The following is a 487846-nucleotide window of genomic DNA, read 5'->3' as shown; positions in this document are numbered from 1 at the left end:
CTGTGGCTGGTTCCTCCCTACTCTAACTCTCCCAGCTCTCTGTGTCGTTAGGAGGGAGGTGTCAGCCACTTGAGAATGAGTGCCCCAATGAAGAGAGAGCCGCGCCTGGGCCTCCTTCAACAAAGCCTGCACTTCCTGTTCTCTTCTCAAGCATGCTGTCAGCAAATCTTTACTGAAACCTCCTCCGTGCCCTACCCTGTCCTTGGCACTGGAGACAGGGGAAGGGATTAGGCCCAGTCCCTCCTCTGACACTGCTAAGCCAGCTACCTGTTCTGAGCAAGCCCTTTGAAGACCAGGAACACGGATTTACCCAACAGTTGCCTGGCTTCAGAGTTAGGCCATTGAAATAAAAATACATGTCTAACGTCATCCACTACAACTCTCCGCACTCTATTACGCTCCTATCACACTGGCCTTCTTTAAGTTCCTCAGACATATCAAACTCTTAGCCACCTGTTTTCTGCTGTTGCTTCTGCCTGAAACACTTCCCCATCCACATCCTCTCATATAGCTGGCCACTCATTATGCCAGATACAATTCAATGTTTCCTCCTCAGAAACTCTTACTCTGGGTTAGAGTGTGGTGCTGATAACGCCAAGGTCCAGGGTTCCATCCCTGTACCAGCCAGCCACCAAAAAAAAAAAAGAAAAGAAAAGAAATTCTGACTCTGACTACCCCCTCAAAATCAGTCTGGTCAGAAGTGGACCATACACATGCCTATCCCTCCCCCCATAGTTTGTGATTGTGATTTTTCAGAGCTCAGTGGCTGTGTCGTATTTGTCTCTGTGACACTAGTACACAGACATAGACCCTGCACATAGTAGATGCTCAATAAAAGCTGGTTGACATGAGTTAATTCAAATATTTGTTGAGTAACAGCTATGTACTGGAAAATTGGCCAGAACAGAAGTTGATCCCCAGTGGTTCAATCCAGGGGGGGGTCTTAAACTCAAATGGCAAAGTGGGCAGGTAGATTATACAATTGAGAGAAGTAGGTGGAGTAATAGGGAGTGGTAGGGCCTGTGGACTGGAGAGCAGGCAGGAAAGTGGGCTGGTATTGCTGGGTTATCATTAAAAGATGGAAATGTAGATTTTATATGACATATCCCCATTTTAAATATTAGCAACTAATTTTAAAGTATAAAACCCTGTATAGTCCACATAAAACACATCTACAGCCCAGATTAATCACTCAGAATGCCAGTTTATCATTTCTGCCTAAGCCACGCCACCTGTCTGTGCATTAATTTGAGCTAAGAGAACACACAAGGGGCTGGTGGGTTAGCTCAGTTGGTTAGAGCACAGTGTTATAACACTGGGGTCTAAGGGTTCAGATCCCTGTACTGGTCAGCTGCCAAAAAAAAAAAAAAAGAGAGAGGGAGAGAGAGCGAACACATAAGAAAAGAGCAAAATAAAGCATGCTTAACACAACTTCCTTCAAACTTGACTGCATCATTTCTCTTAGCCACCACATGATTTTTGGGGGGTGTATGGGTACATCACCTATTTGGTACGAAGAGCCTGAGCCTTGGAGATAGGAAGCCAGGGTCTGTTACCAATTCACTACAGACCTTGAACCTCTCGGAAACTGTTGCATTTCCTGTGAGGCTAAAATGGTGTCTGCGAACTAAAAATAGGCATATCACATGATCCAGCAATTCCACTTCAGGATATATACCCAAAAGAAATGAAAGAAAGGTCTTGAAGAAATACATTCAAACTCATGTTTATAGCAGCGTTATTCACAATAGCCAAAAGGTAGAAGCCATCCAAGTGTCCATGAAGGGATAAATGGATAAACAAAATATGGTATATACATGCAATGAAATATTATGCAGCCTTAAAAAGGAAGGAAATTCTGACACATCCACAACATGGATGAACCTTGAGGACAATATGCTTAGTGAAATAAGCCAATCACAAAAAGATAAATACTGTGATTCCATTTATTTATTTATTTGTCTTTTTTGTGACCGCCCACACCGCACTCAGCCAGTGAGCGCACCACAACGGCCATCCCTAGATAGGATCTGAACCCGCGGCGGGAGCGCCACTGCGCTCCCGGGCGCCGCACTCTCCCGAGTGCACCATGGGGTCGGCCCTGTGATTCCATTTATATGCTATACCTAGAGTAGTCAAATTCATAGAGACAGAAAGCAGAATGGTGGTTACCAGAGGCTGGGGAGAGGGGAGGACAGGGAGTTGTTTATTGGGGATAATTTCAGTTTTGCAAGGTGAAAAGAGTTCTAGACATTGGTTACACAGCAATGCAAATTACTTAACACGACTGAACTGTACACTTAAAAATGATTAAGATGGTAATTTTTATGTTGTATATATTTTACCATACTTAAAAATAAAAATAAATGGTGTCTGGGAGCCAAAGCTGCGGCCTGGGCAACAGGAGGAAAATTCCGTCTTTCTCTCTACCTCCAAGTTCATGACATGACATTAGAAAAACCAGTTCCCCTCTGGATCTCAGTCTCCCCAACTATAGAGGATTATGCTGTGATTTGAACTGTTGTCCCCTTTGAAACTTTGAAACTCATGTTGAAACTTAATCCCCAGTGTGACAGTATTAAGAAGTGAGGCCTTTAAGAGGTTATTTGGGTCATGAAGGCATGAATGGATTAATCCATTCATAGATTAATGGGTTAATGGGTTAATGGTTTGTCATAGGCATGGGTTAGTTATCACAAGAGTGGGTCTGTTATAAAAGCCAATTTGGGGCCGGCCTGTGGCTCACTTGGGAGAGTGTGGTGCTGATAACACCAAGGCCCCGGGTTCGGATCCCATACAGGGATGGCCGGTTCGTTCACTGGCTGAGCGTGGTGCTGAAAACACCAAGTCAAGGGTTAAGATCCCCTTACCAGTCATCTTTTAAAAAAATAAAAATAAAAAATAAAAAATAAAAAAATAAAAGCCAATTTGCCCCTCAGTGAACCCCTCTGGCCCTGTGATCCCTTCTGCCATGTTATGATGCAGCTCGAGGCCCTCACCAGAAGTGGACCAGATGTGGCCACCCTGTCTTGCACTTCCCAGCCTCCAGAACTGTGAGAAATAAATTTCTTTTTTGAGGAGGCAGGGGGACAGCTGGCCAGTAAAGGGATCAGAAATAAGTTTCTTTTAATTATAAATTACCCAGTCTCAGGTATTCGGTTATAGCAATGTAACATAGACTAAGACAGATGGGCAGCTACCTGATTATTGATCCAGTTCAGCTTCTATATTCTACAAAATAGGAAAATCCTGAAATCCCATAGATCTTCCTGGATCAGAAGCTGTGACTCTTGCCTCTATTGCCCCATGATGTGTTCTCACATGAGTGTGGCCTCTGCAAGAATGCTTCACCACATTGTAAGCCTCTGCAGGAAACAGAGCTTTTTTTCATCTTCTTTAAACCTATACAACAAGCCTTTACCATGTGCCAGATATATCTCCCTTGCATCACTCTTAGGGCCTTGCTCCTAGTAGATATTCTATAGATGTTGGCTAAATCAAATTGATTAACTAATTCTTATGCCTCTATTCCACTATTTCCAAGAGGTTTCACATTCATTATCTCATCTCTTCCTCACAGAAGCTCTGTTAGATAAGACAGAGACTATACTCATTTTATAGATAAAGGAACAGGCTGAGAGATGAAGTGACAGGGTGAGAACCAAGTTTGCTTTCTCTTTGGGGATTTTTTTCCCCATCCTTCAAGTCTCGGCTCAAGTGAAATAAAAGCATCTGTGCCTTGACCAATGATGACAGCATATCATGAACCAAGGGTTATGATTTAAAACAAAAAAAAAGACCCAGCTCAAAAGTCACCCCTTCATGTTGGAGTGAGCAGTACTGATGCCATGTTACGACCTAAAACTGCATGGGCTCTAAAAGATTTCAAAAGGTCACAGTTTTTTTCTTGGCATGCATTTTTCTGAGTTCCCTCTTTTCCCATGGTTATTTGATTTTTTTTTTTTTTTTTTTTAAAAGATGACCGGTAAGGGGATCTCAACCCTTGGCTTGGTGTTGTCAGCACCACGCTCAGCCAGTGAGCAAACTGACCATCCCTATATAGGATCCGAACCCGTGGCCTTGGTGTTATCAGCACCGCACTCTACCAAGTGAGCCACGGGCCGGCCTATTATATTTTGAACCTTGGTTATGGGGCAAGATGACAATATTTACATAAATGTAAAGTTGTTTTCCAGCCAGCCTGAAGCTGCAGACTTACATGTAGTACTCAGACACTGAGATAACAGCAAGGACAAGAGCAGAAACTAGATGCAGCCTTGGTAAGAATTTGCACCTGGCCCTTTGCACGTCCCCCTCCCTCCTGCCTTTCATTCCCACATCCTCTTTAAAAAAACCCTCAGTAAATGTGAGTTTTTAAAATGGCTTTAGTCTGGCCATTCTCCCTTCAGGTTTACCAGAGAGATGGGTTAGCCTAACATCTCTCCTCTGGTCACTGGTATTCCTGAATAAAGGCTGATGGCCATTTTCACCAACATTTGACTTTTGACTTGTTCATTCTTGAAAGGGGGCAGGCAGCCTGAACTGTGCCCGGTAACATTCATTTGGCACCTTCCCTAATTTGCCTTGTCTCTCCAGTCTTCTGCTGTACCTCAGAGTACTTATATAACTGGATTATGATTATCTACTAAATATCTTCTCCATGAGCCTCTGAATTCATCTAAGACTGCACTTTATTTTTTATTTTTTTATTTTTTTAAAAAGATGACCGGTAAGGGGATCTCAACCCTTGGCTTGCTGTTGTCAGCACCACGCTCAGCCATTGAGCCAACCGGCCATCCCTATATAGGATCCAAACTCGTGGCCTTGGTGTTATTAGCACCGCACTCTCCCAAGTGAGCCACAGGCAGGCCCAAGACTGCACTTTATTCATCTTTTTTTTTTTTTTTTTTGGCCAGTATGTAGATCCAAACCCTTGACCTTGGTGTTATCAGCAACATGCTCTACTGTGTGATTCGTTCATCTCTATATTCTCATATGCTAGGTTACCCATACCTAGCTGGGTACTCAATAAAGATCTTACTAAGTGAATAAATGAATAATGCGTGTTCTGTACCACCTAACCCTCTACACCACAGGGTTTCTGGTTACCAATAGTTTTCATTTGTAAAGGGAGAGAAACTTTGGTAGACGTGTAATCTAGTCTTAAATCCCCTGCTCAGAGAAGTTTAGGGATCCCAGTGTTTGGGTTGCATTATTAGTGGCACTCCCTGGTGTTCAAAAATGGAAAGTACAGCTATCACTGAGAAATTGCTCAAGGCCTGGCTGGTTAGGGAATGAGCAGAGATCTTGGCTTTTAGCAACAACTCTTCCCAGGCTAGTTTCCCTTTGAGAATCATCTCTTCCAGAATCAGTTCTAGAATCTTGCTGACAATATTCATGCATTCATTAAACATCTATCGTGGGGGGGAGGGGGAGAAGACATAACAACTACAATTCCTTGAAGTTGATACAACAAGCAAACAGAAAGGACATTGTGGGGTGGGAGGGGGGAGTGGGAGGAGGGAGGGAGGTTTCGGTAATGGGCCACAATAATCAACCACATTGCATATCGACAAAATAAAATTTAAAAAAAAAATCTATCGAGCATCTATTCCTAACAACATAGTTCCTAGCCTTAAAGAGTTCAGTTTTCAGGGAAAAAATATATATGAAGAGATAATTAGTACTTGTTGATAATGTCTTGAAAGGGATTGTTTACAGGTGTAGATGAGGGAGCACAGAGGAGGGTCAAGTAAAAGCCTAAAGCAGTCAGGGAGGCTGTGCAGAGGCACACAGACTGGGCAGTTGGGGGGATTCATTCTAGAATCAGACTGCCTATATTCACATCCAAAATCTGCTGTGTGACTCTAGCAAGTTACTCAACCTCTCTGGCCTCTGTTTTTCCATCTGAAAAAAAGGACGATTCTGTAAGGCTTCTTTTTTTTTTTTTTCTATAAGGCTTAGATGAGTTAATACATGTAAAGCAATCAGAACAGTGCCTAGCATAGAGTAATATACTCAATAAATATTGGCTTATTATTCTACATGGAATTTCAAAGCTTTTAAAGAAGTATACCAAAATCAGGTGTCTGTAATTTGGTGATAGTGTTAAGACTGGATTGGAGGAGGTAGAAGCTGGAGACAAATGAGATGGTCAGACAGACCTGTGCTGAAGACTCACCTGACCTTTTTATCAACTATGTGACCTTGGGCAAGACCTGAGGAGTAATTATGAAGTCTGATTTGGGCAATAGTGGTAGGAATAGAAAAGGGCTCAGATTTGAGAAACACTTGGTGATTAATTAGATGACCAGGTAAGGAAGCAAGACAGATCAAGGATAAATAATACTGTGATTCTGGAACACTGGGCTTGTCTTTGGGAGTAGCAATAAAGAGAAGTAATGAAAAGGAGACTGTGTTCTTTCTACTCCTCGGGCAGGCTGAGAGGGAAGACCAGGAGATCAAGAGGAGCTTCAAGAATGCTGGGTCCCCGGAGCCACATAAGAGACAAAGGAGAAGTCAGATCTAAGGTTAGCCCAAAGGGACTGGGACTGTGGCTGAGCAGAAGACCCTTGTGGGCTGCTGATGAGCTACCTGAGCTGGTATTCAGTGAGGGCTAGGCTGGGAAGACCGATTTGAAAGCCACCAGGCCACAGGTGAGATTAGTTTAGGGCCTTTCACCTCTCCTCGTCTGTCTCCATCCTGCTCTTTCAGGGGAACTGAGTCAGCTTCAGCATTTTGACCTTGAGAAAATGAGAAAAACTGATCAAGGGGAAAAACCTGAAAACATCACGGGAGTGTGGAAAAATAATTAATGCTTATTTCTTGTACCCTTGGGCAATTTGTTAGCCATTCCACATGTATTATCTCATTTAATCCTCACAATCCCACAAAGCACTCAGTATCTGTCATTCCCATTTCAAAATGAAACTAAGACTGAGAAGTTGGCTCTGTTATATGCTCTTATAGCACTTTGTACTTTTGCATGATTACCTGTTTGGGGTCTTATTTTTTTTTTTGGTGGCTGGCCAGTTCAGGGATTCAAACCCTTGACCTTGGTGCCATGACACCACACCTGTTTAAGGTCTATCTCCCTTGCTAGTTACCTCAGGGTAGGGATTTGTCTGTGTTTCCTCCACTTCATCATGGGCATTTACCACTATGCCTCGCATCAAGATTTCCAGATATTTTTGTAATAAACTTTGGGAAAAACAAAAGATTTTCAATAAATATGCATTCAAGGAATGAATATAAGAGGTCATGTGACTTGGCAAAGGCCGAACTGTAAGTGTTACTACCTTTGAATCCTCATCTGTCTGGCTCCAGAACCTGTCTGTGATTTCTATACTACCCCACCAAGTGTTTTCATACGTTGTCTCACTTCTAAAGGTCCAGATGTGGTGTCCTTGCCTCCCACCTGCTTTTGAGCATATATGCATACCACCTACCAATAACTCAGCTATTCGGGGAAAGCTAGCAAGGGAGCAGGAAAAAGAAAGAGCCCATGTAGAATTATGCCCCTTCCTACCCTCTTCAGCTCAGCATCCTCCTCCTCCAAGAAGCCTTTGGAGACAGGTCCACCTGCCCTCCTGCCTCCCTCTCCTCTGACCTTATTTGCATTCCTATAGCTGTGCCACAAAAATGGCTCCAAGTCACCTGGCTTCTGATGGTTCTACACATATTAGCAGCACTTCATTAAAGCAATTTAATTCCACAAATGTTTACTAAGACAAATGTGTGCTGAGACCTGCCTGTGCCAGACCCAGTAGATGGACACTGATGAATCAGGCACAACCTCAAAGGACTTAGAGTCAGTGGGGGAGACAGACATTAGGCACAGATACAATTTACTAGAGCACAAATATGATGACCTAAATGGTATTAAAGAACTATGAACAGTATACTATGTGCACAAACCTTAATGACTTAATTATTAGTCTGTAGAGTGTATCATAGAAAAACAGAGCTCAAAGGTATCATCTAGTTCAACCCCTTGTTTTCCAGTGGATGAGTCTGAGACCCAGAAAAGGGTGGGGCCTGGCCTAAAATTTCACTAGTCTGTCTGGTTAAACCTAGACTGGACTTCAAGGTCTTCTAAAGCCCATCACTGGGCTCCCTCCTCCTCTAGTAGCCTCATATGCAACAGTCCCATATCCCACCAGATCATGAGATTCTCCAGGCTGAATCAGGTTGTCCCTCTTGAACCAGGGCTAGGCAAGCCCAAAACACTCAGAGACTTAGGAAATGCAGTCTGACCCCAAATTGCCAGTCCAGTTTTTTGATCTACTGCATTTAATGTGCACCCTACTCTCACCACTCTGTCCCTAAATTCATTTTCAAATATTTTTTTGCAGGAAACTTTTTTGTGTGTATGTGTGGGTGGCTGGAATGGGAATCCGAACCCATGACTTTGGTGTTATAAGGCTGCACTCTAACCAACTGAGCTAACCGGCTTTTTTTTTTTTTTTTTTTAATGAGATTTCTCCAGAACACCAGTGGATAAACTGGATAAAAGCAAACCTTCTCTGGTTGAAGGGGAAGGATTCAGAGCCCCACTACTTTACTGCTCTCAAGACAGGGGAAGGGTATTCTAGGAACACAGCTCAAAAACTTTGTTCTGGGAAATAATTTTTAATGGCTTCATAGAAGCCATTTTAGTGTGTGGCCCTCCTCTGAACCATATCATTTATGGGACTCACAATCCCTCCTTCCTCCATCAAACGCCAAGCACCATTCATGAGTCCCAGTAGGGTAATGAGATTTTCCCCTTTTCCCTCCTGCTCTCTCCTCCTCCACAGAGAGGATTTTTGTATCAAAGACTATGGGGATCCAAGAGAAGGAGAGAGACCCAAAGTCTGCTTGGGAGTCCACTGGAAGATTCCAGAGAATAAACTAGGAGAATGACTGTTGAGTGCATGCAGAGACGTGTGTGTGTCTGTGTGTGTGTGTGCGCCTGCTGCTGCTGCTGCTGCAGCGGCGGCTGCGGCGGCGGCGGCTGCTGCTGTTGTTGGAGGAGGGATATGGCAGCCAGGCAGAGGGATATGGCAGCCAGGCAGAGGGATATGGCAGCCAGGCAGAGTAGTACTTTAGGGCCAGATTGTGAAAGACTGAGTTGATTTCCCCTGGCAGTCAATACAGGAAAGAAGTCAGGCAGAGGGAATAGAATGCGCGAAGACCCAAAGATGTGGGCAGACATGCTATGTCTAGGAAACATTTTCTTTTCTTTTTTTTGCCAGCTGGCCAGTACAGAGATCCGAACCCTGTTACCTTAGTATTAGCACCACCATGCTCTACCCAAGTCATCTAACCGGCCAGACCCTGATTTTATTTTTAAAAAAGGCATTTGTTGGGGGCCGGTCCGTGGCTCACTCGGGAGAGTGCGGTGCTGATAACACCAAGGCCCCGGGTTCGGATCCCATATACGGATGGCCGGTTCGCTCACTGGCTGAGCGTGGTGCTGACAACACCAAGTCAAGGGTTAAGATCCCCTTACCGGTCATCTTTAAAAAATAAATAAATAAATAAATAAAAATAAAAATAAAAAAGGCATTTGTTGAATGTTTGCTTTGAGCCATGCATTGACATCAGGACTTTTACACCCATTCTAATGTTATCTACACAACTACCAAGTGAAAGATAAATTATTCTATTTTACTAAAGATAGAATTGAGGCTCAAAAAGGTTAAGCTATTTATTCCCGGAATCGATCACTGTATTTGTAAAATCTCTAGAAGACAAGACCCCTGTCTTAAACACCGTTTTTCTCCACAGCACCTAGCACAGAGATCTGCACGTGGTAGGCGCTCAGAAAGTTTGTGCTGGACGAAGGACGCTGATTCTCAAGTCAAAGCTCCGCGCGCAAGGCCTGGGAGGAAAGCACCAGAGGGCGTCCACGAGTCTGTCCAACCGCCGGTCCCTAGGGCCCAAGCCGCACCTCAGGCCCCGGTGCGGCCCTGTAGCCCCAAACAGCTGCGCGCCCCGGCGAGGAGAAAGGGCAAGGGGAGCCCCGAGTCCTCGCCCCGCCCCCTTTCCAGAGCCCGGCAGCGCAGAGCCTCCGGGTGCGGAACAACTACACGACATCCTGTTTTGAGGGCCCGTGGCTCCGCCTGCGCCTCTGCTGATCTTGTCTTTCCCCGGGGTGCTGACGCCAGCTCCCCTTTCCCCAGTCTCCCCACCCTCCCCAAGGGTCTGGGGCCTTCCCACTGCTGAATCACCACCACCCCGCACTCCCCCGGGGCTTGGGGCAGGGGTGGGGACTGCCCCAGCCTGACCAATTCTGGCCATCCCCCAGCGTCGGCCACAGCTCGATCCCTGGGCTTGGCTGAAGGCACCAAGCCTAGGGGCGCCTTTTCTCAGCATCTTCCCGCGGAGGTTGATGGGGGCAAGATACTGGGGAAAAGGACAAATGCCTAGCACCTAGGATAGGGCCTCCGCTGGGGTGGGGTGGCAAGAACGAGTCGGGGACAACTGGCCCTCGGAGGCCTGACCTTAAGAGCCTTGGGAGCAGAGGGCTGGGGTTGGAGGAAGTGGGGAACCCGGGACTGAGCGGGGGGTGAGGCTTGCGAGGGAGACCAGGGCGGTAGGGTGAGGAACAGACCGGCTCGCGGACTTCCTGGTTGGGCCCCGCCCCGGCCCGCCCCCGCGACCCGCCCCAGCCGGCCGGCCCGCCCCCCCCACTTCCTCCGGCCTCCCGCTCTCACTTCCTTCTCGAGCCCCGAGCCGCTGCCACCGCCCCCAGCTCCCCCGCCGCGGGGAGGGCATCAGGTGAGGCCCGGCCGGGGCCGGCGGGCAGGGGTCCGGGGGAGGGGAGCCGGGTTGGCCCGGGACTGGGCGCGGGCCCCGGCTCAGGAAGTTCGGAGGCCGCGGGCGGGAGGTTCTCCGCTCACTCTAAGTTGGGCGGGCGCGGCCGGCCGGGCGGGGCGGGGATGGGCCACTGCGATCCGGCGGCGGCTGTACCGGCTCCCGGGAGCCCAGAGGGACCCCTGAGATCGAAGGGTCTCCGCCTCAGAGAGAAAAGTTCTTGAAGTGGAAAAGCTCAGAGCTAGGAGATGGGACTCGGAGGTGCGCTGCCCTCAGAAGTTGTGGGGGGTGTTCAGAACTGTGTGAGGAGAAAGGGCCTCTGGGCTGGAGAAGGCGCTGCCACTGCTCGGACAGTTGTGACATTTGTGAGGCCGAGAAGAGGGCGGTATCTGGGGCCTCTGAAGCCCGAGATTGCAGAGAAGGAGCTCTCTCCCTGAAAGATCCATGCCAGTCCAGACCCACAGGCTGCAGCCCAAGGGCCCTCTGCACTCAGGAGGACCCGCCGGGGAGTCCCGCCAACCCCAATCCTTCTCTGTGAATCTGTTATTCTGATGCCCAACCTCTCCATCCCTGGAGCCAAGCAAGAGGTATTTAGAGAGCAAACATCTGCTGTACCTAGCTGACCAGAGCCTGGACTTGCCCTTTTGGGGGGTAAACTGAGGAAGGAAAAGGCCTGGTCTTGCCCTGTGACTGGAGGTGAAGGACTCTTATTCAGAAGTTCCGGTAGTCCCTGACAAGTTATAAGGCTTTTAGGAGGCAGCAGGAACTCTGGCCTTTGGAGAACGATTGGGAACCATCTCCTTAGTCTTCCCCCTCCCTTGTTCTTAGTTCCTGAATTCTACACATTTTCATATTGTCTTCCTCCACCCCTTTTTTAGCCTGTATCCACAAACCCTCCATCACTGTCTTCCCTTTTCCCCTTAAGTCTCTTTTCCCACACACACAGTCATACCTAGGCCCTGACCTCGCCTCACCTACCCCTGACCCTCTATTCATGTAGGTCCCCTGCAGCTTCCCCTCTTCCTTCCCATCCCAGCTTCTGGCTTGGGTACACATATCCACCCCCTTGCTACTTCCATGTCCCCTAATTCCTCTTAATTCCTCAGCCTGTCACCCTCTGTCTCCTTCCCTTTCAGCCACTTATCTCCAGCTTTGGGGTCAGGATCTGCTGTAGAAGACTTGGTGAGTCTGAGAGCCTTTTCACACCTCCGTAGCCTGGAGAGGCAGGCTGAAACCTCCCAATGATAGAGATGATTAAAGGGCTGGAACACCTCTGTGTGTATATGCTCATGCAAGTGTCTGTGTGTCTACATCTTTATCTCTTGGAGACAAAATAACTGCCCTCAGCCTTGAGAGGGCCCAGAGCAAGGGATGCCAGCAGAATGAAGGGAACCTGCAATGGGTGAGGTTGTGGTTAGGCAGGAGGAAGCAGTCTGTAGCAGTCAGGGTAGAATGAAGGACAGGAATAAAACTAGTGAGAGACACCAAGGGAAATCAAAATCACCCGACCCTTGGGTGCTTGACTAAGAGGACACCTGGAGGCTGAGGGGCAGCCCAAAGATCCCTGACTCCAACACCTACTGGTCCCACTGCGTGTGATGGAAGGGAGAGGGCAAAGGCAGGATTCTGGAGGGAAGACTGCAGCTGGCCTAACTTCAGTCTTAACTGTTTTAGTTTCAAATCAGGAAAAGAACAGTGTGAGGCAAAGATGTCTGCCCCCTCTTCACTGCTGCCTTCCAGGGCCTGCCCAGGCTGGGTACCCATGTGCCCTGGCCTGCATCAGGGCCTTGGTGACCAGGAAGACTTCTCGAGTTCTGCTGACCCCTCTGCCTTCAAGCAACCTCAATATTGTCTCCCTCACCTAGAACCCTAGTCCCTCTTTCTCAGGAATTTCTCTCAAGTCTAACTTCAGTCCATCCTGGCTCTGTAAGCTCTTGTCTCCGTTCTAGAGCTCCTTCCTCAAGTTTTTGGGATGCATGCTGAGGGAGCTTGCTTCTCTCTACCTCCTCCAGTCTTTGGTATTCATTTCTCTCCACTAGAAAAAAAGAAGTGGAGATCTCCCAAGCACAACTAAATTTAAGGGCTATCTCTTTTCCCCATCCTGTCCTCTTCCCATCTCACAGTTGTTTCTCTCCCATGAATTGTCCCTTCTTCCAGTCCTGTCCTTTCACCCACCTGTTTCTCCTGCTGTCATTTCTGGGAGGTACAGAGATTTGGTCCCAGGAGGAAGTCTCAGGGACCTGCATAAAATCTCAGCTTGGGGAAGGATGTGCATACAAGTCACTTTCCAGCATCACAGCTCAATAAAAAAACCCAGGAGTCCTGATTCCTAGCCTGGCAAACCAGTACTTTAGTATTCTGCATAACTGACCAACCCACAGGGCTCTGAGGGGAAGGATAGGATGGATGAGACAAGAATTCTTCCAGGCAAGATCTAGTCCCACTGAATGTTTGAGCTAATTGCAAGGTTATTGCTGGGGGGGTTAAAAAAAAGAAAAAAAAAAAAAAAACAGAGTAGGAGGAATCTAAATAGGAAAATAGGAAGGGGGGCTACAACCTAGGAGGCTGTTGTTGAGGTCTTGGCTAAAGAAGTATGGTCAAGGTTGTGACATAAAAAGAAGTGGCTGATGTGAGATTGTTACAGATCTTGTTTGGGAATCTGGGATATGGAGAGTTGTTTCTGGCAGGATGTTAGGGCAGATGAGGTGGCTGGTGTGAGCTTTTAAGGGGTCACAAGCAGGAAGATAAGAGAGGTTGTGGCTATAATGAGACAGCTGGAAAGATACTAGCATGGTGGTAGCTGGGGAGCTGGGAGTGGGGAGGCCTAGGCCCAGACTAAAGACCCCTCCCTCCATGTACATTGTAGACCTATTAGTGGTGAGGTGTGTAGGGGTCCATGAGAAGAGCTGAGGGGCGAAACCAAAGTCAAAGCCTGGGCCACCTCCCCAGATCAGATTGGTTTTCCTGTCCAGGGTCCAGCTTCCTCTTTTGTCCTCATCTCTTATGGGGGGAGGGCATCTCTCCAGGAGCTAGAGGCCAAAGGAGGAGCTTCTCAGCTGGGGCAGGGCAGGATGGCTGGCTGTCCAGTATTGTCACTGCTAAATCATGAATGCCCCAAGATGGACTAGGAATGAGGGCCTGGAAACTTAGAAGCAAAAAGGGCTCAGACGTATATCAGCCTGACCCCTTTGGCCCATTTCCTGAAGGAATAAACCATAGCAGGGTCATCCTAAATAAGATCAGAGAGATGGTAGACCATTTCCAGGCCAGAGTAACAATCCTCACCTTCTCACCATTGTGGAACTAACATCAGGCTGGAGGTTAGGAGACCGAGGTCCTTGTCCTGGATTCACTACCAATATTTATAACCCCAGTCAACTTAGGTTTCTCTTGGCTGTTTCAACATTAAGGAGTTGCATATCAGTACTTCCAAAGAGCACAGTGAACCCAGCTAGCTCTGACTCTCCCTCTCCCAAGAGACTCCTCATAGCAGGTGCCCCCCCACTCTCGGCCCTCATATTTCACCAGTCTTGATCTGACAAGCCTGAGTAGTCTCTAAGTATCTGTCCAGGGGTAGAACTGTGGTCTTTTCCCCAAAGCACAAGGACTGTTACTCATATAGGTTGAGAGATAAGGAGGGCAAAGTGTTAAGGATTTTGCCAGGGGGCAGTAAGATGGGGAGCACCCTGTCCCCTGCTCTAGCTCTGCCTCATCAACAGTGGAAAGTAGATGTAGATGCTGGAGTTTCCTCCCTGGTGTTATTTTCCCTTGTGGAAATCCCCTCAGGCCTTGGGCGGGGTGGAAGAGACTGACTGGGCAGCCCTGGGTCTCTCTGTGGGTATTTTCAGGTGGGGAGAGGCAGGACTGGGAGGATGGCACTTCCGTACAGCCTCGTGTGAAATGAGGAAAGGCAAAGGAAGTGCCACTTCACAGGCCTTTCATGGGGCCCAGGGACTGCTGAGCTGCTGCTGGGCGGGGAGGAGGAACCCAGAGTATGAGCCTTCTTCTGTGATGCTTGGGGGGAGGGGGCAGCCTCCTTGGCTCCCCCAGACAGAGCTGTTCTGGTCCTGGGGCTAAATCTCTGCAACTCCCTGGGTGTCACAAGGAGGGAGGGAACTGAGACTTAGTGAAAGGGTCCCAACCTCCCACAGTCTTCCTGGCTACAATTGTCTTGTTTCCTGCACCTCTGTGGCAGGATCCTTTGCAGGGGCTGAAGGACAGAGAATGGCAAGAGGTGACGAATCCTCCAGCATGGATTTTTTAAAGGCTGGGAACTAGGCTTTCTTGGGTTCTTCCCCTGCTGATGGGGAGAAGGGGAAGAAGAAAGCAAGAGACTCAGCCCTTGGCCTGGTCCCAGCCCCACACTGACCTCATGTCTTCCCCAGCTTCCTCCTCCCAGCCCAGCTGTAGCCAGCTGCAGCCCCTTTGAGCCGCTTCACATTACCTCTCCTCTACTCCTCCCTTCAAAACAAACAAGTAAACAAACTTGCAGAGCTTCTGAAGTCTTTCCACTATTTCCCTTGCCTCATTAAAGGGACTTTAGATAGTGCCAATCCTTAGCCTACCAGGACCACTTTTCCTATGCATCTTCCTCATCACCTCTGAGCTAGCTCTGCCTGCTTTGCCCCACAGCCTTCCAGTTAAGAAAGGCAGCGTAGCATGTGTTTGTTACCCTAACTTTGTGCTCCTCAGGGTAAGGAAGAAGTTGGTTACCTTTGTCTTGCATCTCCTAGGCATTGAGGCTCTTCCTTGTTCCCAGCATCAAAGTCTGTGGATTGATGGGGGAAGACGTATGTGTCAGCCTGTAGCTTTTGCTCAGCCCTCTGCTGGGCTTCTGGAAATAAACAGAGGGAGAGACTTCCCTCTCCATGAGGCATCCATTTAGTTCAGCTTAATGAACAGTACAGTTAGTGCTGGAAAAGGTAAGGCGGAAGAGGGGGTTGCTGTGATGTCCTGGAGAAGGCTGGGGAACAGAATGGGGCCTTGAAGAACAGGAATGATCTGAATGGGGCAAGCAGCATTCCAGGAAGAGGAACCCCCTGTGCAAAAGCATGAAGGACAGACTGAGTTCATTCTGTTATTTACTGACAGCTACCATGTGCTATGGAGACAGAAATCATCCAGGACCTTGCCCTTTAGGTCCTCGCAGTCTAAGATGAGATAAGATTCAGATCAGCTTCCATGTGATGCAAGAACGTGCCTATAAGAAAGACAGGGACAGACTTTGGAAAGGATAAGTCACTTGTGACTTGGGTGATTTATGAAAGCTTTCCTAGAGAAGGTGACAATGGTACTTCGTTCTGTGAATATTGCCACTTTGTATGTTTTGGAGAAGAGAATGTGGAGACTGCTTTGTAGAGGATCAGGGAGGTGTGGCCAGAGCTAAGGGTTGGAATGCTTAGAGATGGATTATAGTTAGAATGAGGTTCAGGGATGCCCCATATTAGGGAGGCAGGTTAGAAGACTATAAGTTCCCATTGCCTCCACACTTGCCCATCTCAAGAGGCCAGACCTCCCTTCCCCCACTCCCAATTGAGACACTTCCCCTGTTGTAACGGCCACAGAGATCTGGCAGTCAGGCAATCATCACTGCTTCCTTTCCCTCCCCCCTTCTGGGCCTGCCACAACCCAATGCCAGGTCTGAATTAGTGCAGGCTGGGCTCCAGGGACCACACTCAAACAGGTTTAGCCCCCATAAGCTGTGCTCCCCTGGGCTGTACTCCCTGCTGGAGCCAAGTCAAGCCAGTACTGGGAAGAGAGATTTTTGTCTGTTCCAGTCAGCTTTTGGCTATCATTGCTGTCCAGTAAGATTCAGCATTGCTGTTGACTGGCAGCGTGGGAGTAGTGTCCAATCCTCAGCTTCAGAGGGGTCTATTAGATCTCAGTAATGAGGGGCTGGTACAAACAACAGAAAGCAGTGGCTGTACATTCCTGTCTGCCCAGCTGTATGCCTCACAGGTTTTATATGGTTGAGTCAAAAGAAGCCCAGGCTCCAGTATTGGAAGGACATCTTCAGCTGGAAAACTTATGACTATTGGAGAAGGAGAATCACATGTAACCAAAGTAGGGTTAAAAATGGTGGCCATGCTATGGAAATTCAAAGAAGAATTCAGTAGCCTCTTGAGACTGAGACTTAAGTTAGGCCTTGAGGAGTCAGAAAGATTTGAGAGGAGAGAGGGAATGGCAGCAGAGGGAAAAACAAGAGTAAAAGTTCAGAGGCAAGAATGATCCTGGCTGGTTTGCAGAGGACATTGAAGACCTCTCTGGAGCAGGGAGCTGGGAACTCTCACACTTGCTATCTACATACATTATGTACATGTATTGTATCTTAACACACTTCATCCTTATAACAACCCTACGAAGTAGTTAGCAGTGCTGCTACATTGAAAGATAAGGAAATTGAAGCTTAGAGGGGCAAATCATAAGTTGTCATACAGTTGATAAGTAGCAGAACTAGGATTTAAACCCAGGACTATGTGACTCCAAAACCCATATCAGATTATGAACTTTGAATGCCAAAATTAAGGACCAGGCATGATCTGAATTAAATTGGAAATAAAAGGCTAGAACAAGTCATTATAATTTGGTTAATACCATATGGATCTATAAACAATCTAGTTAGTAAACAAAGATTGTGCTTTAAAAGCCACCTAGAGAATGTCATAGTTGAACCCCAAGCCACTCTCCTGGTTTAGCTTCCTGCAGCACTGGCATCTCTTCTTCCTATTTGGCACAGGTAGCATATGCCCTTTCAGCATATGCTCTCCTTAAATGGACTATGGAAACTTATTTGACCCAGTTCAGGCCAGTGGATTTCAGAGAAAAGAGTTGTCTTGGGAGAAAGGATAAGGATCTGAACTAAATTGGGCTGCTGCCACCACTCAGACATGTGCATATCAGTGCTTCCTGCCTCTTAGGATGAAGGGGTTGCTCCTGTCACCTCCTGTGTGCACAGCACTTCACAATATATAAAGTATATTAATTCCCATGCTCAGGATCCTCCATGATGACCTTTGATGCTGGCAGGGCAAGTATTATCACTCCTGTTGTACAGATGAAGAAACTGAGACTGCAGGAAGGGAGGTGACTTACTTGCTCAAGGTCACACAGCTGGTAAGGGGTAACTTGGAGGCTGTGTGATGCATTGAGGAAAATACAGGACTTTGAATCACAAAACTGGGTTTGTGTCCTTACTCCTGTACTAAACTACGTGATGTTGGGTTACTTTAACTGCTCTGAGTTTGTTTCCTCCTTCTAAAAAGTAGGAATAGTACCAATAGGTTTTTGTAAGGATCAAATGACATTATTATGCCATGTGTAAAAGCCTTATACAATTTGAGGGCTTTTCATTCAAAGGTCAAGGTCAGCAGATGAATTCAGGAGGTCAAATTCAGGTATTCTGTGCTCTTATCCCTATACCACACTGCCTCACTCATAATCCTTTTCCGGTGTCAGTCCCTGTTTTCTTGCCAGCCCGGAAGCTACCCTCTTCCTCTCCCTTCCCTTGAGGGCTGATTTACTGATTACTGGTTGATAACCACCTCCCCAGAGAGCCACCCGGAGCCGGCTGTACTTCCAGTCTCTTGGGCCTTGTGACTGCTGGCCAGAGTTCCCTCCTTACCTTCCTGCCTGGGCCAGCCCAGGGCTGGGCTTGTAGGGGAGAGTTCTCAGTCATACTGCCACACCCACTCCCCTGCTCTGTGTGCAATTGAAGATTACAGGCCCAGGAGTTCTGCTCTGAAATGCCAGGGTTTCCCAGATAATCCTGTGAACACAAGTAATGGCACCTACCCCCAGGCCTCTTTAAGTCTTATTTCACCCACCTAGTGCCCTTGTCAGAGGCATTTTTATCTCCATTTCCTGGATAGGGAAACTGAGGCCCAAAGACAGTAAGTGCCTCATGCTTGGTTATAGTGAGTCAACAGAGCTGAGGCTAGAACTTAGGTCTCTCGACTTCCAGTCTGAGGTTCTCTCCACTGCCCTAGATGGCCCTTATTTCCTTCCCTGACCCACTCCCTGAGGGTCTCTATCTGAATGTCCTGAGGTTAAACACACGTACTATGCTTATTCATGCAAATAAGATGGAAATATTTTTATTGTGAACCAGAAAGGCAACCTCATAGAGTGAAACCATTTTCCTGCCAGCTTGTCCAAGGGGAAGCTGTGGCCTAGGAGGGAGCTGGGACTAAGCCCTGGGTCTTTTGTAGCCCTCATACCACCAGAGTTCCTTTTCTACTTCCCAATAGGGGAATTCCTCTCTCCAATCCCCCTTCTTTGATTTTTGAGGTTTTTGAACCAATGTTGAGAGATCAGGCTGGGGGTAAGGTGTTCCCAGACCAGGGTGCAGCCTTGCAGTATGGAAAGTGAAATGGAGAAAATGGGCCAGTGGTGATGGTGCTTGGGTAGAGCGAGGGAAACTCAGGGATTTGGTTGTTTCTAAAACAGGTCTGCCCCTCCCAGGAGGCAGGAACTGGTTGTGGAAGAGAGTTAGGGAAAGGAAGTCCTGTACTGGCCAGTGAGAGTCCCCCATGGCCAAGAGGAAGAAGCCGATGAGAGGAAGCCCCTTGCCACAGCAGTATAAATAATCACAGGGTTTCTGGAAGCTCTGTCCTGTTCCAGAAATCAAAAGAGCAGTTCTTTATCCCAAGGCCCAATGACCTACAGAGGGGACCAGGGTGGTGGCTGGAGCTAGGAATCCTTCTCATACTCACCCCACTAATAAATACAGCACCCTTTTTATTGGGTACTTCCTACGTGCCATGCCTCATGCCAAACACTTTCTACACATTAACTCATTTCATACTCTGATAGATTCTAATGTAATAAGTAAGATTATGCCCATTTTACAGATGAGAAAATTGAGGCTCAGGGAACTTAGGTTTATTGTCAAGATAACCCATAACAAGTTGGTGGAGCTGTGATTAGAATACCTGCCAGTCCAACCCCTGCTTCTGTGTTCTCAGTGATAGTGTTTTATTGGCACTATGTTCTCTACCTAAGAGTCTGGAAGCCCCTGAAATTTTTCAGAGGCACATGGCATGGTCTCAGGAAAGGAACAGAAAATTGAGGGGTAAATAAAGTTTTTGTCTTGCTTTTCTGTTGATCCCTCTGGCTGGGCTTAGAGAATCTACCCCACCAAGGTCCTTGGGAGAAGATGCTAATGTCTGGGAACCTCAGCCTCTGCCTCATTCACAGTAACATATCCAGACGCTAGTCCAAATCCCAGCCCAGCCCAATCTCCAGCATTTCCCTGCATTGAGTTGCCAACCTTAGTGTAGGTGTCCAGCAGGGTTTCCCATGCTTACAAGAATGATGGGAGGCTGACTAGTTAGCTCAGTTGTTTAGAGCATGGTGTTGATAACACCAAGGTCAAGGGTTCAGATCCCTGGACTGACCAACCACCAAAACAAAACAAAGAATGATGGAGTAAGCTCTCCCCCTTTTCCCCATCCCCAGAGCATCCTGGATTGGGATAGGGCAACTGTGTAAAGAATTGTGTTCCTTACCCAGCAGGCTTCTCACTGTGCCTTTTGGTTTGCACTAAGTAGCCAACTTGTGAGGTTTGGAGAAGTTGAAACATTAGTGTACTGGGCAGAGTGGGCCCTGAGTTGGGAGAGATTCTACCCATAGCTGTATCCCAGAGTGATCTGGGACAGCTGCCCTGTGCCAGAACCCCTCTCCCGTCTCCTAGTGGGAGGGGTTCATATTTAGTAGAGGATCTGGTAGATCCCTACACTTGCGCACCCTCCTATCTTTATACTGCCTAGAGAAAAGTAAAAATGACTAATCCTTCCTGACCAGGCACTATTCTAAATACTTTACATTTATTAACTTATGTAATTGTCACAACAACTCAATGAGGTAGGTATTATTTTATCCCCATTTTACAGATGAGAAAACTGAGGCAGAGAGAGGTTAAGTAATTTGTCCAGGGTCACACAGATAGGAAATACCAGAAGCAGGATTTTACCTTAGTTGGTCTGGCACCAGAGCTTATGTGCTTCCCACCACAATAAACTGCATCTTTACAGAATCTTTGCTTGGTCTCTGGACCTCTCATTGTGTAACTGTCTCTCTGATGTTTGTCTTAACGGGATTTTGGAATGGTGTCAGGTTAAGAGAACAGGAGCTGGTTTCCCTCTGTGTGCCCCTGTTCTTTCTTCCCATTAGGTAGAGGCCCCCCTAACCAAGACTGTCCCTCTTATTTGTCCATAGGTCACTGCCTCCAGAGGGTCCCAGAAGAGGGAGGAGGCACTGCCTCCACTACAGCAGCTGCACCCACAATGCAGAGCATCAAGTGTGTGGTGGTGGGTGATGGGGCTGTGGGCAAGACATGCTTACTCATCTGCTACACAACCAATGCCTTCCCCAAGGAGTACATCCCCACAGTGTTCGACAATTACAGCGCCCAGAGCGCAGTTGATGGGCGCACAGTGAACCTGAACCTGTGGGACACTGCGGGCCAGGAGGAGTACGATCGCCTCCGCACACTCTCCTACCCTCAGACCAATGTCTTTGTCATCTGTTTCTCCATTGCCAGTCCGCCCTCCTATGAGAACGTGCGGCACAAGTGGCATCCAGAGGTGTGCCATCACTGCCCTGATGTGCCTATTCTCCTAGTGGGCACCAAGAAGGACCTGAGATCCCAGCCTGATACCCTACGGCGTCTCAAGGAGCAGGGCCAGGCACCCATCACACCGCAGCAGGGCCAGGCACTGGCCAAGCAGATCCATGCTGTGCGCTACCTCGAGTGCTCAGCCCTGCAGCAAGATGGCGTTAAGGAAGTGTTCGCTGAAGCTGTCCGGGCTGTGCTCAACCCCACGCCGATTAAGCGTGGGCGGTCTTGTGTCCTCTTGTGACCCTGGCACTCAGTTTGGAGGCTGCCCCTGCCCCCCCCTACCAGTTGTGCCTTGGCGCCTTGTCTGCCTGCAGCTGTGCCTTAAGGACTAATTCTAGCACCCCTTGCCAGGGGGCTCCCTGAATGCCTTTTTCTCCTTAAGGAGTCCTGCAGGGAAAGGGGCTTTGGGCCTGCCTCACTCTGCTTGGGAACATCAGGTATTCTCATCAGCTCACCCAGGCCAAGATTGGACTCCTCCCCAAGAGGCCAAACCAGTGCCCCCTCCCCACTTTCCGCTACTGACCAGTTCATCCAGCTTTCCACACAGTTGTTGCTGCCTATTGTGGTGCTTTCTCTCAGGTTAGGGCCTCTCAGCCATCTCTAACCTGTGCCCTAACTGCTCTTGGGATTGCCCCCCATGATCTATCCACAAATCCTGAGAAGATGAGTGTGCCTAACCTGCCCCCATGTGCCCAGGCCTTATGCATCCGCTGACTGACTCAGCCCGTGCTCCTGGGGGCCTTTCTTACCCCCATCAGCATCAATAAAACCTCCTGTCTCCAGTGGCCCCGGCTCCTCCCTCTGTGCTGGACATTAGGGGGTGGGCATGGAGTAGGGCTCCCCAGAGACTGGGAGCCTTTTGTTTTCTCTAAGAGGGGACAGGAGACAATAGACTTCATTGTGGTGCCCCCAACCCCCAATTTCCCTAACAAAGCTTTGGGCTCCCTTGGCGGGGCCAACCTTGCTCTGGGGCCCAGCCACAGATGCAGTAATGGACTAGGATCCAAAGCTTGAGGAAAGTTCCTGATCTAGGGCTCAGAAAGGGAGGGGTTGAGAGCCATCAGCCTGAAGGCAGGTCCTCACAGTCATGCATCTGAAAGCTGTCTCTTTATACCTCGAAGGGGACAGATCTTTACCAACAAGAGTTGGGGCTGAAACCCATGCCTCTGCCTCGTCTGAAGACTCCCAGGTATCCCAGTCCAGGCCTGGAGTCATTACAGTGATAGCTCAGTCACTCCCATTCACCACAATGGAAGCTTAGAACAGCCTTAGGGGACTCCAGGCCTAATAGAGGTGTTGGGGTAGGGGGGCACTTGGAATCATACCCTGCCATGCACTTATTCCCTCCATCCTGGAGCCCATCCCTCACCTTAGTTCCTATCAAAGAAGGAGATGGACCCCAAGACTAGCAAGCCTAGCCCAGACTGTTGACCAAAAAAAAAAAAAAAAAAAAAATTTATTTTCCTTTGAAATAAAATGTACAACCAAAAGAGCTCCGGGCCTGGGGCAGTAGCAAAGATGGAGGGAAACCAGGGAGCCCATTTTGGGGTAAGGATCTGTGCTACTGACCCATCTATCTCATACCTTTGGAAAGGAGGAAGGGTCTGTAAGTCAGAGATTTCAGAAGGGAAGGGAAATACATACTATGCTGGTGCTTTTTCTGGACTAGGTCATCCTTCAGGTACAGAACACCACCTCCACTGGATGACATCAGAACCCTTGGCAGTCACACAGCACACCCACCGCTCACCATACACTTGGACACACTGAGGCTTAGATAGGGAAGGGTACACATGCTAGGGCACACACCATATCAAATAGGTGAGTCAGGACTAGAACACCTAGGCAACCTTAGCAGGGGACTGTGACCACAGGCCTGGATGTGCACAGTAGATCATTAGACACATAAGTCAAGTGAATGATCCTGTGGAGAGAAGTGGCTGTGCTTTTCAGGTAGCAGCCACTGCTCTGGTTTCTGACCTCAGCAAAAGGTGGCTGTGTAAAAGGCCAAGAACCAAATGGTAGTCATGAACCTTAGGCCTTTTTCTTAGCACCAAATGGTGTAGCTCTCCTGCTAGCTTAGCTTCTTGGGGCCTCTCAGGTAGGAGTGATGTTGCTTGAAGGCCCTTGTGCCTGTGTGAATGATGGAGAAAAGAAGCCAGCAGCGCTGGGGTCAGCCTTGTCCTACGCCCTTCCTCCCTTTGTTCCCCTCCCCCAGCTTCAGTAGGACCCAGAAAGGACATGGGGGGTGGGGAAGGCCAGTGTGGTATCTTGTTTCTTGTTCTGGGCAGTGGACTGTATTCTCCCCAACAGGAAAGAAGGGTTTAGAATCGCTTTTCCTCAGGCTGAGAGGTTATGAGCAGCTCCTTGTTCCCGAAGTCCCACCAGGCCGTCATGTGGAACGCCATGTTGGTTAGGACAACAGTGTACTCCAGGATGGCAAAGATGGTGTACACTGTTGTGAGGACACAAGCAACAGGGCATGGTGATCCTCCTGCTATCCACTCTCAGGGGCCCCTTGATAAGTCATCACACTAGTCAACCACAGGGAACATAATGGCAGCCAGCCCCAAGACCACTTGCCCATTCTCGAAAACATTATGACTGCCCCATAGCCACTTATGACCACCTACAGATGCTAGCCTGGCCTCACCTCCAGCCTCACAATACATGTTGTGCCGAAAGTAGACAGCCAGCGCAGAGAAGAAGGAGACGAAGTTGATGATGAAGAGCCGCTGTTTCCAGCTGTAGGACTTGCGATCCTAGGGTATGAGCTGTCTGATTATTCTGCAGCTTGTTGGGTATGTGTGGGTGGCTTCCTCTTAGTTCCAGCTCCTAAAGGATGGGCCTTACCTCCCTTGGTTCCCACTAGTGGTCATGGAAGGGGGCACAGGCAGGGGCAGCAGGGATGATGAGCAGGTTCATATCCCTGCATTTGGGGGAGTGATGACGTCAAGGAGCAGCACATCCCTGCCCCTCCCACTTCAGGGGGATGGAGTATGAAAGTTACATGGAGTAACCTACCAACCTATTACCTCCAGATACTGTGGGGAGAAGAAAGGCACATATGTGAGTGGGGCATTGGAATTACTACACCACTGTTCCCTGAGACAGGGTTCCTAACCTTCTGCAGCCTGGGTGCTGCCCTTCATTCTATCCCCATTTGGAGCCTCCATCTCTTCTTGTCTCCCATACTATCCAAACAACGTCCTAGATTCTGACCAATCAGTCACGCTCCACTTGTCCCGAAGCCCCAGCCCCTACCCCAGCACCTCTCTGCTTAGGGTTCCCATTAGAACTCCAATTCCCACCTCACCACTATCCACATCCTGAGAACAGATGTCCTCAATTTTCTGGGCAACCTGGAACCCCACTAGGGATAGACCGTACCTCCTGACTTACTGTGTGCTTCTTGGTCAGCCGCCAGAGAATGCAGGTGAGGAGCATGTGGCTGAGGGATGAGGCGATGAACACAATGAAAGCATTTTCATGGATGGCTAGAGGAAAAGAGGAGGATTGGGAGCCCGCATTGCAGGGAGTGCTCACACCGCTAAGTAGGAAGCAGTGGAAAGGTGTAGGGCATCTCCCCTCCCAAACCCTTCCCCACTCCTCCCTCATCCAGGAACCCACTGAAGTCCTCGGAGGAGGAGACGTAGGTGAGCACTAGCAGCGCTAGGTTCTCGACGACGTTGAGGCCAAAGTTGAGACAGCAAAGCAGGCGGTAGCCGGGACACGGGAAGGCGCAGCTGAGGTAGTGGTTCCAGTAGGCGAAGGCTACCAAGAAGCGTGGCGCAGAGTGCAGGCCGATGCAGAAGCGCCACACGTAGCGCTGGGGCACCTCCCCACCGATGGCCGAGCTCACCGATGGCAGGTAATTGGGTACCTAGGGAGTTGTGACCTGTCTGGGCTCTGGCCTCCACTGGCCCCGCCCACCTGGACAGCCTTCTCTCCATCTATCAAAATCACTCAGAAGGCTCTCCACCAGTCCCTTCCCTTCCGGGGAATCCTCCTTCAGGCACCCCCAGAGCTCTCTCAGGAGACCTCCCCTTCCAGGTTCTGAACCCAGTGTGCTGAGTTCTCACTCCCTGGACAGCCTGGGATTTGTGCAGGGTTATGGTGGGACCTTCTCCATCTCCCCGCAAATTGAAATCTGCACGTTTGGGCAGGTGTATAAACAGGTTCAGATGCTTCCTATACCCGTAGCTCAGAGCTGTGCCTCTGATAAGACCCTGTGGTAGTTCCAGGAGTACAGGACCCCAGATTCAGTCCCAAGGACAGGGATGAGTCACAGACTCTGGGCTTCCTTGGAACGGTGCTTGATTCACTTGCCCAGCTGAGCTGTTCTCACTGCTCCCCACTCCACTCATTCCTGTAGGTAGGTGTGCCAAGGTCCTGGAGGGTTCTGTGAGATCCTGGGGGAGATGATCTAGAAGGCCACCTCTACCATGTTCATGTTTAAGGAAGTGGGTGCTCCTAACCTGGTGCAGTCTAAGAAAGTGACCCTGTTCTTCTGCATCTCCCCTATCTGTCTTTCTCAATGCCTGGAATTTCTTATTCCTTAAGGAATTAGAGCCTCACTCCTTTAGGTTGAAGAAGGAGATAATACTCACACAGCTGTGAGGATTGGTGTGTTGCTTGTATGAGAGGTGAAAGGACGGGGGAAGAGTGAACAGTAGTTTAGATGGACACAGGAAAGCCAGGGATGGAAGGAGGATCTCTTGGACTCCACGGCCTAGAGCAGTGCTTCACAAACTTTAGTAATGCATACAATTTGCTGGGGTGTTGTGTGGAAATGCTTAGATCTGGAACCTGAGAAAATCTGTATCTTTTAAAGATTTCAAGACTGTGGAAGCTGACAGTCCATTGTCCACACTTTCCATGGACATTTTTAGACATTCAACAAGGGCCAAGTGCCAGAGCCAAGTGACACACCAAGGGAATAACCCTGCTCTAACTACAGAGGGACCAATCTTCAGAGATGGAATTCTGAAAAATCCCTTCCTTTCTTCCAATAGAGATGCTGAATGGGTCTCCAGATTGCTGAGAAGGTGGGCAATCCTCGAGGCAGCTCACAAGGTGGGCCTTCGGGAGGGCTAGCCAGGGGCTTCACAGCCTCCACAAAAAAAGGAGATATATTCACCTCAGCACTGTCAGAGGAAGCTAAGCGCAGAACTCTCTGAGAGATGATGCCGCTCTCATGGCCATGGCTTGAGATACCATAGCTTAAGACCAGGCTCAGATATTCACTCTGAGTAATCAGTGAAGAGGCAGCATGGAGGCTTTGAAGCTGCACGAAGCTGGGTCTGCATCCCAGCTCTGCCTTTATTAGCTGGGTGACCTTGAGCAAGTCACTTCACCTCTCTGAACTCCGATTTCCTCACTGGTAAAATGGATATAACACCTCCTACCTTGTAGGCTGATTCTGAATTCTAAATATCATGTATACAAAGCATCTGCAGTGTCTGGTACACAGTGGGTGCAATAAGTAATGACTTTTTAAAATTTTTTGGCAGCTGGCCGATACAGGGATTGAACCCTGGACCTTGGTGTTATCAGCACTATGATCTAACCAACTGAGCTAACTGGCCAGCCCCAAGTGACTGCTTTTTTAAAATTTTTTATTTAATTTATTTTTTTTTAACCTATGTAGCATTTTCTTTTCTTTCCTTTTGTAATGTTTATTTTATTTTTCCAAGTGATGGGTTTTAGAATACAAACTTCCCTGAAAAGCCTGTAGAGAAGCTATGAGCTACATGACCACTGAGCATGGGAAAGACTGCTTTTTTTTTTTTTTTTTGTCTTTTTCGTGACCGGCACTCAGCCAGTGAGTGCACCGGCCATTCCTATATAGGATCCGAACCCGCAGCGGGAGTGTCGCCGCGCTCCCAGCGCCGCACTCACCCGAGTGTGCCACAGGCTCGGCCCGGGAAAGACTGCTTTTGCATGAGAGGCAGGAACAATATCTTCACCACACACTTCTGAGACCTCCAAGTCTCCATACTTGATTTTCCTGCCTCTATGTTCCCCTGATTAGGGTTAGTGAGTTTTGCCTTCACTTCCTGGAATATTCATTCTGAAAACTCTTTTCCAATCTTAGCTACTTTAAGGGGAACACGACCACCATCTAAAGCCTGACTGGGAGAGCCCAATGCATTCAAGGGCCCTGAACCCTAACCAGTATTGGGAATAGGTATCAGGTAGAGATGATACAGAGTTTGGGGGAGGCCCCGGGAGGAAGAGAGTTAGGGCCCTATGGCTGCCTGTCTTGTCTTTACAAGCTCCTCTCAGATTAGGGGTGGGGGCAGGATTCTAAGAGCAGAGATTGTCTTTTCCATCATATGTACACACACGCATGCGCACACACACACAAACACACATGCACACAAAATCAGGTACATACATATACCGCTACCCCGACTCCCATCCCCAGCACACAAGTTCCCCACTCACCAACTGTGCCAGCAACAAGCAACATCACAAACTATCAGAGACCAGGTCTACAGCTTACCCCAAACCTCCCCATGAGCTAAGAGTTCTGAGAATGGGTAGATAACCCCTAGATAACCTCTTTGCAGGGCAGTAAATCAGAAACTCACACGGTATAAAGGAAGGGTTTCAAAAAATCCCCCATATAGCACCTTAGATTTCACCATTAGAGATTCATTCCTTTGGCCTCTCGTAAAACTTCCCCCAAATTACAGATGACTTCTCTATTTACCTTACTGCTCCCTGCCCCTTGTCAACTGGACAAAAACTCCAATTCCTGTCAATCTTACTTGCTACTCCTCTCTAGATTCCATTCCCTCCTCTCTATTCCCATAGTTCCCATCATAGTTCTGTTCTCCCCAGTAATATGAACTGCACTCGCCTCCTCACTAGTCTCCCTACTCTTGCCCCTGCCCTTAAGTCTATCCTCCACTCAGGAACCAGGATGATCTTCTAAAGCACAAATGTGATCATGTCCCTTTCCTGCTTTAAGCCTTTTCAATGCTCTCCATTGCCCTCTGTACAAAATCCAAAGATTTTCAGCCCAGCATTCACAAAGATCCTTCTTCACCCCCACAGCAACAATGACCCATCCTCCAGGAAGGAAGTCTTCCCCAATGTCCAAGCTGGGTTAAGTGCCTCCTCTGAGTCCCACAGTCCCCATACTCCCTTTTATCACAATAGGTATCTCAATTCACTGTGCTGTGTCTGTCTAAGGGCTGTCTCTTGCAGGAATGAGATGCTGAGGGCAAGTCCATATTCAATTCCATGCCCGTGACACAGAACTTCTTTCTACCCTTGGGCCCTCAGGAAAGGCCCAGTGGACAGATCTGGGAGGCAGGAAGTCCATCCAGGTTTCTGGCTGGCAGAGCCCTGAGTGGACACAAGTTGTGGGGTGTGGGGCTGCCTGTGCAAGAAACAAAGCTTGAGGACCCAGAGCAAGGCTGAGGACCTTCCAAGGTCAGTCTGGGCTGAAGCCACCTGTTACCTCTCCTCGCTCCTGGCTTCATTGTATTTCCTCAGTCCTGGCTTCCTTTCCAGTCTGTTCTTTCCTCAGCCTCCTCCTTCTCATGATCTATCCTGCCCATTCCCATTCCCTTCCCCATCACCCCCTCCACCCCACACCCTGTGCCCTTCCACTTTTTATAATCCTCTTCCAATTCTTGGAGTACTGTGACTGTACTCTCTCTGAGTCTCTCCCCCCAGATTTCCCTTAATTCTGACTTGCCCCTCCCTTTGTCCTTTTATCCCCCTTTCTCCTCTCTCTGACCCTCCACCTTATCTCCTACCCTCTAATTCCACCCTTACCATCATCTCCTGACCTGGCCCTGACCCAGATGCTAGGAAGCCTGGCACTCACCCCACAGTCAGTGGCCACAGTGTACTCAAAGTGGAACACCAGGGACCAGATGATGCAGAAGAAGAAGCCGAACATGGGGAAAGTGATGACCCACCAGACCATAGCTGTGAAGCGGAGCCGGAACACAGTCCCATCGGGGTCCAAGGGCTGGGAGGCCGCAGAGAACATCCTGTAGGGAGTGACCCAAGCAGGGCGAGGGACGCAACTTTGGGTCGGATGGGATGCCTGGGCCTGGGAAAGTGGGGCCTTTTCCAAAGCTGGCTCCACAGAGTGTAAGGAAGAGCCAAAGCAGAAAGGGTAGAAAGGGCATTAAGGGAAAAAGGAAGACAATGCAGAGTAGCGGGAGCAGAGGGAGATTGGATAACAGCAGCAGAGACAAGCAGGGTCACCTCTTAGGAATCCCCTTGGCACATCAATACTCTAGGTCCACTTCTTGAAGAGCCTGGAGAATAGAGGTTCCCAGTGGCTTGGACATGGGACCTCTGACAGCCCACCTCACTCTCAGGACCTGCACAGCCACTCGGGAGAAGGGTCAGAGGTGGAAAAGTTATTATTCCCATTCCACAGAAGGGGAAACTAAGGCCCAGAACTATGCCAGGATCAAACACTAGGACTAAGGCCTTTTGACACCTAATAGCTTAAGGCTTTAAGTCAAGACTTCCTTCAGGCCAAGTAACCTAGACAAAGGACCCTTGGTTCAGTCTTGCCAAGGCCCTCCTACAGACCCTGTCTGACCACATTCCTGCTCCTCACCCAAGTTCAACGAGGAACAATGGGAGTGCTCTAGAACCTATTTCAATGGGGCCACAGGCTGCAAGCCATCCCGCCCCCAGGCTCTGAATGATCCAAGCCTCAGGCCAGCATACTCTGATCCCAAAATACCAGGGTCCCCATGCAGGCCCAGACCCCTATCTCCTTCCCCTCCAAGGAGACCACATTACCCAATACAAGGCTGGGGGAATCCAAGAATCATGGGTACTTTCTCCACTCAGCTTGAGCCTGCTGTGCTGGACCAGACCCAGGAAGTCTCTATCCAGGTCAGACCTAGACCCAGGAAGCTGGGTTTCTTCCACTCCCTTCTTCCTCCTGGCAGAGCTCTCCCTTCCCCCACCACCATGACCCCTCAAGCTGGGCTCCCTTCTGGGGCAAGCTGGGGCAGACAGATATGACTTTGTATTAAAAGGCCTGGGACCAAATCTCCCCTTGGGACTCACTTCCCTCCATTAAGGAGACCCCAGTTCACTAATCCAGCTCTGCATCAGGGATGGGGTGGGGGGCTCACTAAGCAACACTCACACTGGGTGCTGAAGAATCCAGGACTTGAGTTGAGGGCTCTAGCCAGACTGAGACTGTTCTAAAACTGGAGGGTTCCACCCCCAGCTCCTCAGGGCCGGCTCTCCCGCCCACAGAGCCCAGTTCTCCACGCCTGGCCAGGCACACAGCCTTCCCAGGATCAACAAGGCCATGTCAAACCCCAGAACACTCCGTAAAGGTAAGAAGTGATAGTGGCTAAGGTCAGCCTGCAGCAGCTTCCTTGCCAGGGATGGGGGATAGGGACCTTTCTGAGGATTGAGTCCAGGGATACAGGCAGATTTCTAGGAAGGGAAAGAGAGAAAGCAGAATGAGATCTTGCCTTTTTTTTGTTGGAGCAGGACTGAGTACATTTGTTGGGCCCCATTGGAAAACTAATTCTGTGACAATAGAATCAGGATCTAAAAGAGATCCAAACAGGCCTGAACATGAGATATTAGTGTCCACAAAATAAAAAAAAAAGAAAAAAAAATTTTTTTTAAGGCAAAAAAAGATATCCGTGTCCAGCCTATACCCTTGCAGAAACAGCTAATGGCAGCTCAGGCTGCATCAAGAGGTTGAAAAAAAAAAAAAAAAAAAAACAAACAAACTACCCCCAGGGTCACTAGGCCTAGTACTGCTCCAGAGGGGTGAGGTACCCCTCCAGCAACTTACTTATGTCTTAGTTCCCTAACTCATATGCCAAGAATACATAGTAGGTGTACAAGGTATGCTGCAGGTACTGATCCCATTAGTCTCCGGGGCCAGACACAAAGGGACAGAGCAAACAGCATACTCTGTTTAACTCTACATGCCATACAAATATCATTTTGTTTGGACTACAACTGCCTTATATCATGCCTTCCTTTTCCCGGGCACTCGTCTAGGGGGTCCTATCCATTTATTCAACATATACTTTCTGACTCAAATGTAGTGCCTACCCTCAAGGATATTCCAGTCTGTTGGAGAAGACAGGTACAAATATGATATAATAAAACTGTATGAGCGATGACACAGGGAATTGTGGGCACCCAGAGGAGGAAGTGATTAAGTTTGCCCCAAAGGCTGGGGAAAGCTTTTCAGAGGAGGAGACACCTGGGCAGAGTTTTACAGGATGAACAGGAGTTGGCCATGTAATAGGAACATTTGATGCATTAGCTGAAGTCAGCACTGGGTCAGGAAAGAATGATCCCTCCTTCTGATCACGTAGCCACCCCCTTTTTTTCCAGTCCTGTTCCTTCTGATACCTCCAAACCCCAGGTCTCATCAGACAGGGTGCTGCCCACAGCTCAAGGCTCATATCTACCCACTGACAAATCAGGAGGAGGGGAAACTTCAAGTCATATGAACAAAAGAAGTGGACCTCCACTCTATACTCCCAGCCAGACCCCACTCCTAGTCCTAGCTCTTTCTCTGGAGCAGATGCTCTTTATAAGAAGGCGGAGACTGAGCTAGCTGGGTGCCTTCTGGACTTTCTCTAAGGAAAGCCCAAGGGTCTATGTTCAGGCCCTGCCTCTTCTCCATCTAGAGCCCCTAGGCTAACATTATCCCGTGCCTTGCCTTCCAACCTGACCATCTCCTCTTCCTCCTCCTCCTTCTGCTCTTCACCCTTCACCCTCCTCAAACCACCTTCCCATCCTTCTTTTACAAAGAGGTCCACGCTAGCCCCAGGAAGGAACAGAACAGGAATTATCAAACTCATTTTAGACACAGGAAAACTGAGGCTCAGTCTCTGTTGACTCAGGTAATACAGTCAGTGGGTAAACTGGGAATATAACAGAAGCCAACACAGTTCTCACCCCATTCAGTCCAATATCCTACAAAGAAAGAATTCTCACATCTTTCTTCCTGGCCTAGCACCCCATATCCCTGTCTACACGGTGCATGGCCATCTATAGGGCCCACCTCAGAACACGTATATATACACATAGTCAGGTCCCCATACATACAGGCACAGATATATAACTCTTACAAACATACCCCACTCAAAGCCATTATATAGTCACGTCCCTCACAATCATACACACACACATACACACATACACACACAATCACATTCCCAGAGACAGGCACAGGCCACAGTGCCATACTAAGAGGCCCAAAATGCCCTCTAGTCCAGTCCTGTTCTCTCTCCACCCCCCAGAAAACCCTGGGGCTCCTGAATTTGCCCCTCTATGAAGTAAGGATTGGGTTCTGGGTTCTGGGGCTGCCCAACTTCAATGACTCCAGCCCCTAGAACCTTCATGAAAGATGGAGGAAGAATAATCCTTGAGACTTCAATTTGCAGGCATCCCCCAGTAGCCCAACTTTTTTGATGAATCCCACTGGAGAGCTAGCTAATCCTATTAAAACAGAATCAAAATCCAAAAAAGATCCAGATGGGCCTGAAGATGAGGCATCAGTATCCCCCCAAGCCCTACCCCACAGTGTGTGGCCGTTGTCTCCTTGAAGTGGAAGAGCAGGGACCAGAGGATGCAGAACAGGAAGGCGACAAGTGGACAGCAGACTGTGACCAGGGCCACCAGGGTGAAGCGGAGCCGGACCAGGGTCCCATCCCTGTCCAGTGGCAGTGGAACCTGGTACATCTTGTCAGACCTGGGGATGGAGTGGCATGCTGTCAGGGCCTCAGGCAGAAGGGCTGGGACTCAATGGTGAAATCAGCCCTTGTGCTCAGTCTTTTTGCTGTGCTATGGGGTGGGGAGTCTGAGAAGGAAGTCACCTAAACTTGGACAGTTCCTGCCCTGGATGAGGAAGACTGACTCAAAATCCCAACACAACATTCAACCTCAATTTCAGAGGAAAAACAATTAACCAAATCTGTGCTGGGATGAAGCTTAAATAGATTGGGAGAACTTCTCACCTCTCTTCCTGGACTGACTGGCCTAGGACTAAGGGGCTAATTTAACTAGTCTCTCCTTGTTTCCATAATCAACCCTAAAACCTACCAGTAGACAGAATGGCCCATCTCCTCCCCTGGGACTTTAACCCTCAGGCCCATCTTCCAGGCTTCAGGGCCTCTCTCATTGCTTCACCCACCAGCCCAGGGCCCTTGTGCACCTTCAGTCCCTTCCCAGGCTCTGTGTGTTCTGTGTGTCTGCACTGCAGTCCACAGCAGCAGGGACTCCATAGAAACCGACAGAACCTTGATCCCCTGCTTGTCCCTGCCTGCTGTCTCACGTGCTCTGAGGGTGAAAGGCTTTGCAGAATCAGGCCTGGCGCTAGCCTGGGCTTGCTGTTTGCTGGAAAGAGCTGCTTGGTCAGCTTCTGGAAGCTTCCCAGTGCTCAGGGGACTGTCTGCCTCCCTCCTGAGATTATGTGAAGCCTCCTGAAGACTGTGATTTCCCCCTCAGACAAGGGTATGTAAAGTCAGGAACTATAATAGCTAAGTATACACCAACAATCCCAGCCCAGCCCTCTCAGTGTACAGAGGGGGAAGTTGAGACAGGAATCTGCTCAAGGTCACATAGCAAATAGGTGGAAGGGCCAGCAATAGGGAGATGTGTGACCCACAGAGTTACACACTTCAACTCTGGCCTTCCTGGACTCCTTCCTCTTTGGGTCAGAGCTCTGGGCAGGAAACTCAGGTTAGAACTGGAATGAGAGAGGGGAGGCGTACCTGTCCATAGGAGGAAGAAAAGGAAAAACCAAACCCTACATAGATAAGCCAGTCAGCCCTGTTCCCATTGTAAAAATAAGAAACCGAGATGCAGAAAGAAAGGCCTTTCCTCAAAGCAATATGCTGAACCTAAGAGAAAGCCATCCCTGGAATTTAGGCTTCTTGTTGCCAAGTTAGGGCTGGCTCCAGATACATAAAGAACCAGCCCCTCTGGGCTCAAAGGTCTTGCCAAATCAAATCCCAACTCTTCCTGGTTCCACCCTCAGGAGTCTCCCCTCTAATCCCACCCTCAGGAAGAACCCTGGCCTCCTGGCATTCCAGAACAAGCCAGGTGAATACACCTCTTCATTCTCATCCATGTTCCCCCACCTACCTCTCTGCCAGGCCATGTCAGGCAGCCTGCCCCAATTGCTCAAGTTCTTCTCTCCCTTTTATGGGGTCAGGGATCTCCTGGGGATTGGAAGTGGCTCTGGTGACCCTCCCAAATCAAACACATTCCCTGGATCATCCCTAAGTGGACTGTAAATTCCTCAGGGCCCTAAATGGGGAGTACCACCCAGCACAAACGCAGACTGCAATTGCAGTAGCACTAGTTCCCCCTCCCAATTTCCCTCCTTGAAGGAACCACTGAGATCTCCAAATTGAAGATCAGATCTTCGGGAAATGAATAGGCACTGCCCAAAGCAGGGAGGGAGATAAGGAGATTTAAGGGACAATTCTGTCCCACTTCTTGGAGATATGCCTGCCCTCCCTTTTAGATGTGTGACCTTGGGAAAGCCACCTATCCACTCTGGGCCTGTTTCCACAGTTGTACAACATAGGGATCATGTGTTTTCTTTTTTCTTTTTATTTTTTTGATGGCTGGCCAGTGTGGGGGATCCAAACCTGTGACCTTTGGTGTTATAAGGCTGTGCTCTGACCAACTGAGCCTAAATGATGTCATAAATGCATTCTTTTTGTTTTTTTGGGTGGCCTACTGGTACCCATACCTGAACCCCTGACTTTGGTGTTGTAACACCACACCATAACCAACTGAGCTAACCCACCAAGGGATCACGTGGTTTAGATTACTTCTAAGGCCTCTCCAACTCGGTCATTCTACTCCTCCAAACCTCAAGTCAGGCAGCTTATTACCTGAAGGGCCGCTGTTCAGCCCCCAGACTGCTCTAGCTTCCTCACAGGTACTACTTAGTAGAAAACTGCTTTCTTAAGAGTATCCCTACCTCATCTCCAAAGTCCCTAGAGATCTCAGCTTCCACTCCAAATCCACATTTACTGGGTGCCTGCTGAGTACGAGGCACCCTGCTCAACACTTGATATACATTGTCTCTTTTAGTCCTCGCTATTAATTCTATGAGGTAGGCACTATAGCCTGTATGTTTCTATTTTGCAGAAGAGGTAACGGGAGGTTCAGAGAGGTTAAAAACACTTACTCAAGGTCACAGGCTAATAACAGGCAGAGCTGGGATTCCAAACTAGTCTATCAGGTTCCAAGCCCCGCCCTCCACGCCTCCATCTGCCACACATAGGAGGGATCCTGAGCAGGAGGCCCTGAGGAGGGAAGAAGGGAGAGATCAGCCCTGCACGCCCAGCCTCATGTTGGGGAGGGGACAACACGAGGCGGGGGTAAGCTCAGCAAGTCCAGACAGCAGCAGTTCCTCAGATACTGAGCGTGTGAAGGAGGAGGCCAAGCCCCCGGACCCCGGGAGCTTAGGGCCCTGCCCTGCGGAAGCCGCACCGCATGGCCGTGCTCCTCCCAGTGACGCTACCGGCGGCCCAGCACACCCGTCCCCATACTCACTCAGGCGGTAGTAGCAAGGAGGCCGTGCCAGCGCAGGCCAGCAGCCAGGGGAACCCGGTCGGGGGGAGCCCCGGCCGGGCTGGGGGTTAGCGGCAGCGGGGCCGGCCGGAGCGGGAACGATGGGGGCGGGACTGGCGCGCTTGGGGCGGAACTTAGGGAGGAAAAGGCACACAGCCCTCTGCTGGCTCCTCGCCGCTTCAGGGTCCGCAAGCCCTTGCTCTCCCCCTAACTGTCGTTTCCTCAGGCCATGCATGTCCAGCCCCGCTCTGTCCCACTAATTCCGGCTGCGTGAGGGCAGCCGAAAGAGCCCTGGACACCTGGCTTCGACATGTTGGACAAGCCACCTTGTCACCTTACTCTCGGCTGTGTTCCATCACCTGTTGAAAGAACATAAAATTAATTTAATAAGGTTCCGATTTATCTATTCCCTGACCCCAGTCTCTCCTGCCCTCCACCCCCACTGTAACCGAATTATCCAGCCTCGGCCTTCTGAAACATTAAGCCAGTTTTGTCCCAGCCTCGGCACCCCTCCCCCAAACTTTGCTCCCCAGAGCCGGTTGGGCACATTTCAACAAAGGGAAGGGCAGATTGCAGGTAGTGAAATCAGGTAAGGCGTACCCCAAAAACTCTGGGCCAGTGCTGTTCCCGCCTTTGATCAGGAGAGGGCACCCTGTTCTGTATGACATAGCACAGGGAGAGGATCTTGGCCCCAGCCTTGGGTCTCTCCCCACAATGACAGAGTTGATCCCCACAAATCAGCTCTCAGGGGTCCCTTCCCACTCTGACCCTTACTAACCCATAAGGGAACTTGAGGGCGGACCCCTAGCTCCCTTTGCAAATACCATCCTACCCCAACAATAGAGAAGAGTGAAGAGACCAATAATCTCTCCTGCAGGTACACTGAGGGGTTATCAGAGCACCTGCAGGGGGCGGAAGACCTCTGAGATAGATGTGGTTATCTTCACATCTAAATCCTCCCATTTATTTAGCCAGCCATCATAAATAAATAAGTAAGTAAATAAATAAATAAAAATATCCTCCCATATAAATCCTCATAGTAATAATTAACACATTCTGAGCACCCACTATGTCTTTTCTTTTTATGAGTTATCTCATTTAATCCTCAAAAAACCCTATGAGGTAAATAGTATTAATATCTTCATTTTACCAATGGAAAACAGAGAAGGTAAGTTACCTACTCATACAGCTAGTAAATTTCAGAACCAAGATTTGAGTCTGGCACCTGAGGTCATTCCCTTAATCACGAATACTATTAATCCCACGAGGTAGCTATAACTGCATTTTGCAGAATGGGAAACAGAGGCTTAAATTTCTTGAATAATTTGCCAGAGTCATTTTTCATGCACTCACTCTTGTTCACTCACTTAACCAAGGCTCTCTGTGTGACAGGCCCTAGGCTGAGCAATGGGGTAGGGTGCCCAGAGATATCTTGGATACTGGGAATGGGGGAAGTTCCAAGTCTGGAAAAAACGTCTTATTCTAAAAACTACTTTTCTAGTCTTTGAATTCTCCCCCATCCTATTCTTTAAAGTCTCAGAGCAAATGGATTAGTAAAACTTTACTCAAAGAACCACCTCCTTCCAATTTTGCCAACTAGACTCAGGTTTTCTGCTTTGGGGCTTCCCATCATCCTCTCTGTTTAGTTCCAACTCAGGCAGGGGTGACTGCTCCTGGCCCTTGTTCTCTATCTTGACTTCTTGTCTGTTCCCTTAGCCCTAAGTACCATTCCCCAAGGCTGGGTACCTTCTCCATGCCTCTAGACTACCCCCAATGCCTGTACCTTGAGGTGCTCTAATCTTGCCTTTAATTCTCTGGTGATTTGGGCAATGTGGGCAATTGACCATACAGCCCTGAACCTGTTTCCTCATCTGTAAAGCAGTTTTAGCAATACCCACATTATGGGGTTGTTGTGAGATTTAGAGGTAACATAGCAGCATGCTAGGCACATGGGAAGTACTCAATATATGATGGTCATTACAGTCAGACGTGTAAGCTACAGTCTGAACTTGTCCTGTCTTAGTCTTTTCTGAACCGTCTGACCTTGGCTGTCACTTACCCTCCCCATATCTGTTTATTCCACTCTCAATTTGAAAGTCTCACCTACCTTGATTTATATGAGGAAAAATAGAAGAAAAGAATGGGCTCTCACTATGTGCCAGGAACTTTATGTACGCTCTCTTATTTGATTTTCTTAATAATCTGGTGAGGTAAATTTGATGAAATCCAGTGTTCAGATAAAGAAGTTAAACAAGCATCTAAGCACCTAGGTTCGCCCTCATTGAGTAGGCACTCAGTGTTTGCTGAATTGGTGTTGACCACTGTCCAAGTAGCTGCTGATGATGTTGAGGATTTCTGGTGTCTTCAGCCCTTCTGGTGGGTTTGCCTGGTGTCTAGACATACCCCAGAGAGGCCTTTGCCTGAAACAGCACCACCGTTTTCCAGCTTTAGCCACAATCACTGCTCCATCCTCCCTGTCCACACATACATACCGGACACCCACAAGCAGACTGAGCGTTTGTTCACAGGGATGTTCCAGCTCCCAGAAGCACAGGGACAGTATAGAAGTGGGGGTCAGAAGAGAGGAAGAGAATGTGAGATGTAGTTGTCAAGGAAAGCTTCCTATAGGAGATCTCCTTCACTGGTCTCCTTGCCCTCCTGTCTCTCCATCATCCTCCCCATTACAACCACCCTGGCTCTTCTGAAACACATTGGCTTTTCTTAAACTCTTGACCATGTCCCTCCTTTGCTGCAAATAAATTATTTAGCAACTCCCCATAGCTCTTAGGATAAAAAGCAAATTCCTTAGTGTGGTTATTCAACATCCCTCATAATCTGGCCATCCTCTACTCCAGTAATCACAAATTTTACACTCTTGCTACACTCCTCTCTTCCATGAAGCTTTGTTCAACTTCCTCATCTTCCCCCAGACCTCATGATCTGCCCACTGCCCCCGCACCCCATCACTCCATAGCCAGTATTAGATGGCTTTCTCTCATACCTTTATTGGGGGTCTGATTACAAGGACGCAAAATCATTTGTTGCATGTCTGTCTCCCCAACTTTCTGGGTGCTCATCTAAGGATGGAACCCCCACCTGTTTCATTCACTTCTTAATCTTTCATCTTAGCCCAGGGACAGGAAAACAGTATGGACTCAGAAAATATTTGTTGGGTTGATTTAATTGAACTGGGTTTTGAAAGATGAGCAGTATTTACATAGGTCAAGCAGAGATGTACTGCAAGAAAGGCCTTTGAAGAACAACTGCTAGGGGTAGGGGATGGAGTGTGCATGGCTGGGGTAGGTAAACAGACAGGGAAGCACACAGTGCTGAAGGCATCCAGCTTCAGGCCAAACTCTGCCCCTGCCTCCCAGAAGGCATCAGGAAAATCAGTGCTCTTTCTGGGTAGAGGAGGAGTTATTCTTTGTTCTATGCTCAGAGACCTTATTCATAACCAAGATATTCTTTTTTTTTTTTTTTTTTTTTTTTTGTCATTTTTTCGTGACCGGCACTCAGCCAGTGAGTGCACCGGTCATTCCTATATAGGATCCGAACCCGCGGCGGGAGCGTCGCCGCGCTCCCAGCGCAGCACTCTACCGAGTGCGCCACGGGCTCGGCCCCCAAGATATTCTTTTTAAATGGCTTTAAGCTACCCACCCCAGGCTCATCTTGCTCTAGTCCCACTCTGACTCAAACAGTAATTAAACCTTCATTGTTCTGTAGAACTTTCTTTGGCTCCCCTTTCACTTCTAGGAGGAAGTCCCAGTTTGCACTCCTGGATCCAATGAGCTCTTTCCTGACCGGACACTTTTGTTTTCCCTGTTCATCTGGCCTGGAATGTCCTCAGTTTCCCCCTCCATCTCAGCAAACTCCACAATTCCTATCAAGGTATTGATTGGCGTGACACTTTGGTAAGTTAAAAATGTATGTGGCAATTTCTAGGGAGATCATTAAAATAACAGTGATAGAAAAAGAGATTTAACTTCCAAACTGATACAGAAGAAAAAATGGGATAATCCAAAGGAATGCAAGAAAGGAGAGATATAAATGGCCAATAAGCATTGAAAATATATTCAACATCATTAGTCACTAGGGAAATGCATATCAAAACCACAAGGAGCTATCACTTCACAACATGTAGAATGAGTATAATTAAAAAAAAAAAAAAAAGGAAATAAGTGTTGACAAGGATGCAGAGAAATTGGAACCCTCACATATTGCTGGTGGGAATGTATGGCCACTTTGGAATACAGTTTGGCAGTTCCTAAAAGGTTTAAAAATAGACTTATCGTACGACCCCATAATTCCACTCCTAGTTATATACCCCAAAAAACTGAAAACAGGTACTCAGGTACATGTACAGGCATTATGAACATAAGCACTATTCATAATACCCAAAAGATGGAAACACCCCAAATGTTTACCAACCAATGAACAAACAAAATGTAGAATATCCATACAATGGAATATTATTTGTCCATAAAAATGAATGAAGTACTGACATATGCTGTAACCCAGAGAAACCTTGAAAACATGCTAAGTGAAAGAAGCCAGACACAAAAGGCCACGTACTGTATGATTCATTCATATAAAACATCCAGAGTAGATAAATACATTGAGACAAAAACGCAGATTGGTGATTAACAGGGCTGGAGAAAGATGGAAACAGGGAGATACTGCTTAATGGCTAAAGGGATTTACTTTGTAGTGATGGAAATGTTTGGTACTAGATAGAGATCGTAGTTGTGCAACATTGTGAATGTACTACATGCCACTGAATTGTTCACTTTTTATTCTTATTGTGGTAAAACATATATAACATAAGAATTTCCATTTTAAGCATTTTTAAACATACAATTGTGTGGAATTAATTACATTCACAATGCCATGTAACCACTATCTCTATTTGTTTCCAAAACTTTTTAATCATCCTAAACATAAACTCTGTACCTATTAAGCAATAATTTCTCATCATTTCTCCCCCTACCCCTTTTCTGGTAATCTATAAACTACTCTGTCTCTGAAATTTTTTTTCTTTTTATTATTTCTTTGATTGCAATTTTATTTCATTTATTTATTTTTTGGCAGCTGGCCAGTACAGGGATCTGAACCCTGGACCTTGGTGTTTCAAGGCAGTGCTCTAACCAACTGACCTAACTGGTCAGACCTATCCTTTTATTATTTCTAAATTGACCCATGATAACTGTACATATTTATGGAGTACAATATGATATTTGGTTACACTTATGCTGTGTGCAATGATCATATGAGGGTGTTTAGCATATCCATCACTTCAAACATTTGTCACTTCTTTGTGCTGGGAACATTCATCATCCTCTCCACTAGCTACTTGAAAGTTATACAGTAATTTGTTGTGGGTTGTAGTGTCCCTATATTGCTATAGAACACTAGATTTTATTCTATCTCTCTACGATTTTGTATCCACTGACCACATTCTCCCAATCCCCTTTCCCCCCTCCCCTTACATCTCTAGTAATCACGATTCTACTCTCTACTTTTTTTTTCTTCTACTCTCTACTTCTATGAGATCAACCTTTTTAGCTTTCATATATGAGTAAGAATATGTGGCATTTCTCTTTCTGTGTCTGGCTAATTTTACTTAACATAATTTTCTCTAGCATCACTCATGCTGCTGCAATTGGCAGAATTTCATTCTTTTTTATGGCTGAGTAGCATTCCATTGTGTAAATATACCACATTTTCTTTATCCAGCCATCTGCTGATGTATATTTAGGTTGGTTCCAACCCTTGGCTATCGTGAACACAGCTACGATAAACACAGAACTGCAGGTATCCCTTTGACATGTTGATTTCCATTCCTTTGGATACATATCCAATAGTGGGATTGAAGGATCATATAGCAGTTTTATCTGTAGTTTTTTGAGAAATCTCCATACTGTTTTCCATAATGGCTGTATTAATTTACATTCCCATCAACAATGTGTAAGAGTTCCCCTTTCTCTGCATCCTCGCCAGCATCTTTTATTTTCCCTTTTTGATAATAGCCATTCCAACTGGGGTGAGATGATACCTCATTGTGGTTTTCATTTTCATTTCTCTCATGATTAGTGATGTTTAGCATTTTTTCATATGCCTGTTGGCCATTTGTATGTATTTTGAGAAATGTCTATTTAGTTCATTTGCCCATTTTTAAATGGGATTATTTGTGGGTTTTTTTCTTTTATTATTATTGAGTTTTTGAGTTCTTTGTATATTCTGGACATCAATCCCTTGTCAGATGCATAGTTTGCAAATATTTTCTGCCATTCTACAGGTTGTCATTTTGTTCTGTTGACTGTTTCCTTTCCTGCACATAAGATTTTTAGTTTGATATAACCCCATTTATTTTTGCTTTTGTTGCCTGTACATTAGAAGTCTTCATAAAATCTTTGCCAAGTCCTATGTCCTGAAGTGTTTCTCTTGTGTTTTCTTCTAGAAGATTTGTAGTTTTGGGTCTTACAGTTAAGTCTTTAATCCATTTTGAGTTGATTTTGGTATGTGTTGAAAGATAGGTGTCTAGTTTTATTCTTCTGCATATGGATCTCCAATTTTCCCAGCACCGTTTATTGAAGAGACTGTCATTTCCTCAACATATATTCTTGACTTCTTTGTTGAAAATCAGTTGGCTGCAGTTACATGGATTTATTTCTTTTTTAACTTTTTAAAATTTATTTATTAATATTATTTTTTTACATTCTAAGATGTTGTGGAGCAGTTCGAGGGGAGGCGGAGAGAGGAAAGGGGAAGGAAATAGGTTGGAAGAAGGCCCGTGGCACCCCTGTCATTTCTGCACAGGAGACCAGGGGACTTCCAGAGGCAGCTCGGTGGTTGTCACTGGGCTGGTTGTGGATGTCAGGGATGGGGGGGAGGGGCATGGCCGAGGCCCTTGGCCCCCCACTGCCCCGGCTCAGGAGCAATTATTTCTGAATTCTCTGTTCTGTTGCATTAGTCTATGTGTCTGTTTTTGTGCTAGTATCATGCTGTTTTGATTACTACAGCTTTGTAGTACATTTTGAAGTCAGGGGGTGTGATGCCCCGCTTTGTTCTTTTGCTCAGGATTGCTTTGGCTATTCAAGGTCTCTTGTTCCATATAAATTTTGAATTGTTTTTTTCTATTTCTGTAAAGTATGTTATTGGTAGTTTGATGGGAATTGCATTGAATCTGTAGATCACTCTGGGTAGAATAGTCATTTTGATGATATTGATTCTTCCAACCCATGAGTGTGGGATGTCTTTCCATTTTTGTGGGTCTTCTTTAATTTCTCTCTCTCCTTTTTTTTTTTTTTTTTGTGGGGTGTAGTGTTTCTTTATTTAATTGGTGCTTCATAGTTTTCCCTGTAGAAATCTTTAACCTTCTTGGTTAAAATCATTCCTAGTTATTTTATTTTTTGTTGTCATTGTAAATAGGATTGCTTTCTTTTTTTGCAAGTTCATTATTGGTGGACAGAAATACTACTGATTTCTGTATATCAGTTTTGTATCCTGCCACTTCACTAAGTTTATTTACCACGTCTAGGAATTTTTTGGTAGTCTTCAGGTTTCTCTCTATATAAAATCATGTCATCTGCAGACAGTGACAATTCAACTTCTTCCTTTCCAATTTGGATGCCCTTTATTTCTTTCCCTTGCCTAATTGCTCTGACTAGGACTTCTAGTATTATGTTGCATAAGTGATGAGAGTGGGCATCCTTGTCTTCTTCCTGTGCTCAGGAGAAAAAATTTCAGATTTTCCCTATTCAGTAGGATGTTAGCTGTGCTTTTGTCATATACAGCCTTTATTGTACTAAGATAAGATACTTTCCTCTGTACCTAATTTGTTGAGAGTTTTTAGCATGAAGGGATGTTGGATTTTACCAAATGCTTCTTCTGTGTATCAAGATGATCATGTTTTTTTTCTTTCATTCTGTTGATGTGATATATTACATTTATTGATTTACATATGTTGAGCCATCCTTGCATCCTTGTAATAAATCCCTCTTGACCATGTTGTTTAATCTTTTTGATGTGCTGTTGGATTCAGTTTGCTAATATTTTATTGTGAATTTTTACATCTAGTTTCATCAGGGATATTGGCCTGCTGTAGTTTTCCTTTTTTGTTGTGTCCTTGCCTGGTTTTGGTATCAGGGTAATGGTGGCCTCATAGTATGAGTTTGGAAAAATGCCATCCACTTTAATTTCCTGAAATAGTTTTAGAAGTATTGTATTAGTTTTCCCTAAATGTTTGGTAGAATTTTGCAGGAGAACCATCTGGTTCTGGGCTTTTCTTTGTTGGGAGACTTCTTATTACTGATTCAGTCTTATTTCTTGTTATTGATCTATTTAGGTTTCATATTTCTTCTTGGTTCAGTGTTGGTAGGTCATACATGTCCAGGAATTGATCCATTTCCTCTAGGTTTTCATATTCATTAGCATATGGTTGTTCATAATAGTCTGTGATGGTCCTTTGTATTTTGATGGTATCAGTTGTAATGTCTCCTTTTGCATTTCTGATTTATTTGGGTCTCTTCTCTTTTTTCATGGTTAGTCTGGCTAATAGTTTGTCAGTTTTATTTTTAATAAAACCAACTGTTTGATTGATCTTTTGTATTGTATTTTTAGTCTCAATTTATTTCTGCTCTGATTTTTATTATATCTTTTCTTCCATTTATTTTGGGTTCAGTTTGTTCTTGCTTTTCTAGTTCCTTGAGGTGCACTGTTAGGTTATCCATTTGAAGTCTTTCTATTTTTTGATTTAGGCATTTATTACTATAAACTTTCCTCTTATACTGACTTGGCTAGATCCCACAGGTTTTGGTATGTTGTGTTTCTGTCCTCATTTGTTTCAAGAATTTTTTTTGTTTCCTTCTTAATCTGTTCTTTGACCCATTGGTCATTCAGGAGCATGTTGTTTAATTTCCACGTATGTGTGTATTTTTGAAACCTCTTATTATTGATCTATTCCATTATGGTCAGAAAAGATATTTGATATGATCTGGATTTGTTTGAACTTGTTGAGACTAGTGTTGTGGCCTAGCACATGGTCCATCCTGGAGATGATGTGCTGATAAGAAGAATGTTCCTTCAGCTGTTGGATGAAATGCTCTATAAATGTCTATTAGGTCTATGGAGCCATTTAAATCTGATATTTCTTCATTGATTTTCTGTCTCAGTGATCTGTCTAATGCTGAGAGTGGGGTGTTAAAGTCCCCAATACTGTGTTGGTGTCTATCTCTCCCTTTATATCTGATAATATTTGCTTTATATATCTAATTGGTCCAGTGTAGAGTACATAAATATTTATAACTGTTATACCCCCTTGCTCTACTGTAATGATCCCTTTGTCATTATATAATGCCCTTCGTTGTCTCTTAGTACAGATTTTGATTTAAAGTTTGCTTTATTTTATATAAGTAAAACTACTCTTGCTTGCTTTTGTTTTCCACTTGCATGGAAAATCTTTTTCCATCCCTTCACTTTTAGTCTATGTGTACCTTTGTAGGTAAGGTATGTTTATTGTAGGAAGTATGTGGATGGGTCTTTTTTTTTTAAATCCATTCAGCCAGTTTATGTCTTTTAATTAGGGCATTTAATCCATTTACATTCAAGGTTATTACTAATATGTGAGGTCTTACTCTTGTCATTTTGTTGGTTGTTTTCTGATTGTTTTGTGTGTCCTTTTTCTTTTTGTTTGTTTGGGTTTGGGGGATGCTGGCTGGTACAGGGATCTGAACACTTGACCTTGGTATTACAAGGCAGCACTCTAACCAAGTTAACCAACCAGCCCTCCTTTGTTCCTTCTTTCTCTCTTATTGTTTATCCTTTAGGTTTGGGGGTTTTCTGTACTGATGAGGTTTGATTCCTTTCTCTTTCTCATTTGTGTATCTATTCCACCAGTAAGTTATATATTTTTGGATATTTTCATGATGGTTGTTATTGTTCCTTCTCTTCTAGATTTAAGACACCCCTAAGCATTTCTTGTAAGACCAACCTGGTGGTGATGAATTCCCTTAATTTTTGTTTGTCTAAGAAAGACTTTATTTCTCCTTCATTCCTGAAGGATAGCTTCACTGGGTATAATATTCTTGGCTGGCAGTTTCATTCTTTCAACGTTTTGAATACATCATCCATTGTCTCCTGGCCCATAGGGTTTCTGCTGAGTAGTCTGCTGTTAGTCTAATGGGGGAATCCCCTATAAGTGATTTGCCACTTTTGCTGTCTTCAGAATTCTCTTTGTCTTTAATTTTTGACATTTTGACTGTAATGTTTTGGAGAGGGCCTTTTTGGGTTGAATCTATTTGGGGACCCTTGTGTGTCATGGATTTGGATGTTTATATCGTTCCCAAGACTAGGGAAGTTTTCAGCTATTATTTCACTAAATATGTTTTCAATACATTTTTGTTCTCTTCTTCTGGAATGCCTATAATTTGAATATTTGTACACTTGATGGTATCCCATAAATCTTGTAGGCTTAGCTAATTTTTTTACATTCTTTTATCTTTTTATCTTTTTTTCATCTTCCTGGGTTATTGCAAAATAGTTGTCAATAACAAAATAAGGAAAACACACACACACAAAACAATTGTCTTCAAGATCAGAAATTCTTTCTCCTGGGGCTGGCCCATGGCTCACTTGGGAGAGTATGGTGCTGATAACACCAAGGCCACGGGTTTGGAACCCATATAGGGATGGCTGGTTAGCTCACTGAGTGAGCATGGTGCTGACAACACCAAGTCAAGGGTTAAGATCCCCTTGCCAGTCACCTTTTAAAAAAAAGAAAAAAAATTCTTTCTCCTGCATGATCTAGCCTGTTGTTGAGACTCTCACATGTGTTTATTTCATTCAATGTATTCATCGATTCCAAGATTTCTGTTTGATTTTTTTAATGATATCTATCTCTTTGTTAAATTTTTCATTGAGATTATGGATTGTTTTCCTTCTTCTTCTTCTTCTTTTTTTTTTTTTTTTTTTTTTTTTTTGGCAGTTGGCCAGTATGCAGATCTGAATCCATGACCTTGGCATTAACAGCACCATGCTCTGAACTGCTTTTCTGATTTCATTGAATTATTTGTCTGTACTTTCTTGTATCTCAGTGACTTTCCCTAAGATGATTAATTTGAATTCCTTTTCCAGCAAGTTGATAATTTCCTATTCTTTGGGATCAGTTATCAGAGGATTATTGTGTTTTCCTTACTGGCATCATGTTTCCTTGTTTTTTCATATTTCTTGTTTGCCTGCATTGATTTCTGTGCATCTGGTAAAACAGTAAAACAGTCACCTCTTTTAATATTGTAGAGGGCTTGCCTGGGGAAGGACTTTCGCCTGCAAATGTGTCTTTGGGTTTCAATTGGGTAGAGTATGAGGCCACTAGGCAGAGCTGCAGAGAGGGAGCCCTGCCAGCCACCTCTAGGGCAGTGGGTGAGGCTGCTAGATGGGACTGCAGCAGGGCAGGTGGGAGGCAGATACTGTCAGTCAGCCACTTCTCAGGTAGTGGGTAAGGCTGCAGAACATGCCTGCTGATAGTGGGTGCAACCCCTAGACAGGGCTGCAGAGGTGGCCCAGCCACCCAATTTCAGGGAGTGGGTGAAGTCTTGAAGCAGCCCTGCTCTTAGGAGGCCCCACCACCCACTTCTTGGGTAGTAAGCGAGGCCACTAGGCAGGACTGTTGAGGGTGAGACCTCCTGGCTGCTTCTCTGGGAGGGCATGGATGTGCTTTACTGGGCCCAGGGGTATGTTTGTTAGTGTAGACACCCATGAGCTGTTTTTCTGAGTCTGAAGCTTGGGTGCACAGAACTCAGCCCACTGGCAGGGGGGTGGGTGGTTTGCCTGTCTGATCTCTGGCTGGGGACTTGGGGGTGAGTCTGTTCAGCAGGCCTGGGGTTGGCTTCCCAGACATTCAGGGCTGGAGTCACAGCCTCTCCAGGATTCAGGCCTCAAGCTGCAGAGATCAGGGCTTTGTAGCTTCTTCTACGAGTGTGGTGGGAAGATGACTGCAGAGCCTTAACACTGGGGAAGCACCTCGACTACTGGCCCCCAGAGCAGGGCATTTTTCTGCAACAGCTCTAGCTTCAAGATGGCACCTTTCTGCAATGGCTTGTGTCACAGGGTGGGGCCTAGGAGTGCACTACATGTGCTCTTGTTCTAGAGTGACTTAGTACAGGTATTCTAGGCAGTTCCCCACACTTGGTTCTGGGCTTACAGGGGCTGTGGAGTCCTCCCGCAGTAGGAAGCACAGGCCTCTGTGGTGAGGATAGGGGTTGGCGTGGGCTTTCTTCCCACCTTTTCTTCCTGCCAGGGAAAGTCTCTCCTGTGCTCATCCCGATAGTGGAGATGTGGTGGATTAGTCTGTCATCTTGCCCCCGTTCACTTTTATTTATTTATTTATATTTTTATATTTAAAAAAAAATTTTTTTTTTGTGACCGGTAAGGGGATCGCAACCCTTGGTGTGGTGTCGCCCGCACTGCGCTCAGCCAGTGAGCGCACCGGCCATCCCTATATAGGATCCGAACCCGCGGCCTTGGCGCTCCCAGTGCCACACTGTCCTGAGTGAGCCACAGGGTTGGCCCCCAAAAAAAATTTTTTTAAAAGATGACCAGTAAGGGAATCTTAACCCTTGACTTGGTGTTGTCAGCACCCCACTCTCCCACGTAAGCTAACTGGCCATCCCTATATAGGGATCCAAATCCTTGGCCTTGGTGTTATCAGCACCACACTCTCCCAAGTGAGCCAAGGGGCGTCCCTCACTTTTAAAATGTTTAATTTTATGTGAATTTCACCTCAATAAACTACTTTTTTAAAATAATAATTTTATTTATTGAATCAAAATTGATTATACATATTTTTGGGGTTGAACATTGAGTTATGTTGATTAAATCAGTATTACTAGTACATATATTGTTACAAATCATAATTATTCCTTATGCCCCTTGTCCAACCTCTCCCCTTCCCCCATTCCCTCCCCCTCCACCATCTTATTGCCTAGATTTCTTCTCTCCTTCTGAAAGAATAATGGTTACTCTGTTAACTTGTTACCTAGATGATCTGTCCAATGCTGAGAGATGTGATCGGGTCCCCCAATATTATCATAGAGCAGATGCTTCTTCTGTCACTCTGAAATGGGTTTTGTGGAAAGAGACATCCTCTTCTTTTCCTTGTCTCTGCTGGTGACTCTTCTTATGTGAATGCACTGCAGTGGTTGGCGGACCATCTGCGTGGTGGCTGTGCCGTCTAGCCGCTTTTGCAGCAGCCATGGTTATTGTGGTGACTGTGGTGGGCCACCCACGTGGGGGTGCTGTTTTTGCCATGCTCCTTGGCACTAGCGGCATGCCTGGTTGTGGGGTGTGTTTGGTCCCCCTTGTCCTTGCCTTGGGTCCCCTGGCAGGCCCCAAGTTGCTGGCATGTTGTGCCTGGTTGTGGGAGAGAGGTCCATTCCCCTGATCCATGCCCCAGGACCCCGGGTGGGCTCCGAGGTTCTGGCATGTTGTGCCTGGCTGTGGGAGGGTGGTCCGGTCCCCGACTCTATACCCTGGGTCCCTGGGTGGGCCCTGAAGCACTGGTGCAGCGTGCCTGGTTGTGGGAGAGAGGACCATTTCCCTTCTCCTTGCCCCAGTTCCCTGGGTGGGCTCCGAGTTGCTGGCATGTTGTGCCTGGTTGTGGGAGAGAGGTCCAGTCCCCAACTCCATACCCCGAGTCCCTGAGTGATCCCCAAGGCACTGGCTCAGTGTGCCTGGTTGTGGGAGAGAGGTCCAGTCCCCTTCTCCATGCCATAGCTTCCTGGGTGGGCTCCGAGGTGCTGGCATGTTGTGCTTGGTTGTGGGGGGGTGGTCTGGTTCCTGACTCCATACCCTGGGCCCCTGGGTGGGCCCCAAGGCGCACGTTCAGTGTGCCTGGTTGTGAGAGAGTGGTCCGGTCCCCTTCTCCATTCCCTGGGTCCCTGGGCGGGGCTCAAGGTGCTGGCATTGTGTGCCTGGTTGTGGAGGCTGGTCTGGTCCCCTTCTCCATGTCCCAGGACCGTGGGTAGGCCCCGAGGTGCTGGCTTGGTGTGCCTGGTTGTGGGAGAGAGGTCTAGTCCCCTTATCCATGCCTCAGGTCCCTGGGTGGGCCCTGAAGCACTGGTGTGTTGTGCCTGGTTGTGGGAGAGAGGACCATTCCCCTTCTCCTTGCCCCGGTTCCCTGGGTGGGCTCCGAGTAGCTGGCATGTTGTGCCTGGTTGTGGGAGAGAGGTCCGGTCCACAACTCCATATCCCGGGTCCCTGGGTGGGCCCCAACGTGCTGGCTCAGTGTGCCTGGTTGTGGGAGATAGGACTGTTCCCCTTCTCCTTGCCTCGGGTCCCCAGGCAGGCCCCAAGGTGCTGGTGTGGTGTGCCTGGTTGTCGGAGGGGCGTCCAGTCCTCTTCATGCTTCACATCCCTAGGTGGGCCCTGACTCACTGGTGCAGTTTGCCTGGAAGTGGGATTGGGGTCCAGTCCTCAGGTCCAAGCCTCCAGTTCCCAGGCAGGCCCCAAGGTGCTGGTGGTGTGCCTGGCCTGGAACTAATTTTTTGTCCTTTGCTTCTAACATGGGGAACTTCCTCTGGGAACTAGTACTTGAGCTGTGTGGTTGTTTAAATTGTTACTTTCCTGCTGTTTCCCTAGGGAAGGCTTTTTAAGCAGCTCAGGGTTTAATGGTTGACCTTATAGGTACTTCCGGCTCTCCAGATACTCGGTGGATCTGTGTTCTGTAGAATCTCTGATCTGAGCTTGAGTTTTTTTTGTCAAACTGCACCCCATGCAATTCTGCATTCACGACCAGTTTCCTCTGAGTGGTCCTGTGCTGATTGGGGGGCAGGTCAGCTGTCCTTGCCATGCCCCAGTGTTCCCCTGGTTGGCCTGTCTCCCCCACCGCCCGTGCTCCAAACACTTCCCTTGTGACAGGCCCTGCGCTGGTCCCTTACAATGACTCACCAGCCTCTGAATGGCTCCCTTTTTTCAGTTGTTCTGGCTCCTCGCTCCTGTGTCGGTCCATGGGAACCCTATTAGTGGTCTTGCTGTCTTGGGGGCTGCCAAGGCCCTCTTCTCTCCTGCCTCCTCCAAGGAACTTCATCTGAAGGGCACAGCCGCGGCTTCTGCCGGCTCCTGCTCCATGTGCTCATCAGCTGGAGCCTTAAAGCAGCCACGGCCCGAAATGCTCAAAGCAGCTTTTTCTTTCTCTCATCGTAGTTTCTCCAGCCTTCATGAATTCCATAGGTCTCTCCTCTCCTTCCCCTGAGCTCCAGTGGCCCTGGCTTGGCTGATGTTACATTTTTATAGTTGCAAATTGGTTGATTTGTGGGAGAGAGTTTTGCTGTGGACCGTCTATTCTGCCATCTTGATTGGATCTCTCAATAAACTACTTTTTTTAACTTAAAAAAATTTTTTTGAGTTGGACTTTGGTTTGCTAAACTAAAAAATTTTTTTTTCAAATCAACACACAAAATCAGAAATAAAGCACTTGACAGGAAAAAAAAGTTAAACATAGAGTTACCATATAACTCAGCAATTCCACTCCTAGGTATAAACCCAAGAGAACTAAAAGCATACGTCCACAAAAAACTTGTACACAAATCTTCACAGCAGCATTATTCATAACAGCTAAAAGTGAAAACAACCCAAATGTCTATCAACTGATTAATGGATAAACAAAATGTGATATACCCATACAATGCAGTACCATGTATTCTACCATTAAAAGGAATGAAGTAATGGGCCGAGCCCGTGGCGCACTCGGTAGCGTGCTGCGCTGGCAGCACAGCGACGCTCCCGCCGCGGGTTCGGATCCTATATAGGAATGGCCGGTGCACTCACTGGCTGAGTGCCGGTCACGAAAAAGACAAAAAAAAAAAAAAAAAAAAAAAAAAAGGAATGAAGTACTAATATATGCTACACACAGCGTATATACATATATATATGAACCTTGAAAACATTATGATAAGTGAAAGAAGCCAGATACAGAGGCCACATATTGTATGATTCCATTTACATAAAATGTCCAGAACAAGCAAATTCATACACAAAGGAAATTAGTGGTTCCTAGTGGTTGGGGACAAGTGAGGGTAGGGAGTGACTACTAATGGGTCTGAAGTTTCTTTTCAGGGTTATGAAAATGCTCTGGAATTAGTGGTGATGGTTGTACAACCTGTGAATATACTAAAAACCACTTAATTATACACTTTAAAAGGGTGAATTTTATGTTACATGAATTATATCTCATTTTTTCAAAAATCTAGCAAAGATCTGGGCCTCAAAAAATGGCAGCTACTATAACAAAAACAAAAAATAAAGGAAAGAAAGAGAAACAGAAACAGAACACGTTGGACAAAAAGAGAGCATAAAATGTTAGATAATATCCTAAATATACCAGTAAATTCATTAAATGCAATGGACTAAATGCTGTAGTTAAAAGTCAAAGGTATTCACATAGGATTTCTAAAAATCCAATTACATGCTATTTACAAACCTCACCCTTCTTTATCAAAGTTACAGGAAAAGAGGAAGGGAATCAAGATGTATTGAGTGCTTACTATGGGCCAAACATGTCCAGTTTTTTGCAAATTCCATTACTTATTTGACCTTCACAACTACCTTACAAAATATGAAGTATTATGCCCATTTCACAGATAACGAAACTGGAGCACAGAACAGTTAAATAATTTGTACAGGTTTTAAAAAGTAGCACATTTAGGACTTGAACTTAGCTCTGTTTGACTTCAACTCTGCTGCTCTTTCCAATGTACCACATAAGAAATCTAGAACCATCACTCTGGAAAGAAGCCTCTCACCTTTCCATGATTCTGCAGTCCTCACAGGTCTGTCTCCTCCCTGCACACCAATCCTTCACAGCTGCACAGAGTGACTTCTCAAGTCACATGTGTGAGAGACTTAGGTTTCTGGGACAGAGGTGGATATTCCTTAGCTTTGTCTTTCTTGGCCAGAGCAGAGTGTTGAGCTGTGGACATCTCTGGGCTTCTGATGCCCAGGACAAGGCTTGGCTCAGCAAGGTTTTGAGAGCTTGTTTGGAGGTTCTAGCAGGGGAGCGCAGCTACTCGTATACCCTTGACCGAAGAACGGTCCTCTCCTCTAGCGGGGAAGGTCGGCCTCTTCGACCGAGCGCGCAGCTTCGGGAGGGACGCACATGGAGCGGTGAGGGAGGAAGGGGACACCCGCCTAGCCAGCCAGATCAGCCAAATCAACCCTGGCGATCAATGGGGTGACAGATGTCGCAGCCAGATCGCCCTCACATCCATCAGCAAGGTTTTGTAAGCATGCACAAAGCTCCTTGTCTTTAGAGTAAAGGGAGGAAGACAATGATAACCGAAAGGGGTGTTATGAGAATTAGAGTAGGAGTGTGTGAGCTAGGGCACTCTGGTTCCACAAAGATGTCCTTCCCCACTCAGGAGTCCCTGGGAATGATGAGCTATGGGCCATATGCCTTCCAGAGTACCTACCAAGTCCTTAGAAATCACCATAGCCATAGGAAATTCCTCTCTGGAGCATTCCTCATCCAATGTGTCCTCCTCCAATCTTCCCACAAGTATGCACTATTTAAGGATCCTAGCTCCTGCACACCTACTGGTACTTTGGACTGAATATACTCACTTGCTCACTCAAGGCATATTTCTGAGACCCCTTTCTGTGTCAGACCCATGTCTTCGACTATTTAGAATGAGAACTCCTTGGCATTTTTAAAGAATACAAATAACATCTATCACTCATCAAGGGCTTACTGGGTCTCAGGTATCATGCTAAGTACTTAACAAGTACTATCTTGTTTAATTCTCATAACAACGCTGTGAGGCAAATACAGCTTACAGACAAGGAAACTGAAGTTCAGAGGGGTTAGGAAATTTGCCCAAGTTCATAAAACTAAGACAAAGTGTCTTCAAAAAGTTCTGTTTTTCCACAAACTTTTTGAAGTACATGGTACATGGTTGGGCCCAGATTTAAACTCTGGTTCTGTGACTCCAAAGTCCAACACTTCTCTTACTATTCCCCTACTGAAGAAAAGTGCACCTAGGGTGTGCCTGGTCTTAGGGACACCAAAATAAATAAGTAGAGGAGAGGCTTAAACATAGTTGGGTTTGAGGATTGAAAGGCGAGATATCAAAGGTTCAGGAGGGTAGTGAAGAAGTTACTGTAACTATCCAGGGAGAGGTAATGACTTTCTGATGTAGAGCAAAGGCAAGAAAGGGTGGCGGGAACAGAAGGATGTTTGAACCCAGGAGTTTGAGGAAAGGTGGTTGCAGTCAGATGTTTAAACTAGGCTTAATGGAGGCTGGTCAGTTAGCTTATTTAGTTAACAGCAAGGTCCACGGTTTGATCCCTGTACCTGCCAGCTGCCAAGAAACCCCACCAAAATTAACAAACAAAATCAATAGCCTTACTATTTGGATATCCATAAATTATTTTTTTTTCTTACTTCAAGAATCTACTGAGCACCTACAAAGTACCGTGTTTCTTCCATCCACTACATTATTTCATCTTTACAACCACTCCACTTTGTAACGAATAAATTATCTCTAATCCTTTGCTGCCACTGTAAACCAAGAGATATTTAAATTCATCTACCTTTTGGGCAAAGCCCATTTCAGTTTTGTATTGACGTCCCAGGAGGAGGTGGTGGTAGAGGGGTTGTCTGCACGTTTTGCTTTCTGAGCACAGCTCCTGCTATTCTGCGTGAGACTATTAACTACTAGAGAGGTCTAGTTTCTAGCACATGAACACTCTTCCCTCTTGTAATAACAGGCTTTTGCACTGGGCTAGGCCCCAGGGGGAAAGGAACACCAGGAAGACGAAAATGCCGCTCTGTCTTCCAAGCCCAGGCCGAGAAAACAGGAAAGTAAATAATAGGATACAAAGTGACAAGAGTCTAACAGAGGCCTGCCAAAGCATTAGCCCAACTTACTAGGAGAGGTCGGCAAAAGTGTCCCAGAGAGGCGAAAACGTTTGAATCTGGCCTTTAAGAATAAGTTGGGGTTCTCAACCTACAGCTGGGAGAGAAGTTCCAAGAAAACACATTCGTACCAGGCCCTGTGGTGGGTCATTCCCTTAGGGTATCTCTAAAGCTCATGATATCTAGCCTAGGGATTCACGGAGGGAAAGCGTGTGCTGCGGTTGGCATAGGTAAGGAGAAAAGGAGGTCTGCATTTAGGGTCTCGGGGCAGCCGCAGGCAAACTACGCGGACAAAAGTACCTCCCTGGAGGGTCCTCCAGCTCCGCACGTGCTCTGGCCAGGAAGTGCGGATAGGGCGACGCTGAGGCCTTCCCATCACCGCCCGCGGAATGAGGCAAGTAAAGGGTAGAATAATTACCATGCCATCCTAGGGCCTTCCCTCTGATTGGCCCGAGCTTCCGCAGCTCGAGTCTCCTTGGAGCGGAGTCTCGATATAGCGTCACCACTCTTCCCCGTCGCCTCGCCGGGTACACCCCAAGCTAGCCATTCACCAGCCCACTTCCAGGGGCCCAGTGTGACGTCACGACCCTCCCAGCCAACCGCGGCGGTGAGGGGCGGGACTCCAAAGTCCCTCCTACCGCCCCTCCCCTTTCCCCCCCTAACTCCTTCCGTCCCTCCTCTTTCCCCGCGCCCCTTCTCCCGAAGACCGCCCTCACGCTCGGTTTCAAAAGACTCGTTGCCCAATGAATAACATAGTGGACCTAGAGTGGCGGCCTCGTCTGCCAATGCACAGACGGCGAGGGCGGATGGTCAGGAGTGAGACTCTGACGGCAGGCGGCGTGTGACGCAGTCGGGCCCTCTGCGCGCTGCGCCCGCGGCGGCTGTCGGTGGAGGTGGTGGTGGCGGCGGCGGCGGCGGCGGCTACGACCACGACCGTTTCGAGGCGGCCGCGCGCTGCTCTGTGAGAGCGGCGGGTGGTGGACGGCCTGGGCCCTCACTCCTGACACTTCCCCTTCTCCACCGCACCGCGGTAAGTCGGGAGCCTGAGCGGCGGCGGCCCGGGACCGGCGGGCTCCTCTTCCCTCCGGGGCGGGCAGGGTGCGCGGTGCGTCCCAGGCCCTCTAAGCTCCCAAGTCTCGCAATCCGGCGCGCACCTTTTGTCCGGGGGGAGGGGCGGGGCCCGCGACCCTGTGGTCCCGGGGCCCGCTCCTTCAGGCCCAGGGAGGGAATCGACATCGGTGGGGTCTAGGCCTGGGGGCCTTTAGTTGCAGCCCACGCTGAGGGATCGTCCGTCTATCTGGTTGTACTCATTCATTCGCTCAGCGGCGATTGGGCGACCCTGGTGGGCAGACCTTTGCGGAGGCAGCACCCTAAGACCCTGAATACGGTCTCGCCCTCACTTCCTTGACCGTGCTGCGGGATGGTATTTATTTGCCGTGGCTTCTGCATGGGGGAAATGGGTAGCCCGAGGGTTAGGGCGGGTGAGTCGGAAGTTTGTTAGCTTTTTAGGACAGTATCTGAGAATTAGAGTCGGTTCAGTAGAAGGTTCTGTTCTGTTTTCCTACGTGTTCCGTGTAAGGCCAGATGTGGAGAAAGATTGGGTTTCTGGATTACTGTAGCCATGAAGACCTTAGAAGTTATTTAAATGAATTTCCTGTCCTACATCACATATAAGTTTTATAGGTGGAGAAACCGAGGCCCAGAATAGGAGACAGGATCAGATCTCCTGACCCAGTCTAGAAATTTTTCTGTTGCCCCACCACCCTGGGATGTTCCAGTCTCCCATTATTCAGGATTCCCTTTGGGGAGTTGGTGGGGCTGGAGCATTCGTTAACTAGAAATAGACGTAGTCTTTAAAAGCTATTCAGTTTAGTTTTTGCCAGTTCTTTTCAAGGTACTGTAGAAACTTCATTAGTGGTACTCAAACCTAGACCGATAACAACTAAAAAGTTGGTTAAATAATGTCAGTATTGTTATGTATTGGAAACGAATCGATAAAACTGCAAGTCGTCGGCTACTTTCCTGTTCTAAATCTGAATTTTTGACTTGTGTCAGCTGCTGGGGACTCAGATAAAAGAGTCCAGATAGTGATCTGCAGTTGTACTGGAATAGAAAGCAGGAAATATCTACAAGACTTAGAAAGCTAGGTAGCAGTCTCTTTTTGGTTATTGTACCTTCGAATTCATGTTTCCTCTTAGGTACAGAATTAAAAGTGAAGTATTGTAGTAGAATAAGGCGAGGAAATGAAACTCCACTTAGGAGGAAGAAACTAACTGGAAGAAAGAAAGAAAAGAGCAATGATCATTCCCTGTGACAGTCTTAGAAATTCATAAGGAAATGCTAGTTAACTGGGTGACAGACGATATGTTTGCTGGGTGGAAGAAGTTACCATATTTAAAAAGCAAAACCAGAGCTTGGACAGTATGGAGGTATTAGGAAATACTTTGATACAGTTATTTTTGACTGTTCATTAGGATTTGATGAAGTTGGATTAGTTGCCACTTTGGTCAGTTCACACCACTCAGATTGTCACTTTGCTCTTTAGATGACAAAGCAGAAACTAAACTATTAGTGCATAAGAGCAGAAGTGAACTATAGTATAAATACTAAAACATGAACAGGGTATGTTTTCTGTGACATTTTTTCAGTTCAAGCATCACCCTCATCTGGAAAACCTTTCCTGGCATTCTCTCCAGTGCCAGCTGTCACAACATTTATTTGATGGTTCTATTTATAGTACATATCATTTTGTATTTTAGTTGTTTGTCTGTTTATTAGACGGTAAAATATTTTCGTCTTTGTATTCAGGTTGTTTGGCACATAGTAGGCCTTCAGTAAGTGTGTTCACTGCATGAATAAACAAATATGCAGGAGTAGTGAGTAAAGGGGCTGGGTATTTGTGTGTTCCTGACATATGAGGCATAGATAAGGGGACTCATCCCATTTGTATGTTACATGGTACTTTGGTACCTGACTGTGTTCATGTCCACTAGCTCCTAGATAATTAAGAGCAAGCAGACTTTTTGGGAACCAAAACACGGTTTGGAAAAAATCGGTTATGTTATTGTAATATCATTTATGTGGTGGCAGTTAATCTAGGAAGTAAGGGGAAGTAGTACTGATGTTTAATTTCCAATAAAAAGACTATATCTGTAATTATGCAATTTGTGGAAAGGTTAGGGGACTTAAAAAGGGAGATGTTTAACAGTAGGTGTTAAAGGCAAATGATGTAAACAATATTTCTGAGAATTTGCTGCATTCTTTGCTTTTGGAATTGACTCTAAGTATTTGGCACAGTATGTGTCTAGAACAGGTTTCTCACCTTTGGCACTATTGACACTTTGGGCCAGATATTTATTGTGGAGTGCTTTTTTGTGTATTGTAGGATATTCAGCAACATTCCTAGCTTCTGTCCTTACACATAACACATCCTCCCCAAGTTGTAACAATCAAGAATGTCTCAAGAAATTGTCAAAATTGCCCCTGACTGATACTATTGCTCTAGTGAAAACATTCCCAATGTTTTATTAAAATCATACCTTTATCTTGCTTAGTGTTTGCTTGTAAAGTCAGTTAGTAAATTACATCTTGTTAAAATAAATTACCTGTGAAAAAACCCTTAAATTGTGATCAGGTATTTGGAAGCTGAAAAGCTAAGCGTCCTAGAGTCACTCCGTTCTCAGTTAATTTCTGTAGTAGCCTCCTTTACTCTGGCATAGGAAAAATGAAGGTCTTGTTTGAAAGCGTAGGCCATTGGGTAAATCAAGTAATATTTATCACTATTTTTGTGGAACAGATTAAAGAGCTTGTAGTTGAATTGGTGTAATTAAATGTGATTCTGTGTGATTCTACTATGTTTTCATTTCGCTGATGTACTTGATGCCACATAGTACACATTGATGGGGGTGATCTTGCCCCTTGTGCATAATAATTTTATATATACTAAGAAGAGTTTGTGATATTAAAGAGTTTATACTTAATTCAATGTAAAGAAACACTTGCAGTCTTTAGGGAAATAAAAATTATTTTTAAAAATATGGTTATAATTAAACTAAGTGAGTTTAATCTGGTGGGTAGGGTAGAGTGGAAGATGTGAATGAAACTGGAGGCAGGAAGATGAATTAGGAAGAGATTATAGCAGTAATCTAGGATAGCAGTTCTCAAACATTGCAGTCTCTGGACTCCTTTAAGCTTTTAAAAATTACTGAGGACTCCAAACAACTTTATTTATGTGAGTTATATCTGTACTTACTAATACCTTACTAATACTTACTTACTGCATAAGAATTTTTTTTTTTTTTTTTTTTTTTTTTTTTTTTTGGCACCTGGGTGGTGTGGGAATTTGAACCATGCTGTATTAGAAATTAAAACTGAGAAATTTTAAAAAGATGTATTGATTTTTTAAAAATAAACTCATGTCAACATGAATAACAATTTTATGAAGAATAACTAAAGTTGAGCTGGCCAGTTAGCTGACTTGGGAGAGCATGGTGCTGATAATACCGAGGTCAAAGGTTCAAATCCCTGTGCCAGCCAGCCACCAAAAAAAGAAAAGAAAAGAAAAATAAATAAAATTTTACTAGACTTAATAGAAGACCACTGGAGTACCAATCTTCTTTTGCATTCAGATGGTTGGTACATAGTTTGGGTTGAAGTATGTAAAGAAAATTCAGCCTCATACAGATATGTATTAGAAAAGGGGGGAGTATTTTAATAGCCTTTTCAGATAATTATAGATATTCATCTTTGATACTATTCCCAGGCCTTTTGGTACAATATGGAATCTGAAACTATTCCATTAATCTTTTGTAGTATTAAAATTCATTGGTCTGTCTTGCACTTTGAATGGATCTTTACTTGTGCATGATTGTATAAGATCATGCATTGGCCGTTTGGAAATTATTGGTTCATTGAATTATGAAGATCTTCCAAATGTTGACAGATTTTATTATATACATGCTGCTATATCCACCCATCTCATCAGATAAGTCCTTTTAAGAATTGGGAAGCTGAGGAGCTCATAGTGGTGAACACAAGTTTCCAAAATTCTAATTTTTTGTATAAAATCTTATTAATCATAATTTGTCATTCATTCTTTGATATAAAAATGGTGTTCCATGGGGGGAAAACTCATCTTCAAAAGTAATCACAAAAGTGTTCTCCCTCAAGACAAACCCTTGCGTTGCAGCATGCAGAAGCGCTTTCGAGTACTTTGCATTTAATCCCAAAGAATAATCACACAGAATATTAAAGTGATGTGTACTCAAATGTCGAGAATTAATACAATTAATTTTTACTGCTTTATCAAGGACATTTTGAAGTGAAAATGGAATTTTTTATACTGTAAGTGGGTGGCAGTGAAGAATTCATTGATTGTTAGTAAAGTACTGTTTGGTGCCATTGCCTTGATTCATTCTCACCTTCCAGCATTTTTTTTTTTTTTTTTTTTTTAAAAGATGACCGGTAAGGGGATCTTAACCCTTGACTTGGTGTGGTCAGCACCACGCTCACCCAGTGAGCGAACCGGCCATCCGTATATGGGATCCGAACCCGGGGCCTTGGTGTTATCAGCACCGCACTCTCCCGAGTGAGCCACGGGCCGGCCCTCCAGCATTTTTATACATCATTGCTTTTGCACCTCAGTGCCGAGGTCGGCACAGTAAAAGAAGGGCAAATATGCCTTCATTTTATTATGAAAATAGTTTTGACTTCATGGATCCCCTGAAAGAGGTCTTGGGGACTTCTAGAGGGTCTTCAGATCACATTTTGAGAACCACTAATCTAAGACAATAATATTTCACACTGGTTCATAGGAGCCCTTAGCTTCTTTAGAGGACTGAGTAGATGGGGTTCTACTGTACCCACCCCCTCCTTTCTTCAGCCAGAGCAGTTTCTGCTTACAGTTCTTGTATGTATTGGGTTCCATAGCTAAAAATATTTGGAAATCATGGTTAAGGGGGGAATTGAACACCTGAATTAGGGCGTTCTGTTCATGAAGGGACCAGTTCATCCTCCATGAATGTGTTGTAGTCACTCATCTTTTCCCACTTGTGTTTAGTCTCAATTCCTGTGACACAAAGGTTCTTAGTATCTGCATACCTAATCCTCTTGCCAGAATAAGCTCTTAAGGAATAGGCAAATGGATTTATAAATTAAAAAGGTGGATAGTTGGGAATAAGTATAGAGATGTGAGATGAGTAGAAGAGAATGAGTGATCAGCAGGACCTCAGTATATTGTGTGTGCACAGGGATGGGGATTTGTTTTTGTTGTTTGCAGTGGTGCTTTATGGTTGTGTTTAGTGGTCAGCTTTGAATGGAGTCCTAGCTAGACATCGATCAAAGTTTAGAGGAATGGGAAATTATTACACTTTTCTAATTAAAAATATTTGTTGAAGGAACTCTAGTTTGAGGCAACTTTGTCCTCCTAATAGTCTTTTGGTGTAGGTCACATAATCCCTAATCAGATGTAGAAATTGATGTCTAAGAGATTAAAATTTAGTACAGTTACACAATAGCAAGTGGCAGAGGGTTTTTTTCCCTTAATTTTTTTATTTAAAATTAATTTTAGATTTATGGAAGGTTGCAAAGATAGTAGAGTTTTAAACAAATTTGTCTTACTCCAAAGCAAATACGAGTATACTCTTCACTTTTTGTAAATGATGAGTGTTATATTAAGGGGATGAAAAAATGCTGCTCAGTAATGTGAGGAAGGAACTGTATTAGATACTGTGGATTATTTAAAGTTAATTTATACCCTGCAATAAGCAAAGTCAAGATGCTTTTTACTAGAGCAGCCAACAGCTCATACACTCAGGTGGCAGGTATAACAACAAATATATTGTATAAGTAAAAACAGCTGGGAGACATTAGTTTATGTAATTGGGGTTGGAAAGGGGGAGGGGAAGGGAAGTGTTTTTATACTGATAAGAGTCTGAAGGGTCTAATCTGGGATAGTCTTATGAAGTAGGTGAGGCTCGAGCAACAATTTTTAGAAAGAAAAGACATAATTTTTAGTTAGATGAATAAATGTTCTAATCAAGGGAATGGCTTGATCAGGGGATCCATCATGGGAAGGATATTGTAAAACAGAAAATAGCAGATAGTTTTGTTGGGGTGTGATGTTAGTTGATTAAGACTAGGCTAATATCGTCTTCCTGGAATTCTACCCAGTCCTCTCCTTTTCTATCCCTCCTCTCTCATCCAAGGCAAAAATTGCTAGCCATATTTTTTCATTTAGTTTAATTGTGGATGATAATCCCTGCCTTTCCTAGCACTTACCTGAAGATTAGTTGAAAGAATGTAGGAAAATGTGCTTTGTAAAGCGGAATGTAGTACTGGTCTATTCATCTAGCAAGTATTTATTGTTTTTGCTTTTAGCTGGCTTTGATACAAAGGAACTCAATGAGTGGAAAGGAAAAATTACTTCCCATTTGTGTAACTTTATTGAGTTAGGGAGCAGCATGCTTGGGAAGCTTGCTTGCTTAGTCATTCAGATAGCACTTAAAGTTGGTAGTTAGTTACTTGGTTTTTTACCATGTTTCAAGGTCTATCCACCACTTTTCTGTGTAGAAAACTAAAATTTTAAATTTTACCCAGAGTTCAAAAAGCTCACAAAAGTTAGATCTATAAACCAGGACATCAATTTATTGAGCTTCTGTTGGGACAGTGGGAGAACTTATGCCTGTCTGTTGACTGGACTACTGGTGTGTTTTTATTTTTATTTTTTTTCCCTTTGGCAGCTGGCCAGTACAGCGTGGTGTGTATTACTCAGGCTACCTCTTTCTTGTATCTGAGAGTCTGTTATTAGTTAAAAGATTGTTTGAGCATAATGGGCAGAATAAAATAAAGGGTAAAATTAGAGGTTTCTTTTTATATAGAACTATTTTAATTTTTTTCTAAACATTTCTTATACAAAAAAAAAAAAAAAAAATTGCAGTGAGTATGTCAGTCCATCCATGAAGGAAAAAGGGATAAAGGTTAATCTTTGCAGGAAATTTCATCTAGACCACAGGTATGCCTTATAGATTGTCCTTAATCCGTAACAGAGATTACCTTTTTGGTGACTAGAACTCTCGTGTTTACCAGAGAAGTGACTTTCTCTGATAGTTCCCGATTGTTATTGCCAAATTTTGGGGGTTTTTTGGTTCCTCATTTTATAGTGAATGCGAAGTTGGAACTTTAGTTGGCAGTGTTCTTTCTCTAGGAAATCTAGGCTCTAGATTTTAGGTGCATGGATTCTGGAGACACAGTAGGTTTGTGCCTAGGGCAAGTTACTTCTTGTGCCTAAATTGGCCATTTGTAAAATTGGGATAAAAATACTTACTTCATTGGATTCTTAGGAGGTTTACATGAGATAATTCATAAAAAAATCTCTAGGACTATTTATTTTTTGAATGGATTTTACTACATTTTTTAAATGAAAAACTACAGTTATTGCAAGTACTATATCATCTAGATCTTTTGTGGTTGTTTGTTAACATAGGAAATAAAAGATAGAAAAATTTGGGTCCTCTGAATTCTCTACCCTGTGCCTTATTCCCATTCCATTCTCCAGAGGCAACCACTTTCATGAATTTGGTGTGTATTTTTCTAGTTTTACTCTTTACTTCTATTATGTATATATGTATCCATAAAAAAGTGTATTCTTATCTTTTATATTTTACCTAGAGTGTCTACCAAATGTATTATTTTGCAACTTGCTTTTTTTCATTGAACATTTATTTGAAATAACTCTAAGAGGGTGACTTTATCCAAATGTTCTGGTGATGCCTTACTCTTGATATCAAATCCTGGCTACATACTTAGCAGAGTTCTCCGATTCACTCTTTTAGTCAATTAACTTAAGGTTAGTGATATCACTACATAATAAACTGGTAAGTACATTTATTATAGACCTACCATGTGAGTGAAACTGGGCTTGATGTTGAGATATAGGGACAGATAACATAGGTACACAAATACCCATTCTTAGCTGTGTATGTTCCTTATACAGACCAAACATCTCTAATCTGAAATCCATAGTGGTCCAAAATCTGAAACTTTTTGAGTGCCAACATTATGCTCAAAGGAAATGCTCATTGGAGCATTTCAGATTTTCTGTTTTCAGATTAGGGATGCTTAACTGGTATGTATTCTGCAAATATTTCAAAACCTGAAATAATCTGAAACCTGAAACTCTTCTGGTCTGAAATATTTCAGAAAAGCAATACTCAACCTGTACTCTTTCCCTTTCTTCTCTTCCTAGACCATTAAGGCCCAGTTCATAGTCTGCATCCCCAGGATGCTTTCCTCACATTTTCTGTTCATATTCTGACCTGATTTTGACTTCCTATTGTGCTTCTTGGCACTTGAATGCTCTCTGAGTATTTAATGTGTGGGTCCTTTCTCTGATTATATCAGAAGCCGCAAACTCACAACTTACTGGGACCAGGCAGCTGATGGAAATGAGTGATGTTGGGTGGGTTTTGTGGCGCTTTAGAGAGTGCATGCTCTCACCAAGGGGGGCAGTTGATACTAAGCTCCAGCCTATTATTGCCATTAAGTGATTACAGTCCTAGTTTGCTTAATTATTAGGTTTTTCATGCCAAAAATCTGTTTTTTTTGCTATATCCTTACTTTAAATATTATCAGTGAGTTTAAAATGCATATACATATACATAAACATTTCTCCATAGTACATACATATGTGCATATGTGTATAAGGTACTTCAAAAATTTTGTGGAAAAATGGAATTGAAAAATAATATGAATCTTTCCATGAACTTTTTTTTCCCCTTGGCAGCTGGCCAGTATGGGGATCTGAACCCTTGATCTTTGTTTTATAACACCGTGATCTTAACAACTTAGCTAACTGGCCAGCACCCTTTCCATGAACTTTTTGAAGTACCCTCACATAATATATGATATATACATATATGTCATATATACACATATATGAGCCAAACAAAAAAGTGTCTGCTGGTTGCTTCCAGCCATACTGTGATTTCCTTTTTGCAGTCTCTGAATTAGATGATAAATTCCACCAGGAATCTTCTCTTTCCTGGCTTCCTTTCCTTGTTAGAATCTGGCATAATTTTATTGTTAAGTTAGAATTTACTTCTAAAGTAATTTGATCATTCAGACTTTATTTAAAAAAACACATTGGTGGTGACTGTCCTTAATTTAGAAAGCATGTATGTTTCAGATCCTGCCTCAGGTTCTAGGAGAGTAAACAAATGATAATTGACCCTACCCTAGAGAATTTCATTGTGTCCTAGGTGAGAGGTAGGATTGGAAGAGTTCAGAGGTTGAGTTCCTTGGGAAGCAGACTCTGAATTGGAGATAGTCCTGAATAAGTTTTATTAGGAAATGCTCTTGGGATCACCACCTGTGGGAGAGAAGAGAAGGAAGCAGAAATGGGCTGATGGAGAAACTGAGTTGTGATGATGTTTTAATGAAGGTGTTATCCAGTACTGTGAAGAGCGTGAAGCTGGGATCACCCTTTAGAGTTATCCTGAATTGAGGCAAAGGGGCCATGGATATGGGCTGTCCAGTGAAGGTAAGGAAACTCTTCAGCTGAGGCAGTTCTGAAGAGGACAGTTGAGGGCTGTCTTCTGGTAACACTTTTTTCTGATAGCAGCTGTTATAATCCTTCAGTCCTAAAGGAAGATCTGTGTAGTTGGTGTTTCCCAACGTCCAGTATAAGGAGTCAGGGTTAAGATGGATATGTGCGAAGAAGTCATAATGTGCTGTTGAAGCCCAGAGGAGTGTATGATTGTTAGGAGTTAGGGGAGGCTTATAGAAGAGATGACATTTCAGCTAGGTTTTGAAGAATGAGTTAGGTTGCTTGGTAGGGGCAAGAATAGAGAGAGGAGCATTTTGATTGAGTCAATGACATTTACACAGCAGAGTAAGGAAAATGAATGATTTGTTTGAAGAGCAAAGGACTAAATGTATTAGTTATTCTTTAATGTCTAGCAATTATGACAAAAATTATGAGGCTGTTTCCAAAATCTTGATTTTCTTCACGGTGATAATTTTTAAGAAAACACTTTTCCCAGTATGATAGGGCTTAGGGACTAAGCCAAACTATCCTTGCCAGAAATAAGAAAATAGGCTGGGTTCAAGTGAGAAGCTTTTTTTCCGTGAGTCTAAATTGGATTTGCTCCCTGTGTTGTCCCTTTTTCTTGGGTCAGAAACTGATGAATTTCCTTTATACTTCACATGTTCTTGTTTGTTGCTTATTATCTTTCTAAGATTGAGGGTATCCATGGGAAGTTAGAAATTAGGTTAAACTGGGGTTCAATTACTTATCACTTCTTTGGCCTTGGGAAACTTGGTAAATACCTGATTCTACTTTCTCACCTGTAAAATACAGGTGGTGATGCATAATACCAACCTTTTATGACTGTTGAGATAATAAATAAAAGAGCTTGTAAACACTGAGGTGTTTCCCAGGATATTTTATTACTGCTTGAAATTCCCTTGTGAAATATATGTGTGATGTTTCTGTGTTAGACCAAGATTATTAGAAATCAAAATTAGATTGTTAGGTGCAATGGAACCTAGTGTCTATGGACCTAGTGCCACTGAAACCCAAGTTAACACTGCAGTCTTCTATAAGGATGAGTTTCACAGGGAAAAATTATTACTTGGCTTTTGAATTCGGACGTGTCTGTTGTATAGAAGATGTCAGATTCACATGAACAGATTGCTTTTCATGGGGGTGAATAAGAAAATGGATTGCAAATTTAGTATGATAGCTGGATTGCAACTGAAAGTTTTGCCTTACTGATGATAATCTTAGTCAACAGATAGAGAAAAGTGGATCTAGTAGGCACTATTACCCCAAGACAGTACTATGAGAGAGACTGCAATCAAAATGAGTTGCTGGATACATCTAACCCCTGGCACAATTGTCAGTTCTGAATGAACTTTCAAAAAGCCAGTATAGACAGATCCATAGAAGTCTAGACTATTGCTAAGCACTTCCAAGAATATTTCCCCTGGAAAGAGAGTTACCAGTTAATAGGGTAAAGGCTGTATCTGTCACTTTATGACACAGTAAATTGAGAAGGCAGGAAACTTAAAGCAGATCTCATTACTGAAATATAAATGGTGATTACATGAAATATAGCCTGTTGTTCTAAAGGCATGTTTGAGAATCATGTAAGTGTTTTCAAAATGCAAATGTCTATTTCCCAACCCAAGACATTTTGTTTCAGTATTTCTAGAATGGGGCCTGGGAGTTTGTATTTTGAAAAGCTTGCCGTCTAATTCTTAGGTGGCCCTCTAGAACCACTGGTTTTAATGAGCTTTGTTTATTTAAAGGAGTTACTCAATTCCTGAATGTTGGGATAAAGAACTAAATGTTGAATTTTTTTTTCTAGGAAATTTTAGGAGAAAGAATGTCAGTTTCTAAAAAGCATTGTGTATTTAAGGGACAACCTCATCTTTTCCAATGTTGCACAAAATATTCAGGTGTTACAACAGCTGGAAGTGCTAATGGGACACTAGATCATTGTGAGAACACCTCAAAGTATAATACTTAATTTTATTATCTGAACGAGGCATGATTTTACTAGAAGAAAAGACTACTCCATTATGTGCATTATGTATATATAATAGAAAAATCATCATACACATCACAAAATCCATATACACATGATTGGCTATTTTCACAGTTTTTATGTTAAAAGTAGTTTACTCATTATTTCCTTGTCTGCTAGCAGGTAAATGGTAATAGGCACCCTAAGTTTAAGAAAACTTATGGAGGGGTAAAACTCTTACTTTTGAGTAAACTATAGTGTTAACTTATTTTTTATTCAAAGGTGGGAGTGGGGGGACCAAACTTCCCTTTGTAGTTGTTGTTGAAATAGTTTGGTTCAGTTCATTAAATGACCACCAGGTACATAGTTTGGATACTGGAGGTAAATCATTTATGTGAAGGGTTTTCATTAAAGGTTCTCTGTAATGTTCTCAGAAGTAGAAAACAGATAAGTAGGGAACCACAGAGAGTAATCTTAGGAAGTAATCCTAGAGAGAATGTCAGGGCGCCAGAATCTGGCATTTGGAGATGGGAGGAAGGGCATGCGTAATTTGAAAAACAGTTACTGTTATAATATTTTATATCAAGAAAAATAGGGGGAAAAACTTTTTATAATGCAAACTATGGAAAATAAAGCCTGATAAAAATTTTAGCTTTCCAGGTGGTTGGGATAGAAGAATATGGTTGTAATTTTTAATGGATATGATGCATAACCTAGGTGGGTCATATCAAAATCTGGCCTAGTGGATCTGAAATCTTTATTAAAAAGGGCTTAGGTTAAAAAAAGATTGAAAAGCATTGTTTTAAAGGGATAGTTGCTGGTGAGATCTGAAGTCTACCACACATCATGGTATTGTTGAGTTAAGAATCAGTATAGATTTAAGATGATTTTACAGGTTTATTTTATTATACAGAGTTTTAGGATATTGAATGGGAGAACATGTTATAGTTTAAGTTAAGCCTAACTAAGTCTGTAGAATGATAGATTTTCTGAAACAATTACATTGCATTTTGTGATCTTTTAAAAGTGATAATTTTTCTTTTCAGAAGCTTTCTGAAGCAACGATTCATTTTGAAGATGTTTAATAAATCATTTGGAACACCCTTTGGAGGTGGCACAGGTGGCTTTGGTACAACTTCAACGTTTGGGCAGAGTAAGTTTTTAGAAAGAGCAAAAGGGGGGGAACATCTTAATCTGTTGCTATAAAGAACAAATATACTCTGATAGCTTTAAGTAGGAATTTTATTCATACTTTGGTCTTTATAACAAAGTCTCTTTGAAAAATCACCAGGATAAGATCTTGTTAAAATTTTCTAAATAATTCTTTTAATGTTGAAGTCTAAAATGCAGTTATTGAATACTGCTTTAGGATTTGCTCTGTGGATAAGATGTGACATTTAGAAACAAATGTTAAAAATGTCAAAGTTCCCAATCCCTACCAGCCCTCCTGAGATTCACCTCCTCTCCCACCCATTATTATACATATTTGTTGCCTATAGAAACCCTTATTCACTTTTAAACTTTTTGTTAAAAATTGTATACTTACACAAAGGTAGAAAGAACGGTATAATGAACTCTCATGTACTTATCTCCCAGTATTAGTAATCAGTTTTGTTTTTAGCCTTCTTAGGGGAGGGAAGTATCAGAACAGATTATTTTAATGCAAATTCCAGAAACTTTCTATAACTGATGAGGATATTTTTTTCCCCTTTGGGTGGCTAGCTGGTACAAAGATCAAACCCTGGATGTTGATGTTATCAGCACCACACTCTAACCAACTGAGCCAACCAGCCAGCCTGATGAGGACTTCTTAAAAAAGCATAACTACCAAACCTCAATCATACCTAGTAAAGATAACAATAAAGGAAATTTTTTCAAATGTCTCCTGACCTCCTTTTAGAGTACTCTGCGTGTAGATCTGTGGTTTTTACCAGGAATGTCATCAGAGTCACCTTTGGAGGTTTTTATTCAAATTCATGTTTCTCATAATAAAATTATAGGATTAGAATCCCTGGTACTGGAACCTGAACATAGGTATTTTGAAAAAGCTTCCAAGGTCGTTCTGATGTGCTGTGCTAATGAAAGCTCATTCATCTCAGTGACTATGGAGTGTAACAATGTCTGGAGATAATATTAACACTTTAATTTTAGTGATTTACTTTTTTTTTTTTTAATGTAGTTGACTTTTGTGGCCCTTTACCAATTCCTCCCTTTTCCCCTTTCCTCCCACCCCCGCATCTTGGTGATTTACTTTTATCTGTAGCTCATAGTCATTAGTTATCTAGGGACAATGAATAAAATGTCTGTGGCTTAATTTTTATTCTATCATTAATACTCTGATAGATTTTTTTTTTTTTTTTTTTTTTTGGTCTTTTTTGTGACCGGCACTCAGCCAGTGAGTGCACCAGCCAGTCCTATATAGGATCTGAACCCGTGGCGGGAGCGTCGCCGCGCTTCCAGCGCCGCACTCTCCCGAGTGCGCCACGGGCTTGGCCCCTCTGATAGAATTTTGAAAAAAAGTTTAAAAATTAGACTAATAGTCCTATTCAAGTGCAGAATGTTAAGAAATATTAAAACCCTTTTTGATTCAGTCACTTGATTTAAATTTTATTCTAAACTCTAATTTACCCTGGATTTTGCCTTTTCAGATACTGGTTTTGGAACTACTAGTGGAGGGGCATTTGGAACATCTGCATTTGGCTCTAGCAACAATACTGGAGGTCTATTTGGAAATTCACAGACTAAACCAGGTGGGAGCTTTATTTGGAACACAGCTGGCTTATTTGTAGCTGGTATAAGACTTCACTTAATGACTCTGTTCTATTTAACTTTTTTTTTCCCCTCTCCATCTCCTCAGGAGGATTATTTGGTACCAATTCATTTAGCCAGCCAGCTACCTCCACAAGCACTGGCTTTGGGTTTGGTACATCAACAGGAACATCAAATAGCTTATTTGGAACTGCAAGCACAGGGACCAGTCTTTTCTCATCCCAAAACAATGCCTTTGCACAAAATAAACCAACTGGCTTTGGGAGTAAGTAGGACGTTATTAGTTATGTGTGGGTTTATGTAATAACATATGTATATAACATACTATGACTGCTGTTGAAGCCTGTTGTAACAAGATGTTTTCAGAAAGACAAGTTCATTCAGTATCTAGTCTTACATAGAAAAGGAGAGATGAGATAAAATTTATGAGGAAACAAAGCAGTATTTTTTTTAACTTGTCTTCCAAGTACACCCAACAAAGCCTTCATGGACGCTTTGCTGACTCAAGGATTCAGACTTTGTTTCTCTTGAAAGTTGTGAGCCTGGAAGTATGTGTGTGTCTTTATGAAATATCTGTTTGAATGTATTTGCTCACGAGATTTGAAAGAGAAAATTTGAGGATGTGGGAGTACTGCTGCTGTAGTGTGTCACAGCCCAATTCCAAGGTATCTTATAGCTTCTTAAATTCTTTACTCTTACCATTTCATTTTTCTTTTTAATTTACAGATTTTGGAACAAGTACTAGCAGTGGGGGACTCTTTGGAACTACAAATACCACCTCTAATCCTTTTGGTAGCACATCTGGCTCCCTTTTTGGGCCAAGTAGTTTTACAGCTGCTCCTACTGGGACTACTATTAAATTTAACGTATGTATTTTCTTCCAATCCATGTGGAGTATGTTTCTTTTCTGTTTTATATTTCTTATCTGGATGGATCATAAAATTACTCCTCTTTCTAGTCATGCGCAGCTTAGTCCTGAAATGATGTGTTAAGAACAAAATCTGTAAATGGTTGCATAGAAGACAGAAAACGTGAAACATAAATCTAGAGTATGATGTATATTTGAGTTATGCTTACCTTAATCAAATTTGTATTCATAAGGATGATTATTAGAGCTAATGTCAGGTAGAATTTGAATTTACTTTGTTCATAATTGGTCTCTGAATTGTCATCCATTCTTTATATAAATTAAGTATAAGGGGCAAACTGTAGAAAAATCATTGAAAATAAGGCCTCTTTAAGGAAATATATGGAATAACTCATCAATATTCTGTACCAGTTGAAAAATAAAACTTTATTGATGAAATAGCAAAATGGGGCAATGAAGTTTTGTTCTTTTTTTAAGAGGGGTTTGGATGGAGGGTTAGAGTAGAAGATTCTCTTTACAAAAATATATGGAATGCCACTTGATATAATTGGTTGGGGGATGCTTAGGATAGGCTGGAGGTACAGTTATCCTAATGGAAGTCTCTTGCACCAAATAGGGCTTGTACAAAACTTCTTGTTAAAATTTACTCCAAAAATCAATTTCTCAAGTAATGTGTTTAATTCATAATACTAAATTTAGAATCCTGAATTTAAAGTTAAATGTAAATGATAGTGAAAAATATTGTGCGATGCCCCTGTGTTTTACTGTATTTTACAGTAGTGGAGAAAACTGACAATTCAAGTAGGAATCTTTAGTTTCTTATTGTACCTTTTTCCTCATAAGGCTATTGGGGGAAAAATAGGCTTTTAAATTTCTTGAATGCAACAGCAGTTATAAAGCAGATACTTCAGGGCAGAATAAGGAGGTAGCACTTAAATATAGAGATTTAAATGTATATATTGGGTAAATTGGGTAAAGCTTTTCTTATGCTTATAATATTACATGTATTTTAGCATATGATTAGATAGTTTGGGTTATGGGATTAATCTCTGGGTGATAACTTTGTTAGTAAGATTGATTTATTCGGGTAGAGATCAGATATGCAATATATTTAATCAAGCACCCTTGAAACCATCTCACTATAAAAGACCTATGGGTCTAGTTTCAGAGTTCAGTGGTTGAGAAATTGTGTCTGTGAGAGTAGGAATATAAAGCTTGGACTTACAAACTTACCCTTATTGTCCTTTGTAGCCTCCAACTGGTACAGATACTATGGTCAAAGCTGGAGTTAGCACTAACATCAGTACCAAGCACCAGTGTATTACTGCTATGAAAGAATATGAAAGCAAGTCACTAGAGGTCAGTAAAATGCAAGACAGAATATCAGTCTAAGCTTTCAGTTCTATTGGAAAACAGCTTTTAAAAATATTTTTGACTATTTTTAGGATCATGTGGTTCACATAGAGTTTTGTTTTTTGTTTGTTTGTTTCTTTCTTGGTTTGTTTTCTTTATTGGGCAGCTGGCCTGTACTGGAACACATTGGATTTATGTAAATAACTAACATTAGCCAAATTGTTTTTTAAAAATTATGTATTTATACATGTCTATTTTATCAGGCAGGGATAATATCCAGTTCATATGTACAGTTGTAGCTCTTCAAATGGTCTGTTTTGATTGGATGTTGCTCCTACACTGAGCAATGTGTTTGTGCACTCATGCATGTGTTTTTAGTATACTTATACAAAGCCATAAATGTACAGCTTAAGTTTTCACTAAGTGAAAGAGTACAAATCAAGAAACTGAGCATTACGAACATCCCAGATGCCTTCCCTTGTGCTCTGTCCCCTGCCGCCCAAGTCACAATCCTTCACTTCCAAAGGTAGCCACTATCTTGACTGCCTGTTTTTGTTTCTGTTTTTGGCACTGGTGGGTACGGGGATCTGAACTCTTGACCTTGGTGTTAAAACACCATGCTCTAACCAACTAAGCTAACCAGGCAGCCCTTGATTGCCCAATTTTTGCACAATTTTGAACTTTATATAGATGAAATCTTAGATCATGCACTCGTTTGTGTCTGTCATTCAGCACGGTGTGATACTTAACCATGTTGTTACATAAAGTTACAGTTTGTTCATTCTCACTGCTCTGTAGTAGATTGTTGTAGCTTTTGACTGTCATTTCTTTTTTTTTTTTTTTTTTTTTTTTTTTTTTGTCGTTTTTTCGTGACCGGCACTCAGCCAGTGAGTGCACCAGTCATTCCTATATAGGATCCGAACCCTCGTCTACCGAGTGCACCACGGGCTCGGCCCTTGACTGTCATTTCTGATTGTAGCAGCTGCTTCTTCCTACATCTGAAACTCTGCTTGCTATATTGGAGTATGCAGAAATACCCTGACTTTTGAGAAAAAACTGTTAAACTTTATTTCTCCTTTCCCTTAATTTTATGAACCCCCCCCCATCCTCCATCCTTTATCAACTAATTTTTATATTTAGGGGTAGGGTAGACAAGATTATTATATAGCATTTACTAAAAGAAGGGATTGTTTATAAAAGAAAGTTAAAATTAAGATATGGTGGGCTCTTTAGCCTGTAGTATCATGGTAATTACAGTATGGCTTTTAATGTCTATTGGAAGTGTTTTTCTGTAATATTAAATTAATGTTATTCTGTAGTTTTCTGGGGTTTTAGTCACGATTCCTATGTGAACATAGAACTTCAGTACTAAATTTAGTCACCTACATAATTTTTTTGGCTGCATATTAATACCGGAAATATATTTTCCTTCCCTTTAGGAACTTCGTTTAGAGGATTATCAGGCTAACCGGAAAGGCCCACAGAACCAGGTGGGAGCAGGTACCACTACTGGCTTGTTTGGGTCTTCTCCAGCCACCTCCAGTGCGACAGGACTCTTCAGCTCCTCCACCACTAATTCAGGCTTTGCATATGGTCAGAACAAAACTGCCTTTGGAACTAGTAAGCACTTGACTTCATATTGGACCATACTGAGGAGAGATAGACAACTAAAAAGTAAAACATAATTGTTGTTTTGTGATAAGTGCTGTAGAAAAAAATAATTCAGGGATACTGGAGGTATACGGATATCTGGTATATTTGTGGAGGTCAGGGGAAACACAGTTTTAAATGAAGATGGTTAAGGAGAGCTTCACTTGAAAAGGTGACGTTTAAGCAGTGACCTATCCAAAGAATCTGAAGGAGCAAGTTGTACAGATTTCCAGGAGAAGAACATTCTTGGTAGTGGAAACTATGAGTCTAAAAATTCTGAGTTTTTGCCACAAAGGAGAGGGCAAGGGGAAGTACTGGGAGATATGGAGACCATATAATATATTACTTGTGGGCCAGTATCAAGACTTGAATTTTTATTTGATTTGGGAAGTCATTAGAGTTGTTTTGAAAGAGAAGTCATATGAGTGAAGAATCATTTTGAAGGCTGCTATATTGAGAGTAGATGGTAAGGGGGCAAGAGTGGAAACAAATTAGTTTGAAAGCTTTTGTTCCATTCACATGAGAGATGTTGATGGCTGGGACAAGGATAGTGCTGTGAAGATGGTTTAAAAATAAATAAATAAAAGGTCGGAGTCTGCACCCAGTTTGATTATAGAACTGATGGATTGATTTAAAGTGGGATGTGAGAGAGCAATTGAGAATGAAGACTAAATTGATTTTTTAAAATATTACTTTTGCAAAAGTAATGCACACAGATGATGCAAAGTTAACAAAATACAAAAAAGTTTACAACTGTAGGTTTCCTCTTTCCCTATACCCCTCTCCCAGCCACCAGTTTGCCCCCGTAGAGACAAGCAAAAGTTAAAATTTTTTCATGGTCTTTTGAAGAAACATACACACACGCACATGCACAGATATACAAATAAATACATATTTATCTAAGTGACATTTAACATTCTTTTCAGTGTTGGTATTGTGTGATTGTTTAGCATATATTCATTATTGACTACTATATAGCAGACTCTATGCTAGATATATCGATATAAAGAAACAGCTTCTGTTTTCAGGAATAACTTAGTCTAACAAGGTCAGGGTGTTATTGTAAAAAAGTTTTGACCAAATCCATAGGTTGGTGAAGAATGGAAAATGAAATGGTTATTGAATGAGTAGCGAATGAGTGCAGGGTAATTCAGATGTGTAATAGATAATATAACAATGTTGGAGTAACTGGACAATGTGAGGTTTTGGTTTTTTGTGTTTAGGGTTTTTTTCCCATTTATTTTTTCTTTCGTTTTTTTCTTTTTCCTGAAAGGTTCAACTGGATTTGGGACGAATCCAGGTGGCCTTTTTGGCCAACAAAATCAGCAGACTACTAGTCTCTTCAGCAAACCATTTGGCCAGGCCACAACCACCCAGAACACTGGCTTTTCCTTTGGTAACACCAGCACTCTAGGACAGCCGAGCACCAACACCATGGTAAGGAAACAGGCCCTTAATTAACTCCAGGTCTCATTTGTAGAGCTAAGTAATGAGACTTCTAATATTGTTAAATTAACAAGGTCTGGGCTGGCCGGTTAGCTCAGTTGGTTAGAGTACAGTATTATAAAACCAAGGTTAAGGGTTCGGATCTTCAACCGGCCAGCTGCCCAAAAAAAAAAAAGAAAGAAAGAAATTAGCAAGGTTTACTTTTATTATAGTTAAGAGCTGGGGTGTTTAGTAAAGAGAAGAGAGCAAAATCATTGAAAAATTAGGACCTAGATTCCGGCCCAGGCTCTAATCTGTACTCATTGAGAGGATGTTGAACAGCTCACTTATTCTTTTTGAGTGTATTTTTCTTTTTTGGTGGCTGGTACAGAGATCCAAACCCTTGACCTTGGTGTTATAACACTTGCTCCAACCAGTTGAGCTAACTCACCAGCCCCCTGAGCGTATTTTTCTCATCACTAGGTGAGAGCTGTTTAGTGGCTAGAATTGGCTATCTTGGGACATTGACTCTAGCCATTCTATAGAGTACAGGAGAAAATACTTGTCAGTTACTGGCTATATTTTGGAATGTTCTTTCAGTTTGTTCCTTTAAGTGGAGTCAGACAAAGAAGTCTAGTTCTTAAAAACTCAGAGCCATGTTGAATAATTGGTACTTCTGTGCAGAAAGTGAAAGTCCTAGCAGTCATTACTAGTTTATTTTTGGGGACCCTGTTTTAGGGAAGTATAAAGTTAAAGGTTTATTTGAGGTATGATTGATTAATTGATTAAAATTCTTAGAATTTACCTGGTCTTCAAATTAGAGATACTTCACCGGATTAAAAAAACAAGTACAAGGGCTGGCCGGTTAATTCAGTTGATTAGAGCGCAGCGTCATAACACCAAGGTCACAAGTTTGGATCCCTGTATTCACCAGGCACCAAAAAAAAAAAAACGTACAGCTAGACTAAAAAACCTTCAAAATAATATTAGCAGACTGAATTCAGCAATATTTGAAAAGGATTATATGCCATGTCCAAGTGGGATTTATCCCAGGAAGGTTGGTCCAACATATGAAAACTAATCACTGTAATTCACTATAGTTATAAAATAATGAACAAAAGCCACATAATTACCTCAGTAGGTACAGAAAAAGCATTTGACACCCTTTCATGATAAAACGCTCAAAAAAGAATAGAAGGAATTCTAGCATAGCCAAAACAGTCTTGAAAAATATTGGAGATGGATAACTCACACTTCTCGATTTTAAAACTTGTTATATAGAATGGCTGGTTAGCTCAGTTGGTTAGAACACAGCCTTGTAACAACAGGGTCAAGAGTTTGGTTCCCTATGATGGCCAGCCACCAAAAAAAAAAAAAAAAAAAAAATCAGATGATCTATTCAAAATAAATAAAACTTATTATAAAGCAATAGTAATCAAGATAGTGTGGTATGGGCATAAGGATAGATATATAGACTAACAGAATAGAATTGAGTGTACATTTACATTAACAGATTACATTAACAGACAATTGACTTACATTAACAGATAATTGACTTTCAACAAGGGTACCAAAACAATTCAGTGGGGAAAGAATAATCTTACATTAACAGACAATTGACTTTCAACAAGGGTACCAAAACAATTCAGTGGGGAAAGAATAATCTTTTCTACACATGGTGCTGGGACATCTAATTGTCCACATACAAGAGGATGAGGTTGGACGCTTTCTTTTTTCCTTTTTTAGGCGGCTGGCCAGTATGGGGATTCAAATACATGACCTTAGTGTTACTAACACCACACTCGAACCAAGTGACCTAATCAGCCAGCCTGGACCCTTTGTTTACATCATTGAGTTAACTACAAAAGTTAACTCAAAATGTATCAAATATGTAAATAGAAGGGCTAAAATTATAAAATGAATTAGACAGTGGTTTCTTAGATATGACACCAAAATCAAAAGCAGCAAAGTAAAAAAAATAGATAAATTGGGCTTCCTCAAAATTAAAAGCTATTGGGTGTCAAAAGGATGCCATCAAGAAAGTGAAAAGAAAATGCACAAATGGAAGAAAATATCTGCAAATTATGTATCTGTTATCAGACTTGTATCCAGACTATGTAAAGAAATCTTACAGTTCAATAACAAGACAGTAACCCATTAAAAAGGGACCAAGGACTTCAATAGACACTTTTTTCTTTTTTCTTTTTTTTTAAAAAGATGACCGGTGACCGGTAAGGGGTTCTTAACCCTTGACTTGGTGTTGTCAGTACCAGGCTCTCCTAAGTGAGCTAACTGGCCATCCCTATATAGGGATCCAAACCCATGGTCTTGGTGTTATCAGCACCACACTCTCCCGAGTGAGCCACGGGCCTAAATAGACACTTTTTTCACAGAAGATGTACAAATGGCTAGTAAGCATATGAAAAAATGCTCTCAACATCATTAGGCACCAGGGAAATAGAAATTAAAATCACAGGATACCACTTCATACCCACTTGTAAGGCTGTAATCAAAAAGACAGACAATAATAAGTGTTGATGAGGACCTGGAGAAGTTGGAATCCTCATACATTGCTGGTGGGAATGTAAAATGGTGTAAACACTTTGGAAAACAGTTGGATGGTTCCTTAAAATGTTAAACATGGAGTTACCATGTGACCCAGCGATTTCATACCTTGGTATTTTCCCAAGAGAAATGAAAACACAAACTTGTACACAAATGGTCATATAGCATTATTCATAATGTCTTATAAGTGGAAACAATAAGTGGAAAAACAACGATAAATGGAAAAACAGTTGTGGTATATCCCTACATTGGAATTCAGCCATAAAATGGAATGAAGTACTGATACATGCAATGACATGGGTTAACCTTGAAAACATGCTAAGTGAAAGAAGCCAGTCACAAAAGATCACATTTTTTATGATTCAGTTTGTATGAAATGTTCAGAATAGACAAATCTCTAGGAACAAAAAGATTAGTGGTTGGCCAGGGATGGGTAGTGATTGCTAATGGGTCCAGAATTTCTTTTGGGGGTTTGAAAATATTCTAAATTGAGAGAGTGGGGATGGTTGCACAACTCTGAACATGCAAAAAATCACCAAATAGCCCACTGTAAATGAGTTAATTTTGTAGTATATTAATTATGTCTCAGTAAAGCTGTTTAAAAAACAGTACAATGAATTCTTGATTCAGCAACAGTCCATTAGCACAATATTTTTCTTTCATTAACTAAGCGTAAACAAAATACATTGTTAAACATTAGATGAAACAGACTTTTCTCATTTGAAATTAGTCAGTTTTCTCTTTTAGAATTAAGGTTTTTTGACATTATGCTGGTGCCACTCTCCATACTGATTTGGTTATTTTCAGCCAATTACTTTCAGTTATTTGATTCAGAATCCGCTCCTTAGGTCAGTATTGATTAGTTCTTTGGGCCTAACTCTTTGAAAATGAAGTACCCTGTTACATACCATTTTGTTTTCAGTGTTACAACCCTGACATCGCTAAGAGCACAAGAGTTAGTATAAAGTCTTATTAAATGCTCAGGACCTTGGAGCTCATCGTCCTGTGAACAACAAGGGCTTAAGTGTAGGTATGAATTTCTGGTACTGCCATCAGGAGCTTTGACATCTTGGGCAAGTTTTTAATTGCTCTCAACTTTATATTCTTTTGGAAAATGGGGCTACTCTCTGCTTTTCAGGGTTGTAGTGAAGAAAAGAAACTATGTATAAGTATTTAACAGAGCATGTCACATAAACTTTACAAAAAGGCTAATTTTTTATTAATCTAAGACCATTTAAGAAAATTGACTATTTTAGGATATCCTTTAATCTAAGTTATACTTTTTTGCAGGGTTTATTTGGAGTAACCCAAGCCTCACAGCCTGGAGGTCTTTTTGGGACTGCTACAAACACCAGCACTGGGACAGCATTTGGAACAGGAACAGGTCTCTTTGGGCAGCCCAATACTGGATTTGGTGCTGTTGGTTCGGTAGGTTTTTACAGTTGACTGTAATTTGAAGACGTGTATAAATTTGTTAAAGGAGTTTCAAAGAAAGATTTAACTGTCTTCCAAATACTTTTATTGGTTATATGATTTGATATTGAGATCAGCTAAAAGCTATTTGATACAAAATGAAGTACTGTAACTAGTTAACTTTAATAGGTTTATTTTCAATGAGTAAATTCTTTTTTTTTTTTATTACCTACTTTACCTCAGTGCTTGTGTGTAGTTTACTTCTCATAGCAAGTGTTACTCCAGTTGGTTAGTTCAGATTGAGTCTAAATTGAGATGCTTTCACTTTGTTTAAATCAGAAAAATTTTAACTACTAGTTCTACCCTGTTTGGGGTGATAAATTGGTATGACAATCAAATGTTTTTCGTGTTGATCCAGTTGCTTAAATTGTTGGGGTTCTCACGGTTCTCATGCTGCTGGAGGCTTAACTGAATTATTTTCCTTGTTAAGTCATTTAAGTAAAAAATTACTATTTGGAAATGTACTTTACCTAAAAACAATAGTAAATTCTATATTACCATTAAAAAAAATTAGTTATATGAGAATCAATATGAAATAGTCAGTCTGTATTATATACCTATTATAAGAACATTTGAACTTGCTGTTGGGGATAGTTTTTTTAAAAAAAACACATCCCCAAAACATTTGGTCCTGTTTTTGTGGAGATTGAAATCTATTTTTTCTTAACTTTAGTTGGGAAGATAATTGAGGTGAGAAATTGAGAAAATTTTATAATGCTTTAGAAAATTCTTATACTTCTTAATAACAGCTTTATTGATATATAATCCACGTACCATAAATTCATCTTTTTAACGTGTACAATTAATTCAATGGTTTTTAGTATAGATAAGCATATTCAATTTTAGAATATATTCATCACTCCAAAAGAAGCCCCATTACTCATTAGCAGTCACTCCCATTTTCCCGCCATCACCTCAGGCCTACTTTCTGTCTCTATGGATTTGACTATTCTGGACATTTCATATAAATGGAATCATAATAAATGGTCTTTTGTGATTGGTTTCATCTTTCTTCTACCTTTTTTTTTTTTTTTTTTAAGTTATGACATCTTTCCCCCATTCCACACCCAATCTAGTATACCTGAGGTAAGTTTGGTGTATGTCTTTATGTTATTTAAAATGTCCTTTATTCTGTTCTTTCTAGACGCTGTTTGGCAATAACAAGCTTACTACATTTGGAACCAGCACAACCAGTGCTCCTTCATTTGGTACAACCAGTGGCGGGCTCTTTGGTAACAAACCAACCCTGACTTTAGGAACCAATACAAACACTTCTAATTTTGGTACATATAAAAAGCAGGTTTGGCTCTCTTAAAGTTACATTGACTATACCACACATCATTCTCCTGATTCATATGACTGGGAATATTTAAAAATTCTCAGGTAAGCCGTGGCTTGATTTGACGTACCAGAGGGAAAGGTTTAAAGTCATGGACATGGCTTGAGATATTTAGTAGAAATGTAAATTGCCTTTCATTTTCTTTGGATGACCTCTCCAATAGCTGAGAAACCATAAATGAAACACATTTGGAGGAGGTAACACATTCTATTAGGCCAGGTTTCAAACATGGAAGTGTAGTGTACAGGAAAGATTTGAGGATTCTTATTGAAAGTTGAAACCTTCTGATTTAAGGGAACATGCAGTAATTTCCTAGCTAGCAGTTTCAAAAGTTTTATTTCTGAATACATGTTCATTTTTTAAAATTTGGAAAATATGTGTCATATGGAACAACAATTAAAAAACAAACCCTAAACTACTTTTCAGAGATATGCTAGGAAATTTAAACCAGTTTAATAGAAACGTCATATTATTTTGAATGTCTTCTGTAACTACCTAATTAAATTTTCAAACAAATTCAACATTATTTGTATTAAATGAAATATAGAAAGTTAATTTTATTGCCAAGGGAAATGGTAATTCAAATATTTGTTGAGGATTTTATGTGACAGGTGCATCACTAGGCACTGATTGATTCTTTTTGGGAGATGAGTGCAAAGACATGGTTATTTGGCATAGATCAGTAGTTTACACAGGTCTTCAATTAGTTTTTGAAAAATTTTTTAATGTACCAGAAAAAGAGACTATGTTAAGCATCCATTGGTAGGGTAATATGTTTTCACAGAGATATGAACTAAGTGAAGAAGGTAGGTAAGTACTTGTCAGGTACCAATTCCTAAATTTATGTTTTTATTTGATTTTGTTTGTTTGTTTGGTGACTGGCCTGTATGGGGATCTGAACCGTTTACCTTGGTGTTACAAGGGAGCACTCTAACCAACTGAGTTAACCATTGATTTAATTTTTATAACCCCTTTTATTCATGTTGCTCAGTCACTGCTCGTAATCATATAGTTCTATATATAATTCTTTTTAGTCATATTCTATTTGAAAGAACAGCTTTGAGGCAGTGGACTTGGTTAGCATAGATAAGATATCTGATTTGTGTTTTTATTCCTTATCTATAAAATTAAGTTGGGAAAGATACTAGAAGGTTAAATCAGTGTTTCTCAACCTTTTTTTTAAAAAATCATTATCACTTCCCCTTCCTCAAGTAGCCTTTGTAGACCATTTTTTCTTAATCATCTTCCCCTTTGAGATTTTAGCTTCACACATACACTATGTATCTGTTTGTTCTGTGGCCCATTGTAATCTATGGTTTTTTAACCCTTCAAGAACCAATTTTTACTTTCTTTGAAAATGAATATGTTTAATAAAAAGCTTTTTTCTTTTTTTTTTTTTTTAAAGATGACTGGTAAGGGGATCTTAACCCTTGACTTGGTGTTGTCAGCACCACACTTCCCAAGTGAGCTAACTGGCCATCCCTATATAGGGATCTGAACCCATGGCCTTGGTGTTATCAGCACCACACTCTCCCAAGTGAGCCATGGGCCGGCCCTAATAAAAAGCTCTTTTTGTAGCACACTTCATGTTCAGAATTAAATGTTATTTCTGTTGGTCAGGGTGTTTGTATAGGCTGTACTTTTTAAATGCATTTGGTATTATTCCATGGTTCTAGATTTCTAATTTGCTTGGAGGGTTTTTTTGTTGTATGAATATATTTATACTCATGTTCATTGCTTTGAAAATGAAAGGACCCACCTTTACCTGACTTGCCTTACTAGCGTACGTGCTGAATTTGAGTTGTCTTTAGTTTTAATTTGTATAATCGTTATGAAATAACAGTTGATAAACTTGTCAGTGAGAATCAGAGGAAATGTGTGGTATAAACAGTGTAAGTTGGGACTTACTTCCCTCCTGTGGGTTTGAGGTAGTTCATGAGTATCTTGCTTTCTGCTATTTTGGGGGCTGTAAGGTCCTTTCTGGTTATATTCTAATTCAGAAAGTAAAAATATGTCCAAGTAAAATTCTGTTTTTTTCCTTAAAGAAAGTTGATTGTGCTTGAGTAGGCAGCATTCCATTTTTGTGGCATAGCTATTAATAAGCACAATTCAAGAAAAGATTTAATGAATGCATGAATGAAATGTGTTGAGATCATCAGATTACTTGTTTGGATCTTTTTTTTTTTTCGGTGGCTGGCCAGTATGGGGAACCAAACCCTTGACCTTGGTGTTACAAGGCTGCTCTCTAACCAACTGAGCTAACCAGCCAGTCCCTGGATTTTACAATAACATGAAATATACTTGTTTTCATACTATTACTGTTTGAAACTTTTTTTCTTGACCTTTTTCATTAAGGTAATAATCCAAATACTGGCATGACAAAGTGTAATATTCTTGCTTATAAAAGTATAATCTTATTTGGAATAGTGATACTATCATCTGTTCCCAACTATTTACTCTATTATCTTTTGGATTTGTTTTCCTCTGTGACACTTTTTTAAATGATCAAAAGTGTTTTACAAACAGGGTTTTCTGTTTTCTGGCCAATGATTGATTTCCTCCTCCCTGCCCTTTTTTCATTAGAAGTTAATGATATGTTCATTAGGTGTTTTGTTGATACTTAGCTCCAAAAGGAATACTGAAACTTGTGGACATATCTGAACAAAAGAAAAATAATAGCAGTAATGGTATCTTTGTTTGATACCTGTGGATTTTAAAGGGGAATTAGAGGATTTCTCTATCTGATGGGTCATAGTGAAAGAGGATAGTTTGTTCAACTCTCCATCATCTCTGATAGTGGAAGAAATCATTCAACTCAAGATAAGTTATTCATAGATTATCTTCTCTCTCTCTCTTTTTTGCGGGGGTTGGGGGATGGGTAACTGGCGGATCCAAACCCTTGACCTTGGTGTTAATAACACTGCACTCTAACCAACTAAGCTAACTGGCCAGCCCATATCTTCCCTTTTTAATATCAGCTAAGTGAGCCCTTGAATGCTCTTATGAGCTGATTGAGTATTACATCACTAAAGCTCTTCATGTGTGATCAGCCACATGTTACTTATCCATTCCAGGTCCATCTGTTCAAAACAAAAGCTGTTGTAGAAATTTTTATAGATAACATTTTCTTAGCAAGAAACTTTAGGTTCAGTTAAATGTCTTTACTTGTTACCACTCTTATTTTTTAGTGAAAGTTTGAGTGAATGCATTTTTCTTCCCATAAGTAAACTTGAAACATTCATTGGATGCTTTGGGTCTTACAAAGGGAATGTTTTCGAAGCTCAGGCATATTCACTTTGCTTTAACATTGGATTTCATCCTATATTGAATTGATATCTCAACCCTGAAATGTATGTAGTTAATTAAAATGAAGACTTGTTTACAAGCATCAAAATTAAATTTAAAAAAAAGTTAAGTTAGCCTACAATTTAGGATTCCCAAATGAAAGGATGCAAAGCTTAGGGTCAGACTGCTTTGTGTTAAACTCCCTTGTACAGGAAATTGAAAGTCAGGCTAAAAGTACAATCCACTCACTCTTTTGTCTTCCTAGGTTTTGGCACAAATACCAGCGGGAATAGTATTTTTGGAAGTAAACCAGCACCTGGGACTCTGGGAACTGGGCTTGGTGCAGGATTTGGAACAGGTAAGAAACTACTACCATGAGATTCAGGAGGTGATACCACTTGACTTTCTAATTGCTAGAACTTAAAAGCTCTGTTTGATCATATGCCTGGAAATAAGACCTAGATTTTCATTTTTACAAATGGAATTATAAAACACTTCCAGCAGTTATGTTTTACTGGGTCTTAAAACATTAGCACATTTATCTTAGAAGCTATACCTTTTTATCAGATGTCCTCAGTAGTCCTTTTCTATCTGGGATTTTCAGCATTCGGTATGAGATTTGTCAGTGTGATGTCCTTATTAACATTCAGTTTCCCTGTGATAACCTTTGCAACAGGGATTTGAGACCCTGTACTGTTTACCAAGTAAACCCTGGTAGTAAAGCAGAGTATTAAGAGCACATGCTGAAATAATTAACAAATTCTCTGACGTTTTGCAAGGTCTGTGCCTACCTTTTGATTCTTTTCACTATGATATAGACCTGGGATATCATCCCTTTTCCCCTATTCCTACTATCAATAATTATTTTTCAGTGCCTTTGAAGATATTGACCCTTCTATGTGCCCAGCTGTTTTAAATAATTGAAGGGTGGTGGTGTTCATAAAATGGATAAATGTTTCAGCATGTAGAGTTAAACAAGGTTGTTTAAGCACATAGTTTTGCCTACTTTCCCAATTCATCTGTGGTCATTTAGTGACAAACCATTTGTTTCCATGGTCTCTGCTTCTATTGTTGAGCTCTCTGTTTTCTTTGCTTCTGTGATCTGATCATTCATATTCCATCTCCTTCTTAATAGAACTTCATTTTATACTATGAACTGTTTCATTTTCCTTTTAAAATAAAAGTTGTGGGCAGCCCATGGCTCATTTGGGAGAGTGTGGTGCTGATAACACCAAAGCCACGGGTTCGGATCCCTATATAGGGTTGGCTGGTTAGCTCACTTGGGAGAGCGTGGTGCTGACAACACCAAAGTTAAGGATTAAGATCCCCATACCGGTCATCTCTTAAAAAAAAAAAAAGGTGTAAGTACTGGTAAAAAGTTTCAGCAATTCAGAAGTATCATGAAAAGTCCAAGTCTTTCAGCTGTGAAGAAACAGCTATTTAAAGTTTGGCATGTATCTCATCAGACCCCTTTCTTTTCATTTTTCAAGCTTGCTTACACACACATATTTGTACATATATGTGTGTACTACATATGTGTGTTCATATATATAAGGTTTTTCGTTATACAGTTTTCCCTCTGTATCTGTGGGGGATTGGTTCTAGGACTTCCTATAGATACCAAAATCTGCAGATGCTCAAGACTATCCTATAAAATGCTGTATAGTATTTGCCTACAACCTGTGCATATCCTCCCATATACTTTAAATTATCTCCAGATTACTTATAATACGTAATGTAAACACTATGTAAATAGTTTTAGTCTGTATTGTTACGGGAAGTGTGACAAGAAAAAATGTCTATATGTGTTCAGTACAGAGAAAGTTTGGGGGGTTTTTTGCTGGTTTTTTTTTTGGCAAATATTTTCTTTCTTTTTTTTTTTTTTTTTTTTTTTTTAAAAAAGATGACCGGTAGGGGAATCTCAGTCAACCCTTGGCTTGGTGTTGTCAGCACCATGCTCAGCCAGTGAGCAAACCGGCCATCCCTATATAGGATCCGAACCCGTGGCCTTGGTGTTATCAGCACCGCACTCTACCGAGTGAGCCACAGGCCGGCCTTGGCAAATATTTTCAATCTGCAATTGGTTGAATCCACGAATGCAAAACCCACAGATACAGAGAGCAAACTGTATTCTTTTTTTTTTTTTTTTTTTTTTTTTAAATGAAAAGATGACCAGTAATGGGATCTTAACCCTTGACTTGGTGTTGTCAGCACCACACTTTCCCAAGTGAGCTAACCGGCCATCCCTATATATAGGGATCCGAACCCGTGACCTTGGTGTTATCAGCACCACACTCTCCCAACTGAGCCACGGGCCAGCTCTCAAACTGTATTCTTAAATGGTAACCATACCCTACATGAGTGATTTTTAAACCAAAGTCTGAGATGCGTTAATTGGTTGCAATATTAACGTAGTAGACTGCAACCAGCATTTCAAGAAAATGAACTAGAATTAAAAATCATTGTATGTAGTAAGGTTAGTGTCCTTTTATGAAACTTTTGTTTTAGTTCGGTGTGTGTGTTATGTGTTTTGGGTCTCAGTGTATCTCATATCACGTGCTATAGTCAGAAATGTTTGAAAGCAACTGCCTTATGTAGTATTCTTTGACTTGTTTTTTCATTTGACATATTACCAGCATATTTTTTTCTTTTTGGTCAGTACAAATAGATCTATCTTATTTTAAAAATAACTTTTGTATTCCATTGTGTGTATATATGTATATACACATGCATAATTTACACGCACCATACACACATCATAATTTAATATAACTTTTCTCCTATTGATGGATATTTGAATTATTTGATATTATTAGCAAAGCCCTCAGTGAAGATCTTTGTTACATAATTTTGCATGTGTTAGTGTTACTATAGGATTGATACTTGAAATCGCTATGTAAGAAGATATGTATATTTTGCATTTTGTTGATCTTGCTAATTTATTTGCCTTCCAAAAATAATACCAGCTTGCATTGTTGCTCACATTGTGTAAAAATGTCTATTTTCCCATACCCTTTCTATATTGTTAGGTTTTTATATCTTTGCATACGTGATCATGGAAATTGGTATATTCTGATTTGCACTTAATTGATTACTGCCGAAGGTGGATATCTTTATATATGTTTATTGGCCATTTGAATCTTTCAGTTCTGTATTCATAATATTTGGTCATTGTTTCTTAATTATTTTTAAGTGTGCTTTACATATGGTGGATATTAATTCTTTTTGTTTGTATGGTAGAGTTTCCATTTGAGCTTTGTAACTTACCCAAAGTCTACCACATAAATTTTGCAAGAAATAAAAACTAAAAAGCTCTGGTTTTTGTACAATGTGATTCCTAAACATAAGTGGAATGCATTATCTGACACCAAGCAATGTTCTCTTTCAACACTTGGAAAAAATAGCTTTGGTATGTGCAAATTAAGGAGGGCTTTTTCAAGGATAGTTTTGACTCTACACAAGTTTGCAAGCATAAACCTAAGGCCTGGGTAAGATGCTACTCTAATGTTTGTTACAGATATTTCCACCAAGCCTTTTTGTTCATTATTTAATTTTGTTAATCGAAGGTGTTTTTCTTCATGTACAAGTTTTATTTTTATGTGATCAGTTATTCTTTTATCTTTGGCTTCTGGGTGTTCCAGGTTATGATTAGCAATGTCTTCTCATATACTTTAAGATTATAAAATGTTTTATAACTTTTTTTTCCTGATGCTGTCATTTCCTATTCCACAGCAATGTAATATCCCAACCTTTTAATTTCTTTTAATATATTCAGTTTTCTTTAAATAGTTCTCTCTCAGACAACAAATCACATTTTTGTTGCTGTTATATATTCTTCATTCATGCCTTGTCCTTATAAACTAAGAGACAAATATAATCAATAAAGAATTTTACACCCGCAACCTTGGCAGCAGTAGATCATGTAGGGAAATGAGAATTGTGAGACTCACCAAGCACACATAGTTGCAATTTCTTGATTATCACATCTGCTAATGCAGACTTTTGGCTTTCAGAGGAACATGCCCTGAGACTTGCATATAAACACCCACATTCATGAAGCCTGCATTTCATGGTATCACAAGTGAACTAACACTGAAGTTTTGGGCCATATTTTGGGGGGGATTAGCTAAGTGGGTATTCCTCTCTGCAGCTTCTTGTTTTGCGTGATGGAGATTCAAACTCGTTCATCAGCAGAAATAAATCTTCCTGTAACATGGGCTTTTGAGTACCTTATGAGTAGTAGACTACACACATATTAAATGTACAAATACATAAAGTTTTTTTGTATGCTTAGATTTACGTAACCAATCTTAGTATAAAAGGTTTTATATTGTCCCTTGGCATGTGTTTTTCCCCCCAGATGTTCAGACTAAGGAACAGACTCATTAAATCATGGGCATATCAATTTCTTGTTTTATACTTGATGTTATTAACTATCATTAGCATTATCAGTTGTGTGCCATTTTCCTGGTAGTTAACTTAGTAATAATATTAAGAAGTTTTAGTTCTTTTCCATGGTTTTCCATGAAGTATTAAGTTTAAGGGTACAAAGGTTGATTGTTATACTAAAAGATACACAGAAAAATCTTCTATCAAGAGCTAATAGATACCGTAGATAAAAATTAAGTTCTAACACTTGTTAGAAGATCTCAAAGAAGTATAATTATTTTTTACTTTTTCCTTCAGCATCTGAGGTTTTTTTTTTGTTTTTTACCAGTAAAGGGATCGCACCACGCTCAGCCAGTGAGCGCACCGGCCATCCCTATATAGGATCCGAACCCGCTGCCTCGGCGCTACGAGCGCTGCACTCTCCCTAGTGAGCCACGGGGCCGGCCCTCAGCATCTGAGTTTCTAAGGCCACTGTTATAAGTTTTCCCCCGTATAGCTTCCTTAGACTCCTGCAACTAATTATAAATATAACACATCTTTCTATCTTGACAAATTACCATACCAGTATCATATCACAAATAGCATCACACTCGGAATGTCTCTCAAATTGTGGACGATTGGTAAGTCCTTTCATTAAGCATAAAAAGCCATTTGTACATAAAATAAGGCAGATCTGGATAAAATATGTATTTTTCCATTGATAAACTGCAGTACTCTGTAGTCATTTCATTTCATGACAGTCCCTTTCCAGATCACCTGAACCTCACAATGCCTTTTTTATTCTTTTGTGGGTTATTGAAATACAGTGGTTTTTAGATGGTCTCATGGGTCTTCATCCAGGGCTGCTGCAAAGGTGAGGGAAATACATACCCATCCAGAGCATAAATTTTTATCAATTTTATATATTCGTGCTTAATCTAAGCTTTTGTTTTAAGGTGAGGAGGTGTTAGGCTACCAGAAAAAAAAATCCTAAAATTTGTTCTGTAAACGGTTCCTTTGAAGAAGTAATTTAATTTTAGTATTCTTGGAGTTTGCACTAAGTACTAATGGTTTGGGATTTTAAAAAGAAGTCTTATTTCCTGTCTTAAAACTGAGTTTTTTAAGGTGAAATGATCTCATGGCTACATTTTTGTCTTCTGATTTTTAATGAGGTTGGACAGTTTAGAGAATAATTTGTCCATTTAGTAGTTACAATTACTGATTTATTTGTATGGATTCTCTAGGTATAAACTTCTTCTCCTTTTATTGGTTATGATCTCAAAGCAATTCCCATAAAATATTTGTTTGCTTGCTTTTTGGTGGCTGGCTGGTAAGGGGATCTGAGCCCGTGACCTTGGTGTTATCAGCACCATACTCTAACCAAGTGAGCTAACCAGCCAGCCCTCATATATACCTTTGAAGTGATTTTCCTGGTAAACTATATTTCTGTCAAAATGCAGTTGAGATATGTTAAAAGGTTACATCCTCTAAATTGACAATAACTTTTTTGGGGTGAGGTGGGAGAAGGAAGTGGTTTTGTTTTTATTTTTTAATGTCAGTAACTTTTTTTCACTATATTCTCATTTTGCACTTTTAAAATCACTGCTGACAGTAATGTCCACGAACAAGATTCATTAGGTTTTAAAACATTACAGGTTTCTGCTGTGGGTTTCCCCCTGATGAAAATGACTTATTCCTCCCAGTCTGGTTCATGCTGAAATTTCAATCTGTTTAGTGACCTCATCACAAGACATTGAGCTTTTTGTAAAACACATTTGTCTAGCTAAAGCAGTTTTCATCAAATGATATAATTCAAAGTATTACTTTTTGCTATTCAAAGAAGATATATTAGATTTGGTTTTCTATACTTTAGCCTATATATTAGTCAAGAAGATGACATTGTGATTTGATCAGTTGAGTATTTTGATTTGCAAATATTGAAATTTAAATAGAATTATTTTTTTCGTGCTTTGAAAATCTGTTTTACTATAGAATAGCAGTTAAAAATCCTGGTTTTTGTTAGCAGATGCAGCTAGTTTTGAACTTTATTTCCACCATCACAACATTTGTGACATTGAGCTAATCACTAAACCCTCAGTTTTCTTATCTATAAAATGGGAATAATAGTTCCTACTTCAGGCATATTAGCTAATATTTAATGAGTGTTGGATATGTACCAGGCCTCTTCTAAATGCTTTACATACATTCATTTTAATCTTTGGATAAATAAGCTATGTATTATCTCATGTTATAGTTGAGGAAACTGAAGCACAGAGAGATTAAGTATATTGCCTATGATGTGTGTAATGTACTGAGCCCAGTGCCTGCCATGTAGTTAGCATTTACCATATTAGCTCTTTTGTTGAAATGAGTGGTCATTATGAAGTTTCCAAATGTGTTATATTTTTAAGTAACTGACCTCTGGCACAACATTCAAAGGATCTCCTGTGGCACTTTTTCTTTCCTCTTGTCTCCATAGCTCTTGGTGCTGGACAGGCATCTTTGTTTGGGAACAACCAACCTAAGATCGGAGGGCCTCTTGGTACAGGAGCCTTTGGGGCCCCTGGATTTAATACTACGACAGCCACTTTGGGCTTTGGAGCCCCCCAGGCCCCAGTAGGTAAGTGTCAGACACTTTAGAAGGCTTTACTCAGTTTATTTCTTGCTGATACTTGCTGACCTGATTTTTCCACCCCACCCTTGTCCCGTCCCTACCAAAGCAGTACATACATGCACGTCATTAATCATGTAGTACAGAAGGCTTAGATCCTACCCTTCCCTGTTTCCCTGCTCCTAAGTGCACTCCCTCAGATAAACCCCTTTTATTACTGTTTTTAATTCATTCGGTATAAATTAAGTTCATATTGCTAAATGATGTGCTTATATTGCTATGTTTTGCTTTATAAAATCTAAGTAAATTTAGCTTGTTAACAGTAGATGAAAATTTAACTCACTTACCACCTCTATTTTCTATATTCACTTCTTCCAGTATAACATTTACTAAATTTACTAAATTCCCTAAGTTTAATTTTATCTATTAAAGTGTTTTTTATACTTCATTCAATACTCAGTTTTTGCAGTATCTGCTTATCACCTTTATTATTATTTCTAACTTAAGAAAATTAACTTATTTTTTAATTTAAATATCTTTTTAAAGAAAACTATGTTCTACCAGAAATGAAAAACTGGTATCGCTTGGCATAAATAGAATAACTGTGAGACAGAAAGAATTCATTTCCATACCACTAAATTAATTTCCTGTGCTGTCATGATACATGTGCCACATTTTGAGAAACTTGCAAATTTAAGCTGTGTACTTACATACTTTTTCTTATTCTATCAACTAGATAAGTGTTTCTTGAGTCTCCTTTGTCAAATGAGGATATCAGTGCCCTTCTCTACCCTTTTCTTTCCCTCATTTCTTTTCTCACATTTATATTTTTATATTGTTAAAGTTGATAGCATGTTCTGTTTTAGAACTATTATTGTCGGGCCGGCCCCGTGGCGCACTCAGGAGAGTGCAGCGCTTGGGAGCGCAGCGGCGCTCCCGCCGCGGGTTCGGATCCTATATAGGAATGGCCGGTGAGCTCACTGGCTGAGCGCGGTGCGGGCGACACCACACCAAGGGTTGCGATGCCCTTACCGGTCACAAAAAAAAAAAAAAAAAAACTATTATTGTCTTCCATTCTTCAGTTAAAGAATAATTTAAAAGTTGCAAATGAAAACAGCATTTTATTATAACTTATGAAAACATCGCCACCCAGCCAAATAGCTTTATTTTCCTCTTGCATTACCAGCGCTTATTACCTTCCTTAACTATTCCAAATTAAGGATGGTATCAAAACTTTGTTTACCACAGACACCTCATTCTCTGGTCCCTCTGTCCTCCTACAGCAATATAAAAACTGATTATTCTCAAGGCCTTCAGCACTGCCCCAGGATATTCCCTTCAATTCTACTCAGTGAAAACTGCTGTGTCCTGGGTATAGGGTTTTCCTCTTTATTTATTTTCTGAATTTTCTAGAATGTGTCTTCAAGTGTATATGAGAGGTAAACCTTGAATGCTTAGAGGTCTGAAAATTTCTTTCATTCCTCACAATTTCATGTTAAGGAATTCTGGTATGAAAATAATTTACCCTCAGAACTTTGACTGTATACTTTCTTGCATTAATCAGTACTGATGGTCTAAGGCCTTTCTGTTCTCCCAGCCCTCGCAAACATTTAGGATTGTCCTTTTGTCCTGAAATTTCAGTGTTTTACTTAGAACTTTTTTTCTATCTTAATGTTTATATCTTTTCATCAGTGTTTCTACTTTCTAGGTGAATTCTGATTGTCTTCTAAATCTTTTTGGATTTTTAATTTATATTATTTTTTGGCAGCTGGCTGGTACAGGGATCAAACCCTGGACCTTGACGTTATCTGCACCATGCTCTAACTAAGCTAACTGGCCAGCCTGGATTTTTAATTTTAATTTATAAGAATTCTTTCTCCTCTGAATGTTTTTTTTTTTTCCCCAAGTGTGTTAGATAACAGTTTTTACAGTTTGTTTTTGAAGCTCTGAATTTGTTAAATTAAATTTTTTAAAGGGCTCTTCTGTTCCTTGAATCTTCAGGATTATTTTTGTTTTGATCCTAATCTTTAATTCTTGATGGTACTTTCCATTCATATTTAACAATAAAATAATGAAAAACTCATTGGCAACTTTGTGTATGTGGGTAGGGCTTATTTACCAGTAGGTTTCACTTTAGGGTAAGTAGTCTAGAAATCAGCTATATTATCTAAGGGTCTCCCAAATGTTAGAATGCCAAATTCTTGACTCTGGGGATAATGCCAATACTCATACTAGTTGCCCTTGTTCTTTCCTTGTGTTTACCTGATTTCATCAGAGGCACTCTCCCTGATATTTTAGCCTATCCATTGAGCATCAGGGATAAAGAGGATAGCATTGTATATTGTGTATATAGAGTTTGTGTTAATTCTTTCCTCCTCCTGTTTTAAGTCCCACTTATCAAACCTGGTGTTCTATCTGGGATTCTTCAGGGCAGATACATTCTATTCGACATTAATTCCTTTTGAGTGTATTCTAAGCTATAGTTTTCTCTATCCTGCTTTATCACTCCTCTGTCCACTTTTTTCCCCTAGAAATTTGTTTTATCTTCTCATCTGTTCATTTGCTACGTTCCCATTTTTTGTCATTCAAGTTTATAGAGATACATTTTAATTTATTTTAACCATAGATTTTAATGAGGTCTTTGGAGGGAGAGGACGTGAATTAGAATTCTAATTGATCTCTATAAGAACTTTTTTTTTTCTATATGAACTTTAGAATCAGCTTTATCATTAGAGATGATATTCTACTTTTATTTCTTTTTCTTATTTTTAGTGGTTTTCAGTGGAATGTGGTAGCATAAATATCATAACCTGCCATTTTTATTTGGATAGCTTTTTGATTTGTTTTTAATAACTTATTTTTCCAAAGCTAATTAAAGATTTCTCACACAAGAATTTAATATTACAGTTATGTACATTAGGGTTATTGCCCATTTAAAAGTAATTATTGACTTTTAGAACATACATCTTTGCATCATAGAATCTCAGATGAAACGTGCTTTAGAGCTTATATGAGTTTTCCCTTGTTGTGGGAGGCCCTTATTTGTCTTAAAAACCTCAGTTATGGTGGCTTTCTTATAGGACAGTTCAGTCCATCTTTCTGTTCAGGTTGTTTAGAAACTAAAACCTGCCTCCATAGAATTTCCTCCCGGTGGTTCTAACTTTTATCTCCTAAAGAACCAGTCTGCAATAATTTCTTTGTGTAACCCGTTGTCTTTCTTCTAGATAAAATATCATCAGTTTCTTCTGTTTCATCAGGAGATTTGGTTTTTATTGTTTCCTGTTCCTTTAATCATTTGGTCATGATTTAGTTCTTTGGTCCGTATTCAAATTATTATGACCAGAATTGAATATAATACTAGTAGTAGTAGCTTAACTAGTGCTTGTTCATTTTCTTATTTTAGCTAACACATCAGCTCTCTTATCTTTTTCTTTTTTTATTATTATTATTACTATTTTTTGACAGCTGGCCAGTATGGGGATCTAAACCCGTGACCTTGCTGTTATAACACCATGCTCTAACCAACTGAGCTAATTAGCCAGCCCATATCTATATCTTTAAATAATACAGTTAACATAGAGAAGATTTCATATTTATACATGCAAAAATAAAAACATGTTCACATACTTTCCTAATTATGTTTGGATTTGTTAAAGGAGTTTGTTATTCTTTTGAGCAAGCCCAGGTAGGGTGATAAATGATGGGATCAACTGATGCAGGTCAGATAGAGGGTTTTTAGTGGATAAATTGGCTGCTGAATAATAAAATGACCAATGAAGATTAGAGTTCTCTAAAATTTTTCTTGTCTTCTTGCATAGTACCCACAATAACACTATGCTGTTAATATGTACTATTGTGTATCAAAAGATACTTTTCTATATTTTTTGTTTGCCTATATAGTCTTAAATTGGGTTTAGGAAATTTCTGAATTCAAATGATTTACTATATGCTCTTTAAATTGACGTCTCTGTGTTTCAAAATCCTGAGCCTATTTGCACTATGTCCTTAAATATCAACATGCAGTGTTTTAGTATTTTAATGAAGACATCCAATTTTAAGAAAGCTTTGTTTGACCAAGGTGGATCCATCCCCTTTTCATTAATTTAGCTATAGCTACCTATTCTGGGTTATTTTGGTGGTGGTGTTATTGCTGCTGCTTTTGTTTTTACCCCACATTGTGAGAATTTTCAAAATGTTTTGTTTATGGTACTCCTTTAATGTGGATTATCTTAGTATATTTTGGCTTTAGCCTTATTTCTAAATGTTTATGCAGGGAAAAAAGTAATGTTTTTATCTCTATAATGACTTACATGTGATTTGGTTTTTGATCAGTATTTTGAAAAGATCTGATTTATCTAGCAAAGACATTTCTTTATCAATCAAAGTACAGTCATGTGTCACTTAACAGGGTTATATTGAGAAATGCGTCATCACACATTTTCGTCATTCGCGTGAACATCATAGAGTATATTTATACAAACCTAGATATTATAGCCTACTACATACCTAGGCTATAAACCTGTATAGCATGTTAGTGTACTGAATACTGTAGGCAGTTGTAACAATAGTATTTGTGTATCTAAACATAGAAAAAGTACAGTAAAAATACAGTATAGAAGATAAAATATGGTATACCTGTATAGGACACTTACCATGAATGGAACTTGCAGGACTGGAATTTGCTCTGGGTAACTCAGTGAGTGAGTGGTGAGTGAACGTTTAGGACATTATGTAGATTTGATAAACACTGTACACTTAGGCTGCACTCAATTTTTTTCAAAATGAAGTAATTGTGCTCTGATGTCACTAAGCAATATGAATTTTACAACTTTTTTATAATCTTACGGGACCACTATCATAAACTTGGTCCATTGTTAACCAAAATGCTTTTTTTTTTTTTTTTTGGCTGCTGGCCAGTATGGGGATGTAAACCCTTTACCTTGGTGTCACGAGACCTTACTCTAACCAACTGAGCTAACTGGCCAGTCCTGAAATGTTGTTATGCGATACATGACTGACTGTATGCTGCAGATGTTGGGTTTTTTTCCTACTTTGTTCAATTGTATATCATGAATGTAATCTTCATTATTTCTTATGTCTTTTCTCTAAATTCTCTGTGACTGATAGCAAATGTTCTTACTCTTTAAGAGAAAATTAGACTAACTGGGTAATCTTTTTTCTTTCAAGTTATATTTACTATAATTATGATATGAATACTAAATGTAAATAATAAACGTATGAGGATGCCTTAACAACCATTTTCATTGTTGTATGCTGCCTTCCTTCTCTGTATCCTTAGTGTATGTATTTTTTATTCTGGAATTTTCATTTATTTTCATTTTAAATCAAAGATACTTTCATATTTCCATGGTGAAACAAATTGTCATAATTTTTAATAACTAAACAATCTACCATGTTGATGTATTATGATTTTTACAACAAAGTTGGCCACATAGGTTTTTCTTGACTATTACAATGTAAAGTGAACACTTAGGAATATTTATTTTGTGTCTAGTTTAATTAAGTCCTTAGGTAAAATTTCCATGATTGACATTATTAGGTTAAAAAATATAAAAACAGTACTTGTTGTTCGTACTGTCATTGTTTCCTTTAGACAGATTAAACCAACCTATAATGTTTCTATGGGTCAGAGATAATAACTTTTTTATACAGTTGTGCCAGTTATAGTGAGGTAGGTAAAGTTTGTTTTAATTTGTTTCTTGGATTATTAGTGACAGTGAACACCTAAGTGACTTTTTATGTGTATAGTCTCTTATGAAATGCCTCTTTGTATCATTGACCCATTAGTTTATTTGATTCATGATTTTTTTCAGTTTGCTTCCCCCACCCCATCCCCAAAACGCCATTTTTTTGTGTTTGAACATTTTGAAGACCACATCTCCAAAAAGAGTGCTGAGTTCTCTGCTATAATTCATTGTATCCTTGGACTGATATATTTTTCTTTTCTTTTCTTTTTTATAAAAGCTTTGACAGATCCAAATGCTTCTGCTGCCCAGCAGGCTGTTCTCCAACAGCATATCAATAGTCTAACATACTCACCTTTTGGAGATTCTCCTCTCTTCCGGAATCCCATGTCAGACCCTAAGAAGAAAGAAGAGGTAAATTTAAGCATGCTTCTATAAAGTATCTCCTCAGACAAAGAGAAACTATATGTCTAGAATGTAATTCCTAGCTATGTAAATTAAGGGATTAAGCAAAACTAGGTGTAATTAATTTTTTAAAGAGATGTCATTTATGCTTTTCGTTAATGGGGGGAGTAGACTATTTTTGCTGTAATTGGAAGGCAGCATGACAGTGAAGTGAGCACTGAACTGGAGGTCAGGGCTGAGGGTTTTCTATAGCCCTGAAGTAAGACAGATACTATTCTCATAGTTAAGCAAATAAGGCTCAGAGAGGCTGACTTTCCTAAAATTTTTTTTTTTTTTAAAGATGACCAGTAAGGGGATCTTAACCCTTGACTTGGTGTTGTCAGCACCACACTCTCCCAAGTGAGCCACAGGCCAGCCCCTAAAATCTTAATGGTCTTGAGTGGCAAAATCAAAATCTTTGCTCTTGATTTTTACATATCTTTGTCTTAATCTCTCATACCTCTAGTGGCAAAGAGATGCTCTTTTGCTCACTGTGACATGGTGTTAAAAGTATAGTCTTGGGTATGTTTGATCCTTGTTTTATCACTTACAATCTTGAAGACTTTGGGAAAGACGTTTTGCCCCTCTGAAATCTAGTTTTTCATATGTAAAATGAGAATAGTAATCCCATTTAATGTTGAGGATTAAACTAGATAATGTATACCTTGATCCTAGTAAGTTACTCAATATACAGAAATTGTTATTATTGTCATTTATATTATCACATTTATCCCTCAGCTGTTCTTAAATTAACCCTCTAAGATGGATATGATGAGAAGCAAAATATGAATATTAAAAGTACTTTTTAAAGTGCTGTGTAAATACAAGTTATGATTAGATAAAAACTGTATGTTATTCATGCAGCCTAATTTTAGGTGCCTAAATATGTGCTAGGCACTGTTGAGTGCTGAGGATACAAAATGAAAATAAACAAGAACTTGTTCTCTGAGAGTTTGCTGTCCAGTGAGGAAAATCAAACCTGTAAGCATTTAAATTTACTCTAGCTCAATATAGTAAATGCAGTAATATAGAGAAGAGCCCGTCAACTAATGAATGGATAAACAAAATATTGTATATGGAAGGGTACTTTAAAATTTTGATGGGAAATAGAATTAAAAGAGAATATGAATCTTTCCATGAACTGTTTAAAGTACTGCCTTTCTATATATATTTACATACACACACAGTGGAATGTTATTCAGCCATAAAAAGGAATGAAGTACTGATACATGCTACAACATAGATAAGCCTTGAAAACATACTAAGTGAAAGATGCCAGACATAAAAGACTGCATGATTCCATTTATATAATATGTCTATAATAGATCCATGGAGAAACAAAGCATATTCATGGTTGCCAAGAGATGAAGGGAGGAATTGGGAGGTGTACAGTGTTTCCTTTTGAAATGATGGAAATGTTCTGGAATTAGATAGTGGTGATGTTTGCATAACCTTTTAAATATATTCAAACCACTGAATTTTATGCATTTAAATGGTGAATTTTATGTTATTTGAGTTTTATCTTAAAAATTAAAAATATAATAGAGGAAAAAGCATAGAAAGTTGGGTGAATTTGATAAGGCTTTTCAGAAGAGGTAAAATTTAACTTTTTTGAAAGATATGTAGAAATCGGTGGTAAGTCTAGGTCAAGACATTTGAAACAAAGGCATAGAATTGTGAGAGATCACAAAAAAGATATGGGAATGTTCATAGTTACTGAAGTGTGAACAGTCAGTGCTGGGAAGAAGAGACTAAATTGTGATAGGCTTTATATGCTAGAAATTATTATTTAGAGTGGTTATATAATTTCATTTATACTGTTCAGGAAAACAAATGTAGAACATCCTGAAACGTATAGTAGTACTATGTAGAAACAGTAGAGGTGCTATCTCAGTCAAGCTGAAATCTTAATTTAGTTCTGTCTCTTCCAGTAATTTATAATTCTCCAAATCAGGGAAAGTAACTTTATAATTTTTATTCCCAGTACTTAGTGTTTGACTCATGGTAGTTATTAATGTTTACTAAAAGATGGATAAATGTAAGCTAATATCTGTCTTTTTTTTTCAAAGTGATTTTGATTACATAGAAGTTGAATGAATATTCATAGCTGAATCTGTTCTTTTCTTTTCTTTTTTTGTCAGCTGGCTAGTATAGGGATAGATCCCTTGAACCTTCTTGTTATCAGCACCACACTCTAATCAACTGAGTTAACTCCAGCCCCTCAGTTTTTCTTGAAGCATAAGATGTTTGGTTTAATTGAAAAAATAATTTCTGTGGCTTAGAATTTTTTGGTGTATCATGTTTTCTTAAAATGAACATAAACATTGTCATTCTTGTTTTACAAAGCAAAAACTATTACAGGCTAAATTCTTTAATAGGATGGAGCGATTGGACCTGGTATATCAATATGTTGTATTAATGAGCTGGCTGGTTAGCTCTGCTGGTTAGAGCGTGATACTGGTAATACCAGCATCCAGGGTTTGATCCTTGTACCAGACAGCCACCCAAAAAACAAAAATGAAAAAACTGTCTTTGTGAATAATATGTTGTATTAGTGTGTTTAAATTTACAAAGCACTTTTCAAATCCAGTATCTTGATTGTATTTTAAAACATGTCAGACAAATCAGTTGAAATGGGATCTGGAAAGGAGTAAAAAGCAGTTATAAAGAATAAAGACAGTTTCATTAGCATTCACGCATACATACAAAGTTGGGTGTTAACATCCTTGTTTTATGGGAGCCAGGACATCAAGAGGTATTTAGCTGCTGAATGGCAAAGATGAGAGTTGTCTTCTGGTACTCTTTATTTTTAAGGCTAGTGCTGTATATTTGAATTAAACTAGAACTTTCTTTGCTTTTCTTTTGTTTTTCAGAGATTGAAACCAACAAATCCAGCAGCCCAGAAGGCTCTTACTACACCTACTCATTATAAACTGACTCCCCGTCCTGCCACCAGAGTCCGGCCAAAGGCTTTACAAACAACCGGCACAGCCAAGTCACATCTCTTTGATGGGCTAGATGATGATGAACCATCCCTAGCCAATGGAGCATTCATGCCCAAGCGAGTTTACTTTTTTCTTTCTTTCTTTTTTAATTAATTAATTTGTTTTTTAGCTCCCACTTATGAGTGAGGACATACAGGATACCCCTATGTCACTGTCCTTCCCAGGATGCTGCTTCAGTCTTTTTTTTACTTCCTTGTTGGCTCTCAGTACTTATAAGAAAGGGCTGGCCGGTTAGCTCAGTTGGTTAGTGTGGTGTTGTAACACCAAGGTCAAGGGTTCAGATCCCTATACCAGCCAGCCACCAAAATAAAAAAAAGAAAAGAAAACATACCTACAATCAGCTCCAGCTTTTCTAGTTATCCTCCATAGGGGTACTTAATAGTCTCTTTCAGAATAGAGTGTTGTTCTCGTGCTGGCTGTTGTGATAAAACATGCATCTTTTATCATCTGTGAGGTAATATGGTAACAATTTGCAGAGCCATAAAGTGGTGGTGGTTCAGCACTTAGTTCAGGAAGTGAATAATGGCATATGCCATTTCCTTTAGATAGTTATATATAGTTAATATTAAATTCTAAATGTTAACTCAATAATGGAATAATAGAATGACAGCAGAAACTAGATGTCTTTACAATAGATGTCTTTATAGTCCCCCTACTCTCTTATTCCTTGGGCAAGATAAATACTACTTAAGCCCGCCCCTCCCATAAGTGGTTACAAGAGTAAAGCTGGGGAATTCCCTATTATTGTTTAACTCCTTTTATGCCTCATAAGATCCATTCATATGTTCAACATTTACTGATCACTTACTATGTCACAGGACTACTTAATAGTCTCTTGATATCTTCAAAAATTACCCAGAATCTGACAAGTTCTCAGCATGTTTACTGCTACTTGCCACTATCATCTCTTGCCTGAATTACTGCAATATCTTCCTAACTGGTCTTTCTGTTTTTACACTTTTGCATTGGATTGCATAGCTACCACAGTGATCCTTTTGAAGCATAAGTCAAATCATGTCACTCTTGTCCAAAACACTAAGATGGTTCGTATTTTACTCAGAGTAAAAGCCAAAGTCCTTACAGTGGCATGTAAGCCGTAGAACATCTGACCTTTCATTACCTCTCTCATCATATCTACTAGTATGTTCATTGCCTACTTCACTGTAATCTCACAGCCTCTTTGCTGGTGTTAGGACAGAGTAGGCACGCTACTGCCTTTTGATCATTGCCCCAATTGTTGCTTTTGCCTGAAACATGTCTCACATATCACCTCAGTGAAGACTACTCTCACCACGCTGTTTAAAATTGCACCTATTCTTTTTTTTTTTCCTAGTGTTCTCCACCTTCTTATCATCCTTCTTTTCCTTTTTATCCTAGCACTTTTCACCTTCTAATATATAATTTGCATATTTTTTATATTTGTTTTTTGTTTATTTACTCCACAACTTAAGCTCTGTATGTGTAGGTAGGGATCTTTGTGACTTTTCTTGTTATTTAAGTACCTTAATAGTCTCTTGATTAGTCTACATTACCTCATGTACCATTAATGGGAGGGCAAGTCTAAGTTTAGTTTTCTTCAAAATAACAATTTTTCATAGTCATGTGCCTGTTTCATTGGCTTAGGTAGTAATTATGTCATTACAATAAGTAGGATAACTAGTGTATATAGCTTTGGATCAAACAATACTGATGCTTGTTGGCATATAACTCAGTCATTGTGACTAAAAACATACAAATATATGAGAGTGGCTGCTGTAGTCAGTTTTCTTAATCAGAATACCTGAAATGAGATAATTTATAAAGAAAAGAAATTTATTTCTTACGGTTTTGGAGGCTGGGAAGTATGAGGTCAAGAGGGCACATCCGGTGAGGGTCTTCTTCCTGGTGGGGACACTCTGCAGATTCCTGAGGCAGCACAGGGCATCATATGGCAAGAGGGCAAGAGCATGTAACATGCTTCTTTCTCTCCTTATAATGTTACCAGTTTGCTCCCATGATAACCCATTAATCCATGAATTTATCCATTCATGAAGGCATGTACCTCATGATCCAGTCATCCGTTAAGGGTCCCACCTTTGAAATATCATAGATTTTCTTCTTACTGTCGTTATAATGGGAATTAAGTTTTAACATGAGCTTTGGAGGGGGCAAACATTCAAACCATAAAAGTGGCTTTCTCTACCTATAGTTGTTTAACATACATGGACCCCTCTGATATGTCTAACAGGAAATAGAGCACACAGTTCATCCAGTGAGTTTTTAAATGTAGGTTGAGTAATATCTCTTCTACATGGTTCTTCTACTTGAAGCTTGTATACCATAGGAAGTTCTTGCCTTAAGTAAACCTGCTATACACAAATCTGAACTTTTTAGGTATTTGCGATCACTTGTACCATTAGATATCAGGGGCTTGTTACTCCATTACTTTCTTGTGGTCTTTTTAAAAAAAATCTCATTTAGTCAGCAAATATCTATTCACCTTGAGTGGCATCAGTGGTATAAGTGGTGAGCATAGCTGCCTTCTACATATCTATTCACCTGTTTTCTTCAAGACAGCATGCTGATTCAAAGAGAACATTTAAAGAGGGAGAAGACTTGTAGAAATAATTGAAATACAAACATGGTGTGATGAGTGAACTAAGTATCCAGATAAAGAAGTCAAGGGGTTCAGAGGAAGAGGAGGATTTTTAAGGGTATTCCCCACTTTGGTTCAAATGTGCTTAGCCTTCCGAACATCAGAGTGCAATTTATTTGAGACCTTATGTTTTATGTTTTGGTTATATGTTCTAGGAAGAGTTTTTATAAGTAAACTTATTCATTTTTAGATATATGAGTTGAAGAAAAGTGCCTTTTTGGATTCCTTTTTTTTTTTGTTGTTGTTGTTTTTTTTTTATTTAATTTATTTAATTGTGGCAACTGACCAGTACAGGGATCCAAACCCTTAACCTTGGTGTTTTCAGCACCATGCTCTAAGTGAGTTAACTGGTCACCACCCCTTGACTCCAGTTTTTAAGATAATGTCAGTGACATAACTGTATGCCTGAGTTCTTTTTTTTCTTTTTCTTTTGGTCTCTGTTTATAGGAAGAGCATTAAGAAATTGGTTTTGAAGAACCTCAACAATAGCAATCTCTTTTCTCCTGTTAATCGTGATTCAGAAGATCTTGCTTCACCATCTGAATATCCAGAAAACGGAGAGAGGTAAGCTGAGTTTTGTTTTGAGTTGTTCCTGGTAGAGAGCCCTATTCTCATTTTGAAGAGATTCTGACATTAGAATTTTATGAAAATGTATGAGATTTGTTGAATGTTGAAAAGAAGTATTATAATTTATGAGCACCTAGAAATTAAATCATATTTTTGCTTCTTGAGTACTTTAAATCCCAAAATTATTGGAATTTTGATTCAGTTCTGCAGAACTATTTTGTTATCCATGTATGTTTTGGACAGGGTTAGCATGCATTTGACACCCCTAATCCCCTTAAAATAAGGGATTTTTTTTTTTTTTTCTTAAAGATGACTGGTAAGGGGATCTTAACCCTTGACTTGGTGTTGTCAGCACCATGCTCACCCAATGAGCTAACTGGCCATCTCTATATGGGATCCGAACCTGTGGCCTTGGTGGTACCAGCACCACACTCTCCTGAGTGAGCCACGGGCTGGCCCAATAAGGGATATTTTTTGATGATTATTAAAATGATACCTACTCATTGTAACCAACCAAAAAAATCACTATAGAATGTATAAAGGAGGAAGTAAATGTACATACACTAATTCTTAATAGTTTGGTATATATTCTTCCCCTTTGGAAATTTATTATAAATATGTTCTTATACACATATATTGTAAAGATTATGTATGAATAGTATGGTATTCTATAACCTGCTTAGGTCCATTTATTGTAGTATAAATGCCTTTCCATGTCTGTATGAAAATATCTGCCTGTTTTTTTTTTAATGACTTGCATAGTCATTATTGTGAATGTAAGATACTTTGACCAGTTCTCCGTTATAGTAGACATTTAGATTATTCGGTATTCCACTATTCAAAATAATGCCTCAGTAAAAAATCTTTGTATAAACATCTTTGCACTCCTGTTTTTTTCCTTTCAGATAAAATGCTAGTTTGATTTTTTTATTAACAAAATATTTTTCAACACCTTGCTGGTTATACTGTTAAAAATATTTTTAAAAAAATTTTTTTTAAACACAAAATGGAGATTCTCAGATACATTCAGTTAAAGGCCTGGAATCTAGAGCCAGATTTCCTGTGTTAATGTCCCAATTCTAGTACTTATAATTTTGTGACATTGAGCAAGTTATTTTCCTGTGCCAGTTTCCTTTTCTATAAAATATAGTCATTAATTATAACCTACTTCACAGGACTACTATAAGTAGTAAATGAATTTTTATTTTTATTTTTATTTATTTATTTATTTATTATTTTTTTTTTTTTCTTTTTCTTTTTTAAAGATGACCGGTAAGGGGATCTCAACCCTTGGCTTGGTGTTGTCAGCACCACGCTCAGCCAGTGAGCAAACTGGCCATCCCTATATGGGATCCGAACCCATGGCCTTGGTGTTATCAGCACCCCACTCTCCTGAGTGAGCCATGGGCCGGCCCAGTAAATGAATTTTTAATACATGGAATTACCCAGAACAGTGCCAAGCACTCAGTGAAGGCTCAGTAAAGGTTAGCTGTTTTCATTGTTATTACTGCCACAAGGGGCTAAATTGACATAATATCTCACTTGGGTTTTGGAGAATGACATTACATTAATTAATTTTTTTTTTAATTAAGGTAAAATTTACATTGTTTCCTTTTTCCCTTTTCAGATTTAGTTTCCCGAGCAAACCTGTTGATGAGAATCATCAGCAGGATGGAGATGATGATTCTCTTGTGTCACGTTTTTATACTAACCCTATTGCTAAACCCATTCCTCAAACCCCAGAAAGTGCTGGAAATAAACACGACAACAGCAACAGTGTGGATGATACCATTGTTGCATTAAACATGCGTGCTGCATTGCGAAACGGGCTGGAAGGAAGCAGTGAAGAAACCTCTTTTCATGATGAGTCACTGCAGGATGACCGAGAAGAAATAGAAAATAATGCTTACCACATGCATCCAGCAGGTCAGATTCAGATTGGTTCATGATTAATCTCTTACCAGTCATTTAAGATGACCTGTCTCTTTTGTCACAGATATCCAACATAGTGGAAGTCAGCTATCTGAACTGTTAAATGTTTTTTATTGCATTTTATAGAGGCTCATATTTAAACACTTTTTACTTATGCTGTAGTTGATTCCTAATTCACATGCTTTTTAGACCTTCTGGAATAGTTAAAATTGATGTTTTTTATTATCCTGGTATAATTAAAAGAGACCAAATTTTATAGCCAAAGAGATTGTCCTACACTTGTCCTGGCTCTGTTAATTCTGGTAGATTGCTTATTTGTTTTTTAATTAAAATGAGAGTGATAATTATTTTCTGCTGTATAAAGTTATCAAGATTTGAATTAGATTAGGTTTAGGTACCATAATGCCTGACATGCACAGACATTCAAATGATAGTGGCTGCTATGGTTATTATCACCTCAGTTCTGAGCTTTCTCCCCACAACCCCTACCCCAGAAGACTAATCCATTAAACAAGTAATGTAAACTACAAGATTGGGGTGTCTTGGTCTTTTGCTTTTTTGTGTGTGTTGACGTAACATCTCAGTTGGGTTTTGGAGAATGACATTACATTAATTTTTTTTTTTTTTTTACTGGGGTAAAATTTGCATATAGTGAAGTGCACAGACCTTAAGTGTTCATTTGCATTACATTTGGTGCATATATATACTAAGGTATCCTACTCTCCAATCAAGAAAGAGAACATTTCTTTCACCTTGGAAAGTTCCTTTGTGTTCCCATTCCCAGGAGTCAACTTCAGTTCTGGTTTCTTTCACATAGATTACTTTTGCCTATTCTTGAACTTTATATAAATGGAATCATACTATGTATGCTCTTCTTGACTTGATATAATTTTTCTGAGTTTTCATCCATGATGCATGTATCCGTAGTTCATTTTTTTTATTGCTACGTACTACTCCATTATATAAATGTATCACATTTTGTTTATCCATTCTCTGTTAATGAACATTTGGGTTGTTTTACAGTCATTCTTGGACTGTCTAAAATTTTTCTAAATCTAGTTATCTTATTGTCCTCATATATGTCTTCCAGTCACTTGGTACCCTGAGGAAACAACTTTATACTTTCACATTAAGAATCCCAAGTGTCTATATTTGTGTGTGTGTCTATCTACATGAATTTATTATGATACTACCTCTTTTTTTTTCAAATACCCAGTCCATACATTTTTTATTATTTCTGGTTTTCTCATTGACCTTTTTCATTGCCACCCAATTTAGAGCTTCCTTCCCAGTCTAACAACCCTCTAAACCTTGCTAGTAAAGAAGCAAGTATATAAGTGGCCATTGGTAGAAGCTAGAGTTTGATTTGATATTGACCTTAAATAGTTTTTTCTGAGAGGGCAAGTTGCCTGATATCTAGTTACAGATGGGAGTGATTGGAACAGACATACTAATGTTCCACTACTTTGAGTTCTTCAGTTGCTTTTTGTTTTTTTGGTCTTGTTGTCCATATCTGGTCCTTACTTTTGGATGTGTTCTGAAACCCTTCTGTACTTTAGTAATTTTTTTCCTTTAGCCATCAAATACTACCTGGGCATCCCTGAAATCTAACTAGTTGATTCTTTTTCTAGTACAAAGGTACTTCGAAAAGTTTGTGGAAAAATAGAATTGAAAGATAATACAAAATCTTTCCATGAACTTTTTGAAGTACCCTCATAATAGTAATTGCAAGCCAACTTAACATTTGTATATGGGATTTTCTTATGTAGGATTTTTCATCTTAATTTTAGCTATTTGGTAATGTAAATTAGAAAGATAACAAGAGATTATAGGAGACGGTAGGCTATAAAACAAACAGTATTGGGTTTGGAATTTTATCTCTACGTACGGTGTACCGCTAAATTACAGTGTAAGCTAAGGCAGGTTATTGCCACTTTGGGTTTTGCTATCCTTGTGTGTAAAATAAAAGAAAAAGTGGATTAAGTAAGCCTTTCCCAGAACATGTTCTACGAAACACCTTTAATAGTGCAGGGTGTTAATGGGTGTCCTTTGGAAAGAGGATTCTGTTGTTAACTAAGTCTGGGAAATGTTAGGGAAAGCAGAGTTAGACTTTTTTTTTTTTTTTTTTTTTTTTTTGACAGCTGGTTGGTACAGGGATTGAATGAATGCTGGACCCGAGTGTTATCAGCATCACACTCTAACTAACTTGAGCTAACTGGCCAGCCCTTAGGCTTTTTTTATTGTATGTTTTCAGTCTGTAGTATAGTATCATAGTATGGTATCATGTATACATTCCTCAAACTTAATTAACTATGAAACTTTTTCAAAAAACACATGGTTTCTCCTAGGAATGGTGATTGGTGGAAAACCAGTTTGGAAAAATCCTTTATTCCTACATACATATTTTCTCTTTATATGATAATTTAGTTACTGATTATTTCAGGTAATTTTTTAAAATACTAATTTTTTAGAAAAATTTTTAAAGGAAAAAGAGTGAAATAAATGTTATCAAGAATTTCTCTCCCCAAAGATAATTACAATTAATATTTTCTATTTTTTTTGTCATAGGCATTGTTCTCACTAAGGTTGGGTACTATACTATTCCCTCTATGGATGACCTTGCTAAAATTACAAATGAAAAAGGAGAGTGCATTGTTTCTGACTTCACTATTGGTCGTAAAGGTGAGTGTGAGTTTAGGAGTTAGTGTATAAGCTAGAGATTTGCACCTTGATTTCATAATTAAGGGAAGCTCTTGGTAGCTGAATCTGTTTTTTCCTACATATGGGCCCACCTTGGCCTGAATAGTAAATACTTTGAGTGACAAGTAACAAAACAAGAAAGACCAGAACCATGTAGCATTCTTTTGGCTTAGGTTTACCTGTTTGGGTCCCATAACTATTTGGCTCATTACAATTTTCCACAATTATCAAGAAATACTAAGTGAGAAAATTGAAAAATTGACAAGAATTATGTAATACTTAGGTTCACCTTCATATTATTATTACAGATAACTTAATTTTCTTGGGGAAAAAATCTTGCTATATCATATTTAAAAAGGTCTTAGGCGTTTTAACACATGGTAGGCTAGATGCTATGGTTTGTTTATATAGCAGTGTGGCAGATATTTGGGAAGAGATTTAAGTAGGCTATTTTGAGAAAAACAGAAGTGTTATAAAAATGAATATGTTAAATCAGATAACAATGTAATTGATGTCACTTTCTATGTTCCCATTCTTACCATATTATGGAGGAAGTAATTCACTCTAGGAATTGCTTGATGATTTAAAATATTAATGTTTAAAGTTGCTTGTTCCTCTGATTGTTTTATCACTATAGGTGTAAAGTAGGTATTTGCTTTCATACAGGATGAATTTTTAACTATACACTCTGACTTGTAGGTTATGGTTCAATCTATTTTGAAGGAGAAGTGAATTTGACAAATCTAAATTTGGATGATATAGTGCATATCCGAAGGAAAGAAGTGATTGTCTACTTAGATGATAACCAAAAACCACCTGTGGGTGAAGGACTAAATAGGTATGAATTTGTTTACATATGGAAAATAATCAGCTAAATTACAATTTTCTTCCTGTAAACATAAATGGGTTCATATTATATACATGTTTCTGCAACTTGCTTTTCTGACTTACTGTAGGGTATAATTATGGTTTCTCTACTTTCATTTAAAAGTATAAGTGTTAAAGAATTGAGGATGATTTTTGGACTCACTCCTTTTCCCTAATACTGTTGAGGCCAACTGCTAGTTTCAAAAACTGTTTTTACTAGTGTTTTTGTTTTTTCCTGTTTGTTGTGGCCATACTTAACACTCTCGTTCTTTTAGTGTGAGATCCTAGCTTTTAATATCTCTTCAGGCAGGTGAAAGGGCCATAGTTAAAATCATTTATCTTTATAACCTACCATGCCTGAATCATTAAGAAATATAAAATCTTAACAGACTTATGACTAGTAAAGAGATTGAATCAGTAATCAAAAACCTCCTAACAAAGAAAAGCCCAGGACCAAATGGCTTCACTAGTGAATTCTACTAAACATTTAAAGAAGAATTAACACCAATCCTTCTCAAATTCTTTCAAAAAATTGAAGAGAAGGTTAACACTTCCAAATGTATGAAGGTGAGCATTACCTGATTCTAAAGCCAGTCCAAGACATTATAAGGAAAGACTACAGACCAGTATACTTAATATAATGATGCAAAAATCATCAGAACACTAGCAAACAGAATGTAAAGGCACTCTGAAAGGATTACATACCATTACCAAGTGGGATTTATTCTAGAATGCAATGATGGACCAACATATGAAAATCAATCTATGTAGTACACCACTTTAACAGGATAAAGAAAAAACACCGCATGGTTATCTTAATTGATGCAGAAAAATTTGACAAAATTCAACACCCTTTTGTAATAAAAACACTCAGCAAAGTAGGAATAGAAGGAAACTGCTTCAGCATAATAAAGGCCTTTTATGAAAAACTGACAGTCAACATCATAATGTTGAAATGCTGAAAGCTTTTCCTCTAAGACAATAATGCTTGCTCGCTTTTGCCGCTTGTCTACTACTACATACTACTGCAAGTCCTGGTCAGAGCAGTTAGTCAAGAAAAAGAAATAAAAAAGCATACAGTTTTGAAAGGAAGAAGTAAAATTATCTGTCTTCAGATGACATGATCTTATATGTAGAAAATCCCAAAGATTCCACACACAAAAACATTGTTAGTAGTTATTCAAATTCAGCAAACTTACAGGACACAAAATCAACATACAAAAATTAGTTGCATTTCTATACACTAACAGTGAACAATCTGAAAAGAAAACTAAGAAAACAATTATTTACAATAGCATCAAAAAGAATAAAATACATAGGAATAAACTTAACCAAGGAGGTGAATAACTTGTATACTGAAAACTACAGAACATTGCTGAAAGAAATTAAAGAGGACACAGATACAGTAAATGGAATGACATCCTGTGTTCATGTGTTGGAAGACTTAATGTCAGTACTACCCAAAGTGATCTACAAATTTAATGCAGTCTATCAAAATCCCAGTAGCATTTTTGTAGAAATAGAAAAATCCATTCTAAAATTCATGTCGAATCTCAGTGAACCCCAAGTAGCTAAAATGATCTTTAATAAAAAATTTGGAGGTCTTACACATCCTGATCTCCATCCTGATTTCCAGACTTATAAAGCTACAGAAATTAGAATATTGTGATACTGGCAGAAAAACAGACAAATACCAGTGGAATAGAATAGAGAGCCTAGAAATAAATCTTCACATATATGGTCAATTAATTTTCAACAAGGGTATAAAGATCATTCAATGGGAAGAGATGGTGTTGGGAAAATTGGATATCCACATCCAAAAGAAGGAAATTGACCCTTACCTTACACCATATACAAAAATTAACTAAAAATGTATTAGATACCTAAATGTAAGACCTAAAACTATAAAACTCTTAGACAAAAAATAGGAGGAAAGCTTCATGACGCTGGTTTTGACAATGATTTTTTGGAAATGACACCAAAAGAATAACAAAGCAAAAATAGGTAAGTAGGACTACATCAAACTGAAAAGCTTTCACATAGCAAAGGGGGTACAATCAGGAGTGAAAAAGCAGCCTACAGAATGGGAGAAAATATTTGCAAATGATGTATCTGGTAGGGTTACTATCCAGAATATAAAGAATTCATATAATTCAACAATAACAACAAAAATAGTAACCCAATTAAAAAATGGGCAAAGGACTTTCTCCAGAGATGATATACAAATGGCCAACAAGCATATGGAAAGATGCTCAACATCATTAATCATTAGGGAAATGCAAATAAAAACTACAATGAGATATCATACTCATCAGGATGGTTACTATCAAAAAAACCCAACAAATCTTGACTAGGATATAGACAAATTGGAACCTTTGTACACTACTGGTGGGAATGTAAAATGATGCAATTTACTATGTGATCCAGCAATTCCACTTCTGAGTATGTATCCAAAAGAACTGAAAGCAAGATCTCAAAGAAATGTTTGTACACCCATGTTCATAGCAACACTATTCATGATAGCCAAGAGGTGAAAGCAACCCAAGTGTTCGTTGACAGGTGAATGGATAAACAAAATGTGGTATATACATACAATAGAATATTATTCAACCTTAGAAAGAAAGGAAATTCTGATGCTGTGCATGCTACAGCGTAGAAGAACCTTGAGGATGTTACACTAAGTGAAATAAGTCAGTCCACAAGAAGGCAAATACTGTATGATTACATTTATGAGGTATCTGAATAAGTCAGATTCATAGAAACAAAGCAGAGTGGTGGTTTGCCAGGGGACAGGCATAGAGAGAATTGGGGAGTTGTTTAATGGGGTATAGAGTTTCAGTTTTGCAAGATGAAAACCTTCTGGCAATGGGTTGCGCAGCAATATGAATACTACTGGAATGTACAGTTAGAAATCGTTAAGATGATAAATTTCATGTTATGCCCTTTTCTCCACAATGAAAATTATTAAAAAACCATCTACATATTATGTGGTAGTCACTGTACTAGGTGCAAGGCATACAAAATGAATGAGACATAGCACTTGAACTCCAATATTGATATTAAAAGTGGTACACTACAATTATTGCAGTTATCTTCACACTCATCATTTAATGGTCAGTACTGTGATGTTCTTGATACTTTATTCTAAAAGCATTTGTTGTTAATAAATGGTAGTGGGCTGGCCAGTTAGCTCAGCTTGTTAGAGCACAGCCTTGTAACACCAAAGTCATATGTTTGCATCCCCATACCGGCCAGCCACCCCCCCAAAAAAAACAAAAAAAACCACACAAGTAAATGGTAGTAGCTGTTACTGTTACTGTTGTTGTTAAGTACAGTAGCATTTTAGACATACACTAAGACTTGGGTCTTAACCACTAGACTGTGACCTGAATAACTTAGTCAAGGATTTTTATTAAAATTATTGGATTTTAATTAAAAGATTGTTATTAAAATTAGATTGGAAATAATTGATGTACCATGGTAGTTTGAAATAAATGCACTCTGTCTCTGGAACCGTATACTGAGTTAGTTGATATAAGGGTCACTTCTTGCTCTTAAGTTTACCATGGGAAGCATGACTCAAGTTGATGAAACCCCTGCAGAATAATTTCAAGATAACATAGCTACCTTTATTTGCTATTTATGTAGGTGTTAGTTGGCTTTCTGGCCTAATATGAAGCAGTTACACTTTACTTTGTTATACTTTACAGGAAGGCTGAAGTTACTTTGGATGGAGTTTGGCCAACAGATAAAACATCTCGATGTTTAATAAAGAGCCCAGATCGACTTGCTGATATCAACTATGAGGGGAGATTGGAAGCAGTTTCAAGGAAACAGGGAGCTCAGTTCAAAGAGTACCGGCCTGAAACTGGTTCTTGGGTGTTTAAGGTATATAATCCCTTAACCCATTTTTTACTTTTATGAATTGAATTTGGAGTCACAAAATGTTTGTGTTGGAAGAGATCCTCTCTTAAATTCTCTCTTTTTTTTAAAAATTTGTTTTGCAGCTGGCCTGTGTGGGGATCCTAACCCTTGATCTCAGTGTTATCAACACCATGCTCTAAACAACTGAGCTAACCGGCCAGTCTAATTTTTCTCTTTATTTTTATAAATTAGGAAACAGATGTAGAGAGATATGTCATGATTTGTTCCAAATCACACACCTAGTTAAAATTCAGCAATAATGAGCTGTTATAATTCAAGTCCTCTCCCACTTCCAGTGAGCATTTAGATATGCTTCTAAGGTGTGGTTTTTCTAATGTGTGTCATCACTGAAACTTAAGTAAGTAATTCATCAGTCAGTACTCTTTGTCTCTTGGTAGATCAACTCTTCGTAAATAATAGCCATTCTTACTTTTAAAGATTTTGGGGGATGGAGAGGTTGACTTCTTCCTATCCATGATAGTTTAACCCAATAGTTTCTTCCTCTTCTAGAGCAGTTGGATTATTTAATTTGTTGAAGGCCTTTGTGTAGGTAGAGAACAACTGGGAAATATAAGTATGTGAAAATAATAATGGCTCTTTTGGATTTGGTTTCTTATATCAATTATTGCTTTTTTTTTTTTTTTTTTTTTAAAAGCAGCTGGCTGGTTTGGGGATCTGAACCCATGACCCCGGTATTAGAAGGCTGTGTTCTAACCAACTGAGCTAACCAGCCAGCCAATGATTGCATTTGAAATGACATTTTAGACTGGTTGATTAGCGCAGTTGGTCAGAGCTCAGTGCTGTAACACCAAGACAAGGGTTTGAATTCCTATACCGGCCAGCGGCCAAAAAAAACCAACAAAATAAAATGATATTTTCGTCTATATTATATAATCTGTATTCATTTAGTTATATGAGCAACTAGGAAGTGCAGCAAACATCATCTGAATCTTAGAAAAACAGTGAAGTGTGATAGGTGACATTTCATTTTGTTTTAAATATTTTGATATTTCTCCTTTGTTTTGTTTTGTTATGATAATGCTGCAAGATTGCAAGGGCAAGTATTGTAGAAGTCTCTGAATAGAAGAAAGTGTTAAATTGGTTTTGTTGGGTCTTCCTTAGGTCTCTCATTTTTCTAAGTATGGCCTTCAGGATTCTGATGAAGAGGAGGAGGAGCATCCATCCAAAACTAGTACGAAGAAGTTGAAGACTGCCCCTTTGCCTCCCGCAGGCCAGGCTACCCCTTTCCAGATGGCTCTTAACGGCAAACCTGCACCTCCACCCCAGGTAGAGAAAGGACAGTGAATTTGAATGGAATCATGATACAGAAGTTGAAAGCAAGTCATTCTTCTAGTACAAAGATGTTTTATGACCCCTGGAACTTTGAAAAGTGCAAACATATTTGCAATCATGTTGAGACAAGTACAAGGAAGGGTATGAGGTGGTGCAGGCATCTGTATTTTAATTGAGAGATTTAAAGAATTCCCTTGCTGTTTGGATCATTCCTGTACAGATTGTAATTCTTAAACATCTCCCTCTCTCTCATTTGGACTTGCTGAATTCTCCACTTAGTGATCAAGTTGCTCATGTGGGTTGATGCAAAGTAAATCCTACTTTTATTGACTACCTGATGTGCAGTTTAATCTTGTTCTTTACCTCCATGGTTTTTTAAAAGTTAAATTAGTTTTCTGCAAGGGTTTTTAACTCTATTTTCTCAACTTGTTTGCTTAAACTTCAGATAACCTCGATATTTGTATTTTAATAATACATAATATTTATGAAAATAGATAGTTTTAGAATTAAAATGAGTTATTTGCCTTGGGGAGAGTAGGGGCAGCATTGTTTGTTGCAATTACTTGTATAATTTTCTTTTTCAGTATTGTTAATGCCAGTATAAACCTTCTGTCCTTGCAGAGAAAGGCTTGTGATTTAAATATCAGGTAGTTTCTTTGAAAGCCAACTGATGAAGAGTTATACTTTAATTTGGATGTTATTTATATTCAGTCAAGTTTAAAAAATTTTTTCTTGCTGCCACACTTTCTTAAAGAACAGTTCTTGATAATGGATTTCTCTGTAAAGCATCCTCTTCCTCTTAGCTGCTAAAAGAAAGACCTTTGGAATTTTCCATGCTACAATTTTTATGGCTGCTGAAATGTGTGATTTTCATGATTTATTAAATAATTTCTTGGGAGGCATTTTCTGGAGGATGTTGTTTGTATGTATGTTCTTGTTTGCGCATATGGGGGGGACGGTTTGATAAAGTGGGAAACTAGAACTATGTTGACTTTTATGTTTATAATCTTTGTAGCAGTTAGAATACCCCTGAGAAATAGCTACTTAAGAGGTGCTGTAAATGGACTTGTTTTTCCAGTTATCCATGTTCCATGTTCATTTTGTCTGAATCATATGCCTGATATAATCCCTTTTTTTCCAAAGTGTTTTTTGTTCTTACAGTATACAGTCAGCCCTCCATATCCATGGGTTCCATATCCATGGGTTCCACATCCATGGATTCAACCAACAGTGAATAGAAAGTATTTGGGGGAAAAGTAATACAACAATAGAAAATAATACAAATTCTTAAAAACAATACAGTATAACAACTATTTACATAGCATTTACAGTGTATTAGGTATTATAACAAATCTAGAGATGATTTAAAGTATATGGGAGGATGTGCATAAGTTATGCAATTACTGTGCCATTTTATATATAAGAGACCTGAGTATTCATGGATTTCGGTGTCCATAGATGTCCTGGAACCAGTCCTCGTGGATACTGAGGGAAGACTGTATGTTTCTTAAGGAAACAGCCTTATTTTCTGCCAATAAAAGTAACATGTAGGATCCTGAAGATACCACTGAAAAAGAAAAGCTTCATCTATGGATGGACAGGACAAATTTAAGTAATATTGATAATCGGTAGTTATCAGTCTCTTTAATTGCCAGAATACAAAAACTAGAAAATAAGTATAAATTCCTATTGTGACATTTTTTTAAGCAAGGACTGTTTGGAAAACCGAGCATCAAAAATTTTTAGAATAAGATTCTAGCAAAAAAGAAAGGTATAAGGATTCAAAATGAACCAATGGAATATAGTGAGTAGGTATTTTTTTCAGATACCTACTTTGATTGAAGAACTGGATAATCTTTGACCTTTGGATGGGGAGAGCAGAAATGAGAGAAATGGATAGAAGTGTTCAGATATCCAGGCTTTAGGTTTTGTTTACCTGGATCATACATGAAGGCCTTGAGCTTATTGTGTTAGAGCAGTAGCATGGGACTCTAGAGAACTCTTCCTTCATATTGCCCAATGACCAAGGGTTGAAGGGAAATGTCAGTGGATAGTCATTGTACTAAAAACCCTACATTTTACTTGGCATGGGGAAAATGCCTGAGCCATCTGAATTAACTGGGAACAGGCAGCACAATCTTTTCCCTTCGTAAAGATGACTGTCTTCACACTGTCAGCTGGCCCCTTGGAGGGGTTGATTTCCATGATACTACTATGTTCCTGAAGTCTCCTGTAGCATTTTCTTTCCTGTATGCAACCTCAAAGGGAGGATGTTTCTTTAGCTATTCAGGAAGATTTGTATTTTTGTTTAATGGTCATATTTATTCCACTACCTTTTATATAATATCTTCAGTCCCCTTTTTCCAGTTGGTTCTTAAACCTTGCTTTTGCCCCCAAATCTAAGCAACCAGAAAACATAAAGTTAACTAGATTTTCATGTAATTTTTTTTCTCCAGTACCTATTAGGTTAGAGAAAATGTTGGCAGAGAAACCTCAGTCACACAGATGAATTAAGGCAATTGTAGAAATGCTTTGTTCTGAAGTTAGAACTTAAGTTTCAAATTTCTGGTCTGAAATCTAGTTTCCAGCCCTGGTGAGCTTGACTTTGAGTTCATAGATCTGGCATGGGGCTCAGACATATTTATATTTTAATGCTTTTCTCCAGGGGATTGAGATGTGCAACCAGGTTTCAAAACTGTTTGTTGAAAGACATCAGACCTTTGGCACTCAGGTAGAGATACATGTAGCTTTTACCTCAACCTTGAAACAAGTCGAACTTATGTTCAATACCATCAAGGAAGGCTAGTTGACTTGCTCAGAAACTTAACATTGTTCAGTCAGTGAATTCATGCAAATAAGTTAAAAACATTTTTAGAAGAAAAAAGTGATTAGGATTTAGAAGAAAATTCCATTTCATTTTGTGTATACTTTGATTTAAAATAAAATGACAGTTATCTAAATCGATCCAATGAATCAATATACATTTTTAATATATTCTATATTTTTGTGTACTTTATATATATTGCATATATAAAGTAATTTTATAGCCACAGCTTGTTTGTTTCAGATATTATTGAAGGGCAGATTGATTTTCTTAATGTATTAGCCTGATAATTCTTTTGCATATTAATTTTTAAATCAAATGTAAAGTTAGTAATGTTATCAAGACCTATGCCTCCTGCAGTAATATCCCTGAGTATATGTGTGGAAACATACACGCTTACCTTTGTGGGCCTTTGACAAGATCAGGCGCGTTCAGGGTGGTATGGCCATAGACTTTGGTGGGCCTTTGAAATTCTAACATGGAATTTCTCTTGAGGAGAGCACAAAATTGTTGACAGGGCTGATTTCTAAACAGAATGAATATAAAACATTCTTTACAGTTAAAAAACAAATTGTTTTGGAGGCAGGCAGCAGTAGTTCTACTAGATCAAACTATGGCTGAGAGGGTAGAATCAATTATTTAAACATCTGTTTGACCTTGGACTGGTTGTTCGCTCTGTTGAGAAAGAGTGTCTTAATATGGTCTCACTTAACCTACTGAATTAAGAGATGGTGTATCTTTAAGGTACTGGCAGCCTTGTTTGAATAACGAAGATGCTTTTGAGTGGGAGAGTGGAGATTTCTCAAATCGTTGAAGGTTTCAGTTGTGAAAATTCACCCTCCATATATTTTGAATTTCATCTTATAGATATTATCTGTGTGATTAGTATTTGTAATGCACTGTTCTGGTTTTTAGAAATAAGTAAGATATGATCTATCTTCAAGAGATTACATTGTAGGAAAGAGAGTTAAAATGATATCCTAGTTGGCTTCTTCTCCCAATATGAGCCATTCTTTTCTATAGACCTCCCAGGGAGCTTTTCTCCTTGCTCTTCAATTCCTTCTGAGTCATCATTTTTTTTTTATTAGTTCACCATTTTCTGCAGGACTGTCTTTGAAGGAGCACCTGATCTGCCAAGATTTCTCTGTAAATAAGTACACAGACATCTTTTGGAGGAATTTATTGCAATTACTTAGATATACTTTAACAAAATTTATATAGATGGTCCTAGGAGTTTACCAGGTCGTCATACTTTCACCCCTCGTTCTCTCGTTACAAGATATCTTGTAGTTTTGAAGTCTGTGTAAGGGTGTAGCAAATAAAACCTTGATCTTTAGCATTCTTTATAAAGATACACTGGGTCCCTTAGGTCTTTAATCTAGTTATTTGATGGAATCTCATTTTGCTAAAAGTGTTTTAGGTGAGTATCTCTTGCTGTATCATTCCTTTGTTGAGTAATGTAATTAAGTTAAAATTATCCTCTGTCTCCCTTCTTCCTTTCCTCCTACCCATCCTCACTCCTTCTTGTCCTTTCATAATTATTAATTGCTTTCTCTGTTGTATGCCAGGCACTGCATTACAAAGTAGAAATAAATTAAGTTTTCAGTGAATGTTGAACTTAACTCAATGATATGCTTGGCGTAAGATACAGAAAACAATAAGCCACAGTTGCTGTTTATAAGCCTTGTTGGCAATCTGGTGGGCCAAACATATATGCAAGAAATTATAATATAACATGATGCATGGTATAAAATAGGTATAAACAGGGTATCATGGTGTCCAAGCAGTAGGTTTCCAACTGACAGATTGACAGAAGATGGGGAGTATCAGAACTTTTTTAAAAAGCAAATTGTTTGGTTAAAATTTAACATGTTAGGGAACTGTGGAGAAAGAGTCTTCCCACAATTCTTAGAATTAAACTGGGAGCATCATCACCAAGTACTTTTCCCCCCACCCCCCCAATGATTTTGGAGCATCAAAGTAGTCAGACCTGCCTGTAGCATCTCTAGTAGGGAAAAAATAGTATCATCTTTGCCTTTCAACCATTGTTTAGCTTCCAGTGTTGTTGTTAGAGCAGTCCTTAGGGATTGTTCACATCTTAAGTGGCAATTCACCATGTATCCAATGCCTCGGTTTTTCTGCAGTTGTGCATAGGAGCATTCATTCTTTTAGTAATGATATTTGTAAAAGGAATGCAGGGTAGTAATAGCTAATGTCCAATTCAAGATGAAATTGAAAAAGTTATACTAATGGTGGTTTCTTTGTCCAAGATAATGAAACTTTTTTTTTTAACTACCTTTTTATAATAGCATCCATTTGAGGTTTAGCATGAAATAGGTCACTAGTGAAAGATCAGCCAGAAATTGTGGAAGGGTAATAATCTGCAAACAGAATCAGAAAGAAAATAAATGTTTCATAAGTTGGCTCAGTCACTTGTTAACATTTTACCAAGTAATATGTGCGTTTTGGACATATGTACTATATGTTTCAGTTTTATGAGTGTTTACCTTTTCAAACCATGAACTGTTAGTCATATCTTTAAAACTATTTAATCAATGTAAATATAACTCATGAAGAGATTATTCCCAGATTAAAATTGTTTCTAATATTTGTTTTTCCCTTTGGGAAATTAGAGTAGACATTTCTCATATCTCACATAGTACTGAGTAGATAGAGTTAGCTAACCTTAGGAATCAGTCACCAAAAAGATAAATTCCATACCCAAAATTGTGTTAACTAGAAATTTGTTTTTAAACTCTTCTTAAAGAAAATGCAAAGTTATTGAAGACTTTCTTATCTGTATCTTTTGTTCCCTTTTCCCAATGGCTTCTGGCTGCAAGGCATGATGACCCTGTGTAAATCAGAAAATTGTATTTGCTGGCTAAAGTAGTTAAGGTATAATCCTTGTCTCTGAAGAGCACCATTTTTTTCAGTTTGGGTGCTGGCTTAAGTCCTATACATAATATTACAAAAGAATGTTTCCATGAATCCTCATTTGGATTCCAAGTACTTATAGGGGGTTGTGGTGATAATTGATGTTAAATCCTCTTTAGGAAATCTGCTACCTCACCTCATGATAGAATGGGCAGTCTAATAATGCCATACTGTATCCTGAATAAACTAAATCTGATCTAGAAGTTCTGTGTCTATTTGGTATGATTTAATGCTGCTTCCCTGATCTTTCTGCTGTCTACAGAGCCAGAGCCCAGAGGTGGAGCAGTTAGGGAGGGTTGTGGAACTGGACAGTGACATGGTAGATATCACGCAGGAGCCAGTTTTGGATTCCATGTTAGAAGAGAGCGTGCCTGAGGATCAGGAACCCGTGTCTGCCTCAACACACATTGCATCTTCACTGGGAATTAATCCACATGTGTTACAGGTGAAGTCCTAACCCACCCCTTTTACAACAGAAAGCCAAACTAATATTTTATCTCCCTTGCATAACATCAGGCCTCTTCCTTGATTATTCACTTAAGACCACAGTGCTCACTGTAGTGAAAAAACAAAACAAACAAAAAACAGGAATATGGCTAATGTTTTGGCCTCATTTTCCCATCCAGGGAGGGAAGGCTATATTGAGAATCAGAAGATAAGGCTTCCAGTTTTAACTGAATCAGAACAGAAGACCTAGTTTCTAATCCACTTTTGTAATAATTACTATGTGACTTTAGGCAAGTCATTTAACATCGTGAGCACTACTTCACAGGGTTGTTTTGAGGCTTTGTAAAGTGTTGTGCAAAACTTAAAAATTAAAACCTGGTAGATACAGATTTCTTTAAGCTCTGTCTCTACTTTCCTCTGTCCATGCCTTTTACTATGTTATAAGTTTAGCCTTTGGCTATGTTTGACTATAAAATTATTCATTCAACAAATGTGAGGAACCACTGTATGCCAGGCTCTGGCAAGACTATAGATACAAAGAAGAGGAGTATTATATATGATTTATGCCCTTCAGGCACATACAGTGTAATAAAGTCAGTCACACAAAGGTTATACTAGCTCTGGACACAGCCTTGAAGAGGAGCGATTTTTGGTTGTTGTAAACTACATTTTTCTATAATGGTCTTTCAGTTCTAGGGAGCACATTCATTCTATAGATATTGCCTTTTTAGATCATGAAAGCATCATTGCTTGCTGATGAAGAAGATGTAGATACAGTGCTGGATCAACGCTTCAGTCGCCTTCCTTCCAAAGCAGATACTTCTCAAGAAATCTGTTCTCCCAGACTCCCTATTTCAGCATCCCACTCATCGAAGTCACGTTCACTAGGTACTGTATACAATATGCTGTTTTATAAGAAAGCTGTAGTGTCATCAAGTTTTGATTTTCACATATCTTCTTCTAAGCTGAGTGGACTTCTGTAGCAAATATACCCCTAACAGCCATACCTATGACATAAGGATGCTAAAAGAAACTGTACTCTTATAAATATCTGTTAGGAGTGTTCAGTTTTTAGTAACCATAATTACCTGTATAGGTGCAGATGCAGAAGTTGAATGGACAGGGCTGCCCAGTTAGCTCATTTGGCTTTGTAACACTAAGGTCAAGGGTTCAGATCCCCACATGGGTCAGCTGCCAAAAAATAAAAAAGCAAAGAAGTTGTATGGAGAAAAAAGCATTTGTGCTTTGTTTAAGGCCATGTTTTTGTTTGCTTATGAATGTGGATTAGATACTAAGCTCTAATTTCTTAATTTTTGTTACACATTACTTAGAATTGTGCCACAACAAGTTGTCCCGCACTCTTTTTTGTGCAGGTGGTGTTCTTTGTTTTGTTTTTGGCAGCTGGCTGGTACAGAGATTGAACCCTGGACCTTGGTGTTATCAGCACATGCACTAACCAACTGAGCTAACCGGACTCTGTGCAGTTTTAATATTATCTTGCCTTCTGGGGGCAAATTTTGCTTTTCATAATGCACAAAACTTGTCAGATTTCTACTCTTCCCTAAACCTTCCCAAAATCCTAAGAAGCTTTCCCCTTTGTTTTCTAGTGGGTTTGTAACTATGTGGGATTGGAGATAGAGTATTAATGTTAACAAAGGACTTAAGCAGATGTAATCTCAAAGCATCTTGAAAGCCAGAGGATCTACCGGATAGACATTTGTTTATGTTGCTTTAAAAACTAAATGTTTATTTTTCAGTTCTTCTGAGTGCCCTTTTTATAAACTTGCTTTTTAAAAATATATTAACTAGGACTGACCAGAGAGCTCAATTGGTTAGAGCACAGCCTCGTAACACCAAGGTTACAGGTTCAGATCCCCATTTCAGCCACCCACCAAATAAATAAAAATATTTTAACTGACAAAGCATTAGTTAAACATTCTTAATAACCTTTTCCATAGTGGGCACTACAGGAAAATCTCATCCTTCAATAACCAGCTCCATGTTTTAGATAGGAACCATATAAAATTGAAGAACAGGAACTAGTAATAAGAACTGTCCTTCAGGAAGACACATATAAAAATCATAAGATGCTTCAGTGGGGTTTTGTTTCCTTAAGTCTAGCATAGTAGGAATTTGAGTTTTGATCTTATTAAGCTTTTTATATGGACTAAGAAAGGGTTACATTCGGGATTTTGATAAGAGCATAAGTGTTGATGCCAGACTTACCTGGGCTTATCTCCCAGTGTGCCACTGAATAGCTTTGTGGATTTGGACAAGTCACTTATCTGAGCCCAGTTTTCTCAGTTAGAAAACGAGGATGATAATAATGCTTAATCATTTAAAGTTATTGAAGAGTGAAATGAAATAATGTACATAAGTGCCTTGCTTATACAGCGTCTGCTGCAGGTAAGTGCTAGATAATTTTTCAAAAATAGTAATAGTTGTGGTGTTTGTTGTTAATATTATAATTGTTGTTGACATCCTCGTCATCATCATTAGAATTCTGGCCTTGAGGCCAGCTTGTGGTTCACATGGGAGAGTGTGGTGCTGATAACACCAAGGCCACGAGTTCGGATCCCTATATAGGGATGGCCGGTTCGCTCACTTGGGAGAGCGTGGTGCTGACAACACCAAATCAAGGGTTAAGATCCCTTTACCGGTCATCTTTATTTAAAAAAAAAAAAAAAAAAAATTCTGGCCTTGATTTCCTGGTTGAATGAGTAATTTCTGCAGAATCTGGCTAAACCTGCTTCTTCATATCTGTTTTAATTAGTTTGGCAAAATGTTGAATAATTTCAGCTTTAATGACTTTTTGGTTTTTGTTGAAGAAATAATGGGCTGAATTTCTAATAATCTTTTTTCCCCTCATTTCAGTTAGTGGGTTACTACAATCAAAATTTACAAGTGGAGCTTTTCTTTCACCAAGTGCCTCTGTGCAAGAATGTCACACTCCCAGAGCATCATCTTTAATGAATATTCCATCCACATCCCCATGGTCTGTCCCTCCAACCCTGACCACTGTGTTTACAGTGCCCAGCCCAGCTCCTGAGGTTCAATTGAAAACAGTGGGTACACGCAGGCAACCAGGCCTAGTCCCTCTTGAAAAGTCTGTCACCTATGGCAAAGGGAAACTCTTGATGGACATGGCCTTATTTATGGGACGCTCATTTCGGGTTGGTTGGGGCCCCAACTGGACTCTTGCTAATAGTGGAGAACAGCTGAGTGGTTCTCATGAAGTGGAAAATCATCAGATTGCTGATTCTATGGAATACGGATTCCTGCCCAATCCAGTTGCTGTTAAATCGTGAGTCACATTTCTTGATGCCTTTTGAGAAAGGCAACCTATGTGTAAGGTACTTAAGTAGTTAAATTTTGGGGGAGCCAGAAGTTCTATGTGGATTTTCAATCGGGGAGGGGGTGTGGAGCCCCAGCCCCCACATTGTTCAAAGGTGAACTCTGTGTGTGTATGTGTATGCGCCTTAAAGATTATATATAAAAGTTTTTCTGGCAATGGTCAGGCAGTATGTATACAGTGTTCTGTGGACATGTAACGTTTTCTTATTTACATTTTATAATTGTGTTATCTTCTACAGATTAAATGAAGATGATCACCTCTTAATCCTTAGTTTTTAAAGTTGACTTTGAAAAAAATAAAACAACTGCATCTCTTGTACCTCACAATTAGGAGTATTGATTCTAAACTTAGTGATTAATTCTAGATTAAGCATGATCTTATGACATTTTGGAAGTTGTTAATATAAATCTTAAAATTGGATCAAGGCCAGATTGGTTATATGCTCATCTTAATTTAGAACCAGTTCTTTAATATCTAAAAGCTTAGCCTCATGACTTTTGATACCTGAGTATAATTTGAGAAACAGGTATTCCGCAATAATGTGTGGCCCTTGGATTTTATAGTGTCCAGATACATGCTGAAGCCAGTTCCCAATCTAACTGTACTGATACCCATGCTTGTTATAACCTGACTTAAAAAGCCTTTGGGTTCTGAATGCATGAGTCAGATCATCTGTTCAGTCAGTATGTAGGTATAGCGGATAAGTTCAGCATTTTGACATTAGGAAACAAAATTTCTTTAAAATTACAGTGAAATATTTTCCATTTTTGCTTGTAATCATAAAAAGAAACAAAGGCTTGGTTGTAGGGAAATTCTAGATTCTCTCTTCATTTTCTATCTTGTTCTTCATTTGCCATTATAGCCTAACTGAGTCCCCATTCAAAGTTCATTTGGAAAAACTCAGTTTAAGACAGAGGAAGCTAGATGAAGACCTGCACTTATACCAGGTACCTCTGGAGCTCAAATTAAAACATAGTACTGTCCATGTTGATGAGCTGTGTCCTCTCATTGTCCCCAATCTGGGAGTTGCAGTCATTCATGACTATGCAGATTGGGTTAAGGAAGCATCAGGAGACTTACCGGAAGTACAAGGTGAGTACACACTACGATTCTAACTTTTGATGTCCCAAGAATAGGGGTATTATAGCATGGGTTCATAGGAGGACAAAGTTCCTTAAACCAGTCTAGTAGGTGGATGCCTGAGCTTGTACTTTTCCGTAGTTGTGTTGAGATAAACAGCATTTCAGGCAAGAGTAAATTGTCACTTCTTACAGTTATCCTTATGCCCTCTGATATACAAATGCTTTCTCAAAGAACGGTAGCCAGTCAAATCCCTTGGATTTATGAAATTGCATTCTTTTCCCAAACTAGAGAACATAGGGATAGAAAGATTCATTCTTTCTTGCTTTTCTGAATTTTACCCATTTTTCCATGTTCAGCTCAAGTCCCACTTGGTCTTCCCAACAACCTTGTTATAATTTCCTTTTCTTCTCCCACTATTACCTCTCTATATCCATTGTGACCAATACTTTGATAATGGGTTTTTCTGATATGGGAACTTAATATATTTCAAACAGTAGAAAATTGTACTTAACTATATGTTTAGCAAATCACTTTTATTGAAAAATAGGGACTATTTTAGAATGTCCCATACCACACATTTTGGGACTTGTTTATTCAAGTGTGTTTACTTTGTGTTTACTTCATTGTCTGATCTTCTTATTAAACATGTAAGTTATCTTTCTAATGCATACTTGTTAGTGGCTTAAAGTGATAAACTTTTTGTTTTGTTTCTTGAGGGGCAATATGGCATAGCAGTTAAGAGAATGGAGTTGGACTCTGGTTGCTTGTCTTCAAATCTTGGTTCTGCCACATATTGCCTGTAACTTTGGGCAAATCATTTAACTCTTATACCTCAGTTTCTTCAATTATAAAATGAAGTTACCAACTGTATAGTTTTGTTGTGTAGATTAGAGTTGGTTTAATCTTAAGTGCTTGAAAAAACATCATTTAGACTCAGTAAATGGTAGGCTGTGCCTGTAGCAGGAAGGAATAAACCCTTACAAGTTTTTAGATCAGTTTACATTTCATAAAGAGTTATATAGACAGAATTTGATCAAATTAGAAGACTTTTTTTTTTTCTTTCTACCATCTGAGGTGATATTAGCCATAATTAGGCTAGGGAGACCTGTTTAAAGGAGCATATAGTTACATTTGCTATGTAAGTACCACAGAAACATGGAATGTGCAGTTGTACCATATACTTCCGGAACTTGTAAGACAAAGCTGAATAAGGTGGAGACAGATTTGGAGTAATCAACTTTGTTGGTTGTGGTGTTTATTAATTTGTGCATTTTTACACCACAGTTAGAGTAATACCCTCCGGAGTTAATTGTAAGAATTTGTGTCATAGCATTGTTTTCTTGTCTCTTCCTCAGTTGTAAAGCACTGGAGGCTGACATGGACATTATGTGAAGCCCTATGGGGTCACCTGAAGGAGCTTGACAGCCAACTGGATGAACCCAGTGAATATATTCAGATTCTAGAGCGACGAAGAGCTTTCTCCCACTGGTTATCCCATACTGCTGAATCTCAGATTGAAGAGGAAGTCTCTTTAACCCAAAAAGACAACCCCGTAGAGGCTGTCTTCAGCTACCTCACGGGCAAGAAGATCAGTGAGGCCTGCTCTCTGGCCCAGCAGTCAGGTAGAGAATATGGTTCTTATCTGCACCCCTGCCTCTTTCCTATTCACTATCTCCTACCCCTTAATTGTGGATTTGCCTCTTTTTTTTTTTTTTTTTTTTTTTCCTTCTAACCTGTGAGTATTAAGTGTGGATTTCCCAGGAAGATTGCTGCTTTCTCCAGAGTAGGGAGCATGTCCTCTAGTTCTCTTTCTAGAACCTTAAACATTAAATTACCTTAATTAAAATTATTTTAACTTGGGCCGAGCCCGTGGCACACTCGGGAGAGTGCGGCGCTGGGAGTGCTGCGACGCTTCCGCCGCGGGTTCGGATCCTATATAGGAATGGCCGGTGCACTCACTGGCTGAGTGCCGGTCACGAAAAAGACAAAACAAAACAAAACAAAACAAACAAACAAAAAAAAATTATTTTAACTTTATGTTACATATGTATTTGTAGTACAACTAGAAAATACAGATAAGAAAAAAACAACAGATCAAAATCACCCAATGCCTATGACTACCACTCACTGCAAATGTTTCAGTGTATTTAAACTGTTTTCTTTGTGATTTTTAGAGTATAAACAAATATGTGCCCAGAGCAACATATGCATGTAAACTTTTCAAAGATGGGTGTCCTGCTGTGTATTCTGTTCTTTCTATGTAACACATTACAAATGTCCTATAATCTAGATATAATAATATTCTTCTATGTATAAATGTACCACATTAGCAAATTTCTTCTTTGGCATTTAGACTCTTTTTTTTAAACTATAAGCAGAACTCTGAACATTTTAAACTGAACATTTTAAACGTATATCTTTTGCATCAGATCACTTTTTTCATTCAAATTAAATATATGGAAGTTTAATTTCTAGGTTGAGGTTATTTAATTAACTTTTTTTTTTTTTTTTTTTTTTTTTTTTGGCAGCTGCCAGTATGAGAATCTGAACTATTTGTGCTTTTTTAAATTACCTTTCCAATAATGAGGCATTCAGTAAGTGCTTAATGACTGTCTAGACACGAATCTTAATGAGAATACAAGATGATATAGCTCAGCTTAATCTATGTATAATTAGATCCTTTATCAAACCTTGTTAATTAGAACCTAATTTATACAAAGGTAACTAATTTGAGCCCTGAGCTGCATTTATTTTGGAGGGCTTGGCCAATTTTAGGATTATAAGGAACAGGTCATGGGAAAAGTTAGAATCAGTAAACATATAAACGGCCAGTTGTATTCCACTATCACTACACATTCAGTGCCTTTTATGGTCTTCATACATTTGTACAGTGAAAATTTGTCTTCAGGGTTGATCTTCTATACACTTTCACAAATGTGAATCATTAAAAAAAAAATGTTATACTTACACGTAGCAGGAGCGGATCTTAAAGAATACCAGAAGTCAGGTCCTTGGATCTGTTCATTCATAAACTCTACTTTTTCCCTTGTTTTCTTCTGCCCCTAAGGTTAAACGTTTGGCAAGGGCACTGTCTTTTGGGTTACTGAAAACTTTTGCTTCACTTTCCCCACTTTAAGTAATTAGTAGAACAACTAGACAGAAAAATCAAGAATATAGAAAACATGAACAGCACTATCAACTAAGTTTACATGACATCTATCCAACAAGAAGAAAGACTTCAAGCTGATAACCTAAACTGCCACCTTAAGAAACTAGAAAAAGAAGAGCAAACTAAACCCAAAGGTAGCAGAAAGGAGGAAATAATGATTGGAGCAGAAATGAATGAAAACAAAAGCATAAAAACAATAGAGTAAATGAATAAAACCATAGTTAGTTTTTCGTAAAGATTTTTACTCAGAAAACCCCAAGCGCAGATGTCTTCACTGGTGAATACTATATATTTAAAGAAGAGCTAATACCAATCCTCCACAAACTCTCCCAGAAAATAGAGATGGGAGCACTTTCCAACTCATGATGATGCCATTGTTACCTTGATATCAAAGCATACATATTGTACTTAATACATACAGCTAACATCAAACTTATTTATGAAAGACTGAATGATTTTCCCCTAACATTAGGAAAACCATTTCTGCACAACATTGTAATGGATGTTGTAGCCAGTTCAGGCAAGAAAAAGAAACAAAAGTCATACAGATTAAAAAGGAAAGGGTAGAACTGTCTTTATTTGAGTTGGTATAATTCTATATATAGACAGGCCTAAGAAATCCATAAAAAAGGTATTGGGACTAATAAACATGTTCAGGAAGATCTGAGGATTCAAGATCAATATACAAAATTCAGTTGTGTTTCTATGTATTAGCAACAAACTATCCAAAAATAAAATTAAGAAAAACAATTCTATTTACAAAGTATCAGAAAGAATAAAAACTTAAGGAATAAATGTAACAAAGGAAGTACAAAACTTTATACACTGAAAACTACAAAACTTTGCTGTTGAAATAAAGACTGAAATAAATGAAGAGACATTCCAGATTCATGGAATATGTCTCAACCTCAGCACTGTCACTTTGGGCTGGTAATTCTTTGTTAGGGGTAGGGGGGTGAGTTGTCCTGGACATGGTAGGATTTTTAGCAGCATCCCTGCTTTCTACCGTCTTGTTTTGACAACCAAAAATGTTTCCAGACATTTTCTAATTTCCCTAGAAGGACAAACCACCCTGGTTGAGAAACACCGATTGATTGAAAACCTCAGTATCGTTAAGATGTTTGTTTTCCCCAGATTAACCTATACATTCAACACAATCCTTACAAAAATCTCCAGCAGTGTTTTTGCAGAAATTGAAAACTGGTCCTTATTTGGATATGTAAAGAACCTTATTTGGAAATATAAAGAACCTTACTTGGAAATGTTGAGTCGGAGTACTCAACATTTTCTGATTTTAAAACATAAAGCTACTCCAGTCAAGACAATAAAGATGGACATTATAGATATAGATCAATGGAACAGAAATGAGAATCCAAATATAAAAATCCTTTAACTTACAGTCAACTGATTTTTTTTTTACAAAGGTGCCAGGACAATTTAAATGTGGAAAGGATAGTCTTTTCAACAAATGCTGGGATAGTTGGATATTTACATGCAAAAAAGATGAATTTAGATTCATATCATACCCCCAAATTTACTTGCAGTACGCTACAATTCTGCCATTTACTCACCCTATTTTCTTTTCAATGGGAGAGTCTATGTGGAAAGTCAAGGATTGACAGAAGCTGATTATTTGAATATCTGATCAGCACAATGAGAGATGATCCTAATGAATGTTTGCATCAAGCTATGATATACCAATTTCCTCTCTGAACTTGACTATCTCTAGTGACCAGGATATTTATATTTTTTAGCCAATAAACATGCTCTTTTGGGTCCTATAGACACACAGAACTAATCTTTCCTTTCTTCCTTTATTATTGGTCACTTAGCAGCTTACGGTCAAGTGGGTGGCAGCACTTACTGCATGAATCATAGTCCAGTTGTGTTTTGGTTACCTAAATGCAATTAGGGAGACAAGTTGGCCTAGTTACACATTTCCAGATGTGTTCCTGATGCTTGGCCGCTCTGGTTTGTGAAGGAAACCCTTTGAGATGAGAGCTTCAGCTTCTGGAGGGACAGAACCTTATATAGTCATGTAAGCACTGACCCATGCTGAAACGAAAGGAAAACGACTATTGACTTTTAGGAGATTTTATAATACAGGCTGAAGCAAAGAATTTTTACTCAAGTTTAGCTGGAAATTATAATAAACTGGAAGTCCTATCCCCTAACATTCTGGTTAATTAGAAACTTTTTATTGCCTCAGCCCTTTGTACTTAAAAAATTTTGAGAGAGATTATTGGACCTGTGGGAGTGAAAGACTCACCTGTTCTGTTTATATTAGTGTACACATACATTTTTCTTTAGGTTTATTTTTTTTTTTATTTTTTTTTTTTTAATTTTTTTTTTTTTTATTTTATTTATTTATTTTTTTTTTGTCCTTTTAGTGACTGGCACTCAGCCAGAGAGCGCACCGGCCAGTCGTATATAGGATCCGAACCCGCGGTGGGAGTGTCGCCGCGCTCCCAGGGCCGTACTCTACCAAGTGCGCCACGGGCTCGGCCCTTCTTTAGGTTTAAATTTCCTATTTCTCAGAGTCATCATTATTCTAGTTGGGAACATTTTACATTATATCTTCCCAGTTTTCACTACAACCTTTTTTTTTTTTGTTGGCTGGCTGGTAGTTACTACAAACCTTTGAATCAGATGATGTTTTCTTTCACTTTATAGATGAAGCACCTTACTTAAGGTCACAGAAATAGTAGTAGATATGTCGTTGATGTCTATAATACTATGCAGTCTATATGTAATTTAGGTTAAACTACTTTGCAGATTTTCTACCCAAGCAGAAAATGGTAAGTTTTTGATTAATGCTTTGGCACTGTTATAGAAAGCAGTCAGAGGTGTTAAGCCCTCTCTCTTGACAGCTAGAAGAAATAAGAAGAAGATGCCCCCAAGTGGTTCACCAAGTTAGTAAATCGTTAGTAATCACAGAGAACTGTTTCTCTTATAGGCGATCATCGTCTTGCCCTTCTTTTATCTCAGTTGGTGGGTAGCCAGTCAGTCCGAGAACTGCTCACCATGCAGCTGATGGATTGGCATCAGCTCCAGGCCGACAGCTTCATCCAGGATGAGAGACTGCGCATCTTTGCTCTGTTAGCTGGAAAACCGGTATCTTTCTCTTTTACCATAATCTCACATCAATTTTCTCATAAATTTAAAGTTGCTTGAGGTTGAAGCAAATAGCTATCTTTGTAAACTGCACATTACTACATATAACTTGGTAATTTGTTTTTCATTTTCAGTGGAAATACTTTCAAATTACAAAGGTAGACATGTACATTGTAAAAACAAATCTAGGTATATGAAAATTAAAACGTTAAAATTCACCATATCCTGGGCCGGCCCATGGCTCACTCGGGAGAGTGCAGTGCTTATAACACTAAGGCCACGGGTTCGGATCCCATATAGGGATGGCTGGTTAGCTCACTGGGTGAGCATGGTGCTGACAACACCAAGTCAAGGGTTAAGATCCCCTTACCGGTCATCATTTAAAAAAAAAAAATTCACCATATCCCATATCATAGTGGTAAGCAATATAAATAATTTAACTGTCTTTTCAGACATTTTAAGTCTATGTCAACATATATGTATTCATATTTACATGTGTGTGTGAGGGTACTTCAAAAAGTTCATGGAAAGATTTGTATTATCTTTTAATTCTATTCTTCTGCAAACTTTTTGAAATACCCTCACATATACAAGTAAAATCAATCATACATTAGCAATTCTGCAACTTTTTTTTCTTTAACTTACTGTATATGGACATTTTTCCATGTCATGCAGCATCATTCATTTTAATATCTACTTCTGTTCCATTTTATGGATGATGGACCATAATTATTTTAAGCCAGTTCTCTATTGCTGCCTACCTCTTTGATTACCTTCTTAAAGTCAGTTTCCAGAAATAAAATAGGGCTCATCAGAATTTATGCTTATCTTAAAGTTTTATAGGTTGGCAACTGTGGGGAGTCAGAAGACCTTCTCTCTGATCTCAGTGGCTCTCATCTCCACTCAGAGCACTGATTATATGTCCAAATCTACCCTCTCATCTGCCTCCAAGGGACTATGTATTTTATATCTGGATCATTAATACTGACATCTAGATCATTTCAAATATTACTTAAATAAGTGAATAGTATGAAGACACAGAGTAACAAAGTAAAATACAGCTATAGTGGTGATTTCTCCTGCAGGTGTGGCAGCTGTCAGAACAGAAACAAATCAATGTGTGCTCCCAGCTGGACTGGAAACGCTCCCTGGCTGTCCATCTTTGGTATTTGCTTCCACCAACAGCCTCCATTTCCAGGGCACTTAGCATGTATGAAGAAGCATTTCAGGTATATGTGTCTAGTAGAGCCAAGCAAGAATCCTGATGTGTGTTCTATCCTTGTCAGAAAATTCCTACAGAGAAAAAAACCCATTAAATCATATTTCATAATACTTTTTACTAACTGCCTTTTTTGAAAGTACTATAAAATTGAAATGGACAAAGAAAATCTGATGGGAATTTTATCCTTTACTCCTACTTCTGGGCAGGGCTACTTTTAAACTTCTCCAAGTGTCTGCTTTCATTTAATTTAATATGATGAGTTTCCAGTTTTCTTGCTTCTGTATCAGAGAGTTCTTCGTTCCTAATGCTGTGTTATTCCTTTGGGAATTGCTTGATATACAGCCTGACCTCAGGTTTGGTTTAGCCCTAAATTAGCAGGTCTGAAATTTGCCTCTAGATACCATATTTCATATTCCTTGCCAGTGTTGAAGTTAAAGTATTAATGTCTTTAATGCCATCATTTCTTGAATTCTCATTGTTTTTCAGAGAAAGAGAACACTAAAGAAACCGAATGTATTAACTGTGGCAGGAAAAGTAGGGGTGTTTAGTGAGAGCTATTTGAAATCTCTGCCAGTCCATTGTGGACAGGTGGAATATGCCACTGACCAAAACAATTTTTTAATCCTTCATAGATTCCTATGAGGTATCGCATCATTCTTAATATAGGTGTCTAAGTAATTGAGGCATGAGAGCATCTAGTGAAACAGACTAGCACCCGATGTATTTTATCAAATTCTTTCCTTCAGAATCCCTCTGAGGGTGACAGATATGCCTGCTCCCCACTTCCTTCATACCTGGAGGGCTCTGGCTATGCGGTAGAGGAGGAGCAAGACTCGCAGAGACCACTGCAAGACGTCTGCTTTCACCTTCTAAAACTCTACAGTGACAGGTAAATGAGAGCCAGGCATTCTAGTCAGTTAAGTATTTCATGAGCCCCTAAGGAGTCCTTTTCTGATTCCTTTCTTTTGCGTGCCACCAAATTGCTGTACATCTCTATGAATTACCAAATATAACTTACATAAGTTGATTATAAAGAGCATTGCAACTTGAGTTAGAGTCTAAAAATCATTTTAATTAACTTTAAGGAGATACAATTAAGTATGCAATTGGTTAGTTTTACTGTAATTATCAAGATGTAACTACCATCACAAACAAGATAATATTTCCATTACCCCCCAAAAATTTCCTCGTGCCAGTTGGCAATCAGTATTCATCCCAGACAACTCCTAACTGGCTTTTTGTTATCATTAATTTTTTTTTGTTTTCTAGAATTTCATATAAAACTATTTCAGAGATGTCTATTTTACATTAGAAATACTTAGGCTTTTTTTTCCTATTCACAATTAGTAGCTCGCATTTCATTACAATTCTTCAAGATGCCTTCTTTTAGATATAGGGTATTTATATGAATTATAGAATAATATAGTTTTTCCTTTTTGTGTGTATGTGTCCTACAATTCACAAAATAATGTAGTTTTTTATTGTGGTAAAATACTTAACTAAAATTTACCATCTTAATCGTTTTAAGCATAGGGTTCAGTGGCATTAAGTACATTCACATTGCTATGCAACTGTCACCAACATTTATCTGCAGAACTTTTTCATCTTCCCATACTGAAACTTTTCATTGTGTTTTAATTTGCCTTTCTTTAATGCCTGATGATGTTGAACATTTTTTCATATGCACGTCTTCTTTGCTTAAGTGTCTATTCAAATCTTTTGCCTATTTTTTATAGGATTGTCTTATTGCATTGTAATAGTTCTTTATATATTTTGTATATATTTGTTGTTATATTTTTTAATCTAAATTTCTCCCAGAGTGAAGGCTTATTTTTCTCATTTTCTTTTTTGTTTTTCTCATTTTCTAAACAAAGCAATGAGAAGCTTTACATTTTTGTGAGGTCCAATTTATTAAAGTTTTTACACTACACAATTTGTATAACAGACCATAGGGCTGTTGAGGCTTTCTATTTATTCGCAAGTCAGTTTTGATAATTTGTTTCTTTTAAGGAATTTGTCTGTTTCACCAAAGTCACCAACTGATGGGCATAAAGTTATTCATAACATTTCCTTATTCTTTTTAAATATTTGTAGAATCTGTGACAGTGTCTCTTTCCTTCCTGATATTGGTCATTTGCGTCTTATCTTTTTTTTTTTCTTGGTTAGTCTATGTAGAGTTCAGCAATTGAGGACTGGCTGGTTAGCTCAGTCTGTTAGAGCATGGTACTGATAACACCAAGGTCCAGTGTTCAATCCCTGTACCAGCCAGCCACTTCCCCAAAAAATAGAGTTTAGCAATTGTATTGATCTTTTCAAAGAACCAGCTTTTGGTTTTTTGTTGGTTATGTCTATTGTTTTTCCAGCTCAAAATGAATCATAAACCTAAATATAAAACTTAACTATAAACCTTCTAGAAGGAAACAAAGCAGAAAATCTTTGCAACTGTGAGTTAGGCAAAGATTTCTTAGACACCAAACACTCAATTTATAAAAGAAACAAATTGGTAACTTGGACTTCAACAAAATCAAAAACTGCTTTTTATTGAAAGACTATTAAGAGAATGATATCTGATAAAGGACTTGTATCCAGAGTATATAAAGAACTCTTAAAACTCAATAATAGAAAAACAAACAGTCCCATTTAAAAATTGGAAAAAATATTTAAACAGATGCTTTATCAAAGAAGATCCAGATGTCAAATAAGCACATGAAAAGATGTTCAGCATCAGTAGACAAGGAAATACAAATTAAAACCATCCTGAGATACCACTACCCACCTATTAGAATGGCTAAAAATTAAAAAGACCTATTGTACCAAGTATTGTCATGGCTGTGGAGCAACTAGAATTCTCATACATTGCTGGTGAAAAAATGTAAAATGATATGCCCCCTTTTGTTGCTTTGTGTTGCTTAGCCCCCCACGGATTTGTCACCCCACTTCCCCCGGGTGACGGAGATGCAAAGGATTACTCAAAGCCCATCTCTTCTGAGCAGTGAGAGGCCCCAAAGTGGGTAACTTCCCTGGGAACGCTCCAGCGAGAGCCAACCCTTCCTCGGGAAATTAACGCCAAATTAGGGTTCTCTTCCTGCATTTATTTTCCAGACCAAGAAGTTACAGGAAGAGAACATAGGTGGGGTTATAGTTTAAAAATAAAGGCTGGTAACTTTCAGTGAAACAAGCCAGATGACATTCCAGTAGACAATTAAGTGATCTTATCAACACAAGCTTGATCTTAGCAAACATTCCTTCTTACGTCAGTCTCAGTATCTTTACATAACAATCAGTAACTAGTCAGTCCTTGAGCCAGCAACCTTGCTGTGCCACAAATTTTTTTTTTTTTTTGTCATTTTCGTGACCGGCACTCAGCCAGTGAGTGCACCAGCCATTCCTATATAGGATCTGAACCCGCTGCGGGAGCGTCGCCGCGCTCCCAGTGCCGCACTCTCCTGAGTGCACCACGGGCTCGGCCCATGTGCCACAAATCTTTATCTTAAACCAGAGACTTATATCCTGAGGAAAATTTCCAGTCCTCTGCAAAGTCAGTATTTGAAACTGCAAGACTTTGGAAAACCAGGCCCTGTGAAGTACATATGCTTTTTAGTATAATCCCCACCCTTTGGAAAAAAGTTTGGCAGCTTTTTAAAAAAAGTTAAACATAGGGCTGGCCTGTTAGCTCAGTTGATTAGAGTGCAGCCTTATAATAACAAAGTCATGGGTTCAGGTCCTCATACTGGCCATCCGCCAAAAACAAGACAAAACAAAACATAGACCTACCATATGATCCAGCCATTACACTCCTGGGTATTTACACAAGAGGAATGAAAACATACATCCACATATGAATGTTTATAGCAGCTTTATTTGTAATGGCTCAAAACTGGAAACAACCCATATTTCTGTCAATAGGTGAATAGACCATAGAACCATGATGTATCTCATACAGTGGACTCAGCAGTAGAAAGGAATGAGCCGTTGATGCATGGAAAAGCATGGTGAATCACAAAATAATTTTACTTAGTTTTAAATGAAGCCAGACCCCAAAAAAAGTACCTATGGGAACTGGCCAGTTAGCTCAGTTGGTTAGAGTGTGGTACTGATAACGCCAAGGTCCAGGATTCAATCCCTGTACTGGCCAGCTGCTTTAAAAATATATATATATCTATACACAGTACCTACTGTATGATTCCAATTCATATTAAATTCTGCAAAATGGAAACTGATTTATAATGACAGAAAGCAGATCCGTTGCCTGGGAAGGGTGAGTATGGGGAGACGCAGGAGGGCAGAAGTGCAGAGGGGCATAAGGAAATTTTTGGAGATGATGAATATGTTTTCTTGATTGTGGTGGTGATTTCACAGGTGTGTACATATGTTAAAACTTACCAAAATTAGGGCCGGCCCCGTGGCTCACTCAGGAGAGTGTGGCACTGGTAGCGCCAAGGCTGTGGGTTCAGATCCTATAATAGGGATGGCTGGTGTGCTCACTGGCTGAGCGTGTTGCGGACCACACCGTGACAAGGGTTGCAATCTTAGGTGAAAAGGAAAATATAGGGCCGGCCCGTGGCTCACTCGGGAGAGTGTGGTGCTGAGAACACCAAGGCCCCGGGTTCGGATCCCATATACGGATGGCCGGTTCGCTCACTGGCTGAGCGTGGTGCTCACAACACCAAGTCAAGGGTTAAGATCCCCTTACCGGTCATCTTTTAAAAAAAAAAAAAAAAAAAAAGGGAAAATATATTGGTCGGTAACCTAAGCCCCAGGTTTTTAAAACTTACAGCTGTGGTGTCTTAGGTTATATTGCTCTCACATCTGGGAATTGCAAGCTAAGAACTTATCATATAAACTGGTCCAGGACAATTGAATTTTTTGGGTTCCTAGCAAAAGAAAAAAGTGAAAATCTCTGCAGGGACACTTTCAAAAACTAGGGTACCTGGATTTCTTTATAAAGAATAATTCCCACTGAAGACAAAATCAAAGGTAAAAATTACAAGCCATAGAAGGAAATAATCATCATGAAGACTAGGTAGCTGTTCAGACAAACAGGAGATTAGAACAATCTGAAAGGTACTAAGGTAACTTTTTTCACATGATTAAGAAAAGTAGTAGACACTATAATGGAAGGGTGAGAATTGTGAAGACTCCCTGTATCAGGATAGTAAAATATATAGTCCAAACCAATACCAGCAAACCTGTTAGGTCATACAGACTCAAAAGAGAAGGTGCCTTGTTTCTTTGTAGGATCTGTAGTCTGGCTGAATCTAGAGGTAAATTGATATAACACAGTCTCACAGGGAAAGAAAACCTATAATGCTTTTGCCCTCGGGTTCCTTTATTGTCTTCTGAGACATAATCAGAACAGTTGATCTATTCAGTCAGGTAGTCTGCTGTCTGTATATGGTAACTGTCAGCACATTCTTCGCTGCAGGCATTATGAACTCAACCAACTGCTGGAGCCTCGAAGCATAACAGCAGATCCTTTGGACTACCGCCTAAGCTGGCACTTGTGGGAGGTGCTGCGGGCTCTTAACTACACCCATCTGTCAGAGCAGCATGAGGGTGTACTGCAGGCCAGTTATGCTGGCCAGCTGGAAAGCGAGGGGCTCTGGGAGTGGTCCATTTTTGTCCTCCTGCACATTGACAACTCAAGGTAAGTGACAAGTCATTGAACCCACTGAGTACATGTAGCATTACAGGGCAATACCAAAGGAATCAGTCTCAGGGTTCAATTCAGCAAGTAATTGTTTAGAAGTGTGTTAGAACCAGCCTTGTGGTAATCCTCAAGACAGTTAAACCTTCAGAGACTGCCTTTGATTAAGCACCAAATTATAATATTTATCACAGGCCTCTCAGTAGTCTGAGAAGGGAAAAAACATCTCTATGAACTGCAATGATCAGGGAAAGATAAGATTCAAAGAACCTATAAAATTGGAATAGAAAGTAATGAAGTGGAAATGGAAAGATATGCCCAAAAGGGGCAACAGCATTAACTAAGGGAGAGATTCAGTTGAATGTGGCATATTTAGGAATTATGCAGAAGTAGTGCTGATTGGGCTGCCTTAGTTTAGTGCTTCCATGACACTGATATAATGGGTTACCAGGAGAGCCCCTGCTTTTTCCCTTTCTACCGGCTTTCTCCTCCTCTGACCATCCCTTGCTACCACCCACTCACCCCTCAGATTCCTTGTTATAAGTGCTTTTACATGTTTATACTTTCTTGTACATACTTTACTTCGTATTAACTATTATGCTCATAATGAATCTTACGGGATAGTCACTCTTATAATCTCTGTTTTACAGATGAGCAACCCAAGACAGATTAAGTAATTATTTCAAGGTCACACAGCTAGTAAATGGCTGGGTGCAGTTTCCAACTCACACACCCAGAGTCTATGCTCTTAATTACAGTGCTGCACTGTCATGTTGTATGGTGTGGAAAGAAGTTGGGGTCAAACCTGCCTAAACTCTGGATTCACTATATACGAGGGTACTTCAGGAAGTTCATGGAAGAATAGAATTAAAAGATAATATGAGTCTTTCCATGAATTTTTTTGAAGTACCCTCACACTACTTTGATTTAAGGTAAAGCTTCCTCGCTTTGGACTTTGCATAAGAATACTCTGTAAGCCTCAGTTTTTTATCTGTATAATCATAATATTGGTTCCTAATCAAAGGTGATTGTGGGATTAGAGTAAAAGTATAAAGCGTCTAACATAACCTTCCCTTTAAGCAGTTTCTTTTCTCTTTTCCCCCTTAACAGGAAGCAAAATGTCCTCAGGCTATATTCCTTTGAGTTATTTAAGCACACTCAGTGGGGGATTTTACGTGGTAAAAAGCTGGCTGAAGGGATGACTAATGTTTCAGAGTTGGCTGTGGGGAAGCAGATCCTGTTTCCTCAAAAAGAATATAAAAAAGGAGGCAGTCGTGATAAGATTAAGAGTCCTTGAGGGCCCGCCTGCCTGTGGCTCACTCGGGAGAGTGTGGTGCTGATAACACCAAGGCCACGGGTTATAGGGATGGCCGGTTGGCTCACTGGCTGAGTGTGGTGCTGAAAACACCAAGCCAAGGGTTGAAATCCCCTTACCAGTCATCTTTAAAAAAAAAAAAGAGTCCTTGAAAAGCCTAGGAGTTCAGAAAGAGTTCAAATGAGGATAATATTCTTAATCTGAAATTAAAATGACTTTTTCTGGCCCAGACAGAAAAGGACTCTCCTTAAGGGGCCTTGATCTGTAGGTAGAGAGAGAATGAATTAGGAAGGCTGATGGCTTGAGAAAAGAAACAAAGACATGGAAGAGATATTACCTTTAAAAACTAAGTTTGTTGTACTGACCATATGGGAGAAAGGGGAGGGAGAAAGTTGGGAATGAACTTCAGAGGACTGCTCTATTGAGCAGAATTCCCTTATCCCAGTCCTTGATCTTCTAACTCATGGTAGGGAAATGTTACTAGACAGGAAGTAGCTGTGGGAAGCTTTTTCTGGGGAATGGACAGCGTTACCTAGAGTATTAATTTTCTGACTTTTTGACCGTGATGTGCTTAGATACTCTATTCCATTCTATTTCAGTTAAAAAATAAGTGCTGGTAGGATGGCTTTTGATTTCTTAGCGAAATTTGAAGTGATCCACTAAAGATCAAGACCTGTAGTTTGAAACACTGCCCCAGGGGCCACTCTAAGCTGGGGCAGCCTTCTCCATGAATGAGGATGAAATTTATTCTAGCTTATCTCTCTTGCTATAGCATGCGTGAGAAGGCTGTTCGAGAGCTGCTTACCCGGCACTGCCAGCTATTGGAGACCCCTGAATCATGGGCTAAGGAGACTTTCCTTACCCAGAAGCTTTGTGTGCCTGCTGAATGGATTCATGAGGCCAAAGCAGTGAGAGCTCGCATGGAATCCAACAAGCACTTGGAGGCCCTCTATTTATTTAAAGCTGGGCACTGGAACCGCTGCCACAAACTCGTCATCCGGCACTTAGCTTCTGGTCAGTGCTGGGGCCCGTATCTCCTGGAATCACCCCAAATTCTTCCAATCTCTAAACCCCCATGATGTGTTAGGCCACAGATGATGCTCACTACAGGACATGGAAGACTTCAATCAAATTACACTTTGGAAAAGTTCTTTGCAGAAGAAGCTTGGCCAGGATGAGGGATTAGAGGGGCAGGGGTAGACAGCAATATTAAATTACTGTTTGCCAGAAATATCCTTGATGTGCACTAATTATATTAACCTCTTTATTTATGAAAATTTTATCCAACACCACCAGAAATATCTGCTTGGGGACCTGAAGCCAAAACTACTTCATATTTTCTTTTGAGGAATTACAGACTATCTACTTGTAATTTTCAAGTCTAACCCGACATTATTTCTCCTTCCTTCCTGTCTTAGCTTTCTGACATATTCTCTGCACTTTAGGAACCATGCGCTTGTGCAGACATTGTGCTCAATATTTTGTTTCTTCAGATGCCATCATTAATGAGAACTATGACTACCTGAAGGGATTCTTGGAAGACCTGGCACCACCACAGCACAGCAGCTTAATTCAGGACTGGGAAACATCTGGGCTTGTTTACCTGGACTACATTCGAGTGATTGAAATGCTCCACCATATACAACAGGTACCTGAGTTCCTTAAACCACTGCCTGGTTTTCTTCTTCCCAAGTTCTTAAAGCTTCAGAGACCTCTTTTGACACCTCTTCGTGTATATAAAAGGCCTAATATACATTTGAAAACTCATTAGCAGAGATAGCACTGTCATTGCAGGCAGGACATTTTTTTTTTTTTTTTTTTTTTTTTAAAGATGACCGGTAAGGGGATCTTAACCCTTGATTTGGTGTTGTCAGCACCACGCTCACCCAGTGAGCAAACTGGCCATCCCTATATGTGATCCGAACCCGCGGCCTCGGCGCTCCCAGCGCCACACTCTCCCGAGTGAGCCACGGGCTCAGCCCAAGGCAGGACATTTTGATTAAGCTAATATAGCAATTTTGACAGTTGTATCAAAACTTAAAAACCCTTTTTTGTGTTTATTACCAATTAGTATGTGCAATAGACATTGCTGAGGCTTGTCTGTAATCAGTCTTTTCCCCTTGTCCAGCCCTAGCTTCAGTGAGAAGCTCAGGGATGAAAAATACAGTAAGATCAGAGATCTGGTGAGGATAATTGTTTTGCACATCATTTGGCATGTTAAGTCTTCATTAAAATGTCTTGGGTCAGTCTTGTAGTGATTAGATCTTCATTGTTACTTGCAGCCCGAAAGTCAAACTCATAAAAGATTCAAGTCCCTCTAGAGGCTTTTACCTTTCACTCTTGCCTTAACTGCTACCACTGTTATCCCACATACCAGCCATGCCAGCCTCTTCTACTCACACTAGATTACTCATGGTGTTTCCAACAAATCTTATTCCACTCTTTACCTAGCGCGCTTATACTCATCCTTTATGACCTAGATTGCTGTGATCTCTATTTCTCCCTCCTTTTCTCCTAGAAAGAGTTAACTGCACTTTCTCTCTTACTACCAAAGTACTTGGTACGTTTTTCTACTTCGTGTACCTGTCAGACCATATTGTAGTTACTTATTCACATCTCTCTGTTGTCATAAGCTCCTTTTGGGAAGAGATTTGTTTTTTGGTTTTTGTTTTTTAAGATTAAAGGCAATAGAGTATACAGGTTAGTAGCTCAAGTTCTAGAGTCAAACTTTTCAGTTCAATTCATGGCTCCCACATTCACTAGCTATGGAACCTTGAGCAAATTAATTAACCTCTCATTGTCTATCATCTGAAAAAAATGCAGGGGTGGGGCGGACAGTGGCACAGATTATAGTACATATCTGACAGGATTTTCACAAAGATTAAAAATATACCTAAAGTGTTTAGCACAGTACCTTTTATATACTAAATGTTTAATAATTGTTATCTAATATCAAGGTTCCAACTCCTAGCACAGCAACTGGTACATAACAGGCATAATTCATTGTTTGCTGCACTTTTAGGATAGGTCAAGAGCATCATCCCTAAATAATCCCTAAAGAAACCCTTTTCTCATTGAACATTGATTAATTCATTTACACATCCTAGTTACTGAGAACCCAGCATGTACCAAGCACTGTGGTGGGTTTGGGGGATATAAAGGTAAATACTATGTTTTCTGCCCTTATGAAAGTACTAAGGGCCGAGCCCGTGGCGCACTCGGTAGAGTGCTGCCCTGGGAGCGCGGCGACGCTCCCGCCGCGGGTTCGGATCCCATATAGGAATGACTGGTGCACTCACTGGCTGAGTGCCGGTCACGAAAAAAAAAAAAGAAAGTACTAATTTGTTGAGGGAAGATGTATACAAGTAAACCAGCAATTACTATTGAGTAATAAGTGTAGGGATTAAGCAGAGTGTTATCAATATGTCTGTACATAAAAGGAGTACCTATCTCACTCTGAGGTAGGCAACAAGGCTTTCTAGAAGTGATATCTCTAAACTCTTAAGGATGAAGGGTTGGAAGAGTGCTCCAACAGAGGGAACAGCATGTCTAGAGGTCAGAGAGATCATAGTGCTTCCAGGGTACTTTTAATAGATTCAGTGGTTTGAGGGTGTAGAATGGAAAGGGGAGCCATGTAGGTGTGGAAAAACCACAAATATCTCTCACCTGGACTACGATAGTAGCTAAATAATTGGTTTCCCTGATTCTACTATCGCTCCTCTACATTCATTTTCACACATAACCATAGTGATCTTATTTAAAGCATACAAATCCTATCATCTCAACTTAGATATGACCTCCTCAAAGAAGCCCCTCCTGATTCCCCAGTCTGAAGTAGACAACCAGCTTCTCTGCCACATCAGTCAGTTTGAGTTATCTACATGGCTTCTGATTCTTCAATGTTTTTTGTTATCTGACATTTTCTTATTTATTTTCAATAAGTTTCATGAAAGCAAAGACCTCATCTTATCTTGTTCACCACCTTTTAAAGTCAATTTAAAAGACTGGATTCTTGTGGATGAGAAGGATAGTACGTGTATAGACATCAAATGGTAGACTCTGCAAAGCCCCCAAAAGGTGGATTCAATAAAAGATACTTCTTGGAAAGGTTGAGTGAGCCATTTAGTGAAGTAGGAGGTGATGGGAGAATTAGTAAGGTGGCTCATTCTGAGAGTTTGAGAGCAGGCCTACCTAAGAGTCATATTTGATACATAAGGGACAAGATGCTGCTGGAAAATATTCAAAATGTAAGTAATGGATAAAAATACAGATTTGGTGGGGGCAGCCCGTGGCTCACTCGGGAGAGTGCAGTGCTGATAACACCAAGGCCATGGGTTCAGATCCTATATAAGGATGGCTGGTTAGCTCACTAGCTGAGCGTGGTGCTGACAACACCAAGTCAAGGGTTAAGATCCCCTTACCGGTCATCTTTTAAAAAAAATATATATAGATAGATAGATAGATAGATAGATTTTTTTTTTTTTTTTTTAACACCCAGGCTACAGAATAGTAGGAAATTGGATATAGGGAGGACGGTGCTGAGGATAGTGTGATTAAGCTTGTAGTCAACTGATTATTCCCCCAAACACATTGAAGCTTAATCCCCACTGTAACTGTTGAGGGTGGGAAATCCTATTATGATAATTAAAAGGTGGGACCTTGAAGAGGTGATTAGATTGTGAGGACCATGCCCAAGAAAATGGATTAGTCCAATTGATGGTTTAATGGTGTAATGGGTATGGCTCTGAGGGCTTTAAAAGGAGAAGTAAAGAGTTAGCTCTCCCTCTGCTTGGCCTGTTTTTGCCAAGTGACACCCTGCGTTTCTGTAGAGTCACCTCACCAGATATGTTCCCTGGACTTTGGATTTCCCAGCCTCCAAAACTGTAAGCAATAAATAGTTTCCTCACAAATTACCCAGTTTCTGATATTTTTGTTGTAAGCAACAGAAATGGACTAATAAAAAGTTCCTAAGATATTTCAAGTGAGAAGTAATAGTGATCTGAGTTAGGGCAATGGCCCTGGGAAGGGGAGTGGAAGATTGCTATATTAGGTTATAGATAAAAATTTAGGAATCATCAGCACTTTGATCATAATAGGAGCCATAGGAATGTATCACAACAAAGGGAGAGTTTGTAGGATGAGAAGAGGGCCCTGCTGTGGTTCAGTAGATCTGTGAACTTGGAGTCAGGAGACCTAAATTAAATGCTAGTTGGGCCCCACCTCTTATTACCTATGTGCTTCTTAAGAAGTCATACCATCTCTCTGAACCCAGATTTATCCAGATTTTTGGTACCATGTTAAAGCTTGCTAGTTGCATGGTTCATGAATCATAATCTCAAGACTTGCCCAATCCAAGGCTCTATATACTATGTTACCTTCCTCTTGAGTCTTGACTGCTAAATGAGTGCCTTGCCCTCAGCGACTAGGCTAGATGGTGGTAGCATTGCACTGCCAGCCAGCTTCTTGTGTTTTCTACTCCCTCACCTTACTGTTGTTTCAGAGTTTTGTATAGAGAGTATATAGTTGGAGTAATGGGAAATCCTCTGGCCTAATTGGTTTCTCTGCTTCCTTGTAGGTGGAGTGTACAGGTTATGAGCTGGAACAGTTGCATACCAAAGTGACTTCACTATGCAGCCGGATAGAGCAGATACAGTGTTACAGTGCCAAGGATCGTCTGGCTCAGTCAGGTAACCCCTACCCTCTCTGCCCTTCCTGCCTGCTTGCTTCCTGTCTTTATGATTATTACACCATACCCGACTCATCCCCAGTGCCCTCCCTTCCTCATGCTCTGTCCTCAGTGCTTACTCCACTTTTTCTCTTTAGACATGGCCAAACGTGTAGCCAACTTGCTACGGGTGGTACTGAGCCTGCAGCATGCACCTGATGCAACCTCCAACTCAACGCCAGACCCTCAGCAAGTCCCTTTGCGCCTGTTAGCTCCCCACATTGGCCAGCTCCCCATGCCTGAAGACTATGCCTTGGAGGAACTGCGCAGTCTCACACAATCCTATCTGCGAGAACTGACTGTTGGGAGCCAGTGAGACCCAGGCTCTGCCCACCACACTCACATGCTCATTCACACTCACCACACAGAGGGCCCCCACATTGTTTTGAGTGCCACAGTTTGCCATTCTCCGGATGACTCTGGAACCCACCCTCACTCCCTGCTGCCCCAAGCAGCATTCTCCAGTTGTTTAGGGCCTTAATACTGAACATAGCATAAGGGCTTCTGGAACCCAAGAAAGGAGACATACTTCCTTTTACCATCCTCAAGACCATTCGATCTTTTTTCTTTTTAAAAATGGTCAATAAAAGTCCTTTGGCATCATCTCCCAAAGAACCAGAGAATCCTTTCTCACCCCCAGCCATTCTGGATCTTGTGACCCTCCATGCCAACCTGGTACCCTACTCCTACCCTAGCCCTTTTACACTAGGACTCTTTAGAAGGAACGAGACAGGTGATGGGACAAATGTGTTGATCTAAGACTGTTCTTTAACAGACGAACTATCCACAGGAGGAAGGAGACTCTGTTTTTTAAGTAGATTGGTTAGTTAACACAGTTTTGGAGTCAAAATAGGGTTAGATTCACTTAGGACACAGACAGGGTCCTTCTGACACATTTAAAGTAGAAGTGAATGCCTACCATGGAGGGATCGATCTCCAAAGTTTGTTTTGTTCCTGCCTTGAATGTTCCATGAACATCATACCTTCCCCACTACCATGTGCAGAGTTTGGTTAAAACTAAAGAGTTTGGATAAAAAATGGCAATTGGGTAGACCTCCCTGCTGCTTCCATGTTACCCACAAATAATTTCCTGCCTTCCATCTACCCTCCCAAAAGGTGTAAAACCATCACTGAGGCAGACAGGGAGCTGGGCTTTAGGGGCAGGCAGAAGGACTTCACTACACTGCTGCCAGCTATGGGGATCCCCAAGTAATGGCCTGAGACAGCTGGTGTTAGGGCTGTCACAGACAACATGGTGACCCCTGGGTCTTTATGCATGAAGATTATGTAAAGGTTTTTATTAAAAATATATATATATATAAATAAATGATCTAGATTATTTTCCTCTTTTTCTGAAGCTACTTTCTTAAAAAAATAAAATGAAATGTTTATAGCATTCCTGGTATTGGCTTTCCCTTTGTATTTTTGAGTCTTCTTGCCCTGAGGATCTTTATAGTGACCTTGTTTGATTTAGCCTATTTTTTTGAATTTCCAATGTAAATGGAGACAGGCCACGGATGAAAGAGAACAATTTGGTACAATACTGAGATACAGACTAGCCCAAAGGCAAAGGCTATAAGGGTGAATTTAAGAGTAGGGAAGTTAATACTGACTTCTGCACATATATTTATGCACATAGAGTCCCAGTTGGGGTCTGAAATTGCCTGATAGAATATACTTACTATTCAAAGCCACCTTGTTCTTCTACTCCGGTGTGGGTTTTTTTTATTTCAATTTATTTTTGTGAAGTACAGTGCATTGTTTCAATGTTGTGAGGCTGCTGCACGGAAAAGGAACCAGAACACCCAATTGAGAATTTAAAAGGGGGAAGGGAACAGCCCTGAATTGAAGTTTAGAGGGATTTTTAAAGGCACATAGTCAGAGGCAAAAAATCACATAGTTACATACTTAAAGTTATCATTTAATCACACATTCCCTCCTAGTGTGACGGGGGAGGGGGAGGCTGAGCGCAAGCTGATGACAGAAGCTGAAACAAGCCTGTTCATCGCTCAGGGGCAGCTTGGGTGGGGAACGTTAAACAGAATTCAAACTTCTCTAAGTGCAGGCTAACATGTAGCTTTTCACTTCTATCAAGGCGGGGCTAAAGAGCCGAGGGGGATTTTTAAACAATAGCATTTTTTTTTAAGCAATTCAAACACTATTTAAACTTAATCTATCTTGTGGGTTGCAGGGCAAGCTGTTTTGCCACTTGCTACAGTGTTAGAGGAACCCATGGACATGGGGATGCTGTGGGGGAGTCTCTGGCAAGCCCCAATAGGAGATGCAGAGCACAGACTTCTAGCTAGGCTGTATCTTCTGCATCAGATAACTATGCATTCAAAAGGCAGCTTTTGATGTACTACTGGGCCCTAATAGAGGCTGACCATGGGATGGACACCAAGTAATAATGAGACAGGAGCTGCCTATCATAAGGTGGGTCTTGTTAGATCCATGAAGTCATAATAAGGTCAGGCAGGCACAGTAGCAATCAATCACGTAATGGAAATGGTACCTCTGGGCCTGCGGAGGTCTAGAAGACACAAGTGAGTCACACAAGCAGGTGGCTCAGAGCCCCCGTCACGTAACTTGTTGCACTGGTGCCTCTCCTGCAGCTCACACTTACAGCCTCATGGGCTTCCCTATGGCCAGATGATAGAGGAAGAAGACATCCAGGCCTCCTTCATGTATGGGTGGGCTCCCCTGTAGGTTGGTGTGAGCTGAAAATGGACTGCTGCCTCACTACAGCCCCAGGCCAGGGGATAAAGACAGACAGGAAAAGCCTCCTAGTGGGCAAAGAGCAGTGCATTTGGTTGTAAGCATTTTGTGGAGTGTGAAGAGCCTGAGGTGGAGACAGACACTTACTTCTGAGTGTTACCGAAACCCCAAACATCTCTTTGCTCATTGCTCAATAGCCAATAATTGAGAGACAAAGCATTGGTATAAGGAAAGGTATCCTTTAATCAGCAAGCCAGCAGCCTGGGGAAATGGTGGACTCATGTTTCAAAGATCATCTCCACTTTTCCCAGACTTGCCAAAGGGTTTTATGGGGACAGGCCATAAGTGGGGCTGATTCATGGTGATCTAAGCAAGGATGTGCAGGCATAATCATAAAACTGCAGATAAACAAAGAATTTCTCGGGTGGGAGCTGATCCATGGTGACCGTTCTCCATGAAGTCAAGTCACGGATTCAATTCCTGTTAACCTCAAAAAGATCTAGTTAGTAAGCTAATAAAGAATGGCCACCTGGGTTAATAATTTCTTCTGTAACTATTCTGTGTACAGTGTGAGCAAAAGTCATTATGTTCTAGCAATCATGTGAACAAGAATCATTGTATTCTAATGTCCAGTTGTAAGCTATGCAGTTCAGGTTACAAGAGTAAAAAAAAAAACTTTTTAAATTTATAAGTTTAGGGCCGGCCCGTGGCTCACTCGGGAGAGTGCGGTGCTGATGACACCAAGGCCCCGGGTTCGGATCCCATATACGGATGGCCGGTTCGCTCACTGGCTGAGCGTGGTGCTGACAACACCAAGTCAAGGGTTAAGATCCCCTTACCGGTCATCTTTTTAAATAAATAAATAAATAAATAAATAAATTTATAAGTTTAACAAAATGGAGTCACTGCTGTTCTGCCTGTTACATGAGCAGTGGTAAATCTCTGGCTGGCTGGTAAGACTGGGGGAGAGGCATGTGGATGGACCTACAGAGGTCTGTGTCTCACATCAGTGTTCACTAGGAAGCATCTGCCTCCCAGGAAGTACTCAACAGCCCATGCACAGGGTGACTTCTCTGGTAGATGTCAGTGGGCCTCTGTCCTTTGCCACTCCAGTGCTTGAACAATGGACCTGTGAATGGAGTAGTCACAGTGGTGGGATGGAGGTTATGCACTGGCCCAACAGCATGGCTCCCACTCCCCAAGGCTGATCTAGCTACTGCCTCTGTGGATTACCTAACGTGCCAGCAACAGTCCCCAGTGTGGCTCCATCTCTGCAGAGGATCAAGCAAGTTGACTGCATCAGACCCCTCCTAACCTGGAAGGGGGAGAGACTCTTCCTTACAGGAACTTACACTAGCTCTGGATATAGGTTTGCTTTCCCTGCCTACAGCGCCTCTGCCAGCACCAATGCAGAACTGATAGTGTTTCTGATTTCCTGAAATAGAATTCTGCCTCACATGGCCTCAGCCTAAGGGCCCCATTATATGATAAAGAAGGTGTAATAATGAGCACATTCCCACAGGGTCCACTGGTCCTACTGTAGAATGTCACCTGGAATTACCTGAAAGGCTTAGCGAAGGCGCTAGCCTGGGGATGACACCTTGAGGGATCAAGGTGCTGCCCTGGAGGATGAGGAATATATTGAACCAAGGGCTGTTATGCAGTGCTCTGTCTCCATCAGTTGGAATACAGAGGTCCAGGAACCAAAGCAGAGAAAGAGGAGTGACTCCTCTTACCCCGTTTCTAGCAACCCACTTGCAGAGGTTTTGCTTTGTGTTCCTACAACTTCACGCTCTGCTGGATAGCAGTCCTAGTTCCCAGGGAGAGGTGAGCTCTCTCACAAGGGACATAGGAGGGTTCCATTTAACCTGAAGACACAGTTGTTACCTGGCCACTTTTGGATCTCCATACCAGTGGTTCAGGAGGCAAAATGGATTTACTATCCTGGGAGAGTTTTCTCAGCTCTGATTTTCATGAAGCGGTATGGTTGCTGACACTTAATGAGAATAGAAAGAATGTCTGGAGCTCAGGGGATTCCCTAAGATGCATCTTGGTGCTTCTATGCTCTGTAATAACACTGAATGGGCAACTGAGGCACCCAGGACCTGACAAGGGCAAGGCAAGCAAGGGCTCAGACCCTTCTAGGATTAAGGTTTGAGTCACCTCCTTGGCAAGCAGCTGGACCAGCTTAAGTGCTGGCCAAGAGAATTTGGAGTGGGCAGTGGCAGAGGGAAATGATAAGTATCGGAGAGATGGAAATACATACTACAGGAAGAGACTATTTTTCACCCACGAGATGAGTATAAATTCCATAGGTGCGCAAAAATTCCTCTTGGTAAGGCTGTGAGAAAAAAGCATGCTCACACGTTGCTGGGGGAAGTAGAAAATGGTGCAGTCCCTATGGAGAGGAATATGGCAATATCTAGCAAAATTACATACGCATGGATAAAGTTTTGATGTGTTGTCCCCTCCAAAACTCATGTGGAAATTTGATCTCCAATGTGGCAGTGTTGGAAACTGACTGAGTCATGGGGCGGATCCCTCATGAATGGATTAATGCTCTCCCTGGGGGAGGGGGGATTAATGAGTGAGTTCTCACTCTATTAGTTCCCGTGAGAGCTTGTTGCTTAAAAAGACCCTGTCACCTTCTCTCTCTCTCTTGCTTCCTCTCTCGCCATGTGATCTGCTTGTACCTACTGGCAGCCTGCCACTTTTCTGCCATGAGTAAAAGCAGCCTGAGGCCCATGCCAGATGCAGCTGTCCCAGAATCGTAAGCCAAATAAACCTCTTTCCTTTATAAATTACCCAGTCTCAGGTATTTCTGTCATAGCAACACAAAATGGACTAAAACATGCATTTACCCATTTCTGGGAATCTATCCCAAACATACACTGCCAAAAACCTGACTTGACATTGGCACAAGGCTGTTCACTGCAGCACTATTTGTATTAGCATGACCCAGCATGGCATCAAGAGAGCTGCGCTTCTCTGCAGCAGCTATTGGGAAGGAGCTGGAGTCTGGACAAAACACTGGGTGGTTTGTTTCTAACTAATGTGTACTGAGCACCTGCTATGTGCTTGGAAGTTTACATTCGTCATTCCATTTAAACTCATCAACAGCCCTGCACACTTTCTGGAGACAAATTTGTATCAGCAATCTTTAATAGAAATTCTAAGACTATATATCATGAACACATAACCAAAAATGGCAACAATTCTATATGCACAAAGATGTTTACTGCAATATTATTTTTCAGAATTATTTTCTAAAAAAAAAAAAAAGCACCAAGAAGAGCTTATAATGTACAATAGTATCAACCATCCCCAGTTCTACACCCCCTGCCTCCAGTCTGGTCTCCAGAGGCAACCAACCCCTTTGAACCATTCCTGGTTTTAAATCATTGAGTAGTTACTTCTATATCTTTAAGATACAGATATATCTTCTATATTTAGATATTATCTATTGGCTTCCTGCTATGGGTTAGACCAGGACCTCTTCAAGAGTGAAAACTACTTATTTCTCTTTAGAGCCCCAAGACCTGGCCTTGAGCCTGGCAGGGAATGAACACTACATAAATATCTGATAAATAAAGGAATAACTTGAGTGGTCAAGGGAGGGGAGGGCATTTGAAGCAGAGAGAAAAGCAGGGGCAAAAGGGCAGAGGCCTGTTCTTTCTGACTAAAAGGACCCTGATTTTATTCAGGGCAGCTATGTCCCCTGCTAAAGTTACCTCCCGTGCTGCCTTTCAGCAAGCAGCAGAGACCACATGACCCTTCCTAGCCAAACAGATGTAAGTAAAAGTGGCTTGGTGGAGCTTCAGGAAAAGGTTTTCAAAGAAAACCTGAGATAGTTGGCATATCATTTGGTCGTTTTTGTCCTTCCACATTCTTCTTTCCTCAAACAAGGATGTGATTTCTGAAGGCTTAGCAGCCACTTTGCAACCACATTCTAAGGCAGAGGAACAAAACAATAGAAGGATCTAAATTTCTGAAGATATTATTCAATTCTACACCTGCCCTGGACATTTCTTTAGACATTATGATATCTGAGGCTGCTGTAGACTGGATACCCCTCCAACTGATGGCTTTGGCTGTGATGGAGCCATTGTGCACACAATGAGCACAGGATGGCTGCTGGCCTCGTCTTCCACTCCAGTGCCGGGCCTCTCACCACTTACCTTTACAAGAAGCCACCTGACTTAAACAGAAACCCCTTTTGCTTCCACAAGGATGCAGTTCTCCACCCCAATCCATATTAGCATAATGACCCTCCTTGATGGTATCAGCCAGCCCTTGGCGCACTATATCAGCTCTACCACCCCCACACCTGGTGCTGTCCTCATTTTCAGGGCAGCCCCAGGCTGCCTGCCACTTTGAGCACAGCCCAGCAGATTTTCTTCCTTTAATAAAGCTTCAAAGGTACCTGGCACCTCAGCTCACTTTCATTATGGTGCCGAAACCCAGGAATGGTCTTGGCCCAACTGTCAGCCAATCCACTCTCTCGGGTTGATTGGCTCCTGGCCACCCTTCCCAGACTTGCCAAAACTAGGTGCCTCTGGGACTCTCTACTTTTGCCATTTCAGACCAACGCATCCAACACTGGCCTCAATTCAGGGTGAGTCAGTGGGTCTGTCCTGCCTACTTCTACGGGTTCCCCCGACTACTCTCGACAACTCCGGTCTCTACAAAGCCCGGGCAACTGGCCAAGGGAACTCTTCTCTTCCCCCCAGCTATTGAAGGATGCTTCATTAGTGGGTCATGGCTTTTCTCTCAAAAAGAAAATGGGCACCAAAGGGGACACCCTTTGCTGGCACGCTTCTTCTACCAGGACTGACTGCCCTTTCTCACCCTCTAAATGGGATCTTCCCAATCGAAACCTCCACACTCTATGCCCTTGGGCTGTCTCCTGGCCAATTTCTTGGCCTCCAGGGAGATATTAAACCTAAACATCTCATTTTCTACTGTACTCCATGCTCTACACCTCTGGGCCGTCCCCTGGCCAATTTCTCAGCCTCCAGGGAGACACTAAAACTCAAACACCTTGTTACAATGGATCCCAATGGCCACAAGATGGCACTCGATTTAGACACTCACCGAAATGGCAAAATCTGTACAGATTACTTATTTGAGCCTTCTCCTATCTCTGAACGCATTCTTCTCTCTGTCAAAACTGTACTATGTCTCAAATTCCCCTAGCTCATGCTTGACTTCTCCTTCCAGACTCAGATCAATCTTCTGATCTGTCAGCCCTCCACATTTCTCTCTCTTACCCACCCTGGCCTCCAGACGCTCGTCCTCAGCTCAACCCCTCTCCTTCTCCCTCATTGGGTAACAGCCTCACCTCAGCTCCAGCTTTTTATAACCCTTCCATGAAGTGGCTGGGATGGAAGGAATTGTCCAAGTCCATGTACAGGGAGCAGATCTGGATGGCGGCTCAGGTACATGCTCAAAATAATAGGTGGCCTGTGGGAGCTGTTGCTGTTCCTTGTACAGACCCAAATTGAGACTACCAGGGTGGCCATGAGGATTGGGATCTCCAGGATAACATGATCACACACCTACTTCATGGCCTCCAAAAGAATACTCACAAGTCAGGCAATTATGACAAGCTTAGAGAAATCACACAGAGATCCACTGAAAATCCCAACAAGTTCCTAACCCACCTCTCTCTCTCTCTTTTTTTTTTGTCTTTTTTGTGACCGGCCGCACCGCGCTCAGCCAGTGAGCGCACTGGTCATCCCTATATAGGATCCAAACCCGCGGCAGGAGCGCTGCTGCGTTCCCAGCGCCGCACTCTCCCGAGTGTGCCACGGGATCGGCCTCTAACCCACCTCTCTGAGGCTTTACATGAATACACACATATAGACCCAAACTCCCCTGCAGGCATGGCCCTCTTACACTCTCATTACCCAATCAGCCTCTGATATTCAAAAAAACTACAAAAGAGATCAGGCCAAATACCAGCTCCTGGCTAATGCCATCCATGGCTCACATACTCCAAAGCTGGCTGCCTCTAGAGGCAAGCCACCCGAGAACTGCTTCAATGCGGTAAACCAGGACACTTAGCACAGGCCAATCATAACCTGTCCTCATGGCAAAAGGCCAGGTCACTAGGGGATTGACTGTGCCACTTGCCAGAGGGGAGTGGCCCAGTCCCCAACCTACAGCCTTTGGCTTCATGGCCATCCCTACCAGAGCTTCTAGGCTTTGCCCAGGAGGAGGACTGATGATGCCCAGGGCCTGAGGTCCCCACGGAGATCACCATGCGTGAGCCCAGGGTAACTCACCTCATGGCAGGTAAGTCGATCTCTTTTGTCATCAATACAGGGGCCATTTACTCTACCCTTCCTGAATATGCAGGACCAACAACCCCATCCTCTATCACAATAGTAGGGGTCATGGGATCAGAATACCACCCATGGATCCCTCAACCCCTTTCCAGCACCCTACATCACACCTAATTCACACACAAATTCTTAATAATGCCTAAATGCCCAGCCCCCTTACTGGGATGGAACATCCTTTTCAAATTCAAAGCTACTCTTACCCTAAACACTTTAACTCCAGCTACAATACTCCTGTTACAGGCTGCACCCAGACCTGGCCCCTGGGGCTTCCACCTTCCCCTCCCCTTCAAACAAGGTTAATCCCTAGTATGGGATGCTTCTTCTCCGTTCATTGCTATGCACCATTCCCCAATCCTTGTTAAACAGCTGAATCCCTCTTTGTTCCCTAATGTCCCACAGTACCCCATCGCTAACAAACACCTAATAGGCTTAAAACCCGTCATACACAAACTCCTTTCTTCTTATCTCTCATGGCCTACCTACTCACCTTTTAATACACCCATCCTTTCAGTTATAAAGCCTAATGGCTCATACCGTTTAGTACAGGACTGATCCTGACATGTGCCATTCCAACAACTTACTGGGACAGTACAGCCTCAGGGGTTTCATGATAACCCCCACTTTCTGACCAGGCCTTAGCTCAAGACTTATCTGACCTTCCCCTAACCTCTAACACTTTAATACAATATGTGGATGACCTCCTCCTTTCTATCACCTCCTATGAGGATTCACAGGCCCACCCTGTTGCTCTCCTTAATTTCCTGGCCTCCAGGGGATGTCCAGTGTCCCCAGTAAGGCCCAAATTTCTTCTTCAGTTCAAGAGTCTAATTTCTGAACTCCCTACTCCTACCACAAAGGGTGAAATCCTTTCTTTCTTGGGGCTTGCAGGGTTTCTTTGCCTATGGATTCCTAACTTTGGCGTGCTAGCAAAACCACTTTCTGGGGCAGCCAAAGGGGATCCTGCCATTCCTTTAGATCCTACAAAGCCCATTCATTCTCCCTTCCAGCAATTAAAGGCTGCTCTCCTTGAAGTCCCAGCTGTATCTCTATCAAGCCTATCTCATCCTTTTATCCTATATGTCACCAAAACTCAAAGGTTGGCAGTTGGGGTTTTGGGACAAAAGACAGGAGATATTTTCTCCCCAGTTACAAACCTCTCTAAACAACTAGATACCACATCTCGAGAATGGGCCCCTGTTTATGGGCCTTGGTGGCAGCTGCCCTTTTAGCATAAGAAAGCCCTAAACTAACTTTTAAACAACAAACAGTCAAGACCTTCTCAGCCATAATGCCAAGTCAATTCTCTCCCTTTCCTGCCTACAACTTATTCACCTTACTTTCATTGAGAACTCCCAGTTCTCCTTTAAACCTTGCCCTCCCTTAAAATCCAGCCACTCTTATCCCAAAACACTCAGGACCCTTAGAACACAATTGCATGGAGGCTTTAGACCTCTTTCTCAATCCCTTTCCACACATCTCCCCACATCCCATTACGTGGTTCATAGATGGGAGCACCACCTCCATACCCTCCCCCACGGCAGGTTATGCCATAGTAAATCTAACACAAGATATTGAGGCTGCACAACTCCCAAAGGAGGTTGGGGTTATACACTGCAGAGGACACCAAACCACCAATGACCCCATAGCCCAGGGAAACAAACTGGCAGATCTAACCACAAAACAGGCTGCTCAGTCACCAGGCCCCCACTCTTCCTCTCCTGCTCAGGTCCTTCTCATGGCCCCTATGCCCTTATCCCAATACACACTCCAAGAAATACAACACCTCCAACAGTTGGGGGGCACAGGGAAGGACAACTGGTATACTGTCTCCAGTCGCTTGTGCTACCACACAAGCTGAGCAAATCCTTTTAGATTTCCATAATTCAGTTCGTATAGGCTAGGAACTACCACTATGCCTTCCTCAGCCCTTATATTACCCTCCCCACAAAAGGACCCGCTATCTTCTAACCTTAGTAGATATCTTTTCACGTTGGGTTGAGGCTTTTCCCTGCACTTCAGAGGATGCTACAGCAGTAACACATGCTCTCACCTCAGAAATCATCCCTCGTTTTGGCCTCCCCACCAGTCACTCACTCGCCTACGGGCTGCCCCCCGCAAGCCCACAGGCCTCAGCCCCCTCAAACTTATGTACGGGAGGCCCTTCACTCTCACACCTCTCCCTTCCAGCTCATTGCCTTTAGGCCAGTATCTCCCTACTCTTTCGAGCATTAGGGATCTTCTTCAGGAACAGGCCAACCTTCTATTACCCCATACTTCCCCACCACCCCCTCAGACTTTAAACTGAGCTCGGGACAGCAAGTGCATATTAAAACCCGAATCCCAAAGCCCCTCTCGCCATGCTGGGAAGGGCCTTATACAGCACTTCTCACCACCCCACGGCAGTAAAAGTATTAGAAAGGCCCCTTGGCATCACTTATTGTTGATAAAACTAGCTTCTGAGACTTTACCCAAAAATCTGTTAACACCAAGCCAGAGGGGTCCCCCTGCTCAACCCCCAAACCTACATCTCCTCACACTTCATCCATTTAGGGACCCACAAAACGGAAAATCTCCAGGACCTTCGCTCTTCTCCAATTGCAGAAAAAGGATGATCTTTCCCCGGCGATTTTCCTCCCACTCTTGCAGGCCGCTTCACGTCCCTCACACAAGAGCTACTATTATACTGTCTGTTCTAGTACTTGCTACAGGACTGGCAGCAGCTGCCCCAAAAGATTGTAACATTATAGGAAGATTTCTCCTGCGCTCCTTTACCTCCTATCAGTAGGATGCTTCTTAGCAATGTCACTGTGACAATGCCCCCTTTAAATTCTTTGGGCTCCCTAACCCTTCGCATCCTTCCCGTGTTTTTCCTCCTATCTCAATGCTCCCCTTTACCTGGAACATGGAGGTTCCAGGTCCACAGGGACGATGCAGTCCTCAGCAAATCAGACTGGTCCCTGAGTGACTCATCTGTCTCCCACTTTGTGAGAAACTTTTTGTGGTCACCCCGCTCCCTGTCAATGCAGCCCGCAAGGTTTCCACAAACGTCTCTTCACTTTCCTCTAATGTCACCTCAGTGGGGACTGTCAGCCTTGTGTGGGCCCTGCCCACACTCTGCCTCACTAGCACCAGATGCCGCCACTCACTTACCCCTCCTCATCCATGCCCTAAAACCGGAATATATTTCCTTTGTAAAACTACATTATCCTGTTGCCTGCCCCCGTAACATGACTTCTTGCACATTCTTTTAACTTGTCCCTGACATCACCCTCCAGACAGATGGAGAAATGGAGACGGGACTGGGACTAACTTCGCCCCCCCCCCCTCAGGAAGTGCCCCTGCTCCTGTAGGGCACTAATTGTACCTTTTTAACTGGGGCAGGGATCCTTCCTGCAACTGGGACTGACATAGCGGGCCCTGCTACTGCCTCTCAATTGTATCAAATACTCTCAGAAGTAAGCATAGACAGCATCTCCTCCCTCCAGCGACAGGTCACCTCACTCACGACAGCTTTACAGAACCATCAGGCCCTTCACTTCCTTCCAGCTCAGAAGGAAGTCACCTGCCTCTTCTTGGGGAGGAATGCTGTTGTTATGTAAATGAGTTTGGGATCACCCAAAACAACTTCAACCATTTCACTGAACCCTTGGATACCCTGGCTTATGCCCCCTACTAGGACCCCTAACTGTGCCTCATCCTACTTTTTGGTCCCTGTCTCTTTTGATGTTTCTCTAATTTCTTGCAGGAATGTATGCAGGCTTTTACCAACCAAAAGGTCGCCAAATTGTTCCTGCGAGGAGGACATCAGCCCCTCAGAATCAGCGACCCTTCCCCGGAGGAATACAGCCTCCCCACACGAAACCAGTACCCCGCCACCTAATTGTTTTACTCGCCAACATTAATCTTTTACTTTTTTCATATCTTCACCCATCTCCAGCAGGAAGTAGCTTCAGAAGAATGAGACCTTCGCCCCTTTTCCCTTTTTCTTATACTTAAAAGGCAGGAATGATGGATTTTGGATGTGGCCAATGCCATTTTGCACACAATAAGCACCAGCACAAAACAGCCACCGGCCTCGTCTTCCACTCCAGCACCCAGCCCCTCCCCGCTTCCCTTTAAGAGAAGCCTCCTGACTTAAAAACAACTTTCTGGCTTCTGCATTGGCACAGTTCTCCACCCAGTTACATCAACCTAATGGTACCCCCCCATACATTTCGTGCCCAACAGCTAATATAAACTCTCACAAACCCATTGTTGGGGCTGTCCCCCACTTTCAGGGCAGCCCAGGGCTGTCCTTCATTTTGAGCACAGCCCGGCAGATTTCTTTCTTTAATAAAGCTTGAACGGTACCCGGCATCTCAGCTCACTTTCTTTCAGAGAGTTTCAACATCTTGCTCAGGACAAACAGCTCGTAAGACAGAGCCAAAAGTGATCCTAAAGACTATGCTTTCCCTACTACCCCATACTGCCAGTGTCTGGGCATAGTGAAAAACTGAGACTCAGATCAGGATGCCTGCAGGGACTCTGAGGAAAGGATGTGCACTGCATCTCCTGCTCTGTGGGCCCTCCCAGAGCAGCCTGAGGTTCAGCACCACTCCCACCAGGACGGGAGAACTTGCTTAGCACACAATGCCTAGCCTGATGTGTTCGGTCTCTCACTAAGGCCCCTCACTAATGAGCAGGTCTAAAGGGAGCCTCCAGGGCTGGCTGGTTAGCTCAGTTGGTTAGGGCACAGTGTTGATAACACCAAGGTCAAGGGTTTGGATCCCCATACCGGCCAGCTGCCAAAAATAAATAAATAGATAAATATAAATAAATAAAGGGAGGCTCCAGAATTCAGACAATGGTGGCAAAGCTGGAAGGACAGTTATCCATCCACAGGCCCTGGCCCCTCTCACTCTTAAGCCCTAGTCTTCCACAAATCGACCCAGACATCCCTGTACTCTCCAAACCCACAGAATGGTCTAGAGCTGAGCTTGAGTGCTGCTTTCCAGAATTTGAATAATTCAGGTCCAGCACCTGAGGTGTCAGTTTCAGTTGCTCTGTTCCCATGGGCACAGGTGTCTCAACCCTGTAATTAAGCTAATGAAAAGGGCAAAGGGGCGGGACCGCTGTCCTGTGCCTCAGGCCCCTTAGGGCTGATAAATGTCCCTGCCCCTTGTTCTACTGAGAGAGCAGCAGGCACACCTAGAGCCAGGTGAGAGGAATGGAGGAAGGAAGTCAGGGGGGCTGAACTAGAAACAGGAGAAAGGAGAGAGTGGAAAGAGGTGGACAGAGGAAGATCACAGTCAGGGAGACAGAGAGACCAAGAAAGAGTTACAGAGGGAAAGACAGAAGAGACAGAGAGTGAGAGGTAAAGAGGGCAGAGGGCATAGAAAAGGGCAGAGGCAAAGGTCAGAAGAGGCAAGGCCTAGCAGAGAAGGAGAAACAGCAGATGTCAAGGACCAAGTACTAAAACCCCAGGACAGGTCCAAATAGGAGGGTCAGTTAACTGCAAGGGCTACAGCGGTCCCTGGAGAGCAGCTGGACACACCAGAGATCTGTCTCACTTCTGACTTCCAGGTACTGTCCACACCATCCTTGCCAGCTGGGCCTAATGTTGCCCTAGGTCTGGCCAGGAGGCTTCATGGCCAGAGACCTGCCCCACCCCTTGTTGTAGCAGGACCATGGTACCCAGGGGCCACCACCGCAGCCTGCGCCTTCTGCTCCTGCTCCTGCTCCCTCCAGGTATGAAGCTCAGTAAACCAGCCCTGGCCTCTCCTGGCACTGCTGCTGTTCCTTCCCATCCTCCCCAGATCTGTCTCCACATGGTCTCTCTTACCCTTCTCTTCAGCACCTGTTCTGGGAACAAGCTGTCTATCAGGGGAGGGTTTGGGAAAGGGGTGCAGAAGAGAGTGAGAGGAGATTTGCCAGGCTGGGGTGAAAGCAGTGAGGCGGGAGCTTCCAGAGATAGGGCTGGAAAAGTCAAAAGGGCCAGATCATGAAAGGCCTGAAGGCAAGACCAATGCTTTCTCCGCAGACAGTGGGGAGCCACTGGAAAGTTTTAAGCAGCATACAAGCCTGGTCAGATTTGCATGTTTAAAAGCTTGATCTATCGGAAGTGGGGAGGGTAGTAGGAGAAGGTGAGCCTGAGGCAGGGGAGCTCTGACAAGTCCGCTGCTGCTACTGTTGCTGCCACTATGGTCCAAGTGAAAGAGAGTGGGGCCTGAGCTGGGGAGGCGAGGACGGAGTCAGCCAAGTCAGGAGATGTTTACCAGGGTTTGACACACCTGACAAGATCTGGAGACTGGTTGGATTGCAGGAGGAGGAGGAGGGAAGGATGATTACAACATTTCTGGCTGAGATCACTGGGGGTGCTGTTTGCTTATAGGGAACACCGGACAAGAAGCAGGTTTCAGAGCATGGGGGGAGGAAGTGAGTTCATATTGGACCTACAGAGTTTAAGGTACCTGTAAGAAACTCAGGAGTGGATTGTGGTATACATGGGTCTGGAGCTCAGGAGAAACATATGGGCTGAAAAAAAAGAAGAGAGCCAAGGACAGGATTTGGGGGAACAATATTTAAAGCAGGGACTGAGGAAAATGTGTGTCATGAAATCTTACTGAAGAATGTGTTTTCAGGAGGGAATGTCCTTTAGTATCAGAAGCTTTGAAGAAACTATCAAGTGCAAATGGAGAAGTAGAAACAGGTTTGAGAGACTGGAGGGGGTGGGGCAATGGGGTTCAGAATGCCCAGGTGACAGTTTGGACTTCTCTGGCCTATCTGGGTCCCTCTAGCACTCTGGCAGGGCAGGTAGAATCCAGGTCCTTGGGAAGGAATAGGAGGGAAGAAATCTGTCAGCCTTGCTCCAGAAGATAGATATCAATTCACTCTATGGACTTTACCTCATCACCCCTGGAGGCAGGCCAGGGAGGAATTAAAGCCACAGCTAGAGGGACAGATGGCAGACATCAGGACCACTGGGAAGGCTGTGCGATAGTGGAGCAGGTGACAGTCCCCATCCCTGGGAGTGGAGGGTGTGAGCAGAGGCCCCTGTAATAATGTCATGGACAACCCTTCTTACTGATCCTACAGAGTGCTTGGGAGCTGAGGGAATGCTGGCTCACAAGCTGTTCCGTGACCTCTTCACAAACTACACAAGTGCCCTGAGACCTGTGGCAGACACAGACCAGACTCTAAATGTGACCCTGGACGTGACATTGTCCCAGATCATTGACATGGTGCGTTGTGTGGTACAGCTATGCAGTGTTACCTGTAACAGTGTCAAGGAACGAAGGGGTGAGAGACAAGGATCATTCTCTATAGTCTTTTTCTGTAAATGTTAATATTAACAACAATGATAACAGTTACTAACTGCTGGGTACCCCCTGCCCAATACTTTGCATACTTTAACTCACTGAATCCCTGCAAAGCAGAGATTATCACCCCATATAACTGCTGAGGAAACTGAGGTCCAGAGAAGAAAGAACCCACCAAGGTCACACAGCAAGGTCAGGACCGGGTGAGAACTGGACTTATGGGCAAGTTGGCTTTGTGGGTGCTGATCAGAGCCCTATAGGTGAGTGTACACAAACTGGGGGGTTTGTATATACATGTATCCACAGCTGTGCCCACTCTCTTCCCCCCATTAGGATGAACGGAACCAGGTGCTGACCTTGTACTTATGGATCCGGCAGGAATGGACAGATGCCTACCTGCGATGGGACCCTGATGCCTATGGTGGGCTGGATGCCATCCGCATCCCCAGCAGTCTTGTATGGCGGCCAGACATCGTACTCTATAACAAGTACTGCCTGCCTGGGCCCCTCTCCTCTCCTACCCTCTTTAGAGTTGCGCTTAGCCCTGGGTATGCACTGATCCCCTCTCCCTACCACCTTACCCGTTGCTATGCCGCCCTGGAAGCTTTCCCCCAGGACCCTTGTAAGCTGCCAAGAGTTCACGGTCCCTCCTGGCACCCTCCCACTTTAGGCTGTCCCAGGCTAATCCAGGCTGAATATTTCCTGGGACCCTACTGTGTGGTCCAGGGCCAGTTCTGTGTCTTTTGAAGACAGGTGTCCGGGGCACAAGTGTCTCTCTGTGCCCTTCCAGGCCAACTCTGAATCTCTCAGGGGTCCCCAAGAGCCTGCTTAAGGATCTCTTTCCACCAGGGCCTAGCCCTGAGTCTCCCAGCCAACACGTGGCTCTGCGTATTTTCCCTGGAGCCCCCAAGGGATGTCACTGTGCAGCCCAGAGCCACTTCCATGTTTTGCCGAGGCCTTTTTACCCTGTCCTAGGCTAGAGCTGCGTCCCTTTTGGGCTCCCTAGGCGCCGCCCCTTGGAGTCCTCCAAAGGCAGAGGGCACTCCCCTCCGTGCTGCCCGCAGCTGCTTTGCTGCCGGAGGACCCCTCTACCCACAGAGCCCCTTCAGGCGTCGGCCCCGCCCCCACGCTCCTCGGGCCGCCTGGGTGAGCCCCGCCCCGCCTACCCGCAGGGCGGACGCGCAGCCTCCCTCCTCGGCCAGCACGAACGTGGTGGTGCGGCACGACGGCGGCGTGCGCTGGGACGCGCCGGCCATCACGCGCAGCTCGTGCCGCGTGGACGTGTCGGCCTTCCCGTTCGACGCGCAGCGCTGCGGCCTGACGTTCGGCTCGTGGACGCACGGCGGCCACCAGCTGGACGTGCGGCCGCGTGGCGCAGCCGCCAGCCTGGCCGACTTCGTGGAGAACATGGAGTGGCGCGTGCTGGGCATGCCGGCGCAGCGGCGCGTGCTCACCTACGGCTGCTGCTCCGAGCCCTACCCCGACGTGACCTTCACGCTGCTCCTGCGCCGCCGCGCCGCCGCGCCGCCGCCTACGTGTGCAACCTGCTGCTGCCCTGCGTGCTCATCTCGCTGCTCGCGCCGCTCGCCTTCCACCTGCCCGCAGACTCGGGCGAGAAGGTGTCGCTCGGCGTCACCGTGCTGCTGGCGCTCACCGTCTTCCAGCTGCTCCTGGCCGAGAGCATGCCACCGGCCGAGAGCGTGCCGCTCATCGGTGAGCGGGCCGGGGCTGGGGAGAGTGTGCAGGTCTCCACCAGTGCTGGGGCGGGAGCTCAGTGCTCGGCCAAGCGTGGGGCCGGGTCAGGGCCTGGGTAACAGAGTGGCTCCGCCACAGTGTGTGACAGGGTGTGCATCCTGGGTGCGTGTCTTCATTTTGACGTTGAAGGGAAAGAGTAGGCCCCTGCCAGGGAAAACATCCCTCGCCGTTCTATGAGCGGGAAGGAGTCGGTCTTTTTTTCTTTTTTTTTTAAAGATGACCGGTAAGGGGATCTCAACCCTTGGCTTGGTGTTATCAAGCCAGTGAGCCAACCCGCGGCCATCCCTACACAGGATCCGAACCCGCGGCCTTGGTGTTATCAGCACCGCACTCTCCCGAGTGAGCCACAGGCCGGCCCAAGAGTCGGTCTTTTTTCAAAGCTTTGATGGAAAAAGATCCCTACCCCCAGTCTCATAATAATAGGCAAAACGTATCAAGTGCTTGCTATGTGCCAGGCACTCCCCTAAGCACTTGACATTTATTAACTCAGGTAAGCATCACCACAAACCTATGAGGTAGGTTCTCTTGTTATCAGCCCAGTTGTACAGAAAGGGTAGATGTTTTGCCCCAGGTTGTGCGCATAACTATTTGGGAGTGTGACTTTGATGGATTGTGTGAGTGTAGTCTCTAGCAGCAAGGAATGCAGTAGGAAGCAGGGAGACTCTGAGGACGCACTTGTGGGAATGAGAGATGGAGAGAACTTGGCCCTTACTTTCTTCCAGCTTCCATCCTTTGGGCTTGGAAGGTCCTGAGAACATCATGATGGGTTTCCTACTATTTGTGTGGAAGTGGTTGGGAAGCCCAGGATCCCCAAGTTCTTGTTTTGGGCCCCAACTGGCTCTCTCTCTCGTAGGGAAGTACTACATGGCCACGATGACCATGGTCACGTTCTCCACAGCACTCACCATCCTTATCATGAACCTGCATTATTGTGGTCCCAGTGCCCGCCCAGTGCCAGCCTGGGCCCGGGCCCTCCTGCTGGGACACCTGGCATGGGGCTTGTGTGTGCGGGAACGAGGGGAGCCCTGTGGGCTGTCCAGGCCACCCAAGTCATCCTCTAGCCCCCAGCCTCCTGAGGGAAGGGCTAGTCCCCCAGCAGGCCCTTGCCACGAGCCACGGTGTCTGTGCCATCAGGAAGCCCTATTGCACCATGTAGCCACCATTGCCAACATCTTCCACAGCCACCGGGCTGCCCAGCGCCGCCATGAGGACTGGAAGCGCCTGGCCCGTGTGATGGACCGCTTCTTCCTGGGCATCTTTTTCTCCATGGCCCTGGTCATGAGCCTCCTGGTGCTGGTGCAGGCCCTGTGAGGGACTGGGACTGGGTCCCAGGGTCAGCCACAGCCACAGCCCATCAAGACAGGGATGGCAAAGACCTGGTCATTGTTGGCCCTCAGATAGCCAGCCAGTCTCCCCCCACTGCTCCCCAACTTCACAGTCCATGAGGGAACATTCAAGAACAGAATCTGCCATTCTCCTAATTCCTAAAGAGGAGGAACTCTAGGAAGGTCAAGATCAAAGTACAGCCTTGGAGGGCCAGAACTGAACATCCATGATGGGCATCAGAGCTTTTAGTGGTAAGAGTGCAGGTTATTATATAAGAAACAGAACTGCCGTATTTCTTCTCTTCCTTCCTGTGTGGCTGTTGTTATAGGGACTTGGTCTTGCTTGTCCATGTCTAGGAGTTAAGGGAAGGGGAGTGGGGATTCATGGTCTGGTTTCCAGAGCAGGAAGCCACACAGACATTTAGCCCCAAAGCCCCAACTCCTAATAAAGTGTGTGCCTAGCACCTCTTCCATGTCTTGTCTTACCTTTGGGGCCCATGGTGGTGGAAGTTGCAGATTCAGGTTTGTCTGTCTGGAGACAGAAACCTCAGGACTCATGGATCAGAGCAGAAATTACATATTTGCTGACAAGAAAATGACTGGGATTTGACTGAGCCCCTGAGAGAGGCCTGAAGCTCTCTCTGCCATCTCTCCTGCTCTCTGTTCTCTGGAGTTAGATACTGTCAGTCCACCCCATTTCCACACACTGATGTTTAGAAAGCTTGACAGTGTCCAAGGCAGGGACAGTGCAGGGATGAACCGTTCACAGGTATTTGTTCCTTTCTGACTTTCATGCATTTCCTGGCACCACCTCTACCTCAGACCCAGTCCCTACCCTCAGGAAGCTCACAGTCTGACATGGGACACAGACATGGACGTGGTGTAGGGAAGGACACGGGCCCATGGGAGCACAGAGGCAGGGCCCCTAACCCAGCCAAGTGGGAGAGATCAGAGAAGGCTTCTTGGAGGAATGAATAGGCGCTTTCCAGGTGGACATGTGAGGCATTCAAGTAACACCATAAAGTGCCATGGCCAAGTGCTTTTCCCCCCAGTAACTCCCCAAATGAGTTGAAGTCTCTTCCATCTTCAAGTGAGTTGCTGTTGGTCTTGGAATCCACCTACCTCGATTCTGTTTCTATCCCAGAGCCCTGGGTAGAGTAAGTCCCAAAATTCTCTATTTTTCCACCAGAAGAAGGCCTAGAGTTCCCTGCAAATGGGTTTGCCAGGGATCTTGGCTACACTTAAAGTACACACATAGTCAACATCCTCAGGTTGGGCAGAGGTGGCAGGCAGGGCTGTTCAGTGTCTGATGGATCAGCGGTGGCCTGGACTCTCTGGAAAGGCCCCCACCACAAGGAACCAGAGCAGCAGCAGGAGGAACCAAACTGCGGAGAGGGGGCCCTGACCCATGGCTGCAGAGAAAACAGCAGAGAGAGAGATTTAGAAGCAAAGTGAGGACATGAAGATACAAGATGGAGAGACTAGCAGAGTGAGCTAAAAGACTGATACACAAAATGCAACGGGAGACAGATGAAGAGCAAGAATTTAGGGAGAAAGATGGACCGAGATGAAGAGACTACTGAGAGTCCCTGTTCCCCTTCCAGAAGTCATTAGGTCCAACCCCCTGCCGTCTGTTGACACATATGAGGCATTGCAGGGTAGGATGGAACATGGGGTGGAGATCTGAGTAGGATCGAGTGATGCCGAACTTGGCTCCTCTGCCCAGACCCTAGAAGGAGAGGTGCTGGGTGGTCTGAGTGGGAGGGGGGCAGATTTTAAACATTTCCTGTGCCTGAAATTACATCATCAGAATTTAAAGAGGAGGCCTGGGTTGGAGGCTAGAGATCTGGCTTCTGGTCCTGGCTCTGCCATTAACTCGCTCTGTCACCTTGGGCAAGTCTCTTCTGTCTTTGGGTCTCACTTTACTATATAATGAGAGTAATACTCCCTGTTCTGCCTCCCTTCGATAGATTATTGTGCAATAAGGATAAAATGAGATGATGTCTAGGAGGGGTGGGGCATCTTGGTGCAGGGGTTCAGAGTCTGGCTTTAGAGCCAGGCTATCTGGACTCTGCCCCTTTCCACCAGTGTGGCATAGGGCGGGTTGCCGCTCCTCTGTGCCTTCGTTCTGTCTTCTGTAGAACAGGGCTGGTAATGCTACCTACACCACTGGAGTGTGGGGAAGAGTAATGGCATGGTTTGCCTGGAACTATGAGTGTTACTGCATCAGAGATCATGGTGGGAACAAACTGGAGGCTGGAGATGCTTCAAGGCCACTGCTCACAGCCCAAGAGAGGGAAGAGAGACCCAGAGCTGCAGGAGGAGCTGCCGTTCCTTCCCCAGCAATGGCCCATTCCTATCTAGAGAAGTGGTGGCCCAGGTAGGCACAGCAGGTAGTCAAGGGAAGAGAAGAGTCACAGCTGAAAGGGACCTGGGGATCATCTGGTCAAATTTGATTATTAGATAGGGAAACTGAGGCCCAAACAAAGAACGGGTTGGTCATACAGAAAGTTAGGGTAGAGCTTGGACTAGATAGAGCCCAGGCCTCTAGCACCCCAAAGCCTGGCCTTGACCTTCAAAGGTGGGTCCGAGGGAGCCCTGAGGGCAGTCACAGAGCCAGTGGACTCTGCAGCTGAGGGAGGAGAAGGCCCAAGGCAGGGCTTTGTGGGGAGCAGCCCTTCCCATCTCCCCTCAGTGCAGCCTGAACCTCTCTGGGGTCTGACCAGTGGCTTTCTCCTGTGAGGGAGGAGCAGGCCCAGCCTGGAGAATGGGAGTGTCTTCCCCCCTGACCAACACCCATACACACAGATTCATCCTCTGGGGAGATCAGCAACCTAAATAGGGGCCTGATCAGGAGACTTCACTTCTTTTGATAAAGGAGGTTGTTTTCCTTATAAGAGGGAAATCCAGGTAGGGTTCCCAACCCCAGGGCAGCCTTCTCATCCCCAAAGTGAGTCTCACAGATGCCTGCAGCCCTTACCTGAATTCTCCAGATGGCAGGGCCCAGACTTGCACTTGTCTGTAGGAGAGAAACAGTAAAGAATCAAAGCCTCAAGCATTCTCAGGATGGGAAGTGACCTCAGGGTCCTGGGGGTCCAATCCTGACTTGCTCTAGGAAAAGCTGGTACATTTTCTCCTAATTCTATTCCCCTGTGGTGGGACATCCCTGAACTAGGTTTAACTTGACCCATGAGCAGCTGGGCCAGGATGGAGCCAGCCATCAAAGCCAGGGACTGTTCTGGGGCACCCCTGCACCCTTGGCCTGTGACTTTGCCTCCTTGCCACACTCACCTCTCCCTCTCCCATGCCTCATCCTGGCCAAGGAGGGGCTGGTATGTGTTCTTTGCATGTCTTCCTCCCCTTCTGTCAACTCACACATGCTCGTGATGCTGTCCAGGGTGGAAACTGAAGCCACACTGGACCTTCTCCCATTTTAGGTGAGGTCTCAGTTCCAGCCAACTACCTACCCCTAACTATGGAAACTGGGCCTCACTCAGTTGGGAACAGCAGCCCACCACCCCTTCAGAGATGAAGAACCTGGGTGCATCCTCATGATTCCTCCACTGGCCAGTTCTGGGGGGTGGACAGGAGGAGCACTTGACATCTGCCTGACCTCAGCCTGAACTGGAACTTAGGGTCACAACACCCAAGTGCTGTCTCACCCCCTACCCCATCCAGCACACGCTACCACCCATAATTCCTATTCAACCTCATAATGTGCTCCTCTTGGAACTGAAGCTAGGGTCTTACTCATTCTGGCAACAGCAGTCTGGGTGTCAAACTGTGGCTAGAAATTGATTCCCTTTCAGTTTCCAGCTGGGAGAAAAGCCTGGTCTGGTCTGTTTGTTCCCTCAAATGGCCAAAGACTTCTGCCTTGGTCAGGAAAACTTCTTTGGCCTCCCAGCCGGCAAGTGGCCAGCTTTGCTCAGATACCTCCGGGGACAAGAGTGGACTACCTGAGAAGGTTATGTCTCCCTTAGATGGACGGGGTGGAGGGGCTGGTAGACACAACTGGATCCTCCTCACTGGTTGTTTGTTTTAAATACTTAGGTATGTGTCCCTTGAACACAGGGGCTGGGGGCTGGATTTGCCAAAGGCCCTGGTGGATGGGGGAGGCCTGCTTCCTGCGGAGGTGCCAACCCTGCGCGCAGCCTCACCTTTGATGTACTCGCAGTTGTATGTGCTGTGCTTGCCCCGGGCCCGGAGGTAGATGCGGGCGGGGCCCTGGGCTGGTCTGCTGGCATTGACCACCTGGAAGGTCTCGAAGGGGGGGATCAGCACCTCCTCCTCCCCAGGGAAGAAGGAGTAGCTCCTGATAGGGGCCCCAAGGCAAGTCCAGATGCCAAAGAAGGTGTCCTCACCAAATCTCTGGGCTGCAACATTCTGCAGGGACGCAGAGGCAAAGCCCCCCAGCCTTACCGTGGCCCTGGGCCCTGCTGGCTGGAAGCGCAGACCATGCACCCCTCGGAACACCTGGTGGCACCGGGGCGGATGCTGGCCTCTACCTAGCAGCTGTAGGGCCTCAGTCAGCAGGAAATGGAGTGTCTTGAAGGAGAAGTGTTGGAGGTAGTAGGCCCGGGAGCGGCCTGCCTCACGCACAGCTGTGTTGAACTCCTTGTGCAGGGGAGTGTTGGCTGTGTAGGCCAAGAGGGCCACCCCGTGCTCATCACGGAAGCCTGGGGGCGGTGGGGGGAACCGTGTAGGGCTGGGGCCCCACTCTGGCCCCCAAGCCTGGCGCTCCTGCCATCGGCTGCTTGCCAGAGTCCAGCTGTCTGCATACACTTTGTTGGCCTGGAATTCCGTGTGGTTGAGGTCGGGGAGAGCTGCTGCCATGGCTACTGCACAGCCAGCATACTGGTCATCAAAGGAGGCCAGGGCCATGTCCAGGGGCATTTCTTGAGAGAAGAGGTCTCGTTGTGTGATGGGGTGGCTTTGGGCCTGAGGGGGCGGGAGTGGCAAGGACGGAGAGGATGGGGACCTGGGAGAGTGAGACCCCTCTCATCCTGCTCCTCCCCCCCCATTAAGGTAGGGCTTGTACTGCTGAGAAAGGCACTAAGGGCCACAAGCACACCTGGAAGGGAAGGGAATTGGGGACTACTGGCTGCAAGCTCCCCAAGACCAGCTTCTGGACCTGTCTCCTTGGCCTGAGCAATTCCCAGGGAAAGATCAGGCATTCTTTCCTCCCTCTGTTCCTCCTTCCAGAGTTCAGAAGAAGCTGACAGCTCACCTCTGTGCTAGGATGGGGACAGTAGAGAATGACCATACCTGAAGTGCTTGCATGATGCCCATGAACAGAAGTAGCAAAGACGTCATGGCAGGAATCTGCATGTTGGAGGTGACCCTGTGCAAGTTGCTGTCTCTTTTGGGGTCTCAGTTTCCTCATCTGGAAAATTGCAGTGTTAATCTGTATAGTTTAATAAACATTAGCTGACACCTAATCTGTGCCACTCCCAGTGCTTGGCACTCAGAGTCACAGGTAGAAATGGAGGATCAGAAGAGAAAGAGAACCCTTCTCTCTGGAAGGAACGTGGGAGACTTCCTGGAGGAGGTGACATGTGAACAGGGTCTTGCAGGATGAATAGAACAAGACATCAGCAAGTGGAAACTGGGAGAGAAGATTGGAGTTTGGGGTGGGAAAGGAATTTTAGGCAACAGGAATGGAAAGAGCAAAGGTATTGGAGGTAGGAACTCTGAGGATGTAAAGAGTGAAAAACTCACCTAGTTTTGCAGAACTTGCAGTGTGGGAATGCTAGGAAGACTGGGGCCAGTCATAAAGGACTCAGCTGCCACAGTGAGATGTCTGGGCTTCACCTCACTGGGGACATGAGGCTGGAACAGGGACAGGTCCAGGAGTGGTCAGCTGGTGGGGCCATAATAAGACTATAGGGATAGACTTAGAGCAGGGCCTGGGGATCCAGAAGCCCTCCTCTCCCTGAAGACCTGTTGTGGACTGAGCCCTCTTCCCCCGAATCCTGAAGTGCTTCCAGGGAGGGACAGATACAGACCCCCAGCTGCTGGGGGAGGAAGGCCTAGAGGAAGAGAAGAATACATAGGGTACCTGCCTCCCCCAAGGGAAGCAGAGGAAGCCATAAGCTTCTGGCATCCTGTGGGTGGATACACTGAGGGCCTGATGTGGCTCCAAGAAGAGGGTGTCCCACCGTTAGGTCAGGATTGGCATGGACGGCTTCTGAGTCAGCGCTGTTGCTGTTGCTGCTGTTGCTGGTCCTTTTTCTTTTCTGTTTATTTTATTACAAAGTAATGCTTGCTTGTTGTCAGGGGGGAAAGCATATGAACCACAAAGTCCAAATCCTCTTCTTTCTCCATATCCCCATTCCCACTGTTACCCACACCTGCCAACGTGGAAGGGGTGGCCAGTGATAACAGTGTCTTCAGGACATTTTTCTAGATATATAGAAATAATGCAGTGTTTACTTACTTTTTTATTTTTTGTTTGTTTTTTGGTGGCTGGCTGGTCAAATAATATAATATTTAAAAGTTCATATACACACGTAGTTGTCTGCATGAAGCCTGTTTTGTTCTTTATTGTCATTTTTTCAGAAATCAAAAGGGAACATGCTTACACATACATATATTATAACCTTTTTTCTTTAGGAAACACTATATCATGGACATCCTTCCATGTCAGTACACACATATCTACCTAGTTCGTTATAACGGCAGTGTGGTATAGTTAAACCATAACTTATTTAACCATTTTATAACTAATGGACACTTAGGTTTTTTCCTTTTTTTTGCGGCTGGCCAGTACAGGGATCAAACCCTGGACTTTGGTGTTATCAGCACCACACTCTAACCAGCCATGTTTTCAGGGATCACCCTGTGCTGCCTCGGGTCCAGCTGCTCTTGGCAAACAGCCCTGCAGTAGGGATACTGGAGCTTTCCTAAGCAGCCTACACGGTTCCTTTAATCCTGAGGATCCTCCTGGTGTCTCCATTGCAGTGCTGGCTGCCAGTTTCACTTTGTTGATGAGGAGGAAGCTTTTAGAACAGGGCTGATGAGTCCTTCAGTCAGGTAAGTTATTGCCAGTGCACACGCCAATGCCCTCTATCCATACATACCATCTGTTAGAACTGGTACCATAAGTGTGGAATATGTAGGTTAGAACTTTGAATGGGGCTGGCCGGTTAGTTCAGTTGGTTAGAGCATGGTGTTATAACACCAAGGTCAAGGGTTCAGATCCCCATACTGGCCAACTGCCTCCCCCACCAAAAAAAGCGCTTTGACCAGCCAGTTTGTTTGTTTGTGGAGATGCCTCATTGGGATGTGTGTGTGTATGTGTGTGGGTGTCTTTGTCTGTATATGTGGCAACTGTGCACACTATCCATGCTATTACCTGGGGGCCTTTGGATCCTTTTCCATGCTTGTTGACCTTAAGATCATGGGGAAAGGTTGTGCCAACTTATAAGCCGTGCATGGCTTGGTGGAAGGAAGAAATGAATCAGGTTGAGTGCCCGCCTCAATGACATCAAACTGTCTGGGAGGATTTGGCCTATTTGGTTTTGCTGAGGAGGGCACTGTGTCAGGTTGTGATTATTACAGGTGGATATAAATTTCCCCAGTGGCTTGAGGTGCTAGCAGCATATATACATCAGGAGCCTGGCCACTTGGTGACTGGGCCAGTGGAACTCATGCCTTGTTCTTCATTGGGGAGCTTTTTGTGCAAGGGAGGGACTGATTTTCCTAGCTGAAACCTTTTTGATGGTCCTGTGACTGAATTACTACTAGCTGCTTGCTTTTTTTTGTTTCGTGGTAATTTTTACTATACCCCATCTTCTCTGACTAGTGTTTGGTGTTGGTTTTAGGCTTTTCATGTACAAAATCTTAACTGAGTGAAATCTAGTGGTATTTGCATCCTGGCTAATCATAAGAACTTGCCAGTTGGAAGTTAGCGCTAGGTTTATAACAAGAGATCTAGGGTGTGGGGGAATAAAACCTGGCAAAGATATAGGAGATTCTGTGTTGATCCCTGCACAAAGTCCTCTCAGATGCATAATCGCTAAATGGGGCAAATACAGTTGTATCTCTATGAATTAAAAAAAAAAAAAGGATGTTTTTTTATTGCAACAACACATGGCTGATGTTAAATTCAGCGGAATGTTGGCCTTTAAATGGATCTGTGAACTACTATACAGTTTTGCAATTAGAACTATTTTGTCAGAGGTCTGGAAGGTGGGACGAGGTTCCCTATGTCCAAGCTTTTATGCTTCTCCATAATCAGGAGAAGTAAATAAATTCATGGTTCAAAGGAAAGTTGGTAAGGACTCTCAGAAATACCAGAAACTGTTTCAGAGCTAGGAGATTCTGAAGCCAGGGAGGTTGAAGATCAGTTTTTATTAGAAACCCTAAATCCTAGATCTGGTTCCCCTCCTGCCCCAGTTGATCCTGAGCCCGTGGGGCCAGGGGGCCCTGATGCTCCTCTGTATCCACTGCTGCCAGGAGATTAAGATGCAGAGGTTCCCACCCCCAAGGCCCCTTCCTCCAAGTTATCAGGAGGCTGGAATGATTTCTCCTCCAAAGACCCACTAGGGCACCCAATTCAGTCAGGGCGCAGGCTCATACAGAGCAGGGCAATTCCTCTCAAAACAATTCCCCACAGGGGGCTAAAGCTCAGGGCCAACCTGCTGGTAATTTCTGGATCTATATACTTTATTTTATTTTATTTTTTATACACCATCTCCAATATCAGATTTGATGAATTGGAACCCCCCCCCATTGGGAGGACCCCAGAAAAATGACAGAATTGTTCACAAGTATATTCAATACCCATTGCCCCACATGAACCAACATCCAGTTCTTAATGAATTATGTTGCTGACAGCTGATGAAAGGAGGCTGGTCATTGATAAGGCAACTGAGGAGGTCCTACAAATACACTAAGAGGACCCTAAAGGGACCCTTGATCCAGCATTTGTCCATTTGAGGACTAGCAAATAGACTTTACTCAGATGCCCAGAGCCACCAGGAATTTTAGGTATTTGTTGTAATGGTAGATACTTTCTCAGGATGGATAGAAGCCCTTCCTACCTGAAATGACCGGTAAGGGGATTGCAACCCTCGGCACAGTGCTGTCTGCACCACGCTCAGCCAGTGAGCGCACCAGCCTTCCCTATATAGGATCCAAACCCGCAGCCTCAGCGCTACCAGTGCCGCACTCTCCTGAGTGAGCCACAGGGCCGGCCCTAAGGACATTATTAAAGGAAATAATTCTAGGGCCGGCCTGTGGCTCACTCGGGAGAGTGTGGTGCTGATAACATCAAGGCCACGGGTTTGAATCCCTATATAGGGATGGACGGTTAGCTCACTTGGGAGAGCGTGGTGCTGACAACACCAAGTCAAGGGTTAAGATCCCCTTACCGGTCATCTTTAAAAAAAAAAAAAGGAAATAATTCTAAGATTCGGATTGCCAACATCAATACAAAGTGATAATGGACTTGCCTTTATAGTTGAAGTAATACAAACAATACGTAAGATTTTAAAGATCACTTGGAAGCTACATACCTCTTGGAGGCCACAATCCACTGTGGAGACAGAATAGATGAATCATACTTTGAAAAAGACTTTAGCCAAACTTTGTCAAGAGACTCATTTAACTTGGGACAAGGCACTTCCTCTTACCATGCTCCATACCTGAGTAGCACCCAGAAGCGGACTTATATTGAGTCCTTTTGAAATCATATATGGAGACCCTGCCAAGCCAGGTTAAGTTTAAGTAATTCTGAACTAGAAAATGAAGTTTGAGTAAAACAGTATGTAAAACAATTAAATGAAATGTTATCTTTAATCCATCAGTTTGTCCTTTCCAGGTCCACTTTATCTCACTGATGACTCACTAAACCCCTTTTTATGAGGGAATAAGGTATTACTGAAGTCTTGGAAGGAGTAAGGTCCTGATCATCAATGGGGAGGGCCTCATGGTGCTTTAACAACCCAGTCTGCCTTAAAGCTTGCAGGTATAAAGCCCTGGATTCATCATATGCACGTCAAAAGGGCTCCTCCCCACTGGAATTCAGAGACAATTCCAATCCTCAGTGGAGTTGTAAACCAGTGGAAGACCTGAAATACTTATTCAGCAAAGTAAAATAAGTTGAGGGCTGAGCCCGTGGCGCACTCGGTAGAGTGCTGCGCTGGGAGCGCAGTGACGCTCCCGCCGCGGGTTCGGATCCTATATAAGAATGACCGGTGGGGCCGAGCCCGTGGCGCACTTGGTAGAGTGCTGCGCTGGGAGCGCAGTGACGCTCCCGCCGCGGGTTCGGATCCTATATAAGAATGACTGGTGCACTCACTGGCTGAGTGCCGGTCACGAAAAAAAAAAAAAAAAAAAAGAATGACCGGTGCACTCCCTGGCTGAGCGCCGGTCACGAGAAAAAAAAAAAAAAAAAAAGTAAAATAAGTTGGTTTTTCTTTCATCCTATACAAGAAATAGAGAATGTTCCCACTTCTTGTCTTAATTCCAATAGTCCTCTCTGTTTGATGCCACCCCCTCCACGTTTTAAACCTGAAGAACATTTTTGGGAAATTGCTGATCTTACAAATCTTCCTCTTGGACATGCATATGTTATATGGCATGATCTCAATAACAATGTAATGAAAACTACTAGATGGAATATTTCAATTTTAAATTTAGCCAAAGGAAATTCTACTTTTGGACACTTCTAAAAGCTGAGCAAGCTGTGACATGCTATAAGAGTATTTGCCCAACAATAGTACTGGCAGACTATTGGGGAATTTTAATCAGAAGGAAGACTGTGTCACTATAGAAACCGATGATGAGAGGCTTAGAGCTTTGCCTGGATATAATGGAAAGAAGATAGTGGCTTTATGCAGAAACTGCCACAGCAAAACATGTTCTGAGACCCCCCCCCCCAACCCTGTGGTTGTGGATGCATGCCCAAGGCTCAAAATAATAGAGTCTTCAAAATTCAGTTTACAGGGGTAAAATGGTGAGCAGAGATATTTGACAGTGCAAACTCAACCATTAGGCCAGGTTGATTATGGGAAGCTTCTGGAGTTTGGATATGTTGTCCCCTCCAAAACTCATGTGGAAATTTGATCTCCAATGTGGCAGTGTTGAAAACTGATTGAGTCATGGGGGCGGATCCCTTGTGAATGGATTAATGTGAATGAATGAATTAATCCCCTGGGGGAGGGGGGATTAATGAGTGAGTTCTTGCTCTATAAGTTCCTGCGAGAGCTCGAGAGCTCGTTGCTTATATGATGAGACTGATTATGAGTGAGAGAGCTCGTTGCTTAAAACGACCCTGGCACCTCCTCTCTCTCTCTCTTGCTTCCTCTTACCATGTGATCTGCTGTTCCTGCCAGCTGCCTGCCACTTTTCCATCATGCATAGAAGCAGCCTGAGGCCCATGCCAGATGCAGCTGTCCCAGAATCGTAAGCCAAATAAACTTCTCTTCTTTATAAATCACCCAGTCTCAGGTATTGCTGTTATAGCAACACAAAACGGACTAAAACAGAAGTGTTACGGAATACTTAGACAAAAGCCTACTTAGGAGTGACATCTACGCACCTGACAATGGTTTGGGACACCCAGAGATTCTGGGTCACTTCTGTATTATCCCAATTGGGCTAAAGCTATTAATATAATTTGGCAACAACATTTGTGGTGGGTGCACCAGAATTGGCTCCCACAGAGGCTAAAAAGAGATCTCCCAGGGAAATGGGAACCAGCCTCAGCATTATGGAACAGGCTGAATTTGCAGCCATTGAAGACAGGCATTCCCTGGAAAAAGCCTCTTTATCCAAGATAAGACATATGGAAGGGATTTTATTCCAGAAAGAAGGAAAAAAATGGGAAACAGCACAAAAGGATAACGAGGCCATGTTAAGTGGGTAGAAAAAACCCAACAAACTGTGCAGTCTTATTTTGAAACTCAGAGGGGGCAGTGCACTTGCATGCTAACTCAATAGGGACTAATGACCATACTGATACAAATGGAACTGAGATAGCTATGAGAGAATGGCCACCATGCACACAACTGACACCAAATCTAAACATCTCTGGGAGGTTTATAGGCCCCCTACATTATGGAAATTCCTGGATGGTAAATGTGACCTTAGATACTGTGTCCTTAAAGCCCATGTACCCAGATGAAGTAAAACCCAGAGTTACTCAGTGGTGCAGTTAGAAGGCATTGGAACTATTGTTAATCACTCCAGAGTCCCTCCCATGGGAAGTTGTTGGACCATTTTAACCTATTCAAACACATGGCAGGCAGCCCATTTCCCTTTCTGACTGTGAGAACAGGAGAGGACAATGGCTTTGCCCTCAAAATACTTGGAACCCTGATTTCTCTCAAGTATGACCTATAGTATCGACTCCAAGAAACTGATAATCATCAAGTCCTTAAGGTTAGCAGAGGAACTGTAAAACTGGACCTAAGTCTGAAACTATACGGATATGAAATTGTGTCCCAGGAAAAATCTTTCTTAAAAGCTTGTCTTTTAGGGCCGGCCCATGGCTCACTTGGGAGAGTGTGGTGCTGATAAGACCAAGACCATGGGTTCGGATCCCTATATAGGGATGGCCGGTTAGCTCACTTGGGAGAGCATGGTGCTGACAACACCAAGTCAAGGGTTAAGATCCCCTTACCGGTCATCTTAAAAAAAAAAAAAAGCTTGTCTTTTGGGGGTGGGGGGTTAGCAAGAAATTGTAAAGAGCCACAAAAAACGATTACATCATGCAATGTTGAATATACTAATTATCTTGATTTGAGCATCACATATTGCACACAGGTATGGATATTCAATGCTGTACCCCACAGATATGTACAATTATGTTTCAATTTTTAAAAAAACCCACAAAAACAAAAGAGTGAGGTACCATGTTGGCCTGTTAAAACAGAAAAGTGTTTGAAAAATATTAAGGGTTCAATAAATATTTATTAAATTTAAAAAGTTTATCTGTTTTTGTTTCCCACATTATGCTCTTGTGCTCACTTAGATGTTATATACATAAGAATTAATAACTAAGTTCTGGTTTTCCCACTTTCCCAATCAACCTGTAAACAAAGGAATTTCTGGGGAAGGACAAAGAACTCTAGCTGACTATTAACTAACTTTCTTGCTTGAGGAACATTGCCTTCACACTAGTTAAGGATCTGAGTCAGATATTTTTATGTTCCATTGTGTTTGCCTGAGATTATCATCTTTGAGTTCTCACTAGGAAATAAGAACCTCAGCCTTGAGACAACATCAAGGGCTTCAAACTGACCAATCCACCAACCTCAGACTCCATGATGCCAAGCATCCAGTCCATTCTGAGACCTTGACATGTGATTCAGACCACTTGCTGATCCCATGACAGACCTCCCCTTTGCTTATAAGACAAACCCTTACCTCACCTTCCCACCTTTTCCCCTTTATAACCCCCAGACCAGGTATCAGAAGATGGGATGATTTTAGCCTATTCATCCCCCAGTTGCCAGTTGTTTGAATAAAGGTTCCAATCCGTGCACTAACTTTTGGGCTTTCGGGTCACTTGTTAAGTGCAAGAGGGCAGCCGAGCCTGTTGCCAGTAACGTGATCTCTTCAGCCCCACCACCACTGCTTGGCTTCTGCAGTACAGAACAAAGTTCTAGACAAGGTTCTAGACAAGGCTCTGCCATCCCCCCCCCTCCCCGCCCCGTGGCTCTGCATACATTGACCTTGATGAACATTCCCTTATGGCAGTGCGACCTCAAATCTCTCTCTAGGAATCCCAAACTTCCCAGTGGCCCCAAACCTTCCTATGTATCCCAAATCTCTCCATGAAAGATTCCCTGAAACTTTTCATTACTCCTAAAATTCCACCACTAACCTCTCAAATTTCACCTCAAAAAAATCATTCCCTGCCCGGTGCCCAGGAGGAGGGTGGTGTGCCCCTTACCTAGGCCTTCTCCAAGGTTGGGGGGGCTGGTGTTGGTCTCCTGCAATGGTCACCAGGGGAGGGGGAAGACAGCTTTCTCCTTTATACTGTCAATCCCAAACACTCCTCATACCTCCCCCACACAGCTGCTCAGAAATGTGACACTCCCCCATCTATTTCTGGATGTCTCCTCAAGGTTCAGGAACACTAGCCCTGCCCAGTGTGACCTGGGCCAGTGCTTTTCCCATAGTACACTTGATCATAGCTAAAAGGCTGAGAAGCAATTGCTCTTCCCGTAAAAAGAGGAATCCCTGAAGCCAGAGAGAAGGGGGGCTGAGGCCCTGAGGATACAGGCTGGGACAACTGCCTCCTCGCTGGATTTGGCCCTGTGGTCTGATCATCCAACAGGGAGAAAGAGAGGAGACTTCAGGTCCCCTGGCCTTAGACAGCATCTCCTTATAGTTTGTTCCTTTCATGTGAATATCGAGACTTAACATGAGGTGCAAGGAAAGATTCAGATTAAGGAGGCTGGGCTCTGGGTCCCAGCTCAGCCCTGTCTTGCTGTGTGATTGTGGAGGACTTTCTGTCCCACTTGTCCAATGACTAAATTTAACTCCATCTCTTGGAGCCTTTTTGGAACCGGAGGGCAATTCCCCAAAGCCAGAGGGTGGAGAGGACAAAGCAGTGATCCCAGGTGCTGTCCCAGCTGACCAAGCTGTCCCCAGACAGTATCATTTGTTCAAGCAACTGCAAACACTCAGGTTCCTCCACAGAGACAGCCTGGCAGAATATGTAAGCAAATGCTGTTTTTAACAATAAAAGTAAACAGTAGAGTGACTCTTGATTTTCTAATCTAGGAGGGCTTTGGAGTGGCTCTTCTCATTGGAAGGGGGCAAAAGAACTTGTTTTGAAGCTATTTTCCTAACAAGCACTGTTTTGTGGGGATGCCACTCTTTCCACCTCTCTCCCCACATTCCCCCAAGCCTGGACACACAGTTCATCTTCCTGTTTGGTCTACAGGAAGAATTTTTGGAGTAAACAGGATTCTAGGTGAAGAAAACTCTTTATTTGACTGACAATCAGAGAGCATGGGAGGACAGGGATGGGGTAAATTAATGAGCCAAGCTAGGAGGGAGTCCTTTGGGTAGGTCTAACCTTTCCCATGCCTACCTCAGCCCCATCTTTTAAAGGCAGCACCTTTTAAATCCTGACATTCCGGCCCCCAAGTCCTCTAGCCACTCTGAGGGAGTGACTTCCCCCCTCCTCCAGGCTCTGGCAGTCAGAAAGCTCTTCCCTGAGTGGCACACTAATTCATCAGCTGGCCCCTTCTCTCATTACCTCATGGGGCATCCAAAATTCAGAGCCAGGTTATTTATAGACAAACCCAGAAGAGAGGGGGGGAAGGCTAGTGTTTGTAAACATGGGACATGGGGTCACCTAAATCTGAGAGGTCCAGAGAGAGTATCTGAGGGCTGGCACAGGGCTGGGCCCCGAGGATCCGGATCCCAGACACAGAGCTCTGCTGGTCCAACCCTGCTGATGGGGGAGGGGGAGGGGATAAAGCGAAGGGAGGGGAGCGGGTGCTGCACAGATGCCGTAGCACGTGAACCACCGTGTGGCCCGTATGCAAATTCAGTATCAGCGAATACACACATGGTGACCTCTTTACTGGGGGACAGAGGGGAGGCCGACCCCCGCGCGAGGTCTTGGGGGTGGGGGCGCCTGAGACCGAAGTCTCACAAGTCCCCTCCTCGAGCCTGGCCTTACTCAGAGCCGAGGAGGGTCCTGGAGAAAGAACGCACGGTCGTTGAGAAGGGGGGTTCCGCCCCTCAGCCCCTTCGCCCACCACTGCCGCTCCCCACCCGCGTGTCTGGAGCTGGGGAAGAGGCGTCGGGTTACCTCCGCGGGGGCTATAGTTAGCTGCAGGGACTTTATCAGCAGGACTCCGGGGACTGCGCAGCGCCCGCCGGACTGTTGTGAGGCTGCCCCACGGAAAAGGAACCAGAACACCCAATTGAGAATTTAAAAGGGGGTTTTATTGGCCTGCCGGCGACTGTTCCTCCAAAAAAAGTCTTGGAAGGAAGCAGCCCTGAATTGAAGTTTAGAGGGACTTTTAAAAGGTACATTTTTACATTAGTCACACAGTTAAAGTTATCATATAGTTACATACTTATCATCTAATCGGGGAGGCCGAGCGCAAGCTGATGACAGAAGCTGAAACAAGCCTGTTCGTGGCTCAGGGACAGCCTGGGTGGGGAACGTTAAACACAATTCAAGCTTCTCTACGTGCAGGCTAATATGTAGCTTTTCACGTCTATCAAGGGGGGCTAAAGAGCCGAGGGGGATTTTTAAACAATAGCATTTTTTAAGCAATTCAAACACCACTTAAACTTAATTAATCTATCTTGTCACACAGCAAACAATAACAATTTTTATAACAAAATTTAAGCAATTCAAACACTTAATCTACCTTGTTACACAGCAAGCAGTTTCGCAGCAGCGAATTGCGTATGTTATGAGTGGGGGTCTCCCTGTCTCGTGACATCAGCACCCCGCCTGCGCCATCCTGTCAGCGTTCCTTCCCGCTCTCGGCCTCCGCAACCTCCAGGTGGGTCCTCGGTCCCCTGCCCTCTCCCCACTCCAGGCGGAGCCAAATTACGGCCCCACCTTTAGCGTCTCAAAAAAGTCCCCGGACAAGAGAAGCTGAGTGTGGGGGCGGCGGGAGTCTGAGGAGCGTAGACTCGGGGTTGTGCTGGGGACGGTAAAATTCAAGGCCCCGCCCACCCCTTAGGTCAGCCCTTGGCCCCGCCCACGCCCCGCCGGGGCCCCAGTCCTGTACCAGGGACCCCTCACGCCGCAGGAGAAAGGGTCCAGGGCCTCGCCGGGTCCCAAGCCCATCAAAGCCAGTTCTCCACCGCCGCTGGTCCCGCCCTCATCCGGACCTCGCCCTCCTAAGTCTCCCCCAGGGATGATGCTGATGGCTCTGCTGATCGCCTTCAGCTGCCTCGGCTTCCACACCCTCTGTCAGGTAATTTCGGGGAACTTCCCTACCACAAAGCGGGCAGTTGGTTGGGGGCAGGGACAGATCTTAAGAAGGTGGACTGGGGGCTGACTCCTCAAAACTCTCTCCCAGGGACTCGTCCCTGGGATTACACTCCTCTTAATTCTCTTCCTCTCAGGAACCTCATCCTTGCAGGGAGCCCAAGTTCCCATTTCCTCTCCCTGGACCCCCCACCTCACCCCCAGCTCTCCCATGATCCTCCTTCCTTCATATTACCCCTCCTTAGGGACTGCATCCACCTTCTCCCCACTTCTCACCCCCCATCACAGCCTCAGCCTAGGCCCACCTGGTTGGGCTACCTGTGTGCTGCTGCCCTGCAGCCCTGCCCAGGCCAGGGCTTCACCTCACGTGCAACTCCCACCCCAAGTTTGGGGATAAAGGCTTCCAGAGCAGACGACTTGCCAGTCTCAGAGCTGACAATGATCTGGCGTGGTGGCTGAGCACCCACAGGGGCTTCCCAAAGGATGAGAGGGAAAGAGTGGGAGGAGGATGGGGATGGGGGTCAGGTAATTGGACATTGGCTGTGTATTTGTATATCACCTACATACCGACTCTTAGAACTGAAAAAGCACTTGGAGGTTGTCTAGCCCCACCTCCCACTGCGTGCAGGAACCTTAAAAGACTCCCTTAAAACTTAAAAGACCTCTTTTGGGCTGTATAGAAGTGAAGACTTTTATGCTATTCACATAATAACTCTGTGAAGTTGGAAGTAACCTCAATTTATAGGTGGAGAACCTGAAGCCCAGAAAAGTTGAGACTTGCCTAAGATCCCACAGTTAGTTGGTGGTGAAATAAGGATTTGAACCCATGTCTGTCTGACTCCAGTGCCTGTGTTATTTAAGCCTCTTCTTGGGCTCTTGCCAAATTGCATACACCAGATATTTGGGCATAGATATGAGATTCTGTGTTTCTGAACTGATCTGCCACCAGGACCCCTGCCCAGTGCTCTGAACTTACACCCTTTCCTGTGTGGCCCCTCTCTTCCTTCCTCCATAGGCCCAGGCTGTTTCCATCTTGACCTTAGGCATGGCTCCAGACACCTTCGATGATGCCTATGTGGGCTGTTCGGAGGAGATGGAGGAGAAGGCAGCCGTCCTGCTAAAGGAGGAGATGGTCCACCACGACCTGCTCCGGGAATCCTGGAAGGCAGCCCAGGAGGCCTGGGAGCACAGACGTCGCCAAAACCTCACTCTGCCCCCCGGCTTCAAAGCTCAGCATGGAATGGCCGTTATGGTCTATACCAACTCATCCAATACCTTGTACAGGGAGCTGAACCAGGCTGTGCAGAGGAGTGGTGTCTCCCGGGAGCACTACATGAGGCATTTCCCCTTCAAGGCCCTGCATTTCTACCTGACCCGGGCCCTGCAACTGTTGCGGGGCACTGGGGTCTGCAGCAGAGGACCTGGGGCAGTGGTGTTCCGAGGTGTGAACAGCCTTCGCTTTGAACCTAGGAGGCTGGGAGACTCTGTCCGCCTGGGCCAGTTTGCCTCCAGCTCCCTGGATAAGGGCGTGGCCCGCACATTTGGTAATGCCACCCTCTTCTCTCTAAGGACTTGCTTTGGGGCCCCTATCCAGGCCCTGTCTGTCTTTCGCAAAGAGCGTGAGGTGCTGATTCCTCCCTATGAAGTCTTCTCGGTCACCACCTTCTCCCAGGATGGAATCCAGAGCCTAGTGACTCTCTGGAGCAATAACCAGACCTGCAGCCACTTTAACTGCGCCTATTTGGGTGGTGAGCTGTGCATGGGGGAAGCAGGACTGTCAGGGTGGGTAAAATAAGACAGGATGACCCTACACAATCCCCAGGGCCTTCAGGAGGTCCACTTGGTTAATGGGGAAAGTTGAAGGGTAGAAGTCAGCTGGAGTTATTGTCCTCCATGACTCAGGTTCTGTGAGGTCCTATAAGTGTTCTCCAGATTTGTGAATATTCTCAGATGATTCTCTGTGTTCTCGGTATGTTCCAGCTGCTATATAATCTAACAGACCAACAGAACCTGGTTAAGGAGGTTAGCAAGCAGATGAAAGAGACAGGAGGACTGCTTCAGATCTCAGGAGGACCTGGACTTAATGGGGCTGACAGGGCAGGGACAGGATGGAGGAGTGATGGAGCTGGGGTAAGAGCAAGGATGGATAGGCAAGCTGGAAAGATTTCCCAGTGGAAGGAGGAGATAGGGAAGTCAGAAGTTTGCCTATAGGTGAAGGGAAAGATGGGCTGAGAGGGAGAATGGCCCTCCTGAGGTCTGGTGGGAAGGAAGTTGGGGGTGTGAGAGTTAGCTTCTATGGATCCTCACGGTGCTGTCTTCTGCAGGGGAGAAGATACGGGACTGTTTATCTATACCACGTGAGTCGCCCTCCTGCCTCTTCCCTCAGCTGCTTCGATCCCCCCTAGCCCTGCTGACCCCTTCATCTTCTTTTCTTCTCTCTCCAGTAGAGGGGCAGCCAGAGTCACCCTCCAAGGGGGCCTTCTCTCTGCTCTCCTGGAAGACCCTGCTCTTGGTCCTTGGGGGGTTCCAGCTCTCAGGAGCTGGGCTCTGAAAGTCCAACACCTGCCACTTAGGAGTCCTGGGAACTGGTAATCTTCATATGAAGAAGGGGGGCTTTGAACAGCCTCAAGAAGCAAGAACATGGTTCCAGACGCAGCCCCAGCAGCCATCTCCCCAACCAGGATGTGGGGAGACCTGCAGCCATGGCAGGGTTGAGGGAGCCTCGTGATGTGGTGAGGACTTCCTGGGACAAGCAAGGGAAGTACTGTGAAGGCTACTTGATTAAACAGTGTTGCAGTGTGGAGACATGGAACTTTATGATTGGTTTATTCATACCAGACTGCCCCACTCTAGTCTTGCCAGACTCAGGGACTGAGGGACTAAAAGTAACTTCTGATCCCTCCTAGACACGGTCCCCTGTGCAGACCCCTATCACACACTATAACTTACAAACCCAGAAGCTTTAACAGCTAGAGAGGTCCTCACAACAACCATGAAGGCAGGAAGACGGATCCTCAGCCCTATTTATCAGATGAGAGATGCAAAGCCAAGGAAAGAAGCAACTGGGTCCAGGCCAGAGTTGGTAATGAACCCAGGCCTCCAGCCTCCTGCTCTACAACTCTTCCCACAAAAGATCTGAGGAAGTCCAAGTAGGAGCCTAGGCCCAAGCTACCTGGGACCTTAGAGCAAGCCATTTTTCTCAGCCCTGCTCCCAAAAAGGTCCATTTCAGGGAGAAGTTGGGGGAGGATCTCAAAACATCAAAAGACAGGGATTCTCACACTCTGGAGGCATCTGCCATCCATAACAGAAACTTTATTGAGGCAAGGAAAGCAACATGGGCTCCTACTAAGTAGCCCCCACCCTCACCCATCTAGACTGCCGTTCTGCAACAGAGCAGGGGAACTCCCACTGCATCAGGTCTCCCCTTTGGCCCCCAAATCCTCCTCCTGGGGTGGGTCCCCAGCCCCCTCTGCTTCCTGTTCCCTATGCACTAGCACATGAACTTGGGAGGAGCAGCCAGACTCTCCAGAAGCTGGAGTCCCAGCCCCTCCAGTGTCCTGAAGCCCACTTTCTGAAGATATCTGGGTCCCCACAGTCCCTGGCACTGTCAGCTCTAGGGTCTCAGGGATGGGAGGGCCCAGGTTCTGGAAGCTGTTGCGCACTCGGGTGATGTAGCGACTGAGGATGCTGGCACCGTCAGGAGGCCGGAGTGTCCCTCCCTCTGCCAAGGTCCGTCGTACACCAGCTACCTCACTTTGAAGTCGAGATACTGTCTTGGTCAGCTCTGTCAGTCTGTTGCCCAGGTCTGAAGGAGATGGAGTATTGAGTATCATCTTTCAGAAGACGAACCTGTCCGGTACCTGTTCTATCCTCAACAGAACCCCAGGGGACACCCTATCTGGGGTTTCTGAGGGAAGAGAACCGGAAGAAATGAGTAGGCAGAACCTGGGGCAGATGAATCTGAGTGGGAATGGGAGATAGTGAGTTTAGGACATATAAAGAAGGAAAGTCTTGTGAGCCAGAAAAGGGATGAGACATCCCAGGGATAGTATTTTAAGGATAGGATTTGTACATCTGGCCCTGTCAGCTCTCTCCCCAATGCACACTTGGCCAGCTTATACCCCTTTCAGGGTTCAGTTCGAATTTCACCTCCTCTTTCTCCACTTTCTGGTATGCTATCCTTCTTCCTTCCCATGATTCCCACGATCCTCACAAAATGATAGGCTCTTTCTGTCCTTTGGGCTCCCACTGCAATTTGTGTCTCTCTTAGCTAAGCACTTTCTGCCTAATACAATGGTTTCCTTTCCTTGCTAGACTGAAAGCTTTCCAGGTGTCCCTGCCCTACACAGTGCCTCCTCCCTCCAAGACAGGACCTGGAACACAGGGGTATATAGCAATGAATGCTGGTCAAATGAGTGAATAAATAAGTGAATGAGTGAATGAATGAATAAATAATGAATTGAGTGAATGGATAAAGAAGTGAATGAGAGAATAAATGAACACATGAATGAAGGCAGGAATAAGTGATGGAATGAAATGAGTGGAAAAAAATGCCCGAATGGGTCAGAGGGGAATTGAGTGCAAGGGGCCACACTCTGCAGGTAGGATGGGGCCACATATAAATGAGGCTGGATGATGAGCGTGAGTCTGTGTGTGGGGCATTTATCCCATAGGAATGGGATTGGCTTGCAGGTGGGCAACCTTTCCGACGGGTCTCCTCAAACTCGCGCCGGGCAGTCTCTATGTAGCGCTGCACCAGAGCCTTGATGACGCGAAGGCGATAGGATCCATGCTCTCCCTCCCCAGGCCCTGCCCCTGCCCCAGGATTAGCCTGCAATGGGAGGGTGAGAGAGGTTATCCACCCCCAGCCTTCCTCAAATCATTGCTCCAGCCCCACCCCTGTGCCCTCCCCATCCCACCCAGGCAATAAAGGACCAAAGCAAAGTCTGCAGACTTTTCTGTCCCTGAAGGCCACACACCTAGATCCTGGTCTGCCTCCATCTCACAGGGCAGTCCTGGAAGTTAGGAGGATAGGGGGCCAAAAGTTGGGGAAGGGCCAACTCTGAGGGGACCAAGGTAGGGGTGGGGGCAAGGGTTGGGAAATGGAGTGAGGACGGGAGAACCCCCTACAGACCTGGCAGTAATGCTATTCTTTTTTTTTTTTTTTTTTTTGTCTTTTTGTGACCGGTAAGGGGATCGCAACCCTTGGCTTGCTGTCGCCCAAACCGGGCTCAGCCAGTGAGCACACTGGCCATCCCTATATAGGATCCGAACCCGGGGCGGGAGCACCGCTGCGCTCCCAAGCGCTGCACTCACCCGAGTGCGCCACGGGGCCGGCCCAGTAATGCTATTCTGAATTAGGAATGGGTTTGTGTCAAGCCAGACTGGATTAGGGAGCAGGTGACGAGGGTAAGTGAGCTCCTTGGACGCCCAGACTCTTATCTCAAGCCTCTGCCGGCTTTCCAATTTCCCAGTTTGTGGGGCATTTACCCCTAGCTTCTTAAGTTTTTTTTTGAAAACATTCAACCATATCTTGGCCCACTCTTGGATAAAGAGGTTTGTTAGGCGCTTAGGGCATATTTGTAGCTTGGGAAGAGGGTGGCATGCACTTCTGTTGAAGTCAGATGACACAGGGGTGGAAATTTAGGAAATGGGCAGAGGCAGGAAGAGGAAAGTGAGAGCCACACAAGAGGGTGGGAATTGTGAACAGGCTTTCTGGGGAACACACCCAGAAAGACAGACAAACCAGGGGCATGCAGACAAACGGATAGAACAGACAATACTGCTGAAGGCCTGACATGAGGGAGACCAACAACGAGCAGACGGGGCACTCACAAAGGTTGGGATTGGGGGATAGTCTGGCTTCTTGGTTTTGCAGCAGGAGCAGCAACAACAAATGAACTGGAAAATTCTCCTGAGAAATTTTGATGGTGGGAAAAGGTTAGTCAGGGGACAGGGCCAAGGGGAATGGGGGCAGGAGCTGGGTGGTGTGTGGGGGCTGGGTGCTTGCAGGGTGGGGACTGAGAACTCTGAAGTCATCACCTGAGAAGGTAGAAGATGGCCTTTGGGGACGGCAGGATGTTGAGGGGAACAGGCAGTGTCAGGCCCTCTCGGAAGTAGGACAGGTAGAGCTTGGAGCGAGCAAACTTCCACTCCACGTCAGCATCATCCTGGGGGCCAGGAGGCAGGGGGCTGTGCAAGGATCACTTTGGCACCTGGCCCTCCTGCCTGCTCAATCTGCCTGTCTCTTCCCCAATCCTCACATCTCTTATTCTCCAGTGTGCCAACCACTTTCCTCTCCCTGTCGTCACCCATCACCCACATATCCCCTGCCTGTCTCCCCTTTTCCTCTCCTCCCCCCATTATCTTTCATCCTCCTGACATCCAATTCCTGCCCAGCCTGTTCTCCAGCCTGCAAACACTGAGCCATTTCTTCCCTCTCCCTTATGTTCCCTGCTACTATTTCACAGTGCACCCCTCCCCCCAAACATAAAGTGGAAAGAGCACGAGATTTGGTGTCTGGAGATACTAACAGTACTACTAAGATCCTCATTTTACAGAGAAATACTGCTCCAAAGCCACAAAACAAGACAACAGTGAAGGCAGAGCAGGATCCCAAGTGTCCTGAGCCCTTACACTCTCTTCCTCTCCATTCCCTTCTCCCTTCTTCTCCCCTGGCCTACGCTGGCCTCAGTTCACGCACTTCGATCTTCTGGAAGGAGTTGGTGATCATGGCAATGAGCATGTTGAGCAGCACAATGACCATGACAATGGTGAAGATGCCATAGAGGGCCCGGCCCACGAATTCTGGCACCAGAAATTGAGGCATGTCCACCACGCTGTGCTCCTCCATGCCGAACATGGTCCAGAACAGGAACTGGAATGTCTCGTTGAAACTGGAAATGAGGGGTGGGAGAAGAGCCAGAGCTCCACGCAGACACACTCCTCACCCTCCAGGACCTAGCCACGGATCCACTTGTCTACCATACAACCTACCTGAGATTTTTAGCACTAGTACTTTTGACTTAATTAGCTGTCACCCATGAATGAACAGCCCAGAAGGGCTCAGCCTTCCCTTGATACTGTGGAGTGATACCACCAAGACCCATGAAGCAGGCAGGAATGAGTAGTTAGTTACTGTCCCTGGCACAAGATTCATGGTTTAAACTGTGTAAAATTAGTTCCTTTAAGCTAACAGCCTGAAGCCAGCCCATGAATAAGGATTCTTTGTGAAAGAACTGGTTTGAATAAAGCTTCCATATACACTGGAGCCATGAGAAAGCCTTGACCAATAACCACAGGCCCAAGTGTGGGTCCTTTAACATCATCAATAAAACCATCACGCAGTTGCATGCATGAAGAATTTATAATAGGACACATACTTGGGAGGCCACTTGGAGCTCCCTGGCCTGCTGGAGAAACCCAAGCTTCTTAGCAAGGCCTTCGTGACTCCATGACCTGTCCTAGCCACCCTCTCCAGCCTCCTCTCACAAAATTGTCTCCATGTGCCAACTGTGGGAGACACCTTGCTATTCTCCACATGTACGTCCCTACATGCCCCCTTTTTGCCCAGAATTCCTGGAGTCTTCTCTGAAGTCCGTAATCCTTCTATGTGGAGTCTAGGTTCTCCCTTCTCTGTGAAGACTTTGCTGATCATCCAAGACAGAGGAGGAAGTCTCCTCCTTTGGGCATCCTTGACATAAGCCCTCCTTTCTCATAGCACTTATTATCCCAAATTGAGCTTGTTTATGCACATGGCTATCTTTTCCATGAGAATATGTCTGGTTCATTTCTCCTTTCTGTGCTTCCAGTGCTCGGGACAGGACCTACTATAAAGAAGGTGTCAGTAAATGGGTGTGAGCTAAACAATAACAAAAAAATACAGCGACTGAATGACTAAGAAAGTGAATTATTTTTAAAAGTGAGGCAATAAATGAATGAATGACGAAATGAGTGAATAAACAAATACAAGAATTAATTTTTGGCCATATTTAGGAAGAATTGAGCATCAAAAAGGATAATGACTGCAATTAATTGTTATATTAAAAAAAAAATCTTTGAGAGCTGGCCAGTTAGCTCAGAGGGATAGAGCACTGCCTTATAACACCACAGTCAAGGGTTCGTTTCCACCAAAAAACGACAACAACAAAAACAACTTTGAGTCCATAGTGATATCTGAAAGAGAAAAAGGTAGGAGAAAGCACTTCTGTATTGAAGAATGCCAGCTAATAAGCATAGAAGAAGTGAAAGAAGTAGAAAATCACCGTCTTGAAACCACCACTGTAATAACTGATTCAGGTAAAAATCATCTATGGATGCTAAAGCCATGTGGTGAAAGGTTGCAAGGGAGCAGTTTAGTCTCACAGTCTCAGCATATCTCCTTTTACTAAAAGGGTTTTCCTCATACCTTTTACACTCGAGAGGTTTTCTAGGGCCTCACCAATGGGCCAAAATGACACCGTGTGCCTCCTATCATGAGGCGATGGGAAGTACACATCATCAGGTAGGTTGTGTTCCTGCCAAGACTGCTTAACTTGAATCTAACGAGGGCGAAATAAATAAATCCCAAATGTGGAATATAACTTGGTCTACACTCTTCAAAAAAAGCTCATTTGTCATGCAAGATAAAGAAAAGGTAGAGAAGTATTCTAGATTAAAGGAGACCAAAGATATATGACAACAAAATGTAATGCATGCTCCTAGATTGGATATCAGATTTTAAAAACTAGAAAGGCTTTTTTTTGGCAACTGGGGAAATTTGAGTAGGGACTATATACTAAATAATATTATGGTATTAATGTTAAATCTTTTGAGTGTGAAAATGGTTTTGTGGTTATGCTCTTAGGAGACATCCTGAACTACTTAGGGGTGAAGTGTCATGATATCTGCAATTTATTATAAGAGTTTCAGGAAAAGAAAAAAAAAAAAAAGAATAAAGAGAGCAATAGATCAAGCAAGTGTGGCAAAACGTTAACAATTGGTGAGGCTAGATGAAGGGCATACGGGTGTCCACCGTACTTTTAACTTTTTCATATGTTGACATTTTTCAAAATAAAAAGCTTAGTGAGAAAATGAGTGAACAAATGAATGTATAAATGAACAAATAAATGAGTGACAGAGTAAATCAACGAGGAACTGAGTAAAGAAGAGAATTAATTGAGTGAGTAAAAGGGGATGGGGGAGAAAGGAAGAAGTGATCACCAGGGTTCCAAGCTGCAGGGTCCCTGACTCCCCACCTGCCCAGGCTGCCTCTGCCCCAGCATACTTGCCCAGCCGCTCTGTCTCCTGGTAGGGCACGTAGATGTTGTTGAGGCCACAGAGGAAGGCAGTCAGGATGATCATGAGGATGAACATGAACCTGGCAGGGGGTGGGATGCGGAAGGATAGGAGCAGGCCTCTGTCCTGGGAGAAGTCAAACTATGGGAAGGGGACTGAGAATTATGGCCTCCCTGGCTCTCTACTGGACAAGTATTCAATTTGGTTACTAGTAAGAATAGAGAAATGAGTGGGTGGGAAATGAGAAGAGTTTTAAAGTGATTGCCAAAGCAGAGGCTCTCCCTTAAGAGTAATGGGTACTGAGTTCAAGCAGGCAAAGCTGGGGAGGGACCAGTCTCCTAGGGAGGGACTGCAAAGCTGAGATTGTACAGGGATGACTGGGAGTCAGAGGGTTCCACTGGACAGGAGTTATCACCAGAAGAGCTAAAGCCACATGTAAAAGTTAGCCTGCAAAATGGAGAGCTAGAAGGTTGGGGTGGGAAGTTCTCCCTGAAGCTTAGCTGAGCTGAATGTTCACAGACATAACTAGGGCTTTTCCCACTAAGGGTACCCACTCTAGTTCCATCTCAGGCAAGGGATTCCCAGAGGAATAGGCATTAATTATGGGCTCTGGTTGGAGTGAAAGGCCAGGTTTGGCTTTACGTGATTAGGTGATAAGCATCAAGAAGACCAGATAATGTCATGAGTTCAAAGAGCAGTTGTAGAATGGGAAGGATGTAAAGGGATCCCTGATTCCAGTACTTAGCTTTCCTTAAAGATGGGAAAACTGAGGCCCAAAGAGGGGTCATAGAGATGGTGACAGAACTGGGACAGGAACTTCCAACCAATGGCTCTTTCTGCTATCACTGGATTGTAATCTTTTCTGGGGCTATGGGCCTCGTTGAGAATTAGATGAATGTTATAGACCCTCTCTGCAGTGAAAGTTACATTTACATTTATGCTTCAAATTTTGCTGTCGTTCCAGGGGTTAAGAGGTCTCTGGAGGAATGCAGGTCAAGAACCCCTGTGCCATACTGGAGCTGGGGAATTTCAGAAGGTGGTTGAGTGGAGTCTACCAGAGAGAAGGGTGCTCTGAGCAGGGACAGTACGCACCGGATCATGTCGTCGATCATCCTGCCAATGGAAATCTGCAGAGTGCCCAGCGACTCGTGGGCTGGCAGAATGTAGGCCAGGCGGGTGAAACTGAGCATGCTAGTGACAGCAAAGAGCACCTCAGCCAAGAACTGGGGATCCTCGGTGCGCCACTCACTTCGCTCTGCGCAGGGTGAAATGGGAGCTGTGTCCAGGAGGCAAGAAAGAGGAGGGACTGGGGGATTCAGGGCTGAGTTGGGGGTCACTCACCAGCTGTGGTGAAATAGTGGCAGGCAGCCCCATTGGAGCCATCCTGGCAGTGCATGTTGGCAAGCCCAGCCAGTAGGAGGCGCAGTGCGAAGGCTGCCAGGTACAGGGACAGGATGACCACGTCCAGTAAGTTCCACCAGTCCAGGAGGTAACTGCGCAGGCCCTCGATCCACACTTCCTTGCACTCAAACCACAGGAAGCCTGAAGGGGGATGGAAGGGGCCAGGACAGGATGGGACAGAGAGTAGATTGTGGTAGAGGGGGAAGCTAGGCACGGAGATGGGGAGCTGAAACATTGGGGGCAGGGGTGAAGTTGATAAAATGTAAACATTTAACCTACTCATGTACAAAGCGATCTTATGTGAAAATAAAGACTCCTCTTGATGCAGATTCATCGCTGCTGTGACCTTCCCCAATTATCATAGTCAGTTGCTACTCAGAAAGTAACACCTGGGAGAGGCTGTTTATTGGGAGGGAATGATTAAAATCTGTTTCTCTCTGCCCTCCACCAAATAAATACTGGGAAAATATTTAAAGAATATTGATTTGAAGGGGCTCCAAATTATCAGTCTGTTCAGGGTGCCCATGTCTCAGTGGGGCCCAGCACCAGACCTGGGGATGGGGGGTCTTGGGAGCTGGACCCCATTAGCCAGATGATCCTGCCACATTATACCCTTCTCCATTCCCTGAATACAATTGTGTGCTTTTCCACTTACTCTTTCCTCTGCCTAGAATGCCCTTCCACACCCTTTAGAAGCCAACCCAGCTCTCCTTTGCAGCCCAGGTCAAATATCAACTCCTTGGTGAAGCCTTCCCTAACCAGGTGGACTGAGTTGCTCCCTGTTCTGTGTTCTCACAGCTTTCCATTAATATTTCTGTGGCACCATCACTATGGGGCACTGTAGAACATCTCTCCATGCACCCCCCACCTCCCCCTGAACTTGGAGCCACTCAAGGGCAGTGACCATGTGCAATTCATATCTTTGTCCCCAGTGCCCAGAATAAATTAAACAAATATTTATTAAGCTCCAACCATGTGCCAGTGGGATCCTATAGTGAATAAGACAGACACAGTCCCTGCCCTCCCAGCATGTATAATCTAGTGACGAAGACAGGCAAGAATACAAGTAGATACAATACAATGTGGTAAATGCTAGGATCAAGGAGCAGGGCAACCAAGTGTTTAGGAATGAGTCTTCACCCTGATTTGGAGGCCAGGGAAAGCTTCTCAAAGAAAGTGACATTGAAGCTGCAACTTGAAGGAGGAGTAGGAGCCAGCCAGGGGAAGGGGCGGTGGGGGAATGAACAAGTGCCCTAGGGAAAGTGAATGAGCAAAGTCCTGGAGACAAGTGAGAATGTGATGTGGTCAGGAATTGATATCACTGCTGTATGGCGGGAGAGTACCTTGTGAAGGAGGGGTGGACGCTTAGTAAATGTATGTTGAATGGATGGCTGGGACCATATTTAACTTATTCATGTATTCTCAGGCCTTTGCTCACAATAAGGCATCAGCAAACATTTATTATATAAATAAATAAGCTTTGTTTCATGTGTTTATAAGACTTTTCTTCCCCCACAGGCAGGGACTGTATTAGTTTCATCTCTACTCTGCACAGTCAATAAATGTTTAGTAAATAACAGGCTGAGACACTTTCCCTCTTGGGCTGCTCTTGTTCTCTTTCCCTAAAGTTTCTTGGTCAAATTTCCTCTCAGACTTCATTGACTGGCGAGATACAGGGAGGAGTAGTGGACTTGGTATACTGGTGGTGTGGGAGTTTGCTAACTAAGCTAGAGCTAAATGAGGTGAGGACACCTGAGGAAAGGGCCACCAGTCCAGCCTGCTGAGCTAACCAGCAAGAAGCTGGGTGGAGCTCTGGAGATTCTTGAAAACTGCATTTTCTGAATTGCTTTAGAATATTTGATTCTGCTATAGAAAAAAAAAAGAAAACCAATAGAATGGATGAAACTTATGCATTAAGCATGGGTAAATTAGTTACCTGGGTGACATGTTGAACAAATAAAGTACGTAGAGCATATGTGTGTGAACATACATAGAAAGGGATGAATAGACACTGAATATTCATGATACACTGAATAAACATGGGGCACAAGAGGTCCTCAGTATTCATCAGATCTTAAATCAGCCGTCCACCAGTGACACCCATTCTGGCTCCACATGTCCTCTGCCCAAAGAATGCACATCAAATTCATAGCTGCTTATCAGGATAATTGGCAAGCTATAGCTGTGGCCAGACATATTTGCCACTGTTTCTCCCCCAAATCAAGTGCTGGGCCCAGGCACCTTCTGTTTATTGCCCTCCCCCTACTGCCTCCCCCAGCTCAAACCTCGACTCTAGTCTTCATAACAACACCATCATAACTACACCATTTATGGATTAGTAAACTATAGGATTCGAGCATTTTAATTTGGGCTGTGAGCCATTCTTTTCCATGACCTCTGGGATGGCTTGTCTGGCAGTGTACTTGCAGGCTACCATTACATCAAGCTAATGTCCCACCTGTGGACCAGTGTCTTATTTGTGAGTGGAACCTCCGGAGTATGTAGGGACTGGTGTCAGATAGGGAGAAGAATGGGGTCTTTGCTCAGGAAGTCTACCACAGGGCTATGTCCCCTGATTAGGGGTAAAGGAAAAGGGTCCCTTGGTGTGCTAGAGCCCAGAGGGGTCCGGTCATAGTTTCAGTGAGCATCTACAGAAGCAGGGTCTCTCCACATTGGGGTGCTTATCATGAAGAACAGTGAAGAGAACCCTCAGGGAAGACTGCCACAAATATAGGGCCCCACACATGTACCTGTGACCCAAACCATGTGTAGTGAAGTCTCCCAGACACTCTGGCTGCGGCCATGGAAGGTGCTCAGTTGTGTCTCCATGGCCAGGGACTCTCCCAGCAGGAAGATGAGGAACCACAGATAGGAGGCAGAATGCAGCAGAAACTTCAGCACTGGGATCTTCAGCAGGCGGCCCAGCTTTGGGGGAAGGAGAGGAAGCATGACTCTCAAGGTCCTGTGCAGTCTTTCCTCTTGGGAGCCGTTCTGGACTGCTCAGTCCACTTGTGACTCACTTTTCTCATATTCATTCACTCACTTTTTTTTTTTTTCAAGATGACCGGTAAGGGGATCTTAACCCTTGACTTGGTGTTGTCAGCACCACGCTCACCCACTAAGCAAACCGGCCATCCCTATATGGGATCTGAACCCGTGGCCTTGGTGTTATCAGCACCTCACTCTCACGATTGAGCCACAGGCTGGCCCCTTCACTCACTCACTTTTCCAGACATTTATTGAGAAAGTACCATATATTAGGCCATATACTTTCTTTTTTTTTTTTTTTTTTTTTTTTTTGTCCTTTTCGTGACCGGCACTCAGCCAGTGAGTGCACCGGCCAGTTCTATATAGGATCCGAACCCGCGGCGGGAGCGTCGCCGCACTCCCAGCGCCGCACTCTACCAAGTGCGCCACAGGCTCGGCCCAGGCCATATACTTTCATATCTATTGTCTCCTTCATAACCATGAGGCAGGTATTACTATTCCCATTTTTTCAGGAACTGAGGATCACAGACGTAAGTTACTTTCCCTTGGAGTTCCCACAGTCTCTTCAAACTCAACATGTTAAAAAATAAATTCACTATCTATCCCATCTTGCTCTTCCTCCTTGTGTGTCCCCACCTCATAAAATGGCTCTGTCATCTAGTCCAGAAACCAGAGAGGCATCTTTATGTACTTTCTCTTTCACATACTCTGACAGTCTGCCTAACTCTTGCTCCTCTCCACAACCCATCTTTCATACCACTGGAAGAGGGAGCTTTCTAGAATACAAAGCTGATGGGGGCACTCGCCTCATTTATCTTACAGTGTTTTCAGTCTTCACGTGGCTTATAAGGCGCCGTGAGATCTGACCCCTGATCCCTTCTCCACCACACATTATTTCCTTTCAGTTCCCCCAATGCTTTACTTTCTCTCTCCCCTGGGCCTTCACACATGGTGTTTCATACTGTTCCTGCTTCCTGGAACACTCCTCTCTCTCATCCTCACCTGGTTAACAGGAACAGGCTTGTTCTCCATTATATCCCCAGTGCCAGGCACATTGCCTGGCTCACAGTGGAGTCTCAAGGAAATATTTGTTAAATGAGGTAAGATTCTCTTTAGGAGAGTATAGAGTTATCAGCAGGATTCAGGTTTTGGAGGCTGAGAGCCCACAGTTTAAATCCTGCCTCTGCTCTTTACTGTACACCCGTGACAGAAAGAGCACTTCCACTCCCTGTGCCTCAGATTCCTCCTCTATAAAACAGAGTAATGCCCACCTCCTGGGGCCACCTCAAGTTACTTAATGGGAACATTCACAAAGTTACATTCACAAATGACCAGCCCAGGGCCTGGCACAAAACAAGTGCTTGAAAAGTGACAGTTATTCATCTTATTCTTAGTACCCGGGACTTGGGTGCCAGCCAGTAGCCAATGCAGAGGAAGGGCATGGTGAGGAAGATGAGGAAGGCGACAAAGAGCTTCCAGATGGTGGTGCTTCCACGCCAGCCAGCCAGGTTCCCGCACCAGATGGAGGACAGGACTTGCTGGCAGATGGGGTGTGCTACAAACTAAGCAGAGATGAAGTGTGACCACAGGAGGCACCCACCAAGCAGGGAGGAGGAAGGGGGAGCCAGTTGGTGCACAACTCTTACATCCCTGCCACAGAGATTGAACCATCCTTCTTTTCTCCCCACGCCCAGAAGAGGGACAACTCACTTGTGACCATGGGCAGACCCCACCCCTCTTTAGTCCTTGGTCTGTGAAGGAGGAAGCTGAAGTCAAAGATTTTTCTGGACTCTCCGGATCCTGCATTCTTGAATCTAATTCAGGCACTGATGGGTAGAACTGGGTATCCATGTTCCAGAACCCCAGGCTTCCCTGCATTCTTAGAGATGTGGGGCACTAGCTTGAATGGTCTTGAGAAGGGAAAAAGCATGGAAAGTGAGGTTTGCTTTCTTGGGAGGCAGGGTCAGGGGAGCCATTATGAGGGAAAGTTCTTGGTTAAGCTCCTGGTGGACTAGGATACCTGAGGGTAGAGGACAGTGAGGAATAAGGGGCAGGGGGAGGCTAGAAAGGGAGCATATCTTTAGCCTCGGTGGAGTGTTTAATGAGGCAGGAAATAATAGTCACTCGATATTTAGGCCCCGAGAGAGCTAGTCTAATCTTGCTGTATAGAGAAGTACTGAAGTCTAACACAAAAAGACTGGACCAAAGCTATTCAGCAGGAAGAGGCAAAGCTGAGTCTAAGATCCAGATGTCCTGTTCTGAAGGTGGGGTCCTAGTAGGTAATGGATCTTCTTCTGAGGGCTGGGAAGAGGTTAGTGGCTTAGACTGAAGGTAAAAAGGGAAGGTTGGGGACCCACAGGCTCAAGGGCCTAGACAGAAGGGTGCTCAGAATCAAGGGCTAAGAGGATCCTGGGGCAGGAAGAGGAGTTGCTTAGGGTTGGAGAGGGGAATATCAAGAGGTGGCAGGGCAACGGATCAGGCAGGGAGGGGGAAATAGGTAGGGTGCAGCTGACCCGCTTCTGGTTGTAGTTGACGGCCAGTCGCAGCCTTGCCAGGTTGGGGATGCCCTCCTCAAAGGCCTGGCCCAAGCCTTCAGCCTCAGACTCAGCTTCACTGTCCTCACCCAGGTCGTTGAGCACCGCGGTGACCTCGCTCTGGTTCCGGCACATGCCCAGTAGCTCAAAGCCATAGTCCTGGCTCAGCGACTCCAGGGCAATGTACTCAGGCTGTAGGGAAGCAGGTCGGTGTGTGTGGGCCACGCTGTGGACCCAGCCCCATTAAACCAGCCTCTCTCCCATCTGCCCTCCCCTCCAGTGGGCTTGGGCCACCTCTGTCCTGTCTTAGGGCCATCACTTCCTACATCTGGTGTCACTGAGTTCTTTCTTCTCTGCCACCTCACCTATACTTCTTGCTATAATGAATTACCTCCTGTGTCACCTTTTCTTATCTGGTGCTATCTCTCCCTCATCACTAAGTCACTTCAACCCAAACCCCTCTGTCACCTTTGCCCATTTCTTGTACTTGATTTTTATAATCCTTATTTTCTTTTTTTTCAAAAGATGACCGGTAAGGGGATCTTAACCCTTGACTTGGTGTTGTCAGCACCACGCTCTCCCAAGTGAGCTAACCGGCCATCCCTATACAGGGATCCGAACCCGTGGCCTTGGTGTTATCAGCACCACACTCTCCCAAGTGAGTCATGGGCCGGCCCTTCTAATCCCTATTTTCTGTCCCACTTTTACTCCTACTCCCTATGCCTTTCACGTGTTCATTTAAATTACTTTTTTTGAGCATCTACTTTATATGAGAACATGTGCTGGCAGTTTTAGGAGGTGCAGAAATGAATAAGGCAGTTCTTGGCTCCACTTTACCCATCCTATCCTCAGTTTTGCTTGGGGCCCTTAACCCAGAAAGAATCCAGGCTAGGCTTTGAGGATGTAGGTCTGAGTCCCAGCACTGTCCCTCAGATGGTGTCATATTGGGTAAGGTTCTTCCTCTTTCCAGGCCTCAGCTTCCCTGCCTGGAAAGTGGGGATAATTCCTGCTGTGCCTCTCTCCATGGGCTGCTGTGAGAAGGGAGGGAAAGTGCTTTGGAAAGGACTGCCCCTTCCTGCTAGCTGTGCAGTAGGGGCTTTTCATTCTCCTATCCTCCCACAACTCTCGGTGGGAGCAGCGTGTTCTTTCATGCTCACCTGACACAGGCCATATTCTCCCTTAGACCTCCATTTTAATAAGCTTGTCAATTTTCCCATCTAATGGTAACCTTTTTTTTTTTTTTTTTAAATTGAAACCACAGTTGATTGTATATATATGTGGGGTACAGGGTTAAATATCTAGTGGTGTACAATCTGTGATGCTCAAATCAGGATAATTAGCATATCTGACATTATACAATGTAAAAATTTTTATCATTATTAATTTTTTGGCAGCTGGTTGGTGATCCAAACCTTTGACCTTGGTGTTACAACACCGCTCTCTAACCAACTGAGCTAACTGGCCAGCCCACCCAATGGTAATCTTGAGGATGGGGACCAAGTCTGGCTTGGCCCACAGGGGATGCCAGTGGATGAGTGATGGATGAACTGGACTGGTGGTATTCAAGGCCCCCTGACTGGTCCCTGCCTCCAGATTCTGCTTCATTCATTCTTGGTCCTTCAAAGGGTCTCCCCTGCATTCGTCACCATGTATACTTTTGCTACCAGAGAGCCTTTGCTTAGACTGCAGCCCTACTGAAATACTTTCCCTGCTCTTCTTTCTTGTTTAAACCACCCACTTGCGGGCCGGCCCGTGGCTCACTCGGGACAGTGTGGTGCTGATAACACCAAGGCCATGGGTTCGGATCCTATATAGGGATGGCCGGTTTGCTCACTGGCTGAGCGTGGTGCTGACAACACCCAGTCAAGGGTTAAGATCCCCTTACCGGTCATCTTTAAAAAAACAAAACAAAACAAAAAAAAAACACCCACTTGCATAGATAAGCCACATGCTGCTTCTTCCAAGAAGTCATCCCTGAACACAACAGCAGTTTTTCTGACCTTCCTGTCTTCTGGGCCTTGGAAGCCCTGTGAGCACCATCCACAGAGGTACTGAATTAACTTGAGTGTCCTGTGTCTTGTCCCCCCGCCCTCTCCTGCTTTTTTTTTTTTTTTTGTCCTTTTTTGTGACCGCACTCAGCCAGTGAGTGAACCGGCCATCCCTATATAGGATCCGAACTCGCGGCGGGAGCGCTGCTGCACTCCCAGTGCCGCACTCTCCCAAGTGAGCCATGGGGTCGACCCCCTCTCCTGCTTTTGATCACAAGCTTGAATCATGCTAGGTACCCAAGAAGAAACATATTCCACTGAATGCCATCTCTAAGTCTGTCCATCTGCTTTTCTGTGTCTATGAAACAAATAGGGCAGCCCTAGGGTCGGGGTTGTGCCACCCCCATAAGACTAGGTACCCCTAGAGTGACTGCTCTCTGCCTTTAGAATGAGATCCCCCTCAGGATGGGATTCTGTGACTCCCTATCAAAATGGAGGTTTCCTGAGAACAGAGACTAGGCCTCATCCTCCTTTTGTTGCTTTCCATTTCCCAGGACACCCACCACAGGCCCAGCCACAGTCTGGTGGAAGAACAGAGACAGGGCACCAAGGGTAGGAGAAACCAACCTTAAACTCAGGCTCCTTGCGTGCAAGGCGCCTGAGCTCACGGCTAAGCTGGAAGGCAGCTAGCATGGCATCCTCACTGGCCAGTGAGAGGTGGGCCCTGCTGGCAATGCCACGGTAGGTATTGATGCGGGACAGGGAGAACTTCAGCAGGTCATAGCGGCGGGCATTGCTGCACTCGAGGCAGGCACAGGAGACTGGGTGGGGCCGGGCAATGGTGTGGCCCTGGTCCATGAGCAGCTGCGCGATCTCATACAGGTCCTTTTGACAAGCCAGGGTGAGTGGAGTGACTCCAGGGGCAAAGCGGGAGCCATCGATTGATGAATCAAAGAAAGCCAGTGAGAAAGACCTAGTGTCTACTTTGCGGCCCTTCTCCCGTTCCAGCCGGGCCAGCAGGCGACGCACCACGGCAGGCTGGTTTGTGTCCACTGCCACTAGCAGGGCTTCGTGGATCTGCCGGAAGTCAAACTTGACATTGGCCAACAGCACTTCAGTGATGGCCTCATGGCCCAGGCGGATGGCCAGGTTGAGGGCTTCCCTCCAAGAGCGGTCCTCAGCTTCCTCCACATTCCGCAGGGGCCCACCTGGCCCACTGCCTGTGGTCTCGACCCCTGCCTCCAGCAGCTGCTGCACAAGACCTAGTCGTCCCTCCTGGATGGCAGCGAAGAGTGGAGGTGGGAACTTGAGCTTTTTGTTCATGATCTCGGTCCAGTTAGGCTGTGGCTGGTGGAGGGAGTACAGAGTAGGGACCCTGAGTTTCTAAGCCCCCTTATTTTGGGGCCTTCCTTACCCTTCCACCTTCATGCTCTTAATCCTCCATACTCAGCCACCATCATATTTTTCCTTTTCTCAAACACATGCTGGCAAAAATTGTCTTATTTACCATTTTATTGTGTAGATTCACAGGTTAGGAAAGTGCCAGGACTGGGTCTGACTGGGGGCCCCTCCTTGGTGCAACTTGCACCCTCACAGGAACCCACACACATGGTGGGGCCAAATGTGGTTACCCTGAGAAAGGGTGGGCTAACGTAGGTCGACGGGGATGCACTGGAGCCTAACCCCACAGGTAGGGACACAGGATCTGTGCGGGACCCAGCTCTCATCTTGTTGACTTCACCTCCCAGCTGCTCATTCCTCTGAAAGTCCCAGAGCCTATCTGAAGGGCAGGTCTAGACATGTCCACACAGGAGGGACTTTGTACTGGGCTTTTCCCAAACCCTTCTGCTCCGACCAGGACTCCCAGCAAATCTCAACATGCTTCTCCTCCACCAAACCCCCATCTTTGCCCTCTCCTGCTTTGGAGGACATGTCTCCTCCACCAGGCCCAGTCCTGTCCTCACTGCTCTTCCCTTCTGTGCCCAGGCTCAGAGCTCCAGGTGCTCTTCTCCCACCCACACGGTGATGTCCACCACCTGCCTAGCAGCTAGGATGCCCCTGCTGCCTCTCTGGGCCAATCTATTGTCTTATTCACAGCTAGAAATGGGACCAAGATGGGGGAAGATAGGGGAGCAGGCCTCTTACCGTGAGGGGGTCCATGGCTGCACCCACTTATGCTGGCATGGACCGAAGGACTGAACTCCTGCTCTGCCTGCTCCCCTGACTGTGCCCAGCAGCCTCTTCCCTACCCATTCAAAACCCCGCCCTGGGGCCTCCCTTTGCAGGACCAGCTGCTCACCCTCTGCCCTGTACCATGGGGACCAGGGGAACTGGTGTTAGTGCTACACCATGAAATCTTCTGGGAAAGGGGAGAGGGCAGAGTTGCTCAAAGGTGGGAACAGAATTTAGAATGTCATAGCTCAAGGGGATCTTAGAGACCCTCTGGTCCAACTATCTCATTGTGCAGATGGGGAATGGGATTTGCCCAAGGTTCCACAGCCAATCCTAGAACCATTCCTCAGTTATTAAACCTATAATAGCCCTGTGAACAGGAGGATGGGGATTTTCTCTTTCAGTTATGGACGGTTAATTCTGGGCCCAAGATAAGTACGATGCTTAAAGTCACACAGCAGTACTGTTACCTGATTGCACCTAGGACAGGAACCCACAAAGGATACTGAGAGTTCATGGGATGCTGGATATCAGCCAAATGCTCAAAGGCCACTCTCGCCTTTCCAGTACACCATAGGATCTTATGTGTTAGGCATGTTTTTCTCTTCACTGGACTTCAGTTTTTCTTTCAGGAAAATGGGTGTGAGGATGTGCAACACTCACTCTGCGGAAGGTGTTCTGATAGCATCCCAAGACCCACCAGAGCTGTCCTTAGGAGAATCGGGTGCCATGGTGACAGAAGCCTTGACAACTGGGAATGGGGATCAGGCAGGCTAGGCCCAGAGGTACCCTCAGGCAGAGTCCTGAGGGAATGAGTGGAGGGAAGGAGGGAGGGAGGCTTGGCCCCATCAGTTCTTCTCAGCTGTCAAGAGGTCCACTCCCCAGTCTTAGTCACACAGGGTGGGGGGCAAAAACCAAACAACCTCATGGCTCATGCCTGAGGGACCTCCCCACACATACTGGCATGTTCTTCTACTTCTCTTGCTGAGAACTGCAACTGGCAGATAGGGCACTGAACCCAGGAAATGAGTGGTGAACTCTCTGGGGAGGACACGCACAGTATAGACTGGGATGAAGATGGTGATGAGGAGGGAGAAGCTGCCTGAGGTGGGGAGGTCTCTCCACAAGTGGCAGCATGCAGGGGAAGAATCTCGATGCTGAAGGAGCCTAAAGGGGAGAGAAGGAGGTAAACAAAATTGGGCCTGCTCCTAGGCAGGATGCCACCCTAAGAAATCTGAAGGGGATATCTGCTGCCAAAATGTAGCTGTTTTTGCAGGAATCTTATCATAGTTAATATTTCATACTCAAGACACTGTCAGGTATCCATTTAACATTTACTGAGGGTTTACTGTGTGCCTGACAGTATGCTAGAAGCTGAGGAATGTAAACCCAGGCTTGTCCTTATGGAATGTAGAGTCTAGTGGTAAAGATAAGCCATGAACACAAATAACACTGATACAAAGCAGAAGGTGAGAAGTGCTAAGTCCAAAGGAATCAGAGAATACTGCAGGATCTCAGCTGGGAGAGATTATCTGGGAAGATCAGAGAAGATCTGGCAAAGAAGCACCATTTGAACAGAGACTTCAAGAGTAAGTAAAATTTGGACATGGAGGAAAAAGTTATGAAGGAAATTCTAGGCCCTCTCCAATGGTGTTTCATATCATTTAGCTTTATAATTCTCCTGAAGGCAGGGCCCGTGTCCCTTCCTCAGCTTAGCTGACACAATGTGAGCAGGTGCCCAAAACAGACTTTTCTTTCAGTTGACTTAAGTACAGTAGTTACCTGGGGGCTGCAGAGATGACAGAAGCTAGGGGTCTAAGTCCAAATGTCTCTTGGCAGTACTCCCAGGTCTCCTACTCCTCCTTCAAGGAAAACCTAGTAGTCTCAACAACCCCCTGTGCCCAAGCAGCTTACCTGCACATATGGGGCACTGTCTGCTCTCTTGGACACCAGTGCTTTCGGCCTGGGGTCCATGTTTTTCTCTTTGCCTTGCCCTTGCTGTCCCCCTCCTGTTTGGCTGAGAGTTAGAGTTGGATAGAGGCCTGTGAGAAAGAACAATTAAGCTATTAGTAAGGGGCCATAAGGGCTGACGGAGCCTAGAATCAGGACAAAAAGAATGCAGAATAGTTGATGTAGACCTAGAAACCCTGGGTTGTAGTCCTGGTTTTCCCACTTGATATACCAGACTTGAAGGAAGTCATTTAACCTTTGGACATCTGAGAACACAGCTTCTATTACTGCCCTCAGGTTTAAATTATTTTTTTATTGAGATATATAATCACAAAACATAAAACTCACACTTTTGAAGTGTAAATTCAATGATTTTAGTATATTCACAAGGTTGAGTAACCACAGCTATGTAATCTCAGAACATTTTTTTATCACCCCCAAAAGAAACTCTGAACCCATTGGCAGTTATTCCCCATTCCTCTGGCCCCATAGACCCTGGCAACCACTGATCTATGATCTTTTTTTTTCTGGTGGCTGGCCAGGAAGGGGATCCACACCCTTAACCTTGGTGTTCTAATACCACATTCTAACCAACTGAGCTAAACAGTCAGACCTGATCTACTTTCTGTCTATGGATTTCTCTGTTCTGGAATACTATATAAATGAAATCATATGATAGGCGGTCTTTTGTCACTGAATTCTTTTTTCACTTAGCATGTTTTAAATTTCATCAATGTGTGGCAGGTGTCAAAACTATACTCTTTTTTTAATGGCTTAATAATATTCCATCATATAGATATACCACATTTTGTTTATCCGATGGACATTTGGGTTGTTTCCACTTTTTGGCTATTATAAATGATGCAGGGCTGGCCAGTTAGCTCAGTTGGTTAGAGTACGGTGTTATAACATCAAGGTCAAGGGTTCAGATCCCCATATGGGCCAGCTGCCATAAAAAAAAAAATGCCGCTATGAACATTTGCCTATACGTTTTTATGTGAGCAACTGTTATCAATTCTCTGGAGAATTGCTGAGTCATAGGGTAACTCTATGTACAGGCTTTTGATGAAGTACTAAACTGTTTTCCAAAGCAGCCCCTTTACATTCCCACTAGCAATATATGAGTTCCAATTTCTCTGTATCTTTGCTAAGATTTCCTATTGTCCGTCTTTTTGATTATAGCCATCCTAGTGGGTGTGAAGTGATCGTTGTGGTTTTGATTTGCATTTCTCTGATGGCTAATGATGTTAAGCATCTTTTCATGTTCTTATTGGCCATCTGTATATCTTCTTTGCAGAAAAGTCTATTCAGATCCTTTGTCCTTTTTTTATTGGGTTACCTATCTTTTTATTGATGCGTTGTAAGGGTTCCTTGTATATTCTAGATAGAAGAACCTTATAGAATATATAATATGCAAATATTTTCTTTCACATCTGATGGGCTGTCTTTTTACTTTCTTGACAGTGTCCTTTGAAGCAGAAAAGACTTGTGATAAAGTGCATAAGATGCAGCATACTCATTTTCAGAATGTGGTTCACTACAGGCTGCTTCCTTGTCCAGCTCCAAGCCTGACAACATGTGGAAAAGGACATCTTTTCTCCACTACCCTTAGGTCCAGACTAAGAGATCCGGACCCAAACACAAGGGTACTCTCTGACTTACCTGAAGCAAAAGCAATGGAAGAAGACAGCTGTAGAAGGGCATGAGAGGTGATGTGGGTCTTTCATGCTGACCTACTTACCTTTGGTCGTGCACTCTCCGTCTCTTCGTCCTGCCCACATACTTCCCTGAGTTTTGCTCCTCTGCTCTGGGCTCTGTGTAAGAAATGCTCATTAAATCTAGTTCGTTAACAAAAGGGCCTTCCCATGTGATGTTTTATCTTTTAAGAATATTGTTTCTACCCTCTTTGGCTGGTTGATTCTTTCTCACTCTTCAAGTCTTAGATGAAATGCTAATTACTATAAGGCACTTACTTTGGATTCTCTAATCTAAATCTGGTCATTCTATTATGCTTTTCCTTCAAAGTACTTATTGCAGTTTTAGGGTTTAGATTTCTTTGTGTGACACTAACATCAGGGTAGGAGCATTGCTATTTTATTTACTGTGGTATCCCTGGCACTGAGCCTGGCACAAAAGAGATGTTCAATAAATATGTCAAATGAATGATGATAAAAACAACAACCACCATTTGTCTAGTTATTCAGAATTTATGAAATACTTTGTACAGCTTTTAATACATTTCAAAGTGCTTTCATAGCTCTCTTGTCCTCTTTATTAGATGCCCTCCAGTTAGTTCCCTTCCATTCTCCTGCTCTTGAAATAATAAACTACATCTTCCTTATGTGGTAGACAGCTTCTGAAATGACTCCCATTCATTGCTGCCTCCTGGTACACATGCCTCCCCTTGAGTGTAGACTGGACCTAGTAGCTTGCTTCTAATGAATGGAATATGGCAAAGGTGATGGGATGGCACTTCTGTGATTAGGTTACAAAAGGCTAACTTCTGTCTTGCTAGCATTCTCTCTCTCTCACTGGCACTAGCTCCTGCCCTTGTGTGCTCACTCTGATGAAACAAGCTGCCATACTATGAGATGCTCTATGATGAGGCTCTCGTGCTAAAGGAACTGAGGGAAGCCAAAGTTCAGCAGCCCATGAGGACCTAAATCTCACCAACAACCATGTGAGTGAGCTAGGAAGCAGATCCTTTCCAGTTGAGCCTAGAGATGACAGCAGCCTTGTGACACACCCAGAGCCAGGGGACCTAGCTAAGCCATGCCTGTATTCCTAATCATCCCAAACTGTGAGATAATAAACGTTGTTTTAAGCCACTGCGTTTTGGGGTAATTTGCTATAGAACAATAGATAACCAATATCCCCTATTTTTGTGATTAAATTAAATGCTTGTTATTTCACTAATTTGATTAGTCCTTTAAAATGATGGATAAACCTTTTCCTTTTAAAAACATTTTCCAAACAATGAACCATATTGTTTTCTTAACTTTTCAGTGAGAACACTACTGTTTTTATCACTCTTACTGTATAGAATAGTAAAAAGAACAAAAGCTTTGGGGTTCAAATCCCAGCTCTGTGTGGCTAAGAAAGTTTAACTTCTCTGAACCTCAGATTCTCTTGTAAAATGAGGACAATAGCATCTACTTCATGACTTTGTTGTGAACATTAAGTAGGTAAAGTTAGTAAAAATGCCTGGCAATATCTGGTACAAAGCAGAACTCCAAAAAACTCCAAGTTTTTTAATCCTTTCTTCCTCTGTGATAAAACTATATTTATCCCCCTGTTTTATTTCTCCAATAAACTCCATACATCACCACCCTCACTCAACTGAAATGATCACAGAACATTAATACTGCAAGAGGCCTAGATGCTACTTGGTTTAATTCTTATATTTTGAAGATGAGGGAATTGAGGCCCGAAGAGATAAGAATTACTAATTCCTAGACTAGTACTTTTTCTATTACTAAACAATATTTGATTTTTCTTCTGGTAATGAGACACCGACAATTGTCTTTTCTACCACATGAAGTCTTACTTGTGAGCAGTGGTGGATTCAAAGAGGAAGGACAATGCTAGGGACAGTAAGGAGCAGGCCATGGGGCTTCACCTGCACTATCCAGAAGACTAGGACCTGGTTCTGCGTGGTTGTTCCTTTGGCTTGCCACACTGGCTGGAGGCACCCTGCGGGCAGCTGAAAGCACCATACAGGCTGAACGTCCCAGAGGCCCTGGCTGCAGCTGCTTTAGGATATTCCTGAGCTCTAAAATTTCTTTGGTGCTCCTGCAGGGAAACAGAGTACTAGATTTCACTCAGAACATAGATCGCATTCTGCTCACCCAAGTCAATGGCATCTAACCACGAAAGCCAGTTTGACATAAAGATAGGGTTAGGCCTAGAGTATGTCATTAATTGGGGAAAGCAAGGGTGAGCTTGTGTGCCTGTAAGCGACTTGGTAGCTTATCTCTTCCAGGAGGAAGATCTGGGAAGTGGCTGGGAGACTTCCACTCTGGCAGCTACGTACGTCTGGGGATCTGGGAAGAATGTCCTCCGGATGGAAGGATTAGCCAGCCAGGGGCTGGGACCAGACTCCTGAGCATCAGAAGAACCCTGAGAAGAAAATTGAGAAATATGAAATACCAAGATTCACCACCAGGGGACACTGCCACCTAGTACTAGGACCTACTCCCAAACCTGAGGAACTCAGCTTAGTTAATAAGTGAATGTACCTGTTATAATTTGTACATGGCATACTTGCTAGTGTGTGCACACTCTCAAGTTCTCTTCTAGCTCTAATATCTGAGATTCTGTGATTTTGTATATCTAGTTCCCCAGTGCTAAGGGTTTTGCCATGATCCCGGAAAGCTCCTAGGGATAAAAGAATATGCACTGTTGGGAAAACCAGGGCTATGAGGTCATGTGCAAACTTTTGAAAATATGTATAGTTAAAAAGTTGTACATATATAAAATTGATTCATGTAGGCACCAAGCAGAAATTACTCATCTCTCTTTACAAAACTTTGTGAGAAACAAATGATATATATGCTTTTTTTTTTTTTTTTTTTAAAGATGACCGGTAAGGGGATCTTAACCCTTAACTTGGTTAGCTCTCCCAGGTGAGCAACCGGCCATCCCTATAGGGATCCGAACCCGTGGCCTTGGTGTTATCAGCACCACACTCTCCCAAGTGAGACATGGGCTGGCCCCTGCATTTCTTTATATTTACAAATAGTTCTACTCTTGAACTATTTTGGGACATTATCATTATCCCCTTCTATATATTATTTAGTAATATTGTTTAATTTCCAATATGATTTATTTTGTGAACAATTTTGTTCACCTAAAACTAAAAGCCTACCAATTTTAGCCATCTACAGAGATGTGTATGTTTGTAGGCATGCATGCAGATACTCATGTCTCTAACATTAGCTACTATATAACAAGCATTTTATAACCTCTTTGCTTCTAGTTCTAGCAATAATCTACCAGTAGGTTATTTCTATATACATTTTATTTATGTAGTACACTACAGTTTCTTAATTCTTTTCCAAAATTCAGTTTATCTGTGACTATTTCCTTTTATATTTTTCCAAATTTCCTTTTTTAACTTAAATTAAAAAAAATTTTTTTAATTATTTAATTTTCAGCTCTGATTCCTCTATCACAGATTCTTTTAAAGGTAAATGTCTTTCTTGTTAAGCATGACTTTGGCTTCATTACGCAAGCTTGAGAAGTATTATTTTCATTCTCATTCTCTGTTTAATATTTTATAACTGCCAAAGGGCTGGCCGGTTAGAGTGCAGTGTTATAACACCAAGTCAAGCATTCGGATACCTGGAGTGGCCAGCTGACAAAAAACAAACAAACAAAAAAAACCGAAAAAAAAAAAAAATTGCCATTACAATCTCTTTTTGGACCTAGCATTAATTTGAAATATTTTGTTTAATATTCCACGGTCTTCATTTTGTCTTTACCTTGTCTCATGAATTTTAGAATGAATACTATTAGAAAGGGTAACTAGATGGTTGTATAATGATAGTTTATTTCACCTTTACTCTAAATGGTATTACTCATTAGAAATTGAGCTTCCAAGCACAGGCTAGGTGGAGTCAGGTGGCCTGGATTCAAATTTATTCCGAGACTTATTTAGCAGTTTGATCTGGGACATCACACTAAATTCTCTGCACTTCTGTTTCCTTACTGGAAAATTGGTGATCATAATAATCCTATTTCACAGTGTTGAAAGTCCTTATGTTTTGCTTTCACAATAATATACTAATTAGAATGACACATTAGAAAAATAGCTTATGATGATATTTTAGACATCTTAAATTATAAAACTGAGTGCCATAAATTTGTTTCAATGTACTATCACATCTTATAGAAATGTTTCAGGGGGCCCAGCTGGTTAGCTCAGTTGGTTAGAGCACAGCTTTGCAACATCAAGGACGAAGGTTCAGATTCCCATACAGGCCAGCCACCAAATAAAAAAAAAAAAAAAAAGAAAAGAAAATATTTTAGGGCCTCCCTCCCTTTGGTTTCATGAGGCACCTGCATGTATGTTTCACTCTGCTGTTGATGCTCAATGCCTTTCTGACACTATGGCTCTGGAGTTGCTGACTCACCTTCCTCCTTGATCCCACCATGGTCCAAGAGACGCAGAGTAATTTAGATGATCAAAATGGAAAAATTTGGGAAATCTTATTTATCCTAAAACTAGGGTGATTTTATGTCCTGGATAATAATACAGAAATAAACAAACCAAAGTGTTTTTCCTATATTCTTACTCAGCAACAATCAACACAGGAGATTTCTGTGACTAAATGTGTGGGGATTTCTCCCCATTGAGCTATCAAGCAGTGGACAACAGCTGGGTATTCTCTAAATCAATTCAATTCTGACATTATCTACCTGGAGATAGCATCAGATTCCAAACATTGAGAACTCAGTCCCCAAGACTGCCCCCCGCCCACTTCCAGTGCCAATTGTAAGCCCCAGGTTGTTTTACCTGTGCTTCTGCCCCACCTATAAATTGGGGTTCCCATAACCCCTTCCTTGGGTTCAATTAATTTGCTACAGTGGCTCACAGAACTCAAGGGAACACTTACATCTACCAGTTTATTGTAAAGGATATTACAAAGGATGTAGGTGAAGAGATAGATAGTGTGAAGTATGGGGGGAAGGGCACAGAGCTTCCATGCCCTCCCAGGGCACACAACCCTCCAGGAATCTCCACATGTTCAGTTATCCTGGAAACAATCTGAACTCTGTCTTTTTGGATTTTTATAGAAGCCTCATTACATAGGCACAGTTAAAGCATGGACAACTTGTAAAATGTGAGTGGACAAAAAGGGTATGATCTAATGCTAATAGGCTGAGTGGGGAAACCCAGCAAGACCTGTTTGTTCAGATTCTTATTTACCTCTCTGTGCAACATTCCTTCCTCCTGGGTATGGAGTAGGACCTGTCCTACAGTCAGACAAGGTAGGTCAGAGAATTTCTTTAGGGCCAGCTTCAAGACAAAAAGACAGAGGAAATACTAGAGTCCTGCCTTGGGGAGCCAGGAACTATGGATGAAACCAACATAAATATAAATACATTAAAAAAAAAAAAAAAAAAATATATATATATATATATATATATATAATCACTCCTGGTTTGCCTGGGACAGTCCTGCTTTATGTCTGTTGTCTTGGTATAATTACTAATAGCACTTTCTTTTGCCCTCAAAGTGTCTTGGTTTGGATGGCAAATTTTATGCCGATTCTATCTACAACTCCCCTCTGAAAGGTCATTTATATAATGAACATTTACACTAAAAGTCTCTTTTGTTCTAGGCACTGTTCTAGGTGCCAGAAATGTATTATGGAACAAGACAGACAGGTTCCTAATCTCACAGAGCTTCCACTTTTTAAATAACCAGGGTCAGAGATCTAGCTCCATTCACATCAGCTCTTAGCACCATAATATTGGAACCCGGTAGAGCACACTGAACTACCTCCATTGGTCCTTTTACATTTTTTAGTCCTTTCCACAATGGAAGAGCAAATCTAGGTAAAGCTTTTCTTTCTCTCATCTCTTGGAGTCTCCCAAGGCTGCACTACAAAAGCATCTACTCCTGCTCTCTTTGCTCTAACTACATTTTCTCTTCCTGATGCAGTCTCTTCTTTTTCTCAGTAACCTCAATAGGAGTGACTCCTGTGAGGTTCACTCAGGTGAACTGGAATTCTTTTGATGTCAAATGTTTGACGCTTCTAAGAAATGTATGTGTGCATCAGAAACAAAGTATGGTGTAATGACAGGAGACCTGACTTCCAGTCTCTACTGTGCTCTGACTCACTGTATGACTTTGAATATATAAATGTTTCCTTATGAGGTGGTTGGGGCTAAATGATCTCTAAGTATCTTTTCACCTCTAAAATATCATGCCTCTAGCTTTGTGTGATTACACGTTCATATCTGTTTGTGAGTGAATTATATTGGAGGGTACTGGCTTGGAAAGATAAATGGAGATATCAGTGACAAGAAAGTAGGAGGAGTCAGAATAGGTTCAAAAAGAAAAAATAACTAGAAAAGTAGCTATGAAAAGGGTAGTGAACTTTACATAAGGCAAGAAACCCATACATCTTCTCTCAGGAATATATGTATTGTACAGGGAGAAAATCGGGAAAAATGAAATTGTAGAGCACATATCTAAGGACATAACTGGCTTTGCAAGGCAGGTGGGGCAGGAAACAACAACGACAGAGGGACTGTAAGGGAGCCTTGGGACTTTCAGGTGCTGAAAGAAAAAGTGTGATGAAATCCAAAAACCTAGAACTAAAGTATGAGGTTAGATCCTAAAAGAATTTCATTACTGCTAAAGAACAAGTGGTCCAACAACTTTGTGCATACTATATTCAAGGCTCTCTCACTTGCATCTTCCACATGAGGGAGAGTTTACTTACCTGTAAAAAAGGGTAGCAAGCTCATTGAGGCTTGTATTTGTGTGTGTGTGCATGTGTGTGTGTGTGTCTATTTCTCAATCAATCCCTCAATATGGTTTCCTAACCAGAAACCTAAAAAGGGAGGGAAAATATCAAATCCTTGCTCCACTATTGCACATACCTGGCTCAGCCCAGAACTCACAGGGGCTGAGGGACCCACCACAGGGTCATCTAAGGAGTCCAGAGAGGAACGCACCCGGAGGAACGCCAGGCCAAAGGACTCATGCCGTGTAAAGGGTTGGGAGCAGGTCAAGCGAAGTCGATCCCATGACTCTCCTGAGGCTGGAGCCAAGAAATCATCTCAAGGGAAAAAGAGAAAGAAAATGAGGGGGGAAAGAAATGCATAAATGGAAGGGAGAAAGGAAGAGAATATTAATACTGAGGAGAACAAAAAGACACGGCTATATACAGTAAATTCCAACAAGAAGAATGAAGACCATCAGTAAATGTCCCTCTCAGGCTTTGGTGCTCAGGATTATGGTAATGCCAAGTAGGACAGTGAGGTCCCTCTTAGACCCAGTCCTTTGCCTTCCTACCATCACTCCTCTGTCATGGTTCCACACTGTTTCAAGCAAGAGTATATCTTCAGCATGAGTATAACCTCTCCAGGAACCTAATCAATATCTCATTCTAACAGGAGTTATCTGTAGTGGTGGAGTCTGAGGAGACCACCTACCCAGTGGATTAGGAAATATATTGGACCTCCCCAGCCCATGAGACCTCACCCTCCCTCACACTACCACATGCCCTATACATTCACTCACGGAATCAAACATCAATATCAAAATGCCTCCATGCCTTCAGTTCCTAACACTGTCCAGTCAGTACCTCATCTCCACCTCATGTGCCCCTCCAATATTACTCTTCCTTTACAAAATTACAAACAGGTCCGTTTTAAAAACAGACAAATCCTTACTAGACTATAAGTCCCTAGAGGCCGAGAATCAGATCTTGTTTCTTCTGTAGTGCCAAGTGAACCCAGAGATTCACCTAAACAGAATTCAGGAAACACTATATGCTACATAACTATAACCGTCATATAGTCTTCCATCACTTATGTAATATTTATCCTACACCCATACTTACACACATTTATACAAACAAAAACATGGTAATCAACAAGTATGTGTTCTATATCAGCCTTCACCAAATCACAAGTTATGTGTAAACACAAATCATAGTTCATCAACATACCCAGCTATCATGCACCTCATTATGCGGAACTCACACACAAGTATCCTACATTAAGTACCCTATGCCCCTGACAGGCATAACTAAGCCCCTGCACAGGCCCCTCCCACAATCTACACCCAACAGCACCTAACAGCCCTCTGTAGTACTGCCTCTCTCTTTCTCATAACTTCCCTCCTACATGTTCTGCTTTTGGCCTCTTTATCATCTTTTTTTTTTTTTGGCAGCTGGTGGGTATGTGGATCAGAACCCTTGACCTTGGAGTTATAACACCATGCTCTAACCACCTGAGCTAACCAGCCAGCTCCCTCTTTACCATCTTTAAACATGCGGACCCCTGAGCGGTTCTTCCCCTGCTTTGAATCAGTTAGGGACATTAGCATGCTTGCAGGGAGCAGGGTGACGAAAGGTTTGTCCAGGGACCAGGAAGAACGGCCCACATCGATCTGCAGGAAAGCACAGCCATAGTTACCTGGGGAACAAAAAATCGAGAGAAGGATAAGCGTGATAGGATGACTGCAGACAAGGGAATTGGGTGGGAAGAGGACACTCTTCCACTCTAGAGCTGGTTGAAAGCCAGGAAGGTCCAGCAAAATGTGGAGTCCCACAGGGAGTCAGTAACTGAAGTGGGATGAGAACCCAGCCCACTCAATGGCAATGTGAAGGTCTACCATGTTCCTTCCAGCCAGAAACCTTCCCCTGATTTAAGAGATTTGCTGCTTTACTGTCCTCTGGCCCTGGTGAGCAGTGCTAAATTCTTTCTCTCTTAAATCCTTGCTAGGGAGCCTGACATCTCTGTCCTGACAGTGTTGAGACAATGTTGCTGACAGTGGTCTTTGACAGTTCTCTATTCCAGAGAATTTTATGGTCAACCTTCTCAATCTATAAACTCCAATGCAGCCCTCCCAGATTAACCTTGCATGGTTCATCCCTGCAGCAACCTCTTGACACTGATATTTAGAGGTATATACAGATTCTGTTTGTTGGCATTTATAATTATGTCAATGCCCTAAGGCTTTACCCAGACCACTCAGATCAAAGCAGGGCAGGTATGTTGCATAATTCAAGAAGCACCATTCACATTGCCTTTTTTTTGGTGGCTGGCTGGTTTGGGATCCAAACCCTTAGACCCTGGTGTTCTAAGGTCTTACTCTAACCAACTGAGCTAACCAGCCAGCCCCACATTGTATGCTATGTGAATGGAGCCCTTGTAGTTCTCCAGTACCACAGAATGCCATAAGGACAAGGGCCACATTTCCCCTTCACACATAGGTAGGGCTTATTCTATGAAGACTGATCAACCAGAATGAATTGAGACATTTTAGTGGAGTGGTTAAAGGGGAAATACCACTCCTGTGTCCTCCCTCAGAGGTTCCTAGGCCCCAGAGAGCTCACTCACCCACATCGATATAGCCAATGGGCACTGCTCTCTCCAGCTGTAGTTCCACTTTCAGTTGTCCACTCTTGTCCTGAGGACAGCTGAGCCAAGGTCCCCTCTGACTGTCTGGGTTCAGCAAGTTCTCCACAGGATATTTGGGATCCTAAGTCAGAGAGAGAAGAAAATCAGGAACCTCACCAAGCCCAAGGGAAAAAAAGGATGCCCATGAATAAGGGATCCCTACAATCCCAAACCTTTCCAGGCATCCTAACATGATAGAAAAGATACTATATGGCAGTCCATAGGAACATAGCTATCATGTGCTAAATGGTTTACAGATACCATTTACCTCTACCTCATTTAATCCTCATAATAACTCTTATGTGGTTACTATTATTAGTTCTTAGTTAACAGATCAATTAACTGGAGCTTAGAGAGGTTCAGAAACCCACCAAAGGCCACAGGCCAAATAACCAACCAAAGCAGAATTCTCACATTTCTGAAACCACAACTCGTAACCACAACACCATACTATTTCTTTTCATTTATATGATGTTTACATAAACATTTGTTTATCTTCATTATAATCCTATGAGGTAAGAAAGGGAAAGATTTTTATTCTAAGTTGACAACAGATAAAGTGATTATTCAAAGTCAACAATAGTGATATTGAGATACAAATTCTTAGTTCTAACCTTAAGCCAGATATTTTTTGGTTGAGAGGCCTTGAGCAAACTACTTTCTCTCTCTGGATCTAAATTTCTTTATCCATAAGTAAAGGGGGGTCTAAGACTAGACTAATGGTTTTCAACCATGTTTTTGGTTGCAGCAATAAAATCCTTCCTTTTAACTAAAATCTTACACTGAAGTGGGTGTGTGTGAATATTTTTTCAACAAATAAAAGCAGAGCTGTGGTTAAAGCATGGGTTGGGGGGCCCAGAGACATACGTCTTCCTTCTTCCAACTTTTTTTTTTTTTGTCTTTTTCGTGACCGGTACTCAGCCAGTGAGTGCACCGGCCATTCCTATATAGGATCCGAACCCGCGGTGGGAGCGTCGCCGCGCTCCCAGCGCCGCACTCTCCCGAGTGCGCCCCGGGCTTGGTCCCCTTCTTCCAACTTCTAGAAGTGGGTCCCCAGAATATAGTTTGAAGACCACGATGTTAGAAGGTAGTTAATGTTCTCTAGTATTTTATAAGGCTAAAAGTCTATGAAGAAAACTAGGCTGACCATGCAGGTACAGACGATAATTGTAGCTTTTATTTTATTTCACTCCGAATAGTAGTTAATATAGTAGTTCCTAAAAACCCTCTAAATGTCTTTCTGAAATGTGTGGATGTTTCTGTCATAATGACTAGGAAGCAATATTGTCATTAGGACCTGGGGACCAGGGATGTTAAATATCCCACCATGTAAATCATATTGTTACAAAATGCAGATATTCCCCCAAAGGCCAATGGTACCACACGAGAAAGATGAGGTTAACAGAAATGGAAGAGAGAGGAGAAGGTATAAAAGGATACAGTAATGACAGCAAAGGAAAGATGGAAAGTCCCTATGAATCACTGCATTGGATCAGACCTACACCCAGGGCTTGGAGTCTAGCTCTAATTGGGATACTACATAACTTCTAGGCAGGAGGCTGAGATCACATGGTCACGGTGATATCCTCATAGGTCATGGATGTCCTGCTCTTAATAACAGATTGACCAAACTGCTCTTCTGGGGACTGCAGTGCAGATTCTGGGCCTACATCTTTGCCAGTTCCCTTCAACTATGAGTGAAATCCTGAGGGTGCTTCCTTCTTTACCTTCAACTTCTAGGAACACATCTTTTATGCCTCCTGCATTGCTCTGGGAACAATCTGAGGACAAAAGCTGTTTCTATTCTTAAGACTCTGGAGTCCCAGAGAAGGCACAATGTCTCTTCTATTAGATTAGGAGTTTCCTGAAAGTAGAGCCAAGTCTCCTATGTTTTTCACTCCATTTAGTCTACAAGAAAAAAATCATGCCTGCTAATTGATATACCTGAGAGGAAAATGATACCACGTGGCTGATCTTCACAGGAGCCATGCTGGACCCAACAGTTGTCCCAAGTATAAGGCAAAAATGTTCCTCCCAAGATTTCTTCTGTCACCACTTTGGCACTGCCTGTGTTTTGGTCTCGTCAGCTTCCAGAAGAGAAGGAATCCTCACATTACTCCTGAAGAAGAGAACAAAAGAAAAATAAGCCAGCCATGTTGTTCCTCTGATAATAAGAGTTATTTGCAGCAGTCAGCCGGCCCATTTCTGATGACGGCCATGGGCCTGGTGGGGGTGGTAGACAGGGAGCAGATCTGGCCCAGCTGATAAGATTCCAACAAATGTATAACAACTGGGATGCAACCACAAGGCAATAGAGCAGCAAGTACAAAATAATAGGTTAATATGATAATGTTGGATTTATATGTATCCCAAAGGCATGAATTGTGCCTTAAATCATTCATCTTTATATCCCTAGAGCTTAGTACATAGTAAGAATGTGATACAAATGTTCATTAAATATGATACAACTCTTTTTTGCTTTCTTTCTCCCCATAAAATGAATCTTCCTAAATTATCTTTTCATTGTTAGTCCTGTACTTGAAACTAGTAGCAAAAATCATAAAACTCAGTTCATCAATTAATGAATGAATAAATGAAAGGTTATATATCATACAACCGAGTACCATATAACATTTAAAAGGAATAAATTAGATATAAATATACAAAAACATGGACAGGCCTCAAAAATATTGAGTGAAAGAATGAAGTTACAAAATGACACAGAAAAGAGCACTTACGTTAATTTAAAAAGCAAAATGAAATCACATAATACTACATACTGTTTATGGACACACATATAATTTCTTTTAGAGAACTAGGAGAACACATAGTCAATTCATAATAGTTGCTTCAGCAGAGGATGAGAGGGCAATGGGCCTGAGAGTAAAAGAAACAGATAAGTTCAACTTTTATCTGTATTATTTTATCTTTTTTAAAAAGAGGAATCAAATAGATTAGTGTCAATAGCAAATTTTGGGTGATGGGTATACGGTGTTTACAATATTCTCTGTATTAAGTTTCACATAATAAAAATACTTATTCTTATTTTAAATAAATGAGAAGCTTGTAGATGATGTAAATATTACCCTGTAACTTCCTGCTAGCTCCAAAGTAAAGTTGACTGGCACTCTAGGTGCTGTGATAGATCCAGACTGGACGCCCAGGAGGCATACCGAGCTCAGATATACAAAGAACAGGGTGCTGGAAATCACTTACAAAGGCATAAGTTGGGGTATGGCATGGTGAATAAGGTGTATAGAAAGGGAGGTAAGAAGTAGGCTGGGACGCATGATGTGGGATAGGAAAGAGTACCGAGATATGTGAAGTGGATCCTGAGGCGTGATAGCCTAAGAAGCAGAGTTTGGAAGTCGTGGAGGTGCCGCAAGGCTCTTCAGCTCTCAGCTTTGGGAGCCAACGCCGCGTGGCTACATCCACGGCTCCTCAGAATTGCTCTGTCCAATTCCTGATGGCCACTCCTTCTTCCTTTCGGTTACTCCCTTCCCCATCGACAAACCCCAACACCACTCACCCGGGACCATGAACCTCGAAGAGTCGCCGGTGCCTCAGATCAAGGACCACAAACCCATTCTCCCGCCAATTTGGCCCTCTGACCTCCGCCTTCTGACCCCGAGCGCCGCTCTTCCGCCTCCGGAAGCTCTGGAATTCGTTTTGGGGCCTCAAGAAGCCGCTGTTTCTTTCTTTTCTTTCTTTCTTTTTTTTTTTTTTTGTCATTTTCGTGACCGGTACTCAGCCAGTGAGTGCACCGGCCATTCCTATATAGGATCCGAACCCGCGGCGGGAGCGTCGCTGCGCTCCCAGCGCCGCACTCTCCCGAGTGCGCCACGGGCTCGGCCCGAAGCCGCTGTTTCTGAAAATTACTCCTACTGAAACAAGACGGCAGATGCTACAGCCAGAAAAATACATTTGCATGTGCTTTTTGTATATTTTCACTCACTACAACGCTCCCATTAGAGAACGGACTCTAAACTTCCGGTTCAGAGTCGGTGCAGCCTGGGAAATGTAGTCCTTAATCTCCACGCCTCACTCCTTGGAGCCCAGAGTGAGGGAGCGTCGCGAAAGTTGCCTGTTTAGAGAATTAGCGAAATATTTGCACTGAAAACAAGAAGCCCAATTTCTCATTTTCCAAGAACGCTGTCCAGCCGAAGCTTGGACGTGCACGGGAATCTTTCCTCCTTGATCCCGAAACGAGTAGCAGGTAGGTGGTTTCTCGGTCCCTGACATGTCTCCGCCTATCTCGATGCCCCACCCTCTCTGCTGGAGCCCCCGGCGCCGATTGGCTAGGAGTACTTGAACGGCGGAAGCAGCTGGCTCGCGCGGTGACGGGGGGGGAGGGGGCGAACCGTGAAGATGGCGGCAGTGGTGGAGGTGGAGGTTGGAGGAGGCGCTGCTGGAGAACGGGAGCTGGATGAGGTATGAGGAGTTGAGAGACGAGGAGAGGAGAGGTGCAGCCTGAAAGTGAAGGGAGGGAAACTCAGGTGTCGGAGAAAAGGGTCCTAAGGGAGGCGGGAAGGATCTTGAGAGAGAAGCTGACTGGGGGGGCGGGTGCGTGAAGGGAAATCTGAGGGACTCTTGACTCAGGGACTCCAGGGCGGTCATGAAGACTTGCAGCAGCCTCAAGGGTGGAGAAGGAGGACAGGGAGAGATTACGGAGGGGTGGGGGCGTTCAGCCTTTGAGATTATTGGCTGGGGGCCCTAGGGTAGGACCGAGGGGTGGCTTAAAGTTGGAGGAGCGTGGATTTCTGCAAGGGAAGGCCAGGCTTTCATTGTGGGAGAGGACTCTGAGCTTGGGGTGGGGGTCGGGGATGCGTACGGGAAGAGTGCTAATCTACTAGTATTATATCCTTGAGTTATTTTTAGGTAGCAACTATTTTATCATTTAAACTTATGTTCTAGGACTTTGTACATAATGTGTGCTCAGTAAAGTATTGGTCAATGAATGAAAGAACGAATGGATGAATGAATGATTGTATACCGGAATTCATCCATTCACTCATTTAACAAACATTATCATCTTTGCGCCGGGTCCTGAGCTAGTTCCTAGGGCAACAAGGGGCTCTCCCGTTTAAGAGCCCACAGTCTAGTGGTGGGAGACAGACAAGAAAACTAGTCATTGCTTCAGAGTTATAATGGTGGCACTGAGAAGGGGGTACCAGTTCAGTTTGGGCTAGGCAAGCCTTCCTAGAGTTGCTGAGTCTTAAAGGATGAATGATTATCTTTTCCCTCTAGACTTATGAGCTCAGTGGTGAGCTCTTTGAGTGTATATGTCCCTTTTACCTATCTTTCAGGCTTTAATGACTGGTGTATTGAATTACCAGTGGTCTTTGAAGGAATCACTAGGAGGAAGGAGACACTGAATTTGAAAGGAATGAAGGGACAGGGCTGAGAAGCAGAGAGAGAAGATGAGAAAGGAAAGGGAAAAGATTCCAATAACAAAGGGACATTGGTAGATAGAGGTGCATGTGGTCTTGCACTTGACAACATATGGACAGAGACAGCGCAAAGAAATAGGAGGGAGGGGATTGATTGTCAGGGATGGAACCAGTGGGATCTCTGAGGGGTCAGAATCTTAAAGGCCCCTGGCTGTGTGTTGGGAGTGAGGAGAGTGGGGAGGATTGGGAATGAGGCTCAGAGAAAGGGAGAAATGGACTTGAGAAGCAAAGACTCTTGCTTGCTGGTGGGATGAGTTGGAGGAGTTGCTTTACCTGATTGGGATTATTAAGGTGGGTGGAGGAGACTGAGAAACTGACAGGTGGTCAGAGCTCCAGCGAATTTTTAAGGATTTATTGTAGTTCCTTACCTACCAATCACTAGAGACTAGAGGTGTTTGGATACCAGTTGGTTGGTAAGATGGGGTGAGGTGATTGTGGACATGACCTCCAGGGCTCCTTGTAGCTTTAAGTTTTTGTGATTACAATTAGCTGTGGTTCAGTGATATATATTTGGAATCACCTTGAAAAAGGTAAATACTGTATTGAAGTTATTATTTGTGATTTGTTAGTCATGAGCTCTCCTTTGAGAGTTATATATATGTCTCTCAAAGAAAAAGATTTATTACATATATCTCAGGGTTCATTGAGATAAAGAGGAAAAGTTTTGGCAGAGAAGAAAAGAACTTAAATTTTTGATGAAAGACATTTTTGATTTTTGCTTCTTAGCTTTTCTTTATTGTTTTAAGGACTTCAGAGCTTCTAGTAGTAGAGTATACTTCCCAGATTATCATGCCTAGGGGTCAACTTTACATGAAATCACCAGCATTTCTCCTAGAAACCTTGTTACTTGTCTTATTCCTTGAGAAAGAATATAATCTATTCTCTGGAAATTCTGTGTGGACTGGTTCTATCCTTTTTTTTGTATGTTAAAGAAAGTAACTGAGAAACAGGAACAGTCATCCCTTCAAGCTCTGAAAAGAACAGAGGTATGGTCTGGCAGACCTTAGTTTATACGGGATTTTCTACTAACATCTCTCCAGCTGTTTCTTTGCAGTCCTAACAAGTGAAAGAGAAGGTGAAATCCATCATTTATTATGTAATTATGGGGGTCGACTGTGTGTCATGCATTAGGAATTTAAAGAGGAGTAATACAGGATCTTTGCCAACTTGCAGTCTAGTGAAGAGACATTGCAAGTAGCCCATTACAATATAGATAATTGCTATGATGGAAGCATGTAACAAGTGCAGTGGAGCACAAGAAACAAACACTTGAGTTTGTGAGGGGAATTAGTGAAGTCTTTATTGATACAGGTGGGTTTGAGCTGAAAAATTAAAGGTTGGTTTAACAAGTAAGCATTGATTTACATGTGGCATCAGAGTTGCCTTCCTGTAGGACTTTCTGCTTGGTTGGTAGACTGTCCTGGGGAGCCTACATTATAACAGGGTAACAGGTAGCCTGGCTAAGATGGGTTTGGTGCACTTTTCTACTTGTTTGGAAAGAATGCACACATTGTGGTTTACTCTTCAGGATATTTTACTTATGTTTTCCAATATCAGATGCTATTAGTGTGATACATAGTCTGGAATAGCAGCTTAGTCATGTTCCTTTCCTTTTTTTGGTCTGGTTTCATTATTATTTTCTTTAGAAGTTTAGAGGTAATTTAGGCTTTGCTAATGACTTCGGCTTTGAAGAGGTAAATAGAAAAGAGGATCTAAGAAAAGAGCTACTAGTAGAAAAGGCTACTTTTTTTTTTGTCTTTTTGTGACCGGCCGTGAGTGCACTGGCCGTCTTTATATAGGATCCGAACCTGCGGCGGGAGCACTGCTGTGCTCCCAGCGCTGCACTCTCCCGAGTGCACCATGGGGTCGGCCCGAAAAGGCTATTTTTATTGAGCCCTTATTGTAAACCAGCCTCTGTTAAAAGCCCTTTACCTACATTATCTTATTTATTACTAGCAGCCCCTCTGTGAGTTAGATAGTGTTAACCCATTTTATAAATGAGGCTGAAGCTAGAGAGGCTAAGAAACTTTCTTAGGATTCCACAGTTTGTGAGTGGGGAAGTGCAGATGCTGACCCAGAACTACCTATGCTATACTGAGCTTAGCCCATGCTATACAGAGCACCTTCATTCCATTTCACATTCCACTATTTGTGCTCTAGGGGGTAGATAATTTAAAACTGTATAGTCTTAGTTATCTCATATGTAAAAATTGATACAGTAAAAATTAACATTTGAGAAGTGGCTGTGATTCAAAAGAATATTTTGAGTCTCACATTTGTGAGGTAAGTTTTATTAGTATTCCCTATTTATGATTGAGGAAGCTGAGGTTCAGAGGATTTGAAATATGCTAAAGGTCTTGCAACTACTAAGTGGTGTCACTAAGATTTAAACTCGTATTTCCAGATTCCTTAGTGTTTGTTTCCCCTCAGTCTAAAGACCCAAATTGCAGGCTCATCTTACCAAAGTAAACTGCCCCTTTATTTATATACAAAAGTCTCATTTTCAAAACGTGAAGCAACATTCATTCCTGAGAGGACCAAACTGAGGGTTAACAAAAAGCATATTGGTTTTTCCATACAAGTCCTTTGATTTACTGTTAACTGGATTCTGCTGAGTCCCTGGTCATGAGGAGTGATTAGCCCAGCGATAATAAGGGAGATGAGAGAAGGGTCTAGCTAGATTAGGCCAGGTATTAAACAGACCGTGATAACTGCTAAGCTCAGTTATCTCTTGCCAAACACAGTGTGCTTGAGGATGTTAGTAGGATAAAGTGTGGTACCAGCTAGGAGGCCCAGAAGCCAACCTAGTCCTGGAGCACGTGATTTCTTCCTCGAAGTGTTGGCTGTTCAACCATTGAGAGGAATTAAAGGCATCCTTTTGGCATGGAGAGCTAGCTTGGGAACTAAGGAGGAAAAGCACTTCACTACCCAGTAAGGGCCAGCCAGCCCCGTGGCCAGTGCCTGTGAATTCTGGATGTGTCTAGTTACAAGGCCTGTTCATCAGTCCAAATGATGTGCTATCATGCAGATCAGTGAGTAGTTTCCAGCCCAAGCCAGAGTTGAAAGTAGATATCCCAGCCTGCTACTAACTTGAGGTATTATCACCTCAGGTGAGTAATTTACCTTTTATAGACCCTGTTTTGCTCTTGTTAAAAGAGGAGATTGGACTGCACTGGTGGTTTTTAAGCCTATATTTACTTATGAAACCCTTTATTCAAACAGTTTCATTCTGAAGCCTTGTGGGCCTTGAATGGACTCAGCAGAACTCCTGGAGTGATTGAAGCCACACTTTGAAAACTAAGGAGTTTTCTTTTATGGCCCTCTGTTTGGGTGATCCTAATTTGTGTTCCTCCAGCTCCCCTATACTTCCCTAGCCCAGCACTATCAAGAATTATTATGATTGTCTGTCTTCCCCACTAGACTGTAATTTTCATGAGAGAACAGAGTCCAAGTGTGTCTTGCTCATCGTTGTATTCCTTTCACTCAACATAGTTCCTGGCATACAGTAGGCACCCAATAAGTATTTGATAATTATTTTTGAGTGGTAGTAATAATAGCTACCATCTGTTGACGGTTTGTGATATGCCATCTCCTCTGCTTAGTGGCATATGCTTTTTTTTTTTTCTTTTTTTTTTTTTGTCTTTTTCGTGACTGGCACTCAGCCAGTGAGTGCACCGGCCCTGGCCATTCCTATATGGGATCCGAACCCGCGGCGGGAGCGTCGTGGCGCTCCCAGCGCTGCACTCTCCCGAGTGCGCCACAGGCTCGGCCCAGCATATGCTTTTTTATTGAATGTTTACAACATCCCTATGAGAATTGAACTACAGTATTGGACTAAATCATGTCTCAAATTCTTTCTGGCCCTAACATACTGTGTACTGTGTTTCTGGTTCCTGCCAGGTCTTTGTTGGTGCTATCCTGTCTGCCTAGAATACCTTTCCTTTCCCTCTGTGCCTTTCCAAATCCCACCCGTCCTTTAAGGTTCTAGCCTAAGGCTTGCTCAGCTTCTAGGACTCTTCTATTCTACACTGGTATTTTCTTTCACTGCCTTTATGATTTTCTCTGTGTAGGTTTGTTTCCTCATTTATTTATCCATCAAACTTTTCTGAAGTACCTTCTGTGTGCCAGAATCCTGTGTTATGTCTGATAATACCAATATGGATAAACTGTGATGATTGCCCTCAAGGAGTTCACAGACTAGTATGGGTAGAGAAAGACTGATAAAGAAGTGCAAAAATGTGTCATGGGTGTTGTGATAATGGAGTAAGTACGGTGGGTACATGAAGAAGGAAATGGCAATCAGTGTCACATTTTTGCTTCCCAGTTAGATTGGCAAACCCCCAGCAGGCAAGCTGTGGAAGTTCCCATCCCTTGCTTCTTCAAAGCAGTATAATCACTATTTTGTTTTGTTTTTTTGTTTTCCCTCCTGTGGGTCTCTCCCTGTAGACATATGATAAGTGCTCCTTGTTTCCAGGGATTTTCTTCTCTGGGGATTCTTGGTCAAAGCCAAATCTTTTGAGGGATTGAGGCATATGTGACTGAAATGTAACCTTGTGTATCTGACTATCTTTGGATTTGTTTTAGGCATGTAAAATGAGTGATAGCATAGTGTAGTGGTGGAAAAAAACACAGGAGTAGTAAACAGTAGACTTAGATTCTAGACAAGGAATAGCAGATTGGTTTTATCTCAGAGACAACCAACTGATAATAGATGCTTTGAAGGCTGTGTTGAGAAGGATTCTGATGCCAGGGCTCAGCAGGAAAGAGTGCTGAGGGAGAGTGTGGAAGGTGAAATAATATAGAGTACTTCCTCTGTGCCAGGTCGTCTGCCAAGTGTTTTATATGCATTATCTGATTTAATGCCACAGCCTTACAAGATAGGTGCTATTATTATTATCTCCAGTCTACAGATGTGGAAACTGAGGCATAGAGAATTTAAGTAACTTGCCCAACATTATACAGCCAGGTAAGTAACAGAGCTGGGGTTCAAATCCAACATCACTCCAGCACCTATGCTCGTAATCACTCTGGGCAGTACCAGTACTATATACTTCCCGTCCTGTTATACACTAGATATTTCCACTATGTAAGTGTGGAACTTCATTTCCAGAGGTTATTTGACTGGGGTCGTGCTATTTGTTTCCCTCTCCCACCAGACCATGTTCTTGAAAGCTCCATTCGTTCTTATATTCCTGGTGCTTGGCTTGGGATAGAGTATGTCTCAATAAATGTATGAGTATGTGAATTCAAGAAAGATTCCAATCTCTCTATACCTCATTTCTACATCTATGAAATGATAGATTTGGACTAGGTTACCTTTGAGGTCTCCTGCAGCTTTCAGAGTTCTGAATCCCAGTGTTTTACTTTGTCTTGTGTTTCCTACAACTCCTGTTGGGTACTCAGGAAATACTAGTGAATAACTGACTGAATGAAGGTATAATTATTCCTGATAATCTGTTCTAATATATTGGAATGAGAGAAGGAAAACATGGTGATGGGGAAGGAGTAGACAAAAAGGTCTACATACCTCTCTAATGATAGGGAGGGAATGTATCATTCCATCATCATTCTGTTCCCTCTTTGAATATCTCTGTTGCAATATTCTTCAAATTGGGCTAGAGTTCTCATTTCTGTAAAGCTTCAACTTTTTTTTTTTTTTATGTGACCGGTAAGGGGACCGTAACCCTTGGCTTGGTGTCGCCCGCACCACGCTCAGCCAGTGAGCGCACTGGCCATCCCTATATAGGACCCAAACCCACAGCCTCGGCGCTCCCAGCGCCGCACTCTCCCGAGTGAGCCACGGGGCCAGCCCAGAGCTTCAACTTTTTAGTATTCATGCTACCTTTTGCCAGATTTCTGCTTCTTTGCATCTTTCTCTGTGGAGGCTCGTGCACTACCAGAAAATGCTTCTGGAGAATGTAGGCTCAGTATTCCTGGGGTTATTTGGCCTAAAATCTTACTTCATGAAAGCCAACCCAAGATAATCCATATAGTGTCATTTTTCATCTCCACTTTATTTTTCTTTGTGTTTTCCTTTCTTGAAGTCATTTGTTATCTCTTTGCTCCTCAGAGGAACATCTGCAGGTAAACATAAACTCATTAGTTCCCTCTAAAGTGCAGCTTTCCCAAGAGGATGCTGGCTATGGCCATGGGGCTTTTGGTCCTGGGCTGCTAGGGAGAAATTGTGGAGAAAAGAGAAGCAGGGAGCATAAGCCCTACCAAGATTTGAGTTTTTTCTGTCTCCCTTTTCCCTTCCCAGTAGGGTGCTATCAATAACTGAATGCATTCTGTTACTTAGAGGCCTCATGTGACATTTTACTCCCCATTGCCCATAGGATTGAGCCTAACCTCTTCTGAGCTTGTCATTTCTCCTGCAAAAAGTCTTTTCTCCTCCTATTCTGATAATAACAATAATAGCTAACATTTTTAGTACCTACTATGTGCCAGGTACGATCCTAAGCATTTTACATGCATTAGATTAGCTCTTTTAATTCTATTTTAATATTATTATTATCTTCATTTTCCAGATGAGAAAAACTGAGGCACAATGAGGTAATTTATTCAAGGTTGCACAACTTGTAAGTGGGCCTGGCAGTGTGACTTCATGATCAATATTGCTGGTGTATGCTATAATATGGATTAACTATTTTAAAAATTCACCATATATTTATTGTACATTTAATTATGCCAGGTACTTTATTTGGTCTTGGGAATTCATAAATGGATAAAGAGACTACCTCTGCTCTAAAAGAGTTTATGGTCTAGTGGAGAGAGGAATCCATCAAATGATCATGACAATATAGTGTAATGAATGGAGTTAAGAGTTTTGCACAAAGTACAACAGGTAGGCAGAAGAAGGCATGCTTAAGCATATTTGGGAGAGTTAGAGAAGACTTCAGAGAGGATATGACATTTGGACTAATTCTTAAAAGTTTGCTGTATAGGGCCGAGCCCGTGGCGCACTCGGGAGAGTGCGGCGCTGGGAGTGCGGCGACGCTCCCGCCGCGGGTTCGGATCCTATATAGGAATGGCCCGTGCACTCAGGCTGAGTGCCGGTCACGAAAAAGGCAAAAAAAAAAAAAAGAAAAAAAAAAAGTTTGCTGTATAGATAAGAGGCCAGTTTAGGTCAAGGTAAAAGCACATACATAGATATATGAAGGAATGGAGGCATGAAATCTCTAATCTTTCAGCATACCATTGCACACTAATAAACATTCATTGATAACTGCTTCCTTTGTGCAAGTTACTCTGTTAGGTGTTTGGATCGAGAGAAAAGATGCTAAATCATGGTCTTGCCTTCAAGGAACTTATAGCCCAGTTAGAAAAACAGGACATGTAGTTCAGCTGGAAAGATAGTGGGTATAATTATAAAATAAGAAGTACTAAATACCTTATCAGTAGAAAAAACAAAATGCTATTGGGGAAGTAAGTCCCTTCTGTTTGGTATGGTTAGGAAAGACTTCATGCAGAGGGACCCATTTGAGCTGGGCCTTACTGGATGATTTGGATTTCATTAGAAAGAGAGCATCAGGAATGAATGAACCAAGTAAATGTTGACAAAGGATCTATTTGGGGATGAGCAAGTGAGAGAGCAGTAAGAGCTAAATCTAAAAAGGTGAGTTGGGACAAACATGAGGTTGACTTTCAATGCCAGGTTGAGGAATTTAGATGTGTTTATTCATTCCTTCAATCATCAATTATTGAGTGCTTATATATGCCAGATACTGTGCTGGAGATATAAAGATGAGGACATGGCTCCTGTTCTCGGAGGCTAATGGTCTTGTAGGGTAAAACAAACCTGGGAACAAATAGTAATAGTATAGTGAAAGTGTGTGTTAAGTACAGTGGGGAAACAGGAGGGAGTGATTAGCTCTCTTAAGGAATCATTAAAGACTTAACTGAGAAGATTCCTGAGTTGGTTCTTGAAGGTTAAGTTTCAGTTCAATAGATAGTCAAAGTCTGTGAGGTAGGGAGGAGTGGTCCATCAAAAAGAAAAAGATACGCAAAGGTTTGGAGGCATCAAATAACATGGAATATTTTGGGAAATGTAAGAAGTTTTGTACGACTGGAGTTTAGGTTAAATGTAGGGGTATAGCTGTGAGTGATGAGACTGGAGAGGCCTTTTAAAACTCCGTGCTAAGAAGCTTGGGCTTTTAGAAGAGTTTTGAGCAGAGGAGTAACATGTTCACATCTATGTCTTAAAATGATCAAATCTGGTAGAAGTGTGGAAGTTATTTTTGGAAGGATCAGGTTGGGGAAAGGATACGAAATCAGTTAGAAGATATTGCAGTAGTCTAGGAGAAAGATGATAACCTGAGCTTGAACAAAGGCTATGAAGATAGAGAAAAGTGAGAGCAGCCGTAGTCATAAAAATATTAAACAGCAGTGCTTCCACTTATTTGTGTTTTGCCCTTTCTGTTTCTCTCCCTAATTAATTTACTTACACATTCAGCAAGCATTTTTTACATATTCTTTTCTTTTTCAAACACTGTGACTTCAATATGTCATTTTTCTAGATCCCAGTAATTCAGATATGAACAAGACAACCAAGGTCCTTGCTTTTGTGGATTTTATTTTCTAACTGGGGGGAGCAAATAATACAAAAGTAACAAACAAATAGGATCAATCCAGATGGTAAGTGCTGTGAGAAAACAGGGTAACGTGATAGAGATGACTAGAGGAAAAGGTCTACTTTAAATAGGGTGATTATGGAAAGCCTCTGAGGAGGTGATATTTGAACCAAGTCCTGAATGATGAAGACATAGCAGTTTTAAGATTTGGAAGCAGATGTGTTTCAAGTGCAGAGAGAAGCAAGTACAAATCAGTGGGAATGAGCTAGGCATGTCCTGAGACCAAAAAGAAGACCAATGTGACTGGATCATAGTTAGCAAGGAAAAATTGTGCTGTATGAGGTCAGGGAGTCCGGCAGGGTCAGATTTGTAAGACCTTGTAGATGCTGCTAAACATGTTGAATTTTATTAAGAGTATAGTGAAAAGATTTTGGATGGTTTAAAAATGGGAGTGGGGTGAGCCGATTTGCATTTTTAAAAAGATTTTCTGGCTGCTTTGAGGAGAATGGATTATGCGAGAGCAGTTAGGAGGCCATTGCAGTAGACCAGATGAGAGACAATAGTGTTTTGGAGTTGGGGGGTATCTTAGTCCATTTGGGCTACTATAACAAAATACCTTACATGGGGTAATTTTTTTTTTCTTTCTTTTTTTTTTAAAGATGACCGGTAAGGGGATCTTAACCCTTGACTTGGTGTTGTCAGCACCACGCTCACCCAATGAGCTAACCGGCCATCCCTATGTGGGATCCAAACCCATGGCCTTGGTGTTAACAGCACCACACTCTCCTGAGTGAGCCATAGGCTGGCCCAACATGGGGTAATTTATAAGCAACAGAAATTTATTTCTCATAGTTCTGGAGGCTGGGAGTCTTAAGATCAAGGTGCCAGCTGATTTGGTGTCTGGTGAAGGCTCTCTGCTTCAAGGATAGCCTTGTTGCTGTGTCCTCACATGGCAGAAGGAGAAACAGTCTCCCTCAAGTCTCTTTTATAAGGGCACTAATCCCATTCACGACAGTGTCACCTTCATGACCTCATCACCTCTTAAAAGCCCCATCTCTTAATATTATTGCATTGGAGATTAGATTTTAACATATGTATTTTGAGTGGGACACAAACATTCAGACCATAGCAGGGGGTAGCAGAGATGATAGAGAAAAGTGGATGAATTTAGAATATATTTTGAAGTAAAGCCTGCAGGACTTGCTGTGGGTTGTACATGTGATGTAAGAAAAATAAAAAATAAAATAACCAAACTTGACTTTCAGGTTTTCTGGATTTTTTTTTTTTGGCTTTGACGTGAGTAAATGGCATCATTATGGTGCCATTAGGTACCATGTTAATTACTTAGTTGGAAATACAAGCTTAGAGCTCAAGCGGGGACATTGGTCTGGGACTCTGAAGATCTGGTTTTTTATCCTAGTTCTACCACACAATTGTTACCTGAGGCAAGTCAGTAAGGCAATGGCTGTCAGCTTTAAAATAATAATAAGGTTATTTCTTATGCTAGTTGCATGTGGATGTTGAGAGAATCCTGTTCATTCATTTATCCATTCATCAAACGAATACTGTGCATTTACCAAGATGCTATAATACAAAGAAGCACAGAGATGTATGCCAGCCACATGTGTATGTTGAGAGAATCCTTTTCGTTTATTTTTCCATTCATCAGACAAATACTGTGCATTCACCAAGGTTTTGTATTAGATGTGAAGGAGAAGAAGACATAGACCCTGCTCTCAGGCTTCTCACAGTCTAGTGGAGAAGTCAGTCAAATAAACAGATGTAATAACTGCTATAATATGAAGAAGCACAGAGATGGCAGGCAAGGGATCAGGAAAGGCTCCCTAGAAGAAGTGGCGCCTTAGCTGAACGTGGAAGATGAGTAGAAATTAAGCAGCTAACAAAAGAAGGAAAGGCCCTCTAGGTAGGAGGAGCAACATGTGCAAGGTGGGAGGTGAGAAAGAGAATGGCACCTTCAGAGAAATACTTGCGGTTTAGTATTACCGAAGCATCATAGTAGAAGTGGGGAATAATGAGAAAATATGGAGACTAGAAAGGAAGGCAGATGTGATATCATGTAAGGCTTTATTTGCTGTGCTAAAGAGTTTTGATTTTTATGTGTAGTTGGTAATTGGCTATAAAAGAGCTTTAAGAACTTAGTTGAATGACATGGGTCAGATGTGCATTTTAGAAAGATCACTTTGGAGGCGGAAATGGAGAAGAGATTAAAGGAGCAGAGAAAATTTACCTTAATCCAGGCAATTAGGGTTTCCAGATTTATCTAATTCTAAAGTGAATGTAATTTCTGGTGTAATACATTTACTACATTTGCAAAGCATATGTTAAATGCCAGAATAGTGGGGAACAGAGGAAGGTAAAACTGGAAAGGCGGACAGGTCAGATCATGGCCTTGTGTAGTCACAAGAGCTCACTCTCAATGCTCACATGGAGGGCATTATGTAGCCTACTAAGGAGTTCTTACTTTCTCTTATAGGCAGCATGGGGAGCATTTGGGTGACACAATGACTGGCGAGAAGGGCATGAGGTTAAAGGGCCTGGATTAAGTTTGTAGCTCAAGTAATAGAAAGGAAGAGATGGTAGAGAAATTTTCTGCCCCACTGACCTAGGCCTTCTGATACCACCAGCCGTGAACTTTAGTTTTTCCTTCTCCCCAAAGCTCCCTTCAGTCTTATTTGTATGCTTTGTAAAGTTTGGAAACTATTTACTGTTGGCTATTATTGACTAAGTAGGGTTTCATGTTACTGTTTCTCTTATGAGGAAGAGTTGCTCTTTAACCTACTAGCCACAAGGATGGAGCATCTTTGTCTGCTCCACATTTCTGACGTGGTCCAAACACCAACCTGTCTCCTGTCTTCTAGATCAAGTTCTGAGCTCCTTAAGAAGAAAGGGTGCTTCCAACAGAAGTATCATTCACTGCTATGGTGAGTGTAGCTTGTGATTCTGGCATGTGCTTGATATCTCCCATAGGCAAAGAGAATAGAGGAAGGGGCAAGTTTTCTAAGCAGTGGAGCATTTTTTTTTTTTTTTTTTTAAAGATGACCGGTAAGGGGATCTCAACCCTTGGCTTGGTGTTGTCAGTACCACGCTCAGCCAGTGAGCAAACCGGCCATCCCTATATAGGATCCGAACCCGTGGCCTTGGTGTTATCAGCACCGCACTCTACCGAGTGAGCCACGGGCCGGCCCTAAGCAGTGGAGCATTTTGATAGCTACTCATGAGTGCAGGAGTGCAGGCCACTGCAGGGATGATTTATACAGAAGTTGGTTTTTTGGTTTTTTTTTAATTGAATCATAATTGATTATACATATTTTGGGGATTCGATGTTGACATATGTCGATCAAATCAATATTACTAGTATGTATATTGTTACAAGTTGTACTTATTCTTTATGCCCCTTGTCCGATCTCTACCTATCCCTCCATTCTCCCCCTTCCCACCACTGATAACCCTAGATTTCTTCTCTCCCTCTGAAAGAGTAATGATTATTCTGTTGATTTCTTGCCTAGATGATCTGCCTAATGCTAAGAGGTGTGTTCAGGTCCCCCCAGTATTATCACAGAGCAGATGTTTCTTATGTCACTCTGGAATGAGCTTTGTGGAGAGAGAAATCCTCTTCTTTTCTTTGGTCTCTGCTGGTGACTCTCCTTGTGTCAATGCTCTCCAGTGGCTGGCAGACCATCTACATGGTGGTTGTGACGTCTAGCCACTTTTGCGGCAGCTGTGGTTACTATGGTAGCTGTGGTGGGCCACCCACAGGGAGGTGATGTTTTTGGCATGCTCCTTGGTGCTGGTGGTGTGCCTGGATGCAGGCAGGGGGCTCTGGTCCCCAGATCCATGCCCTAGGCCCCCGGGCAGGGTCCCATGGAGCTGGCAGTATGTGTGGTTGTGGGCAGGTAGTCTGGTCCCTGGCTCCATGCCGCAGGTCCCCTGGCAGGCCCTGAGTCACTGGTGGTGTGCCTGGGCTGGAACTAATTTTTTGTCCTTTGCTTACTTCGAAAATGGGGGAACTTCCTGTGGGAACCAATGCTTGAGCTCTGTGGTTGAGCTTAATTGCTGCTTTGCTGCTATTTCCCTAGGGAAGAATTTTTGTGCAGCTCAGAGTTTAATGGTTGACCTTATAGGTACTTCCAGCTCTCCAGAGACTAGGTGCTCCTAGGTGGTGTAGAAACTCTGATCTGGGCCTGAATCTTTTCATTAAACTGCACTCCATGCAATTCTGCATTCCTGATAAGTCTCCTGAGTGGTCCTGTGCTGATTGGGGGGAAGGTTGGCTGTCCTTGCTGTGTCCCAGTGTTCTCCCAGTGGCCCTGTCTCTCCCACCACCTGTGCTCCAAACACTTCCCATGGGATGGGCCCTGCGCTGGTCCCTTGCAATGACTCACCAGCCTCTGAATGGCTCCCCTTTTTCAGCTGTTCTGGCTCCTTGCTCCTGCAAGGGTCCATGGGAACCCTATTAGTGGTCTTGCTGTCCTGGGGGCCACCGAGGCCCTCTTCTCCCCTGCTGCCTCCAAACAGCTCCATCCAAAAGGCACAGCTGTGGCTTCTGCTGGCTCCTGCTGCATGTGCTCAGCAGCTCCAGCCTTAAAGCAGCTGTGGTCCAAGATGCTCTGAGCAGTTTTTTCTTTCTTTCATCATGGCTTCTCTCCCTTCATGAACTCCGTAGGTCTCTCCTCTCTTCCCCTGAGCTCCAGAGGCTCCAGCTTGGCTGTTGTTACATTTTTATAGTTGTAAATTGGTTGATTTGTGTGAGAGAGTGATGCTGGGGACCGTCTATTCGACCATCTTGACCAGAACTCTCCAGAAGTTGCTTTTTATCCTTAGCGAGCAGCAGCTATCTCAGAGGTGAATGGTAGTAGCAGTAGAAAAGCAGATAAGTTCTATTGGTTTCAGATGGCTTTCCTAGTTTCTCTGAATTCTGGGACAGCATTGCCCCACTGTTCAAGAAAGAATTAATAGAGAATTACTCAGTATGTGGGTATTTCCCAAGCATTTGCATGTAGTACTAGGCATGAAGTGTGAGGGGGATGCTGAACAAGTAAGCCACTATCCTTGTCTTCAAAGAAGTTAACATTATTTAACATCCATCTAACATTTATTAAACACATACAATGTGCCAGATTGTGTGCTAGCTCTCTGAAATACAAAGATGAATAAGATTCAGATGATTCTTAGACTATTTCACATCCACTCCTATGGCTAAATGGGAAAAAATACTGACAACTGATGTCTATACTCAAGAGAAACAAAAAAAGAATATGTCCACATAGAAACTTATCCAGCAGTGTTCATAGCAACAGTGTTTATAATAGCCCAAAAGTAGGAACAACCCATATGTCCATCAACGGATGAGTGGATAAATAAAATGTGTATGAGGGTACTTCAAAAAGTTCATGGAAAGTTTTGTATTATCTTTTAATTCTCTTTTTCCATTTCCATACAATGGAATATTATTTAGTAAGAAAAAGAGTGAACTACTGATACATGCTATAACGTGGATGATCCTTGAAAACATTATGCTAAGTGAAACAAGACTGTCACAAAAGACCACATATTGTATGAGTTCATTTAGATGAAAGGTCCAGAAAGGCACATTTATAGAGATATAAAGTAGATCAGTGGTTGCCAGGGTCTGGGGTTGGGGATATGAGGAGTCAACAAATGAACACAGGGTTTTCTCTTTAGAGTGATGGAAATGATTTAAAATAAGATGGTTGCACAACTCTATATATACTAACGATAGTTGAATTTTCAACTTAAAAGATGATATATTTCAACAAAGCTTAAAAAAAAAAAGATCCTTGGCCTTATTACCCTGCCCGAGGAGATATAATAGACTTTAAGCTCCTTGAGGGTGAGAGGTGTTATTGATTTATTATTGTATTTCCAGTCTAGAACTTAATTGGTTGGCAGTTGTTGAGTGGATGTATGAGTGAATGAAGTTGGAGAATATCTCATGAAGGAGGTGATATTTGAGCTGCATCTTAAAGGGTGAATAGAAGTAAGCTAGACAGTTAAGTTGAGGAGAGAATTTGGGGGTGAGAAGACAGCAGCAGCCAAAGCACTGAGGGATGAAAGAGAGGGACATGTTAAAATGGGAGATGGATCAGTATGGCTGGAGTATAAGCCATTTGGTAGAGTGGTGAGATAATGTTAACTGGTTGGGCTGGATTATAAAGTATAGTAGGCCCTCGGTATCCATGGATTCAACCAGCTGTACAATATTTTACATATATATATATAATATATGTATATATATTATATATATATAATATTTTGCATTGGTATAAAGGTATATAATCCAAGTTGGATTATATCCAGTTTGGTATAACTAGGAGCCTTGTAAGATCCTAGGAGGGGAGTGATTAGCTAGCCATAAAACATTCTGTGTATAGGTCTTAGAGTTGGCAATAGCCCCATCAATCAGTGCCCTTGCCCTGAGAGCTTACATAATTAACTACCTGAGGTTTGGACAAGGTGCCTTCACGCTGGGCTGGTGCTTGGCCCCAAATGAACAAACACCTTAATGAGGGAGCAAATAAAGATGTCTTTTCAGCTGGTACAGGTTAATTATAGCTATAGTTTACAGCTTTCTTTGTTTTCCACTTGAGCCTGAAGACTGGTTTGGATGTAATTTAAATAACCTTTTGGTTCAGGAGGTAAATGTTAAAGCTAGGTCATCTCTTACTCTTAACATTTGTACTACTTCTTGAAGTGCTAATGATCCCCTAAGCCTCAAGTCTAGTCACAGCCTTTGTGCTTTCCCTTCTCGGCTGCTTTCCTTAAGGCTCTGAAAGCATTACTGTCCTGTGCTTATCAATGTTCAGTTCCCCAGCCTGTTCTTGCAATTTATAAAGTACACTATCTCAAGAGGAAAGGCAGTGAAATCGTTTGGTCACCTTGAATGTACTTTCCTTGCAGCCCCATGATGAAGTCAGAAGTCTTACTCTATTTTCCAGATGGAAAAAGTAAGGTATACACAGTAACGTGCTTGGTCACTATCGCAAAGAGAGGCACCTCCGTGCCTAGCCCAGTTCCCTGGATCTTCTTAGTTTCCACTTCAATGGACTTGTCTTGATTCCTTGAACATGTGGTTGTTTTGTTTCGTTATGTAGTTTTTAACCTGGTTTCTCTGGATACCCCCTGGTGTCAAATGAATACTCTTTTCCCAGATGTTTATTAGTTATTTTTTAAATGGTTTGTCAATATATTTGCTTACCTTATCGGAGAGAAGTCTGTTCAATTCCAAAAGTACTCATTGAGTGCTTTTTATATGCTCAGTTCTGTGCTGTTCTCCTTGTGTGGAAGCAGGGGGTTAGAGTATAATGCCCTCCAAACTGAGAAGGTACTTTGAGAGCAAAGAATGTAAGAGGTAAGTCCATATGGGATACAAAGGTACTTGTTACAGGATTAATTTACGTGCAGGGAAGTCACATGCAGCAAAGAATCAGAAGTCTACAGAGGATGACAGCTGTAGTTCTCTGGGTTTAGGCAAAGTTTACATAGCAAAAACTCTGTTCTAAAAATAACTTCAGGGGAACAACTAAAGAAAAATAAGTTGATAACATCATTTACCAGGTTTCTTGTGATTTATGAGACTGGGGGTCTTGTGATGTTAGTGTACAGACCACTGATGCCACTTGCAGTAATAAGTCATTTATGTCCTGAAACCTGTGTTCCCTTTATGTTTGTCCTAAGGCTAATCTGTAACTGGTCAGTGAAACAGAGGAATGAGGTTAAACAGGAGTCAGCATGGTGGGCAGGGCATAAGATGGCGTTAGTTTTGTTCATCCTCTAATACCTTGAAAGACACAAGGCAGTGTAAAGTGTGTCTTGGCTCTGAGGGAACTTCTGGGTTTTTGGGATGGGAGCATGATAAGCGTAAGCAGGGCCAGGACCAGGGTGAGGCAAACAGGGCAGTAGGGCTCAAATTTTAAGAAGGCCCTCACTCTCAAGGTCATGAAGTATAGAGTGAGTACCTGCAAGTGAGTGCCTCCTTAAATTTTGAGCTCAAGATTCCTTATTTGCCCCATCCTGGTCCTGGCCCTGGACTTAGGAAGCAGTTGGATCACTTGGAAAGCATATCTAAGATAACATAAGACTGTGAATAAGTGGTATAGGACGGTGCTACTCAAACTTAATGCACATAACAATCACCTGGAGATCTTATTAAAAGGCACATTCTGATTCAGTAGGTATGGAGTGATACTTGAGATTTTGTATTTCTAACAAGCACCCAGGTGATGCCACACTTTGGGTAAAAAGGAGAAAAATCCATGCTGAAGAAAAGCAGAAGGCCAAATTCATCAGGCTAGGGGATCAGGGAAGAGATAGGAGCTGGGTTCTCAAGGGATAACCTGGACTTGGATAAGAAATATAAGAGGGAAGAGGGCATTGCAGGGAGAAGAAAGAGTATGGAAAGGCCTGAAGATAGTTATGAGTCCCATGTGTTTTGGTACAATGAACAGACAGGCTTAGTAAGATGCAGGTCTAAGTTGGAACAGAAGAAGAAAAGAGTTCTGGTAAGTAGCATGAAACCTGTGCATTAATTGTTCCTTTAGAAATGTCATTCTTTTACTTTATTTTTATTTTTAAAATTTTTTATTTTTTTGGCAGCTGGCCAGTATGGGGATCTACACCTGTAATCTTGGTGTTATAAACTGCATTCTAACCAACTGAGCTAACCGGCTAGTTCAGAAATGTGATTCTTGATTGTCTCCTCAGGTATCTTCTAGCTGGGCATTTCCATTGTTTGCATCTTCTTGTCCCCTTTTAGACTATCTGACCTCTGTCCTTCTGGGGTGATGAAGGTGTAAGTCAGGATACCTAAATAAATTCTGGGAGGCAATGTGTAGAGTAAGGAAAGGAAGGAGGATGGTTGACTTTGTTACCCAGATTGGTTGGGCAAAGCTTTGGAAATTTTTTTTTTTTTTAAAAGATGACCGGTAGGGGCCGGCCCGTGGCTCACTCGGGAGAGTGTGGAGCTGATAACACCAAGGCCACAGGTTCGGATCCCATATACGGATGGGATCACCACGCTCAGCCAGTGAGCGAACCGGCCATCCGTATATGGGATCCAAACCCGGGGCCTTGGTGTTATCAGCACCACACTCTCCCGAGTGAGCCACTGGCCGGCCCTGGAAATTTTTTGTTTTACTTAGCTGGGACATGTAGAATCCAGAAAGCCCCCCTTAATAGTGATGGGCATGCTCAGTACGTACACATAAAGGATGTCTGGTAAATATGTGACGATTTGACCTGGTAATAGAATGGAGTTCTCCCTGTTTCATTTAAAACACTCTACTTAAAATACTTTTCCGAAGTTATTGGAACAGTGGGAAACTGGGCCTTAAACATCTTTAAGGGATATTTGTTGATTGATTAGTTCGAATATTTCTAAGGCCTTGTCGCTCTTCTCTAGATCAAGGAACATTTTTAGCTCAATTCAGTATAAGAATGTATTGAGTGATTTATGTACCGAGGCTTGGGTACACTTGTATATGGCTACAAGGAAGTAGAAGACTTTAGTCCTGAGCCTTGGAGAATTTAGTAGTATTCTAGAGCAGTGGTTTTCAACTGGGGGCAATTTTTTTCCCCTCAGGGACATTTGACATTGTCTGTAGACATTCTTGGTTGTTGCAAGTGGGGGCATGCTACTGGCAATGTGTAAGACACCCCCCCCCCAGCAAAGAATTAACCACCTAAAATGTCAGTAGTGCCAAGGTCTAAAAAGTGCCTGCTCTAAAAAGACAAGACTACTAAATAGAATGAGAACTTTTGGGTTGGAAAGCTATACTGCTAGTTAATATCAGGGCAGGAACTAAAGCTCAGTTTGCCCTGGTTGCCTCAGGCTGCTTCTGTCTGCAACCATGGGCCTGTTTAGAGTCATATGGCATTATATGACAATATTTTATGTAGCTCATCTCCCACTAATACTGATTCATAGTTTTTTCTGTACCCATACTTAATTATTGCTATGTTATGCAACTTTATTCCTTTAGGTCCATGTTATTTCCTTTGCCTGGAACATATTTCTCTCATTTCTTCATCTGGGGAATATTTCACATCTCCTCCAGGAAGCTTCCCCTAATCTATAACACCCCAGATTGGGTTAAAAGCCACTTCTTTATTCTTCCATAGCTAGTCTTTATCATGTAATAAAGAAATTTTCTGTTTATATGTCTGTCTTCCTCACTAGGCTATGAGTGTTTTGGGAGTTAGGATTCTTTCAGAAAATTTTCTGTGCTCATTGCCTAGCACAGACATGCAGCACACATTCAGTCATGGACATGAGCCAAACTAAGTGGTTAGAGAAGGGAAAGACCAGTGTGAAATAGAGTGTTGGGGAAGGCTTCACAGAGATTGTAAGACTTGAAGCTTCCCTTAATTCCTTGAAAATATTGAAGATGAGGTGTGAGCACCTTATATTGGGCAGGGACAGTTCTAAGACAGTAACTGATTTTTCTGGTGGTGTCTTTCTACAGGTTGATATGTCAGACCTCTCCCCAGAGGAGCAATGGAGGTAAGTGTGGCAATGCTGGCCTGCAGGCCGGGAACTGCAGGTTAACCCAGCTAATAGAGTTGTATATCTGCCCTTTTTGCTTCCCTGTCCGTGGGAGGCAGTGGCTCATGACTAGCAGGATAAGTCTTTTGAGATCTTTCCAAGTACCTGGGTCATTCCTGGATAGCTCTGTTGTCCTGGAGAGTAAATAGGTAATCACACCAAACCATCCATCTGGGTTTGAGTACCAGTTCTGCCATTTACTAGCTATGTGATCTTGGGCAAGTTACTCCTCACTGCCTAAGTTTGCCCCATCTGTGAAATAAGGATCATAACAGAACCTATACCTCATTGAGCTGTGAGGATTAATATATGTGAAATTCTTAGAACAGTGCCTGGCATGTGGTAAGCTTCCAGTGTTACCTGCTTTGAAGATGATAATCAAAGTTAACGTCATTATTCATGATACATGATGGAAAACCTGGTTGAGAAAATGGGACATGTGTCTTCTGATTTCACCTGTGTTACTAACTTGCTTTGAAACCAGACTGCATCAACAAATATCTTATTGTCATGATTTCTCATCAGTAAAGGCTTTTCAGAGTGCCTACTCCACATACTTCATAAGGTGGCTGACCAATGAGCTGAAATCAACCAAGTAAAATATAATAGTAAGAAAAAACCCCTTCATTTAAATCAAAACTATTGATTATAAAAATATAGAATGGCAAGGATACCAACTTATATGACAAACCCAGTGTGATTTTAGGTGACTGTAAGCTCAATATGCAGCAGTTGTATACCTCCGATATCAAAATATTATGAATAATTTAAAAGATATTCATAGAAATATCTGCCTTAAGGGAGGTGCCAGTGTCACTGTGCTCTGCCTTGTTGAGAGCACAAATATTTTGTTCTAAGCACTGCATAGTAAGAGGATCTTTTCTTTTTTAGTGGCTGGCAAATATGTGTACCTACAATGTGCCAGACACTGCTGGTTCTAGAATAGATTACCTTAAGAGACATATGTTTTTAGCCAATGGAAGTATTTAATCAAAGGTTGCAAAAATAATTTTTGCATTGGGTGGAAACTTGAACTGGAGGACTTCTCTGTTCTTTTCTACATTGTTCCTTTGATTTCATGTTGTGCACATCCATTTATATAATGTCCAAGAACAAGAAACTTATCTCTTGCTATCTCTATAATTCTCCTCATCCCTTGGTTTTTTTTTTAAAAGTGTTCTGTACCTTCTTAGTCTAGCCTTCTGAGGCAGGCAGAAAAGATATGGACTTCTTTTGAAAGACGATGAATTTGTGACATAGAAATATGAGGTTTCTTGACCAAGGCCACTTAGCGGGGTCTGAACCTAAGTTTCTAACTCCCAATTCTATTCTCTTTCTGTCATATTCTCCCACCCAGAGTAGAGTTTTATGTAAGATGAACTCTTAGTGCTGAGGCTGGCTGATTGACTGCCCACCAAGCTTTTCCCCCCTAATGTTTTATTACGAAAAATTTTAAATATATAAAAAAATTGAAAGAATTATAAAGTGAACACCCTTATACCAATCACACAGACTTTATGATGAACATTTTGCTATATTTGTTTTATCATTTCTCTATCTGTAATTCATCCCACTGGTTTTTTTTTTTTTTTTTTTTGCTGTTAGTCTTTCGTTGCCCTTGGGAATTCCATGAAGATATCATTTATGTTGTCCTTTCCCTCCCTCCCTCCCTAATACCCCAGTGTCTGGGGAATTTATATAAAAGCACCTGACCACAAGCTACATTTGTATTCAGTTTTCTCTCTAAATCCTTCCTCATTCTTCTCCCTTGGCTGACTCCGACCCAGAGTGATAGAAGTGAATTTTCTTAGAGGAAGCTTTTTGCCAGTACTGGCCAAGGGAATCACTTGTTGCCAATCCTCAAGACCAGAGAATGTTAGCCTCAGATTAATAAAAACTTTCTAGCTGGGCTGGCTGTTTAGCTCAGTTGGTTAGAGCACTGTGTTCTAACACCAAGGTCAAGGGTTCAGGTCCCTGTATTGGCCAGCTGCTAAAAAAAAAAAAAACATTTCCAGCTGTATTTTCTAGTTACTGAGCTTCCTCGAGCCCTTGAAGAGGCTGTTTACCTGTGGATGCTGATGGTGAAATCACTGTTGGATTAGTATAAAGTTGAAGTTGTCTAGATTTTTCATGCTTTAACTAGTCTTCAAAGTCTCTGGCCCTGACAGAAAGGGTAGGAAGGATGACTAAAACAAGACTTTAACACCAGAATCAGTATACATTTGCAATGTTACTCCTTTATTGGTGTCATAAATATCATTGACCAAGAGTATGAGGCTTTATGGCTATAATCTCTCTAGGTTACTTTTCCTTTCAGTGACAGGTTGAAATAGGCCTGAAATGGGCAGGCTTCTCCTAAGACCCCCATCCTGCTACAGAAAAGGTGTCAGCTGTTTCTGCTATGGGGGGCAGGCAGCATACCACCCACCTCTATTCCCAATAGCTGAGCATTATTGCTGTAGCTCTTAGAGCCTCTATTCTATCCCCAAATGACTGTCCTAGAGAGTATGTGTTCTTCCAGCCCCTAATTTGCATGGTAAACTGTAGCTGTGGAGTACAGAAGTATGTTCTGAGTTACGGACTGATAGGATATCCCTGGAAGGCACTGCCTCTTTACCACCAAACCATCCATGACTTGGCTCACCCTATCTGTTTGGCTTTCAGGGTCGAGCATGCACGCATGCATGCCAAACACCGTGGCCATGAAGCCATGCATGCTGAAATGGTCCTCATCCTCATCGCAACCTTGGTGGTGGCCCAGCTGCTCTTGGTGCAGTGGAAGCAGAGGCACCCTCGCTCCTACAATGTAAGCCACTTTGTCTCTTCTTTGTCAGTCATCAGGAGACCCTTCCTAAGTATTCCATGGCCCAGCCTAACTCAGGCCACATGCAGGAGGAAAGACAATAACAATGAACTTTATTTATGAATGGTAAATAGTGTATGGTGTGTGGGTATGTTTGGGTGGGTGTGTGTCTAAGGGACAGGTGATTCAGAGGGTGAAAACAAGGGTAGAACAGGAGACTATTTTCATAGCCTGAAAAGGTAGGTCCTTCCTTCTAAACATAGGACAGTTTTGTGAAGGAAATATTCATCCAGAACTATTCACTTGGAGAGAAAACTATTCATTTGTCCTGGAAAACCAAGCTCCAATGAATCTTACAGGTAGGATTTAGATTTCACTAATCTGTATACCAAAAAAAAGTAGTAATGGAGGAAATGAGGAAATATATATATGACGTACAGAAAACAAATAACTAAATGGTAGAAATAAATTCTTCCTTATCAGTAATTAACTATAAATGGATTTAATTCTATTAAAAGGCAGAGATTGGCAGGTTGAATTTTTAAAATCCTTGATCTTCAGGAGACTCACTTTCAATATAAAGACCCAAAGCAATTGAAAATAAAAAGATAGAAAAAGATATTCCATGCAAATGATAACCGAAGGAGAAGTGAAGTGGTTCTACTAAGATCAGACAAAATAGACTTAAATCAAAAAAGATTACAAGAGACAAAGAACATTATATATTGATAAAAGTTCAGTATAACAAGGAGATATAATAATTATAAACATGTGCACCTAACAAAGGAACCCCAAAATATGTGAAGCGAAAATTGGCAGAATTGAAGGGAGAAATAGACAGTTCTACAATAATATTTGGAGACTTCAGTACCCCACTTTCAATAATGTGAAATGGGACAACCAGAAGGAAGGTCATTAAAATAGTAGAGGACTTGAACAACACTCTAAACCAATTATACTTAACAGAGAGAGAACACTCCACCCAACAACAGCAGAATACATGTTCTTCTCAAGTGCACATGGGTGATTCTCCAGGATAGACCATATGTTTAGGCCATAGAACAAGCCTCAATAAACTTAAAAAGATTGAAATCATTGAAGTTTTTAACCTTTTCACGTATAAAAACACTTTTTTTAACATAAAAAACATAGCAGACACCTACATAGTAATAGTTGTATTTGAAGGAGCACACAAGCACATATAATAGTAACAGTAACTAATATTAACTGAGTTCTTGCTGTTCTAAGCACTTTATGTGTATAGACTCAACTAAACTTCACTACAGCCCAGTAAGGTAGGTACTGTTTTCTCCAATCACAAATGAGAAACTGAGACATAGTAATTTGCTAAGGTGATGAAACCATTATTTGAACCAAGATTTTACTTCAGCGCTTTCAGTTTTAATCCCTAAATTATTATTTTTCTCTAGTATGTGCTTTTTCATACCTCTTAGAATTATGGTCAAAGATGTCCAGAGGTCTGTAGCTTACAGGAAAGAAACTGCTACACTATCTTATTTAATCCACCTAATAGTCCATAGGTAAGTACAATGTTAAATGCAGAAACTGAGGCCCAGAGAGTTGAGGCATGAAGGGGATACTAATAAGTAGAGTTAGGATTTGAACCCAGGTCTTCTGTTTTATATTTTATATTTTATTTTCTTTTTCTTTTTCTTTTATTTTTTGTTATCAAATTATAGCATTGACTTATTTGGGGTGCAACGGGATAAATCTCTTATTTATTTATTTATTGAATCATAATTGATTATGCATATTTTTTATGATTCAGTGTTGACATTTGTTGATCAAATCACTATTACAAGTATGCATATTGTTACAAATTGTACTTATTCTTTATGCCCCTTGTCCAATTGCTCTCCACCCCCTCGGTTCCCCCTCCCACCTTTGATAACCCTAGATTTCTTCTCTCCCTCTGAAAGAATAATGGTTACTCTGTTGATTTCTTGCCTAGATGACCTGTCCAATGCTGAGAGGTGTGTTCAGGTCTCCCAATATTATCATAGAGCAGATGCTTCTTCTGTCCCTCTGGAATGGGCTTTGTGGAGAGAGACATCCTCTTCCTTTCTTTGGTCTCTGTTGGTGACTCTCCTTGTGTCAATGCACTCCAGTGGCTGGTGGACAATCTGCGTGGTGGTTGTGACATCTAGCCACTTTTGCAGCAGCTGAGGTTACTGTGGTGCCTGTGGTGGGCCACCCACATGGAGGTGATGTTTTTGGCATGCTCCTTGGTGCTGGTGGTATGCCTGGTTGGGGGGGGGGGTCTGGTCCCTGGCTCCATGTCCCGGGTCCCCGGGCAGGGCCACGAGGCACTGGCAGTGTGCCTGGGCCAGAACTAATTTCTTGTCCTTTGCTTACTTCTAAAATGGGGGAACTTCCTGTGGGAACCAGTACTTGAGCTGTGTTGTTGAACTAAATTGCTGCTTTGCTGCTGCTTCTCTAGGGAAGACTTTTTGTGCAGCTCAGGGTTTAATGTTGACCTTATAGGAACTTCTGGCTCTGGAAGACTGGGTGTACCTGGGTTGTGTAGAAACTCTGATATGGGCCTGAATGTTTTCATCAAACTGCATCTCATGCAATTCTGTATTCCCGACCTATATTTTATATTTTAAACTGTCCCATATATTGCCTCTGGGCATGGTTTTCCATGAAGAGTACCAAGGGATGATCTGGAGCATAGAAGGAAGAGAAGCTAATCGTTGTCCTTGAGCTGACACAAGTTCCAAACACTACTGGCCTATAACTACCTCAAACGTTGGCATGTGCCACAAGTAGGGACGTCTATACCTTCAGGTTGCAGTATATGAAATGCTAACATGGTATGAAGGCTTTTTGAACTAGGCACCATCCACCAAGTTAAGCCATCTGGGCCGGGGCTTTGTGTCTGGACCTTGTTCATGCTTTATCCTGTCATCTGAGATAAGCTATTTTTTTCTAAGGGTGTGGATATTGTGCCTACTCTGTAAAATGGGGATTACCAAGATGGCTTAGTTGAACCAGGAAAAATAAGAAAACTCATAAACCAAGTTTAGAGTGAGAGCTCTTGGCATTTCTATGTTTGTATTTAGAAATATACGTAATTATATAATGATGGCTAATCTGCAAAGATTTTTAAAAACCTACTGAGAATAAAATGAGGATGCTTATATGTACTGCAGTGTTTTTTAATAAGTGCTTTTTTTTTTAAAGCTGTAGAATCCTTTCTATAAACAGTATCTTAAGGCAAAACCCAATGTGAAGAACAGTTAATAGGCTACTCTGCCTGATACAGGGGTTGGTAACCCTAACCCCTCTGCTTCCCCCTCTGGAATCTCTATAGGACTCATCAGAGCACTGTTAGAAAACCACTGATGCGTTATTCACTAGTTAATCCTTAATAGGAAATATGACTGTAACTTAATGAGGCCAGTTGTACCAGGAACATGCACAATCATCTCATTGCTTTACTGCCACACCCGGCAAGCATTATGCTGAACTTAACTGGTGAGAGGACATGCTAACACTGTAGCATATCTTGCACTGAGAAACTTAAACCTGTATCTTTTTTTTTTTTTGTGCCTTAAAGGTTTATTTTTATTTTTATTTTAATTTTTTTCTTAATTTAATTTTATCTATATACAATGTGGTTGATTATTGTGGCCCATTACCGATACCTCCCTCCCTCCTCCATCTCCCACCTCCCTCCCGACAATGTCCTTTCTGTTTGCTTGTCGTATCAACTTCCAGGAATTGTAGTTGTTATGTCTTCTCCCCTCCCCCCGGTTTGTGTGTGTGTGTGTGTGTGTGTGTGTGTGTGTGTGTGTGTGTGTGTGTGTGTGTGTGTGTGTGTGTTTATTTATTTATTTTTAGCTCCCACCAATAAGTGAGAACATGTGGTATTTCTCTTTCTGTGCCTGACTCGTTTCACTTAATATAATTCTTTCAAGGTCCATTCATGTTGTTGCAAATGGCAGTCTTTCATTCGTTTTTATAGCTGAGTAGTATTCCATTGTGTAGATATACCACATTTTCCGTATCCACTCATCCGATGATGGACATTTGGGCTGGTTCCAACTCTTGGCTATTGTAAAGAGTGCTGCGATGAACATTGGGTAACAGGTATAACTTTGACTTGATGATTTCCATTCCTCTGGGTATATTCCCAGTAGTGGGATAGCTGGGTCATATGGCAGATCTATCTGCAATTGTTTGAGGAACCTCCATACCATTTTCCATAGAGGCTGCACCATTTTGCAGTCCCACCAACAATGTATGAGAGTTCCTTTTTCTCCGCAACCTCGCCAGCATTTATCGTTCAGAGTCTTTTGGGTTTTAGCCATCCTAACTGGGGTGAGATGGTATCTCAGTGTAGTTTTGATTTGCATTTCCCGGATGCTGAGTGATGTTGAGCATTTTTTCATATGTCTGTTGGCCATTTGTATATCTTCCTTAGAGAAATGCCTACTTAGCTCTTTTGCCCGTTTTTTAATTGGGTTGCTTGTTTATTTCTTGTAAAGTTGTTGGAGTTCCTGTATATTCTGAATATTAATCCTTTGTCAGATGTATATTTTGCAAATATTTTCTCCCACTCTGTTGGTTGTCTTTTAACTCTGTTAATTATTTCTTTTGCTGTGCAGAACCTCTTTAGTTTGATATAATCCCATTTGTTTATTTTTTCTTTGTTTGCCCGTGCTTTGGGGGTCGTATTCATGAAGTCTGTGTCCAGTCCTATTTCCTGAAGTGTTTCTCCTATGTTTTCTTTAAGAAGTTTTATTGTTTCAGGGTGTATATTTAATCCATTTTGAGTTGACTTTAGTGTATGGTGAAAGGTGTGGGTCTAGTTTCATTCTCCTGCATATGGATATCCAGTTCTCCCAGCACCATTTGCTAAAGAGGCAGTCTCTTCCCCAGTGTATAGGCTTGGTGCCTTTGTCAAAGATCAGATAGCTGTAGGTGTGTGGGTTGATTTCTGGGTTCTCTATTCTATTCCATTGATCAGTGTGTCTGTTTTATGCCAGTACCATACTGTTTTGGTTATTATAGCTTTGTAGTATAGTTTAAAGTCAGGTAGTGTTATGCCTCCAGCTTTATTTTTTTTGTTCAGCGTTGCTTTGGCTATGCATGGTCTTTTGTTATTCCATATAAATGTCTGGATAGTTCTTTCCATTTCTGAGAAAAATGACATTGGAATTTTGATGGGGATTGCATTAAATTTGTATATCACTTTGGGTAGTATGGACATTTTCACTATGTTGATTCTTCCAGTCCAAGCATGGAATATCTTTCCATCTTCTTTTATCCTCTCTGATTTCTCTCAGCAGTGGTTTGTAGTTCTCATTATAGAGATTTTTCACCTCCTTGGTTAACTCAATTCCTAAGTATTTTATTTTTTTGGTGGCTATTGTAAATGGGCAGGCTTTCTTGATTTCTCGTTCTGCATGTTCACTATCGGAGAATAGAAATGCTACTGATTTTTGTGTGTTGATTTTGTATCCTGCTACTGTGCTGAAATCATTTATCACCTCCAAGAGTTTTTTTGTAGAGGCTTTAGGCTGTTTGATATAAAGGATCATGTCATCTGCAAACAGGGACAGTTGGACTTCATCTGTTCCAATGTGGATGCCCTTTATTTCCTTCTCTTCTCTGATTGCTCTGGCTAGTACTTCCAACACTATGTTGAATAGGAGTGGTGAGAGTGGGCATCCTTGTCTAGTTCCTGTTCTTAAAGGAAAAGCTTTCAGCTTTTCCCCATTCAAGATGATATTGGCAGTGGGTTTGTCATATATGGCTTTAATTATGTTGAGATACTTTCCATCTATACCTAACTTATAGAGGGTCTTTGTCATGAATGAGTGCTGAATTTTATTAAATGCTTTTTCAGCATCTATAGAAATGATCATATGGTCCTTGTGTTTGACTTTATTAATATGGTGTATCACATTTATTGATTTGCGTATGTTGAACCAACCTTGCATCCCTGGGATGAATCCCACTTGATCGTGGTGAATAATTTTACGTATGTGTTGCTGTATTCTGTTTGCTAGTATTTTAGTGAGGATTTTTGCATCTATATTCATCAAGGATATCAGCCTGTAGTTTTCTTTTTTGGTTATATCTTTACCTGGTTTTGGTATCAGGATGATGTTTGCTTCATAGAAAGAGTTTGGGAGATTTGCGTCCGTTTCAATCTTTTGGAATAGTTTGTAAAGAATCGGTGTCAATTCCTCTTTGAATGTTTGGTAAAATTCTGCTGTGAATCCATCTGGTCCTGGGCTTTTCTTTGTTGGGAGCTTTCTGATAACAGCTTCAATCTCCTTTATTGTTATTGGTCTGTTCAGATTTTCTACATCTTCATGGCTCAGTTTTGGGAGCTTGTGTGTGTCCAGAAATTTATCCATTTCCTCCAGATTTTCAAACTTGTTGGCGTATAGTTGTTTATAGTAGTTTCAAATGATTCCTTGTATTTCAGATGAATCAGTTGTATTATCACCTTTTTCATTTCTAATTTTTGTTATTTGAATCTTCTCTCTTCTTTTTTTTTTGTTAGCCATGCTAATGGTTTGTCAATTTTATTTATCTTTTCAAAAAACCAACTTTTTGATTCGTTGATCTTTTGAATTGTTTTTTGGGTTTCAATTTCATTAAGTTCTGCTCAGATCTTAATGATTTCTTTCCATCTGCTAACTTTAGGTTTGGATTGTTCTTGTTTTTCTAGTTCTTTAAGGTGAAGTGTTAGGTTGTTCACTTGCCATCTTTCCATTCTTCTGAGGTGAGCATTTAATGCAATAAATTTCCCCCTTAATACTGCTTTTGCAGTATCCCACAGGTTTTGGTATGATGTATCATTATTTTCATTAGTTTCAATAAATTTTTTGATTTCCTGCTTGATTTCTTCTTGGACCCATATGTCATTAAGTAGAATGCTGTTTAATTTCCATGTGTTTGTATAGTTTCCAGAATTTTGTTTGTTATTGATTTCTAATTTTAATCCATTGTGATCTGAGAAGATACATGGGATAATTCCAATTTTTTTGAATTTGTTGAGACTTGATTTGTGACCTAATATGTGATCTATCCTGGAGAATGATTCATGTGCTGATGAGAAGAATGAATATTCTGAGGTTGTTGGATGGAATGTTCTGTAGATATCTGCCAATTCCAATTGGTCTAGAGTATTGTTTAGATCTTGTGTTTCTCTACTGATTCTTTGCCTAGATGATCTGTCTAATATTGACAGTGGGGTGTTCAGGTCCCCTGCTATTATGGTATTAGTGTCTATTTCCTTCTTTAGGTCTAATAGAGTTTGTTTTATAAATCTGGTTGCTCCAACATTGGGTGCATACATATTTATGATTGTTATGTCTTCTTGATGGATCAGTCCTTTTATCATTACGTAGTGTCCCTCATTGTCTCTTTTTATAGTTTTTAGTTTAAAGTCTACTTTGTCAGATATAAGAATAGCTACTCTAGCTCGTTTTTCTTTTCTGTTTGCATGGTTAATCTTTTTCCATCCTTTCACTCTTAGTCTATGTAAGTCTTTATGGGTGAGGTGGGTCTCTTGAAGGCAGCATATACTTGGGTCCTCTTTTTTAATCCAGTCAGGCAGTCTGTGTCTTTTGATTGAGAAATTTAAGCCTTTTACATTAAGGGTTGTTATTGAATAGTGTGGATTTATTCCTAGCATTTTGTCGATTGTTGTTTGGTTGTCTTAGGTGTCTTTTGTTCCTTGCTTTCTGATTTACTGTTTGTTTTCTGTGTTTGTTGGTTCCTTATGTTGTAGATAGCCTTTTTGTTTTTTGTTTTCTCTTCATGAATGCCATTTTTATTATACTAGTGGGTTTTGATTTTTCTTGGGTTTTTATGGCAGTGGTAGTTATTTTTTCAGGAACCAAACCCAGTACTCCCTTGAGAATTTCTTGTAAGGGTGGTTGTGTGGTGGTGAACTCCCACAGTTTTTGTTTGTCTGAGAAATATACTATTTGCCCTTCATTTCGGAAGGATAGCCTTGCAGGGTAGAGTATTCTTGGCTGACAATCTCTGTCTTTTAGTATTTTGAATATATCATCCCATTCCTTTCTGGCTTTTAGGGTTTGTGATGAAAAGTCTGATGTTAGCCTGATTGGGGCTCCCTTATAGGTGATTTGACGCTTCTCTCTTGCAGCTTTTAAGATTCTCTCTTTGTCTTTCAGTTTTGCCAATTTGACTATAACATGTCTTGGAGAAGACCTTTTTGGGTTGAGTACGTTTGGAGATCGTTGAGCTTCCTGGATCTGAAGATCTGTGATTTTTCCTATACCTGGGACGTTTTCTGCCACTATTTTGTTGAATATGTTTTCAATGCAATCTCCTTTTTCCTCCCCTTCTGGAATACCCATGACTCAGATATTTGAGCGCTTAAGGTTGTCTGATATCTCTCTCAGATTTACTTCAATGCCCTTGATTCTTTTTTCTTTTTTTTTTGTCTGCTTGTGTTATTTCAAACAGCCCATCTTCAAGTTCAGAGGTTCGCTCTTCAACTTCGACAAGCCTGCTGGTTAAAATCTCCATTGTGTTTTTTATTTCACTGAATAACTTCTTCAGTTCGGCAAGTTCTGCTACATTTTTTTTCAGGGCATTGATTTCCTTGTACATTTCCTCTTTCAGGTCCTGTATACTTTTCCTCATTTCATCATGATGTCTAGCTGAGTTTTCTTGTATCTCATTCAGTTTCCTTAGAATTATCACTCGAAATTCCTTGTCAGTCATTTCAAGGGCTTCTTGTTCTATAGGATCTAGAGCTTGACATTTATTATCTTTTGGAGGTGTACTTTCTTGATTTTTTGTATTTCTGGTATCTTTTCTTTGATGTTTATTCATTGTGGCAGGGGGTTTCATAGTCCCCAGGTTTGATAGTATTGACTGACTAAGATGTTGCTGTGGTTGCCAATTTGGTATGGCTACCTCAGTGACTCCCTGTTCCCTGCGCTCTGGCCCGGGCTGCTGGGATGCGCCAAGGCACTGCAGAGTGTGTGGTCTCTGCAGAGCTTCCCCTTCCCCTGCAGGATGTCTCCCTGCTCTGTGCGCACTAGGCTGGGTTTCGGATGGAGCCGGGTGGCAGGGGTGAAGCCTACCTGCTGCTGGATTGCGCGGCAGCAGCGTGGACCCTGTGGAGTTCCCACCTCCCCTGCCGGATGACTCCCCGCTCTGTGTGCACTGGGCTGGGCTGGGAATGAAGCCGGGTGGCGGCAGTGAAGCGTACCTGTTGGATCAGGCAGTGGCGGCCAGCAGGGCGTGTGGTCTCTGCGGAGCCGCTGGACGTCTCCCTGTCTTGGCTGCCGGTTGATTCGCTTCCAGCTCCAGGGATGGCGGGTGGGGGTGGGGTTAAACCCGTATCTTTATAAAATAGGAAAAGAGATCTGCAATGTCCTCTTCTGTGCAGCTCTTTTACAATAATGATCTATACTGGTTTTGTTACAACTTTTATCATGTGCAATGAATATTTTCACTGCTTTAAATAAAATACTAATTTTAGGAGAAGAAAAGTTGCCCAAGAGGCATGTACACAATGGTATTTCCTAACCGTTTTCAAGCTTATTGGAAGTTGGAGCTGTTTTTCCTGGAGGCAGTATAAAATAGTGGAGTGAGACCGATCTGGCTTGATTAGCCAGTTATCCCACTTCCTAGCTATATAACTTTATGAATCTGTGCTTCAGTTTTTCTTATCGCTAAAGTGAGATTATAATATCTACTTCATGTGTAGTGAAGATTATATAAGATTGTATGGCAAAGTGTTTTGTAAACTCTAAGGCTAATGTTAGTGACTGCTGTTGCTCCCACTCTTGAGATAAAAAGCTCAAGGACCTAAAAATAGTAACTGTCTTCAGGTACTATTTTGTATGGAAGAATAATAGAATATTATTTTTATTGGGATAAATTTCACATAACAAAATTCACTATTATAACCATTTTAAAGTATATAAATCTGTGGCTTTTAGTATATTCCCAGTGCTGTGCAACCATTGTCACTAAGTCCAGAACATTTTCATTACCCCAAAAGAAAACCTTGTACCAATTAAGCAACCACTCCCTATTTCCCCCTCTCACCAGATCCTGGCGACTACTGGTCTGCTTTCTACGTATTTGTGTATTCTGGATATTCATATAAATCGATTCATACAATATGTGGACTTTTGTGTCTGGCTTTTTTCACATAGCGTATTTTCAAGATTCATCCATTTTGTAGTATCTATCAGTACTTCGTTCCTTTTCATGGCTGGATAATAATATTCCATTGTGTAGCTATACCACATTTTCTTTATCCATTGTTGATGAACATTTGGGTTATTTCCATCTTTTGGCTGTTGTGGATGGTGCCACTATGAACATTCATCTGCAAGTTTTTATTTGAATACTTATTTTCAGTTCTTTGGAATATACCTAGGAGTGGAATTGCTGGGTCATGTGGTAACTCTATGTTTAACTTTTTGAGGAACTGCCAAACTGTTTTCCACAGCAGCCGCACTATTTTACATTCCCACCCACAATGGATTGGGTTCCAATTTCTCCACATTCTCACCAACATTTCTTATTTTTCTCTCTCTTTGTAAAATCATGGCCACTCTAGTGGGTGAGAAGGGGTATCTCATGGTTTTAATTTGCATTTCCCTAATGACTAATGATATTGAACATCTTTTCATGCGCTTATTGGTCATTTCTACATCTTCCTTGGAGAAATGCCTATTGAAGTCGTTCGCCCATTCTTTTATTAGATTTTTTGTCTTTCTATTGTTGTGAGAGTTCTTTATATAATCTGGATACTAGACCATTATCAGATGTATGATTTGCAAATATTCCCTCCCATTTTGTGAGTTGTCTTTTCACTGCCTTGATAGTGTCCTTTGATGCATAAGCATTTTTCATTTTGATGAAGTCCAATTTATCTATTTTTTCTTTTGCTGCTTATCCTTTTAGTGTCATATCTAAGAAGCTATTGCCAAATCCAAGGTCATAAAGATTTACGCCTATGTTTTCTTTGAAGAGTTTTACAGTCTTTGGTCCATTTTGAGTTTTTGTAAATGATGTTGAGATAAGGATCTAATGTCATTCTTTTGCATGTGGATATCCTGTTGTCCGAGCACCATTTGTTGAAGAGATTTCTTTCTCCATTGAATGGTCTTGACATTCTTGTCAAAAATCAATTGACCATAGAAGCATGGGTTTATTTTTGTACTCTCAATTTTATTCCATTGATCTATATGTCTATTCTTACGCCAGTACCACATTGTTAATGATTACTGTAGCATTGTAGTAATTTCTGAAATTGGGAATTATGTCCTCCAACTATGTTGTTTTTTTCCAAGACTGGCTATTCTGGGTCCCTTGCAATTTCATATTAATTTTAAGATCAGCTTTTCCGTTTTTGCAGAAAATGGCAGTTGGGATTTTGATAAGGATTGCAATGAATCTATAGATCACTTTGGGGGAGTGTTGCCATCTTAGCAATATTAATCTTCCAATTCATGAATACAGGGTGTCTTTTTATTTATTTAGGTCTTTAAATTCTTTTATCAGTGTTTTGTAGTTTTCAATGTACACCATCTTGGTTAAATTTATTCATAAGCATTTTATTCTTTTTGATGCTGTTGTGAATGGAATTTTTTAAAAATTTCCTTTTGAATTGTTCATCACCGATATGTAGAACTACAACTGATTATTTTGTGTTGATTGGATCTTTGCTGAATTTGTTAATTAGCTCTAATAGTTTTTTTGTGGATTCTTTAGGATTTCTTATATATAAGATTATGTCATCTGAATAGAGATCATTGTATTTCTTTCTTTCATTCAGATATCTTTTCTTTTCTTTTCTTACCTAATTGCCCTGGCTAGAACTTCCAGTTCAATTTTGCATAGAAGTGGTGAACTGGGCATCCTTTTCTTTTTCTGGTCTTAGGAGGAAAGCTTTCAGTCTTTTACCATTAAGTATGATGTTAACTGTGGATATTTCATAAAAGCTCTTTATTATGTTGAGGAAGTTCCCTTTTGTTCTTAGTTTGTTGAATGTTTATATCATGAATGGGTACTGGATTTTTCAAATGCTTTTCACATCAATTGAGATGATCCTGTGGTTTTTCCTTCATTCTCTTAATGTGGTATATTATGTTTGTTGATTTTTTTTTATGTTGAACCACCCTTGCATTCCTGGGGTAAGTCCCACCTGGTCATGATGTATAATCCTTTTAATATGCTACTGAATTCTGTTTGCTAGTACTTTGTTGAGGATTTTTGCATTTATATTCATAAAGAAGAGTATTGGTCTGTAGTTCCCTTGTGATGTCTTTGTTTGGCTTTGGTACCAGGAAAATGCTGGCCTCACAGAATGAGTTAGGAAGTATTCCCTCCTCTTCTATTTTTTGAGAAGTAGAATTTTGGTATGGTATAAAAAGCTCTGGAGTAGGAATCAGGTGATCTAAGATCCATTTCTAGCACTGCTGCTAATTAGCAGTGGACCTTGGATAAATTACTTACTCCTTCTGAGTCTGTCTTTCCTCATCCTCATGTTTCATCTTTCAGTAGAGGGTTTAAGACTAGGTGATTGCTAAAGTTCCTTGAAGCTTTGAAATATTTTTCATTATTGTTCTTTGTAACTCCAGAGGCCCAAGTTAGAATGGAGGAATGAATTTTAAGAATGCAGATTTCAGCTTCATATTATAAAGAATTTTTCAACAGTGAGAGCTGTTCCACAGTAGAATGAAGTCTTAGAAGGGAATATTCTTCCTATCACAAGCTGTGTTTTTAGTAGCTGCTAGCATCCTGTCAGGGCTATTGTAGAGGGGATGTTTGTGATTTTTATGGGATGATTGACTGGACTTAGCAAGACAGGGACTGGATTTACCAGATACTCAGACATACCATAAAATAGACAAATAGACCAGTGGGACCAAATGAAGATCTTAGAGACAGATTCATATAGAATGGGAACTTAATACACAATAAAGGTGTAACCACCAATCAGTGAGGAAGCTAATCATTGTTTAGTAGATTGTGTTGAGAAAACTAGCTCACCATATGGAAAAAAATTTAAATACATAATACTGTATAGAAAGGGGACTCAAGATAGATTAAAGACCTAATTTTGAAAGGTAAAGTTATGAAGTTAAATAGAAAAAAATACAGGCAAGCAAGAAAGATTTGATAAATTTGATTACATTAAAATCGAGGTTTTTTGTTCTATAAAGCATACCAAAGTTACCAGTTCAGCAGGCAGTTAACTGATAGCCGAATGGAGATTAGTAATGATTAAAACTGACAATAGATTAATATTTAGACTATACAAAGGAACTCCTACAGATTAACAAAGGACAGCAACTTCAATAGAAAAATGGGCAAAGGTTGTGAGCAGTTACAGGAAAGGAAACCCAAAAGGACATCAAGCATGAGAAGAGATGCTCAAAGCCATTAGTAGTTAAAGAAATGCACATTAAAACAGTAATAAAATGTCACTTTATCTCTCTTAGATTAGCAAAAAATAGAAAGCTGAGAAATGCCAAGTGTTGGCAGGGATCAGAGGCTGTAGGAGCCTTTGTGCACCCTTTTGTGGGTGTGAAGACTTGCGTTGTGGATAGCAGCATGGTACTGCTCAGTCAGACGGAATATTCTCATACCCTCTGACACATCCTAATGGAACATGTGTGAGGGTGTTTGTTTAATTATTATTATTATTAATTTTTTTTTAAAAGATGACCAGTAAGGGGATCTTAACCCTTGACTTGAGGTTGTCAGCACCCACGCTCTCCCAAGTGAGCTAACCAGCCATCCCGATATAGGGATCTGAACCCGTGGCCTTGGTGTTATTGGCACCACACTCTACCAAGTGAGCCATGGGCCGGCCCTTGTTTAATTATTAATTGTGGCAGTTAATCGAGGATTGGAGGCAATCTAGATATGTCTGTGTGAGAGTAAATAGTTAAGATGTGGTTGGGTGCATATCATGAAACTGTTGCAGTTAAAAGCAACACGTTAACTGTTGCAACTTGGGTGGACCTTAAAAACAGTAATGAGTGGAAAAAGTAAGAAACAGAAAGATATATAACATGCCAATTAATAAAAATACATGTACAGAAAGCAATAAACAGTTTGCATATACAGGTACAAACAAAATATACGTATTAAACACATTAGAATGTCTGTGGGGTAAAGAATGGGAATAAAAAAGAATCAAAACAACTCCCCAGGGAATGTTGCACTAGAATTGTTGTTGATTAACAGAAACCCAAACTGTTTGAGATTAGCCATCAGAACTTTAAAAAAAAATGCTTCTATGGCATGCCAAGAAATGATGGAATTAATTGATAAGCCTCTGTTTCTCTCAACCTGAATGAAATTTTTTGTTCTTCACTAGTGCAAGTTGGCAGCCCAACTTCTCAGTGGGCACCCATCACTGCCAAGTGGGAAAACCTAGCTTTGTTCTCTCAGACCAGGAGTTTTCAACAGAGAATACTGACATTTTGGACCAGAGTAATTCTTTGTTTTGGGGGAGCCTGTCCCATGCGTTGTAGGATATTTAACAGCATCCCTGGCCTCTCCCATTAGATGCTGGTATCACCCTTCCCCCAACTGTGACAGCCAAATATGTCTCCAGACATTGCCAAACGTACCCTGGGGAGCAAAATTACCCCAATGAGAAACATCTGTTCTAGACTCTAGGACCTAGAGCAATATGGATATTGCCAGCTATAAGAATCAGAGCAGGTATGCCAGCCCACTGAAAAGTATCAAACTTTTGTCTGTAACTAAGGAGCTCAAGTCTAACCTTCACTTTAGAAGAAAATAAACAGTCTAAATTAACTGTTATTTGAAGCAAAAGATTCTTCTGTTTTCTGTGTGTGAATTTCAGATACTATTCTTTTTAATTCCAGCAACAACAGCAACATTACCTTAAATTGCTCATGATTTAAATACCTTGATGGTTTTAAAAAAATACTTTTCTCATCTGCTGTCTCACTGGAACCTCACAACAGTTCTATAAAATAGTTGGGTGGGGATTTATTTCTGTTTTTCAAATTAGTAAACCAAAGTGCAAAATTCTTTTTTTTTTTTAAAGATGACCGGTAAGGGGATCTTAACCCTTGACTTGGTGGTGTCAGCCCATGCTCACCCAGTGAGCTAACCGGCCATCCCTATATGGGATCCGAACCCGTGGCCTTGGTGTTCTCAGCACCACACTCTCCCGAGTGAGCCACGGTCCAGCCCCAAAGTGCAAAATTCTGAACTGATTTACTGGGAGTACATCCCCAGTAAATTGGAGAGCTGGACCTAAAACCAAAATCTGACTCGTAGTTAAGTGCTCTTTCATTAGTTTCCCTCAAAAGCTTCAGGAGATTATTTTCAGTTTCTGCCATAATCGTTTCTGTTTTTAACTCTCATGAGTTTCCTTCTCTAATGACTTTTGCCCAAGTCCTCTCCTTGGATGTCAGCTACTTTCATAAACATCCCTTTACTCTCTACATAATCTTGCCTCCCCATCTTTTCCAGGATTTCCCCAAAAACTCAGTGAATGATGGTAGGGAGGGAGCTTGGGAGACAGAAGATCTGGATTGGAAACCCAGCCTAGGACAAACTTGCCTCTTTAGCTTCTCTGTAGCCCAGTTTTCATCATCTGTTCAGAGTCTAATAATACTTACTCCTTAGATCCCTCAGGGATGTTAGGGGAAGGAATAAGCCTATGCCTGGAAAAATATCCATTCTATTTTTAAAGATCTCCAAGGAGAAGCTTTCATCATCTCTATTTGCTACCAAATATAGAATCTTTTCCACCCCCTGAACTGCTGTTCTCTCCGGGATTGGATGAATGGCAAAATCTCCTAGCTGGACATCTTTGAAATACTATAGATTTTCCTCAGACCAAGATATTAAGAGGATTACTAGAATGTGGGTACAGAATGCTGAATAAGTTGGAAAGGGGTCCACTTTCTATGAAAAAGAAAACCTTTTATCCTCAAAATATAATAAAAACTTATAGCTGTGATATATATATATATATAGAGAGAGAGAGAGAGAGAGAGACAGAGACAGAGACAGACAGAGAGAGAGAAAATATAATTATCTATCTATTTATCTACCTACCTACCTACCTTTCAATCAATCTGTCAGCCTCCTCTGAGCCTTGCTTACCTCGTTAAGCAAAGCACATTCCTCACCCCTCCCTCAAATACTAGTTGGACTTTCTCAAGTATGCCATGCTCCCTCATCCTGGAATACTCATCATGATACCTTTTTCCATCTGGACCTACTAGGCCATCAAGACAGAGGTCAAAGGATGCTTCCTTCAGGAAGACTTTCATAGTTAACCCACTTTGGATGAAGCGCTTCTCCTCTACTTTCTTGGCCACCAGGGCTACTCATTATAGCAGTTATCTTATTGAATTGTAGTTATTTGTTTACTTCTCTTCAGTAGACTTAAGTTCTTGAGGAGATTTTGTTTTTTATTTCTGAATTCCCTTATTCTTAACATGGTATCCAGTAAGTGTTCAGTAATGTTTGTTAAATGACTGGTTGACTGACTCTTTTGCTTGGAGAGGAGAAAACTTGGGAAAGAAAACATAGTTCTAGGTATTAGAAGAGTAGTCATAAAAATTAGGGAGTAAATTTACTCTATGCTTCTCTGAAAGACAAGATTTAGAACCACAGGCGGAAAGGACACAAAGGCAGATTTTTCAGGTCAGCATCAGGGTAGAGCTGTCTAGCACATGTGTTAGCAGTGGAATGGCTACCTCATGTAGTAAGGATGACCATTTTCCAGGGGTGTGGTAAGAGGGAAACTCCTCCAACCAATCTGTAGAGTATTCCAGCAATGTTTATGATCTTATCAAGTTATAGAAACTACACTGAATATGCCTGCTCTCTGTGCCTGAGGACAACTCTTTATAACTGAAGGCAACACCCATGCCTTTCTGTAGTCTTCTCTAGGCCTAGTATCCCAGTGCCTTCAGCTGTCCCTTATGTGACTTGGTTTCCAGACCCTTTGTATTCCTGGCTGCTCTCTTATGGTTGTGCTTATTTGTCAGTGTCCTTTGTACAGTATGGTCCCAAGACCTGAACCAAGAGCCCCAAGGATGCTTTGACTGAGCAGATAACAGTAGAGCTGCTTCCTCCTTTATTTGGGGTATATTCTTAGTTAAGCAGCCTCAGGATACCTTGGCTCTTTTGGCAGCAGCCCTGTTGGCATATACTCGTATTCCCTTGCAATTTGTGAAATTCCCTAGATCTGTTTCATGTGAGCTCCTGTTAAGCTACTCCTTCTCTATCCTGTGCTTGGGTAGTTAAGTTTCATTGTGTGGTTTTGGTTCTTCATTTCAGCTTATGAGTTCATATGATGTTAGAGCTAGAAGAACCCTAGAAACAAGCTTTATTCATTTTGGTCTTATTTCTTCAACTTTCCATGTTCATTGCCTCATCCACCTCCTCCCCATCCCCAACCCCCAAGCTTTGTGCTGTCCACAGTTGGGTAAGCAGGTCCTTTGTACTTTCATCTGAATTATTCATGAAAATATTGAGCAGAGCCATGGAGCACATCCCAGACACCTCCCTACAATTGACCTCAGTCCATTTGTCAGCATTTTTTTCAAGCTGATTGTTAACTATGAGTTTCTTACTTTATTCTACTACCTGGACTTGTGTTTTTTGTTTCATCCACAATATTCCTTTTCAGTCAGTCATGGCGGGTGATCCCTACCCCGCAACATGGGAAATGCAGAGGTGTTAAGATGAGAATCCTGAAAGTCAAAAGTAGCAAGCATATGCAGACTGTCAGGGCAGCTGAGTCCCAGGGAAGGATGTGATCTGGGAGCTCTTATTTGACTGACTTCATGAATTCTAGTTCCTCTGAGATGAATGGGATCTAGAAATTGTTTTTGTCTATCTTCACATGGATTAGAAATAATAGTCAGGTGTTGATTCCATCTCTACCAACACTTTCCAGTGATGGCACATTCTCAACTAAAAAAAAAAAAAAAGTGGCAGTCCATTTAAATATGGACTAGTTCTTACTGTTAGCATCTAACATCATCTCTCAACTGTTTAGTCTTGTGGAGAGATAAGTGGGGTATTGCTGTTCTTATCTTCCAGATCAGAGAAGCTGGGATTATCTCTTAGTAAATGTGTGCTGAATGAATCAGTGAGTCAGTCTCAGGCTAGTCTTTAACTTCATATTTGCAGATTCAGGGAAAGGGTGAATATCTTTTGTTTTCCCCCTCCATACGGCCAAATCCAAGCCTCTTTCAGAACCATCCAGAGCCCTGCTTCCTCCCGGAAATCTTCCCTGACAGCTCCTGTTCACACTGCTATGTCTCTCATCTGAACTCCCATGTCAGTGCTTGATGTCTGTATGGCAGTCTAATTCATGTTTTTACTTCTTATCACCCATGTCTTGGAAGAGACATCAGGGCCAAGGCTATCCATTGTTTTAGGCTTTCCATTATTTTGTGCTTTCTACAGCATCAGGCACAAGTGCTTGAACAAAGTGTTGAACCAAATGTGTCTTACTTAAGTGTTGCCACCGGATGGCACCAGAGTCCCTGCCTTTTTTTCTGAGAATCTGAGCCATTTATTGCCAAGTTAGCTATTAAAAATGCCTGCCTTAAGAGAAAGAAATAAAGGGCATTCTAATAGGAAAGGAAGAAATCAAACTATCAAACTGTTGCAGATGACATGATCATATATATAGAAAATCCTAAAGAATTTACCAAAAAAAAATCACTAGAACTAATAAATGGATTCAGTAAAGTGGCAGGATACAAAATGAACACACAAAAATCAATAGTGTTCCTATACGCCAATAACAAAACATCTGAAGATGAAATTATGATAGTAATCCCATTCACAATAGCTATCAAAAAAATGAAATACCTAGGTGTAAATTTAACCCAGGAGGTGAAAGTCATCTTCAACAAAAACTATAAAACATTGGTGAAAGAAATTGAAGAAAACACAAATAAATGGAAAGATATCTCCTGTTCGTGGATTAGAAGAATTAATGTCAAAATATCCATATTACCCAAAGCAACCTACAGATTCAGTGCAATCCCTATCAAGATACAAATGACACTCTTCACAGAAATAGAAAAAATGACCTTAAAATTTGTATAGAACCTCAAAAGACCCCATATAGCCAAGGCAATCTTAAACAAAAAGAACAGAGTAGGAAGCATCATACTACGTGACTTCAAAATATACTATAAAGCTATAGTAACCAAAACAGCATGGTACTGGCATAAAAACAGATAAATTGACCAGTGGAACTGAATAGAGAGCCCAGAAATAAACCCATGCATTTCCAGCCAACTGACAAAGGTGCCAAAAATACACACTGGGGAAAGGACAGCTTCTTCAATAAATGGTGCTGGGAAAACTGGATATCCATACGCAGAAGGTTGAAAATAGACCCTTTTCTCTCACAAAAATCAAATCCAAATGGATTAAAGATCTAAATTTAAGACCCAAAACTATGAAACTACCAGAAGAAAACATAAGAGAAATGCTACATGAAATGGGAATGGGCAGCACTTTTTTGAATAAGACCACAAAGGCACAGGCAACTAAGCAAAAATACACAAATGGGACTACATCAAACTAAAAAGCTGCTGCATGGCAAAGGACACAATCGACAAAGTGAAGAGACAACCTACAGAGTGAGAGAAAGTGTTTGCAAACTACACATCAGACAAGGGACTAATGACCACAATATATAAGGAACTCAACTCAACAACAAAAAAAACAATAATGCAATTGGAAAATGGGCAAAGGACCTGAACAGACATTTCTCAAAAGAAGATTTACAAATGGCTAACAGGCGCATGAAAAAATGCTCGACATCACTAATCATTAGGGAAATGCAAAGTAAAACCACAATGTGCTATTATCTCACTCCAGTTAGAATAACTATTATCAGGGGCCGGCCCGTGGCTCACTCGGGAGAGTGCGGTGTTGAGAACACCAAGGCCCCGGGTTCGGGTCCCATATAGGGATGGCCAGTTAGCTCGCTGGCTGAGCGTGGTGCTGACAACACCAAGTCAAGGATTAAGATCCCCTTACCGGTCATCTTTAAAAAAAAAAAAAAAAAAAAATGGATAACTATTATCAAAAAGACAGAAAATAACAAATTCTGGCAAGGATGCAGAGAAAAGGGAACTCTCCTACATTGTTGATGAGAATGTAAATTGGTACAGCCATTGTGGAAAACAGTGGGGAGGTTCCTCAGCAAACTGGAATTTGAACTACCTTATGACCCAGCTATCCCACTACTGGATATATACCCAAAGGAGATGAAATCAATATACTGAAAAGATGCCTGCACTCACATAATCATTGCAACTCTATTCACAATAGCCAAGAGATGGAATCAATCTAAATGCCCATCGACAGATGAATGGATAAAAAAAAATGTGGTATATATACACAATGGAATACTATTTAGAAAAAAAAAAGAAAAGAAAAGAAATTCCTGTCATTTGCAGCAACATGGATGGAACTAGAGACCATTATGTTAAGTGAAGTAAACCAGGCACAGAAAGACAAATACTGCATGATCTCACTCATATGTGGAATCTAAAACAAACAAACAAACACAAAAAAACAGTCCTCGTGGAAGTAGAGTACAGTAATGGTTACCAGAGGCCAGGAGGGGAGATGGCTGGGTAGAGGGGAAGTAGTGAATTAATGGGTAGAAACCTATGCTATCTACCCTAGGTGAATCAATGTACAGTATATGGGTGTATTGAAACAATATATGGTACCCAACAAATATGTATAAATAAATGTTAAAATAATTTCTGAAAAAGCATACCTGCCTTAATGAAGCTTAAACTTATTTACTAAGCAGAATGCCAATAAATACTACAGTAGAAACTTTAAGAACAAACAAAATAATGAAATTAACCAGGCAGAGTTGAAACTTACCTTTTTTTCACACTATAGACTATTCTGTTCAGTCAGCCCTTTTGCCTTGCTCCTTATCAGGCACTAGGCTGTCACCCCAGCATGTGCTTTCAAGGATCTGAGCAGAGTCTGGCTTTCAAGAATCCCTAATTGAGAAAGCCTAGATCCCTGAAAGTGACCTCAGATCCTTGGTTTGTGTTTTTAGATAATTTATTTTCTCTGGAAAGCACAAAGTAAACATAAAGAAATTGCTGTAACCCCACCACTTTTAATATGTTGATTATTCTGGTTGCCTCATTCTGGTCTTTGCACCTTTGTATATGTGACTCTATGCATTTTTATTTTTATTTATTTAATTTTAAAAATTTTTATTGAATCTGATTATACATATTTTTTGGGTTCAATGTTGACATATTTGATCAACACATATTGACCAAATCAACATTACTAGTATATATATTGTTACAAATTGTACTTATTCTTTATGCCCCTTGTCCAATCTCTCCCTGTCCGTCTCCCTACCCCTCCCACCTCTGATAACCCTAGATTTCTTCTCTCCCTCTGAAAGAGTAATGGTTACTCTGTTGATTTGTTGCCTAGATGATCTGCCCAGTGCTGAGAGGTGTGTTCAGGTCCCCCAATATTATCATAGAGCAGATGCTTCTGCTGTCACTCTGGAATGGGCATTGTGGAGAGAGACATCCTCTTCTTTTCTTTGGACTCTGCTGGTGACTCTCCTTGTGTCAATACACTCCAGTGGCTGGTGGACCATCTGCATGGTGGTTGTGATGTCTAGCCACTTTTGTGGTAGCCCTTGGTTACTGCGGTGGCTGTGGTGGGCCACCCATATGGAGGTGATGTTTTTGGCATGCTGCTTGGTACTGGCAGTATGCCTGGTTGTGGGGGGGTCCAGTCCCTGGCTCTATGCCTCAGGACCCTGGATGGGCCCCAAGGTGCTGGTGGTGTGCCTGGTTGTGGGGGGGGTGTCCGGTCCCCAGCTCGATGCCTCAGGTCCCTGGTTGGGCCCCAAGGCACTGACAATGTGCCTGGTTGTGTGTGGGGGGGGTCTGGTGTCTGGCTCCATGCCTCCAGTCCCTGGGCAGGCTCCAAGGTGTTGGTGGTGTGCCTGGTTGTGGGGGGGGGGGGGGTCTGGTCCCTAGATCCATGCCTCAGGTCCCCATTTGTGATCATGTGAAGCCATAATAAGAGTTCTCATTTGCTGAGCACTTACTGTGAATTATATACACTGTACTTGTTTTATATACATTACTTCCATTTAAATATAGAATGCTTATATTTATTACATTACTTATAGTGCATGCATACATTGTTAGGCACTGTTCTAAGTGCTTTCCATGCATTAACTCACTTAACCCATACAACCTTATGAGAGTAGCTACTGTTAACCTCATTTTACAGTTTAGAGAACTGAAGCTTATGAAGGTTAAGTGACTTGCCTAAGGTAATACAGTTAGTAAATAGCTGTATTGGGATTCATATTTAGATCTCTTTAATTCTAAAATCTGTGGTCATTTCACTGTATCATTCCACTTTGTTCATTCTTTAATGATTTCTATTTGGACTTCTAGAAAGGGTCTGAAGGTTAATAGAATCATTAAAATAAGGATTTGATTTAAGTCTTTTTCCTGCTGCTAGACTGGTAGATCCTTGAAGGCAGGGACTAGAGGTCATATTTATTTCTACTCTGCTCTTCCCATTCGTTAAATGCAAAGTAAGGCCGGCCTGTGGCTCACTCTGTAGAGTGCGGTGCTGATAACACCAAGGCCACGGGTTCGGATCCTATATAGGGATGGCCGGTTTGCTCACTGGCTGAGCGTGGTGCTGACAACACCAAGCCAAGGGTTGAGATCCCCTTACCGGTCATCTTTTAAAAAAAAAAAAAAAAATGCAAAGTAAATACTTGATGGATGAATGCGAGTGAGAGACTGTCCCAGGAAATCTGAGATATAGGGCTGGTTAAATAGCATGTTAGAATTTGAAGGGGTTTGAGAAATCAAGCCAAACTCTCCTTCAGGGAGAGAGGATCTCCTTAGAGTAACCTAATGAGGAGGAGGTAGAAAAGAACTAGAACCCAGTTCTTCTGGGCTTCCACTGGGCCATCTCATTTCAAAGAGCCTAATCCTGTCTCTATATTCTTCTTTCATTCTCTCCCTTTCTCTCTTCCTTTTGTTTTCGTTCTCCCGCCCCCATGGTGTGGCTTGAGTAGCTTTTTTATCCTCAAGTTTCAAGCCTGAAAGTTATTAAAAAAAAAAAAAAAAAGGCAAGATTTTTCTTTTTTGTACTCATGCTCAGACTTACTCCTGATTGTGTCTTTGTTCAACTCAGGATAGAATCTAGGTTCTCTGCCTTTCACCTCACCCAGAATGTGCAGAACTGCAGTTCATGTAGAGAAAATTAACCTCAGATTGACCTCAGATTCGTCCTCAGCGTATGCTATTGATGATTGATGGGGAGTGGGAAAGAGGCTACTAGAGCAGACTGATTGTTTTTATGCAACAGTTCATGTTTTTAGAGAAGCTGGAAGGAGACCAGGAATTCTTCTCTTTCAGAGAGGACAATGTAACCAGATTATGTGATTTCATTCTTCTCTGGTCTCTGGGCCTACTGTTTTGTAAACAATACCATTAGCCTCTTAAAGCAAACAATGTGAAGGCCAAAGATTTTCCAACCCTTTTTTCTACACCCCACCTCCTTCTACCCCTTTTTAGTATTATAATTCTGGTTGCCTTATTTCCTAATTTAAATAATCTGCGGTTGTTTGTTGTGATGTCTTTTCCTGGTCTCCTCCCATTGTCTCCTAGAATTGTTACTTCAGTAGCCATTTGTTAATAATCCTAGTGCTTCCACACTTTTTATGTAAGGCCAGAATATTTTAGAATGCTTCATTAGAGGGTCATTTGTGAGTTTCTATGCAGTAGAATTGTTATTGAGGCTTCATGGCTCACTGACCAGTAGCCAGCAGCCTTGGGCACACAGAATGGGAAGCTCTAAAGCAAAGTGGCTCTGCTCACTATTCTCTTCTCATTGTTTCTTTTCTTTTTTTTTTTTTAATCTGTAAAATAACACTAAAAAACTATTGCTTTTTCTTGCCACAGAGCAGTCTATAAGAGAGTGGTAGCTGCAGACAAGTAAATGCTAAAATGAAGCTCTAAGCTACACTATCCAGTATGGTAGCCACCAGTCACATGTGGCTATTGAACACTTGAAATGTAGCTAGTCTGCTGTAAATGTAAATACGCATTGGATTTTAAAGCCTTAGTACAAAAAGATGAGTAAGGGCCGACCCCGTGGCGCACTTGGGAGAGTGCGGCGCTGGGAGCGCAGCAGTGCTCCCACCGCGGGTTCGGATCCCATATAAGGATGGGCCGGTGCAGTGACGTGTGGCCGGTCACAAAAAAATAAAATTAAATAAATAAAATAAAATAAACCCCAGCAAAAAAAAAAAAAAAAAAAAAGATGAGTAAAATATTTTGTAAATAATTTTAATATTGAGTACACGTTGAAATGATAATATTTTGTATATATTGGGTTAAATAAAATATATTATTAAAATTAATATCATGTTTCTTTTTACTTCTTAAAAAATGTAGTTACTAAAAAATTTAAAGAAATATATGTGATTTGCATTATATTTCGATTGGACAGCACTGGTCTAGAAATCCCCAATAGTAAATTACATTTTTTAGGTTTCTCTACTATAGAATGTCAGAAAACTAGCTACTCTTTTCCTCTCTATATCTCTCCTTTAAAAAAAAAAAGTTCTTTCATTTCATTTGATGACATCAGGAAGAAAACCTCTATCAAGTGTTAATTATCTTTTTTTACATCTGGTACTTGCCTGAGAAGAGTGACATCTGGTGAAAGCAGGGTGGTTAGGAGAGGGAGTTAGGTGGTATTGGGGAGCAGAAAACTGGTGATTACTCCAAACTTCTGTCTTAGAGTTGTTTTATGCATTTGAAACTCTTCAGGAGTTTGAGGTAAAGCTCTGAAGGAGCGGAAGGTAAAATAGGCACTCATTAAAACAGAAATGTGCCTCCCTCTTAGGGAGTCTTACTCTAGTCTAGTCTTACTTTTATTTACTTATCCAAATTTATTTGGGACCAGCCATGTGCCAGACAATTTCCTAGCACAGAGGAAACATGAATATGGCCTAGTCACTGCCCTCAAGGAGCTTTAATTCAGGTAGAGAATGAATTCGAATCCAGCTTCGTACTCTAGATAAGTACTGTAATGATTGTAGAAAAGAAGATGCTTTTGGAGTACTAGAGTTTTATGGCTAATTCTTCCAGGAAAGGAGGCTGAAGGCTTCATGTGTCTTGGATGTGATATATCAGGCAGAAGGATAGGTGGGAAGGATTTTTCAGCTAAGGAGGACAACCTAATATTAAAGGCATGGGGAGTGGTAGGAAGTGGCCCTTGAAATGGTAGTTTGTTGACTGCCTGGCTAAGGATGTTGGATCCTATCCTATATGCAGTGACCATAAGAGTTTTAAGCAGACAGATGTCATATTCAAGTTTGTGTGTCAGAGATACCATTCTGGGTTGGCTGATTAGCTCAGTTGATTAGAGCACAGCATCGTAACTCCAAGGTCAAGGGTTCAGATCTCTGTGCTGGCCAGCTGCCAGAAAAAAAAAAAAAGAGTCCCACTCTGGCACTCTTGGGAAGGACACTGAGTGCATGGAGACTAACAAAGATGTTGTTGCAATTAGCTAGGCAAAAGATAGCAAGAGCTCAAATGGAAAGGAAAGAATATATCCAAGAGACAGCTGAGTGAGGGATGAAAAGGAGGAATCATCATCCCAGGTTTCTAATCTCGATCACTAGTGAAGTTATCTTTATCCAAAATTGGAAACATAGGAGAGGATCAGGCTAAAATAGAAAACAAGATGTGTCTGGACTTATGGATAGAGCTGCAGAGGGAGCTGGCTAGAGCTGAAGTGCTTATGTTTGTGTTTCAGATGGTGACCCTCTTTCAGATGTGGGTTGTTCCCCTCTATTTCACAGTGAAGCTGCACTGGTGGAGGTTCCTAGTGATCTGGATCTTGTTCTCTGCTGTCACAGCCTTCATCACCTTCCGAGCCACTCGAAAACCTCTAGTACAGACAACCCCAAGGTGAGAGTTTAGGTATTGGGGAAGGGCCCACGTGTCTTGAAGTTAATGGGCTGGAATGCATTGGAGGAGGATGGGTTTAGACTGAAAAAATTGCAGTTTTTGTCTGCCAGAATTATCTGTCATGGTCCCCTCTAAAACAAGCTGATTGGGAGACCTATACTGTTATTCACAGATAACCCCCCCCAAATATTTCACTATAGCTTACTTTATGGTTTATATCAAGGTCTGTTTATATTAAAAGCAAACAAGATAGAAAAGCAAATTCTGGTGATCATTGTGGACTCATTTTAAATGTTATTTTCTTCTGTGAACCCTTCTCTGATCTCTAAATTAGATTTTCTGTTATATTCTCTCATACTGCCCTGTAGTTTTACTTCATAGAACTTATCACAATTTATAAATAAATATTATTTTGAGTATCTATCTCCCCCACTAAACTATAACTATAAGATCAGGAACCATATCCATTTTGTCACTGTATATCTAGGCCCTACCACAGGGCTTAGCACATAGTAGCCTACTCTATGAATTTTTATTGAATGAATGAATTTCAGCAAATTTGCAATTTTCTAGCAAGTAATAATTCCTTCTTGGGTCACAAAGCAGCCATTGTCTGTGTAATTCTTTGTATTTTATCCATCATTTGATCCTCCCTACCAGCTTATGAGGTCATTTAATATCTGTACTTGACAGAAAAAAGGAGAGATTTTCTCATTTCATTCATTCAATAAGCACCTACTATGTGCCAGGCCTTGTGCTGGGCATTGGGGATACAGAGCTGGATAAGACATGGTTTCTGCCCTCAAGGAGTGCTGGGTTTAATGGAGGAGATGGACAAGAAAGCACCTGTCGCAGTGCAGTTGGTAAGTGCTATGACAGAGGTGTGCACAGGTTCAGGAGAGCCTAACGGAGGAACTGTCCAGCCTCAAAGTTGTGACCAAATGATCCAGTCTTCCAGATTGTGAATTTTTCTTCTTCCTATGCCTCTTATGTTCCACTTTACTGCAAGACTTTCTCTGGCCTTCTGATTTTCATTGTACAAGGTGAAGTTTGTGATCCAGAATCCCCTCTCTGGTTTTGGTAGTTTACTTTCAGGTCCATTATAGAAGAGACAGGCTCTGGAACCAGATGGATGTGGATTGGAATCCCCAGCCCTGCCATTTGATAGTTGTATGACCTCACCTTTCTGAGCCTTGAATTCTTTATGATTGAAAATGGGGCTACCTCTATAGGATGATATGAAGAAAAAATGCAAATAAACATGTTAAGAGTCACCAAGTAACAATACCAACTTCTAGCTAAAATGACCAAAAATGTGTTTATAATATGGGAGGTTTTTAAATAATAATAACTAACATTTGATAACATTTTTAATAATAACTAAGATTTGATAGCTTTATAATTTCAAAGCACTTTCATAAACATCTTAATTTATTCATGTAGCATTTAATGAGCATGTATTAGAAACCAGAAAATGGGCTCTGTACAATCCAATGAGAAATGTAGCACAGTTTCCCCTTGTTTTAACAAAGAATTAAACTTATCTCAGAGAAGTAATTTAACTTAACCTGAGATTACCGAGCCAAAAACCTTACTTAATCCAGATTAAGGGTCGTTTGACCTAAAATTCCATGTCTTTTCCACTGTCTCTCTCTCCTTTGTAATCAGTGCAAACCCTGGATAATGGAGCTGTGTGGTCTTTGAGGGCAACACTACAAGATGTTTGGGGCCTTTCCCTATCCTGAGAAGCCATCACTGCTTGCTTAGCCACAGCAGGGAGACACAGGTGGGGAGGAACCTTGAGCTTCCTCCCTGGGGCCCAGCAGAGTTGGCAGTAATCTAGTGGGCTGTTAGGAACCAGGCAGGCTTCTGTTATTCAAGTAAATTGCTAAATTGCTTATTAGCTCTCATCACAGAATAGTGACTTCTGATATGAGTGACCTACCCCTGTAGTATTTAAAACGCTCTGGTTCATTCAGGAAACTGTCTTTCCTCTCTGAATCTAGCTGGGTCAACCAACCAGATTCTACACTGCTCTTCATTGATCCTGGGGCGCACTGCCCCTCCTTCAGGGGCATGAACAACCCCACTCCCACACCACCACCACCACCACCACCACCACCACCACCACCACCACCTCCTCACATAGATCCAATTCAGAAGTACTTTTTAAGTGCCTCCCTCCTTATTCTTTCTCTTCCAGAAAAAAAAATTTCAGAAGCAAATTTATTAAACATCATCCCTTTTATTATTAGCCTGTGGGTAGGAGCAAAACTACGCACAAAAGTGAATTCTACGTCTGATTCATCTTCCCTTGAATTCTCTTTCCTGACAAGAACAACCAGCCATCCCCGCCTGTTCTCTTCTGAGTATAGCTGTAGTTATTAGTTTTCACTTCATCATCCAACTAACCTGAATTTGAGATGACATAGCTGTCTGAGATCAGCTGTGCTCGTTCTTTGTTTGAGGCTGAAACTGGTTTTTAGGGATCTCTTTTCTTCTCTTGGTTCAAGACCGGGAAAATACAAAGCACTAGTTCCCTGGTATATGAAGGTGTTTCTGCAATTTAGGGAGTAAACAGCTTTGGGTAATAACTGAAGTTGTTCGGTAAGTCCTGAGCAAAGAGCCTGATGTCCCCATTGATGTGAGAATAGGGATTCTGGTGGTCCACTGGCCCCTGAGGCCAGAGTCTCTGTGTCAGCTGTACTAACTTTCTCTCCTTTCTCCAGGTTGGTTTATAAATGGTTCCTGCTGATCTATAAAATTAGCTATGCCACTGGCATCGTTGGCTACATGGCTGTCATGTTTACCCTCTTTGGTCTTAACTTATTGTTCAAGTGAGTACCCTTCGGTTTTGGTTTTGCTGGTGTTTGGGGAGGAGTGGCTTGTGAGATGTATCTTTCTTCCTGCTGCTAGTCCTGGATATTAACAAGGGCTACATGACACCCAGGATAGGAGACTTTGGTGCTGTTGGGGGATGGGAGAGGGCAGGCCCTCATTGATTTGTGCAGAAAGCAGGGAATGTCTGAATATATATAGAGTCCCAAATCACTGGTTATATTTTCTAAGAATTTATATTTTAGTGGAAAAGTATAATAACAAAAGTAAGCATAGTAATGATTATAACCAGTTATCCATAACTTCATCACTCTAACAAAACCATTTTCTTTGTCCATGTGTACTAATTATTTTCAACATCCACTCTGCCTGAGCAGGCTTATGTTCAAGTAGACCAGGGGTTGGCAAACTACGCTCTGTGGGCCCCATCAGCTCATCATCTGTTTTTATAAAATGAAGTTTTACTAGAATACAGTCATTCCTTTCCATATTGTCTATGACTGTTTTTGCACTAAAACAGCAGAGTTGAATAGTTGTGACATAAACCACATGGACTGCAAAACTTAAAATATTTACTATTTGGCCCTTTACAGAAAAAGTTTGCCGACCTGTGGGCTAGACTGTGGAACTCATGTGACCACAGTTGGTCACACCTGGCAACAGATATACTTAGAAGGATACAAGATAGGAAAGAGAGCAGGACAGTGTTTGCAGGAGTCTTCTTAATAGTCCCAGAGTTGATGTGTGAGGGAATGAGACCATACAGATGGATGTGGGAGCCACCCTGGCCTAGGAGCCCCATCCCACCAGGAACATGTCCAGTTTTAAGAATGTCCAAGTTCAGATGCAATATACTAATCACAGGTCATGTTTAACATATAAGCAGTGTTGCACGTAACACAGCTGACATTCCACCTTTATTAAATTTCTAAGGAAACAGTTCTAGGAAGTTAACCCATGGACATTTAAGTCCTGATCCACTGTTGGGCACTTAGGTTATTTATAATTTAGTACTGTTACAGATAACACTGTTGCCCGCCTCCCTAAGGGTACGTTCCTAGGAGTAGGATTCAGGCTTTTGCTTCATATTGTCATAAGCTTTCCAAAAAATCCGTATCAGCTTTCAGGTCCTTCCACCCCCAATTGAGAAGCCAAGAAATCCTGAGCTCAGAGACTAGAGGGTACACTGAGTCAGTAGGGCAGAAGAGGGTAGAACGAACTGTTTCCTTAGTAATCTGTGGTTTCCTTGGTGAGGTAATTGTGGCTGTGGGCTATGAATCATGAGGAGTTCTAAGCCTGGAACAGTACACCGAAGCTGGAGATTTAGGATTCAAATTTAAGGGCTGGCTGGTTAGCTCAGTTGGTTAGAGCATGGTGCTGATAACACCAAGGTCCAGGGTTCTATTCCTGTACCAAACAGCTGCCAAAAATAAATAAATAAATGTATGTATGTATGTATGTATGTATGTATGTATGTATGTGAGAGAAGGGCTCCTTCCTTTCTGTCTGGCAGCAGCTGTCATGTAGGCTAAGATAGGTGCATACAAGTACATACATGAGCTATGGAGAAAGAAGCAGTCTGACGTAATACGATTTCTTCTGAGGGTCCGCAGCTGGTAGTACCACCAGCTCTCTGTACTCCACAGAGCTCCCCACCTGGCCAGATAAAGTGCCCAGACTGGGATACAAGGCCAAGCAAGGTTATGTCATATACAGGATTTGTGTGCTCAAAAGCCCAGTTCCTAAGGGTGCAACCTATTGCAAGCCTGTCCATCATGGTGTTAACCAGCTGAAGTTTGCTTGCAGCCTTCAGTCTTGTTGCTGACAAGCAAGCTGGATGCCAATGTGGGGCTCTGAGACTCCTGAATTCTTACTGGGCTGGTGAAGATTCCACATACAAATTCTTAGAGGTAATCCACATCGATCCAATCCATAAAGCTGTCAGAAGAAATCTTGACACTCCGTAGATCACCAAACCTGGCCTTGGAAAAGGCTACAAGTTCTACCACACCATTGGTGGTTCTTGCTGTGGAGAAGGCACAGTAGTCTCCATCTGCGCCGTTACCATTGATATAAGTAATGTTTGTAAAATTCATACTTAATAATTTAGGACAGTTAAAAATTAATAAATAAGTAGATGGGATTCAAATTTAAGTTCACGAATGGGATGACGACTGGCCTGTTCCCCAAACCTAGTGTACTATAGGTAGAATTCTCTTTGAAACTAAAAGGAGTTTATTTTAGGACAAGTAAAAATAAATCATATTTTATATAGTGAGAAGACACCCATGGAATTCTTTCTTCCAGCAATAGTACAGGCTGAAAAAATAAACAGGCTCCTGAAAGGTTTAGAGGAATTTATTGCTATAGAGTCTAACACACCTCGTCAAGAAAAACAGATATTTCCAGATATCTTTCTAACGTGTGTGATTAAGAAAAATAAAAATCAGGATTCTTCATTATGTTTTAAAGATGTTTGTAGAATGTTCTCAGAGTGGAGCGGGCTGGCACCCGGGACGTGGGGTGCGGGGCGAGCCAGGCTGAGCTGGAGCAGAGCTGGTGTCCAGACATGGGGAGCTGGGGTGGTGCAGGGAGTAGCCATGATACTGTGAAGGGCCAGAGCCTGCGCTGCTGTGGGCATCTTGGCTTCGAATAGCTGGGCTGGGGTGCAGGCAGCAGCGGCGAAGGGGGCTGCACCCGTGCCCCCTACCCTCTCAGGACCCGCACCCCGAGCCCAGCTCCGGAAATGGTGACACACAGGGAGGTGGTGCACTGGCAGCAGGACCATGGTTGAACGCACTGGCAAGTTCGTGATGGTGCTGGCCATATTTCATGCTCAAACTGTAATGCGTGATGACCTGGATCTCTTACCCACGTCAAACCCACACTACTTCCCAGTGTACGAGCCGGAGAGCTCACTGTGCTTTGACATGAAGGGCGACGACGGGATCATCTTCCTGCACATCCAGAAGACGGGTGGCACCACCTGCGGCCGCCACCTCATGGAAAACATGCCTCAAGGAGCCCTGCTACTGCCTGCCCGGCCAGAGTGCATCTGCTGCCAGTCCAACTGCCACGAGACCTGGCTCTTCTCCCACTTCTCCACAGGTTGGAGTTGCAGGCTGCACGCCAACTGGACCCACCTCACCAACTGTGTTCCTGGATCACCATGACCATGCTATGCTGTACACGTGCAGGAAGTTCTACTACATCACCCTACTGCGAGACCCGTGTCGCGTTACCTGAGCAAGTGGCAGCATAAGCATGGAGAGGCGGGACATGGAAGATGTTGCTGCCAGCTCAGGCCTACACCTGAGGAGCTGCTGCCCTACTTCAAGGGCACAGACTGGTTGGGCTGCACAGTCCACAAAGGAGTTTGTGGACTGCCCCTATAACCTGGCCAACAACCGGCAGGTGCGCATCTTGGCTGACCGGAGCCTGGTGGACTGCTACAACCTGTCCTTCCTCCCCAAGGCCAAGCTGGCCTAGCTGCTGCTGGAGAGTCCCAAGAAGAACCTGCAGGGCATGGCCTTCCTCAGCCTGACAAAGTTTCAGTGCAAGACGAGGTACCTCTTCAAGCAGATGTTTAACCTTAAGTTCCTCTGGCCCTTCATGCAGTACAACGGCATGCAGGTGGGCAGTGTGGAGGTGGAGGAGGACAACATCCAGCACATGGAGGAGCTCAATGACCTTGACATGCAGCTCTACAACTATCATGCCAAGGACCTCTTCCAGCAGCACTGCCAGTACAAGTGGCATCTAGAGCGCAGTGAGCAGCTCCTCAAGAGCTGTGAGGAACGCCTGTTGCACCACGTCAAGGAGGTGCTGCTGCAGGAGGTTGCTGAGGAGCCAGGCAGTGTGCCCACTAAAGACTACATGAGCCACATCATTGAGAAGTGGTGGAGGTGGCAACTGCGTGGGGGCCTCTCGAGGCAGGGGTGAAATGGGACAGACCCACACACAAACAAGGCCCGCTCAAGACTGTTATGGGAGGAGAGTCCCAAACCTGCTCCACGGAAGTAGATGCCTCCCGAGAACAAATGGAGTGGGGAAGTTGTGGGGTCGGACAATTGGTTCTTGCTGTTCCTCCCAGGCCTGAGCTCAGAGGAAAGCCTGCTTGAAGGATGCCCTGGGCATGGCAGGGTCTCTGGGTAGGTGATCTCCCTATTCCTCTAGCCTCATGTCACTGTCACAACAGCCTATTGTTTGAAGAAGAGACAGACAGTGGAGAGTGGTCCTGCTGGGGCCATGAGCACCTCACACTAACTATACACACACCCACTCTCTCACAGCCCCTCTATCCAGGCCAGAGGGTTAGAGACAGTTCCAACCACCTTCCCCAGCTCCAGCACCCCAGCCTTAGTGACCCTAATGCCCCTGGACCTGGGAAGCCCCCTCCCCTGGGAACACAAGCAACTCTTGGAGGTATCCTTAGCACTAGAGCTCCTGGCTCACCCATCTGTAGCTGCTTCAAGGTCAGGGCCCACTGCATCTGAGGCAGAGAAGACTCAAGACCAGTTGGGACTCCCTCTCCCCTCTTTGGCCCACAGCCAAAACCCAGTCTGACTTCATGCTTTGGTTCAGGAGTCCAAAGCAGACCTCTTGGAGCCCCTACCCCATATCTGTCCCACATTCCTCAGACTAAGGAAGGTTGGGGAGAGATGTCCCCATACTACACTGGCCCCCTTCCAAGAGCAGAGTGTATCCCCAGGAGTAGGAAAGCTGTGGCCAGAGATGCTACCACTGTGCCCAAGCCCTAACCCTAGCTGGCCTTTGGGGGTGACCACCTAGGAAGACCAGGTTAGACAAGAAGGGATGGTGACCCAGAACATCCCCTGCCCCCAGAGACAGCAGTAGCTGGGAGTGGCCTCCACCATTTGAGTGTCCAGCCCGGCATTTGCCACTCAGGCCACCTGCTTTGGGGTGAAGGTCCCTTATGCCTGTAGCATCTACTAAGAGACCATGGACCATGGTTCCATGACTGGGTCACCCCACCCGACTCTAGGACTCTGCCCACCCAGGGACTGAGGGGACAGAAGCCAACACACGGCAAGCTTACAGGGCAGTCCAGGCACCTCCCACCGACCTGCAAACATCTCCTCCTAGAGGGGGAAGCCAAGGATGGCAGAATTGTCCAAGCAACAAGTCTGTGAACTTTTCGGCAACTAGAACTGTTTAACTTGAATCCAGGAGCAGTTAAAGCTTTATTTATTTATAGCTTCTCATTTAAAAAGTGTTGAGAAGAAGTCTTTTGGTCTTTCATACAAAAAAATGAGTTGATGATGGAAAAGCAAGTCATAATCATCTAGTTGTTTTTGTCTAGGTCAAGAATGAATGTTAGCAGATGAAATAAACCCTGAAAAGGAAAAATGAAGATGTTTCTTCTATAATTACAGTTTCTGTTTACTTGCCTAAACTACACAAGGAAGAAAACAGAATTGAGAGTCTTGAACATTTTTATGCTACTGAACAGGTTGATTGGTATAAGATCAATGATGTACAGTTAGTAGGTTAAATATTATAAGGTGGATGAGCAACAAGGTGAAATTCAGTTTTCTGTGATAAGTATAATTTACATTAAGTGAACACATACAGTTCATTGTACAAATATTTTAACAAAAGTAGTTTTCTATAACAAACATTTGTAGACTCAAGGTTGCAAATTATTAAAACCTAATATGGGCAGGATCTTCTATAATTCTTCGTAAATAGACTTGGATCAAAATTTAACTTTGATGACACGATACAGAATATATATAGATGCAACTTAACATTTTATGGTAACTGGCATGTAAATATTTACTAACTAATTTTATCTATTTTTTCTCAACCTCTGTTTGGCATTTTTTTTTCTGTAAAGCATAAATATTTTAGGCTCTGTGGAACAATAGGCAAAATCTAGGATATTCTGTAGGTACTTATATAACAAGAGAGAAAATTCCTACCCTACCACATCCTGATAGCCTTGGGAGGGAGGGAGGGTGTTGGGTGTTAGGCTTATTTTGTGCCTAGCTGCCATTGGCTGAGACATTCTTAGAAGGAGGAGCCCAGCAGGGGGTGTGTGGCCACTGGGATGATGTTTACTCTGTGCTCCCATGACACCCCAGATCCTGGAGTGCCCTTCCCTCCTCTTGGAGTGTTCAGCCAATTGAACTTGGGTAGCTGGCTAAAGGTAAGACAATTGAGTGAGGCAGCTTACTTGGTATCCAGCAATTGCTAACAGTGGAGCACCCAATACATACGTCCCAGTGAGCATAGGCCCTGGGATTGCTGCCAGTCAGAGAAGACAAGAATTGGGAGCAGAGAGGAAAAAGGGCAAGAGGGGATACTCTAGCTCAGTCTTTGCAGCTCACAGTGCTAGCCACCACAAACGGTGCCCACGGGCCATATAAAAACAGGTATCAGACTGCATTTGGTCAGAGTTTGCCAATGCTTGCTCTAGCCTTAGAGCCTTCGAGCTTTTAGGCCCCACCTTGTGTATTCCAGAGTAGTGATCCAAAGCTCTTGTGTCTAAGGGCAGGCCTCACTGGCCATGCTGCTTCCCTTACAGGATCAAACCTGAAGATACCATGGACTTTGGCATTTCTCTTCTCTTCTATGGCCTCTACTATGGAGTTCTGGAGCGGGACTTTGCAGAAATGTGTGCAGACTACATGGCGTCTACCATAGGGGTGAGTTCACCCAGGCTCTTAATACTGCCTCCTGCCACCTCCAAATTGTTCAGGCTAGCATCACTTGTTTGGTGGAAGAGAAAGGGATGAGATAAGCCATATAAAATCCTCATAAAATCCATGTAAAATCCTATTAAAAGTTGTGGGTGATATGCATGGCAATTTCTTCCTTAAAATTTGAAGAGCTAGATCTCAGATATACCCTGGAATTTTTAACTTATAGGGCTGTTACAGGAAAGAACCACTTTACTCATTAGGAAGTTAACATTCATTCAACTTTTTTTTTTTTTTTTTTTTTTTGTCTTTTTGTGGCTGGCTGCACCGCGCTCAGCCAGTGAGCGCACTGGCCATCCTTATATAGGATCCTAACCCGCTGCCACCGCACTCTCCCGAGTGCGCCACAGGGTCGGCCCCAACTTTTTTTTTTTTAAAGATGACAGGTAAGGGGATCTTAACCCTTGGCTTGGTGTTGTCAGCACCACGCTCTTCCAAGTGAGCCATGGGCCAGCCCATAGCCAGCTTTTGAAAGTAATTGTTGCCGGTATTCTTGGGCCGGCCCTTCATTCAACTTTTTAATGCCTCCTTTGTGCCCAGACACCTAGGTATGTGCTGGACTTACAAAGGTGTACAAAAACAAACATGGTTCTTGCTCAAAAAGAGTTTATTCTCCAGTGGGAGAGATGGGTTTTAAAGTAATAAACACACGAACGTAAAATTACAACTTTAATAAGGATTATGAAGGAAAGGCTCAGGATGCTGGGGACGAATATTGCAGTGGCATTTGACCTAGTCTTAGGGCTCAAAGATGGCTTCCCTAAAGAAGTGAATGTTGAACTGACTTGTACAATGAGTGGGAGTTACGTAGATGAAGTGGGAAGTGGTGTGTGATAAGGTAGAAAAACTAGCATGTGTAGGAGTCCTGTCATGGGAGAAAGTGTGGGCTTTTTTGAGGAACTAAGGCTAGTGTGGTGGTATGGCTGAGAATGTGATAGAAATGTCTGAAGAAACGGGCTAGACTAGAAAAAAGCCTTATAGGCCAAATTAAAGATTTTGATTTTTATCTCCAAAACACTGGGAAGCTAAGATAGTGAATGGCTTTATCAGATTTGCATTTTGCCAAAAAAAAAAAAAAAGATTTGCCTTTTGCTAAGATCGTTCTGGCTACTTAGTGGAAAACAGATCAGAGGGGTCCACAGATTAGAGTGGACCATTTAAGACTATTTAAGAAAAAAGTGCAGTCTTCTGGGCAAGATAAAGGTAACTTGGATTAGTATAGAGATGGTGAAAGGGAGAGAAGTAGACTATTTGAGTAGTATTTTGGAGGTAAGTTTGACAGGATTTGGATATAGTTTGATTCTGGAGATGGAAGGAAAAAATACAAGGGACACGTAGGTATCAAAGCTGACATTTCTGTCTTGGCAACTGCTTGAATGGTAGTACTTTTCACTGAGACAGGAAATGCTGAAAGAGATGTAGGTGGAGACCATGGAGAGATGCTTCAAGCTTAAAATATGGGTAAAGTAACCACCAATCTGAGAAACCCAAGTAAATATCAAGTAAATATCCCTAATTTTTTTTCCAAAAAAATATATCTTTGTTGTTTCGCTGTTTATAAAAATAATATATTCTCTTTCTAATTATTTATTTATTCTTATTATTATTAATTTATTTATTAATTTATTTTTTATTATTTTTTATTTTTTTAAAAATTTTTTTGTCTATTTCGTGACTGGCACTCAGCCAGTGAGTGCACCGGCCATTCCTATATAGGATCCGAACCCGCGGCGGGAGCGTCCCCGCGCTCCCAGCGCCGCACTCTCCCGAGTGCACCACGGGCTCGGCCTTCTTTCTAATTATTTAAACAACACAGAACTGCTCCCCATCTCAGTGTCATCCCCTCAGACCCCACCCCAATAAGGAATATTTCCTCACCTTGGGTAGCTTTAATCAAGTACAGTTTTAGGCCAAGGACTGTTTCTCAGTATCATGGGACTATTTTTATTTTTCCTATACTGGATCAAATTGAAAAGTGTTTTGGATCACTTTGTGGACAGCTGTTAGATTCTTTTTTGAACAACTGTCTTAGCTTTAGCTTCATTTCTCTGTCTCTTAATCTATTTGTGTAGGCTTCAGATCTTCTTTTAACCAGTTCACTCCCCAGAAAAGACTTCTAGCCCCTAGAATGTAATTATTAACATCACTCTCAGCGACAACCGTTCACTAAGATTGCTTCTGTGGCATATCCAGCTTTTATCTTTTTTTTTTTTGAAAAGATGACTGGTAAGGGCATCTTAACCCTTGACTTGGTATTGTCAGCCCCACGCTCTCCCAAGCGAGCTAACCAGCCATCCTTATATAGGAATCTGAACCCGTGGCCTTGGTGTTGTCAGCACCACACTCTCCCGAGTGAGCCACGGGCCAGCCCATAGCCAGCTTTTGAAAATAATCCTTGCCAATATTCTTTCCTTTACCCTCTAGTGATTTCTTTTTCTTCTCATTCTGTTTTTATAGGACCAATTCTCTGATTATCCCAGATTGTTGCCAACTTTATCTCAGGGTTATTTTCAGCCACCAATTTAAGCATAGCTTTAATTCCCTTAAGTGAATCACTAATCTGCAGAATCCCTCCGCTTTCCAGATGGAACTAAGCTCAGAGTTGATCCACAAGTTAGCTTCTCCTCTAGGAGATGGAATCATTACATTGGACTCCCCCAAAATGGGATTAGAGCTAAGTTCTCTTTCCATGCTCTTTTGTGAAGAGGTATTAGATGCTTCAGTTGTTTAAAGTTATAATCCCTAATAATGATAATAAGCGATAATTCCCTAATACTGATATATTCCACCTTCGACAAGCGACTGGGTAGGAGAATTTCTTGTTGGGGTGGGGACTACCTCAAACCCCATGTCTTGATCCATCATATTCTCCTTCTCTTTATGGGATCTCATTGGTTACTCTACCACTCCATGCTCTTCATATTAATTCTTTAGCACTCTGGCCTGAAGATAAACCCAGGTACCCCCTTCTACCTCTTAGCACAGGAAAATAAGGATCAAACAGTTACGTAGGACTTTATTGAAACATTGGAGATGATAGCGGGAAAATAGACTATGAGTACATGACTGAGGTTAATCTGACTTGCCAGACTGCCTACTTTCCAGTGCTTCTAGACTCCGCCTCATTCAACTTTCAGCCTACCTCTGTGTAGTAGGTGCCATCTTAGTACCCACTATCTAGAATCCACATGTAGACAACTACTAGCCTCTGAATGTCTAGGCCTAGAGCCTGTGTTACCAACAAAAATATGTCCCCCTCCCCCATACCTCAGTTCAGCCTTCTGAATCCTCATATCTTATATGAGGAGCTACCTCTTCCCTAGGTAATTGACATCGAGAATGGCTATCCCTTTTAGAGGAGCCACTCACATATCCAAAGGAATGTGACCTTGCTGACCCTAAATGTAGGCAAGCTGTATGCTGTTTCCTCAGACCTATATCTGGGGAGTGAGGCCTATATCATCCTAGGAAGATCGCGATGGCTTGTGGTAGTACTGGGTGAATCACCAGGAGTTCATTCATTCATTGTTTAGCACAGCAGATGTGGCTGAGACTTTCTGAGTAACATGCCTTCTGCTAGGTCTCGGATGCCAACAGATCAGACCAGGTAGGGAAATGGGTGAGGGTCCTCAAGCATGGGATAAAGGGATGGATTGTACTGCCTTTACAGTTCTTTCCAACCCTGAGAATTCCAATATTCTCTTATTTATGCCTGAGTCAGGTGGTCCTTGCTCTACTCAGGAACACCTGGGTCCCTGGACCACAACAAACTGAACTTCAGGAACATTCCATGTCCTTGAAGCCAGAATCAGATTAATGGTTTGAAGAAGCCAGGAAACCCCAGCCTTCCATGCATTCACGGGCCAACTCATTCATCTATGTATTCAAGCAACAGTTATTTATCGACCATCTACAATGTACACAGTATGGTCAGGTGCGGTCTTTACTAGCACCACCATTGCCTCCTTCCAGTAGCAGTCCTGGTCATTTTCTCAAAAATTGTGGTTGAATACATGTAATATAAAATTTACCATTTTAACCATTTTTAAGTGTACAGCTCAGGGACATTCCGTACATTTATATTGTTCTGCAACCATAACTGCTATCCATCTCCAGAACTCTCTTCCTCTTGCAAAACTGAAACTCTGTACCCATTAACAATACCTCCTTATTTCCCCCACCCTTCATCCCCTGGCAACCACCATTCTACTTTCTGTCTATGAATTTGACTTCTCTAGGAACCTCATATGAATGGAATCATACAGGCTGACTTGTTTTCTCAGTTGGTTAAAGTGTGGTGTAACACCAAGGTCAGAGGTTTAGATCCCCTGTACAAGCCAGCCACACACACACACAAAAAGAGGAATCATACAGTATTTGTCTTTTTGTGACTGGCTTATTTTACTTAGCATAATATCGTCAAGGTTCATCCATGTTTTAGCATGTGTCCAAATTCCACTGTATGTATATACACATTTTCAATCCTAGTCATTTTTTTCATAGTCTTTTATACATTCTAAGATCACAGCTCCAGGGCTGGCCCGTGGCTCACTCGGGAGAGTGCAGAGCTGATAACACCAAGGCCACGGGTTCGGATCCTATATAGGGATGGCCAGTTGGCTCACTGGCTGAGCGTGGTGCCGCAACACCAAACCAAGGGTTGAGATCCCCTTACTGGTCATCTTTAAAATAAATAAATAAATAAAGATCACAGCTCCTATCCCAGAGAGTCATACTTGATTTTGAACTTATCCTGCAACCGGACCTCAAGATCAGGAACTAAATCTGATTCATCTCTTGCTCCCTACCACACACCTACCTCTGAGAATGGTTTGACCTGATGAGATCCCTGTGATTAATTCATTTCAGGGTCCCCAGACATGAAACCATGAGGTTTTATAATTGTATTAACAATCATTCTTAATTCCTATTTAGTGTTCTACATTACTTCCTTTAGTGTAGAACAGCTCTTTGTTTTGCCTCACGTGTAGAAATCTGTAATCTGGACTAAAATAACTCTCCTTATGTTGAGTCAGGGAGACCTTGGATGGAGTTTGTTTTTTCTAGCTGGTCACTGTGAAGTCATAAGCTTATGACAACCAGTCAGTACAGTTTCCATTCACACCCAAAAGTCATGTTGTGGTGTGGGGTAGAGCATCGTGAAATAAGCTTATTTTCTGGGGCTTCTTCCTCTGAGAGAGTTATTGTGCAAGCAGGGTAGTAACACATCATTTATGCTACATTGGGCCATGTGTCTTCCCTCATATTATCTTCTGAGCAGGGTCCTATGCCCCAGATTTACCTCCTGGATCCTCCGAGGCCCCAGATAACATCAGGACAGGATTAGCTGCCTTCTCATCTGCACTACTTGAAGCAGTGGAAACAGCTAGGGGTTTGGAGCCAGACAAACCTGGTTTCAAATTCTAATGCACTTTTAATTAGCTGTGTACTCTTGAACAAGTTACTTTACCTCTCTGATCTTGTTTTGTTAGCTGTAATAATATTACCTGACTTATAGAATTGTAAGGAACAAATGGATCAGTGTAAAGCATTTTTCAGAGTAGCCTGGCCATAGCAAACACACAATAGGTGATGATGGTGATAGCTACTAGTTATCCGGTACCTACTATACAGTACTACTGTATTGTAAAATCACATGTTTTATATCTGTAATCACCTGAAGCACAGGAGCCCTGTGAGATTTGCCTTTATATCTTCATCATACCCAACACACGGGGCAAGACAGAACAGACAATAAATCACGGGTAAATGCTAATTCTCCCTTGCCATTTATTATCTAAGGTCATCTCAGACCATTTTGTGACATGGAATCTTCTCCTCTATAACTCTGAGAAGTGGGTATTTTATTCAATTTCTTAGCAAATGTTTAGAAAATCACCTGCTTGAACAGCAGGGCACCTGGCTTTAGCTCTGCCACCAGCTCTCTCTGGTCTTGGGTAAGGCTCTCCTCCTTTGGGCATCATTCTCCTAACCCCCTCAAGAGAGGGGGTGGACCAAAGAGCTCACAAGGCTTTTATGGCACACATTTTCTATGATGTTCAGTGATGTAGAATGGACTCATATTTCCTGTGCACCTACTATGTGCAAGCTCCTGTACTGAGGTTTTACATATGTTTTCGCAGAGAGTCTTCCCAATCCCTTGTGAGATAAAAGGTAGTATTCCTGTCTTACAAAGGAGAAATCTTACTGCTATCTTTCTTTCTCCAAAGGAGAAATCTAACAGCTTACTCTTCCACTTTGAGTAATGTCTATTTCAAAGCTTCTCCACTCTCAAACCTCTTACACCCCCTCCCTCTGTCCCTTCGTTCTTAGCAGATGACCTTACTTCCTATTTACCTGAGAAACTAGAAGCCAAACAGGAATTCCCACAATTTCCTGACAGCAGATCTACAGATCTACCTGTGTTTGCATCTATCTTCTCCTCCTTCCCTCCAGTTACAGTGGAGTAAGTATCCTTCCTCCTTTCGAACGACAGTCATACCTACACTCTGAATTCCATACCTTCCTGCCTTCTCAGGAATCTTGTATGCTGTTGACTATTCCTATTCTCACCTGTGACTTCAACTTCTCCCTTTTGACTGGGCTCTTCCCATTAATCTTTTTTTTTGTCTTTTTTTTTGTGACCGGCCGCACCGCGCTCAGCGAGTGAGCGCACTGGACATCCCTATATAGGATCCGAACCCCCATTAATCTTTTAAACATTGTTTTCTAAAAGAACATCCTTTTCTTGACCCACCTTCTCTAGCCACTGACCTATTTCCTATCATTCACAGACAAACTTATAGAAAGTTTCTGTCTCCTTTTAATCACCTTTTATTCACTCCTTAGCCCATTCTAATCTGGCCTCTGCTCATATCCTTCTTCTGAAATAGCTTTTGCTCAGGTCTCTAGTGACTCTATCTCTAATTATGGTACATTTCTCAGCAGCCATCAGCACAGTTATTCAACCACTCCTTCCTTCTTAAAAAGCTTTTTCCCCTTTGGCTCTTGTAACATTGTCCTGGTTTTCTTTCTGTCTCTCTGGTATTTCTGTTTCCTTTGCTAACTTTCCCTCCCCTTGAATGTTATTGTTTCCCTGAGTTCAAATCTAAGCCATCTTCTCTATTCTTTGCAAAAGTAATTTTTCCTTTTTTTTGCCATGGCACTCAGATCTTTAATTCAAAACTCTTTTCTGAGCTCCAGACCTTTCATCTGTCTATTTGGTATCACTAGTGTGTCCACTCCTCTCAATTTTTACTGCCACTGAGTCAGCCAAAGCCATCACCTTAAGCATAGGCCTCCATCATCTATTTCTTTTAAAGAATTGTGGTATTCTCCTAGCTGGTCTCTCAGAATCCATGTTGGCCTCATCTCCAATCCATTCTTCACACAGTAGACAGAGCAGTCTTTTAAAATTTGAGTTTGACGTTATCATGTTACGTAATAAATAAAGCCTTTAGATAACTTCCCGTTTCAAGTTCAAAATCCTTCATGTGGCTGAACAAGATTTTACTGCTTTTCTCTTTCTCACAACTGTCTAGCTGCACTGGGCTCCTTTCAGTTTCTCAAATATGCCAAGCTCCCTCCTATCTCAGGGCCTTTTCTTTCCACTTCCGCATTTTTCCGTCTAGCTAGCTCTTACCCATCCTTTCAGTCTCAACCTAAACTGTCACTTCCTCAAAGAAGCTTTCTCAGGTGACCTAGGCTTAGTCAGGAGCCCCTTTTAATGGTTATAATTAGTTCTTATTTTATGTAAATATTTATTTATTTAATGTCATCTCCCCTAGCTGAAGGTTCCACGAGGACAGAGGCCAGGTCTGTGTTTTTCCAGTATTATATCCTAAGAACCTAGTCCAGTGGCTGTTACTTAGTAGGTGCTTGCTATCTGTCAAATGTGTTCCCAAAAGTTCATGTATTGGAAACTTGATCTCCATTTTAACAGTGTTAAGAGTATGGGAAATCCAATTATGGTATTTGAAAAGTGGGGCCTTTGGGAGGTGATTGGATCATGAGGACTGTGCCTTCATGAATGGAGGATCATGAGGACTGTGCCTTCATGAATGGATTGATCTGTTCAGGTCCCCATACTGGCCAGTGCCAAAAAACAAAAACAAAGGGTTGGCTAGTTAACTCAATTGCTTAGAGCATTGTGTTCAGATCCCCATACTGGCCAGATGCCAAAAAAAAAAAAAAGAATGGCTTGGTCCATTCATGCAGTAATGGGTGCGGTTCTGAGGCTCTGATGGCTGTTTAAGGAGAGTGAGTGAGAAGGTTAGCACTCTTGCTCAGCCCATTATGCCATGTATCACCCTGGTTGCCACGGGACCTTGTAGAGAGTTTCTACCCAAAAGAGGGCCTTCACCAGATGCACCCCCTGGACTGCGGACTTCCCAGCCTCCAAAACTGTAAGAAAAAATTTCATTTCTTTATAAATTACCCAGTTTCAGTTACTCTGTTATAAGCTATAGGAATCAGACTAATACAGTGCCCAGTATATTTTGATGAAAGGAAGGAAGAATTTATATGGCTTGTTTAAGATTAACAAGATAGTGGGCCGACCCCGTGGCTCACTCGGGAGAGTGCGGCACTGGGAGCGCAGCAGTGCTCCCGCCGCGGGTTCGGACCCTATATAGGGATGGCCGGTTCGCTCACTGGCTGAGCACGGTCACAAAAAAGGACAAAAAAAAAAAAAAAAAAGAGAAAAAAAAATTACCAAGATAGTAAGTGACACAAGATTGAAATTAGGTCTAATCCTGACACACCACATGGACCCCTGAGCTCTTTCCACGGGAGGATCAGGCTCTTGAGGTTAACATGAAATCTGTCTCCCTGTCTTTTACCCAACTCAGCCTCAGTGCCTTTTGATACAGGTTCCTCCTGTGTGGTTTTCTGTGACCACGGGGGTTGCTGGGGCTTTTCTTACTTGTTAGGCTTGAGTGATGACTCTGTTGAAACAGTCTGAGGGCTTTGACCCTGCCTTCCTGTTGCCACATTGGCTTCTTGGGAAGAACTCCAGAAACCAGGTGGCTAACAGACATTTTCCTGGACTTTCCTCCTATTGTCCTTGCCTCACCCAAGTTCCCTTTGATCCTCCATCCTTTATCCCAGTGTCCTGAGGGCAGAAATCTGTCTGATATGAATTGAGGTAAGCTCTTCTCCAGAGCTCCAACCCATTTCCTGAGTTGAGTGCTCCTACTTCTTTTACTGCCAGTGCTGTGGGCCAGAGTGAGTGGCAATGTTCTTGGGCTACACAATTGCACAGGGACTCAATGCCAGAGCTGCACCCAGGCCTCGTGGTCTCTCTTCTCTCTGTTTAGTTGATATGCCTGGAAATTCTAAGCCAAAACACATTTCAGAAAAGTCTTCAACCTTCTTCTGAATCCATTTGTTCATTTATTCACTCAGAAACAAGCAAGTGAATATGTAAGCAGGCATTTGCTGAATGCCTATTTTATTTCCAGGCCAGGCCACCTCTTTTCCTGGGAGAGTCCCAGCTTCCATTCTTAATTGGTGCTAGTGTGCCTTTCTTGAGGAGTAAATCAACTCTGTTACCAACTGCCCAGAAGACCCTGGAGAGGGACCTAAGCCTGCTGAGCTCTGGAGAGCTGGATCTCAGAGGTGCCGTCCAATGCTAACATTTAAGATTTCAGCCTTTGAGAGTTGCACAGTTTGTAGACTCCACAGGTTTTGGCTCTGCCCTCTGACTCTAGCTATCCTTTTCAATTGCCTTTTGCACTCTTGATACACAAATCAGAACCTTTTGGATAACTGGCTGTCAGTGAGCTAAGTAGCTGATCTTTCTGCAGCATTCAGCAAATGTTGATGGAGTGCCTTGACAGGTGGGGTGGTGGGTAGAACTTGGATAGGAGTCAGAGAGTCTGTGTTCTGGTGCCATCTTGTTTCTTTCCTATCCTGGGCTTTGGTTTTCCTAGTCATAGCTCTGGTGTTCTGTGATAATAAGTGAACTTACCTTGAGCCACTTAAGAAGGTTTTCCAAGAGGGTCAGATGCAGGTAAAGGCAGGAAGCTTGTATTCATGGACTCTGGGGGCAAGGTGGTATCTCTGCCCTCTGCCCTTGAGGACTCTTGGGATTGGGTAGCAGTTCTGATTGGCTGAAAGAGGCCATTCCTCAGAAGGGCAGCTTAGAGTGAGGGAAGCCCCTAGGTTGAGTGGAGGCACAGCTGTGTCTGCTCTGGAAATCCCAGTGTCATTCTCCCTTACTCCCTATCCCAGTGCCTGTGTGCCCTCCTCCTCCATTGCTGTCCCTCACCCAGCTGTAGGACATTCTGAACTAAGATAGGCTTTGGCTTTTTCAGAGACAATTGCTTGAAAACAAAGAAAAAAACAGCAAACCCAAATTAAGAAAATACAGAAAGGGCCGGCCCGTGGCTCACTTGGGAGAGCGTGGTGCTGACAACACCAAGTCAAGGGTTAAGATCCCCTTACTGGTCATCTTTAAAAAAAAAAAAAAAAAAAAAAGACTAAGTACAATTAATTTAACTTACAGGTACAGATAAAATTATAATAATAAATGCAAAATTGTACAATTTTGCAGGATGGAAAAGTTCTGAAGATTGAGTATACAACAATGTAAATATACTTTAACACTACTGAACTGTAAATTTTATTTATTTATTTATTTATTTGTCGTTTTCGTGACGGGCACTCAGCTAGTGAGTGCATCGGTCATTCCTATATAGGATCCGAACCCGCGGCGGGAGCATCGCTGCGCTCCCAGCGCCGCACTCTACCAAGTGCGCCACGGGCTCGGCCCCTGAACTGTACATTTTAAAATGGTTAAGAAGGTCAATTTAATGTTATGTGTGTTTTTCCACACACACACACACACACACACACAAAAAAAACTATGAAAAGAAAAAAAATAATAGGTCTTAGAAAATTTAAACAAATAAATTACATACCTTTTTTCCTTAGGGGGAAAATGCTATTAGGTGTGTAACAATAAACTACAAGGAAAGTATGCAAAATTTGGAATTTCTTTTTGGAGCATGGAATCGCTTATCCATTGTAATTAACTGTGGTAGTAAATAGTCTTTAATCTAAAAGTAAGGGCTGGTTGGTTAGCTCAGTTGGTAGAACATGGTGCTGATAATACTGAGGTCAATAGTTCAGATGCCCGTACCAGCCATCTGCCCCCCAACAAAGGGAGGGCTTAATCTAAAAGTAGTATATAATCATTAAGGAAAATTTGAGTACAAAAAAGTAGGCAAAAGAAAATAATCATTTATAATCCCACTACCAGAACATTACCAGTGTGAACATTCTGATATAGTTCCTTCTGATCTTTTTTCTTTGTGTAGATTTAGGCTCGTCTTTACATATGGTGCTAATGATACTGCATCCAGTCTTGTACTCTGCTTTTGATACTTAATGTTATATCCTAAGCATCAGTTGACTGACTGTCTAGTAATACCTTGAGTGTGTACCATAATTTATTTAGGCATTCTCTTATTGGTGGTCTTTTATGGTTATTTCCATTTCTTTGAATGTTTTTTTTTAACTATTTTTTTTAATAGTGGATATATATTGTAATATTTATATATAAAACAAAGTTTCCCATTTTAACCATTTGAAGTGTTCGATTCAGTGCATTAATTACATTCACAGTGTTGTACAACCATCATCACTATCTAGTTCCTAAATTTTTCATCATCCCAAACAAAAACTCTGTCCATTAAGCAGTAATGCCCCATTACCTCCTCCTCCCAGGCCCTGGTTACCTCCACTCTACTTTTCATCTCTGTGAATCTGCCTATTGTAGATATTTCATATAAGTGAAATCATATAACATTTGTTCTTTGGTATCTGGCTTTTTCACTTAGCATAGTGTTTTCAAGGTTCACCCGTGTGTAGCATATATCAAAACTTCATTCCTTTTTATGGATGAATAATATTCTATTTGTATGTGTATACTACATTTTGTTTATCCATTCATCTGTTGATGGGCAGTGAGGTTGTTTCCATTTTTTGGCTATTAGGAATAATGCTCCTGTGAATGTTGGCATCCCTGTTTTCATTTCTTTTGGGTACGTGCTGAGGAGTGAAATTGCTGGGTCATATGGTAATTCTATGTTTATCTTTTTGAGGAAATGCCAAACTCTTTAATTATAAATACTTTAATTATGAGTAATGCTTAAACGAATTATCTGTATGCATGAAGCTTTTTTGACATTTCCACTTATTTCTTTAAATTCCTTTAGTGAAAATAATGGGTCAAAGCGTATGACAGTTTGAGGCATTATGCCAAGTGCTATCCAAAAGAATTGAACCTCTTTTGCTGCTGCCACAAATGTCTGAGAATGCCCTTGTCACCCAACCAAGATTGCACTCAATATTTCACTGTTCTAAATGTTGGAGAATAACGTTGTTCATCTCTTATGGAACCATAGTCTGGTCACAGAATGGCTTACTTGACATAGCTTCTGATCACCAGCCCTGAGTCCTTCTCCCTTCCATTCTCCCTGTCCTGATGGTAACCCCGCCCAGTCTTCAGGTCCTGTTACATCTAACTTCCCAACTTATCTCTGGTCTATCCCTTTTCTTCCATCTGCCCAGCAATGTGAGATTGATTTGGCTTATAAAAGATGTCCACTTTGCCTCCTCTCCAGAAGACTTAAGGCTTCTGTGGTGACTTCCCACTTTGGCTGATTCTCACAGCTTTTCCTGTCTTTTCCTCCTGTTCTTCTCCAGTTCTACAGCGAGTCGGGCATGCCTACCAAGCACCTTTCGGACAGCGTGTGTGCTGTGTGTGGGCAGCAGATCTTTGTGGACGTCAGTGAAGAGGGCATCATCGAGAACACATATAGGCTGTCCTGCAATCATGTGTATCCTGCCTTGAGCTCCTGGGCCACATCTCTCCTGGGACCTGCATGCTCCAGTTAGGGAGGGAAGGAGGTGGTTGTGACCTGGGGCATGCTGTCTAGACCTTTGAGTGTAGGAGAGCCATAAGAGGGCAAAAACTGCAGCCTTCCTTGCCCTTTCACACAGATTGGACCCACCCTTATGTCAACAGTGGTTATCACCTGGCTAGATCTGAGAGCAGCCTGAGGCTGCACTAGCTGACCCAGGGTTGGACCCTCTGACAGGGTCCCTCTGTGTAGAATCAAAACCCCTGTTCTGAATAACACTTCCAGGATTCAGTGTGTATTTACTTAGCTCCCATTCTGTGCCTGTGGTGGGAGATCCATGTATTAGCTCCATTTTGCCCTATAACAGTCCTGTAAGATAGGGATCATTATCCTCACTTCACATGGGAGGAACAGTCTCAGAAAGAAAGGACTTGCCCAAGATCACACAGCTGATAAGAAGTGAGGCTAGGATTGCAGCCTTTCTCCAGAGCTGGTACACAGGCACCTGGAAGACTGGCACAGGGCTGGTGTACCATCCTGGCTTTCCACCATTTCCCTTGACCATGGTGCTCAGATTCCATGAGTTCTGCATCCGTGGCTGGTGCATTGTGGGAAAAAAGCAGACGTGTCCCTACTGTAAAGAGAAGGTAGACCTCAAGAGGATGTTCAGCAATCCGTATCCTTTGTTTGAGTCCTTGTTGGGAGTGGGTATTGGGAAGAAAGCACTGACTAGTGTTATCCTGCGTTTGGGGCCCCTCCAGGGCCCTCCCTCCTGCCCCCAACCTGGAACATGTCCACCATTCTATTTGGCTTCCGTGCTAGGGAAGTTGGGGGTGGAACATGGGACAGCTTCCCACCTTAATTCTGTATCCCTCAAGGGTAAATTGATAGTAATAGCATCTACTAGTTACTGCTTGCTTGCCTGCTGTGTGCCTGGCACTGTGTTAAATGCTTTACTTGTATTAGCTCATTTGATTCTCCCGCAGCTTTATGAGCCGAATAATATTATCCATATTTTACAAGTGAAATGGTAGAGAGGTTGAATAACTTGTTCAAGACTATGTAACTAATAAGTGATACCTTACCTATGACATGCAGTGCTAGAGACCAGCTCTGTGCCAGTGAAGGGCCTGCAAGAAACAGGGATAGCTGAGGGAACCTCATGTCTCCATCTACTTTCAATGCAGGACCTGTGCTCCTCCGAGCTGCCACTTTCTACCCAACCAACTCTCCCCATTTTGCCTTCACCCTCCTTTTCCTCCTCACAGCCTGTCTATTGGAAAGTGCCCAGCCACTTCTCTGGCCCCACCTTCACTTCCCCTGGGGTCCAGGGACCCAGCTTTCTCCCTTCTGTTCTCCCAGCTGCCTTTTCTGTCTGCTCCATCATTCTCTGTTCTCTCTTCCCTGTACACTAGCTGAGCTACGTGGGAAACACTGTTCCTAGCACACTCCCACAGCCACTGAACAGGAGACTCTGGACTATCCCCTTTCAGGTTCCCTGCTCGGTTCTTCTAGGGCCCAGTTCAGGCACAATTAAGTAACTCCATGACCAAACTGAGGTGTGGGGCTTCCCTTAGCTCAGGACCTGGGCTGAGATGATCTTTCTGATGCCTTTGAAGTGGTTCCCCCACAGTTTCATGAACTTCTCCGTGTGCTTTCCCCAGAGCTGGGCTTTCTAGGCCCCGTCTGCACATCTCTCATCCAACATTTAGATGTAAAGCAAAAGGAAGGGAATTCATCTCCAGGGCCGCTTGGCCTCAGTAGGGTGTTTAGTGCACCTGGATGGGGCCTTCTTGTGAGCCTCTGCCAGGGGTTATCCCCTTACGATTAGCCTCCTGGTCCGTGCTCCCTTCTGGCTCTGTCCTTAGACTCAACCCCTTTTTTGACCTAGAAAACCTTGAATTTTGGACATTAGAAGAACCTTTGAGATTACCTCATCCCACTCTCAGCCTTGTTGCAGCCGTTGTCACATATACATTTACAGCAGCCTTAGGCTATGTTTACTCACACTGGCAGTCCCATCTTAGAGAAAGTGTCACACTGGAGGCCCTCCCTGCATGTTGGCATGGAGAGCAATGCCTCACCTCTCCACCTCTCTCTCATGTCTGTCCTATCTTCCACACCAATCCCGTCTGACCTCCTTCCCCCATTCTCTGTGTTCAGCCCTTCACTCCAACATGGGGAGTTGAGGAGAGGCTAGGTGGGCCCTTCTGGAAAGCAGCTTCCTTTCCTCTAGGCTGTGGAGTAGTTGGAAAGTGTGGGCAGACCCAGGGAGGACCTGGGAAACCCCTCCCACTCATGCTAGCTCAACCATGCAGCTCTTACACATAGCCTCTTTTCTTTAATATACTGACAGCTGGGAGAGGCCTCATGTCATGTATGGGCAACTGCTGGATTGGCTTCGATACTTGGTAGCCTGGCAGCCTGTCATCATTGGCCTGGTGCAAGGCATCAATTACATCCTGGGTCTCGAATAGCAGGAGGAACGTCAGTGAAGAACCCACCCAACCCGCCATGGACCTCAGGGCACTCTTCTTCCTGCCCACAAAGACCTCCTGGGTGGGAAAGACTCAAAGGGGTGCTTGGGCCACTCAGGACCCTTCCGGCTGTGTCCGGGCTGGGGAGGGAGATGATGGAGAGCCAGCCAGTGGGGCTGTCAGCAGTGGGGGGCTTTTTAAAAGAAAACTATTTTGATGAATATATTTAAAAACCTTTTTTATTGTGCAGCATAGGAATTGCCCCCCTCCAGGCCTCACCCTCCCTGCTTGAGCAGGGTGGCAGCAGAGCTGTGACAGTTTGGGTTTAAAGGAAACATCTCACCTCAGGCTGAGAGCACTGGTGGGTTCTAAGGTAGCTGAGACCTCAGCCCACATACTCCCCTTCCCTGCCCTCTGTGGGGCTCAAGCCTGGTACACTCAGTGTAGAAGAGCTAAAGAGCTCAGACTGGTGCCATAGGTGAACGCTGAAGGGTGGGGTGTCTCCCCTCCCCTGCCGTCTGGGACACAGGATGGGTATTGTGTCTGTCTCCCCCTGCCCGGGAGCTATAGGCTGGATAAGGCAAGTGAAACCTCATCTGTGCCACTTCCAACAAGGGAAGTTCTGGGGCCTTGGAATTCATTGAAGACTTGGGACAACTGGAACAACCAGCAACCTGGGTAACCTGCCCCTGAGCAGGGCTGTAGTCAGCCGAGAATAGATGCCATCTATATATAGTTGGGCCATGGGGGCTACTGTTGGCAGCAGTGATTGTGGGCCCCTTTTGCAAGCTGACCCTTCAGCCCAGGAGTGGTGACATGTGCCAAACACCACTGCCACATCACTTCCTTCCTGAAAGCCTGAGTGAGTGTGTGTATGCGCATGCATGTACGTGTATGTGTGCACGCGGGTGGCAGAAGGACTATGACAAATGTCAACTTCTCCATGTTGTCAGATAATGTGCCTTTGAAGCTGGCAGGGGATTCCCAGCCCAGGGAATATCCCTACATGAGCTTCGTCATTCAAGCGTCCCGCCTGGGCCTGACAAAAGGAGTGGTGGGCAGGTGGGAAGAGGGATAAGGCCTAGGTGAGTATGATTGTGAAAAGGGGCTTCCAGGCAGGACCCGGCTCTGGTCCTAGGAGTTTTGGAGAAAGTAGGAGGGCATACAAGGGCCTTCGGCTCTGGATGTCTAGGGAATATGGCCCAATAGGGCCTGCCCCTTCAAGGTCAGCAAGAATCAAGCAGGATCTTGTCACTCCCATCTGAATAAAGCTCCATGAGCTGGGTTGGAAAACTGTACATCCATCTTGCTTTTCGTCTTTCCACCACTGCCCTGCCATCCTCAGGGAGTCTTGCCTTTACTGCCCCTATCTGAGAGCTCAGGTCTGGGGGTGGTTGGCCCTGCCTTTTCTCTATTCCTCTCCCAACATCCCTGGGAGTGGTGGGAAGCTGGGCTCCTGTCCTGTGGCGTAAGGGGCCCTGGGGGATCACTGGGTCTCCTTTCAGACTGAGGTGGCTCTCCACCCTCACTGCCTGTGGCCAGTGCCCTGCCACCACCTGCCTTCCTCAGGGCCATTCTCAACCTTGGTTTCTTTCGCCCAGCTGTAGCTTCCTGTGGTACCCACTGCTCATGCTGCCGTAGGACCATCCTCAGGGGTATGGGGACTGGTCAGAGTGCCCAGGGATCACACTTCTTTTTACTTTTGTCCCCCCTACTGCCACATCAGGCTCATGTGAGAAACTGAGGCCAGCTGAGGGGGCCCAAGGCTCTCTTTTCATACTTAACAGTCCTGAGTCCCATAACCTCCCAGTGGCCCAACTCTGTTCTTGGTTACACTCTGAGATAGAGTCCTATCTCCTCTCCCTGCCATCCCCCACCCGTGTGCCAGTGGACTGTGTCTCTCACAAATCCTAGGCAGCCTTGACTACTAGCTCCTGGACATACTGGTGCTCCTGGAAAGAAATTTCCCCTGAGTCTTGCAGCCTAAGAGCCTCTTGGGCAGGAGGTAAGAGAGAAACTGAGAAGAGGAGAAATGTGAGCTAAATACCTAGAGAAGAGGATGTGACTTTGTCTCCTTTGTCTAAATTAGGAATGTGAATCTGGTTTTTCCACACAAAAAAATTAGGGATTACAGCTGGCTGTGTTCCTGATGCATCCTCTAAACCCAATTCCATCTCCTGGCCTCCCTGGCTCTATTATCAGCTCTCCCATCCTCCTGGTCACAGAAATCACAAACCTCAGACATGCAACTCTGGTCAACACACGGTATATGCATGCGTTGGATCCCCCAGCCCTGGGCTTTCTGCTTCCACAGATACTTGCACAGCCCTGAAAATGAGGGCCTCCTTAGAGTTTGCATCCTAGGTGCCTCACTTGCCTCACCCTAGACCTGGCCCTGCCCCAGCCCCAGCGCATTTGTCCCATCAGTGACCAGATTAACATATATATATATATATTTTTTTTTAAAAAGATGACCGGTAAGGGGATCTTAACCCTTGACTTAGTGTTGTCAGCACCACGCTCAGCCAGCGAGCTAACTGGCCATCCCTATATGGGATCCGAACCCGGGGCCTTGGTGTTCTCAACACCGCACTCTCCCGAGTGAGCCACGGGCTGGCCCCAGATTAACATATTGATAGCCTCTCCTGCTGCTGGAGTCGGGGCTGGACCATGCTGCCTCTTCCCCGGGAAGTGCCCTCCCCTCCTCTTGGGGCCAGCTCTCTGGAGCTTGTGTCCCAAGTTCTCAGTGTGGCTGTGAGAGTTCCTGTGGACAGGGCAGTAGGTGCTCTTGACATGTGTCCCGTGGCGTGGCTCATGTGAGCTAGACACAGCTGGACTGGGCCTTGGAGCTCCCAGAAGGGAGCTTCTGAAAAGTGAGGCCTTTTAGGGACTTCTCTGGAACCTAGGCCTGTAGCTCTGGCCAGAGGGGCTAGGACGAGAAAAGTGAGGAGGAGGTGTGGGTGTGGCGTGACACAGCTGACCCTGGGGATGGTGTTTGGGGCAGTGGGGAGCCTGAGAAAGGCCAGGATGTGGATTGTGGATGAGCTGGTATGGCACTGAGCCTGAAATGGTCAAAATTATCCAACCTGAGGTCCCCAGTGCCTGGGAAGGTTATCCTCTTGAGTATCTGTGTGAATGTGAAGAGAAAGCAGAGGCCTGCTTATACAGACCTGGAGGCCTGGTCTGAAGAATGGATGTGGATACTAAAGTCCCGACCCTTGGCCAGGACGGGAAAATTGATCTGTGAGAGACTCTCCTCTAGTTCATACCCTTGGTGACCCTGGGAGGGGTGGAGGGTTTAAAGATCCCAGTCTGATAGAATCTGGAGAGTAGGGGGCTTGGGAGTTAACAGGAAGGTTTCTGGCCACTGTGAGCTTTGGCTCAAGAAGAGGTGCAGCAGCTGCCTTCTGTTAGTGCCTACTGTGGATTCCCCAGTTAGAATTAAAGTGAAAGTGAAATAGAGAGTGGTGGGCGGTCCTTTCCCAGAAGGATTTCACTGCATCCTGCCTTTCCCAGAACCAGCTTGGACAGTGGAGTGAGCATTGCCTCTCTATGACTAGGTAAGTTCCTGGTCCCTCTTTGGGTCTCAGTTTCTCTATACCTAATGAAGAGGTGTGTTTGGATTAGATAACCGTCATACTATTAATGGTAATAAGAGCTAGGGTGGGGGAAGATTGTCACTAGATGATCTCCCAGCTTTGTTTCTAAGTGCTGAAAGGGCCTATGCTAGATGCCTGTTCTCTAGGAGTTATCAGTTGGGACGGAAGGACAGTATCAAACTATAGAGGGGCTGTGGAGTTGAAAGGAAAAAGCACCACACACATGTCTGGGATCTAGGTGAGCTTCTGAGAAAATGTGGGAGAAGTAGGTCGTCATTCTCTCCTCCTCCAACTTTCCCCAGAGAGGAGGAAGTGGTCACAGATATATAGAGCCAGGCTCACCAGTTCCTGACACATGCATCATGACCATGAGACAGAACTGGACACCAGGTGGGGCATGGGGCTATGCATGGGCAGGTGGGGTGGGGTCTGTGAACAGAACGGAGCAGTGTGGCTAACCCTGAGCCTTCACCCCCAGGTGGACTCCACCAACCCAACTGTATTATTGCTTTAAACACCTATCCAGATGCTGTGGCTCTGGCTCTGTTCCAAAGTTGCTCTGTGCTCCATTTAAAAGGGCTAAGGGGTGGGGGCTGAGGGGCCCTTCTACTCCCTCTGATTTCCTGGCCAGAGCCCAGGAAAATCTGGGCTGGAGTTACATCCTTAATCAGGCAGCAACTCCAACTCCAGTCAAGGTAGGAGCCAGGATGCTGAGCATTACCAGGCAGCTGCTGAGTTCTGTGACTCTCCTTTCCTCAGATCCCAGTCCACTGTGGGTCCTGTTCCTGTGTGCCCACATCGTCACTCTCCTGACCAGAGCCACACCTCTACCTCAGCCCATTGCAGCTGCCACTGCCTCAGCTGGGAACGCCAAGGACCCCTGCCCCTTCCAGCCCCCAGTGCTCCCAGCAGCTAAGTGGTGCCCAGCATTGGAGGTGACCTGGCCAGAAGCGGAAGTGCCACTGAGTAAGGAGTAATTATGATGGGGGTCCAGGAGGGCACAGGGGTCAGAGGGCAGGGTATGGGCACAGAGGGTTGAAGGGTTGGGTTGACTCCTGAGTGCCCCTCTCTCGGTGCCACCTTATGCCAGGTACTGCCAGCCAGGCCAACTTGGCCAAGTGCTCACCATTCTTCTTCCACAACCCAGCAGCATGCATGGGTGTGGGCTCAGGGCCCAGCTCCCAAGATACCCCTTATCAAAAGCAACAGAGAGAGCTCAGAAGGAATGGTCAGAGGATCTCCAGGAGCCTTGATCACAATTTACTACATAGCCCAGCCCCTCCTCCCGGATTCTGCTTGTCCTCTGGTCCTCAGAGGGGCAGCAGCCTGCTAGAGCTGCCTCCTTGGCCTGGGCTCCTGCAGTAACAGAGTTGGGCACCAAAAAAGGTCCTCCTGAGGAAACAGGCTCAGAAGAGGAGTCAGCACATGAGCCAAGGACCCTTCCTCACAGTTCCCATGCTCAGGCCCAGGGCCTCTCTTGTAGACAATTGCACTTCCCCTTTAATGGACTTTCCTGCCTAGTGATGTACACAGCAGTACTCCAGGTTCCTGATTCTGGGGACTGCGGGGAGGTGGCAGGGTGGGCAGGGCAGAGCCTGGCAGAGGGGAGGGCCTGTGTATAGAAGGGCTAACAGCTGTATGTGTCCCTAGATGGAACGCTGACCTTGTCCTGTACCGCCTGCAGCCGCTTCCCCTACTTCAGTATTCTCTACTGGCTAGGCAATGGTTCCTTCATCGAGCACCTCCCAGGCCGGCTGCAGGAAGGCAACACCAGGTGAGGGTCGCAGCAGTTACACTGGCCGGCGGGAGGGAGGTCCCCTTCTGTGGCTCTCTCATGACCTTTCCCTCCCCTCTGCGCCAGCCGGGAGCATGGGAGCACAAGCACCCAATTGTGGAGGGCCTTGGTGCTGGAGGAGCTGAGCCCCACCTTGCGCAGCACCAACTTCTCCTGTGTGTTCGTGGACCCTGAACAAGTTGTCCAGCATCACATCATCCTGGCCCAGCTCTGGGTAAGGAACCTGAGGGAAGGCCTCCAGGGACAGGAGCTCTGCTTCTGTGTGTGGAGGAAAGGGTGGGCTCTGCCAGAGCAGCCTCCAAGCTAATGCTCCCTTGAGGTGGAGACAAAAAGGAACTTAAGAGCCGGGCATGGGAGGCATAGCATGGAGGAAGGTGACAAGAGATGTCCCTCCATTCCTTGGCTCTGATCCTTATCTGCCTTTATATCCCCAGGCTGGGCTGAAGACAGGCTTGCCCCCCACTCAAGCCCCACCCTCCAGCCAAAGCCCAGGGCCAGCAACAGCACCACCTTGACCAGAGCCTGAGAACTCCCTACCTGGAATGTGAACGGTCTCTGCCCACAGGCTGTGCAGGCGAGCAGCTCATCCTCCCTGACCACTCCCTGCTGTCCCCTCCTTTGCTTTAGTTCTCCCCTCACACCAATTCAGACGAGACTAGAAAATCACTACTGTTTCCTTAATGCTTCCTCCTCCTGCCTGCTATTCTCTGTCCACTCACCTGATTAGCTTTTGTAATGTCCTGGTCGTCACACTGGTCTTATGCTCAGAAACTTCCAAGACCTGTCAGTGCCTTAGCCTCACTATCAAGGGCCCTGCCTACACCTCCAACATGACTTTCCAGAAGCCTACAAGTATCTTCCTTGCTTAGACAACTCCCTCCTGCGCCTTTGCTCATTTGGTCCCCTCTTCCTCACCATCCCAGCAGGTGAATTCTGCAGCCTGGCTGAAACGCCCCCTCTTCAGAGAAGTCCACACTCTGCACTGACTGACTTCATGTTGTTTTCTTTTCTTTTTACTCTAATGGACTGTACCAGGGAAAGGAAGAGGGCAGTGACTACTTCTGATCCATAACTGTATCTGTCATACCTAGCAGGGCCCACAGTGGGTCCTCATAAAGTACTGTTCAGTGGAAGCGTTTTGACATCTGCTCAGTCATTTAGGCCTCAGTTCACTCACAGGAACTATGCCTGTCCCAGGAGGGAGTTATGGGAAGAGAGGGACTGCCACTGGCAAGCTAAAGACAAAACCAGACTCAGGGGAACACAGGCCAGAAATTGAGTATGGGAAGATCCTGGAGAAAATGTGTTCCCAAGAGGAAGGAATGGATGAAAGAAGGGAAGTGTCTGGAAGACTCCGCAGGGACAAAGGTAGGTAATGAAGAGCCCAGAGATCCCTCTTTTTGTCACACAGATCAAGGCAGCTCACCACTCAAGGGAGAAAAATAGACTTTATTTACAAGTAATAACATTTAGAAAAGATCCATCCCTGGCCCTTAAAAACCTTCCCATCACTCCAAATTCCATCCCAGTGCAAGTCTGGGGAAGGTGGGGTGTGGTCTGTTGCTGAAGGTCCCCCCCCCCCCAAAAAAAAGACACAGAGCCCATCTATCCTAGAAAAGAGCATCCTCTGGGCACCTATGCCCTTGGATGGACGGGAGCACCTGGGTGTGGGTGCTCCCACCTGGCCATGCCCAGTCCTGGACTTCAAGAGCAAGGGTCCCTGCTAGGCCCAGCCACCAGGAGCAGCAGGAAGCAGGGCCTGCTCCTCCAATGGTCCCTTCTAGATCCAGAGGCTGAGAGGAAGACTGCCTGGGCCCGAGGACCCAGTCACTCAAAGCCAGCCTCAAATCTGGCTGTGATGAAGTGACTTTGCTCTAAGAAAAAATCAGGAGGCAAGGTAGAGAGAGCACCCACACTGTCCAAGTTCCAGGCCTCCTGGGCCAGCTCTGAGAAGGTGTCTAGAGAAGATGCTGAAGGTCCAGGTGCCAAGGTGCAGGCAGGCATCACTGTCTCTAGGGGTTTGGTCACCATTGGCCTGGGAGCTGAGAGAAGGCACTGAGAGGGACAGTAGAGAAGGACCAGGCGAGGTCAGCCACAGGGACACAGGTGGGGCCACTCACTGGTACCGGCCCTTTAGTGCTTTGCCTGAAAGAGACACACAGTCACGGTGCCAGATATTACTCATGATGCCAGCCTGCTTCCTGCTCCCACACACACCTGGGATCCCCTGCTTTGTGAGCCCTGGACACATCTAGCTCCGGGTTGCCAGTTGCTGGCTATGCCTAAGAAGCTCTGGGTGTTCTCAGTGGGAATAGGGACATCTGTCTCCTCTCTTCAAGAATGAACAGCTAACGAGGACAGGGGACACCTTCTCTTAACCCCCTCCCAACCTCCAGTGGCCTAGCTTAGCCCTACCTTGGATGCCACCCTATGGGCTGGTCTGGGGGAGGTGCCCATACTCTCAGCAGATTTCCCTCCCCACTCCCAGCCAGTGCCTCCACCTTGCCCTTGGCCCGAGGGGTGGCAGTGAAGGCAGCACCAGTGGCAGTGCCGGCTGTGGTGGTAGCAATGCGTGGAGAGCGGCGGGTTCCACTGCGGGTGTTGGGGGAGGCCTTGGACGGGGCCTTCTTTGAGGCCCCCCGCCGCAGAAGGCTATTCCCCAGCTTCTTGGGCGTGTTGAGGATGCTGAAGGCCATTGACTGGCGCCGGTCAGCCTGTGGGGGAGGGTCTGTCAGACTGGAAAATCCACCGCTGCATTCCCAGGCTAGCCTGCTGCCCCAGTGTTCTGCAAGCAAGCTCCAGTAGGGCCTCCCCTCAGCCCCCTTTACCCACAGGCTAACCTGCTTAACAACAGCTGGAGCCGCTTTCTTCTGGGCCTCACTAATGCTCTGTTTGCGTCCTTCATGTCGGTCCCGGGGAGTCATGGGGCGTGGGAAACAGCTGGTGGCCTTCTTCGACTACGAGGAAGAACACAAGCAGACAGTGGCAAGACAACACATCCCAAGCCAGATCATCTTGGCCTCTAAGAGCCAAGTGAACCTTGCAAGTCATCTTGTACAACCTGCTCCCCTCCCCACCTCTGAGCCAGAGGCCTCCTTTCCCACCAGTCCCCATCCATGCATTAGGCCCTTGGATAGAAGGCTCCTCTTTAATCCACTTTTCAAACTTGGTGAGCTGGGCCTGACCTGGGCACAGTGCTAGGTAGAACAAAGCACAGGAGCCAAAGTCGCCTACCTCGGGGGTGTCAGGGCCCTGGTGGGGCTCTGAGGAGACCCGTTTGCGCTGCTGCCGGGTGGTGATGCCAGTGCCCTCAGCTATCTGGGTTGGCTGAATGCTGGCTCGGCGCAGGGTCTCCTGGGGGTCTCCGGTTTTCATCTCCTCATCCGTGATGGTGCCCAGGCTCAGGGAAGGCTGCCCGGGGTGGAAGAAGCAGTCAGCAGACCCCAGTTATACGGAGGAGGAACAAGAACTGGGGCTTCCCCAGAACTCTCTGCACTTGCCTGGAGCAGCTGGATCCTTCCTACCTCACAAGGCCCCCGCCTTCCAGTTCTCTTCTCAACCTACAACCTGGACAAATGGCCCCACAAAGAGCAGTCCCAAGCAGACTCCTCTCAGCTCTTGCCCACCCACAGTGACATCACCCTCAGCTCCCCACTGCTGGCTCTTCCATCTGGAAGCATGAGAAGGTCACCCTCCTCAGCAGGTGGCACTAGGGTGGGAGGCCCAGCACAGTGACCCCAGGGCTCACCCTGGACTCCAGGGGATAGCAGGTCTTCAAGTGTGGGGGGCATACTCGGTTGCGCTGCTGCAACTCTGCAATGCGGTTCCAATCATCCAGCTGCTCAGGCTCATCCTGGCAAGTGCCCATGTAGAAGCTGTTCCTTCCTGTGGAGGGCAGGGAAGTTGCAGCAAATGGGGCTAGAGTCAGCAGGTTGCCCACTGGCCCTGACGTCTTGCCAGCCTCCCACCAACCCCATGGGCTTCAAGCCCAGTACAGCAGAGTCCGGCTGTGATGTAGGTACAGGAGTGGAGCACATGGTCCACCTCTACCATGGGGGCTTGCCCACTGCTGTCTCCCTGGGGAGGTGAGAAGAGGTCACTTGCAAAGACTGACTACATCTTATTTATCTGCTAAGGCGTGGTGACCAAGAGAAACTAATTAAGGGCCTGGAATTGATACCCAGTGGGTCCCTGGAGCCCAAAGGGCAAGAGCCTCCAAGAAGAGTCTGGCCAGCCTGGCCCCTTCAGCAGCCCATCACTGCCCGAGAAGGGGCCTGGATGACTCCCAGTGCCGAAGTGTCATTGTCATGCTGGGAATCCTAGGCCCCTTATGTGAGCATCCTTGGTTCATTCTGGCTGAGATTACTCCAGCACAGCCCCTCGATGGACAGGCAAGGCCATGAGACTGCAGGGAGGAGGAGCACATAGTGCTGGTGCTGGCGCTGTAAGGTAGCAAGAAGTCCAGCCTTGGATTTGTAAAAGCTTGCTTCTTCCCTATGCCAGGATCCACTTCCAGTCTAATTTTTGGGTGTGGTAATTCCCTGCAGTCTTCTCACCTGGAGGGGCCCCACTGGATACCCCAGCCTGGGAGCGACGAGCAGAGCTGCGAGTGGTAGGCCGGTAGCCAGGAAGGCTGAGCAGAGCTGAGTTGCCATCATCGGGAGAGCCCAGGCGGGCCAGGGACTGGGTAGAGGAGGTGGCTCGCAGGCTGGCCTGGGAAGCAGGTGCAGACTGCGTGCTGTAGAAAGATGAATTGGCGCTGTCTGGCTCCTCCACATCTAGCTTCTGGAAGAGAGAATGAATGTGCTGCAGTGGGATGGGACTGGACACTATGAGAAAGTCTCCCATTGCCCTCCTGAAGCCCCTACATCCCAGGACATGTCTGCACATGTCCCACACTGTTTTGCAAGGGTCCTTAGCTTGCACACCTTCGAGAAATGGGCCTTGTTGCCAGAAGCCCTCACAAAGTGCTGAGGTTGTTGAGACACTTTTGGATCCACTTTTTCATTGTCTATTAACATACTTTGAAGGAGGGAAGGCAGAGTGTTCTCAGCCCATTTTAGAGAAGAGATACAAAGAAATGAAATGACTAGCCCCCATTTATACAGCTAAGAAAGTGGCAGAGCTGGGGCTGGAACCTGTCTCCTGAGCTATACAGTCACGCTCATTCCACAGCCTCTGCTGTCCCTCAGAATAAGCTTCCCAAGGCCCCAACCATGTTCTATAACTTCTCCAGCTTCTTGGTAGCAGAGGGCAGCCCACACATAGAGGTCCTCCCTTCTGCACCAGAGGTACCTCTCTTCTCCCCAACCTCTTCCTTGAGATGTGGAAGCAAGAGCCCACAGCCTGGTAAGCAGGCCACTGGGCAGCCACAGTGCAACTCAGCTGCACAGGGGGGTGCTGGGAGGCCCAGGATGCGTTGCAACTTCCTGTATTCTCTCCCTTCAGCCTGCACAGGTTCAGTGCTACACGTGGAGGGGACGCTAGCCTTAGAGTCAGGAGACAGGGGTGGAATTTCAGCCCTGCCCTTTTCTACAGAGGAGGTCCTGAGCAAGTCACTGCCCTTCTCAAGATCTCAGCTTTCTTATATGGACTGCTCCTGACTGAGGATCCCTTGAGAGGAAGTGGGCATTACTGGCCTGCAGCCTCACTCCCAGTAGCCTGACCTTGGTCATGGTGATGTTGATGATTTGCGTGGTGCGCCGACGAGCAGAGCGGGTCTTACGGCCCGAGTCCAGGAAGACGTCCCCCAGGGAGTCCAGGCTGCTCTCCAGGGGAGCCTGACCCCGAGCAGGGATGGGGGTGAAGTAGAGACTCTCCAGGGATTCTACCTTGGGGGGCAAGCGCTGGGAGATGGGTGAGGCTGGCTCTCCAGGGACGCTGGTGCCATCTGGTTGGGTACGAGGCAGCTTGCTGTGGAAAGGAAACCTGCTGAAGTGCGGTTCCTGGGGCTAGAAGACATTTTGTCCATCCCTTTATTCCAAAGTGACCATTTCCTACACTTATTATGAGCAGATGAGCTTAAGCTCCCTATCTTTCTGATTTTTCAGAGGTATCCAGGACAGCCCTTGACCTGGGCCCTCCTTTCAATCTACTTCCATGCCTTCTACTACCTCCATACTGGCAATTCCCAGATCTCTGCCGTGGCCCAGACCCTGCTCTCCAGACAGACCAAGATATCCAATCTCCCCAGGCATCCCTGCATGCCCTCAGCTACTCCACAATGAACATCTCCCAAATGAAGCCCATTTGTCTGTTCTTCCCCTGAATCTCCACCCAGGCCCCCAAGCCATGAGCCCGGGTACAATCCTACCTCCATCCCTGTCCTACTAAGCCCAAGCACCATGCCTCCTGAATAACTGTCCTAACCCCACCCTCTCCATGCTCATGTCCTTCCTTGGTCCACCTCACCTCCTCTCACCTAGACTTATGGTGTCTGAGAGAGGCAACAGAGTGGTGGCAAGCAAGGACTTGAGCCAGGCTGCCCAGGTTCAAACCCCAGCTCCACCACCGTGGGACTTTGGGCAAGTGATTGCCCCTCTGTGCCTCAGTTTCATCTGTTGAAGGAGATATAATAGAACCCACCTCAGAGAGTTGTTGGGGATAAATGAATTAGTTGCAACTGTTACAGCAATGTCTGGCACATAGTAAGTGCAACATACATGTTTATTTAATAAAAGCAATAAATGTGTTTCTAGTCCTAATTTCTGCACTGGCTGTCAGAATAATCTTTCCAAGATGCAAATCTAACCGTGTACTCCTCAGTTTCAAAACATTCTGAGGTTCCTTGATGCCTTTAGGATCATGTCTGAACACCAGCCTCCAAGGGGGCCTTGAGCCTTCCCAAACCTCACATTCCTGCCCAGCCAGGCTTTTTCCTGTCTTTGCTTGCGCAGTCTCCTCTGTCTACCTGATGCACACACCTAAAGATTCTTTCAAGATCCTGCAGGAGCGACAGCCACCACAAAGCCTTTCCTGACCTCTTGCTTTTTTTTCTCCCACTATGCCCTAAACAAACATCTAGCATAACACCTGTAATACTTTTTCTGTATTCCTCTCCTCTAAGAATAAACTTCCAGAGGGCAAAGGAACCACATCTTAGTTATTTCACTAGCCTCACTGCCCAGGATATAGCCTAATAAAGAGCAGGCCCTCAGTGAACAACAGACTCAGGGAGGAAGGGTGCCTCCTGACCTGGTGATACTGAGTGGAGTCCCCTCCTCACAGCTCAGATCCAAGCTGTCAATACTCAAGTCCAGCTGGGGCTTAGCCTGGGGCTCACGGCTTTTTAAGGCATCTGTTGCCACCTGGAATTTGCCCAGATCTCGAAGCTGCTGGTCTGCATGGGCAACCTGAGAAGGAGAGGGCCATGAGGATTATAAAAAAATGCCTAAGGCGGGAGTGGCCAAGGACAGGAGGGCACAGGGGTCCAACAGGACAGGGATGAGGCAAATCTCTCCAGCCAGTCTTACCTGTGCCTCCAGGCTGCGCACCTGGGCAGTAAGGTGGCGGCAGGTCTGTTCAGCCTCTTTGGTCTTCAGCCCGGCCTGCTGCAGCTCATGGCCCAGCTGTTCGGCTTCAGCCCGCAGCTCCTTGTTTTCCTTTTGCAGCTGCTCCAAGCCCCGCAGCTGCTCCTGTAGCTCTTGGTTCTGCTGCTTCTTGGCATCGTAATGGGTCTTGGCTTTTTCCATCTGTGTAGGCAGACGGAGGTGGGGTGGGGTGGGGTAGGGTGGGGGGTGGGAGTGAGGCAGAGGCTGGAGGGCAGGAAGAAGTGCAGAGTAGGCCAGGGCTGGGCTTCTCACCTGCAGTTTGTAGTGCTCAGCTGCCTGCTCCCTCTGGCTCAACTGGGCCTGCAGCTCATTCAATTGGGCCTGAAGGCGTTGGGCCTCCTGCTGGCTCTCGCCTCCCTGGGCCTGGAAAGCCTGAGAAGAAAGGCTAATCAGGGAGGCCAGTCTGGCTGCTTCACCCAAATCCACTGACCTGCCCTAGCTGCTTGAGCTCCATAAGTGTTTCAGACTCCTGCATATTCTCTCAGGATGCTGAAAAAAATCCTTTTACCCCACCCCCACCCCAAATACATACAGTCCCCCCAACCACAACCTACTGAAATACTGCACATCTTTCAAGTTCACATTCTGTCGGAGCTTTCCCTGACCAGCTCATGCCATCTGCTTGCTCTCTGACAGAGTTCTGACTGCCCTATCTTTGCCTTCACAAAATGGCTCATCCTCTTTCCATGTGCACACAGTCAGGAGTTAAGGCAAACAGATGATCAGGGAACACCTGGGTACAGAGCATAGAGCTAGGCACTTGCATGTAAACTGAGAACACGTGAACTCATTTCTCCTCAAAACCACCAAGAAGTACCATTAACCTCATTTCAGAGATGAGGAAACTGAGTTCAGAGATTTAAGCAAATTGACCAGGTCACAGTGACTAAAATGGAAGAGTAAGATTTGAACTTGGTCCACCTAACTCCAAAGCCTGTTGGGGCTCATTTGTGATGCCAGCAATGCCTCCTATCCAGATCATAACTCCTTAAGAGCAGGGCTTGGGTCTAATTCTCCAACTACCTGCAATACCAGCAAGTGCTTGGTTTGCTGTAATACTGAATAGGAGCATCCTGTCCTTGCCTCTCCTATATCTCCTAGCACAGGGCAGGCCCCCAAAAGGAGCACAATGAACATCTGTTTATCACATAATCATGACATGGTGTGGAGCAGGTGGAAGGTGAGCAGGAGAAATGAAGCTCTGAGCTCCCAACTCTTGAAACCCACCAGGGCTTTAGCCAGTCCCAGTGCCACTTTTGCCCAATTCCTTTGCCTCTGACTAAAGGCTATGAAGCCTAGAATAGCAAAAAGCAAATATTAAGCCAAAGAAGGTAACATAGTTGAAAGCATTAATATTATTAAGTTATACTGTGATATTCAGTGTCATTGACACTCTTACCCCTTGAGCCCAGACTAGACCAGTGCTGTCCAGGAGAACCTTCTGTGAAGATGGGATGTTCTGTATCTGCGCTGTCCAATATAGTAGCCATTAGCCACACATAGCTATTGAGCAGGTGAAATGTGGCTAGTGTGAATGAAGAACTGAATTTTTAATTTTATTTAATTTTAATTAAATTTAAATAACCACATGTGACTAGTGGCTGCTGTAGGGGACAGTGAAGAGCTAGAGGGATGGGAACCACGCGGGTCTTCCCTTGAGAGCTCCCAGAAGGCACATGTGGGGGCTCCTGAGCCACAGGCACACCTCCCAAGGCTGCTAGGCACCGAGGTCCTCTGTCACCACACCCACCACAGCCCAAAGGCTTAGAGAACTGCCCCATATCACCCCCTCCGCCCCGTCCTCTCTCAGGTGCCAAAGGCCATGCCAATTCCCCAAGTGTCCCACCTTCAGCTTCTGCTGCTGCACCTTGCTGGCTTGGTCACAGTCAGCCAGCTTCTTACTCAGTTCTTCCACCTGGGGAGGGAAGAGGAACACAGAAGACTCAGGAGGCCTTCCCTTGGATATCCAGATAAATAATAGGGTTTCCCCAGACTAGTATTCTCAGTGTTCCTAGAAGAAGAAACTCAGGCCCTTTCTCTGGCCTCCAGTTAGAGAACTACCTGCTGCTCAGGCTGGTTAGCAGGGCCTGAGTGAGGCAACCCAACATGTAGATGTTGCCAGGGCCACCTGCCCATAGTCACCTCCATCACAGCCTGCAGAGACAGAGCCCTGCCCAACCCCTGCAGCCACCAGGATTGGCAGAATTGACACCAGGGAGCTGACACCTCACCTTGCTGTTGCCACCACTCCCCAGCCCCAATCCTCCAGGTTGGGGGTAGGAATAGGGGACCTGGTCTATAAGTCTAGCAGAGATATTCAACGAGTACTCATCCTTCCCTCCTCCCAGAAACTGCCAAAGCAAAAGCCCACAGATGCTCAGACCTCTTCCCCATATCCACAGGCCATTAGGGCTGATGCTAGCAGTGTGGCCACTGTGTTTAGTACTGGGGGAACAGACAACTGGAAGACAAGAGCAGGGGCAGCACACATACTCCAAGCTCATCCCACTCCCACAGAGAGTGAGAGCACAGGGAGGCAGGGGACGGGAGGAAATGTAACAGCCACAAGCACCCCTGTCTTCTCCAGGCATTGTGGGAGTTCAAGCATGACTGGGCAGCAGAGGGAAGAGGCAAGGGCTCCATTGCTAACTGTTTGCTATTCAGTTTGATTGTCCATCATCTCAGGCTCCTTGGAGGAGAGTCCAACTCCTCAGCAGGCCTGAATTGACTAGACAGGAGGGTGGAGGAGAAAGGGAGCTCCCACTAAACACCAGCGCTATGGCCTTGATGTCTCGGGCAGCACAGAAACATCCTTGTGAGGGAGAGACAGTCAGACCATGTGACCCCTATCTGGTACAGACCCTTCTGCTCCTCTCAACCTTGGCCTTCCTGCTCTAGACATCTCTGTGCCATGCTCAGGGTGATGGGTGGGCATCCTGAGCCCACAACCCTCCCTAGCCTTTGAGGGCTGCCATGCATATCACCTTTACGGCTTTGATAAATCTATACTCTGTGGGAAAGAAGGGCACTGTGTTAAAAACAAGGCCCACAGATTAATTCTGCTCTTCCTCTTAGTTGGGTATCCCTAGCTAGAAAGAGGACTTGGGAGGTTTGGGAATCTTCAGGATTGAGTCTGCCAGTGGTTCAGGGATGGGAAGGATGATGCCTATGCTGCCCCTTGTCCCTGACAGATGAGAGGAGGTTCAGAAGGGTGGAGAGGCCGACCTGGGATGAGTGGGATGAGGCCTGAGGGCCCAGCACCCCGTACTCCTGAGTAGCCTGGGCCTGGATTCCATGGCTTGACCCTGCCCCCTTCACAAACAGTTCACAACGGGAGCTGGAGGAGGCAAGCTGCAGCTGGGGTCATGCACCGAGACTGGTCACCGCTTAAGCAGCCAGCATTTAGCAAGGACCCCAGGCATTACCTGCTTAGTCTGGTCTCTCTGAAATACCTCTAGCTGCTCCACCTGTGTTTGGGGGAGGAGCAATGGAGACAGAGTGAGAAGGGGGCCAGAAAGGCGCCAGCCCCACAGCCAGGCTGATCTCATTGAGGCTCTGACACTTCCCCAAGAAACTAGACTTCTAGTAAGTTAAAAAATGCCAGTTAGGGGCCAAGCCCGTGGCAAGCCCGTGGCGCACTCGAGAAAGTGCAGCACTGGGAGCGCAGCGACGCTCCTGCCGCGGGTTCGGATCCTATATAGGAATGGCCAGTGCACTCACTGGCTGAGTGCCGGTCACGAAAAAGACAAAAAAAAAAAAAAAAAAAAGCCAGTTAGGTTTAGTCTAAACCCCAGCAGCTCTTGGAGCCTCAGTGCAGTTATGCCTCTGGAAGGGGCTGGTGGGCTGCAAGTCCACAACTGGACTCTCCAGGGACAGAGCCTTCAGGCAAGAGAAGGCCATTGATATTTCTCGAGGACAACAGGGCAATAGACTTGAACTGTCCCAGCTACCCAGTGAAAGAGAAGGCAAGATACTGCAGTGTGGGAGCCCAAAGCCCTGGAATGCAGAAGGACAATGTCCCTGCTCTCTCAGGTGTACATCTCTAGGGACATGGTTGAGCTGGGCAAACCTTACCTGGGCAGTGAGCTTCTGCCTCTCCTCCTGGAACCGCTGCCTTTCCTCCAGGACCTTGACCTTGGCACCCTCATACTTGGCAGTCATCACCTCCAGCTCCCGGGCAGTGCTCTGTGCTTCCCGTTGCATCTCAGCCAGACGGGTCTCAGCGTCAGCACGTACAGCTGCCAACTCTTGGACGTATTTCTCCCGGGCCTGGTCCAGCTCCACTTCCAGATACTGCCGGCCAAGGTTGGCCCGCTCACCCAGCCCCCGGTTCTCCTCTGCCAGCAGGCCGTGAGCCTTCTTCAGCATGCTCAGCTGCTCCGCATAGCTGGCCTTCTCTGCCCGCAGCTGTTGGGTGGCTCGCTCCTGCTCTGCCACCTTCTGCCGCAGGGGCGCCAGCTCCCCAAGCTCCCGTTGGGCCCTCATCAGCTCTGCCCGCAGCCCACCAGCTGCCTGCTTACTCTGCTCCAGTTCCTCACGGTGACGCTTCTCAGCAGCTGCCTGCTCAGCCTGCAGCTGCTGGCAGAGGTGCTTAGCGGGAAGCAGCTCACTCACCAGAGCCTGCGTGCTGGTGTGCTCGAGCTGCAGGGCAGAGAGGGCCTGTTCCTTCTGGAAGAACTTCTCCTGCCAAGCCTTCAATTCTTGGCCCAGCTCCTCTGCTCGCTCTGCCTGCGAGGCCAGCTCCTGCCGCAGGTTCTCTGAAGCCACCCGCTGTTTCTCTGCCTCCTCCCGGAGGCTCTGCACCTCTTCCCGCAGAGCGGAGCTGCGCTCGGCAGCCCTGGCACTATTGCTGGCTGTCTCTGCCTGGAGCAGGCGCAGCCTCTCTTCCAGCTTCTGGCTCTTCTCCGACTCAGCTATAACCAGCCGCTTCAACTCCTTGCTCTCCCCCTCCTTCTCCAGGACCTGGCGGTTCAGGATGGACACCTCCTCCTCCAAGCTGCTGATGAGGCTGCTTTTTCTCTCAGCCTCCTGCTGGCCCCGGGCCACCTGGGCCTTCCACTCATCTTCAGCCTTGCTATGGTCTTGAGTCTTGGTGCGGAGGGTGGCCAACTCCCTTTGGGCTGAGGCTAAGGTGCCCTGACTGTGCCCCAGCTCCTGGGCTTTCTCTTCCAACTGGCCCCGCAGAGTCTCCAGAGCACCGTCCTGCTTAGCCCTGCAGGCCTGCTCGGCTTTGAGGCTGTGCTCCAGGCTCTCCACTTGTGCCTGCTGCTGCTGGCACTGCTGCTCCAGCTTGCTCACCTCTGCCCGCAGTGCCTCCAGCTCAAGGCCTGTCGACTCTTTCTTTCCAGAACCATCTTCCCCACTGGCCTTCCTTAAAGACTGTTGGTGTTCCTTGTCTTTCTTAGCCAGCTGTTCCTTCAGTTGCTCCAGGATTTGCTGAAGTTCCTCCAGCTCTGTCCTCAGTGCTGCTTCCTGACCACGAAGCTTGGCCAGCTCCTGCTCTTTGCCTTCCTTTTCCGTCAGGGCACGGGCCAGTGCCTCTTGCAGGGTAGCAAACTCCACACGCTGCTCGTTGAGGGCGTTCTGCAGTCGCATCTCAAGCTCGGCCTTGGCTGCCTTCTCCAGGGCCAGATCAGCTTGGGCCCGGCCCCGCTCCTGGGTCAGCCGTGCCACCTCCCTCTCCTGCTGCCCGCGTTCTTCCTGCTGCTGTCCCTGGCTCTCCATCAGTGCAGCCCGCAGCCTCTCCAGCTCACTGCCCATTTGCTCTGCCTCACGCTCCATGGCCTGCAGTGCTGCCTGTGTGCTGCAGATCTGGCGACCCTGCTGCTCCTCCAGCCACTCTGATTCTCTGTCTCCTGCCCCTGGGGGCTCCCTGAGTAGCTCTCGGGAGGCTGTTTCCTGCTGCTCACCTGCCTTGCGCACCAAGGCCTCTAGGCGGGCCACCTCCTTGCTGGTGGCTGCCATCTTCTCCTGCAGAGTGGAGAGGTCATCTGCAAGCTTCTGGGCCCTGACCTCCTTCTCCTGGACCTGCTGGAGAGCTCTAGCCAGGCTGGCATGGAGCTGAGCTAGCTCATTCTGCTGCCGGCTTATCTGGAGCTCGCTGTGGGCCTCGATCCCTGCCACCTTCTCCTTTGCCTCCTGCAGCTCCTGGCGGGCCTTCTCACATTCCTCCTTCAGTGTCATCAGCTGTTCCTGGAACATGGCACCATACTGAGCCTCCTCTTGCTGGCTATCCTCATACCGCTCACGCCAGGTAGCTACCTCCTTGACGAGCTGATCACGCTCACTCTCAGCCCTGTGCTGGGAGACTGTGGCCTCTGCCAGCTTCTGCCGCAGGGCTTCAGTCTCAGCCTGATGGGCCTCTCCAAGCTGCTGTAATCGGGTCTCAAGCCTCTTGCGCCCAGCCTTCTCTTCTTCTAGCTCCTTCCGTTCCTGCTTATGCTGTTCCACCAGGCTTCGGGTCTCTGCCTCCAGCTCAGAGATACAACGCTGCTGCTCTTCCAGGGCATCTGAGGCCTTGCGCTTCTCCTCTTCAATGCTGCCCTTTGTGATCTTCAAGGACTCCTCAAGGGCCTGGAGCTGCTCCTGGAGCTGGCCCTTCTCCTGGACCACCCTTTCTCTTTCAGTTGCTTTTTGCTGCTCAGACCTCAGCTGGGCCTCTAGCTCTGCCACCTGGGCCTGGGCCTCACACTGCTCCCGATGGGCTGACTCAATGCGGGCATGGAGTTCCTCCACCTGTCGGCTCAGCTCTGCCTTCTCCCGTTGGGCCTGTGCTGCTAAGGTTTGGGCGCTGTCTTGGGATTCACTAGCAGCCTGAAGTTGCTGTTGCAGTATCTCTAGCTCGGCAGCCTTCTCCTTCTTCAATGCCTCCAACTGCTGGAGAGCCGCATCCCGCTCCCTTAAGGAGGCCTCTCGCTCCTCAGCAGCAGTGGCCAGTTGTTGGGCGTGGTCCCCCCTAGTTGCCTCCTGCTCCTTGGCTGCCTCCTGCAACTGCTGCTCCTTCTGCTTCAGGCTGCTGCTCAGCTGCTCCACCTGGTGGCAGAGGCCCCGGGAGGCCTGTTCTTGCTGTTGAAGGGTCTGTGCTAACTGGGCCTGCTCCTTTTTGGCCTGTTGCTTCAGGCTGGCCAGTTCTTCATCCTGCTGCTGAAGGGTGGCATTGAGTGTGGTGAGCTCAGAGGTGAGGGAGACCACCTGAGCAGTCAATTGGGCCTCCTGAGCCTGGGAGGCCTGCTCCAGCTCTTCCTTGGCCTGACTCAGGTTGGAGATGGAGCTCTGCAGGTCGGCAATCAGGCTAGCCAGCTGCTGCTTTTCTTCTTCAAAGTGGCCCCGCTCGACAAGCAGCTTGGCTTCCTGCTGGCCTCGCTCAGTCTCCAGAGTCTCCACCCTGGCGTGGAGCTGGGTGTTGTCTGCAGCAAGAGAGGCTGCCTCTTGCTTCAGGGTTTCCAGCTGGGGGGTACAAAGACAAATGGGGATGAGCATGACTCCTCAGTCACCATGCCCCAACTAGGAACCGACGAGCAACAGGAAACCGAACATGCCCAACATGGGTCCACACCAACCCCAGCACACGGCTCTTCCTGGCTGCTCCTGTGTATTCCTACCTGCAAGACGTCACCCAGCACCTCGCCCTTCTGGAGTGGGTTCTCCTGCAGCTGGGCCAAATGTTCTTCCAGCTGTGAAAGTTTTCCCTGAAGGATTTCATTCTTCTCTTCAAGGCATTTCTGGGAGTAAACAAGAGAGCCATGTGAACAGAGGGGTGGAACAGGCCCTCACGAACATCAACAAAACACATGACCCTACCATCTTGTTACCAAGAAAGATCTCCCTTTGCCCTGGCCTAGAAAAAATCTCTGAGAAACCATAGACATGGGACTGTGAGGGCCCTCACTTTCTAGCCTTAGTTCTAGTGCTGAATTAAGTCATAATATGAATTGCTTGCTTCTCCAAGGCTGCTGAGTTTGCTTTAAATTTCCTTACCATACACCCTTCCTCAGATAAGTCTTGACTCCCAGATTATCCAAACAAGCACCAGCTTAAAAATAGTCCCCGGGCATCAATACCAGCAGTGGCAGCAGCAGCCCTGGCCCCAAGCCTGCTTCCCTGCTGATGTTCACTAAGCATCAAGAGGCCAGGCAACGTGCTGGGCACATCTCTGAATTTCCAAACCACCTACAAATAAATCTGGGAAGTGGCTATTACTATCCCTCTTTTACAGAACAAAAACCTAAAGCCCAGATGCTGAGTGCCTTGCCCAAGGACTACACAGTTAATAGGTGGCAGAGTTGAGTTCTTACTAATAGCAATAATAATAATAGTAACTAATTCATTGAGAGTTTACTTTATACCACACAACGTGTTAAGTGCTTTATATACAGGCAGGTACTCATTATTTTTCCCGCTATAGGAAAAGGATGCTTAGAAAGAGAGAGATTAACTTCTCCAAGATCCCACACCTTGCAAATAGCAGAGAGAGGATTCAAAGGTGAACTGGACTAGAGCCCACACTCCTTCCATTACAGCTCTATTAAATCTTGTAGCGGAGACAGCCTAATTCCCGAAGGCCCAGCAGAGTAGATGGGTGAACTGAGCTTAGCCTGCATGTGTGGTCAGGCTGGGCCCTGACTCCCAGCAGAGCACTACCTTATCCTGCAGGGCTGTGCTGAGCTCCTTGTCCAGACAGGCCTGCTTCTCCACCCACTCCCGGGTGGCCTTGCTGTGCTCCTCTGTCAGTTCGTTGAGGGCGCTCTGTAGCTGCTGCAGGTGACTGGCAAATTCCCGCAGCTGAGACAGACAAGCGGGAATCCCCATCACCCAGGGTCAAAACTGGCACCACCACCGCTATCTGCTCCCTGAACCCCAGGACCAGATGCCGCCTTCCAACCCTTCCAACCCTCCCCAAACTAATCACAACTAATCATGCCTTTAAATTCAGTACTACACATCAAAATTTAGGGCCACAACCTAGTACCCTGGCAGCAGCCAATTACGGGACAAGGACAGGGACAAAGTATGCAGGTCCTGGAGAGACAGGTGCTGGGACATTGTTCTCAACCCTCTCTTGATGAGCTTTCCAGACCACCTCAGCCCTGAGGGGCCTCCATGCATAGAGCAGCCCCCCCCCCCCCACTACCTTAAAGGAAAGGTCTCCATTCTCCTCAGAAAGTTGGTTAATCTTGCGATCCATCTGGCTCTTCTCTGTCTTCAGGTCCTGGCACTGCTTCAGAGTTTCATGCAGGCGCACAGTGAGGCTGTGAGGAAGGGGCGCAGTAAGCAGGGGATGGCCCCTCACTGGGCGCAGGGAGGGGCTGGGCGGGAAGGCAGGGGGAGCTCTACCTCTCATTCTTGTCACGCAGCTCCTCGAGCTCCTGGGGCTCCACTGGGCTGGCTGCCTGCTTCTCATTCAGCAGAGCTAGGCGGTCAATGCGCTGCTGCATCATGGCTATCTGCGCGTCTGCAGGGGTAGGGGAGGAGGGGAGGAGAGTCAGCACAGAACTATGGGGAGGAGAGAGGGGTGGAGGAGGCATGTGGTATCTGATTAAGAAAAGGGAGGATAGGCCGGCCTGTGGCTCACTCGGTAGAGTGCGTTGCTGATAACACCAAGGCCATGGGTTCAGATCCTATATAGGGATGGCCGGTTTGCTCACTGGCTGAGCATGGTGCTGACAACACCAAGCCAAGGGTTGAGATCCCCTTATCGGTCATCTTTTTAAAAAAAAAAGAAAAAAAGAAAAAAAGAAAAGGGAGGATGGGACAAGGACGGGACAAGGACGGAACCTAGCTTCCAGGAGGCCGGCCTGACCATAGGCCCAGGGCTGAGCCCTAAGCTCCAGGGCCAGCAGAAGGAACAACATGGGAGACTAAGGGATATCCCTCAGGCAAGCCCAGTGCTTTCCTGGATGGAAATCCCCAGTGCTGCCCTTCACACACATCTCCAGTACACCAGGCACCCACCCTTCTCAGTGAGGAGCTTGCGGTTCTCAGCCAGCTCCAGCTCCAGCTCATCCCTATTATTTCTCTCATCTGCAAGCTGCTTCTTCAGTCTTCTCATCTGGAATTGTGGGGTCTGCAGGATGTCACCCATGGGAGAGGCTGGAGAACCTGAGAGGAAGCTGAGGAAGAAGATGACCCGGATGCCAAGATAAGAGCCTAAGATCTGAAGCAACCAAACAAAAGCAGAATGGGAGAGCAGGGGTCTATGGATGTGAGCACTAGCTGGGAGGCACGTGCACTTGGGTTCTATTTGCAGTGCTACCTCACACCTCATGACGTGACCTTGAGAAGACTTTTCATCTCCCTTCTCCATGCCTTGACTGCTTGTCAGGAGGAAAAAAAAAGTGATGTATTCTCCCTGCCTCTGCCGATACACACTGAGAGAAGGAACTGCACTGTAGTATCCAAAGAAGAAGGGTATTCCATAAACAGCCTCTGAGAGAGGCCTTCTGCCCAGGACAGATCCCAACCAATTCCCCCAATTAGTACTGGGTCAGGTGAGGAAATCCCAGATCTGCAGGACACTCCAAGTACTCTCTGATGATGTAAGAGGCTGGTCAACAGCTTAGCCTCTAGAATGCAGGAGTGTGAGGACTGGATGGATGCTGAGGCCTCAGTTCAGGAGCACAAGCCTAGGACATACTTGTTCCCACTGGAAGAGGAGGCAACCTTCTGTAGCTCTAAGAAGCGAATCTCCCTCTTGGCCTGGGGGCTAGATGGGGACAGCTCTTCAGAGAAGCTGCTGGAACAGGTGGAAGGGACAGGAGCTGAGGGTGAGAAGTGGACAAATAAACCAAGAAAGGTTAGAAAGAAGATGTGCACCTTTATGCAGTCTGAGCATTCACCTTAGTGGGAGTGAATCCGCAGACACATATAATTTCTTAGTGGGAGGGAGGCACTGGGCAGAACCTGAAACCTGGTGTCTGGGTTATCCAGAGGTCAGTCCTTCACCAAAATCAAGGGCAGGGCACACTGGAGTACGGGTGTCCTTTGTGCTCAGAAACTACCAAGTGCTCAGGCTGTTCCCTCAGCCAACACCGCAGAGGCAGCTTGGAGCCCTGAGCAGGAGCTCCTTGCAAACCCCATCAACAACCTCCTGTGTCAGAGCCACTGACCTCCTTTTGGATTTCTTCCGTCCTGAAATCTTACACTGCCCACATGCCTTTTCTCAAAAGTTTCTCTTCCCTTGGTTCCCATAACCATTTTCACAGGATGCTCCCACCTCTAACCACTCTCGTTCTTGGTCTCCTTAATCTGCTTCTCCCTCCTCCACCCACACTGCCAGCTCCCCAGAGGTCTGATGGGGCCTCCGTGTTCCACCCACCAAGCCCACGGCTTCCATGGCCATCCGTACACTGACTTGCAGACCCATATTCTGGCCCAGAGCCCTGTCCTGTATTCTAGACTCACATTTCCAACATCTCCATCTGAAGGTCTCATGAGGAACGTGAGTATGAGGAACATCAAATTCAGTGGTAGAAGAGAACTAGCCTAGACCTGCTTCCTGCTTTCCCATCATCGCTAGTGACCTCTTCATCAGAAGACCAGCAGAACTCCCACCTCCTCTATCGTGCTGCCAGACGAGAGAGTCGATACCTCCTGTACTTAGATTCCCTATCATACTTACTGGTTTATGTATCTGCCGTCCCACTTAGAACATAAGCTTCATGGAGGGAAAAACTTTTTTTTAAAAAAATGGACTGTGTATTCTCAGCTTCTAAACCTAGAGTAGTGATTATTTAAAAAAAATTTTTTCTACATGTGTGTATGGGGGCTGGGGGTGATCAAGGACAACCTAACAGCAGACTTGATCACTTACAAATATCCTGCTTAACTGCTGCCAGGCTGTAAGGAGGAGCCCTGTAGAATCTGAGATGATGGCAAATTAACTCACTCCATGACACACACTCTTCCTGGACACCAACTCTGTGCCTTGTGTTGGGGACAGAAACAAACCTCTACTGCATTTCTCAACAATTCAGGATACTAGCAGTCCCCAGTTCAGAGATGAGGGGATCCTCAGGAATGCGTCCCTACTCACCTTTCTGCAAAAAATTCTCCAGGTCCTCATTAAGGTTTAGCCCATCCTCATGGTCCAGCACAAATTTAAGAATGACAGCCAACTCAGCCTGGGCCACGGAGAGAGGAAAAGACACTTAGGTATTCGAGAGGCCTCTGAAAGGATGGCTGCTGGGAGCTGTCGCAGCAGGGCCAGTCCCAGGTGCTCCTGAGCCCCAGGGGCCTGTTTGATTGTGCTTCCTCTCAGAGCCTGAGCCCATGGCCCAGCCACCAACATGTGACTAGAGATATGTTCCCCTCACTCGCCCCCTGCCCTTCTGCCTTCCCTAAAGATGCACCCAGAGTCAGAGTTCCTAACGGACTTCACTCCTGACCACAAGAGAAGTGAACAGCCAAGGAAGGTAATAAAGTCAGAAAGCTTTCAGTACAATATGTTGGCCTCTTTTGGATGACCCTGCTAGGGGATAGGATGAAAGAGATAGGAGTGATGGTTTAGTGTTAAAAAAAAAAAAAAAAAAAAAAAAAAATACACACACACACACACATACATGAAGAGAGAATAACTTTGATGTATTATCCAAATACACAGTACAGTTAAATATACATAAAAAAGGATTTGGAAGTATATCCTTTAAAAAGTTAGTAGTTATCTGTGGGAATAAGATTATTGGCAATTGTTATTTCTTTGTGCTTTTCAATATTTTCCAGATTTTACTGGGCTGGCTGATTAGCTCACTTGGGATAGCACGGTGCTGGTAACACCAAGGTCATGGGTTTGGACCCCCATACCAGCCAGCTACAAAACAAAACAAAATTTCCAGATTTTCTATAATGAATGACTGTAATTACTACAACCATATTTTTAAGAAGCATGATACTCAGATATGCTGTTTAAAGGAAAGCAGATGGGTGAGGTGAGGCACAGGCTAGGCCCACTAGGTGGGGTGAAGGCACAAGGGCTTACCTGAATCTTATACTCAAATTGTTCCCAGTCCCTGGGACTTTTGGAGCTCATGGTAGAGTGGTATAACAGTAGCATGGTCATCTAGAAGCCAAACAGAAGGCAGTCACTCAGCAGGGCTATCTCTCTTCTCCGTGCTCTCATTCTGGGGACTCTGAACTATTCTGGAGACTCTTCTGAAACTCCTAGAATTCAGCAGTCCCAGGCCACCATCCTTAACAGCCCCAGGAAAAACTTTGCTGTTTTTTATTGAGGACGCAATACACACTGCAAAAAAACCGGGTGCCAGTATTCCTGCATGGCTAAGTCCCTGGACTCATGGAACCCTGGGTGTGAATTTAAAGGGACCCTTCAACAGACCAGCACCCAGAAACAGTGGAGGGAATGAAGCAGACTGAGCTAAAAAGAAAAATATGTTGATAGCTGTGTGAGACCTGATTCCTGCCAGGTCTCCATCGAGACCCACCATAATAGTTTAGTAAACTTATTTATCATAAGATCGTGGGCTTTTAGAATCCTTGGGCTGAATTAGCCTCTGCTTCAGACAGGTAGCTGCCTGGTCCTACCTCCAACCTCCAAAAGCCCCAGAAATAAAGCACTCACCACCTCCTCTTGGGTTAAGAGGAGCCCTGCAGGCCCCTCAGGTACCACCCTCCCACCCAGGCCCCAGTCTGGTATTCCATGGGTACCTTGGCCAGTTCCAGCTCTGACCCCTCCATCACCTTCTGCACAGACACCAGGCATTCTGGAGAAGAGGGATGTTTTCGGTTTTCTGCAATGACAACAATGTAGAAAACAAGGTGAATGTCCTGGGAACCATTCCTGGGATCCTCAGAATGCCCGAGCCTGAGAAGCAGAATCGCCGTCTCTGGGGCTATGAGCTGTAGGGCTGCTTATTCCTGTGACTTATTCTCTCCTCTGACTTACACTTTTCCATCTGAAGTCAGTTCTATCCTGGGTTGGTCCCAACACTACAGGGTCAAGACAGCAGGCTAGGAATTCACACAACTCATGACATTGCACTCACCCACCCACTCACCAACTCCCACTTAGCACCACAGAGAAGAGCCTAGGTGTTCCACACCACTCTACAGTCCTGTTCCAACTAAGGTGACAGAGGAAACCTACAGCTTAGTCAGAGTAGGATGACTGGGGACACCTGGCTTATGCTGCCAGAGGGTCTGGGCTCAATTCCTAACACCTTGCTTTATCTAAATATGAGGGGTCTTCAAAAAGTTCATGGAAAGATTTACATTATCTTTTTTTATTTTTATTTATTTATTTTTTTATTGCTGGCTGTCCAGTATAGGGATCAAAGCCTGGACCTTTGCGTTATCAATACTACACTCTAACCAAGTGAGCTAGCCAGCCAGCCCCTTCTAGTATCTTTTAATCCCATTTTTCCACAAACTTTTTGAAGTACCCTCATATGTTCTCACCTTTCCTATAATTCTTTTGAGGTGGAGATGGCAGGTAGCACCCCCTGTCAAAGACAAGGACTTTGTGGTCCAAGGCTGGACAGGGCAGGGGAGCTGACAAGCACTGTGCTAGAAGCTCTGCATGTGTTCTCATTAATCCACCCATTGACCTGAAGAGCAGTGATTATTATCTCCATATACAGACAGGGGACCCGTCCAGAAAGGTCATACAAGCAGTGGGAAGGGTCAAGATTTCAACTTAAATCTGCCTCTGCTCCATACCTACTGCCTGAATAATTAATTCAAAATTTTCCAGGAAAAATTGTTTTTCTTGCAAGGGAAAAGGGGGTAACATGGATCCTTCCCTCTCTTCTGCCTCCTTGAAGTGGGGGAACAGAAGCCCAAAGTGATGAGTCTGAAAAGTGACCTTTTGGCTCTGAATGGATCCCTGAGACGGGCTCTGAGACTGAAGGGATACACTTCTTACCAAGTTGTATTCATCTCTGTGCTAAAGAGTAATGAGCCTGGAATCTTTTCTCCTCCAGACACCCATGAACTGGTTCTTCTGGACTCCCAAGTCCCAGGAGCTGAAGTAGCCAGCTCCTTCCAGCTAGATAAGAAAGGAGCTTACTCTGCAGAAAACTGCATACAAAGTCCAGTCTCTGTGGCACCGGCCGCTGCAGGATCTGCTGCCCCTCGTCAGTGCCGTGGCTAGAACAAAGAGCAAGTATTAGGACCAAAATACTTACGACCTTGGCCTCCTTGCTACTGCATTACATACTACCTCCCCCTTCCTTCAGGGCTCAGTCTCTGCTGGATCTGGGACAGAACCAGACCAGATCCTGGAGGCAGGTGAGAAGATATCAGGACACCATTTACTCAGATGGAACAGTGTGCTGGGTGAGCAGTGGGGACTTGAGGCATGGACAATCTGGAAAAGATGGCACTCTGCCATCTTATTTGAAAATATGTAAAAGCTCTGTCAGAAGGGGGCTGAGAGGAGCTGGTGGCTTCACAGATGAATGGGAAGCTAGATGAAATCGTCCGGAACGGCTTAACTCTAAAATGTCAGGAAGTCTGGAAAATGTGGCTAGAGTAAGAGTGAGAGAGAATCATGGGAAGAGAAAAACTGGTCCAAGAACTGAAAGAACAGGAAGAAAACAAGGCTCTAAGGTGACAGGGAAAAGTTTCCACACAAGGCTGAAGGCTGAGATGTCTAAAGCCTCCTAGAGGCATGTCCAAGGGACAAGCATTCTTGATTAGAGGCTCTTGCCCATGCTTGCTTGTTTAACTAGAAGGGCAAGCAAAGTGTGAGAACAACGAGAACAGGCAGGCAGCAGGGGGAGCTCTTACACAGCCCAGGGACCTGGCCCCTGTGCGCTCTAAATGGGATTTCATTTTCAGAGGTGAGTATCTCATCACATCCAGAACAGGTGAAGTAACACTTCAGGTTAAAAAGCTACTTCTCTATCTAGGCCAAAGCTGGAGATACTGATTAAAGGGCCCCCTGTTCTTCAGAATCTAAATGGTCTCAGCCAACTTTCTGGAGGGCAAGACAGGCCCTAGAACCTTCCAGTGCAAGAGACATCCTGCAAAGCACAAGAACCATCTTCCAAGTGAAGTCCCCACAAGAGGCACTCTGGATAGCTAGTCTGAGATGAGGGACTCCTACAAAGTCTTGAGGCGATGCTGACCTCATCACTGACTCCTAAATGAGCCATCTTCCATACCCACCCACAATCTGGAATGTCATGATTCCTTGCCTCAGTGTACAGCAGTATTTACCTAAGTATATTCCATTAAGTAAAAATAAAAAGGGAGTCCTCAATTTAAACGTTTAAGAGATGCTAGGTTAAACCAAATGAACATTTTCTAAAGAAAAGAATATAACATGCATTATTTTCTAAACCTATTTGACCACAAAACCTCTTTTTTCCCCACAAAGCCCCTGGTATAAGTAAAGCTGAATGAAACATGCTTTGGAAAATGCTAGTCCTAAAGAAATCCAGCCCATCACTTAAGATTGCATTCAGGTCTCATCTTTGTCAGGAAGCCATCCCAAACTACTGGTTATGCCTCCCTCATCCTTCCCAGGTATTCCTACTGCATTCACGAACATAACTGCTCACTATGAGCGTGCTAGCTGAAAGCTAGGAATGCAGCAGGTGCATGGTACATATGGGCTGTTGACAGCTGACGGATGGGATGCTTTTTACTGGGAAAAGCAAAGGTCAATGTCAGTAAGACCAGTGTCATTCAGGACTTTAGGTTTTCTGGAAAAATGCCTCCACTAAACTTTGCTATTCAAACCTTGCAGCTACCAAAGAGATAGAACAGACTTTTTGCTTTAGGCTATTCACCCACAGAAGAACAGAAAGGGAACTTTGTCAGAGGGGTTGACACCAATGAATTTTCCCATAGGAAGGCCAAGGGGCCAAGGAACCAAGCCCTGTTTAATTCCCACAGCTTCTAACCATCCACCAACCTTGCCATCCTCCACTGCCTTCCCCTGAGAACTAGGCTTCTCATTTCGGTTAGCAGAAGTAGCAGTATCAGAAATGCAACAGCCAGAACATATTAACCAAGTCTGTTTTCCCAAAGAAGTTGGTCTGCATTGTCCTGGATCTGAGATGGAGATGGAGGTTAGGGTTAACCTGGGATTTCAATAGCTCCTACCTCCAACTCACTCAACTCACCCCACCATGTCTAAGTCTCAGGCAGCAGCCTAGAAGATAACTTGGAAAACAGGCATCTCGGATTTTTGACACTCCCAATGAAAATTCCTTACCAAGTCATAAACCTACAGTGACTAAACCAAGGAAAACACACATCCTTACTCCTGGACACACCTACTGTTCTTGTCATCAAGCCCAGGAAATTGATCTCCTCAAAAGCAAAAACTCCTCGATCTATTCTGTAGTCAAAAAAGCATGCTGCCCTCTACCATATGTTACAACATAAGGCACGTTATACCTGGTTGCCACTCTTTTAGTGATGTTAAAATTAAACAATGTAGACTTCCAGTCAAGATGGCGGAATAGACAGTCCCCAGCGTTAATCTCTCCCACAAATCAACCAGTTTACAACTATAAAAATGTAACATCAGCCAAGCTGAGGCCACTAGAGCTCAGGTAAAGAGGAGGAGAGACCTACGGAGTGCATGAGGGTGGGAGAAGCCACAATGAGAGAAAGAAAAAAACTGCTCTGACTGTTTCAAGCTCCAGGCATGTCCAGGCTGGAGCCGGTGAGCACCCGGAGCAGGAGCTGGCAAAAGCCATTGCTGTGCCTTTCAGATGGAGTTGCTTGGAGGCAGCAGGGGAGAAGAGGGCCTTGGTGGCCCCCAATCCAGCAAGACCACGAATAGGGTTCCCATGGACCCACATAGGAGCGAGGAGCCACAACAACTGAGAAAAAGGAGCCACTCAGAGGCTGGTGAGTCATTGCAAGAGATGGGCACATGGCCTGTCCCATGGGAAGTGTTTGCAGCACAGGTGGTGGGGGAGAGGGGCCCACTGGGGGAACACTGGGGCACAGCAAGGACAGCTGATCTGCTCCCCAATCAGTGCAGGACCACTCAGAGGAGAGACTGGTCAGGAATATAGAATTGCATGCAGTGCAGTTTGATGAAAAGATTCAGGCCCAGACCAGAGTTTCTACACAACCCAGGTGGCACTGGATCTCTCCAGAGGCAGATCTATAAAGTCAACCATTAAAACCTGAGCTGCACAAAAAGCCTTCCCTAGGGAATCAGCAGCAAAGCAGCAATTTAACTAAACCACACAGCTCAAGTACTGGTCCCCACAGGAAATTCCCCCATTTCAAAAGTAAGCAAAGGACAACAAATTAGTTCCAGAGCAGTTTGAGTGGTGAGAACAGCAAATAATCCAACACAGAACTGAAAGAAAAAACAAAGTACCCACAACCAGAAACAAAGTTTCATATTAACTAGTAAAGGTCTCATTTCACCAAAGAACACCTATAACACCTAGAAGGACCAGAAGTCCCCTGGGCTACCAAGCCAGAAAGCAGGGAGGGCCAGGGGCCTCAGCAATGCCCCCCAACACCCACAACCAATCCTGAGAGTGGGGGATGAGGGCCTCGACTGCGCCCCCCCCAACACACGCAGCCAGCCCAGAGGCAACCACCAAGCCAACACAGGAAGCACCCTGGGCTTGCCCAACCTGGGGTGGTGGTGGGCCTTGGGCCTCGGCCCTGCCCCCTCAACACGTGCAACCATCTCAGCCAGGACCACCAAGCTGCAGCAAGAAGGGCCCTGGGTTCCCGAGCTGGGATGGTGGGAAGCGAGGGCTTTTGCCACATACCCGACATCTGCACCCAGCCTGGCAATGACCAAGCCACCGCTGGAAGCCCCCCGGTCTCTCCTGTGGGAATGAGTGGGGTGCCACAGGCTTCAATCCTGCCCCTCCTCCTTCCTCCTCCTTCCATCCCATTTCCTTCCCCTGTTCCCTCTCCCTCTCCAACTGCTCTGCAACAACATCCTAGAATGTAAAAAATAATATTAATAAAATTACATTTAAAAAAAATTCAATTCAATTCAATTCAACAGTGGGTTAGGTATTGGTAGCCTAATGGTTTCACCAGCCACTGATGTCAGTTGCTTGGATCTATCCCTTCATTAGGGTTTGTAAAATAATGATTTTCATCAGGAGCTGCAAAATGCTGATTTTTGGGTGGTACACAACCCACCTAAGAAGTATCTTTGCCCCCCAAATTAAACTAATCAAGCCTAGCTCTAATTATCAGTTTACAGATAACAAGGGGAACAAAGGAACAAGTTAAGCAGCACCATGATGATGCAATTAACAAAATCCAGGATTTAAGAATTTCTACAGGATCAAAACAATGGTGTGGGTTGGGAAAGAGAAATAGAAGAAAACAAGATTGGTGAGAAGAGATGAGCCCCTGATGAAAGATACTGAACACCAGGCTGAAGATTTAAGATTTCAACCTACTAGCAATGAAGAGTCACCAAGGTTCAATGAAGATCAACTGAAGCATCACAATGAAAGCAGAATTTGAGATTCTTGAGATCACTTGTATAGGAATGGACTAGAATAAGGACAGATTAGAGAAGAACAAGGTTATGAGAGCCTGGTATCCAGAATAAGGCAGAGGAAGAAATGTGGGATGTGAGAAGTCTTCCAAAGGACAAACAGAGAGGATGGTGACTGATTAGAAATCAGTGCCAATTAGAGACAGGAATACAAAATGATGCTGAAATGTCCTGCCAGGGTAACTGGGAGAAAAAAATGGTAGTATCTGGACCAAAATAAGAATAGTGATTTCTTTCAGAGGCTCTAAGGCAAGTGCTGGTTACAGCCATACAGAGTTTTCAGAAATCCTATAAGATACTCCACTACCAACAGGCATTTCAAAAGATACCACGAAAACCACTCTAAAAGACCCATATGTCCTGAGCTACTCAGCTCCACTAGACAGTGCTGATGGGAAACATCAGCCACATCTTCATTCACTCATTTACTCCCTCAATAAACATTAATTAACAACTGATCAGGGGGCCGAGCCCGTGGCGCACTCGGGAGAGTGCAGCGCTGGGAGCGCAGCGTCGCTCCTGCCGCGGGTTCGGATCCTATATAGGAATGGCCGGTGCACTCACTGGCTGAGTACCGGTCATGAAAAAGACAAAAAAAAAATGATTAGGGCTGGCTGGTTAGCTTACTTGGGAGAGCGTGGTGCCAATAACAGCAAGGTCAAGGGTTCGGATCCCCATACTAGCCAGCCACCAAAAAAAACAAAACAAAACAAACCCTAATCAATGTACAGTCCGAAGCCGGGGAGGGGAAGGACCCCAAGATGAATCATCAAGATGAATCAGACACAGTTCCTGCCTTTGATAAGCTCAGTTCTACCTTCTTTCTCTGTCTACAAGCTGCTGCCTATGAATAGATAGCCAGGCTGCTTCACAGAGATGTGAATCCCTGACACCAGTTCCTAACTGCCATGTATGGCACACAAACACCTTGGACACTTCAGTCTACCTTTGGCCTGGGGCTGGACTCACAGCCTACTGTGCTTTCCTTTAAAAAAAAAAAGGGGGATGGGGTGGGGGGAGGTTCCTCTTCGTCACTATCCCCCTAGTTCCTTATTTTATGGCAGGCCTTGAATTCTGCCTATAGAACAAAGAAGTGAGGAAAGTCAGCTTTGCCCTCCATGATTCCTAAAAGTTGATGATGAACTACATAAGCTTACCAAAATAACTTTAGTTTATAGCTTGACTGGTCTTCGCTCAGTTCCAGAGAGGTATGATATTACCAGGAGGCCCTACTCCATTAATTTCCCAGATAACTGTATGTTCAAAGGAAACAAGTGCTAAAGGTACAGATATAAAACAAAAAGGCCAAACTAGAATCCTGGCTACATAACAACAAGCTTATCAAACGCTCATGGACCTCAGAAATCAAGTTAACGTGGCAGTAAAAACCCCAGAAATGCATGTTATAATGGCTTAGAAAGGGGCATATCTGTACTGTGCTAACAAACCAGAGACAAGATTTCTAGCTGCCTTTTATTTCCCTCAAATGTAAGAGCTTCCCCTTTCTTCCTCCTGGCCCCAAGGTTGCAAAGAGGGCTTGTGAGATAGGGTAGAAATAAGTCAAGAAAAGAGGGCTGTAGAAGACTCCTCTTGAGATAAAAGGATGGGGAGCCATCGAGCAAGTAGGCTCTTGGAATAGTGTGAAAGCAGGGAGACTTGGAGCCTCTGTGCAAGAGTGAGGAATCCTTAGGATGGGACAAGGTGAGTCCTCCACCACAGAGAGGCACAGTGACTGGGGCATGTGGTCAATGTGTTCTTACCTCTGGGCCCCACCCTGGCTTATGATATCCCAATCCTGTCCCTGCTTTCTGGTCACAGCCCTTACCAAGGCAAGAGAGCAAACACAGTCCTCACCCCAGCAATCAGCTTTGCCTGAAAGGCTGGAGAGGGGTGTGGTGCCTACTCACATGCTGTCAATGATCTTGATGAAGACGCTGCAGTCCTGGAGTTGTGGCACAGCCTCCACAGGGTCAGCCACGTGCAGACTGTTCACCTGCAAGCCAAGGAAAGAGCCTGGTGAGACTGCTACAAATGCCCGAAGCAAGGTGGTTTGCTCCTTTTCCCAGATGCTGACAGTTCTCTGCTTATTGTGAGCACCTTCAGTTGTAGGCTATTGGAATAAGGGAACAAATGATTCTGGGATTTTTAATTTCAGCAAAGGAAGGCTGCTGCACTCACTCATCCAGTGCATGCTATCTGGTTATGGCCCCTTGAAGTGCTGCATCAGAGAGTCCTTCCTTTGGCTTCAACTAAATATGAGCTTAACTTCTCCTAAGATATTCCAGCACTGAGGGTATACTTTAAATATAATTAGTCATAAGATGGTTCTGGAAGGATACACAAGAAACTGGTGACAGTGTTGCCTCTAGAGAGAGGAACTTGATGGCAGGGAGTCTGAAGCGGGAAAAAGAAAGGCTTTATACATTACAACCTCCTGTGGCTCTTCAATGTTTACCTTATAACTTTTTGCAGCTCTTGAACTTTGAAATATCTATTCAAAACTTAAATATTAAATATATGTTATAAACTCCCACACAGATAAAAAATCTTATTAATGCATTCTTTTATTATTTGCAGACATAAAACTTTGGTTGAGGGGAAGAGAGGGAAACAATGCAGGAATAAAATAACTAAAAAAAAAAAAGGATGCGGGGGCTGGCCCAAAGGTAGTAAGTTACCTCAATTGTTCACAGTCAGTTACAGATTGAACTCATTTTACTCTTTCCCCCTTTAACACTACTGCACTTCAGAAGTCTTTTAAAAATAATGTTTTTTAGGGCCGGCCCATGGCTCACTTGGGAGAGTGTGGTGGTAACAACACTGAGGCAAGGGTTAAGATCCCCTTACTGGTCATCTTTAAAAAAAATTAAAATAAATAAATAAACAAACAAACAAATAAATTTTTTTTTTTTTGAAGGAGGAAGGCAGGCAAAGAAGAGCTAGGAACCCCAAAGAAAAACTTCTCAATTCTGATTCAATTTCCTGTTTCCTTTCTTTGGCTTCAGACAGGTATCCCTCTAAATCAGTTTATACCACTAAAAAATTCACCAGGGGTCACATGCAAATGAATCAGGTAAACAGTTTATTCATACAATCATATAAGGTCAACTTCTACAGGGAAACCTCGTGAATTCAAGGCACTAAAGTTCAGAAGTAGCCTGGGCTGGTTTACTTTTTAATTACCATAGGAAGAAAGGGTTTGCTAAGTTAAGTAATCACATATGCCACACTAAGAGGGGAGACAGACTTGGCCAGCTTAAGAAACAAGGTATTTTAAGAATGTCAGCATAGTAATTAAGTACAAGCAAGTAGATTCTATTGTTAATAAACGTCTTCCATATGTCTGGGCTGGAAGCATGCAGATATTGATTTTAGGCCCAGCTCCTCCACTCACTTGCCAGAAAACTTTATCAACCCCATTTCCGTGCCTAGTTTCTCACTAACCAAATGGATGGAATCCCTACCAGATCTACCTCAAAGGACCAGTGTGGGCTCAAATGGGATTATGGATGCAATAACACATTCAAAAATAAAAAGTACTAAATGCAAGGCAATATTATGGTTAATAAAATTAAAATAATGAAGTAGACACAAGACTTCTACTTCTTAACAGTAAAATTAGCTGCATCAATTGTAGAATTAAGAGGACTGAAAAAATCAATGTCAGCTACAGAAATATTTCAGTTAAATATTTTTATATTAAAACAATTTTTAGATGAGTCCACATTAAAATAGGTTAGAGGTTTTGTTTTGTTCTTTTTAAAATGTAGAATATAAAATATGACCTCTCACTGAAGTCTTAAAAACAATATAGTCTTAAAAAAAAAAAAAAAAAAGCTCAAATTGGTCAGGACAGATCAGTGTAAGTTTTCTAGGAAGATTCCGAAAATTTTAAGTCAAGATCACTTTTTACCTGATGAAAATAAAGAGAATTCCAAGACTTAAGCATCCAAAAGCCATCTCTTTTTAATACTGGCAATCTAGGTAAAACTTTCAAGGACTGTAAATGCTTGTTCACTAACAAGACTGAAAAAAATCATACGAATTAGCTGGTTTAAAGTCACTTAAGGAATCTGGGTTCATCGCTTGTACCAATTAAATAACAATCCAGCAATAGTTTCCTTTCATGGGTATAAAAATATTTTTTCTTCTTGTGAATTTTGCTCTCAAATAACAAATCATTTAAAAGTTAAGGAAGTGGAGAAGCGCCTTCATCTCTAGTCAGGGTATTAAAAAAACATGAGTGAACAGTCCCGGGGCATGGAGAAGGGGACCAGACTACCCTCCCACAACCAGGAACACCACGCCAGCACCTTGGGGTCTGCCCGGGGACCCAAGGCAAGGAGAAGGGGAATGGACCTCTCTCCCACAACCAGGCACACTGAGCCAGTGCCTTGGGCTCTGCCCAGGGACCAGAAGTATGGAGAAGGGGACCAAACACACCCCACAACCAGGCATACCGCCGGTGCCAAGGAGCACGCCAAAAACAGCACCCCCATGTGGGTGGCTCACCACAGCCACCACAATAACCATGGTTGCTGCAAAAGCTGCTAGACGCCACAGCCACCAGGCAGATGGTCTGCCAACCACTGGAGTGCATTCACACAAAAAGAGTCACCAGCAGAGACAAAGAAAAGAAGAGGATGTCTCTTTCCACAAAACCCATTTCAGAGTGACAGAAGAAGCATCTGCTCTATGATAATATTGGGGGACCTGATCACACCTCTCAGCATTGGACAGATCATCTAGGCAACAAGTTAAAAGAGTAACCATTATTCTTTCAGAAGGAGAGAAGAAATCTAGGGCAATTAGAGGGGGGAGGGGTTGGACAAGGGGCATAAAGAATAATTAGGATTTGTAACAATATATATGCTAGTAATACTAATTTAATCAACAGATCTCAATGTTCAACCCCAAAAATATGTATTATCAATTTTGACTCAATAAATAAAATAAATTAATAATTTAAAAAAAAACATGAGTGAGACCGAACTCATTGTATATCCCAAGAGCTGCTTGTAAGGTCTGTATGGCTGTTTAAGGCTGTCAAATCTTAAAATTTTTTGTAACAGTTCATTCATTATTAACTGCTATTTGCAGAAAAATTTCAAGCTACACTTTAAGCAAAATAAAAACTTTACATTCTAAAATAAATTACTGAAAATTGGGAAGACAAAAAACCAAAAAAACCTCCCATTCAGTCTAGTATTCTATTTTTTTTTTTTTTTTTTTTGTCTTTTTCGTGACCGGCACTCAGCGAGTGCACCGGCCATTCCTATATAGGATCCGAACCCGAACCCGCGGCGGGAGCGTCGCCGCGCTGCTAGCGCAGCTCGCTACCGAGTGCGCCACGGGCTCGGCCCCAGTCTAGTATTCTAATACATGTACTTTCAGCATTTTGATGTAGTTCTAGTCTTTTTTTTCCCTAGGTAATTCTTTAAAAAACACAACTGTGATTATCAAATGTGTATATGTGTTCTCACTAACAAACCAAAAGCATTATTTCATGCTGCTAAAGTGTCATAAAATTCACCTTAGTTGCATAACTTTTGTTTAAAATGGGCTGGCCAGGGGACCGGCCCGTGGCTCACTCGGGAGAGTGTGGTGCTGTCAAGTCAAGGGTTAAGATCCCCTTATGCTTGTACGGGTCATCTTTAAAAAAAAAAGAAAAAAAAAAAAAGATGACCGGTAAGGGGATCTTAACCCTTGACTTGGTGTTGTTAGCACCACACTCACCCAGTGAGCTAACCGGCTATCCCTATATGGGATCCGAACCTGTGGCCTTGGTGCTATCAGCACCACACTCTCCCGAGTGAGCCACGGGCCGGCCCTACCGGTCATCTTTTAAAAAAAATAAAAATAAAATATAATGGGCTGGCTAGTTAGCTCGCTTGCTTAGAGCACGGTGTTACAATACCAAGGTCAAGGTTTCAGATTTCCATACCAGCCAGCCTCAAAAAAAAAAAAAAAAAAAAAAAGTAAGCTCTTTAAATTGAAAATATTCTATATAACTACACTTTAATATTTTAATGCATGTATATTTTTCTCAAAAATCAAAATGAACAAGTCCCTACTGTTAAATAAAACTAGTCTTGTATCTGTTCTCTGTAATTGTAGTAGTCACTGTAAAAACAAGATTAGAACCTAAATAAATAGACAAATGTACTGACATAAAACAATGTGGCTAAAGAAGTCCCCAATATTCATAGTTACCCCTGCTGAACTAGAGACATAGGTTATCATCCCCCATAACCCAACTAGACTTTTTTGTGGGGCTAAGAGGAGGATAGGAGGAAGAAGAGACAATGTTTCTAATACAGATATAAAACACTGAAATGTAATATATGTAAATATAAAATACATACAATATAAATATAAAAATACCCCTTTTAAGCTATACAACAAAAATTGCATTCATTTTGGAAACTGAAGCCTAAGAACGCACATTTTGTACATTATATATTTCTTGACTACAGATTTGGTCATTAAAGACAATCTGTTGTTAAATCCACCTTACTTGGAAGTTAAAAATTCATTTCCTTTAAAATATTCCCCAAATTTAAAAAAAAGTTGGCTCCTCAATTGGTCCTGATTAATCAGTACTCAGGATGAATACTAGAATACAGTGTGCCAACTAGCATGCCCTGGCAATATTTTAAGTATCAAGAATTATTATTTATTGAGATACTGTGCTAAATGGTTCTGTATGTGTGTGTGTACATACTAAATGCTTTTTACACACATTATCTCATTATCCTCGTAATAACCCTGGTGAGATATTAGTATTATCCCCATTCTAAAAATGAGATAGTGGGAGGCTAACTTGCGCTGGCTCACACAGAGACCAGAGCTGAGATTCTCAGCCAGCCTATCTGACTCCAAGGCCCATGCCCATCATCACCACACTTCACGGCCTCTTCTGTTTCTCTGTAGCTTTAAATACCCAATGCTCAGCATCATTTTGTCATCTGCCATAGTCTCTGGCAGCAAATGTATGAAACACCTAGCAGAAGGATTTTGGTGAAGTAATTCAGGAAGGCAACAGAGTACAATGGCAACAGACAGAAACATGGTAAAGAGTGAGAACCTTGCCCTAAGATTAAAGGCTCTGAAAACCAAAGTCCGTACATATGTCAGTCATTAAAGCTCAGTGTCAACCTTTTAAGTGAAAAAAAAAAAAAAAGGAATATATACCTCAGAAAAGTCTCTTCTAAGCTAAAGAAGTAGAGTCATGGAGCACTGTCAGCAGCAACATCTTCAAAAATGATTTTAAAAAAACAGCAAAACAAAACTGTATTTACTGAGTCTGGAGATGAGAAAACTTTTTACATAGTCCTGGCTCCTAGAAAACTCCTCTCCTAACCCTCTAAGGTTCCTGGAGAAGTACAGCAGACAAAAGAGAGGAAGACTCCTTACCCAAGAGAGGAGTGCAGCCGCCCGGGTCGCATGGAGTGTCATCTTGGTGATACCAGACAGTCACCCCAACGCACCTGGAACCCAAGAGAGGAGGAAGAGTAGTTAATCATATCAGACAACCATGATGAAGGAGTAGAGGAAAAACAGTTTCATTTACCAGCTCTGAACACTTAAATCACTCTTCATGTGGCACTTAACCCACCAAGGGAACATGGGAATTATTTATTTATTTATTTTTTAAAAAAAGATGACCGGTAAGGGGATCTTAACCCTTGACTTGGTGTTGTCAGCACCACGCTCAGCCAGTGAGTGAACCGGCCATCCCTATATACGGATCCGAACCCATGGCCTTGGTGTTATCAACACCACACTCTCCCGAGTGAGCCACTGGGCCAGCCCCAACATGGGAATTTTTTAGAGAGCTTATAAAGCTTATCATGTCAGAGCTGACAGTAAAGAATCCTGCACTTAATCAGTGTCCACAAACTCCCCATGCAAACTTTTAGTTCCACAGAAAACACGACACTCAAAGCTGGTCTTCAACCCTGCTGTTTAGGACATGGTACCCTTAAACATGGAACAAATGTGGATTTTCAGACAGACCTGGGTCTGAATGCTGATTCCATGTGACCATGGTCATATGACCTTGGACAAGTAACATAACCTCTTTTAGTCTCAGTTTCTTCATCCACAAAATGGGATCTGCATACAACTTTCTGGGTTGTTGTGATACATAAAGATACAGCAAATAGTACAGTGCCCGGCACATGGTAGGTATGTATTCAGTTATCACTGTTCTTAAGCAGAAAGGTTGATTTCTGGCTCTTTCTGCAGGTACCCAAATTCTACCTACCTAACAAATGAATGGAAGAAATCTCTCCAAATTCTGGATTTCTATACCCTCCACAGAAATGTCAAAGACAGACATGGTTCAAATGGGGAATTGGGCATATCCAAACCAAAGTCTGTGGATGAGGCCAAGCGCAATTCTGGTAGAGATCCCACGGGACATTTAATGAAAGATTAGGCACTTGTCCTGGTATTCTTACCCCCAATTTCCTGTCACATTGAAAATCTGCCATCTGCCTGCCAACCTACCCAAGAGACCGCAGACCTGATCACTAAATATTCCCCAACACTACCTAACAGCCCCTGCAATTCCCACAAATCTCCACCAATGCAACAGCCCCACCCTCCACCTCCTGCCCTAGGTGTTCAGTTTGTCACTACTTTAGAAAGAGGAACTAGAATGGTAAGAGGGCTGGCCAGTTAGCTCACTTGGTTAGAGCATGGTGTTGGTAACACCCAAGTCAAAGGTTCAGATCCCCACATGGACCAGCTGCCAAAAAAAAAAAAGCAGAGAGTGGTAACAGTCACCAGCTATAAATCTCCCCACTTCTTTAAGGTGTGGGTTCTGTGGAACCAACATTTGCTGAGCACCTTCTGTATGCAAGGTTTTTGGATTAAAGAAAGACACCGTTCTTCCCCACAATGTACTCACTGTCTAGTAGGGGAAAGAGATACATAAATCTGATAATTCACTCCCCATCACCTCCTGGTCCTTCCTATCCAAGTGTACTCTGCTTAGTAACCAAAAGGTGTTTTGTTAGTCTCTACTGTGTTCATCCTGTGCTGGAAGCTACATGGGAAAATGGAGATACTGACATGATCACTGCCTTTGAGGGGCTTTCAGTAGAAGAGTAAGAAGTAAAATTAAATATACATGAAGCACTAATAGAAGAAAGTAATCAAATGCTAAATATAGCTAAATGCTAATTATAATTACGTGCTTCCTGACCCTGCAAAATCCAACATGATTCCACCTGTCATATCAATGTCACAGTCTTGGAAATGAGCCAATTTACCTGGGCTTTGGCAAGAGCAAGTGAAATGGTTACGGGAGCTCTTAGGAGGGCAGAAAAGCTAAGGGGTGTATGTTCACCTCAGTCTTGGATGATTTTCACCAAGTATGGCCTATCCATGGGCACTGACTGCCTAGCCCTTGGGGCCAGGCAAGGATGAAGGCAGATGGCCTCAACTATTGTACTGCTATAAGGCTTTTCTGGTGGCTGGCCAGCCTAAAGTTAGAGGGACCATACTTGGCCCTTGTGGTGAAGGCGGTAATAGACAAATGCTCGACTGGGGCTTCTTTAAAAAAGTCTCTGAGCTATTCAGTAACAAGGCCCAGATTACCTCCCCTTCATGCCCACTGCTGCCTATAGACTTGCAGTCCTTCTAATGAGGCCCAACAATTTTATTTGCAACCGGAGGTAGATCTTGCCCCCTCTGAGAGATTCGCAGCTGTGCTGCCAAAAATGATCTGAGGTTTAACCAACCTCTTCTCTTCATCTCAGAGGCAAAACATACAACCCTCATGTCCTCCCAGGAGAGCCTGTCTACGACAAATTCCACTGCTCAAGAAAAATAACATCAAGGCTAAATGCCCTTTTCTGTGCTCCCCAGGCACAGAAATAGGAGGAATCCAACACTCAACACTAGGAACTCCTGAAGGGCCTTTTCAGCTCAAAGCCCTTAAAGGGACACTCTGCACAGACAGGACACAGGCAAAGAGGCTTTAGGACAGCCTGGCCATTCACTCTTCTCTGGGTAATGAATGATTGAAGCCAGGGTGCACATCTAGTTGGCAGCATCGGGACTATAGCTTTAAGAAGCTCTTGGCTTGGAACCCAAGGGCTCCCAGCCAGAGCACCATCATCCCCACCCTCCCCCTGAAATCTGAGGCAGGCCCCACCCAGAAGACTGGGTGAGGGTGATGGAAAAACAGATTCCTGCTATTGTAGCCTAGAACCATTTCACAAAAAGATCTGCTGAGATCCACCCCAACTCAATCAGGCACCCCTGCAACCTCCAATCAACAAAGAAACAAAACCCCAGAATGCAAGCCAGGCTCTCTGAGGGCACCTTTAGAGTTACCACCTACCTGGTTCTTTGAACAAGAAATGCCCCCAGAATCCAAAACAGAGGCTTCACAGAGCTGGTAAGATGCTCTCTCTTTTCCCTGGTCTCAGGAAGGAATCAAGACACAGATGCAGCTGCCTTATAAACTTAAGGCCCTGCATCCTCTTTACATTTCCCAAACTGATATAACATAGCTCCCTCATATCAGGACCAACTCCCACATTTACAGTAACTCCTTCATATTTCCAGAAAATACATATCAGGGCAAGGAAAGTGACGCTCAAGAGACACACGGCCGGGCCGGCCCGTGGCTCACTCGGTAGAGTGCGGTGCTGATAACACCAAGGCCCCGGGTTCGGATCCCATATACGGATGGCCGGTTCGCTCACTGGCTGAGCGTGGTGCTGACAACACCGAGTCGAGGGTTGAGATCCCCTTACCGGTCATCTTTTTTTTTTTTTTTTTTTTTTTTAAAAAAAGATGACCGGTAAGGGGATCTCAACCCTCGGCTCGGTGTTGTCAGCACCACGCTCAGCCAGTGAGCAAACCGGCCATCCCTATATAGGATCCGAACCCGGGGCCTTGGTGTTATCAGCACCGCACTCTACCGAGTGAGCCACGGGCCGGCCCTACCAGTCATCTTTTAAAAAAAAAAAAAAAAGAGACACACGGCCACATGTCCTGTACCCTCTCTGGATCTTAAAGAGTTAAAGCCTAGTTGTGGTTTCCTACTAGAGCTGAAGCTAATGCAAACCACCTGCTCAGATGTGAGGCACAGGACCAGAGGGTCAGGTTGCTGAGCTATGGGGTCTGTTCTGAAAATGCTTCAGTTTTAGTAGATCAAGTGATAGGCCAAAGGCCAGAGGGTCTGCATTGCAGCAGCCCTGCTCTCCTTACCCCTCCCCCTTTCCCCACCTCCCTATGCCAGCTCTGAGACTGCCTCTTAGCCACTTATTGCCCACCTCAATACCAGCCCTACCTCAAGATAACACCAAAGTGACCTTTGGTCCCAGAGAGCGGCTAAACTGTAATGATCTCTCAGAGTCTCCGCTGAACCTCATTCTCTTCGTACTAACTCCCACTCCCAGAATTTCAGGGCCCAAAGCCCACAAAAGCTCCCACCTCAAAGGGTCCTTCCCCCCACCCCCACCCCCACCCAATGGTTCCAAAGGCCACAGACTCACAACTCACAAAGGAAATGGCTGCCCGATCTGTGTGCCCACACTCAAGAGCAAAATTTACCACCACTTACTCTGAGAGCCTGCCTGCCTGGAGCCCTAAGAATTCCATGCTCTGCACCCCTTTCTAAAAGAGACACTCCCCCCATCTGAGAGACATCCACATCCAAAGAGTGAACACCCTGATCTTGGGGCTCCTCCTCCAGCTCTGGGAGGGATGGGTCAGGAGGTACAGTCAAGCAAGCACCCAGACCTCACCTGGCAGGTTACTCCAGAGAGGCCCAGCAGAGGCGAAGCTATCTTGCTATAGGCTAATTCACCATAAAACACAGAATTGGAAATACCTTGCTGGGGCATCTCCTGGCTCAGATGAAGGTAAGAGGTCAAAGGACCAGAAGCTCCAAGAATAGCCATGGAGGGAAAAACACTGTCTTTCAACTCCTGGGGAGTCCTGAATAGATGGCCTGGTCCAAGTCTAAAGAGCTTCTCTGCACTCTAGAGGTCAAGGGCAAACTAGATTGCTGGATGTATTCCCTGGTCCCTCTTAAGGAACTAGCTTTGGGCTCAGGCCTCCCCCTCTTCACATAGACCACCTCCTCTTTGTAGTCGAGAATTTGGCCTAGAGCTCCAGGGCCCTGGAGAGGAACAAGGGAGAGAATGCAGGGGAAATCGAGATTCCCTGGTTTCCCCAAAAGTGGCTTACTGATATCTGCCTCTTCTCCCTACTGCTCTGTAGGGTCCAGATCAGAAGGATGCGGGCAAACGGGCTGCAATCATGAACTAGACCTGGGGCCTGCAGCCATACGCGCGCATGCACACACACGGGCCCACTCCAGCAGTTCATCCGCACAGCACCGGCCCCCACCACTATATTCACATACCCAGGTCCCTACCAGCTGACAAAATGAACCTGTTTTCACTACCCACCACTTCGGACACACCCAGGGTCTCAGGCGGGAGTGGAGAAGCCCTCTCCTGAGCTGTCTCCACAGCTCAACGTGCAGGCGCACACGCTTCCACTCTGAACAAAAACACGCTGACATCTACGCAAGAGGAAAAGAAAGCAACCCTTTGCTCTGAAAGGCGCCAACTCCCGGATGTTGGCAGGCTCCGCTCCCAGCGCCTGTTTCTGAGTATGTTTACTTGCTCGCCCTCTTCTCTCCCTCCCCTTTAAGGATGTCGCAGGAAAGGGAGGTGAGGGTGGAGAATCCACCCCACCCCCTCGTCCATGTTTGAACAAAAACCCAGAGAAAGAGTGAGGGAGAAAAAGTCTCAGTGCAGCGGGGCCTTACCAGACTCCTAAAGCCAAACGTATCTACAGGTTTTAATCCGCCATTAGCATTTAAATCTTGAAAGGAGAGGAGGAGGGGGGGCCAGTGGAAAGTAACCCCACACACAAAAGAAAAGTTGTTGGTTTTCTTCTCAGTCAGCCTGGCAGGAGCGATCTTCCTGGCTGACAGCCAGAAGTGCGTCACAGCCAGGAGTCTGCTTTCTTTAAAGGCACAGCGAGCTTCCGCGATCTGGGAGCGCCGCGAAGCCGGGAACTCTCGGCGGGGGAGGGGTGCGGGGAGGGGGCGCACCGGAGAGGAGGGGCTGCGAAGGCGCAGGCTGGAGGCTTGGTCCACAAACAAGAGAACAGAACGCGGGGGAGGGGTGACACAAGCAGGCAGGCAAGATTATTGAACAACAGCGGCAAAAGCCGAGCCAAGCTGTGGCATAAACGCACAAAACACATCTCACAGTGGCCTGCCTGACAAACCTGAGATCACCCGGACACTCCCCCTGCGCTCTCTTTTCCTCCCAGGGCTTAAGGCGGCAGTGACAGCCTGTCCATCTCTCTGGCCAGCAACGGAAGGGTAGGCCAAGGGCTGCCCCGATGATTAGATCAGCCCCTGCCTGGCGGCGGGCAGGGCAGGGCAGGGAGGAAGACCCGGGAACAGAGGCTTTGAAGAGCAAGCGAATCGCAAGCCCTTTTAACAGGGGCAGCTTCCTGCCTGCTCCAGGGCTGGCCGCGTCTTTAAGCACACGCATGCTATGCCGCTCGCACACAAAGCGCCTCGCTGCCTGTCGTGGGCGCCGCCTGCCCAGGGACATGGCCACCCCCCAAGCCCATTCCCCGAGGAAATCTCTCCAGCCCGTACCTTCTGCGTGGCAAGGCCAGAATGCCGCGCCGGCCCGCTCCTCCCCCTCGGCCACCCAAACAAGAAGCCCAGGCAGATTCTGGCCCTGGAGCGCAGGCCTGCGCTGTCCTGTCCGGGTGGCTGCGTGCTATTGTCGACTGTGGAATGGCCGCCAAAATCCCAGCTGTGTGGCCAGAACCTAATCCCCTGTTCCGCTGAGCATTTGTGGGGAGGGGCCGTGGGGCCGAGGGCCAAGGCACAGGACCGAGTAAGGCAGGCACTGGCTGGAGCCCCTGCAGACACAGGCACTGGGACCCATCAGTAGACACTATGGTCTCTGCCTCTCCTACATGGCCGAAAAGAAAAGATGTCTGACTCTTAGAAGACAAAACAGCGTTTCCACCCACTGAACAGCGACCTTCACCAAAGCTCCCAGAAAAGCCCACCAGAGTTAACAGGAAACCCCTCATCTTACACCACATTTATTGAGCACCCACTATGTGCAAGGGACTGCTGTAGGACACTGTAGAAAGTATACTAAGATGAATTAAACCCAGCATCTGCACTGAGATAGGTTATTTATAATTCCACAGGTCATAACAAATGTGCCTCAAAATTTTTATTTCAAGATGGTATGTGCTAACTCCCACAAAAGATGTGAAGAAAAATACTAACCTGTTGAGAGTGGGGGAGGATGGAGAAAATGAAGTGATATTTTAATTTGGATCTTGAAACACATGAGTAGAATTTCCCCAGATGGAAGAGAGAGGAGTGGGAAAGGAGAGAAAGCAGAGAGGCAGTGTGGAAGCAATGGGAGGACAGGCTCCAAGGCTGAGGTGGGGTCAGACGGGGAGAATCTCGAACTTCAAACCAAAGAATCAAATAAAGATTTGAAAGTTTTAGTTTGTTTTTAACACAGAGCTGTGGTACGACGAGAACTGCGCTCTAAGTTTATTCTGGTATATGAATAAATGAGTCTAGCGGCAGGGAGGTGAATCAGGAGACAGCCACAATAGATAGCGGACAGGTAATGAGGACACAAAGGAGGGTAGGATAAGAAAATGGAAAGACAGGGAGTGACAGACATTGTGGAGACAGGATAAAGGACTGACAGAAAGCAAGAGGCAGGAAAGTGTGAGGATGACACACAGAATTAAATTGAGATGATGAGGATGTTAGAAGAGAGAAAATGGGTGTAATAAATAGTAGCTAATGCTTACTGAGTGCATGCTATGTGCCAAACACCATTTTTCTGACCTAATGTGTAGTAACTCCTTAATCTTAAAATCTCCTTTAATGAAATAGGTACTATTATCACTCAATGTTAGAGATGAAGAGACTGAACCACAGAAATTAAATAATTTGACCAAGATCACATAGCTAGTAAATGGCAGAACCTCTACCACTTGCTGCTAACTATGTACCTCTGGCAAGTAACCACTGAGCCTCAAGAGCCTTATTTGTTAAATAAGGATAAAGACATCTCCAACGGAAGATGATGAGGACAGGGGCTGGCCGGTTAGCTCAGTTGATTAGAGCACAGCCTTATAACACCAAAGTCACGGGTTTGGATCCCCGCACCGGGAAGCCACCAAAACCAAGAAGGTGGTGAGGATTAATTCAATGTCATCTATAAGGTACCAACACATTGGCTAGCACATAAGGCACAAGGTGGGCTTCACAAAGGTTAATTCCTCTTTGGCATTTTCATCCCTTGTCACCAAGGTATCCAAGTAGAAGTTGGTTCGACATCTGTTGGAGAGGCTAGAGACAGTGCTCCTCCTGGAGCAGGAGACTGGATCCTCAGGATGCCTGCCTTCTTCCCATTGGTCTGCCTCTCCAGATTTTACTTTAAGGACCAGCTCAAATCCCACCTCCTCAAATATTTAACAGTTAACAATAGTTATCTTGGGGAAGGAGTTAGATTGTGGGGGACATTCACTTGGGGATTTTCTATACTACGTGTTTCTTTTATGTTTGAATTTATCTTTAATAACCATGTATTACATTGGTGATCAGAAAAATGTATCTACATCCTGCATTGGCACTTGTACCACCTTATGCATATATGCTTGAAAGTCTTGTCTTCACATCTAGAATGTAAATTCCTCAAAGGCATAACCAATTCCATCTCTCCCTCTGTAATCTTCCATAGTACCTAGCACACTAGAACTCCTTAAATCTGTTCCAAATTCAACCTCTGGCCACCAGATAATGACTGTGCTGAGTGGTGGGGATGAGGTGGGGGTCAGACCAAGGTGCTACCCAGACTGCCCATCACCTGGCTTCTTCTCTTAGGCCCTGGAGTCTATTCCCACAGTATCATTTGTAGTCTGTGGTTAACAATCACTATTAGTACAAAGAGAAGTTCTTATTCAAAGGAGCACCATGAAAGCAAAAGCAACACCAAAATTTTTATAGAAAAGCAAAGTGGCAAACATAAAGACTGGCACAATCGATACTCCAGAAAATACATGAGGTGAAAATAGGAGGCAGGCCTCTAAACCCACCTAAGCCCTGAAGCTTCCTAGCCCTGATACAGTGTCTCAAAAGAATGCAGGAGATCTCACCCTGCTCCCTTGCTCTAAACTCAAGGTAACAGCTTCCAGCTGTGCAGAGGGGTTAAATTCTCCTCTGGAACCTCTCTGCGAAGTTGCCAAGCTTCTGGGCCAGCTCTGGGACAGCCCAGGGAATGTGGCCAGATTCCCCAGCATCTCTCTCCTCCCACCCCCCTCCTGTGGCAGCAGCAGAACTTCCCCAGCCCTTCTCACAGCCTCCACAGGCAGCAGGCAGGCCACATGGCTCCTGCCTGATTCTGCAAGCCTCAGCTCATTTTCCCCAAAAGTCTGGGACAGGAGTGGTAAAATCATTTTTGAAAAAGAAAAAAAAAAAAAGAAAGTAAGAAAATAACGAAATTCAGGAGAGAATTCAAATAGAGGTTGGAAAAGGGTGGTGATTTGTTAGGAGCGCACAGGGTGTTTCAGAAGGTCTGATAATCTGTCTCCTGAACTGGGTGGTAAGTGTATGGTGTTCATTTAATTATTTTTGTTTAAAAACATTATAGTTTTTCATATATATTACCATTTTTTAAAGTTTAAACCAAAAAGACTGGGAAAGAGCAATTCCCCTGAGACTTTCCAGAAATGGGATGATTCTAATACAAATAATTAGCCTGGCACTCAAGGCCCTCCATGACCCTGCCCCAGTTCTACCTTCTAGAGTCATTTGTGCCATTACCTAAGCCCTCCATCCTGCCAGGCAGGTCCATAAGGTTATAGACTGTACCGATTACTAGACAAGATGACCATGTAGAGAACAAGCTCTGGGGACAGATCCAACTGGAACTCAAATTTTGGCTCTAACACTTATTAGCTATGTGACCTTAGGCAAGTTATTTAATCTTTCTAATTCTCAGTTTCCTTTTCTGTAAAATAGGGATAATCATAGTATTTATCTCATTGGGTTATTGTGAGGATTTAACAAAATAAAGCATGAGAAATGTTTAGCATAGTGCCTGGCACATAGTAAGTGCTCATTAAATGTTAGCTATTAATTACAACCATAACAGCAACAACAATAATGATAGTCTTTAGGAATTTATTATGCCAGGACATCAAGTGACAGAGAAAAGACTAGAAGGTATTGTCCAGGGTAGTTTTCTTTCTTTCTTTCTTTTTTGGTGGCTGGCTGGTACAGGGATCCAAACCCATGACCTTGGTGTTATAAGTCTGCACTCTAACCAACTGAGCTAAAACACAGGGCAGTTTTAAAGATGAGGAAATCTGCAGCTCAGGAATTAAGTGACTGACTTACTTGAGTCACAAAGTAGTGAGTTGTCTACCTTGTCCCTAACATTATTCTCTACTACTCTTATATAGATGAGTAAAAGCTAGCACATTCTCGGTGGCTCAAAGTAACACTGTACTTCTACCTCCTCATAAAAATCAACTTTTTAATCAAAACAAACAGCTCTAATTTCAAGAGTAATCACTAAAGAATTTTTTCTGAGGATGCAAGAAATTAACAAACATTAAAGGATCGAAACTCCTCTGAAGCAGCAAGCACCAAAGAAAAGTCTCCTACTAGGAGGGATGCTGGAGACATCTTAAGGATGAGAAGGGAGAGGCTGGAAGGAAACACCACCATTGGCTAGAGGGAAGGACTGCTGTTTCAGAAGCCTGACCTCGGGCTTATTCACCATGGCCTCATTCTCCCTCTCCAGAGGGTAGTGGCTGATTAATAAGGCCGTGTTGGTAAGCCTGAGGCTTCCTGGGGAGAAAACCAGAGGGCAAATCAAAACCCAGAGAGGATTCATTATAACATCCAAGGGGCCCACTCAGTTCTCCCTCAAGAAGGCCTTTCTACAAAACACCTAAGAACCTGTTCACCCTGTTTCAATGTCACAAAGGAGTAAATGGCTCTGTCCCTATAGGCAACATATCTAGCACAATGTCACAAACACAGAATGCTCACAAACACAGAAGTCATGATAAGAAAGGCAAAAGAAAGTGAAAGGAGGGGGAACAGTTTTTCTGTAAAGACTTTTAACTCCTGAAGACAGCCTCCATAGTGGTAGAAAACAGGATGGATCTGGTGTTGAAAGCTCCTGTAGGTAAGTTCTGATCACTTACTAGGTATGTGGCTTAGGGCAAGTCACTTGACCTAGCTTGGGTCTCAGTAAAAGAAGGGGATCAGGTTAGATCATTTCTTTCTTTCTTTTTTTTTTTTTAAGGATCCGAACCTGTGGACTTGGTGTTATCAGCACCACATTCTCCTGAGTGAGCCATGGGCCGGCCCGGGTTAGATCATTTCTAATGTGCCTTTCCAACTTCCAAAATTCCCATGATTCTTTCTGCAGGAAAACATTCTCAACAACAACAAATCTTGCACTAGAACGCCTCTCCTCAGAATTCGGCCAAAACATCACCAGTTAGGGTTTCCTTTCCAAATATATTGCAAATCTCCTAGAAACAGGCACTTTGTTACCTCCCGGGTCCCATCCCTAAAGGGAGGCACATGTGGGTGCTTCATTAATACTCTACGAAAGGATCAATCAGGTCCTTGGAAACCAACTTAGTGTGGACCAACTTAGTGTGGCATTCAATGAAAGGTGATTGGCACTATACTCAAGGCATTACAAGGAAGCTTTTCATAAATAAAAGCTACAAAGTGCAATTTATAACTACATCTAAAGAAAAGTAGCTTTTGGTACCTGGTCCTCTTCCCTCCTCCCCACCCCACTTTATTTTCCCTTTCCTCTGTCCTATGCAGCATTGAGTGCCCAGTCTTTCTGATTTCAAGTTCACTTCTCCCTCTACCACACCAGAATGGTTTTAACCGCTGATAGGAATGAACAAAACCCAACATTTATAGATGCTGGGTGTCTAAATAGAAAACTTAATTGACTCAAGAACCAAACCTGTTAATATGTTACCAATAAGAGAAATAGTGGGAACGGTGCCTAACATATGCATGATAAAACAAAACCCTAACATTTGAGCATACATCAAGAACTTAAGGCTGTGTCTCAAATCTCACTTAATCCCTCCAAAAGAACCTCAAGAGGCAAGGATGTTTATTCCAATTTTATAAATTAGGAATCTAAAGCTCAGTAAAAAGAAAATACCTGCCTCAAGGCCAACCACCAAGGCTGTAGAGCCAGAACTCAAACTCAAGTCTTCTAAATCCAGTGCTCTCTCCAGCACACCTCAGCTATATCCTCTATCTTTCTTAACAGAATAGGCCTTTATGTGTACAAAGCACTTCTACGTTCATCATTCATATTGTTTCTACCACAGCTCATGAAAAGGGCAGTGTGGGTATCATTATCGCCATTTTAAAAGATGCTAAGTAACTTGATCACCATCAGATAAAATAAATTTCATGCATCTGGCTGAGAAGTGCAAAATTCCACACAAGCAATTTTCAAAATAAATCAAATTTCCTCCTTTTAGGGCCTAGCTCTCTTTTTTGAGATGCATAGTTACTTTTCACTTAGAATTAATGAAATTTAATTAGGGATATTCAACTACAAACATGAAATAAACACCTCTACGTACTGTGCTGGGGATTCAATGATGAGTGACACAGTCTTTAAAACTGAGTTTCCAACCCTGTGGAGGAAGAAACATAGCTATAACCACAATATGAGGCCAAAGAACACAGGCTTAGGGAGTGCTGAAATGAAGAGGAGATAACACTGGCAAGGCTAGTGGAGACCAACGTGTAGTGACTTACTAAAGAGCAGCAGGAGGCACTCGAGTGTCCTGAGCAGGAGAATGGTACACTATGTGTGCTTTTTGAAAAGATGACTCTGGCACATCAGTGAGTCCAGAGGCAGAAAACAGAGTTAGGTGGCATTTATAGAGGCAGAGATAAAACTGTGCTGACTGGGCAGGGGCAGTAGGAACTAAAAAGAAAGGTACAGTCATGCATCACATAATGACATTTTGGTCAATGACAAAATTATAATAGAGCTGAAAAATGTCTATCACCTAGTGACATAGTGACACAGCACAGTGACATAGCTGTCATAACATTATAATGCAATTACTTTATTTTTTATAAATTTATAAATTTAATGTAGCCTAAGTGTGCAATGCTTATAAAGTCTGCAATATAGTCATGCCCCAGGCCTTCACATTCGCTCACCACTCACTCACTCACCTGGAGCAACTTCCAGTCCTGTAAGCACCACTCATGGTAAGTATACCATATTTATTTATTTATTTACTTATTTTATATATATATATTTTTTTTTTTTTTTTTTTTTTTTGGTAGCTGGCCGGTATGGGGATCCAAACCCTTGACCTTGGTGTTACAAGGCAACACTCTAAGCAGCTGAGCTAACTGGCCAGCCTCCATTTAAAAAAATTTTTATACCAGTATTTTTATTTTACCTTTTCTGTCCCCAGACATGTTTAGATATACAAATACCATTGTGTTACAAATGTCTACAGTATTCAGTATGGTAACATGCTATACAGGTTTGTAGCCTAGGAGCCATAGGCTATACCTTATAGGTTTGTGTAACTACACAATGTTTGCACAATGATAAAATCACCTTGTGATGCATTTTTTAGAACATATCCTGTTGTTAAGTGACACATGACTATATATTTGAAAGGCATTGCAGAGGTAGATCCAACACTCTTAGCATATAGGGGTGTGGGAAAGGTGGGGAGCTGAAGAGACCTGTAAGATTCTTGCTTTGGTGAAAAGACTCCAGAATGGGAAAACAGGAGAAGGTACTGGTTTAGATGAGCTGTGAGGGACTAACTCAGGTTGGGATGATGGAAAAAGCTTTCCCAAAGAAGTAACATTTAAGCAGGATACTTAAAGTGTGAGTAGGGTGACTAAGAAAGAGAAGTAAAAAAAAGAGCATTCTAGGCAGAGAAAACAGCATGTGCAAGGACAAAGCACATTATATTTGGGCAATGGCATGTAGTTGAGGGAGGTACAGCAGAGGGTAAGGACAAGTAGTGCTAAATTGTGAGGCACTTGCATCATGCTAAGGAATTAGGATTTTATCTTGTAGGCGATGGGAGACAATCACGGTTTCTAGAGGGGGAAGGGTAAAGGAGAACAACATGATCAGAGCTGTGTTTCAGAAAGGTAACTATGAAGTATAGACTGGAACAGTGAGAAACAAGAGGAAGGCAATATAGCAAAATGGCTAAAAGCATAAGGTCTGAGGTTAAGACTTCTGATTCAAATCGTGGCTCTATAGCTTACTAGTTGTGCAACCTTGGGCAAGTTATTTAACCTCTCTGTGCCCTCAGTTTCCCCATCTGTAAAATGGGAATAATAGTACTTTTGCAGAGGGCTGTTATATGGAACTAACAAGATAGTACATGTAGTGTTTAATACAATATTTGGTAGAAAGATAAATGCTAGCTGCTACTAGAGGCTGGAAGTTCATTAGCAGACAGTTACACCTCCTTATGGTCTACTGTTGACCATGCTCTTCTTTCTGCCTTAAGTTCTCTTTTCCTACCTCTTTACCCAGTTAAATCCAACTAATTCTTCACATCTCAGCTCCAATGTTTCTTCCTCATGTAAACCTTCCCTAGCCCCTAAATTAGGTCAAGTTCCCATATGCATTCTCATAGCACCATATTCCTTTCCTTCATAGCACTCATAGTTTTTAATTACACCTTTCTGTATTTGATTAATTTCTCTTTCTGCCACTGCCACAAGTTCCATGAAATCACAGACTATGTGCTCACCGCTGAATTCTTAGAACTCAGCACAATGCCTGGCACAGCACAGGTGCTTGATAAGTGTTTCTTGAATGAACGAAAGGTTTCAAACTATATTTTAAAAGTGACTCCTCTTTAAATAAAATCTTTATATACAACCCCAGGATACAGATAGAAGTAGGTGGTTTGAAGTTAAGAATATTTGGAGTCCTGTCCCCTTCTGCTTCCACCTGGTTCTTGAGTTAGTTCTATTGTTCTACAAAGCTCTGCAGAATGCAGTACAAAAGCATTGTTTGTTCCAAGCAATAAGTCATGTATGTCTGAAATAAGACAGTAATAATAAAGAGGATGTTTGAGAATTAACTTGTGACAGGCCCTGATAATCAATTCTAAGTGAAGCATGAGAAAAGGAAAATTCTAGAAGCACCTCTAAATTTCCTACCTTGAGTGAGTGGGTAGATGAGCACGTGTGCCCAAAACCAAGAAAAGAATGCAAAAGCAATCTTAATAACAACTTCCATTCACTGAGCACAGTATCATCTGTATCCACTAAACACTATTAATACCCTCACATTTATAGAAGAGGTTTCAAGATGTTGAGCAACCTATCCAAGATTGTGAGGTTAATTAGTTGCAGAATTAAGACTCCAACCCAGCTCTGTCTCACTCCAAAGTTCATAATCTAAACCATCATGCTACACTGGCAAACAGTTTTGAGAGCTAGGTCTTAGACATGAGTTCTACTGGATATACATTTAGAAATAATCAGTAAATAGTGAAAATATGATGACAGGGGCTAGAGATACACATCTGGGTCCCATTTGGAACAGTGTGAATATAATCAGAAGAGGGTCTATGGTAGGATCATGCTTGCTTATTAGGCATGTAAAGGGGTGACGTATTCGTCTGCAACTGAAGTTTGTTACTCTCCTACCAAGGCCTCTGCCTTGCACAGCTCCAGCAGGCACCAGCATTAAGAGAGAGAGTGAGAGACTTTGGAAGAAATTTGAAGTCTCTGCGGATTCCTTTTAGGTTTTTTATATTGTTTCTATCTCGGGAGAATTTAACAGAAAACGAGTAACCACATCAATGTCAACAAAAATGAAACAGTACAGGTGGTTGAGAATGGATTTGGGGATCATTCTTCACTTTGTCTCTTCAGTTCAGTTTCACATCATCTCCTGTTTGGGATTCTACCTCCTCACCGGAAACGACTAGCACTGGTGTATTGTTCTTTGCCTCTGACAAAGTGTTTCCCATTTACAAAGTATTTCACATGATCCTCATAACAGCTCTGAGGTAGGCGTTATTATTTTCACTTTACCAAAGAGGAGTGAAGTCCAGAAAAGTTAAGGATCTTGCCTAAGGTCACACACCTAAAAAGTAACAGGACCATGATGCAACTCTGGTCTTCTGGCTCCTTATCTAGAGCTCCTTCCAGCAGCCTCACCCAAGATAACCATGAGCCACCCAACTTATAAACCAACAGAGACACCATCCCTATGTACACTTTCACTCTATGGAAAAAAAACCAGTGCGGGATAGTGAGTAGAAAGAAGCTAACGTGCTGGTAAGTTCTGTTCTTGATGAAGGCACTAGATGCACAGGTGTGTTCATTTAGTGGAAAGTCATTGAGCTGTACACTTTGTGTACTTTTCTGTATGTATATTATTCATTAGTTAAAAAAACAGGCAAAATTAAGATAGACACTAATCAAAACTCAGGAGCACTAAGTTGGATGCCTCAGGGCTTCGTATCTACTGTATTAACATGATTTCTCAAACAGCAGCTACATATGGAACATCCACCAGTTAAGCAAGAACGCGCAAAATCCTTGTACACTCAAATTATGTATCTACCCACTTCTCCCATCCAGAATGTCTTGGTGATAAGAATGAATCTGATGGGACTGGATGCAAGGGAAGCTCAAAAAAGGTCTAATGTTTTAGTTAACGAAAAAAAAATTGGCATTGAAAAGTGGAACTATCCTGTATCATCAATGATAAGATATCTCAATTTCAGAGATAGAAAAAATGGCCAATGACTACTGAAAGATGTCACCAATTATAAAATGCATCCAATTTCAGTGTTAAAATGTAAAAAAAAAAAAAAAAAAAAGCTTCTTAAAATATGATATTCTAAATCTCAAGGTGATTCAATTATGGGATCACAGACTTGTGAAGTGTGTCTCCTTATACAAGCTCTTCATTTTAGAGATGAGGAGACTAAGACCCTCACTTAACAGTTGTAAAATGACCTTACTAAGTTAAAGTCCACACATCAGAAAGTTGAGAACTACAACTACAGTTAATTCCTTGACTCCTAGGTTTCTTTCCACTACCCAGATGCCTCCCTTGAAGCCAAGAGAAGAATTACATATTAACTTTATTTTTGCTTTCATAATTCTTTACTTCATTAACCTAGTAAAAAATAAAAGTCACCTGTTAAAAATCAATTTAGATGAAAAGATGTTTAGGAAGCTTCATTTCTTCCTTATACAAGTTTGTTTTCCTTGTTCTCCAAAACCAATGAAGCAGTATGAAGTCAGATAAAAGACAAAATTAGCAATCTCCCAGCCCTTTCCATTCCTCTCTAAACCTTCCCACAAGATGAGACTTGGCAATTTATTTTTCCATGCTCAAAAAAAAAAAAGTATAAATACATTAGAAAAGGTTTTTTGTTTTCTTTTTTTAGAGAACTAAGTTTATACTTTACCATCATTTTACAACTTGTTTATCTAACAATAATTTATCAACATCTCCCAAGCATCAATAAATAAAATTCTAACCCATACTTTTAAAAAGCTGTATAACAGCTGTCTGTATAAAGGATATACCATTATGTGTTCACATATTTTCCAATTGATGGACATGGTTATTTTCAATCTGTTACCATTTCAAACAATGCTACAATGAATATCCTTGTATGTATTTCTCTTCAAAGAAAAGAAAAAATCTATTTCTATACACACACTTTCCTTGTTGTCCCATGTTTTGATTGCTTCCTTTCCTATCATACTCCCTGCCTCTGTTGCTCATGGACTTATCCTCAGGATCCAGTGTGATAATGGAGGGCAAAGTGATTTGAGGAATGTCAAGACATGACGTGATAGTTACTGTTGGAAAACTGGAACTGGCCTGTCTTGGCTGCTTCTCCCAGCCACCTGCACATGCTACCCACACTTCCCCTACATACATGTGCTCCCTGTTCTGGTCTCGGCAGCTGCTCCCAACTCAACTGCTGTGGGCAGAGATGGCTTGGGGAGTTAATCCTACTTTGTCACACTCCTGACCCTGGCAAGTACAGACAGGCCCACCAGCTACCGAAACAATTGGGAAGGAAAAAGAATACATTATCTCTGTAAAATAGTACAGAAGTATCTAGAGTAAAAGGCAAAACTTCCCCACTCACCAAGCCTTAACCCACTTTTGTCAATGACACTCCCATCCTGAGGTGCCCACAGTTAGGTGTTTATTGTATAACCTATTAGACTTTTTGTAGGCATGCACATACACACATATTAATAAACGTACAGACGTGTGTGTGTGTTTGGTCTATATACCTGTAACCATACTATATAATTTGTTCAGCAGCTTGCCCTTTTCACTTAAAATTTTCTTTAATATGTTTTCATATTACTACATAATGTACTCCCCATACTTTTAAGAGCTTTAGAAAAATCCCAAAGTATGGATATGCCCCAACTTTATTTTCCCATTTTGCTATGACTGGACATTTAGGTTGTTCACAGTGTTTTGTCATGACAAAGAATGCTGCACTGATTACTGGTACACACCTCTTTTTACACACAAACTAATATTTCTCTAGGACATATAATAATTGGAATTGATGGCACAAAAAGTTTGTGCATGCATTGTGGATAGGTACTCACAAATTACCATACAAAAAGCTGTACCAGTTCATATAAATGCCTGTTTCTATACCTTCTATCAACAGATATTTTATTTTACCAATATAAAGGATAAGAAACAATATATGTATGAGTCCATTTTTGTTGCTTATAACAAAATACATGGAACTGGGTAAAATGAAATTTATTGCTTTCAGTTTCTGAGACTGGGAAGTCCAAAGTCCACCTGGTGGTGGCGATAGCAACCCAGGGGTCTCACACTGCAAGACGGAAGCAGAGAGAGCAAAAGGCACTCTCTTCTTCTTTTAAAGCCCTCTGAACTACACTCTGACAGCAACTTTTAATCCATTCACTACTGCATGGTCCTACAATCCAATCACCTCTTCAAGGCTCCACCTTTCAATTACCATAATAGGATCTCTCACCTTCTTAACAGTCACAGTGGGGGCTAAGTTTCTAATACATAAAACTTGGGAGACACAATTCAAGCTTCAGGGAGTTTTGGGGGACATAATTCAATCCACTACATTCCGCCCCTGGTCCCCCCAAATTCATGTCCTTTTCACATGCAAATGCATTCATTTCAACTCCAAAGTCTTAACTTGTTTCAACTCAAGAGTCCAAAGTTCAAAGTCCCATCTGTGAAATCAATACAAGTTACCTACTTCCAAGACACAATGGGACAAACATAGGGTACATGTTCCCATTCCAAAAGGGAGAAATAGGCCAAAAGAAAGGGGTAACGGGGGCCGGCCCCGTGGCTCACTCGGGAGAGTGCGGTGCTGGGAGCGCCAAGGCCGCAGGTTCGGATCCTATATAGGGATGGCCAGTGTGCTCACTGGCTGAGCGTGGTGCGGGCGACACCAAGCCAAGGGTTACGATCCCCTTACCGGTCACACACACACACACAAAAAAAGGGGTAATGGGTCCCAAACAAATCTGAAACCCAGCAGGACATGCACTGAATCTTAAAGCTGGTGAATCTTGTAACTTGACTCCATGTTCAACGTCCTCTGCACACTGATGTGGCAGTTGGGTCCCCAAATCCTCAGGCAGCTCCACTTCTATGGCTTTCCTGGTCTCAGGTGATGCGTTAGCTCTCGCAGGCTGGCGCTGCACCCTGGTAACTCCACAGGTCTGGGGTCTCCATGGCAGTCCCACTCTCACGGCTCCACTAGATGTGGGGCTGATGGGGTTTCTCTGATGCAACCCCCACCCCACATATCTGCTCGGCACTGCTCTAGTGAAGGTTGTCTGTGGGGACTCCACCCCTGTGACAGATCTCTTCCTGGGCCTCCAGACTTTTCCATACATCCTTTGAAATTGGGGTGGAGGCTCCCAAGCTTCCACAGCTCTGGCATTCTGTGAACCTAAAGACTTAACACGACGTGGACAGTGCCAAGGCTTCCAGCGTGTATCTTCCAAAGCTGCAGGTCCAGCCACACCTGGGACCAATTTAGCCATAGCTGGAGCAGCCAAAGCAGCTGGGGTGCTGGTGCTAGAATCAGCTTCCCAAGGTGGTCCTGAGCAGTGAGCCTATGAAGGGTGCCTCAGGCCTGTTCCCCAAGACCATGTTGTCACCCTAGGTCTTTGGGCCTGAAATGGAAGGATTAGCCCCAGAGGCTTCTGCAATGCTTTCAGGGCCCTTTTCCCCTTCTCTTCATAATCCCCTTTCTTTGTACTAATCTTAGCTAATGGTCGCTGGGCTGCACCATTGCATGCTCTCTGCTTCTCTACCACATGACCAGGCTGCACATTTTCTAAATTTTTACACTCTGCTTCCCTTTTAAATTCTGGCTTTACAAGAGTTGGAACCAGCCCAAATGTCCATCATCAGATGAGTGGATACAGAAAATGTGGTATATCTGCACAATGGAATTCTAGTCTGCTATAAAAAGAATGAAATACTATACCATTCACAGCTACATGGATGGGCTTAGAAAAAATCATATTAAGTGAAATAAGTCAGGCACAGAAAGAGAAATACCACATGTTCTCACTTATTTGTGGGAGGTAAAAATAAATAAATACACAAACAAACGGGGGGGTGGGGAAGAAGACACAACTATTACAATTCCTTGAACTTGTTAAGACAAGTGAACAGATATGATGTTGATGGGTGGGAGGGGGAAGAGTGATGGGGGAGGGAGGAATCAGTAAAGGGACACAAAAATCAACTACATTGTATATTGAAAAAATAAAATAAATAAATAAATTCTGGCTTTATGTCATGCCTTTGCCACCATAACTCAGCGTAGGCTGTTACAAGTAGCCATGCAGCTTCCTTAATGCTTTGCTGCTTAGAAATTTCTTTGGCCAAATGCTCTGGTTCACAACTCCTAAGTTCCAACTTCCACAAAGTCATAGGGCATGGACACAATGCAGCCAGGTTCCTTGCCAGTTCACAGCAAGGGTGATCTTTGTCCTGGTTTCCAATAAACTTCTGATTTCTATCTGAGATCTCCTTAGTATGGTCTTCACAATCCATATTTCTATCAGCATTCTGCTTGCCACCACGTAACCAGTCTCTAGGACATTTCAAACTTTCCCTCATCTTTTTGTCTTCTGAGTCCTCCAAACTCCTCCAATCTTTGCCTAACACCCAGTTCCAAAGCTGCTGCCACATTTTCAAGTGTTTGTTTTTAAGCAACACCCCACTTCTCTGGTAGCAATTTTCTGTATTAGTCTGTTTAGTTACTTATAACAAAGTACACTGAACCGGGTGATTTATAAAGAAAATGAAATTTATGGGCCAGCCCGTGGCTCACTCGGGAGAGTGCGGTGCTGATAACACCAAGGCCCCGGGTTCGGATCCCATATACGGATGGCCGGTTCGCTCACTGGCTGAGTGTGGTGCTGACAACACCAAGTCAAGGGTTAAGATCCCCTTACCGGTCATCTTAAAAAAAAAAAAAAAAAAAAAGAAAATGAAATTTATTGCTTACAGTTTCTGAGACTGGTAAGTCCAAAGTCCATCTGGTGGTGGCGACAGCGACCCAGGGGTCTCACATTGCAAGATGGTGGAAGCAGAGAGAGCAAAAGGTACTCTCTTCTTTTAAAGCCCTCAAAACCACGCCCCTGACCCTGACCACCATTTTTAATCCATTCACTACTGCACAGTCCTACAATCCAATCACATCTTCAAGGTTCCACCTTTCAATTACCATAATAGGATCTCCCACCCTCTTAACAGTCACAGTGGGGACTGAGTTTTTAATATATAAAACTTGGGAGACACAATTCAAGCTTCAGGGAGCTTTGGGGGGACATAATTCAATGCACTACAATATATTGTTGTTTTAATTTATATTTTCCTGATTTCCAGAAAAGTTAAATATCTGCTCATCTGTGCAATTGGTCATTCTTATTTCTTAAGAAAGGTATTACCGGGCCGAGCCCGTGGCGCACTTGGTAGAGTGCGGCGCTGGGAGCGCTGCGACGCTCCCGCCGTGGGTTCGGATCCTATATAGGACTGGCCGGTGCACTCACTGGCTGAGTGCCGGTCACGAAAAGGACAAAAAAAAAAAAAAAAGGTATTACCATTTTGATTATAAACATAAGAGTTTGGACAAGCCAAGGTGACACAGCCAGTAAGTAGCAGACATCAAAGCTAAGTTTTTGACCAACTTTCCAACAAAGCCAGGCCTCTGACTCTCAGTCAAGTGTATTTCCCAGTGCCCAGGGATCAGCAAATCATGGCTTGCAGGCCAGCAGCCTATATTTTGTAAATCAAGTTTTACTAGATGAAAGCCATGGCTATTCATTTATGTACTGTCCATGGCTGCTTTCATTCTTCAACAGCAGAGGTGGGGCCGGCCCGTGGCTCACTCGGTAGAGTGCGGTGCTGATAACACCAAGGCCCCGGGTTCGGATCCCATATACGGATGGCCGGTTCACTCACTGGCTGAGTGTGGTGCTGACAACACCAAGTCAAGGGTTAAGATCCCCTTACTGGTCATCTTTTAAAAAAAAAAAAAAAAAAAAAAACCAGCAGAGGTGACTAGTTGTGACCATATGGCCTGCAAAGCCTAAAATATTTACTACCTAGATATAAATAGAAACACATTAACACCTAAAGAAAAGCTTCTCAATGGGGATTAACTGTACAATTGACAATGTGGCCATGTTACAGAATGTGGCTTGTTTCCAAATAAATGTATACACAGTGTAAGTCTTGTATATAATATTGAAGGAAAGACATACCTCTACTTCTGGGTTGTGACATTACTGTAAAGGGTTTCCTATTTGCTATTCTTCATCTTCCTTGTTTCTTTAATTTCAACTAATGGTAAACAAACAGATCTGGTTCCTACTATCTTTCAGTGACTTTTGGCAAGTGTAGCTCACACTCACACACCACAATGATATGAAACTAAAGCAAGCCCCACTATGTCTGCTGCTTAACATCCCCCAACACACAACACAACACAGGTGTCTTCCTCCCTTCTGCTATTAGAAGAAAATTCACTAGGAAGCAGCTGAACATTTCCAGCATGTCAAGCCAACTGCTAAGAGATAGGGCCCCAACCTTTTGGGGAAAAAGGCTGATTCTCCCCTCTAGATCTTACTCTTCTGAAATCCTGTGCCATGAAAGTAAAAAAATATTTCTTCTGGGAATTTTAGGCCATTCAGTTCCTATAGGGCAGAGAGGGAAGGTGCCACTCCCCCCATTTTAAAAATGGGGAAATTTAGGGGTAACTTTCCATTTCATTTCCAAAGGTCATTTCACGTAAATAGGGCTTCACGCCAGTCACCACCCCCGCCCCCCGATTTTTCCTCCCATCCTCTCCCAAATTTTGTTTTTTATATAATAATGGCAAAGAAGCTATCATTTCTACAGGGAAGTTAATTTAGATTTGGAATGAGAAATTTATGAGCAAAGAACAGCACATTTTCTCATGCAAGTAAGCAGGCATTAAATGGTTCTCTGGAAAGAAATTTGGCAATACTTATCAAGAACCTTAAAAATGTTCATATTCAAACATTATGCTAAGTGAAATAAGCCAGACACTGAAGGACAAATACTGCATGATCCCACTTATGAGGTACCTAGAGTGGGCAAATTCATAGATAGAAAGTGTAATAGAGGATAACAGGGGCTGAGGGGAGGGGAAATGGGAATTATTGTGTTTAATGGGTGCAGAGTTTCTGTTTGGGATAATGAAAATGTTCTGGAAATGAGTAGTGATGGTAGTTGTACAACACTGTAAATGTACTTAAAGCCACCGAATTGTACACTTAAAAATGGTTAAAATGGAAAATTTTATGTATATTTTACCAAAACTTTTTAAAAGTGGGATTACTAAAAAACGTTCATGTTCTTTGATTAAGTAATTCCATTCATAGCAATAAGAGGTTAGGAAATAATCTGAAGTACAAATATACATATATATTAATAGTATAATTATTATCATTATGAAAAACTAAATATCTAACAAGAACTCAAATAAATGATAATATCTCCATATGGTGAAATCACATACAGTCATTAAAATGTTTTAAATAATTTTAATGACATAGGAACTACTCAAGAAATATTGAATTTAAAAAGCAGGATATAAAACTATTATGGTATGACCCTGTATTAGTCCATTTATGTTGCTTATAGTTTCAGAGGCTGGGAAGTCCAAAGTCCATCTGCTGGTGGTAACAGTGACCCAGGGGTCTCACATTGCAAGAAGGTGGAAGCAGAGAGAGTAGAGAGAGAGACAGACTCTCCTCTTCTTTTAAAGCCCCCAGATCCAAGCCCCTGACCACCATTTTTAATCCATTCACTACTGCACAGTCCTACAACCCAATCACCTCTTCAAGGCCCCACTTTATAACTACCATAATAAGATTTTCCACCCTCTTAACAGTCACAGTGGGGGCTAAGTTCCTAATACATAAAACTTGGGGGACACAACTCAAGCTTCAGGGAGTTTGGGAGGACATAATTCAATCCACTACAGATCCCAATTTATTTTTTAAGCTACATATACAAATGTTTATAAATATAGATAGATCATACACACATACATCTGCACACTTGTGAGTGTGTGTATGTGTATATATTTATAAGGAAATGTATCAAATACAGTCATGTTTATTTCTGAGTTGCAGAATTATGGGTGGTTTTTACTTTCTTCCTTAAAGCCTATTTTCCACCTTTTCTAAACTGTACTATGATATACAACCAGAAAAAAAAATAATTTCATGTTGTTTAATCTAGTAATCTACTTGCAGACATGTATCATGAGAAAATAGCCAAAAATGTAACAAAAACTAATGCATAATAATGTTCATGCAAAGATATGCCAGAAACTATTAATAAATAATGGTTACTTCTGCAGAGCAAGGTCAGGGTAAAGAGTAAACTGCAGGGGACTTTATTGTTATCTATATAACATTTATGATTTGAATAAAAATTCCATTACAATATTGTTTAAAATAGAAAAAAACTGAAAGCACTGTAAAGATTCTATATAATAAACTGTTTTGTAGCTATCAGAAATATTTACGAAGAGTTTTAGCAACATTACAACCATATATGAATTTATGTAATAAAAAATGGTAAATGGGAAGAAAATATAAAATTATAGGTAACATATGATTTGGAAAATGTGAAAACAAATATGCATAGGCATGAAATGCTGAAAGGAAATAACTAAAATGAGAATAGTAGTATTCTCCAGATGGTGGAATTATGTGTAATTTTCAATTTTCTTCTTTACAGTTCTCTGTATTTTTTATATTTCCTACAATAAGTATATACTATTTTCAATCAAGTTCAAAAAAATGTTTTTAGTTTCGACCGTACAATCAAAAGCCCACCCCTTGTGAGAAATTTTATCCTCAAAGGATTATCAGTAGTAAGCAACCTACTAGCAAGAAGACTATGCATAATGTATATGCCTAAGAAAATCATCTTTGTGGGGTGAGGAGCTCAGTTTAAAGAGACACAACTCTGACCACTTCCTGCCTTCTTGCTTTCAGAGTTGCTTTAGTAAATATAACTGAGGAATCAAGTACCCAAATGTGAGATGCCTGACAAACTATACTATAAGAACAAGAACCATGACATTCTCAACCCTAAAATCTATGACCTTACACTTAAAAATAGACCAAGACTTATGTAACATGGAGTGGGTCATGTTATTCCACACATTAAAAACATTCAATGGCTAATTCCACGCAGAATAAAATCCAAATCTCTTAGCATGACACTTAAGGTTCTCCAAGATCCAGCCCTCAAACTTCCTTTCCAGCCTCATGTCCAGCTCTCTCCTCTAAAATATCCCCTATCTCAGGCACATTTTTCTCAAACATGCCAGGCATTTTCCAGGCTCTATGCCTTTGCCCATGGTGTAACCTCCCTGAAATGCTCTGTCTTCTAAACCTACTGAACTCCTATTCATCCCTTATAACCTGGTTCAAATGCCTTTTCCCCTCAGAAGCTCTTCTTGTCCCTGTGCCCCACCCTCCCCAAATCAGAAAGAACTTTCTTTCCTCTCTATGCTCCCATATTGCTTCTTTCTTTCTTTTTTTTTTTTAAAAGATGACCGGTAAGGGGATCTTAACCCTTGACTTGGTGTTGCCAGCACCACGCTCAGCCAGTGAACAAACAGGCCATCCCTACATGGGATCCGAACCCGTGGCCTTGGTGTTATCAGTACCGCACTCTCCCGAGGGATCCACAGGCCGGCCCCGATATTGCTTGTTTCTCTGCATACTTTATTTCATTCCTCTTTGGGTTGATGCTAGCAGTATACATGTTTCTCTTGACTAAGCTCCTGGGGGGCAGAAACCATCTTATTCACTTATCAGCTCCACTGCAGCACAATGCTTGCACACAGTAGGTACGAAATAATGCTGACTGACTGAATGACAGCCAGCTGGCCCTAATCTAGTAAATTCTTTCAGTGAGGCAACCAGTGAAGCCAAATTGTCAAAAAAGACAGTTCCTCTAGTTTAAAGTCATACACCTAGCATGAGGGACCAGCAAAAAATGTCATGGGCCTGGCACTTTAAGGGGACTGGCAAGCTGATTGTGTTTACACAATCCTAATTAAAACTAAAGGGCACTAAGGGAAGAAGAGAAACAAGAAGATTAAGAGGTGTGGATTCTACACGTCCCCTCCTCCTCTGTTTGGAGTCCCAATCTTCCAGCCTAGTGCCCAGCAAGCTCACTAAGCAGCATATTCTCTCCTCAGGGTCATGTGTAGGATCTAAGTATTAAAAAGCAACTGATTAGGCCACTCTGTCTCTCTAGCAACTGGCCCTGTTCTTGTGCATTTAACTTAATTGTAGTTCCTTGAGGCTTTTTCTCTAAATGAATCCCACTGCACCAATCATTAAGAGAATCCCTTTAAAGAAAGGCTTGAAATTAACAACCTCAGGGAAGAAAGTCTCTCAATTCTTGAAGTCACAATATCCACACTATCCATTTTGATGAAATTCACCCCTACCTACTTCAAACAATCTTACCAAGAAATGACTTCTCTGAGGACCAGCATGTCCTGTGATTGTTTTTCAGGAGAAAGCTCTCAAATGCCTGCTTCTCATTAAATAGCTACTTCATGTTTGATAACTCAGTTGTGACAGCAAGTAGAGTAAAATCACTATAATATAGGGGGTAAAAATGAAATTCCACTCCTACCCCAGACCAGTATCTCACAGCTCAGAACAAATAGATACTTCCCTACTTTGAACCTTCTTAGGCCTACCTGATTTTCAAATCTAGAACTCTCAGCATCTTTTAACTCTTTCAGTATAGAAATGGGGGAAACAAGGCCTAGAGTAAGAAAAAGAATTGCAAATGATCATACAGCGAGTTTGTGACAGAATCTTTGGACGAGGTTATCTAACACGCCTCATCTTACTGATGAGTTATCAATAAGACCACCATTTCCAGGAACAGACTCCAGGGTACTATAAGATAACAGCCGCTCTGCTTTGACTCTCCCCCCAATCCTCCTGCCCCACCCTCCTTTCTGAACTTTCTGAAACCCACACTGCTGACCAAAAAAAAATCAATGAAGTGATTTAATACATCATTTCTCCTACAAAAGACTGGAGCTACTAAACCATCTGCTTTAGCCATGCCATATGGGAATCATCCTGATTGATTTTGGCATGCTCTTAAGCAGTGGCTGCCACAGCCTGAAGAACTCTTAATTCTTGTCTGTGGGTCTTCAAGAGACGGGATTGCAAAGGTGGCTCAGCTGCAATTTCCTACAGAAACATGCTCCAACCCTTTTTGGCCCTCAACACATTTGTGATTTGGGAGAACTACCAAGAAAAAGGCTAATTTTCTCCACTATCTAGTCACCTTGACCTGGAAGCAAGCATACACACGGTGAGTATAAAGAAAAGTGACTAATTTTTTAGCAAACATTTCCACTCTTATTAAATCAAATGAAAACTGTAATCAAAACACTCTCCTTAGGAAGCCATTTACCTATTCTAACAATTTTACCATTGCTCAAAATACTTATGAAACACTTCTTTGGGAACTGCCTTTAAAATCTACTCCATGTGAGAAAAATTAGGTCTTACTATTTTATAGTCACACCTGATTCTTCACCAAAAAAGGTACTACCTTGCTTGATTCTTTGGCTCATGGTATCTTCTGGCTGTTTCCAAATATTGAATCCACCAAGCAAGAGTGAGGATTTGCTACCTCTGAGTATGCTCAAAAGATTGGCTCAGAAGCCAAAAATGTTCTGAGAACTAGCAGCTTCAACAGAATAAATATAAAGGCTGAGAATGCAATAACTCTGAGGGATAGAAACTTACATTGTAATTGTCCCACAATTACAATCAAGAAGACAAGATATGTACAATATCTGTCACATGTGTTAAAAATAAACTGTTACATTACTTTATAATCCACTCATTATGTAATCATAAATTTTGGCTCTGGAAGAAATCTTAAAGATCATATAATCCAAACTGTCCAGTTTTACAAATGAGAAAACTCCAGTCCACTGAGGTCAGGAAGTTTGTCCCCCAGTCACACAGCTGGTTAGCAACAGTCAGGACTAGAAACCCAGACACCCTGACTCCTAGCATAATAAACAAACACATACTTATCCATAGGACTCCCGCCTCCCTCCTCCTCACTTCTGTCTTTAATTCCCCTTGTCAAAGAGGAGGGAGATGACTCGGGACACTAAAGCACACCAAGAATAATTCTGAAACCCAGTAGCTGAGAAATGATGGCATAAGACCAGGACCTCTCTGCAGTGGCTCCGATGGGTATGAGCCAAGCCAGTATTTAATATCTGGCTCACAACAGTCTGGGCAATCTACCTCCCAGCAGGGGCTAGAGAAAACCTCCGGACACTCCCCCCACAGTTAGAAAAATACATTTATTAAACCTCTCTGGCCACCTCCTGCAGTAACCTGTTTGCTTCATGTGATTGAAAGAAGGCTGCTATAAAGAAACTAGATCAGGGAAAAAGAAAGCAGTAGGGATCCTGCTCAGGAAAAAGCTGACCTATGAGAAAGCAGAGAGAGGGTAGGAACCATCTTGACTTACCTCCTGGAGGACAGCCTCCACAGGCTAGAACAAAGTGATACCCAGCAGTCTGGCTTAGAATTAGCCTCTACCCAGGGAAGGGGCAAAGGGACAGGAATGCTTGCTTATTCCCCATCCCACCCATTCTTGGTCAGCTCAGCCTCACATCGTCCTGGGCAGCTGCAGCATTCTGTGTATCAGACAGCAAACCAGGAGGGAAGCCATGCAGGCCAGGTCAATGGGGTGAGTCAGTGGCAGAACAGGAAGAGTCACTGGGGCAGAAATTCTGGCCTCCTGTGCAAGACTGCCAAACCACACCCCACTTGGCTGGCACTGGGAAGGCCCTGCCCTATTAGGATTCCAGTCTCTAAACCACGAAAGATCCTTCCTCAGCAGGCTCCACACCAATCTCACTTTCAAGTGTCTTACTTCTGCTCAAAAGCTTTCCATGGTTTTCTTCTCCCTAAAGCATCATATCTAAATTCCTTGGTTTAACTTTTCAAGTCCTCCATGTATAGCCTCAAGTCATTTATTCAACCTAATTTTCCACTATTCCACAGAGTGTACGCTGAATTCATCAAGTCCATCTTCCCATTTCTCTCTTCATGAGCCAAGCTACATTTCCTTGCCTTCAGTTATCCAGGAAGAATAAATTCAAACACCTTCAAGCATCAGGCAGGTAACAGAAATGAATGCTCCAGTGGAGCATGTGGCAGAACTAGGGGGTGTTGCCCCCACTTAAAGGCATTTGAATATTTTAATTCAAATATTTATGCAATATTTCACTGTGAGCATCACAATAACCTTTTAAATAGTTATTAAAATACTCTTTCTATCTTGCAAGTGAGGAAATCTCTCCAAGGTTAGTTGGAAAAACGATGAACAGAGTCTCTAGACCTGCCTGAAGCCAAAGCAAGAGCTCTGTACTATTAGTTTTCCCAACAGTACAAACACCATGGCAGATAGAGCTAACAAATTCACTTTTCATATATACAACCTTAATAGTGGGATGGTAAGCCCAAATCACAGCTGATCTAACCACACCCCAACTGTTTCAAATTCTGTTCATCTTCCAAACCCCATCTTCCTGCCAAAGTCCTTAGTTATTCCAAGTCATACTAAATTCCCTCTTCTCTCAATTTCTGTAGGGTTTACATATCAGACGACACAACCAAATGCTAAATTATATACTGTCTGTTATAACACCAAGGTCAAGGGTTCAGATCCCCATACCAGCTAGCCACCAAAAAAAAAAAAAAAAATACATGCTGTCTTACACAATTGGATGCTGCTTCTACGTGTTTCAGTGTTAGCTTCATTAATCAAACTACTGAATTAACCCATGTAGTTCTCCTACCAAAAATGTTTAACCTGAATCTAATCAAGAGGAAACAATCATACAAATCCAAATTAAGAGACATTTTTGCAAAACAACTAATCTGAACTATTAAAAACTGGAAATGCTATGAAAGACAAAAAGGCATTCAATATTAAAAGAGATTAAAGAATTGTTCAAGGTTAAAACAGACTAAAGACAAAATCGTGGCAACTAAATGTAGGCATGATCCTTCAATGGATCCTGAATAGAAAAAAAGTCTATAAAAGACATCATTGGGAAAATTTGATAAATCTGAACAAGTATTACGTATTGGATATATTGAATCAATGTTAAATTTCCTGAGTGTTAATAGTATTGTGGTCATCTAGGAAGAAACCCTTGTTTTTAGGAAATACTTCCTGAAATGTTTAGGGATGAAGTAATATGATGTGCTCATCTAACAGTCAAAAAGTTTCAGAAAATGAAGGCTAGATAGAGAGCAAATGTGGAAAAATGTTAGCAATCGATGAATCTAGGTGAAGAATATTTAAGTATTTGTCATATTATTCTTACAAAGTATCTGAAGGTTTGAAAATTTTCAAATAAGAGATTGGTGAGGAGGAAAGTCCTGTATGATACACTTAATATACTCAGCTCTGTGAGAGATGTAATAGGCATTAGTTAGGTATTTGCTCACTGCCTAAGGAAACTGGGCTTTAGCAACCAGACATAGTCCATTTTACTGCAGTTCACGAGGGGTACAGCAGGAAACTCTTAGGGAACGAGGTTTCCCTGACTCTTACAATGTCACACCACAGGAAATTTAGAAAAGTAGTGAATCAAAGCTATTATTACCTCACTCCTCACCGAGGCCATCACGTAAGTATAAACCCTCAACAAATGCCCACTCACGGGGCAGAATGCAGCTGCTGCCCGTACGGAGGATCAATGCTGAGGACACATTGCATCCACCTTGCCACAGGGGACCAAAAACTTGACAGCCTGCAAAACAAGTGTCTCTGGCCTGTCACAGGAAGGCACTCAAGTAATCAAATAAATATGCGTCAAATATATACAGGCTTTACTCCTTACCAGATAAACCAGTCCTCAGCTGCAATAAGGCAGAAGAAATCAGCAAGGCTGAATCATTGACATTTCCTGCACTGGCTTCAAAGAAACTGGCCCTTAAATAGGACAGAAAGGGCAGGCAACATAGCTACCAAGAGAGGCCTCAACCCAGGAGCATGCTGTTCAAAAATGCCCTCTCCTTTCTCTTCTCTAGCCACCAGACCATTTTACTTTTGCCAAGTAGCCCCTTATTAGGGCGACTGACTACCTAATGGGTAACCCTTAACCTTGGTTCTCTCCTCCCCTCGATGACAGCCAAGATACTGTCCTTTCCAGATAGCTCCTCCCCTACCTTGCCAGAAGGAACAATCAAAACTATTCCCCTAAAACCTCCATTACTGGAATAAGATCTACAGTGCTGTGATATGGAGCTTGGTTCTGAAACCTACGATGTTTAGTATTTTTACCAAAGACTTATAATAAAAACACATAAGGCCCGCTTATCAATCTCTGGACTTAAATTGTGAAGGATAGAAAACACAATGTTTTAAAATTTGATCTGGCAAAAAGATCTTAGGTTTGATGTTACCAAAAATAACAAGAAATAATTTAACAGGATTAAGTATAAAGTTCTGTATTTAGAATAAAAGAACCACCCAGATAAATACAGAATGGTAGAGATCTGGTACAGCAATTCAAAATTAAAAGGCTGCCTAAAAAAAAAAAAAAAAAAAAATCTACCTATGGTGGGAGGTGGAGGAGAGGCTGTTACTAAGCACACTCTCAATGAACCATGGATTTGACGGAGCTAACCAAAACATCACTACAGTCTCAGCTGCATTAGTAGAAAATGACTCTGTACTCCACCTTGAAGATCAAAGTCAGACTACATGAAGAGCAAAGAATGCCAATGACCACGGTGAAAGTTCTGGAAGTACAAGCGTACTTCAAAAAGTTCATAGAAAAATGAAATGAAAAGATAATTTGGATCTTTCCATGAACTTTTGAAGATCCCCTCGTATACGTCAAATATGGGGAAAGATCTACAGATGTTTAGTCAGAGGAAAACATGAAAACTTTTTTCAAATATACATATCCGTAATACCAAGGTCGTCCAGGGCTCAATCCCTATACCAGCTAGCCACCAAAAACAAACAAAAAAACAAATATATGCGTGCCTGTTATGCAAATGAGGAGAAAGACATTTTGTCTCCCCTGCAAGAAGACAAAACCATAACTAATGAAAGGGAGACAGATTTTGGTTTGACACAGGCAAGAATTTTCAGCACACAGGAGAAGTTAAGAACATGGGATATGGAAACCAGAATGTTTGGATTAGGACACCAACTTCACCACTTACAAACTGTGGTTCTGGGTAGATCACTTGATTTATCTGTGCCTCAGTTTCCTTCCCTGTAAAAGGGAATAGTAATAATAATAGAGCTTACCTCATAGAGCTTTGAGAAGTAGTTCATGTAAAGTATTTAGAACAGTGCCTTGGGGCTAGCTGGTTAGCCCAGTTGGTTAGAGCACAGTAGCACAATGTTGGTAATATCAAGTTCAAGGGTTCGAGGGTTCAAATCCCCATACTGGCCAGCCACACAAAAAAAGAACAGTGGCTGATTTACATATATGCTGAAAAACAAATGCTAGCTATTGCTTTTAATAACTGCCGATATAATGGACCAGATAACCTTGAAAACCTTCATACTAAATATACCTTTAGAAAAATATAATAAGCATCCTTTTAAGACTGTGCCAGTTATTAAGTTATTGTCTCTCAGCTCCACACCTACCCTGTTATGCTCTGCTTTATGATGCTGGGGCTTGGACTCCACCAACTCCTATTCACTTTCGCCAGCTGGCTCCTGTTAGGTTCTGTCAGTAGGGGGTGCTACAGGCAGGAGGAGGCTGAAAGGAACTTCCTCCTTCCTGTAGCTTGCTGTTTCTTGATAACAGCAGTTGGTTTCTCCCAGTTCCTTTCTAAACTCCTAGAACCAGCCTCCTTGGGCCCCTCAGAGGCACCAGCATCAGCTGGGCAGGGTTCAACTGAACCCAGCTCCTCCGGGCCCCTCCTGTGAGCTCCTGAGAAACCAACAGCACCAGGCAACACCCTCTCCTCAGAGAACCTGGGTGCAGCTCCCGTAGATCTCTCCAGGCTTCTAGGTTCTGATAACCCCAACCTTCCTCCCTTTGTTTTTCAGTCCTGGATGAGGAAGCTGCTTAATGCAGTTATTGTGTCAAAGTTACTTTAAGATTCCTTTTTTGCTTTTTCAGCCCTCCTAACAAGGGTTAAAACCAATTTCCTTTATTGAGTTCACTCTACTAAATACCTAGTGTGTGGTTTCTGTTTTACTGGTTGGATGCAAACTGACATAAGTAAACTGAGCCCACAAGAAAGTAAGGAAAATCCCAGGAACCTGAAAACAATACAGTGAGCTGATGGCACAGCTGTCCTAGTAGTGTGAGGTTGAGGAGACAGATCTTGAGCCCGCACATGGCAACTGAGATCCTTGTGTAGAGGCTGAGATCTTCAAGATTACACCCAATATAAAGAAAGACTAGGAAAAAAATCTATCCATGGGGAAATAAGGAAGGTTGTCATATATAGTGAAGTAGGACAAAAAACCTTCTAGAAATTCAAAACCATAGATGTGTATAATGGCAGATTTGAACTTCTAATTTATGTAATGCTTATGGCCTGGACATCTACCAGTAGAGCAAAATTACAAATGTTTTTGTTCCTGGCTGGAAATAGCCTTGAGTGTCCAGTGGAAGCAAACACAGAGCTGCTCTAGGAGACATACAAACAGCCAATGAACACATAAAATGATGTTCAGCATCGTCAGTTATCAGGAAAACATGAAATAAAAAGAAAGAGAATGGCTAAAATTAAAAAGACTGGCAAGTGCTGGCAAGAATGTGAAGCAAGTGGAGCTTTCATACACTGCAACGGGAATGTAAACTGGTACAACCACTTTGGAAAACTGACAATTTCTTAAAAACTTAAACATACACTTGCTATATAACACAGCCATTCAACTCCAAAAAGAAAGGAAAATATATGCCTACTCAAAGATCTGTACATGAGTGCTCAAAGCAACTTTAGTCACAATAGCCAAAAACTGGAAGCAACCCAAATGTCCATCAACAGTGAGAAATAAACAAAATGTGATATAGTTATGCAATGAAATACTATTTAACAAAAGAAAGTAACAAATTACTGGTATATGTAACAGATATATGCAATGGATAAATCTCAAGTGCATTATACTATATGCAAGATGCAGACATAAAAGAGTATACACTGTATGATTTCATTTATATAAAATTTTAGAAAACACAAATTAATCTGTAATAACAAAGAACAGATCAGTGAAGGGGCCGGCCCGTGGCTCACTTGGGAGGGTGTGGTGCTGACAACACCAAGGCCAAGGGTTTGGATCCCTTTATAGGGATGGCTGGTTAGCTCACTTCAAAGAGCATGGTGTTGACAACACCAAGTCAAGGGTTAAGATCCCGATACCGGTCATCTTTAAAAAAAAAAAAAAAAAGAACAGATCAGTGGTTCCCCAGATGAGGGTGAAGGGAAAGACAGACTGTAAAGAAGCATAAGGAAACTTTTGGGGACAATGGAAATGCTCTGTATCTTGATTGTTGCAGTTTTTACAGGTGTCTACATCTGCCAAAACTCTTTTTAATTTAAATAAAGTTTATTGTACATAAGTTATACCTAAACAAAGTTGATTTAAAAATAAAAATAAAAAAGCTCTTGGAAGAACTGACCTAAACCAAGGCCAAATAAGATTAGTATAGAAAATGCTCCTCTGAATATGAGCTTACAATCCAAGGAAACAACAACATGAGCAACAGTCAGTTACTCTAAATGGCAAGATTATACCCTAAAAACTTCAGATAACTGAACAATATGATAAAGACTATGAACTTACTCTCTTTAAAGTTATTATAGACATAAAATAAATTTAAAACATTAGACAAAAATAAGATACCATGGGAAACAAATGGCAGATTATGAAATGAACTAAAGAATGTTCTTAAGAAATGAAAAAGCTCATGAAAAAAAGAACTCAAAAAGCAAATTCGACCCAGCTGATGAGTAAATTAGTATGCTAGGGGATAGACATAAGGATATTACCCAAAAGGTAACACAGAAAGATAGAGATACAAATTACAAAAAAAAAAAAAAAAAAAAAAAGAATAAGAGATGTGGAGGACAGAATGAGAAGTGTGAAACCTAAGTTAAATATGAGATATGGGAGAGGCATTCTTTCACCATGTAAAGAAACTGCAGAACTCAAATGACAACAAAGAAGACCTTAAGACCAGAGAGAAAGATAAGTTCCCTACAATAAAATAATAGTTAAATTGTGAGCATAGTTCTCAAGAGTAACAACAAAAAGACAGAATTTCAATGAAATAACATTTTCAAAGTGCTGAGAGAAAATAATTGGAAGCCTAGTGCCCAGCTAACCTATCAATCAAGACTGAAGATGAAATAAAGACATTTTTCAATGAAGACAATGTTTACCACTAACAGAACCTCACTGAAAGAAACATCTAAAGGATATATACATCTATTCAACAAAAAAGGAAGAAATAAAGTACAAGAAAGAATGGTGAAAAAACAAACAGTAAACATATATGAGTAAAACAAAATAATCATTAGCAGCAAAACCAATAATTATTATTAATTAGAATTGTTCAACATTGAGATGAATTGCCATTGGGAATGATCTTATTCTTGGAAGTGCTTGTGTTGAATTTGAACACATTTTTTTTTTTTAAAGATGACCGGTAAGGGGATCTTAACCCTTGACTTGGTGTTGTCAGTACCACGCTCTCCCAAGTGAGCTAACTGGCCATCCAATATAGGGATCTGAACCTGTGGCCCTGGTGTTATCAGCACCACACTCTCCCAAGTGAGCCAGAGGCTGGCTCTGAACAACAGTTTTTGATATGTTTAGTGTATACTGGGTAAGAGGCTGAATTAAATGACTTCCAATATATCTTCTGACCATAGAGTTTACCAATTAGACACAGCTACCAAAACAGTCTCTGATCAGCTCTGTTCAGCCATCCAAGGCAGGGCTTTGCCCCCATCCTAACAGTTCTAGAACTCAAGTCTTAGTTCAAGGCATTCTTCCCACTTCTATTTTCTACAAGTAAATAACATTCTAAATAGAAATCTTTTTTTTTTTTTTTTAAAGATGACCAGTAAGGGGATCTTAAACCTTGACTTGGTGTTGTCAGCACCACACTCTCCCAAGTGAGCCATGGGCCGCCCTAGAAATGTTTCTTAGGGCCGAGCCCGTGGCGCACTTGGTAGAGTGCTGCGCTGGGAGCGCGGCGACGCTCCCGCTGCGGGTTTGGATCCTATATAGGACTGACCGGTGCACTCACTGGCTGAGTGCCGGTCATGAAAAAACGACAAAAAAAAAAAAAAAAAAAAAAGAAATGTTTCTTAATGAGCTTTCAGGTAAGACCTAGCTTTTGGGGGAATACAGCTTTTGGCTTTAGACTAAGATTCAAGCAATACAGTTAGTCATCATTTGTTTGAACTTGGGCCAAGAAAAGAGTAGTCTGAAAGCTTTTACAGAGATGTATGTACTTCTCCCTCTGCAGGAGAAAATACCACACAGTAACAAAGAGGGAGAGAACACATACACTCATCCCTGCTGACTGAAAGCTACCTTACTTGATGTGTATGCTCGCCCCAGGTTCCATATACTCACAACAGTAAAGACGTCCACAACGTAGAAAGCCCCAACTCCCTTACCATCAACAGTTTCTGCCCATCACAGAGAAACACAGTTGACAACCCAGAACTTTGAAAACACAGGATCAGGCAACAGACCAGAGAGGGAAGTATGAATTAAAGCAAGTAAATATTATCACATTTTCAGGAGGCAGTGCCATTCCAGGAAAGATAATAGCTTAATACTGAGGTTCAAAAGCCACTAAATGAATATGGGGAAGCTAGGCTCCTATCCCTTTCAGCCCAAGAAAACACATCATTACAAAACAAAGCACACATCAATGGCCATGACATGTCTCAAATCCTGTATACCCATCAGAATACAGTGACCAAAAAAAAAAAAAAAAGCCTCTTATTATCTAGAAGGTCAGACAATCATACAAAGAGACTCTTAGAATACCTGATGACAAGTGCTACCTCAAGGTAAGCAAAAGAGGGTAGCCAGAGGCAGCAGCATCAACCGAGTTGGGCTCTCTCCCACCCACAACCTTTACATAGACACATCACTTATAGTCATAAATTTGTACTCTCTAAGGTGCTTGCATGAAACACCTTACCTGATTTTACCCTCATGACAATTCCAGGAAGTAGGTAAAGCAGATAAGATCATTGTTTATATATATGAAAAGTGAGGTTCAAAATATATTTAGTGACTAATCCAAGACAACGTGCACCCCCACACAGCCCCTTCCCCGTCCTCATTTATGCCCAACCCTCAAAACCCAAGTACAGCCAACCTCACATGAACTATGTAACCCTGGCCAGGTTAAACATTATAAACCTCAGGGTCCCAATCTGTAATAAGGTATAACAAAGCTGTTAGATTAAAAAGATGATTCTTATAAAGGGCGTAGCACAATGCCAGAAACATACAGGCATACCTCATTTTATTGCGCCTAGCTTTACTGTGCTTTGTAGATGCTGTGTTTTATATAATTTGAAGGTTTGTGGCAACCCCATGTCAAGCAAGTTTATCAGTGCCACTTTTCCAACAGCTGGCTGTTCCCTTCTCTCTCCCTCTCCTTGAGGCCTCCCTATTCCCAGAGACACAACAATATTGAAATTAGGCCAACTAATAACCCTAAAATAACCTCTAAGCATTCCAGTAAAAGGAAGAGTTGCACGTCTCCCACTTTAAATCAAAAGCTAGAAATGATTAAGCTTAGTGACGAAGGCGTGTGGAAAGATGAGATAGGCTGAAAGCTAGGTCTTTTGCACCAGTTAGCCAAGTTGTGAATGCACAGGATAAGTTCTGGAAGGAAATTGAAAGTGCTACTCTAGTGAACACATGAATGATAAGAAAGTGAAACAGCCTTATTGCTGATATGGAGAAAGTTGTCTGGATAGAAGATCAAACCAGTCACAACATTCCCTTCAGTCAAAGCCTAACCCAGAGCAAGGCCCTAACTCTCTTCAATTCTATGAAGCCTGAGAGAGGTGAGGAAGTTGCAGAAGAAAAGTTTAAAGCTAGCAGAGGTTGGTTCATGAGGTTTAAGGAAAGAAGCCGTCTCCATAACAAAAGTACAAGGTGAAACAGCTGATATAGAAGCTGCAACAAGTTATCCAGTATATCTACCTAAAAAAATTGATGAAGCAGAAGAAAAGTTTAAAGCTAGCAGAGGTTGGTTCATGAGGTTTAAGGAAAGAAGCCGTCTCCATAACAAAAGTACAAGGTGAAACAGCTGATATAGAAGCTGCAACAAGTTATCCAGTATATCTACCTAAAAAAATTGATGAAGGTGACTGCACTAAACAACAGATTTTCAACACAGATGTAGTAGCCTTATATTGGAAAAAGATGCCATCTAGGACTTCCACAGCTAGAGAAAAGTCAATGTCTGGCTTCAAAGCTTCAAATAAAAGGCTGATGCTCTTGTTGGGGTCTAACGCAGCTGGTAACTTTAAGTTGAAGCCAATGTTCATTTCCATTATAAAAATCCTAGGGGTTTAAGAATTATGCTAAATTTACTCTGCCTGTAACAAACAACAAAGCCTGGATGACAGCACATCTGTTTACAGCATGGTTTACTGAACATTTTAAGCCCACTTGTTGGGAAAATATACAAAAAATGGTCAGGACCCCTCAGATGTTCAGAATCTTGCCAAGCATTTGATGTAAACAGGCATATACACTCAGGTGTTCCTTGGTTATTGTCTAGTGTAATTGCGCATGTGCACCCAGGTGTCCTCGGTTATGGACTTAAATATAAGGATGAGTGGCTCTGATCCATGGTGCCTCCCAAACCCGGGATGCCACTACTGCTGCCGGAGGCTGTTGCTGCTAGTGCCCCCGGGACCCTCTGCAAGGCCACTGCCACTGCCGGACCTGTAAGCTGCTGCTGCTGAGGAAGCTGAGGGCTGAGCTCATGTCATCTGCCAACAGCTCCTGGAATCTTTCCCAATTACTTAGTATGGACCTGCATGTGAGGGGTCTGGTGACCCGGTCTGTACAATGGGTTTGGAGTGTCTGAGCCATAGCTCTGACAATATAAATGGGAACTTAGTATAACTAAAATAATCAAACATTTTGGCTTTAGTTATGATTTGCCTTACTTTACACCACTGTTGAAAACTACTGCTCAGAGAAAAGTCCTTTCAAAACATTACTGCTTATTAACAATGTTCCTAGTCACCCAAGAACTCTGATGAAGATGTTCAAGGAGATTAATGCTTTCATGCGTGCTAATACAAAATCCATTCTGCAACCCATGGACCAAAGCATAATTTCAACTTTCAAGTCTTATTATTTAAGAATTACATTTGTTTCATACCTATTGTAGATTTTTTTTAAAAAAATTACATTTGTAAGGCTATAGCTGCCATAGGTAGTGATTCTTCTGATGGCAATGTAAGGCTATAGCTGCCATAGGTAGTGATTCTTCTGATGGCAAAATAGACTGAAAATCTTCTGGAAAGGATCCACCATTCTAGATGCAATTAAGAACATTTGTGATTCATGGGAGGAGGTCAAAATATCAACATAACAGGAGTTTGGAAGAAGTTGATTCCAACCCCCATGCATGACTTTGAGGGATTCGACTTCAGTGAAGTAAATACAGGTGTGGTGCAAATAGCCAAACAACTAGAACTAAAAGCGGAGCCTGGAGATCTGACTGAATTGCTGCAATCTCATGATAAAACCGTAACGGAAGAGCAACTGCTTCTTATGGATGAGCAAGGAAAGAGGTTTCTTTTTTTTTTCTTTTTTTTTTTTGTCTTTTTCGTGACCAGCACTCAGCCAGTGAGCGCACTGGCCATTCCCTAGATGGGATCCGAACCCGGGTCGGGAGCGTCGCTGCGCTCCCAGCGCAGCACTCTACCAAGTGCGCCACAGGCTCGGCCCGGAAGAGGTTTCTTGAGATGGCATCTACTTCAGGGGAAGATGCTGTGAACACTGTTGAAACGATAACCAAGGATTTAGAATATGACATAAACTTAGTTGACAAAGCAGCGGCAATGGTTGAGAGGACTGACTTCAATTTTGAAAGAAGTTCTACTGTGGGTAAAATGCTATCAAACAGCATCATATGCTGCAGAGAAATCTTTTGTGAAAAGAAGGGTCAATTGATGCAGCAAACTTCACTATTGTCTTAGTTTAAGAAATTGCCACAGACATGCCAACCTTCACCAACTACCACCCTGATCAGTCAGCAGCCACCAACATGGAGACAAGACTCTACACCAGCAAAAACATTACAACGTGCTAAAGACTCAGATGATCCTTAGCATTTTTTAGCAATAAAGTATTTTTAAATTAAGGTATATACGTTGTTTTTTAAGTCACAATGTTATTGCGCACTTAATAGACTACAGTATCGTGTAAACATAACTTTTATATGCACCGAGTCACCAAAAAATTCGTGTGACTCGCTTTATTTCGATATTCGCTTTATTGGGGTGGTCTGAAACCGAACTGCAATATCCCCAGGTATGCCTGTAGTTGGTGCTCAGAAAATGTTTACTACTATTTCTACTACAATCGTTAATAACAAGCGAGGACTTTCCATTACAGGACCCCTCCGTTACAAGAAACGTGCATTACCCCCACCCCCGCCGCCCTCAGACATAATTCCAGGAGCAAGCCCCCAAACAGACCCTCTCCCTTAGGCACCTCCGGCTTCTCCACCTGGTGATGCCCTTCTTCCCGCAAACCATACACCCCATAAATTCTCGCCTTTCAGACTCCGTTAGGAAGGAGGCCTTCCGCTCGCACCGGCCTCGCCAGCACCCCCTTCAGGCCTGGGCATCCCTGCGCGCCCAGGCCGCACGGCAGGCGCGGGCCCGCGCCGGTTACCTGCCCGCGCGCTCCCGCTCCGCCTGGCGCTTCCCCTGGATCGCACCTCGCCGCGGGCCCGCGCCAGCACAGTGAACACACAATTAGTTTGAACTATGGTCCCGCCCCCTCGCGCCGCTATCTGATTGGCCCCCGTCGGCTGTCGTCCTACGCGAGACACTCTTGAGGACCCAGGAAAAGGAAGTGTGAAGGCCACTGGGAAGGATGAAGGGGTGTCACTACTTCCGGACCCCGGGCTGGACTTGAGGACAAAGGAAACTACAAATCCCAGCATTCCCCGCGGCATTGGTGCCTCGCCGCTGACGAACTACAGGTCCCGGTAGGCATCGCGGGAGCGCTTAGGGCGCCGGCTGGGACGTGGTGACGAAGGGGGTTGCTATGGGGTTGCGTTGAATAACCCTGAGGTAGTGGGACGCGGAGGCTGGAGCAACTGCGGGTGAGTCGGCGGGAAAACAGGAAACCGGCGCTAGGGAACTTGAGCTGCATGGAGAGGGGAGGGGTACCACAGAACGATTAAGAACTTCCCCACTGGGGACCTGAGAGCTCCCCCACCAACCCTCAGATCCCTCACGTGAATAAGACACCACACACATACGCGATAAGCTGGGGGTTAGGGGGAGGGAAGGGCGCTGAGACACGTACCCATACAGATTTAGGGTGCTTTAGAACCTCCCCCATCGCAAACATGGGGCCCCAGATACAGATGCTCAAGTCCCACACACGCCCTGAGATATCTGAAACGCCCTCAGACATGGGGTTGGTTTTCCACTGAGGAATTGAGACCCTCTTCAAGACATAGGAGTAGCATTTGATAGAGTAAATGAAGGTCCCTAATTCTGGAGATGTAGGAAACTTTATGGGTCTTTAAGTGCCTTTTTCCTTCCTCTTCCAAGCCGGAAGACCCACTTTTCAGAGAATCAGCAGGATCTTCTTCCCTCACACACTCATTTAGAGCACGGTTACCAAAGTTATCTCTTCTCCCTACAGCTCCTCCATGGCCTGCTTCTTGAAGGTCTACAGGTAGAGCTTCATTTCTTTTACAGTCCTCATGGCAGATCAATAACATTTAGTAACTTAGCGCTTTCACAGTCTCTTTTGATATTCATAACAGCTCCGTGATTCAAGCATATTTATACCCATTTCACAGATTGGAAAACTGAAACCCAGAGAGATGTGACTTGCCCAAGGCCACACACCAAATCAATGGCAAAGCTAGAACTAGAAATTCTCCAACTTCCAGCCAAGTCTCTTTAGCTTGAGCCTACTTCCACTGTAGCTTAAGACCTTTTTCCAAGGAATAGGTTAAACTGCCCCAGAGAAAATGAACCTGTATGGCCTCCTTTGGGTTATTTACACTTCAGCCTGAATGAGTTACAAATCCTTCCCTGAAAGTTTTAATGGAGAGGGTAACTAGAGAGACTGAAGACAAGGGGAATCGAACATATTTAACTAAACTAAACAGGAAAACAAACAATCCGGCTAACACAGTGTCGGTGTCTGAAGCTGCCATGATTAGCTGGCTACTGACTGGTGTCTAGCTGTTCCTGATTGGTCCACTTACCATCTTAAAGTTCTTCCAGGCTTGGTCCTATGCACGCTTCCCACCTCACTATATTCTCTTCTTGGGTGCTCTCATTCACACCCACAACTTCATTTACCATCTCTGTGCCTCTAGCTCAGTCCTCATCTCTAAGCTCCAGATTTGTATATCCAATGCCTCCTCAGTATCTCATTGAGGATATCTCAAAGGCAACCCAAACTCAACATTTCCGAAACTGAACTCATAATCTCTGTGCATCCCAACCCTCTCCTCCAAGCCTAGATTTCTTCCAGTGCTCCCACCTTCATCAACAATATACACAAACCCAAAACCCAAGAGTTATCCTTAATACCTTTTCCATTTCCCATCTATCATGAAGTCTTGCCAGCTTTGCTTCCTAAATATCTTTTATCTAATCCTAGCTACTATCACATCCTTCCTGCCTTCTCTTCCAGACATTTTGCATACTGCAGCAAGGATAATCCTTCAAAATGGAAATCTGATATTGTTCACTCTCCCCACCCCCCACCCCTATTTAAATATCTACTCTGTGGCTTCCTATTGCTGTTAGCGTAAAACAACATCTTGTGTGGATCCAGCCTACCTCTCCAGCCTCCATTCTAACCATACACACCCCTCTTTCTCTCTCTTCCAGTTATATGACCATCTTTAAGGTCTTCAAAGTTTTTTGGGTTAGCCAGGTAGCTCAGTTGGTTAAAGTGCAGTGTTATAAGATCACTCAAAGGTTGAGGTTCTTGGTAACTGCCAGCTGCAAAAAAAAAAAAAAAAAAAAAAAAAATCCAAGTACACTCCCACCATAGAGGCTTTGCATATAGCTGTTACTTCTGCCTGGAATGCTCATCTTTTTCCCCTGCTTAATTAATTTGCACTTATCGTTTAGATTTTTTCTCAATCACTTCTTCAGGAATGTCTTCTGACTGCTCAGAACAGATCAGATCTCTCAATTATAGCAACCTCATATCCCTCTCCTTTATAGTATTATTCAGTTGCAATTTTTTATGTATTTGTTAAGCACCTACTATTTGCCACCACTATGAAATACCACTATGAAAAAAACATGGTTCCTGCCCTGGTGGAGTTTACGGACATTACAGACAGTAAGCAGGGAATTACAGTGTTATAAATGCTACCAGGGCAATAAGTATAGGGTGTTAAGGGAGCCCAGAAGAGAAGTTCCACATCCAGATTTGGGGAAAAGGATACGCTTCTCAGAAATGTTGATACCCAAGCCAACCCGTAAAGTAAGAATAAGCAAGGCAAAAGGAGGAAGGAAGAAACTGTGTTCTAAGCAGAGGGAGCTGGAAGGAGAAAACTATTCCAATCAGAGGCCCAGAGGCAGGTGCAGGGAACTTAACTGCAAGTAGTTGCATTTGGCTGGACTGCAGAATTGGAGGTGCAGATAAGAGATGTGAGTAGAGAGGTAGGCTGGAGCCAGGTTGAATATTGGGCCACCTTTTGGCATCTGGGAATATGACCTCCTCCTAGAATATATTAGATTATGTGGCAGATTTTTTGTGGTATTCTTTGATTTTTCTTTTACCTGTAGCCCATAAACGGAAACCCTCTCTAGGTCAGACTGTTCAGTATCCTGTCAGATCTCCTCATCTGATTATTCCTCAAAGCTTCCTGTATCGTCATGTTGCTGCTTGCCTGAGAGAGGGCAGGAATGGGCTAGCAACAAATCAAATTCCAATTTTAGTAATTTCCAAAAACTGAAGACAAATTTCCATCAATTTAGGTTTTTTTAAATAAAGTTAAATTAACTAAAGAAAAAGTTGGATACATACTATGGAATTCTCTGCAGCTATTAAAAAGAGAGTCTACAACTTGAAAAGAAAAGAAATAGGTTTACGAAGGAATAGACAGTGTTTATTTAAAAATATACATATTACATATGCATCCTAGGAGGTTATATCCCCACACTGTTAATGGAGATTCAGACTTTCAGTTTCTACTTGATGTACTTCTGCATGTTGTTTGACTTTATTCAGCTATCACATTAACTTTTACAATAAAAAAAAAAAAAAAAGCAGTTAAAGATATTTTCAATCAGAAAAAGGAAAATTCCAATTCTAAAAGAAGGCAGGTATGCCCCTAACCCTGTCATTCATCAAGTCAGTCAGTCTGGAGAGATAAAGGTGCTGGGATCTATCTCCTGGTCATGAGCTGGAATAGCAGCTGGGAAAGACTGATTCCAAAAACACAGCCATAGGAGTAAGCAAGGTAGCATCAAGGCTTTGTCAGTTCTCCCCCAGCAGTCAGGCCTTCTGTGCAATATCCTGAAGACACCAGTTATTCCTTCATTTCTTCTTTTATTTTTTCATTTACCCACCAAGCCTTTAGTGAATAGCCATTCTTTGCCAGGCTTAATGCAGGGTAATGGTGGGAACAGAGAGAGAAGCTGGACTTCTTGTCCATCTCCTCAAGTTTACAGGGAGGGAATAGAAAGTAGGTTGTAAAGAAATGAGTACAGAGAAGACAACTGCTTCCATTTATTGAGCACCTGTTTCAGGACATAAAATAGCTCTCAAAGCTCATTTCACAGATGAGAAAACAGTCTATAATAAAATTTTGTTTTGCATCAGTTAGCTATGGTGTGTAACAAACCATCTAAAAACACAGTGGCTTAAAACAGTAAGCCTATATTATTACTTCTAGGTCTCTGAGTCAGCTGGCTGGTTCTTCTGGTCTTAGCTGGGCTCACTCATGTGTCTGCAGTCATCCCTGGATTGGGTGACTCTCCTGATCTTGACTGGGAGTAGGCTGGCTATAGGCTTGGCTAGGATGATCACAGTTGGAATCACTGGCTCTCTTTAACATGTCTTTCACCTGAACATCTCTTATATCCCTCCAGCAGGCCAGCCATGTTCTCATGGCACTGGCAAGGAGCTAGAGGGCAAGCCCCGCTTTAAAGTTTCTGTTTGCTTCATGTTTATCAGCATGGCTAAAAAAAGTCACATGGCTGAGCCCAGCATCAGAGTGGGATGAAACTACAAAGTTAAAGTGCAAAAAGGGAAGGATATAGGGGAGACCATGAATAGGGATCATCAAAGCAATTAATCTAACACAGGACACATTGATCAATTTTATCTGGAAAAGAAAGGCTTTATAGAAGAGGGTACATTAGAGCTGAGTGTTGAAACACGAGTGGACAGCTGTTAATTGGAACTGGGCACAGGCCAGTTTGCCACAATCAGTAGAAACCCAGCAGGTCTTTTTTTCTGCTCATGACAGGGTTCTACTATTTGTATCTTGGCTTCATTCCTTCTAGTTCGGCACAGGACAGCAGGCACTCAACAAATGTTTGCAAAATTGATTTAATATCTTACTGTGAATGAAGTGTGGACTGAAACAGCTGTACCAGGGAGCCAATTGTTAGAACAGCTTAGCATCAACTTTCCCAAAACAGAAATCCTTGTATTTGGCAGTTTCTCATTCATTCATCTCACAAACATTTCCTGAGTGCCTGTTGTAAACCAGGTTCTGTATTAGATGATGAATAAGACACGATACTAGCTCACAGCCTAGACTACTGTTTAAAGAGAGAAGGCTAATAAACCTTTCCAAACAGCAAATTTATCCAGCTTCTTGGGGCTCTATTTTTAATACTTACTCATTCAGAAAATGCATCAGGAGCGAAGCTACACAAAATCAGTTCTTAGGAACTGCAATGAGGTCCTCTGATGGTCAGAGACTAATGGTAAAAATCTGCCCTTAAGTATTTTAAGCTAAATTCCACATTCAGTGATGCAGGACTCTGGAGTCCCAATCCATGACTTACTTTAAGAAAAGTATCCACTCTTGCTCAGACATCAAATCTGTTGTAGGTGCTGAAGTGGGATGGGTTTCTGCCTAGCTAGGTTCCTCTATTTCTACAAAAGAATAATGTATTATTTGTTGTCTGCCTGTAGGTTAGATATCTAAAAGATTCAGGTCTCCCTAATCAATAACCTGTGCCCATGGGGCCAGTCCAGCACTTTCAGCTGTGACTGACTCAAGCTGGCACTTCCCCAAAGCTCAGTTGAGCTTGCTACTTTTTTTTTTTTTTTTTTTTTTTTTTTTTTTGGCAGCTGGCCTGTAAGGGGACCTGAACCCTTAGACCTCGGTGTTACCAACATTGAGCTCTAACCAACTGAGCTAATTGGCCAACTTTGAGATTGCTACTTTTTGAAAGCAAGACTTTCCATTCCTTTAAACCTTTTACTCTATCCTGGCATATGTTAAATCACTAAAAAAGAAATTTACTTGAACTGTAGTAATTAAGCTTAAACTGAATTACAAGGTATCAGGTCCTTGGTGTTTTTGTTTGCCTGTTTGTTTTTTTTGGCAGCTGGTTAGTGTGGGAATCCGAATACAGGTCCTTGCTTTTAACCATAATTCCATTTTAAGAATATTTGCCAATTTCATTGTCTCTGCATACAAACTAATTTCTTCTTTGAATCCAATGATGAGAACTACATATCCCAAGGTTTCCTTTTGCTTTGGCTGCCAGGAATTTCAAAGCTAAATATAGGCCTAGATTCCTAAAGCCTCTGGTACATCTCTCTCTTCTACTTTAATCTAGTTTCTGATTTTCTCTTCCATTTTGATTTTCTACATCTGCACTGTCCAGTATGGTAGCCACTAGTCACATGTGGCAAATGAGCATTTGACAGATAGCTAATCCCAACTGGGATGTACTGTAAGTGTAAAATATCTCAATAATTTTTAATATTGATCAATTACGGGCCGAGCCCGTGGCGCACTCGGGAGAGTGCAGCGCTGGGAGCACGGTGACGCTCCTGCCGCGGGTTCGGATCCTATATAGGAATGGCCGGTGCACTCCCTGGCTGAGTGCCGGTCACGGAAAAAGACAAAAAAAAAAAAAAAAAAAAAAAATTGATCAATTACATGTTGAATGATATTTTGGATATATTGGGTTAAATAAAATATATTATTAAAATTAACCTCACTGTTTCATTTTACTTTTATTATTATGGCTACTGGAAAATGATGTGTGAAAAAATTTATATGTGGCTTGCATTTGTGACTTGCATATTTCTGTTGGACAGCACTTTTCTACAAATTGTCCTGTTTTATGAGTGTTATTGTAAACCTCCAATCCTTTTGAAAAGCAGGTGAAGTAATATTGCAAAGGAGGTGATAGCAGTGGATGGAGTGAGAAAGGGGAGACTGACTGGGACATGTCCTTGTCCTTGTCAGTCTGTCTTTTGTTTGTATAATTCACATACAAAACCCCTTGGTAAAGTATGTTTTCACCTTTCTTCATCCCAGTAGTAGTCTCATGGCTCGCCCCAGTCCCCAGTAAAACCTGTTCTCAGTTTTACTTTAGTTAAATTGGAAAGGATCTGATAAAAAAACAATTCACACCACATTGCAAATGACTGATAACAACATTATGTTCACCCCTCTCAGTGGGTATTTCCATTTTAACAGGGAACAATACCTGAACCCAAAGGAATGAATCCCTAATGGTGGAGTTTCAGGCATCAGTGATAGGTGAGTGAGAGGTAGACTCTGGTTTTGTATGTATGTGTGTTTATATATGTGTGACTACATGCAGGATGTGGCTGAAAGTAGGGTCTTTGGATGGAAAGGTAATGGAGACAAGCTGAGCAGAGAATGTAGCAAATCCTGAGTGGGGTCAGACACTGAAGGGCTGTGAGATACCCATCAGATCCAGTGCAGGCCCTCAGGTTTGTTAAGCAATAAAAGAGTCCAGTTGATGTCACCAGAGGGTAGTTATCAAGACAGTCTCCATGGTAACTACTATGGAGTAGCAGAAAGAGTCTCAGAGTAGGATTCAGGAGACAGCTGACTCATTGGTTTAACTCTGGGCAAGTCCTTTTACCCCTTGGGTCTCAGTTTCTTTATCTGGAAAATAGAAATGGGTGTTAAAACTACCAAACGAGTTCTAAGAGATGTGAAGGTGTTCTGAGAAGTAGAAAGTACCCTACAAATGCAAGAAATAGTGACTAATATCCTAAAATGGAAATGCATCTTGACAGGTTTAGAGTAGTGGAGGGTAGAAAGCAGAGGTTGGAGGGCTATGGGGAAACCTAAGGGCCAATGGACTATCCATCCTTTTCTGTCCTCCTAGGTTGAACCTGGACTCCCAGGGCACATGCTTGCACCTGATGAATGATGGCCTGAACTATGAGCAAACGGGACTATATGAACACTTCGGTGCAGGAACCCCCTCTTGACTATTCCTTCAGAAGCATCCACGTCATCCAAGGTCAGCCCACAGAGCACACAGCACTCCACTCACCTTGGCAGCAGGCCTAGTGTGGTCCCTAGGGAGAAAGTAGTCTTCTACTTAGCCTAAAGAGATTATTCCCACATGCTTGCAGATTTGTTGTTGTTGTCTTGGGCGGGGGCGGGGGGCGAGGCGGGAGTTTAAGCAGCAAATCTGAAAGGAACCAGGGGGCTCTCAGGGTAGTTGGTCATCTTCAAAAGAAAGCAGGCTACAGCAGGAAAGTCAGGTAGCAGAAAATTAGAAAGCCAATCTATCAGCCAATAGTTTTTATTTTCCTGTTTTTACCTGAAGACAGGAGGAAACTAGTGAAAAGAAAACAGGCTGCTGCAGAGTTCCAGCAAGTAGGCAGAACCCCATCTCCTCTGTTTGGGGACACAAATGTGTTCTGATCACTGGTAAAACTGGTAATGAGGGGTCTTATTATCAACAAACTGGTATGTTTCCAGTTTAAATATTTATTGACAAAAAAAATTTTTTTTTTGACAGCTGGGATCGAACACTAGACCTTGGTGTTATCAACATCACACTTTAACCAGCTGAGCTAACTGACCAGTCCTACTGACAAATTTCTTACCTTCATTCCAACCATATTCAAGTTTATTCCATCGTCACCCACACTTGCAGGTTCCAACACTGCTCACACTCATCCCCATTTCACCACTCAATGTCTTTGTAAATGGCAAAATCTGGCTGAGTAGTTAAGTTTATCTACTTGCTACTCTCCTGGTGCCAGAGTGCTTTAACACCTGTATGCTAATTTATGTAGGGTCCCTGGATCCTCCAGTCTTTCATTTGTCTTAAAGGGGATGTTTGTCTTAACAGGACATGCCTTTCCTTGGGTAACTACCCTGGGATAATTTCCCAGGGGGAAGGGGAAATTTATGTCTATGTCCAGCATTTACCCTACATGTCTTCTCTCTCAGGCAGTTGGTTCAGGAAGCTGGTGAATGGAACTAGCCTCGGCTTGGGTTTAGGGCACTTACTTGGGTTAGCATCACCCACAGTAGTAACTTCTGTTTGTTCTCTCAGGAGTACATGCACTGCATTACTTCTGGTTGACGTAGTCCATGTTTCACAAGGGTTTTAGCTGCAATAATAATCTGTATACAAGATAGCTGAAGTGACAGACGGGAGGGAAGTATGGCTCCTACCTATCATGGGAACTCCCAACTTTGAGGGAGGAGATGTAGTTCTGTCCTAAATAGTTCTGTCCTCTCTGGAGTCCTCAGAATGAGAAGAGACAAGCTACTAATGCCAAGGGTAGCTCTACAACACAAAAAAGCTGTATAGATGTCCTGTCCATTCTATTAAGCACTTATATACATACATATGTAAATGTGTATAAATGTTTGTGAGTGTACGTGTATACATACGAGGGTACTTCAAAAAGTTTGTGGAAAAATAGAATTGAAAGATAATATTTTAAAAGAATTAGAACAACATTTTGAAATAACCTCGCATATGCCAGGCATTGTGCTCCTTGCTAAATGTGTATGGGGGGCAGTGCAGGGAGACACATCAAAGCCCCAAAAGGCCAGAGTCCCTTCAAGTTCCCCAGAGCTTCTGAAACATTTATAGCTGGGATTAGAGGACAGGGTAGAGTTTGGGGGTACTTGGCACACTATTTACTGAATTAATCAATAGATGGATCACAAGATCTGAAATGGCAGTGACTTTATCATTTATTATTTTTTCATTGTGACATAGTTGATTGTACATATCTGTGGGGTAACAGTTGAGTATCATTACCTATATGGTGGTGATTTTAGAAGGCATCTAATCTGTACTATCTCCAACTCAATAGTCCTCTTACTTTTGCTCACAAATTTAGTGTTAAGGGAGTCCCCCACTATACACACCCACCAACCCCTTCCATTATGGGGTTGAAGGATGATTCAAGGAAATTCTTCATGTCAAACTGACTCCTGCCTTCTGGAGACACATGAAAAAAGTTACATTGCAGCCCTTCAGAGATGGGAAGACAGGGTTTACTTCGGTCTTCCTGGACCTAAACACCCCCCAGTTTTCTGAGCATTGATATTCATGGTCCATTTTCCAGACGTGCCTTGGCCTACTAAGGCAGCTTTAATAGATTCTCAGGCATGTAGCACCTTCGTGCAATCTGGGGGGAGTAGTAACCTGTTGCAGCCTGGACACCCCACTCCACCCTTGATTACAGCAGATCCAGGCAGTCTCAAGTTTTAGGCAACTCCATCTCACTAGAGGCTCCTTTTGAGCTTGGGATCAGCCTATACTTGGTGACATTCCCAAACCGCAGCTTTATCAGACTGGGAACAAGTTCATGTGGGTTATTTTGACATTAATTTTTATTCATCTGTCATTTCATTTCAAGAGGTGTGGGGAGGGAGACAGGATTAGAAGCTTATTCATGAGCTGGAGTACTCTGCTCCAGTACCCTACTGCCACTTCCTGCAACCTCAGGCCCCACTTGTGGGTCCTGCTCACTCCAGCACAAAGGCAGAGAGCCATCTGGTGGATGCTGCCTGACTTTGCAGCTGAGGAGCAGAGGAAGTTAATGTTAGGTGGGGGTGGAAGGAAAAAGCGTGTATAGTAAGAGCTGAAGGGAGACAGAAGACAAGCTGGCTAGGTTCCGCAAATACTGAATACTTCCTTCCCCAGAGGCAGCTACCAGAGGCTTAGGGACAATGGGAAAAATAAAGTTACCAGACCAGGTATCTGGTTCTGGTTCTGACATTGACTGTGAGAATGGGCAAGGCCCATCCTCTTTCTGGACATCCTTTAAATAAAGAAGCAGGTATGGGGGGTGGCCTTATTGCCTCTTCTCTCTCCTCCTCAACCAAACTTTCTGAGAGTGTTGTTTATGCTACCTGCTTATATTTTCTTACTTCCCATTCACTCTGGAACTCATTTCTGCCTCCCGACCCTTGCCATTCCATTGAAAACAGCCCTTACCAAGGTTGCCAGGGACTTGAGTTGCCAAAATTACTTTTCAGTCTTTATCTCCTGGGAATTTACTCCTATAAATTATCAGCTCCCTGAGCATCTTTAAAACCGTTCTTTCCTGGCTCTTCCTGTCCTTCCCTGATTATTCATTAACTTCTTTAATGGATTGTGTCCTTCTTCCTTGAACCTCCTCTCTACCCTCACCCTCCCTCAGCAATCTCATCAATTTCCCGAATTTGTATACCTTCTATGCTAATGATTCTCAAGTCTGCATCTCCTGAGCTTCAGACCTTCATATCCAACTGCCCACTTGGCTTCTCTACCTTTTTGTACTATAGGAACCTCAAACACACCAAGGCCGAGCCTGAACTCATTACCTTCCCAACCCTGTTTCTCCTTTTGTAACTCTTTATCAGTTAATAGAACTGGCATCTGCCCAGTCACCCAAACAAAAAACTGGGTACCACCCTTGAATATTCTTCTACCTTTATACCCAGTAAACCAAGTCATGGTGATTGTACGTCCCTCTCATCTCTTGCTTGGACGATAGGAATCACCAAATTGGTTTTTTGGTCCTACCCACCCCCTAAAATCTATATTCCACACTGAAGCTTCAGAGTGACCATTATGAAAGGAAAAATGTGAATCATCTCCCTTGCTTTAAACACTCCAGTGTCCTCCCGTCACCTACAGGATAAAGCTCAAGATCCCGACAGGGAAGACTTTTATGACTGGGCTACTGTTTCCTTCTTCCTCGTCCCTCTTGTGCTGCACACGCTCGTGTGTACAAGCACATATACACACCCATGCTGTTCTACACCTCTGTTCCTTTGCTCATCCTGTCGCCATCCTTTCTACCCTTCTTTGCCTGGTTAACATCTCCTAATCCAGAGATCGAGCTCAGTCTTCACTTTCCCTGGGAAACTTCTCTGAACTTCCAGACTAGGTTAGGAGTCCCCCTTCTGTACTGCCACAAATATTATATTTATATGGCATTTATCACACTATATTGCCAGTTTCCATCTTGCCCACACAAGTTCCTCCAAGGCACAAATATCTGCTTAATTCCTGCCCTATTACTATACAGAGCCTAGCATAGGGTCGCTCTCCTTTTGTTCACCATTGTATATCCAGTACCTGGCACATAGGAGGTGCTCAACATTAAGAGGAGGGAGGACATCAGAGTGTGTCCCACTGAAGTGAATTCTGTAGGCTCTACCAGTGAATAATTCTGGATTTTGTGCTATCATCTTCTTGCTTCAAGCCCAACAACTCTGGTTCGTTTCCTCATCTATAAAATAGGAGTCGTTTTGCCCCACCCCCACCCAGGGTGGTATACAGAGGACTCAGTGATACAACAGAGAAGAACATGTGACCCGGAAAGCCAAGAGTTTGGGATGGGAGGTCTTTGCCCCTTGGTCCAAACTTACTCTGATTGCTAGAGCCTGTAAAGTGAGGTTACTCTAGACTCAAGCACAGGGCTATGGCCCTGCCAGCTCTTTCCCTTCCCACCCCCTTACAGCCAGAGAAGCAATGATATACCCAAGCCTCACTTTGTGCCCACAGATCTAGTGAATGAGGAGCCAAGGACAGGGCTACGACCACTGAAGCACTCAAAATCAGGGAAGTCACTGACCCAGTCCCTGTGGCTGAACAACAATGTCCTCAATGAACTGAGAGACTTCAACCAGGTGGTTTCACAGCTGCTGGAACACCCAGAGAACCTGGCCTGGATTGACCTGTCCTTCAATGACCTGACTTCCATTGACCCTGTGAGTCCCTAGCCCCAGGAGTCCAGCCCCCAGCCTCTCCACTCCCACATATTATCAAGGAAGCAGTGAGGCAGCATGGTGCAGTCCAAAGCACATGGCTGTGGAGTCACACAGTCACAGAGCCAAAGTTTGCCTCTCAGTTGTGACTTTGGGCAAGCTACCTAACCTCTCAAAACTTCAGCCTCTCTGTCTGAAAAATGAGGATAATATGCCAGCATTATAAAGGTTTTGGGAGGACTAAATGAAAATATATGAAAACCAACTGGCATATTGGAGGTGGAAGTAGAATTGTAGCTGTCATTATTGGGCATCCACTGTGACTTGTGCTGAGTTCTGCTATGGCAGATGGGGTAAAAGTACAGCACTTACTTTCTTTCTTTTTTTTTTTTTTTTGTCTTTTTTGTGATCGGCACTCAGCCAGTGAGTGCACCGGCCATTCCTATATAGGATCCGAACACGTGGCGGGAGCGTCGCTGCTCTCCCAGCGCCGCACTCTCCCGAGTGTGTCACGGGCTCAGCCCCAGCACTTACTTTCTATGAACTTAGATTCGAGTTTTAAGAAATAAAGTTTGATCCCTTCTTGTCCAGGATCCCTGTTAGAGAGGAAAGGAGCTGGAGCATGACTTGGAAACTGTTCCCCTGGTGTAGTGATCCCAATTAAACTAATATTTTTAAGGCTTTTGTTATGTGTCTAGCATGATACTCTGTATTCCTGTCCCCCACTATGGTAGAATCATAGATCACCAAAGCTGGGAAGGTCTTTAAAACAGGCTCAGGGAGAGGCAGGAGAGTCCAGTCACTTAGCAAGTCAGTGACAGTGCTGGTACCCAGGCCCATACTTCTTGCCCCTCAGATCACAGCTCGATTTCAGTGTGTTGCCCCTGTATGCCTTAAAAGGTAAATGTAAGTAGGTTAGAGTCATGCAACATGGATGTGAGGGCTTGGAGTGGAGAGGAAATTGTTCCCTAAACTCTTTCTTCTCTGCCCGCGAGTCAGTCTTGAGCACAGATCCAGGGTCCTGTCCAGCCTGGCTTTCGATTTCCTTCCTCAACAGGTCCTAACAACTTTCTTCAATCTGAGTGTCCTCTATCTTCATGGCAACAGCATCCAGCGCCTAGGGGAGGTGAATAAGCTGGCTGTCCTCCCTCGGCTCCGGAGCCTGACACTTCATGGGAACCCCATAGAGGAAGAGAAGGGGTATAGGTAAGTGCCCTGACTGTAGAGCTGGAGTCCAGCTGGGCTCCTCTGAGGGAAAGGGGGAGGGGAGACAAGAAACACAAGACCGATCTTCTGCCATGCTTGGACCTGGGAAACAAGGAGCAGACCTTTAAAGCATTTCTTGCTATCAGTCATGATAAACCTAGTCTCCCCCAAATTATACTCAAGTCCCTCCATGCCTTGCACTCAGGGGAAATAGCAACTGGTGGCAGGAGAAGGGGATTCTCATGGGGGGGGCTGGCCCCCAGCCCAAGTCTTCCCCACAGGCAATATGTGCTGTGCACCCTGCCCCGTATCACCACGTTTGACTTCAGTGGGGTCACCAAAGCAGACCGCACCACAGCTGAAGTCTGGAAACGCAGGAACATCAAGCCGAAGAAGGCCCGGATCAAGCAGAATGCACTCTGAGGTTCCCAGGACCCCAGATGTCCTAAAGGCCTGAGGATGGTCAGCTTGGTTTCCCAATAAATGATTTGAGCCATTCAGCAGATTAGAAGTCACTTGTACTTTGTAGAGATGCCCTTCAACTCAAGCAAATGTCCGTAGCTCTAGTCTTACTTCACTGAGAAAGGGAAGCTGTGGAGGGAAAGGACTGCTGGGATGGGACTGGGAGATCTGGGTTTACCACATGGCCTTGGGAAACTTATTTAGCTTCTCTGAGTCCCTCTGTACTCTTCCTGGGGTTAGGGTACATCAGTAATTTACAAACTCTTCACAGAGTACCTATCAGGGTCTGTGGAGATGCCTCAGAGGCTTCCATGACAGGCCAAAAAGATAGGCTATGATCTCTGAACCTCCCCACTTCAATTAGTTCAGAGTAGTTGCACTCTTATGTTTTATATTTTGGGATTCTGCTTAAGATTTCATTTGATAAGAATCTTCTGCTTAAAAATATTTGCTTGCTGACTCCATATCAGGTGTTCCCAGCAGAACCTGCTCTGCTCCTCACCATCCCCTGCTTGTCTTCCCCCACTGCCGGGGCTGTTGGTAATTCTATTTAGCCGGAGGCAGGGCCCCCAACAGTCACCTCTGCTGCAGATTCAAGTCTGCTCAGCTCTGACAGTGTTGTTATCACTGGAGAAGGAAAAGACAGTCTTACCCAATCTGAGGTTAGCCCAGGCCAAGCCTCAGATAAGAATTGGGAACACTGAACCCTCATCTCCTGGATTTCTCTTTAATGCCCCTAGAAGATGCCCCTCTTCCCCCATCTCATTGCTCAGGGTAGGTGGAAGCAAGTAGTAGGGTGATGGGCAGGACAGAGGGGCTGGAACCAGCACACAAATGAATATTCTTCTTTTATCAAGGGTGACAAACCAAAACAGGAAAAAAGACCAGATGTGTAAAAACCCAGGGTGCTAGAAATACAAACTCAATTCATTCAAATTCAAGCTCGTCCAGACCCCAGTCACAAACCCTAGTGAGGTGCATGTGAGTCAGGGAGAGGGGGACAGGAGTGAATCTGAGGCCATGAGAAAGGGTGGGGAGGGGATCCCTCTGGGTCCCCTGGTGATCACCCCCCATAGTGGTATCTCCACCTTCCCAATGACTGTGAAGACATACTGGGCCCTGTCTTTTTGGCCCCCACCCCACCCCTGGCCAGGGCTTCAAAGGCCAGTCCCAAACAGTTCTACCCTCCCTTGCTCCATCCTCATTTGCTCAGGCTCCCAGCCTCACTCTTCTCCTCCTTCTCCACATTCTTCTCTGTGATTAGTAGCAGGTTAGGGTACTGTATAAGCCACAGTGAGGCTGGGGGCCAGGGAGGCAGGGTGGAGATGGGTGAAGAGAAGAGAAGAGTTGTCCAAGGACCCCTCTCTTCATGGGATCCCAAACTGTACAACCAGCTCCTCTTTTGCGTCCACACGGATCTGAGAAAGTGCACTGTAGGCATAAGCAGCTATCCTGGAGACCTGAGACAGGGGGGTAGGGAAGGAAAGAAACAGAGAGAGACAGGTGAGAGGGGAGATCAGGAAAGAGGGAATGTGGGATTGGATGGCGATGAATGAGAGAGGAGGGAATGATGGGGAACAGGAAGCCAAAGAGAAAGACAGGGATGGAAAAGACAGAAGGAAAAGAATAAAGGGCAGAGAAAGAATAAAGGTTGGAAGGAAGAGATAGGGAGGATATAAAAATAGAGTGAGGTGGGAGGGAGCCGGGGCCCACAGGCTACCAGGCTCCTTAATTCCATTTCCCCACCTCCTTTGAGGCAGGACAGGTGAACCCTTCTGCCACACTCTAGGCAGTGTAGGAAGGGAAGGTGGGGGTGGGTGAGGGGTGGCTCACCTGCTGCAAGTCGGAGAAGGGGATGGGCTCGCTGGCCAGCACTTGGTGGGGCTGGCTGGTGAGAGACGGCAGTGGTGGCAGCTTCTTCCAATGGGTCAGGCTGCTGCTCAGCACAGCCAGGCGGGTGCTGGCCAAGAGGGAGGGGTTAGAGGGAGGGCAGTTAGGCTACAGTCTGCCCTGCCCTGCCCAGCCCAGACCAGCCAGGCAAGCATAACTCCCCCAGGCCAGAGAAGCAGGGTAACAGGGGGTCTCGGCTCATCACAAACTCACTCTAGACCCTTCTCCCTTGGCCTTAGCACCCTCGAGAGTGTCGTAAGGCAAACAGCTAACAACATCATCTTCTGAGACACTCAAGTGATTTGTGATCCATTTCCTGGGTTGCACCCAAGTGAGAAGGCTTGACTGGGGCCCAGGCTCCAAAGCCAGAACAGGAATGGAGATGGGGAGAGAAGCCCAGGTAGCCTGAGGGAGCCAGGCTGGCCACGTGCTCACCTGTACTGCCTTGCCCGGTCCATGTACTCATGCTGCTCCATGCCCTGGGAGTCTGCAGCAGACACATCGATGATGTTGCTTTGGGGAGAGGAGACAGAGAGGACATGACTGGTGCTTCTGAGAGGGACAAACAGGACTTGGTGCCAGGCACCAACTCCAGGGCTATCTGACACTAATGTCCCTGTCTGACCACTGGAGCAGGGTGGGGTTCAGAGGCACCTTTCCCAATGACCTTGTCTCATTCTGCATGTCCTGGGCCCAGTTCCCTGTATCCAAGTCTTTAAAATGGATGAAGGAGCTCTGCCCCTGGCTTGGTCCTGTGACTCTCACCTGGCTGTCTTGGCAAGGATGGAGGAGAGCAGGGCCTGCTCATCTGTCCGAGTGGAAGGCAGGCTGTGGTAATTGGGCTCAGCTCCATTGAGGGCTTTGGTGGGGGGGCTGCTAGGGTCCAGCAGCAGCTTCCGCTCCTCTCGGTCCTAGGAGAGACCACAATGGAGAAGTCAGTCCTAGAACCTGTAGCCCAACCTGCCTTTCCTGGCGCTTTCCCCTCAACCCAGCTCTGACCTTTATTAGCACCGCACTCTCCCGAGTGAGCCACGGGCCGGCCCCAGCTCTGACCTTTGAACACCAGTAATATTTTTAAAAGGAATATCAAAAATGCCCAACTCAATGAAATGTCAGATAAGACTCAGTTCCTGCCTGCCGTTGGGAGCTTAGCTAAGTTGGTGGCCTGGGATGAACTAGAGTGGAACCAAGCAGTCCTAGAGGCCCTGATGGACAGAGGCACAAAGCAGGTATTCAGCAACAGCCCTGGAGCTTCAGAAAACAGTCCAGCACCCAGCAGAAAAAGGATACTGGAGGCTGAAAGAGGAAATACCAAAACAGTAGGGTCTAGAGGAGAAATCAGTGCAAGTCAGGAGCCCAGGAATGGCCCTCCTGATCCCCCAGGACCCGGCCCTCTCCAGAAAGGCTTTCTGCTCCCAAGATGGAGAGGCCCCAGTGAATCCAGACAAGGCCCTAGGCCCCAAATGAAAGCAAGCCCAACTTCTCAATGGCCCTTCTTCAAATTATCTCAAGGCAGGAATCTCAGCCCAGCCTCTGGGTGACACAGTCCAAATGTGCTCCTTTCTTGAAGGCAGGTCCTTTCTACTCTCAGGTGTTCACCCTCCTGTCCTCTGGTGCGCTTTTTGCATGTGTCTCCCAGAACCAAAATGAGTGCACCTGGTGTATCCTGACCTGAGCTGAACAGTGGAGCTTTCCCTACCTTGCCAAGCCACTACACTTCTTTTAATATGGCCTGAGCAGCCTCCTTGATTTTCAGCAGTCCTGTTACTGCTAGCCTACACTGATAATCCCAACCCTCAGAACTGACCTACGACAAACCATGTCTCCCTAATTCTGTATAATTGTATTTCTCCTTGTCCTGTTTCAGTCCCTTGTTCTAATCTACTGTAATCTTTCTGGATTCAGCCCTGCCTTGAACCCATCAGCTGCAAATCCCTGCTAGCTTTGTGTCAGCTGCAAATTAGATAAGCAAACCTATTCGATATCTATCTAAGCCATAAAGAGCAAGGGTGCCCAGGACAAAGCCAAGGACTCGGGGGTGGGGGGTGTCCGGCCTAATGCTGACTCACCATCCCTTGGTGCAAGACCACCAGACTCCTCAATGCTCCCCTCCAGACCTACCTTAGTTCCTACCACAGACTATCCTGCTGAAGGCTCCACAGACTATCCTGCTGCAGGCTCCAGCTCCTCTGCTCACAATTCCACAACTCTGCTTACAGTGGGCCACTTCCTCCTGCCCTGCCTGCCCCACCCTAGGCAGGCCCAGCCTTTTCACATTACCCTTCCTTCTAAAGCCTAGGTTGCCCAAGTGTCCTCAGGCAATTTGATCCAGTTCCCAACAGCATGAGACAGAACTGTGGGCTTCTGTCCCATCACCTCTAAACTCCCAGAACCCTCCCCATTCCCTAAAACACAGGCTCAGTATCAAAGAGCTAGAAAGACAAAATGCTTGCCAAAGAGCAAATATCCCTAAGGAAAGCTGGCTCCATAATGAGGCCCAAGTTTGCTTTCTTTTTTTTTTTTTTAAAGATGACCGGTAAGGGGATCTTAACCCTTGACTTGGTGTTGTCAGCACCACGCTCAGCCAGTGAGCGAACCGGCCATCTGTATATGGGATCCGAACCCGGGGCCTTGGTGTTATCAGCACCGCACTCTCCCGAGTGAGCCACGGGCCGGCCCGCCAAGTTTGCTTTCTATACATCTGTCTTTCCCCCAGCCACACTTCAGACAGATCTTCCTGCAGGACAGGGCAGGCACTTTCTCCCCTATCAGGAGTTCTTCAAGAACAAGATTGTGAAGCAGAGGAGAGAGAAGGGAAACAAACAAAAACAAGGTTGTTTTTCCAAAACCTAGACTCCCAGAAGCCATGCTACCCCTTCAGACTGGACAAATAACATCACCCCACCCCCAAAGGGTGAGTGGAGCATGGGATAGGTTTGTCACACCAAGGTTTGTCTCTGAGTCAGTGTAATCCGAGAGTCAGGGTTTCACTGTCTACACAGCACAGGTCTATGAGTATGGCTGGAAGGGACAGCTTGGGCCAACAGACAGAGCACATGACTTGGCATCAAAACACCTTGGCTAGGGCTGGCCTGTGGCTCACTTGGGAGAGTGTGGTGCTGATGACACCAAGGCCAAGGGTTCAGATCCCTATATAGGGATGGCTGGTTCGCTCACTTGGGAGAGTGTGGTGCTGACAACACCAAGCCAAGGGTTAAGATCCCCTTACCGGTCATCTTTTAAAAACAACAACAAAAAAAACACCTTGGCTAAAAACAAACAAAAAAACACCTTGGCTATGGCACATCTCAGCTTGGCTACATCACTTAGCCTTTCTAAACTTTTTCCTCATCTTTAAATAGATGTAACCTCTGTCTATATGATAGATGTTTGGCAAGAATTGAGTGATAACTATAAAAGCCCTTGAAAACTGTGATACTGTACATTGCTTTCTATTATTACAATAAACAGGCAAAGATGAGAATGGGCGAGGGGACTGCCCAAGAACTGACAAAGGGACTCTGGGGTGGCAAATAGTTATGGTCTTTGCCACATGAGGCCTCAAATCACCCAGCACTGATCAAGCACCTTCTCTGGGGGTTAGTAACAGAAATAAGAGCCCCTCAAGGGGAAGGTGGAGATTCAGGAGAGCAGCAAGCCCAGCTCTCCCTTCCAGCTAGAAGCTGGTACCCTTTCTCATAAGGCATTAACTCTTGTTTACCCATTCCCTGCAAGAATCCATATTCTGCTTTAACGGACAATTTCCCACTAGGCCACAGCTCTCCCAGTGAACAGGGATATTGTCTCCTCTAACAGGCTGGGGTGAAGTGCGAGGTATTGGGCATGAGGCATGCCTAACACTGGGCATAGGAAATATGGAAATGTGTTCACTGGGTATTTGGACAGTTGAGGACCAGGAGCCACCCATGCCTCCCATACAAATGACATTTTCCTGAGGCTGAACTCAATCCAAAATACCTTCACTGGGGAAAGAACTACAGTACTTCCGAGTACCAGTGATATAATCTATTTCTGTCACCATCTCCCACTCCACTAGCCTGTGAGCTATTTGATGAAATCTTTCTGTTCTGTGGCTACTATGTGTGAAATGTAGAAGCCAGGCTTAGAGGCACTCAAAAAAAGTGAGTGGCCATCAGCTTGAGACTTCAACCTTCGAAAGGTTTCCCCTCCTCAAAGGTGGCCAGGCCAGGCAGGGCAGGTTTTAAAGTGTGGTGAGAAATGAGAATGCAGCAAGGGAAAGAGGGAGAACTTAAAAATGCACAGGTCTCCCAAACCTGATCCTTTCTCCAAAAGGATCAGATCTACAGCCAAATTCTCAGGATTGGTACCTCTCTAGCCAGAGAAATCCTCAGCCCCAGGCAAGGACTGCCCTGAGGCCAAACTCAGAACAAAATGAACTCCCATCCCCTCTCTCTTTTCCCCCAATCCAGCCAAAGCTAAACCTGATTTGTTGCTTCTCAAACAACTTTCCACACATCCCAATACCCTCATTCCATTTCTATTAAATGCTTCATTGGCCAATTCAAATAACACCAACTTCCAGAGTCTTTCTATGACCCCAGACCAGCAGTGACCTTCTCCAACCCCAAGGCCTGAGGATACAGAAATTCCTGATTCATCTCGGGACTAATTCAGAGCCTCAGCGTACCCACCTTTATAATGGATTCACAAAGCCCGCTAATACAAGCAAGAGAAGGCACAGGAAGCCGGGAAAGGAGTGCTTCCCACCGACCTAGGCCGAAGGCCCTCGAAGCTGTAAAGGTTTGAAGGTAAGGGGAGAGGAAAGGGTAGAGCCGAACCAGACAGACAGCTGCCTGCACACCCTAAGGCGGGGATGGTGTAGAGACCTGGGGCTTTAACAGGTAGGCCCCCACCTCGGCGGCCCCTCTGTAATCTGTCCCAGGCAGGCCTCCGTACTCAGTGAACCCTCCTCTGCAGTTTCTGGGCCCATATCCCAGGGTCTGAGCTCATATTCCCCAGCCCCGCTTGCCGCGGCCGCACCTGGTCCGAGTCCTCGTTCTCGCTGCTGTAGCAGCACCCCATGGCCGGGGTCGGGCCGGGCGCTCAGGCGGCGCCGAGGAGGGACGGCGTCCGTCAGGCGCCCTTCCCGTCACGTGACCCGTAGCTGCCTTCCGCAAGCAACCACCCGCCCCCTTTCCCTGTCTCCCTAGTCCCAGAGCTGCTTCGCCCCTGCGAAACTCCGGCTTCCGGCCCCACCTCTACCGCGATTATTACCAGCCAATAGGAAGGCGCACCCTGCGAGAAGAGACACGTGACGCGAGGAAAGGGAGAAGGATCACATGACTTCATCATCTGCCCAGTCTCTAAGATTGAATCCTCTTTACCGCCTGTCGTAGTGACCCTCGTGTTAGTCGCTGCCACCTTTCTGGTTCAGTGAGCGAACTCATACCAAATGCTGTCATGATATACTATTCTAAACGCCATGCGAGGGAGATCCAGGCCCAACGCTCCCAGAATTTACAGTCTGGGTGCACACACAAAGGCCCCGGAAGACCAGCGCCCAGTCGGGGACACGTAGAGGGTGTAGCGCCCAGTGGAGTTCTCAGCCTGGGCTGGGGATCTGCGACTTACAGAAGGGACCTTATACCTTCACAAGCTGAAGCGGAGTGAAGATCAATCCTGGTAGAGGAGATAGAGGCCACCTCGCTGACCTCGCCCACGGGCATTTCTCTTCAATTCTGCCTTTTGACAGCAGCTATAGTAATCTAACATGCAAAGCTGACCATAAATTCTCTTTTCCTAAAACCCTCCTTTGTCTTCCATTGGGCCCTGAACACAGGTCTAGCTCTGTTATTCAAGATGGTGCAGTGCTTGACACCTGCCTCCCACAGCATATTATGGGATCGGTGGGTGGGTGTGGGGGGGTGGGGTTGCGTCACCAGGAAAATACTTGCAGTTTCCCGATTGACCTCTTGGACTTACATACACACTGTCTCCCCACCAGGTCTGCCTGCTGTCTTTGACTCTATACAAGTAACATTCTCCTGTTTGTCTTCTCTGACCTCATTCTCTGGGCATCTCCAGCTCCCTGTGCTTAATCCCGTTCCAGTGTTGATTGACTGATTCATTCATTCAGGCAGCTATTTATTTATTTATTTATTTATTTATTTATTTAGGCAGCTGGCCGGTGCAGGGAGCCAAACCCTTGACCTTGGTGTCCATTCATTTATCGAATCCACAAATACTTTGAGTGTATATTAGATGCCACACACTGTTCTGTCTGGACATGCAGCAGTTCACAAAACAGCTAAAAGTCCCTGTACTCATGGAACATCCATCTACTGATCACACTATATGAGAGGTCCACAAAAAGTTCACGGAAAGATTGTATTATCTTTTAAATCCTTTTTTGACAAAGTTTTAAAAGTACCCTCATATCGTATTCTCTGTTCCTGGGTCAGTCTCTTCTACCAAACTTGGAGTTCCTGGACAACAGGGACAGGTTCTGACTCCTCTTATGACCCAAGCCCTGACACTTGCTCAGAGAAAACTTGAATTTAGAATTAATGAGTAAATTATAGTCTCCCCATCAACTTGGTTCACATCATGCCTCATGTCCTGATCCAAGGGGTTGAAGGAGAGGTTACCAGACCTAGTAGCTCTTATTATCCCTCAAATCAAGACCCTGGGGTTCTGTAAGTTTTTTGAAGGCCTCTGATGGGTAGGAGGCAGCTCCAGCTTGTGTCTGAACTGGTAACTTGAACTGCAGGTCTCAGGTGACAGCAGCAGCCTCAGCATCAATAATTGAAAGCAAGTCCAGCTTCTTGTCTCAGGGATATCCTCCCCAAGGTCTCCCCCTCCTGTCCTGTGCTCTGGTCTTCCCTAAGCAGGAGCCTTCAGCCTAGGTAAGCAGGGCCCTTGAGTGTGGGTTCCCAAGCATACCAGTTCAAGCCCCCTGCATCACTCACCTAATTCATACCCATTCAAACACTCTCTTACTTTCATTTCTAGTCACCACCACAACCACTGGGGCCTTGTAAGGAGGTCAGGTCTGGAGAAGGGGGAGGATGGTCCAGGACATTGGAGAGTAGACAGCACCCATGACTACAGGGGGCCCTGGAGAAGAGGGCTGAGGGAGAGGGGGTGCTGTGTGTTATGTGTATGTATATGCTTGTGAAAGGAATTCTGAGAGAGAACAGGGGAAATGGGGAACACAGGAGAGGGGAGATCAGACTGGAGAAGAAATATAGAACAAGGACTCCTCCCACCTCCAGGGATGAGCAGAGGGAGAGTCCTGGGGTGGGGAAAAGGACACCTCACCCTAACATATGGAGTGTTTTGATTGCCTTTTACTGAGGCAGAGCACAATGACAGTGAAGGGGTTTCTGACCCCAAAGCTATGCTCTTTTGCTACATAGTAATGGGTCAGAGGAGACCAAGCGGATCAGGGGGTAGAGTGGGGGGAGGATATCAGAGAAAAACTGGTGAAAGAGGTTCTGAAGAAGGGGTGACTTCAGGGATGAGGGGGAGCAGTGTGAACATGGGACCAGGGGTCGGACTGGCAAGAGGTAGTTTGGGGCTGGGTGCTGAACATGGACAGTATGGAGTCCTTGAAAGTACATGGGCTTGGAATCATACCAACCTGGATTCAAATTCTAGGTCTGCTGTGTGAGTCTGGACAAAAGATTTAGCCCTTCTGAGCTGTGGTTTGTAAAATATAAGGATAGTAATTGCTACTGGTAAAGGCTGTACAAATGACAGGCAAATGGTGGGTGTGGGTTTCCCTCCCTGCCTCCCTCCACTCCAGGGCCCAGGTAGGGACCATGTCCCCTGCCATCGCGCTGGCCTTCCTGCCACTGGTGGTGACATTGCTTGTGCGGTACCGGCACCACTTCCGACTGCTGGTGCGTGCCATCTTGCTGCGGAGCTTCCGAGATTGCCTGTCAGGGCTGAGGATTGAGGAGCGGGCCTTCAGCTATGTGCTCATCCATGCCCTTCCTGGGGACCCCAGTCACATCCTCACCACCTTGGACCACTGGAGTAGCCACTGCGAGTACCTGGGCCACATGGGGCCTGTCAAAGGTCAGTGTTCCCTGGCTTTCTGCTCCAGGAGGTACCCCCAAGATGGTGAAGGAAGATCTGGGATCTGTAGCTGCCTTACTGGGTGAATTGGGTAGGTTCTTGATCCTCTTTGGGTCTTTTTCTCATCTGGAAATGAGAGGCCTGGACTAAGTCATTCATTCATCCAGCAAACATTTATTGCCACCTCTTTTGTACTAGGCATGTTCTAGGTACTGGGAGAGGAGTTAGAGGTCACAGGGATAAACGAGCCACAAATGCTGGCCTCAAAGGGGGAATAACCATCTCACACGGGGGAATAACCATCTCAGCACATAACCCAAAGCTTTCTAATTATCTGTGTCCAAGTCTTTCTACCCCACCATGGAGGCTTCCACGTCCCATTAAGGGTAGCTGTTGGCCTGGATTTATCTCAGTCCCACCTCCCAGCACAGGTGCTTTTAAAGTCTTATTTAAGAAATTCATCCCATTCTAAGATCAAAAAGATATTCAATGAACAATAAAAGAGGGAATGAAACTGGAAGTCCTAACAGAGGCTTTTCAGGAGCCTAGAAGATGGGGTGGTTGTTTTTTCCTGGGCCCTCTTGGAGAAAGAAACATTTGAACTGAGCCTAGAAGCTGGCCAGGCAGATGGGGGTGGGGTTGGGGAAGGGCAAAGCCAGCCACATATACAAATGTGGACTGAAGGAATGAGACAGATGGTTGACTCTGGGCAGTTATTTGGGATGGCTGTGATACAGGCTAAAGGTAGGAAGAGTTGAGAGCTGAAGTTGGAAAGACTGGATTGGAACAGGTCCAAGAAGGTCCTGAATGCCAGGCTGAGGATGCCAAAGTCAATCCCAAAGGCCTTTAGAATTAAAGGAGCCAGGGAGCAGTAGGGTCATATTTGTTAGAAAGATTCCTAGTGGCTGATGTGAAGACTAGACTGGAGGAGGCAGGGAACCAGTGGGGCAGCTGGGGTTATGGTCCAAGAGAGAGTTGAGACCCCAGCTGGTTGGGGGCTGCAGTGAGGCAAGTGGGCATTTGAGATCTCTTTCTATCAGGGGCCCGGCATCCATCTCCCATGTCTTTTGCAACAGCCATCTCTCCCCATAGGTCAGATCCTGATGCGGCTGGTGGAGGAGAAGGCCCCTACTTGTGTGCTGGAGCTGGGCACCTACTGTGGATACTCCACATTGCTTATCGCCCGTGTCCTGCCCCCTGGGAGTCGCATTCTCACTGTGGAACGGGATCCACACACAGCAGCAGTGGCTGAAAAACTCATCCGCTTTGCTGGCTTCGACGAGCGCACGGTCAGCCTTCCCATCTTCCCAACCCTGATATCTTCTCTGTCACCCCAGGCCTTGCCGTGTAGGTACTCCCATCTAAGGATAAGGAAGCAGCCACACTCAGGGGACTGTGATCCTGGAGGGTGTGTGAGCTGGATCACTGAAAAAGCAGCTAAGAGGAAAATCTCTGGAGCCTAGCAAATCTGGGTCCAAATCTGTCTCTTGTTAGTTGTGTGACCTTGGGCAAAACACATATCTTATGAATCTTAGCTTTTTCATGGACAAAATGGAAATCATAATATTGATCTTGACTTCTTGCATTCTGAGGCTAGAAGAAATGTGAGAACACTCATGGGGACCTAGGCCAGGGCCTGGCATGAAGTAAGCCAATTCCTGGTGGGGTCTGGATTGGGAGAACAATCCCTCGCACCCTCACCTCCACAGGTGGAGCTCATCGTGGGCAACTCAGAGGAAGTGATCCCAAGCCTACGAACCCAGCACCAGCTGAGTCGGGCAGACCTGGTGCTCCTGGCACACCGGCCCCGATGTTATCTGCGGGATCTACAGCTGCTGGAGGCCCATGCTCTGCTGCCTCCCGGTGCCACTGTGGTGGCTGACCATGTTCTCTTCCCTGGTGCACCCCGCTTCCTGCAGTACGCCAAGAGCTGTGGCCGCTACCGCTGCCGCCTCCACCACACTGGCCTCCCAGACTTCCCTGCCATCAAGGACAGTATAGCCCAGCTCATCTATGCTGGACCTGACTGAGGTCCAGGCCCAGGAGTACTAACTGATGCCCCCCTACCCCCACCCAAGCAAGGACCTCAGAACATCCCCTCCTCTTCCTGTTTGGGGCCTGACACATGCTGTTCTCAGGGCTGGGGAGGCTCTCTTTCCACTTCTCCCTTATTCCGGCCTTCACGCTGGCCTGAAGTGTCAAATTCTATCAGGCTGCTTGGTCCCACTGTTTCCTCTCCTTCTAGAGAGCCATGGACTTACAGCAAGAGGCCCGAGCTCCCAACCCAGCTCTGTCACTGATTTGCCTCTCTTCCCAAGCCCCATGCCATTCTGGGTGGGATCAGAGGAAACTAGTAGACAATGGGTTATAGGCCTTGTGCAATGGCTGGGTGCAAGATGAGCCAGAGGAAATGTCACAGGAGCCTGGGCCCAGGGCCAGCAACACCCTGGCCTTCCCCAACCCTGGCCAATTAGGTTTGCCTGATGTCCCTTGAGTGCCCTCTCCCCAAAGCCCAAGAAGATGCTGGACTCCTCTGGGCCCCATCAACAAATAGGGAATAGACATGGGGGAAAAAAAAAATCAATCCTGTGTCTTTATTGTATAGGTTTAGAAAGAGACCAGACCTGGCAACCAAGGGGTGAAGTACCGGCCAGGAAGGTGGGGTGGTGGGCTCAGGCCCTGGGGATTCAAGAGCAGATTGATGGCCTGGGAGGGACCAAGGAGACCAAGTCCTGTCAGCAGCTGAGGAGGTGCCCAAGGGTGAGCTTTCACTCACTAGGGCCATCAGCTGGTTCTGTGGGGCAAGGGGAGGGGGATGAAGGGTAGCTGGGGCTGGCCTGGAATCTCCCTGAGGCCACCCTGCATTGTCTACCTAGATCATCCACTGGTCCTGATCCTGTTCGTTGCCTTCCATGTCCACCTGGAGAGGAGGCTGGGTGTGGGTGGGGAGGGGCCTCAGCCAGCCTCAGCCCCAGATTCTGCCCCTGGCTGGATCCAGGGTTTCTGTACCCATTGGCCATCAATTAGGTCAGGAGCAGGGGCCCAGGAACAGAGGCCCACCCCAACACCCCCGCCTACCTCATTAACCTCTCCATCATCAGGTGACTCGTTGTAGTCATTCATCTCATCCATGTCCTGCATGTCCTCATCATCCTCTGAGTCCTCTTCACTATCCTCATCGTCTTCATCATCCTCCTCTTCCTCGTCATCATAGTGCTGGTGGGGCAGGGGAGAGCCTATAAGCCTTGCAGGCCTGCCTGGACCAGTTCAAGAGCTGGCTGGCTTGGAGCCTCTCTCCAGGGCCAATGAACGTCCACCCACTAACTGACCCTGCCCCCCTTGAGTCTAGTAGGCTGGTACATGTTCAGCAGGACCTTAGTATTAGGCCCAATGCCTACCCCCTCTTAACTCCCCTTTCTGGCCTCTACCCAGACCTGAGAACAATTGCTCTGGGTCAGAGGCAGGACATTCAGAATTAAAGCAGTGCTTTCATCCACCCTGGGCCCCACACAGGCCCCACCTGCTGGAGCCACTCACCTCTGAGGCTGGCTTGCCAATAGGTACCAGGTTGTTGTCTTTCTCTGCGATGCTTTGGAGCTGTGGGCAAAGGGGTAGGGGGGAGAGGAGCAGGGCCAGGGCCCAAGCAGGGAAGGTCAGGGGCATGGGAATGGCCACTCTGCCCCCAAGAAGAGCCCAAGTGTGGGGGGAGAGGCTTCCTTCCAGTTCTCAGGAAGATTCAGTCCCTATCATTTGCCTCTTACTTATGAACTTGATCAAACTACTTCAACTCCCTGGGCCTTGATTTTCTCATATAATTATGGTGAGGATGGAGTAAGAGACTTAGCCTAGAACATGACATCTGCTAGGTCCTCAATAAATAGTCAAAATTATTATTTCCTACGCTTTAGTGAAAAGAGCTTGGGCTGACAGGCAAGAGCCTGGGCTCTAATCTGGTCCAGAAGTCCCACGGTCCCCCAACAAATTAGGACAACACAAAGATGAGAACCTTGCTCCTTGGCTCCCAGCCTGATTATTCCCAGCTGAAGGCAAAAAGCTCTCCCAGTGCACATCTCCCGAGTAAGGCTGGGTTCATGGCCCAGTTGGGGGTCGAAGGAAGGGAAGAGGTGTTGCTGTGCTGTGCTAGGTCCTCACTCACCCAAGCCTGATGCTGCTGTTCCTGCTGCTGCAGCTCTGTCTCCTCCACACAGGGTCGATCCAGATTAAACCACAGTGTTTCAGTCACACGGGGGAAGAGTGAGGGGAACAAGGTGGACATGGCTCCTAGACTAAGGGAAAGGGTCAGGTGAATGAGTTTTGTTTTGTTTTGGGTTTTAATTGGTTGTCATTTGATTTAGGGATAGCGTGGAGTGGAAGGTAGTAAGCAGGCAGCCCTTCCCTCTAGGAATTAGACAGTTATGGGTTTGAGTCCTGGCTCCACCGCTTACTAGCTGTTTGATCTTGGCCAAGTCACTTAACCTCTCTGGACCTCAGTTTCCTCATCTGTAAAATGGAGAAAATAACAATGATACCACCCTCAAAGTTATTCTGATACTGAAGTAAAGTAATGGGTAAATAAAGTTGTTTGTAGTCTGTTCAAAGAGGGAAGAGACTGGGAAAAGTGCACAGACAGGAAACCAGAACGCAGACTGACATTACAAAATTACTCAAAATTATAGGTATCAGGGCTCTACTGAAATTATCTCAGTCTCCTACAAACACTGAAACCTACTTTTTGCCCCGTTATGATAGTCCATACCACACCCACCCAGTGTCAAAAACTTAGGACACTAACCACCTCTCTCACGAACCACAGCCAAATTGGGGGTGGAAGCGGGGGAGATTACTACGTGCAAGCAAGAATCAATAAGACATTCTAGATGGCATGGGTAAATGGATAACAGACGGAAGACTGAATGGATGATGTAAGAGGACAAGTAAAATCAGCTTTGAGCGGCTGAGGGAGCTGACCAGGAAGTTCTCAGAATCTGAATTGAACCGCTCAGCTGATACACAGGAAAACAGAAGCCCAGCGACAGGCAGAGACTGGCTTTAGGTTATAGTGAGTCGGGGCTTAGAACTCCCGCGGGGAAGTGATCCAGGCCGGGCACTAGAAGAGATGAGCAGGAGAAAAGGATTTGTTTAATCCTGCTTTTGCCCTATCATTTGACCGACACAGGGCCAGGGCAGGCCGCTGCCCTTTCCAGCTCGCGTAACAGGAACAAAAGCATCAACCCTCGCGTCTCAGAACTGACAGGCCAGAGATCTTGGCTCCGAAAACCCAACCCACCGCTCAAACCCACCGCCCATTCTCTGCTTGTTATGATAATGACGGACCGGTTGACCAACAGAAAGAAGGCAGGGGCGGGACTCGGACAGGAGTTTGCCCTTATAGGGTCGCTATTCGCGAAAGGAGAGGAGCCTGAGGAGGGCCAATTAACTGAAAGAAATGCTGGGTGACAGGAAGTGACACCAATGAATGACGGATCTTGTGTGACTGGGTGGGGCTTAGTTTCGAGGAAGCGGCCAATGAGCTGTAGCTCTTTAACGGTAAAGGAGTCTGAATATGGAGCTCCTGAGGAGGCGGGTCAAAGGAACTGGGTTTCCTCTACGGGAAGGAGGAAAGAAGGGGCAAAGAGACGGCCGCAGCATTGCTTCCATACTTACCGCGCCGGGAAGCGGCAGCCGGCGGCGACCCGGAAGCGCTTCACCCAATCTGAGCGGAAGAACCCACCAGAATCCGGGACTCACCAAACGCATGCGTCCTTGGTCTCCTTTTGTTTCCCGCTCCCGCCTACTACACCGGATGTGACGTTAGACACACCTTAGGTACGTTGTTGAAGGAAATATGCCGCGCCTACCTATTTGCCCCTCCTTTGAGTCTCAGCCAATCGTCTTCTCCAGCCTGGCCCCTCCCCTACGGCCCTGTTTAACCCCGCCCCTCTGTCCCCAGGCAGTATTTGCTCGCTAACCTTTTCTGGAACGAGGTCTGGAAGTGCCAATGCGTTCTAGGAAAGTTAATCTGCTTCTACCCCACAATCACTGGGTGATTTTATGCTCCTCCTGTTCGTCCTCTCTCAGCCTCAGTTTCCCGTTTGAGCACATTCGTCCTTTTGTATTCCTTGAACTAAAATATTTGAGTTCCTACTATATTCCAGGCTCTGCTAGAAGTTGGAGATAAATCTATGAATATGGTCGCTGCCCCCAAAGACCTCACAGTCCAGTGGGGAAGCCAGACCTTGTAGACCTGCAGCGGACTCACTGATCTCTTAAAGTTGCTTGTGCCCTTCTGACATTGGAGATTATAGACTGGCTTTAGTGACTAGTCGGCCTCAGGCACAGCATTCTGCTGCTGGGGAGCTCAGCTGCCCTTCCCAGGTCCTTCAAACCCAACGCCGTTAGACTCCATCACCTACCAGCCTCTTTCAGGGCCAGCAATCATCCACGATTTCACTCCTGTCTTGACTGATTGTGTGAACATTGGCAAGTCCTTTTCCTCTGTCTGGGCTCAGTTTCTCCTTCAGCCAGCATCATAATCTCTGCCTAGCCTTGCTCCTATGCTGGGCTGATGTGAGGATTGGATGAGATAGCCGTTCAAGAGGTGGCATATTGAATGTTATTATATTGTCAAGCAACTCTGCTTGTTATAAACTTTTTTATTAAAGAGTAAAATTTGCCACCTGGAAATGTCCACCCTTTGTATTCATTAATTCATTCATCAGTTCATTCGACAAATACCTACTGAGTGCCTTAGTATATGTCCATCAGTATTCTAAGTAGCGGATATAGGATAGTGAATGAAATAGACCAAAAAAGTCCCTCTCCTGATGCAGCTTCCATTCTGATGAGAAAGATAAACAATAAGGAAGATAGATGAACTATTTAGCTTTAAGACTGCAGTAAATTCTGAGGATAAAAAAATAAATCAGAAAAGTAGGAATAAAACCTTGGTGGTGTGTGTGTGTGTGTTGAATTGGAGGGCCAAGGAAGTCACTGGGATGGTGACTTTTGAGTAAAGATCTGAAGGAAGAGAGAGAGAGCCTTCTGATATTTGGGGAAGAGCATTTTAGGGAGAGAGAACAGCAAGTTCAAAGGGCCAAGAATGGCTGCAGCATGGTGTCCTATGGGGAGAGGAGTAGGAAATGAGGACAGAGAGGTACCAGGAGCCAGACAGATATGGCCTTGCAGGTCATAATAAGGACTTTGGCTTTTTACTCCGTGTTGGGCAGTCAATGGAGGGTTGTGAACAGAGGATTCACACAATCTGATTTGCATTTTAACAGAGTTATTCTGGCTGTTCTACGAAGAATAGACTTAAAGGAGACAATAGCAGAAGTAGGGAGACAAGTTGGGAGACTATTATAATAATACAGAGACAGTGGATAAGAAGTGGTTGCATTCTGAATATATTTAGAAGGCAGAGACAAGAAGATTTGCTGACAAATTGGATGTAGAGTATTTTTTGGCCTGAAAAACTAGAAAAGTGATGTTGCCATTTTTTGAGATGGAAAGACAAGGAAGATGCTTTTTCTTGAGGGGGAGGGGAGAGAATATCTGAAGCTTAGTTGTGGGTGTGTCGAGTTTGACATGGCTATGAGAGTAGAGACGCTGAGGGGCAAGAAAGCATATGGGTATGCAGGTCAGAGGAGAGATCTGGGCTGGATATATCAATTTTGGAATCATCAGGAACATAGATGGTGTTTAAAGTCATGAGACTGGATGAGATCACCAAGGGAGTGAGTGTAGATGGAAAACAGTTTCCTCCAATATTCAGAATTTGAGGAAACTAGGAGAAGCAGCAAATCAGATGGAGAAAGAAGGCCAAAAAGATAAGTAGAAAGCCAGGAGAGTTGGGTGGTATTCTCGAAGCCAAGTAAAGAAAAGGTATTAGGAAGGAGGAAGTGATCTGTTACAGCCTAGTTCTACACAAAATTGGGTTTCTGTTTGTTTCCCCAGCAGACCACGATCTCCTTGGGAGCAAGGACTGAATGGTTTCTCCATTCCCAGTGCTGGGCTCACTTTCTCCTGGATCCCTCATCTACTCCTCCTGTGACCTATGTCTCCATCAGGCTCTCCTTCTGCTCTTTTCCTTACAGGATCCCTACATCAGACACACCCCCACCCTTTAAAAAATTTTTTAACTTACACATTGTAATTACACATACTTATGGGATACAATCTAATATTTTCATACATATGTATTTTGTATAATTGTCAGAGTAGTTAATGTATCAATCACCTCATGCATTTATTGTTTACTTGTGGTAAAAACATTCAAAAGTCTCTCCTCTAGCTTTTATGTTTTGTTTTGGTTTTTGGCAGCTGGCTGGTATTGGGATCCAAACCCACGACCTTGGTGTTATAAGGCTGCGCTTTAACCAACTGAACTAACTGGCCAGCCTAGCTACTGTGTAATATACAAAACTTAACTGTTAATCATAGACTTCAGACACCCTTTCCCTCCTGTCCTTCCTCACAGCTCTGGCCTGCTGGAAATTCCCCAGTTACCTAAAGTTTCTTTCCAAAGTCTTCAGCCAGGTTCAACAAGTCATGGTGACTGGTTAGCTGGTGACATTTATTGAGTGCCATCTGAGTGCCAGACACCTTGCTAGGCCCTGATGACAGAAATAAGGCAGAAATAATCCCTGCCTTATAGAAAAATATAGTCTAGTGAGGACTAAGACAATAACGCACTGTTGTGGAAGAGGGTGGTAAATGTTAAAATCAGTGTATGTAGAGTGTTATGAGAGCACAGAGGAGGCAGAGATGAATGGGTTCTGGATAAACTAAGTTTAGACTTTTGTTCCAAGGAAGGAAACATTTGCTTGAACCTTGAGGGATGAGTAGGAGTTAAGCCTACTGGTAGATAGGTAGGAGAAAGAGTGCATGAAGAAGCATGTTTTATTCAAGGGCATGGAGTTGAAAATAGATTATAAGTTTGGAGAGCAGTTACAATCCATTTGAGTCAAATGAGGTGTCTGGGGATGGAGAGAGATGAGAAAGAATGTGAGGGATTCCAGATGGGGAAGGGCCTTGGGGGCCTGACATAGAGTGGATGGGATGGGAGACAGGCATCCTGGGTCTCACCTTGGCCCTATTGCTGACTTGCTGGGGACCCCTGATAGGTGCCTCCCCATTGCCAAGCTTCCATTTTTTCGAACATAATGTCTCCTAACCATGACTCCAGCTCTGATGTGAGTGCCCGGAATGGATTTCCCAGGCCTGGCCCTTTCCTGAGATTTTACCTGCCCCTTCTTAGTGTTTTACCCAAACCAGGGCCTGGGAACTGAAAGCAGAGGCAGGATTTACCAACAGTCAGAAATAAAGTCAGAGCCCATTGGCTGGAGATGGAAACCTATGACTCTATTCAGAAAATCCTCCAGGATTCAGGAAGAGCCAGAGCTGAGTGGTGTGCACTCAGTGAGAGCTGCTTATTCATTTATTTCATAGGTCTAGAGGAGCACGGTGGGCCCTGGCAGGGGATGGAGGAGACTATCACAGTCACCATCTCTCCTGTATACTCAGGGATATTTGGTCTTCAAAAGGCTTTTACACTCACAGTCTCTTCTTGTCCTCACTCCAGCCCTGGGAACCCTGCCCTCATTTAGCAGACGAGGAACCTGAGGCTCAGGAAAGTAAAGTGGCTTGTCTGAGCTGAAGCTGCAACTCAAGAACGTCAGTCTTGCATTCATTCCACAAAGCTTTCTAATGGGCTGGTCTGTGCTTGGTGACAGGGACCCACGAAGTCATATCTGAGTCCTAATCTGCTGGAGGTCCGCAGAGTGGTGAGGGAAGGATAAAGCAAATCATTAGGTCATCGAGGGCAGATCTCTGTGTGATTCATCTCTATTTCCCCAGAACCTACCACGGTACTTCACACGGAGTAGCCACTTGAAAAATGTTTCTACAATATGGGTTTGTTTTCTTCAGTCCGATGGAATTGAATTATAGTTCCTGTGCTGAATGCTCTAACAGCTCTAGGTTCTAAGAGGAGGGTGGGAACATTGAGGAGAAGGGTAACGTGTTGGAGGGGAGGTGGCAAAGGCTCCTCAGAGATGAGACCTTGCAGAAAGGGGAGTTGGGGAAGGATGTTTTAGTCAAGAGGGGAGAGCATGTGCAAAAGTACAGAGATCTGCAAGGGCGAGGTGTGCCCAGGGCATGGTGTTGACTGAGGGTCTGCTGTGTGCCATCTTGGCAGTGGGCACTGTAAGAGAAACAGGACCAGGAAACAGTGCTCTGCCCTCAAGGATGACTCACATCTTTAGAGGAGAATGAGGAGAGGTTGAGAAAGGCTTCCTTGAGCAGAGGAGACTTCAGCTGGGCCCTGAAGGACGCTTCAGAGTTAAAGAGTCAGAGAAGGAAAGAGGAAACCTTCCAGGTGGGAGGGGACTCCCTGGGCAGAATGAGGAGAATGGACAGACAGAGAGCAAGATTTGTGTAGGGACTGCTGAGAGGGAGGCTGGAGAGCTTCACCGGGTGGGCTGTCCCAGAGAGTACACCTGAGCCTGTGTAGAAGGTTTGTTCTACCTCAGGGCACTCAGCACCTCACTTATTTTCTGTCACTGGGGCTTTTCTGGACCCGACCCTGAGTTTAGGATGAATACATGAGTTAGAAGGGATCTCTGTGGATTCTCTTCCAATACGCTACAAAGCCAGCCCCAGCAGGGGTGCTCAAGCCAGGCCCCTATTTGCGTGGTGGGTTTGCATGTATTTGCTTGCCACAGCTAAGGTTTCTTCCTCTAACCAAAGCAAAAGTAGACAAAAAGTGGGAAGAGAGTCCCTCTGTGATGGAGGCAAAGGCTGGGGAGACACAAACCTACACAACCATTCATACACCCTCACCATCACACAGGGGTGGTAGACAGAAAAAAGGCTTCCCCGGGCCGGCCCGTGGCTCACTCAGGAGAGTGTGGTGCTGATAACACCAAGGTCACGGGTTCAGATCCTATATAGGGATGGCCGGTTAGCTCACTGTCTGAGCGTGGTGCTGACAACACCAAGCCAAGGGTTGAGATCCCCTGACCGGTCACCTTTAAAAAAAAAAAAAGAAGAAAAAGAAAAAAGGCTCCCCAAAGATGTCCAAATCCTAATCTTGGAACCTGTGACTATGTTATCTTATGTAGCAAAAGGGACTTTGCAGATGTCTTTAAGGTTAAGGACCTTGAGATGGGGAGATTAGCCTGGATTATCCAGGTGGGCCCAATTTGTTTACATGAGTCCTTAAAATCAGAGATACTTTCCCAGATGTGGTCAGAAAACAACACATGACAAAGGAAAAAGGGTCAAAGAGATGCTGTATTACTGGCTTTGAAGATGGAAGAAGAGGGCTGGCCAATTAGCTCAGTTGGTTAGAGCAGGGCCTTATGACACCAAGGTCAAGGGTTCAGATCTCCATATTGGCCAGCCACAAAAAAAAAAAAAAAGAAAGAAAAGAAAAGGAGGAAGGGGCCATGAGCCAAGGAATGTAGGCAGCTTCTGGAAGCTAGAAGAGGCAGGGGACTTGATTCTCCCCTAGAGATTCCAGAAAGGAACAGAGATCTGCCGACACCTTGATTTTAGCCCATTGAGACTCATGTTGTATTTGTCACCTACAAAACTGCGAGGTAATAAATTTGTGTTGTTTTAAGCCATTAAGCTTGTGGTAATTTGTTACGGCACCAAGAGAAATGAATATACAAGGGTGTGGATCCCTGTACCAGCCAACTGCAAAAAAAAAAAAAATATATATATATATATATATATATGTATATGTATATGTATATATGTATATACAGGCAAACACGTATATCCTCACACCCAAATAGACACTGAATGACACTGTCATACACGCTCAGACAGACACAGGCAGGGAGACCTAGAGACATCAGCAAGCTGTAGTGGAGGTTGGGAAGGAATGAGGCTTCAAGTGTGTGCTGGGGTGGGGCTGCAGTGGTGAGGCTCACTCCTTGGTTGTTGAGTAGAAAGCACAGAGCAAAGGCTGCACCCTTTGACCACATTCCTCAGTCTTGTTTTCACTTTGCTCCCTTTCAGTCTTTACATCATGCTTTTAGCAACCTTTACACCTACATTTTACCTCAAACACTATTGAGTATACAACATGGACAAACCTTAAGACATTATGCTAAATGAAACAAGCCAGTCACAAAAGGACAAATGAGATAGGATGTGCTCAGTTTTCCTGGGCTCAGGTTACAGGACACGCCTCTGTGTTACAAGCCATTCCTCAAGGTTTCAGGCCCCTCCTCTAGGCCCTGCTCTAGAGAAAAGTTACTGTTCCTAGGTAGACATATCTTAGGCACCAACACAAGGAAATTGAGAACTTAGGGGGCTGACTTATGCAAATCCAGTGGCTGGGCATGTTCAGAAGAGAAGGGTTATATAACCCTGGTAGCTGAATGACCTTCCATTAGGAGCGCTAAAGAGCACAGAATGTTCTTGAATAGGTCTGCTGCATGTGATGGGATTTGACCAAAAAGGAGACCAAATGGGTATGTGCTAGACTATGTTACATAACTGGGAACAACCCCCTTGATTGAATATTCGTTAGCGAAACTATAAAAGCTGAATCCCAGCAGAAAGCAGAGTTGTTGCTCACTTTCCTGGGGCCAGCCTGTGCTGCACTGGCTGAGGTGTGTATACTTTCTTTTGTATCAGACTTACTTTCAAGCGGCTGCTCACTCTCTTCAGCCAGCCTGCATTCTGTACTGAACTTTAAGTACGTATTTCTTACCTTTGTATTAAATTTGGTGTGGGCCCTGCCCAGTCTCTGGAGCTAGCCCGCACTCTCTCTGTGGAATCTGTATTTCTTATCTGTTACATTAAACCTGCTCTCACTTTCTTTTTTTTTTTTTTTTTTTTTTTTTTTAAGATGACTGGTAAGGGGATCTTAACCCTTGACTTGGTGTTGTCAGCACCACGCTCTCCCAAGTGAGCCAACCGGCCATCCCTATATAGGGATCTAAACCCATGGCCTTGGTGTTGTCAGCACCACACTCTCCCAAGTGAGCCACTGGCTGGCCCTCTGTTCTCACTTTCTACTGTGACTCTGCTCTTGAATTCTTTCCAGTGCTAGGGTCAAGGACTTGGTAAGAGGATGGGGTGTGTTGAGACCGGCTACCAGGCCCTCCAGACCCTTCCTCTGGCATCAAAAACACTGTGTGATTCCACCTATGTGAGGTTCCCAGAGTAGTCGGATTCAGATACAGAAGTAGAATGGTGGTTGCCGGGGGCTGGGAGAGGGGGAATGAGGAGTTATCATTTAATGGGTGCAGAGTCTCAGTTGGGGAAGATGAAAACAGCTCTGGAGAAGGATGGTGGTGATGGTTGCATAACAATGTAAATGTACTTAATGTGACTGTAATGAACTTAAAATGGTTAAAATAATAAATTTTATTATGTGTATGTTACCACAATAAAAAATAAAACAAAACAACAACAAAAAATGGTGCCTACTTCAGAGTAGGCACCACTTTGGAAAATGGGCTCAGGGGGAGCAACCTTCGGCAACCTTCCCATACTGCAGTACTGCTGGAAACAGACTCTTGTTCCCTACCGATCCCTCTCACTCCCACCCACTGCCACATCTCTTCTCTCCATGTCCACGCCCCACTGCAGTCCAGGGTCATCCCCTGTCAGCTGGGCTACTGCAGTAACTTACTAGCTTCCCGCACCCACTCCACACCACACACGGCGCCTAAAACCTTTCCTTGGCTTCCCATGCGTTTAGCACATGAGCTGAAATCCTTGCCAGGCAAGATCTGGCCCTGCCTTCCTCTCCACCCTCACCAGGAGCCAATCTCTCCCTTGCTTTCTGCTCCTCAACCATGTCCCAACAGCCTTGCAGTTCTTCAGACCCACAAAAATACTTCCTGCCATAGGGTCTCTGTACAATGCCTCCATCTACCTGGAATGCTGTCCCCCTTCATTACCAGGCCAGCCCCTTCCCTTCTTAAAGATCTGAGAGAGGCCCCCCCGAGTCCCCAGACCAGGTTTGCTCTCCTTCTACACTTCCACGGCATCATCTCTTTTCCTCATAGCACATCACCTAGTATACCCACACGTGCACACACACATACGTATGTGTATATATATATTTTAAAGTTTTTTTTTTTTTTTTTTTTTTCGTTTTTTCGTGACCGGCACTCAGCCAGTGAGTGCACCGGCCAGTCCTATATAGGATCCGAACCCGCGGCGGGAGCGTCGCCGCGCTGCCAGCACAGCACTCTACCAAGTGCGCCACGGGCTCGGCCCCGTATGTGTATATATATATATAATTGCGGTAAAATATATATAACATAAAATTGACCATTTTAGCCATTTTTAAGTGTACAGTTTAGCGGCATTAAGTACATTTGCCTTGTTGTGCAACCATCACCACCATCATTCCCAGAACTCCTTTACCTTCCCAGACTGAAAATCTCTGTCCATTAAACAATAACTCCCCTTTCCCCCCAGCCCCTGGCAACCGCCATTCTTTCTGTCTCTGTGAATTTTGACTACTCTAGTACCTTATATAAGTGGAATCATACAGTATTTTTCTTTTTGTGGCTGGCTTATTTCAGCATAATGTCTTCAGTGTTCATCTATGGTGTAGCATGTGTCAGAATGTCCTTCCTCTTTAAGGCTGAATAATATTCATTATATTTATATACCACATTTTGGTTTACCCATTCATCTGTCAATGGAAACTTGGATTGTTTCCACTTTTTGGCTATTGTGAATAGTACTGCTATGAACATGGTTGTACAAATATCACCTAGTTTTAATTATATATTTAGCTGTATGTTCATTTGCTTAAATGGTGCCTCTCTTCCTAGCTCTGGGTGTCATGAGTGTTCACCAGTGTATCTTCAGCACCAAACACAGTACCCAGGCATCAGTAGATGTTCAGTAAATATTTGTTGAATGAATGAATGAAATACCAAAATGTATCTACTGGGACACATACAGTGTCTACAGTGTGCCAGGAAGGGCAGAGGACTTGGGTCTGGGGCCTAGCTCATTGATTGCTCATAATGTGCTCTGACCTTGACCAAGACACCTCCCCTCCAAATTTCAGCTTCCCCACGTGTACAGTAGGGACATTGTCTGCCCCACAGGGTTCTCATCAGGGTCAAATGAAACAATACACATGATGAGGGTCCAGTTTCTCACCTAGGGAGCTGCACAGTGACCTAGAGGCCTCAGTCTAAGTACAGAGGGAGAGAGGAAGCTCCAACTGGAAGAGCTTGACTGACTGGATTCTAATCAGCTCCAAGGTTCACCATCTATCCCCCAGGTGACCTTTGGCCTATATTAGTTTCTGACCTTGGGCTGCTGTAACAAATTACCACAAATTTTGCGGCTTAGAAAACAGATCTGTTTTCTCACAGTTCTAGATGTCAGAAGTCTACAATCAAGGTAGCGGGACTGTGTTCCTTCTGGAGGCTTCAGAGAACAATTCATTTCCTTGCCTTTTGCAGCTTCCCAAGACCACCTGCATGCCTGGGCTGGCGGCCCCTTCCTCGCGTCACTCCAACCTCTTGCTTCCACCCTTATATCTCCTACTACTTTCTCTGGCCCTCCCACCTCCTCTTATAAGGACCGTTGCCATTTTATTGGGCCCCCCACCTGGCCCTGGTTCCAGTCTGGTCACCGTGAGCCTGAGCAGTTCAAATAGACATCTGTGTCATTTCCTTGCCTTCCCTTTTCCCTGGAGTCTGTTGCCAGATTAGACACTGAATTGAAAAAAATAAAATAACAAAGTTTCCACCTCATTCAGAGTAAAATCCTAGGTCCTTATACAGTCTGACCCCTGGGTTCCTCTAGGTTTTGGCCTGGACTGCACACTCCTGCCACTCTCCCTGCTCACTGCTTGCCAGCCACACTGGCCTCCTTGCTGTTTGTTCCTGGAATGCACTGAGTACTTTCCTGCCTTGGGGCTTTTGGACTTACAGGTCTCTCTGCCTGGAACACTCCCTCCTCCATATCCAAGTGGCTCCCTTCTCACTTCATTATGGCGTCTGCCCAAATATCACCGTGTAGATCTTTTCTTTATAAAATAGCCCCACCTCCATCACTCTACCCCCTTGCCCTGGTTCATTTTTCTTCAGAACACTATCACAATCTCTCTATATTTGTTTGTTTTCTGTCATCTTCCCCAACTCCCACTAGAATGTCAGCTCCATGAGACCAGGGACTTCATCTTGTTCACTGCTGTAGCCCAGCACTTAGCACAGCCTAGCACATAGTAGGCACTCAATAACTAATCATGAATTTATTTGTTGAATGAATCCTTGCTGCCACCCTCCTGGTCCAAGGCACCATCATCCTCGGCCAGGACTCTTGTAACAGCTTCCTAGCTAGTCGCACTTGCCCGGCTCCAGCCTACACCCAAGCCCTCTGTACACGCCAACCAGGGTGGTGGTTTAAAACTGCCAACTGAATTATGTCACTCTCTGCTTGAAACTCTTCAGTGATCAAAAAATTTGATCATGACTTGCATTGATGAGATTCTGTGGAAACAGGCACTCTTGTTAATATAAGTGTACATTGGCAAGGAATTTGGTAATATTGCTCAAAGTTAGTAATGTATGTACCCTTTGACCCAGCAATTCTATGTCTAGGAATTTATCCTCTAGGTAGGTTCTTTTTCTTTTTTTTTTTTTCACATTGTTTAATGGCAATTTTAAAAAATTATTTAAATTGTGGTAAAACGTACATAACATAAAATTTGCCGTTTTTACTATTTTAAGTGTACAGTTCAGTGGCATTAAGTACATTTACACTGTTGTGTAACCATTACCACCATTTATCTTCAGAACTTTTTCATCTTCCCAAACTGAGTCTTTATCTCCATTCAACACTAACTCTCCATTTGCCCCTCTCTCCAGCCCCTGGAAACCACCATTCTACTTTGTCTCAGAATTTGACTACTACTCTAAGTAACTCATGTAAGTGGAATCATACAATATTTGCCCTTTTGTGACTGCCTTATTTCACTTAGCATAATGTCTTCAAGTTTCATTCATGTTGTAGCATGTGTCAGAATTTCCTTCCTTTTTTAAGGCTGAATTCTATTTTTTAATTCCATTGTCTGTGTATACCACGTTTTGTTTATCTATTTCTCCATCCATGGACACTTGGGTTTCTTCTATCTCTTGGCTAATGTGAATAATGCTGCTGTAACTATGGGTGCACAAATATCTGAGTCCCTGCTTTCAATTCTCTTGGGTAGGTACCCAGAAGTGGAATTGGTGGATCATGCGGTAATTCTACATTTAATTTTTTGAGGAACTGCTGTACTGTTTTCCACACCAGCTGCACCACTTTATGTCCCCCTTCTCTAGATAGGGTCTTATCTGCAAAGATGGACAGATATTCAAGGACATTCACTACAGCAATGACTGTAACAGTGAAATAAGAGAAGCTATTTAAAGTCAATAAAGTTATTTAATTAAATAAAATCACACAGATCTCGAAACACAGATAAGGAAACATCTATGGCATATCCTGTTAAGTGAACGAAGTAAAGTACAAGGGAATTTGGGGGATAATCTTACTCCTGGGGTCTGGTGCCGTGGCATCCAGAGAAAGGACATTGCAAAAACTGATGAAAATGGAATAAAGTTTGTAGGTTAGTTAATACTATTGCATCAATATTAATTTCCTGATTTTTTAAATATTTGGGGTTTGGTTATGTAAGATGCCAAGACTTGGGGAAGTTGGCTGAAAGGCATATGGGAACCCTCCTTACTATGTTTGTAATTTTTCTGTAAGTCTAAAACTGTTTTGAAATATAAAGTTTAAAAAATCAAATAAACTTAATGACTTAAAACAATAAGTATTTTATTATATTTCTAGATTTTGTGAGTCAGGAATTTGGGCAAGACTCAGCTGGGCAATTCTTCTGTTCCATGTGGCAGCAACTAGGGTCACTTGGAAGTATTCAGCTTTCATCTGGGCTGATCTTGAGCATCCAAGATGTTTTTACTCACATTTTTGGCACTTTGGCATTAGCGGGAAGGCTGACCTCAGTAGGGCTCCATCCTCTCTCTGTAGCCCAGGGTGGCCAGACTTCTTACATGGTGGCTCAGGGATCCAAGAGCTAGTATTCCAAGATATAGAAGTGGAAGCTGCCGGTCCGTTAAGGAATAGCTGAGGGACATAGTCCTCACTTCTCAGTGGTCAAAGAATTTGTTCTATTCTTTAACCCACCACACATGGGAAAGGGCTTCCCCCTCCCCCCACCTCCATTGCACAGGACTGGATTAATCATAACGCTTGGTTCTTGGCATGCTCTCATCATGGGTCCAGGTGCAGACGGCCTCATTTATTTATTTATGTTTTTGCTTACCTCTTCTCAAAAAGCTCAGAGGAAGTCTTATGTTTTTCCTTTTGGTGTCATTTGTGATTTATATACCTGCTTGATAATATGACTATGAAGAACTTCTAGTGAAAAATCTATGCTTATCTCTGATTGGAATGCGGTAACACCATACTCTTACTTCTTAAATACAACATTTTCTTTATTTGTATTATTTGGCAAAACTTACCGGCAAAACTAAAAAATTGTATAGTCTAAAAGGTTTCTGGGGGAGTGGGGGAGCTTTAAGGGCTGTTCTAAAAGGTGGACATAGCTAAATTTGCGGGAGGTAGGGCAGGAAAATTAAACCCTGTATCCGGAGGTAGTGTTACAGTGAAAACAGCATGGGCTTTGCAGTCAAACTGACGTGGGTTGAATCCTGACTCCTCTACTTTCTAGCTGTTTGGGAATTCACCTCTCAGAGCCTCAGTATCCTTATCTATATGTTGGGAATAATAATGTCAACCCTGCCAGATGTCGTGAGGGTTACAAGACACTACAACGTAAATAAAGCACCCAGTATTCTACCTGGTATAGAGTAGTTCTCGATATGTACTAGTGGGATTATGTACACTGATGCTCCGTAGGCTAAAAAATACTTTCAAATGCACCTTTAGACTGCTTCTGAGAGAGAGAAGACAGCTGGCTACATGTCCCTCTTTAGGAAGTGAGGATACAAAGACCAGCAACCAATTGAAAGCCACAGGCTGGTGCAACAGAAGGAGGGCAGACGCCTGCTGAGGGTGGTCCAGTCCTTGTCTGAGATGGAGCCCTTAGGAGGCAAGGTGAGCACCTCCTAACCAGACACTGGTCTTGTCACCTTAGACTTATCTGTGGCAGGACCAGGTGCTGAGAACAGACTGAAAACACAGACTCTGCCCCCAGGGAGGCATTCTACTAGCTGAGTAAGTGATGGCTGGATTTGGAGATGTTTCCAATATCATAATGGGAAAACATCAATACTCAGTACATAAGCAAAAACAGGAGCAGTTCCATTCATCTTGCTAGGTTAGTAGCAATTTTACTGTTTGTAATAAGGTTTGAGAAATAAAGACTAAGGATCAAGCACGTTTAACTTGAAAAAGTAAACTTTTCTTTCTTAACTTATTTTTATAACATCCAGTGAAAGAGTTGTTGCCACAGAAAACATTTTAATTAAGTTTAGGCCCTACAAGGCATAAAGAAGTAACTTTAAAGTTATCAGAAGTGACAGTAATACTCAAATGTGCAAGTATAGAACTTGGGTCCATTGGGCTTTTGTTTTTTGTCAAAAGTGTAAATGTATAGTGAAATTATCCCCAGAAAAGCAACGTGGAGAACAGTATGCTACCATTGCACAAAAATGGGATATATATGGTACAAATGAATAGAAATTTGCTGGAAGTGTATCCAGGGAACTAGGACTATTGGTGGCTTCACATTTATACTTTTACAAACGCATGTATAGTATCCATAACTGATAGGTAGCATTGTTTTCTACATTCTTTTATTATTGAAATTTACATAAATAGTATCAAATCAGATGAATAATTCTGTATCTTTTTTCACTCAACATTTTGTATATTTATGTACATATACATACCTACCTATGTATTATATTTAAATAAGGTATATATTTACATGTCTAAAAATCAAAACAGCATAGAAAGGATTACAGAGAAACGTGTCATCTCTAATCTTGTACTCCTCCCCCAAGTGACCACCTTATTCATTTCTTTTTATACTCTCCCAGAATTTTCATAGGCAAACACATATATTCTAATGCCTCTTTTTTGACCCAGAGGATAGCATTCTATTGACACTCTTCTGCATCTTTCTTCTTTCACTTAGCAATGTACTTGGAGATTTTTCCATATTTGTGCATCAAGAGGTTTCTCAATTTTTTTTCTCAATTTTTCTCACTCTTTTTTAGCATGTTAAATCCCATTGGGTAGATGCACCATACTCTATTTAACTGGCTTCTTACTGAAAGACAGTTGAGCTGTTTCTTAGACAAAGCCTTGCCCATCTTCCATGGCAGAGTCCAACCTAGCAGGCAGGATGGGGTTATGAAGTGGGTGGGGAGGTGGGAGAGACACCCTACTTTCCCAGGTGGGCTGAGGATGGAGGTCAGGCTCTGGGACAGGACAGAAGGAAACGTGGGGATAAGAAATGGGAGGCAAGGCGGGTTTGCCCTCAGGTCTCCTAGGAGGTCAGTTCCTCCGCTGGCTTTTCCTCTACTGTACCTACTGCTCTTGCTCAGTTCCCTCCTTCCATTTGTCGCTTACCTGTTGGCCTTCTCCTAGCTCTAAGCCTGACTCTGCCTGGGTAACTTCCCAAGACTTCACTGTGGGATGTGGGTGGGGGGTTATTAAGGTGTGATTGCTTTCACCATCTTGCCTCCCATGGCACCTGGTCCGGGGCCACGAACAATTGCTGGTGGCTCAGTGGTCTTCACTGGACCTGGTTCAGCATCCCTGTCTATCCACTGCCAGTCTCCTGGGGCCTAAACCTCAGCTGCCCTGGGCTGAAAAAACAGAAGCTTGGGGCTCACTTCCCAACCCCCATCAGTGGGCCACACCCTGTGGTTCCTCCTTATGCAAGGACTTGCATAATACACTGACAAAACCAAGGAGGACAAGTCTAAAGGGGCAGTGGTTCCCTCCCAGATCACAGAGCAAGCTGGTGTTAGAGCCTGGACTTGTGCTGTTGGGGTGGTAAGCAGGTGGAGGGGGTTCCTGCCTCTAGGTCCAGGAAAGGCTCCCTCTCATCTCTCCATGGTTGTCATTCCTTGCCTCAGCTGCCCTGTGGGGTATGCAGGATGAGGAGGGCAGAGGATCTGGACTTGGAAGGGGGACAGGAAACCTAGCCTCCCTCAGGACTTGTCCACCTCTGGCTGTGGTTCTATGGCAGAAATAGATGGACATGGCCTGGCAGATGAAACGGCTGCTGCTTCTGGCTTTGGTCACTGCTGCTTGGGGTGCCCAGCCCAGGACTCCATGAGCCAGGACAGACCTGCTCAATGTCTGCATGGACGCCAAGCACCACAAGGTAGAGCCAGGCCCCGAGGACAAGTTGCATGGCCAGGATGGGAGGGGAATTGGGTTGGGGGAGAGGGCTGATCCTGACAGGGAAGAAATTAAGGGAATGGAAAGATCAGCTGTGGGGGGGAGATGGGGGCAGGAGGGTGGTTGAGATGATCCTGGAGGACCTTCCCCTGGGAGGCTACCAAATCTACAATAATGGTGGGACCATATATATAGTACCCATTATGAGCCAAGAGCTTTCCTTCTATCTTGTCAGTGAATATGTCCAACAGGCCTACTTGGAAGGCGAGTGGTGGTCTCTACTAATAAAAATGAGGAAATAGGCCCAGAGAAGGCACAGGTACATGTGGGAATTGAGGAGAGGGATTGGTGTACCTTTCCCAGCCTTACTTGTGTGCCAGCCCACAGAGCTCAGTGGCAAGGTAGAAAAGGAAACAGGCCCCTCGTGGTCAAGATGCAGCAAACATGCACAAACAGGCCAAATCCCCACCCCCATTAGATACTGAAGAGACAGTGACAAATCAGATATGTTGGGAAGACTTCCCAGTAAACTGGCCATTGACCTTGGCCTTGATAATACTTGGATAACGAGTGAGAGTTTTCCAGGAAGACAAAGCAGGAAAGGGCAGCCTGGCAGAAGATAGTATGTACATAGGTTGGAAGGTGCCAGCACGAGCAGTGGAAAGTCTAGTGTGGTCAGAGCCAAGGATGTTGCTGTCCACAAAGAAGGGGAGGTGAAGCCACCGCCCCATTTCATAGATTAGGCCACTGAGGGAGCTGGTGGAATCTGACTTTGAATTTGATCTCCAGGCTCAGGAGAGATGCCAGTATTTCATTCCTTCTGGTCTCCAAAGGCTGCACATTGCTAGAGGGCTGGCAGTGTTCCCAGGGGGAGAGTGTGGCATGGACAGACTCCAGGGGCTTGTAATGAAGAGAGAGACGTCCAGGAGCCCCATGACATCTGAGTCATTCCAACATTTCATTTGCTTTTTTAAAAAATTGTGTTAAATATACATAACATAAAAGTTACCATTCTAACCATTTCTAATTGTACCATCACCACCGTCCATCTCCAGAATTTTTTCATCTTCCTAAAACTGAAACTCTATACCCACCACTTCATTTGCTTTTAGGAGCCCTGTGGAACACTTCCTTGTTGCCAAGAAATGGTGCAGCTGTAGACCTTTAAGAGACAGATGATTACAATTCTGAGTGACACGGGCTATATGAGAGTGGCCATTTTTATGCAGCCCCTCCTCTAGGCCAGGGAGTGCTTTTCATTCTATCTACCTCTTTTGGAGGCAGGAACCACTGACCCTGGCTGGCAGCTCAAGCATGATGTGCATGGGTCATGCAGGGCAACCGAGAGTTGGTGCATCAAGAAAAGCATTTGCAAAGTCAGGGAGGCCTGGAGGCACGTGGCATGAGGCAGGGGGTTGGAGAGGGGAGATCTTGCCCCCCTCACCCTCCCACCCCTGACAGCTTTCCTTCCGGTTTCTCTTGGGTGCCCAGACAGCTCACATCTCCCTGCTCACTTGACCCTAGGTGTGAGAGTTCATCTCAGAGATTTTAAGCAATGGCCCCTGATCACTCAGCTCTCTTTTATTTTTATTTTTTTTGCGGCTGTCTGGATGGGGATCCAGAGGCTGTGCTCTAACCAATTGAGCTAACCCGCCAGAGCCCACACAGCTCTTCTGAGTTCTAGCTTAAACAGAAACCTCCACCACCTCCACCTGTCTTACTTGCCTTGAATTTTGCTTTCTAGGATTGCCTCCTCCATTCTAGTCAGGTCCACATTCGGGCTGTGCTCAGGTTCTCTGTTCCTCTGCTGCTTTCAGGATCCACCTGGAGTCTTCTAGCCTGGAGTTCCCCAGCCTTGGGAGAGCCAGACCAGGCCCTTGACCTCCACCCTACCCCCCACAAACGTGGGGCCAGGTTCCTCTCCCCCATCTCCTGAGCTAAAATCTTAACCCTACTATTTACCGGAGGTGTGGCTTACTTAAACTCTCTAAAAACTGGGGTAATGATTTTTACTGGGTGGTTGAGAGAATAAAGTACAAAGGCCTCAGGGACTTTGCACCTACTGTTTTCTATGCCTAGAATGTTCTTTGTCTTCCCCCCACCCCTGACTAAAACCATAAGCTTCCTGAGGGCAGAGAATTTATCTGTTTTGTTCACTGTGGTATTTCTAGCACCTAGTAAGTGCCTGATATATAAATAAGCACTCAGTTCATATTGGCTGGTTGCAAAATGGATAATATAAATAACTGGAATAATGTGAAATAACTTTTAAAATGATTAAGAGCTGTACAAATAATAATTACTCTCCCAGACAGTGGCTCCCCCATCTCTCACATCCTGTGTATTACTATATGTTAAAAGCTAACATTGTAATTGCCTCTGCCCCCAGACGGGGGCTCCTCATGGGCCCTTCCCAGCTAGTGTTCCTCTAGATGACCTACCTGGGGCAGAGGAGCCAAACTATGAAGGAGATGGCTCTGGTGGGGGAGGGGCTTAGCCTGTGTCTTCCCCACTCAGAGCAGTCCCTGGAGGAAGAATGCCTGCTGCTTGGCCAGCACCAGCCAGGAGCTGCACAAGGATACCTTCTCCCTGTAGAACTTTAACTGGGAACACTGTGGCAAGATGGAGCCTGCCTGCAAGCGCCACTTCATCCAGGACAACTGTTTCTATGAGTGCTCACCCAACCTGGGGCCCTGGATCAAGTAGATATGAGTGTTGTCCCCACAAACATAAACCTCAGCAGAGGGCAAAGCCTGCAAGCCATTTTCAGGGAGAACTTGGTTTCAGGATTCTGGTCTGAGGGTAGTGAAGCCACTGCCCCCTCCCCCAGCCCCGGTCCCCTTTGAGGCAGTGGCTGCTGAGATACTTGGCTGACAAGAGTCCTCCCTCCTAAGCCACCCAAGTGAACCAGAGTTGGCACAAAGAGCGGATCATGAATGTGCCCCGTGCAAAGAGGACTGTCAGAACTGGTGGGAGGATTGTTGCACCTCCTACACCTGCACGAGCAATTGGCAAAAGGGCTGAAACTGGACCTCAGGTGAGGGCCTGGGGGTGAGGAGTGGTGGTTTGGGGTTGGGAGAGGTGCAGTCTGGCCCAGAAGCTAAGAGTTCTGTGTTCTCCCCAGGGATTAACAAGTGCTCAGCCGGGATTGTCTGCTGCACATTTGAGTCCTACTTTCCCACACCTCCCTCCCTTTGTGAGGGCCTCTGGAATCACTCCTACAAGGTCAGCAACTACAGCTGAGGGAGCGGCCGCTGCATCCAGATGTGGTTTGACCCAGCCCAGGGCAACCCCAACGAGAAAGTGGTGAAGTTCTGTGCTGCGGCCATGAATGCTGGGGCCACACCCCATGGGACTGGGGCCCTGGTCTCTGGTTCCTGATCCAAGAAGGGTCCCTGGGGTTCCTCTAGCAGCCTGTTCTAAAAGACAGATCCATGTGTGTTTTGTGTCTTGTAAATGATTTGGGGATGAATGGGTTGGGGGGACACATCGCCTATCGTTCCTATCGAGAGGCCCCAAATGGGGCTGAAAGTAGGCTGAAGTTCAGTGGAAAGTAGGGGGTGGAAATTGAGTTAGAATCCAAGCATCTGATCCCTTAGTCTGGGGTTCTTACCCCCGTGCTGAACTTCCCCCTCATGCCAAGCGCATCACAAAGGGAAAAGGGAAATGGTAGAGGGAAGGTGGGCAGAGATGGTGGATGAGTTATTGGGCTCCTGGTGGGGAAGGATATTTCTTTCCCCTTACCTTACTAGATGTGGGCTGAGGTGGAAGTATTGGTGGGGGGATCACAAGGATGAACACCTGCCTTGTTTCCCTTTTTTTAAAATGACAAATAATACTGCATTGAACAGTCTTGTACATAGAAAAATGTTATACTTGACTTCCAGAACAGGATTGCCGGGTCAGGAGTACATATCATTTTGATCATTACAACTGTGTCAAGGGGCCCCCCCACCAGCAAAGTATGAGTGGCTATTTCGCCACAGCTTTGACTACACAGTACGGTACCAAACTTTGGTTTTCTGCTCATCTGATAGGTGGGAAAAGGGCATCTCAGTGTAGTTTTCATTCGCCATGTCTCTTAAGAGAATGTTGTTTCTGAGATCTTTGCGTATTGATCTATTGAGATCTAGTTCATTCTTTTTAATTGACGGTAATACTCCATTCTATGTAAACATCACATTGAATTCAGTTCTCTCCTGATGAATATATGAGGGAATGGGGTTCTTTTATGACCTTGATGTTTCTGAAAAGCACAGGCCAGTTATTTTGTTGTCGTTGTTGTTTGGCGGCTGGCTGGTACACAAGCCAGTTATTTTGTAGAGTATCCCTCCATTTGGGTTTATCTATTTCCTAGTGATTAGATGGAGGTTATTCACTTTTGGCATGAATACCCCAAAGCAACACCATGTACTTCATACATCATAATGGGAGGCACATGGTGTAGGGTTTTCCTATTCCTGGTGATGTTAACTTTGATATTTTGGTTGAGAGTCTGCCAGGTTTTTCCACCACTCTTTTATCCTTCGTGATTAGTAAGCATGCTGTAGGAAGAAACTTTGACAACTATAGATATCCTTTTCGTCAGCACACTTTCACCCACAAGTTTTTATGGACATTATTAATTAATTAATTAATTTATTTATTTATTATTATTAATTAATTAATTTATTTATTTATTTACTTATTTACTTATTTACTTACTTACTTATTTACTTACTTACTTACTTACTTACTTATTTATTTATATTTATTTATATTTATTTATTTATTTTTATTTATTTATTTTTTTAAAGATGACCGGTAAGGGGATCTTAACCCTTGACTTGGTGTTGTCAGCACCACGCTCAGCCAGTGAGCAACCGGCCATCCCTATATGGGATCCGAACCCGTGGCCTTGGTGTTATCAGCACCACACTCTCGCGAGTGAGCCACAGGCCGGCCCTTTATGGACATTTTTTAAAAAGTAAAAACAAAACCTAAAAATGACTTATTATGTGAGAGCCCCTTCACCAACCCTTCAATGCTTACCCATGGTATCTGCTGTAAAAACCAAACTTCAGTGGCATAGATGGCCCTGCCCATCCTGTTAGACCTCATGTCAATATTCTCTCTCTCCACCCCCATAAATGAGCTCCATTCACACTTCCCACTTTGCTCCAGCAATTCCCTAAATGCCTGGAATGTTCTCCATTCATCCTCTGCACGCTGGCTCCTTGTGGATACTTAGATCTCAACCTACAATGCCCCCCTAAAACGACTTCTGACCACCCAACCCGAAGAAGCCATCCAGATGCTTTCCTATTACATCCCTCTAGTCCCCTTGAACAGATGTCTATCTACTGTGTTTATTGTCTGGTTTTTCCCTGACAAAACATACACACCTGAAAGCAGGGGCTTGTGTCTATGTCATTTTGTGCCAGATCCCCAGGGCTTGGGTCAGTGCCTGGCACAGGGAAGGTGCTCAATAGGTTAAGCCATCCATGCACTCATTCCGTCAGTCAACAAATGCTTTTGGAGCACGCAGCCTGCTGGCCCACGCTGGTCTCAGCAACGGGAAGGGAATGGAGTCCCTTGAAAGGTCTGGTAGCTACAGACAGACCTGTGAACCAATAACTAACTCTTAGAACAATGAAATGAGGCTTTGATAGAGGGAAGCACAGAATGTGGTGTTCTGTGGAAGCCCACAGAAGAGGTCAGGGAAGGCTTCCAGAGGAGTAATGTTTGCCAAGCAGAAAGCGGCAGGGGGAGTGGCATTCCATGGAGAGGTCTCAGCAAGTGCAAAGGTTTGGAAGTGACAGAAGTGCAAGCAGAATTCCTAGGTGGCTGAGATAGAAGTTATGAGGAGGTGTGGGCATAAGATGAGGCCAAAAAAGACACACTGGGGGCCGGCCCGTGGATCACTCGGGAGAGTGCGGTGCTGATAATACCAAGGTCACGGGTTCAGATCCCATATAGGGATGGCTGGTTAGCTCACTGGGTGAGCGTGGTGCTGACAACACCAAATCAAGGGTTAAGATCCCCTTACCAGTCATCTTTCAGAGAAAAAGAAAAAAGACACACTGGATCTGCAATCCTTAGGATGGTGCCCTGAGGCCCCCTCAGAGAGCTTCTCTCCTGCAGCTGCTACATGAAAAAAGCCAGGCGTGGCATCAGACTCAGAGCTGCAGTTTCCGCAGCTGTGCAGACGGTGAGGTGAGAGCGTGTGCAAAGGGCTGGCACTTGGGAGAGCTCAGGTTTCTCTCCTCCCCCACTCCCAGGCCCCCTTCTGCTTCCTGAAGTCCAGAATCCCACCCTTGCGGGTCAAACACCTTCCTGTTATTTTTGCCTGGTCGCAGGGCAGCCTTCAGGTTGGGGCCTGAAGGAATGCCAATGGTTAACCTTGCTGGTATTAAGCTTCCAGCCAAGGCAGATACTCTCTGGACTAGCTCCAAGGTAGCTGCCTGACTCTGTCCCTCTCTGCTGGCCAAATGGCCCTAGTGCCCAGGTTCCAGATGTACATAGCACCTCATCATCCAGAACAGGGCACTGAGGCTCAACAAGGGGCAGTGACATTCGAGGAACTGAATTTGACCCCCAACTCAACCCTCCATCTGCTGGTCACTTATTCTGAAGCCCTCCAGGCCCAGGACCTGGCTCAAGGGGCAAATTTCACTCTTGCAGTGCAGGGGCCATAGAGTCCAGTTAATAATCAGCAGGGGCAGAGGATGAGGGGGCAGAAGCTCTGTCGAGAAGAGATCCCCTCCTCACTGCTAGAGACACCTGGCCCACCCTTCTCCAATCAGCAGGCTAAGCTGGGCTTATAAAGAAGGAGGGTGGGCTGAGGGCTTCCGAGGCCCTCTACCTGCTGAGGTCTTCAGAGGACTCAATCCTCCCAGGTTGTCACAGGATCCGGGTAGGGAGAGGGAAGGCAGGATCCGCACTGGGTTTCCTGGGGTATGTCTCTTTGCAGGCCCTTGAGGGCCTTCCCACTTGGTTAATTTTCCTCCAGAGGTCCAACTGCCTCCTCTGGCTTCATGTCCCCTCTACCCCTCGAGTCCAGACCTGTGGCATTCCCCAGGGTATTGGGTCCCAATTTTCCCTAAACTGCTATTCATAGGCTGATGGCTCCCACATCTGTGTCCAACCTGGACCCTTCCACTGAGCTTTGGCCTCTAAACCACCTCCCCCTGGGCTACACACAGGCACCTCAACAAAACAGAGCTCTGTGTTTCTTCCTGCTCAAATCTGTTCCTCCTTCTCCTGCCAGTCGTACTGCCATGGGTTCAGAGAGTTAAAAAAGGAAGGCTCTGTCCTTGGCTGGGGTGGGGATGGGGGGAGAAGTCTAATTAGCCCAGACTCTTAGATGCTGTAGAAAGGATACCTGAAGGGCCAGCCCTTGGCTCACTCGGGAGAGTGTGGTGCTGACAACACCAAGGCCGTGGATTTGGATCCTATATAGGGATGGCTGGTTAGCTCACTGGCTGAGCGTGGTGCTGACAACACCAAGTCAAGGGTTAAGATCCCCTTACCGGTCATCTTTTTTTTTTTTTTAAAAAAAGAAAGGATACCTGAGTGGGTGGGGGAGTGAATGACAAGTAGGAAGGGAGTGTGGACCTTCAAACAACTGAGGCTCCGATCAAAAGATTTAGAACATCTGAGATTTTATGGCTGGAGGTGAGTGACATGTGGGCTGATGAGGTTGGAGGAGTTGGTGGCTCCATAAGTTGGGGAAATAAGAGATCCTTTTTTTCTACAGCTGGCTGGGAGGTTGGAAGCCTGTGTTTTAGCCCTTGCTCTGAAATTGGCTCTGCCCTGGTTCTTGGGGTCTCATTCTCCTCATCTGTGTAACAGGACAGGATTGTTAGAAATGGATGAGATTATACTGAAGGATTCTGGCAGCTCAGACTGCAAGATTTTTATTGGACCTGAGCTTCTGGGAGAAAGCGGGGTAAGTGGAGCTTGGGGACTGGCCTTAGGCCAGCACTATTAACCCCCCCCTCCCACTCTCCCCCCCCCAACAGAGGCCTGGCTGGTGCTCAGGTACAAAAATTAACTGCTGAGTGCCTGAGTGGCCTTCCGCCGATCCCAGGTTTCACTACTGGGCTTCATTCCTGCTGCCTGCTGCCGTCTCCTAGGCCACTAAACCGCAACTGTTTCCTGGAATAAGGCAAGGAGGAGTGCAGAGCAAAGCAGAGCAGAAGCCTGAGCCAGACCAAGAGCTGCTTCCTCTCCCAGGTATGCCATTCTCCAACCCCCACCAGAGGCCTCACACCCTATGGTATTCCCAGCATGCACTAAAGGGTGTGCTGAACTGGGAGGGCTCTCTGTTTGCCTGAAGCCCAGAGAATCCAGAAGTGGAGACTGAGGCCCAGACCGGAGTGTGGCCTGCCCAAACTACGAGTTAGTGTCCATCCTTAAAAGCCAGAACCCAGGGCTTTTGCTCTTCAGCCCAGCACCGAGTTCTCAGCTCTTCTACTCTGGGGCTCCAGGGTTGGGGGTGGGGGTGCTGGTTGGTGCTGGTAAGTGTCACAGCTGGACCAAGATCTAAAGATGAGACTAGAGGGTAGGGGACTTGCAGAATGATATAAGTCACAAGGAGAGGAAGAGAGATCTGGCTCCAGAAAGCGGTCACAGTAAGAGAGACTACTTTCTCAGCCCTTACCCCAGCACTGTGTATTTGCTGCTTCCATGAGATCCTTCATGAGGTAAGGTTACCCCAGCAAAAGCTGAAGGAGCTCTGGCCTGGACTTGAGGGACTTGTTGTCCGAAACCAAGGGCTGGAGAGAAAATCTTTTATTACGAGCCAAGTTTGAGGATCGACCCGGGAAGCACAACCAAACAGAGCTGGATGTGTTTCCCAAAGGTCTGTAAAAATCACTGAGCTTATGTAGTGGAGGAGGGAAAGGAGCAAGTGTGGGCTGTCCCTTTGTCAGAAAATTGCTTCATGGATCTCTTACCGGCTAGCCACCAAAAGAGAAAAAAAATCGCATCAATAAATGGTTACATAGCAGTGAAACAAATCAAAGGTTTAACACTGATGTTCTCTCAGTATGCAGCTTTTATCTAGCATCATGAACATAGCAAGTTTTAACTAACAAAAGCAAACAGTAAATTTTTGTGACATATCATTATTCTGGGAACAGGATGTCCCAACCAAGTCATAAGCCCAAGGTCCCAAGGCAAATATGTTGATTTACATTTCTGCTGGCTTATTTTGGTCAGATGTTGCCTAGTAAGATGGCTTCTCAGCTCTGTTTTGAAAGCTTAGACTGAACCGATGCCATTTTCTGTCATCAGTCCGGAGTCAGACTTGGGTGGTCCCTGCTGAGTAACTTGAGGCATGCCTCTCAGTCTGTGCTCAGCGGATTCCACATATATTAAATGGGCTATCATTTGTTACTTTTTCCTCACATTCAGTCCTCAGATGAGGAAACTTTCAAAATAGTTTACATCTATTTTCCCCTAAGGCCAAACAAGAAGTGGAGTGAAGGCTCAGGTCCTGGACAGACTGAACTGGAATCCTGTGTGCTAAGCTGGTAGGCTTGGTTTCCCCCCCAGGAGGCTAATCGGAAGAATCACTGATAGTACAGATTTCCCTGGCCAGGTGCTCAAGATTAGTGAGTGAGTAGGTCAACAGAGGCATGATTAGGTCCTGGAAGGAATGAATTAGTAAATGAGAGAAAGAATGAATACTGGAATAGATAACAGAATAATGGATTGTGGATCAGGGAGGAGAGTTGGGTGGGAATTCAATTCCAGGCCTACCCAAGCCCTGCTGGGCTGAGTTGGCCTGGAGACCTACTGGACTAGCCCAAGTGATAAAGCTGGTAGGGGCTGAAACCAAGTCTTTTTTTTTTTTTTTTTTAAGAGATCTGCAGCTTATCTGCAGCTCCAAAACTAAGACATTTTGTAAACTTTTACACAAAGTCATTTGGTGTCAAAATCTGACCTGAAAATTATTGTAAGGTTATATTTAGTTTTTATTTATCCCACTAGTGTAACTATTTCAGCACAGAATATGTGTTTGATTGTTGGATGCAAGTATATCATATTACCTTAGTTTGTATTACCTTTTGTAAAATCCAAAAATTTTTGAACTGTGAAATATTTGCTCCAAGGATGTTGAGTAAGGAATTGTGGATCCACAGCAAACTCCTGGCTATTTCTGCGTTTTGCCCAAGTGCCATCCCTTAGTTGCATCACTAGATCCATGTGACCACCTGGAGAGAGACTTTCCCCAAGGAGTGGTGTCCAATTTCACCTTTCACTGAGTGTGAGAAAAGGGAGGGGGGATGGTCACAGGGCATGACCTGCCCCAGGCTTCAGTGGAGGCTCCACCCCCCCAGGAATGTGCCAAATCTTGAGGCCCCACCTCTGCACTCCTTGGTGCCACTGACTACAGCTCTTCCTTCAGGGACTGACATGGCCTGGCTGATGAGTACACGGCTGCTGCTCCTGCTAGTGTGGGTGGTCACCCTAGTGGGGGCCCAGCCCAGGACTTCACGGGCCAGGACTGAAGTTCTAAATGTCTGCATGGACGCCAAGCATCACAAGGAAAATCCAGGCCCTGAGGACAAGTTGCATAAGCAGGTGGGCTGAGGGGTGATCTGGGTGCAGAGGGCTAACTCAGGAGGAGGAAGTCAGGAGAGACACGTGTCAAACCCTGCTCCATGGAGGAGAGCCTCGGCTTGCGCTAACATGGGCGATTGCTTGACATGCACTGTGTATCAAATGTTGGCAGTATAATGCCAACAGCTCACCTTCCTGGTGGTTGGGCTTCCACATAACACAAACAAGGAAGCAGGCCCAGAGAAGAGCCTGGGAAATGAAGTTGGAGAGATCCATCCGGGAGGTTGATTTTGATTTCACGGTTTAGGCTGGAAATGCCTCCTCTAAAGATCTGAGAGGAGAAATTGCACTCTACACATAGTGGCTTCTTTTGTGCCAGCCCTAAACAGCTCAAGAAAAGTGGGTCTCTCCCAGCCATGAGGCTGGGTGTGAAGGATCATGATTCATGCATTTAATCAACATCTGGGCTGTGGCTCTTGACCCGGTTGGAACTGTTTCCTTATAACAATTATTTTGCCACGACCCCTTTAATATCCTGAGCCTAGCTAAACATTTTTAAAAATCAAAACGATGCCATAACTGTAAAGAAAAGCAAAAGGAAAGTAATTTGTAATCTGCATTTCAATATGTAAATATTCATTTTGACTCCATTAGCAGCTAATGATCACAGTCCCATTTGTACTTGTTTTGAAGCATTGAGCCGCAGCAGCCAAGTGTGGATAGACAAGTGGTGGTATAAACTGGATACCTTGAGCAACCTTGATTCTAACTTATTCAGCCTTTATTTTTTAAAAAGTGCACATTTTTTTTTTTTTTTAAAAGATGACCGGTAAGGGGATCTCAACCCTTGGCTTGGTGTTGTCAGCACCACGCTCAGCCAGTGAGCAAACCGGCCATCCCTATATAGGATCCGAACCCGTGGCCTTGGTGTTATCAGCACGGCACTCTACCGAGTGAGCCACGGGCCGGCCCAAAAAGTGCACATTTTAATATTTTGCTTCATCCTAAATTCTAGGCCATGGGTTTTCATTCATTTGATAAGTATGTATTGAGTGTTGAGCTATTCTGGGTTACAATTTAACTTGCTTCCTCAACTCAAGGTCTTTGTTACCTTCTTAATGAGGCTTAATCTGATCACCTCATAACACTGCAAGTCCCCATACCTCTCCCCTGCTTTATTTATTTATTTATTTTTTCCAAAGCAATTATCATGTGACAAGTGTTCATCATTGCATCCCCAGTTCCTAGAAAAGTAGGGGCTCAATAAAGATTTGAATTAATGAATTTTGTAATGACTGCACCTCCCTCCTAGGCTCACAGATACTGAGAGCCCCTTCCCCCAAAGAGGGCCTCAATAGTAAGTATTTCCCTGGATGACTTTGACTGGGTTGGGGAATCAACTAACTTAGGAGAGAGGCTGCATGTGGGATATCGTGGCTGTGCTGGCTGTGGACTTAGTACTGTGTCTTCCCCCGTCCAGTGCAGGCCCTGGAGGAAGAATGCCTGCTGCTCCACCAACACCAGCCAGGAAGCCCATAAGGATATTTCCTACCTGTACAGATTCAACTGGGACCACTGTAGAGAGATGGCACCTGTGTGCAAACAGCACTTCATCCAGGATACCTGCCTCTATGAGTGCTCCCCCAATTTGGGGCCCTGGATCCAGCAGGTATGAGTGCCCTTCTGGCTAGATTGGCACCCTCAATCTAGCAGAGGAGCTGAGTTTTCCAGACATTTCTGCAGGCTATGTCTCCAACTCATTGTATTCAGTGCTGTGCTGTTGAGAATCTTGAGTTTGAGCCCTTCTTCTCTACCAAAATCTCCCAGGTGGACCAGAGCTGGCGCAAAGAGAGGATCCTGAATGTGCCTCTGTGCAAAGAGGACTGTCAGGACTGGTGGGAGGATTGTCGCACCTCCTACACCTGCAAGAGCAATTGGCACAAGGGCTGGAACTGGACCTCAGGTGAGGGCTAGAGTGGGGCAAGGAGGGAGGGATTTGGAGGTGGAGGTTTTGGGGGTGTGGGACGGGTATGTGAAGATTTGGGGTTGTAGGGCTGGCAGAACCAGAGATAGTTCTTGGCCTATCTCTGGCTAAAGGTCTCCATCCTCCCTACAGGGTATAACCAGTGCCCAGTGGGAGCTGCCTGCCAACCCTTCCATTTCTACTTCCCCACACCTGCTGTTCTGTGCAATGAAATCTGGACTCACTCCTACAAGGTCAGCAACTACAGCAGAGGGAGTGGCCGCTGCATCCAGATGTGGTTTGACCCAACCCAGGGCAACCCCAACGAGGAGGTGGCGAGGTTCTATGCTGCAACCATGAGTGGGACTGGGCTGCATAGGGCCTGGCCTCTCCTGCTTAGCCTGGCCCTAACACTACTCTGGCTGCTCAGCTGAGCTCCTTTTACCTTTTGATACCTGCACATCCCTACCCTGTTCAGCCACACAGCTCCCAGATATTCAGTTTCTGCTCCTTGGTGGGACCTCTGACAGCCAGTTTAAATAAACTAGACACTCCATATGTGTCTTGTAAATTATTTGGATGTGGATGGGAATGTGACAGTTTTGATTCAATTCCCATTGGTCAAAGCCAGTTAAACTTGGTCTGTTCCCAGCTCTGACACTTGCTATGAACTAGCCAGATACAGCTTGAGTATCCTTTTTCTGAAATGCTTGGGACCAGAAGTGTTTCAGATTTCAGATTTTTTTTTCAGATTTTGAAATATTTGCAGAATATATACCAGCTAAACATCCCTAATCTGAAAATCCAAAATCCAGTATGCTCCAATGCACATTTCCTTTGAGTGTCATGTTGGCGCTAAAAAATTTCATATTTTGGAGCATTTCAGATTTTTGTATTAGGGACGCTCAACCTGTACTTAACTATTCTTCTAACCTAGGAAACATTCCTAGCTCTCAATTTCATTTTTCACCATAGCTCTAATCTAGAGACAAGCCCAGGATTTTACCATTTAAATTGGACTCAAGCCTCCCAGGGTCAACTGCTCTGCACTGCACTCAGCTCTCCAATAGAAGAGATGGGAATGGGGGTGCCCAACATGTTCTGGATGGATGGCTGTGGGAGGATAAGGGGCCCAGCAAGAGCCATCCCCTACTAACAGTTAATACCTCCAGTAAAGCACTATCTGCCAGGCACTACCCTAAATTATTTATATTTATTCCAATGGTATAGATACTATTGCCTGCATTTTACAGACACATACATTAAGGAACATGGCCAACGCCACCCCCTGCATAATAGCTGGGATTCCACCCCAGGCAATCTGGCTCTTGAGAACAAGCTCTTTCCGCTTATGGAATGAATAAATGTGTGTCCTGTACATTAAGTATAGTTTGTAGCAGTTGTAATAAGCTAGCTTCTGTTACAGTGATAGCCCTAATAGCTCAGTGGTTTGATACAACTAACATTTATTTCTTCCTCAAGCTGCAGTGTATAATATGGGTTGTCAGGGGTATTCTGCTTCTTAGGAACCCAGGCTGATGGAGACTCCATCTAGCCAGTACTTCTACAAAGAACACTTACAACTCAATAATAAGAAGACAATCTGATCAAATAATGGGCAAAAGAAATGGGCAGACATTTCATCAAAGAAGATATACAAATGGCTATTAAATATGTGAAAAGATGTTCAACATCATTAATCATTAGGAAAATGCAAATTAAAACCACAATGACATACCATTTCATATCCGCTAGAATGGCTATAATAAATAAGACAGGCAATAACAAACATTGGCAAGGATGTTGAGAAATTGGAACCCTCATACATTGCTGGTGGGAATGTAAAATGGCAGCACTCTGGAAAACAGTGTGGCAGTTTCTCAAAAAGTTAAATGTAAACTACCATTTAACCCATTGATTCCACTTCTAAGAATATACTCAAGAAAAATGAAAATATAAGGGGCCGGCCCATGGCTCACTCGGGAGAGTGTGGTGCTGATAACACCAAGGCCGCGGGTTCAGATCCCTATATAGGGATGGCCAGTTAGCTCACTGGCTGAGTGTGGTGCTGACAACAGCAAGCCAAGGGTTAAGATCCCCTTACTGGTCATCTTTAAAAAAAAAAAAAAAAGGGTCAGCCTGTGGCTCACTTAGGAGAGCGTGGTGCTGACCACACCAAGTCAAGGGGTAAGATCCCCTTACCAGTCATCTTTTTTTTTTAAAAAAAAGGAAAGAAAAAAGAAAATATGCATTGCAGCAAGACTTGCATATGATTTTTCATAGCAGCATTATTCATAATAGCCCCAAACTGGAAATAACCTAAATTTTCATCAAGTGGTGAATGGACAGACGAACTGTGGTAAATCCCTACAATGGAACAGTATTCAGCAGTAAAAAGAAACTACTGACATATGCTACGTCATGGATGAGCCTCAAAAATATTATGTTAAATGAAACAAGCCAGACACAAGAGGCTTCATACTATTCCATTTACATGAAATGTCCAGGAATGGAAAACTTATAGAGACAGAAAGTAGATTAGCGGTTGCCTGGGGTTGAGGAAGGAGGGATAAAAATTATTGAGGGGATGAAAATGTCTTAAAACTCATTTGCTAAGAGTTGTACCAGTTAGCAAAATCAATGCAAACTTGAGAAAGGTAAATTTTATGGTATGCAAAACAAACAAATAACATGGCCCATAGGATACTCTCCTGTGGCATATAGGAAATTTTATATGATTCTGAATTTTTGTGGGTGTGCTCATGAGGGAAAGACAGTATTCTAAGGAACTTAAACATCAGGCTCCGTAAAAATCTATCATCTAAGACAAACTATTCCATCGTAAACTTTTAAGAGATTGGTTGGAAATGGCTGGCAATCAAGGAGAGAGTCTATTCTTTTTTTTTTTTTTTTTTTAAAGATGACCCGTAAGGATATCTTAACCCTTGACTTGGTGGTGTCAGCACCACGCTCTCCCAAGTGAGCCATGGACGGCCCTAAGGAGAGAGTCTATTCTTGTGTAGATATAGACAATGCCAGGAGAGACTTTTAGAGTGGCCTATTGATGAAGCAATTTGTTTGTTTGTTTGTTTTTGAGAGAGAATGTTTATTCCAGTTGGCAAGTATGGTCTGCTAAATAGAGGGTTAGAGACCAGAGCCAGGGTAAAGAAAAGGAGCTGTATTATAGGACTAATCAAAAGAAAAGAAAAAAAAAAGGACATGAAGTACATTACTATTACATTATGATATTTATATATTGGTTTTTGTGCATGGTTCCTGGCTCATGCTACTCTCTGACCTTCTCCTGCCCTCTTCTACCTGTTCCTTTTTCTCCTCAAGGCAGGAAATTCTCTGACCTACCTTAGCTGATTGTAGGTCATAAGACCCCCATTTCAGGAGGGATCCTGCTCCATGCCCAGGAGGAAGGAATGCTGCACACACAGGCCAAGAGAAACCTTTTTTTTTTTTTTAAAGATGACCGGTAAGGGGATCTCAACCCTTGACTTGGTGTTATCAGCACCGCTCTCTCCCAAGTGAGCCACGGGCTAGCCCCAAGAGAAACCTTAATGGTCAGGCCTCGCTAGGTTTCCCCACCTAGTCTGTTAGTGTTAGATCATACCCTTTTTGTCCAGTCACATTTCTACGTGGTTGTCCGTGCTTCAGTCATGCCTATGTAATGAAACTTCCATAAAAACCCAAGAGCACAGGGTTCGGGAGATTCTGGATAACTGTACATGTAGGTTCCTGGAGGGTAGCATGCCTAGGGAAGGCATGGAATCTCTTTGCCCCTCCCCCATACCTTGCTCTATGCATTTCTTCATCTGTATCATTTGTAACATCCTTTACAATAAACCAGTAAATGTGAGTCTGTGTTTTTCTGAGGTCTGTGAGCCACTCAAGCAAACTAATTGAACCCAAGAAAGGAGTTGTAGGAACCCTGATTTATTGCTGGTTGGTAGAAGTTCCAGAGGTCTGGACTTGTGACTGGCATGTGAAGTGGGGGGGGCAGTCTTAGGGACTGAGCCCTTAACCTGTGGCATCTGACACTATCTCCAGGGAGATAATGTCAGAATTGAATTGGAGGACAACCCACTGGTGCCCACTAAGAACTTGCTGGATTGCCTGCCAGTGGGGAGATCCCCACACATTTGGTCACAGAAGTCAGAAGTCGGTCTTCTGTGTTACTTGTTGCGGTGAGAGAGAAGAAAGACAGTATATGTTTTTTCCTACTCTCACACACTCACTCAATTACCAGAAATACCAAGACAATAATCACAATTATATCTCCTTCATTAACTTTACTCATTCCTTTAAAACTATTTCTTGTTCCATGTTCTTGGGTTAGCATCTCTCTCTCCATAGAAGTCTTCTGCTTTGGGGCTGGAATTTTTCTGGAAATTCCGAGTCTCAGGGCTCCAATAGGTTCACTCAATCAAGTGTTAGTTTGTGATGGTGTTGTCAGATATACAAGTCTGTTTGCTGTCAGTAAATTATGGCAGGAATCTTTAGACAAACAAGAGGGGAGAATAGAAACCATTGTCAACAGTACCAAATGTTCTGGCCAATCTATTAATTTCCAATATCAGATGAAAGAGAGGAGAAATTCCATTGGAGTGTAAGACACACCAGCACAAACCTCCTAGTGACTGCTATATTTCACAATATCTCAGCTGATGGATACTTTGAGGAGAATATGTCATCAGAACCTGGAGAAGGAGGCGAGGACAGGGAGTATTAGTCTTCTCGATCAATTTAACTGATGAATTTTTGATAATTCCGTTTGACCTCTCTATTTGCCTAAGCTCTGTAGATGATACTGATAGTGAATATATTTACAAATCTTGAGGGCCATTCAGTCTATGCTGTAAGATATACACCACAATTGCTACCAATAATTAAAGGTTAAACTAAGGAATAAAATCATTGTGGGAATAAATTTGACAGTCATTATGCAAACACTTACACATGAATACGAATATACTTTTATCCAAGAAGGTCCACAATCACAGTCACACCCCTTTACCTTGCATAAAAATCATCTGGAGGGGATGAGCCCTCTTTTTGCTTTGACATTTTTCTCTACATTGTGGACACGATGGACAGGGAAGCTCTTGTAATACTGATAAACTAATTTTAAAAAGATACAGAATGCCAATTATACTTAATTATTTTTAGCATTCCCCCCTTACGTCATTCTTTACTTATGAGTGCCATGCTGTGTGGGAGCAAATTTTTGGTGTAATCTAGTAGCTGTCTGGAAAGTACATGATGATTTTGGTGTAAAAATGCCTTGATAGTTTTATTATTCTGAATTTAGGGCCTGATCTTGGAGAAGGACAACAGGAAAAAAAAAAAAAATGCTGCCAGGAAATGGCCTTGGTCTTGGATGTATTATTAATAAGAAAACTGTATTTGACAACAATAGAATTTCCACTTCTCTAGAAGTAAGGAATCCTGTGGTTTTGTTATATCATGACCCAGGAGCATGATGTGTGTCAGCACAAAAGCAACAACAACAAAAAAAAATTAACGTTTTTGAGAAGTGAAAGTTCACATTTAGGTTGAATAAGGACAAAACTTTGCTGTCAGAGAAAAACACAAAGAAAACAAAAACCAAATTTTATTTCTCGATGTTCAGAATAGACTTTATACTCAGAGATGATTTTTCTTATGAGCAGCCAATATTATTTAAAGCTTTATATTTCTTAAAATAGAAGTAATCTGAAGAAGCACTTCTAGAAGGACAGGATGAGGACATTTGAAAATCCATTCCTCCATAAAAGCAATAAGAACACTAGCAAAAATTGTCAAAATCAACTTTTCCAGAGCTCTTGAAATTAACCAAAGATTTCAAAAATCTAAGTAATATTGTCAGCAACACAGCAGAATAGGAAGCTCCTGACTCTCCCTCCACCCACGAATGCACCTAATAAACATCTTTTTTTTTTTTTTTTTTTTTTTTTTTTTAAAAAGATGACCGGTAAGGGGATCTTAACCCTTGACTTGGTGTTGTCAGCACCACGCTCACCCAGTGAGCAAACCGGCCATCCCTATATGGGATCTGAACCCGTGGCCTTGGTGTTATCAGCAAGCACCGCACTCTCCCGAGTGAGCCACGGGCTGGCCCCTAATTAACATCTATTCACAGATCAATTCCCTCTGAGAGGAAGTCAGAGACCAGTTGAGAGACTCCTACCTGCTGGACAACTGAGAAAACATCCACACTGAACCGGTAGGAAAGGCTGAGGAATACTGGGACACAGATCCCGCCCCAGGCACTGCACCGTAAGATCAGGAAAGAAATCCACAATGCACAGTTTCTATGTGTGGAGAGGGGGGTTTGGATATACCACCACATATATATCACCCTAATTCTAAGGTTCCCCATGCTTTAGCTCTTATTTCACCAACTCTAAAAGTGGAGAGGATTAGACGAACACAAGCCTGTCTTGACAACAGGAAAAACGTGACAGTTGTATACCAGTACTCAAACACTTCTAGGGGCTTCATCCCCTGGGAGCAGAGCAGGGAGGGGACTTAAACAGCACAGGCCCCTGTCACTCTCTGGAAGGGACAAGGTCTTTCAGTGGCTACTTGGTGGCCTGGCTTCTAACAAACTTGCATTGGGGAGTTAAAGGGACAGATAAATATTAACCTGCAGTTAGTCTGAGAAGCAAACCAGCACTGAAGCTTTCTCCCCTAGCTTACTCCAGCAATAACTCCAGGTCTATAAGTACCTCCTGGAAGGAGATTGTTCACACACCAAGTGCCCCAACTTTCACGGCTTCCACCTGAGAGACTGCATGCTAAATCTCCGAGCTCTAGGAGCAGAGGGGGCTAAGTATATGTGAGTCTATCTAGACTACAGAAAAAAGTGGCAGTTTTATACAGGCACATAAGCACTTCCAGGGGCATCATCCCCCAGGAACGATGCAGAGAAAGGGCTTTAAAAACACAGCTCCCTGTTTCTCCCTGGAAAAGGTTTATACCACACATTGTGTGCCCCAACTTTTACAGCTACATCCCAAAGTACTCTGTCCTAAACATTTTAGCTCTGGGAGCAGAAGAGACTAGGCATATGAGAATCTTCCTACGTCACAGAACAGAGAGGTGGTTTGGGCATACAAACACATTCAGGGGCTACACTCCCTTGAAACAATGCAGAAAAGGGGAGGGCACATGCAGCTCCCATTTTCTCTCCAGAAGGTGCTTACAGCACACACTTCCAGTGGCTACTTGATGGCCTGGATTCTAATGAACTTCCATCAAAGCTTTCAGGGCAAACAAACAATAGCCCTCTGGCAGCCAAAGCCAGAGCTCAGCACTTCATGAGCCTTTCCTCCAGCTCACCCCAGGGATATGTACAGGTCTACTCATTCTTCCTGGAAGGAGTCTGGCCACACACTAAGTACCACACTCCTATAGCTTCCACCCAAAGCAATGTCTCCGTAATTACCTAGCTCTGGGAGTTGATGGTGCTTTGCACTCCTGAGTGGCCCAAGACCACAGAAAACAAAAAGATGGACATAAAATGTACCCAATTCTAGCAGCTATCTCCCCAGGATCAGAGGGTGAAGCGTGAATGTGAGTACAGGCATTTGCCACAGATCTTCTCCCTGGCTTAGTGCAGAGAGAGTAGGAGATAAATACCCATGATCAGCTTCACCATGAAGACAGAAGGAACTGGAACACACATCTAACACCCCAACCTTACCAGCTACATCTAGAGAGTCTGACTCCTACCTTACCAGTCTCAGGGTACTGACATAATGTGCCACATTCTAAGCTCCAGGGGGCCACCAAAAACAAAGACAGCAGAATGGACAAACACAAAGATTTGAGAGGCACCTTAAAATTTCTGGCTAAATGGATTGGTGATAATATTCCAAATAAAAGAACAAGAAGCTAAATCTCCAGAAACTGACCCAAGTGAAGTGGTTATATATGATTTACCTTACAGGGAATTCAAAATAATAGTCCTAAAGATGCTCATTGAAGTCAAGAGAGTGAAGCAAGAACAAACTGAGAATCTCAACAAAGAGACAGGAAGTATAAAAAGTATCAAACAAAAATCATAGAGCTAAAGAATACCATAGTTGAACTAAAAAATTCAATAAAAAAGTTCAACAGCACACTAGATCAACCAGAAGAAAGAATCAATAATTCAAAGACCAGTCACTGGAAATTATATAACTTGAGAAGAAAAAAGAAAAAAGAATGAAAAAGAGTGAGGATAGTTTAAGAGGCTTATGGGACACCATCAAGCATAACAACATACACATTATCGGTATACAGAAGAAGAGAAAGAGAAAGGGACAGAAAACAAACTCAAAAAAATAAACTGGCAGAAAACTCCCAAAGCCTGGGTAAGGAATCAGAAATCCAGATCCAGGAAGCCCAAAGGGCACCAAAAAAGAGGAATCCAAACAGTCCCACGCTGAGACACATTATAATCAAATTTTCAAAAGTTAAAGACAAACAGAGAGTTTTGAAGGCAGCAAGGGAAAAGTAAATTGTTACATACAAGGTAATCTCCATAACATTATTAGGGGATTTTTCAGCAGAAACCTTGCAGGCTAGAAGGTAGTGAGATGACATATCTAAAATCCTGAAAGAAAAAATTACCAGCCAAGAATACTATACCCAGCAACCCTGTCTTTCAAAAATAAAGAGGTGCTAAAGACTTTCTTGGACAAACAGGAGTTGAAAGAGCTTATCACCACTAGACCTGCCTTACGAGAAATGCTAAAGGGAGTTCTTTGAGCTGAAGAAAAAGGATGCTACTTAGTAAGATGAAAACATATGAAAATATAAAACTCACTGATTAAGCTAAGGACATTGTGAGATGTAAGACACCCTACTTGGTTAGAGTGGTGATGATAACACCAAGGTCATGAGTTTGGATTCCTGTTCCAGCCAGCCACCAAAAAATAAAATAAAATAAAAATAAATAAAATACTCTAATACTGTAAAGGCAGTAGGTAAATAAATTATATCTCCAGTATAAATGTTAAAAGGCAAAACTATTAAAAACAATGAAAGTTACAATAATTTATTAAGAACACAAATTATTTTTAAAAAGTAAATTGTGACATCAAAAACACAGAACATGGAAAGATGTAAAGCAAAAGTGTAGAGTTTGTGTATGCAATCAAAGTTAAGTTGTTATCAGCTTAAAATAGCCAGTTATCGGAGAGAACAGTGATTACCAGAGACTGGGGAGGTGCAGGAGGGGAAAGGGAAAACAGGGAAAAGTTGGCCAATAGGTGCAAAGTTCAATTATATAGGAGAAACAGTCATAATATTTTATTGCACAGTAGGGTGACTATGGTTAACAGTTAAATTTTGTATATTACATAATAGCTAGGGGAGAGGCCTTCAAATGATTTTGCCACAAGGAAATGATAAATATATGATGTGACTGGCATATTAACTACCCTAAACCAATTATTATATAACATATATGTATCAAAACATCAGATAGTACCCCATAAGTATGTATAAATTACAATGTGTCAATTAAAATTTTATTTTTATTTTATTTATTTATTTTTTAAAAAAAATTTATTTTGTCGATATACAATGTGGTTGATTATTATGGCCCATTACCAAAACTAAAATTTTAAAAAAGAAAAAAGATTTTAAAAATAGCCAATTATAAGTATATGATGTTTTATGAAAGGGTAACCACAAAGGGAAAGCCTATAATAGATACACAAAAGATAAAAAGAAAATATCCAAAGCATACCACTACAGAAAGCCATTAAACCACAAAGAAAGAAAGCAATAGAGGAATAAAGGAACAAACAATCTACCAAATAACAAGAAAACAATTAACAAAATGACACTAGTAAGTCCTTACCTATCAATAATTACTTTGAATGTAAAAATGTAAATGGATCAAATCTCCAATCAAAAGGCATAGAGTTTCTAAATGAATAAAATTTAAAAATTGAGAAAAAGACAAGGCCCAACTATATGTTGCCTACAAAAGTTACTTCACCTTAAAGGCAACTAATAGGCTGAAAGTGAAGGGATCAAAAAAGATATTCCATGTAAATGGAAACAAAAAGAGAGCAGGGGTATCTATACTAATTTCAGACAAAATAGATTTTATGTCAAAACTGTAAAAAGAAACAAAGAAGGTCATTATAGTGCAAAGGGGACAATTCATCCAGAGGATATGACAATTGTAAATATATATGGACCCAACATCAGGGCATCTAAATATATAAAGCAAACATTAAGATATCTGAAGGGAGACATAGACTGTGATACAATAATAGTAGGTGTTAGCTCAGTTGGTTAGAGTGCAGCCTTATAACACCAAGGTCATGGGTTCAGATCCCTGTACTGGCCAGCTAAAATAAAAAACAAACAAACCAAAAAAAGTAGGGGATTTCAATACCCCACTTTCAACATTGGACAGATCATCCAGACAGAAAATCAATGAAGAAATATTGGACTTGAACTACACTTTACACTAAATTGGCCTAAAAAACATGTATATTTCACCCAACAGCAAGGGAATACATATTCTCCTCAAGTGTACACAGAACATTCTTCAGGATAGATCATATGTTAGGTCACAAAACAAGTCTTAACAAATTTAAGAAGATTGGTGCCTATAAGACCAAGGTTCAGGGTTTAGTCCCTGTACTGGTCAGCCACCAAAAAAAAAAAAAAAGAGAGAAAGAAAAAAAGAAGATGAAAATCTTTTCTGAATGGTATGAAACTAGAAATCAATAACAGGAGGAATCATGAAAAATTAACAAATATGTGAAAGTTAAACAACATGCTTTTGAATAACTATTGGGTCAGAGAAATTTTAAAATATTTTGAGACAAATAAAAAGGTAAACACAACATACCAAAACTTACGGGCTGCAGTAAAAGCAGTTCTAAGAGAGAATTTTATAGCAATAAATGCCTACATCAAAAAATTAGAAAGATCTCAAATAAAAAACCTAATTTACATCTGTAGGAACTAGAAAAAGAAAAACAAATGAAATCTAAAGTCAGCAAAAGGAAGAAAATAAAGATCAGAGCAGAAATAAAATAGAAACTAGAAAAACAATAAAAAAGGATCAACAAAACTAAGTCAGTTTTTGGAAAAGCTAAACAGAATTGACAAACCCTTAGTGAGACTAACTAAGAAGAAAAGAGAAACAAAAGAGGAGACATTACAATGGATACCACAGGAATACAACATAGACTACTATGAACAATTATATATATACCAACAAACTGTATAACCTAGAAGAAACATTACATTGTACTCCACAAATATGTACAGTTATTGTTTGCCAATTAAAAATAAAATAAAACTTTTAAAAAAATCTAAGGAATATTTATTCAAGAAAAATAGCTGAATCTCAGTAGCAACGGTTAACTTTGTTGCATTTTTACTTACTTTTTTTCCATCTACCTCTCCCCAACTCCACAGTGGCCTTCAAAATAAGCAGTCTCACAACTATAGTAGCTTTGGAAACCAGCAGCCTACCAGCCACTAGAGGGAGCAGAGTGGGTTTGGAGTGCCCTCAAAAGCCCCATCCCTAGAGAATTGTCACTATTTGACCTACCTGGCAACTCCCTTTAAGAGCCCCATTCACAGGACTAGTCTTTATTTGACCTGACTCAGTGCTCATTCAGTGAAAAACCCTACCCCTGGAGTGTTTGTCTAAACAATCAGCAGCATATTGTTTGACATCCCAGATGCCTGAGGCTGGAATACCAGTTAAGGTAAATAAGAGGCTGACCAAAAACTGAAAAGGAATATCAGGGAATGAGATTTCCATAGTGGCCTTTGAAAAGCTCTGACATATTCCTGAGTACGAGAAGTTCACATGCATTGCAGTATTATGTATATGTCCAGGAAGTACCTGGGAAGGCCCCAATCTCTCAACTTTAGTGACCTTGAGGCCCTGCACAATCAGGAAGTGAAGATGAAGGCAGAGTAAGCTGCCTAGAACTCTGAAGGCTTGTACAAACTAACACACAGAGCTCCTTTGCCAAAAATTGGAGACACTGGTTGAAGACATGTAAGGAAATCTCAGTCCAATCATTAGCTGACCATTAATCTATCCAGGCTGAAACTTCAGTGACTACACATAACAACAACAAAATTTTTTTTAATAGAATTAGTCTATGAAAGTCACTAAACAAAGAAACAGCAATGACAACAAATCCTGATTGGGGGGAGGGCTCTGATTTAAAGAGTTGCTACATTATATTATTTAGAATATCTAATTTTCAACAGAAAAATATGAGACAGAAAGAAAAAGGAAAAAGTGGTGCATATATAGGGAAAAAACAGTCAGTAGAAACTGTCCCTGCAGAAGCTTAGATAACATACCCACTAGACAAAGACTTTAAATCAACTATTGTAATAAGAACTAAAGAAAATCATGTCTAGAGAATTAAACAAAAATATGAAAATGATGTCTTATCAGTTAGAGTTTATCAATAAAATAAACTATGTTTTAAAAAACACTAAATATTCTAGAGTTTAATAGTACAATAACTTAAATTAAAAACTTAGTAGAAGGGCTCAAAAACAGATCTGAAGTGGAATAAGAATCTGCAAACTAGAAGAAAGAAAATAGAAACTGTCCATTCTTAAAAATAAAAAGAATGAAGAAAAATGAAGATAACCTAAGTGAATACCATCAAGCATACCAAAATACACATAATGGAGTGGAGAAAAAGTAAGGGACTTAAATAATAATGGCTAAAACCTCTCAAATTTTATAAAGATTATTAATATACATATCTAAGAAGCTCAACAAACTCCAAGGAAGATAAACTCAATGAAATTCATACCTAAACACATCAGAGCCAAACTATTGAAAGACAAAGAGAGAATCTTGAAAAGCATCAATAGAAAAATGATGTACCATTTATAAGGGATTCTCAACAAGATCAACAGCTAATATTGCATTAGAAACTATGCATGCCAGAAGGCAGTAGAATGACACATTCAAAATGCTGAAAGAAAAATACTGTCAACCAAAAATTCTGTAACCAGAAAAACTATCCCTCAAAAATGAAGAAGAAATTAAGGCATTCCAAGTAAACAAAATCTGAGAGAATTTGTCACTAGCAGACTTGTTCTATAAGAAATACTAAAGGCTGTCCTTTAGGCTGAAATAAAAGGACACTTAATAGTCACTTGAATTCACATGAAGAAATAAAAGAGCACCAATAAAAGTTACTACATAGATTAATATAAAATACAGTATAAATAGTTATGTTGTCACTCTTTTCTTATCCCATCTAATTGAAAAAGACAACTGCATATGTAATTACAAAATTATGTTAGTAGCTGGTTAGAGCATGGTGCTATAACACCAAGGTCAAGGGTTCAAATCCCTACATTGGCCAGCTGGGGAAAAACTGTTGATGGGCTAATAATGTATAAAGATATAATTTGTATGACAATAATAGCACAAAGGAGTAGGGAAGGGAGTGAAGCTATACTGGAACAAAGTTTTGAACAGTATTGAAACTTAGTTTGTATTAATTTGAACCAGATTGTAATAAATTAAGATGTTAAGTGTGTTCCCTGATGCAAGCACTAAGAAAAAAAATTGTTTTTAATATAGTAAAGGAAACAACAAGGGAATTAAAATGGCACACAAGAAAATACCTTTTAAATACAAAAGATGGCAGTAATAGAGAAATAGAGCAGCAAAGAAGACAAAAGACTATATAAAACAAAATAAAATTGCAGATGTAAATCTTATATCATTAGTAATTATACTGAACACAATTGGATCAAACACTCCAATAACAGTGCAGAGACTGGCAGATTAAAAAACTATTATCCAACTATATGCTTTATACACAATCCATACTTTGCATTCATAGATACACAAAGGTTGAAATGAAGAGGATGGCAAAAGACAAATCAAACACACAATAATCAAAGGAGTTCTGGAGAAGCTATAATATCAGACAAATAGAATTTAAGAAAAAAATTGTGAAGAGGCAAAGAAAGACAATTTATAATGATGAAAGAGTCAATCCATCAGGAAGACATAATCATTCTAAACATTAATGCACCTAACCAGAGTCCCAAAATAAGGTTTTAACAATCAACAGAATTGACAATAGAAATATACAATTCAACAATAATAGCTGAAGATTTCAATACCCCACTATCAGTAGTATAGATCAACAGGGAAATAGAGGACTTGAACAACACTATAAACCAACTAGACCCAGCATATACCTACAGAACGCTACAACAAACAACAGCAGAATTTACATTCTTCTCAAGTGTATAGGGAGCACCATATGTTAGGCCATAAAAAAGGCACCAATAAATTTAAAATTATTGAAATAATACAAAGCATGTTCTCTTACCACAATGGAATGAAATTAGAAGTCATTAAGAAAAGGAAATTTAGGAAATTCACAAATATGTGGACATTAAATATACTTCTAATGTTCTGGCTGGCTGCAAAAACCAAACAAACACACTTCTAAATAACCAATGAGTTAATGAATAAAACAGGAATGACTAAATTGACAGCTCATGGACTCTTGAAGAGGGTAGGGTCTAAAAGAAAAGGAAGAGCAAAAGGAAAAAAGCTGAGAGGTGAAATTTCATTCTATGCTTACCAACGTTTTTATAGTCTACCCTGTGCTGAGAATAGAGACCGTTGGGAACAGCCCAGGGGCCTGGATCTTTTGCCAGCCCAGGGAGAGGCCAATTCAGACACAGCTGTATGTGCTTCCAGCAGCAAAGGAGGTTCAGGCAAGATGCCCCAAGGATGGAAGAGTGACAAGGACAATGAAGAGACTTGGTGGGTGCATAGGGGAGGGACATCTGTCTCTTTAGATTTTTTTTTTTTTTTTTTTTGTCTTTTTGTGACCAGCCGTACCGCACTCAGCCAGTGAGCGCACTGGCCATCCTTATATAGGATCCGAACCCGCGGCGGGAGCGCTGCTGCGCTCCCAGCGCCGCACTCTCCCGAATGCGCCACAGGGTCGGCCCGGGACATCTGTCTCTTTAGAAAGATCACTCTGGCTCCTGGGGGGAAGGCAACTTGAAGGGGAAAAAATTGGAGGAGGGAAGTCATGACCCCAAACACAGTCATGGAAAGTGAGTTCCAGAAAGGTTTGTGGAGGGACCCTTGCCAGGGCTTGGTGATCAACTGTATGTGGTGATGGTGAGGGAGAGGAAGGGGTCTCTATGAACACCTCTTATATACTTCAGCGATAGAGCCCAAAGGAACAGATCTGTAGTGGATGGGGACGGGGGTGAGGGGCAGTAATGAACAGAGGAGAAGGAGGGTGTCATACTTACCTCCCATGACTCCAAGTGTTTGCTGGCTGGATGCTCCACTATGAGGGATTTCTTTGTTGTCCCTCAAGTCCATGGGTCTCTGCAGTTGTTTTTTGAGAGGTAAGGTGGGGCCCAGTGCATTAGCCAGCTGAGGAGGCCAGAGGCAGGATGGGCTGGAGGCAGGAAAAAGCTTCTAGAGAACAGGGAAGAAAAAAGTCTGAGGAAGCTCTTTAAAAATGACTACTCTTTCAATTTTTGTATCAGGGAACCAAACACCATCCTGTGTGTTATGTCACTTGATCTGTATACCCGTCTAGGGAGCTCAGCAGAGCTGGGTCTCTGCCTTCCCCAGGGTTTACAGGGTTTCTAAGCTAGCATGGGCACTCAGGTGATCCAGAGCACTTTCTGGACACAGGATAAGGGCACTGCATGTCTTTGTCCCTTTTCAGGGGAGCAGAGCATGGATCTGAACTATTTAATTACTTGTCATAGATAACATCCAGAGAGAAAGTGAGGGCGCAAGATATCTCTTCCAACTTGGGAAGACTCCCCCCAGGGAACACCCACTAACCCCCGTTCTGCTTCCGAGCCCTCTAAGCTGTGTGCCGAGGGAGCCCTCTTTGCAATCTTCTCTACCCCAGCCTCACGCAGCCTCAGGACCCCAGTACTGAAGGAACAGGGTCTGACCTCATCTTTCACTGTAGGAATGGGGAGACTGAGGCAAGTGGTGAAGGGGGCAGCCTGCATGGAGCTCTTTCCTTTCAGGTCTTGGTCTCCCTCTGCAGGGACAGAAAGACATAGCATGGAAATTGACACCACTCCTGCTGCTTCTGGCCTGGGTAGTCACCATGTGCAGCGCCCGGGACAGGACGGACCTGCTCAATATCTGTATGGACATCAAGCACCACAAGACAAAGCCAGGTCCTGAAGACAAGATGCGTGACCAGGTATGGCTGGAGTGTGGCTCCGGCTGGGGAAGGGGCTGCTTCTGACAAGGAGAAGGAAGTCAGTTTCCCGGGAGAGGAGTTGGAGGGTCATACACCCCCACACCCTGAGTTATTGTGGGAGAAGATGGAGGTGGAGTAGGGAGAGTGGTTGAGGTAATTTTGGGGGTGCCCTCCCCAGAAGAGGATACCATCTTGGTAATGACATTGAGTAATCATTGGTTGAGCACCTATTAGATATCATGTGTTTTCTGTACATGATTTTATATTCCCAGTGGTTTTTTTGTGTGTGTGTGTACACATTTAGTTTTATTGTAATAAAGCAACTTGTACACTTTTAATGTTTATTTTTTTTAATTTTTATTTTATTTTATTTTTTTTTGTCTTTTTCGTGACTGTGAGTGCACCGGCCATTCCTATATAGGATCCGAACCCGTGACGGGAGCGTCGCCGCGCTCCCAGCACCGCACTTTCCCAAGTGCGCCATGGGCTCGGCCCCACTTTTAATGTTTAAAACTGAGCATCGTCTTTCCTTTCCAGTGAAACAAACAGAAAATTTAAAAATAAACAGGAACAAAATTACAATAGAGAATGTCAATTCCAAATAAGATCATACGGGTTTTGCTGATTCTCCCGTTGAGTGGCACGGCTCAAGTCATCATTAGGAGAGAATTTTATTTTAAAAGTGTCAACTTAAACTGCAAAGATGTCCATTAAATATCACAATTAAACATGCCAAAGGAGAAGCCATGTTGTCAAAATGCCCACTTAACCCACCCAGACATCTCAAACCCACCCTTTGCTGACCTTCTGTAACCCCATTTTTAAAAGTTTTTTTTTGCTTGTTTAAACAAGAGAAAGTAGACAGATACATGTTGGTAAATGCTAACTGTCCATATTCACATAGAGACACAGTATAATCTCTGAGCCCAATATACAGAAAAAGGAGGAAAAAAGCTAGAATCCTATGCACTACTACCCAGGGGCCTAGCAGCCTCCAGCTTCCAGCAGAGCGAAAGGAGCAGAAGGTTCTTTTTTCCCACAGAGCACGGTGGTGTTGATTCCATACTGTTTTTGTGGAGACAGGAAGGGATAAAAATGAATTTGGAACAGAAAGGGGTACAGATTCTTTTCCCATTGTATTCTGCTCAAGGCATTTCCCCCCAACAAGTTGAGAACCATGGTGTAGAGAAAAGAGATCTCAAGAACAGGGTGACTGAGCAAAGAGGGGGAAAAAAGGGGGAAAAAAAACCCCCTGCAACTTGCTTCCAGAGACTGGAGAAAATTTAAAAAAAAAAAAAGGAAGGTTGGAATCCATCAGTGTTCTATGAGTCATCTTCTCCTCCATCCTCCGCTCCTTCCTCCCCTTCATCATCATCTTCATCTTCTTCTTCATCCTCATCTCCTTCTTCATCAATATCTTCCAATCCTTTTTCTTCTTCATCATCATCTTCCTCTCCTTCCCCTTCTTCATCATCCATACCAGGAACCAACTAGTCCTGTAATGGATTTGGCCAAATATCATCTCTGATGGCTTCTCCTAACTCACCTGCACCTGCATCAGAATGGTCAGTCACCCAGGTAGAGAAGCTCTCTGGTTCCTCATGCCGCCTCTTCCTGCTGGCTTTATTCTGTGTTGGACTTGAACGTTGTGTCAAATCCTTTCCAGATTTCCGTTTGATTTCAGTGGACTCTGAAGATGGATCACCATTCTCATTCAGATGAAATTCTTTGGAAAGAACTTTACTTTCTTTTTCTTTTCTTTTTTTTTTTTTTAAATCTTCTATAGCCATTTATTTATTTATTTATTTATTTATTTATTTTTGTCTTTTTCGTGACCGGCACTCAGCCAGTGAGTGCACCGGCCAGTCTTATATAGGATCCGAACCCGCGGCGGGAGCGTCGCCGCGCTCCCAGCGCAGCACTCTACCGAGTGCGCCACGGGCTCGGCCCTAAGAACTTTATTTTCAAAGTAAAGATTTTCATCAAAATAAAAATCTGTCCTGTAACCTGATTTAATACCTTCAAATTCTGTCACTTCAACTCTGGTCAAATAATGCAGCGCCTCTTCATCTTCCTCCCCAAGCAGTGCAGACACTTGCGGATGGTTGATAAATGTTGTTACCCAACATTTGGGATTTTGGCGATCAATTCTGACCTCTTCTGAAAAAATGGTTGGTGGAGTTTATTATATTTCTGTTCTACTTTCAAGACCTCCTCACTGGCTTGTTCATTAAGTCTGTCTATTTCATTTTGTACTTCATCAAAATGTTCAATTACTTCTTGCTGTTCTTTTTCTTTCTTTGGGAAGTATACGGAGGCTGATGTCTCCTCTGACTTTGGGACAGGAGGCGGTCTTGGTTTCTTTGTTTGAAGCAGAAGGGAAGACTGGCGTTTGGGGGCCACGTTGCCAAAGAAAGTCCAAGAACCAGACCCAAGGGTCTCTTTGCTTGTCAGGGAGAAGCTCCGAGAAGTCTCCCAGTGGTTTTTTGATATAGGTAGATGATGTTCTCCACATTACACAAACAAAGTAAACTGAGGCCCCACAGAAGCATGTGGATCCACACAGGAGTTGGACATGACCAGCCCTTGTGGTGGGGTAGGGTAGGACTGGGGCGGGCTCCTCCAGGGGTTTGGAGGGCGAGAGACAATGGGGGAGATGGCTCTTCCTGCCCTCACTACATGCCAGTTCCATGGAGTAGAAGGGTAGAGGGGAGAAGGGCCCTCTGACTGTCATACAGGGCATAGGGGCTGTAGATTCATACAGTCTCTTCACATTTATGCCAGTGGATTGCAACTTGATTAGGCTCAACTGTGTCTTTTTTTATGACAAATATTTTTTAGACTCTCTTTTTTAACCTGGAATAAAATTCAAAGCTAATAGAACTTATTTGTATATATAATTTTAAAAAATCAACATAGTGCTCTACCTTTAATAGAAAGGAGAAGCAAAGAGAAAGTAATTTATAAAAAAAATAATACATATTTCAACATGTCAGTTCTCTGGTATGACTACATTAGAGGGCATTAGGAAACAGCACATGCTTGCTTTCATTCACGAAGTCATTAGGAATGGGGCAGCTACAAATGAAGATTGATACAGGTGTGTTCTATTGGCAACTTAAATGCTATAATATGATACTCTAAGTGGTTTTGCTATTGATAATATGGTTTTCTAAAATAGTGATTAACTCCAGTCAAACAAAACACACAGTACAGCCTTCCATTTCATGGTATTTTCAGTCCTGGAAAACCTAATCTATATTAAAAACTTGCAAAAATATGATGTGTCTACATGTAAGATGGAGACAAGTTTAGATTTAGGAAATCATAAATAGGCCTTTTATTCTTTTTTTCAGCAAATAGTTTTGTAGGCCTACTATGTGTCTGTCACTGGCTTAGCCACTGGAGACACACATCTTAATACTTGCCAAGAAGAATAAATTTATTCAAATTATATTACTGCATGGCTCACTCCTTCTCCTCCTTTGCTCAAAATGTCCCCTTCCAATGAGGCTTTTCTCAACCACCCTATTTAAAATTTCAACAATCATCCCATACTCCACAGCTCTAATTTTCCCCCTATCACTTATCATATCCTGACATACCACATTTTTTCTTTTTTAGTTTCTTACTGTCTAGAATGTAAGCCCCATGAACACATTTCTGTTTTGTTCTCTGCTGTATTCATGGCATTTACGACAGTGACTGGAATACAGTAGGTGCTCAATAATTATTTTTTAAGTGAATAAATGTAAGGACTTTTTTTTGCAGCTGGACTGGTATGGGGATCTGAACCTGTGATGTTGGAGTTACAAGGCTGTCCTCTAACCAACTGAGCTAACCAGCCAGCCCCTAAAAAGACTTTTTAAAAAAAAAAAAAAAAGCTAACTGCTGTATATAAATGATAGCCATTCAGGGCTGGCTGGTTAACACAGTTGGTTAGAGCACGGTGCTCATAATACTAAGGTCCAGGCTTGGATTCCACTCCCAAGACAGGGTTCCCTGTGGGCTCCCACAGCCCCCTGATCATACTGCTGTAATTGTGTCACCTGAGATGGGGATTCCTGGAGGCCAAGAATGGAGGTGCCCTCACGGTGAGTGTTCCCAGGACAACCTGCCTGGGGCAGGGGAGCAAGAACCAAATGGAGAGAGGCTGGAGATGGCAGAAGGTGTGTGGGGAGGGGTTGGGGGGACTTTGTCCTATGTCTTCCCAACTCAGTGCAGTCCCTGGAGGAAAAACGCCTGCTACTCGGTCAACACCACCCAGGAGCTGCACAGGGACACCTCCCTCCTCTATAACTGGGACCACTGTGGCAAGATGGAGCCTGCCTGCAAGCACCACTTCATCCAGGACAACTGGGGCCCTGGATCCAGCAGGTACAGGTGTCTCCCTCACCCCAACCCAGCAGGCTGCTCTCCAGTTCAGTCTCCTTCAAGGCTATGGCTGCTAACATCCCTGGCTGACAGGAGTGCCTCCGTTTCCCCCACCAGGTAGACCAGAGCTGGTGCAAAGAACATTTCCTGGATGTGCCCTTGTGCAAAGAGGACTGTCAGAGCTGGTGGGAGGACTGTTGCATCTCCCACACCTGCAAGAGCAACTGGCATGAGGGCTGGAACTGGACCTCAAGTGAGGGCCTGAGGGTGAGGAGATGGAGGTGGGGTTTGGAAAAGGCAGGTTGGAGGATTTGGGGTTAGGTGAGGATTTTAGGGGGTGTCCAGACATGAACTGCAGGCCCAGGGGCTGAATGTCTGTGTCCACTCTCTCTCTCCCTTCAGGAATTAACTAATGCCCAGTGAGGATTGTCTGCCGCACATTTGAGTCCTACTTCCCCATACCTGCTGCCCTTTGTGAGGGCCTCTGGAGTCACTCCTATAAGGTCAGCAACTACAGCCAAGGGAGCGGCTGCTGCTCCAGATGTGTTTTGACTCAGCCCAGGGCAACCCCAATGAGGAGGTAGAGAAGTTCTATTCTGCGGCCATGAGTGCTGGGACCATAGGACTGGGGCCTTCCTGCTCAGCCTGGCCCTGCTGCTGCAAATCTGGCTTCTTGGATGAGACTAGTCCTCCCCAGAACTCCCTCTGCCTGCCCCCAGCTTGGATGACCAGGCTGGGCTTAGCTCAGCTCCCAAAAACGAGGGAGCCCTAAGCACACCTCCATCCAATTCCCACCCCTGTCACCCAGTTTCTGCTCCATGGTGGGGCTTGGGGTTCCTCCAACAGTCAGTTCCAGTAAACAGACTGACATATCCATGTCTGATGAATTATTTTGGTTGTGAGTTTGTAGGTAGATGGGAGACAGATTCTGTAGCTTCTGGATTCCTTCAGATTAGAGCAACTAGACCTGTGTTTGAATCCCAGCCCTGTTCCTTATTATGTGAAAGTGAAACAGTTGTTTCACTGCTCTAAACCTTGGTTTCCTCCTCAGTAAAATGGGGATAATAATCCTTCCCTCGGGGTTGTGAAATGTAAAGGAGCTGTTGCCTAGAAAGCATGTGAGCCCAGTGCCTGCACATTAATAGTTTTCAGGGATCCTGTTGCTCCTGTAGCCCCAAACTGAGAGCCAGGTCCAGGACTTCTTATTTATATGGGTTCCCAAACATTCCCCCTTTCCCCCAGCCCTTGTCTGCCTGGCTCTGCAATGGGAAAGCTGGGAATGGGAGTCCAGAGAATGCTCTGGATTTCCAGTGGGAGGGAAAAAAATTTATACTGTCTAACATGATGTGGATTGAAGGGACAGAATTGGGGCTTGGGACCCAGAGGAGGAAGAGAGCCAACCGGGGGCAGGGCAGTCTGGGGGATTCGAGGAGAGGAAAAGCTCAAGAGCCTGGAGGTGGTCCAGCCCTGCTGTGTACAGGCATGGCTGGAAGAAGGTTAGAGATCCTTAGGGGTTTCCCAGGGGCAGGAGTCACGCCTCTTCTATGGCATCTTTGTCTCCTTCCGGGATTGGTAGATATGCCTATCTTGGAAGGTTATTCTGTCTTTGCACAGCCCTCAAGAGCTGTGCCTGAGTTGATCTCTGGGTCTCCCGCCTCCCCTTCCCCTCAGGGTAGTGTTTGTTTCCACATTCCTACCGCAATTGTCCCCAGAGAGCCACAGGCATCTGAGTACACCCCGTAGGTGGGTGGCCGAGCTAGTACTGGAAACCAGGTATGTACTCCTAGTCCAGGTCTCTCGCTCCCACACACCAGGCTCACCTTCCCTCAGACCAAAAGGTGATGGTGGGAGAAGCTGGCACACATTGGAGGACGAGTCATTGGGTTCCTGGTAAGATCTGGAGACACTGTTGGGTGGGTAGGTGAATCTCTCAGTTGTTATAGTTATCTACTCTGGAAGGCCCCACAGAGACCCCTCCAAGTCTCCGGCTTTGTTCCAGCTGAGTTAAGCCAATGCATATTTTTGAAGTAGAGGAAGGAGCTCCTCAGGACTGACCCGGGCTCCGTCAACAGGTTCAATTTAGCTAAGTGAAAGTTCTCTCCCAGGTTAAAGGGATCCTCCCGCAGCGGCCCAGGAGTTGGCGGCAGTAGGCTCTTGGCTGGAGGCCTGCGCCTTTAAGGAGCCAGGGAGCGGAGGGGAGAGGCAGGAAGAAGACTCCCGGGAGACGCCGCCACCGGCTAGGTCTTTTTTAGGGAAGGGGCGGGGCAGACCCTTCCATGGGCTCCGCCCCTTTCCCGGCTTCCGAGTCCCTATTCCACCCAGGGCGGGAGGGGAGGGGCCGGGGGGCGCCCGAGCGTACCGAGTCTTGGGAGCGCCCAGCTAGGCGTCAGGCCCTCAGAGGCGCGAGTTTGTTGACTTGCAGGGAGTAGCTGAGGCGGGGGCGGGTGCTAATAATACCCGTTCGTTCCGCAGCCGCACTTTATAGTTTACACAGCTGTCACCTTCGTTACTCCTTAATTAATAATAAAAATAGTCGCCGCTCGGGAGCGCCCGCTGGATGCCAGGCCCTGTGCCGAGAGCTTTACAAGCACAGTCCCATCGAGTCTGCCCTCGTAACATTATCCCCATTTTACAGAGCGTGTAGCCGAGGCTCGGAGAGGTGCCTCGACTTGCCCGAGGTCCCTCGGCGGGGCAGCGGCTCCGGGACCGAGCCGCGGGCCGGTGAGGCGGGCGCGGGTGCTACCCTTGGCTCCCCGGAGGCCCGCGGGGGCGGAGCGGCGGGCGGGGCGGAAGGGGGGTGGTGCGGCGGCGGCCGATGGCCATCTTAAGTGGCCGCGGAGAGTCCAGGGCTGCTTTCCCGGGGAAGGGGACACCGGAGCAACCGGGGAGGTGGGGGTCTGCACGCGGCGGCCGCGGCCCAGGGGAGAGGTCGGGAGCCTGGGGGTTCGAGAGCACTTTCTTTTAGATGGGCAAAGGGGGGGACTCCTCGTGTCGGACTGCTGAACCCCTCCAGGCCCCGGCCTGCGGGAATGTGTGGAGGGTGTTCCAGGGAACTTGGCCGAGAGGGGGGAAGGGCTCTGCCGGGCTGGGAGGGGATGCCGGGGACCGTGCGCGACGGTCTCGAGGATTTCGCCTGGGGTGTGTGGGGGATCGGATCTCTATAGAGGGGATCCCGCACGGGATTTGTCGGGGAACGGACCCGGTGGAGTTTGGGGGTTCAGATCTGAGAGGGGGCTGGATTTCACGGGAGTTAGGGGGTCCTGCCCGCTTGGGTGATGGGGGGAAGGATGGCGGGAGGTTCATTCTGGATCCTTCGCAGGTTTTGTGAACCCGAACCTGCGAGGCTGTAGGATCTGGTTCTACAGTGGAAGAGATTTGGGGTGGGATCAGACCTGTACGAGGGTTAGGGGTCATATCATTGCGAGTGTTAAAGAGGGCTGAATTCTCCAGGGGGTGCCAGGACCCTGAAGTCGGGGCGCAGAATGGGAGGTCTTGGAGCTCTTTGGGGGTTTGGGGACTGGATCTCTTTGGGGTGGTGATGAGGGGCAGGATCATTGGGGGATTTGGGAGGTCCCGGGTCCTGCGGGCAGGTGGGGGCATCATCCCAGCGGGAAGAGGTTGGGGGCAGGGGCGGCCTGGGCCTCGGGCCGAGCGGAGGGGGAGGGGGCTGGGAGCCCGGCTCTGCGCTCTGCTCCTGCCCCTCCCCCGCCGCCTCTGAACAAACTTTTCTTTCTCTTCAAGTTGAGGCCGGCGCTGCAGGCGGCGACGGCTGCGCAGCGAACCAGGCAGCCTGAGCGGTGGAGCCCGGAGCGCCGATCCCCGGCTCAGTCCGGCCCCCGGATCCTGAGGCCCGGGACCCGGGCCCGGCCCCAATCACAGCCCCGAGCGTCCCGGGTGGATGGCGCCGGGCGGAAGGCGCCGGCGGCGCTGAGCCGTTCTGACCATGTCTTCGGCGTGCGGGGCGCCGTGCCCCGGGGGCGCGGGGCCCGGGGGCGCGCTGGGCAGCCCGGCTCCCGCGTGGTACCACCGCGACCTGAGCCGCGCTGCCGCGGAGGAGCTGCTGGCCCGAGCGGGCCGCGATGGCAGCTTCCTGGTCCGAGACAGCGAGAGTGTGGCTGGGGCCTTTGCGCTCTGCGTCCTGTGAGTGGGCGGGGAGGGGGTGCGGGGGTACGTCCGGGTGTTCTGTGACTGTGTGCGGAGGGCCCGGGTCGGGATCCCACCGCCCCACTTCCACCTCCAGAGTGGGGGACTTGGCTTATCCTGGGGCTGAGGAAGGATGCAGGGGGCACTTCCTGCTGTGTATCTGGGGTCACTTTCTGGGGCCTTAAGGGCAGAGTACGTGGGGTTCTGTGGCAGAGTGGCTGTGATGGGGAAAAATGCAGGCAGTCCCTGGCAGACAGACCCCCTCAGACATCCTCCAGGTAGAAGGGGCAAGGGTTAGGATGTGCATTCCACGTTGTGTGCAGTTTCTGTTTATATAGGGATTGAGTGTCTGAGTGGTAGGCAATAGTGGAGTTTGGGGCAAAGGGACTGATGGGGTATGTGAGAGTGCCCAGTGGCTGCCTCAGGGGTCCTTTCTGTGCTCACAGGAGAGGGACAGCTTGGGTTCTGCCTGGCTGTGTATCGCTGGTGGGTTGGTGGTGGTTGGTGTTGAGAGGAAGGCTTGAGGAGGCAGGGGATGAGGCTGTGTGGGACCATGCCATTATTTCATGAATCAATGAGTGAGTGTTTGTGCCTTGGCTCTGGATTTGAGCCCTGGTTATCTGGCTGCTCTTTCCCCGAGCTGTGAGTGCTGAGTATAGAGGTACACTTGGCACTTCTCTGAGTGGTCCTGGTCCTGTGGCTGTACTTGTCAGCTGTGTGTGGTAGTGGTGTTGGAGCGAGTTTGCAATTTTAGTTTTACAGTCTTCTTCCTGACCTGCAGTCTGACACTGAGTGGGCTTGTGTGGGCCTCTGGAGTGGGAAGTAGTGAGTAGGAATTATTGGGGGCTGCGTTTTTAGATCCAGGTATGTTCTTCCTTAACCTTGTGAATCCCCCTCCCAAACTCCTGGCCCTCTGTCCCCTTCCTTTCCCCCCTGTTCTCCTGACATCTTGGAGGGTGCATTGGCCTAGGCCAGCTGAGACATTTTTGACTATCACAACTGGGATGGTGCTATTGGCATCTAGTGGGGAGAAGTCAGGGATGCTGCAAAACATCCTACAACGCACAAGACAGTCTCCCACAACAAAGCACTGTGCAGTCCCAAATGTCAGTAGAACAGAGGTTGACCTGACGAAAAAAGGGCCCTGTGAGTCTCAGCTTATGCCTCAAGTCTGAGGCCCAGTAGAGGGAGACTCATAAGAGGGATAGCCTAGGCAGAAGAATATCATAGGAGTCCTGTCTCCCAGCCCCCACTGAGACCACCTAATTAGGGAGGGGAGGGAGGCAGGTGCTGGGTCAGCTGTTGAGTGGGAGGGGGACAGCTGGGGCCTGTGTCTGGGTGAGGAACCTTATTGTCCCAAGAGGGGTAGAATCCTGGCTCCATTGCTGGGGGGGAGGGTATGGTTAGGGTGAAGGGTCTGTCTATGTGTGGGGGCTTCAGCTTTACCAGCTGACTCTGTTGCTCCCTGTTCCTCAGGAGCCCAGGTGTAGGGATCAGAAAGGGGCGACTTCTTAGATTTCCCAAATAAATACATACTTGCTTACCTGTATACACAGTCGCATGTACATTGCTAACATTCAAGACACACCCCTGCCCCAACAGGCACAGGCAATCTGTCCAGCAGTCCAGGATACAGGCCCTGGCTTCTGCCCTGGTTTAAAATCCCAGCTCTGCTTTTTACTTGCTCTGTGACCTTAAGCAAATCACTTTTCCTCTTTGAGCCTCAGTTTCCTCATCTGGAGAATGGAGATAATAATAATATCTGCTTGAAAATGTGAGAATTAAATGAGATCTGTAGGACGCTGAGTACTCGGCCTGTAACAGAGACAGAGTTCAATTAATAGTATGCTACTGTTGTTATAAACACAGACCCACAGTCCACAAGCTAACACACCCAGTCACACACAGACACCCACCCCGCAGAAGCAGCCAGGAGGGAGCCCTCAAGGGAGTCTTAACTTGAGGGGAGGGGATGGCCCTGTGGCCAAGACATGGGGTCTCCTCAAAGGCATTGGGTCCTCTCTGGTGCCAACAACCCCCTCCTGCCCAGCACATGCACAGGCCTGGGTGCTCCCCTGGGTGAGCGAGCCCTGAGGTGTAGAGGCAGAGGGAGTCTTCCCTCCTCCACCAAATGTGGGCCTGGCTCAGCTGTCACCTGCTCAGCTGTTGCTGCTGTCTGTCAGCACCTCTCTTATCCCTCCTTAGCTTGGGGCTCCTAGAAGTCCGGGTCTCCCATAGGAGGCTCCTTTGGGTCATCCCAATCTCCTGGTGTCTGGGGAAGGGGGCAAAAGCCCTAGGGTGATGCCCTCACACTCCTTAGCAAAACTGCCTCAGGCACACCCAACTTCAGCAGAGCCAGACACCAACATAAATACAGACAGCAGGCGCACATGTGTGTTAGCACATTGCCCATGCACGCAAACACAGGCTAACCAGGCTTCTGAGGACTCTTACCCTGGCGGGGGCCCAGACTGGTACCACAGCCCAGAGGGGCTGTTTAGACAGCTGTGGAGGCCACAAAAGAGCTGCCTGTTGCTTCCCAGGCCCTGTGGTGGGTGTGGAGTCTATGTAGGTCTGGCGGTGGGGTGTGGGGGTGGGGGTCTGGTCATTCCTGCCCTTGTTGGCAACATTAGGAGGCTGGAATAGCTCCTCTTTAACTCTGTGCAGCCTGGGCAAGTGGTTGTAGAGAAACCAAGCTGAGGGGGATAGGCCTGCTGGCAGGAAAAGAGGCTTAGACCCCAGCCTAGGGATGACAGTTTCTATCATTGTTTTTTTTTTTTTTTTTTTTGGTGGCTGGCCGGTATGGGGATCTGAACCCTTGACTTTGGCATTACAACACTGTGCTTTAACCAACTGAGCTAACTGGCTGGCCGAAGGGTGACAGATTCTGACACCTACCTTGCCTTCAGGTATCAGAAGCATGTGCACACATATCGCATCCTGCCAGATGGAGAAGACTTCCTGGCTGTGCAGGTAGGAGCCTGAGCCCTGAGCCTTGATCCAGCCTAGGGCTTGGGGGCCTGCTGGCTGACCTTTCCTCCCACTCTTGCTGGCCCACAGACCTCGCAGGGTGTGCCTGTGCGCCGCTTCCAGACCCTGGGTGAGCTCATCGGCCTGTACGCCCAGCCCAACCAGGGCCTTGTGTGCGCCCTGCTCCTGCCAGTGGAGGGGGAGCGAGAGCCAGACCTGCTGGACGACCGAGATGCCTCAGGTACTGCCAGTGTTCAGTGGACATATTCCTTCCCTACCCTGGACCGTGACTCAACCTGCTACTTCCCAACCTCTCATTGCAACACCATCACCCCTGAAGCCCCCTTGTCCCTAACCGTGATGCCGGGGCCCTTTCCCCACTTTTCTGTGGAAATCTCTGACAGCTGTGGCATTTCCTATATTCCATGGAGGGCGAGAGGCCCAAACTGCTGCCCCACTGACCTCTGTTTACAGATGGGGAGGATGAGAAGCCCCCATTGCCCCCACGCTCTGGCTCCACCAGCATTTCTGCCCCGTTGGGGCCTAGTAGCCCTCAGCCAACCCCCGAGACTCCCACAACACCAGCTACTGAGAGGTAAGACACAGCCCCCTCCACTGAGTGTCTCCTGTCTCCTCTGAGAACTGTTTCCCCACCAAATATGGGAGACCTTCTGAGACCCCTTCCAACCCCCCAGAGACTTCTGAGACCCCTTCCAACCTCCCAGAGACTCTCATCCCGTCTTAGTCCCAGAGGCAGACACCCTGGTCCATCCTGCTCTGATTGCCACCAGTACTGTTTCCTCTAGGGGTCGGGTGGGCTCGAGTGCTGGGACAGGGCCAGCAGGACCTCCACTGATTTCTTAACCCTTCCCTGTAGTGCTCCCAACGGGCTGAGCACCGTCTCGCATGAGTACCTGAAGGGTAGCTACGGGCTGGACCTGGAGGCTGTGCGGGGCGGAGCCAGCAACCTGCCTCACCTCACCCGCACCCTTGCTACCTCATGCCGGAGGCTGCACAGGTATGTGGGACACCCAACCCTGTGCACTGCAACCTTACCTGTGACCTGTCCTCACCTGTCCCATGCCGCACAAATGCCCAGACTTCTGACCCTGAAGAGTGAACTGGCCATTGCCTCCTGACTTTTCCTCACCTGTACCCTTGTATCCTCATGGTGGAAGTAGAGGCTACACACTCAGCGCCCCCTTCCCTTGTACTTAGGTCAGGGTGGGGAGTTCTGACCTGATGTCTCCCCTAGTGAGGTGGACAAGGTTCTGTCAGGCCTGGAGATCCTGTCCAAGGTGTTTGACCAGCAGAGCTCCCCCATGGTGACTCGCCTTTTGCAGCAGCAGGTGGGATTGTAGGGAGACCTCCGGGAGGAGGGTTCGTGTTCTGGAGCTGGGTGAGGGGGCTCCTGCTTAGGGTGTTCATGTACGAGCTTCATTCTTTCTCTCCCCCCAGAACTTGCCACAGACTGGGGAGCAGGAACTAGAGAGCCTGGTGCTGAAGCTGTCAGTGCTAAAGGACTTCCTGTCAGGCATCCAGAAGAAGGTGGCCTGACTCCTGACCTCTAACCCCTGACCTCCCATTTGCTGACCACTCTCATTGGCCTAGCACTGACCTCAACCCTGAATCTACAGCTTAGCATTGACCCCAACATCAACTGTGCCCCTCTTTGCCCCAGCTCTCAGCATGTCCCCTGACCTCACCCTGCCCTTGCCCCCTCCAGGCCTTGAAGGCCCTACAGGACATGAGCTCCACAGCACCCCCAGCTCCACTGCAGCCATCCACACGTAAGGCCAAGACCATCCCTGTGCAGGCCTTTGAGGTACATGGCAGGGGGGCCTCATGGGGCAAAGGGTGGTTGGAGGTGAAGGGGGTGCTGTTTTCCCCAGTCTCTTGTCAGCAGCCTTCCCACCGCATGGCCTGCAGGTGAAGCTAGATGTGACCCTGGGTGACCTGACCAAGATCGGAAAGTCACAGAAGTTCACACTGAGCATTGATGTGGAGGGTGGGCGGCTGGTGCTGCTGCGGAGACAGCGGGACTCCCAGGAAGACTGGACGACCTTCACGCATGACCGCAGTGAGCCAGGGCCAGACCTGAGAGGGGTGGGCAGGGTGGGGCCCTCAGCCTACGGGCATGGGCATGTGTGACCTATATTCTATCTCCTAGTCCGTCAGCTCATTAAGTCCCAGCGTGTCCAGAACAAGCTGGGTGTTGTGTTTGAGAAGGAGAAGGACCGGACCCAGCGCAAGGACTTCATCTTTGTCAGTGCCCGGGTGAGTGGCAGGCTGGGCCAGGCCACTGGGGGTTGCAGGGTCCCAGATGTGTGTTTCCCATTGGATGGGAAGAGAGGGAACACATGCTGGCTGTAGGCATGTCATCCTTCCTGGCAGTAATGGCTTTCACAGGGTAGAGTGTATTGAGAGTGAGGGTGGGTTCAGATATTCATTCAATGAACATTTACTAAGCACCTGTTAGATGCTCAGGCAATGGGTATACAGTTGTGAACCAGACAGGCATGACCCTCCTCTCATAGTACCTGCCATCTAGCAGGGTATCCCTGTGGAAGGGGGGGTTCCTGGCTGCCTACCTGCCCTGACTGGCTGCTGTCCCACCAGAAGCGGGAGGCCTTCTGCCAGCTGTTGCAGCTCATGAAGAACAAGCACTCCAAGCAGGATGAGCCTGACATGATCTCTGTCTTCATAGGCACCTGGAACATGGGTCAGGCCTGGGCGGGGGCCGGGTGGGATAGAGGGATGGCTCCAGGGCAGGGGTCTGACCTGCCCCCCCCACCTCATTCCCTCTACCTCCAGGAAGTGTGCCACCTCCAAAAAACGTGACATCTTGGTTCACATCGAAGGGTCTGGGGAAGACCCTGGATGAGGTCACAGTGACCATACCCCATGACATCTATGTCTTTGGGACCCAGGAAAACTCTGTGGGTGACCGTGAGTGGCTGGACCTATTGCGCGGGGGCCTTAAGGAGCTCACGGATCTGGATTACCGCCCAGTGAGTCCCCTCAGCTCACATACCACCCCCAAACCATCCTGCTTGACTTCATGGGTGACCCTGGGGAGCACAACTTGACTGGCTTTCCCTCTGGTTCCTGGGCATATCTTTTGTGAGATCTAACATGAGTTCTTCATGCCATAGAAGGGCCCATTTCTCTCTGGTACGTCACGGACATGGATAGCAGGCCTTCCTGTCCTGTGAGTGACAGAACAGTCTATACTATAGGCCGGGGAGCAGGGAATGCAGACAGTGGCCCCAACCCAGGGCAAGGGTGACCCCATACTCTCTACCCAGATTGCCATGCAGTCACTGTGGAACATCAAGGTGGCCGTGCTGGTCAAGCCAGAGCATGAGAACCGCATCAGCCATGTCAGTACGTCCAGTGTGAAGACTGGCATCGCCAACACCCTGGGTGAGCAGAGTGGGCAGGCTCCCAAGGGCAGTGGGGTCCCTCTCTCTGTGCCTCTTGTTTCCTCTCTAGCCCAGGGTCTCCCCCTTTTTGGTGGTCTGTTTCCCTATATATAGGGTACTTTGAATTTTGTAAAGCATATTTATATTCTAAATCTCTTCCAGCCCCACCAGGAAGGCAGGGCCAGGATAATTACCCCCATTTCATAGATGATAAAACTCATTCCCAGAGTCGTTGAGTGACCTGTCCAAGGTCACACAGCAAGTAAGTGGTAGAGCCAGGCACGGCGCCCAGCTCTCCTGATTTGAGGTCCAGTGCTCCCCCAGGATAGATTCTGCTCAGAATTTGCAGGGCCTTTCAGCTTCACTCTCAGGATCCCCTGTGATGTCCAGGGGCCCTGCTCACACATACAGACAGACTCAGGCCATCCAGATGGACTGTGTGTGCCCCATGAGGACCTTCAGTGGCCTGCCTGCCTCATAGCCTTTGGGGGTGGGGTGGGTAGGAAGGGTCCTCTCAGTGCTACTTCAAGGGGAAAAGGGGAGAACTGGGAACCCTTTGATGGTGACCTGGGCCTTCCTCTTTTGCTTGCTATGACAGGGAACAAGGGAGCTGTGGGTGTCTCCTTCATGTTCAATGGCACCTCATTTGGCTTTGTGAATTGTCATCTCACCTCTGGAAATGAGAAGACTGCCCGGTGAGGGGGTGCCTTCCCAATAGTTTCTACTCCCTATTCACCTGAGACCTCTTCCCTCTCCCATATCCCAGTCCATGACCCTCCTACATCCCTGTCCCCAGAGACCCCCTTCTCCCTTCTCCTAACTCAAGACTCCTCTGTCTGCTCCTGAACCTGACCTGCTCCTTTGTCCCCAGGGACCCTGGTCCCTCCCCCATCCCTGACCCCAGACACTATTTCCCTTTACACCTGTCCCTGACTCCTGACCCTGAGGATTTACCTTCTAACCCCCACCGTAGGCGGAACCAGAACTACCTGGATATCCTGCGTCTGCTCTCGCTGGGCGACCGGCAGCTCAGTGCCTTTGACATCTCCCTGCGTTTCACTCACCTTTTCTGGTTTGGGGACCTCAACTACCGCCTGGACATGGATATCCAGGTGTGAGCCGGGCCCTTGGGTAGCTGAGAGGAGGTTGGGGGCCAGATGGCTCTGGCTCAGGAGGAAGGTGCCCAGCCTCTGTGTCCACCACCCCAGGAGATCCTGAACTACATCAGCAGGAAGGAGTTTGAACCCCTGCTTAGGGTGGACCAGCTCAGTTTAGAAAGGGAGAAGCACAAGGTCTTCCTTCGATTCAGTGAGTGTGGGCCCATCAGGTGGTCCCTGAGGGTGAGGGGCTTGTGGTATCCTTGGGTTTTCAGGGTCCAAACCCCTTCCTGTCTCCTGCCTTCCCTAGGTGAGGAGGAGATCTCCTTCCCACCCACCTACCGCTATGAGCGCGGTTCTCGGGACACATATGCCTGGCACAAGCAGAAGCCAACTGGGGTGAGCCAAGAGAATAGCGTGGACCTTGGGTGACCCCCAGGCCTGCAGTGAGTCAAGAGTATATATAGGGTCAAAGGTCTGCACCTCTGCAGTTACCACTCCAGCTTATATGGCTTCTCTGAGGCCTTTGGGGTGATCCTGCATGTTGTGAGGATCTAAGGAGGGAGGGGTGCTGGAGCCCAGTGTATTGGTGGTATGGGGCCTCGCCACCTGTGGGCTGGGGTCCATGCTGAACAGCCCCCAGGTGTCAGCTCTGACCACACTGCCACTCCCTGCCCCAGGTCCGGACCAACGTGCCCTCATGGTGTGACCGGATTCTCTGGAAATCCTACCCTGAGACCCACATCATCTGCAATTCTTATGGTCAGAGCCTCCTGGACAGGGTGATGGGATGGCCTGGGTGGTCACTGTCCCGACTTTGCCCCGGCTTTGGGAGTTGGGAGCAGAGAGTAGGGATGTTCCTCTGAGCCCCCGTTCCTATCCCCCCTCCCCAGGTTGCACTGATGACATCGTCACCAGCGACCACTCACCTGTGTTTGGGACATTTGAAGTTGGAGTTACCTCTCAGTTCATCTCCAAGAAAGGTGACTATTCTGGATGTGCTTGTGGTAGTGGCAAACATCTGGGTGGGCACAGGTGATGGCCTGGGGATGTGTGTAGGTTTGACTCTTCAAGTGTATGTTTCAGTGTGTGGGCTTGTGAGTGCAGGAGCGTTTCTGAGTACCTGCTGCATGAGGGTATCTGTGTGCTGGGTCATCATGAGGTGTGTGCCCAGGAATGTGGTGTGTGTGTGTGTGTGTGTGTGTGTGTGTGTGTGTGTGTGTGTGTGTGTAAACATATCTGTGTGTTTGTATCAGCTGGGGCCACATGTATGTCCCTGTAGCATATTGGTGGTGGGCAAGCCCACAGGTATTCAGGTCTCCAGCTCCCTCCTAGATGAGTCTTTTATCCTTGAGTTGTCTCTTTGCTCTGGTCCAGGGTCGGGGCTTTGGGATCTCCTATTGGTGGCTTTGGAATTGGGGAGGCCCAATTCCTCCTCTAATTTGCTCCTGCTCTGCCAGGGCCCTTGATCTCCTGTCCCAGGGCTCAGTCTCTCTCTCCCATTCCTCCTGTGACCCTCACATGCCCTCTTAGCCCTCCTGTCTGCCTTCCTCCCTTGCCCCTCAGGGCTCTCAAAGACTTCAGACCAGGCCTACATTGAGTTTGAGAGCATCGAGGCCATTGTGAAGACAGCCAGCCGCACCAAGTTCTTCATTGAGTTCTACTCCACCTGCCTGGAGGGTCAGAGGCAGGGTCCCGGGCTGGGTGTGGGCCTATGGGGCTGGGAAGCCAGAAGGTGCCCAGAGTGGTTAGTTCCCTAATTACGGGAAAGGGAAACCAGGAGGTGGTACTCAGTTGGGTGTCCACCCTTACTTCAGAATACAAGAAGAGCTTCGAGAATGATGCCCAGAGCAGTGACAACATCAACTTCCTCAAAGTGCAGTGGTCCTCACGCCAGCTGCCCACGGTGAGGCTGTAGGCAGGGCCCAGGAACAGAGAGGGGTGTGGCAGAACACACTGCGGATTCTGCCTAGGAGGGCAGGCGGGGCAGGCAGAGCCTCCATGTGTCTGTGTGTGTGTCTGGATAAGGGCATTTGCTTTATTTGGGGGGTGTAGAACCAAGTTGCAGTTTGTTCATTCATTTGAGCTTTTGCTAAATGTCAGATCCAGTGTTGGGCATTGAGGATGCAGAAAATTAATTAGTTACTATCATGTTAAGTGCTACAAAAGGCCCATGCAGGGCTGTGTCTTCTACTCTAAGGATCTGAGATCTTTCCTTAAGACCTGAGTGTGAGTGAACATGTAGGAGGCTGAGGGCAGGGGTAGCCTGGAGGAGGGCCAGGAGGGAGTAGTTGAGGCTTTGTTCCTCACTGGACCTCTCTGCTCCCCAGCTCAAGCCAATTCTGGCTGACATTGAATACCTGCAGGACCAGCACCTCTTGCTCACAGTCAAGTCCATGGACGGCTATGAATCCTATGGTGAGGGGCAAGGCATCCCGAGGGGTACAGGAAGCCAGGCAAGGCCCTAGAAAGGTTTGGCAATTGCTATCTCCTCCACCTGCCCCTCAGGAGAGTGCGTGGTGGCACTCAAGTCCATGATTGGCAGCACGGCCCAGCAATTCCTGACCTTCCTGTCCCACCGCGGCGAGGAGACAGGCAACATCCGTGGTTCCATGAAGGTGCGGGTGCCCACGGAGCGCTTGGGCACCCGTGAGCGGCTCTACGGTGGGGGCTCCACTGGGAGGGGTGGGGGTGATGGGATGGCATGGGCAGACCTAGGAAGGGAGGACTTGGTGTGGGGGGGCATGCTGGAATCCCTGGGATGCCTTGAGATTCTAGGCATCTCAAGGGCTGGGAGTGGACTGGTCCGGAGGAGTAGCTGGGAAGGGGCTGGCAGGCCCAGTGGGTGTCTGTGGGATCCAGGAGCCCGAGTCCCCTCTGAGTCTCTCCTCCTTAACCCCCTAGAGTGGATCAGCATTGATAAGGATGAAGCAGGAACAAAGAGCAAAGCCCCTTCTGTGTCCCGAGGCAGCCAGGAGCCTCGGTGAGCTGGGGCTGTGTTGGGTGTCACATGAAGGAGTACCAAGGGCTTTTGGTCAGCTCCACTTCATCTCCCCTCTCCCTTCAACCTCAGCAGGTCAGGGAGCCGCAAGCCAGCCCCCGCAGAGGCTTCTTGCCCGTTGTCCAAGTTATTCGAAGAAACAGAGAAACCACCACCAACTGGGAGGCCTCCAGCCCCACCCCGAGCAACTCCCCGGGAGGAACCCTTGACCCCCAGGTGAGAGGAGGAACGTGTCATCCCCCCGCTCTATCCATCATATGCCTGTCTCTAAGGGCCAGCCTGGGGGTCATCTGCTGTCTGGGTGCTCTGCCAGCATGTGGCTGGAGGTGCCATGGCCCTATGCCCATGACCACTCTGGCCAGCCAGGCCTTCTTTAGGTGTGGCTCTCTGAGTCAAAGAGAGCACAGTCAGCCTTTCCTCTCAATTTTGCCTTAAAAAATGGAATAAGAAATTGTTTTTAAAACAGCTCCCTCTGTGTCACCAGGCCTAGCTTGAGCCTTCTGTTTGGAGAAGGCACATGGCTTAGCATGGGGTTTCCCAAGGTTCTTCCATGGAACTCTGTCCTGCAAGAGGCCCCACTAGAAATGGTTTGTGGTGAAATGAGTTTGGGAAATGCTTCTTGCTAGATTCTTTTCTTAGATATTCCTAGTGTACATTAGTACTGGCAAAAGCTCTCAGCATGTGGACAGGAAGGAAACCTCTTTTCAGCTCTGTTTAATATAGTTTCCCAAACTTAATAGGCCAGGAAACTTCTTTTCCACATAATAACTACTAATGTCCTGGGAACTAGTGTTCTGTGGATCATACTTTGGGAAAGTGAGGCTTGCTTTCTGATTATAACCAATGGTCCCTTGAACATAAATAAAAACTTGCAGGTATAGCTATGGTGTTTTTTCTCTCATCTTTAGCTGTTATCAGTCACCTTGGTTTTATCCCCAGGCTTAAGTAAAACAAATCTGAATCCCTGAGTAAGATTCCGCAGTAGGTCGACCTGTCTCGGGAGGCTTTCCAAATCTGGCCTGTCATTCTCATTAGAGGCCTTTGTTGCCCTGTCTTCTGGCACCTCTGTTTTCACCCATCTGAGCTCGAGTTTCATGTTACAGACAAAGTCATAAAAGATCTGAGAATCTTAGCAAGTGAGGTAAGGGAGTTTAGGGTTTTCCATTCAGCATCCCCCTCTACCCTCCACTACTTTTAGAGATGAGTAAACAAAGGGTAGGAGAGGGCGAGTGGATGTGCTCAAAATCATGCACAAGTGTCTCCCGACTCCTGCCCAGTTCTCCCTCCCCTGCACCCATTGACTTCTCTTGGGTTTCTGGGTCCTGACTTAGTTATCCTGCTCCCAAACTCAGGTTGAAGCCAGAGGGGGCACCTGAGCCAGAAGGGGTGGCAGCCCCCCCACCGAAGAACAGCTTCAACAATCCTGCCTACTATGTCCTTGAAGGGGTCCCGCACCAGCTGCTGCCCCCGGAGCCACCGTCGCCTGCCAGGGCTCCTGTCCCGCCTGCTACCAAGAACAAAGTGGCCATCACAGTGCCCGTTCCACAGCTTGGGCGCCACCGGCCCCCTCGTGTGGGAGAGGGGAGCTCATCAGATGAGGAGTCTGGGGGCACGCTGCCCCCTCCAGACTTTCCACCCCCACCACTGCCAGACTCGGCCATCTTTCTGCCCCCAAGCCTGGATCCTTTGCCAGGGCCAGTGGTCCGGGGCCGTAGTGGCGGTGAGGCACGTGGCCCACCACCTCCCAAGGCCCATCCAAGGCCCCCACTGCCCCCAGGCCCCTTACCTGCCAGCACTTTCTTGGGAGAGGCAGCCAGTGGGGACGACCGGTCCTGCTCAGTGCTGCAGATGGCTAAGACACTGAGTGAGGTGGATTATGCTCCTGCTGGGCCTGGCCGCTCAGCGCTCCTCCCAAGCCCCCTGGAGCTGAAGCCACCCAGAGGACTGTCTGTGGATTACGGCCGGCCCCTCAGCTTCCCTCCGCCCCGCATCAGAGAGAGCATCCAGGAGGACCTGGCAGAGGAGGTGTGTGGCCCAGGGGTGGCTGTCTGTGTACCTGAGGAGTGTGCTTGCCCAGGGATAGTGGTATCCTTTTGCTCCACGGTTCAGCACTCACTGGTGTCTGTCCCTGATCTGGGCCCTGAGGAGTTGGGGAACACGAGTGAGCCCAGTCCTTGCCTCCCTTCCCCCCAGAGCACGCTGTAGAACGTAGCTGTCTGCACCCTCAGTGCTCCCCCTGACATGCCTATTCCCTCAGGCTCGGTGCCCGCAGGGCGGGCGGGCCAGCGGGCTGGGCGAGGCAGGCATGGGTGCCTGGCTGCGGGCCATCGGCTTGGAGCGCTATGAGGAGGGCCTGGTGCACAATGGCTGGGACGACCTGGAGTTTCTCAGGTGGGGGCGGGGCAGGAGGTGGACGGAGAAGGTCTGGCCCCGGGGGAGGAGCTACGGGCGCTTTTAGAACTGCTAGCCCATCTCCTAGCCTTTCTTACCCCCACAGTGACATCACTGAGGAGGACCTGGAGGAGGCTGGAGTGCAGGACCCGGCTCACAAGCGCCTCCTTCTGGACACTCTGCAGCTCAGCAAGTGATAGTGGTGGGACCGCGAAGCTGCGAACTAAGCGCCCCTCCCCCTCTACGGAGACCCAGCCATAACTTCCCTGGGTTGGAAAGTTGTGAGGGGCGGGGAAGTACCTCTGCCTATTTATTGGGGATCTGCGTTCCCCACTGCCCAACCATTTGGAATGCCCTAATTAGGACATCCTGCACCTCACCTTTTAGGCCTAGGGCTCCGGAGGTCAGTTGCCGTGGTTACCACGGATCCTGGCTACTCTGGTGCTGTCCTCTTTTTTCTGGACCCCTCCTCCCAGTCCCAGGGGTACCCGTAGGGGTCCAGCTGGGTACGTCTGGGTCCCCACTTTCACCGCTGTTTCTGTTGCCCTCCAGCGGGCCTGAACCACGGGAGGAGCTCCTCTAGGATCTCCCCCAACCCCCACTCAAGGGGTGTCCGTCCGGAAATGAAGGAACAGCCCGAGGACCGGGCTGGGGGTTATTTAAGCTTTTCTGTGTGGGTTTGGGGAGGGAGGGCACCTTAATATTATTGGGGTCGGTTGGAGGGGTCAGGATCTCGGCCATAAAGTGCTAGTTTGCGTAGTTCTCACTGTCTCCTGGTCTATGCCGCCCTGCGCTGGGGCGGCGGAGGGTGGAGGGGGTGGTCCTTGCTGGACGTCACAACCGGGGACAGGGTTCCTGCCGGCAGCCTGTTCCCATCCTGGGCACTCAGAAGGGTTGCCAGCATGATGTCTTCAATAAATTAAGTTTTATTTGGATTGAACAAAACTCACCTCAATAAATTACAAGTTTTTCAAAGAAAAGGAACAATAACAACAACAACCAAAAAATCAGGAAAAGGGAATCCCCCCTGTCCCGTTCCCCAGGCCGCCCCGCCACTCCTCTAACAGGTCCACACCGCGCCAGACCGGCTAGGGATGGGAGGGGACGCGTTAGGGAGGAGTTGGCGGTGGGACCCCGCAGGCAGCTTATTATCCCAGCGATGACCGGCCTTTGCACGGTGGGGTCAGTGCGGGTGGGCCCGAGGGGTGGGGCAGCGGGCACTCCAGGTCACCAAGGAGTGACCCAGCCAGCTGCAGAGCAAGGGGAGGGGGCCGTGCCGCTCCTTGAGGACCCTCACGTTTGCGTTAAGGACAGCCGTTATTTGATCCCAGCTCCAAGGAAGGCCAAGCTAGAAGGGGCTCCGGGCTCTCCCGGAGGGGCTCCCGGTGAAAAGTATTCCGCTCTGCTGGGTGGTGCTGGCGGGAACGAGAATGGCACTGATTTGGTCTCCAGAGCTGGGGAGGGCACACCTAAGGGTCAGACGCCGTGGGCGGTGGGGACGGATGGGTGCTTCCAGTCAGGCGGCCGGGATGGGGAGGGACTCTGTCGGGTCCCGGAGGGGCAGTGGCGTCTCTGGGGGCCGGCTCAGAGCCTCCAGAGGCCGGCGGCTAGAAGAGATTGGTCTTCAGGGCGGGGCCGGGCTTCCGGTGAAAGGAGGACAGAACCCCCGAGAAGGGCCCGGGCCCCGGCTCCGCCGGCTGCCAGGCCTTAAGTAGCTCGGCCGCGCCGGCGCCGGGCCCTCCGCCCCCACCGCCCGCCACGCCTGCCCACAACGCGCCCTTGAGCGGCTGTGGCCCCGGCCCGGGCCCGGGCCCCGAGCCCAGGGCGGCGGGCAGCGGGCTGGGGCTCAGGCGCGGGCTGGCCAGGCCGGGCGCGGGCGGCGGCGGCAGCGACGCGGTGCTGTCGGGCGTGGGGCTGCACGTGGACTCCTTGGAGTCGTCGTCCTCGGACGAACAGCGCGCCTCGCCCTTTTTGGCGCCCGCCGCGCCCGCCGCGCCCTTGGCGCTGGCCGCGCGCTCCTGTTTGCGGAATTTGGCCCGGCGGTTCTGGAACCAGACCTGCGGGCACAGACGCCAGTCAGCCCCGACGAGGCTCGGAGAACGCACGGCGTCAGGCCGGGTCGCGAGGCGGAAAGGGCCGGCCCGGATTGTTACCAGTCGGAGGGGCCCACAGCCTTCCGAGCACGGGCCGCGCCGCTCTCCACCACTCACTCGCCCCTTCCTCCAGGTCTTTAGGGTCTTACCCTTGGGATCTGCTCACCCCCGGACCCCGCTGCTTCCCAGTATTCTTGGTCTCCTGGAAGGGACTTGCCTTCTCTCTCCTCCTCCCTCTAAGCCCTGTCCCCCAATTCCCTCTTTTAGGAAGCTCCGGGAGTTCCCGCCTGGAGCGTTCCCAGGAGAGCGGCTTAGGGCGCTAGGGAAACCTTTTGTCCAGGGCTTCCTGTCAAGGCAGACAAGCTGGACATCAGTACACGGGATTTGTGCAGAGAGACACCAGAGTCCGCCCTGGCGCGTCTCTCCTCAGCCCTGCCCCAAGCTTTCACAGCTGCCGCCTGGGGAGGGGACCTGGAGGTGCTGAGTGACCTGACTCCACTCCTCCGTGGGCTCGGCCCTGAGGTCGCCCGGGGCTCCCTCTACCTCCTCGGCCTTCGTCCTGGCTTCTCAAGCATCACTCTGAACGTCCTGCTCTAAGAGGGAGACTGAGGGGAAATCCAAGCGGAAGTAACATGGAGCTAAATAGTTCGGGTCTCCCCAGGGCCTCCAAGTCCTGGCCCTGCTGCCTCCTGGCTGCCCAACCACCCTCAGACTCCGCCCTGGTCCCTGGCCCTAGACCTCCGCTTCCAGGCCGCAGCGACCCGCGGCCCCCGGGTGTCCGGCCGTAACCTCCCGCGCGCGCACTCCCGCACTCACGGACATACACGTACCTGCACGCGAGCCTCGGTGAGGTCGATCTTGAGCGCCAGCTCCTCGCGCGTGTAAATGTCGGGGTAGTGGGTCTCGGCGAAGACGCGCTCCAGCTCCTTGAGCTGAGCGCTGGTGAACGTGGTGCGGATGCGCCGCTGCTTGCGCTTCTCGTGCAGGCCAGACGGCTCCGGGAAAAACTTGTAGGGCACTGCGGGTGTGTGCGGGAGCACGGGGGCAACGACGGTGAGGAGCGTGAGAGGCCGAGCTCAGCCCGCGGTGTCCCGCCCCAGAGGGAAGCACGCACCGCCACCCCGGTCCCTGACGTGGTCCCCCGCTTTGGTCCTCGCAGCCCGGGGCGGAACGAACTTCCTATCCTCAACAAAGCCAGCAAGGGTGAAGGCGGACCGAGCCAGAGAGACCTGGGGCCCGAGAGCTGCCTCGAGGAAACCAGAACCCGACCCTCCAGCCAAAGACCCCCAACCTGTAGTGCGCCGCCCCCGTCCTGTTCCCGCCACCTCCCTCTGCTCCCCCCATTCCACCTGCCCCTCTGCTCCTCCCCTCGGTGTGCCTCTCCCCCAGCCCGTCTGCCCGGCTGACTTCAGGTCCTGCTCGGTCCACCCTAGTCCTGGGTGTATAGCAGGTGTCCTCAGCATCACAGGTCTCCCCACTAGCAAAGTCCCAGGCCAAAGCTCTGCAACTGACACTCTGCTGCCAAGTCCACTTTCAGCCCTGCCATGAGTGGATGTGGCCCCCTCTACCCCTCCATCTCTCTCCTTCCTAGGCCTTATTTCCTCAGCCCCGTCTCACATCCATGTTCCTTATTCTCCTCCAGGAGTCCCCCTCTTCTTTTCCTCCTCATCCTCCATTCTAATCTCTCTTCAACTTTCCCCTTCTGGGCGTCTCTTCTCTTTGGGCCCACTGAGAAGGGTTCTTATTCTTCCCCACCAAGTTCCTCCATCTTCCCTTTGCCCTTCTTCCTCCCAGGCACCTTGTCTATGTCCCATCTCCCCCAAAGCTGGTCCCACTCCTCCCCTTCACTCTCTTTCCATAGCCCATCCCAGTCTCTACTGCCCCATAGACAGTGTTTCTGACACTGTCTCCCATCCCCATCTCTAACCCTGGTTTATGTCTCCATATTCACCTTCATCCTTGTCCCATCTCTCCAGGTCCCCATCTGCCCTAATCCTTTTCTCCAATGACTCATTCCTACTCCCATCTTCTTCATCTTTGTTTCCAATCGTCCTTGGTCCCCATCTCCATAATTCCTGTGCCCATCACCCAGTTCTTATCCTCATCTCCCCAAACCCAGGTCACCATTTCTCCTAGGGTCCCCATTCTTCCCACCTCTGCTCCCACCTCTCTGTACCTTATCCCCATCTCCCCAAAAACTGTGCTCATCTGGCCCAGGTTACCCAGTCTCTTCATCTCTGTTCTAGTCTCTGGCCGTATCTCCCTGGTTCTCATTTCTCCAAATCCAGGTACCTATCTCCCCACCCCCCAGTTCCCAGTCTTATACTTGGGTCCCCAGTGGTCTTCACAGGGGGGAAGGAGATAAGGAGAGTGGGGCAGGCTGGGACTCTAATCAGAGGGATAGGGATGGCCGAGAGACTCAGTGAGGTTGAGAGCTCGGACAGGGACTTGGATCGAGGGGATTGGGGGAATAGGAGCTGCTTCTGAGTTCTGCAGGACTCAAGCTGGGAGAGTGTCTGGTGAGAATGGGGAAATGAAAGTGTCTTAATGACCTGGGCCCGCTTTTCTGCGGGGTACAGGAACTGATTTTGGTGGTGCAGAAGGGTTTGTGCCTCAGTGGGATGGGTCCAAGACAGGGCGGAAGGGGCCTGATGGCGCTGGGCTCTAGGAAGGTTCCCATCCGGGCAGCTCATCTGCCGCACTGAGGGTCGCGCAAAAAGTGGAGCAGGGGTGGTAAGGATGGGGGCTAATTGGATTGAGCGGGGAGCCTCTTCCAAGGATACTGGGGATGGAGAGGTTTGGTGGTAGCTTTTGCAGGTGGGGAGAGAAGGACCTGGTGAGGAGCCCAGGGCTGGACTGGAGATCTATTTCCTTGACCCGAAGGGCATGAAACAGAGATTGGGAGCTAGAAAGAGGAATGGGAGGAATGAGAGGGTGGGGCTCATCACTGGCGAGGGGAAGCTCGTAGTACTGGGGGTTTCGCGGGGCGTTAGAGGGTCTGGCCAGGGCAGAGATGCGGGTGGCTGTGGGAAACAGTCGCATTCATTTGGTGAGTAGGGCAGGGGCTGGGGGTTCCGCAGGATTTGGAAGGAAGGTTAAACCGGGGCTGCGCTCACCTGCCGAGTAGGGCGCGGGCTGGTGGTCGCGTAGGGCGCCAAGCGCGCAGTTGGAAGAGCCGAGCGCGGGGCAGGGTGGCCCCGCCGCGGGGAAGGCGGGCCGCAGGGGGCTGTATTGGAAGCCGCCAGGCTGGCTACAGGCGCCGAAGTCGCCGTAGGCAGACGCCTCCATGGCCGCCACGCACGAGTCGTACGAATTGAGGTAGGAGTAGTCCATCGGCCCGGGGGGCGGGGACGGGGGCCGGGCCGGGCCGGGTCGGGGTCGGGGTCCGGGTCCGGGAGGATGTCGGGATGGAGGTTCGAGCCCCAGGCGTTGAGGACCCGAGGCCGGCTCTGAACGCCCGGGAGTCCGCCCGCCCCGTCGCGGCCACACTCTGCCCGGGTGCAACGCAAGTGCAGCCCTGCCCGGCCCGCGCGCCTTTTAACGCGCAGGACCCCGCGGAGGGGGCGGGGCGGGGCGAGCTCCGCGGGGGCGGGGCCCGGGCAGCCCAGACCCCGCCTCCAGCCACCGCGACCCCCACCCCAAAGGGTCCCTGCTGCCCTCTTAGGGTTCCCGAGGTGCGGGGCGGGGCTGCGCAGGACCCCATCCCCAGGTTTTCCATCCTGCCTCAATTCAGACCAGACCTTCGGTCTCTGCACATGGTGCCAAGGCGGAGGGTCCCGACCTCCTTCCCGGGCCTCCCCACCTGCGGCCCCGCGGAAGGGAGGGGAGGCAGGCCCGGAGGCGCTCGTGTGAAGAAGTTAATTCAATTCGCTCTGATAACCGAGTTATTCTGATCCGGCCCCTCAGCCCCGCCCCCAGTAAGGTCCAGTACCGGCGGGGACGGCGGAGGCGGCCCAGGAGGGTATGGAGACAAGGACGAGGAAGAGACGGAGCCTGGGACAGCGACGGGGAGGGGACGTGGATATAGAGAGGAGACGGGGACGAAGACAGGGAGAGGAAGGGACAAACAGTGATGGAGAAAGGGAGAAGAGAGATACGGGTACACGGATGGAGACAAGGATGAAACGTGTACAAGAGACGGGTAGAGGTGGGGACAAGGCAGGGACAGAGAAGGAGACAAGGGTAAGAGAGAGAGACAGAGAAGGAGAAAGTGAGATAGATATGGAGACCTGGGATAGGGTTGAGGAGGGATGGGGATGAGACCTGGACGGCAGCAAGGATTACGGTGGAGACCGGCAGAAGGATGAGACAAAACAGGGACGGTAATGGTGAGACAGACACAGGCAGAGGGACAGCCTCAGAGAAACAAGGCCAGGGACGGACGCAAGCGGAGGAACAGAGGCTGACGGGCGGAGAGAAAGAGCCTCTGGAGAGCTGATACCCGCGAGCTGGAGTGCGGAGGTGGCGGGACCGAGGGATTGTGATGGAGGCGCTGCGGGGCGGCCCGGCACAAGGCTGCCGAGGGGGAGGGTCGCTAGAGCTGAGTCCCTCTGGCCTGACTAGTCCTGAAGACCACATGAGCCCGCACCTTTGCACCTTCAGGGCTGGCCGGCCGACCTGCCTCTCCCCTCCCCCAGTTGCCTCAGCTCAATCCTTCTCCCCACCTCTGCCGGGTGTGACCCTCTGGTGTGACCCTTGGGCACAGGGTGAGTGTCTGTGTGTGTGATGGATGTCAGGAAGGGGGAGTAACCCAGTGACCCATTTACTTTCCTTCAGCCTCTCACTCCTGTCCTCCAGAAGCCCCTTTCTTCTGCAGGAAAACCACCTAGACTCAGTCTGTGCATGGCCACAGACACCCCTCCATCCCCGCATGGATTCAGTCACTGGCTGTTCATGCTGTGGGACAACCCCACGCACTCAGAATCCTTACCAGGAGAATGGAACAGTCTGCCCCTGCCACACTGACCTGAGGTGGATAGAGCATTTTCCCCACCCAGCCAGCCCCCAGCCTTCTCCATTGGAGTCTTGGCAGGTCCTGCAGATGGGGAGTCTGAGACCCTGTGAGAAGCCAGGAGAGGGGCATGTCCTTGTTACTAGCCAAAGTCCTTGGTGGTTGAGAGAAGGACTCCTGGACTTCCTCTCCCCCAAGTTCGCCAACACAATGGGGAGCATGCCCCTCCTCAGGTCATCCCCTTCATTTCTTTGAAGTGTTTTCTCAAGCTACTTTTTTTTCCAAGTTATTTTATTGTGGTAAAATACACAACATAAAATTTACAAACTTAAACATTTTTAAGTGTACAATTCAATGTTATTAAATACTTTCATAATGTACAACCATCACCATCATTTATTTCCATAACTCTTTCGCCTTGTAAAATCAAAACTCTGTACCCATTAAACCCTGGCTCCGTGTTCCCTCTGACCCCCAGTCCCTGGTACCCCCAGCCACTGTCGCTACTACTCTAAGTATCTATTGTAAGTGTAATCATATGGTGTTTGTCTTTTTGTGACTGGTTTATTTCACATAGCATAATGTCCTCAAAGTTCAACCATGTTGCAGCGGGTGTCAGAACTTCCTTTTTAAGGATGAATAATATTACAACGTATGTATATACCCCTTTTTCCTTATCCATTCATCCATCAGTGGATACTTGGGTTGCTTCCACCTATTGGCTATTATGCATAACATTGCTATGAATAAGGATATGGAAATACCTCTTTGAGAGCCTGCATTTAACTCTTTCGGATATATACCCAGAAGTGGACTTGCTGGGTCATATGGTAATTCTACTTTTACTTTTTGAGGAACTGACGTACTGTTTTCCACAGCAGCTGTGCCATTTTACATTCCCACCAACAGAGAACAGTGTTCAAATTTCTCCCCATCCTCATCAACACTTGTTATTTTCTGTTTTTCTCAAATTACCTTCTAGGCTTAAACTTGTAGGGGTTGAGCTCAACTGTTTCAAAAGTTCTTTTCACTGGTGTGTGAAGTGCAGCTCTGCCCTTGGACATATCCTCTATGGAGAGCCCAAGGGATCTCAGAATTGGGAGATCAGACTGGGCCACCGCTTCCCTTAGGCCCTCCCGTGGTAGGAACAACTGAAACTTGCCTTCAGGGACAAGCAGAGATTTTAGGGGAGACAAAGAGGCCCAATGCTGCTTAACATCCTGGTACCAGCTGTCTCAGAGACCACAGTCCAGCCCTGTCATTTCTACAGTTTGGTCCTTGAGCCAACAAATTTCCTGCTGTCTAAACTACTTGTAGTTGGGCTTCTGATAAGTGCAACCAAGAGTTCTGACCAATATAATCTCTAAACGCTTGTCACCTGTATAGGCAACCAAACAAATGGCAGTGGTGGTTAGAAGTTTTATTGTAAAATGCATGTTACAGGCTTAGCTGGGCATTTGCTGGCCTTCCCACGCCTCAGGACTGTGGAGGTGGACGTTTCTCTCTCTGCAGTCAGTCATTTGCATTTGCTGATTGGCACAGGAGCTGAGAAGCAGCCCAAGAAGCTGCCTTGAATCTTGTCCCCTATTGGGTGCAGACCAGTATCTCCAGTTCTTTCAGATGGTGGAGATGGGGAAGTGGGGGGACTTTGAAGGTCAGGCTGCACGCATATGTGTATGTGTGTGTATGTGCTGTTGTGTATGCGTGTGCATGTGTGTGGGTTTGAGAGATGGAGGCAGAGTGGGAGGTACTCTGCAAGGGCCTCACACCAGAGGAGCTGGTAGTTGAGAGTCTGATGTGGGGAGCTCATCCTGACTGAGACCCCCTTCCCCCAAAATGCGTATATTCCCAGGGAACTAAAAATGCTCTGGCATGAGATGCTGTCACAGCAAAATTGCTGTGATGCCTCCTTGTTGAGCATGATGTCTTCACTTCCATGAGTTATGACAAGTTTTGGAGCCTGACTGCTGGGCTCCAGGTCAGGTGCTGCCACTGATGAGCTGTGTGACTTATGGTAAGTCACTCAACCTCTTTGTGCCTCAGTTTTCTCACCTGTAGACTAGTTTATTTTAATAAATTAGATAAATTAAAATATATAAAATGTTTGAATAGTGCCTGGCACATAGTAAATTAGCTACTATCACCACCCTCACTATCCCTTCTCCCTCTTTTACCTGGTGACTAAGCACTGTGTGACTGACAGACCCAGACCCAGACCAGAATCTGGCCAGGCTTCTCTTATTCATTACACCTGATACTTGGATACACAATCTAGACACCCTCGTTTGCACCACAGCATCACCTCTACCCTCAAGATTTTAGAAGACATCGGGGTTCTGCAAAGTTACCCAGCCCACCCCCTTTATTTTTTAGATGAAGAGACTAAGGCCCAGGGACGGATCCTTAGGAAGAGTAAAATAAAAACAGTGGACCGTGTCAGGGTGGGAGGTTCCACCACAGAGGGAGCAGCATGCAAGAAGGAGCCTGGGGTGTGTCCAGTGGGGGCTGTCCTGTATCTTCTGCTCTGGTCCCAGCTCTGACCCTACCCTGACTTACTCTCTGAGCCTGGGCAGTGGCAGCACCATGAGAATGGAGGAGGAAGGACCCATGTCCTGGAGAACTCTTTCTGTGTGGTCATGTGGAGAGCAGTAGCCTGGAGATTCCCAGGTACCACCACCTATTCCCACTTCTACAATCTTAGCTTCCCCTCAGAGCTCTGAGCAAGGATCTCCTAGGCTCAGAATGTGGCCACCATGCTGGTTTATTACTCCAGTGCACTCCTGGTCCGTCCTTCTCTCCTGTGGGGTAAGGCATGGAGCGGCTCTTCCTTCCCATCAGCATGCATCTTCTCACCCTCTGAAGCAACGTCCTCAGTGTCATCACTGTGCAAGTATGATTGAAAGCCAAGCTTGATCAGATGTCAGGGTCTAACTTCTAGTATGCTATGGAGCTTAACTATCAGTGAAAAGTTTACACATTGTCTGGTCCTGCTTAACTAGAATTCCTCTTAACCCCATTTATCTCCCAACTTTGTAAGCAGCCATCTTCAAAATCCCTCTTCTCTCCTGCTGTGACTGTCTAGTCCAGGGAGAGTTGGAGGCAAACACATTGACTGTACTGTATATTCTCCCAACCTTTCTGTCAGAACCCACAGTCTCTTGTTCATGCCTCTGTTATGAAGACAATCTTTGTTAACCATTCTCTTTTTCCTACCAGTACCTTAGGCCACCTAGTCTTCTACTACTTTCCATTTTTGTTTTTAGCTTCTAGCGTTAGGCCTTTGCAGGGCCCCAAATGTCCAGCCCTCAGGGATCCCTGTAGAACGAGGAAAGATCTTAACCCAGTTCTATAAACATTTTTGAATGTCCCGTTCATAATGGACCCTCATGAAGTGCTAGACACATGGGGATAAGTCCATCTTGGATTCTTTCCTTAAGGATCTCTCAGTTAGGTGGGTGTATTAGTCCATTTGTGCTGCTATAACAGAAATACCTGAGACTGGGTAATTTATAAAGAGCAGAGGTTTATTTGGCTTACAATTCTGGGACAGCTGCATCTGGCGTGGGCCTTAGACTGCTTCCACTCATGGCAGAAAAGCAGCAGGCAGCCAGTGGGTACAAGCAGATCACATGGTGAGAGGAAGCAACACAGAGAGGAGAGGTGCCAGGGTCTTTTAAGCAACCAGCTCTTGCGGGAACTAATAGAGTGAGATCTCACTCACTACCCCCTCCTCCCCCAGGGAGAGCATTAATCCATTCATGAGGGATTCCCCCCCATGACTCAAACAGCTTCCAGCACTGCCACATTGGGGTTCAGATTTCCACATGAGTTTTGGCAGGGACAACACATCCAAACTCTATCAGTGGAAAAATGGGAACATATCTATGGAGGTGGGGGTATCTCTCCTTAGAATGTTTTAGTTATTTTGTGCAAGAGAATGACACAATAAAGGTTTGTTGACTCTTTTTAAAAGGGGAAGGAAAAAAAGAGTTTGATCCTACCAACCATGCCACACATTGACAAGATTATCCAGGTTATTGGGCATGGAAGGGGACCTACCTAAGGGCTGCTGTAGTGGACATCTATGGTGTGATCATTCCAGCATAGCTCTTCCCTCTTGAGAACTGTCCCCTCCACCCACATGGCTACCCAGGGACTACTGCTCTTACGTAATCTTGCCCGCAGTCATAACTGGTCTGGGTGTGGGTCCTGTCCAAAGATGCGTTAATAAAACCCTCCCTCACCATTTTTCTTATTTGAACTTAGAAACAAGTCATTCTTTTTTGAATGGTGAAGGCTATAAATATAAAGCTCAGGAAATATTTACAGCCACGTTCCCCATGATGAAGGGAAGGAAGGCAGTCTGCAGTGATGAAAGAAGCAGCAGCTGAGGCAAAAGAGAAAGAGAATCGTGTTAGAATTTAAGTGCCTAGTTCCAATTATTCCTGAGGCTTCCTTATTCTTTTTGCAAAATTGTTGTTCAGCACTTTATTGGATTTTATTTCCCAACACATTCTTCTTTATGTTTAATTTAGTTCAAGTTAGATTTCTTTCACTTCCAAACAAAGGAATCCAAGTAAGAAATCAGTCCGAGGTGTGTAGAGATGCAAATGGAAGAACTTAAACTATGGAACTGGCCCTGCTGATGTGGAGGGTGGGATGCAGTGGAATCCCCCCATCGCAAGCCTGCCCTTGTCAGATGATCATGAAGCAGCTGGGAAAACCACTGCTTCAACCACTCTTAGAACTTGTCTTCAGTCTTCTCCCCTGCCATGTGGTTGCAATGTCAGAGGATTAAGTAGGAAAATGGAGAAGTGTTGGAGCACATTGTCTACAACCTCAGAAAGGTGCTTCAAGAGAGAGACAAGCAAATGAGGAGCAGCAAGACAAGTTGTAACCCTGGTAGGAGCCTCTGCCTGGGGCCGGCAATCCAGGCTGTTGCAGGAGGATGACCACTGCTCTGCCACACCCTAGAGTGAATGCATTGATTAGGAAAGGTAAATGTCCAACAGGTGAAATGGGGATATCTGGGAAGATCTCGAGGAATTAGGAAAGTGAGATTCTCCCAGTCCTTTCAGCACTTTGGCCTGACCACAGGAAAGAGTTGACATTTGTTATTCTTTTTTGGCATCTGGCATCTGAAATCACTTCTAAGTTAGGGGAATTACCCCCAACCTAATACACGCCAGACACTTGCTTCCTGAACTTTCCTCACAATCAGGGCATAGACACTTGACCTCATCTCAGCCAATCATGTGCACCGATCACAGACTAAGGTAAGGAATCCGTAGCTGAGGAAGTGAGGGCTCAGGGACCATCAGAGCTCTCTCCAGGGATAATGCGGTTACAGCAAGATATGATTCTAGGGGCAGCAGGGGCCCTACAGAGCATGTTCTCGGCAGCATCAAGGGTTCAGTGGCAGCCATATCAGCTATGCAAGGGGCAGTGGTGGCAGTGCTGTCCTCATGGAGACACTACTGCAGCTTAATTTAGGACATTGTTCTAGTTTCATGTGTGGCTCTGTATTTGGTTCTCCAGTGGTTCCAGTAATTCTCTGAGATACCTAATATCTTTTGTAAATTTAATACAATTATTTTTTCCTTAAATAAGATGGAGTCTATTTCTGTTGCTTGTAACTAATGATTCTGACTAATATAGCAAGTAGGTACAAGATTGGCTGAGGGCGCCAGACTCAGAGAAATGGCTAGAATTTGGGAATAGTTGTGTGGCCTGACTGGGACTAAAGGTGGTGAAAATCCACAGATGGAGGGCATTCAATGGCAAAATAGTTAATCAGTTTATTACCAGTGGTCACCTGGAATGAAGTGTCCACTGAGAACATGAATTTGGAGGACGGTCAGAGATCTGTAAGAAGGGAATCAGGAACACATGGACTGTGAGGTGGTATGGACAGCTTAAAGAGAGAATGAAAGAGTAAAAAAAAAAAAACCAAACTCAAGTCTGTGCGAGAGTTAGATCATTGTTTGGGAGAGGGACATGCTCGTATGGCTATATATAAAAGGATTTGGGTGGCTGAGCGCTCTGAGCCCTGTATGAGTTAGGGTTAGGTTGGTGCACATAAGGGCAAATCCAAAATAACGATGGTGTAAACAAAATAATTATTTCTTCTTTATTTAAAATAAGTCTGAAGAAAGGGAGTCCAGTGCTAGTGTGGCTGTTCCATGGGCATCAGCGACTCAGACTCCTTTTTTCTTTTTGTTTTACCTTCCTAGAATGTGGTTTCTATCCTCAAGTTTACTTAATCTTGTAAGATGACTGCTGGAATCCCAGCCATCACATTCACATTCTAGGCAGCAAGAATGAGGAAGAAAGAAAGCAAGCAAACGTACATCTACATCTCACAGTGAGACATCTCTCTAACCTTCCTAAAATTTCCATGCAATGCTTCTGTTTACTTCATGTTTGTCTGAACTCAGTCATATGGTCACATCAAACTGACAGGGAGACTGTGAAAAGGCAAGATTTTAATTAGGCACATTAGTATCCCAAATGAAATAGGGTCTTTGTTGCTGAGGAATAAGGAGAGAATGGATTTTAGGCAGGGGTATTACACATTGCCGCATAACAAATTATCCCAAGACTTATTCACTTAAAACAACACACATTTACTATGTCATAGTTTCTGTTGGTCAGAAGTCTGGGCCCAGCTTACTTGAGTCCTCTGCTTCAAGGTCTCTCACAAGGCTGCAATCAAGGTGTCTGCTAGACCTGCAGTCTTAAATGAAGGCTCAACTAAGGAAAGATCTGCTTCCAAGTTCACTCACATGGTTATTGTCAAGACTCAAGAGCTGTGGTACTGAAGGGCTCAGTTCCTTACCAGATGTTGGCCGGAGATGCCCTCAGATTCTTGCCACGTGGACCTCTCCATCAGGACCAGCGTGCAGGAAGAAGATTGAGAGAGAATGCCAGCAAGACAGAAGTCAGTCTTTTTTGACCTAATCTTGGAAATGACATTCTGCCACTTCGGCCATATTCTGTTTCTGAGAAGCAAATTACTAGGTTCTACCCATGCTCAAGGGGAGAGGATTACACAAGGGCATGAGCACCAGGAGTCAGGGATTGCTGAGAGCCAAGTTAGAAGCTGTCTACCACAGCAAGCCACTGGCAATCTCGGTCACAATCTCAATCTTCCCCTGAAAACGCAGCATTCTTACCCTGTCTAATGGGATTGCTTCTCTCTTGTTTGAAGACCACATGAAGACTTCCCCACGGGCAGTTATCTGGCAAGGAGAGAGAAGCCAAATCTCCTCACGCCCCCTCCCCACTGACTCCATTGTCTTCACACCCATAACTAGAATCAGACCTCAACATGCCTCAGGGTCAAACAGGAGGTCAAGTTCACAAGAAGGCCTTCCCACTGAAAGAATTAAAAGATTTTCAAATTTATATGAATATAATCTGGCAAATATATGTGGGAATGGATTCTGAGCATGCTAGACTAGGGCGGAGGAACATAATTTAAAATTAGGCGGAATTTATCAGGATGGGTGCACTAATCAGGAAGTCTGGAGTCCACTTAGTTCTAATGGCTGGGAATTGTTCTAATTGCTTTTTTTAAAAGATGAATTTATTTTTTTCCTAGGGTCTATAGTAACATTTTATTATGTTTATCACATATCCACCCATCTATTTTTCTGTCAATCCATTATATTTTTTAATGGATTTCAAAATAAGTTGAAATTTATACACATTTATACACTTCGCCCCTAAACACTTCAGTGTCCATATGATCAAGTGGAGAAAATATTATTTGTTAATTTTTCAGGTAAAATTTTCATATAGTGAAATGCATAAATCTTAAGTGCACCACAAGTTTGACACATGAATACACCCGTGCAGCCCAAACCCTTACTATCTTCCCAGAATATTCTCTCAAACCTCTTCCAAATCAATCCCAACCCCCACTGCCTCAGAGGTAACCCCTCTTCTGATTCTTTGCGCGACAGATTACAGTTTCCTGTGTTTGAATTCTCTGCATACTCTTTGTATAAGCCTTCTTTTACTCAGTTTAATGTTTTCACGATTCATTCATGTCATTGTGTGTATCAACAGTTCATTCCTTTTTATTGCTGAATAGCATTTCATTGAATGAGTACACCCGTGTAGGCAGAATTCTAAGATGTCCCCCAAGATTCCTGCCTCCTGGTGAGTGTACTTTGTATAACTTCCAGTGCTGCGCGTGTGATAGGATATCACTCCCATGATTAAGTTATATAACATAGCACAGTTGACTTTAAAAAGGGTGGTTATCTGGGTGGACATGACCTAATGACATGAGCCCTTTACATCAGGGTCTGCAGGTCAGAAACAGTGAAGTCAGAGAGATTTGAAGCATGAGAGGGACTCAACATGAGGAAGATTCTTCATTACTGGATGGAGGGGCCACATGGCAACTAATGTGGCTGGCCTGTAGGAGCCAAGAGTGACCTCCAACTGACAGTGGCTAAGAAAACGTGACCTCTGTCCTGCAACCACAGTGAATTGCATTCAGCCAAGAACCTGAATGAACTTGGGAGCGATTCTTCTTCAGAGACCCCAGAAGGAGCACTGCTTGGCTGAGCTCTGAGCAGGCGAGAATCCAGCCCTGCTGTGCCAGACTTCTGACTTAATAGAACTATGAGCTAATAAATGGATGCTATTTTAAATTGCTAACTTTTGGGTTATTTGTTACACAGCAATAGAAAACTACTATAACACTGTGGTTTGTTTATCTATTCTCCTTTGACAGTCATTTGTATTGTTTACTAGTTTTAAGCTATTATGAAAATGCTGCTATGGACATTATGTAAGTCTTTTGTGTGTGTGGAGGTATGTTTTCATTTCTCCTGAAATGGGATTGTTGGGTCATAGGATAGGTGTATGTTTAGTTTATAAGAAATTGTCAGAACTTTTTCAAAGGGCTGGGCAATTTTACACTCCCACCAATAATGTATGTGAATTTTAGTTGCTCCACATCTTCTTCAACATTAAATAGTGTCAGTCACTTTAATTTTATCCATTCTGGTGTATATATATAGGATTTAATAGTTTTTTCAGTTGGTTGACTGATGCCTGGATTCCATGATGAAGTTAAGTGACACTGAGATGCCAATAATCCTTTGGTGTAATGTAAAAGAAAGGATCCAAAGAATTAGGGAGATGGGGATGTTGGTGTGGGTTTATACGCATGACTCATTCACCCCCAACTCTGTCCCCTGAGAGGCCCCTGATGACATTTTCTGTACCAGGGGATTGAGAAATGTGTTTGTGAGGAAGTGATGTAAAGGAAAGTGCTGTAGGACAGGGATGCTGGGGGAAGACACTACAGATGAAAGGGGCTCCCTGATTTCAATGAGCAGATGGGACCCTGGGGTGCTGAGGGTGGGGCAGCAGTACTTAACGGCCAGGGGCAAGCTGGGCATGGTCACCCTGATTGGCAGCTGTTCTGATCAGTCTGATTTGCAGGGATCTTTGGAGGTTGACCATTGAGATCACTGAGTCTCTAGGACTAAAGAATACGGGCAGTTTACTAAGGTCCTAACTAATTTGTAAAAGCAAAAATCCTCTGAAACTGGTGAAAAGAAAACCAACTTAAGTCAAGATAGTTATGGTCTGACCCAATTTCCTGGCTTGGATTAGTTCACAGACTTCAAGTCCCTTGAATGAAGTGAAGGCAGGTACATTTAAGCAAGATTCATGAATATCTGTCCATCTATTCCTTAGAGGCTCCCCCAGTGAGACCTGTAGTCATTTTTCCGGGTAACTTTTGTGGGTTGAGTTGTGTCCCCCCAAAAGATGTATTGAAGTCCTTGCCCTGTACCTGTGAAATAGTTGACCTTATTTGGAAATAGGTTCTTTGCAGGTATAATCCAGTTAAAATGAGATCATACTGGATTAGCACGGGCCCTAATCCAATGAGTGGTGTCCTTATAAGAGGAGGAAATTTTTGACACAGAGACACAAAGAGAATACCGTGTGAGGATGGGAGAATAAATTTCTGTTGTTTAAGCCACCTAGTTTTTGGTACTTTGTAATGGCAGCCCTAGGAAATTAATATTGTGCCACTGGTGATTGTTGGACACTGGCTCCCATGCTGATCTTTGGAGTTGTAGTTGGCACGATGGTTCATGACTCAAAGTGGAGGCTTATGGCGTCAAGTGATAAACTGAATTTTGATTCTAGTCTACCTCTCTGTCAGTCCAGTCCTTAAACCTATTTTCCCATAGTTTCTCCAGTTCCTGAGTGTATACTTAGACTAGGTATATTCAGCAATAGCAGAATCCCCATATATCTTTCCAGTTCATGAAATATCTCTATTATGGCTGAAAGGGTTAAGTGACAGCCCTAGGGCTTCCTCCCTATCAAAATTATAAACAATAATCAATAATGCATTGATGGAGGAAATGCAAGATTAGTGCAACTATCAAAATTCAGAGGTGAAAATTCCTGTGACTTACCCATTTAACTCACCTGTTTGGCTCATACAGGAATGAGAAGAACATTGGAGAGTGACAGTGGATTACTGAAGGGTTAAGACAGGAGATGACTCCAGCTGTACTGCTCTTCCAGGTGTGGTTTCTTTACTAGAGCAAATCAATAGAGCCTCTGCCACCTGTAATAAAGTTATTAACTTGCAAATGTTTTTTCTTTATTTCAATAAGCTAAGAAGACTACGGGTATTTTTGTTTATTCTGGCAGAAGCAGAAGTACACCTTCGCTATTTTGCTTCAGGGCCATGTCGACTCTGCCTTTGTGCAAAAATTTAGTCAACAGGGACTTTGGTCATCTTAGCATCCGATAAGACAACACATTGGTCCACTATGATGATGATAAAATGGTGACAAAACCTA

General features: G+C 44.4%; 17 protein-coding genes and 4 pseudogenes across 50 annotated transcripts; 14 read left to right on the top strand and 7 right to left on the bottom strand.

The window, feature by feature from the left end:
- The first annotated feature begins 10705 nt into the window (after nucleotides 1-10705).
- On the top strand, nucleotides 10706-22203 carry RHOG (ras homolog family member G). Of its 2 annotated transcripts, XM_063094082.1 has the most exons (3): nucleotides 10708-10764; nucleotides 11937-11982; nucleotides 21016-22203. In XM_063094082.1, exon 3 carries the CDS (start codon nucleotides 21084-21086, stop codon nucleotides 21657-21659), a length of 576 nt encoding a protein of 191 aa, XP_062950152.1. In that variant the 5' UTR covers nucleotides 10708-10764; nucleotides 11937-11982; nucleotides 21016-21083; the 3' UTR covers nucleotides 21660-22203. The 2 variants fall into 2 exon arrangements, with proteins under 2 accessions (XP_062950153.1, XP_062950152.1); XM_063094083.1 differs by lacking the exon at nucleotides 11937-11982 and having other exon boundaries at nucleotides 10706-10764.
- A 684-nt stretch (nucleotides 22204-22887) lies between these two features.
- On the bottom strand, nucleotides 22888-55439 carry PGAP2 (post-GPI attachment to proteins 2). 2 transcript variants are annotated; one of them, XM_063093075.1, is made up of 8 exons: nucleotides 55312-55439; nucleotides 36289-36348; nucleotides 35604-35721; nucleotides 32975-33149; nucleotides 25049-25301; nucleotides 24809-24915; nucleotides 24072-24180; nucleotides 22888-23873 (listed from the first exon to the last, which is right to left on the bottom strand). In XM_063093075.1, the coding sequence occupies exons 4-8, from the start codon at nucleotides 33137-33139 to the stop codon at nucleotides 23743-23745; spliced, it is 765 nt and encodes a 254-aa protein (XP_062949145.1). In that variant the 5' UTR covers nucleotides 33140-33149; nucleotides 35604-35721; nucleotides 36289-36348; nucleotides 55312-55439; the 3' UTR covers nucleotides 22888-23742. The 2 variants fall into 2 exon arrangements, with proteins under 2 accessions (XP_062949145.1, XP_062949146.1); XM_063093076.1 differs by having other exon boundaries at nucleotides 24821-24915.
- Nucleotides 55440-55717: 278 nt separating this feature from the next.
- On the top strand, nucleotides 55718-146390 carry NUP98 (nucleoporin 98 and 96 precursor). 4 transcript variants are annotated; one of them, XM_063092453.1, is made up of 33 exons: nucleotides 55718-55923; nucleotides 68470-68573; nucleotides 70069-70170; nucleotides 70278-70454; nucleotides 70916-71055; nucleotides 72309-72416; nucleotides 73850-74030; nucleotides 75334-75497; nucleotides 79341-79478; nucleotides 80668-80806; nucleotides 84413-84505; nucleotides 90995-91135; nucleotides 97112-97245; nucleotides 100149-100336; nucleotides 103363-103479; nucleotides 105110-105408; nucleotides 107983-108096; nucleotides 108814-108952; nucleotides 112692-112869; nucleotides 114028-114192; nucleotides 120219-120401; nucleotides 121135-121291; nucleotides 123278-123707; nucleotides 124621-124850; nucleotides 126197-126463; nucleotides 130967-131124; nucleotides 132210-132353; nucleotides 133093-133235; nucleotides 137772-137993; nucleotides 140081-140322; nucleotides 140802-140956; nucleotides 144884-144995; nucleotides 145132-146390. In XM_063092453.1, exons 2-33 carry the CDS (start codon nucleotides 68498-68500, stop codon nucleotides 145347-145349), a joined length of 5454 nt encoding a protein of 1817 aa, XP_062948523.1. In that variant the 5' UTR covers nucleotides 55718-55923; nucleotides 68470-68497; the 3' UTR covers nucleotides 145350-146390. The 4 variants fall into 4 exon arrangements, with proteins under 4 accessions (XP_062948523.1, XP_062948525.1, XP_062948522.1 ...); XM_063092455.1 differs by having other exon boundaries at nucleotides 68467-68573; nucleotides 80668-80731; XM_063092452.1 differs by having other exon boundaries at nucleotides 68467-68573.
- Nucleotides 146391-159761: 13371 nt separating this feature from the next.
- CHRNA10 (cholinergic receptor nicotinic alpha 10 subunit) lies at nucleotides 159762-164568 on the top strand. Its single transcript, XM_063092980.1, is given in 6 exon segments — nucleotides 159762-159822; nucleotides 161170-161315; nucleotides 161727-161881; nucleotides 162566-162905; nucleotides 162908-163106; nucleotides 164002-164568. Coding segments are annotated over 6 exon segments (1359 nt in total). The 3' UTR covers nucleotides 164460-164568.
- ART1 (ADP-ribosyltransferase 1) lies at nucleotides 163587-178495 on the bottom strand. 4 transcript variants are annotated; one of them, XM_063092983.1, is made up of 6 exons: nucleotides 178377-178495; nucleotides 177971-178065; nucleotides 169739-169856; nucleotides 168631-169411; nucleotides 167454-167492; nucleotides 163587-165885 (listed from the first exon to the last, which is right to left on the bottom strand). In XM_063092983.1, exons 3-6 carry the CDS (start codon nucleotides 169799-169801, stop codon nucleotides 165788-165790), a joined length of 981 nt encoding a protein of 326 aa, XP_062949053.1. In that variant the 5' UTR covers nucleotides 169802-169856; nucleotides 177971-178065; nucleotides 178377-178495; the 3' UTR covers nucleotides 163587-165787. The 4 variants fall into 4 exon arrangements, with proteins under 4 accessions (XP_062949053.1, XP_062949054.1, XP_062949052.1 ...); XM_063092984.1 differs by lacking the exon at nucleotides 177971-178065 and adding an exon at nucleotides 170192-170302; XM_063092982.1 differs by lacking the exon at nucleotides 177971-178065 and having other exon boundaries at nucleotides 169739-169877.
- A 1526-nt stretch (nucleotides 178496-180021) lies between these two features.
- Nucleotides 180022-184209, top strand: ART5 (ADP-ribosyltransferase 5). Of its 5 annotated transcripts, none has more exons than XM_063093638.1 (6): nucleotides 180022-180475; nucleotides 180838-180963; nucleotides 181147-181383; nucleotides 182413-182941; nucleotides 183722-183754; nucleotides 183845-184209. In XM_063093638.1, exons 3-6 carry the CDS (start codon nucleotides 181324-181326, stop codon nucleotides 183946-183948), a joined length of 726 nt encoding a protein of 241 aa, XP_062949708.1. In that variant the 5' UTR covers nucleotides 180022-180475; nucleotides 180838-180963; nucleotides 181147-181323; the 3' UTR covers nucleotides 183949-184209. The 5 variants fall into 5 exon arrangements, with proteins under 5 accessions (XP_062949708.1, XP_062949707.1, XP_062949706.1 ...); XM_063093637.1 differs by having other exon boundaries at nucleotides 180023-180475; nucleotides 183842-184209; XM_063093636.1 differs by having other exon boundaries at nucleotides 180024-180475; nucleotides 182413-183145.
- Nucleotides 184210-184723: 514 nt separating this feature from the next.
- XNDC1N (XRCC1 N-terminal domain containing 1, N-terminal like) lies at nucleotides 184724-218469 on the bottom strand. 2 transcript variants are annotated; one of them, XM_063093110.1, is made up of 23 exons: nucleotides 218382-218469; nucleotides 216797-216971; nucleotides 214793-214934; nucleotides 213710-213865; nucleotides 212324-212502; nucleotides 207741-207826; nucleotides 207327-207499; nucleotides 205449-205521; nucleotides 203672-203799; nucleotides 202816-202924; nucleotides 201899-201944; nucleotides 200213-200932; nucleotides 197577-197789; nucleotides 196461-196625; nucleotides 194826-195000; nucleotides 192016-192216; nucleotides 191767-191929; nucleotides 190664-190756; nucleotides 188102-188294; nucleotides 187441-187568; nucleotides 187234-187312; nucleotides 186100-186229; nucleotides 184724-185203 (listed from the first exon to the last, which is right to left on the bottom strand). In XM_063093110.1, exons 2-23 carry the CDS (start codon nucleotides 216839-216841, stop codon nucleotides 184812-184814), a joined length of 3789 nt encoding a protein of 1262 aa, XP_062949180.1. In that variant the 5' UTR covers nucleotides 216842-216971; nucleotides 218382-218469; the 3' UTR covers nucleotides 184724-184811. The 2 variants fall into 2 exon arrangements, with proteins under 2 accessions (XP_062949180.1, XP_062949181.1); XM_063093111.1 differs by lacking the exons at nucleotides 184724-185203; nucleotides 186100-186229; nucleotides 187234-187312; ... (8 more) ...; nucleotides 201899-201944; nucleotides 202816-202924 and having other exon boundaries at nucleotides 200886-200932.
- Nucleotides 218470-219203: 734 nt separating this feature from the next.
- On the top strand, nucleotides 219204-294499 carry RNF121 (ring finger protein 121). Of its 3 annotated transcripts, XM_063094195.1 has the most exons (10): nucleotides 219204-219283; nucleotides 231752-231814; nucleotides 239375-239412; nucleotides 242119-242260; nucleotides 268145-268299; nucleotides 271029-271136; nucleotides 277688-277808; nucleotides 290574-290707; nucleotides 291306-291407; nucleotides 293088-294496. In XM_063094195.1, the coding sequence occupies exons 2-10, from the start codon at nucleotides 231812-231814 to the stop codon at nucleotides 293206-293208; spliced, it is 924 nt and encodes a 307-aa protein (XP_062950265.1). In that variant the 5' UTR covers nucleotides 219204-219283; nucleotides 231752-231811; the 3' UTR covers nucleotides 293209-294496. The 3 variants fall into 3 exon arrangements, with proteins under 3 accessions (XP_062950265.1, XP_062950264.1, XP_062950266.1); XM_063094194.1 differs by lacking the exon at nucleotides 231752-231814 and having other exon boundaries at nucleotides 219221-219283; nucleotides 293088-294497; XM_063094196.1 differs by lacking the exons at nucleotides 231752-231814; nucleotides 291306-291407 and having other exon boundaries at nucleotides 219221-219283; nucleotides 293088-294499.
- On the top strand, nucleotides 272418-273208 carry LOC134375011 (large ribosomal subunit protein eL15-like; annotated as a pseudogene).
- LOC134375010 (heparan-sulfate 6-O-sulfotransferase 1-like) lies at nucleotides 273924-275079 on the top strand (annotated as a pseudogene).
- A 2240-nt stretch (nucleotides 294500-296739) lies between the features above and the next one.
- IL18BP (interleukin 18 binding protein) lies at nucleotides 296740-305173 on the top strand. Its single transcript, XM_063096021.1, has 7 exons — nucleotides 296740-296768; nucleotides 297110-297197; nucleotides 297567-297773; nucleotides 298458-298581; nucleotides 298669-298816; nucleotides 299037-299970; nucleotides 304653-305173. The coding sequence occupies exons 2-6, from the start codon at nucleotides 297170-297172 to the stop codon at nucleotides 299115-299117; spliced, it is 588 nt and encodes a 195-aa protein (XP_062952091.1). The 5' UTR covers nucleotides 296740-296768; nucleotides 297110-297169; the 3' UTR covers nucleotides 299118-299970; nucleotides 304653-305173.
- Nucleotides 300032-374321, bottom strand: NUMA1 (nuclear mitotic apparatus protein 1). 7 transcript variants are annotated; one of them, XM_063096015.1, is made up of 27 exons: nucleotides 374157-374321; nucleotides 333031-333104; nucleotides 327522-327607; nucleotides 321172-321251; nucleotides 319812-319894; nucleotides 319126-319206; nucleotides 318184-318271; nucleotides 316786-316909; nucleotides 316412-316462; nucleotides 316104-316261; nucleotides 315486-315603; nucleotides 315283-315400; nucleotides 314793-314933; nucleotides 313754-313873; nucleotides 310227-313598; nucleotides 309578-309619; nucleotides 307999-308067; nucleotides 306405-306524; nucleotides 306075-306293; nucleotides 305797-305954; nucleotides 304269-304515; nucleotides 303159-303387; nucleotides 302351-302487; nucleotides 301837-302013; nucleotides 301443-301559; nucleotides 301104-301316; nucleotides 300032-300747 (listed from the first exon to the last, which is right to left on the bottom strand). In XM_063096015.1, exons 2-27 carry the CDS (start codon nucleotides 333070-333072, stop codon nucleotides 300736-300738), a joined length of 6402 nt encoding a protein of 2133 aa, XP_062952085.1. In that variant the 5' UTR covers nucleotides 333073-333104; nucleotides 374157-374321; the 3' UTR covers nucleotides 300032-300735. The 7 variants fall into 7 exon arrangements, with proteins under 7 accessions (XP_062952085.1, XP_062952087.1, XP_062952086.1 ...); XM_063096017.1 differs by lacking the exon at nucleotides 374157-374321 and adding an exon at nucleotides 339269-339586; XM_063096016.1 differs by lacking the exon at nucleotides 374157-374321 and adding an exon at nucleotides 338887-338970.
- Nucleotides 374322-374524: 203 nt separating this feature from the next.
- Nucleotides 374525-388501, top strand: LRRC51 (leucine rich repeat containing 51). Of its 7 annotated transcripts, none has more exons than XM_063095449.1 (6): nucleotides 374525-374595; nucleotides 381274-381336; nucleotides 381938-382075; nucleotides 386588-386793; nucleotides 387848-387996; nucleotides 388260-388501. In XM_063095449.1, the coding sequence occupies exons 3-6, from the start codon at nucleotides 381994-381996 to the stop codon at nucleotides 388417-388419; spliced, it is 597 nt and encodes a 198-aa protein (XP_062951519.1). In that variant the 5' UTR covers nucleotides 374525-374595; nucleotides 381274-381336; nucleotides 381938-381993; the 3' UTR covers nucleotides 388420-388501. The 7 variants fall into 7 exon arrangements, with proteins under 7 accessions (XP_062951519.1, XP_062951523.1, XP_062951522.1 ...); XM_063095453.1 differs by lacking the exon at nucleotides 374525-374595 and adding an exon at nucleotides 374613-374712 and having other exon boundaries at nucleotides 388374-388501; XM_063095452.1 differs by lacking the exon at nucleotides 374525-374595 and adding an exon at nucleotides 374613-374712 and having other exon boundaries at nucleotides 388326-388501.
- An 863-nt stretch (nucleotides 388502-389364) lies between these two features.
- On the bottom strand, nucleotides 389365-395547 carry LAMTOR1 (late endosomal/lysosomal adaptor, MAPK and MTOR activator 1). Its single transcript, XM_063095454.1, has 5 exons — nucleotides 395371-395547; nucleotides 391114-391259; nucleotides 390784-390861; nucleotides 390292-390418; nucleotides 389365-389918 (listed from the first exon to the last, which is right to left on the bottom strand). Exons 1-5 carry the CDS (start codon nucleotides 395410-395412, stop codon nucleotides 389826-389828), a joined length of 486 nt encoding a protein of 161 aa, XP_062951524.1. The 5' UTR covers nucleotides 395413-395547; the 3' UTR covers nucleotides 389365-389825.
- A 1637-nt stretch (nucleotides 395548-397184) lies between these two features.
- On the top strand, nucleotides 397185-400442 carry LOC134376285 (transmembrane O-methyltransferase). Its single transcript, XM_063094883.1, has 4 exons — nucleotides 397185-397235; nucleotides 398138-398412; nucleotides 399505-399701; nucleotides 400122-400442. Exons 2-4 carry the CDS (start codon nucleotides 398154-398156, stop codon nucleotides 400440-400442), a joined length of 777 nt encoding a protein of 258 aa, XP_062950953.1. The 5' UTR covers nucleotides 397185-397235; nucleotides 398138-398153.
- Nucleotides 400443-400984: 542 nt separating this feature from the next.
- ANAPC15 (anaphase promoting complex subunit 15) lies at nucleotides 400985-404202 on the bottom strand. Of its 2 annotated transcripts, none has more exons than XM_063095455.1 (5): nucleotides 404077-404202; nucleotides 402569-402698; nucleotides 401950-402009; nucleotides 401491-401628; nucleotides 400985-401344 (listed from the first exon to the last, which is right to left on the bottom strand). In XM_063095455.1, exons 2-5 carry the CDS (start codon nucleotides 402686-402688, stop codon nucleotides 401285-401287), a joined length of 378 nt encoding a protein of 125 aa, XP_062951525.1. In that variant the 5' UTR covers nucleotides 402689-402698; nucleotides 404077-404202; the 3' UTR covers nucleotides 400985-401284. The 2 variants fall into 2 exon arrangements, with proteins under 2 accessions (XP_062951525.1, XP_062951526.1); XM_063095456.1 differs by having other exon boundaries at nucleotides 400985-401332; nucleotides 404077-404201.
- Nucleotides 404203-419650: 15448 nt separating this feature from the next.
- Nucleotides 419651-423180, top strand: LOC134376284 (folate receptor gamma-like; annotated as a pseudogene).
- A 7023-nt stretch (nucleotides 423181-430203) lies between these two features.
- Nucleotides 430204-432747, top strand: LOC134375753 (folate receptor alpha). The gene is made up of 4 exons (XM_063094440.1): nucleotides 430204-430371; nucleotides 431831-432019; nucleotides 432178-432313; nucleotides 432467-432747. Exons 1-4 carry the CDS (start codon nucleotides 430204-430206, stop codon nucleotides 432745-432747), a joined length of 774 nt encoding a protein of 257 aa, XP_062950510.1.
- A 15233-nt stretch (nucleotides 432748-447980) lies between these two features.
- LOC134376283 (folate receptor beta-like) lies at nucleotides 447981-453606 on the top strand (annotated as a pseudogene).
- A 1999-nt stretch (nucleotides 453607-455605) lies between these two features.
- INPPL1 (inositol polyphosphate phosphatase like 1) lies at nucleotides 455606-470897 on the top strand. Of its 5 annotated transcripts, none has more exons than XM_063093412.1 (29): nucleotides 455607-455646; nucleotides 456667-457065; nucleotides 459978-460041; nucleotides 460129-460279; nucleotides 460513-460633; nucleotides 460916-461056; nucleotides 461294-461387; nucleotides 461497-461586; nucleotides 461765-461863; nucleotides 461968-462118; nucleotides 462209-462315; nucleotides 462658-462760; nucleotides 462853-463049; nucleotides 463347-463464; nucleotides 464062-464158; nucleotides 464437-464575; nucleotides 464672-464771; nucleotides 464871-464959; nucleotides 465241-465322; nucleotides 465454-465543; nucleotides 466127-466240; nucleotides 466378-466466; nucleotides 466891-466978; nucleotides 467069-467224; nucleotides 467465-467543; nucleotides 467634-467777; nucleotides 468914-469586; nucleotides 469819-469952; nucleotides 470059-470897. In XM_063093412.1, exons 2-29 carry the CDS (start codon nucleotides 456869-456871, stop codon nucleotides 470147-470149), a joined length of 3798 nt encoding a protein of 1265 aa, XP_062949482.1. In that variant the 5' UTR covers nucleotides 455607-455646; nucleotides 456667-456868; the 3' UTR covers nucleotides 470150-470897. The 5 variants fall into 5 exon arrangements, with proteins under 5 accessions (XP_062949487.1, XP_062949482.1, XP_062949486.1 ...); XM_063093416.1 differs by having other exon boundaries at nucleotides 455608-455646; nucleotides 467637-467777; XM_063093413.1 differs by lacking the exon at nucleotides 455607-455646 and adding an exon at nucleotides 455732-455814.
- A 662-nt stretch (nucleotides 470898-471559) lies between these two features.
- PHOX2A (paired like homeobox 2A) lies at nucleotides 471560-475378 on the bottom strand. 2 transcript variants are annotated; one of them, XM_063095878.1, is made up of 3 exons: nucleotides 475162-475378; nucleotides 472862-473063; nucleotides 471560-472043 (listed from the first exon to the last, which is right to left on the bottom strand). In XM_063095878.1, the coding sequence occupies exons 1-3, from the start codon at nucleotides 475376-475378 to the stop codon at nucleotides 471560-471562; spliced, it is 903 nt and encodes a 300-aa protein (XP_062951948.1). The 2 variants fall into 2 exon arrangements, with proteins under 2 accessions (XP_062951948.1, XP_062951949.1); XM_063095879.1 differs by having other exon boundaries at nucleotides 471560-472009; nucleotides 472876-473063.
- Nucleotides 475379-487846: the final 12468 nt, after the last annotated feature.

Source organism: Cynocephalus volans, chromosome 4 (assembly GCF_027409185.1).
Source record: "Cynocephalus volans isolate mCynVol1 chromosome 4, mCynVol1.pri, whole genome shotgun sequence".
NCBI classification, from domain to species: Eukaryota; Metazoa; Chordata; class Mammalia; order Dermoptera; family Cynocephalidae; genus Cynocephalus; species Cynocephalus volans.
This window is presented reverse-complemented; position numbering and strand designations above follow the sequence as displayed.

Bases quoted from the DNA above. Each gene is read 5' to 3' on its own strand.
- LRRC51 (XM_063095449.1), top strand. From the start codon at position 381,994: ATGAGCAAACGGGACTATATGAACACTTCGGTGCAGGAACCCCCTCTT. The intron at 386,794-387,847 runs GTGAGTCCCTAG...CTTCCTCAACAG, and splicing joins ACCTGACTTCCATTGACCCT to GTCCTAACAACTTTCTTCAA. The intron at 387,997-388,259 runs GTAAGTGCCCTG...GCTGGCCCCCAG, and splicing joins GAGGAAGAGAAGGGGTATAG to CCCAAGTCTTCCCCACAGGC.
- LAMTOR1 (XM_063095454.1), bottom strand. From the start codon at position 395,412: ATGGGGTGCTGCTACAGCAGCGAGAACGAGGACTCGGACCAG. The intron at 390,419-390,783 runs GTGAGCACGTGG...CCTCTTGGCCAG, and splicing joins GACCGGGCAAGGCAGTACAG to CACCCGCCTGGCTGTGCTGA. The intron at 389,919-390,291 runs GTGAGCCACCCC...CCCCTGTCTCAG, and splicing joins CCTTCTCCGACTTGCAGCAG to GTCTCCAGGATAGCTGCTTA.
- NUP98 (XM_063092453.1), top strand. From the start codon at position 68,498: ATGTTTAATAAATCATTTGGAACACCCTTTGGAGGTGGCACAGGTGGC. The intron at 112,870-114,027 runs GTATATAATCCC...GGTCTTCCTTAG, and splicing joins CTGGTTCTTGGGTGTTTAAG to GTCTCTCATTTTTCTAAGTA. The intron at 114,193-120,218 runs GTAGAGAAAGGA...TGCTGTCTACAG, and splicing joins AACCTGCACCTCCACCCCAG to AGCCAGAGCCCAGAGGTGGA.
- PHOX2A (XM_063095878.1), bottom strand. From the start codon at position 475,378: ATGGACTACTCCTACCTCAATTCGTACGACTCGTGCGTGGCGGCCATG. The intron at 473,064-475,161 runs GTGAGCGCAGCC...ACACACCCGCAG, and splicing joins GCCCGCGCCCTACTCGGCAG to TGCCCTACAAGTTTTTCCCG. The intron at 472,044-472,861 runs GTGAGTGCGGGA...GCGTTCTCCGAG, and splicing joins GTGCAGGTACGTGTATGTCC to CCTCGTCGGGGCTGACTGGC.
- IL18BP (XM_063096021.1), top strand. From the start codon at position 297,170: ATGACCATGAGACAGAACTGGACACCAG. The intron at 297,774-298,457 runs GTAAGGAGTAAT...ATGTGTCCCTAG, and splicing joins AGAAGCGGAAGTGCCACTGA to ATGGAACGCTGACCTTGTCC. The intron at 298,817-299,036 runs GTAAGGAACCTG...TTATATCCCCAG, and splicing joins TCATCCTGGCCCAGCTCTGG to GCTGGGCTGAAGACAGGCTT.
- RHOG (XM_063094083.1), top strand. From the start codon at position 21,084: ATGCAGAGCATCAAGTGTGTGGTGGTGGGTGATGGGGCTGTGGGCAAG.
- ART1 (XM_063092983.1), bottom strand. From the start codon at position 169,801: ATGCAGATTCCTGCCATGACGTCTTTGCTACTTCTGTTCATGGGCATC. The intron at 169,412-169,738 runs GTATGGTCATTC...CCGCCCCCTCAG, and splicing joins GCATCATGCAAGCACTTCAG to GCCCAAAGCCACCCCATCAC. The intron at 167,493-168,630 runs GTGAGGCTGCGC...TCTCTCCTACAG, and splicing joins CAACTGCGAGTACATCAAAG to ACAAGTGCAAGTCTGGGCCC.
- LOC134375753 (XM_063094440.1), top strand. From the start codon at position 430,204: ATGGCCTGGCTGATGAGTACACGGCTGCTGCTCCTGCTAGTGTGGGTG. The intron at 432,020-432,177 runs GTATGAGTGCCC...AAAATCTCCCAG, and splicing joins TGGGGCCCTGGATCCAGCAG to GTGGACCAGAGCTGGCGCAA. The intron at 432,314-432,466 runs GTGAGGGCTAGA...TCCTCCCTACAG, and splicing joins GGGCTGGAACTGGACCTCAG to GGTATAACCAGTGCCCAGTG.
- ART5 (XM_063093635.1), top strand. From the start codon at position 181,324: ATGATGCTGATGGCTCTGCTGATCGCCTTCAGCTGCCTCGGCTTCCAC. The intron at 181,384-182,412 runs GTAATTTCGGGG...CTTCCTCCATAG, and splicing joins GCTTCCACACCCTCTGTCAG to GCCCAGGCTGTTTCCATCTT. The intron at 183,755-183,841 runs GTGAGTCGCCCT...TTCTCTCTCCAG, and splicing joins GGACTGTTTATCTATACCAC to TAGAGGGGCAGCCAGAGTCA.
- NUMA1 (XM_063096015.1), bottom strand. From the start codon at position 333,072: ATGACACTCCATGCGACCCGGGCGGCTGCACTCCTCTCTTGG. The intron at 327,608-333,030 runs GTAAGGAGTCTT...CTTGGCTTGCAG, and splicing joins CGGCTGCACTCCTCTCTTGG to GTGAACAGTCTGCACGTGGC. The intron at 318,272-319,125 runs GTAAGCCCTTGT...TCCGTGGCCCAG, and splicing joins AATTTGAGTATAAGATTCAG to GCTGAGTTGGCTGTCATTCT.
- PGAP2 (XM_063093075.1), bottom strand. From the start codon at position 33,139: ATGTACCAGGTTCCACTGCCACTGGACAGGGATGGGACCCTGGTCCGG. The intron at 25,302-32,974 runs GTAGGGCTTGGG...ACAACTCCCTAG, and splicing joins CAACGGCCACACACTGTGGG to GTACCCAATTACCTGCCATC. The intron at 24,916-25,048 runs GTGGGTTCCTGG...CTTTTCCTCTAG, and splicing joins CTCCTCCTCCGAGGACTTCA to CCATCCATGAAAATGCTTTC.
- INPPL1 (XM_063093412.1), top strand. From the start codon at position 456,869: ATGTCTTCGGCGTGCGGGGCGCCGTGCCCCGGGGGCGCGGGGCCCGGG. The intron at 461,388-461,496 runs GTGGGATTGTAG...CTCTCCCCCCAG, and splicing joins CTCGCCTTTTGCAGCAGCAG to AACTTGCCACAGACTGGGGA. The intron at 461,587-461,764 runs GTGGCCTGACTC...TGCCCCCTCCAG, and splicing joins TGTCAGGCATCCAGAAGAAG to GCCTTGAAGGCCCTACAGGA.
- XNDC1N (XM_063093110.1), bottom strand. From the start codon at position 216,841: ATGGCTCCTGTGAAGATCAGCCACGTGGTATCATTTTCCTCTCAG. The intron at 205,522-207,326 runs GTGAAGCCCCAT...TTTCTTACACAG, and splicing joins TAGTCTTCTGGATAGTGCAG to AGCCCAGAGCAGAGGAGCAA. The intron at 195,001-196,460 runs GTACTAAGAATA...CTTCCCCCAAAG, and splicing joins GGCTGGCACCCAAGTCCCGG to CTGGGCCGCCTGCTGAAGAT.
- ANAPC15 (XM_063095455.1), bottom strand. From the start codon at position 402,688: ATGTCCACCTTGTTCCCCTCACTCTTCCCCCGTGTGACTGAAACACTG. The intron at 402,010-402,568 runs GTGAGTGAGGAC...CTTTGCCCACAG, and splicing joins AACAGCAGCATCAGGCTTGG to CTCCAAAGCATCGCAGAGAA. The intron at 401,629-401,949 runs GTGAGTGGCTCC...CTGCCCCACCAG, and splicing joins TTGGCAAGCCAGCCTCAGAG to CACTATGATGACGAGGAAGA.
- LOC134376285 (XM_063094883.1), top strand. From the start codon at position 398,154: ATGTCCCCTGCCATCGCGCTGGCCTTCCTGCCACTGGTGGTGACATTG. The intron at 398,413-399,504 runs GTCAGTGTTCCC...CTCTCCCCATAG, and splicing joins CCACATGGGGCCTGTCAAAG to GTCAGATCCTGATGCGGCTG. The intron at 399,702-400,121 runs GTCAGCCTTCCC...TCACCTCCACAG, and splicing joins CTGGCTTCGACGAGCGCACG to GTGGAGCTCATCGTGGGCAA.
- RNF121 (XM_063094194.1), top strand. From the start codon at position 219,221: ATGGCGGCAGTGGTGGAGGTGGAGGTTGGAGGAGGCGCTGCTGGAGAA. The intron at 219,284-239,374 runs GTATGAGGAGTT...GTCTTTCTACAG, and splicing joins GAGAACGGGAGCTGGATGAG to GTTGATATGTCAGACCTCTC. The intron at 271,137-277,687 runs GTGAGTACCCTT...CTTCCCTTACAG, and splicing joins GGTCTTAACTTATTGTTCAA to GATCAAACCTGAAGATACCA.